The sequence below is a fragment of the Leptidea sinapis genome, chromosome 7 (assembly GCF_905404315.1).
Source record: "Leptidea sinapis chromosome 7, ilLepSina1.1, whole genome shotgun sequence".
Lineage (NCBI taxonomy): Eukaryota > Metazoa > Arthropoda > Insecta > Lepidoptera > Pieridae > Leptidea > Leptidea sinapis.
In genome coordinates, this window is record NC_066271.1 from 10,278,411 (window position 1) to 10,769,892 (window position 491,482).

The 491,482-nt window shown below is 36.2% G+C and overlaps 11 protein-coding genes across 24 annotated transcripts; 3 read left to right on the plus strand and 8 right to left on the minus strand.

Annotated features, from left to right (window-relative positions):
• The first annotated feature begins 320 nt into the window (after positions 1 to 320).
• Positions 321 to 9,519, plus strand: LOC126965441 (uncharacterized). 2 transcript variants are annotated; one of them, XM_050809061.1, is made up of 6 exons: positions 321 to 547; positions 918 to 1,059; positions 3,378 to 4,316; positions 5,311 to 5,481; positions 6,594 to 6,757; positions 7,402 to 9,519. In XM_050809061.1, the coding sequence occupies exons 2-6, from the start codon at positions 991 to 993 to the stop codon at positions 7,571 to 7,573; spliced, it is 1,515 nt and encodes a 504-aa protein (XP_050665018.1). In that variant the 5' UTR covers positions 321 to 547; positions 918 to 990; the 3' UTR covers positions 7,574 to 9,519. The 2 variants fall into 2 exon arrangements, with proteins under 2 accessions (XP_050665018.1, XP_050665017.1); XM_050809060.1 differs by having other exon boundaries at positions 965 to 1,059.
• A 5,760-nt stretch (positions 9,520 to 15,279) lies between these two features.
• On the plus strand, positions 15,280 to 69,981 carry LOC126965436 (juvenile hormone esterase-like). 4 transcript variants are annotated; one of them, XM_050809048.1, is made up of 5 exons: positions 15,280 to 15,438; positions 43,333 to 43,393; positions 57,780 to 57,927; positions 63,560 to 64,830; positions 65,993 to 69,981. In XM_050809048.1, exons 2-5 carry the CDS (start codon positions 43,344 to 43,346, stop codon positions 66,825 to 66,827), a joined length of 2,304 nt encoding a protein of 767 aa, XP_050665005.1. In that variant the 5' UTR covers positions 15,280 to 15,438; positions 43,333 to 43,343; the 3' UTR covers positions 66,828 to 69,981. The 4 variants fall into 4 exon arrangements, with proteins under 4 accessions (XP_050665005.1, XP_050665004.1, XP_050665003.1 ...); XM_050809047.1 differs by lacking the exons at positions 15,280 to 15,438; positions 43,333 to 43,393 and adding an exon at positions 50,529 to 51,445 and having other exon boundaries at positions 65,993 to 66,200; positions 66,255 to 69,981; XM_050809046.1 differs by lacking the exons at positions 15,280 to 15,438; positions 43,333 to 43,393 and adding an exon at positions 50,530 to 51,445.
• Positions 69,982 to 87,048: 17,067 nt separating this feature from the next.
• On the minus strand, positions 87,049 to 104,088 carry LOC126965439 (esterase FE4-like). The gene is made up of 4 exons (XM_050809058.1): positions 103,923 to 104,088; positions 98,387 to 98,523; positions 92,620 to 93,896; positions 87,049 to 91,721 (listed from the first exon to the last, which is right to left on the minus strand). The coding sequence occupies exons 2-4, from the start codon at positions 98,516 to 98,518 to the stop codon at positions 91,565 to 91,567; spliced, it is 1,566 nt and encodes a 521-aa protein (XP_050665015.1). The 5' UTR covers positions 98,519 to 98,523; positions 103,923 to 104,088; the 3' UTR covers positions 87,049 to 91,564.
• A 3,345-nt stretch (positions 104,089 to 107,433) lies between these two features.
• LOC126965435 (uncharacterized) lies at positions 107,434 to 145,419 on the plus strand. The gene is made up of 17 exons (XM_050809045.1): positions 107,434 to 107,573; positions 110,817 to 110,898; positions 115,306 to 115,401; positions 120,539 to 120,639; positions 122,136 to 122,261; positions 123,656 to 124,432; positions 124,898 to 125,250; positions 127,637 to 127,784; positions 129,306 to 129,396; positions 130,207 to 130,343; positions 132,013 to 132,129; positions 132,552 to 132,674; positions 134,514 to 134,669; positions 137,156 to 137,296; positions 138,934 to 139,070; positions 139,297 to 139,399; positions 140,161 to 145,419. The coding sequence occupies exons 1-17, from the start codon at positions 107,535 to 107,537 to the stop codon at positions 140,464 to 140,466; spliced, it is 3,033 nt and encodes a 1,010-aa protein (XP_050665002.1). The 5' UTR covers positions 107,434 to 107,534; the 3' UTR covers positions 140,467 to 145,419.
• Positions 145,420 to 148,493: 3,074 nt separating this feature from the next.
• On the minus strand, positions 148,494 to 382,800 carry LOC126965438 (P protein-like). 7 transcript variants are annotated; one of them, XM_050809057.1, is made up of 17 exons: positions 382,706 to 382,800; positions 303,339 to 303,496; positions 267,658 to 267,811; positions 266,709 to 266,742; positions 264,899 to 265,034; positions 259,970 to 260,136; positions 254,990 to 255,235; positions 254,011 to 254,214; positions 252,217 to 252,332; positions 251,354 to 251,492; positions 249,691 to 249,826; positions 248,993 to 249,195; positions 247,650 to 247,743; positions 245,987 to 246,129; positions 153,842 to 153,952; positions 151,889 to 152,036; positions 148,494 to 150,596 (listed from the first exon to the last, which is right to left on the minus strand). In XM_050809057.1, the coding sequence occupies exons 5-17, from the start codon at positions 265,005 to 265,007 to the stop codon at positions 150,418 to 150,420; spliced, it is 1,995 nt and encodes a 664-aa protein (XP_050665014.1). In that variant the 5' UTR covers positions 265,008 to 265,034; positions 266,709 to 266,742; positions 267,658 to 267,811; positions 303,339 to 303,496; positions 382,706 to 382,800; the 3' UTR covers positions 148,494 to 150,417. The 7 variants fall into 7 exon arrangements, with proteins under 7 accessions (XP_050665014.1, XP_050665008.1, XP_050665011.1 ...); XM_050809051.1 differs by lacking the exon at positions 382,706 to 382,800 and adding an exon at positions 327,209 to 327,341 and having other exon boundaries at positions 303,339 to 303,560; XM_050809054.1 differs by lacking the exon at positions 382,706 to 382,800 and adding an exon at positions 327,209 to 327,341 and having other exon boundaries at positions 303,339 to 303,589.
• On the minus strand, positions 158,917 to 185,682 carry LOC126965440 (P protein-like). Its single transcript, XM_050809059.1, has 12 exons — positions 185,255 to 185,682; positions 175,801 to 176,007; positions 174,201 to 174,321; positions 171,538 to 171,580; positions 170,637 to 170,772; positions 169,363 to 169,511; positions 167,360 to 167,602; positions 166,013 to 166,216; positions 163,830 to 163,945; positions 162,632 to 162,770; positions 160,848 to 160,983; positions 158,917 to 159,701 (listed from the first exon to the last, which is right to left on the minus strand). Exons 2-12 carry the CDS (start codon positions 175,985 to 175,987, stop codon positions 159,637 to 159,639), a joined length of 1,539 nt encoding a protein of 512 aa, XP_050665016.1. The 5' UTR covers positions 175,988 to 176,007; positions 185,255 to 185,682; the 3' UTR covers positions 158,917 to 159,636.
• Positions 193,137 to 222,401, minus strand: LOC126965443 (cytochrome P450 4C1-like). 3 transcript variants are annotated; one of them, XM_050809063.1, is made up of 10 exons: positions 222,237 to 222,401; positions 207,094 to 207,252; positions 204,774 to 204,883; positions 203,567 to 203,657; positions 203,006 to 203,197; positions 200,072 to 200,433; positions 198,740 to 198,808; positions 196,247 to 196,415; positions 195,232 to 195,402; positions 193,137 to 193,359 (listed from the first exon to the last, which is right to left on the minus strand). In XM_050809063.1, exons 2-10 carry the CDS (start codon positions 207,239 to 207,241, stop codon positions 193,202 to 193,204), a joined length of 1,470 nt encoding a protein of 489 aa, XP_050665020.1. In that variant the 5' UTR covers positions 207,242 to 207,252; positions 222,237 to 222,401; the 3' UTR covers positions 193,137 to 193,201. The 3 variants fall into 3 exon arrangements, with proteins under 3 accessions (XP_050665020.1, XP_050665019.1, XP_050665021.1); XM_050809062.1 differs by having other exon boundaries at positions 222,220 to 222,400; XM_050809064.1 differs by lacking the exons at positions 204,774 to 204,883; positions 207,094 to 207,252; positions 222,237 to 222,401 and having other exon boundaries at positions 203,567 to 204,749.
• A 13,667-nt stretch (positions 382,801 to 396,467) lies between the features above and the next one.
• On the minus strand, positions 396,468 to 441,917 carry LOC126965228 (dynein regulatory complex protein 11-like). 2 transcript variants are annotated; one of them, XM_050808701.1, is made up of 20 exons: positions 441,742 to 441,917; positions 438,516 to 438,691; positions 436,684 to 436,786; positions 429,449 to 429,556; positions 425,899 to 425,977; positions 424,063 to 424,135; positions 423,178 to 423,303; positions 422,739 to 422,853; positions 420,515 to 420,663; positions 414,781 to 414,931; positions 413,650 to 413,817; positions 412,480 to 412,634; positions 410,414 to 410,567; positions 409,704 to 409,813; positions 408,834 to 408,997; positions 407,294 to 407,442; positions 404,252 to 404,351; positions 402,276 to 402,399; positions 400,965 to 401,084; positions 396,552 to 396,612 (listed from the first exon to the last, which is right to left on the minus strand). In XM_050808701.1, the coding sequence occupies exons 1-20, from the start codon at positions 441,853 to 441,855 to the stop codon at positions 396,582 to 396,584; spliced, it is 2,469 nt and encodes an 822-aa protein (XP_050664658.1). In that variant the 5' UTR covers positions 441,856 to 441,917; the 3' UTR covers positions 396,552 to 396,581. The 2 variants fall into 2 exon arrangements, with proteins under 2 accessions (XP_050664659.1, XP_050664658.1); XM_050808702.1 differs by lacking the exon at positions 400,965 to 401,084 and having other exon boundaries at positions 396,468 to 396,612.
• Positions 441,918 to 447,929: 6,012 nt separating this feature from the next.
• LOC126965250 (glucose-1-phosphatase-like) lies at positions 447,930 to 449,278 on the minus strand. Its single transcript, XM_050808749.1, has one exon. It carries the CDS (start codon positions 449,269 to 449,271, stop codon positions 448,033 to 448,035), a length of 1,239 nt encoding a protein of 412 aa, XP_050664706.1. The 5' UTR covers positions 449,272 to 449,278; the 3' UTR covers positions 447,930 to 448,032.
• A 4,047-nt stretch (positions 449,279 to 453,325) lies between these two features.
• On the minus strand, positions 453,326 to 455,351 carry LOC126965249 (glucose-1-phosphatase-like). The gene has a single exon (XM_050808747.1). It carries the CDS (start codon positions 454,926 to 454,928, stop codon positions 453,690 to 453,692), a length of 1,239 nt encoding a protein of 412 aa, XP_050664704.1. The 5' UTR covers positions 454,929 to 455,351; the 3' UTR covers positions 453,326 to 453,689.
• Positions 455,352 to 458,203: 2,852 nt separating this feature from the next.
• On the minus strand, positions 458,204 to 459,672 carry LOC126965252 (glucose-1-phosphatase-like). The gene has a single exon (XM_050808751.1). The coding sequence runs from the start codon at positions 459,462 to 459,464 to the stop codon at positions 458,262 to 458,264; it is 1,203 nt and encodes a 400-aa protein (XP_050664708.1). The 5' UTR covers positions 459,465 to 459,672; the 3' UTR covers positions 458,204 to 458,261.
• Between the last annotated feature and the right edge of the window lie 31,810 nt (positions 459,673 to 491,482).

A 491,482-nucleotide genomic window follows, 5' to 3' on the forward strand; every position in this document is an offset into this window, starting at 1 on the left:
TCCTGGCAACACGCCGATCTAGCTCGACTGTATTTTTCATTTGACCGCGTGTGGGGGCGTGTGATCACATGGCGTGATGTATATATATTTCTGAACGTATTAAATATATGGGATTGATTAGTACTGACACCGTCGAAAGGCGGTGAATGGCGTCGCGTTTTGATTGTCTTGATGGTAGGTAGCCATAGAACTTGACATTAATATTTTTATTCTATGTCGTGGTTTTCAGCATTGGCAACTGTGTACTGTTTTTTTCTCTCGTGGTAATACGTCACCAACTGACGAATCACGAACGTAAGAATTTTGAATTTGAAATAGTGGCGTTCGTAAACCGTCTGCAATGTTGTAATTGTAACTTGTAAGGGAACTTGGAAGTATAAACTCGCTAGATAATTAAATAATATTCTTTCAGTGTAGATCACAGAAACAGAACAATACAGTCGGTATAAATTCAATGCATTTTTCATAATAATTTATTTATGATTTGTATTTGAGATTTGTTATTGCTGAATCTGCGTGCGTCAATAAATCTATTTGAAGTTTTCAGGTAAATCAATACCTATTACATATAATATTATAACTATGAAACGTTAAAATAGTGAGTACTTTACATCGCTTCTTTGTTATTATTAAGGTCAATTGAAAGCTCAAGAAGGTTTTGCTTTAAAATATGTAGGTAGTAGATGTTTTCCGTAATTATTAAAATGTTGTTCGTTTGTTTAACGTAGAAAAAAATCTGCTTTATCTTCTAATGCTATCTGTAGACATAAGAAGGTTGTGGAAATACAGCATAAGAAATAAAAATAAGACTACCTAATTAGATTCTTATTAAGATGATTAGTTCAGATTGGGAAAAGGAGTTACTGATTACATTATTTTGGCCTCACTAATCTGTAATCATCATTACCATCTTTCAGGAAACCCCTTTAAAATATGACTGCACAACAAGCTTTTTCTGTTTAAGGTTCTGTTTCAATCACAAGTCTAAAAATGAACCAGGAGCGCTTACAAAAACTGAGGGAAGATCGAAAAGCTAAAGAAATGGCAAGGATACAAATGGTGAGGCTTATTTCATAATATTCAATTGATTTACCAGTGCATGCTAAATGATTTAAAACTTAGGGTATGTTGAAGTAGAAGCAGCATGGGCAATGTTAGATTTTGACATAGGTTGTGCATCTGATATTCTTAACAGCTATCAATGTTGGTACCCTATATCAGTGTTAGGCAAAAAATCAGACAGCAAAATTAAAATCGAAGTACAGTTACATTTGTTTGGCTTGCACATTTAGATTTTGATAGATATTTTACTACCTACCTAATACTTTATTGTTATTTTATACTTGCTGCCCTGGCAAACATTGTTTTGCCATATAAATTATTTTTAGAGTTAGACCATTTGTTGGACATTGCAACATTACTTTATTTTTCTGAAATAAGAGGATTTTTCTAAAACAAATGTAGCCTAAGTTACTCCTTATTACATCAGCTACCTGCCAATAAAAGTCCTGTCAAAAACGGTCCAGCCATCCAAACACACAGAAATTGTTAAAAATGTTATTTTGGTGTATATATATTCATATACATGTAGTAAAAAACGGTTATTTCAATATTACAAACAGACACTCCAATTTTATTTATATGTATAGATTATGATTGACTGATCAGTTTCATGTCATTCTAAAGATACTGATTTTTTTTGCACATAAGTGTGTATACATACTGATGCTTCTCGCCATGGACTCTTTATAAGCAGGTTAGGGATTTTTACAGATATAACTTTATTTAACAGACATAAAAATAAATAAAGAAGTTATTCTAACAATAAAAATCTTTACTTTTGGTGGTAGTTCCAAACTATGTTAAGGCAAGTAAGTAATTTTGAGTTGTTTAGACTTATATAGTTTTATCATTAATGAGAACTTTTTCCCTGTGCAAAAGTTGTGTTCCAAGCAGAATCTACATATTGTGCTTTATAACTTGTTTTTGATTTAAAATTGAATTAGGTGAGCATGTTGTCCTGGGTATGGGAATGGGTAAAACTTTTCAGATACAGGTTTTTAGTACAATGTATATTACTCCCCCTCAACCCTAAATTAAGGATGTGATTTTAAAATATTCATATATTTATTAACATGAATCTGTAAAAATGTCACCAATAGTGTTTTAAATTAACTTTTCCAAATGATAGACATAGAGAATTAATGAGATTTTAGATATTATACTACAACAATATATACTACATACATAACCACTGTTTTCTTAGGAATAATGTTTGATGTTATACTTCATTGAGACACTTCAAAGCTGTCATTTAAGGAGACATAGTTGTGCTGCATAAGCCGTAAAAAAGAGACAATAAATCTGCAATATTGCTTTATTTTAAACCGACTTCAAAAAGGAGATTTTTTTAAAAGTATGTACACTGCTTATGCTGAGGTTTATGATCTGATTTTCGTGAATCTTCTTTAGCTTGATGCGGAATGTTTGCCATTTGGTCCCATAAAAATTTGACATAGTTTGGCCCAGTAGTTTCTATTTTATGAAAATTACATCGATGATGTTATTTATGTTTGTGTACTGCTTTTTTAGAAGTTCTCATCAAGATTATATTTATTTCTGATTTATTATTAACCTGTTTGCCGATAAGTGGGTCTTAGGATACATACCTATCAAACATTCTTCCCAATATTTCAGTGTCTCACAAGAACATGAAATATGGGAACGTGGGATCTATATTGTTTAAGGCATGCAAAACCTTTCGTAGGCATACCCTTAGCTTCTTAAAAAATTACTATTTAATATATGACAGTAAAAAGCAACAAAATCTTTACCTGTTTGTTTACCTGATTCATGACACTAAAAAGTATAAAATAACTTAATAAAGATTTAATTTAATACACCTCTTATGCAAATCTTATACCTCTAATATTAATAAAATACTATTGTTTGTATATGCTACCTAACCAACCACATAACTATGATCCAAACAATCCAAGCGAGCAGGCATCAACTTAAACCCTATCAATAGGTAGCACATACAAACAATAGTTTTTTATAAGTATTAAAGGTATATGATTTACATAAGAGGTATTTGGTTACCAATCTCAAGCTTAAAACAGTATTAGATGACTGTTTTATATTAATTTTCACTGACATAGATTCCTTTTCCACTGCTTTAGTACTATATTATGATAAAATTGGGGGAAGCTCAGGCAAGAAGGAAGCCATTATTATATAATATATTTTTTATATTTTACCAATATGTTTTCCTAATTTACTTGCTTATATTATAAATGGTTATTTGATACTTTCACATGGAATTTCTTCAGATTTAACATACTTTTACCTTTTTTAATGTGTCATGCTTATTACAGCTCCGGGAGCTAAATCTTAAGAAATATAGCACACCAGCAAATACTACAAACATGTCCCGGCCAGCAGGGAAGACAGACAGAGCTGTTAGAAATTCAATGAAAACAGTTAAAAACAACTCACAACACAAAACAACTTTAGCAAAACCATCTAGCTCAAAAACAATAAATAAATTATCTTTGTGTGATGACAAAAGTGTAAAGACAACGGAGACAAAGAGAAGAGAAACTGTTTTTGAGCGGCTTTACAAACCAAAGGTTGTTAAGGAACCGATCATAGAAAGAGAGGACAGAATTCGTCATGATGAAATTGTAAATAATCCAAATTTAAATACAAATAGACGAAAGACTACCGTAGATATAAAGCCGTTCAAAATGCCAGTGAGACGTTCAATATCAGCTATTCATTTTAAGAATTCAAGGAACAATGAACTAGGTAATTCCTTACATAAATTTTCATCGGTAAGTGAGAATATCAACACAGTGTCATTGAAGGAAGTAGATGAAGTTGAACCTTTAAATGGCATGATATCAGCTGTTAAATGTGAACAGAAAAAGGTCACATTTCAAACGCCAATACATAATGCTAAGGAAATGTGTAGCAAGCTACATAGATGGTTGGAAAAGATGGGAAAATCTATAGATTCATATCCACACTTACAATGTTTTATGGATCAAGACACACTTGTATTCAATGTTTATGCAGATGAGAACAAAGAAAACGAAGCTCTGGAACACGATAGTGATAATGAATCATATACTGAGTTGAATGGTGATGGGAATAAAGATGATGCTATGAATAAATGGAGGGAACCAAGTTATATAAGTGAAAGTGGAGATATTGAATCAAGCCCAAACACAACCCTTACTTCTGGTCTGACACCACGGTTGGATGATCTTCTATTGGGAGCACTTAATGACCTGACAGAGCTCTTACGAAATGTAAGTTAAATCTTAATATATATAAATTACGTGACACGTTGTTCGTCCGCGATGGACTCCTAAACTAATAAACGGGTTTTGATGGGGATTACTTCATGGGGTGCAGTTTGGTGCAACTTGAGAGATAGGATAGTTTTTATTTCGATCTGAGACCCATAATTATTTTTATTTTCAATATTTGTTTTGTATGGACTTTTCTATGAGAGAATTAAGTGACACACGTTTTGACAGTTCCATTGTGAAACAATTTCATTATAACAGGAGCATTTTTTATGAAATAATTCTTGATGTTTTGAAATATTATTGGCAAATTCATATAAAACAGTATTTTTTTTATCTACAGATCAACATCTGTCGGGTCAGCTAGTTTATTATATTTTGTTAGGTCAGGATTTGATAAAGTTAGCATTATCTAATAACTAGCTTTCTTATTATAACAACCCAACTGAATGAATATTAAAATGTGTCTAAATTCAACATCTACAAGAAAGATAATGTATACTTGATTAGCTTGGCATTAATCCGCTTTGCCCCCAGTACCTACAAGAATTATAGTCTTTTGTGTAGTTAGATTCTTGTGTCACATATTAATTGTTTGCCATAAATTTTAATTTTATATTTTTCACCAAAAAGTCACTGGTTTTTCGAATATACCTTACCTTCATTAAGACTAGTGGGAGGCTACTTTGCACAGGATGCCGGCTAGATTATGGTTACCACAAAGTCACCTATTTCTACCGTGAAGCAGTAATTTGTAAGCATTACTGTGTTTCGGTCTGAAGGGTGCCGTAGCTAGTGTAATTACTGGGAAAATGAGACTTAACATCTTATGTCTCAAGGTGATAAGCGCATGTTATACAAATTAGATTGTGACCAAAATTTATTTATTTGTAAAATTAATCCCAAAATTGAGGGATATCACTTTATAATTTACTTTATGTTATTTGAAAGCTAGGCACCCGCACCCTCAAGATGCAATTCTGTTTATATTTAGGGCTATAATTGGGATGAGTGCGCCCGCTGGTTGCGAGCAGTACGCAACAGGTTCCCAATGGCACAAGAGAGGGCAGAGTACTGGGAGTGCAGGGCTGCGCTGGAGGAAGGAAGAGGGGACATCTCAGCCTCCGTTCAGTGCTGGGAACACGCTATTTCTAAAGGGGCAGAGGTAAACTTGCAAGAATATATGATGGTTCCATCAACATTTTTTTTGACTGAGAATACATCAAAATTTATGGAGGGTGAGTTTACCGTTGCTGTATCCGCAATGGTATGGTAAAGTGCGCTAGACACTCTGGAGACGCATGGTTTTGAACGTCGTATTAGGGTGCGTACAAATTATGCCATGTTTGACCCGAGTTGACGTCCATTTGCCCTTTGATTGTGCATAACAATGGATTATTGCATTATTGATTTATTTCAAGGTCATCATTTAAATCGGTATCGCCTTTTATCCAATTTTCGAGTAATAAAATACTTTTCTTGCATTTTCATGATATTTGTAACCACAATACTACTTACATACATGTTACTTTGAATGTTTGTCGAACCGCCTATTGCAAGTCCCATAAATTTTATTCTCGTAGGCAACTTTGAGAAACCGGCGTCCAGCTTTCCAGTTAACCGACTGGAACACGCAAGACCTGCACATGAGAAATGACACATATATAAATAGATCTCAGCCTTAGACTTATTTCTGTCGCGTGCGTTCAATATATGGATCACGCGTCATCCGGACGCTTGGCTAAGCTGTTAGAGCGCTGCACATTTCCCTAGAGGTTCAAATACCGCATCTTCCATAAATTTTAATAAATTATATTTGTATTCTTAGTATTATTAAGATTTTTCTTAGCACATCAGGTCACCTCTCAATCTTAGGCCTCAGGAGATTGCAGAGCGTGTTGATTCTGTAATAGTGAAGTTGAAACCCCGTTACACATCCTCTCTGAATGTGATCCTTTCATGCGTAAACGTAGCATCTCTTTGGGAAGTCAATTCTTCAACCACTTGATATATGTCGGCTCGCTGCAAAATATATAATGAGATTCATTAAAAGAACCAATCTTAGCAGTGAGCTATAGTTAACAGTGGCTATCGCAATAGATCACATAGGCCGCAGTAAAACAGGGCTGCACTGAACTGTACTATAGCCACTTTACAAACCATAACCATTGCACATAAGATAAAAAGTAAAAAAATAGCAGGATGCAGGTAGTTCTAAAACTCCTAAAAATATTTGTGAGTTTATAACAAAATATTAAAGTGTTAATGTAATTTCAGCGTTCAGTAGCAGAAGCCAATCTCGATCAGCTGTTGGATAAGTTCATGCAGCTCAAAATTAATCCAAACTCATGCAAGAAGACACCGCTGGAGCCAAAACTGGTAGATGCCAAGAATGTCTTCAAAAGCACCATCATACGGTTTGCGGTTAAGGAGAGTAAGAAGTGAGTTAAATAGCTTAATATTTGTTAAATCACCAATAATAAAACTTTATCTCATGGTGTATGCTAATGTTAAGACAAAAGATGAACACACAGCCGCTTTTTTCCCGTCGAAGTAGGCAGAGACAACAGAACGCCAATTGTTTCTATCCTTACAAAACTCACACTTCTACTTTCATTACTCATTTCATACATGCTCGCCGGTTCCGGGTGCCTCGGTTCTTTCATTTTTTCAAAACGTTACTAATTTGGTTGACGAATTCCCTACGATGTCTCTCGCGACCGACTTTTCCACACACACTTGCTTTATATATTTGATTTGTCGTTCTTTCTGCACTAATTCATTCGCTCCACGTGTCCAAACCATTTCATTATTCCTTTCTTAATCCTCATCACAACATCTTCTTTCAGATCACAGCGTGCTCGTATTACCGCATTCGGAATTCTATCAATCCGTCTCACCCGACGCATACAACGCAGTAATCGCATCTCAACTGCGTTAATTTTGCTTTTATGCTTCTACGGGCATACCCAACCCTCAAATACGTTGATTAACGTGGCGACAAGTACTCCATTATGTACAATGTATGAAAAGCGATTTAATTCAAAAGTGTGTGTCAACCACTTAAATAGCTTTATTATTTCAGGAGCCAAACTGATGGACCGTCGAAAATGACTCTTACTCCAGTCCGTCGCAGTTCAAGACTGAGTTGCAACAGGTTCACCCCAAAGCTCAAACTATTCAGCTCAGTGCAAAAGGCGTCAGAGATGGGCAACACACATTTTATCCCCAACAGAGCAATTCCTGGAACACCTTGAGTAACTTATATCTAAAACTTATAGTCTTATGTCTTATTATAAAAACTTATAGTCTAAAATACGAATAAGAAACAATATTCACCAATCAATCAATCAATCAAATTATTTAGATAGATTTAAAATAATAACAGACTAACATAATTATAATAAATATTGTCTAATTAATTATTAACAAAAAGTTTCACATTTTATGTTACCACATTACTCGCGTTCAGAAATTCATTTGTCATATAGAATAGTCGCTCACTTAACCAGTGTTTATGTTTTTTCTTAAAAAGTATTTTATTTAATAATTTTTAATTAATGGGCAGTTTATTGTATATTCTGACACTCATAGCAAGACAACTTTTGTCATACTGCAAGGTTAGTGGGATTTCGTCGAAAATTAGTCTATTTGGATCCCGGCGGTTTCTTTGTCTTTAGTGTCACAAACATGAATAAATCACTATTGAATTTCACACGTTTTCCAAACAGAGGTCTTCAAGACTCATCAGGTGGCACGTTGTAGATAGCTCTCACACATTTTTTTTGCGATATAAAAACCCTAGAAATATTTGTACAATTATCCCACAAGAACAGTCCGTAACGTAAAACAGATTCAACGTAACTCTGATAAGCTAATAATGTTGTTTGTAAACAAGTAACTTTATTTATTTGCCGAAGAGCATTAACAAATTTGTTGATCTTGCTACAAACGTTAGAAATATGTGATACCCATCTAATGGTGTCATCCAGGAGCAATCCCAAAAACTTTGTTCGATTTGCTGTGTTAACAGTGGTGGTATTATAATTGACATTGTGAATTGGAGTTTCGCGTTTAGTTGCTTTAAATTGAACATAATTTGTCTTTGCCAGATTTATATTAAGATTATTCCATAACTACCATACTAATCCAATGACAAATTGAATTCATCTTCATGTTTATGTCAGCTTCATGATCACTTACGGAGTCATTTTGTGAGAAGCCACAACTATGGAAATATCGTTTGCAAAGAGGACACATTCGTATCTTGTTATGTTTATAATGTCATTAATATAAATTAGGAATAGAAACGGGCCAAGAACATTTAAAAAATTTAATACCATCGCATGCACAAGAATTGTTTATTTTACAGAGCCTAGTAAGGGGCACTATAAGCTTGTAGTTATTTCTAGTGTTCAAATTATGTTCGTCGCTTATTTTACTGTATAAATTATAATGTTTATGTACGTGCAGGAGATTGCTATTAATATATTTGCCGTACATGGTCATAATATGAATATCTTTGAATTTTTCCCTCAGAGATTCTCGTGAGCTGATTTGGTATAGGTATGGCATGTACAGCTCTTTTTTGAAGTATGAAGATATTATTTAGTATAATTCCATAGGACATAACATCATTTATTTTGTGCACCAATGTGTTTTCGGCTTTAGATACTAATTTTATGTTTATTCAATGCTTTATAAGGTTGGCAACACTCTTGTTGATTCCTTTGGTCTAATAACACCATCACCAAAACACGTAGTAATTTGTGCATAAAATCATTCTGATTATTCTTTTAAAATTAAATTATAAATTATTTATCCGCCTGAAAACTGTAATGGGGTCGTGAAATAAAGATTGAAAAACATGCGACGCCGTACTTATAATCATATTCTTTGTCTGAACGTACCTATTAGATATGAATTGAGTTATAATATAATTATAGGTGTGTTTGTGTGTGCTTTTGATTTGTTTAAATGTTTTCCCGCCTAGAAAAAATGTCTGAATGAGTTTACTGATTGCTGGAACATCAAGATTTCAAAATCGATAATGATATTTTATAATTAAGAATTTATGTAAGTGTAAATATGCATTTAGGCAATTTTAATATATTATAGCTAGTAGACATATTACAAAGGTAAAAATTAAAGTATAATATTATCACGTTAAGAATTTTATAATTAAATAAATGATTGAAGATAACAGTTGTTTTGCATTAATTTAGACAATAATACCCGCGCACTGACATAGAGACGGACAGGCGCCATTTTAGTGACGTCATGTCACAATGACCAATCAAAAGTATCGTTTGCTGACATCACTATAATATGTATAATTGTAATTTATCTGACTGGAGAAGGTAGCATTACCACATCTAATTCTTTTAGTGTGAAAAGCCTGTGTAATACATAGTATGTATGCATTATTGGTGTTGCGTATACCTAATGATAAAAATGTATTGATAGGAAATAATCTAAATAAGAACGATATAGAAATGTTACAAGTGCTAATTCCTTGCTGGAAGATTCACATATGTACATATATAGTACATTGTTAACCTAGGGTCGAAAGAATCAATTCCCGAGGTATTTAGACGCCCGAGCGCAGCTAGGGCGTCTATAGTCCGTGTAGGAATTGATTGTTTTACCCGTGTTAAACACTACTCTTCATTTCGAATATTAGGAAAATAAAACTAGTTGTTTATCTAAACTATTTATTAATAATATATCATAATTTTAGTAGTACCTATTTAAAATTAGGACAATTTATGACGACTTTTTGAATTTTAAATATGGAACTCACCGCGTAATTGTTGCGGCTTATACCGCTCAAAGAAGTTCACACTGCCTGTTTAGAAAGTCACATGACCGCAGCGTTTTTTTTAAATTAGTTTTTTTTACATAAAACTCACAGCTGAAAGCAGTTTTATTTTTGAAGTTCATTCCGGCCCTTAGGTGGATAGTAATTCGTATGAGTTTTTCCCTCTCCATTGAGGGAAGCAGCATTTTCCACCCAATAATCAGATCAAGACAACATTACTTTTCGAGTATGAGAAATGAAAAAGATATTACTTTGTTACATACGCTTGCAACACACGTAGTATTATCTATTTTGCGTACTTCCATAGAATAGCAACGTTTCGACGTATACGAGGGGCACACTGAAATTATCGGGAATAAGAAAAACCACATGCACGGTATAGCTAAAGTATATTTTATTGTTTTTCAAAGTATTCTCCTTTCAACTTAATGCAAATTAAACACTTTTCCATTCGTGCAAACCAATCATTAAAACAGTAATTTCAGTTTGAAGTTAATGTTGACAAAATGGCTGATTTGTACGCTTCCACAGCTGCTTCGGGGTCTTCAAACCGTTGACCGCGTATTAAATCTTTCATTCTAGGGAATGTAAAGGAATCGTTTGGGCTCACGTCAGACTGTACGGAGTATGGCCCATCAGCTCAATGTTTTCCTGCTCCAAAAATCATTTGTCTTCCGAGCCGTATGGGAGCTCGCATTATCGTGATGTTAGATTATGCGATGTTTCGGGTTATTTTTTCGGAGATCAGCTATCATTTGTGGCAAACAAACCGTAATATACCACTCGGCGGTCGCCGTTCTGCGTTCCTATAAAGGAATTGTAGCAACCTGCCCCTTTTTGGAGACAAACGTAGCGACCATTTTCTTTGATACGCTGCGGGAGCGAACCACTTTCGTTGGTTTGACCTCGTCTTCGAAGACCCATACTGCCGACTGATGTTTTCTTTCAGGTTCGTTTGAATAAATCCATGATTCGTCACCTGAGACGATATTATAAACGGCATTTGACTTCCCTCCGTTGAAGCGTTGCAGAGTATTCCGGCACCAATCTACACGAGCCGCCTTTTGCTCTTCGGAAAAATTGTGGGGAACCCAGCTGGAAACTAGCTTTGTTACACACAGCTCGTTATGTAATATCGACTGAATTGCACTCATTCCGATTCTGATAACAGCCTGAATCTGCTCGTTTGTCACATGACGGTCATCTAATATAATAGTTCGAACTGCAAGCCACGATGTAAACATACAGAAACTTCTGGATGGTTGTAATGACAATCTCACCAAGCTACAGTTAATAAAAGCGAGAAATTTCCTGCTACGCTACGCCGGGATGTTCTCGAAAAACGACGGGGACATCGGAAGAACTGGTTTGGCGAAACACAAGATCGACATAGGAGACACCGTTCCGATACGGCAGAGACCAAGACGTATTCCGTTTACACGCGAAAAAGAAATGGAAGACATGATTCGGGATATGAAAGAAAATGATTTGATAAAACCGTTGTCGAATCCATGGTGTTCTCCAGTATTTCTGGTGAAGAAGAAGGATGGATTTACTAGATTTTTTGTGGATTGTCGGCGTTTGGACGATGTAACTAAGAAGGAAAGTTATCCATTGCCAAGATCCATGACACCTTTGATTCATTTTGCGGTATGACGTGGTTCTCTACTCTGGATTTGTAAAGTGGCTACTGGCAAGTCGATCTGGACCCTAAAGACAAGGAGAAGACTGCTTTTTCAACCGGAAAAGGGTTATGGGAGTTCAAAACAATGCCCTTCGGTTTATGCAACGCCCCAGCTACTTTCGAAAAGTTGATGGAGCATGTGCGGGCAGGTATGTTGGAAGAAACCTGCCTTGTCTACTTGGATGACATAAACATTATGGGACGAAGTTTTGAAGATCATCTTAAGAAGCTCGAAAAAGTCTTCGCAAAACTGCGGTGTGTCAACTTGAAGTTGAGTCCAAAGAAATGTATTTCTAGGACAATACTCTTATTATCGACGCTTTGTGAAAGGGTTTTCTGTTGTTTTTAAGCCCTTACAGCGACTGACGGAGTAGAAAAGAGCCTTTTCCTGGGATGAAGAATGCGAACAAGCTTTCTTAGAGTTGAAGAAACGACTACGCGGATCACCTATCCTGGAATATCCTGACACGATGCTAGCAACACCGGAATTGCTGGAGTGCTATCCCAGAAGTGAGGAGATCAAGAAGTTGTAATTATATTCATTATAAGCATACTTTAGCAAATCTTTATCGAAGCCGGAGAGAAACTACTGTGTCACTCGTAGAGAGTACTGGTTGGGTCGCAAATTCCTCGTAAGGAATGATCATGCCGCCTTGAAGTGGTTACTAGAATTCAAGAAGCCGGAAGGACAAGTGGCCAGAGTATGACTTTGAAATCTAACATCGCGTAGGAAAAAGTGATGGAAAGGCAGATGCTTTATGTAAAAGACTTTGTCCGACGGAATGTAAGCATTGCATTCATCAGGAGGAGAAATAGAATTTTATGATCCGGCTGATCAGAACAGATTCGATTGACGAGAACTGGAGCAACGATGCAATGAGGAGAGCTTAGGAAAATGATATGGATCTTCAACCACTTTTACATTGGCTAGCAAGTGGATCACGTAAACCAAAATAGTATAAATAAGCGGAGTATTATTTCCAATCCCTGACCCACTCTCGTGTCAGTATTTTCGCCAAGAGCCTCACTCCCGTAAACATTCAAGTTGGTACACATCTTAACAGTGGCGGATTATGCTTATTGCCGCCCTAGGCCCTGTCTGATATGCCACCCTTTTTGATCTACAAAATTCTATATATTTTGGTTCACAATTGTTATTAAAATACAAAAATACAAAAAAATTTTTTTTTTAATAACTCTAGCTAGGGCATAATAAATAATAATAATAAGCGTTTTTTTCAAATTATAATGTATTGCTCAATTTGTAAATCTCTTCCTGGCCTTTCTTTGTCCAAGCAAAAGCATTTGTCATCGTTATCAATTTCTTGAAGTAGTTGAGCTTCAAAAGACAGTGATGCCAAAGCATTAAGTCTATCTTGGCCCATACTTGCGCGTAAATAAGATTTGACTCTTTTTCAAGGTGGAAAAAACTCTTTCATCTGAAAAACTTTTAGTGGGTTTACAATTTTTTTTTATTTATTCTTATGATAATAACACATTATATAAATGTACCTTTATTACACATATCACTAGGTATAATATATATGTGTGTGTGTGTGTGTGTGTATGTATGTATATATGTGTATCAACATAATATATTCACTTCAGTTTGATATTACTACAACAAATTCTTGCCCCAGAATTTCATAAATTTGTTTATTTTTAAAAATATAGTTCAACATTTTTGCAGCTATAAAAAATTATGTTTTTTTTTCGATTAAGATAAAAATTTAATTTTCTTTTTTTTGACCTAGTTTAATTTGATATGGAATAAATAGGATTTATGTTGTATGAGAGAATTTACTTCTATAAATATATATATATATATATTCATTCGAAAAAAAACAGAGCCAATTTAAAATAAATTTTTGGTATATTTCTTCGGCTCTTAAATTTTAACGTTCTGAAAATTTTGCCGCCCCCCCCAAATCGTGCCGCCCTAGGCCCGGGCCTCACGGGCCTATGCGTTAATCCATCACTGCATCTTAACCTTCCCTAAAGTAGGTACATAATATTATTACAGGGTACATTTATTAAGGGATTATTGTTAATTCTATTTGCGATAATTTTAACCCCCATATGGATTATGCAAAAGTAAAACATTTTTGAGTTATCCGGTTAGTAGCTGTTTTCAATATTTTATGTGAAATGCAACATCAAAAATTTATTTATAAAGAAAAGTTTTAATTTAAATCTATGTAGTATTGTCAGTATGAAAGTATAAATCCTGCTTATTATTTTGATAGAAAAAGAAAATTATTGTCGATAACTAACTCAGTGTCAAAGACCCACACTCTCACGGTAACATGGGTAACACTACATCTATTTTATGGCAACTTTCTCGTTGTCACTGTTTTAAGTTACGTAGGTACCTACCTAACTTATTTTGATTACGATTTTATTGGAAATAGGCAAAGAGGATGTAAATACTACATAACAAGAGGTGGGGCTTGTTGAAATTTAGTTTAGTCTGAAATGTGCAGTGAGGTTTGACATACGTTTGAAATAGTAATTACAATTGGGCGACTAAGTTTGAAAGCGAACGTAGTGGATTTCAGTGAACTTCGTTTCTTTACAAAATTATAGCCGACATCTGTCAATCTATCAATGACTGCACGTTTCATGCAATCGAGTGAATCGCTTTTTTCTTAGTTTCGCTAGGCTGAAAATAGGTGCTTCTGGATCAAAAATCAATATGTTTGGAAAGAATGTTTCGTATAAAATTTATTTAGTTGGGCTTGCACTATATTGTTAACTTATATACTTAACTGTAAAGGAATACCTATTTCACACCAAATTTGTTTGAAAACAATAAAATCACAAAAATACTATTCGTGAGCTAATCGCCAACGGATGACAAGACAGCTCTTTGTTTATTAGTCCCAAAGTTGACATTGGGACTAGGTGTGACTTATATATTCGTAATAGGTAGACGTCACAAACAAACAAACAAAACTAAAGATGAAAATATAATCATCGTTTTACTTCTGTAATAGGCATACGTGAATAATATAATGAAAGTGTATAATATCTCATATTAATTAATATTGAGAATATCAATATTATGTAGCTTAATATTGATATACATATTAATTGGCCCACTAATTTTTAATTTGACTAATATCCAGTAATAGGTACGGTATCACAATATGCGTAAACTAATATAATCAATAATATCATTACCAAAAAGATACCCTAATATAACCCCCCCAATTGGGACAAAGAATAAAATGGGTTACTCGATACAGATGCAAGATCAATAGCTTTGTCCCGTTCTAACTCAGCTTAACTTGTAAATCGCTCATCCTTTCCATTTGTAATGAAGTAACCGACGCTATTTCTGTAACGTTAATAATTAATATTCTAAGAAAAAGTGGAATTCACAATGACATTTAATGTTTAGACAGATGACAGTGACGTGATGAAGTACGTCAACTTTACAGTTTTTTACTGGGTACGGTGTTGACAGTTGAGAGTTGGTACTTCTGAAATTGTTAAATTAAAATTATTTAAAAGCCGTTCCGTGAAGTCACGAGTGTCGAGTGAGCTACAATTTCTGCATTTATTAATTGTTTATGAGTGAAATTTTATTAAATTGGTGCCATCTTAACATATAGGTGAGTGGTAGCTATAGAAATTACTTTACTATAACATATAAAACGCATTATTTAGCCAGTTTAAATTTAAGTAAAATAGCGGCCGGTCGCACAAAATAAGATTTCGCGAAACAGGTTTTGCATTTTTGCAAATCTTGTTTTATTTGTAACTTTTGTTATTTTTGCTCGTTTTTAGATTTATGGTTTATGAAGTTCTTAGTATAAATTATGTATGTAGGTTTTCCTTTATTCTAATAAGATGATCGTGTTTGATTTTAGAATAGTTTACCAAAATTTTTGTGCCCTAACTTAACCGTTACCAGATCAATATAATAATAATTCTGCGACTTTAGTCTTTTACATTTATACATACAGGAGGCATCGAAACAAAGTCAAGTAAAATAATAATTATTACTTGCACGTCTCTAACTTGCAAGTTAAATTAGCATATTACACTGGTATGACACATTCACAGATAACATAAACTTTTTCCAATATTGAATAATTATTTTCACACATGACTCATTTTCCTAAAGACCATGTACCTTCCTATACATTCCTAAGTGCAAACTCCAATTCAAAATTTATATTTAGATATATCCACAGTACACACTTTTAATTATGTTATAATATATAATATAATTTATACACATACCATTACCATAAGGATCTGAAAAAATCAGTTGTACACAAGATTGAATTTAAAAGTTATGGCTATTATTATTAACAAATAAAATTGACAACAAGAGAGGAGGAGGAGAAACAAGAATGCTGGTTTCACCTGTATGTGATCACCACTGCCTAACCCTTTTTGTACCATCAGAGGAATCAGAATAATGTTGCTGAAATAGTAGAGTCAAAAAACATACATATATGTTTAGATAAACACATTGGTGTTTGGTCGTAAGTATCGAACCAGGGGCACTGTGCTGTGAGCTTAAGGGGCTACCTGCTGCACCACCAAAGCTTCTTTTAGACCCTATATTTGGATTACACATTACACAAATGGGAACTCCCATTTAAAATGCAATGTGTGTATAAAAAATTAACATAGTCATTGCAAACTTTAACACATAGGTTTAACAGTACTCCGCACACAATAATCATAAAAATTCACTCTATTAATGCTCTAAAGAAAGCATATATTCAAAAATATAGTAAGGAAATTATTATTAGTTTGAAGGTTTCCTGTAAGCTACACTTATGGGTATTCCTATGAAGTGTAAACTATATGAGAATATTATGATATAATAAGAGATTTCCACATATATAGTTTCTCATCACGATATCTCTGGAACCATTAGAGCTAAAGACTTGAAATTTTGGTAGGAATATTCTTTTTACCGAGTAGAGGTCAGCTAAGAATGGATTTTCTAAAATTCCATCTGCAAGAGTTTTTTTTTATTATGAACAGAACAGTGTCTGTAAAGACAGCTAGTATTATGATATAATTCATCACTTTTTCTATTTAACTCACTGCAATGCCTAAGCAATGTTGCAATGGAGCAAATGACTATAATTTGTAGAATTATTTAGCTAATAAAAATTGCCCTATGTGTCTCTTGTCTGTTCTTCTAACAGCCCTATTTTTACCAACATTTTTTTTATGACAATAAGGGATGAGACAAGCAGGATGTTCAGCTAATGGTAATTGATACACCATGCCTATTACAATATAGTGCCACTCAGGATTCTTGAAAATACCAAAACACTTCAGACTGAAACACTATAATGCTTACACATTATTGCTTCAATGCAGAAATAGGCGCCATTGTTGTACCTATAATCTAGCCGGCATCCTGTGCAAAGGAGTCTCCCACTGGTACCTTACATTACAGTAGATTATTATTTTTTTTAATTTGAACGAGTGACAATATGTGCGAGATATTCATGGTAAGTGGTACACCCTGCCCATTACAATTCAGCGCATGGTTTTTGATTGAATCCAGGCGAATTGAGTGACATTGGAATTGCACTTGCCACAGACATAAATGTTAAGTATCACTAGCCCAGTAATTTCACTAGCTTTAGGTACTGGATCACAATCTTGGTTGTGAATTCAAACATTTTTCAACTCAAGAAAAATATATTTTTTCTATGGCTCAATACTAACACTAAATATCTCTCTTTCATTAATAGCAGGCAATTTGCTTTATTCAAAGGTACAAAATATTTATAGTAAATACTTGTAATAGTTGCATTCAAAACAAAACATTTTGGAAAAGCCTCTATGGTTTGCCTGCAATTGCTTAGGATAGACCAGTGTTCTTGGCTTCAGTGTGAGCCAAGCAGTTGGTAAAGGTAGAAAGGGTTCGGGACCCACAACCTTTGCCTATAAGCCTATTCTTGACAACACAGTTCCAAACGTCCGACGAGAATAGTTCCACTGTATCATTACGATTTTTATTGCAAGCTTCCTAATAATTTATGCTTTAGTCCTGATCCCTCTTGTGGTAAAAAGTATTATGGGATCCACACTAACTAAGGATTCTACATGATAGTTGCCCATTGATGTTATTTAATATATTAAGTTTATCGGAGGTGGGCCTCCATTCCCAAGGTGAACTGGGCATCCCCTTTTATTTCTCAGTAAGAATTCCATGTTAATAGTAATTTTTATCACACACATATGTTTTGTACATTATCTGTACATATAACATAGCCCAACAATGGACTTACTTTGTACGGAACGGAGTAGTAACAAGTTTATATGTTGGTTCCAGTGTTAACATTGTGATTATCGCAGTTTCTAGAAAATTCACTAACATTACATTATCAAGAATTTATTGAGTGACAGCAGTTAAAATGTATAGTTCTTAAAAGTGCAAAAGCTGATGAAAATTGTTCAGTAGGAACGTTAGGAAGTTCATTGCAGACAAACAACATAATAGGATTTTTTTTCTAATATATAAAATTCTCGTGTCATGGTGTTAAACATTGAACTCCTCTGAAACGGCTTGACCGATTCTCATGAAATTTTGAGTGCATATTGGGTAGTCTGAGAATCGGAAAACATCTATTTTACATCCCCCGAAATGTTAAGGGTGGTCCACACGAATTTTTTTTGACATTTTTTTTTAATTTGGTTGATTATGAGTCAGCATTATAAATACATACAACTTCAAATTTTACTACCCATCTACGATCAAAAGTTACTTTTGTATCGCGATTTTAATATCGGCAATACAACGTTTGCTGGGTCAGCTAGTATAATATAAAGATGTACATAGACATTGCCAAGTCAAGTACAAGTATTGATATGTTTGGTTCGTTTATCGTACGAAAGTTAATTATAAATAAGTTAATGTGTCTATTTACCTTATTGTATCAATACTGACTCAGTCTGTTGTATATTAATTGCTTCATAATAAAAGCTTATCAATACTTATTTATTGGTAAGAAGCTAATATGACGGATTCCTTTTAAGAGTGTTATTAGAATTTAAATATTTTTATTTTTGAGTATCTTTCGAAGTGAAACTTCTTTAGCGGCGTTGAGCACTTTTCTTTGGGTGGGTGAAAAATATTAGACTCGCGTCATGACACGTGTCCTGATAGAAAATTCGTAAGACAATTTTATATAGTGTTTTGGTACCAGGCAATCATAGTTGAAGAAGAGATTGTATGACGCGAGTATACCTTAAATAATTCTGACGTCATTCGCACGAAGTATTACTATATAGACATCAGGAGAACATAAATATGGTAGTGGTGATAGTAATGTACGTAAGTATCCATCCCTATGGTAATGTCTTTCATAGCAGTTGAAATCATGTGTTATCCTACCAACATGTTCCAGGACTTCATAATTCATATGTAGTTTAGAAGTTCATGTACAATGCACATCTTAAAATTATTATTCAAGTGCTGATCCGTTGTTGTTGTTCGATGGTGTTCTGAAATTATGGATGAATATTGATATTTTTGAGAGATAATTTTTTTATGTTATATAAATTGTAATTTTTTGTGTACGATTGCGCAATAAATGAATATTGTATTTAACACATAGGCAGGGCGTATCCTCTATCAGCTGTACGTCCTGCTCGTCTCGACCCTTATTTTCAATAAAAAAAAAGAAAAGGTATTGGTGTGACGAGCCATCTGCTGGCCAGAACATGTTGGTAGTGATTCTTCTCACAAAGGCGTCGATGCTTTCTAGTTTTTACTGATTGTTGCATATCTTACACATAGCGGTGCGGCCATTATGGACCGTAATTTAAGATTATGTTATGTAAGTGTGTCACTTTGTTTTCGCACGCACACAGTGTTACTGAAAATAGAGGTTAACTGTTCGCCGCTATTTTTTTTGACGTTTTCTTAGCTCTCACAGTCTATTCAGACTTATAAATTATCCAAGATTAATAATTTATGTGTAAAGTAACGGACACATAAATGTTTTAACCCATAGAGAAAAAAAAAGATTTTAACCTGTTAACAATATTAATGCAAGTCTCTATCTTAAACGAAACAATTTACGTAGAAATCCCACAATTTCTTAATCGTCTTTATGTTAGGTTTCACTTAACGATTCATTTAACTTTACCCTTCGTGTTGAAGGTTCCGATGCAGGGTTAAAAGGCTGAACTCTAATATAAGCTCTATGTCTGTGAGTTTTAATTAGTAAATTTATAGTTTATTATGCTAAGATTATGGATTGGTCTCCGCTGCTTTCCAACTAGATAGTGTAGTCAAAATGTGCTCGAGCCAGTCTCGAACAATGTGTGACGTTGACGTACCACAGTTACCAGTGGGAGGCTCCTTTGCACAGGATGCCGGCTAGATTATGGGTACCACAGCGGCGCCTATTTCTGCCGTGAAGCAGTAATGTGTAAGCATTACTGTGTTTCGGTCTGAAGGGCGCCGTAGCTAGTGAAATTACTGGGCAAATGAGACATTAACATCTTGTCTCAAGGTGACGAGCGCAGTTGTAGTGCCACTCAGAATTTTTGGGTTTTTTAATAATTCTGAGCGGCACTGCATTGCAATGGGCACGGTGTATCCATTACCGTCAGCTGAACGTCCTGCTCGTCTCGTCCCTTATTTTCAATAAAAAAATATATTATCTTGGATTAAGGTTTGGTCTCCGCTGCGTTACAACTAGATACCGCACTACCTAAGAACTATAGTTTCTTTATTGCGTGACATCTTAACACTCAATCTTCAAAAGGCGCCCTTCAGACCGAAACACAGTAATGCTAACACATTACTGCTTCACGGCAGAAATAGGCGCCGTTGTGGTACCCATAATCTAGCCGGCATCCTGTGCAAAAGAGCCGTATGAATTATTGAAAAACCCAAAAACTCTGAGCGGCACTAAAACTGCGCTCGTCACCAGACATAAGTTGTCAAGTCTCATTTACCCAGTAATTTCACTAGCTATAGCGCTCTTCAGACCGAAACACAGTAATGATTACACATTACTGCTTTAAGGTAGAAATAGGCACCGTTGTGGTACCCATCTCCAGTGCAAAGGAGCCTCCCACTGGTAAATTATGATACAATTGAGCTAAGTTGGTCATAATACACGAGGCTTTGGGTCGCAGTAATCGTAAATCAGCCGAGTGTTAGTTAGTGAACAAGTTGCTCACGAGTTTTATACGCACTTTTCAACACTCTTGCGAGGAAAAAACAAAAATACATAAATCGTTTAATAATTAAATATGAAAGTGATGGGAAATGGCGTGCAAGTTTTTTTTTTTTTTGGACGCGCCAAAATATGTAGCAGTAGGTACAGCTTTGAAGTAGTACGTGAATTATGTAAGTTCCAAGAAAACCGCACTTTGGAGGACCGCCGCACATACAAATGGTGGGGACGATATCCTAATTTGTGGCGAGTCGTGTGAAGTATGTGTTTTTTTTTAAAGTCAGCAATAAATATAAGAGTTACGAACATAAAGTCAAAGTCAAAATATTTCACAAGACTCCTCGTCAACGTCATTCACAAAAAATACAATTCAGGTACATACATATTAATTACAATAAAGTTTTAACATATTTTCAAAACAATGCAAACCAGTGAAACAACACAAGGCTGAACCATATAATCCATAAAAAAAAAACTATAATACTATTTAATTCCATATTGTAGTATCGTACAAACGATTGAAACCTAGCTTTTGAAGTGTCTTAAAATGACTGTTTTACTGGATGGCCTATTTATATATTGTGATTTGGTATTAATCTCGAAAAATATGTGAAATACCGGCAAATCGTTGAAGCTTACATCATTAATACGTCTTGATAAATTGTGAGCTGTGAAAATGTCGAAAAGAATTGAGGTTGATAGTTAACCTCTATTTCGAGCAATACACGCACAGTAACAGCAAACTTAAGTATTAAGACTGGCCTGTTTCAATCGGTTGTCTAGCAGCAATAGGCTCTATATTATAAAGGTATAAATTACCTAAGCAAATTGAAGTTTATAAGTTACAAAATAAGAATTAGAAATATTTAAGTTATGACAAGACTGTAACCCTACATGATAGTTTCGTGGTTAGTAAACCTGCTTCTTCTGAGCCAGAGGTCCCGGGTTCGAACCTCGGTATGTGCTAACATTTATGTGATGAATATAGATGTTTGTTACCGAGTCATATGTTCGATGGACATGTAAATTTTTTGAACCCTCTTACAATAAAAAAAATTAACAAAAAACAACCGACTTCAAAAACACTATTCCAAAACAATAGATATAAAATGCACTAAAAAGTATAAAAATAATTGGGTATTTTCATACAATCGAATTAATTAATCTAATTCCAATTATGCTATCCGGATATTTAGGTCACCTACCATAACGTCGTTATGGTTATGTTATGGTTATAATGCTGTCGATGACATGCTTATAGCAAAATACTTTTATGGTTGTCTCATAGATTCCATTGTTAAATCTGGATCAAATTGCAATGGGACCACACGGGAAAAACCAGTATTTAAATAAAAAAAGAATTATCCAAATCGGTTTACCCAATCGAAAATTCTGAGGTAAAAAACATAAAAAAACCAACGAATTGAGAACCTCCACCTTTTTTGCAGTCGGTTAAAAATCAGGCTCACCCTTAACCGGTTTTAATGATAAGTCCTTCTCCCCCTCATCTCCACCGGCCATATTGTCACAACTATAAATACACCAGTGCGACAATATAGATCCTTCTCAAAACATTGCATCACTCAAGGTGACATGTGCACTTGATAACATTAAGCCACAGAGTATTATCATTCTTTTTTACTGCTTTTGAAATGAAAATAAAATCTGACAATTTGTAGCCTTATAACATTAAAAAAATTAATTACTTAAGTTGATCTTATAACTATCATTGTTATCTTAATATATATATTTCTTGTGTGCGTGTGTATGTAACTGAATTCCTCTTAGACGGCTGGACCGATTTTGATGAAACTTTCTGTGTGTCTTCAGGTGGATTCGAGGATGGTTTAGATTCACAATTGAACTACCTCCTAAACGGCTGGACTGATTTTGATGATATTTTTGTTTGTTTCAGTGAATTTGTGATTGGTTTAGATTCTCAATTCCGTCCATGTTATATAATTCTCCTGCTCATGAGTATGTTAGTGAACTCCTCCTAACGGCTGGACCGATTTTTTAAATTTAAGACGTGTGTACAGGACAACGTCTGTCGGGTCTACTAGTGTAGTTATATATGTTTTTGGATTTAAATTTTACTAATAACTAACCAAACTGAGTGATATACGTACATCTTTTATAGTAACGTGATTTTTTATGATAATACGAGACGAGACGAGCAAGACGTTCAGCCGATGGTAATTGATACGCCCTGCCCATTACAATGTAGTGCTAAGGATTCTTGAAAAGCCCAAAAATTCTGAGCGGCACTACTATTGCGCTCGTCACCTTGAGACAAGATGTTAAGTCTCGTTTGCCCAGTTATTTCACTAGCTACGGCGCCCTTCAGACCGAAACACAGTAAAGTTTACACATTACTGCTTCACGGCAGAAATAGGCGCCGTTGTGGATCCTGTGCTAAGGAGACTGGTGAAAATGCCTTGCAAAAAGTTTTGAAACGAAGAGTTTTTAATTTTCTAACATGTTTACGTTTACTTATATAACCTTCACAAGTCTTTGACGAAACTATCTACAAACAAATACATTCTCTATCCAGTTCAATTAAGATCTAATTCGAAATGGAACATTGAATAATAAGGACTCCCAACTTTCCGTCAAATGAAACTGATCGTTATCATCGTACGAATAGAGTCCGTTTTAGATGAGTTGCTGTCTAGACGGTTCTTAGCCGAGACTTCAGGTCTGTGTATTTATTTAGTCTAGAAGCTCGCCAAATAGACTAAAATATCGATTCGTACTTACCTTGTGCCTGTAAGTTAATATTATGTGTAGGAATTCTGACGCACTTGCGTTTCGTTGTGCTTACGTGCGTTAGTAGGTGTACTCTTGCAAAACTCTTTTAAAAAAAACATAAAACTATAATATCAGCTTAGTTATAGACAGTCTTTCAAAGAAAAATTTAAAGAAATAAATATTATGACTGTTCATTGTCAGTACATTTATGAAAATTTAATATACGTTCAAAAAATCGTCACCTTTTTGCTCTTAATAGTGATTTTCATTATTATAACACTAGAAATAAGGGATTGCTTGTAACTAATTCTAGTAGGCTTCATAAGATACATTAAGGGTATATATACACTTTTATAACGAAGTCCCAGCCACTGTTCAGGCATTATCTATAAATAAATTTAAATGTTTTATAAAAAAATGGCTCTGTCGTAAATCCTCTTACCTACTCCACAGATGAATATCTAAGTGATCGGACAGCCTGGGACATAGATATGACTGTACAGTATTGTATATTTTTATTGAAAAGAGCGCCAAAAAAGAATGCTGGGAGAGTTCCTTGACCCTCTTCTTCTCTCTCAGAGCGCCATTTGTTTCCGAAGCGGTAGTAGTATCTAGCATATTAGAAATGACATCAAAAATAATTCTAAATGAATAAATTTTCAGAAAATAAATGCCTTTTATGCCTTAATAATCTGCTAAATCTATCATGTATGTACATTTTCGAGGCTTGCAAATTTGTGTGTAACCACAGATATCTTTTTACTTCAGCAATTGAGGTGAATGCTAGAGAAACAAGACAGCCGAATAGGTTGGTTTTCAAACATTGTCCTAAAACAACAGTTCTTCTTAAAAATAGCCATAACATGTGCATAAAATTATATAACAAACTAGCTGACCCGACAGACGTTATTCTGTATATAATAAATAAAATAATGTTTTTATATGAATTTGTCAACAATATATTATAACATCAAAAATTACTTCGTAAAATATGCACCCTGCTGTCGCAATGAAATTGTTTCACAGCAGAACTGTCAAACCGTGCGTCAATAAATTGCACTCATAGAAATTATGTATGGACACATCAAAGGAAAAACAAATTTGTTGTTTTTATTTAATTTAGCAGCATTATCCTATTTATTCACATTTTAAACCTTCTCTGGACTTCCACAAATAATTCAAGACCAAAATTAGCCAAATCGGTCCAGCCGTTCACGACTTTTAGCGAGACTAACGAACAGCAATTCATTTTTATATATATAGATTGTCTGAGGACTTGAAAATACGGTCAATTCTTTAAAAGGCTGCTTGAAAATAATTTTTACAGGATTATTAATATGAATATCTATCATAAGTGTTAAGTTTTTGCATGCTTTGAATTAAAGCTGATTAGAGGACACATTGTAATATTTAAGATCTGGACATTACCAATTCCAAAGCAAAATAAATAATTTCATTTCATTTGTAATGTTAATGGTATTAAATATAAACTAATGGACGTTCTATACATACAGACTTCGCACAGATATCACGTTGTATAAAAGGAAAAAAATATGGAGCATGCTACAAGTTACACTATAATAATCTACGACTGTTGTATTTATAATTACCAGTGGAAGGCTCCTTTGCACAGGATACCAGCTGGATTATGGGTACCACAACGGCGCCTATTTCTACCGTGAAGCGGTAATTTGTAAACATTACTGTGGTTCGGTCTGAAGGTCGCTGTAGCTAGTGAAATAACTGGGCAAATGAGACTTAACGTCTTATGTCTCGAGGTGACGAGCGCAGTTGTAGTGCCTCTCAGAATTTTTGGGGTTTTTCAAGAATCCTGAGCGGCACTGCATTGTAATGGGCAGGGCGTAACAATTATAATCAGCTGAACGTCCTGCACGTCTCGTCGCTTATTTTCATAAAAAAAAAATCTATATATTGCCGGCGCATTTACTCCTTTACCTCGTGTGACGGGTTTCCGAAGCAAACCAAAATTTATATAACATCGCCGTGAGCAATTTTGTTAGGGAAAAAAATCTTGATAATAATGTACAGAGGACTCTCATAAACGTCAACCATAGAGTTCTAAGTTTACCGGAGATGGCATTGAAACCAAAGTGAAATTATTGTTATTCAATTTTATTTTATGAAAATAAGGGACGAGACGAGCAGCTGATGGTAATTGATAAGCCCTGCCCATTACAATGCAGTGCCGCTCAAGATTATTGAAAATTATTAAAACCCAAAAATTCTGAGTGGCACTACAAATGCGCTCGTCACCTTGAGACATAAGTTGTCAAGTCTCATTTGCCCAGTAATTTCACTACGGCGCCCTTCAGACCGAAACACGGTAATGTTTACACATTACTGCTTCACTGGTCCCACTGGTGAGCTGTTTACGGTTTCTTATGTTACATGACAATTATTATCCTCGCCTCGGCGGTTGCATCTATTTCTGTTACTTACTCCGTGGCTCGGTCTCAGCAAAAGTAAGTAATTATCCGCACCGTACAACCTTGAGCTGTTTTGTATTTGCAAATGTATAACTTTCGCGGCGCTCTTATCACGCGACACAGTTTAAACACTTAATTATTATGCGTGACGTCATTGCGTAAGGATCGCCACACACGAACGGCTTGAGAGCAGACATTGTCGTAAGTACACTTCCCACTTGAGGGTGCGCTTTAGGGATGATTGTTCTCTGTCAAGGTTATACAAATGATTTAAGTTTTCTTTAGTGTTAATTACGCCAATATTTGTTTTTAAAACAATTCGACACGTGTTTCGCCTCTACACGAGGCATCCTCAGGACGTGTTGTCTCGCCAAAGTCTGGCACGAAACTCTATTTTAAATTAACACTAAAGAAAACTTAAATCATTTGTATAATTATGGATTTCCGCATAGTAACGCCTAATTCAATAAATTTTCTCTGTCAAGGTGTTTTTCGTCAGCGATGACCGCTTCGTATAAGCCAAATGGACTGGCCACTCTTCGTACTGTAATGCGGCTCTCACTGGTTGAGTTTAAAAAAAACTAAGACTTCACTCCACACTTTTTTTTTCCAAAATATATAATACAATATTTGGAGGGACCTCACTTTTCACTTCTTGCCGTTATAAAAAACGACTGGACCATTTCAATATGAATTCGTTGGAGATAAGACGAAAAATAACTGATGTGTCTACTTTACATAAAATTATACATGATAGAATCATATCCCCAGAATGTCTTATAAATGTAAATCTTACAGTCCCTAGAAATAGACCAAGATTCCCTATTAAAAATATTTTCAGCCCAACAATCAGCAGAACTAATATAGGTAAAAACGCCCCCTTAAACAGAATTATGAGTTATGAACGATATCACTGCAAAAATGGTAATATAGATATTTTTCATATGACTAATATCAATACTTCTGATGCCATACTGTAGAACAGCGCTTCATCAAAATAACGCAAATGTTATGTGTATTAGGGTATTTAACCACCTTCCAAAGAATATTAGAGAGATGCCTAAAACATTAATGTATAAAAAATTAAAATTATGGCTAATAGATAAATGCTTTTATAGTTTAAAAGAGTTCTTTAGCCAAAAATAATAGTATTCAAATGTAATTTTTGAGAGGTACCTACAAACTAATGTTTATTTTATATTATCTCATTGAATTAAAGCTATGTAATGTGTATTAAGAACGTATAAGTATAAATTAAATATGATATTCCAATATTGACAATCAAATATTTGTATGCCGATATATTGGCGAATTGTGCTGTACACCAATTAATTGTTAACAACTATGTTACCACGATTCATACAAATAAATCATTTCATTTCATTTCATTTCAAATAAATTTAAAACCGACTGCATTAAAATATTAAGATCTTAGTTATGTAAGTTAAATAGAAGAAATAAATTAATGCATTGTTGTATAGTTATAAATTTTATAAATCTCTTTTTTTAAAGTAGTAATGTATTTAAGACATTGAATATTGTTTCATCATTCTTGTTTAACTCTTCATTTCTTTCATTTTAATTGTTCAAATTTGTTACTCTTTTCGCACTATTATAAATGTTGTTTACACCTGTAAAGACATGTCATATTGTACTATCCCTTGTGTACTTGCTAAACTTTTAATTGTATAATGATGTGTTTTTGGTGTAACTATCTAAATAAATAAATAAAAATTTGAAATACAACTCACCGAGCGACGCTAATGTCAGGGTTTTATATTAAAACTAGCTGACCCAGCAAACGTTGTATTGCCATATAAAGTAATGAAAAATTTTTGGGGTGTAAAAAGTAGATGCAACCTACCTACCAAATGTATCGTACTACAATTATTGTAAGTATTGATCCATTGCAACCCTATAGCGGATTTGTGGATGGAACAGAATAATATAAAAATCGCGATACAAAAATAGGGGTTCATCGTAGAGGGTTGAAAATTTATGTATGTATTTTTTAATGTTGTATCATAAAAAAAAAAAATACGTCCACGTCGTATATAATAAATATATTGAGGGGTATACAGTAGCCGATTCTCAGACCTACTGAATATGCATATAAAATTTGGTAAAAATCAGTAAAGCCGTTTCGGAGGAGTAAGGTAACTAACATTGTGACACGAGAATTTTATATGTAAGATAAATCTTTAGGTCAGCAAGTTGCTGGCTACTGTAATAAGGTATAACAGTACGTCTCGTTTTTTGCAGACTTTTTTAATTATGTACCTAAGTTTATGGACGATGCGGTATTCAAACCCGCGCCTCTAGTTTTAAGTTCTAGCGCTCTTCCATCTACGTAGATCTTGGTATATTTTGTTCAACTCTCGGGTTGTGCTACGATCGATGATGCGAATTATATATATATATCGCCACGTTTTCGCGTAGTTGTTGCTATCAATTGATACAGTTTAAATAACAATGGGGCATGACGTCATTGTTTTATAATCACAAACTAATACTCGCGTAACGCTAGAAGTCTATTACTAAGGGCTGATTTCACCATAGAAGTAGACCGTGATAAAAACACTTTAAACTAAGTTTAGGCATGTAAACGAATTAACAGACTCAATTCGCATTTCACCACCACACAATTTACGCAGTTATAGCCTGAAAGCGTTCAAATGCTGACCGCCGAATTTTGGACGTTTAGACTGTCACTGTAATTATCGTAACAGAAACGGTGACAAGATATAAGACTTTTGATTTTGTTCATACCTATCGATGACAGTTCTGACTGCTATTAAATAGCAAATTTGTATCAAATTTTGATACATTCTATTGTCTATGACAATGTGTTAACACAGTTTTCATGAATGCGCTTAAAATGTGTTGGTAAAATCGTTTAGTCCATAATCGAGATCGGGAAGGGCATTTGAACTAGTTAAAGTAAAACTGTGTTTTATTAAACTCAGTTTGAAGTGTTATCGGTGAAATCAGCGCTAAGATTCCTCTGTGCATCGGTCTGTATATCTGTCAGCTGGCTGTGGGTATCTCATAAACCGCAATAGTTGGACTCCAAAACCCTAATCCAAGCCTTCAATAAATGGCTGCGCATAAGGCACTAGGTCTAAGAAGGAAAAACTTACGCATAACCATGACACTAACGGGGCACTGTAGATTAAACAAACACCTCTCAATCATAGGCCTCGACCTCGACGAACTTCACGACCTTCGAATAAAGCTCATCTTTTGATCAACTGTTCCTTAAGATACTGGCCTTCTACCGATTTGCTGAAGGAGATTTTATTTATAACTTAACATAAGGCGGCTAATACTATAATAACACTACTGCACTGTGTGTGTGTCATAATAAATACAATGTTAAAATATCTATACATATATATATATACTTAAAATGATCTTTGAGGCTCAATCACACCTAAACCACCGATCATATCGACATGAAACACCATTCGTTGCGAATTTTATTCTAGACGGTTTATTATATCTACGTTTTTTTCGTATTCCAACTTGCCTTCCTTTTAAAATTCGCCCAGCGGAGCGGGCGGGTACGGCTAGTAATTACTATATTAAAATAGGTTTATAGAAGGTTCCTAGCTTAAGCTATAAGTCACATCAACCTTATTCGAGAGATAATGAGTGTTTTAGCTCCAATATGAAATAATTATGAATACATTTTTACACGCATTTTATTAGCTTCACCTGTATGTATGTTTGTTTGAAGCCGACTCATTTGGGCTTGATTTTGACCCACTTTAAACGGCCAGATTTCGTTCAAACTTCGTAGATTTATCGAGGAACCAATGACAATACATTAACTTGATAAAATTATTCCATTTTTCAAATTGCAAAGGATTTTTTGTTAATTTATATAATTTTCATCTATCGTCGAATTGGTGTTAATTTTAAATTAAAACCACCATCTTTCACCGATTTATCTAATATTAGGAAATTTTCAAATACCAACGAGAATTTTTGATTCAACAATGCAAATGCAATGTTTGAGAAACCAAAAAACACACTTTTACAAATAAACCAAACTAAAAAGTGGTAAATATTTTCTATTTTTGAGTTCGCTTTTCTATAAAAAGCGTATTTTTAGTTGTTTTTAACTACTGTTTATTGTAATCAACGACATTTTAAACCTCCGATAAGTCATTACGAATAAGACTAGTGTATAGAATAGTAAAATAAGGAAACAAACGCGAAACACAAGAATCACTGCAGACAAATTGCCGCTCAGTTTGGCAGGATATTGTGTTCTTTAGATACATACCAAATTTTCGTGTTATGTTTTTTGTCTGCGATGAACTCCTAAACTGCTGAACTGATTTGCACAGTGTGTGCAGTTTAATCCAATTTGAAAGTTGGATATTAGGGTTCCGTAGCCAAAAACGAAACCCTTATGGATTCGTCATGTCTGTCTGTCAGTCGGTCCGTATGTCACAGCCACTTTTTTCCGAAACTATAAGAACTATACTGTTGAAACTAGCTAAGTAGATGTATTCTGGCAACCGCATTATGGTTTTCATACAAAAATAGAAAATTGAACACTAATTTTGGGGGTTCCCCATACTTAGGACTGAAAATCAAAATTTTTAAACCCATACGTTTGGGTGTCATATCTATGGATGGGTCATCAAAAATGATACTGAGATTTCTAATATATTTTTTTCAAAATTGAATAGTTTGCGTGACAGACACTTCCAAAGTGGTAAATTGTGTGTCTCCCCTCCTCTAACTTCTAAAATAAGAGAATGATAAAACTAAAAAAAAATTATGATGTCTATACTTAACATGCAAACTTCCAACGAAAATTGGTTTGAACGAGATCGAATTGAGAACCTCCTCCTTTTGAAGTCGGTTAATCATCTATGGTTTTGTGCATATTTCGAATGTGACCAACGACATAGCTATGCGGCATATGCAATAGATATGACTAATATATTATTTTGTGTATCGGCGCGTGACTCATCTCCAATGAGTCGTCTGATTGGTGAAATCACGCGTCATGTAGGAATGCTTGTGTTTTACGGTCTTGGCTCTTGTAACTAAGTTAAGCCCGCCGCACACTCACCTATCATATATCGATAATTCAGTCCCCAAGAGTAACACTCGAGATTAGGGTTCTCAAACAAAATTGAATAACTCGAGTTGACATTGTATAAAACGAAAATATCCTTGACTTTTGAACATATTATATTGTAAGTAACAACTGAACTGCGTTCACTTATCGCCTTATTTACCAGTGGGAGGCTCCTTTGCACCGGACGCCGGCTAGATTATGGGTACCACAACGGCGTCTATTTCTGCCGTGAAGCAGTTACGTATTAGCATTACTGTGTTTCGGTCTGAAGGGCGCCGTAGCTAGTGAAATTGCTGGGCAAATGAGACTTGACAACTGATGTCTCAAGGCGACGAGCGCAGTTGTAGTGCCGCTCAGAATTTTTGGGCGTTTTCAATAATCCTGAGCGGCACCGCATTGTAATGGGCAGGGCGTATCAATTACCATGACCTGAACGTCCTGCTCGTCTCGTCCCTGCTTTTCATAAAAAAAATGGTATATTGAAAGTAACAACTAATAGTGGGTTATCGTTTATGGAAAAATATCTCTAACTTACTGAATTTCAGACTTGTTACTCTTTGGAACTGAGGTATCGATATATAGCGCTATATAGTATAGCAAGTATATCTTGTTCAAATCTCATGCGTACTCGACCGGTTGGTTCAGTTGGATAGAGCGCTCGAACGGAAACCGAGAGGTCGCGGGTTCGAGTCCCGCATCGTTCATAAATTTAGGTTACCAATTTAATTTAATAATAATTTCCCAAGTCTTTTCAAACGCAGTTATTTTCTGATAATTGCACCAGTGGGAGGCTCCTTTGCACAGGACGCCGGCTCGATTATGGGTACCACAACTGCGCCTATTTCTGCCGTGAAGCAGTAATGTGCAAACATTACTGTGTTTCGGTCTGAAGGGCGCCTTAGTTAATGAAATTACTGGGCAAATGATTCTTAACTAACATTTTATGAAAATTTATTGAAGTAGGCGTCACTTTGCGGAAATTCATAATTATCCAAATGATTTGAGGTTTCTTTAGTGTTAATTCCGCCAATATTTGTCTGTAAGCGTCCTGAGGATGCCTCGTGTAGAGGCGAAACACGTGTCGAATTGTTTAAAGACAAATATAACATTTTATGTCTCAAGGTGCAAGTCTTCAAGGTCTGACGAGTGCAATTGTAGTGCCGCTTAGAATTTTTGGGTTTTTCAAGAATCGTGAGCGGCACTGCATTGTAATGGGTAGGGCGTATCAATGACCATCATTTGAACATCCTGCTCGTCTCGTCCCTAATTTTCATAAAAAAAAAAATTCTGGCATCAAACGCATTAATTAATAAACTATTATTATTGTAAACTCGTCACATCCAGACACTATTGTGTCCAATATGGTGCCCTATTGTACGAATCACAATGATATCATTCAGCCTTAAATCGAAGACCTTTATGGTTCTAAGGGAAAATAAGCGCCATTCCTTGTGCCTGTAATGGGGTCATTATCTGAGTCATCGCTTCGTGGCCACGGCTTTGACATGTGCATCTCGTTTGGCCGTTGACTTTGAAGATTTGGCCTTCGAACTCAAATGATATTATATTCCGATCGGATTTTTTTTTATGGAATAGTAGGACAAACGAGCGTACGGGTCACCTGTTGTTTAGTGATCACCGCCGCCCACATTCTCTTGCAACACTAGAGGAATCACAGGAGCATTGCCGGCCTTTAAGGAAGGTGTACGTGCTTTTTTTGACGGTACTCATGGCTTATTAAGTAGGGTTCGCATATTATTACGATTTTTATAGTTTCGAAGTTATTTTTTTTATGAAAATAAGGGACTAGACGAGCAGGACGTTCAGTTGATAGTAATTGATACGTCCTGCCCACTACAAGCCTGTGCCGCTCAGGTTTCTTGGAAAACCCCATAAATTCTGAGTGGCAATACAATTGCGCTCGTTACCTTGAGACATAAGATGTTAAGTCCCTTTTGCAAATATACGTTTCTTGGATAATTTATTTGTCTAGATTCGGCCAGGTTTATTACTTTAGTGTGTGTGACAAGCTACGTCTTACACTCGCGATTTGTATGTCACCTTGTGTTAGTGTGTGTTAGTTTAAAAAGAAAATTTAAATCTGATCGCATTTTGTTGTTCTTCTATATATTATATAGCGTGGCGTTTTAGAAGTTCTTACCTTATGTTATGTGCATCGATACTAAATTAAACAAGATTTATTATCAAGAGAACATTATTTAACTAAGAATCCTATCCTATAAATAGAATAGTGTGCGTGCATTGCTCAAAACAGAGGTTAACTGTCAGCCTCAACTTTTTCGACGTTTTCTCAGATGTCACAGTCTATTTAGATGTATAAATGATCGAAGGTTTCAACTTATGATTAATTTGTAATGAAAAAATTAAATCACTTATTAACCGTCAAAATCTATCTCCATTCGTTAATATATGCGTAAGAACTGGCGCAGCAATAAAATTTATTCGTCTGGGGGCGCTGGCTCCGTTCCCGACATGTGGTGTCATTAAGAATTTCAAGTTATAGGTACATCTTCTTTTGAGTTTCGTATTTTACTCATATTTTAGTTTGTTAACCGACTTCAAAAAGGAGGAGGTACTCAATTCGATCGGTATTTTTTTTATGTATGTACACCGATTGAGATTTATGATCCGATTTACGTAATCTATACATCTATACATATAAATAAAATGAGTGTCTGTAATATTTAAATAACCGTTTTACTACATGTATATGAATATATGTATATACGGTACATACACCAAAATAAATTTTTTTATCATTTTTGTTTTTCTGTCTGTCTGTTTGTTCCGGTTAATGTCTGAAATGGCTGGACCGATTTTGACGTGACTTTTATGTGCAGGTAGCTGATGTAGTAAGGAGTAACTTAGGCTACGTTTATTTTAGAAAAAATCATTTATTTTAGGGAAATAAAGTAATGTTGCAATGTCCAAGTGATGGTCTAACTCTAAAAATAATTTATGTGGCAAGACAACGTTTGCCGGGTCAGCTAATCTATCTATCTATCTATAAATATAAAAATGAATTGCTGTTCGTCAGTCTCGCTAAAACTCGAGAACGGCTGGACCGATTTGGCTAATTTCTTATCTTGAATTATTTGTGGAAGTCCAGAGAAGGTTTAAAAGTTGAATAAATAGGAAAATGCTGCTAAATTAAATAAAAACAACAAATTTGTTTTTCCTTTGATGTGTCCATACACAATTTCTATGAGAGAACTTATTGTCGCACGGTTTGACAGTTCTGCTGTGAAACAATTTCATTGCGACAGCAGGGTGCATATTTTACGAAGTAATTTTTGATGTTATGATATATTATTGACAAATTCATATAAAAACATTATTTTATTTATTATATACAGAACAACGTCTGTCGGGTATGCTAGTTCTTTATATAATTTTACATAGTTTGGCCCAATAGTTTTATTTTATGAACATTTTTTATCTTTTACGACATCGGCACCGACTTAAAACCTATCAATAGGTTGCACATATAAATAATAGTATTTTATTAATATTAATGGTAAAGGTTTGCATAAGAGGTACATTAAATTTGTAGTTAATTTATACAGTTTTTGAAGTCGGTTTTATGTTTCATTTTCCTTACGTATACAGAAGTCGAACAAAGAAAGTTTAACTCGAGTTAAATTAGTACTTAGGCATAACAAGTTTATGGTTATTCTTCGTGTCAACATTATGATTCTCACAGTTTCTAAAAAATTCCTTCTCAAATCAGTATAGCTTAGAATTCTCTATAAAACCAACCAAAACAAAATACATGAATTATACGAGCGCACTCGAATAACATGATTTACTATTTTTATGGAATACATTTTTTGACAGTTTTAAGTATCCAACTGAAACTTCTTTAGAATCGTTGTGATTTCAAACCGGATGCAACGGAAAAAACGACAGGTAAGAGACACAAATACAAAAATGTGTAGGATGAAGCCGGCAAAGAATGAGACAGAAATATGCATACTATTTTATTTTTATGTATGACGCGAGTAGGTATACATTAATATATTCTTATGTCATACGCACAACTTATAACTGCATAGACACCAGGAGAACATAATTATGGTAGCGGTGTTAGTAATGTCTTTCATAGCGGTTGTAATCATGTGTCATACTAGGAACATGTACCAGGACTTCATATGCAGTTTAGAGGTTCATGCACTATGCAACAATGCAGGTTTCACTTCTGACATGTGTACTTTGTACAGACGCATTTATTTTATACTGCTCGGCCATGTTATCTCTAGATATTGATAATGCATTTTTATATAATTAGTACTAACTTGTTATTAATACTTTTTTTTTTTTTTGCTATTTTAGTGTTCTTAATATATTACTAATTATTGTTTTGTTGTTATTTCTTTTTTATTGTGATATTATCATTTTAGAATAGTTACCCTTCAATAATGTACAACCTTTAAGTAGTTTGATAATCCGCTACCACCTGGGGTTCCCAGGAAGACCAGCGCTGATCATATCACCTGTGGGTGTGTCCAGTATTATGCTGAGGTGAACTCCAATTCTGCATGTTCATATAAATTAATAAATAATTCTAGTACTTTAAGTTGCAGAATAAATGATTTTTCTTCCTTTCTTCTTTCTTTAGTTATCTCTGGAACGTAAAGTCCCCGCCCGTTCCCCTTTCACCCCCTCGCGTTGGTCCTGTTGCGTCGGTACAGTTTGCCGTTACATGTTGTTTATATTTGTGCTATCACTGCTTTGTTGTAATATATCTGTAATAAAATTAAGAAAATCCAAATCGCTTCATGGGTGATTTGACAGACATTAGGCCTATTTCTGCCGTGAAGCAGTAATGTATAAACATGACTGTGTTTCGGTCTAAAGGGTGCCGTAGCTAGTGATATTACTGGGCAATTGAGACTTAACATCCTATGTTTCAAGGTGACGAGCGCAAGTGTAAAGCCGCTCAGAATTTTTGGGTTTTTCAAGAAACCTGAGCGGCACTGCATTGTAATGGGGAGGACGTACCAATTACCATGAGCTGAACGTCCTGCTCGTCTCGTCCCTTATTGTCATAAAAAAAAACGTTTTGTATTGCTTAATTTTATTTTGATGCTTACTTAGTTGGTGTTTTTAAACTGTGTAGTAGCTGTGTATTATGAATTATTTTAAAGTTAATTTCAAGGTTGCATTTTTGGTTCGTGTTGTGAAATGTATATATAAAAATATTTTATTATAACTAAAACTCGTTAATTGCTCGTTTTCATATATAAATATATCCCTGTATATATAACCTTTATAGACACGAGTCTCAGTCGAGATTGAGCCTATTTTTGGCAGAGCTGAAACATACACACAGAAAAATTCAATAGTATTGAGAACATCCTCTGTTTGAAGTCGGTTGAAAAAGTCATACATGGCTGAGTATGTGAGATTTTACAACGACCTTGCGAGAGATATAACGGAATTAAGTAATATTAAGTAGGCAAACATATTATGCTTAAAAGCTTGTTATACGGTCAGTGACTACAAAATTATAATATTATTGTCTATTCGTAAGCGGAATCTATACTGAACCTTATATATCTCTCTCAGAACCTCTATATTCTACCTATTGAAATCTGTAGGTTCTGTAAATTGTTTTAAATTATGATTTTATGACTTACAGGCACAACATCTACAATTGAAAAAAAACCCATCGCTTCATAATTATGTATAATAATAATAAAACCAATCTGCTATTAAAATACATTCTTACAGGTATGTTACAGTTTTCATCTATGATTAGGTACATCCATTATAATAAATATTACTTATTAATATTGTTACAATTAATCTACATTTTTCATAATTAAATATGAAAAGATATAATTGTTGATTGGAACCCCTTCTTGGCTGTACAGGTTGGCTATTTAGGTATATAGGCCTCCTCCAGCTCATGCCTCTCTGTTCTTTGCTATCTTTTTCCATAAGTATCCTGCTGTCGCTTGAATGTCTTCTATTCACCTTTTCCTAGGACGCCCTTTTCTCCTTTTTCCTATTGGCCCTTCCCACATACTTGCCTCTGAGGTCCAATGTATACGTGCTTCCATTACTCAAAACGGCTGGAACGATCTTGGTCTAAAATATGAGAATAGTGTAGAGCACAAACAAACAACATAAAAACATAATATGTTACAAATTATTCATTAGACACAACCCGTCAATGGACTTAACCCGGAGTCATAAAGGTAGTATCTCATCTCTCAGTTCCTTTCGACCGAACGATCGGCTTAGTTGTGAACCTGAAACCCACGAGGCATCACCAGGAGTTGTTCACTCGTCGAACGCTCGAACTAGAGAACTCTACTCTCGCTCTAGCGTTCGATATGAATTATCGCAAAATTACGCGTTAAACTGACTTTTTGACCGATGTTAGTACTTCTGTTGTCGGCATAACGACAAATAACAAAGAAAACAAGATGGCCGCAATGCAAATAAAAAACGTTTATTTTTCAAAATATTTAAACTACAAAATATAATGAATGTTTCTTTTCCACAATAGGTACTTAGAAAGTACAAGCGCGCGCCCGACTCGGTCTTGACCGGTTTTTAAGTTTACTGCTTTAGTAATTTCTCCACAGACAAGAATAAGACATTAAGCCAAATATCCGAGAAATGAATTCAAGTGAACGTACATAATATATTTTATTTTGTTACTTTCACTTTGAGATACGCGCGAATCCGGATTTCACCTGGTCATCGATTTAATATTGTTCGTGCGCGAATGGTTGAAATGTTAAGTTGGATCAACATTTGGTGACATTTGGAGTAGCGGCTGATGCACCCGAATGTGTAGAGAACTTTCTCCCGCGAGGTTTTCGTTCAAACCAGGCAGACTAGCTTTAGCTGGTTAAACTATCAAGTTTTTTTTTATATACAGAAGCTCCTCTTCTGTATAAAAAAAACTGGAAAGGTCCAATGATTTTGAAAATGTCTTACGAATACAACTATCACGGGGAGTTCTCAGAGGAGCTGGGGTTGATTCCAGCGGCCGAATTCCGCCACCGGACATTACGTGCAAAGTACCACCCGCATCCCGTTGACGCCTGGCATTCCACAACTGCGCGTTTTGCAAGAAATTTATTCACTCGCACAGCCACTTTGTGAAATCAATTCCCGGCTGCGGTTTTCCCGAACCGATACGACTTAGGGACCTTCAAGAAAAGCCTCGCACACATACTCCCTTAAGGCGAAGAGTAAGCAGAAAACACGCAAACAAGGTGTTTTTAGACAAGTTTTGTGGTGAAAATATTGCATTTGGAGCTATAAACACTACTTTATCCTATTACATACACCCTTAAGTCTTACTTGTAGGTAATGCTTGCTGTTAGTTAAACTTTACACTCCAGAGCTATTATGAACTACCAGTTTTGTTTGCAGTTAAACAAGTTTTTTCTCGGCATGATGCATTTGTTTAGTATACTGCTCTCATAAAAGTTGTTATTATAGCTTTTACTTTTTTGTGTTGGTACATTTATTAAGATTAGTAATCAATAATGAGGATTGTAAGCAATTAAACTGTTTGCGCCTGTTAAAATGTTAAATTTTCGACGCGAATTTTGAAAATATTGGCTTTGTTACATAGGAGCCGTGAACTCATATCGCTCAAGGTCGCCGGCATTTAGTGTCGCCTTAAAGGCCGGCAACGCATCTCTTGACACCTGTTGTTGCGGATGTCCATGGGCGGTTGCCTCACCTCTCCCCGTCCCTTGAGCCTCTTGCCCGTTTGCCCCCTCTTATATAAAAAAATGGCTATCGAAAAATCGCCTAACATTGACACCAAAATGTGGAGGACATCCGTCTTGCTGGTATATATGTATGGTCTATCGTGATCCTGCACATTTTGGTGTCCGGACTTAACGCCAGTTGATCTATATCTGGGGTTACATGAAATCTCTAAGTTACGACGTTACGACTGCGTCATACGCGAAAGATATCAAAACAAAAGGAGATTGAAACGCTTCCATACATTCCTAGGCCCAGGTGATAACAAGATGAAAGTAGCACCATTTAAAAGCTTACATTTAAATAATCCATAATTGAAAATTTAGCAAGATTTGTCAATCTAGGAGCTGAGTAATCGAAGATATAAATATGTGGTTATGTCTTAAACCATATGTTTATTAAATGCCTAGCTGCTAAGGATTTATCACATACTTATATTAGTTGGGTACCATCCTTGTTTTTTTTTAGATAAATAATACCTACCTATCTACGTATACCTATCTATTACTGTAATGACATTTTTTTGCATTATTACATAAGACAATTGGTAATTAGATATAATATAGTATACCTAAAATAAAAGATAGTTTTATTTGCTCAGATAAGAATAATATATACTCATTAGCTCATAAAACGTAAACAGACAGAGACAACTTTCCCTGGATTTCAATTGGGTAGGTAGGCAGTTAACAAGTCGGTAACTCAACGAATACAACAAGAAACGAAGTGACAATGACGAAGAAACGAAATGATCTGTCAGACTGTCATTTTCAAAGTGAAGTTAGCGTTGAGGAACAAAGATTTCACTAGTATCGATTTTTTTATGTCAATCGATTCATTGATCGATTAATTTATAATAAAATAATTGCTCAGTTCTGTTTTTTACTGAGAAAATAATATAATATTTTATTCATAATAATATGGTCATTCGACTAATAATCATAAACTATGCACCTAACTAATATTATTTAAATAAAACAACTGGAACAAAACGTCTGGTTATTTAAATCGATTAAATATTCATTCGATAACATTTTAATAGTTTTTCTTTATTTTATTACTTTTTCGGGTTTGTAGATTGCAAAACGAGCTAGTGTTATGTATTTTACATCAGAAAAATACACTCTTTTTATTTAAAGTATAATTCAACTTGTTAACATTAGGACCAAAAGTCCCATTCTCTTTTAAACCCAGCAAATGTGATGCTGAATTATCATTTCGAGCAAGAACTTCATAAGGCCAAAATACAAAATGTTTTAATTCTTACTTATTATTAATTGTGTTTTATTTACATTGGTATTGTTTCGAATTAATTTTATGGATACAGAACGACCTTAAGTGTAGTTCGAACACGAATTTCCTGACATAATTTGAAGCCTGCTTCCTCTGTGATCATTTCTTTTGCCAGTTTATTTGAAATAAGTTCGTAGTTGTTAAGCATTGTAGAAGAGCTAAGAAGACGGTCATATTTTTAAAATAATCTGAAAGCCAGGTTTCATAACGACTTTTTAATTTATCAGGTTTTTTAGTGAAAAAATCTGAAAATAATATTGTAATAATATAGTTTTTAGTTTTGCACTTTTAAATTTCGGCCGTAATATGTTGTTTTTATATAGATAAATAACCGGTGTTAATTGTTTTTAAAATCAAAAAAAAAAGATTTAAATTAATATGTTTTTTAAATAGATTTTTGGTGTTGCAATTTTGACTTATTTAGAACAAAACCTAACCTAACATGATAACATCAAAATAGTTCACTTTTTCTTTATCAATGTGGGAGTTAAAATAATCGCATATAACCACCCCTATCACATCCTAAAGGGAATACAACGAATTACCAGTAACCCTGTATGGATAACATAAACTTTATAGTAAATAAGTAAGGCGAATTTTAAAAGGAAATAAATTAATGAAGAAACGTTGGAATTCGAAAAATTATTTGCCATAAACCATCTAGGATAAATTTCGCATCGAATGGTGGTAGTTTCAAGTCGATATAATAAGTAGTTTAGGCATGATTGAGCCTCAAAAAAACATTGCGTGCGTACAAAGTACACTTGTCAGAAGTGAAACCTGCATGGTGCATGAACCTCTTAACTGCATATGAATTCCTGGTACGTGTTGCTAGGATGACACATGATTTCAACCGCTATGAAAGACATTCTTACTACAACTAATATCTATAATAATATGTTCTCCTGGTGTCTATACGTAAGTAAGTAAATACGTCGTGCGCTTGGAGTCAGAATATATTAAGGTATACTCGCGCCATACTTAAGACAATCTCTTCTTTAACTATGATCGCCTGGTACCAAAACATTGTATTATGCTTCCTATTTCATTATCTCCCATGTTAATAAATATTATGAATTGATGTGACTGCTCTTTTTACTTTCGCTTTTTCGTTTCATCGACTTTCAAATCACAACGATGATAAAGAAGTTTTCACTTCAATAGTTTGCATATTTCTGTCTCATTCTTTGCCGGCTTCATCCTACACATTTTTGTATTTGTGTTCTTACTTGTCGTTTATTCCGTTGCATCCGGTTTGAAATCACAACGATTCTAAAAAAGTTTCTCTTCAACAAAGACCGTTTTCATTATATGTAGATAGTATATATTATAGAAGATTACGTAATGAGATATGGCACCAAATCAACTCAATTGATATTATTCGGTGACAAAACTGAAGTTTGTACACTCATATGGAACGAGATAAAATGGAGTTACAGTGATGACGTCATCGCTGGGAGAAAAGAAAAACACTTTCAAGTGGCTTATCATTGCGTTATCGTGTGGTTTTATCATATGGCTAGGGTTGGCAACCGTGTTCTATAATAGAGATATTGTACTCTATTTCATGTTTGTGTACTATTCTAAACACACACACACACACACACACACACACATACACTCACTCACTCACTCACGCCTTGTTCCCGTCGGGGTAGTCAGAGACAATAGAATGCCACTTACTTCTATCCTTACAAACCTCACGCGCTTCCTCTACATTCATTAAGTACTCTTTTCATACATGCTCGCCGGTTGCGGGTGCTTCGGACCTCTCCTTTTCTCAAAACGTCCCCAATTTGTAATAATAATATCAAATATTTTTCTTTATATATTTGACATAGTTATATATCTACTAGCTGACCCAGCAAACGTTGTATTGCCGATATTAAAATCGCGATACAAAAGTAACTGTTGATGCTGACTCATAATCAAACAAATTTAAAAAAAAAATACAAAAAAGTTAAAAAAAAATTCTTGTAGGGTCCACAAGTAGTAAGTAGTAAGTAAGTAGGGTAACATTTAGGGGGATGAAAAATAGATGTTTTCCGATTCTCAGACCTACCCAATATGCACTCAAAATTTCATGAGAATCGGCCAAGCCGTTTCGGAGGAGTTCAAAGTTTAACACCATGACACGAGAATTTTACATATTAGATATATATATATATATCATAAATAAATGACTTTGACTTTGACCACAGAATGGAAATGGAGCAAATGGAGCGACCGCCGTCAGGCTATTTATTCAAATTATAAAAATTGAAATTTTATAAACAAAAGGATCCCGCTGGGTTTCTTGCGCCCGTTCCTCTTAATGTCTGAGGCATAAATTTCCGAATGGGAGGTCACCAGTGGGAGGCTCCTTTGCACAGCCGAAGCCGGCAAGATTATGGGTATACCACAACGGCGCCTATTTCTGCTGTGAAGTAGTAATGTTAAACCATTATTGTGTTGCGGAGACTTAACATCTTATGTTTCATGGCGACGAGCACAGTTGTAGTGCCGCTCAGAATTTTTTGGTTTTTCAAAAATCCTGAGCGGCACTGCATTGTAATGGGCAGGGCGTATCAATTACCATCAGCTGAACGTCCTGCTCGTCTCGTCTTATTGGCATAAAAAAAAGTTTAAAGTCCCATGACTGATATATATGTATGTTCATATCCTATTTTAACCGACTTCAAAAAGGAGGAGGTCACCAATTCAATCGGTATTATTTTTTTCTGTATGTACACCGATTACTCTGAGATTTATGATTTACATAGTTTGGCCCATTAGTTTTCATTTTATGAACATTTATATGACAAATTGAAAGAACAAATAATAGTATTTTATTAATATTAAAGGTAAAGGTTTGCATAAGAGGTGTTTTAAATTAAATTTTTAGTTATTTAATACTTTTCAGTTTGTGAAGTCTGTTTTAATAAACGTAGTTTTTTTTTTTTGAATAAAAATATTTGACGTTGAATTGTTTGTTTTCAGTTAAAGTCAAGATGATAATGACGAATATAGAAGTGGTGACGGAGTTCCTGGATGACTTGCGGTAAGTTCTACCAAGGTTTAATTTTACTGAAGCTTATTAACATGAGGCGCTTATTTGGCACGACTGAACCATCGGACGCAGTCCGGTAGCGGACTATATTCGCTGGTATGCCGCACGGTCCAACGCACGAAATTATTATTATTAGTCCGGACCTTACCGCGTATGGCGCCGGACCAATTGGTGCAAGGCCAATGATCCGTACCAAATCCGACCATGTGTTTGAGTATAGCTCAAACATTATCGTCCAAATACATCTAAAATTATCTTTACAGAGAGAGTTGTCATATTGAAATCAAACTTGCATCACTTTACATACGAGGGCGGCACTTAAAATTTCGGGAATCAAGGAAGTGACACAACATTACTATTTAAAAATGTATTTATTGCTTTACGAAGTATTCTCCGCGAAATTGGACACATTTTTCCATACGATGGAACCAATCATTGAAGCAACCATTCCATTCGGAAGTTGGGGTCTCCAAAATGGCCGTTTTGTAGGCGTCCACAGCTTCTTGAGGTGATGAAAATCACTGACCACGCAATTTATTCTTTATTTTAGGGAAAGTATAGAAATCATTAGGGCTTAGGTCGGGGCTGTACGGCGGATGATCTAATAATTCTATGTTTTCTTGCTCTAAAAACTCTTTTGTTCTGTGCGCGGTGTGAGAACTCGCATTGTCGTGATGGATGCGGCGGTTGCAGTTCTCTGTACGGAGTTCAGAAACGACCTGTGGCAAACAAATGCTAGCATACCATTCTGCATTAACCGTTCTTTGTCCCTCAAGAGGAATAGTCGCAACATGGCCGGTTTTGGAGATAAAAGTGGCCACCATTTTTTTTGCAACACTCCGTGAACGAACAATTTTTGTTGGCTTTAACTCATTTTCGAACACCCAAACTCGAGACTGGTTTTTTGTTTCGAGTTGTATACAGCATTTGAGGATCCTGCGTGGAATCTTTCGAGAGATCTGACGCACCAAGTAACGCGAGCCGCTTTTTGCTCTTCACACAGCAAATGCGGTATCCATCGGGAAAACAACTCTTTTACACCTAGTTGTTCATGCAAGATTATTTGTATTTGACTCATGCCAATGTCTAAAGTTGCCTGAATTTCGCGGTATGTCACATGTCGATGTTCCTCAATCAGCTTACGCACAGCATCAAGGTTTTCTTTGGTGACTGCAGTTTTTGGACGATCACTGAGCTTGACACGTCCACGTTGAAATTCAGCAAACCAGCCATAAATTGTGGTTTTGGATGGGGCCTCATCACTAAATGCAGAAATCATCCGTTCAACACACTGTTTTTGTGCTAAACCACTTCGAAAGTCATAATAAATCATCGCTCTAGAATTTTCTCGAGTCAATTCCATTTTCTCAACGACTAAACAAGTTTGAAAAGACCTTTTTTTTGGCATTCATAAGTGTCATTTCTTTGACTTACATGAATAAAGTGATTTTGATTCGAAACATGCAGGGCAAGCCTGTCAGCCATTAAGTTGGCGACATCCCATTCTGCACGGACGCACGCCAAGAAAGGGAAGATATTAGTAGGATATGTGACATAATACGTATGAATCGGTGGAAACTGTGATTCCACTTTTCAGGCGTATTGACTCGACTCGACTTTCGTTAGAAATCACCACTCCCCTTGTTAAACAATATACTATTTTAAAACAGTCTAATACCCTATTGTGTCTATGAATAGATTTAACAAACAATAACGTCAAATGCGTTGAATATTTCTGTGAATTTCCTGCTACAGTTATTATTACCGAGCGTTGCTTTCAATCTCTCAGCTACAATATTTTCCTGCTGTGCTTCAAAATACCAGCGTCCTTACTTGATTACCCTAATTGTATACCACTAGTTTTTAACTACCGGAAAACAACGTCGGGCTATGTAATATTAGAAATCAAGTAAACATAAAATTCCGTGCTCCATTGCAATTGTGGAAATCACCGTTACAAAGGGAAAGGGCTACCCTCCGGGATAACGACGGGTGGGAAGTGGTGAATGTTCATGCATACCAACACAGACTTAGGCTGTGTATATGTGGGACTCACGTAAAACCTAGGTGCATACCCACTAAACACCACCTGAGGTTGGCTTTGGGCAGGTGCCCCCTAAACCTTCATCCAAGGCGACCTTCTCATGGGGAGAGAGATTCGCAAGCAGCACTCCCTATGGAGTATTCCGCTGAGATGGTGCTAGTCACCGTGAGATTTTTTTTATATATAAGAGGTGCCAAACGGTCAAGAGGAACATGTGATGGGAAGGCAACAACCCATGGACATCTGCAAAACCTTGACCTCTGGGGTAAAGAGATGCATTGCCTGCTCAGAGTTGAGAACAGTACTCCATGTGAGGCCGAATTTGCCCTTATATAGTTACAGGCGTTGGCTTGTAGTTAAGTGCTGTCTACCTTTACTGAGTACACCAAGCTTTTTAGATGCCAGCTTGGCCTTCTCTTCCAAGTGACCACGGAACTGAACCTCAATCTTTATATCGACGCCGAGTATGCCAATACAGACTGAGGCAGTCAGGGGAGTGATCTCGAATCGAGAGTATACGACAAAGGGAGACTTTTTAGCAGTGCTTATTAGGGTTGAATTGGACAAAATATATAATACATACTACCAAGTATGTTATGTTTCATTTGCCCAGTGATTTCACAAGCTGAAAAGAACAGTGCTTACACATTTTCATGCTTCTGTTTCACGGTGGAAGTAGACGACGCCGTTGTGGATATCTGTGTATCCTGTGTAAAATAGCCTGCTTCTGGTAAAAAGGTCATGCATACCTTTGCGGTAGATTGCGTCCTGAATAGAAAATTTTTACCATGTAAGAATTGTCCTATTTGCGGAAAATATATTTTTTTATGAAAATAAGGGACGAGACGAGCAAGAGGTTCAGCTGATGGTAATTGATAAGCCCTGTCCATTACAATGCAGTGCCTCAGGATGCCATTACTCAGGATTCTTGAAGAATCTCAAAAATTCACAGCGGCTCCACAACTGCGCTCGTCACCTTGAGACAAAAGATGTTAAGTCTCATTTTCCCAGTAACTTCACTAGCTACGGTGCCCTTCAGACCGAAACACAATAATGCTTACACATTACTGATTCACGGCAGATATAGGCGCCGTTGTGGTACCCATAATCATGCCGGCATCCTGTGCAAAGGAGCCTTCCACTGGTAAATATGGCAGCCGGTTGGGGCTAGGTTTGGCGAGTTTGGAGGATGTCGGAGAGTTTTTAGTATAATTTGACCGGACTAATTAATGTTGCGCTAACGCCCGATCTCGTATTCAAAGATTATTATTATTTTCAATGTTGGATACATTTACTTATAATTAAAGCCTCACTTGCCTTTTAAAGTCGGTGTAAACTAGCCTTTATATAGTAATACAATTAAATGAAATTGCACTTTGCTAGCTTACTATTCGGTATAATAAAGAACGAAATCCCTATTTATCTATTTAAAAAGTTAAAATGGAGAAGTGATGCTAACATTCCACATAAGACCCGCGCTTCGCACGATTCTTTAAATATACCCATCTTCCACACAACCGCATTTCGTGGTAGCTTTCGCTACGCAGCCACTAAGTGTTGGAATAACCTGCCACCACCACTTCGAAATTTGCACTCAAAGGAATCTTTTAAGAATAACTACAAAAAGCTATTATTGCAAGAGCAAAAACTAAATTAAATACATCGACTGTAGTGAGGATGGGTATCATAATGGATATATTTTATCTATATAATATTAAATTACTCATGCATTTTTTATATATATTTTTATTATATACTTGTCTAGCTAGTGGGGATGTACGTAAATGCGTGTATACGCATCACTACTTGATATAAATATTTTCTTTTCAGATTTATAAATTTATTAAATTCTGAGCTTTGCTTATTAGATAGAGGATACGATAAATATTTAAATATTATAATTATTTGTTTCACTCATTACTGCCAAAATAGCTTTCACGGAAAAAAAAATATAGGAAGTTCATAATATCAGTGTTAGGAAAATACGTCCTAACGTTTGCTGAGTACTTTCCTTTTTGCGAATCGCGCTGCTGCCTGGTTTGTTATCATTCTACATAGTTAGTTTTAAAGCATTAATATCTCTTTCTTTATTGTTTTTTAAACATTTGTATTGTTATTTTTCTTTTCTTTATACAATGTTAATTGTCATATCTATTGTACTTATAAAAAATTTGGTGGCAGTTTTTCGCAAATAAAAAATTTATTATTATTATTATTATTATTAAATGCAATAATATTAATGTAATACAACCTGCAAAATACGATACAATATTCAAATACTCAAACTTACTATAAGTGGAACTATCTACAGTGGATGGATAAAGTCATATACAGGGTAGAGTACCAATGGCAACATTAAGTAAACACACGGATAGATCTAATAAACTGTAGTTTTAAAAGAAATTGCAAAAAAAAACAATTCACCAAAATAAATCAATTTTCCATTATATAATTTCGGAGCAACCTGTAAGCACGGACGAGTAAAAAAATAAGGACTCCGCGCCGTAATATTAGCAAGTGAAGCGATTGTGATTAAAATTTAATTTCCTTAATATACAATTTGTTTGTTTGACAATCTCAAAATTTGCGTTTTTTTTTTTTTTCGATTAATTTTTTATTATTAAGGATAGCGCCACGTGAACGATTGGTTGTAAATAAGTAAGGATAGATTTTGTATACATTTCAAAACTTTTGTACTGTATAGAGAATGACCTGTTTAATCGTTTTAAGAATGTACCTAAAAATGTAAACTGCACGTGCCTTTGTAGCATTATTAGGGTTAAGGGCCCCTTCATAGGTCTTGGTATTCAATCTTACAATAAAATACCAGACAGTATACTATGTCTTAGTCAGCACAAATGAAAACTTCTTTGACAAAGAAGGTTTACTATAGTATTGCAGATTATATCGATGATGCATGGCTCTGGACTGGTTCTGCACAGGCCACCTACAATTGTATAGTATAATATTAAGTAGGCTAAGAAATTCTGTTATTGTTTGATTTAAAAGATGTGCTAGAAGTTTCTTGTTAGTTCTTTATCCCCATGTCAAAGCCCCTTGATATAAATACCACTGGACAGGCTATCCATATGTTTGACAGCAAATGTTTGTGCCTATTTTAAGCGCCACTCGCGAGCATTTAGAGAACTAATTTTGACGTATATATAATATAAATAGTAATACCCTGAAGTATTTTTGCATTTTGAATTAATTTCGTTCGTTTTCCGTGTTATTTATACTTCAGAAATGAACGTAATAAAGTACACATTTTTTTTGTAAATAGTTTCCCACCATCTATCGATGTTTGCTAAGGTTGTCATCACTAGTTTTAGTATTACAGAACCCTCGATACATGGCCAACAGCGCCAAAATGGCGAATATCAAACAGGCACAAAAGCACTTTGACAGCCGCCAGTCCAGTGGTATATAGTAGAGGTCAGTGCCCTTTACGGACTGAAGAAGCTTCATGACGTTTACAAAGTGTTAGTGCAATATGTAGTGTTATTGTCAATTCCTATGGTAAATAAATATACTTGTGAATATGTGTATTGTAGCCGCTGTTACGTAATAAAAAAGTGACGTTTGACAGCAATGATCGCGAGATTTATGCCTGTCGCAAGCCTGTCGCGAGATTCGTCATCATCGGGCGGGAAAAAAGCTCGCGGCGACTTAACACATTTATTAGATTGGAATAATGGTTTTCGAAACTTAACAATATCAATAAATGTTCATTATTCAGTTTGTGGTTTCTTCAAAAACACTATTCGAAAACAATAGATATAATGTACACTAAAAAGTATGAAAATAATCGGGTGGTTTTTTACAATCTAATTAATTAATCTAATTCTAGTAACGATTATTGTTATTTTTGAGATCGGTTTCCTCCCGCCGCGGCCCCGCTCTCGCCTCCTAACGTCGCGCGTGCGACTCAAGCACATCTCATCCATAACTATGTATGTAGTTACAAACCTACCTTGGCTGACTCCGACTCCAAAAATATCAATAATCATTACTAGAATTAGATTGTATAAAAATACGCAATTATTTTCATACTTTTTAGTATTCTTACTTAATTTTTACTTACATACATGTCTATCTACGGTTTTCTTATCTGAAATAAATGATTTATTATGTTTTTATTTACTATATTATAATATCGACTAATCAATACAAAATATATTTGCCTTTCAAATCCATCTGCGATTCTTATGTAAAATTATTTCATCTATTAATTTTCGAACAAAACTTATGTCGTAATAAGACGTGATAGATAGATGAAGTAAAAAATAAAAACTAGTACTGGTTTTCTTGTATCAAGAAATCATAGTAAACTTGGATGAGACAGTCGCTCGTCGTACTTGAGCGAAGCGAGGTAAACTAAGTCTGTGTACAAAAACAAAACAAAATTAACTTATTCTGAATTGAAAAAAATATAGCGCGTGCTAATTTAAAATAATTTGTAAAACATGTTTGTTTTTAATAATTGAATCAACTCGAAATTCAAAATTCTGTCACGACAATAATAACGTAGAAAATATCAAAAGCTTTCTATGAGTTCAAATTTTTTTTAAATCGGTCCAGAAATGTCCGAGAAACAATTTAACACAGAAATCAATTGGAGTCACCCGGTGGGAGCACCGCTCAGCTTCGCTTCGCTTCGCTCAATAAATAAATGTAGTAAAATACGTCCGTGATTTGAGTTGCGTCCACTAAAGGCGGGCGGTTCGGGCGGCTCACACCGCAGTGACCAAAAAATACGTTTGGCGAGCAATTTAGCGTGTGTGGTCGACGCAGGTCCTATACAGTTTTCATAAAAAATGTATGGCAGGCGAATTCTCGCGTTGCCACGTGGCCGATCAATTATATATTATAAAAAAATATATTCATAATAATGAAACACGTTATTAAGTTGTTCTCTAAAATTAGTGTCATAATAGGCTCAATGCCACCGGCCCCGGTTATTGCCTTGAAAAACAATTTACAAATAATCCATCAAATTGTCACGATTTTATTATTGTTATTAGTTTACCGTCGGAAATTCCGCTGTCGTCTGTTTTCCAGTGCCAGTTTCTTGTCGGAAATCGTGCAATAGATACGACGCGGTCGGAATTTAAAATTTTAATTTGGAATTGTGTGATGGTGGTTTTGAATTTTTCCGTATAGTATCGTAGGGATGTTTTAGGTATTTGAATTCCTATATCGAATTCCTATATCGCGGGTAGGTTTGATTGTTTAGCATTAGGGATGAAGCGAGTTGGTCATATTGACGAGAATTTGTACTTTAGTGACGGAAAAAGAGGAGCTGGTACAGGTTAGGAAGAAACTTAAATTTTTATTTTTTTCTCGTAATTTTCATCATAGGTATGTTTTTGGATATATATGACTTTTGACTGTATTGTTATAATGTCACAAGAGCGAAATAACGATTAAAATTAATTTTCTCCATAATCTCAAGAAAATTATTACACTTATTTTTTCATATTACCAAGAATCAAAAAACGTCTACATCTAATATTTTTATAGGGCAATAATTTGGACAAGTATTGTTGACAAGAAGTTGTTTTTCATTTTTTTTTTACTGTTTAGATGAGGTGTGTTTTTGTTTGGTGCTAACTTTTATTAAGTAAAAAATTTCAAAAAAGACAAACAATTTAAGTGCGGGTAGTTTCGTTTTCTTCTCTGTTAGTGGAACAGTTGATGGCTAGAAGTTTGGAAGAGTTGTTCGTGTTAAAGAAAAGTACGTTACGGTATCTGTTGGCGAGGGAGACCAGATTTCTGGCGTTGGGCAAGAAGCCGATTAACAAGAAGATATCGAACTACATCAAGTCGAATCCAGACAGCGATCTGTGGCATAACCTTGCGGAGTCCCTCACCGAGGATCTGACGAAGAACATTAACGTTGTTACATTGAGAAGTGGGGAGTGCTGCCGCTTTAGCAAGAGCCGCAAGGTCCTGTTTGATACTGGTGTAGCTTTCTTGAATCACAGTATGATTTTTTGGTAAGAAATGACTGAATCTCGATTATTTTCGTATTTTAATTATAAATTTATTTGACCGCTGCTCATAAAGCTGCTTATTTTGAAGTATGTCAGTAACAATAGAGAAACTCTACAATTAGGAATTGTATTAATACAAGCCAGGGGTTCGTGGATAGAAAGGCCGTTAAACTCTTGTGTTTTTAATAAACGCAAAGTAAAGTTTTTTTCAAATTTAAAACTTTTGGTCTTTATTTTACCTTTGTCACATTACATGAGAGGGAGAAGAAATTTTAAACTTGGAGTATCTTCTCATTGTGTTTATTAATAAGACAGTAAGGCTTTATTAAGAAAAATACAAAGGGGATTTAAATAACCACAAAAGAAAGAAGTAAGATAACTCTTACACAAGACTTTTTTTCGAGAGGAGTAAAATATATTTACGTATTGAAGACCCCGAAACGGGGCCCATATGTCGGGCTCGAGTATAAACATCCCCTACCGAGGCCGAAAATGTAGCTAACAGGCGCGGGGCGTCTCGGAAGGAGACTCGAACCTCGGACCGCCTGCTCACTAGGCAGGATGGAGAGAAGATCACTAACGATCTAATATATCTGTTAGTCCAGTGGACTCTAGCTTTGAAGAGACTTCGCACTCGCCGGCGAGTGCGGTGATATATGTATGTAAGTATGTGTGAGTGTATGTAAGTGTGTGACTATTTGTGTGTAGTGTTATTGTAGGTGTGTGATTTGTGATGTGAGTGTTAAACGATTACAGGACGAGGACTATTTCGTCGGGCTTCTATCAAAGTTACACAAGACACTGACATTTGGTCCCATAAAATTTTGCCATAGTTTGGCCCCGTACTTTTTTTTATGAATATTTTTGTTTACGTGGATGGATGTTATTATGGTTTGTGTACTGCTTTTTTCGTAATTTTTATTTATTTTGATTATACAATATTATTAATATCACGTTTGTCGAGAAGAGGGTCTTAGGCTTTTTAGGCATTCATACCCAACAAATGTTCTTCACACGATACGTCAGTGTCTCACAAGCTCGTGAAATAGGGGATCTACATTGTTTAAGGAACTCGAACTCGTAGGCCTACCCATAGGTACATAAAAAATTACTATTTAATATATATGTCATTAAAAACCAACGAAATCTTATAGTTTACCTGATAATGGCACCAAAAGTTAAAAAAACCGACTTCGAACAAAACCGAGTACGACTTCAAACCTATCAATAGGTAGCACTGTATACAAATAATAGTATTTTATTAATATTAAAGGTATAAGATTTGCATAAGAGGTGTATTAGATTAACCCCCTTATTCATAATAGTCTGCTAACTTAAAGCATTGCTAATTCTCACTCTGTCTTCTTCTATTGACCTAAGTCAGAATGAGAAAAAACACTCCTAAGCGGCTGTTTAAAGTTAGCGGACCATTATGAATAAAGGCGGTAAATCTCTTATTCGTGTTTTTATGCTTTTGAGTTTTTGAAGTCGGTTGTTTTAGACGAAGTTTATTTTTATTGATAACTCTATTTGTATACTAGGTTTAAGTAAGTTGCAGAATGGATTATTTTCTTTCTTCATTCATCATTTGAGCCTCGTAGGTACTCTACTAAGTCAGACAGATAATGGATTGGTCTCGAGCATTTTCCCAAACGAAAGAAAAATATGTCGTAACACGTTATCACAACTCGTGACTTAGTTGTAAGTGTGTGCTCGTCGAACTCGGTTGGTGTTACGTAATAAGTAATAACTAGATAACAGTGGTGTTAGCAAGGTGGAATAAGGTGAGTTTACTTTTAAAAAACATAATTTGATAACATACGGAACGCAGACGTGGTATATAAAAGGGTCTTATGGGGAAGCTCATGGGCCTATGCTCGGAGTGTCGCTGCGAGATCGAAACTGAAATGGGGAGATCCTCTAACCATGGTCACCGACATAGCCAAAATGATTCCGAATCTGAAGTGGCAGTGAGCAGGGCATATAGCTCAACGGACAAAAGGCCGTTGGGGCTGAAAAAAAATCTAGCTGTAATGTGTAAACATTACTGTATTTCGGTCTGAACGGCGCCGTTGTTAGTGAAACTACTGGGCAAATGAGATTTATCTTACTTACATCTTACGTCTCAAGGTGACGAGCTCAATTGTAGTGCCGCTCAAAATTTTTGGGTTTTAAGAATCCTGAGCGGGACTGCACTGTAATGGGCAGGCCGCAATTACCATCAGCTGAAGGTCCTGCTCGGCTTGTCCATTATTTTCATAAAAAAAATGTTAGGAATACACGTTTTCACGTTTGCTGAGAAGTTTCCTTTTTGCGAATCGCGCTGCTGCCTCGTTTTGTTATCATTCTAAATTATTAAATAATCCTTCCATGTTTTATAGCATTAATATCTCTTTCTTTATTGCTTTTTAAAATTTGTATTATTATTTTTTCTTTTCTTCATATTATAATGTTAATTGTTCATATCTGTTGTGTATTAGTAAAAAAAATCGTGGCACTTTTCGCAAATTATTATTATTATTAAAGTCCTCGAATAGCGACCACGTACCGGAAGACGCAGTGATGGTAGGCCCCCCACAAGATGGACTGACGATCTGGTCAAGATCGCCGGGAAAGGTTGGATGAGGGCATCGCAGGACCGATTGTCGTGGAGATCTTTGGGGGAGGCCTTTGTCCAGCAATGGTCGTCTTCCGGCTGAAACGATACTTTAAAAACTTGAGGAAAATGAATCTACTTTTCATTACTGTTACTACGATATCATCATCGTAAAAAAGCGTTGCAATAGATAACACTATTGACTCTGACCACGGAGACTCCGGTTCGATTCTCGCCCGCCACTTATTTTAATGTGTTTTCGGTTTTCCAATTCATATTTTTTTTAAGAAAATAAGGGACTAGTTGAACAGGACGATCAGTTGATAGTAATTGATGCGTCCTGCCCAGTAAAAGCCCGTGCCGCTCAGGATTCTGGGCTAACCCCAAAAATTCCTAGCAGCACTACAATTGCGCTCGTCACCTTGAGACATAAGATGTTACATCTCATTTGCAAACATACGTTTCTTAGATAATTTAAACGTCTAGATTCGGGCAACGCTCGATAAAAAGCCATATTTATTACTTTAGTGTACGTGACAAGATACGTCGTACACTAGCGATACGTATGTCACCTTGTTTTGCTGAAAATAGAGGCTAACAGTTCGTCGCAATTTTTTTCGACATGTTCACAACTGTCACAGTCTACACGATAATCATATATAAGTTAGGCTTATTGCTTTATGTGGTGTTACAAGAGAGTAAGGGCCGCGGTGATCAAGTTTACCATCAGCTGACCCGAGTACGTATGTTTACCGTCCACATGCTCGGCTTTAGTTCAACTTATAATGCGTTTACCACCCGGATTACTATATTAGAGGACTTTACTACCCCTACAGCTATCTGTCTGTGTTAACCTATGTGCCCTACTGCAACTTCAGTTTCTCAACCATCGATGGGCTATGTCGATGACTTTAATTCTCTTATGGATTTCCTCATTTATGATTCGATCTCTTAGGGAAACTCCGAGCATAGCCTTCTCCAGCCGCCTACTGCCCTCTGAGTGACCACGAGGAGACTATTTAGAAAGGTGTATGTATAATTAAATATATTTTTTATGCGTAAATTGTGATCAACTAAATCATGATATCAGTTTTACTCCCTGGTAATGCTGTTCAAGGAAAGAAAGTAAATTCATTTATTCAATTGGGTCAAAATGACACTCACGAATGTCAATGACTTTACCACTGCTAAAGAGAAGTTGAGCTTTAATGAGAACTTTCCACAAGATGCCTTCGTAAGATGCTTGAATTCTTCGGAGATATTGCTCGTAAACAGGGCCATAATCTTGAACAGCTGATGTTGACAGACAAGGTAGATGGCAAACGTCCCAGAGGAGGCAGTCCCACGAGATAATCGGACCAAATACGATCTTTTCTGAACATCAGCTTCCATAATGCCCTTCATAAAGCATCGTAGCAGATGGAGGGGAATCGTTCGGGAGTAACTGATGCAGCGGGGGAGTTGCGACCCTCAGTAATGAGGAAAACGACGCGAGGAGGAAACAGAGTGATTGCAAGGACTGTTGCAAGAAACTATCATTTCAGCAATGTAACTATTGCCATTTAGAAGATAATAATAATAATAGATTTCAATACGTGTTACTAATTTGAATGGGTTATTTTTGGATATGAGACCCTCCTCGGGTGAAGGCCTCCTCCAACTTTTTCCATTCTTTCTCGGCTATTTCTATTACTTTATCAGCCCACTTTCTTTTCGGTCTGCCTACTCGTCGTTTTTCTATAGGTCCCTTCCATTGCTGGGTTCTGAATGTCCACCTGCTGCCTTTATAGCGAGTTACGTGACCAGCCCATTGCCGTTTTAATTTAAGGGCTTGCATGAGGGCATTAGTTAGCTTGGTTTATTGTCTAATTGCTTCTAAAAAAACAGACGGACTACAAGTCTTTAGTAGTAGTGCTTCCAGTTACCTGTTCCTGGTGATTACCATTAGGACGGAACCCTAAAAAAAAAATCTGACCTTGAACGAGATGGGCCAAGAATCGGACAGATACTATTTTACGCAAGATTGTGTAATCTACTGTCAGTTGAGGCCCGCGTCGTCACACATAATCGATTGCTCTATTAAATTGACATTATCATTAACACGGACGCATTCCATTGGGCCCTGATAACATGAGGTGAATAACATTGTGTATGTAAATCAATTATATGTTATCTTAATGTAGACGTTTAGGTACCACATCGTCGTGGTAAGTCAATTGAGAAAGTACCACCCGGTTACATTATCTGTGGACCTGACGTCGATGACGTCACATTGTCGCTTCGGTACGGTGTGCAAAACAAGCATCACTAGGATATTATTATTAATAAATAAACAACTATTTTTTTTTTCTGTATTACAGATTGATGTAACGTGGTTGTGTTGTGATGCAAATTATTATTATTATAACAGAAAGAATCTGGGTTAAGTAAGAAAAGTATTTCTTTTTCTGACAGCATAGCGACACAAAACAGCAGAAAGTACAGATTTATTAACAAAAAAATTCAAACCGTTACAGTGAAAACATCAAAAACAAAGCAGTGATAGCACAAAAATATCACATGTTAGGTAACGGTGATGAACTTGCAAACCGTACTGACGCTACGGGACGAGCGCGAGGGGGTAAAAGGGAAATAGAAGGGGGCATTCCGTTCCAGCGAGGTCCAGAGATAATGTGGCTGTGTAGTACGTTCTGATTTAGGGAAATTGTATGATGCGTAGTCTGTTTAATTTTGAATATTGGTTGAGTTGACCACTTAAAACATAACTAAGTTCAATGGATGAGAAATGAGTATTTAAGGCCCTCGACTTCCTCGCATGTCTCCAAATTGCACCCCCGCGTCGTTTCGAATTTTCCCCCGAGTGGTGCAATGAGGAATTTGTTATTATTTTTAGTCAAGGAATTTTATTCGCGTACTGCCTAAATTGCTAATGACGATAATACTAAGGGCTATCTTTCTTTGCAACGCTAATATGACGTTCGTGCGGAAGTGCTAAACGAATATAAATTTTATGATATTTGTTTACTTCAAGCAATAAGTCAGCGAAGAGGTACGCGAATCAAATTCCTTTTAAGTTTTATAAAGTTTTATATTATTATAATATTAAAAAACACATTGTATAGCAATAAAAAAGGGTGAAAAATAGATTTTATGTAAAAAAAATCAGCCAGCTGTTAAAGTTAAAAACGAAACTGCGCCAATCTATCTAAAAAAAATTGGCAGTTGTGGAGACAGAGAAAAGTTCTAAGTTTTCACTTCTGTCGGCAGACAGAAGTGAAAACTTAGAACTTTTAGTATTAAAATTTGAAATGTCATAATGTTTAAAAACAATTACATGATTAATTTCATTTTATTTTCAAGACTTAGTTTCAATAATATATTAAGCTAACACTCACACTATTTCTACAATGGACAGTTTAATTAGCACATTGAATTTTCACCAAATCCATTAAATTTGAATCAAAAGATATACACAGCACTATTGTTGCAAAATACGTCAGCTGTATGGCTACAGATATACTGCTATAAGCATTTCGGTGACGCGAACTCACGGGATTGCACCCGTCCAAAAAGTGTCAAACTATATACTTATTATATTATTATTTTCAAACTATATATTATTATTTATCGAGTGCGCCAGCCATGAGCATGTCGGTGACGCGAATCCATAACATTTTCCCCTACCAAAATTGGTGTAATATTGCTCCTCCATTTAAAATTATCCTTATTATTCTTTTCCAGTGGAGGCAGAATGATCCAAGCGCCGGTGGTGACGGTAGAGGAAGGTCAGGTGCAGGGAAAGCTGGTGAAAACTCCAGGCGGCAAGAGTTACTACAGCTTCCAGGGTATACCGTACGCGAAGCCACCGCTCGGTTCCTTACGGTTCAAGGTGAGATCTAACAGATATTACGAACAGTAGCTGCATATACTTCAATTAATAAAATGAGCCGTTATTATTGACTACCTGTAGTTGCCCATTGTTTTTATCTCAGTAAAATGTTTAATTAGAAGTAACAGAAAGAGTTATCATACTGAAACATGCAGGGCAAGCCTGTCAGCCATTAAGTTGGCATAGCGACATCCCATTCTGTACGGACGCACGCCAAGATAGGGAAGATATTAGTAGGATACATTTACCAATATTACGTCTGTCTGCGTTTTGGCAAAGTGCTTCCCCAAATTTCCCACAATACTTAATGATAAACACCCTAACCCTTCCCTCACAAAACATATATTAAAATTAATATATAAAAACTAGCTGACCCAGCAAATATTGCCGATATTAAAATCGCGATACAAAAGTAACTGTTGATCGTAGATGGGTGAAAATTTTAAGTTGTATGTATTTTTTAATGCTGACTCATAACCAAATTTTAAAAAAATGTCAAAAAAATTAAAAAGAAAGAAATTCGGGTGGACCACCCTTAACATTTAGGGGGATGAAAAATAGATGTTGTCCGATTCTCAGACCTACCCAATATGCACTCAAAATTTCATGAGAATCGGTTATGCCGTTTCGGAGGAGTTCAATGTTTAACACTATGACACGAGAATTTTATATATTATATGATAAGAAAAAATATTTTAAAATTCAAACAAAATTGTGATCTGAATTCACTAAATTCAAGAAGAAAGAATAAACTGTACGTGCCGTTTATTAAGTTAGCTAGAGGGCTTAAGGGCTCCATCATTGGTCTTGGTATTAAATATCAGACAGTCTAGGACTCACTGAGCATAAATCCAAGAAATATATTAAAGCTTCTTTGACAGAGAAGACTTACTATAGTATAGTAGATTATGCGTGGTTCTTAACTCGTCTTTTCAGTTCTTCTCCCCATGTGGTAGCCCCTTTACGAACTGATGTAGCTTCATGACGTATACCAAGTGTTGTTGCAATATTATGTTATGTTATTGTCACTATGGTAAATATTATATACCTACGTTTCCCGGCGCGAGAGTGAATGCATTGAGCGCCTTGTCGTTCAGGGCAAAGTGGAGGGTACCAGAGGGCGGGGACGGTCACCCATGCGTTGGACCGACCAAATTAAATCCGCTGTGGGCGGTCCATTGAATGAGTGCACAAGACTGTCGGCCAGCAGGGAAAAGTGGCGAAGTCTCATGGTGGTGAAGTCGCATCACATCTGCCCCAAAAGATTCCACTTCGTGATGACCACGACCACTCTGTCAAGAGTGTAACGACGAAGAAGAAGAAATAATATATTAAATTCAATGTCTTCTCTCCCCTTGGGTTACTCCTCCAACCTGTTCCAGCCGTGTTGCAATTTCATCCTTCCATCTGTTTCGTTGCCTTCCTTTTCTCCCTTTTTACTTGCGAGGATACCATCACCATTTGGACCATTTGGCTTTCTTTCTTTTTAAGTGTGTTTAAACACCATTTCTATTACAGTAAATGAATGTAATGTTAGCAACGCCTATTCTTTCTTTGATAATATTACGTGCTCATTTTATTTTTTTCCTATAGTATTAGATATTTTTTCCTAATAAAATTTTGATACATTCAAATGTATAATTTAAATAGCCTGACGGCGGTCACATTAATAAAGTCATTTATGTCATAGTAACCTTTACCACTTAAAACTAAACAATTCTTTTGAATTTCGTAATACGTTTTGTAATTTCCGGGATCCTATTTTTAAAGCATATACATCGCCCACAAAAGACTTACTAACTCGACTCAGCTGAGTAGTAGCCATTATAAGTTTATGTATGTTACTGGTGTTGATGGATTCGAACCTGGTACCATCAGCTCAGTAGTCAGGGTCATTGTTTGACAAAAAAAATATGCACGACGGTTCCATAGGTTTTTATTTATTCTACAATGGATACGTACCTTGTACCTATGGACACCAATATTTTTTTCTACACTTTCCTCGTCTTCAGCCAACTTCGCTCACAATATACCTTAAAATTGTGTACGAGTATTAAGTACGACGTAAATCCTTCGTCAATAGCGCTGAGACCTTTCCAGTGCAGTAATAACTCACTTACACGTGCTAAACTCTTGTTATTTAGATGTTATTATGTTGACAACTTTGTCTGTCTGTATATTTAACAGACTGTAGTGTATTTTTTTTATTGTCAAATGGTAAACTTGAAGCATTGTTTAAATTCATCGATAGTCATGATTATGGTTATCATTTATATTTAGGTCACAGCACTATCGCAATCCTGAACTCTGCATTCAACTCGCACGAAATCTGTACTAAGTTGCGTATGTATTAGGCGCCACCTCCACGATCGATTGCATCGTAACAAGTCCGCTCTTCTATCGTCCGGTAATCTCTACCAGACGAGGATTATATAGCGTATCGAAGCGACTTGTTACGGAAGCACCGCGTGACCGCTATGACGCGTTGTATAGTCCATCTTTCGAATATAGCACCTTCAGCAACCGTAATGTATTTTTTTTGGTTTTTATTGCTTAGTTTCGCGCGCACACACACACACACGCCTTGTTCCCGTCGAGGTAGACTTTGCCAAAAATTCTATTGTCTCTACAATAGAATGCCACTTACTTCTATCCTTACAAACCTCACGCGCTTACTCTATATTCGTTATTCTTTTTATACATGCGCGCCGGTTGCGGGTGCTTCGGACTTTTCCGTTTCTCAAAACGTCCCCAATTTGGTCAACGAATGTTCTACGAGACCTCCCGCGTTCGACTTGCCCACACACACTTGCCTTATATATTTGATCAGTCATTCTTTCACTCATTCGCTCCACGTGTCCAAAGCTAGGTTTCGGTATTCTGCCAATTCAATCTTTCTCTCTCTCTCTCTCCCCATACTTGACATGACTTCACTGATAGACTAATTCAAAATAGGATTTAAAATCACTTCCATTCAAAATAGTATGCCTCTGAGAAGAACGGGTGCAAGAAATTCTACAGGTTTTTTCTTTTAATTTCGTTGCAATATAATATTATGTAATATCTTACAATAACTATTAATAATTATATAGCCTGAGGGTGTAGGCTTCATTACCAATCTGTGATATCATTAAGAAAATCATTTATGTTATAGCCCAATAAAAGACTTACTACTCGACTTAACCGAGTAGTAGGCATAACAAGTTTATATTTGTTCCTCGTTTATAAAATAAGATTGTCGCATTTTCTAGTAATTTTTTCAATGTACTTATGAACATACAGAACATTATCAAGAATATATTGGGATGCAACAGTCAAAATGTTTATTTCTTTAAATTTTTCTCTTAAGGATTCTTAAGGCAGTTAGCCTAGATTATAAATATTGCAGCAGCAACTCTACTGCGGCACAAAGATGGTATTAATATAGGCTGCACTCCCTAATAGTATAATATAACTAAACTGATCGAGTCGTATCTATATCAGTTAGTTGTCTTATCTTTTTAACCGCGTATAACAGCTGCAGAACTAAGTCTATTAGCCAATCCTTTGCCCATTGCAATAATCGATGTCAAAAATTGTTTCCGAGAACCTGACAGATTTTGTTAAAAACTAAACACATTGAGGAGTTTAATCTCCTTCTTCGCGACCTTACCTCTTCTACCAGTAACAGATACATTTAGGGTTACCATTTAGGAATTTGTAAAGAGCTGTCAAAAAGCCTGATATTTCGATAAAAGTCCGGTCTTTTAGTTGACCTCTTTAGATTTCGCTTCTTGTAAATATTGACCTATTTGATCTTAATAAGTATGTCCTCCCCCAAAGATCTCCAAGATGATCGGTCCTGCGCTGCCCTTATCCAACATACCCGGCGATCTTGACCAGATCGTCGGTCCGTCTTGTGGGGACCTATCAACAATTATACAATACATTCTATATTCGAAATCTGGATAAGTTGGAGAGCCGGATAAGATCGGGACTCGAGTGTCTAAGAGTCCGGATATATGCGGATTAATCCGGACGGATCGTAACCCTCTAGATTCATTTGTTTATATTAATTATACTTGGTTGCGCTGAATTTTATACGGACCCCTGAATACAAAGAGTGTGTGAAAATAGGCGATAGCGATTTATCTTGCCGAAGATAAGCAAGTTATAGCTGATACTGTCATGAAGATATAATCAAGAGAGATTGGTAGATAATATTTCTTAAAGAATTTGAGTTAAGATACTCCTCTGCTTTTAAATACTGACATTCAAAGACGAAAGTGCTGTGAAATAGGCGGTAGACCTACAGCCACAAAGGTACTATGTGTGTCAGACACGGATAAATTACTTGCATAAATATTTGGAATTAAATTTTATATGAATAACAGAAAAACATTGACGTATGTAGCCATTTTTGCGGATTTTTTTTTTAATTTAATAAGGGACGAGACTGCAGGACGTTCAGCTGAGGGTAATTGATACACCCTGTCCATTACATTGCAGTGCCGCTCAGGATACTTGACAAAATCCAAAAATTCAACAGCCGGACTCTGCATATTAATGATATGATGGACGCCTCCAACATAATGACAGGCCATGCAGGTCTCTCTCGGTAAATCGTCTACCAGTGCCGGAAGAGATTTGTGTCTTCTATCCAGTCCTCTCTTAAAAGGTAGCGGAATGGGGTATCTCGTACGAACATGCAGAAAATGAACCTTGTCCAATTTAACTCTCTTCCTGTGTCTTTGACTCAGAGGTCCATCTGTTCGTTCCGTCTCTTAATAAAAAAAACAATGACTAGACCATTGTCATTATTCAAAGTCGAATTGGCTTACATATCATTATAAATATTTCTGTTAACTTACCGATTCTACAATATGTTTGGAAAAAGTGGAGCTCGTGAGAAGAACATACAAGAAACTCAACCGCCTCTATTTATCATCAATATTGCAATGGCTTTAATATACAAAACAAATATAGTGTTCAAAGTTTAAAGCGTTTTAACATCAAATATTTCATAAAAAGTAACTGTATAAATATAAATTGTCCTATAATAGATGCATCAACCTTTAGAGTTTGAATTCATTGCTTGTGTAAGGATGCTTCGTGAACATGATGGTCGTGATTACTATCATAATTAGTAATTGTATCCAACAAATACAATGATATATTAACTATAACAGATCGAAGTGGAACCACAAGCAGCACTCGTTATATTCTCTAGTTATATCAGCAAAATCCATACAATCTATGGTCTGACTAACTTCACAAGGCAAAATTTAGTATGAGTTTGCGATACCTGCAACTGTGTTTTTCCAACACATCTTAAGAGGAGTTAGGTGGCGTTGCCGTTTCACGGCGTGCCAACTAAATACCAAACGCTGACGGAACTATTGTTGTACGTGGAGATGTGGAAAAATGTTCAGCAAATCTGTCTTTTCTTTTGCTGTTAAGGAATTCAAAATGCGGAGTTTAGTTCGACTTTGCCCCTGAATTATCACACATGGGTCACATTATGATAATATTAACTTATAAAACATGTTTATATTAATTGTATTTTATTATCTTCCTGTTAGATATTTAATCTATGTATGTATATATGTCTGTCAATTGTTTTATTTAATAAAAATTCCCCATTTCTTTCCAGGCACCTCAATCACCAGAACCCTGGGATGGAATCCGCGACGCTACGACAGAAGGCAATGTATCAGCTCAAATAGACCGACTGACCGATAAGCAGTACTACGTAGGAGACGAGAACTGTCTCTTCCTCAACGTATACACACCGACTATTGATGGCGAATTCTTACCTGTTATGCTATACGTCCACGGCGGTGGTTACCTCTTCGGATCCGGATCATCCACTATGTACGGACCTGATTATTTAGTCGAGAAGGATGTGATTGTCGTCACAGTTAATTACAGGTGCGGTGCGCTTGGTTTCCTCAGCTTAAACACCCCTGAAGTACCAGGAAATGCTGGATTGAAAGACGTTATACAAGCAGTAAGATGGGTTAAAGAGAATATCAAAAACTTTGGCGGCAATTCTGGCAATCTAACTGTTTTCGGTGAAAGCGCCGGCGGGGCTGTCGTCTCAATGTTAGCTGTCAGCCCCTTAACTAAAGATTTGATCAGCAAAGTAATAATACAATCAGGCACAGCTCTTAATAATTGGGCATTCCAAAAGTACCCCATTAATAATGCAAGAGCTTTGGCTAATGAGCTTGGTTGCGAATCAAATGATATTGATGATATACTAGAGTTCCTAACGACGACTCCAGTAAAAGATATAGTGGAAGCAAATAACCGCTTAGCTCCAGTAGATCTATTTATTGATTCGGCTACAAGTTTGTTCGCTCCAGTTGTCGAAAAAGAGTTCCCAGGTGTAGAGGCAGCGTTGACCGAGCCTTTCATAGACTTGATTACGTCGGGCAGAATTGCGAATGTACCTATAATGATAGGCACAACAACGCTAGAATTCACACACGAGAGAACTGAAGATTTGCAAAGTTTTATACCGAGTGAATTAAACATAGTTTTGAATTCAGATGAATCATTAGCCATCGCTGAAAAAATTAAACGTTTGTATTTCAAAGGTGATCCGAATAGCGTCGAAAGTCTGAATGAGAAGTTCCAACTTCTATCTGATGTCCTTGTCAATATAGATACATATAGGCTGATTCAGTATCTTGTCAGGGCCACCAATAAGCCAATATACTATTATAAATTTGACTATGTCGGTGAATTGAACCTCACAAATAAGCTGCTGAAAAGCCTTGGATTGAAGCATGCTGGTCATATGGATGAATTGGGTTATCTATTCAAGTGTGAATTGCAGAAAGATGTAGAGCCGACCCCGGATGATGTGAAGATGAGAGAAAGGATGCTGAGGTTGTGGACGAACTTTGCCAAGTCTGGGTAAGACTATTTTGAATTAAGTTTCTTTAAATGACAGCAATTTCTTTTTAAGTATTTGTATTTGTGAATGAATTGTGTGAAATTGAAATAGATTAAAGGGCCTAAGCCGTAGACCAATATTTGCCAATTATATTCAAGAGATTTGAGGGAAATTATTTGCAAACTTTCGTCGCTGCCAAATTATTCTTAATAGGCTTTTTATATTTAACTAAGCCGAAACCATAAAAAAATTTCGTTTTAGGACATTACTTTTTTTTTCACAAGTAAAACTAATATATTTAACATTTTTTTTCTTTTAAATTATGCTTCAACTAAATAGAATCCAATCGTGACAGAAGGACTACTGGAGATGCAGCACCAGCCATGCAAATTTCGCATGAAACTTCCATGCAGTTCCGAATGGAACTACTATCTTCTAAAATAAGTTATTTTTTAATGGAAATAAGGGACGAGACGAGCAGGGCGTTTAGCTGATGGTAATTGATACACCCTGCTCATTAAAATACAGTGTCGCTCAGAATTCTTGAAAACCCCAAATATTCTGAGCGGCACTACAAGTTGCACTCGTCACATTGAGACATAAGATGTTAAGTCACATTTTCTCAGTAATTTCATTAGCTAAGGAGGCTGCTCTTCACACCGAAACACAATAATGCTTACACATTACTGCTTCAGGACAGAAATAGGCGCCGTTGTGGTACCTATAATCTTGCCGGCATCCAGTGCAAAAGAGCCCTCCCTGGTTGTAAAAATGAATGAAATGAATGAACATTGTTCAGTACAATCCACGGAAGGGAATTCAAGCGTAGATTTTAACCACTATTACTACGGAATACTGGAGTTGAAAATCATTTTAAATTATAAGACCCAGTAATTATACACAAGGCAATCCATTATAATAATTGTTGTCGAAGAGCGCCGATATTGATCAATTGTATTTTTTTCGTAAATATCTCGTATTGCTGTTTCATTAAGGATATTTAGGCAAGTATTTCTCGCAATCAACAAGCCATTGGCGATATAAGCTTATAACGCGCGTCGTGCAAGTAGGGACTCGTGGAGAAATTAAGCTCTTGTAAGCCAGCATGCCTTGCCTTGGGTAAAACTATACGTTTTCTTCCTTAATTTCTTATTTGCTATTTAAATATTATATTTCTTACAGAAACCCAACTCCTGAAGAAAATCACTACGTCAACATAACATGGCAACCAGTCACAAAAGATAATTTATATTACTTGAACATAAGTAATGAACTATCTCTGGGAACATGTCCAGACAAAGAAAAAATGGAATTCTGGGACGATTTGTATGTAAAACATTTCAAAATTTGGGACCACCCTAAATCTACCGAAGCTTCACCGGTTAAAGAGGTAGTTGATACAACACCGGTTAAAGAGGTAGTTGATACAACACCGGTTAAAGAGGTAGTTGATACAACACCGGTTATTGTCAAAGAGACTGTTATTGAAAGTGTAACCGTTGTAAATGATGATAAAGCTGATGACGAAATTGTTGTTGAAACTGTAACAGAGACTTTCAGCGAGACAGAACGAAGCGAAGTACGAGAAACAATAATAATAACACAAGATATTGTTGATCATGTTGAGAATAAATCCCATAAAATTGAGAACCACATTGAGTCAAATCTCATTGAAGAAGTGAAACCTGCCCAAGAAGATTTCAAAGAAATTGTAGAAGAAATTAGGCCTGTAAAGGAAGTTGCACTGGCCAATGAAGACTTATCTGATAAAATAAGACCTGTTCATGAAACTATAACTATCTTTACAGAGAGCATACACTCCAATGGAGTTGAAGAACATCGTTCGAATGGTGTTGATAAGAAGCCGAGACCTTCGAATGAAATCAAAATGGTTCAGAACAATAATATCAACCCGACTGATGTAATAAGAGCTAACGATCCACCCGAAGATGACTTACCCAAGAATATAGGGGTTAATAAATTCGTTAATTTCTTTGAATCGCTTGGTAAAAAGTAAGAATTTGTTGAAACATTGAAATGATTTAAAACTCCTGATATCATCAGACCGTTAGTGGTATTAAATGCTTTGTATGAAAACAATCCTTACGCAGAATTTTTAAATTTAAACATAATAATCATATTCCATTTATTAATAAATATATCAGGTAATTTTCGTATAAGATTAAAACAGAATTGATTGAAAATAAATTTTATGTATTTACGTTTTAAGAGGGCTCCATGCAATGATTGTCCTAACGAAAAAACCTATTAATAACTTCGATAGTCCAATAATAAATATTTTAAACAAAAATTATTACTGAAGGTAGTTTTGCAGCGTATGTAACATGCGATAATTAAACGGAATTGTTACTTCAATCAACCTCAATTTGCTCAAAATTATGTTTGTTTTTTTTGTAAACAATATGTAGAAATTAAAATAGCGATCAAGTCACTCTTCGCCACTTTGTTTTTAAAACAAAAATACTACGGCTACTGTATTGACAATTGTGATGAGTTTTGAAAAGCAAATGATCGGATCTTCGAAAATGTATTCATAATAATAGAGTCGTATAAGCGCATGAGTAAGTTAAATAAAGTTGCCCCAATCAAAATTTTGTTTAAAATGTAAAAAGTAAAACAAATCATTTGTTATTCGGTTTACTATAGCCAAACATCACACCATTTGATTAACATCAATATTTCATTTGGACTATAGTTTTAACGTCTCAGTCTTTAAATTATAGAATCGTCCATAGCCTCGGGTCTGAAGTTAATTGAATACTAAAGTGTGATATACATAAAACGAACGTTAAACCCAAAATTGTTTTTATATTTCAACAATGGATTCGATTCTAATAGCTCTTATCTTTGCCTTTTTCGAAATATGGAGGCTAGGTATATGTATAATTTTTATTAGAATAATTAAGGAATTGAACCGCTATGAAAGACATTACTATCACCGCTACCATATATAAGTTCCCCTGGTGTCTATGTATAATACGTCGGGCGCAAGCTGTCAGAATATTTTAAGGTATAGTCGTGTCATACATAAGACAATCTCTTCTTCTTCTACTGACGCTTTTTCGTTTCATCGACTCTCAAATCACAACGATGCTAAAGAAATTTTCACTTCAAAAAAGCAGTCTAGTAGTTTCGCCTTAGAAAAAAAACCCAGAGTTTGACTTGCTCATGTGCTTTTTATACGAAATGAGATATATTCTCTTGCAATATTTTTACGTAGTGTTAACTGTAAATAATCAATTAAAATTTATGTACTTATGATATTCAAATAAATATTATTTTATTATGTAATGATTTATATGAGCTTCAATAATTAATTTATAGATATTTTGCCCTATTATGGATTTATCTAATAGCAATAAGGAAATATTACTATATATTGTTCATATTAAACATTCCCTAATTAATCATATTCAGTCACAAAAATATGTCTTGTAAGTATTAAAATTAAATTGCTTTTATTAGTAGAAGGTACATTCCTTTCTTGCATTTAGTTATTATAAGAAACCGATTTCCAAATTGTTTCAAAGACAATTGTGTGGTAGACTATAATCCTGCCATTCCACCAATGTTTAAATTGTATGAGTGAAGTCTAGTGCCTTTTAATCTAATAATTTAATTATTGGTTGTATTATTTAGTCATATTAATCGGCTTGTCATATTGTATTGAAATTAATAACAGAAGCCGCTTGTGCGCTATATTTTGCTTTAAAGTAAAAATGGTTGAACTCGCATGGAAGGCTATATAAGCGATTTATTTTTTAATTTTTGAGCATTTTAATTAGTTAAAAATATTATTTTAATGTTTAGTTATTATGAAAATAAATTAAGGTCTTAAGTTCTAAGATGGCGACATTAATTTCAAAATGGCTGCCCAACATTCGAAACGGAATGACGTGATGAGGTTTTTATTATTTATCTATGGTCTTAAAACATTCATCTGTTGATTATATAATCAGTTGATAGATGTGTCATTTTTCACTCATTCCATTCGGCTTAGCTCCGATTTCACTAATTAAACCGTTAAAAAAACTCACTTTTACGTAAACGAGTTCAAATGTCAGTCTTGATCTCGATTAAATACAAAGCAATTTCACCAACACCTTTTGAGCGTTTTGACGTAAACAGAAAAATAAACAATAAAATTTATCACATACCTGTCAAAACTGACATCGATAAGTATGAACAAAATCAAAATTTTCAATGTTTCTGTCGCTATCGTAAACGACAGTGACAGCTCTTGAGCGCGATCAAATGTGTTAATGTCCTAAGCTTGGCGGTCATCATAAAAACGCGTTTAGGCTATAACTGCGTTTAGTTTGTGTTGGTGAAATCCGAATTGATTCTGTAACCACGTTTACAGGCGTAAGCTTAGTGCAAGGTGTTCTAATCACATTTTATTTCAATGGTGAAATCGGCGCCTAGAGCCGTAAAATGGACTTTCTTGTAATTGTCACGAGTTATTACGACAAATGTTATATTAGATATCTTTTTGCCATGTTTGTGCGAGATTTAGACGATATTTTATCAAAATTTATCTACGTTAATACAAATTGTTTTATAATTATTTCTAAATTATGTTTGTTTTCACTTTATATGTTATAATATTTTTTTTGATGCTATGATCGAAATTTCTTTATATCCCGTAGAACTTGGAATACATATATTTACAATTACTAGAGTAGATACATTCGGCCTTACAAATAAACTTGGTATAAACTGTTATAACTGATGCCAAATAAAGAAAATGGAAAATGTTTACAATATCGTTGACAAGACTGTCAATACAATGATAATTTTCCGAATGACAAGCAGCCTTGCAAATAAACGCGGGAAACGTTATACGTCCGAACAAACCATTCGTAAGCAAAATGTCTATTTGTAAACATTTTACATATTCATGGTTTATGATTAGTTATAACTTTATGCCAATTTTATTTGTAAGGCCGTTAAAGTTTATATTTTTTTGAGCAATGTAAGGCTGGTTTTATGTTATTCACAATAACCATAGACAAGATAGTATTTATTCTGTACTTCTGAATGATTCCAATATTTGTAGATACTCTGTGCCAATGTAAAATAGAAATAGGTGTCATTTTAAATTTAGTTGTATTTTTATATAATTATTATGAGTAAATTATGTGAAATAATTTGCTTTTTATTTATATTCATTTTAACCTTTTTTTATTATGCGCTACTGATCGAGGGGAAATGCAAATTCACGCCTTATGGAAAATTCAGTATGAGTCAATACCAGTAACAGCTTTTTCCATTTGATCGCATAGAACGAAGAACGGGTCGAATCATCGACGATCAAGTCCTCTACGATCGCCTTGATTCTTTAGCATTGAGTAGAGATTTTTTTTTATGGAATAGGAGGACAAACGAGCGTACGGGTCACCTGGTGTTAAGTGATCACCGCCGCCCACATTCTCTTGCAACACCAGAGGAATCACAAGAGCGTTGCCGGCCTCTAAGGAAGGTGTACGCGCGATTTGGGTTCTCTGTTCATTTTACACTGCATACATTTCGAGGAATGCTCAGAGTTGTTCAAGTTGATTCCAGAGGCCGAATACCACCACCGGACAATACGTCAAAATGCTAAATACCACCCACATCACGTTGACGTCTAGCAATCCACAACCGCGCGTTTTTCAAGAAATTTCTTGCCTCGTACAGCCACATTGCTGAATCAATAACGGGCTCCTGTTTTCCCGAACCGATACGACTAAGGGACCTTCAAGAAAATAAAACAAACCCTTAAAGGCCGGCAATACATCTCTACCCACGTTGTTGCGGATGTCAGTGGGCGGTTGCCTCACCATTCCCCGTCCCGTAAGTCTTGCTCTTTGCCCCCTCCTACATAAAAAAAAATGAACGAGAAAATATAAAAAAGACATTGAAAGGTACTCATTCTCACTAGTAAGTGTCATAGACCCAATTTAATAACAATTAAAAGGTTCATTTGGATCAAAAAGTTAACAGAAATCTTATGACTAATAACAGTTTTGACATTAAAGAACCAAAAAAGAACAGCCGACTGTCGCTCAGAAAGTAACGTTTAATTTTAACGTTCTATGCGTCTATATTTGCTAGTTAGACGCAATCTAGAAATGATGATAATTTGATTCCAACGAAATTGTAATACAATTTGAACACAAGTGCGTAGGTAAAGGCGTAACAAGGATTTTGTTAAGAAGGGCAGGCGTAGACGAACCTAGAATGTAATATCTAAGGTAAATGCGAATCTAGATGCAACCATTCATAGTACAACCAAATTCGCCCGCCAATAGAATCAACTCAATCATGTATTAGTTAATTAATAGCCTACCTACCTACTACTACGGTTTGTGAGTATTCCTGCGTTTCATTGAAGAGACCATATAGGTAGTGCTACGTCGAATGTTACCAACTTATAACTTGACTATATAACTATTTACAAAAACATTATTATGATTGTCCTTTGACCTCTTACTACACTGTTCGAGCCATTATTCTCGAATGATTCTTATCGTTACATAAATTATTTGTGCAATATTTACAGATTCATTCAGTAACAGCGATAAAGTGAAAATTATGGGATTAGTTATTTATGCAACTGTTGTGTAATAAGGGGTATTAAAACATGAATGAGGGTTATAATAGTATCACATAAGTGTTTTAATACCTAGTTATCAACAGTTGCATACAAGACTTTATATTATATTGCTGCAATAATCAGATAATTTATTTCTTTAAGGTTTGTAATTGACTTGAATATTTTTAGATCATCAGCATATAATAAAAATTTACAATTATCTAAACCTGCTTTATTTTATTAATATACATAATAAACAGTAGAGGCCCCACTAAAGAACCCTGGGGTACGTCTGAAGTTACATGTATACTTTCACACCTAAACCCATTATTAATAACTTTTTGAGTTCTTTTTGTAATATATGAAGAAACTGTGTAGTATTTATGAGTACCTATTACTGTAGTCCCCATTAACGTTGACGAGTAACAGGCGCGCAGATCCAATTATAATTTGTATCTTTACATGATACTCTCTTAGTATTTTTATTAAAACATTTTATGTGCAAGTTATTGATTTCTGATAAATTATATTGGTCACATTCAAATATTTTTATTCAAAATAGGATATGGAATCCCTTATACGGACCCATTCGGAAATGCCTCAGATTTGAGAAGAACGGGCCGAAAAAACTCAAGAGGGCTTCTTTTTATTTATAAAATTAGATGAAACCAAATTTAAAATTTAAATAGAATGAAGGCGGTTGCTCCATTAATATTTATGTTACATTAATATTTACCACATAAACGTCTTTTAACAATTCTTTGTCAAACAAGGGATCATGTTGTAAAAGCATTAGTACAATAAATATATCGCCCCACAAAAGATTTACTTACGCAACTTAGCCGAGTAGTAGGCATAACAAGTTTATGTTTGTTCCTGGTGTTAACAATAGATATGATTATCACACCCTCTAGAATACTCGCTTATGTGCCTATGAACATATACAATCCTATTAATATTATAAATGTGAAAGTTTGTATGTCTGGATGTATGTTTGAACTTCTTTAACGCAAAAACTACTGATTGGATTTTGACGAAACTTTACAATAATATAGCTTACACACCAGAATAACACATAGGCTATTTATTATTTATAAAACCATCGCGTGAATTATACTTTATATGGCAAAACAACGTTTGCCGGGTCAGCTAGTATAACATAATAAAGAATATATTGAGTTGAGACGCAACAGTTAAAAATATATATTTCTTTAAGGCGAAGAGTAAGCAGAAAACACGCAAACATGGTGTATTTAGACAAGTTTTATGGTGAAAGTATAGCATTTCGAGCTATGAACACTACTAAATCCTGTTACACATATCCTTAAGTTTTATTTGTAGGTTGCTAATGCCTGCTGTTGGTTATAGTTAACACCGCCGAGCCTTTTTGAACTACCACTTTTCTTTGAAGTTAAATAAGTTTTTTGGCATCGCGTGACGCATTTTTTGTGGTACTTCTCTCAGAAAAGATATTCTTATAGCTTGTACTTTTTTGTGTAGGGTAATTTATTCAGATTAGTAGTGAATAACGAGGATTGTAAACTTTGAAAATATTGGCTTTGTTACATAGATGTGGGGCCGGCAGCCGTGAACTCATATCGCTCAAGGTCGCTGGCATTTAGTGTCGCCTTAAATATTGCTCTTAAATGATTCTTCGTATTTGTGGTTCCATACATAGTAAAAAATAAACAAAATGTGCTAGCTTTAATGACGCGATATCCTTGAAAAACAATAACAATAATTGTCTAGACATTCTTATTTCTTACTTGAATGTTAAAAGTCTACTACGTTGCAAGGGGCGACCGGTATTAAAACCTTGTGGCCAAAAGATCGTAAGCGCCTTGAATTCGACGGTGCCTACGCTTTCGCTTCAAAACCGACGAGGTTTGAGTTTTGTTTGCCGAAACAACTTTAATAAGTGCGTATGTTGAACTAGTTAATCGTTTAACGCTAAAAATAGACTGTTTTCTCATAAGTAATTACTGCAGTTGTTAACTATAATACTTTGTCCAACTTTAATATTTATTTATTTATTACGTAATAATTAAACGGACATTTTGATTTTAAGAGCAAAATCACATGTTTTTCAACTGTCACTGTATTAGCTTTTCTAGTTCATTTTACTTATATATAACACTTCTCTCGAATTATCCACCATTCGGGCTTTCCAAGAGATTTCGCAAGTAGATCACCAGCTTCGTCACTGATTGAAGCACTCAGGTCCTTTTCGAAGGTTTTGTTTAGAATTTAAGGCAATTAAAAACGGTATTCACCAAATGTGTGTGCGTTATTATGCTGGATGCCTCTAAAATTCATTGTGGATTGTTCTGCAAAACTGGAGGTTGCCTAGGGGAAATCGTCGAGCAGTGCCGGATAGAAATTGTATCTTCTATCCACAGACGAATAAAAAAGAAAGACTCCGCGCCATGATATTAAGAAGTGAAGATTAACTAAGTGACTATTCTTTCTGTGAAATGTAATTCCTTGACACTTTTTATGTTCCGTAGTATTGTCTTTACACGTTTTCACAACGCGCGACGGTTTTTTTTAAATAATTTATTGAGACGCAATCTAATCTGTCACAGACGATGACAATTCTCATAATGGCCGCCTGTCGGCTTGTATTAGTGTAAGTGTGTGCGTGGGGCTATGTATTTACACGTTAATCGGCTTGTTTTGCTGCTACACTGTTACGTAAGGTGACACGGAGTCCTTATTTTTTTACTAGTACGGGCTTATATCAAGTCCTTTTTTGAGTCGCTTTGTGGGGTAAAATGATCCTTGTTCATTTTCATGCCCAAAGGACCAAGATTAATACTTGAAGTCAGCGTGTTATAACCACATAAAAACATTAATTGTCATATCCCCATTCTCTGACAACATTCCCACTAATGGCTCGCCTAGTATTGGAATACTGGGCCTAAAATTCTGCGGTTATCTTTCCAGAAGGCACCTGCAACAGGTAACCAAGGCGGCAGCACCTTTGCCTTCATGTTCGAATTGTCAGAGCTGTTCGACATAGATGAAATCACAGCCCTGGCCAGCAGGCTCGAGGCTGTCCGGGACGACCCGCCGTCGCTCCTGCAAGTTATGGCAGACAACGGCAAAATATTCCGTGCCCTCACCGATATAGGGCGAAAATATAAAAACATTCGCGATGCCTAATTTCGTAAGCGGCAAGTTAAACCACATACGCTCCGTATAGCGTATTTAAACGCCCAAGGCCTTAAGCCTCAACTAGACTTGGTGAAGGAGTTCGCTCACGAACATCAATTAGACCTATTCTTAGTGCAAGAGACATTTCTAAAACCACGTATACGCGATCCGCGTATCGCTAATTACAACTTAGTCAGAAATGATCGCACCACCCGTATGGGCGGCACCCTCATTTATTTTAAAAGGTCTCTACACTGTATACCTATAGATCCTCCGGTCCTCACTAACATCGAGGCCTCTGCCATCCGAGTCAGTATGGCGAATCACCAGCCGATCACTGTTATTTCAGCTTATCTTCCGCCCAACAAAAAAGTATTATACACAGATATAGAAGCATTACTGCCGGCCACGGGGCTGCAGTCATAGTGGGCGGCGATCTTAACGCCAAACACTCCAGCTGGAACAGTAGAGCCACAAATAAAAACGGAATCTTATTAGATTCGCTGACAGACACGCTGAACTTTTCAGTAATAGCACCCGACGAACCAACACATTATCCGGATAACGTCGCGCACCGACCCGACATTCTAGACGTTGCGTTACTTAAGAACGTAACGCTCAATGTAAATTCAATCGAGGTTTTTCACGAATTAGAGTCAGACCACCGGCCCGTCGTCCTAAATCTAGGCCCACCGGTTAACTTTCAACCACCGACGAAAACAGTGATCGACTGGCAACGGCTGGAAATGGATCTCGAGTCTATCAAGTCCGACGACCTTGACCTTATACCGGACGTCATCGACTCGGTCGACACGGCTCACAGTGCTATCTCTCATGTGACGTCTGAATTGTATGAAACACCCATACCGTGGGTGAAGGATTACAAATACTTAGGAGTCACGTTCAACAGCAATATGAACTTAAAGAAACATATTGATACGGTATGCAATAGAGCCCGATTTGTCCTCAGTCGCCTTTATCCACTTGTGTGTGGGCGAAGCAAACTTCCGCTCAAACACAAAGTGACACTGTACAAAACCATCGTACGGCCCATACTGTCATGCAAGCGTCGTTTTCGCGCACACCCGACCGAGCTACTTACGTCGTTTGCAAGTAGTTCAAAATAAATTCACGCGCATGGCAACCGGAGCCCCGTGGTTCATCCGAAACGTTGACCTTCACCGCGACCTAGAGCTTCCGACGATAGCTCAACACTTTAAAGAGATCTCGCGACGCATCTTTGACAAGGCGCCTAACCATCCCAACATCTTGGTTAGGAAGGCATGCGAGTACACCCCCCTTCACCATAGTCTCAACCCAATAAGACGTCCCAGACACGTAACGGTAGACCCGGATGACGACATCACCATCGCGAACGCGACACCCACACAAACACCGACACAGACACGCACACACCGCCTTCGCAGGCGTAGGCGCGGTCAACCACCGCAAACCACTGGCACTCGTCACTCTGACGATGGCCAGCGGCCCGCACCCTAGATACACCACACATTGTTTTGATACCCGACGAGACTTTAGTCCTCGTCCTGTAATCGTTTCACTACACTCACTCACACACGGACTGACTGACGGACTGACATACACCACTTACACAACCACAAACACAAACATACATGCACACTAACATTTACACTACTTACATACATACAAACATATATACATACAATCATAAACACATACACACACACTTACATACATTACACTAAACATCACCACACTCGCCGGCGAGTGTGTTCTTCTCATCTTTTCATCTTCATTTCATCTTCATTTTCATTTTCATTCTCTCTCCTTCCCACAAGCACACAGCCGGTCTGAGGTTCGAGTCTCCTTAGGAGACGCCCCGCAACTGTTGTTGCGTAGTCTTTGCGGCCTCCACGGCCCACGTCCTACTTCGCTGTGAAAGCCAGGGCTGCTAACAGCACAGAGGAGGTTTTAGTCGGTATGGGGCGTCCGCTTACGCGGACACTCGAGTCCGACATATTACGCCCCGTTCCGGGGCGTAAATACGTAACAGTATTTCCTCCTCTCAAAAAAAAAAAATCCAGAAGGCAAGGCGAAATTGGTTAAAGAAACGGGAGGTCTTTAATAGGGGCAGATATTACTTTAAGCTGGCTCACATTCTAGCTCTCTGTAAGGCGTAGATCCGGCCAGATAATGGAGTGTTGTTCTTGCCTGGTGCACCCCAGTTTCAGTCCCAACTATTTCACCGCGTGCAATTGCGGGGATCCAGTCTTTGTGATCGACTTGATAAATTGGCTCGCTCAATTTTACCTTTCCGCTACACTCCACAAACTTAAATACCATTGACACTCCCTGGACCCACAGCGCGGTCTTGAAGGATTTTTTTGCATTACAGAATGTAAATGTTGCCATCAGCAAATATAATACGAAAAATCTGATAGATCTTGCTGTTTCATCACTACAAAGTATAAAACAAAGCTTCCCGCTGTCTATCCCTATGTATGCTTAGATCTTTAAAACTACGTAACGGATTTTGATGCGGGTTTGTTTTATTGATAGGCACAATTTTTTAAGAGGAAAACTTTTCTCTTGCATAAAACATGCTAATGTAGTAGAATAACACTGATAATTTTAGAATTTAGGTGTTTCTTATGTGATGTCGTAATTGAACACATTTTTTTTACGCTTAGATTGCAAAGGCTTTCTAAACCCTACGGGATATCCACATAATGTAATACAGTATTGTTCACCTTAAAAAATCCGCGATTAAAATTAAAAAATGTCAGTCACATCTCTCACACTATGAGCCTACAACAAAGTATAACATAACTCCATCAAGAACTTGCCACGATCAATGGAGAATAAAGAACAGCTCATAATCACACTGGACAAAGTTCCAGTCCTTGGAATGATTATTAGTAGATGGCTCAAGTAAATCTGAATAGCAACATGTATCCAGCCCGACTTCCATGCGCAATGAAGGATGATACTCTTCGATGAACCTCTCACACCCTCTCTCGAACCTTAAAAACCATTCAATGTAATCACAGAGAACAGACGACCATGCCAGGAAAAGGAAGTCCAGAGATTCTCACCTTTATCGATCCTGAAGCGTGTCTCCATCTAGGGGGAGAATACTCCAATTTGTACATTCATGCTCTGAGCCCTCCACGAAGTAATCAAGAATTAATTCCGTTTCGGCCTCATAGTCAGTGCTAAATAATTGCGCGACATTCGCAATTTGGTTTCGAGACCACGGTTCATTCGGGTAGAAGCTGAATGAAAAGGCTGGCTATTGCTTCTAGTGACAGTAGCCTGGGTAAAGCATCATCTTAATTAGGATATAATTCCCACAATCTGGATGTGTCCTCCACAGTGCGGTTTTTCAAGGAGCTTTCTTCCACACACAACTAAGTCGTGATTGAGTTTCCTTATGCGGTGTTTCCGGAACGACGAACGAAATGGGTAACTTCAAAAAAAACTCCTGTTCCTGTGGTTCCTCTGGTGTTGCAAGACAATATGGGCGGCGGTGATCACTTAACATTAGGTGACCTGCGGCTGCGGGCCAACAATGAACTCTTATTGCGGTTCAATTCACAATCTAAAATGAACTGCTTTGCTATTTCGTAGCACGACGTGATTAGAGCTATCTAATTTACGTTGACGTCAAATCAACTGATTAAATCGCAAACGGATTTAGTTCGTGCATTCATTCGTACCATAAGGTATTATTTCAACCAAAACTGGATAGCTATGTGTCATAGTGAGCGATTCGAAAAAAGTTGCTACTTCCTTAGAGGGAAGTTAATTTTAAAAAATAGTGAAAACATACATAAAAGGAAAATTTTATTGATGAAAGATGAGATGAGAATACTTTATTGGACTTTTTTGTAAAACATATACTGAAAATAAATACCGAAAATGAAAATACTAAAGACGAGGCAGTAAGCGCTGGTCCCTTTATAGCATGTTCGCAAGAACGAATTAAAAAAAACTGTGTGGTCCTGTCAAATCAAACATCAATGGAGATGAGTTCATAGCTCGTTATTTTTACGAAATCACCTAAGCATTCCTAAACATTTAATTTGTAATTCAAAGAACTATACATATTTATATTACTATTATTTAATAAGTACAAAAAAGGGCTTAATGGTTTACAATTTGACGCTATAAAGCGCAATTTTAAAATGTATTTTTAGTATTTTCTATGCAAAAAAAAACATAAAATCATATCATTTTAGGTTTCGAAACGCAATGCATAAGGTTTGAGTAAGAGAGACAAACTTATGACGACAGTAGAGCTTGATCTCTTTCTCACACCGCGGACCACAGACAAATTTATTTCGTTCATTCTTCATAAGCGATCCAAACGCCATTCAGTATAAGGCACTTCATGGTACGAATTTTACCGATTCAGTTTAGGTACCTAAACTGAACTGAATCGGAATCACATCGCTTATTAAAAGTTGATGGTAGGCCCTCTGTAACTCGTTAATCCTCCTCTTCCAGGAAAAAAATGCACCGTGGAACAGTTTAAATGTTCCTCAGAACCATTTTTCCTGCCAAAACACGGCGCAATTCATGATGTCATAGCTGAGACAAAAATAAATCAATAAATTGAAGGCGCGCAATAAACAAGTTACGCGTACTACGCAGCGATGCACCGGCGACCGGCCGGCGCGCGGTGACTCAGCGCAGATCAATATCGTCGAAAACCCTGAAAAGGTACTTGCTCATAACTTCCAGTAAGTTATGAGCAAGTACCTTATGTTTTTTTATCCAACAACGACCAAAACAACGTTATAATAGTGTATTATGATACAATTGAGCTAAGTGGCTCACTATACACGAGGCTGCGGGTTGCATCATTAAAATCAGCCGAGTGTCTAGTGAGCAAATTGCTCTCAAGATTCATACACACTTTTTCAACACACTTTGCGAGGAAAAAACAAATATGTATTTCATAAGTCGTTTAATTAAAACAATTGGCGAATGTTCAGTTTTCAAAACGTGGATAGTTTTTGATTGCAATTTTACATTTTGTGCTAAATTTAGTATTTCTAGCGGTGTTAAATACCTAGATAATTTATACGTTTAGATAGTCTTTTGCTGCTAGACAACCGATAAAAACAGGCCAGGTTTATTTAATACTTTAGTGTACGTGACAAACTACGTCTTACACTCGCGTTTAGTATGACGCTTTGTGTTAGTGTGTGTGTAACAAATGTTTTTCGTCTTAATTAGGGACACATTTTTTATTTCCAAAATATATAAATGGATTTGAGCGGCATAAAACCTCTTTGTTGTTACAAATAAAAAACTATATTATTACCCAGTTAAATTGAAAATGCTCTGTTTACTCTCATCTAATTTGCAGTAAGGTACTAACTCAGGCGAGACACCGCACACGGGGGTGAGGTGTGGGGTGCCGTCGGGCGAAGTTTGTTTCTTGTGCATGCCTTCAGCGTTACGCCGCGCCACAGTATCAAATAGTTCAGTAGGTTATACTATGATCAACTTTTATTATTCTGTCTAAAAATATCTATAAAATATTTTTTGGCAGGTGATAAATATAAAAATCTACTTATTTTTATATGTAATAATAATAAATAATTTATATATATATAAGTAAGTATTTATTACTTTATTAACCTAGAGAAGTATATACCTAATTATGTAGTTTTATTTATCATGGGTTATTGTTTTTATCAACTTTTATCAGTTTGAATATGAATGTAATGAATTAGGTATGGTACGAGTATGGTGATGATTATGAAATAAAAATGCTGTAACAAAGAAGTATGTTTCATTTTACAGTAAATTTTATAGAAATTAACATAATAATTAACCATACGACACAAACAACAAATGAAAAAGTTATGAGCATGAGAAAGGTGATCGTGAAATCAATTAAATACCACAAAAGTTCTGGCACATCCAAAAATGTGTCTACTACATTGCTACACAATGACATTGCGAATTTAATAGCGCATGCCTATGGGGATCATCGTCTTTGCAGTTACTTCAAATGTGCAAAAGAAATGAATATAACTGGAAGTGTATTGAAACTGGTGCAAAATTCGACTTTCTTGTTCAAAATCAAATCTATTATTGCTACTGCAGCAAATAAAGCTCGTAGCCTTATCGAGGATGCAGACACGAATGCAGATGAACGTTGGAATAGCGTCATTGCTAAATTCGTAGGAGGCAAACGAATTAACTTTTCTTCGAGGAGAGAATACCAACGGAGATATAATAATGAAACAGCAATATCTGGTGTACAAAAAGCAATACTCACATAAAGTCCCAAGGGAAAAGTCAAAGTAGAGGACCGGAGCCCCCCCCCCCCCCCCCCCGCCAACAAAATATGAGAGCGACCTTAAAAAAGAAATTACCCCAGGAGGGTACCGGCTCGGAGCCGGAGAATCCCTCCCCGAGCACTCTCGCTCGGGCTGCCCTTCGTATTCTGGGGAGGGCACAGAACCGCGCTTGACCGAGTACGACCGAGGCAGTAAAACCGCGGCACCCCGCTCCACGCGGAACTTTACAATATCAGGGAAATTCACTCCAATTTAAACGCCGTCCACCACCACCTTGCGCAGCCAGCCTTGTGTTTCCTTACGGAGACGCAGATATCTCGACCTAGCAATACGTCATATTTAACGTACCCCGGGTACTAAATTCAGCACAATTTTTTGCCTCATACCGGGGTATGTGTATACGTTAGTGAGGATATCTGCTGTCGCCGTCTCGGCAATTTTGAGGGTACGGACCTGTCTACTCTCTGGCTGCGTGTAGATTTAGACGACCGCGTCCGCATCTATGCGTGTGCCTACAGGTCCCATAGTGGCTAATGAAAGCAAGGGAGAAGGCCTGGCAGTTACCCTGGATATTACAAAGGCTTTGATCGTGTATGGCACAAGACGCTCCTCTCAAAACTTCCATCATTTGGGCTTCCCGAGAGCAAGTGGACCTCCAGCTTCCTCACTGGGCGCAGCATACAGGTCGTTGTCGATGGATATTGCTAGAACCCGAAGCCCGTGAATGCTGGAGTGCCCCAAGGCTGTGCGCTATCTCCCACGCTATTTCTTCTGCATATCAATGAAATGTTGGAAACCTCCAACATACATTGCTATGAAGACGACAGCGCTGGTGATGCCGTATACACGGGCCATGCAGGTCTCTCTCGGGAAATCGTCGAGCAGTGCCGGGAGAAACTTGTGTCTTCTATCGAGTCCACTCTTGAGAAGGTCGCGGAATAGGGTAAATTAATCTGATCCGCCGAATTCCACCTATGCACGACACGCCACAAGTTAGGATGTCATCCCCACCATCTGGATGTGTGGCGGTCTTCCACATTGCGGTTTTCAAGGAGCTTTCTTCTAGGTACTACAAAGCTGTGGAATGAACTTCCTTGTGCGGTGTTTCCGGGACGATACGACATGGATACCTTCAAAAAAAGCGCGTACATCTTCCTTAAAGACCGGCAACGCTCCTGTGATTCCTCTGGTATTGCAAGAGATTGTGGGCGGCGGTGATCACTTAACAACAGGTGACCCGCACGCTCGTTTGTCCTCCTATTCCATTAAAAAATAAAATAAGTACAAAGAAGAAGGTCCTTGAAAAGAAAACAAAATCAAGAGTATCCGACAAAGAAACGAAGGAACCCAGAAAGATAAATAAAAAAACCAGTCTTCAACATGATTATGGGCCTACAAGTTTGGCCCGAATATGACTTCAGAACGGTTGGAGAAAGCGAAAGAGCTCTTCCTTGAAAACTTAAAAAACCTAACTGCTGATAGAACAGAAATAAAAGGGAATACTTTATTACAGCGAGATGGCCATGACTGAATGGACATACGAAAAATAAAATAACGGCGTCAAATGTCGGACCTATTTTTTTTTGTAGAAGATAAATATTTAAAAGCACAGCAGCATTAGTGAAAAATGTACTTACCACACCCTATAAATTTTAATTTCCTTGAGAGTATCGAAATATATACGTTTCTGTGGCATAAACGACAGTATCTTTATTTTACGTTAACGTCGATGTTTGATTTTATCACAGCTTCAATTTCACCTCCGCAGCTAAAAAGTGGGTGTATAAATGAACTACTTAAACCTCAAAAAAGCTATTAAGTACAATTATAGGTCCATCCAATACATTTTATGAACATATTTTGAATAAAAAAAATACTTAACGTCACGGTTTTTGATACCAATAAAGGTAATGTTTGCTATTTGAGGATCAATCAGTCACACAATGCAGCAACCTTACATTGACCAGAATAACTGGCCCCACGCCCCAGCCAAAAATTAATTTGGAGAATTTTTGCATTATCGAATCGAATTCAGTTATTAAATGGATGAAAACTATCTTCATACCTTTTACTGTCCTATGACTTTTTCCCACTCAAACAAAAATTCAGTTAGCATTGCTACTAAGTAATATACAGTATGAACTGCATACCTATGAAATAAATAAAAATATAAGTAATACTAGTCCACAGTACTATCGCAAAATTAATTATTTAATTAAGACATTAAATTGAAAAGTGAAACTTTCAAACAAAACAAATATTTAAAAAAATATACATGGAATAGGAGTACAAACGAGCTTACGGGTCACCCGGTGTACAGTGATCGCCGCCCGCGCTGCCCACATTCTCTTGCAACACCAGAGGACGTTGCCGGCCGTTAAGGAAGGTGTACGCGCTTTTTTAAGGTATCCATGTCGTATCGTCCCGGAAACAGCGCAAAAGGAAGCTCATTCCACAGCTTTGTAGTACGAGGAAGAAAGCTCCTTGAAAACCGCACTGTGGAGGACCGCCACACATCCAGATGGTGGGGATGATATTCTAACTTGTGGCGTGTCGTGCGAAGGTGGAATTTTGTGGCAGGAATCAGGTTAAACAGCTCTTCGAAACAATCCCCGTGATAAATGCGGTAGGAGACACACAATATGTGCTAACAGTGAACACTACTGTACAGTCAATGTACCTATTTACCTCTGGATCGTCGGCTTCACCTTTGATTTGTTTGATTATTTGCGACGCAATAAAAATTCACTATGTTCATTCTTACGAACGCTTTTTTATTTCGGTTCAGTTATACTGAACTCTTCAAATTCAATATTGTGCATCTTGTTTTATCTCCAAAAAAACTCACCCGTATACGTAAACGTCAAAGCAAATAAATACATATGAAATATGAAAAAAAAATAAATGACAAATTCACTGTAAAAAGCAATAACAAACTTAAATATTTATACGGGATCGGGTCCGGATAATACTCCACCTTTATTTATTAAAAGATGCTCATCTTCTCTAGCCCTTCCCTTAAAAATAATTTTTAACAGATCGCTTCAAATAGGTTTCCCTCTGAATAGAAAAAAGCCCGAATAATACCGGTATACAAAAAAGGCGAGACAAATAATGTTATAAACTACAGACCTATTTCCATACTGAACACTTTCTCAAAGATTTTTGAATCTCTCCTCTGTCCCATTCTTGCATCACATTGTAAACAGTACTTAGATGAAAAACAACGTGGTTTCTGTATCAATAGGTCGATCGATACCAATCTACACACATCAAAAAGTCTAAGAAACATTCATGATATTACAAATTTACCATTTACATTAATTTATTTCTAAGTCTTCGTCTTTCAAAGTGCATACTGGCTGGTTGTGAAAAAAAAATTTCGATTTAGTTTTGTTTTTTCATAAAATTAAATGAAAGGGAATTTGTTTGAATTTAAGTCTGTTTTTATTGCTACGTTTAGTCTTTATTTTATAATTTTACCAACCATTTAAATAAAGTTAGGGATAAAATTGAATTATTGTTAGATATTGTTTATGTCATGGAGCGACGTCATTTGACGGCAAATGAAATGCAAAGAGCCGTAGGGATGTTGCAAGCGGGAAGTAATCAATCTCAGGTATCTCGGCATTCATAGAAGTATTATTCGTCGTCTTTGGTAGCGTTACAATAATACAAGGGAACCCGCTGAACAGCATTCAGGCCGTAAAAGGAGTACAACCACTCGGCAAGACCGGTACAAACAACTGACTGCAAGACGCCAGCCGATGTTAACCGGTCGAGAGATAAGTTTGAGGCTACAAAACTCAAGTGGTGTTGATGTAAGTCCCCAAACTGTGCGAAATCGACTGCATGAGAACGGCCTACGAGCTCGACGCCCAATTAGGTGCTCATCGATACGTCACGGGAATAGCGCTCGTCGAAATGAATGGTGTAGAGAACGCAGAACATGGACTCAGGAACATGGGATAAAATTATGTTTTCCGATGAGTCGCGATTCGGGTTTAGGCCTGATACAAGAAGGGTGGGAGTGTACCGTCGACCCGGAAATACCGAAAGGATCAGGTGCATTCAGGAAGTTCATCCATACAGCGCGCGGCTCAACAGTTATGGTATGGTCGGAGATTATGAAGAACAGGCGAACTAAGCTCGTTTTTGTAAATGGAAACATGAACGCTGAAAATTACGTTGAGGATATTCTCAGACCATATGTCCATCCATTATTTGCAATATTTATTATTATTTTAAAAATAAAATACAACGTTATAACCATTCTAAATTTTAAATTAGTACATGTTGCTTAGACTTTATCACTTTTTACCACGTCAATAATTTGGCAAAATAACATTAAACATACCGAGATTAGGGGCAAGAAGCAAACACAATCTTTTCTATCTACCCACCGTAAGAACTATTAAATAATATTTTGGAGACATCCGTGGCTTATCCATTTCGGCCTGTGTACCGGGATGTATCCCGGTAAATGTGTAATGTAATTAACAAAATGGCAAGATGTGTGCGATAGAGCCAGTCTTAAATTAATTACCTAAAGCAGAGCTTATTGGCGATTGTAATTTAAATTTTAATTGCAAAAAAGGCAATGAGGAATTCATTTAGTCTTAGAGTAGCACAAACAATATTTTAAGAAAAAATACCTATTTTGAAACCTACTATTATTTTTTTCATCTTTTCGTTACCTACTGTATATTTTTGTGGGTAATAATTATAGTACTATTGTAGGTATCAATATCGTAAATACGCGCGCGGCCTTTTCAGAGAGGCTATCCAGTAAGGGACTTACGAGCGAGCAGTGACGCACGCGCGAGCTTTGTTCAATGTGTGTTGTTAATATGCAGGGCCCGTAGCAGTCGCTACTGTTGCCACGTGGTTAATCCAGAACTGTGGCTGGTCGTCCCGTCATGTTCGGTGCTCCGAATATCATGGGAAGCGATGGCTTGTCCATGCGTAATGCCAGTGAACGGGCGCTCCATGTTGGCTAGCTGATCCCAACAAATAGAGAACTCTACTTATGTTAAAGAGAGTTATCCTACATATTTATAGTTACGTTAGATGTATTTAAACATATCTGTATAAATATTAAGTTGTCATAAGTTTTATGATATTCAGGGACGAGGCGAGCAGGATGTTCAGATGATGATAGTTGATACGCCCTGCCTATTACAATGCAGTGCTGCTCAGTGAAAATCCCAAAAATTCTGAGCGATACTACAATTGCGCTCGTCACCTAGAGACATAAGAAGTTAAGTCTCATTTGCCCAGTAATTTCAGACCGAAACACAATGCTTACATTCACACCACGGCAGATAAATAGGCTATATTGCACAGGAGTGAACTACAGGATTTCCGTGACCACTCACCAATAGCGCCAGATGATTTACCGCGGTCACACACGATTTATTTTGCGCCGAACTTTAATACATCGTTCTTGGGGCCATAATCCGAACTATAACCAAAGAATAGTTAAAAATGATCAGTCGGACCTGCCTGAGCGGAATTTTTTGAGTGAAACTTATTCAGATGTGGTAAGTACATTGAATTTACTTGGTGTCATAGAAACGTGAAACGTTTTCAACTTTTCCAACTAAGACAATCCACGTCAGACACTCTAGCCATAACCTTACCGTAACCAACTACCTTCAAATACAGACCAAGGGCTCCTTCAAAGAATTTGCTGCGGGCCCCTCGCTTACTTACCTATATATTTTCCCACCTAAGAGCTCTTTTGTGCCTTCTAATACCGCTGATAAAATATCTAGACAGTTGTCAAGTAGATAAGTTACCCTTATCTTACAAACTACTCGTAGAAATTGGCGAAATGTGCATATTCCTGTTCTTACCAACGACCAACAATCTGTACTAAAGAATTGTCGGGGTATTTAAATAAATTCACCCCCATATGTAACATTTGAACACTCGTTGCCACACTGGAACTTTTGTAACATTTCGACCACCCAGACATCTAAGTAAATCAAACAATTTTGGCATTATCTTTTAGTACATACCCTTTTAGTGCAAACAATGAATCACTGGTAGAAGTACTCTCAACGTCAGGATAGTAATAAAAGTAGCCATTGAGAAGTCAAAACAACTACTTTATTATTAATACTAAGCCTAATAGAATAGATCGATGCATAAAATCAGGAGGCAAAAAAACAGCTATATAAATAATAAAAGTTTAATAAAAAAAAAGTATCCAAAACAAAACAATAGAAAATAGTTGTACTTCAAGTATTGAATCGCTTGTAAATAATTATTTGTAAAAAAATACCCAATTTAACCGTACCAACAGGAAAAAATATAAACTAAAGTTAGTTATTTACCGACACAGTGCATTATCTGTTCGCCGAGAATTGTTACACATTAACCAAAAATTTAAATGAAACGTCTTGGAATAGCGACTGTCGTTAAACTATCACAATTTGTATGAGTGTTATGGTACGAGGCAAGCAGCTGTTGTCAAACGCAAGGTCATTGTTTTTTAGCAACTCTCGGCGACAAATTTTCATATAAACATTAAGTATGGCAGGTGGTTCCATTGCTAAAACCTGTGGTCTTATATGCAATAGTTTATTAACATAACAATTAAAAATATATACTAAGGTGTATGGCGTTTGCCTTGGTTAACTGTACTAAACGCAAACTACATTTGAATTTGATCAGAAGGGAACATGAAACCCAACAAAAATACCGAGATTGAGTAAGAAATCAGCGATATTATCTAAGTTGAACGCCAAAAGCTGGAGTGAGAGATCGTTCACTCTCGTTTCGGCTTTTGGCAAGTCAAAATCTCCTGAAAATGCCTTGATTTGAGACGATATACGTATCGATGACATTTTAAACAGCAATGGATTTTCGCATAATAACGCCTCATTCTCAATTTCTTTGGTATAAATATTAAATTTAATATAAATTACATCATGATGAAACGAATAAAATGATAAATTATGAAAAGTCGATATAAATAAGTTAGAAGCAATATCGAATATGGAAGAACCTGACAGTTGGTTCCCATATGACCCGTTTCACGGCATACAAGAAGCAGTCATTTTGGCAAATTCGAAAAATCGAGTTGGCCGCTAGTTTCAAAATCCGTACGTCTCGATTATATTACAACAATTAATCGGTAGAGTCCCCTAGATGGGACGACAAAACTAGTAGTAAAAATAATCATTTCAATGTGCATGAACATTTTTTTTGTTAGTTAATAACATAGAGTCTACAATCTAATAGTATAATTGGTGCTTGGCACTCTTCGCAGGACTCAAATAAATGCAACAAGATAAACGCAATTCGTAATACAGTCCACGACTAAAACTAAGTAACTGTTTTTCTTTCAGAATTAATCACAATAGCTTAAAATATGGCCTCATATATCCTGATTTTAGGATGACGGATACTTAAAATTAACTCAATATGATTAAAAACAAGTATTTGGGCTTTGCTTTTGACGCACCAAAAGCAATTTACTCAAAACAATTTCGAGCGTAAATAGTACATTTGTTCACCAAAGTATTAAAATTAACAATTCCTACTAGGGGTCAGTTTGTGCAAAGTTTTTCCGAGTGATACATAATATTTATGCAATAAATAAAATAAAATACAGATACCTGTTGTACAAACTGAATGCATAGATCTATTTGAAGTACGTATTTTAAATAAATTATATTTGTCACATAAATTTTTTGATCCTTTAAAACTTTAGGTATAAGCTTTTTTCTTACTTAACACGTCTAGTTTTACATTTCGTTTGCGATTACAACGCAACAATAAATTTGCTTATGATTTCTATGATTATATTTTGATATAAGATATAAAAAAGTGTGTGTGTACAATATACACACACAAGAAGTTATTCTTCTTTTTGGCGTAATAAAACAAAAATCCTTGAAAAAAATATTTTTTAGAAAACTTGTAATAAAGAAGGTATTAAATAAAACCAATGAAAATATTACTATACTGCATAATTCTGTGAAATAACGTGTAATTAAATATTATTAAATTACTTTTATAATTGGAGAGAAATAATTTTATTTTATTTTAAAACTTGTACATAAATTGAAATTTATTTAATTCTCGTCCATTGGTTTTGGTTCAGTAGACAAGTGAGCTACAAGAGGCCTGGTAGCTGAAGAATGATACAAATGGTCTAGTTGACCAGCTACCGTCATGGTGTCGAATTTGCGTGACGGTAAAATTCACTCTGATAATTTTTCCCTAACACGCCAAAAGAAGTATAACTTCAAATATGCTTAACATTACGATTACAATACTACACTAAATTTGCTTACGGTTTCTATGATTATATTTTGATATAAGAGATATAAAAATGGTTAACTTTGATTAAGCCCAAAAAAAACCATTAGGAGAAACATTAGCTGATGCCGGTTTTAGATTTAAGAATTATACAGTCCACTGACGCGGGCGATAATCATCAGTGCGATAAGGACAACTGTAGCTCCGACTTAAAATTGTGAGTTCAAAACTCAAAAATTAGGGTTTCGTTCCCGGGATTTTCCTCCCCAAAAATAGCCAATGCTAATGAAATTTTAGAAAGCTGAATGGGAAGCAAAATATTCTGTGTCTGGCTGAGACTGTTTGAATTTTTTCCTTTATCGTTGTCGGATTTCTAGGCTTCTGTTTGCGGTGTTAAATTAACACGAATATCTTCATAATTTTGATCTAGGATTAAAAACCGAGAGAAAACCGAGAGAAAAGAGTAAAGAACGTTAACAGTATGGCAAAATGGTCACTAATGTCTCCTCTTAACGTCTAACTTAACAACTAAATGATTAAAATGTTATTTTTTTGGGTTCCTTACCAGAAGAGTAAGGTGGGGTCCATTAGTAACGTGAGGCGTTTTAGGCGGGGCGAGGACAACCCCTTCCAATGTCACGGATTGAGTTTTTTCCAAATAAGCATTTGGATGAATCTCAAAGCGCCTCAAAGGGCCTCTCCTGTTGATGACTCTTTTCGGGTCAAAAAATCACCAAAATAGTCTTACGTAATATTACGTACGCCCCCTAATCTACGAAAACCATATTACTAAGGCCCGGTCCAAATAAAGGTAATGAAAGCCAGCTGTCTCTTTTTTCTCTTTCACTAGCCTTACAAGACACTCTTTTTTCTTTCTTTTATTAGCTTTGCCGTCGTTCGTTATATCTGGACCGGGCCTAAGAATTCGTTGTTCTTCCGTACATCGTCTTTCTGTTGCCGGGGTAGTAGTTTGGGGTATAGCCTCAATCTGCTATAGTTTTAAGCAGATTTTGACAATTATTGCCAAATATGGCGGATTCTTAGTCTCGGCCATGGCAAATTAAAAAAATCTGTCGTACAAAAGTATTTCAAATATTTTTGTAAAAATATTTTTGAATTTGTAATAAGTATATAATGACATGTTAGACAATTGTACGGAAGCCTCGTACGCGAATCAGACTCATTAAATGACCGGTTTTTGAAATTCATAATCTTCTCTAGTAGAAAAGTATTGTTTTATTTTTTATTCGTATTTTAATGATGTCTTGGACAATTACAAGGACGAGTCTGACTCGCATAATCACCTGTATTATAATACCAACAATCAGTACAGTATATTATGATACAAGTCAGATAAGTAGTTCATTATACAAGAGGCTGTGAGATGCAATAATCGTACATCAGCCGAGTGTCTAGTGAACAAGTTGCTCACAAGTTTCATACGCAGTTTTCAACACACTTGCGTCGGAAAAACAAACGTGTATAAACAAAACAAATGTAGAATAAAGTTATGGGAAATAGTGCGCAAGTTTTTTTTTGCACGCACCAAATATAAGGTGATTGATTACATACAGCCATACAGCTTCAAAATTTTAATTGTAGTAATAAAATGCATATATTTTATAACACATTATTGCGAATTTAATATTATATTGTGTTTTAATTGGGACACAGGTATTTATTACAAAAATGCAGATGGATTTTCAGAGAAATAAAACCTCTTTGGTATTACAAAAAAAACTATTACCAGGTTAAATTTAAAATACTCTGTTCACTCAGATTTAGCAGTCACTCACATATTACTCACTTTGCAGTTAGGTATTAACTTAACTTTGTAGGGATAATTCTATTATGCACGCGTGTGTTATAGTTCGCTTTAAGGCCCTAAGAACGATGTAATAAGCCTCACTTTACGAGCAAGTGTGTTGAAAATATTATTACATGTTTTACCGGGACAACACAAATTGATTTAAACATTTATAATATCCAAATGAATTTATTGGATCAAAACCTGACTCATAGTGGACAAACAATTTGCCTGCCACGTAGGTTTGACGTAACCAATTTCGAACATTACTATGCAGAGATGACGTTATGTCAAATAATCAAGATGTAAAAAGTAATTTTTTTCCCCACCTCGATGAAAATCTGTCTTCTTGACCATGGTACGAGGGACAAAAGCCGCCGATTCTTTGACGACTTTTGTCCCTCGTACCAGGGACTAAAATCGAGCTTTTGTTCCAAATGGGAATAAAAATCGTATTCTCACCACGTGAGATAAATAGGACATTGCCACCCGCGGTTGTCAATATTCCGCGGGTGAGAATGACCTACTTTTCTCCCTGGGTGCGTAATGTACTATTAAAGGGGAATGACCGTTTTTATCGCTTTTCGTTGGTAAATAGGTACTTGTAGCTATACAGCTTATATTTTGCATCTTCCCAGGATTGCCTCATTCCAGACCTGGAGCCTTTTCAGTTCCGGAGGGGGCATGCATCTTATATCGTCGCCAATATTCAGGCAGTATTGTCCTCGTGAATACGGCCTCCATTGAATTTCGTTAGTCCGCCATGACGGTATGCTAGAAATTACATTCCAATAAATATTTTCAGCAGAGTTATTACAGCGAGGGCTGGAGATTGAATACTTGGACCCCAGGTATTGAAAATTGTAGGGTCACTCATACTTAAAAAAAAAACCTGGTTACATTATCTCTGGACCTGACGTCGATGACGTCACATCGTCGCTTTGTTACGATTTGTCAGTATTATAAATTGATGTAAAGGTATCGTATTTTTTTTACGATAATAAAGAACGAGGCGAGCAGGAAGTTTAGCTGATGGTAATTGACACGCCCTGCCCATTACAATGCAGTGCCGCTCAGGATTCTTGAAAAACCCAAAAATTCTGAGCGACACTACAATTGCACTCGTCAACTTGAGACATAAGATGTCAAGTCTCATTTGCCCAGTAATTTCACTAGCTACGGCGCCCTTCAGACCGAAACATAATATTGCTTACACATTACTGCTTTAATATATAATCTAATAATGTAGCCGGCATCCTGTACAAAGAGGCTTCCCACTGGTGTGATGTTGATTATTATTATTATTATGAAAAATCAACGAAAGAATCTGGGTTAAGTAAAAGAGTATTTATAAAGTAATATCACGACGGCCTAACGGTGATGAAACTGCAAACTGTACTGCCGCAACACGACGAGCCCGACGGGGTGAAAGCGGAACGGGAGGAGGCTTCACATTCCAGCGAGTTCCAGAGATAATGTGGCCGTGTAGTAAACACAATCAATTTTAAATCAATAATTTGTAATACCGTGAGAAAACTGCAGGTCTAATTTTAAGCAATAGTTTACTATTTCTATATTTCTTTTGTAAATGACTGTTTATATTTTAATAAAAAAAAAGATTCACCTAACCTTGAGTAGGTCCTAACATTTGTATTTAAACTAAACAACTTACCCCGTCTTGACGAATGCTGCCCAAAGTTCGGTGATAATATCAACAACCTTCAAATCATCTGGTATGCAATTTCTCAACTTACTCTCTCTATAAAACTGATACTGCACTATATCGCCATGAGTCGCGCCATTTATCCCCAGAGACTTCATAACTCTTGTGTGCATATTACCAAAGTAATCAAATCTGAACAAATACACGCTTTCATGATATAAAGAAATTAATCCGGCAGTATGTAATATATCCCGAATAAAATATGCATCAGATATCAACTTCAAATATTCATCTAAAGAGTTCATATCAATTTTCTTGTCTTTAAAGTAATTTTGTTTCAACTTTTCTGCAATCTTATAAGCCTTTGGCGAATCTTCACGAATCCCTGAATTTTTTGGTATCAGCTTCCTCAGATCTTGGACCATCTTGTCTTTGTTGAAGAAAAGAGCACCTTCGCAAGAGGATACTGTGAATATAATCGGTACCTTTTGGAAGCGATTGTACGTAAAAGATGTAAGTGGAAATTCTTCAAAAAATGGTTGGACGCCTTCAAACTTCTTTTCCACAACTGGCAGTAAAAAGGCTTGGATCATATACCAAGGTCTCCTCACTTCGGCCATGGTTGTTGCAAACAGCAAATCCTCCACAGATGCATCTTCAAATATTCCTTGCAGTTTTTTAGGGTCATTGCAATCGATGCCCATATAAGCAGCTATTTGCGCAGCTTTCGCGATGGGGTCTTCATCACGTAAATACAAATCTGACAAACAAGTTGCCGATTGGCTTATTATTTTACTGACCATTCCCCGAGTCATTCTCGACGCTAAATAAGATGTTGCAATAGCTCCACCTGCACTTTCACCGAAAGCTGTTATATTACCAGGATCTCCATTAAAATATCTGATGTTATTCTTGACCCATTTAAGAGCCATTACTGTATCCTTGAGACCAGCATTTCCCGGAATCTCAGGCGTATGGAGACATAAAAACCCGAAAATATTAAGCCTGTAATTTATTGTCACCACGATAACATTGTGGCTTATAAAGTAGTCTGGTCGGTGGTAATCCCCACAACCTAAAAGGAGTCTGCCGCCATGAATGAAGAATATTACTGGAAGTTTCTGAAGTGTCTCTGCTGGTAAGCATGGAGTGTATACGTTCAGATAAAGGCAATCTTCTGAGCCATCGACCGAGATTTCAGCAACGAATGGGTTACTTTGGGCCGCTTTGTTGCCTGGTTTCGTAGCATCGCGAACACCCATCCAGCGTTCAGGTTCCTGAGGATCCTAGAGGAAAATTTTTATCATGATATGAAGAGCTCCATTCATTTCTGCGCATCCCAATTTAGTTTCCCAAAGTACTACAGTCAATAGTGGATGTTTCAAACATTTTTTTATATTTTGATGTTAAACTGCTTTAACATCACACCTAAACGGAATATCATGTGTAACAAGTGGACAATAACGAAAAGAGAATGATTTACGAAAAAAACGGAAATATTTAACCCTAAAATAGACCCATATAAATCTTAACATATTATTTTTAATAGTCATGTCACATGAGTAACTAAACGGTACAGAGATTCACCTTCTTAAGAGCGCGCAAAATTGTTACATATTTTGGTAGGATTGTCACAAAAATTAAGATCAATTAAACAAAACATTATTAGCTTTTTTATTGTAAAATTGGGTTCGATCATCGATATGAAAAAAATCTACATACAAGACTTCATACAAGTTACTGCTAGTCAAAAGTGTCCGCACTAACATTATAAACATCTATTAATTTAATTATATCTTACCGTCTTAACGTAAGGTATTTAACCTTACATCCAGCTTTTAGCAAGTCAGCAGCTCCTCAAGATACCTCTTGTACAGGCGAAACACACGTCATGGTGATTTTTGTGAAGATTGGCGGAATTAAAACTTTATATCATTATTTTTAAAACAAAATTAAATTTTCATATAGAATGTTTCTAGTGCTTGCAACTAACTAATAAGGAGCAGTTCGTAGTAAATACGTGATTAGATATCAAAACGAAACTTAATACAAAATTTAAGAGATAATCCTGGCTACAGCGTCAGATTATGTAAAATATCATATTATTGCATTGCCACCGAAGTTCTGCAGGGAAGTTTTGAAAACGTTACTTGCGATATTTGAACTTAATCAAATAACTACATGGTTATTTGTTTAAGTTCAAAGTTATATACCAACCAATCCAGAAACAAATTTTAAGTAAAACCTTGCAATAATAACAATAAAATTGTGAAAACATATCGTAATGTACCTACTCTCTTCCCATTAACAAAATGATCATATAAATATTATCAAATATTTACTTACCTATTGTTGTTCTGGGGATAAGTAAATAAAATATGATACATTTATATATTTCATGAATAATATCGAAGCTGGCAGTTAAAGTAAAACAATACGTGTGTCGCGCTAATCCTGAAATTGTCCACTGCTGTGCGATCGTCAACCGGTTAAATCCGGTACGCACCAAGCGGCCAGTGGACATTCACACATGCCCCTGATCATTATAGTAGTACAACCATTTCGCATGGTTGTATGAAGCTTACTCTCTGTACCGTTCTATTTACTCATGTGGCCGTGTGCCCGACACACTGCATTCCCGATTCATTTTTAAATTAACCTTTTAACAACCGGTATGCATGTGACATGTTTACGTCGCCATATTTCGCGGACCTTGGATGACGTCATAGGCCACATAGTGTTTATTCACAAAAGTGCAAGAATAAATCTATCCAGATTGTTTTTGTCGTCGCCACAAAATCTGACAACGTGTCGTCACGTTTTGCTTCAACCAATAGTGATACGTTTCGCAAATCAGAATTTGCACGCTTATTTTGAACGCACTACAGCGCCGCGGTAATGCGGTCCGGTCTTAATATTTACCGCCGGAAGTGCCAAAGACGTCGGTCGAGAGTCGAGGCTCGAGAATGACTAACCATTACAATTGAATAATATTATGACGGGAGATCAAATGTTGGAGCTTCTGAAAGCCAATTACTAAATTGGCAAGTGCAGCACCTGATTGCCACACAGTACCTACTTATAATTTCTTTTTCAACCAACCAAATAAACGGAGGAGGTTCTCACGCGTTTATATTTTTTATGTATAATCACGTTTATCTTTTTATACAGTAGTCTGATTTTGATAATCAACTTTTTATTGGAAAGGGTATACGCCGAAGTTGGTCCCATATAAATTTAGAAAATTCCTACCCTAAGGGTGAGAACATAGGGGTTATTTATTGTTCTGAAGAGCTTTAAACCTGCCAGTCTCTTGTGCTACACACAAGACCACCTAGTTGTAGACCACCTAGTCTCTGAAATTCTACTGAAGCTCGATCATCATGAGGTTTATGTGACACCTGATTTGGCTCTAGATCAGATAAAGTCTACCCTCAAGTTTATACCCTACTCAGTGCCACGTAAGAAGGTAGCTATTTTAAAAGTTACCCATGAAGTATGTAGTAATAAGTAGATTATTATAGCCACAAGCCACGGACTGGTAAAAAAAGAAGGACTCCGCGCCGTGATATTAGCAAGTGAAGCACCTTTATGCTAGTGTGTGTGCGGTTACGTGGTATACCAGTTACACAATTTTTTCTCCCTTAAAAATCATATATCCACAAATACTTTTATATTATTGTTTTACACTAATTCACAAGGCATTTTTAAAATATTTTATTGTGACGCAAACTGATCTGTCACAGACGATGGCAAATCTCATAATAGCGGCCGATCGGCTTGTATTAGTGTAAGTGTATGCGTGGGGCTATGCATTTACACGTTTACCGGCTTGTTTTGGTGCCTCCCTGTTATGTAAGGTGACACGGAGTCCCTTTTTTTTCTCGTCCGTGGCCACAAGCAATTATAAAATAAAAATAAATTTCAAAGAAGACCGCCGAAAAAATCTGTTAAAGCAAAAAATAATAATTCTTAAGTAATTTTGAGTAGGCGTCAGACAAGCAAATTAATTAATTAGTTAGTTATATAAGGTTTATTATCTCTTCAGCTTTGTTATTTAATTTTGTGGTTTGTAATCAATATTTTTTTATTTTTTATTATTAAAATTATATTGGTAACCAAAATTGGACGTAGTTCCTGAAAATTTTAAGAAAACATTTTAAGGAATTCGTGTTTAAAGTTTAATAAATATTAGTGTATTCCATACATTTGGGTTGGGCTACTAAGTCATAATGTCATTTAAAGAGTGACAGTATACAGTAGGGCTGCCATTTTTTGTCAGTCCGTTAATATGAATCACTTGACCAGTCTTGTGTTCTTAAGTCAATTTCGTTATGATTGTGGTTTGGAACATTTTTCTGGAATTACGTCCAATTTATGAACGATGCGGAACTTGAACCCACGACCTCTCAGGTTCCATCCAAGCCCTCTACCAGCCGAGTCGACCGTTCGATTGACGCATGGATCTTAATTTTTGGTATGTCTTGTTGGATTTGTTTTTTTTTATGTGATAACCCTGGGATTAATTACACAAATTAAATATAAGTTAAAAACAAAACCTGACAGTTTAACAGAATAGATTTATGAATGTTACGTTACTCGAGCAGTTGGCTCAGTGGAAGAGGGTCGCGGGTTCGAGACCCGCATCTTTCATAAATTTTGTTTATAAATTTAATTTGTGTAAATAATCCCAGAAGTGAAGGTAATCACTTTAAAAAAATAACAACGTGTTAAGATTTGAAAGAGCGACATTTCAAGTCAATTTCTTGTAAAAAAAAAATTGTATAATAAGCAAATATTGGTGCTGAGCAGGTTATCAACTGTAAAGTAAACTGTAGATGAAGCTACAAACTGAGAGTTGAACGAGATATATCAAGATTTATGAACGTTACGTCATTCAAACGGTTGGCTCAGTGGAAGAGCGCTCGCTGATAATAACAGATACATGTTATATTGACACACTTTTACACAAATGATCTCGCCCCAAACTAGGTATAGCCAGTACTAGGTGCAAGACGACCATATATATACTTAAACATACATAAATACATACAAACATCCATGACTTCGACACAAACATCAACTTCATCATAAAAAGGTATGCACCTACCGGGGTTCGAACCCGGGACCTCTAGCTAAGGGTAACTAACCAGTAGGCTTTACATATGTGTCGTCAAATAAATATTTTATAACATACATTTATACTGTTATATACGCACAAAAGAGAAAAAAAAAGATTACTAAACAACCACAAAAAACTAATAGATAATTTAAATCTCTACATAAAGTCTCTTGCTAAACCGATGAATAAAGGCCAGGTTTATTATTTCAGTGTGTGTGACAAGCAACGTCTTACACTCGCGATTTGTGTGTCACTTTGTGTTAGTGTGCGTGCATTGCTCAAAATAGAGGTTAAGCGTCAACCACAATTATTTTCGACATTTTCACAACTGTCACAGTCCATCTAAACGTATAAAAGATCTAAGGATAAAGTATGTATTTATCAACTATTATACTATAAATTTTACACGACTTCTTAGTAGAACTCCTACCTAGTGGTATTGATTATACATTTGATAAGAATTAAATGTTTTTTATTTTAGAACATACCACAGACTGATAACCTCAACTACAAATGAATTTGAAAAAAAAGGTGGTAGTGTGTTGAGGAACACACAAAATGTTATAGCAACACATAAAGGAGTATGGGTAATTCTTTTCTTTTTCTCTTTTGTTCCGTTCGAACCCCTGATTATGTTGACATTCTATTTCTTACCCGGAATCTTAATTTGCCAACAGGCGGTCTTGCGTAGGGTACACCCTCGAAGCTATAGTATTCTTTGCCAAACGGAGTAGTGCACCTCTTACCCCGTAGGGTACCTTCGTTCACATCCACGTCTACCAACATCTTTGCTATGAAAAAAAAAAAGAAATTAGTCTCACGAATGTATGTTATAAAGTGTGTAGGAGTAAATATATACCTGCAATCTTGGCTCCGCAAATATTTATTTGTTGCAAAAAAACAAACATAAACATATTTTAAATTGACTAACAATGGTGGTTATGGTGAAAACAATAACTATTTTATATATAACTAGCTGATCCAGCAAACGTTGTATTGCCGATATTAAAATCGCGATACAAAAGTAACTGTTGATCGTAGATGGGTGAAAATTTGAAGTTGTATGTATTTTTGCTGACTCATAATCAAACAAATTTAAAAAAAATGTCAAGAAATTAAAAATAATAAAATTCGTGTGGACCACCCTTAACATTTAGGGGGATGAAAAATAGATGTTGTCCGATTCTCAGACCTACCCAATATGCACTTCGGAGGAGGAGTTGTTTCGGAGGAGTTCAAAGTTTAACACCATGACACAAGAATTTTATATATTAGATTTAGGGTGTGTGTTATGTGTGAGTGAATATATTATGTTATAATATTATATATATAAAATTATCTCCCAATCAAATATGAACTAGATTAAAGGTAAGAGATATCACATGGTCGGATTCGATAGGGCCGGACCATCAGACGGTCCGGTGGGCGTGAGTGGGCGCCTTGCACCAATTGGTCCGGCGTCGTACTCGGTACGGTCCGGACGGTAATAATAATAATTTTGTGCGATGGACAATGAGCATACCATCGAATATGGTCTAGGGCTTCCTTTGCGGGATCCCGCACCATTTTCCAATCCCGCGACCTGCGGGATTACGGCCGCGGGATCCGGGATGCACGGTGCATGCGATGCATGCGATGCAAAATAGGATAATCTGCGTGAAATATTATTCTTAATAACTCAAGTTTTTAACTGTTGCGTATTTTCGTGAAGTTTATTGATACATCCTGAATCATGAATCTTTCATTCACGTACAAACCCTTAAAAGTAATACCGCCCACAATTAGTGTGGAATCAGAAAGGGCATTTTCTGCTGCAGGCTAAATTGCGTCTAAAATACGCAGTAGTTTGGCAGACGTCAGTTTGGACATGTTGTGTTTCCTTCGCAAACATTTTCAGTTAAGATTAAAAGTACTAATTTATCAGTTTAAAATGTTTTTTTTTTGCTTTGTGTATTTTTTGAAAACGATTTGTTTTGTTTTGATTTGCTTTTTATTCAGAATTTGTTATTGTTTTTGTTTTGTAAAAAAAAAACCGTATAATTTGATTGATCTCATTTTAATAGTAATATGTACGTAAATAAATTTGGAGTTGATAAATTCATTGTTTTACAATGTGCATATCTTCAATATGCGGGATCTCGCAAATACCGAGATCCCGCGGGATTGAAAATTTGTAGTCTCGCAAATGCCGAGATTGAATACAGACCGCGGGATTGGAAGCCCTAATATGGTCCGCTAAAAGACCGCGTCCAATAGTTCGGCCGGACCAAATCCGATCTTGTATTAAGACTATAGGAACGGTGCGAGAAGTATACCTACAAATAAACTTGAAAATTACATTAAATCATACCTCAATCATAAATATAATGTAAATGCTGGAACTGTAATATTATCGTATTGGCGGTTCGTTGCCGGGACGGAATTTATTAGTTAATGTCAAAGTTTTTTTTTTATGGCAATCAAATTAGTACGAGAAGATGATCCTTAGATCCAAACTAATGTCAAGCGTCATAGATTACCCATAATAGTGTCGTAACTCGTAACACACTAAAAAACGACCCAACCCGATGTGTTGTAAATACATTACAACTTACAAGATAATAATAACACAAATTAAATGAAACTCAGCAACTATATAAAGTTCAATAACATTAAAACATTAACATTAAAGGTAATTAAAAGTAATTTATACATAATTTGCATCTTAACAATGATACTTGTTCTTATCACCTCTACGACCTAGGAAAAAAAATTGAACTTAGAATGCTCATAATAATTTTTATCATTAACAACATAACTCGAACAGGGCTCTAAAAAAGTAAAGTCGAAACCCTAATCAACCCTGAGAGGAAGCTAGAACACCTGGAGAGAAAGCTGCAGAAGGCTATGATTGTAGCCACTGGCATACTACTGGAGTTTCAAAACTTATAATCCTTACGAAGCTACCTGATGCATGACGTTCAAACAGCAGTTTGAAGTAATTGCCGAAGGGAACGGATGGGAGAAAGAGCAAAGTCTAATGTCCCTTTCTCTTCGAAGAATGCCATACGCATCTTGGACAATGTAACAGCAAATCCAAAAAGTTTGGTTGTCCCAACGAAACTTTACACACGATATATTATACGCAGTTTATAACGGCTTTACAAAGCAATTAGTGAATAATTCTCTTCCATAATTACAACAACTAACATTTGTCAACGAAACAATAATAGTTATAATATTTCACATACATGTGAAAAAAGATTACGCTTAAATGTGTTGAAACAATTAGAAATAATAACACTGGTGCATAAACAAAAAAAAATGTTGTGTGTACAAAGTTCACATGTCAGAAGTGAAACTTCTTTGGAAAACTAATTTTTAAATCTCGTTTATATTAATTATCCTAATCCGTTCTCTAAACCAAATGTTTTTTGCCAATATTGGTAATTATTAGATGTTCTACTTACTCGCGCTAAGCCTACAAGATACAAAGCTAGTGGGGAAGATGTTCTACGTTTTCGCGGCCGCGCGCTAAACCCTCGAGAACCTCGGACACGAAATCCATATTGTTTAAATAATAAATTAGCGCGGCGGCCATATTGGATTTAAGAAATGATTCCAAATTCGTTCTCTATACCCTCGAGAACCTCGGATACGATATCCATATTGTTGAAATCATAATTTAGCGCGGCAGCCATCTTGGATTTAAAAAATTATGCCAAATTCGTTATCTGCACCCTCGAGAATCTCGGATGTGATATCGATAATGTTGAAATAATAAATTTGCGCGGCAGCCATCTTGGATTTAAAAAATGATTCCAAATTCGTTCTCTGACCCCTCGAGAACCCCGGATTCGATATCAATATTGTTGAAATCGTAAATTTGCGTGGCGGCCATCTTGGATTTAAAAAATGATCCCAAATTCGTTCTCTGCACTCTCGAGAACCTCGGATACGATATCCATATTGTTGAAATCATAAAATTGCGCGGCGGCCATCTTGGATTCAAAAAATAAAATGGCGCGTAACCGAAAATCGTGACGATTTGCTATAAAAATTCTCTCAAACGTCGATAAAGAAGTTTCACTTCTAAAATTTGTCTGTACACAATTGTTATATATTTCTTCTGAGGAAAATATGTCACAACGCGCCAATTCATCCAACGGGGGTATAGAATTGAATGGTCCGTACGCTCATTCAATTTACCAAAGCTATAAAAATAGAAAACATTTATGGCTTTGTGAACAGACTAACGCCAAATATGTTTCGGCGAGCGGAAGAGCAGCATGAAATGTTGATTTTAAAGAGTGGAATGAGTTACTTGCCACCTCTTCTCATTAAAGCTCAACCTTTTCTGAAGTGTTGGTAAATGTAAATATTTCGTTCCTATGTGAATATAGTGATTTAGATTTCATTTGATTGATCGCTGAACGAAAGAGGAAAACAGAAGTCAAAAGGGCTACTCAAGAGATTGCCTGGAAGAGGAGGGAAAACCCTCCCAAAAGACCAAGAACAGACTGATTGACAAAGCTACTAACTGGCATGTCACATAAAAAAAATAAGTAAATTAAAAATAAAAGTCTCATGTAGAGGCAAATCTTGTGTGAAATTAGTTTAACCAGACCTATTGTTGCCAATAACCTGGTTGTTTAGTGTTGGACCATTCTTCAAATTCTACATTACATGTCTCTTCTGATATCTGATCTCCAGCCACCAATAGAATCAGTAAATTAATGTAATTTTTTTAATGACAGTAAATGTCTTTCATTTTGTTACCTACTATGTTTTTAAGTTATGAAAAGCTAAGGTGTTGTCCTCAAATGACCAATACAAAATACATTGCACCATCAAGAAGTTGAATCTAAACCCTTACAAGTGTGCTCAATTGTCACGTTCACATGAAAATTTAATCCCATATCATGACCACCTCATATTTGCACATAGCCCTACAGTGCATCATGAATGTATAAGACATGGGGGTACATCATGATTCCCGGTATATCTTGAAAGTCACATTAACAGCATTAACACTAAAGCAACAAAAACATTTAAGAATTTGGGACCTAGTGTACTAGAAACTGTAGTTCCTTAGAATATATTACTACATGTACATGTGAGAACTCATCATTATGTAAGTACTTTCTTTGAATATTAAGTATTTTCTAAACTTCACAATTAATAACATTTAATTACTATATAGAATTTGTTTGTATCATTTCACATGTGCCATTACTATCACATTGATGTCCCCCAAGCTCACATGAACTAAAGGCAAAATAGTTTTTTTTGCATTTGCATGGTACAGGAATTAATCTATCTAATATATACAAAACATCACAAGAACATTTGGAGCTCAATATCTTAAATAGTACTAACATAAAGGTATTATAATAAAACACTTTTAATTACACATTTTATTAAAACAATTTTCTGCTGATGAAACACTGCTTTCTGTATGTACTGTACTGTACCTGTATTTACATAACATAGCACAAGGCCTAAATAATATTTTCTACATTTCCAGTAATTTGTATATACTGGATACGTAAGTTAAGTATCCTCAACTCTTGACACAGCTCCTGACATCCTCTTTTGCGTTGTATAAAACTAAATCTATCTTTAGCATCACTTTCACTTCAATAATAATTAAGCCTTACGGAAGATTTCAGATGTGAGACCGCTGTTCCTGTTTCCCGTGTTTCATCATTTCTATTTAATGAAATCTATAAATTTATTTAATAGATTCAACAAATTTTTATCTAAAAGGGGAAAAAATCAAAAACCTAATAAAATTTAAACAATATGTTATGTCTTTAAAGTGATAACCCTCACTTCTAGGATTAATACACAAATAAAATTTGAAAAACAAAAAGTTCCAAATAGTTACTTCCATTAGAGCCTAAATACGTAATCGGATTTGGTACGGGCCAACCTTCAGACTTCGCACAGTGTAACCTACGTAAAATGCCGGCAACGCTTCTGTGATTAATTCCTCGATATTACAAGGGTATAAACGGCAAAAATCACATACCATCGCAGAAACGTACAAAAATCAATAGTTACATTGTAAGTACTTCCTAAAAACACAAATGCTTACGAACTTTAAATTATAATATATGCACATAAAGAGATAAAGTTTTTTCATAATTTATCTGCTTATTTAAAAAAAAAAGTTAAGGAAACAGTATTTATTACTATAAATACATACCGAATAAATCCTATTGAAACTTGAAAGCTTCTAGGCAGCTGTGGACTAATGAATAAAGACAATCGTAAATCGATAATCGTAAACACAAAGCACAACCTTCTCTCTGCGATCACTGCTGGAGAGTGAAGACTGGTCACTGGAGAGCTGTGTCGTGCAACTAGCGATGTGCCGGGTACGGCTTTACTCGAGTCAGACTCGATTCCCGCTTTGGACTCGCCTACTCGAATACCAATTTATTTTGATTCGACTATGCCTGACTCGCTTCTGGTACTCGAGTCAGGAAAATCGACTTTGTACTCCCTGACTCGATTCTATAATATCTTAAGTTCTTAAATAGCTTCTAAAAATATATTTTCGTAATTAAACTAATAATATTTGATCTCATTTCTGGTTTATAGATACCTGCTAATAATAATAATAATAACAAATTTCTTTAATGGGGCAACAGAGACCCATATTTTGCTAGTAACAGGCTTAATAAAAAATATGTTAGTATATTACAATTTGCTCAATATAATATAATTTATTCTTATTAGATGCATAATTCAATATAATTTATTCTTAATACATAATTAAAATATAGAATAACATTGATAACAATCAGAGATAATGTGTTTTTATCGGACAAGAACTTGAACGAATCGTTGCAGTATTGGCGAATCCAGTTTTCCCGCTATCATATTCAGGATACTGTTTGAGCTGGAACGCAGCCTTGCTAGGACGGATGACGTCCTTTTCCTTATGATGGCATAGAAATCATCCGTTCGTGCTTCAGCAAACATGCCTTATGCCGAACAAAACCGTGGCAAGCCCAGCAGCATCCTGAAACTGTTGTTATACTGCACCCTTAGCGTGTCGAGTGTCGTTTGAGTGTAGTTGGTCCACAGCCCCCCCGTGTAGAAAGTTTGAAAGTAGGCTTTAAACAGCGTAATTTTTGCTTCCTTGCTACATCGGATGAACCTATCTATCCAGCTGTTGCGGATTCGCCTTCACCGAGCGGAGCCCGGCATTGTGTTGGTGTGCGTGTACCACGCGCACCGCGCATCTCACACAACACAGACGTCAGCGTGGCACGGCCCGCCACCCGCGTCATCCGCTGTCTCCATCTTTTCCCAAAGCACATCGTATGCCACTAAATCGAAAGCCTTGGATAGATTAAGGAAACAGGCGTATACCGACGTTTTTCGGCTGGTATAATATTGGACAGTCTGCTTCAGGCTTAATATAGCGGTTTCCGTTGAAAGTCCAGGTGGAAACCCAAACTGCCCGTCATGAAATTGAATCGTTTCGCTGAGCTTTCGGTCAATCAAACTATCGAATACCTTGGCAACTATGGTAGCAAGCGATATGGGTCTATAATTATACCGGTCAGAAATGTCACCCGTCCTGTTTTTAACAATGGGGACAGTAGTCCCCATGAACTTGATTAGAACAATAGTAATTGTTCTAATCAAGTTCATAGGGATATATGAGTGACTAATGCAAAGCGAGTAAAACATCGACAACACCTGTGGTAAGTGAAAGCCCGCATATTTCAGATGTTCTATGCTGAGGCTGTCATGTCCAGGTGATTTTCCCCTGGTCATTTTGTTTATTATTTCTGAGACTTGCTTAGCAGAGAAACGCATTAGCTCCTTGTCACAACATGCCTCAGCATAAACCACCCCTCTCGATGGCCCCAGTGGTGATGAGACCTTAAAGTGATCGCGAAACATGTTCGCGGTATCCTTTTGTGTGGCAATTAAATATTAAATTCAGCCCGCAACACTCACCGGTAAGCTCGGTCGAACATTCAGTTTGTTGCTTTCCAAAATTTAGAAAAATCCTTAGCTTTTCTCTGAGAAGCGATTATGTCCATTCTTATCTCGTCTTGGTGACACCACCTTAACCTACTTTTAATTTTTTTTCGAGAATAGCACATATCATCCCAAGTTCTTCCAGATCTAGGTTTCGTATGTAATAACCAGGTTTGATACTTCGATCGAGCTTCAAGGTGAGCATCCCGCACGTGCTTATTCCACCCCACCACACGATCTTTTTTGCGTGTATTACGATCCCCATATGTTACAGTGGCGGCGACGGAAAGGATGCCAACTACATCTTCATAACCATAAACTGTCTAGTGCCTGCTTGTGTGTCGGGTCAGCACATATTTTTCCCGCACACGATACAAAAAGCTCGGGAAAACATATACTCCTGAACCCATTGTTGCATTCCTCATACCTATTGATCTGTTCGTCCGTTCGATGACCCCATATTATTTTATTTGGAACGTTGTCATCTACAAATATTTTTGTGACGACTAAATTGAGATCACACTCTATGATAAGTGTAAGTAAGCTAAGTATGCTCTATGTCTTTTTTTGTAATATTTAAAAATATTTTCATTAAAAATGTTTGATGTATTAACTTTGTGTCATGATATGAAACGTACATGTTGTTTTAACTCCATTCCGAATGTATTTTCCTTGTTGTTCTAAAATTAGTAGCGGGCTCGAATTTCCAGCGTAGAGTTCTGGACTCGAGTTAACACAAAAACTCGAGTACTGGGCTCGACCCACGGATTCGAGTACCGTATAAATCCACTCGAGACGACTCGATCCACCAAAACAGTGACTCGGCACATCACTAGGTCCAGCTATTAGACTTGACTTTGAAAATGTATGAACGCGTACTAAAAAGAATGGCGGCAAACGCTGTCTCGCTCTAACATACGTTCGACTCTCTTGTTTATTTTGGTTTGAGCTTAGACTATGAATCCTCTATCTACGGGTTTGATTGTCATTTGACATGTCATAGCGTACTATTAATGATGATACAAGCAGTGATGATAACTGTGGCAACCTCGCAATTTTCAAATGAGTGGTCCTATCGAACTTTAATATTTATATCTGAAAGTATGTGAGGATATCCTAGATGTTTGTTACTCTTTTACGCAAAAACTACAAACAGACTAACACTTGGGCTACAAACTATAAAGATAATGTTTAATTTGCCATTATATAACAATAAGTATCAAGTACGCGAGCGTAAATTAATTATGTATTAAATTCCAACAGATGGAGCCATAAATTTCATATGTTTTATCGAAATCTGTATCAAAATAATCTGATGTTAGACTTTTAAAAAGTGTTACATTGCAACAAACAATAATATATTCAAATAGACAGGCAAGGTGATACAAAACATATTTAACTTAATGTATTGGAATAAAAAAGTATGTGTTTACTTACTTATGTATACACGCAAGAAGTTATACTTCTTTGGCATTTTTCCTCGTGCTATTCTACGTTTGTCGAAAGAACAATACTTATTGTAAAAATCTTGCAACAATGGCTCTGACATTAATGATTTATTATTTGAACTTACTTACTTGAATTAAATTTACGAATGACGTTTGCGTCATTTGTTAGAGTAAAAGTGTTCTGTGACGTCCATACTCTATATCAAAGAGTATAATAATATATAGGAAATGCTCTATATGTTTAACAACGACTTACATTCTCTATGTATTCGACATGGCGCCATCGCGCCCGCGCTGTTGCAAGTTTGTGACCTACTAGCGTGACAATTAGTCATGTCATATTCGCGTATGGTTATTGAGAAAATCCAATGGCAGATTCTTTTTTCGGGTTCGATACCTCGTTGTCGGTGAGTTATAATATGTATTTATTGGTACATCGGGCCTCAACATAGGGTGGTAAACCAACTACCAAATATCCTTCACAAGAACTTCAATGCCAACGTGCCAAGTTGAACCTATTTTGAAACAGTTTTTTGCATATTTTGTTATTTCTTTTCATTTGAGAATTGGTCTAAATATAAATTTCGTAGAGGAGCTTGCTTATTGTCTTGAACTTTCTCTGAAAACAGGCTTTATTCCATTTTCCTTACAACAATTTTTGTTTTTGATTTTCAATACAACCTATTGTTGTTCTTCTGTCTGCATCAATAATTCCTGTTTTGATTATAACCTGATTCCGGTCGTAAAAACATATTTACAAGGGTTTCTTATAAGAACTGTGAACGAACTTTTACATATATTATTAACTACAAAAAAATGTTGAGCAATAATCTCAAGAGCATATAATTTAGATGTTCAATAATAACAATAGTAATTATATTATTACACAAATAAATAATAAAGTAACTCTTTAAAAGAGTTTGACTCATATATTTTATCTTATTGAGCTCTGTAATTTTATTGATAATGTTGTTTTTGTTTACCTAGGCAGTGCCATATTTCATAAAATTTATTGATGTAAGTATAACTAAGTAATTTATGTATAATATAATAGCCAAACATTGACAAAGTAATGTATAGTTTAAATTTTTATTAGGTATAAATGTGATTTTGTATTTAAATTAAAGATCTTATTCAACTTATGGGAGTGATCACCTATGTCCTACTAATATTTTAATGTCCACCCAAAGCAGTCTTTTTCACCTTAACTGACATTGAACTTTTGACAGTAAACAAAACAATTTTGAATTTATTATTAAATATGAATATTATGTAACTTATATAAATGAACAATAGTAACAGAAATATGTTTTTATTGTAATATTAACAAAATTGTGCAATCAATAAATATAAAAGGGTTTTTACTTTTTTGTAATTTTAACGAATTGATGTAATATTTATGTAATGGCAGACAAGACAATTATCGCTGGTAATGTAATTGACTCCTCTTCAATAATGCTGTACTCAACAATGTTGTGTTGGAACGGTTTGGTATCAGGTGTTCCACTGTTCAGAAGATTTAGACTAGATTTTAAGATACTGGTGAAAAGAAGGTGGGTTTGAAAACAAGACCGGGATCAGGAAGAAAACAATGTCTTGAACCCCGGGAAAATCAATATATTTAGAGCGAAGCTTTACAAAATCTTTAGTCTATGTACAATAACATCAAAATCAATCTTGAACATGTTAGAAATGTGAGTGTTATCATATAGACTGTCAAAAGGAGAGCTTCTAGCACTTGAGCAAGTTATTAATTTCTAATGAAGCCAAAATCTCTTTATCTTTGTTATGCAGAGGTATGTTTTGAAGAAATAATGCTGTAGGGCCCACCCTATTAGCCCCCATGCTCTGTCATGTTTTGGGCTGTCATAACCTGTGGCAAAAACTAACTTGGTTTTTGTAAAAAATGGCTCTCCAAATGCACAATGCTATATCACAGAACTCCTAATTTCTCATGTACAGCCAGTGTTAGCTGTTGCAGGAACTGCTACTGTATACATGTACGATAATGCTCGAGCATACCTAGAGGGCATCATAGATACTTACGTTGTTTAAATTGGCCAGCATGAAGTCCCAACCTGAATCTCATTGAGTATCTGTGGGATTTATCTCATCACGAAGAAGAAGTCACATATGAAAAAACTAGTCTTGACTAAAAAGGTTTTCAATGCTGTTAACGCCACAAATCAACGAAATCCTATCAGACACAAAAATTATCACAAGAAATGAAGATTCTCGCTAGGACTCTTTTGCATATCATCTGTAAAGAAGACCTGAAGCTTGGTGGTTATCATCTATATACAGGCTCAAATCAGTACCTAGAATTAAAGCGGCTTAATCAAATTGCTTAATGATCCCTCACAGATGTGAAAAGTACAGAAATATCCTTTTCACACATGAAAAATAATCTCACAATTGAAGAGTACTGTAATAATCAAAATGAAAAAGTGTCTGCAGAAAGAACTTACACAAATGGGCGGAAAAAGTGTAATGTGATCACCATCCTGTGTTAGTCATGATTTTAGTTAGTCTTCAGACAAAGTGTATCAAGAGACGGTCTTAGATCTTGTTCTGAAACTGCTTAACAACACACTTTTTGAGAGTATACCTTAGACATTCCAGCAATACTGTACCTCGTCTAGTTTAGATTTGAATTAGTTTCAACTACAAATAATTAATAAGATACCAGCAACTGCCCACGACGTCGTCCACGTGGACGCCGTCGTGGGCAGTTGCTGGTATGGCAGCAAAAATATATAGGCCTGTTGTCCCGACCTCTAGTTAATATTTCAACTTGAATTAAATTTATTCAGTAGTTCGCTCGCCGCCGGACCACACCATAGTATCGCGCACTCGGTTGGCCATCTTCGTATCTATTAAAATATTCGATATGAAATGTAGCCAAATGATGTAGCGTAACCAGTAATAGTGTTTATTTTTATATAAGAATCAATTTGAAACGACCCAATGTACATTAAAATAAATTACCAATTTTGATTGTATTTATGGCGATAGACTATTTTGGCGATAATGGCTTACAAACATTAGATAGATTTATGATGTCGCAAGCTTTTTGCAGTCGTGTTGTAGGGCTATTTAATATAATAAACATTTCTAAAATACATTATATACGTATAAATCCAACGTATAAATCCAACGTATTTTGTGGCGTACGCCAAAACATACCTCGCAAATGGCAGATTATAATTGGACTCCTTACTTGACACTTATCGCTATATTTTGAATAATTCACACTATATCCTTATAAATTATAACCTATGTGTTATTCTGATGTGTAAGCTATATTATTGTAAAGTTTCACGTGAAAGAGTAATAAACAAATTCATACATTCTTACAAACTTTTGCGTTTATAATATTATACTAGTAGGAAGTACGATACATTGTGTCGTAAAAAATAAATGCATTTTTATTTCTAGCAAAACTTATGTCCAGACTAGGTATATATAAATAAACAGTAGCAAAAAGCGATTGCTTAAGATCAATGATCATTACCTGGCCAATGAGAATTCAGTAACCCGTGCCCGCACACCTCAGTTGAGCGAACGAATTGTTTGTTTTGCCAATATTCCTATAGGTGGTGTTTGGAGTCTACTGCAGGGCCGTATATAATTTATTGGTTTTATTCCAGAACTTAAATGATGATGATTGCGGTGCTGAGCCGTCGGAGGAGGAGTATGACGCGCTTAACGATGAGACTTTTGGCCACGAAGGTAAGGTCTGCTAAGGCAGAAAGCAGCTAATTTTTTTTTTATTTGTATATTGGAACGAAGTTCCTTACGGCAGGCTTGGAGGAGATAGGGTTTTTGCTGCGGGAACGAACTGAAAAAAATGTGATAGTAAAACCGTAAGAAAAAATCCGTGGAAAAGCGTGGAATAAAACCGTTAAATGAGACGTGCGCAGGCGCGACAGTCGCATACACAAGCGAGTAGTGTATATATTATCAATATTATTATATTAATATATGATAACGATTATAGCAATATTAGAAAGTTTTTTTTTTGCAATTTGTGTCGATTCTACATTAGCCGAAGGAACTTCGTTCCTACCTGGTGTCCCACGACACCACATATTTTTTTTTTATTTATTAACTACTCGAACGGTTGGCTCAGTTGCAATGAGCGCGCGGATGGAACCTGAGAAGTCGCGTATTCGAGTCCCGCATCCTTTATATATTATAGTTCCACATTTAATTTGTGTAGTATATTTATTGTGTGCCAACCCAACATGTGCTCGAGCAAACGTCTTTTTTTACACACCCTTGGAGGTGTACATTTTAGGATCCTTTACACTTTATAATCTTATATTAAAAATTTCTTTCTTGCGCACCCCAACTCGATCCATTTGACCGCATACAGCGCAGAACAGCTCGAAATGTCGGGAACTTAGTGCTCTGTGAACGGCTGGATCACTTGGCGATGCGTAGAGACGTCGCTTCATTATGTGTCTTCTATGGCATTTGTCACAGGGACTTTTCCGATGAGCTGTTTAACCTGATTCCTGCCGCCGAATTCCACCTTCGCACGACACGCCACAAATTCAATCATCCCAACATCTGTATGTATGGCCGTCCTCCACAGTACGGTTTTCAAAGAGCTTTCTTCCACATACTACATAGCTGTGGAATGGGCTTCCTTGTGCGGTGTTTCCGGGACGATACGATATGGATACCTTAAAAAAAAGCGCGTACACCTTCCTTAAAGGCCGGCAACGCTCCTGTGATTTCTCTGGTGTTGCAAGAGAATGTAGGCGGCGATGATCACTTAACACCAGGTGACCCGTACGCTCGTTTGTCCTACTTTTCCATAAAAAAAGATAAAAAGCGAGAATGGATTATTGAGTGGACAGAGTCTGAACTATCAACGAAAACGATTGACATTGACATATTGAGAAAAAACGACGACAGAGCTCGTAGAAGAAAATCACGTCCGCGTAAAAGAAAGATGCTCTGAAAGTACGCCGCCATGTTTAACAATTGTATGGAAAATGTATTTGCAAATGTCTCAGTTACACACAATACACAGAAAACTGACCAATAAACATTCGGAGAACTTCGTTTACCAAGCGATAAAATTACGAGTATGTTGTTGTTCAGTATTAGTGTTATATTCCCAATTTTCTTATATGGAGTGAAAACGTGGACGATACGAACTCGAGAAAGACAGAGTATAGAAGCATTTGAGGCGCCTTTTATGTCGTGAAGCAGTAATGTGTAAGCATTATTGTTTCGGTCTGAAGGGCGCCGTAGCTAGTGAAATGACTGGGCAAACGAGACTACATCTTTTGTGTCAAGGTAAAGAGTAATTGTATTGCCGCCCAGAATTTTTGGGTTTATCAAGAATCCTGAGTGGCACGGAATTGAAACAGGGGTATCAATTACCATCAGCTGAACGTCCTGCTTGTCTCGTCCCTTATTGTTATAAAAACATGATGTAATGCTGGAGGCATGCATGATGTATGTCTCGGATACCCTGGAAAGACAAGCACATCAAGTGAATCGATTCTTTCGCAGCTTCATATTCGCACCCGCCTCTACTATCCGTCAGCATAGTACTGTAGCGCGTGAGTCCTTCCTCACAGGCCCGGTCCAATAAAACATTCTGAATCTAATTATACGTGTATTCTTCTATTATCTTTTATTATTTATTATATCACAATACTTTATTTCTGCCGCCGAATGCCACCTTCGCACGACACGCCACAAGTTAGGATATCATCCCCACCATCTGGATGTGTGGCGGTCCTCCACAGTGCGGTTTTCAAGGAGCTTTCTTCCTCGTACTACGAAGCTGTGGAATGAGCTTCCTTGTGCGGTGTTTCCGGGACGATACGACATGGGTACCTTTAAAAAAAAGCGCGTACACCTTCCTTAAAGGCCGGCAACGCTATTGTAATTCCTCTGGTGTTGCAAGAGAATTTGGGCGGCGGTGATCACTTTACACCAGGTGACCCGTACGCTCGTTTGTCCTCCTATTCCATAAAAAAAAACTTTGTTTAATATGAAATATTAGGCCTAAGGCCGACGGTTCTTACTTTACTTCATGATCGTATCTCTCTATATCTCTTACTATTCGAATGTCTTCTCACCCGCGTCAATATTTTAAATTATAAAGTAATATTCTTTCACTTGACGGGCAACCATAGAACAATGAGTTCTTACATGCGGATAAGAACTCCTTCTTACAGTACTATCACCGATTTCGGTCTTATAATGAGGAGGAGAGAGCATTGAAAAGCTGATCGTAGTTGGGAACACTGATGTTAAACATGCCCACGGTCGGCCTTCATCAAGTGAAAGGGCACCCTCGGCTAAGTGGACAAAGAAAAGGAATCGATGGAGGCAGATCGTAAGATGTATCACAGTATCAGAATACTCATTCGACGAAGACTACGATCCTTAGTCATAAGGGAGCAATCGCCGAGAGATATGTTTTTGTGTATAACGAGTTATTGGTACTTAGTAAGAAGTGTTTTATTGACTGTCTCAATGTAATTATACCGGTGTTGTCCGAACACTTTAGTTTTGACACGAAACAGTAATTTTCCATCTAACAATGCAATTCGAGCTCTAAGCAACAACGGTCATTTTCAAAACTAGATAAAACATATATACCTATAATATGACCCTGCCCGGTTTTTTTTTATGGAATAGGAGGACTAACGAGCGTACGAGTCACCTGTTGTTAAGTGATCACCGCCGCCCACGATCTCTTGCAACACCAGAGGAATCACAGGAGCGTTGTCGGCCTTAAAGGAAGGTGTACGCGCTTTTTTTGAAGGTACCCATGTCGCATCGTCCCGGAAACACCGCACAAGGAAGTTCATTCCACAGCTTTGTAGTACGTGGAAGAAAGTTTGATTACTTTGATACGTTTCGTCCTGTTCTCGCTATTAGGGGAATAGCATAAATATATTTCGTATTTCAAAGCGTGTTCAATGCGTGCGTGCGGATTGATACCAGCAGCCGAATTCCACCATCGGACATTATTACGTCAAAATGCGAAATTTCGCCCGCATCCTGTTGATTCTGGCATGCTACAAGCGCGCGTTTTGCGAGGAAATTATAGCCTCGTACAGCCAGTTTGTGGAATCAATTGCCGGCTGCAGTTGTCCCGAACGGATGCTACCAAGAAACCTTTAAGTTTAGAGCATACTTCCAACTTAAATCTCTTGACACACCTGTTGTTGCTGATGTCCATAGGCGGTTGCCTCACCACTTCCCATGGGTCCCGTGCCCGCTTACGTCCTCTTGTAGTATATCTTTTTTATGAAAATAAGGGACGAGACAAGCAGGACGTTCAACTAATGGTAATTGATACGCACTACCCAAGCAGTGCCGCTCAGGATTCTTGAAAAACCCAAAAATTCTGAGCTGCACTACAATTGCGCTCGTCAACTTGAGACATAAGATGTTAAGTCTAATCTGCCCAGTAATTTCACTAGCAACGGCGCACTTCAAACCGAAACACGATAATGTTTTCTCATTACTGGTTCACGGTAGAAATAGGCGCCGTTGTGGTACCCATAATCTAGCATAGGTTCTCAACGTGGGCGATAACGCCCCCTTGTGGACGTTTGAGACTTTCGGTGGGGCAGTAGAAGACCCAGAGAAAATTAGAGGGCATTGAGATGGCGCAGATGGGGCGTGGGTAGATTATTCTCAAAGTGGGCGGTGAGCAAAATAAGGTTGAGATACTAAGATCAAGCCGACTTCCTGTGCAAAGGAGCCGCCCACTGGTAAAACACCACTGTATATATAAATACCTTGGTTCCAAAGTGTAACAAGTATGAAATTCAGTAAGTTTCAGATAAGTATGAGAAATTGTTACATAAACGATAACCGAATATTACCAAAGAGAAACAAATCGATAAGTGAATGCAGTTTAATTGTTACTTCCAATATATCTTCAAAGTCTAGGATATTTTCGGATCATACAGTAACAGTCGAGTTATTTTTTGAATTTTGTTTCCGAAACCTTTTCTTAATTGTTACTCTTTGGAATCAGTATCGATATATAAGTTGATAGACACTAGAAAAATCGGGGTCACCCATATCTTACTGAATCTATAATATTCTTTTTGATTCGGCCACAATCTTAATTGCTCTATCTCTTTTCAGAGGACTTCGACTGGGAGGTGGAACATGAGCAGCATGCAGAGCAGATGGAAAGCAGTCGAAGGCAGAATGAGATGGACGAGGCAGACTCCAGGCTTGGTATATATGCACATATTATATTAACACTAGCTGACCCGGCAAACGTTGTATTGCCATATAAAGTAATAAAAAAATATTGGGGTGTAAAAAGTAGATGCAACCGTTTCTCAGTATCCGTGTCTCAGTTCCTACCAAATGTATCGTACTACAATTATTGTAAGTATTGATCCATTGCCATCTTGCAACCCTATACGGATTTGTGGATGGAATAATAATATTAAAATCGCGATACAAAAATAGGGGTTGATCGTAGAGGGTTCTATGTATTTTTTAATGTTGTATCATAAAAATATAAAAACAAAAAATTACGTCCAAAAAAATTAATTTAGGGGTAACTTAACTCCTAAACATTTAGAGGGATGAAAAATAGATAGTAGCCGATTCTCAGACCTACTAAATATGCATATAAAATTCGGTAAAAATCAGTAAACCCTTTTCAGAGGAGTAACTAACATTGTGACACGAGAATTTTATATATAAGATTACATCCCCATCATGTGGTGAATTTTTACGTTGCGCAAGTTCGTTAGCGACCCCCTGACACCCTGACGTTAGCTGGTCAAATAGACCATTTGTATCATTTAGGTACCAAGCACCTCTTGGAACTCATATGTCTTCTAAACCACAACTAATGTACGAGAATTAAATAAATTTCAATATACAATGTGTCCCGGCATGTAGTAATAAAACTTTAGGAGTAGTAATTAATTTTATTTTTATTTATTTTATTATAACCTATTTCATCAACGAAAATATATAAATATTGGGGTCAATTCCAACCAGAGCTATATTGGAATGATGTGCAGATTATTCAAATAAAAGTCATCAATTTGGCTTAAACTAATCGCTTTTGAATCATCACTATAAATATTTCTTTTAAATTACTGAATCTACCGAAAAAGTAGAGCTCGTGAGAAAAACATACAAGAAACTCAACAGCCACTCTTTTCAATCAAATAGAGTATTTTACAATGGCTGTAATATACATAACAATTTGGTTTTTAAGGTGCCACATCCATTTTATGAATTGTGTTTAAATAAAATCAAATGTTTCATAAACATCAACCTTTCAAAAAAGTTTGTAAAAATTCTCGCACATCAAGCTAACCTGTGAAATTTTTTTTTTTCCAAGTAGTATGTACCTATATCCTCTTCACTATAAAACCATATAAATTATATCCTTACTTTATATACATTTTAGTACTTAGACATTTTTGACTGTATAAATCACACTGTTCACTGTTACCATTGAATGATGTGTTCATCTTTAATTGTTACATATATCAGAATAATTGTACCTAGCATAAGTTTATATAAATGTGTAATATATGTAATGTTGATGATCCAAATAAATAAATAAAAAAACCTTTAGCTTGATTTCATTGTTTGTGTTAGGATGCTTCGTGAACAATGATGGTCGTGATTACCGTCATAATTATTAGTAATCGCATCCAACAAATACAATTTCGATGATTAAAACGATTTTAGAAATAAAAAGTCTTGATGTAGTTAGTAGAAGTCTTTGTTATATTTTTAGTGCACACTAAAAATATAACTTTTAGTGATACTTTTAAAGAGAAGGCAATCCCTTTGTATCGTTTCACGAATATAGATGTCAGAGTTATCTTTCAGGATGAATACTACCATTGTAATTTTGCTATAATGTTTTATTTTATAAAAAAAAAAAATACAAACTCGATTCAATTCAACATGTTTTTACCAGTGTTTGAATAGAAACTTGTTAAATATACAGTTTTTTTTTCAATTTTATGTCAAAATCCAATTTTATGAACCCGTTTTGTTTTATACAATTATTTTAAAAAACATTACGAATCCTCTTCCATTTCCGATCGGTTCGTGCAAAATGATGATGCAATCAAAATAAACAACGTGAGTGGCGTCTTATGTGTGTTGTGGCATTGTAGCGACACGTATTTGTGTGTGTGTGCATTACAAATACACGTTGGATGGAATTGTTATGCCTGATTATGTTGTGTCTATTAAATTTAGGTCTATTTAACAAACAAAACAAGGTATTTAGTGATATTAAATAATAGTAGTATTTTTTTATTATAAAAAAATAGTTTTATACAGCACCATATCGCAGTCTCGCAGTGATACCTGTATTGTAACTTGCAAGATTTCGTCACAGGCAATTTTATTAGTTGTTATGAGGTAAATATCATCCAAGATAGGTTTGTCTAACTTTGTTAACTACATTCATACTATGTATTACATAGTTATAGGTGAGATGTGCTTGAGTTGTGAGGAGGCGAGAGCGGGTCGCGGCGGAAGGACACCGATTCTAAAATTGACAATAATCGTAACTAGAATTAGGTTATTTATTTATTTATTTAACCAATAAAGCTCCTATCCTTACAGAGTGATCTATTGCGATAGAAGCTTGACTTAAATTTAAGTATTTAAATTAATATAAACATAAACCTTAGAGCTACTACTAACAATCTATACCTATCTTAATTAATTAGATTGTATAAAAATACGCAATTATTTTTATACTTTTCAGTGCATCTTATATCTATTGTTTTGAAATAGTGTTTTTGAAGTCGGTTGTTTTTTTGTTAATTTATTTTATATGTTACAATTTAATATTTGAAGATGCAAGACAACTTCATTTAACGTGAAGAGAATGCTGCGAGTTAGTATTCGCTTTTACACCTGTATTTACCTTGGCGGCTTCTTCTGTTCGGCGCGCACCGTCTTGACTCTTGAGTATATTTTCTTAATCAATTTCAATCCTTATCCAAATAAATTTATTTATATTATTGGACTTCAAAGTGGATCATAATACTGTCATCACAGTATCTCATTCTAATGTGTACTTAAGAAGATGAGGAAGGTTAAAACAACCCAGACTTGGCCAAAGTATGAAAATCTTTAAGTAGAATTACTCCGCAATGAATAGGCGACACATGTGGGAAGAGGTAGTGCGGGGGGAGAGAGGGCCAGATGTCGCTTGCCGGCTATCACTTCTTTGATAATAAAATTAATTTTTGTTAGAATCTCCGTACTTATTACAAATTATTTTCAAATAGCTATGTCTAATGTCAAATTGTTTAATTGTCATTAGTTTCTAGACCTCACTGGAACGTGAAGCCCCCTCCCGTTCGCTTTCACCCCCTCGCGCTCGTCCTGTTGCGTTAGTACGGTTTACAAGTTGAGTTCTTTTTGTATTTTTCATTGTCTCGTTTTGAATTTTGTTGTTAATAGTTCTGTAGTTTCTGTTGTTCTATGTCGCTATAATAATTCTGTCAGAAAAATAAATACTTTTGTACCTAACCCGGACCGTTTAAATGATTTTTATCAAAATAATAACAACTATTAGCATCACAACACAACACCTTTAAATCAATCTATAATACTGAAAAAAAATAGCTCTTTATCTCTATAGCTTCATAAGATACATAATAGCTTTAAGGGTAAATGTATACACTTCTACAATAAAGTCCCAGCCACTGTTCAGGCATTGTCTCTAAATAAATTTAAATGTTTTATAAAAAAATGGCTCTGTCGTAAATCCTATTACTCCACTGCTGAATATCTAAATGATCGGACAGCCTGGGACTAGATTGTGATTATTTTATAGCAACTGTACAATATTGTATATTTTTATTGAAAAGAGCGCAAAAAAAAAGAATGCTGGGAGAGTTTCTTGCGCCGCTTCTTCTCTCTCAGAGCGCCATTTGTTTCCGAAGCGGTAGTAGTATCTAGTAGTATAAGAAATGACATCAAAAAGAATTCTAAAGGAATCAATTTTGAGAAAATAAATGCCTTTTATGCCTTATATATATATATATATATATATATATATATATATATATAAATATGAATTGCTGTTCGCTAGTCTCGCTAAAATTCGAGAACGGTTGGACCGATTTGGCAAATTTTGGTCTTGAATTATTTGTGGAAGTCCAGAGGTTTAAAAGGTGAATAAATAGGAAAATGCTGCTAAATTAAATAAAAACAACAAATTTCTTTTTCCTTTGATGTGTCCATACATAATTTCTATGAGAGAATTTATTGACGCACGGTTTGACAGTTCTGCTGTAAAACAATTTCATTACGTCAGCAGGGTGCATATTTTACGAAGTAATTTTTGATGTTATGATATATTATTGACAAATTCATATAAAAACATTATTTTATTTATTATAATATACAGAACAACGTCAGTCGGGTCAGCTAGTTTATTAATAAAAATATCGTAGTGATGCTTGTTTCGCACACCGTGACAAAGTGACGAAGTGACGTCATCGACTTCAGGTCCAGGAGATAGTTTAAACGGGTAGTATCGATGTTTCGTTCGATCAAAGTTTAGTTCGTAGATGGGATGTCGATATCCCTACAAACCTTTCACACCAAACCTACGTGAATGAAACTATCATCTAGCACGGAAGATGTTCTAATAACTCGGGGCCTCGTGCTCCAAGCAAAGTATGCTTGAGCGTTGAGTGCTTTTCTCATGGAAAATTTGTTCGCATCGCATAAGCCACTTACAAAGATAAAAACTTCATATGCTTCTCTTAATCCGATCGAGTGCGAGTGAGTTGAAAGTGGGAATCGCTCACAAAAGGTTTTGAAAGTACCATCGGTAAAAATTGGTTCATGACCCACTTTGCTGAGAATTCTTGAAAATTAATTGAAGTAGGCGTTAATTTTCGGAAATGCATAATTATCCAAATGATTTGAGTTTACTTTAGTGTTAATACCGCCAATATTTGTCTTTAAACAATTGGACACGTGTTTCGTATGCCAAAATCTGCCAGAATTTGGCGAGTCAACAACGTCCTGAGGATGCCTCGTGTAGAGGCGAAACACATGTCGAATTGTTTATACCCATAATCTAGCATCTGGTACAAAGGAACCTCCCACTTAGTTAGTAAGGAAATGTATGTCTAAGTGAATTTCGACTTACTTGTTTAATGTGACTGTAAAATGGGGTTGATTAAGATTATTAATGAATAAGGTGGGTCACGATTCAATTTTGTCGATAGTACAATCGAACAAGATCTAGCAATATACAGTAGTAGTCTTTAAATAGTTTTGTGAATGAAGAATGTATAGTTTTGGAAATCGCCATCCTGTTTAAAAAAATATGAATATATTTTGTTTGCAGAGGCCTCTTTATCCCAGCTAGTCTTAGATGACACGGATACGACACATAAAAACACGCTTGGCTCTAGCGTATGGCGACACGATCTTTTTCCAGCACATCAGGTAATTTTAGTACATTAATTTAGTATTTTATTAAAAATTACAATATGTTTCCTTGGTATAAAGGATCCAAAAGCTGGTAAAACCAAGCCAAATATTTTGAATAGGGTTTTACTGTTCTACCAAGAGCTTCTGAACAGATTCATTATACCTTACCACCCGTTTGGGTTGGGAAATGAGCACATTACTGTTGACCTACAGAGAATGTATACTCATCAGAGATACATTTGAATAAAGTAAACTGCTCATTTGTATCTTAAATATTGAAACAGGCATTAGACCGCGTTTATCATGTTATAAGGGCTAGCTATCCTAGGTCACTGCTACAATATAAATAGTTTACTCTTATAAAATCATACTTAACTAATAAGATCTTTCGAATTGAAACAGATCAAAGCACATCGACTTTCCGTCGGATACTGGGAGGAATACCCCAAGATTCGATTTTCGGTCCGGTACTATATAATATATACGTGTGATCTTCTTCATCGCAACGAAGTATAGTTGCTATATATTTTGAAGATGACACGGTAATCTTGGCTCGTAGTTTATGTAACAATGAAGCCTCCACGATTCTCCAAGACTTAAATTTAAAATTGGCTGACTATGTGTACAATAAAAGTCAGTCCAAGTAACATTCACTTTAAGGAGAGAAGAGTGCCCACCTGTCAAACTCCCGAATAATCAACTGTCCCAAAGCAACCATGCAAAATACTTGGGAATAAATAAAAAAGTCTACGTTGGAGGTTAGGATGGAACTCCAGGGACTGGAAAAAAGTTACTTTATTTATAAGATCATCTTGAGATCAATAAGGGCCAATGGAATTCTACTGTGGGGCTTGGCAAGTGACTCTCTTTTTGTGTCTTTTCGCAGTCTTATGAACCTGTTTCACAGTGGTGTGTTACTGATTAAAGCCAAGCTGTGCCAAAATGGTATTTTCTGTTAGAATGGGTGGGATTCACTGAAGAAGGAAAATTTTGTATCATCAGGAGCAAACCTATAGCTCAGTACAATGTATCTTTTGAAATCATAATTGTTTCGGATACTTTGAATTTCAGGAAAATGTTTTGCAAATGTGCTTCATTTGCAAAACGAGCGTTCCTCATGTTACGTGCAACACCTGAGGCATTATAGGATGTCGTGTCGTCCACCGTACAAGGAAGCTCGTTCCATAGTTTGGTTGTGCGTGGAATAAAGTTCCTTGAAAACCGCACTGTAGAGGAACAACTACTAGACATCCATTTAGGTCCATTTCCAAGTCTTGGCTTAGAATTGTATTCACCTGATCATAGAAATCTTCCTTCACACTATAATTTGGACTGAATATGTTCAGCAAATCCTTCAGCACACCGCAAGGGTGGTTTAGCAATGCAGTTTGTCAAAACCTTTGGTTTTTTTCCAGAGTGAATAGTTTGTAAACTCTGTTGCAGATAGTTTGTTAGGTAAACTTGTAAAGTGTATTATTATAGTTAAACGATATTTTTTATGTAATTTTCAGCCCGTGCAGCCTCTCAAAAATGTCTGCACTGTGGAAGAACTTGAAAGGCAGCTTCGCCAGAATCAGCCACAGCACAACCAACAGCAGGTCCAACCGCCACAGAACTTTCAACAGAACTATTTTCAGGTAAGTACTTTATGAAGACCACTGTTGGCTGAGCAACAGAACTGCAGTTCAGTGGACCTCGTGTGGAGTGGACTGTGCGTAGGACTAGGAAACTAACTGACGACACTTAATCCGGTCTTTGTTTGTGGTACAACTATTTCAAGCTGTTTGCCTCATTCCCAATTCGCTTTGCGTGTTGACTTGGGATTAAAACGGGTGCGCAAACCGTAAAGGCATCGGCGAAGGACTGGTTCCGTCCTTCAAAATAGCGCGGTGCAACGAAGTGGAACGAGAGACATAGAGAGAAGGATAGGAGAAAGACGAGGATAAATAGACATTGGCGTGAACATACTTGTTTGTATTTCTTATATCTGAAGGTGGTCTAACAAGAAGAAGAGAACACTTCATTAACCAACTTCTTGATAATATATTATTGCTGTGTGAACTTTAGTTTTCACATAAAATCTTAATATCAAAGTTATAAGATGAACTAATACGTCTAACTTCACAGTGAGCTGTCGCTAATTTTGATTTATTTTTAATAAATTATATTTACTCATAAAATCGTCATATAACCAAAAGAACATTTAAAACTTCTAGAAGCATCCTTAAATTTCCTTAGTATGGAAACTAATGTCGCCAAAACTCTCACATTTGTTCATATAAATGTATTTCCTCATATTTGTATTTCGCCCTGTGCTTCCCCGGGGCGTAAAAAGAATAGGGTAGTCCCAGGCCCTAAAGTGTCGTAAGAGGCGACTACGGGCTTATTGAAAGTGGGAGTCACGCTACCGTCTTTTGACGTCAGCACAATCGGGCCAGACTCGTCCGGGTTACTTACCACACTCGCACAGAATACCGGCGTGAAGTAGCGGCCTAGTGCCGCTATGTTTCGCATAGGTTAGTGTCGAGGACTGGAGGCCATAGTGGTAACGCAGAAACCGATCACCTCATGGGCTGCGTTCAAACGGCAATTGACGACGTGCTTGCACAGATCCCCTCCGCAGAAATCGTAGTCTTGGGTGATTTCAACGGGCACAATGCCGAATGGCTTGGATCACGTACCACAGACTACGCAAGGCGATCTGTGCATAATTTTGCATTGGCGTATGGTCTGAAGTAATGTACCTGGTACAGTCTGTGTCTACATTCAATAACTTATATGTTAAAAAAATCTGATATTATTAAAACCTAATAATTATTTCGGTAATTTACTAGTTTTAAATATATCTTCTGAACTTAGTAACGTTAAGTTACAAGTTCACATTTATACACAAGTTTAACATTGTGTAGAGGATCTGTGATAAAAAATCCGTTTTTAAAATTTATTTCATAGATTAGGAGAGCTAAAAAAGCGTACCTTACTTTATGTACTGTTATATTATGCTATTATAACACTGTAATCATATTTTCAGCCTAGATTTCCACCGGTTATATTACAACGACCACCAGGCTTGCAGGCGCCAGTTTCATTGCCGTTCGCGCCTCAGCCTATCGGCCCCAATAATCCGTTAAATCAACCAGTCAACAAGCCGTTCAATCAGAGTACTCAAATAACAACACCCAATCAAATGCAAATGCAGATGCAAAACCACTTGCCTCAAAATATGAATCCTATTGGGCCTATCGGACAAAATATGAATCAATTCATGCAATCAAATCATCAGTTCCAAAACAATCAGATGTGTCAAGGAATGATGAACCAGATGCAACAAAATATGAATCAAGCTGGTCCTAATATGAATCAGATTGGGCCAAATATTACTCAAATGGGACAAATGAATCAGCAGAATCAGTTATTTCCGTCGCAATCAACCCACAACCAGATGGCTCCAAAGGGACTAAACAATCAAATGGGACAAAATGTAGGCCCGAATTTGAATCAAATGGGCCAGAACATGAATCAAATGGGCCAGAATGTGAATCAAATGGGCCAGAATATAAATCAAGTGGGTCAAAATGTAATGAATCAAAATATGAATCAAATGCCGCAAAATATGAATCAAATGCCACAAAACATGAATCAAATGTCGCAAAACATGAATCACAAAATGCCGAATGGTAATTTTGGCCCTAATCAGTATCAATCGCCGCATATGATGGGCCAGCCAAGGATGATGGGACCAGGACCCATGCCAAACATAAGACAAATCTTCCCTAACAACATGAATCAGTTCAACCCGAACTTTCGAGTGAGTATTTTGTTACACTTATAATAGAATTACCAAGAAAATTATGCTGAGTAGTTCTGTGTATGGTCAAGCATAGACCACATTACACGTTTTTTATTAGCTTATGTTTGTTTGCAACTTGATAATGAATAATTTTACCATTTTATTGTTCATTACCTATACCATACTATTTTCTCATATTACTGATTTACACTAAAACTTCCCTTCGAATCCTTCTGTCCGTCTGTTCATCTGATTTGTTTAGTGTTTTTGTGCAGACTCAAAATATATCCACGATTTTAAGTCTTTTGTGATAAAATATATTATCTTATAAAATTAATTTAATATTGTTTCTTAACAATAACATTTTCAAAAATTTTAATATTAGAACTGTAGACAATATATTTTTTCGTAATAATATTGCACATTAATAGTTTTGGCGAGGTAAATGAAAATAATTAATGACTATTGGACTCAACTTTTCAGGGTCCGCCGCCAGCAAAAACCGAACCAACCAACCAAAATACAAAACAAATGAACCATAAGCAAACTGGCCAGCCAATGAATCAAACAATCAACCCACCAGTAAACCAATCAGCAAGTAAATCACCAACAAAGCGACAGGACCCAAAGATTAAAAGCCGAGTGTACAATAACTCGAATAAAACTTTGACTTCGGAGAATCTAGTTCAGATTATACAGAATACCCATCCGATGTTGGTTTACAATAGTTACCATAATGCAAACCATCATCCAATGCTGCATAGGAATTCATATAGTAATAATCAGATGCCACCAATGATGAGTCAGAGGAATGGTGGATTTAATAACAATGTCAGGTATGTATTAGTTTTAACAATTTGTTATTTTTAAAGTGATATCCCTCACTTCAAATTTTTGAACGATGCGTGACTTGAACGTGAGATTCTTCGGGTTCCGTCCGAGCGCGTAAATTTTGGTGCATCTTGTTCAACTCTCAGGTTGTGGCTACACAATTATTTAGATTTGAAAGAGTCTCGAATCAATTTCCTCATATGCACTTATTGGGGTTAAGCAGTTTATTAACTGTAAGTAGATCCTGTAGATGGAGCCACAACCTGAGAGTTGAACAAAGACATACCGATATTTACGGTCGATGCAACACTCGGACGGTTGGCTCAGTCGGAAAGAGCGCTTGGACGGAATCCGACAGGTCGCGGGTTCGAGTCCCGCATCGTTCATAAATATTTGTTACAAATTTTTCGTAGGTATATTGTCAAAGCAGTGATATTATAATTTCACTAATGTTATTTTAATAAAACGGTAGATTTTTAATCGACTCCATTTCTTACAATGTAACGGCCTGGTTTGTAGCGACATTGTAATGTCACGGGTTCACTATAGTGATATTAAAATAAGTCTAGGTTCTTTTACAAATGAAGTTAGCAGTGTGAGATGTCGAGCGATCTGATTCAAATTTTTTTTTCATACGCGATTTACAAAACAAAAATAATAAAAATTGGAGGGTGTATTAAATTTTCATATGAAATTATTGTTGAAATAGTTGTGAACAAGGGCCGATTTGGTTCTGGCGTTGTGATTAACAGTGTAAATTTTGCATAAAGGCATTTATTTTGTAAAAATTGATTCCTTTAGAATTATTTTTGATGTAATTTCTACTAACTGCTTTACTAGATACTACTACCGCTTCGGAAACAAATGGCACTCTGAGAGAGAAGCAGCGGCGCAAGAAACCCTCCCAGCATTCTTTATATGCGCTATTTTTTATAAAATTATACAGTATTGTACTGTCATTGCCATTGCTATAAAATAATCATCATCAAATATCATAATCTGGTCCCAGGCTGTCCGATCAGTTAGATATTCAGCTGTGGAGTAGTAGGATTTACGACAGAGCCATTTTTTAATAAAACATTTCAATGTATTTTTAGAGAATACCTGAACAGTGGCTGGGACTTCATTATAAAAGTGTGTACATTTACCCTTACAGCTATTGTTTATCTTATGAAGCCTACTAGAATTAGTTACAAGCAATCCCTTATTTCTAGTGTTATAATAATGAAAATCACTATTAATAGCAAAAAGGTGACGATTTTTTTGAACGTATATTAAATTTTCATAAATGTACTGACAATGAACAGTCATAATATTTATTTCTTTAAATTTTTCTTTGAGAGACTGTCTATAACCAAGCTGATATATTGCACGAACAGCTCTCTTTTGCAGAGCAAACACTATATTAATATCAGCAGCATGACGCCACAGTAAAACACCGTACGTCATGATGCTTTGAAAATAACTGAAGTTGTTTTTGAGACCTACAAGTTAGCGATTAGCCTAGATAAAAATTATTTAATTACACTAATGTATTACTAAGAGACGGTCTCATAAACTAACGAAAACTAAAACTTGTCAAAACATCATTGCCTTACTATTGTTAGAGATATTTCACTAACTTAAGAACTAAAAACCAGGCTGTTAAATTGTATGAAATGAAGCCGATTGACAATCTACCGTTTAATTATAATATCACTAGTGAAGGTTTGACAATATACATGCGACATATGTATAAATTATTAAATAGAAAATTCATGTGCAGTTAATTTTCTTACTATATGAATATAAATAGTGACTCATCTCTAATCACTAGATAGAGCAACAGTGGGGTGTGGTAATGAAGGAAAGCGCCTGCCCTCGCTATCTGCGGTCGTACCGATTCATTGCAATGCAAATCGGTACTCGTATTCACTTAACTGATGGCTTATCAGGTTGAAAAGCAACGGAGCCAGTGAAAATACAATACTTTGCTTTTCTGAGATTTAATGTCATAAGTTGTAAGAAATTTTGGTTCTTAGGAAGATAAGAATTAAAAAAAAAAGCCGAGCGATTAATATCCCTGTTCCTATCACTCGATTGCAGTAGTGACGTCAATTGGTTGACGTAAGCAGATATTACTGTCAGTTTTCTTGTTGATTTTTGCTGTTATTGTAAGTAGTTGTTGATTTTAATAGTGAAATCACAGTCTGGAAGTTCTAAACAACCTTTGAAAAAAAGCAATTCTTTTAAAAATTCAAAGATAATTTAAAAAATGTTTTGTCTAATTGGCCTAACTATAATTGTCAAGACTTTTTATCATTACGTTATATATCCTGCTGATTCTTCTTTCTTTATCATAAATGATAATAGAAAACTGACATATTGATCTACTATGTATATGAATTTCAGTGGGAACTCGCACAGTGATGAGAGTAGTGTATCCAGTGAAGACGAATATGCTTGTCTGATGACACAGCGGGAGAAGCAATGGCTGGTTAACATACAAATGCTACAACTGAACACAGGGACACCATATATACATGATTTCTACTATACTGTAAGTAATTTCTTTATTATATAACATATGGACCCCATATCATTATTTTGTACGGAGCAGGGGGTCCAAAATGCGTAAACATGGAGACTCATGGAAGTCAGCCCATGTCCATCCAATCCAAAAAAAAAGGAGACAGTTCGGATCCGGCAAACTACAGGCCTATTGCTATTACCTCCCTGCTCTCCAAAATCATGGAGAGCATAATCAGCCGCCAACTCTTGGTATATCTAGAGGGTCACCAGTTGATCAACGACCGACTGTACGGCTTTCGCCATGGTCGGTCGGCAGGTGATCTTCTGGTATACCTAACACATAGATGGGCGGCGGCTATTGAAAGCAAGGGGGAAGGCCTGACAGTTAGCCTGGATATAGCGAAGGCCTTTGATTGTGTATGGCATAAGGCGCTCCTCTCAAAACTTCCATCATTTGGCCTTCCTGAGAGCTTGTGCAAGTGGTCCCCCCCCTTCCTCACTGGGCGCAGCATACAGGTCGTTGTCGACAGATATTGCTGGAACCCAAAGCCCGTGAATGCTGGACAGCCCCAAGGCTGTGTGCTATCTCCCACGCTATTTCTTCTGCATATCAATGATATGTTGGACACCTCCAACATACATTGCTATGCAGACGACAGCACTGGTGATGCCGTATACACGGGCCATGCAGGTCTCTCTCGGGAAATTGTCGAGCAGTGCCGGGAGAAACTTGTATCTTCTATCGAGTCCTCTCTCGAGAAGGTCGCGGAATGTGGTAAATTGAACCTTGTCCAATTTAACCCCCAGAAGACTCAAGTTTGCGCGTTTACCATTAAAAAAACCCCATTTGTCGTATCACCGCTCTTCGACAGCACTTCCCTTAAAGCCTCGCCTAGTATCGGAATACTGGGTCTCGAAATCTCGAACGATTACCAATTTCGTGGCCATCTGGAGGGCCAAATTGGCTTCGAAGAAACTGGGCGTCATTAATAGAGCACGGCAATACTTCAAGCCGGCCCACATTCTAGCGCTCTACAAAGCGCAGATCCGGCCACACATGGACTATGCTGTCATCTCTGGTCTGGCGCACCCCAGTATCAGCTCGATCCATTTGACCGCGTGCAACGTAGAGCAGCTCGAATAGACGGGGACCCAGTGCTCTGTGAACTGCTGGATCACTTAGCGTTGCGTAGAGAGGTCGCTTCATAGTGCGCATTTATCACGGGGAGTGTTCCGAAGAGGTGTTTAACCTGATTCCTGCCGCCGAATTCCACCTTCGCACGACACGCCACAAGTTAGGATATTATCCCCACCATCTGGATGTGTGGCGGTCTTCCACAGTGCGGTTTTCAAGGAGCTTTCTTCCACGTACTACAAAGCTGTGGAATGAGCTTCCTTGTGCGGTGTTTCCGCGACGATACGACATGGGTACCTTCAAAAAAAGCGCGTACACCTTCCTAAAAGGCCGGCAACGCTCAAGTGATGAAAGGGGAACTTTTGGAGCAGTTGCTCCAAAATTCAATTAGTTAATTGAATTCAATAATTACAGGTGTTCCTCGAGAGACAACAAAATAAAGCGAAAGAGGGTGTCAAAGAAGCTCATAAGGCGAACCAACAGAACCATCCCTTCTACAGTGGTGGTAAGTATCATCTCAGGTGTTAAGTATAGATAAATCAGAAGTGATTGGTTACTGAAGTGTCGCTGTTACGTCATCAATATGGCGGCTTGTCCCAATCTAATCCCAAATAATTGCATATTAGGAAATTGACTTGAGATGTCGCTTATGTTTAGCGAGATTTAGAGCGTGTGTTTAGATTTCTAAACAATTTATTTTTAATTTAATTTACGATTAATTAAACAAATTAAATTGTTAACCAACATTTATGAACGATGCAATTATTGGCGTTGAGCAGATTATTAACTATAAAGTAGATGCTGTAGATGGAGCCAAACATGAGAGTTGAACATACCAAGATTTACCAGTGGGAGGCTCCTTTGCACAGGAAGCCGGCTAGATTTCGGGTACCACAACGGCGCCTATTTCTGCCGTGAAGTAGTAATGTGTAAACATTACTGTGTTTCAGTCTGAAGGGCGTCGTAGCTAGTGAAATTAAGCTGGGCAAATGTGACTTAACATCTTAAGTCTCAAGGTGACGAGCGCAATTGTAGTGCCGCGCAGAATTTCTGGGTTGTTCAAGAATCCTGAGCGGCACTGCATTGTAATGGGTAGGGCGCATCAATTACCTTCAGCTGAACTTCCTACTCGTCTCGTCCCTTATTTTCATTAAAAAAAATATTTACGATCCATGCGTCACTCGAACGGTCGGCTCAGTTGGTAAGAACGCTCGGACGGAACCCGAGACGCGCGGGTTCCAGTCCCGCATCATTGGTAAATTTTGATTTAATCTCGTATATAGTGTTATAATTATGATCTGTATGGACATGGCAGGTGTGAAGCAAGAGGAGCACCACAGAGGCAGTCGCGAGCGACACAACTCGCACTCACACCGCCATAACTCTACGAGCGAAGACCCGCCGCGCACCTACGTGCCCACGCAGTTCGAGAACTCGCTCGGCAAGCTGCAGGTGATCACCAGACACCCTTTATTAATATAAGTTTAAATGTATTCTAAGAGAAAATCAAAAGAGTTCAGAGGAATAACTAAAAAAAATAATAATGTGCCAGAACTACACAATAACCCATGTCTTTCGACGTTTTCACAGCTGTGTCAGCCTATCTAGGCGTATAAATGATCTATGGACTATATTTATTTATTTACTCAATTTCTACCTAAAGTCTTAATTAAATTTTAATTTAAATAAACATTAAAATCTTCTTGCAATCCTACAGCGTCGTACAGCTTGAATAAGATATTAAAAATTCAGGCGCTGGAAGTACATACAAAAAAAAATAATAATCATAATAATCATACAAAAACATACAAATAATTTGAGTTTTATTTAGTGTTAATTCCGTCAATATTTGTCTTTAAACAATTCGACACGTGTTTCGCCTCTACATGAGGCATCCTCAGGACTGTTTTTGTGTTTGTGTTTTATTTGTTTGTTCAACAAATTTAGTGCCATCACTATTGTTACGTATCTCTTCCGGGGGTAATACGTCACAACAGCCGACCAATCACAGGGCAACATTTCATGGTACGAGGGTATAAACCACCGGCTTCCAGTTCATTTGATTCAGTCTCGTGTCAGATTTTGGCGAGACAACACGTCCTAAAGATGCCTCGTGTAGAGGCGAAATACGTGTCGAATTGTTTCAAGACAAATTATAATTGGCGGAATTAACACTAAAGAAAACTCAAGTTATTTGGATATTTATGGATTTCCGCAAAGTAACGCCTACTTCAATAAATTTTCATACAGAAACGGTAAAATTCCTAACTTATTTAATTATTTTACTTAGTTAGTTAAAAAATAACAAAAATCAAAAACATGTATGTCTAAATATCTTCATTATACGACCGACATTCTTATGATTGGATTATAATACGAGGGGTTATTTGAACAAATGTCTAGAGTAAAGGGTTTTGATCTTTGTGCTATTTGTCTAATATTTATGTTTATCTGAGATAGCGGAGCGAGACAGTTAAAGTTTTATATTGTGTTTATCTGTGGAGGGTCAACCAATCTTGTCATTTACGACGAATATGAATGAATGAAAACTTTATTAATAACAAACCACACAGAATAAAACCAATTACATAAAAAATACAAAGAATAAAAAAAAATATGTTTAATATTATAGTCATTATCTTAATTTAATAGTACTGTGTAGCAGTTATTGTTATCAAAAGGAACTGACTTAGCTTCATGCATTGGTTTAATTCAAACACAGAGCTGATTCTCTGCAGCCCCCTGGTGACCCATTGACTAACTATAATTGTTAAATAATATATCTTTTTTTTATTAAAGATATAATTTTAAATTTGGTACTACTGTTCAGAATATAGGTACATAAGTATTAAAATTAGAACAATGTTAGATTTGCAACACGAGCAAACAAAAAGTTCGAATCCCATTATGTATTATTAATAGATATGTTTAATAATATAAGACTTATGCACACAATTTGTGAGCAGATACTTAAAAATTCAAATAGAGATAAGAATAAGGTTTATGGAGTGGAGTCATATGAAATTTTGCAAGACGATCAGCATAGGAAGTAATTTGCCTGATATACATATATAATATGTAGTATAGTCATACGGAGTAAGATCGCTTGTATTGTTTTCAGTGCGGCAGCGTGACGGCGCCTCGCAAGATCATCGACGTGGAGCTCGTGAGCTCGGAGCCCGCGGCCGGCGCCGGCTCGCGGGCGCCGAGTGTCGCCAGTACCACGCACCCTGCGGAGGTGAAGTCTCATCCATAGCTTTATATGACGATTAGAGACGAGCAGGATGTTCAGTTGATGGCAATTGATACGTCCTGCCCGTTGCAATGCAGTGTCGCTCAGGATTCTTGTCAAACCCAAAAAAAATTGAGTGGCACTACAATTGCGCTCGTCACCTTGAGACATTCTTATTACCCTAACAAATTTCACTAGCTACAACGGCCTTCAGACCGAAACACAATAATGCTTACACACTGCTTGACGGCAGTAATAGGCGCCGTTATGGTACCCATGATCTAGCTGGCGTCCTGTGCAAAGGTGCCTCCGACTGGTATATAAGGGACCAGTGGCCTACTCCATTGCACAGGATGCCAAACATTTTTCCTGAAGTTTCCCATTTTCATATAAAATTTTGAAATAATATTAGTCTTTTATACTTACAGGTGCCCCGAGAAATGAAACGTACAAAACAATTATTGTTGGACATTGAAGCATTGTACCTCATTCTGCTGAGGCTTGAGGAGTTGAACGATCCGTTGGCAATCTCCAATGCGCTCATATTGAAAGTGAGTTTCCTTTAAATATAAATACCAAAATATATGGATCCCTATCCTGGGATCCACTCCATCTCTCTAACCACTAACGGCCGTTCGCAATATTCAGTCTATCTCCTACTTGAGATAAAAATCGTAACTATCGTTGACTTTTCTGTCCCAATTAACTTATCGACGGTAACTCACTTTATCCGTACACCTTACACGATGTATGTCAATGGGACGACGTATAGCTTACCAGCGAAAGAAGTTTGTATGGAAAATACAATTCACGCGTCCCTATATAAGGCGATAAGAATAAATTATCGGGTATATTGGGACAGCTTCAGATTATTAACAGCTAATTACTGACAGTAGAAGGTAGTAATTTAACTCTATCTGTAGATAGTAAATTGGGAACGGCCGTAAGCCAACCATCCAAATGACAATTGGCCCATTAATCATGGTATGTTTATTCAACTCTCGAGCTGTGTTTAGTTTAATTTGTATTTGTAATCCCAGAAATGAAGGAAATCAGTAGGAGACGAAGAAAATGTACTGACGAGTGATTGTATTGTGTACGGAATTCTTTCAGTTTAAACACCATGCCTAGTAGTCTTTACTAAATTACTTAATCTCCGATCCCAAGACATTTTTGGCACAGAACTACTCAGGACAAACGCGCATGCATATGTAGACGTAAACACACAAGCGCGCGCACACATTCGAAACTCACAATCACACTCTTGAAATCTTAAAAAAGAAACAGTGACTAATGTCTGTATTTATAAAAAATAATAATTTCACAATATCTTAATACCTATATACTTAATTAGAGCTTCTTTTGTATCTGTATCGAGGGATGGGGCCCCGGTAATTTGTATAGCAGGTCTCGGACGTATGACAGGCAGGAGTCTACCATATGAAATATATTATAAGGCTCAACATGAATTATTGAGGTTCAACCCGCTTTACTACAACGTCTGTCATTCCACAAACGCACGTATTCTAGTGAAACTTTGCGACACACAGCGATTCATTCGAGGAACTTCCCATCGGGTGCCATGAGCCTCTTGTCTTTTCTAATACAAAACATAAAAAATTTGTATTATTGTGCACGGAAGCAGTTTTATTACTTTTTTTTAAGTGAAAACTTTTTTAACGGCGTTGAGTTCTTTTCTTAATAGAATGTTAAAATTCGTCAGGACACGTGACCTGATCGAAAATTCATAAGAGAGTCGTTAAATTATGCACGAAATGTGATTTTTATGAGAGATAATTATGTATGTAAAATAATTGTAATAATTCTGTAGTTTTAAATTTTTTATGATGATGAATATATCACATATTCAAAGAACGTGATATATGCACAACGTTAATGTTCAAGTTTTTACTTCTTCCGGCACTCCCGGAGTGCAACCCGTATTATTTTTGTTTTACAACTTATGCATGTAGGAATTTATTTAAATCTAGTCCATTGGTTGTGGTTTAGTAGACATATGAGTTACAAGAGGCTTATGATAGTTGAAGTATGATACAAAATATGTTCTGCTTGCACAACTAACGTCAGGGTGTTGAATTTGGATGTCGTTTGTGTTGATTTTTCACGAATTCAAGAGAATTGACTTGAGTATATCGTTTTAATTCTAACACGATACCTCCCCGCGTTCCCGAGATAAATGGTCTGGACAGACCAACAGACAGACAGGACAACAAAGTGATCCTATAGCCATGTTTTCCTTTTCAGGTACGGACCCCTAAAAATAATAGTAGAAAAGATTCTTTTCACGTTTTTATTTTTAATTTGCCATGTGACATTAGATTAGTTGCGATTTGGCTTGATCTAAATTATAATTTACAATATTTTTACAGGAGAGGGAGGAGAAACAAAAGCAATTGGAGGCGGCGCAGAAAGATGCAGAGAACCAAGAAGAGAACGAAACCAACGTTTTTCTGAAGAATATCGAGTCAGTGCAACGCAGGCCCAAGCAGGACAGCCCTAAAAGTGATTGTGTTGATAAGAGACAGGTAATTGTTTGTGGCATTGTCCTAGTGCGGGTCGTTGCCTTCCCTATGACATATGTGTTTGACAGTGGGTTACTGTTTCGGAAGACTGGTCGATATCGTCATCAAAAACTTCATAATTCAATTTGAGAATATTTTTTTAATGGAAGAGGATAAACGAGCGTAAGAGTCACCTGGTGTTAAGTGATCACCGCCGCTCACATTCTCTTGCAACACCAGAGGAATCACAAGGTGTACGCGCATGAAGGTACCCATGTCGTATTGTCCCGGAAACATCGTACAAGGAAGTTCATTCCACAGCTTTGTAGTACGTGGAAGAAAGCTCCTAGAAAACCTCACTGTGGAGGACCGCGACATATCCAGATGGTGGGGATGATATCCTAACTTGTGGCGTGTCGTGCGAAGGTGGAATTCGGCGGCAGGAATCAGGTTAAACAGGTCTTCGGAACACTCCCTGTGATAAATGCGGTAGAAGACTAAGACAAAAAGAAAAGTATTGCTTATTAACTTTATTCTATGCAAAGGCAAGTTTCCTCATTGTGGGAAAATCAAGTGTTGTAGAACTAGCAGACTATCGGATTGGTTTCGGCCTGATAAGAAAAATTCTGCTATGTTTCTTCTTTTCATGTTTTACCTTCGATTTTATCATTTTAATATAGCGTTATAAGACTATTTTAATTATAACTTCATTTACTTAATAGTGTCTCACGAAGACAGTGTCCATTACCACTTCTTATGTTAAGAGAAAGGATTTTTCTAGGTTAGAGTAAAAGTCAAATAAACTTCATTCAATTAGGCTTAAACTAAATACTTGTGAATCGTCACTTAATTAAAGCTCTTACTAAATATTTCTTTTAAATTACTGAATTTACCATATTATGTTCGAAAAAAGTTGAGTTCATGAACTCAACTTTTTTGTATGTACTTCTCATGAGAAGTACATACAAAAACTCAACACTCAATCTCAATCAATGAGTATTTTATCAGCCATTGGGCTGTAATATTCATAACAAATTAGTTTGTATGTTGCAATGTCCAATATGTTATGAATTGAGGTCAACCCTCAATTTATCAACCCGCAGGTTATCAACTGTAAAATAGATCCTGTAGATGAAGCCACAACCTGAGAGTTGAACAAAGCATACAGAATTTTATAACGAGGCGGTACTCGAACGGTTAGCTCAGTTGGTTAGAGCACCGGCAGGGAACGCCGGAGGTCGTGGATTCGAAACCCGCATCGTTCATAAAATTTTGTTTTTCAAATTTTATTTGTGTATTAATCCTAGAAGTGAGGGTTATCACTTTAAAAAAACATAACATATTGTTTACATTTACAAGAGCGACATCTCAAGTCAATTCCCTAATATGCAAATATTGGGGTTGAGCAGGTTATCAACTGTAAAGTAGATCCTGTAGATGAAGCCACAACCTGAGAGTTGAACAAAGCATACAGAATTTTATAACGAGGTGGTACTCGAACGGTTAGCTCAGTTGGTTAGAGCCCGGCGCGGAACGCCGGGGGTCGTGGGTTCGAATCCCGCATCGTTCATAATTTTTTTATTTTTCAAATTTTATTTGTGTATGTTATGAATTGTGTTCAAAGTCAGAATAGTTTTTAATAATATCAAATATTTCATAAAGAATAAACTGTATATATATGAAATAACTGCACATTATCGTAAATTGGATGCATCAACATTTAAAAATTTAATTCATTGTTTGTGTAAGGATGCTTGGTGAAGATGATGGTCGTGATTAGTAGTCTCATACAACAAATACAATGTATACTGAAGGAAAGGAATAAAAATATTTTAAAAATACTTTCATCAGTGTGAATATACATGTTGTGTGTCAATTAAACTTAAACCAATGCTCTATGCAATAGGCTGATGCGATACTAATGTTCTAGTGGTCGTGCGAGGCCGGGTGGGTCGCTAGTATGTAATATTTCTGTAACAAAATAAACCGGCTGCATATTTACGATCTCTTACCCATACTTCGGTTTTTATGATAGAGGCCTCTTGGAGTTAGGCAAAATATGAAAAAAGACCAGGTTATTATTACTTTAGTGTGCGTGACAAGCTCTTTCTTACACTCGCGATACGTATGTCACTTGTTTTAGAGTGCCTGCGTTGGTGAAAATAGAGGTTATTTTTTCTACTTGTTCACACAGCTGTCATAGTTATCTATACCAAGGCCAACGAGATAAAGAATGTAAACAAACGGACCGTTACTGAGTTACATTATACTGAGTTATATCGTCATAAATACGGCTGAATACGAATCATCTTTGTCTGATACAAACGACAGCGATAAGAATAGGGAATCCATAATTTGTATATAATTAATTCAAATAAAAAAAAATTGAATTTTCTTTACATTCTTTATCTCGTCTCGTTGGCCTTAATATGGATGCATAAATTATCTAAGGTTAAAAATAATTAGTATTGAAACAATTTTAATCATGTCCATATTATTTGTATTTTTAGGTAGTTAGCCTAGCTGTGAGCCAGAAGCCTCCGGTGAAGAATCTACTTGATGAAGACAAAGATGATCTCCTCAACAAAATGTTTGTCGGCCTGCTGAATGGTGATCGACTGCAGCAGATGCTGACTGCAAGGAAAGGAAGGGTTAGATTAATATTTTCTTCTACTCCTCTACTTTTATCTGTCATTATACAGCCACAATAACTAACTCTTTGGCCAAAAAAAAATAGTTTACTTTGCTATGACGTCGGTTGTTTTGGTGCCAAAGACAACTGAATCTTAAGTTAGGTATGGTAGGTTCATAGAAATGTTACGTAATACGTAGTGGAATTCGAAAAATTATTACCCATAAACCATCTACGATAAATATCGCATCGAATGGTGATTGTTTCATGTCGATGATCAGTGGTTAAGGCATGAAAGAGCCATTAGACCAAAAGACCATTTTCATTATATATATATAAGAATAGATGACAATAGACTTACAATATACTTGCTTAAAGACAAATAAAGTGTATGAGGAAAGAACATCTCTAATAACGGTTTTATACAGCATGATAGAAAACGAATCCATCGTGACTGTAACCGATTTTTATACACAATTCGTTAATAGTCAGCCACGTTAATTTTATTTATATTTCATCTAGCAGTTGTTTAACAACGCCGCATGAAAGCGTAGATACAGATCGATTTTAACGGTTTATAAAAAGAACCGGTTCCAAGCCTTGCTTGTGAGAGAAGCTCGATAAACTTGTAATATACAATTTAGGGTACTCTTCTACTTCCAAGGCTATGCTTTTATATCTTCGTTCTCCGGTTTTTTGTTTACAGAAAAAACGCGAAATGTAGTTGATACCCGGTTTCAAAGCATCTGGTTTGAAATTACAAAGTTGGTTGCATTTTGTATGGGTCTAATTCAAATTCAAATTGTTTTATTCAGAATAGGATATGATATCACTTATTGTAAGTCAATAAAGTACAACTCGTTCGAAAAAGTATGCCACAGACCTGAGAAGAACGGGAACTTGATACTAAGCGGGCTTCTTTTTTTTTTACTAAAAATGTGGATGTGTGGTTATAATGTAATATCATACAATAAAGCATGTTATTTAGTAGCCTGAGGGCGGTCGCTCCATTTCCAATCTGTGGAAATATCATCATTCAGAAAGTCATTTATATTATATAGTTACCTTTACCACACAATGTTTTCTTAACAATTCTTTTGAATTTCATAAACATTTGCATTGAATTTTTTCTGGGATCTTGTTGTAAAAGCATATACATCGCCCCACAAAAGACTTTCTAACCCGACTTAGCCGAGTAGTAGTCGTTATAATTTTGCGGCGGTTCCTGGTGTTAACATTATGGATATCACAGTTTCTAGCAAATTAACAAAGTATCTTACAGAACTTTTTTTTTAAATGATAAGGGACGAGACGAGCAGGACGTTCAGCTGATGGTTATTGATACGCCATAGAATGCATTACAATGCAGCGCCGCTCAGGATTCTTGAAAGCCCCAAAAATTCACGGCACTACAGTTGCGCTCTTTACCCTGAGACATAAGATGTTAAGTATCATTTGCCCAGTGAATTCAATAGCTACGGCGCCCTTCAGACCGAAACACAGTATATGTTTACACATTACTGATTCACGGCAGAAATAGGCGCAGCTATGGTACCCATTATCTAGCCGGCTTCCTGTGCAAAGGAGCCTCCCACTGCTGAATTTATTGTGTTTCACCGTGTTTTGTATCTTAGTGTGTGATGTATATTTTTACAGGTACTAGTCAGTCGGTTCCTGCGTCGGGTGCCCCCGACTCACAGCCGGCTGCGCGCGTTGTGGTGCAAAGTGTTGCGAGCCCTCGCCGCCAGCAAACGAGACCTTGGCCTCGCCGTCTACAGCGAGAGTTACCGCAAGTAAGCAAGCTAAATTTTATAAATCATGTTTGAACCATATCATAATTTCAGCCTGAAGACGTCCACTGCTGGACAACTATCTCTACGATGATCGATCCTTCGCTGTCCTCATCCCATCTATTCCGGCGATTTCGACCGTGATAGAAATCGTGTTCAAAGTTAAAGGCGTTATAAACTATAAATATATTAAGTAACTTATGTAACGAACCATATTTTTATATTCCAGGTACATTCATAACAGCTCTGGTTGGAACGCGGTTCTTGAATCGTGCGCAATTTTATCCGAAGCGTTGGACCCCGCGCGGGTGCCCTATGCACTCACAAGTGCTGTAAGTATTATTTTTATGACAATAAGGGACGAGACACGCAAGACGTTCAGCTGAGCGTATTTGATACGCCCTGCCCATAAATTTTTAACAATTCTTTTGAATTTCGTAAGACATTTACTCGTATATTGTGCATTTTCTGGGATCATGTTGTAAAAGCAAATATATACATCGCCCAAAAAAGAGTTTCTACTCGACTAAGTCTAGTAAAGGCATAACAATTTTTATTCAAAAACTATCACCCATACGAAAAGTATGCCTCAGAACTGAGAAGAACGGGCGCAGGAAACTCAGGGGACTTTTTTTCGTAAAAATAGATATCGTACAATAAAACGTATTATTCAAAAGCCTGACGGCAATCGCTCCTTTCCCAATGTGTCAAATCAATCAAAAGTAATTTACGTTATGGAAACCTTTACTACACAAACGTCTTTTACTAATTCTTTTGAATTTCGTAATACATTTGTTTTGAACATAAGTAAGAAGATATACATTGCCCCAGAAAAGACTTATTAACTTGACTAAGCCGAATAGTAGGCATCATCTGTTATAAATAAATGCGAAGTAAAGTTATTCCAAGTTCAAAACTTTATTCTTTATCTTCCCTTTGTCACTACAGAATTACATGACAGCGAGAGGTAATTTAAAACTTGAAGTTACTATACACTGCGTTTATTAGTAAGACTTATTAGTAAATAGTGGTTATAGCAGGTTCTAGTGAAGTCACTAATATATATATAATATAATATTTTTTTATGTTCCAGCTTACCCTGAGTTGTGTGTGCGCGCTCACAGAGAAGGCTATGGTGCTAACGAATACTCCGGAAGCGACATCCAGCGAACGGCAGTGGTTCAGGTTCCTCAAGACGGTCGCCCGCGCGCTCAAACACACCAGCCTCGCTGTGGCCAAGCCCGTGTCGCCGCTCAACGAGAAGAAGCTGTTCTACCACATCAAGCTGATGGACTCACGAAGCACGGTCGAGATACTGCAGCGCGGCAAGAAGACATCGGAGTTCGGTGATTTGACCAAGTCGGACGTGTCAGAGCTGCTGATTAGGTATTTGTGTTGATTTGGGGGTTTTGTGGCAGCCGATTGTGTAGCTGGGTGGTACGTGAATTTTACGAAGACAGATTCGTGGTCGCATATAATTCATACGAGCTATAGGTATCGCCACAGATCATGACACTCGAAAAAGAATATTTCGTCGATGTTAACACTAAGGGACTACTTACACTTATTCAGCTGCATTCGCCTTAAACTTGGAGTAACTTTTCATTGCGTTAATTGATAAGACAGATACAGTTCTGCTCCTAACAGTCGAGCACAGGGTCGTAAGACTGAGAAAAGCCATCATTGCGTGTTATCGCCGACATCAATGAAAATAATCTTTCTACATTCGCGTTGTGGTTATGTAAGTGCTCCCACATCGCCAGTCGCCCGCGCCTCTCGGCCCGAGCTGAATATTCTATATTTGTGGTAATTGTCGAAAATTAGGACAAATATGGGACATGTAACAACGATGGGACGTATAAATTCGGTGACAGCCCCGTATAACCGGGTCGCCCTATCCATGCAGGTCGCAACTGGTCGACAAGGAGGCGAGAACCATTCGTGTACAACGCGTCCGACGCTGATCGCTGCGGAACGGCACTGAACGCGGCAGAACAGCGCTGAAATCTGTATAAATAGCACTCGCATGATAATAAGACATTTGTCCTCATTTAATGAACGTCTTCATTTAAAATCGTTGTTTTCTGTGAGCATAAGTTGAATAGAGCCGGAAGTGTGAGTAGTCCCTTCATCGGCTCAAGGATTTTGTAGAAAAATTTAATTTATATCGTGTGTTTCTGCATGCAACACAGTTCTATCATTCAATAATGTAAATGCAAATTTTATACAACGTGTCGATATTTCTTTGTAAAATGCTCGAACTGGACGCATCAAGCCTGTGCCTTCATAGTGAATAGCTCGTCCGTTTTTATATATCCACGCCCGTTTTTATGAACATGTTACAAGTTGTCAATAGCATACATTTTTCTGTTTAAATTGTTCGTTAATAATTGTATAGGAAGAGTTTTCGGCCTATTGTTAAACAAGGATGTAATAAAATTTAAATTTTGCTTAGAACTAGAAGTTTGTGACGTCAAGTTTTAATATATTAACAGTTTTATAAAGTAGATGTTTTGCAGTAAATTTTAAAACATCTGCACATTTTACTTAAAAAATCTTGTTTCATTATTTAAATTATGTAATAATTTGGAGGTGGCAAACAGAAGGTGCTTTGAGTCTGCACCTCTATAGAAAAGACTAAATATTTGCAACTCTAGATCATAGATTCAATATAAAAGTTCTAGACCATAATATTTTATTATAATATGACTATAGACTTTTACAAATCATTTGTATTGAAAATGTAGATATAAAAAAACGCACTCAGTCATATGTTTGTATATTTTAATTGTGATAGACTTGGATGATATAAATTTGAATTCTCTATTGTAATTAGAAGGTAAGAATATTAGATAATTGGGCTACTTTTTAGTGCACTTAGACGATTCAGATGGTCTTTATTTAGCCCATCTAGAAGTAATCAAAGGTTTGTTAGAATGTATTGAGTTTGCCAAGTACTACACGGCCAAATTATTTCTGGATCTTGCTGGAACGGGAAGCCCCTACCATTATTAGCTTCAGGTACATGTCGTGATATTTTCGTGCTATTACTGAGTATCACAACATAACACCTTTATATCAATCAATAATACAGAAAAATAAATCGTTGTTTATTTGTTAATAATAATATCCTAGTGACGTCATCGTCGTCATGTCCAGAGATAATGTATGACAATGGGTAGTATGTTTGACACTGTGTATATCTAAGCTGAGTCTATTTCTTATGATGAGACAGATATGCTCTGATATGTCTGTGACAACTATAAAATGCTAGTGCCGGTTCAGAGTGTGTGGTTATTGTAGCTATTATTTTTCAGATAGAGCTAGGGTTGTCAACTATACTTTATAAGATAATCTATGACATACTTTGTCTATGTTGGAGACATACACCAAAAATACTGTTCTGACATTAACTGACATTTTGGCGAATGCCAGTCTTTCATATGAACGTAACAAAAAGAAAGTTTCAAGTAAACAAATTTCATATAATGAATGGCACCCAAAGCCATAAAACTCGCAGCATCCGAGCGCAGTCGCAGTCAGCTATGTCTTAATATAATGTCAATGTAACAACTTTTTGGAGCATGAAATATTAAATTTCTAAATCTAATCTCAAGTATGGTTTGAGTACTTCTCAGGTCAGAATTATGTAGCATGCCCATAAAGAGGTATTGGTTAAATGTTCAGTATGTAAAGTAATACAGCACAGTGACATAAGCTATTTTTGTATTAAAATATTTCATGATGAGAGCAAAACTTTTGGGATATATTAAGATATTAGCACATTTTTGAAATCGTTTAGGCTAAATTATTATTAACATTCGCTTTTTTGTAAATGTTTTAGAGTTGTAGGGATGGGTGTTTGTCGGTATCGATAATTTTATAAAATCGCTTTTAATTCTGATTAATTTATATCTAGATTAATCAAGTGACAGTACAAAAAACACTGTTTCGCAAATTGTTTTTGAGTAATTGAGCAACTCATGCAGCACTTTTAATATCGACAAACATATTGATCGTTTTTCATCATTGTAAATTAATAATTTGAAAATATTTTATTTAGGTAAAATTATTTATTGGTAGTATAATTTTGGATAGTGGTAAGTTGTGTCGAAAATTGTTATTACGCAATTGACAATCAAATGTATTTGTAAATCATTTTCAAGACTTTAATTTGATTGGAGTTCTCTTGTAAATTCAATGTAATTTAATATAAAGGAATGGAAACCTTTGTAAAATCTCATCACAATTTTGTGTACTTCTAGTATCATTCGATCACACATTTCATTCACATCAGTATTTCTTTTCCATTTGTTTTTAACTAGGCTTATATTTGTAATACAAAAGTACATGTCGATTCTAGATAACATTGTGCTTTGTGTTGCTAGAAATGAAACACTTAAAGTTATTATTATCATTTTACCAAGACCACAGCGGTGGCTTTTACTGCCGTGAAGGAGTAATGTGAAAGCATTACTGTGTATTGGTTTGAAGGACGACGTCAGTAGTGAAAATACTGAACAATTGAGACTGCATGTTATATGTCTCAATGTGACGAGGTCAATTGCGATGCCGGTCCAAAGTTTGGGTTCAATCAATCCTGAATAGTATTTGTAATGGGCAAGGCCTGCATTAACTCGTTTCTCAAAATTCATCAATTGGGCCCCACAAACTGAAGAAATGTTGCTTGACTAAAAGCAATCAGTAATAAAAGTGTTTCTTGTTTATGGGATTTTACGTTATATATTAACGGCCTTACAAATAAATCAAGAATGTGCAAAATTTTGACTTATCGCTGACAACAATGTCCAATAATTCTGAAGTTTTCAGAATGTCGAGCAGCCTTGCAAATAAACGCGGGAAATTTTATACATCCGAATAAACGATATATATGTATCTTAAGTAAAATGACAATTTGCAAACATTTGCATACTCTTTATTTTCTGGTATAAATTAATACCATGATTATTTGTAAGGCCGTAAGATTCCAAACTGTAAATGTAAAACCATTCAGGGACCCATTCGAAACCTTAAATATTTATTCATCACGATCGAATTAACCGTTTGAAAAAGGAATGTTATAATTTTTTATAAAAATAATAATATATCTAATTTCATTAATTTTATATCTCCGCAAATACGTAATATTGATATTACAGGGCTCATATTAACCCTAACATTACGGGCGAAAGCAGCTGTAAGGCACAGCTGAAACCATTGTCAATATGGCTGCACAATTTAATGTTGCCACCTCACAAATCACTCGACATTATTTTTGTATCGATAAATACTACACAGCACTACTTATTTGTAGATGGCAATACTGATTTAAGAATGGTATATATATTTTTGATCCATTCGATAAAATTATTCTTGTAAATATTAATAAGAGAATAAAAATATATCCGGCTAGTTTTAACTGTAGCTTATTATTTAAAAAAATATTAGATGGGGTTGCTATGTAGTAAAAGTCCATGCAATTTTGAAATTGGGATCATATGTTACTTGTCCGTTTTAAAGTTCATGGATGCTTTATAATTCGCGGATAGGAGGATTGATTTTTTCGATTCTCTCGAGACTGTGATCTTTTTTTTGTGAAGAAATAAATAGAACTGTATGATTAAGTAAATGTTTTAATTTGTGATATATGAAAAAATCGGTCCTCGAAAAATCACATAACTCGCATATGTTTAGAAGTTTTGTGACGTAAGCAGAGTTGAAATAAATAGAAGGTGTTCATATTGTATGAACTTAAAATGGCGACCAAGTATGGATAAATATCTAACCTCCAACATGCAATTTATTTTTTAAAGATTTTTGCCGCTCAATATGTTATAAATGGCTATGCGCGGGAGGTTTATCAAACAGCGAACAGTATACTTGTTTAGACAACACACGAGGACCGCCATTTTGATGACGTCACAATATGTCACCTCCATTTTATTTAAGCCCTGCGAAAAATAGTTGATAATTTAAACGTTTTTATTAACATAACACGTTAATTAGTTAACATAGATAATATATTTAAGTCTGTTCGCGTTGTACTAGCCTGATAGCGTATTTATCGGAAAGGCTTACGTTTCCAGCGCGAATTATTTACTTGTTGCTGTTTTTGTGGGGAGCTGTCACCGTACGGAATTATTATCATTATAGGTTGTTGATAGAAATTATAAAATTGTATATAAATTATTAACTGCCAACTTTTATTTAAGTTATATATCTTGGCTAACGCTTATAACTTTTATAAATTGTTTTTTTTATTTCGTGTACGGACAGCCCGAGTTTTTTACTAAATATTAGTAGTTTTTAGTTTTTTTTTATCAGTAAAATAAATGGCAATTTTGTTTATGGATTAGTGTGGTCTTATTTTGGAGATGTTGTTTTTTTTATCCCTTTTCCACAGAATATAGAGAAGGCAAAACTTTCATTATTCAAAACTCCATTGAAATGAATAGCTAGTTTTGTTGCCCGTTTATAAGATCCAATTGAAATCGCACTCAGCTCGATGCGATGGATTCATTTTTAAATGATCGGTCGGATCGGTGGAAGTAGGTGACGAACAAAGCTCGCGCGTGCGTACTGCTCGCTTGTGAGTCCTTACTAGACAGACCTCTCTGTAGAGGCCACCGCGCGTATTTTCGATTTCAATACCTACACGGGGAGTGAGACAGGCCTGATAAACGATGCACAATATTGTATATATTACATACATAACACATACACATATTATATACTGACTGATTATAACTAACCGCCATGAAAATGAATCTTGGGCGATGCAATGGAACCTTTTTACTATAGTTTTTGCTAAACGAGTTTGCATCCGACTGTAAAATAGGGGTTATTTTATCAGGTTCTTTAATCATAATGTAATTAATACATCTCAATCTGATCTTGAAATTTTATACCTAATTCATAAACTTTTATATTCATATTATGTCATATGGGATTACAATTAACAATGTTATATTATTTAAGTATGTAAAACTAAAAATAGAGTTCCAAGAAAACAATAAAAAAATTAACATTAATGAAACACATAATAACATTCATAATATATTCAACGTAAGTAAAGTTTTTAATTAGTCCTCTAATAATTAAGCTCCTACTTTTTATAATTATTTAATAAAAGTCAACAAAGCGTTCGTTATTACATACTATATATAGTTTTAGCCACGGAACAGAAAAAACTAGTGGAAGTGGCATGTGGGCGTTACCCTGTCGCCACTATTGTGTACAAATGTACGTACTCGAGGCTCAAGTGAGACCAGTCATTTGATGTCAAGTGAAGCATTATTATCTTTTAAAAAAAAAAATTAGAATGTAGAAATCATAGCCGCAATAAAAATATGCACAATGAAGTGATTTCCTATCATCGGTAATCATAATTTTCCGATTTAAATGCAATTACTATTTTTTATGTGTAGTGCAAAATGTATAATTAAAAATGAACCATAATATTGACTGAATTAGACGATAAAATAATTAATGATTGAATTAGACGATAAAATAATTAATGTAAACAATAAAAATATCTTGGTACTCGACAAGTGCATGCATGTACATATCGATATAATTTTATCGAAATAAATTTTCTTTTTATAAATTGTATTCGAGTATTGCTCTTTTCCATGCACCATGCGATAAGTATGGGTAAAATTCCAGTTAAACTATTTAATCGTTAATTTTTCAATATAGGCAAACAATTTTTTTTTAGTTAAATTTTAATATTTGGCATATATTGAGGTTTCACCGATAAGGTTGAGTCGAGGTGGATTAGAAGAAATACCTCATCAAATCATGGAGTAAAACCATGAATTAGTAATATACTTTATCAACCCTGACTACATCATTACTAGTTTTCACTATCTTATCGATATACTTATTAATTTTCGTACAGCACTAGGTATTTTGACATAAATCTATGGTTACAGAGTTCCTATTACTTCAAGTTTTTATGTTATTTTTCGCAATTTAAGAAAAAGTTTCGAGGTTGTCATTATCACTTTAAGAATATGAGATTAGCGTTATGTTATTAAATCCGAAATTGATGTAAATAAATTTGTAGTTATGTCTTTTCGTGATTGTGAATTTAGGCCTATTATAAAGCAGGAATTAAATGTGTGTATTACATATTTAATAGATAATTGTGTGAGTTTGGCGACATCGGTTTCTAAAGTAAAATGACATGATGCCACTTCTACAAGTTTTTTTTGTTCTGTGGATTTAGCCATAGATTTAGCATATACTAAAGTATAGACAAACTGACGCCCCGACAATGCATAACCAATTTTGATATGTCAATGGGTGCGTTAGCTAGTTTAATATTTAAAATTCTAAAAAGCTATAGCCAAGCGTGGTTGAATTATTACTTCTTGTCAATCAAAATCGCTTACAATAACAATATATTCGCTTTCCTTATCTATCTTGCTGTATCTCAGTTAAAGATGTTTTCATGCAGGCTTTGTTTGTCTATGCACTAGTATATTGTAAGTCTCTAGTGTTTTCCCAAAGCTCTGTGAAGTATGAACGGCAATAGTAACGACTGAATGTAGTGTTTAAATTCTCTTTGGTAACGACGGCGAAAGAAGAATAACAAAAGATAAATAATGACGTGTTTAGCGAGGAAAGTTAAAGAGAAAGGAAACCTTCCGCTGGGTTCCGATGTGAAGAAGACCTTATATGGCCTGTTTTAACTGCTCCATTTTACGCATGCACTATACAAAGATTAGACTGATAGAAATTGGTCTGATGAATGAGATCTATCTGCGAACGAGTCACGGGCGGCAGATATAAAATAGGTACAGATATCTCCCCCCGCTGTCCGCATGCCTCGCGCACCTGCAGTGTAGTGCTGTGCCGTAGTCGTCTCTCACCGTTTTATCGCATATCCTTAATACTCATGTTGCGATCCCTTGTTATTTTTGAAGTTATACTTCTTTAGGGGCGTTATAAAAAAATATGAGAGTGAAATTTTAAGATGCGCGTGCATATATAACACAAAAGTAACAGGTTGAAGTTGGTTCCTAAAATTTTCTGACGTTTGCGTCATTCGTTATTTTTTTTTGGTTTTTTCGTCCATTATTAGGACAGGCAAATGGTTCTAGCCCATAGAGCCGTATTCATTATTTAATAATAAATTGTCAAAGCCATCTTTGCAAGATTTTTGCAAAATTGTTCTGCCTAAAAACGTAGAATAGCACGAGGAATAAATAATTTTAAGGATTGTTATTTGTTAGGCCAAAGAAGTAGAACTTCTTGCACATATACATAAGCACATACACACCTTATTGTTATATTATGTCTACATATAATATCTATATTATTATTGTGAAGTTTTGTATTGCCACATATACGTAAAATTAAGTAGAGTAAAAGCATGTAGCCTTCTTGATATGGGAAAAAATTAAAAGGAATGATAAAACGTAAATTATTTAAACGTTTGATAATATTTGTGTGATCAAGTAATACAGGGATATATCATTATATATACGTTTAAATAAAGCCTCCAGGCCAGATTTATTATTTAAATGTACATGACAAGTTACGTATGTATGTTTGTCACTTCGTCTTAGTGTGCGTGTGGTACTGAAAATAGAGCTTATTTTTCGCCGCTATTTTTTTTGTCGCGTTCACAACTCACACTATATCTAGGCGTATAAATTATCTAGATACATACATTCAATAAAGGACATTGACACAATTAAGTTTTACAAATAACTTATGATTTATAAAATATTTAAATTGAATTACATTGATGGTGATTCTACGACTTCCTTGTACTTCGTGCAGACGGTAAAATGACATTTGTCCCTTCCCTGTGATGATTTTTTGAGAGTGATCTCTATAAGTCTGACAGTATTATTAAAATTACTATTCTCCCGTTTTACTGTGCGCTTTACGAGCTTTGACAATAACTACAGATGATTATAATAACAAATTTTACTTAACTATTACTTACATACATATTATGTAACTATATTATTTACTAATACAATCATTTTTGTTACATGTACATGAGATTATAGTTCCAAATCATTGACGTAGGTACAATAAACTACTAGACTCACAATGGGCAATAGGCAGTGTTTCCGTTCAGTTTTGTTTCGACCGCGCTTTGAATAGAACGCCACGCAATGACAAAGTCTTAAGTGAAAATATGTCTAAATAACAGCTTATCAAAATAAAAAAGGATGGAGTGTGGTATTTCAGGTAAGTGCCTATTTAAATTAATAAAATTGTGAACTAACTTGACGTTTTTAGTCATTTTGCTAATTACATTTTAATTGCTAAAACAAAATAATCAATCAGCTCCGTATGACAGACTGAATATTACTGCCACGAAATAAGGTGTTAATTTGATTGAATGTTTTTTTGTTATCTGTATATCTGTTAAAGTTAATACGTATACCTACATAACGCCACTCGGACATATTAATACGCGTTTAATTTCTAGTTTTTTAGTACGTACCTCAATGTTTCATATAAAGATAACAATTATTTTTATTGCTTAACAAATATATATGTATATAGATATATATATATATGTATAATAAAATCTCTAACTCTAAATATAAAACACAAAATTTGTACTTACAATTTCGTTATAACAAATTTTTGTACTGTAATAACTTACGAGGGCGAGAAAGATTAGCAGTGTGTTCTCTCTAAGCCGCTTCTTAGTGTGTAACGCCCCTTATTTACTGCTATTACGAGGACTTTTCGGCCCCACCGGCCATCTGTCGTCGAATTATGTGCACTGCCCACTATCGGTGACTTTAGTTCTCGTACGGATCTCATTTCAGGAGGTCTATTACCAAAATCGAAAGGCAAAGTTTCATCCGAAACGAACGAATGACGAACTTCAAATGAAATCCTATTACCAAAGTATTTCGGATCCGAATAGTGCGGACAGATTTCGTTTCGAAACCTTAAACGTAACCATAAAAAGTGAAATTGTAGTTACGACCTTAGTAATCTCAAACAAGGAAAAAGTAAATGTCAAGAGAATTTGAGAATAAGGTAAACGAAAGACAAAATGTCTAATCGCAAACTGCGTATCGATCTTCGGATCCGAAACACTTTCGTAATAGGAAAATGTACGATCCGTCAGCCGAAACTTCGTATTTTGATTTTGGCAATAGGGCTCCTGATTCAATCTCGCAGGGAAACTCTTAGCCTCGTCTCCATTGCTCTCTAAGCGACCATGAGCTTTCTCATCAGGCCCATAGTTAGCAAACTAATAGAGGTTAAGAGTTGCCGCAATTTTTTTCTACTTGTTGACAGCTGCCACAGTCTATATACACATATAAATTATCTATGGTATGTGTATTGGTCGCTGGTGTAATATCTAGTGCCATTCAAATACACAGTGACATATTAAAAGATACACAGACGACACGATGAGGTGTCCAATCATGACAGGAAAGCCGATCCTGAAGAACTGCATGAAGGTGAACTTGTAGCCGTGTTGCTCGGCCACTCCTGCGCAGACGACATTCGCGCTCGCGCCGATCAGCGTGCCGTTACCTAAATAAGATTCAAATTCAAATATTTTTATTCAGAACAGGCTGTGACATCACTTATTGAGGGTAAATAAAACTACCACCTAATCCAAAATGAATGCCTCAGGCCTGAGAAGAATGAGCGCAACAAACTCAGCGGGCTTTTTTTTCATCAAAAAATATGTTTACAAAGTAATATTGTACAATTAAACTTATCACTTAATAGCCTGAGGGCGGTCGTTCCATTCCCAATCTGTGGTATCGTTTCTTAAGTAAGTCATTTATGCTATAGTAACCTTTACCACACAAACGTTTGTTAACAATTCTTTTGAATTACGTAATACTTATGTTTTGAACATTTTCCGGGATCTTGTTCATAAAAGTATATACTTACCACAAAAGACTTACTAACTTGACTTAGCCGAGTAGTTGGCATAACAGGTTTATGTTTGTTTCTCGAGTTAACATTATGATTGTCACATTCATGTTTCTAGCATATTCCTTAATGTGCTCATAGTCCATTGAAATGTTACTTACTTAATTTAAGGACCGAATATTGCATATTTAGAGGACGCAATTTTAATTTTGGGACATGTGAGGGGGGGTGGGTCAATAGAAGCATAATTTCTTAATGATTCTTTAGGACCTAAGTTATAAATAGCGCGAATAGCCCTCTTCTGCAGCACAAAGATGGTATTAATATCGGCCGCGCTGGCCCATAACAATATACCATAGGACATATTACTATGAAAATAACTATATAAATATATATATATGTATATGTATACCAGTAAAATAATAATAAGAAGCCTTTTATTTACTGACTAATAATATCGCTTTAAAACTTAGCAAAATATTCCTCTTAATATATATATTCTTTATAATGTTTTTTTCAAATTTTTTTACAGAGAAAATACATAATATGAAGTCACCCACAAGAAACCATGTAACGTTTATCTGTGGTTAAGTAAGTACATGCACATAAGTGAATTTGCTAGAAACTGACATAACCATAATGTTAACACCAGGAAGAGACATAAACTTATAAAGCTTATTACTCGGAGTTTATAAGTCTTTTGTTGGGCGATGTATATGCTTTTACAACAAGCTCCTAGAAATATATATGTCTAAAGGTGACAATCGCAATTGTAGTGCCGCTCAGAATTTTTGGGTTTTTCAAGAATCCTGAGCGGCACTGCATTGTAATGGGTAGGGCGTATCAATTACCATCAGCTGAACGTCCTGCTCGTCTCGTCTCTTATTTTCCGTTTCCTGTGAGAAGTCACAATGAAACCGTACTTCAGTACAAGATCTTACCTCCCAAGCAAGCACCGAACAGCAGAGCCCATATTAGTGGCGCCATGGGCAAGTTCAATGTTGGATTACTGCCAATGGATACCACCACACGCACCATCATGGTGGTGAGTGGTATGTTGTCTACGAACGCTGAGATCGTCCCTGATACCTGGAAATATGTAGGTTATATTGTTTAGAATCCCGTAAAATATGAGTCCCATCCATTCACGTATAATAAACAACTAGACAATCCCTATCGCCTATTAAATTAAAAGGTCGTTAAAATGTTCAAGCAGCGGTGTATCTATATACTTATACAGATAACATTAAAACATTCATTCAAAAATTTACACCTCATTTCGTGGTTTAGTTAGTTAGTGTACATCTTTATGTTTGTTACCTCAAAATTTTACCTTCGCACGACACGCCACAAGTTAGGTTATCATCCCCACCATCTGGATGTGTCCCCCACAGTGCGGTTTACAAGGAGCTTTCTTCCGCGTACTACAACGCTGTGGAAGGAGCTTCCTTGTGCGGTGTTTCCGGAACGATACAACATGGGTACCTTCAAAAAAAGCGTTTACACCTTCCTTAAAGGCTGGCACTCTGCTCTTGCGATTCCTCTGGTGTTGCAAGAGAATGTGGGCGGCGGTGATCACTTAACACCCGTACGCTCGTTTGTCCTCGTATTCCATAAAAAAAAAAACTTTCGACTGGGTGAACCGATTTTGATAATTATTTTTTTATTAGAAAGCTGGTGCTTCCCGTGTGGTTCCTTTATAGTTTGATCCAGATCTGACTATGACAAAACCATAAAAGTCTTAAATTTGATATACATATGTATAGATAAGTGGATGAAAAATTAACGAATAACTCAATATCGCGCTGATTTCGATGATTCTTTTTTTATTGGAAAGGATATACTTCAAAGATAGTTTGGTGAGAGTTTGGTTAGGTTCTGATTACGAAATCCATGACAAAGTAACGGAACTCTTCAATTCTTAGAAGCAAATTAACGATACTCGGCCGAATCTTTTTTATGCTATCCGGATATTTAAGTCATCTACCATAACATAGTCATGGTCAAGTAATTGTCGAAGTCGAATATCATGATCAATGGGTCCTTAACGACTTACAGTAAGGGTGCAATCTGTGGCAGAATTTCTGTCTGTAATGAAATTGCAAAGCACTGACGTTCATTGCTGCATTGAAAAATTTAGTATATCTACACATATTTAGACAAATTGTGTACTGAAGTACTATTATGTAATTTATTAGTTTAGTAGTAGTATTATTGTACTTTTTGGAGTAGGTGTCATCCAAGATAGGTTTGTTACTACATATATGGTTATAGGTCAGATGTGCTTGAGTCGTGAGGAGGCGAGAAGCGAGAGCGGATCGCGGTGGAAGGACACCGATTCCAAAAATAACAATAATCGTAACTAGAATTAGATTATATCTATTGTTTTGGAATAGTGTTTTTGAAGTCGGTTGTTTTTTTGTTAAAACTTTTTTATTTACTCTGACAAAATTAATCCCATAATTATGAATACATGATGTGGGTTCATTTTACGAGATAACATTACCTACCGCATATATCACGGGGCTCAGAAGAGTTGTTCAGGTTGACACAAACGGCCGAATTCCACCACTGAACATTAGCGTCAAAATGCAAAATTCCACCCGGACCATGTTGACTTTTTGCCTCGCACAGCCATTTTGTGGAATCAGTTACCGGCTGAAGTTTTCTCGAACCGATGCGATTAAGGGAATGTTTAAGAATAATCGAGAATATACAGTATGTAATGAAACGCGCATATTAATTTTTACCTTAGCTTAAGCTCAGCATAATCTCAGCTATCAAATGATTATAAATATCATATTATAGGCCGACAACGCATCTCTTGAGTCTCTTGCCAGATAGCCCCTATGTATATAAAAATAAGTCAGAAATTTTCCAATCCGCCAACTTACCCACAAGATAACCATAAGCGCCACGGCAAGTCGGGCTTCCTCATCCACTTTTACAATTAGTTGCTCCATTAAACCGCCAATGTAGAGAATCAAACCTAACTTCGATAGCGCCTGAAAATAAATATTTTTTCTACGTAAGTAACTATCGTGGATTCGAAAAGTTGTGTCTAAGGCTGAGATCTATATAGCCTACTTAGATTTTACTTACGTAAAACTATGCTAGGTGTTGGTAAAACGCGAACTTTAATTTTCCATTGGGCTGACTTCGCTTTTAGGTCAGGCCTGTCTCACCCTCGAGTAGGTATCGAAATCGTGAATACTCACGGCAGTCCCTACACAGTACAGCCAGTAAGTAGTCCATTGAAATGTTACAATAATGTTAGGACCGACTACTGCATTTATTAGAGGACGCAATTTTATTTTAGGGACATATTGGGGGGTCAATAGAAGCTTAAACTCATGGTCGCCACCCTTGTCCCCCGGCCGCCATCTTGGAAAATGGGATGAAAACACTTTTTTTGCGATATCTCGGAAACTATGCGTCTTACAAATAATTCGTTACGACATAATGTGTAGTAAATTGTTTTGCCTACAAATATGTTTCTATTTTTTTTGCCCTAAATTAAAACTTTAAATTAAACATTTCTTTTTGACCGGATTCTCATGAGCATTGACGAACCCGGTCAACTTTGGAGCGCTGTAACAGCGTTTTAAATGAATGAAATTAAAATTTATTATAGAGAAAAATTTTCCTCTAAAGATCATCTATAATATTGGTCCATGGTAATTTTTTGTAAAATGTATTAAAAAAAAGGTAATAATAATAATAATAATATTGACACATTTTTTTACACAAATTATTTTGCCGGAAGTTAAGCATATATAGCCTGTGTTATGGGTTACAAGACAACGATATATTTAATACAATATACTTACTTAAACATACATAAATTCATATAAACATACATAAATACATTTAATCATCCATGACTCGGAAACAAACATCCATATTCATCATATAAATGCTTGCACCTACCGGGATTCGAACCGTAATTCGTAATGGAGCAAAAAAGAAAATTTTATAAAAAAATCTCACTTTTTTGCTCATAACATCTTTAATTTTTAATTTAGGGCAAAAAGTTATATAAACAAATTTGTAGGCAAAACAATTTTACGATTTTTTTGTAAAACGCATAGTTTCAGAGATATCGTGAAAAAAGTGTTTTCCCCCTTCTTATGGCGGCCGGGGGATAAGGGTGGTGACAGCACAAACTTGAGGTTAAGCTTCTATTGACCCCCCACACAAAAAATAAAAATGCGTCTTCTAAAAAATGCAAAGCTCATGTAACATATCAATGGACTAATAATAATAATAACAATAATAGGGTAATTGCGATCCATATTTTAATTTATAGTGGTTATTATTATAATGAAATTACAATTCATGAAAGCTACCTATTTATTTCCAATGCTAAGTAGGTTTTATTATGCTATGTAGCGGTCTTCCAACGCATACATTACATCTGCAACTAATGTAGGTTTGACAACGAAAGAATATTGATTTAAAATTACGATTACATGTCTATTTATAGTATAGAAAAAACTAAGCAATTTTTAAAAGTTGACCTTACACTAGGTAAGTACAGTTTTGGGTAAGGAGACAACCCTAATGTCGTCAGAATAGGTAAGAGTCACGCGATAGAAAGAGACGCAATTTCTAGGTAAATAAAAATGTAGGTTATTAGCGCTGTGCGATCTGAATTACACCTTATTGTATGGCCGCAAGAGTCCCTATTTCTTTAATTTATTTTGCAGAGTGAAACTTCAGTACTTGTCCTATTATATTTTCTTTGACTCAGTATAGTTTCAGCTGTCAAATGACTATAGAAACGAAATTAAAGATTAAGCTTAGTTTACACTCAGCTAACGTCAGGGTGTCGAATTTGGTTGTCAGTGTCCGGTTGTCCGATTATTTTCTCTTATCGCGCCGAAAGAAGTATAAACTCAAATTAATAAAGATTTTTCAGAATTAGGCTGCACAATAAGTCTTCTTCTTTTGCAAGAGCGATACCAAGCACTTTTGATACAATTAAATTACCTCCATAAGTACAAAGAGCGCTGCAAAGAACAGCAAGGTAGACCACTCTACTCTGTGGAGTATGGGCTCCAGATCCTCACGGTCTGCCAGAGTCAGAAGTAAGATGGCGCCCAGGAGTGCAGTCATACCCAGTGACACCCTGTCTGTATATAAAAAATAATCTCTATTGAACTTATAATTGCCATATGCTTTTTTTATGAAAAAAAGGAACGAAACGAGCAGGACGTTCAGCTTAGTAATTGATACGCCCTGCCTAATGCAGTGCAAGATTATTGAAAAACCCAAAAATTCTGAGCGGCACTACAACTGCGCTCGTCACCTTGAGACATAAGATGTCAAGTCACATTTGCCCAGCAATTTCAACAGCTACGGCGCCCTTCAGAGCGAAACACAGTAATGCTTTTAAAATACTACACACAGTAATAATTTTGGATATGCTGTTGTTTGGACAGGTTTTGACTGAACACTCTGTCATTGCGTGGCGTTGTATTCAAAGCGCGGTCGAAACATAAGTGAACGAAAACAACGCGTAGGAAGAGTTTTACTTCAGACAATAATTGTGCATGATTGTAAGATTAGTTGTTTGTTGTACTTCATGAAGTGTAAAATATCAAACTATGAATGACTTACTGAGTTCTGGTAGGGAATGCAGAAAGAACACGGTGACAACGAAGATTATGGCTACTGTAGACTTTATCAGTAGGTTCTTATCCCGTATTTTGTACTGAAAACATATTAACAACATTAAAATATATAGTTAAAGATAGCTGCTTGCTTGCGGCGGCTTCGTGTGCCGTGTCGTCTGCTTCCCTCAAATATGTGCGAAGGCATCGAAGCCATGCGTTCGTGAACGGGTGCTGCTTGTGGTACCAGGTCCTGTTATAGTTAATAAATCATTGTATTTGTTGGATGCGATTACTGATTATAACAGTAATCACGACCATCATGTTCACGAAGCATCCTCACACAAACACTGAATTCAAGCTCTAAAAGTTAATATACGATAATTTATATTTATACAGTTTATTCCTTATTAATTTTTATAAAATATTTAATATTATTTAAACACGATTCCATATATTGGATGCAGTACCTTACCAACTAATTTGTTATGTATATTACAGCCATTGTAAAATACTCTATTTTATTGAAAAGATGAGTCGTTTAGTTAATTGTATGTTGTTTTTACGAGCTAAATTTTCCCAACACATGGTAGATTCAGTAATAAAAAGAAATATTTGTAGTGACGATTCAAAAGCGATTAACTTAAGTTTAATTGAATAAAGTTAGAACTTAAGCTTAATTGAATAAAGTTAGAACTATTTGAACTGTGTATCTGAACACATATTATGTTCTTAGCTTACTTAATTCCAATACCATGTTGTTCATTTGGTTTTCGTTAATAAATTATGTATTTTTGACATTTGCGACATTCGTTATTTTGTTTTTTTGTTTCTTCGTCCATTATTAGGATAGGAAATGGTTCAAGCCCGTACAGCCGTATTCGTTATTTAATAAATAATTGTCAAAGCCATCGTTGCAAGTTTTTTACAATATTGTTCTTTCTACAAACGTAGAATACCACGAGGAATAAACAATATAAAGGATTTTTGCTTTGTTAGGCCAAAGAAGTATATCTTCCTGCATGCATACATAAGTACACACACACTTTTTTATAATATAACCTTTCTCACACAAAACTCCGTCCTTAGATAATTTATACGTCTATCCCCTTGCTGTTAAGCAACGCATGACAACAGGCCAAGTTTATTACTTTAGTGTGTGTGATACGCTACGTCTTTTCCTCGCGGTACGTTAATCACTTTGTTTTAATGTACGTGCGTTGTTGAACATAGAGGCTAGAGAACAGAGAGGTACAAACAATATAAATAACATTAATTTGATCGGCGAACCAAAAATATAAAAACGCAGTAAAATCTCATAACGAAACGAATGAGGTAAAAAACTGCCATTAGAAAAATAACGATAAGATATCACATACCTAGCTGTAGTTTACGAAACCGTTAATTTCATACCGAAAACTGTTGAAGTTTTGGTATTTATAAAATGTATACCCGACCTCCAGTTGGTTCGTCAGGTGCTATGACTTAAAAGCTCGGTGTGTCTGTAAGAGCGTCTAATAAAATCCCGTTTATATGGGTTGCACAACTGGCGTGTTTAGCGTTAAAACCGTCGCTCTCTATGACTGCGGCCGTAGCGGGCGCTGGGGCGTAATATATTTTTTTTTTTTTGAGAGGAGGAAATACTGTTACGTATTTACGCCCTGGAACGGAACTCGAGTCGAACTGGACTCGAGTGTCCGCGCAAGCGGACACCCCATGCCGTCTAAAACCTCCTCTTTGCTGTTAGCAGCTTTAGCTGGGGTCTGGATGGGGCGTGATGTCAAAAAATTTGAAATAGGTAATACTACAATAATCTTTTATAGCGTGTTTCAGTGAATCCACAATAAAGTATAGCGCCATCTAATGATCACATATAGTAAACATAGCCGCAGTTGAACAGATTGTATTTCGTTTTACCTCGCCTTGATAAAGTTATCACTTCTGTAGTATGGTCTTAAACACACACCTCTTTTATATGAGAAAATTTAAAATAAATTTACCTTGGCTTTTAATTCATCTAGAGTGCTTCTAAAAGTGTCTTTCGGACAAGCCCTTTTGTTTCTCTCTTTCGTCAAGCTGTCCAGTTGTTTGTTTAACTTTATGATCTTCCTTTCCAACCCTTCCCTGACTACGTGAACGCCTTGACTTAAATGCGGAAGTGAATCGACAGCCCGGCGCCATATTGAAATTTGATGACGTAGATCTAAAAAAAGATTTTTATTATTAAACTTTACATTATTATCAGTTACGTACTCAAAACAATGCCTATAACTGTGTATACACTACTTAATAATTAAGTACTAAGAATACTGGATTGAATATGCGTTGGATAGCTTGGCTGATCCGTTGATTGAAATAATTGCCAGCGCTTGGGTTGCCAGTACCCTATTGAGGCGCGTAGATAGTACTGGACTCCCTACGAGCCAAGTATCTCGACACCAAACGGCACAATGATGTGAGACTCACTGAGACCGACAAATTTGCGACGTTTGCTGTTTTCGGCAGTTTAAGCAGCACGAATTGAAGCACGAAGGAGCCAGACTGTCGACGAGAGTCGCGTCCCATACTAGCGTCCCTCCCCGTGTCCAAGCCAATTTTGCTTGGGTAATACCACCAGGACGGTTGCCATCGCAACGGCTAACATTTGGCTCTAAACTAGCGGTTATATTAAGAGCGGCAAATGCACAGCGGATAACTTCATCAAAGCGTGGCGTGACGACTGATACCGTCTGCCGATTTTACAGACAGGACAGCCCGCGAAACCAAGAGCATCTACCACATCGGCATTGATGTCTAACATAAGGCTGACATAATCCCTTTTTTTCCTTTCCCTTTTACATAGTCAAACCAACGCAAATTTAATTACATTCAGGTCCATAATTTCTCAGTCTGATAACACTGATACTATCCAATACATGAGAAAGCTATAGGCTACGCTGCTCCGAATAAAATTGCTACTATGAAGAATTTTTAACTTGATTCTTGCTGCCGAGTTCCACCTTCGCACAACATGACGCAAGCTTGGATATAATCGTCTCCATATGGATGTCAGGCGTGGCTCCACAGTGCATTTGTCAAGGACCTTTTTGCAGCGTACAACCAAAGTGAACAATTATTTTCCATGCGATGTTTCCAGGACCTGAATCACATGAGTAACTTAACGGTACAGAGACAAAGCTTCTAAAGAGTGAGGAAAATTGATACCTATTTTAGTACGGTTGTCACAAAAACTAAACAAAACATTTTTATTGGCTTTCTCTTGGGTTTGATCATCGATCAAAAGTACAAAACAAAAGTATTACGTTATTCAAAAAAATTGTTAAAAAAAACGTTTTAATAATAATAAAATATTTTATTTGCAGCTAAAAACACACAAAAAATAAAACAATTCTTCAATTAAATTTGAAATTAAACAATAAAACACTCCATACTTATTAAAAGACTAGGAACGTTAGCCGCAAATAAGCTCAAGCTCGGCATATGCTGGCACACATATTATGCATGCTCAGCGCCGATCTTCCGCTTGAGCCATTTTGACTTCGTAACTGTCCCAACACTTATACGCTATAAATATACAAATTTAATACGAACATTAAACTAAACACAAGCAATGGGAAAAACTTTGAATTTAAAACATTACTACAAAATATTACAATTATTAGAATATTATTACAATTTAAAACAAGGTAAAAATGAAATAGGACTACCCAGCACCAGACAGAAAATACCTACTAAATATAAAAACTACTATGATTACAAATAACTACCTAGTTCGGATGCTAATCAATTCACAAATTAATAAATATATTAAGACCAAACCTGAACCTGTTTGTGTGGTAAAGGTTACTATAACATAAATTACTTCCTTAATGATACCACAGATTGGGAATGGAGCGACCTAAATAATAAGCTATATAAAATACCTATTAATAATGCTATCAAATAATAAGCTTAATTGTACAATATTACTTTGTCAACATATTTTTTGGATGAAAAAAAAAAGCTCGCTGAATTTGTTGCGCCCATTCTTCTCAGGTCTTTGGCATTCGTTTTGGAATAGACGGTAGTTTTTGACTTTCAATAATTGATGTCACATTATATTTTGAATAAAAATATCTGAATTTGAATATAGGGACTCCGAGCTATTTTGGTTTCGCAACCAACCAAAAAAGCTCGGACGCGTCATGACTCTAGTGTCTGTATGGTGTCCCGGTGAAATATCCCCCAAAGTTTATGGTTAAATACATAATTTTAGAATAGGATTTAATAAAAATATGTTTGTTACCTTGTATGTCTCTTGGCACTTTAAGTCTTAACTTATTAACATCTCTATATATGTATCTGATCTGCAATGATGTCTGTATCACTATGAACAGTATCCCAAAAGACATGTGTGCAGTGAAGTTCGTGAAGTTGATACCCTGAAAATATTACAATAATATTATAGTGATGCATAATCTATAAAAAATATAGCATTACTTAATAACAATAAAATGATTTTCTACTGACTTAAGAAAATAAAAAAATATGTGTGTTCTTATACACAAGAAATTATTCTTCTTTGGCGTAATAAAACAAAAATCCTTAAAAAAATATTCCACGTGCTATTTTACGTTTGTAGAAAATACAATATTGTAATAATGATGATGAATGATACAATTAGAACGATAAGAAGTAACAAATATACCCACAACCAATAAATAAAAATAAATACTTTCGTTCTTATAATATGAGAGTGATTTTTCATTTAAAACGTAAAAAAACCTTTGATTGAACAGATCTTGATCAGAAAATAGGGACAGACTGACATACGTAAAACATATAGCAACCCTATTTTTCGTCTGGGTTTCAAAAAAATCTAACTGCTACTCCACTGATGTCACTGTCCAAATGGAGTTCTAAATTCAAAATACGCAGCTGAAACTGAAAAAGTATTTACATTGCTGCCTATTTATTGAACAATAATATTTTAAACAACTGGAGTAGCCACAGAAATGTATAGACACAGCAGTCGAAGCTTATTATGGTGTCATTTCTAGCATGTGCCATATTTCGGCTTTGTCGTGAATGATCTATATGTAAAGTAAATCATTGATTGAAATTTATTTAATTCTCGGCCATTAGCTGTGGTTTTAGTAGACTTCAGAGTTACAAGAAGCTTGGTAGCTGAAGGACGAAGAGTAATTTTTGAAGTTATACTTTTTTGGGCGCTTTTTGAAACAATGATGAGAGTGAAATTTTAAAATGCGCGCGCATCACTGTAACACAAAAGTAACAGGGTCATGTTGGTTCCTAAAATTTTCTCAAATTTGCAACATTCGTTAATTTTTTTTTGGTTTCTTCGTCCATTATTGGGATAGGCAAAGGGTTCAAGCCCGTACAGCCGTATTCGTTATTTAATGATTAATTGTCAAAGCCATCGCTGATAGATCTTTACAATATTGTTCTACAAACGAGGAATAAATAATTTTAAGGATTTTTGTTTTGTTAGACCAAAGAAGTATAACTTCTTGTGTGCATACATAAGTACACACACACACTTTCTTTTAATGATTTTTCTTGTATTACGCCAAAAATATAACTTCTTGCAGATTTTGACTTGAGGCTGATTAAACGCCTCTTCATCTCCTCTGCATTTGCGGCACACTAATGTATAAACGTAACACCATCCTTGGGGACTTCACCCTGCTCCCAGATGCTGTTTGTAATACTCGCGTCAAGAAGATACTGCGGTTCGTAAAGGCGGCAGGGCTTGACGACAAGCTATTATATATTGTACATTTTATTAAAAAGAGCGCAAAAGAAGAATGCTGGGAGAGTGTCTTGCGCCGCTTCATCTCTCTCAAAGCGCCATTTGTTTCCGAAGCGGTAGTAGTATCTAGTAGATTAGAAATGACATCAATAAGAATTCTAATGGAATCAATTTTGAGAAAATAAATGGCATTTATGCCTTTTATAAGTATGAGTGGCGACCACATTAGTTCAATTCCGGACCCGGTGTTACTAGGACTCATGAGAACTAGATAAATAGCCAACCTCTCCAAATAAAAAAAAATGGTAAAAACTCACAGCTTGAATGACAGCCTTATTTGAGGCCACAATGACGTTAGGTGGATCCCCTACGGGGGTGGCAGTACCACCCACATTACTGTACATTGCCATAAACATCAATATTGGTACCGGATCTAGATCCATCACTTCGCATAACCTAAAACATAGTAAAATACATTACCGACAATATATTTAACAAAAATCTTGCAAATAAGTATAGTATCGCTTAGATACTTTTTTTATGGAAATTTATGGAAGAGGAGGATAAACGAGCATATGGGTCGTGTCACTTGATGTTAAGTGATCACCGTCGCCCACATTCTCTTGCAACACCAGAGGAATCATAGGAGCGTTGCGAGTCTTTCAGGAATCAAACGTCTAGATAGAGTGTGACAGCTGTGAACACTTCGAAAAAAATAGAGACGAACTGTTAACCTCTATTTTCAGCCACGCACGCACTCTTAAACAAATCTCGAGTGTGACATATCTCGAGTGTAAGACGTAGCATGGACACTAAAGCAATTAACCTGGCCAATTGTCATGTAATTGAAATGTAATAAGAATTTAAATGTTTTCAATATCCCAAAATACAACTAATATCATTACACTCTATCAAAGAATATATAATATAATAATACAAGTACGGAAGTCTCACTACGCAAAATCAATTAAAGAAATAGGGACTCTTGCGGTCATACAATAAAGTGTAATTCAGATCGCACAGCGCTACTAACCTACATTTTTATTCACCTAGAAGTTGCCTCTCTTTCTATCGCGTGACTCTTACCTCTTCTGACGACATTAGGGTTGACTTCTTTACCTAAAATTGTACCTACCTAGTATAAGGTCATATTAAAAAAAAAAGCTCAGTTTTTTTTCTATAATATAAATGTGATCGTAATTTTAAATCAATATTCTTTCGTAGTCAAACCTACATTAGCTGCAGATAGTAATGTATCCGTTGGAAGACCACGACATAGTCAAACCTACTTAGTATATTGGAAATAAAAACTCTACGAACGAAAACTCACATTAACTTATACAGATAACATTAAAACATTCATTCAAATTTATTTCATGAAATGTAGGGTACCTTGGTAGGGTAGTATCTTGACAACCCGCACTGTTCTGAGCTTTATGTACAGCGTTTTACGGCTTAGATTTCTGCTGGAGTTAGTATCAGAGTGAATTATCTTCGTCTGTAGTTTATACGTACCGTATGGTAACAGGTGACATTAGTAACACAGTTGTAACGTTGTCCAGAAACGTTGACAGAACCGCTGTTATGATGCAGAGGATGTATATCAAAGGCCATAGCCTGCCTTTCGTTACCTACGGAATATATTATGAATAAGGTTTTGAAGTCGGGGTTTTTTTTAATGAAAATCAGGAACGAGACGAGCAGGTCCTTCAGCTGATGGTAATTGATATGCCCTGCCCATTATAATGTATTGCCGCTCAGGATTATTGAAAAACCCAAAAATTCTGTGAGACAACAAGCGCAGTAGTAATACTGCGCTTGTTGCCTTGAGGTATAAGATGTTAAGGTTCATTTGCCCAGAAATTTCACTAGCTACGGCGCCCTTCAGACCGAAATAGGCGCCGCTGTGGTGCCCATAATCTAGCCGGCATCCTGTGCAAAAGAGCCTCCCACTGGTAAAACGTACGTTGAGAACTTTATTTTGCGGATACGATTCAAATTCACTTCGAGTCGGCTATAGGAACGTTTATAAATATTATTGACGTAAAATAAACAATCGCCTATTAAAAGGTTGTCAAAAAAAGCGTTGTATATATATACGTATACATTAACCTATACAGATAAATTAAAACGTTCATTCAAATTAGCGCCTTATTTCGTAGCAGTATTGCTCAAAGTCTATTGTCACTATTTACGCGCAAGACGGACGCGAACACAAGGCAAGAACGTTTTGTTTTGTCTATTGAAATGTTATTATTTAGGAAAATGATTAAAAATTTTGTTAATAATTAAAAGTTAAATTATTTAAATCGGCACTTTCCTGAAATACGAAACTCCATCCTTATTAAGTTTGGATATGATGTTATTTGTATAGCTTGTCATTGAATACTTTGTCAATGCGTGGCGTTGTATTCAAAGCGCGGTCAAAACACAACTGAATGAGAACTTTGAGCAAGTAGAGTTTTGCTTCAGACAATTTTTCAGCGTAATTGTGAGTCTAATTGTTTATTGTACGTCAGTGATTAATATTGACAAAAAATATGTTTTCTATTAGTAACATCGCCTTGATAAAGTTTTCCCTTCTTTGTGTGGTCTTACACAAACACTGTTTTTATTATACCCGAAAATTGCTAGAGGACAGGCCGTCATAGTGACTGTCAAATCCAGTCAAACTTTAATGATCAACTGAAGGCCTACCATCAACTTTTAATCGCTAAAATTCGTAAAATGAAGTGCCTTTTACTGACGTTTGAATCACTAATGAAGAATGAACGAAATAAATTTGTCTGTGGTCCGCGGTGTGAGAATGAGATGACGCTCTACAGTCGTTGCACAAGTTTGTCTCTCGTTCTTGAACCATATGCGTTGCGTTTCGAAACCTAAAATGATATGATGATAGCGGTTTTTATGCGTAGAATATACTAAAACTACTTTTTAAAATTGCGCTGTATTGCGTCAAATTATAAACCAATAAGCCCTTTTTAGTAATTATTAAAAAATAGTAATATATAGTTCTTTGAATTACAAACTAAAGTTTTGCCTAGGTGTTTTCGTAAAAATAACGAGTTATGAACGCACCTCCATTGATGTTTGATTTGACAGGAGCACAGAGTCCATTTTTTTATAATTCGTTCGTGCGAACAGGCTAATACCCGGGCCCTTACAGCCTCGTTTTTAGTATTTTCGTTTTCGGTATTTATTTTCAGTATTTTGTTTGACAAAAAAGTCCAATAAAGTATTCTCATCTCATCTTTCAAAAATTAAATTTACCTTTTCTGTATGTTTTCACTATTTTTTAAAAGTTAGTAATAACACGATTCAGTTTCCGCTTAGGAAGTAGCAACCTATTTTGAATCACTTACTTTGACACATAAGCTATCCAATTTAGGTTGAAATATTACCTCATGGTACGAATGAATGAACGAACTAAATCAGTTAAGTCAGCATTTCAATTTCCTTCTTGATTTGAAGCAAAGCAGTTCATTTTAGGTCCTCAAATGAATCACAATAAGAGTTCATGGTAGACCCGCTGATCTATACTATCAGAAATTAAAAATAATATTTTTCGGCGCTTATGTACTTGAGGGCAATTTTGCGCAATTGCTTTATATTTCAGCTGATATTGAGATATGGGGAGCCAAGGGATAACAGCCCCTTTACCGGTTTAATGTATTTTAATAGCCCTTAGTAGCGTTTACCTCAAAAGTGAAAACAGCTAGAAAGTCAAAGATCCCAGTTTCAGCCATAATGGCCACTAGGATCATCATGCTGAAAAGCAGTAGCAATGTCTCCACGTCCAACCAGGATATGATCTCCGGGAGTGTTGGTCGCTCCCCCACCAGTGCCAACGCTGCTAAGGAGGTCGTTGACACGATCAGAGCCGCCATTGTTCTGTTGATTACCTGAAACAATAATTTCATTTTCTAGGACATATAAAGCTATATTCCGTTTATAAGTGCGGCTCGTTTTCCGACGGGTCACCCTCGTCTTTTATTAAGTTACCTACGCTATACACTTACACTCAATGCACAAATGTATAGAGCCCGTATTTTGTGTAAAATACCTTCCCCTTCCCATTGGTCTATGATAAAATATGACGCCGTAAGAACCTCCGTATTGTTTTTTAAAAGAATGACGTCAGCATTACTGACGTCACAATAGTTGACTTAATAGTGTTCAGTCATACAGAAAAATGCAACAATTATTTGATCACCTCCGTATGTTTCACAGGCAGCGTAACAACGTCCCAGAGAGGTCCGTACCGTACGACTCGAGCACGAATACCTCCAGCCTCGAGTGTCGACAGTGCGGCCGTATTTATAAGGCTCGGCCCACGAACACGTGTTTTTGATCACAATATAACCAAATGATGTTTTATGAACTAAATTTAGAGTAAAATTATTAAACTTAATTATTTTCGTTCTTATAATTAGTTTATGTAGTATTGGCACCGATATTTATTATATTTTTATGACAATAAGGGAAGAGACGAGCAGAATGTTCAGCTGATGGTAAATGATACGCTATTCCCATTACAACGCAGTGCCGCTCAGGATTCTTGAAAACCCAAAAATTCTGGGAGGCACTACAATTGCGCTTGTCACCTTGAGATATAAGATGTTGTGCGCCCTTCAGACCAATAATGCCTACACATACTTAGTGCTTCACGACAGGAAACGGCGCAGTTGTCGTACCCATAATCTAGCCGGCATCCTGTTCAAAGGAGAGGCTCCTTGGATCCACTTGGAAACGCCCTTAGTCATCTCTTACGACACCCTTCGGCTGGTACTTCCCTATTATTTTTATGCCCCGGGGAAGCACAGGGCAGAATAATTAATTTATTTACTTTATGAATCAAGAATATAAAAATAATAGTATAATGGTTTTAAGAATACACTTTATTTATTGCTTTATTAGTTAAGAGTTATTAAAATACAAAAGTGAAAGTCAAGTACAAACCATTGGGGTTTTAAACTTGACTAACTTGACTTGCTTAAGATTAACAATGTTACGCGTTTGTAACAGAATAAGTTGTTAAATCATACCTCAAATATAATAAGTACGTATAATCCAAAAAGCAATATAACAGCGTACACGACGCCACTATTGCCATCCAGCGGATCAGCCGTGAAACTAAATCTTAGCGCTATCAAACTAGATGTCGTTGTGCGCATTCGAAGTTTGCTATTGGTCGAATTCGTTGCCATGCGAAAGATATGCTCCCTCGACTCGCCTTCGTTGAAATTGAGATTATCTCTTTTCAGAAAAACATGCCATTGTGTTGATATCTGTAATCATTACCATGTTTCATATTATCAATGGATTTCTCTACCCGCATAAAATACAATCATTAATTTTTTATTCAAAAAGAGAACAATTATGCTCCACTATTGACCAGAAAAGAACAAGGAAGGAGAATTCCTTTTGCCTTGAATGTTCATCTGAAAGGAATCTTTCAAAAGATTGGTAGTAGTACATGGAAGACAGTAATTGTTAAAAATGCCGCACCTCCAGCAATATAATATTATAAAGATTCTTTCAAATGCTTATATTATAGCACCCCCTTATCCCCATACCCCCATAACATATATGTATGAAAGATTAATGTTATGGCGACGTTAGAACGGAAGATACTTTTTCTGGTATAATAGTTGACAAGTGACTGACCACTTAAGTGTTTTTCCAAAACCAGAGACTCGTAGGTGTGTTTCCGGCTTTTAAGCTGGGTGTACTCTTTTTAGGGGCATATTGACCTGGAAGCACTATGAAAGTAAGTTCATTCTTCAGTTTGGTTGTACATGGAAGACAGTTCCTTGAAATGCAGATCGTGGGGTTGTATTTAAATTTGTTGCATGTGATGTAATGTTAGCATAGATGTTATTATTAAGGTTCTTCATGTGACTTTGTCTATATTAATTAATATGTATTGCTTATATATCGTCTTAAGAAAATTTTAAGATTTAAATCTTAAAATTTTCGGGATAGTATAAACCCATATCCTTTCCAGTACCTCTGACAACGTGTGTAAAAAAAATTGCTTATGTAGTTAAGGTGTTAAAGTGGCTCTGAGTGATGATGATGATATAGAGAGAGAGAGACGAAATTTGTCAGTTAGGGCGAACATGATAATTAGAAGATTTCAGAAGTGCAGTAGGAATGTCAAAAAGCTTCTGTTCACCATCTACTGTCAGTCCTTTTATACAAGTAACTTGTGGGTGAAGCATACACGTAAAACTATGAACATTTTTAGAGTTCAATATAATAATGCTTTTAGGATGTTCTTGGGATTACCACGTTTTTGTAGTGCATCTCATATGTTACAGAGTAGATGATTTTTAAGCTATTCTGAGGAAAAAGATTTTTTCAATTAGGGATAGAATTAATAAAAATGAAAATAGTATATTAAGAGTCTTAAATAAAGTACATAATTTTATTAATAGAAAATGGAATATTATTCTTAAATCTAAAAATAAATCTTTGTAATATTACTAATCCTAGAAGTTAATACTAACAATATATGGGCAATGCTGCCTGAAATAAATAAATTTATTATTATTATTAAAGCAAAACAAACTAAAATCTCATATTAATTTTTATAACTAGCAAGTTCATTTGTAACTGCTATAATGAAGATGATGTCTAATTTTGTGTTTTATTCTACAAGATTGAGTAGATCTTTAATGTAAATAAGGAAGAACAACGGAACCAGAATGAACCCTTGTGGCATTCCTATACTGAGAGGAGTCCTAGGAGATCTCCTGCCACTCACAGCGACTTACTGATTTAAACTGTATTTATTAAATATGAAATCAGAACATCGAGTGCAGTTGCGTTTATGTAATAATGTAGGGGTGTGAAATAGTGACATAAATTTCTGACCAGCGTTGAATGTTGAACACATTCAAAAGTCTACAAAAAAAAGACTACAGATTTATGCAAATTATAAGTTTATAAATATAGTTATAAGCGTTATTTTGTTATAATTCAATTAAAGAGTAAAAACAATACATTTATCCTAAATAATAGATAATAGATATATAATACACACCTCATGAGTATCATTTTCAAACCATACGATTAATCTATTAGCTGTCTCTTTCACACTCTTGTTCAGCTTTATTTCAGCATGTCCACTTAAAAATGGTCCCAATAGCTTTATTAATACTGAATCCGAATTTGATATATCTAGTGTGTAGTCTGAAATATTACAACAATTGTATGAATTCATTCGACGTGACAACAGTTACCAAAAATCCCGCTGAATTTGGTGTATTATTCTACAAGGTTGGGAAGATCTTTAATGTAAATAAGGAAGAGGAACGGATCAAGAATGGACTCTTGTGGTATTTCTATTCTGAGAGGAGTCCCAGATTATTATTTCAAGACATAATGACTGTATTATTTTTACTGTAACCGAATTTATTTCAGCGTCGTGAGGAAGAAAAATATATAATATTAAATAAAAATATATAATATATGCAGCGGTGGGGGATTCCAGAATTTCTGTGTTCTGTAATATGGAATCCCCCAATGGCATATGGAAGCACAGAACACAGAAATTTCTGTGTTCATATCTAAACCTGTTTTCGATTGGTATGGTATTTGTGCACCAGCTGACACTATGTATATAACTGTGTTACTACATTGTATATATTGTGTAACGGTCCTAAATCTGATGCTCTTATGTGACGCTGTTAAAATCTGATGCTTAAGACGGATAGAAAGCCCACGCCCGAATCGCTCAATTGTACATCTGAGCGGCCCAATCGTTCGCAACGTGCTTGCTGTTTGAGGTTGAAAGACCTCACGAACTAGTGTTAAGCTTTGCTGAGATTTACTGCCACTTTATCTCTGGGCCTCGCTGGAACGTGAAGCCCCCTTCCGTTCCCCTTTTACTCCCTCGCGCTCACCCAGTTGCGTCACTACGGTATGCAGTTTCCTTGCCGTTACATGTCGTGATATTCACTGCTTTGTTTTTCAAATTTTCATGGTTATAGTTTCTTTTGCTCTGTGTCGCTATAATGGTTCTGACAGAAAAGTAAATACTTTTTTTACTTAATCCAGATTCTTTCATTGATTTTTGATCATTATAATTATAATAATCAGCATCACTTCACAACACCTTTACTTTTATTTTTATAACGGTAACGTTGATATAACTGACAATATATTTTTTTTCAGTTTCGATTTTAATAATAATATCCTAGTGATGCTCGTTTTGCACACCGTAACAGAGCAACGATGTGACGTCATCAGCGTCAAGTCCAGAGAAAATATTGTAACCAGGTAGTATACTCATCTAGCGTAGACCTTCATACTTACTATTAACAGTACTTGGCGCCACAGCCGTTGTCCTGAAGTATTCCACCTTTTCATTGTGTGTCATGAACACGAACGTGAAGAAGAGCCAACATCCCAACAGGACTGTCATCTTTATATAATGTCTGGTGCGGGTATTCTGTAAGGTATAATTGTATATGTTAATTCAATTGGTAACATGACGGTTATCCCTACAAATATTATAAATGTGAATGTAAGTTTGATACGCTTTCACGCCTAAAGCACTGAACTGAGATAAACTAGAACTTGCAAAACAACATAGGCTACCTTTAAGCGTGAATAAAAGGTTTGAAAGGGTTGAAAAATTGGTGGAAGTTTCTATGGAAGTTCATCATTATCTAAGAATGACACTACAAAACTTTGTATTTAGACATTTGATAAGAAATTAGAAAATATTTGTTCAAGCGTTTTTCAAATTTCAATTCAAAATTTATTTACCACATAACTTTATATTTGAGTAACCAAAGCAGCAATTCCAGGCAGACTAAGTCGCGAGTAGAAGCTAGTTTATTAATAAAATCTTTTATTATGACATAATCGTATTATTATTATAATATAGTGAGAGAGGAGAAGCCTGCCTAACGCTGCCGCATATCTGTGAGAAAAAGAAGACAGAAAGACTGGCTCCGTAACGCGTTACGTTACGCAGCAGTTGACCCGCCTATAAGAAGTTATCACTTCAATACTATAAAACGCCCGACTACATATTTCCCAAGTTCGGTGCCTTTCACACTGAAATACAATATCGCGTGCATATAACTTCACCACAGAAAAAGCGACGATGTGGTACTAAGCCGGCATACTGTGCAAGCCCCCCCCCCCCCCTCACTGATGAATATATAATACGCTATTAGTTGCTATTAATAATGAAGCAATTTATTACCTGTGACTCCTTTCGACTTCCACGCGAGGAAACGCTTTGTGCCCTGCAAAATAACACGTACTCTATAAATCTAATATATCTATATAAAATTCTCGTGTCCAGGTCTTTGTCACCAAACTTTGTCTGAGAATCAGCCAACATCTATATTTCATACCTTTAAATATATTGGAACGAAGTTCCTTACGGCAGGCTTGGAGGAGATAGGGATTTTGCTGCGGGACCGAACTGAAAAAAATGTGATAGTAAAACCGTAAGAAAAAGTCCGTGGAATAAAACCGTTAAATGAGACGTGCGCAGGCGCGACAGTCGTATACACAAGCGAGTAGTGTATAATTTTGTAATTATTTCTATTTCTATGTAATTTTATGTTGTCAAACAAAAATAAAGAGACATATTTTGTTATTTTAATTGATAATTTGGATTACGATTTTTTTTTATTTTACGTAATTTATTATTTCCTAAAATACTGAATCTCCTAAATACTTTCCTGTACTTAAATAAAAACTATTCTGCAAAATTTAAGAGAAAAATCAAGAAAACCTACATAAAATTGAACACGATTTTTTTTTTACAAATTGTGTCGATTCTACATTAGCCGAAGGAACTTCGTTCCTACCTGGTGTCCCACGACACCACATCTTTTTTTTTTGAGAATTTTTTTATTTTTATTGGAACGAAGTTCCTTACGGCAGGCTTGGAGGAGATAGGGATTTTGCGGGACCGAACTGAAAAAAATGTGATAGTAAAACCGTAAGAAAAAATCCGTGGAAAAAAGTGCGTGGAATAAAACCGTTAAATGAGACGTGCGCAGGCGCGACAGTCGCATACACAAGCGAGTAGTGTATATATTATCAATATTATTATATTAATATATGATAACGATTATAGCAATATTAGAACGATTTTTTTTGCAATTTGTGTCGATTCTACATTAGCCGAAGGAACTTCGTTCCTACCTGGTGTCCCCCGACACCACATAATTTTTTAAATATGATTCAGCATTGAAAAATACATACAACTTGAAATTTTCGTCCTTCTACGATCTACAGCGATACTAAATATCGCGATTTTTATATTATTCTGTTCCATCCACAATCAAGATGCCAATCGAATACAATATTTGTAGTACGATAAATTTGGTAGGTCTGAGAATCGGTTGCATCTATTTCTAAAAATTTTAAATATTGATTTTTTTTTAAATTTCATTATAAGTATAACAATGCAACGTTTGCTGGGTGGCTAGTATATTATATATTGGCAACTACCAATATATAATATACTAGCTGACCCGACAGACGTTGTCTTGTTCATAATAAAAAAACTTTTGCGGGTAGAATTTCGTAACATCCTTTCTTAACTGCGGGCCTACCATGAACTCTTATTGCGATTCAATTGACAACCTAAAATGGACTGCATTGTTATTTCGTACCACGATGTGATTAGAGCTATCTAATTTAGGTTGACGTCAAATCAACTGATTAAATCGCAATGATATCAATTGAATGTCAAAAATGATATCAACTGAATTGCAAACTGATTTAGTTCGTTCATTCATTCGTACCATGAAGTGTTCTTTCAGCCTAAACTGGATAGCTTATTTGTCAAAGTGACCGATTCGACATTATTTGCTACTTCCTTAGAGGAAAGTGAATCGTGTTGTTAATAACTTTTAAAAAATAGTGAAAACATAGAAAATATCTTTTTTTTGATTAAAGATGAGATGAGAATACTATATTGGTCTTTTTTATAAAACAAAATACTGAAAATAAATACCAAAAATGAAAATACTAAAGACGAGGCAGTAAGGGCCCGGGCTATAGCCTGTTCCCAAGAACGAATTAAAAAAAATGTACTGGTGTAAATGTAGGAGGTGCGTTCATAACTCGTTATTTTTACGAAAACACGCAAACATTTAATTTGTAATTTAAAGAACTATATTTATTTATATTACTATTATTTAATAAGTATAAAAAGGGCTTAATGGTTTATAATTTGACGCAATTGCGCAATTTTAACATGTATTTTTAGTATTTTCTACGCAAAAAATCATATCATTTTAGGTATCGAAACGCAATTTTATTTCGTTCATTCTTCATAAGCGATCCAAACGCCATTCAGTAAAAGGCACTTCATGGGACGAATTTTAGTGATTCAGTTAAGGTACCTAAACTGAACTGCATCGGCTTCGCATCGCTTATTAAAAGTTGGTGGCCCTCTTATCTCTACTCGGCGCAAGGAAGATTTCTACCAAATTTCAAGTCTCTATGCCTTATGGTTCCGGAGAGATATCTCCGGACTTATAGACAATATATAGGTGGAAATGCTGACTGCATACTGTCGCCTTAACAAGCACCTCAGTGTGGTCGTAATCAAAGATAAATACAATTGTTGATTTTGCCTTTAAGCTGATGAACGCCTATGTATCTCCTCTGCAAATACACACAGTGATGTTTGCAATACTTTCTCCAAGAAGATACTGCGTTTTGTAAATGCTGCATGGCTTGACGACGGGCAATAATGGTGAACACAAATAGATCAATCTTGGAGACAGTGTTACTAGCACCAATAGAGACTAGACTTAGCTACCCTTTCCAAATAATAAAAATAATATTTAGAATAGTCAACATGAAATGAAATAGCTCGATGAATGAAACCCAACTTACCTGACAGCATCGTCTTCTGTAATATCTTCTGTATCATTATCAACAAAAGATATGGGTTCGGAGTTGATACTAAGTTGTACGACATCTATGTTATTCGGGATGTCAACGCAATCTGCAGCGCCTGAAATGAAAACTTAAAGTTACCGGCTCTACTTGTGGTCACCTTTTACTTTTTACCTAACCTAAAGGTTAGTGAAAAATATGGCTTGTTTTTGGCTGTTTTTTCTTGCGCTTTTATTTGGAACGAAGTTCTTTATTGCAAGATATGGCCTTGTTGGATGAGGGCTATGCGGAAAAAAGTGTGAGATTTTTTCATCACGACACTTTCTTTAGTGTAGACTGTAGACGGTTATCCGAAGCGCGTACGCTATTGGCTGTGCTCAGTCATAGGTGCACGCTTATTGGTTCAAAACAGCCAATCAGTGGCACCAGCTGCACAGGAATTTTAAATAAGATTAAATGTACAGATGGAGAATGTACTAATGAAGTTGAAAATGATGCTATTAATTCATTTATATGTATTTGTTAATCAATATTATAATACGTTTATCAATATTAATATACTACTTCGTTGCAACCTATTGTTCCACAACACAAACGCATTAATTTATATATGAACCACCTTAGAAATGACGCGGTTAAGTCTATATTTCTAACTTGCTAATAAATACCTCACATGTTTTCGAAATAGGATGTGTGAATACCATTTGAGATAACGTAGTCTTTATTTGGTGAGCTTCCGTAATATGTGTCTTCACCAAATATACACGTGGAATAATTTTTATTATATTTATAACAGACTCCTGCCCGCGACTATGTCTGCGTGGAAAGCAGTTGATTCCAATCTATTTACATTATTACCATCGAACCGTACCGAAGTCTTTGAGCGGACCGTAGGATTGGGTGTTAAGGTATTTCGGGATGACAAGGGGCAGTAAACCAGATTCATTTCAAGACAGGAACTCAGAAAGTATCTACTACCAGAATTCCCTACTCTCCCCTAACCCGATGACGGGTTTATAAGGGACATCGGGTGAGTAGTGATCGCACACTATTTTGCAATTAGAAAGAGACAGATAGTGATGCTTATGACGCCGCCATCTTGTTATTAACAATAGTTCACTTTATTTGTATAGACCATTTATATGTCTAGATAGACTGTTACTGTGAAAATAAGAAAAACATTACAGTTGACAGTTAACGTCTATTGAGCAATGCATGCACCGCGAGTGTAATACGTAACTTGTCACGCACACTAAAGCATTAAACCTGGCCTGTTTTCATAACTAATTTTCCAACTTGTACGCTCTATCAGTGGGTCCCAAAATGTATCTATTTATATCGTCTACATAGAGCCTCTTGCTGCTAGACAACCGATGAAAATAGGCCGGTTTATTACTTTAGTGTACGTGATGTCTTATAGTCGCAATTTGATTGTCACTTTCTGTTGTGTGCGTGACTTGCTCAAAATAGAGGCTACCCAACCTTACAGCCTTAGTTTTTTTTCGATGTTTTCACAAATGATCTAAGGAATAGGATTTCTTTTATTACTTCTGTTATCTGTACGACTAAGTATTTATGAATTATATGTAAAACTTACCAAACTCCTCATATCGCAGCCGGATTTTCTCCAAAGACGGGTCTTTTTTGATCACATCTGGCAATCCGTTCCAGAGCAGAAGACTTTCTGGTGTCAGCTCTCCACACGAGACCAAGGAGTAAGTACTCTGGTTCACTTCACGTTTCGAGGAATTCTTTCCTTTTACAAGACGCCATATCTTTTCCATTACTTTGCATGAAGATTCGTCTGGGACAATAATACAATATATTTAATTAAAATATAGCGGATAACTGGACATTAAAGTTCTAAGGTAAATAAAAAAAATAAAAAAATAAATTGTCAGGAGTAGATACTGCCGATAGAAGTGAAAATTTGATATTTCATAATGTTTAAAAACAATTATTAATCAAAACAAAAAGAGTATTTCAACAATGCACAGTATACACACTTTGAACTTTTCTCTAAATCCATTAAATTTCACTTATACGATATACACAGCACTAATGTTGCACAATACATCAGCTGTATGGCTACAGATATACTGCTCTAATAATTAGGCGAATTATTGATGCGAACTCACGAGATTTCACCCATCCAAAAAGTGTCTTACTTATAATGCCCACTACTCGGCTAAGTCGAGTTAGTAAGTCTTTTGTGGGATGTATATGCTTTTACAACAAGATCCCGGAAAATGTTCAAAACAAAAGTATTACAAAATTTAAAATAATTGTTAAAAGACTTTTATGTAATAAGCGTTACTATAACATAAATGACTTTCTTAGTGATATCACAGATTGGGAATGGAGCGACCACCCTCAGGCTATTAAATAATAAGTTTTATTGCACAATATTACTTTGTAAACATATTTTTTGATGAAAAAAAAAAAGCCCGCTGAGTTTGTTGCGCCCATTCTTCTCAGGCCTGAGGCATTCATTTTGGAATGGGTGGTAGTTTTTTTTGTTTTTCAGTAAGCAATGTCACATCCTATTTTGAATAAAAATATTTGAATTTGAACTATACATATTTCTATTTTTTTTTTAATTAATTAATCGTGTGTGCCAGTCATAAGCATGTCGGTAATGCGAACCCATCAAATTTGTAAAAAGGATAATGATTCAGTGTTATATTATCCTTTTTTTTATTTATAAATAGATTTCATTAATTGTAATCACTATTTTTGTTTCTAGCAATAATATTTAATGAAAGCATAGATGAGGGTGTGTTCCCTGAGCTCATGAAATACAGCAAAGTTATACCTTTGTTTAAATCGGGCAGTTCTTTTGACCCTGCTAATTTCAGACCTATTTTAGTGCTGCCTGTTTTTAGTATAATTTTTTAAAAACTTTTGCTTCAACAGCTACAAATGCATTTTTGTAAATTAATGAACAAAAATCATTTTGGTTTCACTAGGGGCTTATGAACAATTAATGCGGGTACTAGACTCATTGAGCACATCTTTGACGCCTGGGAAGAGACACAGGATGCATTGGGCATTTTTTGTGATTTGTCCAAAGCATTTGACTGCGTCCACCATGAAACTTTACTCCTAAACTAAAGTATAACTAAATTTTTAAAGTGAAGCGACGTGTGTTGATAGTGCGTTGGTTTGAGACGAATAATCTGCACTTAAACAGTAAAAAAACAAAGTGTTTACGGTTCATTACACCAAACACAGCGGAGGTACAAACCAACGTACTTATTGGAACTTGTGGACACTACGGTCTTCTTGGGTATCACGTTAGATAAAAAGCTTCAGTGGGGTCCACATATTGCCTATCTAGAAGAAAGACTCAGCTCTGCGGCACATGCAGTTAGAAAGATTAGAGAGTACACGAATGTTGCGACCGCTAGATTAGTGTACTTCAGTTATTTTCACAGCATCATGACGTACGGTATTTTACTATGGGGTCATGCTGCTGACATTGATATAGTGTTTGCTTTGCAAAAGAGAGCTGCTCGTACCATATATCAGCTTGGTTATAGACAGTCTCTCAAAGAAAAATTTAAAGAAATAAATATTATGACTGTTCATTGTCAGCACATTTATGGAAATTTAATATACGTTCACAAAAATCGTCACCTTTTTGCTCTTAATAGTGATTTTCATTATTATAACAGTGGAAATAAGGGATTGCTTGTAACTAATTCTAGTAGGCTTCATAAGATACATAATAGTTTTAAGGGTAAATGTATACACTTCTATAATAAAGTCCCAGCCACTGTTCAGGCATTATCTATAAATAAATTTAAATGTTTTATAAAAAAATGGCTCTGTCGTAAATCCTATTACTCCACTGCTGAATATCTAAATGATCGGACAGCCTGGGACTATTATTGACTGCAACTTTTCTATTTAACTTTTTTCCATAGGAATTGAAGTTTCGCCGGAAATCAAGATAAACCGTTTTTTACCCTTAAACATTTCCCCTTTTCCACTTACCGACCTCAGATCACCCGTAATTTATTTTTCCTATCATTTCAGTTATATTATCTTCCTTTTCCATTTGGCTTCATCCTACTATTATTTTTTTCACTTTTAATAATTTTCAAAGGCTTCAGCATTGGTCTACTAGGTAAATAACCTGTTTCACTGACATCTTCAGATTATTCTAAGTAGCTTGTATCATTCCGATTTTTATTGACAAATCGTAAACAGTCAGCAACGCTTGGAATTAGAACCGAATTAGAACTTAGAATATCAAACGCACGCATTGACAAATCAAAATTGGTCACGCATTAACACTAAAGGCCGGAGCGCAGTAGAGCGGCGCTGCGCTGCGCGTCGCTTCACGTCGCTAGACGGTACCTATCGCACTACAACTGCAGTAAGCGGCAGTAATCGGCAGCTCGCGTCATTTCTATATCATTTCGCGTGCGAGCAACATTACAAGATGAGCGATATTGACGAGGATTTGGTCATTATTTCTTTATTGTGTCCAGAAGAAGAACAAATTATGGAAGATAAAAAAATAAGAAGAAATGAATTGCTGAATATTAACGTCACGCTTTCAGGAAGGCGAATATCACTATTTATTTCCTCGCCTTGTCTCTCTTGCCTTGACTCTGCACGATTTCACACTTACTTCAGAATGTCGAAGACAAAATTGTATTAGCTTGAAAATGAACAGTACGCATACTGAAGCGATGCGCCACATGCTGTGTCGCAATGAGCGTCGCTGCACTGCGCATCGCGATGCTGCACGTCAAAATATTATCTCGGAGCCAACTATGCCGCGACGTGCAGCGCCGCAGTAATGCGTTCCGGCCTCAGCTCACTCAGTTAAGTACTTTGACATTGTGCACGGAATATTTAAAAGTGATTTTTATGAATCCTGTCTTAAATAAATTCATTATAATTATAAATTACTTATAATTAATCCCATGTTTTAAATAAGTTATTAATAAAATTTGAATAGCAAGTTCATATTTTACCACCTTTCATTTTCAAGCAAAAAACTCAGGGCACTTCACAAGTGAATGAAGTTTATAAATACTAGATTTGTATCACTTTTTATACCAACTACCATAAACTTTTTATCTTTAAAGTATAATAAGATGTATTTACTTTTATCAGATTAAAATATTGTATATTTGAAACTACGAACATTTATACGTCTAGTAAGACATTGAGAGCTGTGAAAACGTCGAAAAAAATTGAGATTTTTTAATGAAAATAAGGGACGAGACGAACAGGACATTCAGCTGATGGTAATTGATCGCCCTGCCCATTACAATGCAGTGCCACTCAGGATTCTTGAAAATCCCCAAAAATTCTGAGCGGCACTACAAGTGCGCTCGTCACCCTGAGCCATTAGATGTTAAGTCACACTTGCCCAGTAATTTCACTAGCTACGGCGCCCTTCAGACCGAAACACAGTAATGCTTACACATTACTGCTTCGCAGCAGTAATGTGTAAGGCAAGGCGTATCAATTACCTTCATCTAAAGGTTGTCAGCCTCTGAATATTAATGATACCATAGTATAAATCATAATAAGTTACAGAAAATGAATGTTATAGACTCAGTGATTCGCGCTAAATCGATCCAGTTATAACCGGTATTAGCGACATTGGTCGACCAGTGGTTAGTGTGATTAGTAAACAATGCACAACCTTCATGGGTGGGTAGTAGATAATTATCTACAACGTGATCCATCGTATAACTATCATTTAGTTATACGATGGATCATGTGTGTAGTCAAAGTCATTATTGATATGATTAGGGTTCTAAACAATAAATCCACGTTTCATCTCCTCCAATGTCAAAAACAGCATTAGAATGTCCGTGGTCGTACTTCATTAGCAGATGCTAATAATATAATAATGCTGTCGGATGAGAGCACCTTTCTACGCGAGCTCGCTTCTGCTCCGCTGTCAGTTCATGAGGGATCCAACGACAACAAAGTTTTCCGATCTTTCAATTCTTCGTGTAAAATTTTCTGAATTTGACTCATGCCATTTCCCAATAATCCTCGAATTGTCTCATAGGTAATCCGCGGGTTTTCTTCAATTAGCCGCTTAACAGTAGCCACATTATTTTCGTTGACGGCAGTTGAAGGCCGCCCTTCACGAAATTCGTCAAGAAAAGAAAGCCGATCTCTCTCAAATTCAGCAAACCATCGCCTCACGGTGCTCAAGCAAGGTGCTTCTCTCCCAAAAGCATTTTGAAGACGAGCGACACAGTCTTGCGGAGAGAGAGAACTTTTAAAATCACAAAAATCATCGCTCTAAAATCTTTTCGACTTAAATCCATTTTCGTTGCGTACGTAGAACTTTCACGTGTGCTAAAAAACAATTGACAAATGACTGGCGGGAGCCAATTGTTTTTTATTAATATAACGTTTGGTTGCAACGTTTCAAAAAATATAACATTCGAAATTCAAATAGTTCCGATTAGCTAGAAGTGCAATACTTTTAGTGTGCCCCATTTAGTAAAACACGTCTGTGAGGTAAAGGTAATATAACATAAATGATTTTCTTATACCACAGATTGGAAATTGGGAGTGACCGCCTTCATAATGAGTTTTATTGTACGATATTACATTGTTACCATATATTTTATGAAAAAAAAAGAAGTCCGCTGAGTTTCTTACGCCCGTTGTTCTCAGGTCTGAGGCACATTTTCGAATGGGTGGTAGTTTTTGACTTTCAATAAGTGATATCATATCCTATTTTGAATAAAATTATTTAAATTCGAATTTGATCATCCTCATCATCCAGGTGTTATTCAGTGGGATTTTAAAGGAATTTTCCTTCAAGTACAACCAAACTGTAAATAAAGCTATTATAAGCTAATTATAATTAATACTATGGCAGGCCTATTTCACTCCCCGTGTAGGTAGCGAAATTGCAAGTACAGGCGGCGACTCTACAGAGAGCCTTTAGGCCTTGTTCCCACTATGCCGGACCGGTAGACCTGACGGAAACCGGACACCGGACAGAATGTTCACATTACACCGGATCCCGGATCTTCTTCGGTCTTGTCCAACAGAACAGGTATCTCTTGGACAAGCGTAATTAAGTTTCTGCTTCAATGACCATGCTACACGTTTTCTTTTATCAGAAAATGCGAGCCGGATCACGTGAGGGGAGCACGGGCGGGGCGAGCGGGGGACAGATGACGGCGCAAATTCGTTCACAATACTCCGGTCCGGTGGTTTTACCCGCACTTCGCAGTGACAAAACGCTTGGTAAAAATGCCGGTCTCGGTATTTTTTCCGGATCCGGCATAATGTGAACAGCTTCATATATATTCTTTAGCCATTAGATCTTCCGGCAGTTTTACCGAACAGGTAAATCTGCCGGTCCGGCATAGTGGGAACCCGGCCTAAGGCTAAGCCAGTAAGGACTGACGAGCGAGCAGTAAACGTCGCACGCGCTTTGATCGTCACCTACTTCACGGTCGGACCAATCATTTAAAAATGGACGAACATAAAAAAGCAAAGCATATTAAAGGTCTTTGTAATACGAAATATTAAAGTGAACCTTTTTCGTCCGTGTGTTGCATGTCGCGTGATGGTGGAGCGGTGCCTATAGTTGGCAGCAGCTGACCGTGTAGTGAAATATTACTCATTTGGAATGAGTAATAGTCCAAGTATAAAATTAAGATTGATTAAGCGATTTTTATACCCTTAATGGAATATTATTCCAAAAATTTTTAGTTAAATGTCTATAATGTGAAAAAAAGGGTTTCACTTTTACCGTGGTTTCATAAAACCACACAATCCTTTTTTTTAAAGATTCTTAAAGACGCTGAAACAATCTAATTTAAAGAGATTATTATTATAATGAAATTACCATCAATGATAGCTGTTTATGTATATATATATGACTATGTCGTAGATACATTATGTAGGTTTGACAATGAAAGAGTATTGATACAATATTAAGATTACATACCTATACATACATAAAACTGAGCTATTTTTATAAGTTGACCTTATACTAGGTAGGTACAGTTTCAGGTAAAGAAGTCAACCCTAATGTCGTTAGAAGAGGTAAGAGTCACGCGATGGAAAGAGAGACAACTTTTAGGTGAATAAAAATTTAGGTTAATGAAACTGTGCGGTCTGAATAAACAGATTTACCATGGAAAGAAGAAATAAAGATATACATATCTTATATCTTTATTTGTATATCGGATGATATTGTTGGAAAATTTAAATAATAAGTTCTAAATGATGCAACAGTCCTCAATAAATGATAAACTTTAAAAATTACAAGAAATTAAGATTAAAAAGACATCTGATAAATTGTTTTTATTTTAGACTAGCTGACCCGGCATACGTTGTTTTGCCATATAAATTAGTTTTTTCTTGGACATTGCAAATTACTTTTTTTTTCTAAAATAAACGTAGCCTAAGTTACTCCTTATTATATCAGCTACCTGCCAATAAAAGTCCTGACTAAATCGGTCCAGCCATTTCAGAGATTAGCCGGAACAAACAGACAGACAGGCAACAATTGTAAAAAAATATTACTTTGGTGTGTGTAATTAGTTTTTGGCCATTCTTTCGATTGGCATCATAAAAGTAGGGGTGTTTTTTTTTACATTACAGTCGGTTCGATTCCCAGACGAGGCAAGTAATTTTTAAAAAATCTTTGAATGCAGAAGTACTAACTTTTAAAAATAACATAAAGTCTTCTTTCAGTAAAATAGCCTATCTTCGATATTTAAGGTAGTTCCCCTTCATGTCCCATAACTTTGGGACACCCTGTATATGAATATATATTCATATAAATGTAATAAAAAATGGTTATTTCAATATTACAAACAGACACTCCAATTTTATTTATATGTATGGATGAGTTCGCATGCCAAAATGTGTATGTGCGAAGGGACCGATGGATGGTCCATGAGTCAACTCGTGATCTCATGAACGGGTGCTGCTTGGGCTAAGTCGACCTGATATAGTTAATGAATCATTGTATCTGTTACATGCGATTACTAATTATGACAGTAATCACGACCATCATGTTCACGAAGTATCCTTACACAAACAATGAATTCAAGCTCTAAAGGTTGGTGCATTCAATATACTGATTTATATATATACAGTTTTTCTTTATTTTTTTTTATGAAAAATTAGATATTATGTAAACACGATTCATATATTGAATGCAGCACTTACAAACTAATTTGTCATGTATATTACAGCCATTGTAAAATACTCTAATTGATTTTAAATAGTTGCCGTTGAGTTTCTTGTATGTTCTTCTCACGAGCTCAATTTTTACCGAACATATGGTCAGTAATTTAAATGAAATATTTATAGTGACCATTCAAAAGCACTTAGTTTAAGCCTAATTGAATAAAGTCATATAAATTTGTTTTTTTTTTCTATGCTGATATCTAGTAATAGGTATTAATATCAGCATAGAAAAAAAAACAAATTTATAGTATATTCATATTATAATTGCATTCAATATGCGAACTATAGGCGCCGCCCGGTCGTAACGCGACATGCAACACACAGACGAAAGTTTGAGACGATGTAATAAAAGTTTCACTTTAATAAAATAAAAAAGACCGCACCCTACACCGAAGCAAAAAGCTGGCTGAAAAAAGAGGCAAAAACAGGGGAGTTTCGGCAAGAAGGAATATGGAATCCCAAACACAACAGATTTGGATAGAACAAGTAAGCAAATACCAAATTGAGCAAGGCAATGAAAAAAAACATTACTGTACAGTGGGAGGATCCTTTGCACAGGATGCCGGCTAGATTTTGGTTACCACAACTGCGCCTATTTCTGCCGAGCAGCAGTATGTGTAAGCATTATTGTGTTTCGGTCTGAAGGGCGCCGTAGCTAGTGAAATTACTGGGCAAATGAGACACAACATCATATGTCTCAAGGTGACGACCGCAATTATAGTGTCGCTCAGAATTTTCGGGTTTTTCAAGAATCCTGAGCGGCACTGCATTATAATGGGCAGGACGTATCAAATACCATCAGCTGAACGTCCTGCTCGTGAAAAAACCTACTGTTTATTATTTGTGTAAGTACCTACTTTAATCAACAATAAAAAATCAAAGACCTTTTCTTGACATTGACCATTCTTGAAATGTTTTATTTTATTGTCCGAACGTTATACAAGTTTTTATATTTTAAAAAAGTACCCATAACAGGCGATAGTAAAGTCGTGAACGGGATATTTCAGTCGAAAATGGGTAAAATGGTTATTTTTAGCTTTATTCTTTAATTAGTTCTGGCTTTTACATGATAAAGGACATCTAAATTTACTATATTATGTGCATTATTTTTCTCTATTATTCATTCATATTAATTCTATTCTTTTTCGTTCTGATTTTGACAGCTCCACTATTCGGAGTCGAACTGGATATAATATACAAATGGCATACGGGGGTAGATTATTGTTATCAAGTTTAATTATATATTTTTTTAAATATATATATAGATAAGTACACCAAGGAATTGCTAAGAGACGTTTATATGGTACAGGTTCGATTGGGAATGGAGCGACATCCGTCAGGCTACATAAATTACAATTTTTTTTTAATATTTTTATTATAAAAAAGAAGAATTCCGCTGAGTTTCTTGCGCCCGTTCTTCGGCATTAATTTTCGATTGGGTGGGAGTTTTTGACTTTCAATCAGTGATTTCACATCCTATTTTAAATTAAAATATTTGAATTTGAATATAATATACTACTAAACTACTTCTCCACTCCTACTAAATGACACTTAATCCAACCCAAAAAAGTAGATAGCAAAATCCACGACAGATATTTTAATAATTGTTTCTTTCGTTAAAAAAGTCATAGAGACGTTTGAATTTAATTTGTATGTATAGATTATGTAATTTATATTAGTACTTACGCTGCAATTTATTATAAAGGACAATATTTATTGCTATTTATATGGATATAAATTCAATGTCATCGACCTTGGTGATACAAATACACAACACACACGGTGATAACTATAATCCTACTATAATAATACAAATGAAAAAGTGAGCTGGAATTACTTACTCTTTGGTAATAACAGTAAATAAATAAACAATTTTAATCAGTGAAAGCACGAGTTGTGTATTCAACACACACGATAAAGTATTTGACAACAATGAAATATAAGTACAGAATCCACAAGCGCTCTCTGCAAACTGCGAATTGAGACTAACTTCAGGTTCAGACTTCAGAGTTGTTATTGCCAAATGCCATTTGCCAAACCGCTAATCCGTTTTCTACAGTCTACACTGCTAGGCAAAGAGGATGTAAATACTACGTAAAAAGAGGCGGGAAAATTGAAATTTAGTTTAGCATGAAACGTGCAGTGATTTGACATAAGTTTGAATTAGTAGTAATTACGGTATGGAGATTGGCGTCGAAATATAATCCGGCTACGTTTGAAAGCTAACAGTTGCTTAAAACGTAGTGGATTTAACAAAATATACAATATTATACTGTCATTGCTATTGCTATAAAATAATCGTAATCTAGTCCCACGCAGTTCGATCACTTAGATATTCAGCTGTGGAGTCGTAAGATTTACGGCAACGACATTCCTTAATAAAACATTTAAATTTATTTATAGATAATGCCTGAACAGTGGCTGGGACTTTATTGTAATAGTGTAGAAATTTACCCTTAAAGCTATTGTGTATCTTATGAAGCCTGCTAGAATTAGTTACAAGCAATCCCTTATTTCTAGTGCTATAATAATGAAAATCACTATTAAGAGCAAAAATGTGACGATTTATGTGAACGAATATTAAATTCTCATAAATGCACTGACAATGAACAGTCATAATAATTATTTCTTTAAATTTTTCTTTGAGAGACTGTCTATAACCAGGCTGATACATAGCACGAACAGCTTTCTTTTGCAGAGCAAACACTATATCAATGTCAGCAGCATGACCCCACAGTAAAATACCTAATACATGATGCTGTGAAAATAACTGAAGTACACTTATCTAGCGGTCGCAACATTCGTGTACTCTCTAATCTTTCTAACGGCGTATGCCGCAGAGCTGAGTCTATCTACTATTTGGACATTATGGACCCCGCTGAAGCTTTTTATCTGACGTGGTACCCAAGAAGACAGTAGTGTCCACAAGTTACAATCTATGGTCAATTATAATTACGTTAGTTTGTACCTCCGCTGTGTTTTTTTACTATTTAAGTGCAGATTATTCATCTCAAACCAACGCACTTTCTTTGAGAGTGTATTGTTTACCACGTCATCAATATCTGTACGTCGCTTCACTTAAATGTAAGTGAAGTATCATCAGCAAACAATATAATCTGATGGACATCATCTACCACATCCGGTAAATCATTAATATATATATGAAACAAGAAAGGACCGAGAAGAGAACCCTACGGAACACACCTATTCCTAAAGGTTTACCCTAAGACCGTTTGCCATTTACTTCGGCTATTCGAACTCTTTCGCGTAAATATGATTTTAACAAGATTTAGGGCTTTATATTTTACTCCCTAATGCTTTAGTTTTAGGAGTAAAGTTATATGGTGGAGCAGTCAAATGCTTTGGACAAATCACAAAAAATGTTGTATGCATCCTGTGACTTTTCCCAGGCGTCAAAGATATGTTCAATGAGTCTAGACTTTTGTTCAATAATTTACAAAAATGCATTAGTAGCTGCTTAAGCAATAGGTTTTCAAAAAATTTCACTTAAAACAGGCAGAACTGAAATAGGCCTGAAATAAGCAGGGACAAAAGAACTGCCTGATTTAAACAACTATTTCATGAGGCCAGAGAACACATATTTGCGGACTGTCGCTGTTTCGAGTGGCAAAATTGATATTGACATGGAAAAGCCAAGGTATCTTATGAGATAACATTCTCAGTTTTATAACAAAAGGCGCTTCATATTATTTTTCTCTCATATGTTATATATTATTATTATTTTATAATACAGAAAACATTTCTTATATCATACGATTGGGATTAATTTATTTTATGTTTACTTTATCAGTACTTACAAATTTTTATTATTACGTAGGTAAATGGTAGATTTCCTTTTTATTGGTACATACTACTATTTATTGGTTAGGCAACTGGCAAGTAAAAAATCTAATGGATTCTTAATTATAGACAAAACGTTTACTATTTTTTACGTTAACGTAATTTTCTTTATATCGTTAATAGCTGTCTTAAATAACTTAATAAACAAGTCTTATTTGGCAGTAATGAGGATGGAATTTCGATCGACATTACAAGGAATTATCAGTATTAAATTATGCAAGGTGTTCATAATTAGACGCAGCAGACATGGTTCGCGTCGTATAAACAAACCCACACGTGTTCGCTGGTTTTGCTGCAAATTAAAATATTACAAAATAAATTATTATATGAAAGATAATTAAGTATAACTGTAATGGGAACACAATTTAGTTTGAGAATTGTTTCCGATTCTCCAAAATATAACTTGGTTAGATAATTGAAGATATTTGAAGTAGTGTTAAAACCTTTAATTAAAATGCACCTTATTACACGTATTATAGGTTTTAAGTCTTATAAGTTTTAATTTTATGCCTCAAAATGTACTTCACCGAAATAATACCATTACCAGGTTATTTTGCACAGGATACCGACTAGTTTATGGGTACCACAATGGCGCCTATTTCTGCCGTGAAGCAGTAATGTGTAACTATTACTGTGTTTTGGTCAGAAGGGCGCCGTAGCTAGTGAAATTACTGGGCAAATGAGACCTAACATCTTATGTCTCAAGGTGACGATAACAATTGTAGTGCCGGTCAGAATTTAGTAGTAGCAACAGTTAAGTTCATATTATTTGCTTTCAATTATTCTTAAGAACCTAGGTTATAAAATGTGGAATCTACTTTATACTAAAGTGATTTAGAATAATATGTGGAGAAATGTAATGAGAATTTAGCTTTCAAACAAGAATTTTAAACGTAAAAACAATTTAGAACGTTCGTGCAGAGATTTATATAGGATTAAATAATAATACTAATAATGTAAATAGACAAAATTCTAATGTACATAATATTTAAATTGTAACTTAGAATAAAATATATTATATAATCAATAAAAGATTTTATTAATTAATAACCTTTCCTTACATTATCATATTAATATACATAAAATTTCAGTAAAAAACTTAACTTTTGTCAAGTTACACAATTTCAATATTAAATAGTTCAACTTAGATTAGTTTAAGTTATCACTTCTGTAAGGCGTCCCGAGACGCACACGCTTTTTTTTAAATTAATCTCATAGTGACTTTTGCAAGTATACTACAGTTTTTTTTAATGGAAAAGGAGGACAAACGAGCGTACGGGTCACCTGGTGTTAAGTGATCACCGCCGCCCACATTCTCTTGCTACACCAGAGGAATCACAGTGTACCCACTTTTTTTAAGGTACCCATGTCGTATCGGCCCGTAAACATCGCACAAGGAAGCTCATTCCACAGCTTTGTAGTATGTATGAAGCAAGCTCCATGAAAACCGCAATGTGGAGGACCGCCACACATCCAGATGATATCCTAATTTGTGTTGTGTCGTGCGAAGGTTGAATTTGGCGGCTGGAATCGGGTGAAACAAATCTTCGGAACAGATGCGATAGAAGACACTCAATAAAGGGACATCTCTACGCAATGCGAAGAGATCCAGCCTTTCACACAGCACTGGGTCCTCGACAATTGGAGCTGCTCTGAGTTGCACGCGTTCAAATGAATCGAGCTGATACTGGGGTTCGCCAGAGCATCAGAGATGACAGCAATACTTCATATGTGGCCGAACCTATCTATAGCGCTAGAATGTGGGCCGGCTTGAAGTATTGCCGTGCTCTATTTATGACGTCCAACTTCTTCGAAGCCAATTTGGGTTTGCTCTCCGGATGACCTTGGTATTGGCAATCGCTCGAGTTTTTAAGACCCAGTATTCCGATACTAGGCGAGGCTTTAAGCTCATTTAGCTAAACTGTTATGGAATCATTAGATAAATGAATATACTTAGATTTAATAATTATTGAATCCGCTAGGACAGCAAGGATATATTAATAGCAGTGCATAGTGCGTGCTGCAGTGAATGGATAATGAGAAAAAAATCCAAATATATTCAAAAAAATTCGAGACGTAAAAAATAAATCAATAAAATGGAATAATATTGTCACTAACAAGGTAGATTTTTTTTTTTTTATGGAATAGGATACCTGGTGTTAAGTGATCACCGCCGCCCACACTCTCCTGCAACACCAGAGGAATCACAAGAGCGTTGCCGGCCTTTAAGGAAGGTGTACGCGCTTTTCTTGAAGGTACCCATGTCGTATCGTCCCGGAAACACCGCACAAGGAAGCTCATTCCACAGCTTCGTGGTACGAGGAAGAAAGCTCCTTGAAAACCGCACTGTGGAGGACCGCCACACATCCAGATGGTGGGGATGATATCGTAACTTGTGGCGTGTCGTGCGAAGGTGAAATTCGGCGGCAGGAATCAGGTTGAACAGCTCTTCGGAACACTCCCCGTGATAAATGCGGTAGAAGACACACAATGAAGCGACGTCTCTACGCAACGCCAAGTGATCCAGCCGTTCACAGAGTACTGGGTCCCCGACAATTCGAGCTGCTCTGCGTTGCACGCGGTCAAATGGATCGAGCTGATACTGGGGTGCGCCAGACCAGAGATGACAGCAATACTCCATGTGAGGCCGGACCTGCGCTTTGTAGAGCGCTAGAATGTGGGCCGGCTTGAAGTATTGCCGTGCTCTATTTATGACGCCCATTTTCTTTGAAGCCAGTTTGGCTTTGCCCTCCAGATGTCCACGGAATTGGCAATTGCTCGAGATTTCGAGACCCAGTATTCCGATACTAGGCGAGGCTTTAAGGGAAGTGTTCTCGAAGAGCGGTGATACGGCAAATGGGGTTTTTTTAGTGGTAAACGCGCAAACTTGAGTCTTCTGGGGGTTAAATTGGACAAGGTTCAACTTACCCCATTCCGCGACCTTCTCGAGAGAGGACTCGATAGAAGACACAAGTTTCACCCGGCACTGGTCGACGTTTTCCCGAGAGAGACCTGCATGGCCCGTGTATACGGCATCACCAGTGCTGTCGTCTGCATAGCAATGCATGTTGGCGGTGTCCAACATATCATTGATATGCAGAAGAAACAGCGTGGGAGATAGCACACAGCCTTGAGGCACTCCAGCGTTCACGGGCTTGGGATTCGAGCAATAACCGTCGATAACGACCTGTATGCTGCGCCCAGTGAGGAAGCTGGAGGTCCACTTGCATAAGCTCTCGGGAAGCCCAAATGATGGAAGTTTTGCGAGGAGCGCCTTGTGCCATACACGATCAAAGGCCTTCGCTATATCCAGACCAACTGCCAGGCCTTCCCCCTTGCTTTCAATAGCCGCCGCCCATCTGTGTGTTAGGTATACCAGAAGATCGCCAGTCGACCGACCATGGCGAAAGCCGTACTGCCGGTCGTTGATCAACTGGTGACCCTCAAGGTTTACCAAGAGCTGGCGGTTAATTATGCTCTCCATAATTTTGGAGAGTAGGGAGGTAATAGCAATAGGCCTGTAGTTTGCCGGAGCCGAACTGTCTCCTTTTTTTGGGATCGGATGGACAAGGGCTGACTTCCATGAATCAGGGACTACGCCTTTTGAATAAGAGTGCCGGAATAAACGCATTAGCACCGGCGTCAACTCAGGGGCACACGTTCTAAGCACGATTGGAGAAATGCCATCCGGCCCGCTCGACTTCCTGACGTCCAACGAAAACAGAGCTCGCCTAACAGTTTTCTGTCGGAACTGTACTTCAGGCATGAAGCTCTGACACCGCGGGATGGTCGGCGGTGTTTTCCGTTGTCGTCAAGAGTCGAGTTGGAGGAAAAAAGAGTGCACAGGAGATCGGCTTTCTCTTTTGCCGTATGGGCCAGGGTGTCATTCCTCATGTGCAACGGCGGCATGGACGGCTGGTTGAAGTTACCAAGAGCAGCTTTCGACAACGACCAGAACTTGCGTGTTCCTGTCGGGTAACTGGAAAGCTGCTCGCCAATTTTGACGACGTGCTTCGATTTCGCACGGGCGATTTGCCGCTTAAAAAATCTGGAGGCACGGTTATATTTCCTCTTCAGAACTTTGCAGTTCGGATCTTTGAGCCCAGCGCCGCAACCCAAGTTCGATACGCCTGTTTTTTGCAGTCAGATGCTGCTTTAACTGACGCATCGAACCAGGGCTGTGATCTGCCACCGATCGGTACTACAGAGCTTGGTATAAAAATATCCATGCCCTGCAGTATCACATCGGCTACTGCAACGGCGCAGGCACTAGGATCATCTGAAAGGAAACAAACCCTGCCCCAAGGGTAGGATGCAAAAAAGGAACGCATCCTATCCCAATCTGCTGACTTCTAGTGCCAAACGCGGCGGGTCGCTGGTGGTCTGCGACGTTGGCGTCGGATAGGCACTACACTCCTGACCAGGCAATGGTCGGACGTTCCGAGAGGGGCGTCGACAGAGACCTGGTAACCATCGGGATGTGTAGTCAGCAGAAGATCTAATAAGGACGGCATGTGGCTATCCACATCCGGGAGCCGCGTCGGCGACTCAACCAATTGGGACAGACCATACGCCAATGCAAAATTATGCACAGATCGCCCTGCGTAGTCTGTGGTACGTGATCCAAGCCATTCGGCATTGTGCCCGTTGAAATCACCCAAGACTACGATTTTAGCGGAGGGGATCTGAGCAAGCACGTCATCAAATGCCGCTTGAACGCAGCCCATGAGGTGATCCGTTTCTGCGTTACCACTATGGGACCTGTAGACACACGCATAGATGCGGACGCGGTCCTCTAAATCTACGCGGAGCCAGAGAGTAGACAGGCCCCTACCCTCAAAATTGCCGAGACGGCGACAGCAGATATCCTCCCTAACGTACACACATACCCCGGCATGAGGCATGAAATTATGCTCAATTTTGTACCCGGGGTACGTTAAATATGACGTATCGCTAGGTCGAGATATCTGCGTCTCCGTAAGGAAACACAAGGCCGGCTGCGCCGTCTCAAGGTGGTGGTGGACGGCGTTTAAGTTGGAGTGAATTCCCCGGATGTTACAAAAGTCCACATTAAGCGTGGAGCGGGGTGCCGTGGTGTTGCTGCCCTGTTTGTCCTGTGACATACGCGGTACTGTGCCCTCCCCAGAATACGAGGGGCAGCCCGAGCGCGAATGCTCGGGGAGGGATTCTCCGGCTCTACAAGAGCCGGTACCCTCCTGGGGTAATTAAATGGACTTTGAAATATTAGCACAATATACTAATTCATAGCAATTTATAAGGGAATACCTAAATGTATAGATGTAAGGAAATAGTAATATTAAAGGAGGTTCTAAATAAAATATAAAAGTGTGTGTGTGTACTTAAGAATGCACGCACTAAGTTATTTTTCTTTGACGTAATTAAACAAACATCCTTATTTTTTTTATTCTTTGTGCTATTTTATGTTTGTAGAAATAACAATATTGTAATAAAGAATGTATTAAATACAAACAATGAAAATATTATAATACAACATAATTAAGTTAAATAACATTAATTATTCTTATACAACAAGAGAGATTTTTTTAATTTAAAACTTGTATGTAAATTATAATTATTGAAATTTATTTAATTCTCGTCCATTGGTTATGGTTCAGTAGGCATATGAGTTAAAAGAGGCTTAGAGCTGAAGTATGATACAAATGGTTGAGTTGACCAGTTAATGTCAGGGTGTCAAATTTGCGTGACGGTGTGATCGCGCGTCGTAAAATATCACTCTGATAATGTTTCCTTGCGCCAAAAGAAGTATAATTTTAAAATAAATAAATACACATTGTGCTCGAGTGAATATTAAAGGTAAGAGGTAAAAGGTAAACACATATATTATGAAATACTACACCTACATTATTATTTATTATATAAAACTCTAGGGTTACTACAGTGTTTCTTCATCGCAGAGCAAACTTGATGCGGACAGGATCATCGGTTCGGAGGACCAGGTCGGCTTTCATAGTGGGCTTGAAGTTCTTGACAGTGGGGAATAATTTGAAGTGGCGAATCATCTCACTCAGCATGTATTTCATCTCTTGCATCGCAAATCGTTGACCTGAGAAGTAAATCAATAAGCAATTATCACTCACGTACAATAAACAATTTGACTCACAATCACGCTCAAAAATTGTCTGAAGCAATACTCTGCCTACGCGTCTATTAGGCAGAGTCTTCGTTCAGTTGTGTTTCGACCGCGCTTTGAATACAACGCCACGCAATAACAAAGTGTTCAGTGAAAAAATGTGCATATCAAAACTTAAAAAGGATGGAGTATCGTATTTCAGGTAAGTGCCCCTTTAAATTAACAAAATTATGTAACTAACTTGACGTTTTCAATCATTTTGCTAAATAATTATATTTCAATTACCGCTAAAACAAAATATATCGCCGACGAAATGAGAGAAAGAGACGTCGGTCTCTTTTGCACATCTCGTTCCATAATCAATTAGCTTAATAAAAGCGTATACAACAGACTTTGAACATTACTGACACCACATAAGGTGTTAATTTGAATGAATGTTTTAATTTTATCTGTATAAGTTACTGCATTCAGAAGTATATACAACGCCGGTCACACAGTTTTGACGCCCTTTTATTAGGTGTTTGTGAATCTAGTTTTTGAAGAGCGCAATTATTAAAATAATAATCTTTATTTCAGATAAGTAGGTAATATCAATAATTTATTAGTCTGTTAGTTACTAGAGGCTTTAATAATTATCTATGTTAGTATTGTTAGTAACTTATGCTAATACATTGCTTAATTTATTGGTGGATGCACAAAAGTGTCCATAAAATAAAGATTTTATCCACCCATAAAGTTATTCCCACCCAATGATTCTGTAATGCACAATCAAAACAGAAGGCTGTATATTTCAGAATGCCGTTGGCACTGTCGACTCTCGTCTGAGACGTGTCAGCATCGACACACGCTTTTTGCATTTGAGTGATTGCTTGGAAGCCGTCCACTTGCTCCCGTACAAATATTTCCTATGACTACAATGGGAGCCTCAACAACACTCTTAAGATGTTATTTATTATATGAACACGCAGAGCATTGACAGCTCGGATCGACAAAACGATTTATAGAGTGTAATCTTAACTTCCTTTGCGTTTCGAACAGACCTGCAAGCAATCATATTGCCCCTCATGCCAACGATCTGCGCTACCGTTCTAACTCCTCATCATCATTTAGTGCACATGTCAGAATATCACCTAAATATTAAAATTTATCAACTACTTTTAGTTCCTGTCCATATAACAATACAGAAGGAAAATCGTTTATACAGGTTTTTATGTGGCGCGAACACAATTACTTCCCTCTTTTTACCATTGTACATTAACTCATGCACCTTTACATATTTTTCACTCGTGAAAAGCACTTTTCTTAAACCATTTATCGAAGGACTAGCCAGCACCATGTCGTCTGCATAGCTAATATTATTAAAATATAAATCATCAATACTACAGCCGACATGATTGCTGCTCAGCGTCTCGACGAGCTGGTTTATATTAATATTAAAAAGGAAGGGAGTAGTTGCCTCCCCCTGTCCTACACCGCAGTTAACTCTATACTCATCAGATAGACACCCTGCCCATCTCACTTGATTGGTCTGTACCAATATTTAAAAAGTGAATTGCAATCCTCAGGTACACCAAAAGTCTCTAATTTGTCCCACAGCAGGTCGTAAGACACCATATCGAAGGTCTAAAAAGTACGTAAACACTGGTATATTGCGATCAGTATAGTAAGTACTGAACGGCGTATTTAACGGTTAGGATTACACTTTAGACGGATCGAAAACCAAATTGTGCTTCATGTATATGCCCAGAATATTGTGCTTTACAAAAAAATAGGTTAGGGTTAGCGTGTTTCACTTCCTACGTGAACGTCCGTCTTTTAACTTTTTCTCCTAAAAAAAAAACTTGCCTATACAGTTTCTCGGTCCAGCACTGAACGGTACATAGGTGAAGTTCATCTTCTCTCCACTGAGAAACCGCTCTGGTCTGAACTGCTCGGGCTCAGGGAAGAGATCCTCGCGACGATGTAGGTCATAGATGTGAAGTACAACTTCGTTACCCTTTGTCACTTGAATGTCATCTGAAAATATTAAATAAATGTATAGAAGACATACTATTTGGAATTCCGATGAATTGAAAGAAACTCATTGCATTTTCATTTACAACATTATAAAATAAGAGTTAGATACTGCACGTTATGTACCAACGTATAAGATAATAAATATAACATTTTTTATGGTAAAAGGAAGGCAAACGAGCGAGCGAACGGGTCACCTGCTGTTAAGTGATCACCGCCGGCCATATTCTCTAACAACATCAGAGGAATCACAAGAGCGTTGCCAGACTCTAAGGCGCGTACACTTTGTAAGCGTTTTTTTTGTCATATCCCATGCTGTATCGTCTCGGAAACACCGCACAAGGAAGCTCATTCCACAGCTTTGTAGTACGGAAGAAAGCTCCTTGAGAAGCTCACTGTGGAGGACCGCCACAATACAGATGGTGGGGATTTTATCCTAATTTGTGGCATGTCGTGCGAAATTGGAATTCGGCGGCAGGAATCAGGTGAAACAGCTCTTCGGAACACTCTTTTTGATTGTGGTGGCGGTAAATGAGTAGGGCGGGGCGACGAACTAGCGATTTATTAATGAAGTTGTGAATTGAACAAAATTTTGTCTTTGATATATATATGATTTCGAGGAATAGTTTTTTTTTCTCATTAATGCGTACTGTGATAACTCATAAGCCAGTTTTTTTGGAAATTTAAATATACGCTGTAAAAACGGGTATAAAGTAGGGAGGAATGAAATACTATTACAATATGAGATAAGTAACCAGATCCTTACATTACCTTTTACCAATCATCGTGTCGTTGTAGAAATTCGATAGCTTATTTTTACTCGATAATAGATGGAAAATTATCTTACCCAACATAAAATCTTCTTCAATCATCCTCCCAATTATGGGCACGCTAGGGTACAGCCTCAGTATTTCTTTTATTGTGGCCTCCAAATACTTCATCTCAGCCAAATCGCTTAGATTCGCAGTTCGCATTGAATCACCAAATATACTTTTGCACTCTTCGTGTATACGATCCTACAAATTATATTATATACATAAACACATAATTTTACATAATATGATAAACCAAACCGTAGGCAGATTTAGTAAAAAAGGAGTAAGAACATCTTGGCAAGAAATAAGTGACGAAGAAGCGGTACAGTATGGACAGACGCTATATATATATATCTATAATTTAATTTATGTACAGAAGAAAAGTGGTCGTTTTTATCCACTCTATAACTTTGGAGAAATTAGACGAAATGGCAATGGGTAGCTGGAGGGATCCCAGCGTACACATTAGCCTCTTGATTGGGCAATTGTGCGTTTTTAAAATGTCTTCTTACTTCAACCAGCCCAGATCATTCCAGAAGTATTTTTAAGTTTCTACAGGCATCCGGAAGCGATGCTGGTGATTGGAATATTTGTATCCATTGTTCGGCCACACTGCTGCACTCCATAAGCACGTGTTCTGGCATTTCCTCTGCCTCCATGCATCCTCTGCACAAGGGGCTGTCTGTTACACCTATGATAGACAGGTGCTTGTTCAAGGGACAGTGACCGGTGACTACACCTACAATTGTGCGTATTGTCCCTGTGTAGTCTCATCAGGTTGCGGGCGAACCTCTTTGGGGACACCGGACCCACATTCTTTGTTTGCCTGCAACCTTTGCTGTTTCTCCACTCTGTTAGGTGGAATTATTCCGTTTTTCTCGTAGCCATTTTTTAATTTGAGCATGAGGTATGGGTAGCAGTGGCTCCGGTTCATATGCTACAGCTTCGAATCCCCTTTTGGCTAGTTCATCTGCGGCATCATTGCCCAGTCAGTTGCTGTGTCCTTTAATCCATTGCAGAATGACTCTCTTCTGGTTTGCGATAGATTGAAGAGTGTTATGACATTTCACTATAAGGACAGATGTTATGGTGTTTTTTTGTAGCGTCTGAACTATGGATGCAATGTCTAAGATTATCTTTATGTTAAGGTCTCTGACATCTCTGGCTCCTACCGTCTGAGCTGATTTAGTGATTCCAATACATTCTGCTTGAAATATTGTGTTTAGGTTGTCTAGTGTTGTTGATATTTTTATATTTAGGTCATTCGAGAAGGCTCCAGTGCCGTGTATGGATTTGGATCCGTCTGTATATATTCTGACATCGTTGATGCCAGAGTTATCATTTGCTTCCGCATTAAGTCGAATATCGTACCTTCGATCGAATACATGGTAGCACAGTGCTCTGTCCATGGGTGCATCAAGAAGTGGTATTTCGTTTAAGATAGGACTAGGATATCCCTTTAGGACTCTTGAGTGAGTGGTTTCTGTGTTTTGTTTCCATAGACCGTTTGCCCTTAGTCTTAAGGCAGTAGCCTTTGCCTCTTCCTGTACGACTAGATCTAAGGGTCTAAGATTCAAGAGGTATTCGAGCGCAGATGATGGAGTGGTTCTCATGCATCCAGTAGCAGCTATGGTCACTAAGCGTAGTAGACTGCTTAGTTTCGATTTCACTGTTATCAGTTGTGTCCTGGACCATATACAACTGATCCATGGGTAAGGGAAGGTGATGATGACGGATGTGTATAGCCATAGTAGCCATTAGGCGTGATATGCGTTGCAATTGCGAAGAATTATTATGTTTGCGATGAGGACTTGCCCCAACACGAAATCTGTAGCCATTTGCATGTGCTCAAGAAGCTGGTCAGTTACCGCTGTGGTCTCTATACAGGCATGCATAGATTTGCGGATGGTCATCGCAGTCTACGTCCTGTTATCCTCCTTGATAAAAATGCACACAACAAACCCACGGAATTAAGGAGTATTTCAGATCATACCCGTAGGAGAGGTAAGATGATCAAGAAAGCAGTGCCGGCTTCGCCGTCTCCAGCTGTGAGCGACGGTATTTAGATTAGAGCACAGCTCCCAGATGTTACAGAAGTCCACAGCAAATGTGGAGAAGGATGGTTAGAGATTCCTGCTCTGCTTGCACCACCATTAGGTAAAAGTAGTAATAATAATAATATAAGCCTTTATTCATGTAATAGAGAAAACAAAAATCAATAATGTCACTTATGCTATAAGGTGTAAAGAGAACGTTAGAACTCTTTTCGACTACTTCTGCAACATTTAGTATCCAAATGTTGAATTTAGTTCTCTGCCATCTCTTTCCCAACTTTTTCCAACTACTTATGTTACTATTACACCTACTTTCCACATGGCTTCTTTCCTAGCCATTTAATTCTATATTGACGTAACCACTTTCTTATACATCGTACCATTACTTATGACTTGTTCCTATTACAATTATGCTACGCACGCGTAGTGCGACATTTTCGTATCGTTATGTAATATTAATATTATAGTTACCTGCACTTCCTCGTGGTCAGCTAACAGCATCAAGCCAAACGTTAACGCCATTGCTGTGGTGTCGTGACCCTGAAATTATTTAAGTTGAAATTAATGGAAAATATTATGGATGAATTATTAAATTTTATGGATGAATTATTAAACTATATTTAATTAATATCTACATATTTGGACCGCACGTAGTTGAGTGGAGTGGAAACCTATCTTATGGGACAAAATCTGTGAGACTAAGCAATGGCCAGGAATTTATTGCAGTAATTATAGTTGTACTACAACACTATGTCAAGTTTAAGCGGAGGAGGTTTGCGGAGGAGGTTTGCGGAGCGGTAGGTTGCTGTTTACACGAGGCACAAATACTTGTTCTAATGTTGTTCTCAGGTTGATAGGATTAATTTCGTTTACGAGCATGACTCACCAGCCATCGCTCCCTTTGCTATATTTAGGGCAGCGAACGACCCGCCCCACGCCATTACAACAATATTTAATCGACATCTTAGCCACAATGCCAAGGTCTGGCATAGTATTTATAACTAATCCTACTAATATTATAAGTTTGAAAGTTTGTATGTCTGGATGTATGTTTGAACTTCTTTAACGCAAAATCTACTGAATAGATTTTGATGAAACTTTACAATAATATAGCTTACACACCAGAGTAACAAATAGGCTATAATTTATAAAACTATAGTGTGAATTATACAAAATATAAATGAAGTGTGATTGTTACTAATGAATACAACTAGCGCCATCCCTTATCAACTAGCAAGCACAAGATCAATACATTTTATGTGGCAAAACAACGTTTGCCGGGTCAGCTAGTATAACATAAAACATGCAGATTACATATTTACTATCTGGATTTTTTTAATGACAATTTGGGACGAGACGAGCAGGACGTTCAGCTGATGGTACTTGATAAGCTCTGCCCATTACAATGCAGTGCCGCTCAGGCTGAGGCTAAAACACAAAAATTTTGAGTGGCACTACAATTGCGCTCGTCACCTTGAGACATTAAATGATAAATCTCATTTGCCCAGTACTTCCGTAGCTAACACATTCCTGCATCACGACAGAAAAAGGCGCCATTGTGGCACCCATTATCTAACCGGCATCGTGTGCAAAGGATCCTCCCACTGGTAAAATCATCTGGATGTACAGGGGACCTAACTTTCTTCGAGATACGATAAATTTTCTAAATCTATCTATCTATCTAAAAAAAAACATCATAAGAGCCGGTAACGCTCGTAATTCTTCAGAGGAACTGACCAAGGAACATCAAAGGACCCACATCCTGCTTTATTACTCTGTTTCACAAAAAAATGTTACACTCACCTCAAACATAAACGTATTCACTTCTTCCTTTATCCCGCTTAAATCGATTTCACCTTTACTTTCAGCATCAAGTAATAGATCAAGCAACATCATTCTTCTTCTACCACCATTAACTTCTACTTCTGTGTCTCTCCTTTTCTTCCTTCTCTCTTCTATAACTCTGTCCGTAAATGAATTATTATCTTCAAGACATTTTTTGAATCTTTTCCCAATCGGTAGATTATTAAATATTATATCGGGGTGCAACCAAAATCTTGTTAAACGCATCATTATTAGAGTTCCGATGTCTAGAATGGATTGCTTGTATTCCAATTTAGTTTCGTCAATTTCAACACTATTTAAGTTTGTTCCCATTGCAGTTTCTGTAAATAAATATTTTTAAAGACATTAAACACAAAGCAACAAGCTCATACAATAGAATTCCACCGATAAGGTTGAGTCGAAGTGGAGTAGAAGAAAAACCTCATCACATCATGGAGCAGAGGAAATACGTCATAAAATTTTAAAATATAGATCTGATACCATGAATTCTGGGAATGTTGGCCATCAATGTAGCATATGTAAATCATAATATAAAATATCATATATCATAAGACTAACAAGATTATTATTGCTTCACCAGTGCCTATACCTTCTCTTTTTAGTAATCATTCGTTACTGCTTGTTTTAGAAATTTTCTTACCGCACGCGCATTAGGTATGGAAGCAGTATGGTTAATAAATTCTTATGTGTTATGATGAATACTTATAAAAAAAAACATTTTTTAGGCGTGTATTGCTTCCACGTAAATATAATATTGATATGGTAACTTTCGAAGACTATTCAAGTACGCTGTCTTGATTTTATTTGAAGTGAAAAATGAACTGAAATTTATTTATTGCGTGGAATACCGTATACATTATAGATCTTAAATTTATTGTAGTGTCTTCTATTCGGCTAATTAGCATGCAAAAAGTTTACTTAAAATTTAAAAAATCTTTAACACTATAAAATTTTTTGTCGATTAACCATTTAAACAGGAGTCCAGGTAAGTTTTTTATTTCTAGAGGTAGATGATTAAATAATTTTATATACATTGCGTAGCTACTATACCTAGGTATAATGTTGTTCTGGGACATTGGCCATAATCCAGTCTATCCGGTAATCTGATGAAACGAGGATTCAATTTAATGGCCCTTTTAAATAAATGATTATATTGTTTTACAAATTTACATGCTTCAAATATATATATACGTATTTGGCAATCCAAATCTTTTGAGTTTTCCTTAGTTTTAATTCCGCCAATATCCCGCAAACATTTGGATGATTATGGATTTCCGCAAAGTAACGCCTACTTCAATAAATTTTGTAATATTGGGCAATGTCAAAATAATTACCCTTTTAAATAAGTCTTTACATGACTAGGTCGAACCAGCTCCATACATACAAGGAATACATTTTTGTAGCAACAAATGCTTGATGTTCTCCTGTGCCATTTCCCCAGATGAGAAAACCGTATCTGAGTACCTACTGACACGACATATCTATGGTACTCCATTAAAGATAACTTATTGGAAGCCATTCTCCTCAATCTTCTAAGGACATACACAAATCTATAAATTTTAGAGCATACTTTATCAATGTGATCAGAGAAATTAAGGTCTTTATCTAAAATAACATCTAAAAATATATTACTGTCAACTTTTTCAATATTTATTCCAGTATAATTAATATTAAGATCAGTTTGTCTACGTCTTTTACACAAAATTGCATATACTTCGTTTGCAATAAATTCGAAACTAATTCATTATTATCATTGGCTATGAATAATATTTTTCAAGTTACAGTTAATGTTCAATTCATATTAAATTAAATTATAAGGACATGAGAATCGTGTTGAGTTATTTTTTCAGTCATTAATATAAAACAAAGGACCCAAAACAGTTCCCTGAGGAACTCCACTTTTACAGTTGGAATAGGATGAGCTAAATTTGTCCATCTTTTAAATAAAATGATACCTATGAAAAAGTATTGGCCTGTTATTATTTTATTCAGCTTACGATCTCCGGTCCTCGACACTAACCTATGCGAAACACAGCGGCGCTACTTCAGGCCTGCATTCTGTGCCGGACGAGTCTGGCCCGACACCCTTGGCCCTGAAACTCTTGTCTACCTCTAGTAAGTTAAACTAAGGATAGATTTGTTATTGAAAACGGCCGTTAAATGACATCGCCATAAAAATAATTATGCACGAATTTTTTCTCGCATTGAATCCACGCTGACGTGACAGACAATTTTCAATTTGTAGCCAAATCGTGAAACAATAGATAAATGAATAAAATATATACTAGGTACCGTACCTACTCATTAGTTGATAATGAAATGAGTTCCAATTTCAAAATTTAAACTTATTCTTCTATTAAAACACTTTTTTACCTGTTTCGCTGGCATCTTGAGATCATTTCATAATTCTAAGTAGATTGTATCATCACAATACATTAACTAAATAAACAAAAAGTAGTTTCTGTCAATTTCGTTATTACACTTCGATCGAATTAATGAAAAATGATCCCAGAGTCTAAACAGCTCGTTGCGTATCTGTTCATTAAACAGAAAAGCATTGAAAAAAGCAGAGTGTGGCCCCCTCTTGCTAAAATGACAGCTTGTATTCGTCCGGGCATGCTATCGATAATACTTGTAATTGTTTCCTGTGGAATATGCTCTCTGAGTGTAGTCAGGTCTGAGGCATTCGTTTAAGAATGGGTGGTAGTTTTTGACTGTCAATAAATGATATCACATCCTATTTTGAATAAAAATATTTGAATTTGAATTTAATGCACACGCCAATGAGTTTGTATTAAATTGTTTACAAGTGGCCAGTTCTAAAAACATTTAAGTGTCACCCTCGTAGGTAATTGAATCAAATATGGCTGTCGTATAAGTAATTTTACTCACCACAAATAGTACTAAGTGTAAAATCACTGATGAAGGGCAACACATTTAGCACATCTTTTTCATTCTGCAGCTGCTGTATCAGCTCGTTCACCATCAACCGGCTTGATTCCACGAAAACCCTCGCGAAGCTCTTCAGGACGTCAAAGTGGAATGCTGGTGTCAGGATTTTACGACGTTTGTGCCATTTCGATCCTGTCCAATTCATGAAAATGATTAAAACATGCAACCACTGATGAAATCTACATTTTTGATGTTCAGCTGATGGTAATTAATACGCTCTGCCCATTAGAATGAAGTGCCCCTCAGCGCCCCCAACCGCGCTCGTCATCTTGAGACATAAGTCTCATTTACCCAGTAATTTCACTAGCTACGGCGCCCTTCAGACCAAAACACAGTAATGCTTACACATTACTGCTTCACGGAAGCAATAACCGCCGTTGTGGTACCCACAATCTAGCCGGTATCCTGTGAAGAGGTATCCTGGTAAATTCCCATAGTCGCCTCTTACGACAGTCACCCTTGCCCAGGGGACGTCCCTATTCTCTTTATGCCCAATTTTACCTGAACTAATCAAAAGGCCAGTTCCGAGCCAGGGCTTCATAAACTCGTACGGTTTGTTCTTTGTAATATTTTTGGTGTGTGTCAGCACAACCTGAAAGTAGAAGAAATTTCAATCAATGTACTTTTTAACGCCTAGAATCGATGTAATATATAAAAATATATATAGATATAGATAGTCACTATAATATTATACATAATATATTATTTGTATTTTTTTGTGTTATTTATACTTAAATATTATTTTTTCCTATGTAAGTCTTTTTTACTTATTCTTTTATTCTGTGTGTTTATTATTAATAAAGTTTTCATTCATTTATTCAATATAGTTTTTTTTATAAATAACTAGCAGCCCCGACAGACGTTGTCCTGTGTACACGTCTTAAATTTAAAAAATCGGTCCAGCCGTTAGTAGGATTTCACTAACATACACACAGGCCGGAGAATAATATATGGACTGAATTGAGAATCTAAACCATCCTCGAATCCACTTGTACAAACACAAAAAAATTCATTCCAGTCCAGCCGTTTAGGAGGAGTTCACTGTCAACACACGTGCCTACAGAAGTGACAGTGAAGTACAATTAAATGACAAATAAATGACTTAAGATAATAAAAAAAAATATTCCGGCACGATAATTTTTTCGACCAATTTCCCCGCCACATACACCTATCTACCTACACACGGACATCCATAAAAGATTATTTTAAATGTTATTATTTACTTTGTTAAATAGAATAATTGTTACTGACATAATATATACTTTATTATATATTTTACCTCACAGATTATTTGACTTGGTACGTGCTCTCATATTAACCTGTAAGTACTATGTAAATAAAACAAGCCATTTGACTATGAGAAAACTGCTTTTTTTGACACGTCGGGAGTAGAGCACTACCTATGAGAGGCGTGCAATAATTGAAGTCGCCCTTAAATACAGTTCTAAGTGCAGAGGCTGTCTTGCCGAGGGCGAAACGGTCACTCAGGTTATCCTGGAATGTGCGGGGGTGGCCAACCAACGGGCAAAAACCTTTACTAATACGAGGTTGCTCCAGGAAGTCTGCGAACACCCCAGGAATGTTTTGAACTTCTGGCTGGAGCTGGGCTGGTTGGAGTAACTGGCCAATACTGCACGCAAAATGGGCCCATACTTGTGGTTTAATTGCGGAAACAGGAGCCCCTATACCATACCATACCGATACTAACCTCGATATCCCTCGGGTTAAATAGATGTAAAACATATTTATTGAATACTTTTACTACAACTCTGTGTCCATACAGGTATTGCAACTCAACCATCCGCTCAAACATTTGCTCTGAAAAAATACATTCCTTTTAGTTCGATTAGTCATTATGTACTTATTAGTCTTGCCATAAATACTGTTACAATTAAAAATAAACAAAATATTACATTTGAATTTGGAATCTGTCATTTTTATGATTGTTCATTGAGTTTTGGCGCCAATACATTGTACAATATTTTGCGATATTAAAATGAAGTGGGATGATAAAGAGAACCGAATCGCTGCGATTGCATTACACAAAGTAGATATTTTTAAAACCTTCCATACGCTTGATATTAGTAAAATGTTTGTGTACCGGGCTATTAATAGGTACAATGAGAATTCCTCTGTTTTTGACGGAAAAAGATCTGGCCGTCCAAGTAGTGTTCGTAAGAAAAAGGTGGTTAAAGCAGTAAGGGAAGAATTCAAGGAAATCCTGTCCGAAAGTAAAAGATTTTATCGGGAGATGAAGATAGCACCTAGAACCGTGTCGCGTATTTTAGTAGATGACTTAGGACTTGCAGCCTATAAGAGACGAACTGGTCAATTCTTAACCGATATTTAAAAAAGAATAGGATTGTACAATCGAAATAACTACTGAAGCGGTACGCAAAGGGAGTCACAAAACTTTTGTTTACAGATGCGAAACTTTTTACAATTGAACAACATTTTAACTAACAAAATGACCGTATTTATGCTTAAAGCTCTAAGGAAGCTTCCCAATTAGTCGACAGAGTGCAACGTGGGCACTATCCGACTTCAGTGATGGTTTGGTGGGATGAGGAAGTGACTAAGCCATACTTTTGTGAAAAGGGTATCAATACATTGGCATAAGTGTATCAAGATACCATTCTTAAGAAGGTAGTGAAGCCATTTAACAACACCATGTTCAAAAACAACAAATGGTCCTTCCAGCATTATGGTCAGTTTTAGAGAGTAATTTGAAGTTCCTAAAACAATCCCACGATTGGCAGTGAAGAATTTTTATAAAGAGTGCTTGCTTCTATTGATAACTGGCCTCAACGATTAAGGGACTGTATTGTAGCCAATGGAGACTACTTCGAATAAGCTTTTTATATTTTAAATTATTTTATATTTATGTATAAAAGTAACACTGTAAAGTAATAAATGTTATTTGCAATAGAACATTTTTATTCCTTTATTTCAGTATTTATGGCAAGACTAGGTATAAAAATAAATAGTGGTTCCAACGGGTAAAATGTGTGAGACCTCTTTGGGGTTACCAAGGGGTATAAACTTAATTGTTCTGCTTAACAATTTGTTATTTATAAAGTGATATACCTCACTTCTGCGATTAATTATTCAAATTAAGTTTGTAACCAAAATTTATGAATGATGGGACGCAAGCCCACGACCTCTCCAAGCGCTCTTTCCAATTGAGCCGACCGGTCGAGTATGCAAGGGTCGTAAATTTTGGTATATCTTGTTAAACTCTTTGGCTGTGGCTCCATCTACAGGATTAGGATTTATATTTGTAGTTTTGGGTTTAAATTTAGAGATTATTAGATCCCAGGTTTTAGGTAATAAAAGTTAGCTAAAATAACATTAAAGATGTAACTTCTATGTAAAATCTAATTGTAAGACACAATTACCGTCAGCCGGAAGACGTCCACTGCTGGACAAAGGCCTCCCCCAAAGATCTCCGCGACGATCAGTCATGCGCTGCCCTCATCCGACGTATTCCAGCGATTTTGACCAAGTCGTCGGCCCATCTTGTGGGGGGCCTACCAACGCTGCGTCTTCCGGTACGTGGTCGCCATTCGAGGACTTTACTGCCCCAACGGCCATCTGTCCGTCGAAATATGTGCCCTGCCCACACCCACTTCAGTTTCGCAATCATTTGTCGGTTACAATTACACGCGTCTTAATCCTACAAAAAGTGTTTGATTTAAATGTGTAACATTCAAGGAAAATACTACACTTTTCTAAAGGCCAGCAACGCTCTTGTTATTCCTCTGGTGCTGCAAGAGAATGTGAGCGGTGGTGATCACTTAATATCAGTTCTCATGTACGCTCGTATGTCTTCTCTTCCAAAGAGAACCCACATTTCTACGCAACACCAAATAATAAAGCCGATCCGATATGACACTATTGTCGATGATTCAAGCCGATCTTCGTTGGATACGGTAAAATAGAACAAGCTGGTACTGAAGAAGCGAGCGTTGTAAGCAGGACGGATAGTGAAATCCTCGCAATTCAAATAACTAATTCAATGTTCTTACCCTGTGTAAGCCAAGCGATACTGAGGGTATTTCCAAAAATGGGCAGCCTTGGAGGACCAGGAAGCTTGGTGAGTGAGGAATGCTCATGACGCAGCAGATATTTTATCAGTAGAATTATCAGGACCACGACTCCTATTTGCCACAACATTGCTCCGTTTACTGGAAAACAATTAATTACAAATATTAATAAATAAATAATAACACTTTAATTACGATCTAAATATATAGTCTTCAATAAAAAAACTTATTATAAAATAAATAAAACTAATTTCTTACTATACAATAAAAATGAAACTGTGGAACTATAAATAATAAACCGCATTAAAGTCTGCAGGTAAGTTGCCCAAGAAGCTGGCAAAGTTGTTTCAATCATATTCTATGGCAAAAGGTACGTGCTAGATTTACAGACGTTCCCAATATACTATCCACAGATAGAGATAAATTACTACCTTCTACTGTCAGTAAATATCTATCAATAATCTGAAGCTGTCTCAATATACCCGTTAAGTCATTATTATCGCCAGTTCACTGTTGCAATTTCCATACAAACTTCTATGCCTGGTAAGCTATACGTCGTCCCATTAACAGACAGCGTGTACTGATAAGATGAGTTACCGTCGATAAGTTTACTGGGACAGAAAAGTCAACGATAGTTACGATTTTTTATCTCAAGTAGGCCACAACCGGAGATAGACTGAATATTGGGAACGGCCGTTGGGGTCACCCGTCAAATGTATAATTCCACGGGACAACTCTTTAATAAGGGTTCGGGCTGAACGACCCCACGATCCCAAAGTCTCCCACTCCAAATTGAAGAAATATCTACCCTGATGGGTAGATATTTCTTGCGTCATTTGGTTATCCAAAAGACGCATATTACTCCCCTTTTTTAGCCACATCAGCCGCTGCTCCTGCCGCCTTTTAGGTGCTTTCAAGGTGAGAGGGCGCAAGTCTACACATGTTGCGGCCTACCACGACTCAAAATAATATTATATGTATATTTTACGCACACTGATGTTTATTACTTTTGACGACCCATAAAGCCCAGTGGTTAGTGACCCTGTCTACTGAGCTAGAGATCCCGGGTTCGAATCCCGGTGGGTGCAAAGATTTATATGATGAATATAGATGTTTGTTCCGAGTCATGGATGTTTACATGTATTTATGTATGTTCAAATAAGTATTATTGTATTAAATATATCGTCGTCTTGTACCCATAGTACAGGCTATACCTAGTTTGGGGAAAGATAATTTATGTTATAGTGTACAGGCTTGAACCCATTGCCTATCCTAATTATGGACGAAGAAACCAAAAAAAAATGTCATGAAACGTCAGAAAATTTTAGGAACCAACTTCAGCCTGTTATTTTTGTGTTAGAGTGATGCGCGCGCATCTTAAAATTTCACTCTCATCATTTTTTCATAACGCGCCTAAAGAAGTATATCTTCAAAAATTCCACTCGACGAATATTATTACACTATAGATACGTGATCCAAATGTAAGTCAAGATTCTTAACAGACACAAGATAAGAACATTGATAACATTGTTCAATAATAACATAAATACATAACATAATAGAACCGGTCTTTGAGTTTTATCACGAGAACCTGTTCCAATTTTATGATATTAAGATTATTAAAACGATGTTTTTTTTCGCCTTTGACGTCCTGTAAACAACCGAATACGCCACTCGGACATTTAAGACGACATTTTAATAGGCGATATGAAATATAATAAGCTTGTTGAAAGTAATTCAACGCGGCGTTCCTCAAGGAAGTATCTTAGGCCCACTATTATTTATTATATATATCAATGATCTACCAAAATATGTAACTCACCATGATATGGTCTTGTTGCTGACGATAGTACTGTTATATTTGCAAACAAAACCAGAAATGACCTTATTATTAATTTTAAGAATACACAAGATAGAAGAATAAGTTGGCTTAGTCGTAATAAACTCATAATCAACTTAAACGAATTTAATGATAAAGCTCAGAGGCAAAACATCGTATATTTTGAATGTAAATTATGAAGGTAAAACTATCAACGCGGTAAATGTAACAAAATTTTTAGGTCTGAAAATTAATTCTACGTTAAACTGGAAGAAATGTTTAAATCATATTTGTACTAAGTTAAGGCAATTCTCCTTTGCACTTTATAATATGTTGGGTAAAACAGGAAACGTGTCGGTCCTACTGACGGTTCACGATGGACATGTGGTTCGCTATTGAGATATTGTTTAATATTCTGGGGTAATTCTGCTGAAAGTGAAGCTGTATTTAAGACACAAAAGAGATGCTTAAGGGCCATTTTTAAATTAAAAATGACAGATAGCTGCAAGCCGTATTTTAAAGAATATAAAATTCTTACAATGCCATGTCTGTATATTTATGAAACTATTGTATTTGTTAAAAGTAATTTGAATTTATTTCAAAATCGCAAGATATGTCATTGAGGTCCAACAGCCACCCGGTAAGTGTGCTCATTTTACAAAAATCTTCTGCGCTGGGTTTCATTTATATAATAACACGCAGAGATATTATAGAAACAGAGGAGATCCCGATGTTAAAAATGTTTTTGATAGATAAGACATACTAATAATAGAATCTATGATTATCTTTCGGGTAATTTTTAACCGGTATACATATTGTTTTTGACATTTATTTAAGAAAATTTATTGAATTAGGCGTTACTTTGCGGAAATCCATAATTATACAAATGATTTAAGTTTTCTTTAGTGTTAATTCCGCCATTGTGTGTCACGCCAAAATCTGGCACGAGACTCAAATACACTGGCACAGTCTCGTGCCAGATTTTGGCGAGACAACACGTCCAGAGGATGCCTCGTGTAGAGGCGAAACACGTGTCGAATTGTTTTAAAAACAAATATTGGCGGAATTAACACTAAAGAAAACTTAAATCATTTGACATTTATTTAGATTTGACACATAATAATTATAATAATGAACATTAGACATTTTAGATGATAGGATTATGAACATATTGTTTTCAGTGAACGTAAATGCGTGTGACTGAGCAGGGGCGTTTGTTGCGAGTGACAGATTACTTCAAAATGGCGACCAGACGGAAGATCGGTTGATGTTGCCAGTTAAAATCTACCGCTACTTCGTAAAGGGTTGAGCTAATGGGAAGAAGTAGCAAGAAACTCATCGCCACTCTTTTATATCAAGATTTACAGATCATTTCAATTACAATATTATATGTAAAATGATGCAACGAACACACTCAAACGTCAAATAGTCAATGTCTTACACGAGTAAGTCAAAAAAATAAATGTAAATTAATACAAAAGTTATTGAGTACAGTAGCTGCATCATCCACATACACCATAAATCAATAAAGGTATTCTGTGAGCATTTTATAAGCGATTATAAATAAATAAACATGTATATATCCATACATACATATATACACACAATAACTTTTAAGAATCTGAAACCGAGTCCCCGGCAACAGGATCATCCCGCCACCACAAGCAACCCGATCACGAGCATGACGCATGAGCCAGCCAACGCCTCCCTCAACCATATTTTAGGGAAGGGGACGACCCGTCCCATGTCGCCGCCACAAGCAGTGACATTTAATCGAGCATGATGAAACCTGTTACGAGAACTCAGCAAACAACAGTAAAATAATCCTAATACATCCATATAATCCTACATATCATGCAATACTCACCAAATACCTCTACTTACAATTTGACAATTCTGCTTAAACTTGTAATTAATATTATATTTTTACTAACAGTAATCAAACGCTTAATCCTTTAGGGTAATCTCATCAAATCAAATCAAATCACCTTATTCAGGCAGGTCAAGGAAATTACTTTTCTTTTTATATCCACCTCCTTTGAGGGTTGAGCTTTTATAAGAAGTGGCAATCACTCACAAATCATTTCAGTTACAATATATGTAAAGTGATGCAGCAATAATACTTAAACTACAAATAATCAAAAAAAAATGTAAATTAATACGTAAAAAACAAGAGCTATTGAGTACATTCACGGCCGACTACTACTGTATCAACAATAATACCAGGCCATGGTACAGTAGATGCATCAATTCACACACACCGTAAATAAATAAAGGTATTTAGCGACCATTTTATTAGCAATTATAAAAAATATAAAATTTTTAATTTTGTAACCATGAGGCAGAGTTTCCGGCTACAGGATCATCCTGCCACCGAAAGCGGCGCCCGTTCACGAGCATGACGCATGGGCCAGCCATCGCCTCCCTCGACCATATTTTAGGGAAGGGAACAACCCGTCCCACGTCGCCGCCACAAGCAGTGACATTAAAGCGAGCATGATGAAAACTGTCCCAGGAACTCAACCAAATAACAAAAAACAAGAATGTTTATCTAAAATATATTCAACAACACTCACTAAACACCTCTTCTTATAATTTGACCATTTTGCTTTTAGTATAAATTATCAATCTTTCAAATATATATAATTTTTACGGTAAAAATATCTATTTTCACATTTAAATAAGAAAAACGAAATATATGTTTTATTAAAAAAAATAGCGTTATTGATTATTATGTGCTTAAAAACATCACTATAATTTGTCAGTCGTTGCGCTGTCAAAATACTATTAATTTTTGCTGCATTATGTTAGATTTATTTATTAACTGGTTGTCTGCAACTAAGTGTAATTTAAGTGTAAATTTAAATATTAAGTGTACTTAGTGAAACTGTTTAAGAATACATCCTTGTGTCCATATTTCTATTTTTACGTTATCTAATTTATGTTTAAGGATGTATCTGTATTTGTTTCCAAATAAATAAATAAATAAATAATAATAAACTTCGTTGAAAAAAACCGACCTCAGAAAACTGAAAAGTATCAAATAACTAAAAAATTAATTTAATACACCTTATCTTATGCAAACCTTTACCTTTACCTTTACCTTTAATATTAATAAAATACTATTATATTTTATATGTGCTACCTATTTAAGTCAGTGCGAAGCCCTAAACAAAATAAAACTTAATATTATAAACAGGTTGTCTAGCCACGCGTGTCTGTCCGCTTGGGTAGTTTTGTTTAGACGAAGCCTCAAAGTCTCAAAAAAGACTCAAAGTCACGCATGACGAGTTTAGGTACCTTTATTACATTTGGCTTGGCACCGACTTCAAAGCTATCAATATTTAGCACATACAAATAATAGTATTTTATTACAACGTAACACTATAAACACACATTCTTGCCACGATTAATGCAAAACATTGTTTCTCTAAACTTATATATAAACATTTTTTGGCTGTAACTTAACCAATTACTGTATGATGCAAATCAATAGAACGCAAAAGACCTATTTAAATATATATAACGAATTATAGGCAGAATTAATATAGGCGTTAAGATCAAGTAGCATACTTACAATAAACTCCAAGTACTGAGGATTAATAGATTTCAATCAGCGCTGCATTACCTATATCACGATAATGGGCAGAAATGGCTGCAGTCCACCAAACACATCTTAGCCCTGTGATTTACGGATTTCACTTTCCACCCTCATATTTTTATTTACCCAACTCACAGTTTTTACATTTCAAAGCTTGAAGGTAAAGTAAACTCAGGATATGATAAATGTTCATTTCACATTTCACAAATATTGATTTTCACCGTCCATAGTTTACGAATTCTCAACAATCTTTGGTATTTCTTCTAATTAGAATTTTTTATTACACCCACAAAAGACATTTCATCTAAAATCCTCTGGGCAACAGTTCGATGTGCTATCTTATCTTAATATCGTATCTATATATCGTCTAATAATCTACTCGAAACGGTGTACGCATGATTCTTGAAATCAAAATTCTGAGGAACATCACAATTGCGTTCGCCAGTAATCAGTAATTTCACTAGTTTGTTGCGCTTCAAACCAAAACACAAAACCTTTACCATACAAACGTTTTTATTAATTCTTTTGAATTTCGTAATAAATTTATTTTGAACATTTTCTGGGATCTTGTTGTAAAAGCCCATCTCCTCACAAAAGACTTACTAACTCGACGTAGCCGAGTGGTAGGCACTATAAGTTTGTCTGTTCCTGGTGTAACATAATGCAAATTCACATACGTATCTATGTACATATATAACATTATCAAGAATATATTGAGGAGCAACTAGAATATATTGAAAAACAATGCAGCTGTTCCCACCCAGCGCGGCTTTTCGTTTCAAGGTCAACCAGATGCCCGCCGAATCCACGGGGGATCCACCAGTCAAGCGGATAAGCATTTTTGACATTTAGTACGGTACATTTTACATATTTCATTTTGTTGCTATTTAACACTAGGTTATTAGGGTTACACGATGTCAGATAGAATATCGTTTACTACGTCATAGATAACATGGCTTCTTTTCGCTTTGAATATTAGTGTCGTGTCATCTGCAAACAATGCTACCTTATGGTTTTTTTTTCTATAAGATCAGGAAGATTATTTATATTTAGATACGGAAGAGGAACGGTCCAAGAATAGATACTTGTGGTACCCCCACACTGAGAGGAGTCCCAGGAGATCTCCTGCCATTCACGTCGACCCTCTGAATTTTATTATTTAGATGTGAAATCAAAAGATCGGGTGCAGTTCCTTTTATGCCATAGCGAAGTAGCTTCCTGACGAGCGTTGAATGTTGCACACTATCGAAAGCCTTAGATAATAGTTATTAATAATATAATTATAAAATCGGAATATACTCAACTTGACCATTAATTAATAAGAAATCGTGTAGTCGTCAACCTGTTATTCAAACTATAACACACTAGATAATAAATTATACTCGTGATGCACGCATAGATTTTCTTTTGCCCTAGTTCGATTGTAATAACTGCAGATTTATGCTGCTATAAGTCTTGTGTTTTTCATACGTCTAAGAAAAAACTTACACTAAATAAATAAAAGAAATATATTTCTATCTATTTTTTAAAATAATGAACTTAACTGTACAGATATGTGTATTCAATGATACTTACATTCGCATTATTAATATTAAAGGTAAAGGTTTGCATAAGAGTTGTATTAAATTAAATTTTTAGGTATTTGATAATTTTCAGTTTTTGAAGTCGGTGTTTTTAAACGTAGTTTTTTATTTTTAGGTAGATGAAAATTTTCATATAACTGTTCATAAAATGAAAACTACTGGGCCAAACTATGTAAATTTTTTATGGGGCCAAATGGCATCTATTTCGCATCAAACAAAAGAATCGGTGTACATACATAAAAAAATACCGATCGCATTGATAACCTCCTCCTTTTTGAAGTTGGTTAAAAATGGACATATTTTAGCGTATTTTGTACAATTTTCGCGATTGTTTTCCTTTTGCTAGATACGATACGACGTGTCAAGCAAGAATCTTAAGGTTGGTAAAACAGATTGGTAAAACGTAACATGAAATGTATCATGCAAAGAATGTATGATGAAATATGTAAAAAAAAAATCTTAACCAAAATGCGTGGTCGGAAATCGCAAAGTTGATGTCAATGACGGAAGTAAAAAGCAAGAACAACATTTTTGTTCTTCTCTCTTCATAAATTCGTCGCGAAAAGCAAAAGGAAAAAATCAAACGTGTTCGCGGCAGAACGACCGGTAACAGAGTTACGTGGGAGGTTCGTAGTGATTGCGCGGTAAGAGCGCTCTATCCATGCACGCTTGCAGATCTTGAAATGAAAGGTAGAATGATGCATTTTATTAGGGTTCCGTCATCATGTCTGTCTGTCTGTCTGTCCGGTCACAGTCACTTTTTTCCGAAACAATAAGAACTATACTGATGAAACCTCGTAAGTAGATGTGTTCTGTGAACCGCATTAAGATTTTCACACAAAAATAGATTAAACCCAATTTACCTATTTAATTTTTTTAATGATAGTATTTTAGGAAATATATCTTGTCAAACTGGAATATAAATTAGTTTGTTTAGCTATCACAAGCCTTTATGGCCTCGCATATAGTTAGATCTAAATCCCATCATTAAGGTACCTAATTGGGTTTTTGAAAAAAAAAAATTATTGATTTTTTTTATGTATTTTAAAACTTTATTATTAATAATATTGATATTTAATGCAAAAAACTTCAAAAAAAAATTTTTTCAATTAATTATAAACAATTAAAAATTGATGAAATTTAAATAAAAATCACGTGACTATAAACGCGCCATGATTGGTCACCATAGTTGTGACGTCATAATGTTATAGCTATTTAATAACAGTACAGCGTTTACGGCTATTACACGTGTCTAGACAATAATATTAAAAATTTATTGCTAAAATACGAGTTGTTAGTTGGTTTCGATTAGCTATGTGTGATAAAGAATTTATTAAGGCAAAGTCTGATAATATTCCTGATGTTGATATATTTATGATCACCGATTTTTTAAAAAATGACGTTCGGTTTAATTCTGCTGAAGTTCGAGGTGCCAAGGCATCAAGGTAAGTTTGTTAAAAAATAATAAAATAAATGAAAATATTTAATTATTTATTCTCCATTACATTAAATATAATTATTTATTTCATAAATTGCAGAGCATCTCGTGAGAGTTACGGCGACAAAGCTATAGGTTATGTTCAACTAAGTCGTAAAAATAATATTTGTATTGTGAAAGGACGGGTATGTCCAGAACACCGAGTTCGGAGTAAAGCTTATTCATTTTATTATTATTATTCATATTATTTACTGAACTTAAATTAAATATATAATAATTATTTGATTTATATACTTAGATAAATAATAATTAATAAAAATGGTATTAAGAAATACTTACATCGAAATGATCTTCACGCCAAAAAAAATTCGATTTTGTTTGGGGATTATCACGGTGCACTGCTTGAAACCATTTATTTCGACGTTTGTCATCTTGGGGAACATTTAAAAACATTTTATCAGGAGTTGCCTTTGTAGTATTCTTACATAATGGTACAAAACAAGAACGATAACTTTTGAGGTTCGACATTTTTAATATAAATTTAAATATTTAATAATGACAACAAAATTAAATAGATCAAAACACTTTATTTATTATTTTTCTATCAACTGCAATGAGTGAAAACTAACATTATGACGTCACACGCGCTCGGGTTTGTTCGGGAGTTGTCGGCGTGTTTTCGGTACTGGATTCAAAAGTTTTTTTTTATTTTGAAATAACTTTTGAATTATTGCGAAAAAAAAAATAGTTTTGTTATAAAACTAATATATAATCTTTCCATTTATCACAAAAAAAAATTTTTTTCAAAAACCCAATTATAATGTTAATTTTTTTATTATTTATTTTAGTTAATAAAAAAAAATACACTATTATTAAAATACCGATCAAAGTTACAACGAACTTCAAGAACGTTACGGAACCCTTCATGGGCGAGGCCGACTCACACTTGGCTGCTTTTGTTACGTTTCACCAGTTTGTACGCACCTTTATAATCTTAGTCACAGAGTTGTCAAGTAGGCAAAGAGCTCCGTTCTTGAAGTCAGTTTTAAGTACGTGAACAGTAGCTTGATCTTGACCTTGCGTGACATAACATAATTATGATTGAATAGCTTGTGCATCTCATGACCTTCATTATGTGCTTTACAAAGGATGTATAACTTAAATATATATAACATACATATAGATATAAATTATAATTAAAACTTACAATAGAAGCAGTACTGCTAAACTTACAATAATAAATGAAGGCAACACTTTGCATTTTTTTAAGAGTAACATACGATGTACATACACTTATTTATGTACATACATAGATTATTATTATATATCATGAAATAAATTATTGTCATAAAAAAATCAGTCACTCCTTCATAGCTAATAAATACCTCACCAAACCATCACTGAAGTCGGATAGTGCCCCCTTGCACTCTGTCGACTAATTGGGAAGCTTCCTTAGACCTTGGAGCACAAATACGGTCATGTTGATTTTTTAAAATGTTGCTCAATTGTAAAAAAAATCTCATCCGTAAACAAAAGTGTTCCGTGACCTCCCTTTGCGTACCGCTTCAGTAGTTTTTTCGATCTTACCACCCTATTCTTATTTTAAATTATCCGTTAAGAAATGACTCTTATTGGCTGCAAGTCCCAAGTCGTCTTTTAAAATACGCGACATGGTTCCAGGTGCTATCTTCATCTCCCGAGATAAAATCTTTTGCTTTCGGACAGGATTTCTTCTAACTCTCTCCCTTACTGCTTTGACCGCCTATTTTTTGTACGAACACTATGTGGACGGCCAGATCTATTTCTGTCACAAACAGAGGAGATCTCATTGTACCTATTAATAGCCCAGTACATAAACATTTTACTAATACCAAGCGTATGGAGAAATTTAAGAATTGCATTTGCTCCATTGTCCATACCTAATTTGTGTAATCACAGCGATTCGGTTCTCTTTATCACCCACTCCATTTTAATATCGCAAAATATTGTACAATGTATTGGCGCAAAAATGTAAAAACTCAATCAACAATCATATTAGAATGACAGATTCCAAATTCAAATGTAATGTTCTGTTTATTTTTAATTGTAAGAGTGTTTATGGCCAGACTAAATATAGACATAGCAAATTAGTTTGTAAGGTGCATCCAATATATGAATCAAGTTTATAGCTAAAGGAATTTAAAATATCAAATATATATATATAAAACAAAGTGCGTGTTAGTTACACCATTTATAACTCAAGAACGGCTAAGTAATAAAATATCGAAAAAATCACAAAAAATATTATTATAAAAACATTTATTTTCTCATACTTTTTGTATGGATTGACATTTTCATGACATCTCGAGAATAGAAAGAATTCAATGAAGTTTTTTTGTTAGTTTCACGCTACATGAGTAATAAAATACAACTGACAGTGCACGTCATGTTATTCAAGTTGACTGATGGGTGCAATGACGTTCTTATGTATAGAATGTAATTGGGTGGGTGTGTTTGTTTCGGGTTTCTATTAGCTTATTGTGCCATCTTTCCCGACATAGACGTAATGCAACTAGGACTCAAAACATTGCGAATTGGACTGACGAAGAACAAGAAATTGCAGGTAAAAAGCACCGCGTTAGTATGGGCTCGACGTAGTGTTTCTGAATCAAAAGAGCAAAGCGAGGCAGCCAGTAAACCTCAGAGATCAACAACTAGATAATTTTCGACGCATAAGAAGAAATTGATGAAGTACTGATTTGAATCGAGCAGCGTTTCGATACGATTGCAGTACTGATTACCGCTTGCATACTAGCGTTTACATTGAGTCATTGGACGTTGTTTGCAAGTATTTTCCGGAGAAACGCCAGGATTGTGCTGCCTTAGTGGGAAACTACCGAATCACGACATATTCTAGAAAAAACACTCAAAAATACAATTTTTGTTTCCAAATGTCCCCATTTGGGGCAGACATTATCTAAGAACGACGATTTAATCCGACATTCGGGGTATTAATTTATTTATATTCTTACACACAATACAGTAGAAGAATAACATACCAACTATACTTATTCCTATATATTATGTATGCTAATTCTAAAAATAAGTGATTTACGAAATTCCATTGGCGAGAGTCTTTTTTTAACAGAACAACGTCTGTCGGGTCCGCTAGTATTTAATAAAATGTTATAAAAAAATTGGCATGTGTAGAGTCTGTCGATAGAAATGAAATTTTACCATTTAAATTTGAAATTTCATGTTCTTTGTTTTCGCATCTATTGACATTCCGAGCAAGAACTATTTGCATGTTTATATGTTTTTTACTATTCAAACATACAACGGGCTGTACAACATACTGACAAAATATAAATACAATTTAACCGAAATAACAATTAATATACAATCATATTATTTATGGACAGTATTTGTATTTACACAAACTTCAATGTACTTGATTTTTAACATTATTTTAATTCTCTCTCGGAGCGCCATTTGTTTCCGAAGCGGTAGTAGTATCTAGTATATTAGAAATGACACCAAAAATAATTCTAAAGGAATCAATTTTGCGAAAATAAATACCTCTAATGCCTTTTATTGTGTTCTAAATAAGTTATTGTCATTTACCACCGTTTTCAGGATCAAGGATCTAAGCAAATATGATAATCGGATATTTAAAATAACCCTCATATTTTTCGTACATTTCTAATAATCAAAATCGAATGACATAAAATTATAGATCATCAGTTTGGAACAAAAGCAAAGCCCATATTTTATTTATGACAGTTAAAATTATGAAGTAATGATTTCGAAATATTAAATATTTAAATAAACTTAAATATGTATTTCAAACTTGAGATTTTAATCATATCTTAAACATCAACACATAAATGTTAAATTATCTATCATTAGATTTAATAAAATTTTGACCTTCAATATTCACGATAAAAAAAAATATTGAGAAACTAGAAATCTACTTCCCACGGTAGTAAGAAAACGTCAGAGCCACTATGAAATACTAATTGCATAGAGGATGTACATACTACGTTATATGAGGCGGGATATAAGGTAACATTTAAATTTAGTTTAGTATGAAACGTGCAGACGAAGTATAATCCGGTTAAGTTTGCGGTTAAGCGCACAGTTGCATAAGACGTAGTGGATTTCGGCTATATTCGTTGTTTACAAGGTTGTAGCCGTCAACTGTCAATCCCTTTTTTCGTAGAGAGTTTCGCTAGGCTGCTAATTGTGTGATGCATTGCAGAGGTTAAATAGTAGAAAATAAATTTAAATACAAAAATTGTAAGCGCCAAAATATTAGTGCTGTAACACTACGTCAGCTGTATAGCTACAGATATACTGTTATAAGCATTTCGGTGACGCGAACTCACGAGGTTACCTATCCAGAAAGTGTCTATGTTATGTTTTTAATTTTATAGTATTAACCGCACGGAACGCGACAGGTCGCGGCTTCGAGTCCCGAAGCCGCGACTGTTTAAAATGTTGTTTTTAGTTTTATTTGTGTAATTAGAGGGTTATCACTTTAAAAACATAACAAATTATGTAATAACCGTGCGTTGTGATAAAGTGTAAAAACAATAATATAAAAGTATTTGTGGATATATAATTATTTAAAAGAGAAAAAATTGTGTAACTGGTATACCCGGTAACCGAACACACATTAGCATAAAGGTGCTTCACTCGTTGATATCACGGCGCGGTGTCCTTCCTTTTTTACTAGTCCGTGGTATTAAAAACACTTATGTCTGCAGAAATAAAACAGCAGCCTTTTGATTTGATTTTCAATTTTGTAATAATTTTTCCTTATAATGATGTGATGTTAGATAATTTATACGTCTAGATAGAGCCTCTTGGTGTTACAACCGATAAAAACACTGCAGGAATATTAGTTTAGTGTGCGTGAGTGTTATGTAAGGTGCGCGATTTGCACTTTGTGTTAGTGTCAATGATAATATTATAGAACCTACTTTTTGTATAATATCATTATATGTATTATTGTATGAAGTATGATCGAGTTAGTATATTTTAGGAAATAATGTAAAAAAGGTGTTGTTGCAGTGAATGTAATACGAAATGTAATAATTTTTAATAAACAAGTGCGAGCATAGATTGCTGAACTATCAAACTACTAAAACAAATTTTAGGGTAGGTAGCGGATGTAGACAGTGAGTGTTATTTGTTTACGTAGGAGATTTTTCAGTAACACTGTCCCTTTTGGTATGTTCCATGGTAACTGCAGAAGAATCAATTGATCATTTTCTTCTTCTCTCATTATGTTATTGTAATAAACCCTCAACAATAAGACATTCATAAATAATATAATATGCAAATAATAATAATTGTAAACTTAAAACTTTTTGGGAGCCGTCGTTAGTAAAATTGTAAAAGTGGGGCCTTTCTGTAAATACATTTCGATTTTGTTTTGTCTGTATGTTTTTTATTATTTTATGTACACATAATTGATATCATCAATGTGCGTATATTATATTCAATTTTTTTTTATTAAATCAATGACACTATATTTAGCTAATTTCAATGCAGTTTTACTACTTTATAACTTTTAAGTGCATGAACTCATGAATGAATCGTATTTTAGGCATAAATCATGGTGTACGGTAAAAAATCATATCTGATTGTATTTTTTCTATACAAATACGAAGCAATTAGCAAATTACATTTATCTCTTTTTCGCTTGCCATAATTGCATTTTGCTATTCTTCTTTGACGTGTAATCGTAATGTAGTGTGCTATTGCAATGTTAATTTATTCATGTGTGCGTTAGTGTATTATTTACAAACATCGAATGTTGTCTAGGTATGTCTATACTGTCTATACTTTTAAATATCATTGGTTAGTGTGCGTGAATTACTCAATATAAACCTCTATTTTTTAAACTCAATTTTTTTCAACATTTACACAGTTGTTATAGTCTATATAGACGTATAATTAATCCAAGGATGTGATCAGTCTTATTTTTAATTCATGATGCGATTAATTTAACTTTATTTAATGATTTGGTCAATTTTCTTTTTAACCGACTACAAAAAGGAGGAGGTTATCAATTCGATCGGTATTTTTTTATGTATGTACACCGATTGCTCTGAGATTTATGATCCGATTTTTTGCCATTTGGTCCCATAAAAATTTTACATAGTTTGGCCCAGTAGTTTTCATTTTATGAACATTTTTGTTTACCTCGATGATATAATTGTTTTTGTGTACGGCATTTTTGAGAGTTTTCATTCACGTTGATTATATATTATAATTATTAAGTGACACTAAAAAGTATCAAATAACTAAAAATTTAATTTAATACACCTGTGCCTTTAATATTAATACACTCGCCACGCGTGACTTTGAGCGGGATAGCTTCGTCTACAACAAAACAACCCAAGCGGACAGACACGCGTGGCCAGACAACCTTAATAATTACAGTAAGTAAGCTGTTTATAATATTAAGGTTTATTTTGGCTTGGCACCGACTTAAAACCTATCAATAGGTAGCACATATAAATAATAGTATGTTATTAATATTAAAGGTGTTTTGTGTGATTTATTTATTTTGTTTATGTGAAATATTTGTATGCTCAATAACGGGCACGACTTGGAGAGATAAATTAATGTATTTATAACACCTATAATGTATATAAATAAAGTCCTTGCTACTTACTTGAATTTAAATGTTACCTTGAACTTTGACTGATGTTTACAATATTAATTCACTTCAAATTCAATAGTACATAATACTAATTGGAATTATTTTGCACTCATTTTGTTAAATAATAATTTATTAGAATACAAACAGTTGTGTTATTTGTGTAAATATTGCGCTCAGATATGCGCATTAAAACGGCGATGCGCCGTCAACTTCAGATTTGTACTAAATGATAATGGTTGATGACTGGTTTAATATATTATTATGTTGTTAAACACAATAATATGTCGCTGTTAGGTATAGGAAATAGCCAATTCGCGTTTTGTCCAGAGCGTTCACATAGTCGGAGGCTACGTTCAAGAGAACTTGACAGATTGCATCGTCTTCTGATCTTTTTTATTTGCAATTACTGTTTGTAGTGTTAAGAAAAATTGATCATAATTTGATACTAACTGACCCAACAGACGTTCTGTTAATAGTAAAATGTCAAATAGCATCAAGCGAAGCGATAACCTAAGATATAAAATTCATTGCGCAAAAAAACAAATGCTGGGAGAGTTTCTTGCGACGTTTCTACCCTCTCAGAGCGTCATTTGTTTCCGAAGCGGTAGCAGTATCTAGTATATTAGAAATGACATCAAAAAGAATTCTAAAGGAATCAATTTTGAGCAAATAATTAATGCCTTTTATGCCATTTAAATTATATGGTGTAAAAGAGTTAAAATAATATCGGACTTACTTAAAATGATAAGGATTAATATCGTTTTTCTGTAAACAGTTTTTACATTACCACTTTATGATTGCCAATTTTTTAAAGGATTAAAATGGATCTGAAATCAGAAAGGCTCAAACTCTCCAATCATTCAAAACAATGCTCCATAATTATTATTTATTACTGTGACAAATTCATTACTAGTTCTTTTCTTGGAATTATTTACTGTATGTGTATGTTTAAATTATATGCATATTGATAACACCACCTTCTGTTATCTTTTCAACTATAACTAATTCATTACAGGTTGCCTGATAGAAATCGCTCTTAAGCGATAAGGCCGCCTATTGCTTTTTGTAGTCTCGATTTTTGTTATGTTTAATTATTTTGTGGTGTGCAATAAAGATATATTTCATTTTATTTTCATCTCATTTCATATTTCATTTCATTTCATTTCATGGATATAGTATGTCATCCATAATGGATAGATGTGCCCTCGCGAACTTTTCTGTAGACCTATATAAGATACACAATTCCACTATACATAATTATGGTCGTTATACGTAGGGAACACTAAAAGTTTTGCGTAACTTAAAAAAACAACATGTTATAACCAAATATATGTAAAAAACTGCTGATATATGGGGCATTTCTGTTAAAATAATAAGTTCAATAATTGATGTCATAGCACCATATCTTGCAATAGTATTTAATAATTGTATTAATCGTGGCGTGTTTCCTGACCTTCTGAAACATAGTAAAATTACACCAATATTTAAGTCGGGATGCTCTTCTGACCCGAACAACTATCGTCCTGTGTCGGTTTTGCCGACCCTTAGTAAAATTTTTGAAAAAATTATTTTAAGCCAAATGCTTACTTACTTTAACTCTCATAAGTTACTTCATTTGAAACAATTTGGTTTTACTAGGGGACGTTCAACAACGGCCTGGGAGGAATCGCAGAATGCACTTGGCATCTTCTGTGATTTATTTAAGGCTTTTGATTGTGTTCAACATTCAACGCTGGTCAGGAAGCTATACCACTATGGCCTAAAAGGAACTGCACTCGATCTTCTGACTTCATATCTAAACAATAGGATTCAGAGGGTCGACGTTAATGGCAGGAGATCTCCTGGGACTCCTCTCAGTATGGGGGTACCACAAGGGTCTATTCTTGGACCGTTACTCTTCCTTATCTATATAAATGATCTTCTTAATCTTGTAGAGAAAAAACATAAGGTAGTATTGTTTGCGGACGACACTTCACTGATTTTCAAAGAGATTTCAAAGAGATATTTTATCTGACATCTGTACTGGTTTAGCGCTAATAACCTTTTGTTAAATAGCAAGAAAACTAATTTATATGTGTAACACTCGCATTAATCAAAGAAAATAATATATAGCTGTAAGTACCTACTTATTGATAAGATAATAATTATAAGTAAGCGAGGCGAGCTTGCAATAGCAAGCATGAGAGCAGAATAATTAATATCCATGTCTGAGACCATTGAAGAGATGGAAACGACACCAGCAGAATTTTATACTTTAAGTGCTTCCAAAGTTATTGGGGCTTCCCATTGTACTCATGTACCAATTAAGTCTATGTATATAAGTTCCCAGTTCTATGTATATAAGTTCCCAAATTGCAGTGGGGGATATTGAAGGATTGGCGAATAGGCTTAGTTATGCAGCATACTCGGTTAAGAAAATTAGACGGTTAACTGACATAGATACGGCGCGATTAGTATACGCGCGTATAGTATTATGTCCTATGGTATATTGTTATGAGGCAGTGCGGCCGATATTAATACCATATTTGTGCTGCAGAAGAGGGCTATTCGCGCGATTTATAACCTAGGTCCTAAAGAATCATTAAGAGAAAAATTTAAAGAAATAAACATTTTGACTGTTGCTTCTCAATATATTCTTGATAATGTAATGTATGTTCATAGGCACATAAGTGAATTTGCTAGAAATTGTCATAACCATAATGTTAACAGCAGGAACAGACATAAACTGATGATGCCTACTACTCGGCTAAGTCGAGTTAGTAAGTCTTTTGTGAGGCGATGTATATGCTTTTACAACAAGATCCCAGAAAATGTTCCAAACAAAAGTATCACGTTATTCAAAAGAATTGTTAAAAAACGTTTGTGTGGTAAAGGTTACTATAACATAAATGACTTTCTTAATGATACCATAAATAAAACACTTTTAAAGGATTACAACGCGTGTAATTATAACTGTGTTTTTACATTAGATTTATGCGTAAAAGTTACATTTTTATTATTATTTGTTTACCCGACGTTTCAAGACAGTTCTTAATTTCAGGGGGACTGAAAAGGTCTCTAAAAGGCTCTAATGTAAAAACACAGTTACTTACACCTGCACCCATGTGCCTTACCCACTACCACTTCAGTTTCGAAATCAGTCCGGTACGAAACGACATGAAAAACTTGAAAAAAAAGCGCGTCCTTAAAGGCCGGCAACGCTCCTGTGATTAACACCAGATGACCCGTACCCTCGTTTGTCCTCATTTTTCCATAAAAAAAGCTTTGGGCTAGCATTTATAAGTTATATAGATTGAAATAAATAAATTTTATTGTAATTTATTTTGTTTCATTGTTTTCTGTTAGGTGTTCATATTGAAATTTCAAAGGTTTGTGACACGCGTCCGAATGAATTCAAATCGTAAATTTTTGTGATCTAAGTAATACTTTTTCAAACATACATTATATTCATACATATTATGTATAGTGAGGGAAGTGTTAGCATGCTTATCAACTTGAATGCGAGTGTGTCTCAGGGATTCTAAACTTGTTTCTTTTAGCTCAAGTGACGTTAAGTATTTCAATCTAACAGTGACAACAATATGACACGGACCGTAGGCTTATTATCCCGCACCTATTTATAACAATAATAAAGAAATATCTCCAATAGAAACCATACTTAACTACTGCCTATTTCTACTTACTTCAATATTCGACCATTTAACCACCGTTGCAATCGTTCAAACAGCTACATAGCAACATTTACCGAGACTCAAAATGTCGCCAAGAATGATACTTCATCCCATGTGGAAAAACTACCGGGTCTAGACAAAATACTTTTATTATTGTAGATGTGATATTGGTAGGTAATAAAATTATTTCTTTAGTCATCAGAACTATAAGATCACAAACGCTTTTTGAGAATATTTTAGTTTGGAAGTCAAACTTAACACATCGTCAGATGTCTCTTTAACATCAACAATAGCTTTAACCAGCGAAGGTTGGACGGTTACGGTAAACAGTTAAGGCCCGTATTCATGGTAAACATTTGTTTAGGAATAGTTGATCAACATTGTTGGTGAGCGGCGAGAATGTTGCTAGCAACTATGTTTAAATCAATACAGGTTGTCCACATGCCAGTCTGCGTTAAAATGTTGCCCGAGGAGGTAGTGTTGTTGTGTTTTCTGTATCTGAGATGTATAAGATTTCTAATAAAAAAAAAAGATGGTGGATTCGAAACTATCTTTTGCAAAGAGGAAATTTGATGAGTGACCTCAGAATGGGAGATGGATCATTTGGTAAATTTACGAGAATGTGGCAAAGTGATTTCGATCATCTTCTGGAAATGATTGGTCCATCAATAGCCAAAAGAGAAACAAATATTCGTCAGCCAGTGTCACCTCAAACGAGGCTGGCTATTACATTACGGTATCTTGCAACTGGAGATTCAAACAGTTCTCATGTACGCAGTACATGTATTTTAGTTTCCACATCTTTTTTGGGTATATTTAGGGCTTGAGAAATTTCTTCGAATGCATCGTTCTTTTTGTTTCTATATTTGTATTCTTTTATAGAAGAATCCCATAATAATGGTTTTGATTGAAATAAATCTATTAGTTGCATTATTTTATCATTGCTCCACACTACTGCCATGTTTATAAACTGTTGCAAACACGTTCACACGCGTCAACAATTGTCGCTAAACTGATGTTTACGCTTGTCGGGCGAGAGCTTGTCAACATGACGCTATCAACTCTGCAACACGCAGTGTTGCCAGCAACATGTTGACAGCAATTCCGCAACACGTTTATTCAACTTTGTTGTTAAACAAATGTTTACCATGAATACGGGGCTTTAAAGCGTCATCTAGAAGTTGTCAAATGGTGCAACCAATATTTTGCTTAATCGGTACTTTAACATGTTTGTTATTGCTAAAGTAAGTTGGTGCAAATCAGCCTAAGTCTATAAGCTAATCCTTTTGGAATTTGGAATCAAGTATAATGTAGCACATTACTACTTTTACAACCACCACGCGTTAATTTGGTCCAGGTCTGACTATGGCATCCATGAGAAAACTATAAAAGTCTTAAATTTGCTATACATACGTATAGCAAAGTAATAAGATAAATTTACGAATAACTCAATATCGCGCCAGCCGATTTCATTAATTCTTTTTATTTTGGAAAGGATATACTTCAAAGATAGTTTGGTGAGAGTTTGGTTAGGTTCTGATTACGGAATCCATGGCAAAGTAACGGAACTCTTCAATTAAGCGCTTACGTTCATTGCTGCATTGAAAAATTTAGTATATCTACACATATTTAGACAAATTCTTAGTGTACTTCAAATTCACTAAAAATCAAAATATAAAAAAAAAACAAAAAAACAACCGACTTCAAAAACACTATTCCAAACCAATAGATATAATATGCACTAAAAAGTATTAAAATAATTGCGTATTTTTATTCAATCTAATAAATAAATCTAATTCTAGTTACGATTTTGTAATTTTTGGAGTCGGTGTCATCCAAGATAGGTTTGTAACTACATACATAGTTATAGGTGAGAAGTACTTGAGTCGTGAGGAGGCGAGAGGCGAGAGCGGGTCGCGGCGGAAGGACACCGATTCCAAAAATAACAATAATCGTAACTAGAATTAGATTGTATAAAAATACGCAATTATTTAATACTTTTTAGTGCATATTATATCTATTGTTTTAAAATAGTGTTTTTGAAGTCGGTTGTTTTTTTTGTTTTTTTTTTTTTAAGTTTTAGATCTAAAACCACGCTATAAATATAAATAGTATGTTGAGAAGAAACTCCACAATTGCTCGTTTTAATATAACTACTACTTTATGACTATCAACATAATTTACAATAAATAATAATACTTAATGATAGGTAATTTTGTTACAGGATAAACAGTTTAAAATAAGTAATTTTACAAAGGCGTAAAGTAATCTTCTTTTTCCTCAACTGAAGCGGTGAGCTCAACATCAATTGGGTACATTAATATTTATATTTTATAATGACTGATCATATAAAAGAGAATGTATGTTTGTATGTTCCCTAATAACTCCTAAACTATTCGACCGATCTCAATGTAATCTTTTGTAATAGATTCGTTGAAGCTTAAGGAAGGTTTACATAATATATAATTTATATGGCAAAACAACGTTTGCCAGGTCAGCTAGTAATAAAAAAATATGTACGTCTCGTGACGCCCGACAGAATTGAAAACTTATCTAAGTTTAACTATTTAATATTGAAATTGTTTAACTTGAGAAAAGCTTAGATTATTACTTAAGATTAATGTATATTAATATGATAATGTAATTAATTATTTAGAATATCGAGCCCAGTTCCTTTTATGCCAAAGTGACATAGATTCCTGACCAGTTACCAGGTAGGCTCCTTTGCACAGGATGCCAGCTAGATTTGGGTACCACAACGGCGCCTATTTCTGCCGCGAAGCAGTAATGTGTTTCGGTCTGAAGGGTGCAGTAGCTAATGAAATTACTGGGCAAATGAAAATTAACATCTTATGTCTCAAGGTGACGAGCACAATAGACTACACTAGCCGCTCAGAATTTTTGTGTTTTTCAAAAATCCTAAGCGGTATTGTATTGTTATGGGCAGGGCGTATCAATTGCCATCAGCTGAACGTCCTGCCTGTCTCGTCCCTAAAAAAATAAACTAGCGTTGAATGTTGAACACAATCAAAAGCCTTAGATAAATCAGAGAAGTCACCATGTGCAATCTGCGATTCCTTCCAGGCATCATAAATATTCTTGATTAGTTCAACGCCTACATCCGTTGTTGAACGTCCCCTAGTAAAGCTAAATTGTTTCATATGAATTACCTAACTTATGAGATAAGTAAGCATTTGGCTTGAGATTATTTTTTGGCAAAACCGACACAGGACGACAGTTATTCGGGTCAGAAATGCATCCGACTAAAATATTCGTGTAATTTTACTATGTTTCAGAAGGTCAGGAAACAGGCCATGTTTAAAACAATTATTGAAGATTATTGCAAGATATAGTGCTTCGACATCCATTATTGAACTTATTATTTTAATAGAGTCTAGAGATTTAAAAGTTTTAATTATTTCTCCTAGGCTTACAAAACTAAAATTGTAAATTTGTTGCTATTTTCTAGCAGTTTCTAAATAGAAGAAGTAACTCAGCAACACTGGTGGAGGAGACAAGAGGGTTCGTGATAGAAACTGGAATGTCAATAAACATTCGCAAAGGCAGAAGCAACTTCCTGTTGAGATTGAATTATTGTGTTGTTTAATGATAGATTGTATTCAATGTTGTGGTCTTTCGCGCTAGCACGTTCCCAGTTAATAACATTCCAAGTCATCTTTATTTTATTTGGTGCATTTTTAATATGCATAGACTTTGCAACAGAACAAACGTTTTAAATGATTTAGACAATTTTTAACATACTCGAGAAAAGATGCATCATGATTATAAATAAAAGTTCTCGTGTCACAATGTTAGTTACCTTACTCCTCCGAAACGGATTTACTGATTTTTACCAAATTTTATATGCATATTCAGAAGGTCTGAGAATCGGCTACTATCTATTTTTCATCCCCCTAGATGTTAAGGGTAAGGGGTAACTCAAACTTTTTTTTTGTTTTTACATTTTTTTTTTATATCTATTTTATTATGATTCAGCATTGAAAAATACATACAAATTTAAAGTTTCGCCCTTCTACGATCTACAACAATTTTTGTATCACGATTTTTATATTATTCTGTTCCTTCCACCAAACCGATATAGGGTTGCAAGATGGCAATCGAATACAATAATTGAAGTACGATATAATTGGTAGGTCTGAGAATCGGTTGCATCAAAATTTTAATAATTGATTTTTTCAATATTTTATATGGCAATACGACGTTTGATGGGTCAGCTATGATTATATAATGATCTCTAACGATATAGTTCATATAGCCGTTGTCTGCTCATAGGAGTTGCAAGCTGTTGCCTGTTTAATTAACAAGAGACCACCTGAGTTGACTGTATTAAAAATAAATATAGAAACAGCTGTTTAAATTATTTTAAATAACATATCATACATCTCGTCCGGATTATTATTATATTTTAATTAATTCAAATTTGAGAGTTTCACTGAAACTTTACCACTATATTTCTCCATTCGTCTATTATTTACAGGAACAAATGTAAACATTTTAATTGTATTACATTTTTTAAATTTAATATTAAAAGAGGCTTACAGGCTTGACTGAGAAGTGGGCTTATAATTGGTAAATATATTAATACAGCTTTTAGAGGTGCCGGTTACTCTTGTAGGCTCTAAGAAAAGATTGGATTATGATTTGAACATAGATCTGGATCTAATTGTGTTGGTGGATTGTTCTAATAAATTAATATTAGAGTGACCACATATCGCTCCTTTTTAAACACCACACGTTTTTATATTTGTGTATTTTTAAGGTGCTTCATTTTGGTATTTGTGTGTGTGTGTTGAAATAAATGTTTTTTAAAGTGAAACTTTTATAACATCGTCTCAAACTTTTTCGTCTGTGTGTTGCATGTCGCGTGATGGTCGGGCGGCGCCTATAGTTCGCAGTAGCTAGCCGTGTAGTGTATAGACTATTTCTCATTTGTGCCAGTGCTCCACGCTATTTAGTTTGTTTTTGTCAGTGTTTAATGTAAATGTTGTTATTTATTAATATGTATATATAATCTAAATAATTGTTAAGTATTATGTATGTCGTACTCTCCCTGATTAAAAATATTGATTGAAAAGTATTGGGAATCAGTCACCCCATGTAAACGGTATATATCTGAAAATGAATTGAAAGTATTCAAAAGTATTCAAATTTCATCATTTTTAATCCATTTCAATAAATATTTTTAACCAGGGCTAAGACACAGGGCTCAATAAAAATATTAGCTGGAGACTTAGTCTACTTTTATTATTTCCCATTATCATTCCAATTTTCCAATTATAAAATATTTGATTGATAAAGCGATTTTTATACCCTTAATGGAATATTATTCCAAAAATTTTTAGTTTAATGTCTATAAAGTGAAAAAAAGTTTCACTTTTACCGTGGTTTCATAAAATCACACATCCCTTTTTTTATATTTGTATATTTTTAAGTTGCTTCATTTTGCTATTTGTGTGCTTGTGTTGAAATAAATGTTTTTCCTTTCTTTCTTTCCAATTTTGAAAGCATAATATACGTTAGGTGAAGCGCAGAGGTTAAGAGCTAGTAATAGTATATTACATATACAGAGGGAAGTAGGCAACCGCATGCAAAATGATTGATTGGTTTTTTACCCTGTTTTCCGGGAGGAAAGTGGTACTTTTCGGCCCTCAGAATTTGTCGACGCATGCGTCATAGTATTACGTCAACAAATTGTGGTATTTTGCACGCGGTTGGAATGGCGCACTTCCGTCCCTAGTTGTTTAATATTTAAATGTTGTTTTGATCTGATTATTGGGTGGAAAATGCTGCTTCCCTCCATAGAGAGGGAAATCATATTAATTCCCACCTAAGGGCCGGAATGAACTTTACAAATAGAACTGCTGTCAGCTGTTAAGAGTTTTATGTAAAAGAAAAAGTAATAAAACAAAAATGCTACGGCCATGTGACTTTCTAAACAGCCAGTGTGAACTTAGCGCAAACTTCTTTGAGCGGAATAAGCCGCAACAATTACGCGGTGAGTTCCATATTTAAAATTAAAAAATTCGACATAAATTGGCGGGATACTTATCTGTTATGTATCTGTGACGGAATTAAAAAAAAATAGGTAATAATCAACCAAAACCAAAGTTTGATCTTTATCAGCAACAGAATCATTTGGTTCAATAATACAGGATGTACTTTTTTTTACAACATTCGGGTCGATTTCCGTCAGAAGTTCAAGAAATATAGAAAAACTAAATATTGATATAGATAAGCACCTAGTTTTATTTTCCTCATATTCGAAATGAAAAGTAGGGTGTTTAAAACGGTTAATAGAATCAATTCCTACTCGGACTATAGCCGCCCGAGCTTAATACGTACTAGATACCTTGGGAATTGATTCTTTCGACCCTCGTTTAGCAATCTACTATTGCCTTCGGACAGGACTTCTTCGAATACTTACCCTTACTGCTTTGACCACCTCTTTCGTACGAACATTACCTGTACGGCTAGATCTTTTTCTGTCACAAACAGAGGAGGTCTCATTGTACCTAATAATAGACTGGTACACAAATATTTTACTTATTCCAAGCGTATGGAGAGTTTTAAAAAATGCATTTGGCTCCATACCTTTTTTGTGTAAAGGAATCACAGCGATTCGGTTCTCTTTATCACCCCACTCCATTTTAATATAGCAAAATATTGTTCAATGTATTGGAAAATTTATTGAAGTAGGCGTTACGTTGCGGAAATCTATAATTATCCAAATGTTTTGAGTTTTCTTTGGTGTTATTTGTCTTTAAGCAATTCGACAAGTGTTTCGCCTCTACACGAGGCATCCTCAGTTCAGTTCCTCAGTCGATCCTCAGGACATGTTGACTTACCAAACTCTGGCACGAGACTCAATTTATTGGCGCTAAAAGGAGAAAACGTTGAAAAATTTGAATTTGAATTTGTTTATTTTTAATTGTAACAGTATTTATGGCCAGGCTTAGTATATCTATCTATAGTATTAGTATATCTATATATAGTAATGGAGATCCCAAGGAGCTAAGTAGGGATTTACTCCAGCGTTTTGGGCACCTATTGAGTTGTGAAGGTTAGCTATGTTAGAAGTTAGTTAGGTAGCTTAAAAGAAAAATAGTGACACGGGAGTGGATCAGGGATTGGAAATAATACTCCGCTTATAGAAACGAGTCTTTATTTGCGTTCACTTATCTGAATCGTGCACTTCGCCGGTCTGCCTCTGTCCTCTTGTCGGCGGCGATACCTTTAACGCGTCACACCGCACCGAACACTAAGTCTCTTCTATCTTCTGCTTCTTCTTCACCTGGATCACTTTCCACTTTTCACTACTTCTTCTTTTCTTCTTCTTCCTTTACACTTTCGAGTCAGAACTAGAACTGGCGTAGGCCACGCTTAGTACAGCTTATATACGCCCGGATCCCTTCTATTTCCAAAATGATTCTCCCATTCCATCTTTAAATTTAAATTGTACTAGAAAATTCTTTTAACTATTTCTATCCTGCTTACACATTTTCCATCCCTTTTTTCTGTTCGATTTGATCCTGAACTTACTAGAAATTTCCTTTAACTTTACAAAACCCAAAAAACTCCATACACTGGTAGGGGTATCGAACTACACTTCGCTGATATTCAAAGTAAAAAGAAGCCAAGTTTTATATGACGACGTAAACAATGCTCTATCTGACATCGTGTACTGGTTTAGCGCCAGTTTTATGATTATTGTTAAATAGTCATAAAACTAAATAGTTATATAACATATAACAAGCCAAATGTCAAAAATGTACATGCAAATATTTTATTAAATGGGAGGTGGTAGAACCAGTGGAATCTGCTATATTTCTTGGCGTTACTCTTGATTCCAAATTGCAATGGGGCCTTTCTAAGATGGAATGGAATGGAAAATGCTGCAGCATATTCGGTAAGAAAAATTAGACAGTTAACTGATATAGACACGTCGCGACTAGTATACTTTAGTTATTTTCATAGTATTATGTCCTATGGTATATTGTTATGGGGCAGTGCAGCCGATATTAATACCATCTTTGTGCTGCAGAAGAGGGCTATTCGCACTATTTATTACCTAGGTCCTAAAGAAACATTAAGAGAAAAATTTAAAGAAATAAGTATTTTGACTGTTGCTTCTCAATATATTCTTGATAATGTTCTATATTATGTTCATAAGCACATTGAGGAATTTGCTAGAAACTGTGACAATCATAATGTTAACACGAGGAACAAACATAAACTTGTTATGCCTGCTACTCGGCTAAGTCGAGTTAGTAAGTCTTTTGTGTGGCAATGTATATGCTTTTACAACAAGATCCCAGAAAATGTTCAAAACAAAAGTATTCTAGTTAAAAGAATTGTTAAAAATTTAATGTAAAATAAATTTAATTTCATAACTTCCTTAAGAGTCTCTTCTATGGCATTATCGTAGGCTTTCACCGCATCTTCAGGGCTCGTAAAGCGAATACCTCGAATTTTATCTTTAGTTCTTGGGAATAAATAAAAGTCACAGGGTGCCAGGTCAGGACTGCATGGCGGATGACTCATTATCTCGTCACCTGCATAGTCAAATATTCAACAGTCCGTTTTGCGGAGTGCGCTGAAGCATTGTCGTGGTGAAGGAGGATCCTGCTTCGAGGGCGCTGCTGTCGCTGTGTAAATTTTTTCCAAGACAACAGGCATCAGCGATTGACATACCAGTCTGCAGTAACTGTCGTTCCATCTTCTAGCACAACTGTCGCGAAATGACCTTTCCGAGCATGACCTGGCCGATCTTGTCTTTTGGTTTCGGGTTTTTAGTAAAATATCCAGCTTTCATCACCTGTGGCGATGTCAAATACAGCATTTGAGCCACCGCCGTTGATTTTATCTAATATTTGGCAACACTAGTCCATGCGAAGGTCGTCGGTTAAAGTATGGGGAATCCATCTAGTACAAAGCTTCCTGACGAATAAATATTCGTGTAATATTTTTTGAACTTGACTCATACCTATACTCTCTTATCTTCCTCTATCATGCGACGCACAGCACAAAAGTTATCTTCAGTAGTCGCTGTTAAAGGACGTCCCTCACCAGGATCATCATGGGGGGCACGAGATGGGGCTTCATTAAGAAATGCTAATCGCAGTCTATCATAGCTTTGTTGTTCAGTAAGCCCACAACGTAAGTCATAATAAATCATTGACCGAAAATTTTTTCGCGTTAGGTTCGTGTAACAAGAGTTTTAGACAAATAAATGCAATATACTACATTAGGTCACCAAGAGTTCTAAAATTGAAATTCAAAAAACGTTTTCATTAGCAATGTTTCTAATTGGCCAGTTCTAAACATTTTCAGGCTTCATAAGATACATAGCTTTAAGGGAAAATGTATACACTTTTATAATAAACTCCCAGTCACTGCTCAGGAATTATCTATAAATAAATTTGAAAATTTTATTAAAAAATGCCTATGTCGTAATTCTACTACTCCACAGCTGAATATGTAAGTGATCCGTCAGCCCGGGACTAGATTATGATTATTTTATAGCAATAGCAATAACAGAACAAAATTGTATATTTCATTAAATTAAAAAAAATGCTGGGAGAGTTTGTTGCGCCGCTTCTTCTCTTTCAGAGCGCCATTTTTTTCGGTAGTAGTGTCTAGTAAATTAGAAATTACATCAAAAATAATTCTAAATGAATCAATTTCGAGTTGACTAATGAATGTTATAGTTAGCAGGATCATGGGCTGCAGTGACGTTACACCTGTAGATTTCGAGGTCTTCAGCTACACCATCATTCAGGATATCATCATCACCTGGCGATGTCTGGCGTTCCTCTATACAGTGCAAGTTTCAAGAGGCTTTCTTCTACGTATAACCAAGCTGTGGAATGCACTTCCGAGGTGCTCGAGCGGGCACGAAAAGGCTCTCATGTTGCAAGGGAATGTGAGTGGCAGTGATCACTTAACAACAGGTGACCCGTACGCATGTTTATCCCTCTCTTCCATAAAAAAGACGAGGAGTCAACCTGAAATAAGCCGACTTCAGTATGCAAAATATACCTATGCGTCGTCTATGTAACATGCTAATCGTGTCTGACAGAATGTTGCGGCTGTCACGCACCTAACGAGAGCTGCGTGACAGTTCTACATGTATTTTATACACCGTGGTGGTGGTAATTACAGGTGACTTGTTTGTCTTCCAACTCCATAACTGAAAATTGAATTAACTCGCTTCAACTCAATACGTTCCGTTCTATGGTCGACGCCTAGCATTACTATTAGAGAAAGGAAAGAAGAAAATAAAAGAAATTCTACAATCTACATTAAAAAATATATTAGTAAATCATTTACTTATCACAGATGTATTAGGTACAATTGCACTTAACAAATTCAGATAAAAAATTATGTCACTTATATATTTCTATTGATATGTTAAACACTTAATTATAAGTTAGTAACTAACATTAACTGATATTAAAGAACAGTAAAATTAGTTTTAATGGCTATTTTAATGCAGACACATCAACATTTAATCACGGAATAATGTACAAAAGGCTGGAAGAGTAATGTGGGCATAACAGCCGCGCTGTCACTATGATTAAATAATCACAATTAAGCCAATTCATGCGTTCACCGCTTGTAGTTCTTGTAAGTGCGTCGGGGACGGAGCTCCATATTGTTAAAATAAGGTGTTGTGCTATTATTACTTTTAAGTGTACAAATTACAATAGCCAACTAAATTCACAATCTCGCTCAAAAATTGTCTGAAGCAAGACTCTGCCTACGCGTCTATGAGGCAGGATATTCGTTCAGTTGTGTTTCGACCGCGCTTTGAATACAACGCCACGTAGGGACAGTGTTCAGTGAAAAACTGTCCAAATAATAACATATCAAAACGTAAAAAGGATGGAGTATCGTATTTCAGAAAAGTGCCTTTTAAATGACCACAATTGTGTAGTAAATTTAACGATTTAATAATTTTGCTAAATAAAATACTGTTGCGTAGCAACCCTTCGAACTTCGAAGTATATGACGAGAGTTGTCAAACTTCAAGATATTGTTAATTTCAACGGCTCCGTCAGCAATACTCGTAGCTCAGCGGAAAAGTGTTTACTTTAGACGCCGTAGACCCGGGTTCGATACACCTACCAGTGTATGGATTTTTTTGGGTTTTGTAAAGTTAAAGGAAATTTTTAGTAAGTTCAGGATCAAATCGAACAGAAAAAAAGGGATGGAAAATGTGTAAGCAGGATAAAAATAGTTAAAAGAATTTTCTAGTACAATTTAAATTTAAAGATGGAATGGGAGAATCATTTTGAAAATAGAACGGATCCGGGGGTATATAAGCCGAACTAAGCGTGGCCTACGGCAGTTCTAGTTCTGACTCGAAAGTGTAAAGAAGAAGAAGAAGAAAAGAAGAAGTAGTGAAAAGTGGAAGTGTTCCAAGAGGAAGAAGATAGAAGAGACTTAGTGTTCGGTGCGGTGTGACGCGTTGAAGGTACCGCCGCCCACAAGAGGAACAGCGGCAGACCGGCGAAGTGCAAGTTCAGAAAAAGTGAACGCAAATAAAGACTCGTTCCTATAAGCGGAGTATTATTTCCAATCCCTGACCCACTCCCGTGTCAATACATCCCAATTTTGCCTCGTGTTCGCGTCCGTCTCTTTCGCACCATTATCAAACTCTCGAGAACAAAATATCTCGAGGCAAATAATTCACTGAACATTTGTGTCTTTGCGTGGCATTATATTCAAAGCGCGGTCGAAACGCAACTGAACGAAAACTCTTGGTAATACGCTCTTGGTACGCAGATTTTTGCTTCAGACAATTTATTAAGCGTAATTGTGAGTCTATTTGTTTATTGTACGTCAATGCATGTCGTAGTCGTAAGTTAAATAATTGCACATTAAATATTTTTTTAAAGTATACTTGCTGTGTGTTTTACAAACAATACCGAAGGCAAAAAGTAGCACATACAATTTTCGGTTGTTTTTAATTAAATGAATATTATACATATGATTTGAGTTTTCTTTAGTGTTAATTCCGTCAATATTTGTCTAATAGTCTCGTGCCAGATTTTGGCGAGACAACACGTCCTGAGGATGCCTCGTGTAGAGGCGAAGCATGTGTCGAATTGTTTATAGACAAATATTGGCAGAATTAACACTAAAGAAAACTCAAATCATTTGTATAATTATGGATTTCCGCAAAGTAACGCATACATCAATAAATTTTCTTAAATGAATATTAATGACTTCCCAAGACTGCTTAGCGGCCGTGTAAATCGTGTGTATGTGTGCGTGCGTTGATTCGATTACTCTAGTATGAAGACGATAAGGTACTGTTCTATTACTCTATTGTGGCATAGGCTACAAATAACGCCCGATGGAATAATAGTACTTTTGCTGTGTTTTACATACAAAAGCGAATCCAAAAAAGTTCTTTTAGAAATTTTTGTCCGTTTGTCTGTTTGTGGTAAACATATAAATGGTACTTCTGATTGACTATTCAACATTTCATTTTAAGAGTATCAGCTGTTAAGTTTCTTCTTCACATACACTACTACACTAATACTACACATGTTAGTTTACTTAATAGATTTACTACCTATTGAAATAATCATAATAAAACCTAAATATATAATTATATAAAATAAATTAAAATTTTCAAAAATATTTTTTCATAAATTCTACTGTAATATGATATGAATTCAGACTGCATTCAGGGCGCGGAACAAGCGGTAAATAGACTCGACCGGCCTAAGACCCGGTATCCGCCAAAGCGGAGAGGAGAGCAGATGTATTTTGATAACAAATCAGATTTCGTTATTTCCACATCTCCTCTCACCTTAGCTTCGGTGGATTAAGCGGAGAGGAGAGGAGATGTCTCATTTGTCTATAGAATTTTGTGCCGCGTCGAGCGATCAAGCGGCGTGGCGGAGCGGAGATAGTGAGTGTATCGTGTAGGCTCGCGCGTCCCTTTCCCCGCTCCCTTCTCCCCGCGCCTCGCAAACCGAAAGCGTTGCTATTAACACAGCTCACATCTCCTCTCCGCTCTGGTGGAAATAACCTGACAGCTTCGCGGCTAAGCTCCTCTCGTCTGCGTTTGTGACGTATCTATCTCTCTTCCACTTCATCAGCCGACGTTGTATTCCAATGTATGTAATAATCATAACTCATTGATAATAATTCAATTAAATTCATAAAAGTATGCAATTTTCATCAATGTTTTCTTATGACGGTATCACGTAAAATTATCGTCCGTAAACCGAGTTTACAGACAACGAATTATTAATTTTAAGGAAATGAAGGAAAAACACCATACATACGGGCTACCTGATAGTAAGTATGTGATCACCGAGGCCCTTGTAATACAAGACGTATCACAAGAGCGTTGTCGACCTTAGATAATGTCGAATAAAGGTACATAACATGAATTCGAAAACATATTGGACGAGTATGTATATGTAATGAGCAATGTTCCAAACGGGGGCTTTGTGGTGAGAGTCAACGGTTCTACCTATTGCGCTACCGACGCACAAATAAGTTACTTATTAATTTATCTTCCAAATGTAGAAATCAATATAAGATTATGTCTACTCGGCAAAAGGAATATTCCTACAAAATTTCAAGTCTCTACGCCTTGTGGTTCCACAGTAAACTTAATGAGTCAATACATTGGTGGAAATCTCTTATGTATATATATATATATATATATATATATATATATATATTTTTTATGAAAGTAAGGGTCGAGACGAGCAGGAGGTTCAGCTGATGGTAATTGATACACGATGCACATTGCTATGCAGTGCCGCTCAGGATTCTTGAAAAACCCAAAAAGCTCCTCACCTTGAGACATAAGATGTTAAGACTCATTTGCCCAGTAATTTCATTACCTACAGTGCCCTTCAGACCAAAACACAATAATGCTTACACATAACTGCTTCACAGCAGTAAAAGGCGCCATTGTGGTACCCATAATCTACCCGGCATTCTGTGCAAAAGAGCCTCCGTAAAGTAAGTAAAGCGAGCGATATCAAACTCGACAAAAATGAACATTTAGTTTCGTTACTACCTACGAGATGAAATTGGGAAATCTCTCTGTTCACTTAAAGCATATGCATAAAGAGACAAATTTGAATCGGTGATCGGCGAAGCAGTGCCTGCACGTCAAAGATATGCAAGATCTTTGGAAAATATTGTTGCTGATAAGGACACGGTGTGGGAAGCATGATATCTGGGGCATTTGCACAATCGGCAACTTATTCCTATTAAAAATATTTAAGGCGCGGACTGACTAGGATTGTAAACGCTACAATATTTGTGTTGATCTTGTGGATACGCTGCAAATGGACATTTTTATTGGTTTTATACATATTAAATAGAATAATTGTTTAAGTTTTAGAAAATATAATTTCTATTAAATTCTTCAAAAAAAGAATAGTGTTATCGCTATAAAATTCAGAGATTTTTGACTCCAATGTTTATTTTTGGGAACTTCCAAATTTTCTATCATATATTTCAAATTACATATAAATTTTCTATTCGGTTCAAAATTTTCTTTAAATCCTTCTTTATGCACTGTAATTTTTGTGTCGGAACATTTTCTTTGCGTTACGTTGCAATCAACTCTCTAAGAAACCAATTTTTGAGAATATTCAGGTACGACCGCGCCTTAAGGGCCGTCTATTCAGTTCAAGGTGTATAATACAAGTACTAATGCCAAGTGAATACACAATGACAGATAAGTAGATAGGCTGTGGCGACGATGAGGTGTCCAATCATGACAGGAAAGCCGATCCTGAAGAACTGCATGAAGGAGAACTTGTAGCCGTGTTGCTCGGCCACTCCTGCGCAGACGACATTCGCGCTCGCGCCGATCAGCGTGCCGTTACCTAAACACAATAAAAAGTATCAATACTGTAATAAAATAACTTGGATATAGAAATTTCATCATCATCATCAGCCGGAAGACGTCCACTGCTGGACAAAGTCCTCCTGCAAAGATTTGCACGACGATCGGTCCTGCGCTTTCCTCATCTATCGTATTCCGACGATCTTGAGCAGATCGTTGGTCCATCCTGTGGGGGGCTTACCAACACTGCGTCTTCCGGTACGTGGTCGCCATTCGAGGACTTTTCTGCCCCATCGGCTATCTGTCCGTCGAACTATGTGCCCTGCCCACTGCCACGTTCACTTTCGCAATCATTTGGACTATGTCGGTATTAATATAGAAATTTAAATGAAGTAAAGTGAGTTTTATGTATGACAACTTTTTTTTTTTTAATTTTCAAGTACTGTTTCGCCTTACGTGATTATACAATAACAAAGATTTTACAAATTGTCATTGATATGAGCTACAATGTCATCTATATAAAAAAAGGGCAAATGACATAAAATACACCGTAATCGGTATGTAAATAATAGAAATTAAAATGTTATCAATATGAGCGAAGTAAAGTAACAGAAAACTTATAATAATTTTAAAGAGCTCTATTTATTGAATCATTTTATTAATCCTAATCCTAACTTCTGGGATAAACTACACAAACACAACTTAACTAAAATACAACAAAAACTCGAGACCTCTCGCGTTCCGTGCTAGAGCCAACTACATAGATCTAAATAGTTAAGATTTGAAAAAGCGGCATCTCAAGTAAATTTCCTAATATGCAAATATTGCGGGTGATCAGGTTATCAACTGTAAAGTAGATCCTGTAGATGAAGCCACAAACTGAGAGTTGAACAAGACATATTAGTTTTATCAACGATACGTCATCCGAACGGTTGGCTCACAGGAAGAGCGCTCGCAAAGGAACGCGAGACGTCGCGAGTTCGAGTTCATTAATTTTCTTTTCAAATTTAATTTGTATAAAATGGCTTTGTTAAGGCTTTTAGTGATCTAGCCAACAGTGGCATTCATAATTTTCTGCGTTTGGTGTTAAATTAATGTATTATTTATTTGAATTGGAAAAATTATTGAAAGTTTTTTGATACAAGATTTCTTGCGCACATTCTTCTCAGATCTGAAGCATTAATTTCCAAATTGGTGGTAGTTTTCCACTTTCAATAAGTGATTTCATATCTTAATTTGAATAAAAAATACTTGAATTTGAAGAATCGATGCATGTTGATTTCAGTGAACAGAAATTTTGAAGTTATTTAACTAGAATTTGTCTTCTTGTTAAGCAATGATGAATATATGAACAGCATAATCTATTAATTTACTAATTTAATTTAATTTTACAATACCTCCAAGACATGCGCCAAACGATAGCGCCCAAATCAATGGCGCTATTGGAAGGTTGAGTGTTGGGTTCGACCCCAGCGCGGTCACCACGCGTACCATCATTGTGGTCAGCGGTATGTTGTCCACAAATGCTGAAGTAACACCAGAAACCTGGATAATTCCACAAAGTTTTACGACGAATAAGTGCACGAAGACGTTTGTATTAGAATTAAATAGTAAGGACCAGCAAAACTTCTTAGCACAGGATGACCGTTAGATCCTGAGAGCTGATCCTGATTCCTGCCATCGAATCCCACCTTCACAAACTTGGCTATCATCCTCACCATCTGTAAAGTTGACAATCCTCCTCAACCAAACTGCGGAATGAGATTCTTTGCAGTGTTACTACTTTTACACAAATATTAGAGACAGCAAACGGACTCACATGGTGATCGAAATATGTAATATGTATGAGTTTTTTTGTTCAGCCAAGTTTTGTTTTTTACCAAAAATAAAGAAGAAAGGACAATATTTTGGTGAAAGACAAAACTTAAATTAGCACTCAATAAAAACTTATAGCATGTATAATTATGGATTTTCGCAAAATAACGCAATGCAATATAGATAGCAGTGTAATATATAGATAAGACTTACCCACAAAAGTAATACCAGGGCCACAGCAAGTCTCCCGCCTTCATCTACGCTCAATATAATAGATTCCGTTATTCCCCCGATGAATTCTATTAGACCGAGTTTGGACAGCGCCTGAAATATAGTATTGTTAGTATTATTTACATTGTTGAAGTGATAACTTCTTATGTGAGTGTAAACCGCTTCGTAACGGAACGCGTTAATCTTTGGGGGAGGCCTTTGAACAGCAGTGGACGTCTGAAGATGATGATGACTTATGATATGGTATCCCATCTGTTTGTAGATTAGTCAATGCAATATTGTAGGCTAGCCGAGATCCTTGTTTATGTCAAAAGGACGAGAAATAAGCCTAAGTGATGACAAAAGCGTTGCCGACCCTATAAAGCTTCGAATAAACGGCTTACAATCCTTATAACCTAGGTCCTAAAGAATCATTGCGAGCAAAATAGAAATAACTTCTTTTTAAATATTGCCTCTCAAAATATTCTTGATAATCTTATGTATGTTCATAGGCACATAAGTGAATTTGCTAGAAACTGTCATAACCATAATTTTCACACTAGGAACAAACATAAACTATGCCTACTCCTCGATTAAGTACAGTTAGTAAGACTTTTTTGGGGCGATTTTACAATAAGATCCCAGAATGTTCAAAAATGTATTTCGAAATTGAAAAGAATTGTTATAAAACGTTTGTGTGTTAAAGGATAATATAACATAAACGACTTCCTTAATGTCACCACAAGTTGGCAGTGGAACGACTGCCCTCAGGCTATTAAATAATTTTATTGTACGATATTACAATGTAACCGTATTTTTATAAAAGAAAAGCCCACTGAGTTTCTTGTACCCATTTTTCTCAGATCTGAGGCATACTTTTTCGGATGGGTCATAGTTTTTGACATCTTCTTTTCAATATTTAATTACATTATTCTTATTCCTCGTATATATTAAAGATTTGCCATTTGTAGCCTCGAAAGAATATGAGATTGTTCTTATCGCAGACAACACTTGATTAATTTATAATAATGATAGACATTCACAGAATTTATATATAAAATAAACTTGAAAACATCTAAATGGTTCAGGGTGAATAATTTGTCACTTAACGTGAGCAAAACAAAATGTATAGAATTCTCCCTACCAAATGTAAGAAACGTATCAAGAATTATAATATTAAATGGGGAGCCTTTAAAACTTGTAGATTCTACTTCGTTTCTTTAGTATTTGATCAAAAACTTTAATTGGGTGCTGATATTAGGGCAACCTCAAATAAATTCAGTGCTGGTATTGTTGCTATCAGAAGAATTAAAAATCTTACTGATACTAACACAGCGAGTTTGATTTATTTCAGTTATTTCCATAGCATAATGTCACATGGAATTTTGCTATGGAGAACGCAGTTGATATCGGAACAATATTTGTTTTGCAATAAAGGGCGATTAGTGCCACCTATAATCCGAATTCTAGAGAATCCCTTAGATATCACTTTAAACACATAGTAATTCTAACAATAACATCCTACTTAATTTATAATTATATATGTATATTTTATAACAGAAGAAATAAATACATTCAAAATAAAGATATACATACGATCAATTCAAGAAATAAAAATTAAATCGCCGTTCTAAAAACGAGACTCTATTAATAATTCGTCATATTGAGATTGTATAATCTTATGAATGTAACATGAATATTATTGTTATCTAAATATATTTTTTTGGTTTCCTCAAATATGTGCGAAGGGACCGCTAGCTGGTCCTGATGCGTCAACTCGTGAACGGATGCTGCTTGTGGTGCCAGGTCGACCTGTTATAGTTAATAAATCATTGTTATTGTTAACGAAGTATCCTTACACAAGCAATGAATTCAAGCTCTAAAGGACTTATGAAATATTTTATATTATTACAACAGGATATATCGGATGCAGCACCTTACAAACTAATTTGTTATGTATGTTGCAGGTTGCAGCCATTGTAAAATATTCTATTTGAAAAGATTGGCCGTTCAGTTTCTTGTATGTTCTTCTCACGAGCTCAACTTTTTCCGAAGTCCGAACATATGGTAAATTCAGTAATTTAAAAGAAATATTTATAGTGTCTATTCGAAAGCGCCTAGTTTAAGCCTAATTGAATAAAGTTTATTTGAATTCGACTTTGAATTAGTCATATCATATCATATCCTATTATAAATTAAAATATTTGAATTTACTTCTAGGGTCAATAGACTCTCGAGAGAGTTTCATAGAAGAAACGTGGTTCATTCATAAAACGACCTCTTCAGTATTTTCACCAGCGTAACAAACCATGTTTGAGATATCATTTATATGAAGAGAAATATTTGCTTAGATTCAGCATTTATCCAGATTAGTTGGACGTTGAGGTTGTTGTATGTTCTTCTCCCGAGCTCTACTTTTTTCAAACATAAATGATAGATTCAGTAATTTGAATGAAATATTTATAGCGACGTTTCAAAAGCGCTTAGTTTAAGTTTAATTGAATAAAGTTTCTTTGACTTTGACTCCATTGGGGCTGAGGTTGGATGGCATATACGTCCACAACCTGAGCTACGCTGATGATATGGTGTTGCTCAGCCCTTCGATTAAAAGGCCTACGAAAACTCATCAAGATATGTGAAAGGTATTCGAAAGATCATAATCTAACAGGTCGGGAGAGGTGCCACAGAATATCACCGTAGTTTGTATTAACGGACAGCCTGTCAAGGTAAAGAACAGCTTCAAGTACTTCGGCCACGAAACCTTCTGTCTTAAGTATGACGCAGATATCCAGAGTCAACGTAGGGTTCTATGTGAAGTGGCAATATGATAGCGAGAAAGTTTAACCGTTCACCGTCTGACTACCTATTAACGTAACTATTCCAAGAAGTCGCATGATGGCATACGAGTCGCATGGTCAGGAACTTCGTGGTTGTCCGTTGTTGTAGGCATTTTACACAAAAGTTTCAGGCCTTTACTTTACTTCACAGCTACAACAAATTACATAATAAGAACGTGGTGTTGCCGGCATGCGCGTGTGTCACAACCGTCTCGCTCGATAGTTCTTTCCTGACTGATTGCTCGGTGGTTGACCGGTACCCGCTCTCGTCTGCACATGCACCGCACGCCGATTACACCCGAGCTAAGACGAATACCAAATCATCTTCGGACTCGCTTTTTGGCTTGACGTTTGACATACATAATATGTTTTAATTCTATTGAAAACATTACCTCCATAAGTACAAAGAGCGCTGCAAAGAACAGCAAGGTAGACCACTCTACTCTGTGGAGTATGGGCTCCAGATCCTCACGGTCTGCCAGAGTCAGAAGTAAGATGGCGCCCAGAAGTGCAGTCCAGCCCAAAGATACCCTGTCTAGAAAGGTAAAAACGTCAGAAATCTACCATTAGAAATAATTAAGGATATTTTAATTAATTTATATAATACTTATAGTATTTATTTATGGGGACACCGAGCTTGTATCGAAGGACGAAATCGGGAACTTCGCAAAGCGGAACGCGAATAAAGGTATCTAACAGGAGGACAAACGAGCGTACAGGTCACCTAATGTTAAGCGATCTCCACCCTCTCCTGCCCACACCCTCGTGCAAGAACATTGGATCACTGGAGTGTTACCGGCTTTTCAGAAAGGTCTACATGCTTTTTTTGAAGATAAGCCAGTAATAGTTTTAATGTCATGTAATCATATTATATATGTATTGTAAATATAGTTGAAAGCATTGTTTTGTTTTAAATAAATATGAAATTATAAAATTTTAGATAAAACTTTGTTTTTTTTTTTCTATTGACGAAAATATAACTAATGTCTCCAAGTTGTATGACTTACTGACTGAATCCTTAAGTATCGTGTATATAAATTTCGTGAGCATAGCAATACAGGAAAGAAGTTACGAACGCATTAACTATACTATAAATTTGTTAAGAGGATTTATATGGCAAAAAAATGCAATTGCGTTTCATATAGATGAGCGCTCGATTACTCGAGCACAATAATTTATTATGGCGAATTTTGTAGTGTTTGTTTCAGAAATATTTTTTTTACCTTGTGCGGTATTTCCAGGACGATACGACATATTCAAAAAAGGCCAGCAACACTCCTGGGATTATACTTCACGTGATCACTTAACACCAGGTGACCCATACGTTTGTCCTCATAATAAAATCTCAAATATGCGAGTTTTGGCGACATTGGTTCCCATACTAAAATTTATTTTAATTTCACATGTTTAAACTATTCCGTGATTGTTATGTAAGGTCTATCCATAACATTACTTAAAATTGTAAAATAAAAAACATACATTAAAAAAATGAACCATAGAGTTCATAAACTCAATAGATGAGTATGGTGATGTTGTGAAGCCATTCTATGATGGGCTTACCGAAAGGTTATGCAAATGGGTCACTAGTTAGGAAGATCATTTACATAAATAAGGAAGAGGAACGGTCCAAGAATAGACTCTTGTAGTACCCCCATACAAAGGTGAGTCCCAGAAGATCTCCTGCCATTCAAGTCAATCTTCCGAATTCTATTATTTAGATATGAAACCAGAAGATCAAGCTCATAGTGACATAGTTTTCTGGCCGGAGTTGAATGTTAAACACAATCAAAAGGCTTTGATAAATCACAGAAGATACCAAGTGCATTCTGCGATTCCTCCCAGGCAACAAAAATATTCTTGATTAGCTGATCTAGCACAAGATACAGTGCGGCTAGGCCGGATAGCGAAAGTCGGCGGAAGCGGAACTGACGAAGATGGATGTAATTAATTAGTGCCAAGACGCGACACACCTTATTGACTTTGACGTTGAAGTACGACGCCTTATATATTAATGGCCACACGGTCGATAATTATGTTTGAGATATCAGTACTTACTGAGTTCAGGTATGGAATGAAGGAAGAACAACGCGACCACGAAACCAATGGCTATTGTAGACTTCAGCAGTAACGGTTTGTCTCGTATCTTGTACTGAAAATAAATACTTCTTCATTGGTCGGTGATGCATTAGATTGCACAAACTCTCACCACAGAGATCGGTTTCATTTGCCCAGTAATTGCACTAGCTACGGCGTTCTTCAGACCGAAACACAATTATGCTTATCCATGACTGCTTCACGGCAGAAAAACGCGTCGTTTTGGTACCCATAATCTTGCCGGCACCCTGTCCAAAGGAGTCTCCCACTGGTAAATGCGCTAAGTCGCTTCTTACGACACCCTTGGGTCTAGGACTTCCCTATTCTTTTAAGCCCCGGGAAAGCACAGGGCAGATGCAGCGAGATCCCAACCTAGTCTATACGCAACATGGAAAAACCATGCAAGAAAGTATATACCTAGTTTGGTTGTCAGCAAAATACAATGTTTTGTAAGAGATCCAACTCGCCTTTTGATGCTATACTGTAGAACAGCGCTTCATCAAAATAACGCAAATGTAATGTGTATTAAGGTCTTTAACCACAGGCCAAAAATTAATTAGAGAGATTCCTAAAACAAAAATGCACAAAAAATGAAAATTATGGCTAAAAGATAAATGCTTCGATAGTATAATTCGTTAGAATTCGTACCTACAAAACAATGGTCATTTTATATTATATTATTGAATTTGTAATGTGTAATAATTAATGATGTATAATGGCGTCGTGCACCGGGTCGTCTCCTCCCTCAAATATGTGCGAAGGGAACGATGGCTGGTCTATGCGTCAACTCGTGAACGGGTGCTGCTTGGCACCCCACGTCGACCTGTTATAGTTAATGAATCATTGTATTTGTTGGATGCAATTATTAATTGTGACAGTAATCAAGACCATCATGTTCACGAAGCATCCTTACACAAACAATTAATTCCAGCTCGGTTGATGCATCCAATATACGATAATTTATTTTTTAAAGTATATTCTTTATTACTTTTCATCAAATAATTTATATCATTTATAGTTGAAGTAGGCTTTATGTTGCTTAAATCCATAATCATCCAAATGTTGTCAGTTTTATTGAGTGTCAACTTCAGCATTTTTTTTTTATCTTTTTGAGTCTCGTGCCAGAGTTTGGTCAAAATCTCCTGAGGATGCCTCGTGTAGAGGCGAAACACGTGCCGAATTGTTTGAAGACAAATATTGGCGGAATTAACACTCAAGAAAACTCAAAACATTTGGATAAGAACTGTTACCACGATTTATACACATAACATTCATTTCATTTCATTTGTAAATAAAAGATTTACTTTATCTTTTAGTTGCGCCAGTGTTGTAATAAACGTGTCCTTCGGGCAGATTCTCTTACTGCTCTCCTTGATCATGGCTTCGAGTTGCAGCGTCAGCTTCACCATCTTCTTCTCCAGTCTCTCTCTCACAACGTGGGCATCTTTACTCAAATGCGGTAATGAGTCGGCTGCCCGACGCCATATTGAAATCTGATGACGCAAATCTATGAAATAAAGACCGTCTATTTATTAAATAGGTATAATTTCAAATATGTTTGTGCAAAATTAGATCAAAAACAAACTCAACTAGACTTTTAAAAATACTATTCTATAAAAAGACATCTTATTTCATTTAAAATAGTTTTGTTAACCAAGATTGTATAATCTAATGAATATAACAAGATAATAATATATTCTTTTGATTAAATATAGAATCCACCGTTATTGCATAATATAGAAAAAATTGTGGGTTTGCTTTGTGAGCATTAATTTTGTAGTTATCATGCGTAGGTATGCTATAATATGGTTCGTTATGCACATTGAAATAGCATTGCATGTGGCGGCGTTGTGTGCCTACTGCCTAGTCTAGTCGTCTCTTTCCCTCAAAAATGAAAAGGAATCACAAGAGCGTTGCTTGAACTTTATAAAGTGTCCAATAAACGTGCATTTAAATCCGAATACACACGTGGCGGACAAGGATTGAAATGGGGATGTCTTACCTTGAATATCTCTGGGAACGTTGAGGCGCAATTTATTTGTGTCTCTGTATATGTAACGAAGCTGGAAGTATGTCTGTACGCACACAAGCAGAATACCAATTGTCATGTGCATTGTGAAGTTAGTGAAGTTGATGCCCTGGAAACGGAAAAGATTTTACTTAATTTGAATAAGCTATGCAACAATCAGATGGCCCACCAGTTTTATTACGATACAGGGCGACAAATATCATATCATGCTAATCAGTACAAAGTTTCGATAATTCATACGTCTAGATAGAGTCTTTTGCTGTTAAACAAACCGATTAAAACAGGCCAGAAATATTGGTTTAGTGTGCTTAACAAGCTACGATGACACTTTGTGTTCGTGCGTGCATTGCTCAAAATAAAAATTAGTTCTAAATTCAAACATTTTTCGATGTTTTTACAGTGTATCTAGACGTATAAATGGTCTAAGGTATAAAAATTTGCTTTACTAAAGAAAACGGAAAACGTCAGGCGCTGATCAGAAATGTGCCGGAATGTTTTTTATTATTTAATTCTTTATCTTTGAGCCATAAGAGCCATGTATGTTAAGTCACAAAGTCAAGCAATTTCATTACCTACCGCTCGTTCAAACCGAAATATACTAATGCACATTATTGCTTTACTGCAAATAAAGACACTGCTGTGGTATCCGCCTAGCCAGCACCGTGAGCGAAGAAGCCGTTTTATTTTGTGTTTTATCTAAAGCTTTTGATTTCATTTAACATTAAATACTGGTCAGGATGCTACGCCATTATAGCATAAAAGGGACTGAGCTCAATCTACTTATTTCGTTTTTAAATAAGAGAAATCAGAAAGTCGATGTTCATGGCAGGAGATTTCATGGGACCCATCATTACATGAGGGCTCCACAAGGGTGTATTCTTGAACGGTTCCTCTTTCTTATATTTACCTTAGTTATTATGTTACAATTGATACGAAGGTAAGTATTGTTTGCAGATGATATTTCACTCATATCAAAGTGAATAGAAGTAAAGTTATGTGTGTCCTATTAATCAATGTTTCTTATATAATTGTGAATTATCTGTGCGTAATTAGTGCGAAGCCATTGTCACAGTGAGACAGAGAAAAACTCTCCATGTAGGCGAAGGAGCTATCCCACATAAATTCTATCGGAATTCTCTTCCTCTCAAGGGCTTTTAGTCTTGAGGATGTGATTTGAGCAGTGTCTAAGGGCTAAGGCAATTGAGACGAAGGGCTGCTTAATCCCTATTAGATTACCATAACTGCTATACCTTCAAGAGTGTACGTAACATTAGGGCGTGTTAACGTAGGGGCCAAATAGAACTACGGATTTAATTACCACAATTACCCTACTCCAAAGTAATAGCAAAATGAAAATATTTATATATTTTTTCCGGTTTTTCTGTTATATTTAAAAACTGGCCAATTCTCTATAGGCGGTGGTGATCGCTTAAGTGATCCATCAGATTTACCTTTACTTCATATTACCTTATATGAATAAAGTATTTCTAAACATATTACATACGTTTAACTTCCTGTTTGCTCACGTTGCCATATGGCAACGGCATAAGGCCAACATGTAGTACGCTGTTATGAAGTTAGCACACAAGACATTAATCTGGCTATGGTATATATGGTATGGTATAACGTCACTTACAGCTTGTACCACAGCCTTGTTAGACGCGATAATAACGTTCGGTGGGTCGCCCACAGGTGTCGCTGTTCCACCAATGTTACTGAATAGGACCATTGACATCAGTATCGGCACTGGATCCATGTCCATCACTTCGCAAAGTCTGTAAGAACGTTTTATTACTTATTATAAGTCCAAGTGGCAATCGTCGAGAGTGGTTGGTGGACGTAAAAAAATTTTATATTTTTTCATGACACATGAGTACACCGTTTAACAATTAGGTTATCACTATGCAATGGAGGTTTGTGTAGCAGAATATAAATAATTAGTGTAACACCTCTTTAGACAACCGTTTAAGATATAAGGAAAAGCAGAACGTAATTATTTTTATCCTCTTTTAAAAAATGGTCTGGCAAGTTAAAACTTTAGCGAAACTTTTTTTTTGTTATCAGTGCAATTTATTTTGCATATATCCAAAATCATAATTTTTATATTTTATTTGACTTATTTTTACCATAGAGATATTTCTGTTTTAATAAATAAATAAAATACTCTAACAGAATAATATTAAGAAAGTCCTTTCAGCATATATTCCTTTTTAATATATTTAGAATTTGAACTATCATACTTCGCATATCATAACCTCATAATACGTCGTACTACAGCTTAAAGATGTAGTTAGAAGGTAATATGGATTAGAAGAAGTTACTGTTTTTGCAAATGTTGGAAAGGCGAAATAAAAAACATGCTGTTTTTTAATAACTTTGACTTTGGAATTCCTTAGTGAATGCCGGATATTTGAAACCAAAGTCAATTTCGACAAAATGAATTTGGATTTTATCATGGCTAGTACTTACAGCAACGAGGGTCGAATCTGTATATGTTACCTTATTGTTACTGGTGTCATCAACAATACTGTTGTTACGTTATCGAGGAACGTAGATAATACTGCCGTTATTGCACATAGAACTGTAATTAAAGGCCATAGCTTTCCTTTTGTCACCTGTGAATTAAAAAAATTAAGATTAAAAAGAAGAAGACGTGCATGGAAACTTGGACTGTTCAAAACTGTGTACTCACCGTGTTGTGACACGGTGGGTAAGTGAGGACATTTTTCTTAATGCGTGATTTATTTAACTTTTTAATAAACAACAAAAAAGTGAAACCGAGAAAGTAGGTGGAGTAAAACTTGGTTTTTACAGAGGAATATATTATGCCAAATTTCGTAAATGGATTGACAAATTAACTGTTACATACAATCATAACTATTAGTTATTGTTAAAACAGCTTCGTAATTTAAAATAGCTGAACATCGTTTAGCTGAATGGCCTTCTTCAGAGAGAAAAAGTAACATACATTGATTTTGATGCACATGTTCCAATTTTATGAGCCATGTAAATATGTTTTGAAAAACAGTTTTGTGGAATTTGGCAGGTTGCTGAGAATATGAGTATCACCATGTCGTCTAAAAATATAGAGATAGTTACTTCATGCGTTTGTGGCAAATTAGCTGTAAACTGTGAATAAGATAGGACCGAGCACATAGTCTTGGAGCACACCGGCGTTGATATCATGGAAAGATGGCATTATGTTCGCAGCTTCTTTAATTTGGAAGTTGATTACAGAAATGTTTGACTTTCGGCTGCTCTAGAATAAGGGTAATTAGTATTTAATTTTATATAGTACCGGATTCTTGGGCCGTATTTTCTCGAAGGGTAGCTATATTTCAAAGAACACTGCTGAGCAATATTCCTTTTTATTATCATTCTTGTGAAGTTGGAACATTATCAGTGGTATGTTACACTCTGGCTGTATAATGGATGGTGCACTCGTAAATTTTTTAGAAACTATTTTCGAACAGTTCCGACTTTATTGGCCTATATATCCATATGAAAACTTATATAATTACCCAATTATAAAACAATAATTACTAAAATACTTTGGATTATTATTAATTTATTTCTTATCATAATTACTGTCAAAGAAATTGGTAAGACGTCGACCATAGTGGAATATAAATGAGTATGTACACTATTACTGTTAGCACAGAGTAGGAATGGATAATTACGCTATTACAAAAGATTTTATTAAAGTTAGTAAGGGTACGTGGTACCACGTTGGATAGGTTATTTTTATAGAGCATAATATTTACTTACTATCTACAGTATGGCGTTTAAAATCACGGTGGTTTATATAACTTTTATCCTGTGCTTCCCCGGGGCATAAATAGAATAGGGAAGTCCCAGGCCCAAGGCCGTCGTAAGAGGCGATTTAAAGTATTTACCAGTAGGAGGCTTCTTTACACAGGATGTCGGCTAGATTATGGGTACTACAGCGGCGCCTTTTTGTTCCGTGAAGCAATTAGGTGTAAGCATTATTGTTATTCGGTCCGAAGGGTGCTTGGGTGGGAATGAGACTTGACATCTTCTGTTCAAGGTGACGAGCGAAATAATTGTAGTGCTGCTCAGGATTTTTAGGTTTTTCAAGAATCCTGAGTAGCACTGCATTGTAATGGGCAGGGCGTATCAATTATCATCAGCTGAACGTCCTGTTCGTCTTCTCGTCCTCCCTTGTTGTCATAAAAAAACTTGATTTGAAAACGGATTTAACAAATGATTAAGGAATTGATAATATCATACTAATTTTCTTAACGCCCACTTGATAAAATTAATATATAATACCTCAAAAGTATATACAGCCAAGTAGTCAAACATGCCTGTCTCCGCCATGATAGCCACAAGGATCATCATGCTGAAGAGAAGCAGTAATGTCTCCACATCCAGCCAGGATATAAGCTCAGGTAGGGACGGTCTCTCGCCAAACACGGAGAGTGTTGCCAGAGCTGTCGTAGCGACTATTATAGCCGCCATTGTTCTATTAATAATCTGTGGGAGAAAAGATTCCAAATCCAAATTCAAATATTTGTATTTGCGTTGGATTTTTAAATCACTTATTGAAAAGTTATAGTCTACCCTCAAATAACAGGACCAAGAAACTCAGTCTCAACCATATAAAATTATAAATTGAATTACAATTAATATTAATTTATCGATTCATTAAATAAATCCTCAGACATAGAATAGAGCAACGGTTGCTCTAAAAACTTTTCCTTGAAACTTTTATTACTCCAAGTAGCCTAAATGTTAACCAAAAACGGTAATTCGACTCTACTCTCGTGGTAATATTTATACGTGCAAGTTACTTAGTTTAACGACCTTCAAGAGTTGGTATTCTTTCTTTTGTATGGCGTAATTTTGCTTCGAAATAAATACTTATTATTTACTTTCCATAAACCTGATAGCTATAACTCTTCTTTCACCATCAATGCCATCACTATTTGGAATCAACTGCCGCTTACTATCCGTCAAGCACAATCATTAGCCTCCTTTAAAAATCAACTAAAAAAACATTATCTGGCCTCTATATTATAGTTTCTGTATGTATTGTATCCATCAACATAATTCAACAATAATTTAACATTAGAAATGTAAATTATACGAAAATAAATAAAAGGCCCGCTGAGTTTCTTGCGCCCGTTCTTCTCAGGTCTGAGGCATTCATTACCGAATCGGTGGTAGTTTTTGACTTTCGATCAGTGACAGCATATCCTATTTTGAATAAAAATATTTGAATTTTAATATAGAAAGCATAGCTAGTTACCTCAAATATAATAAGGACATAGAGGCCGCACAGTAGTATACAAGCGTAGACGACACCAGTAGCGGCATCTATTGGACTGATAGTGTAGCTCAGCGTGAACGGCGCTGTCTGATTGGCTGTGGAGCGCATGCGCAGCACAAACGCCGACGTTTTATTGGATTTCAACTTCAATATTGTTGTTCTCGGCTCGCCCGCAGTGTAATCATAGTCGCCATTTTGGAAAGCAATGGGCCATTGAATTGACATCTGTAAAGAATATGTTTAAAAGTCGTTTGTTAAAAGTGATTTTTTAATTTAATCTACACCTATGCTTTAAATCCTCTATTAAAGATTCTGAAACAGTTAGCTTATTGCCAACATTAAAACACCCAATGTCCTAAGAACCAATACATCATCCAAACGAGTGTTGTAATGAAATTCAGTACAACATTACAACACACGTTTGTATGATGTAATGGTTACTAAGACTGGCTATTTTGATGTAAGCAGTAAGCTAACTGTTTCAGAATCTTTTATAGAGGATTCATATTATGGGTGTAGATAAAGTCTTGTATGCAACTGTTGATTACTAGGTATTAAAACACTCAAGTGATACTATTATCACCCACATTCATGTTGTAATACCGCTTATTACACAACAATTGCATAAGTAACTACTATGGCATTGATGTTACATATTCTACGATAACATATTATAGAGGGAATAGTATATTATGATTTATGATACAATTGAGCTAAGTTGCTCATTATACACGAGGCTGTGGTTTGCAGTAATCGTAAATCAGCCGAGTGTCTAGTGAGCAAATTGCTCACGAGTTTCATACGTACTTTTTCAACACACTTGCAAGAAAAAAGCAAACATTGTTTATCACACAGCAACAAATGCGATACAAACAAAATATTATGATTAAAACACACAAGTTTTTTTTCACTTTTTACTTCAAAATTATATATATATAAGAAATTTTTTAAAAGATTTTCAGCGGTATAAAACCTCTTTGTTGTTACAAAAATAACTGCATTACCCGATTAAATTGAAAATGCTCTGTTTACTCTAATATAATTTGCAGTTAGGTACTCACTTAACTTTGTAGGGATAATTCTATTGTGCACTAGGTAGTGTGTAATATTATGCACGTGTAGTTCGGTTTATGACCCCAATAACGATGTTATAAGGCTCACTTTACGAGCAAAAGTTGTGTTGAAAAGGTAATATCAGCGGGACAAGCACTTTGACATTCATATTCATTCATTCAATATTTAAATAAAAGTTTTGATTGTTATTGAGTAGTGTAATAGCTTGTGGGACTCTGCTCCTATTGAGCAAAGTAATTATTTGATTAACACTGCTTCTATTGAGCAGTCTTATAGTTTAGTTTCTGGTTTGAAATATGTTCCAAATTATTTAAATTAGTCAATAAGACAATAGGGGACTCCTCTAGCAATATAAATACACAATGTACAAGTAATAGTAAACATAATAATTGTAAAGTCATAAACCTAATGCACCAAAATATGCAAGGATTGTTAGGTAAAGAACTGGAACTGGAGTTACTAATGAACAAATGTTTATTGTACGATATTACATTGTAATCCATATTTTATATTAAAAAAAAAAAACCCGCTGAGTTTCTTGCGCCCATTCTTCTCAGGTCTGAGGCAGTCTCTTTTGAATGGGTGGTAGTTTTTGACGTTCAATAAGTAATTTTAAATCCTACTTTGAATAAAAATATTTGAATTTGATGTTGTCACCGCGATATGTCGTCATCACTTAAATCGAAAAAATATAATTAAATTAAGCGTGTTTTATATAATATAAATAATAAAAAATATGTTGAACTCACTTGGCATTTACAAAGTTCAGGTAAAATATTTGCAAAAAATCAAATATTTGGGGGGATATACTGAATTAGCTTTTTTGCAATACTAGTTTCAATGAACAAGATACGTATCAGTAATGTTTTTTAAGAAATATGCCTTCAAATGGCGCTATGACGTATGAGCGCTTGTTTGAAATATTAAGGGTTGGCTGCTCTTAAAATGAGATATTGATCGAACCACGTTTATACGCTAATAAATGACTTAATAGGTTGTCAAGTCTCATTTGCCCAGTAATTTCACTAGCTACGGCACCCTTCAGACCGAAACACAGTAATGCTTACACAGAAATCACCGTCTGCCGGCGGTACCCGCGTGTCGCACGCCACGACCCATCAGGTCGGGAGTGCCTCAGGGCTCAGTTCTGTCCCCGACCCTCTTCTCACTCTTCACGAGTGACCTCCCCAAGCCTCAGAAAGTGCAAATTGCACAATATGCGGACTGCACGGCTCTTTATTATGGCGCCACTCGGGGGCGCCTCGCGACTCAAATAAGAGTGGTTCAGGCCGCCGTTAATGAACTAGGAGACTGGTTCAGAAAATGGCGGATTGAAGTCAATTCCTCAAAGAGTGCAGCGGTACTCTTTGGTAATACTAATAAAATAAAATCTTTGGCCCCTATACCTATTGTTAAATTATATGGGACCCCTATTCCGTGGGCCCAACATTATAAATATTTGGGTGTTACGTTTAACAGTAACATGAACTTCGCAAAACATATCAGCACGGTTTGCAATAGAGCCCGGTTTGTCCTTAGCCGCCTGTATCCACTTGTGTGCAAGCGAAGCAAACTACCGCTCAGACACAAGGTGACATTGTACAAGACTATCGTACGTCCCATTATGTCGTACGCAAGCATCGTGTTTGCCCACGCGCCGCCGAGCCACTTGCGGCGTTTGCAAATGGTTCAGAATAGATTCACGCGCACGGCCACAGGAGCGCCGTGGTTCGTTCGTAACGTAGATCTCCATCGCGATCTTGAGCTGCAAACCATCGCTCAACATTTCAAGGAGATATCGCGACGCTACTTTGATAAGGTGGCCGAGCACCCTAATATCTTGGTGAGGGAGGCATGTGCTTACACTCCTCTAGACCACAGTCTGAACAAACAGAGGCGACCTCGACACGTACTAGTCGACCCGGACGACTATATTACGATCGCGAACGCGACACCAACACCATCACCAACACCGACACCAAACCAACCACACCGCCCTCGAAGACGTAGGCGCGGCCGTGTACATCAAACCGCTGCCACTAGTCGCTTTGACGATTTCCAGCGGCCACAACCTAATATAATACGATGCACACACTTTGATAGAAGCCCGACGAGATATTCCTCGTCCTGTAATCGTTTAACACCACTTACACTTACATCACAAATCACACACCTACAATAACACTACACACAAATAGTCACACACTTACATACACTCACACATACTTACATACATATATCACCGCACTCGCCGGCGAGTGCGAAATCTCTTCAAACCTAGAGTCCACTGGACTAACAGATATATTAGATCGTTAGTGATCTTCTTTCCATCCAGCCTAGTGAACAGGTGGTCCGAGGTTCGAGTCTCCTTCCGAGACGCCCCGCGCCTGTGAGCTACAGTTTCGGCCACCAAGGCCCCCGCCCGGCTTCGCTGTAAAAGCCTTCAGGGCTATCAGCACAGAGGAGGTTTTTAGTTGGTGTTTACACCCGAGCCCGACAAATAGGCCCCGTTTCGGGGTCTTCAATACGTAAATGTATTTTACTCCTCTCGAAAAAAAAAACCCGCGTGTCGCACGCACTGCGGCGCCGGTGCCGCGAGTTTTGAAATTCTTTAATGGCCTCGTAGAAGCCCGCCCTGATTGTGATCTATTTACTAATAGACTTGAGGTGTTGGTGCAGTTGCTGCTCCAACTTTGTGAGTCCTCGCATAATAGTGTCTAACAATAGTATAATGTATTTGATTAATGTAATTGGTGTTGTAACCGTTTTAATCAAAATAAATAAATAACTGCTTCACGACAGAAATAGGCACCGTTGTGGTACCCATAATCTAAACGGCATCCTGTGCAAAGGAGCCTCCCACTGGTAAAATAATATACACGAACACATTCGAAAATCAAAATAAATGACCAAATTGACCTAAACTATTCTTTGGTAATATTTGCCAACTTTCATTGTGTTTTTCTAAGTATATTAGTTCATTTTCGTAAGTTTATTGTGTTTTCCAATAAATTCAATGAAACCCACATTTTTCTTAAATTGTTCTACGAAATTTTGTTAATTGTTATAAACGCCCACTGCACACTGAAGTTTCATTATATTTTGATGATAATTTTGACAGTTCACAGTAACACAAAGTAGCGAGGTGTATCGATACGATACGATAGATACATCTAATATATAAAATTTTCGAGTCCCGGTGTTTGTTATCAAACTCCTCCGAAACGGCTGAACCGATTTGTATGAGATTTTTGTGCATATCGGGTAGGTCTGAGAATCGGCCAACATTTATTTTTCATATCCCTAAATGATAAGGGTGACCCACCACTAAATATATGTTTTTTGACAATTTTTTTTATTCATATTTTATTATGATTCAACATTGAAAAATACATACAACTTCAAATTTGTGCCCTTCTATGATCTACAATTTTTTGATCGAGATATTTATATTATTCTGTTCGATCCATAAAACCGATATATGGTTGCACGACGGCAATTGAATAAACTAATTGTAGTACGATATATTTGATAGGTCTCAGAATAGGTCGACATCTATTTTTATACCCCAATTTTTATTTTTGAATTTTTTTATTTCTACGGCAATACAACGTTTGCTGGGTTAGCTAGTAATTGCTACAATAATTATCGTTCGGGCTCTTAGAATTGTTTCAATACGTGTGAGTTTTTAGAAAATAGGTGGCGCCACTATCGCTTAGGATCAAAAAGTTTGTATGCAAATTTGATTTTCAATGACCGCTAGAGTACATAGATGTCCTTATATCTTTTTGCTGGAAGGCAGCAAAGTTTCCAGCAAACAAAACGCTTATATCTGCTAAAGACGAAGCATATCTGGCTGCACGATGACTTGAATATACCACTTACCCCATCGACGCTGCTACCTCGACCCAGGTCTTCAAGCCACACCATCATTCTCGCTGCTTGCGCCAGTGCATCATCATTGAGTTTCGTCTGCGACTGTTCACTTACAAAAGGCCCCCTTAATCGAATTTCAATTGACATTTCCTGGCCCGATTTGTGCAGATCAAACACTGAAATAATATAATGCGATTTAGTTAAAACATAATTTAATTAATTAATTAATAAATTTATTATTTTAAGGAAATATACTACACAATTAATAATGCCTACTACTCGGCTAAGTCAAGTTAGTAAGTCTTTTGTCTTTGGGCGATGTATATACTTTTACAACGAGATCCCAGAAAATGTTCAAAACAAAAGTATTACGTTATGCAAAGAATTGTTAAAAAACGTTTGTGTTGTAAAGGTTACTATAACATAAATGACTTTCATAATGATACCACAAATTGGGAATGGAGCGACCGTCCTCAGGCTATTAAATAATAGGTTTAATTGTACAATGTTACTTTATTAACATATTTTTTGATGAAAAAAAAGCCCGCTAAGTTTGTTGCGCCCGTTCTTCTCAGGCCTGAGGCATTCATTTTGGAATGGGTGGTAGTTTTTTTGACTTACAATAAGTGATGTCACATCCTATTTTAAATAAATATATTTGAATTGGAATTTGAAATTAAATTATTATTAATAAAAGAACTAACAAAAATTAACAAAACAAATATTTTAAGAAATGGATTTTTTAAAACGTTTGTGTGGTAAAGGTTATTTTATATTAAAAATGATTTTCTTAATGATACCACAGATTTATTGTCCGATACAACATTTTAATGAAATTTTATGAAAAGAAAAGAAATCCCCTGAGTTTCTTGCGCCCGTTCATCTAATAGGTTTACATCTTAGTTATGACCAGAATTCACATTCGTATTATAAGTAGAGCTAGTATAATAATAACACATTCATATTATAAGTAGATATGAAGACCCAGCCAGTTACGGCAAACACAGCATGCGTTATAATAAATAAATAAATAAATAATAAATAAATTCTTTATTTTGCTAGAAAACATGTAACAATGGGTGTAAGTAGTTTTAATGTATCAATGTTATCGGCCATTTCTGGCATGCAAAATTACTATTAACAAAATTCTAGTTATTATTATAATTGATTAACAAACTCTATATTTTAAGCACTTAGGTTAATTTAAATTATAATTATTATTTTAAATGTCATCATTTAAAGACTAGAATTAATATATATTTTAAAGTCAATTTAATTTAACCTAATGTGTCAACATTTCATTTATGGAATAAAAACATTTATCTATAAGCCATGTAAAAAGATCCTTTTTAAATCGTTGGACGGGTAATACGCGTAAGCTTGGAGGGAGTTTATTAAATATTTTTATACACATGACATAGCTACATTTTCCGTAGGATGCATTATGAAATTTGTGTGCAATCACCAGTCTGTCACCGTTTCTTGTATTTCTCGGATAAATATCTCTTGCTTTTGTAAATAAATGGTCATGTTGTTTGACAAAGATACATATTTCGTATATATACATACAGGGAAATGGAAGAATACGTAATTCTTTAAACAGTGGTTCACACGAATCAAAGTAAAAAGCTCCTGTCATAGCTCTTAAGCATCTCTTTTGGGCCATGAAAGCCCTATTAGCATATAACAATATCACTCTCTATACGGATTAAATATTAATAAAAATATGGAAGACTAATAATTATTACGAATGAAAAAATATCTATACTGTTGCGTCCGCGACACATCCTGGACAACAAGCCGTTTTGACCCAAAATGGTCCTGGTATTCATTACATAAAAGGGCCTACAATTACGGCCGTTGCCAATATTCAGTCTATCTCCGGTTGTGGCCTACTCGGTATATAGTAACTATCGTTGACTTTTCTCTCCCAATAAACTTATCGAAGTAACTCATCTTATACACGTTGTCTGACAATGCGACGACTTAAAGCTTACCAGGGATAGAAGTTTGTAACTGGCGATAAAAAAGACTTATCAGGTATATTGGGACAACTTCAGATTATTGACAGCTTATTAACGTCAGTAGAAGGTACTAATTTATCTCTATCTATGTAGATAGTATATTGGGAACGGCCGTTTATCTATAATAAGGTCTGGGGACAACCAAGGATATCTGTGCAAGCAAGCTAGGACAATCCATTGGTGAACGCTTTATGACATAGACACATTTAGCTTAATAATAGAGCGCCCGAAACGACGCACGCACAAACATACACTATTTACACGACCGCTAAGCAATCTTGGGAAGACAAAACTATTGAGTGCCACGCTGCCGAGACTGGTCGTTGTCCGGGTTAAATTAGCTGCGCAGCGCCGTCCGCGTCGTCATTTTTTTTGTACGTACCAATCCTGGCGCTCCACCCAGACGTAGGTATAACAAGGAATAAGATATATCAACAAATCAATAATTTGCGCGGTGGCCATCTTGGATTTTAAAAATGATCCCAAATTGTTCTCTGCACCCTCGAGAACCTCGGATACGATATCCATAATGTTGAAATCATAATTTTGCGCGGCGACCATCTTGGATTTAAAAAAAACCAGCAGGATACAAGTCTCTATGGACTTATTTTTTCATTTCATCTAGTTTGAAATCACAACGATTCTAAAGAAGTTCCACTTCAAAAAAAATGCACAGACGTAGCTTACGTGGTAGACTTAGAACCCTTTCGCACTACGTCCAATCCGAATCCGATCCGAACCCCTGAAACTACGGTCCTGTGGAGTCGTATACTATTTCTAACGGTTGACGGAAAGATATCGGATGACGGAAACCGGATCTAGTACGTAAACTACCATAGAAATAGTTCTACGACTTCTTCGGACCGTGTTTTCACGAATACGGATCGGATTCGGATCGGACGTAAGTAGTGCGAAAGCGCTCTTAGTTGGTGACTTAAAGTAGTTGCGGCTAAGGAAGGCGTATAATATTATAATGACTTAAGTGGGGTAATTAAATTATATTAGTGAATTTTCTATGCCCGTAATGTTAAGACAGGCACAGACACTACGCTATAAATATGCCGACTACTCGGCTTAGTCGAGTTGGTAAGTATTTTGTGGGGCGATGTATAATACGTAGGTCACACTTAAATTTTTTCGTAACATAAAAAAACAACATGTTATAACCAAAATATAAAAAAAACAGAAATCACAGGGTGCTAGGTCGGGGTTATGTGCAGGTTGGGTGACGAGTTGTACTTTTTCGGAAGCTAAAAATGCCTTAGTTTTGTCGGCCGTGTGTGAAGAAGCGTTGTAATGATGTAGGAGAACGCGGCTTTTTGGTCATCTTTCGTGAACTATTTCCAACACCCTGGGTAAACAAATCGAATACCACTCAGCATTAATACTCTTTTGATCTTCGAGTTTAATTGTGCAGATAGGACTCGTAGGTGAGGTAAAACATGAGATCATTTTTTTACCAACGTTTCTTGCCTGCCTTACTTTTGTCTGCCTATTTATTTGTTTTTTATTTTATGAAAATAAGGGTCGAGACGAGCAGGACATTCAGCTGATGTTAATTAATCCGCCCTACTCATTAAAATGCAGTGCCACTCAGGATTCTTGAAAAACCCAAAAATTCTGAGTGGCAATACAAGTGCGCTCGTCACCTTGGGACATAAGATATTAAGTCTCATTTGCCCAGTAATTTTACTAGCTACGGCGCCCTTCAGACTTAAACACAGTAATGTTTACAAATTACTGCTTCACGGCAGAAATAGGCACCGTTGTGGTACCCATAATCTGGCCTGTTCTATTGTATTGTATAAGATTGCTGTTTTTTTTTCAAAACAATAAATTCACGTTTTTGTCTCCTGTGACAATATCAAAAACAGCATTCAAATGTACGTGGTCGTACTTCATTGCATCTGTGAGCACCATTCCATGCGAGCCCGCTTCTGTTCCGCTGTCAGTTCATGAGGGATCTAACGACAACAGCAAAGTTTCCGAACTTTAAATTCTTCGTGTAAAATTTTCTGGCTCATACCAATCCCCAATAGTCCTCGAATTGTCTCATAGGTAATCCGCGGGTTTTCTTCAATTAGCCGCTTAACAGTAGTTACATTATTTTCGTTGACGGCAGTGGAAGGCCTCCCTTCACGAAATTCGTTATGTAAAGAAATCCGACATCTTTCAAATTCAGCAAACCATCGACTCACGGTGCTCAAGCAAGGTGCTTCTCTTCCAAAAGAATTTTGAAGACGAGCGGAATAAATCATCGCTCTAAAATTTTTCCGACTTAATTCCATTTTCGTTGCGTATGTAGAACGTAACTTTGATGCGTGATAAAAACAATTGACAAAGGATTTCCCGCCAATTGTTTTTTATTACTTAGAAGGTTGCAACATTTAAAAAAATATAACATTCGATATTCAAATAGTTCCGATTAGAAAGAAGTGGAAAAGTTTTAGTGTGCCCCATGTATGCTTTTACAACAAGATCCCAGAAAACGTTCGAAACAAATGTAATACGAAATTTAAAAGAATTGTTAAAAGAGGTTTATGTGGTTAATGTTACTTTAGCGTGAATTACTTTTTAATCTAAGCACAGATTGACAATGGATCGACCGCTGTCAGAGCGCTTTCGCAGTACTTCCGATTCGAATCCAATCCGTACCCGTGAAAACACGGTCCGAAGTAGTCGTAGAACTACCTGAGAGTTGAACAAAGCATACAAGATTTTATGACGATACGTCACTCAAACGGTTAGCTCAGTTGGAAGAGCACTCGCACGGAACGCGAGAGGTCGTGTGTTCGAGTCCCGCATCGTTCATAAAATTTTGTTTTCAAATTTTATTTCTGTATTAATCCCAGAAGTGAGGGTTATCACTTTAAAAGCATAACAAATTGTTTATGAAAGTATTGGCAATACTCACTTTTAGTTTCACCTGGTCCTATCGAGGAGTTTCTTACGATGACCTCCTTTTCATTATACATGAGAAAAGCGACGGTGAAAAATACCCAGCATCCCAGCAGACATGTCATCTTAAGCCACTGTTTCGCTCCAGATTTCTGCAAAACATTAGAAGTGTCAGTCTGAATGAAAATAACAAAATTGAGCGAATACTTCAAAGTCAAAGTCAAATAAACTTTATTCAATTAGGCTTAAACTAAGCGCTTTTGAATCGTCACTACAAAAATTTCTTATAAATTACTGAATCTACTATATGTTCGGAAAAAGTAGAGCTCGTGAGAAGAACATACAAGAAACTCAATAACCATTGTTTTCAATCAAATAGAGTATTTCACAATAGCTGTAATATACATAACAAATTAGTTTGTATAGTGCTGGCATTCAATATATGAATCGTGTTTACATAATATCAAATATTTCATAAAAAGTTAAAAAGAATAAACTGTATTTAAATACAACGTGTTTATGTTGAATTTCCATAACTCTAAGGTATTAACGAGACCGTTTATTAGAATCGAATGGTGTATGATATCTTAGCGTAGCCTAGCGAAACTCTCTAAGAGAAAGCGATTAACTCGATTGTATGAAACGCGCAGTGTCCGCTATAATCTTGGAAAAAACGGAGATAGCCGAAAGCCTCTACGTTTTAAGCAACTGTTCGCTTTCAAACTTAGCCGGATTATACTTCGTCGCCAATCGCCATACTGTAATTACTACTATTTCAAACTTATGTCAAATGACTTCCCGTTTCATAGATACTAAACTAAATTAAAATTTTTACTCACGGAAGAGTAAAAAAAGAAGGACTCCGCGCCGTGATATTAGCAAGTGAAGCACCGGTATGCTAGTGTGTGCGCGGTTACGGGGGATACTAGTTACACAATTTTTTCTCCCTTAAATAATCATCCATGGCCACAAATTCTTATAAAGTGTCGTTTTAATACTTTTACACAACGCACGACGGCATTTTTAAATATTTTATTGAGACGCAAACTGATCTGTCACAGACGATGACAATTCTCATAATGGCCGTCTATCGGCCTGTAGTAGTGTAAGTGTGTGCGTGGGGCTATGTATTTACACGTTAATTGGCTTGTTTTGGTGCTACACTGTTATGTAAGGTGACACGGAGTCCTTATTTTTTTACTAGTCCGTGTTTTTACTAAGGCCCTGCCTCTTATTACGTAGTATTTACATCCTCTTTGGAGAAAACAACGCTGCAAACTAAGCTTCAAATAATGAATAATTGTACTTAACTTATCAATGAAAAATATGTCACTATCTTACTTTCATTGCTTACATCCTTTATTAACTTTGTAAGTGTATGTTTGGCAACGTCGCTAAGATTAGGAATTGGCATACCACACCCATTTTAAAACACATGTTTCATGGACTCTTCTTTTTCTTTTTAGCTATAAATATTAACCGTAAAGTTATGGGGATTCAATATAAACACGTTGTATAAATAATCGGATACTTATTAGATGCATCAACCTTTAGAGTTTGAATTTATTGTTAGTGTAAGGATGCTTCGTGAACATGATGGTCGTGATTACTGTCAGAATTAGTGATTGCATCCAACAAATACAATGATTTATTAACTATAACATTGATATCGATTTGATTAAAAAGTGCTCTGTTTACTCAAACGTTAAACGGTTCGATTTATTTTCGGTTTCCAAGCCTCGGTTCATGTTAAATGCTCGAAATTATAATCAGATCAGGTACAGACGAAGTTACAGGAATAACTTAGGTGCTTATATATTACATACCTTGTTCTGTATCTTGGTAAACTTTCCGTCGAACCTGCAATAAATATTAATATCGTTTAACAGGAAAAACCTTACAATAAATTATGAGATGATACACCATACATTATTCAATAATTTATTTGTAACTGGTAGTCCAAGATTAATCATTCATAAAACTCAAAAGAGCAAATGTTGCAATTCCTAATATTGTAGACTTTGCACAGGATGCCGGCTTGATTTTGGGTACTACAAATAATAAAATAAAAAAATAATTATATAATATTATATTACTATTATTTAGTTATTATTATATTACTATTATTTAGTTAGTTATTACTAGTTGTCTTTAACTAATTGAAAAAATACTCAAAAAACTGAAAACAAAATTATATAAACGATGCGCGGGACTTAAACCCGCGACCTCTCGCGTTCCGTGCGAGCGCTCTTTCCCACTGAGCTAACCGTTCGAGTGACGTAAAGTTAGTAAAATCTTGAATGCTTTGTTCAACTTTCAGGTTGTGGCTTCATCTATACTCTACAAAATCTACTTTACTAAGTCAGACTTCATGCTGTACTCAAGCTTGCTTCCCATGTAACAATTACATAACTTAATTACTGTAGCTGGTTTTTTGAAGCTCTTTGAACTTCTTAAAAAATCATTCAATTCAACACGTGTTTCGCCTCTATACAAGACATCCTCAGGAGATGTTGACTCCCCAAATTCTGACACGCGACTGAATTTAGATAACCACTCTTTTACCTCATCACATGAATTGGAGCGCTGTGATTGGTCGGCTGTTTTGACGTATCGACACCGGAAGAGATACGTAACAATGGTGAAGAGACCAAGTTTGTTTGTTCATTTAACAATGTGAACTTGTTATTTTTGTGAAAACAAATCTTAGCGGAATTCTCACTCAAGAAAACTTACAACATTTGGATAATTTAATACATTACAATAAATACTTACCCATTATCGGTTTCCACTTCCGCATCAACAGCCTTAGCATTGTGGCAGGTTTCATCAGCCTTGTTGAGGTGCGGAGCGGATTTAACAAGTGGTAGCCGTTTCGATTCCGGGACGGTGCCATTATGATTTACCGGTGCACTTGCTGGATTTGTCGCTGAAAGAATGAAAAAAAAAGAATTAATTGCTGCTCCATAGTTTTGTTAACAATAATACAGCGTGGCGATACAATGGCGAAATTAAAAAAGCACATGAGTAGAACTACTTAAGGCGCGGTCATACCTCAATATTCACAAAAATTGGATTCTTAGAGAGTCGATTACAACATAACGCAATGAAAATATTCCTACGCAAAAAATACATTACAAAAAGAAGGACTTAAAGAAAAATTTTAACCGAATAGAATATTTATATATAATTTGATATGTCCAGTAAAAAATTTGGAAGTTGCTTCCCAAAAATAAACTTTGGAGTTTAAAATCTCTGAATTTTCAGCGATAGCAACATTCTTTTTTTAAAGAATTTAATAGAAGTTTTTCTAAAACTTAAACCGAATAATTATTCAATTTAATATATATATTTTCAATAAACAAAAGAAAACCAGTAAAATATTGTACTATTGGTTGTAGCGTTTACAATCCAAGTCAGACCGCGCCTTAAATGCCAAGTCGAGCAAAAACAAGCGGCACGGCAGTACCATCCTTTTCTCGAAGCAGGTCAGGCCATTTTCTACTCCTCATAAGTCCGTTGTTGATGAAACTAGAAGCCTGAGTTTCCAGTAAGGAACCAGGCATTGTGTAAACAAGGAATTTTTGTAATTTCCATTAATTCGAACCAGTGAAAGTTTCTTAATTGTGTCACTCACTGACTGAATGACTGACTGACCGATCATCAAAAGTCTAGCAGACATAGAAGCTTCAAATTTAGAAAAGGTTTAGTGTATAAATTGAGGAAAAACTATTAAAAAATATTTTGCAATCTCGATCCAGTTTTCTAGATATGCTAACTGCAAAGATAACTTTGTAATCCCTTATATATTATTTATGAGATAACAAACTTATTTATGGAGTTGGTGTTTGTTTGGCAAGTTCTCCTGTGGGAGGCTCCATTGCACAGGATGCTGGCTAGATTATGGGTACCAAAACGGCGCCTATTTCTGCCGTGAAGCAGTAATGTGTAAACATTACTGTGAAGGGCGCTGTAGCTAATGAAATTACTGGGTAAATGTTGCAAACTTGTTATGCCGCTCAGAATTTTTGAGTTTTTCAAGAAACTTGAGCGGCACTGCGTTGAAATGGGGAGGGCGTATCAATTACCATCAGCTAAATGTGCTGCTTGTCTCGTCCCTTATTTTCATTAAAAAAAAATTACGTGGCGTTTTCGAGATTCACATCAAACTAATGGACGTATTAAGGCTCAATTTGTGAATACTTTAGACTAGGAAGCATTTATATTTTTTATGTTTATTTTATGTGTCTTATCATCACACAAAGTGTCGCATAGAAACTAGTAAAACTATCAATGAAACTGTTAACAATAGGATATTTAAACGATATCGAGGACGGCTTACTTACTTAGTAGATTTTATTATCTATCTTGAAATATTAACGAGTTATGATTAATTTTATTAAGGCCTTACGTCTTTAACGTATTGTAAAGCCAATCGTAAGATACAACACGACATAATACCAAGGCTGTTAAAATGTAATATTTGCTTATTCTACTATAGGATTCCATAACCGGTGTACTAAATTAACAGTGTTTATTAGCTGTGTAGGTGTGACCTTCGATTTTCATAATATAAGTGTGTAATAAGCCTTGAAGGCCTACACACATGGTCGGATTTGGTACGGTACCATCGCTCGAACGGTCCGGTGGGCGCTTCGCACCAATTCGTCCGGCGTCGTACTCAGTATGGTCTGGACGAATATTAATAATATTGTGCTTTGGACAATTTGATATATCATCGAATATGGTCCGGTACGCGTTTATGGCTTTCCGTTATTATCTATTCCCCTTGAAGTGCGATGAAGTTGATATGGCTTTTTTGCCTCTAAGCCTCTGAAAACGCGTATCCAATAGGTCATCCGAGGAGACGTATTAGAGACGGGAATACAACCTCACCATCAACCGAAAGACGTCCATTGCTTGACAAAGGCCTCCCCCAAAGATCTCCACGACGATCGGTCCTGCGCTGCCCTCATCCAACGTATTCCGGCGATCTTGACCATATCGTCGTATCTTGTGGTTGTGGGGGGCCTACCAACACTGCGTCTTCCGGTACGTTGTCACCATTTGAGGACTTAACTTCCCCAACGGCCATCTGTCCGTCGAACTATATGCCCTGCCCGCTGCCACTTCGATTTCGCAATCATTTGGGCTATGTCAGTGACTTATTATTATGGTTCTTCAATTTTTCTATTTCCTTTCATTTCTGTAATATATTACTTTGCAAATTTTTATCCTTATCAGCAACATTTTACATTGGTTCAATAAAACAAGCTGTAATTTTTTTTAAAAATCATTTGGGTTGATTTCCGTCAAAAGTTCAAGATATTTTAAAAAACTAAACGTGCAGTTATTAAATTTAAAAAGTATTAATGTTAAAAGATTAAATCGATATTAAATTGTCGCTGAGTAGAGGTAGTAAATACGGCTTCATGTATGTTAGTAAAAAATCGTATTCAATTGGTCTACAAAAAGGTCCCGGTAATGGAGACGGGTTTCTCGAGTCGTGACCGTTTTAAGTAACTGAAAAGCCGTATCTAGCACGTTGCTTGTCGAGCAACCAGGTGTAAAAGGGTTTTTAAGACGTTTACGCTCAGCTTTCTGAGTCGTATCGACGCGCGTCGTGGCACTTCGAGGAGAAGAGGTGGTAACGGAAAGCCACATACGCGTCCGGTACCGGACTGCGTCCGATGGTGCTGCCGTACCAAATCCGATCGTGTGTGTATACTATTATGTGACGGTAGCAGTGCTATTAATACATTAACGCTCAACGTTGAGAGTAATTATGAGTATTTTGTTTATTGAATGTCGATGTACGTGTAATAACTATATCTGTCGAACGAGTCTTATGTTTTTGACAAAGGTTTGTCGGACGAATATTGTCGAATTAAAAGATGATTACAAGGATAAGAAGGCTTGGGTATGAATTGCCCTAAAGCTTTTAAGCTTTAAATAACTCGTTATAGAAATATTAACTATGAATTATACCTATATATGCAAATTTAAACAAAATGGTAAAAATGTCAGTAGAGGTTTTGTTATTTGGTTTAGTTCTTGTGGACGTTGAGGGGCAGTTCGTTCCCTTTCTTAAGATCTGATCGAGGGAGGCGATGGCTGGTCCATGCGTCATGCTCTTGAAATGATGCTACTTGTGGTGGATGATCCTGTTACCAAAAAATGCCTGGATCTGACGTCCCATATTATCACGCGGGGATTTATATAAAGTAAGTGGTAGTATTAGTCAAACTGTAAAGAACCATCGAACATAGACGTTGCCATGTGGACAAAGTCGCCGCTCACTGTCGATTTTAGACACTGCATCAAAGATTCTGTCGTTCACTCGCGCGCAGTTGCGTCGATTGTAATTGTGGTTGATTAGCTCGCGTGGCAAATGGTTAAAAATGGACAATTGACAATGAAATTGTCTGTTTTGATACTCGACAAAGGTATTGCAGGGAGTCTCCAGATGCCAGAGGTTATTACCAATTCGGTTTATATAATAGCTTTAAGGTTAAATGTATATACTTTTATAATAAAGTCCCAGCCACTATTCAGGCATTATCTATAAATAAATTTAAATGTTTTATTAAAAAATGTCTCTTTCGTGAATCCTACTAATCCACAGCTGAATATTATTATAATTATCTTAAAGCAATAGCAATGACGGTACAATATTGTATATTTTATTAAAAGAGCGCAAAAAAGAATGCTGGGAGAGTTTCTTGCGCCGTTTCATCTCTCTCAGAACGCCATTTGTTTCCGAAGCGGTAGTAGTATCTAGTATATTAGAAATTACAACAAAAAGAATTCCAAAGGAATCAGTTTTGAGAAAATAAATGCCTTTTATGCCTTTTTACAAGAATGAATTGGTCTGTGTAGCCGCCGCGGGCTGTCAAGTTGCATCGGGGGCCGGCAGTAGAGTTCTACTAAATTTATATCAACATAATATTGGCTCGCACGACAGATGATCGTCAATATGAACGCACCCTTACATCTGTCTATTTTGTTTTTATTTACCAACCATTAAGGAATTTTGTCACCGATCCAAGTGCGTATCTATTTTCATCTGGCTCAAACCGGTTTTGTGTTATTTTGTTGTTGATATTTTCTCGGCGTATTACTATATCGCTTCAATTTGCGTGTTCTACCTCATCTAGACTTTGAATATAGCGTATTAACGATCTGACAGTCCCATAAGTGGTCGTTAGCTCGTCGTTTGATATTCAAAATATGACGAATACGGAGAGTGACGGATGGTTCCTAATTGTAGAGTTAAAACGCTTTCTCGTGCTGTATGAGGTGATGTCATGAGTCGGGGCTGTTTCACTGCTAGTGAGCTATCATTGTTTGGAGTTCGGTACAGTAGACACCATGCTGAGACCAACAAAAATGATACCATTACCTTTTGTCACAATCCGATCCAATATTCCTTAAATTTCTGTATCGATTCAACAAGGCAACACAAGTTTCAACACGCGATTCTTTCTGCAGACCAGTCAAATCATGAGGCACCCATTTTTCTTATTTTTTGACGCAAATGAGTCAATATTGTTGGTATGATAACAAACAATAAACAATGCCGATAATTCCTGGGTAGCTTGGCTCAGATCCACCATTTCTTTCAATTCATTGTTATTCACCTTAGTGGGCGTCTTCCACGTGGTTCGTTCTTCAAATCAAAGTTTCACTCTCTCCAAACGAAACGTTGATATTGCACGCTGTTTCTGCCGCGTTACTTCCGCGTCGGAACTTGTACTAAAAAAAACACTCGAATTTTCGAAGTATCCATCTTTCTTGTCTAAGCTGAATAAAAAAAACAACTGAAAGTCAATAATCGAATTTTGCACATTTTTTAAAAGAAGAACTACACAGACTCCCAAAACTAGAAAACTCTCAAACCATGAAGGTTATATATAAATTTGAATTACCTACTTATTACAATAAAACGGCAATTTCATACTTAACCCCTATAATAAAACAGTAGCGTGTGCGTTGTCAATGTGTTTGGGTCATCGGGCTGTCAGATCGATATACGATAGTATTCTAAGTCTTAGAATGCACCGGATAAAAAAGGGCTATAATGAGGCTGTAAAATAAAATTGTATTTATGTTGTGCTGGGTTTTTGCAGTTCTTTTCCCAGTAGACATTACGTTTTGCCAAGAACTGCCGTTGGTAAATTTATTATATGTTTCGATTTTTTTTGTTACTGGTATACCCAAGTGGCATTTGACAAGCGTCACGGGGAAGTCACTGTAGGCAAGTTGTTGCAAAATTTCGAAGCCCACCTTCTGTAGGGCAGCCATCGCAACACGGATCTTGTGAACAGGCGCGTTGTCCTGCAAAAGCAGTACACCTTTGGTAAATTTTTCGACTTCTTTCCCCTTGATGGCTTCCTTTAATTCCTCTAGGATTAAAGCGTAGTAATCTCCGGTTATGGAGACACCTTTAATTTTGTAATCGTTCAAAGGGATTCTTTCTGAGTCCCAAAAAACTGACGCCATGATTTTCCCATTCGATAGTGACACCTTAAACTTCTTGGGTGGTGGTGTGCCTTTGTGTGCCACTGCATCCTGAGTCCTGATTATACTCAAGTTCATTATTATGAACCCAAGTCTCATGACCAGTAACAGTTCGAGCCAACACTCCATCTTTGTCTTCCATACAGCGGTTAAAAAATGCACCAGAACACTCCACGCGGTATTGTTTTTGAGGCGCCGTGAGCATTCTTGGCACCGACCTTGCCCTGACTTAACTTAAACTTGACTGAATGTCTTACATTCCAAGATGGTCGTGAATAATTTTAAATTGGTTGTATCTGATACTCCAACCTTTTCTGCGCGCTGTAACTTCTTTAGTTGGGCATCTTCTAATATTCATTTTTCGACTGTTTTTAGTTATTTCCGGAGTGGTCACCTCGATTGTGGAGGGTCATCTTAAAGAGGGCATGCGACTTGTAAGCCATAGTTTTACTTGAAGAGAAATCCCCGCAAATTGATGACCTTTTTTCCAATATGGTCTGAACTGATTTCCCTTGCTTGTTAAGGAACATTATAATGGCGCGAAACTCGATTTTCTCGATGTCTCAAAATTTCTTTCCGATTTACTTGTTTAGTCGACAACAGCTCAACGACTAATGATCTAATTATGACAAAACTCGGAAATTATACCAATAATGAGTTGCTCTATGAGTACATAATTTAGCAACACCCCTAACCACCTACCTACCCATTCCGCGAACCGGAATTGGGTAGGTAGGTGGTTAGGGACCGGAATTTTTATTTCCCCTCCAGGCATATCATATAGGCAATTAGGCAGTGCCTACCACGAGGTAGTATCATAACGATATGAACATAAATAAATATAGTAGTAGTAGGGATTCGCCGGTTCTGGCTCACAGTAGTAGGGATTCGCCGGTTCTGGCTCCTCGATTCTGGCTCACTTGCTCGTGATGCCTACTAAAAAAAAAAAAAAGAAGTTTGGTGTCAAACTGGGGGTTTTGATGTATTTCCGAGCGATTGCGCTGATCCGTTTTTCGATATCTCTTATAGTTTCAAAGTTAGCTTTTAAATTAAACAGATCCATAATCATGAATAATCACTGGTCATTTAGCTAATGATTGGTGAGCGACTCAATGTCTAAATTTCCATGAACGTGATACAGGTAATTTACTAATTACCTCTATCACATTCGTTACTACGATTAAAAAGACAGTTTCTGTATTTATTATTTATTTTTAAAACATGATTTAAATAAAGTATATAATAAAACATCATTGCAGATTGTATCATTTTCAAAATATTTGATGAAATCATTCAAACTCTTCTTATTAAACTCAAAGTATAGATACATTATGCAGTACTCGCCACACACTGCGGTATATTCATTCTGTACTCTTGCAGTATTGTTAAAATTTGATAAATTTAATAAGATGTTACAAATACCCTTTGTTATATACGCGGGTTTTGAAGCTTTCCTTAATCCAATTCAGACATGCTTTAACGATCCATCAAAACCTTATACAACTAATGTTCACAAACACGAAGTTTATAGTTTTGGGTACTATATTAAATGTTCATATGATGATAGTTTATCAAAATATGAAACATATAGTGGTCCTCATTGTACTCATGTCTTTATGAATCAGTTGTATAAAGATTTAGAAGTGATTTGCACAAAAAATTCTTTTGTCATAAGTCCAAAACCTTTGACTTCCAATGATAATGAAATTATTTCGCAATGTAAAGACTGCTTTATATGTCAATCTAATTTAAATGGTGAATGTGCATTATACTTTGACTCGCATACAGGAAATTTTAGAGGAGTTGCACACGAAGTATGTAAGACAAAGTTTAGAATCCCCTATCACATTCCAGTTTTTTTACACAATCTTAGTCAATATGACTCTCATTTTATTGTTCATGCATTAAATTCTATTGAAGGGGAAATTGATATTATTCCACAAACGAAAGAAAAGTACATTTCTTTCACAAAAACGATAAAATTAAATAATCATAAAATTCAATTGAGATTCGTTGATTCGTTTAAATTTTTACCTTGTAGTTTAGACAAACTTGTTCAAAATTTGAAGGAAGAACAATTTCAAACATTAAAATATAATTTTCCAAATAATAATGATTTTTTACGTCTTAGAAAAAAAGGAATTTATCCATATGAATTTATGTCATCACATGATTCCTTAAAACTTTCAGCACTCCCTAGTCGCGATAAATTTTACAATACATTAACCGACACACATATTTCCGATGAAGATTATGAACATGCCAAGGATGTTTGGCAACACTTTCATTGTCAAAATATGTCAGATTATTCTGATTTATATCTTAAAACCGATGTTTTACTTTTAACAGATGTGTTTGAAAATTTCCGAGCCTTATGTTTGCAAACATATGGTCTAGATCCAGCTCATTATTATACAGCACCTGGGTTAAGTTGGGATGCTATGTTAAAATGCACAAAAATTAAATTAGAATTACTTCAAGACTTTGAACAAATAGCTTTTATTAGATCGGGCATTCGAGGAGGTGTATCTCAATGTAGCAATCGTTATGCCAAAGCTAATAACAAATATATGCGAGAATATGATAAAGACACACCAAACTCATTTTTAACTTATCTTGATGCTAATAACCTTTACGGATGGGCCATGTCTCAATTCCTTCCTACAGGAGGTTTTGAGTGGGTAGATGTCACAACTAATTTTGATGTCCCTGATGATTATGAATATGGTTTTATTTTGGAAGTAGATCTAGAATATCCTATTGAACTGCATGATTTACATTCTGACCTACCCTTATGTCCCGAGAATATATGTATTGGTAATACAAAAGACATAAAATTAGTTCCAAACCTTCGTAATAAAATTAAATATGTGATTCACTACAGAAATTTAAAGCAATGTCTGACAATGGGTTTAAAATTACAAAAAATTCATAGAATTTTAAAATTCAAACAATGCGCATGGTTACAATATTATATAGATTTAAATACAAGCATGCGTAAACTAGCCACATCTGATTTCGAAAAAGATTTTTATAAATTAATGAATAACTCAGTGTTTGGAAAAACAATGGAAAATATCGAAAAAAGAGTAAATGTTAAATTATTGAGTCATTGGGAAAATCAGGGTAAAATTCTAGGCGCACAAGATTTAATTGCTAAGCCAGAATTCCATAGTTTATCTATTTTTAATGAAAATTTGGTTGCAGTTCAATTACGAAAGACGAAATTGTTCCATAATAAACCTATTTATTTGGGATTTTGTATATTGGATATTTCTAAAACTCTAATGTACGACTTTCACTATAACTATATGTTTAAAAAGTTTCAAAACAAATTAAAATTATTGTACACAGATACTGATAGTTTAATATATCAAATTATTACAGATGATTTTTACAGAGATATAAAAACCTGTTTTACATTTGCGTTTCGATACCTCTGACTATACAGAAAAAAATATATTTGGCTATCCAAAACTCAACAAAAAGAAGTTAGGCTACTTTAAAGATGAAAACAATGGTAACATATTTAATGAATTTGTAGGACTTAGATCTAAAATGTATGCATTAGATGTTGAGGGAAAATTCACAGCTAAAGCTAAGGCGGTTAATAAAAGTGTTACTAAGAATATGAAAATGGAAAATTATAAGACTTGCTTATTTGAAAATAAGAACGAATATTGTTCAATGCTTAGATTTAAGTCAATAAAGCATAATATTTTTACTCAAAGAATAAATAAATCTAGTCTGTCATTTAATGATACCAAACGGTACATTTTACCAAATAATATTGATACCTTAGCTTGGGGTCATCATAAAATAGAATAAATATTATATTAAATTTTAAGAATTAATTATTATAGTTTTAAAAAACCAAATGAGAGATTATTGTATTTAGATGTATAAGTTGCGGAGTACAACATGATGTACTGTATATTGTTTCAATTATAGATTTTTCTGTTTAAATAAATGGTGGTTTAATAACAGATTGTTTCATTACTATACTAAACCTTAACACACATAGACGTAGTAGATAATGCATCATTTCAATCATCCATTCACTGCAATAGTTGCTGGTCCAAGTGGATGTGGAAAATCAGTTTTCGTAAATAATTTTATAAAATTTTTGAATGATATCTCTGATACAAATTTTACCCAAATCACCTGGTGCTTTGATGAAATGCAGCCTTTATATAATCTCAACCACATTAATTATCTTCAAGGTTTACCTGATTTATCTATGTTTGACGGAAAAAATCCTCAACTTGTAATAATTGATGACCTGATGAGGGAATCAGATGGTCGTATTGTTGATATATTCACGAAAGGAAGTCATCATAGAAACTTAAGTGTGTTTTATTTATCTCAAAATTTGTTTCATCAAGGTAAAGGACAAAGAGATATCACTCAACTCAAGTTATATTATATATTTCAAAAATCCTCGAGATAAAACCCAAATTCGATACTTATCTCGTCAAGTATTCCCTGAAAATCCGAAATATTTGGAAGATTCTTACAGAGATGCTACCAATGAAGCTCATGGTTATTTAATGATTGATTTGAAACAAGAAACAAATGAATTGTGTCGCGTTAAGACAAAGATATTTCCATCCGATGGATATTGCACTGTTTATGTACCCACAAAAGGGTTTAAATATGGTAAGAATCAAGAAATTTCGATCATTTATAAATGATGCATAGACGTTTAAAGACGCATAAAGATTTGTTAATTGCTCTACATAAACTGAAGCCAAAATATCAAAAAGCTTTATTAAAATCATGTAACAAAACAGAAATAAATTACATTTGTGAATGTATTCATAACGTACTGCGGGGTAACGTTGAATTGGCCGAGAAAGAAAAATCTAAATTAAAGAAATATAAAAATATTCTTCGAAAATTGGTAAGAAAAGGTACGAATAAAATTAGAAAAAATATAATTATACAAAAAGGAGGTTCATTTCTACCGATAATATTGGGTTCTATTCTAAGTGGGTTGATTAATTCATTTATTTAAGAAAATGGATAATGCTAAAAAAATGTTACTTATTGAACCATCATTATTGGAGAAGAAAAAAAAAACCCAAAGAAAATGATACGCCAAGATCTCGATTAGATACTGATATGCAAAATATCTTAAGCAGTGACATAGAAGATCGAAAGAAATGTATTTTATATTTGCAAACCCTTCAAAGATATCTAAACTTCGTCAAAGAGGATCGACAACCATACCACATTCCACTTATAAATGATAATGATTCATATATTGGTTTTAATCAAGGTCATAATGAAATCGATACTGATTATATAAATCATGATGTGAATAAAATAAATGTAGTTCCTTCTCAAACATCAGTGGAGGTTAACAAAAATATTGGAGAAATATACACGAGCTCTGAAATACTGAAACTAATACCAAAAACATATGCTAAAAAAGGTGAACTTTTACTAAATTTGATTTCCTTGAATAAAAATAAAATAAGCTGGGATGAATCTGGTACCGTGATTATTGATAATGAAAAAATACCTGGGAGTAATATTGTGGACTTGGTGAGTGATACCTTGAGAGCTCTTCAGAAAAGTGAACCTATAGGTTGGGAAAAATTCGCAACAACTTTAAAGGAAATAAAAGTACCACTCACTTATATCGGGAACCCAAAGCGAGTGGATTTTATAAACCATTTGCAATTAAAAGAGGTTGAATCTAAATCAGTACCTGACGAAGAATTTTCTACACCAACAAGTAATAAGTACACAGGGAAACTAAAAAAAAGATCGGACTGGGAAAAATGGACCCCATATTAGAAATAAATAAAATTTATTATGATGCATCACATCCTGCTGGCTACAGCACTATTGATAAATTGTCAAAAGCAATGAAGGGTAAAATGGACAGAAATAGTGTCTTAAAGTGGTTACAATCACAAGAAACATATACATTACATAAACCTGTTCAAAGAAAATTTCCTCGTAACAGATATATTTTGTCTAATATTAATGAGTTATGGCAGGCCGATTTAAGTGATATGAGATCTTATTCTGAATATAATGATGGTTTCAAATACATACTTTGTGTTATTGATGTCTTTAGTAAATATGCGTATGTTCGAGCAATGAAAAAGAAAAACTCTGAAACAGTTAAGGAATGCTTTGAAAGTATTTTTGCTGAAGCTAATACTACACCTACACATATACAGTCTGACAAAGGAACTGAATTTGTTTCCAAATATGTACAAAAATATTTTAAATTAAAAAACATAAATTATTATACAACCAATAATCCAGATATTAAAGCAAGTATTGTCGAAAGATTTCAGAGAACTCTTAAAATGAAAATGTGACGCTATTTTGCACACAAAAATACTCATAAATACATTGATGTTTTACAAGATCTAGTGCATTCATATAATCATATTTTTCATTCTAGTATAAAAATGTGTCCATGTGATGTTAATAATACAAATATAATGAGTGTATGGCAAAATTTATATGATAGAGAAAGTAAGATAAAAACATCAATTAGTATGGTGAATCCAAGAATTCACGTTGGAGGTTATGTTAGAATAACAAAACATAAACATATTTTCCAAAAAGGATATGAATCAAATTGGAGTGACGAAATATTCATCGTATCTACCATAATACACCGATCTCCGTTTGTAGTATTTACTTTAAAGGATTTAGAAGGCGAAGAGATAGTTGGTACTTTTTATGAAAAAGAGTTACAAAAAATCATATTCGACCCCACTACTAAATACAAAATAGATAAAATAATACGCTCTCGATATACCGGTAACAGAAAAGAATTGTTGGTGAAGTGGAGAGGTTATCCAAATAAATTTAATAGCTGGATATTAGCTTCTACTTTGAAAAAAATATGAATAAAGATAGTTTTTAAGCAATAGTTCTATGGATTATTTTCCTGATAATACAACAACATTATTTTCTACGAAACTGCCAAAACCAACAATACTAGAAGGTGAATGGAGGGTTGGAGTAGTAGAATTTCAATACCCATGCACTATGTTCACCGTTCAAGAACATGAAAACATTATTTATATAACAAAGTTGATGCAAGTACCCAATGAAAGTAAACCGTCATATGTTTATTACAAGACACATATTCCAGCCACATATTCCAGCCACATATTCCAGCCACAAATTACGATAACATAAATCATATTTTGATGGCACTGAATAACACTCGTGAAAAAATTAAATTTAAGTGCGATGAGGTTTCAAGGATTGTAGTTGCTACGATAACGGATGAATCCATAAAATCTGTAACTCTATCACCTAAATTATGTCTTCAACTAGGGTTCGAACCAAACAGGAACCTCGTTGAAAAAAATTTTGGAAAGTGTCCAGCTAATTTGCATTTGGGTTTACCGTCTCAATTATTTGTTTATTGTGACATAGTGGAGCCTCAAATCGTTGGAGATTTTATGACACCCCTTTTACGAATAATACCATTGGATCCCTCAAAATACATATATGGAGCGTACAAAATGCACGTTTTCTCTCCTCCCCATTACCTACCTGTGATGCGTAGAGAATTTGATACAATTGAAATAGATATAAGAACAAGCACCGGTCAAAAGATACCATTCCAATTTGGAACAGTGTGCATTAAACTCCACTTTCAAAAATTATAATGTACGGCAAACGTGATAATATTTCATGTCCATATGAACACTATTATACTCACCAGGCCGGATCGGGTATCGGAGTTATTTATAAAGGAGCACCGTATCAAAGAGGTCATGGAATCGGAAGTTTTCTTGGGGGGCTGTTTAGATCTATTTTACCACTACTGTCTAGTGGTGTTCGAACTATTGGTAAAGAAACATTAAGTACCGGTGTAGGTATATTATCAGATATGGTTAATGCACGCCCCATGGAAGATTCAATAAAAACTCGTCTAAAAGAAGTCAGCTCAAATTTGAAACGAAAAGCTGATGCTAAAATAGATAATATCAACATGTTTGGATCTGGGTATATAACAAAACGAAAACGTCGTTCTGCGATCATTCCATCATTGACTGCGAAAGCGAAAGCTATTAAGAAATTAAAATTGAATCAAAAACAAATCAAAGATATATTTAGTGATTAAATATGTCATTTTTACATAGTCAGTCTTGTGAATGCATTAAGTCCGAATTGGATTTATTTGCATTACCATCAACTCAAACTAGCATTGAAAGTGGACTATGGATTCATTATAAGCCCATTTCATCACTTGCTGATGATGGACCAATAGAGTTTCAAGTACCTGGGGCAGGTGATGACTATGTGGATTTATCCCATACTTTACTCCATATAAAAGCTAAAGTTTTGAATCAAGATTATACAAAACTGACAGTACCGACAGTTGTGGCCCCAGTTAATAATTGGTTACATACACTTTTCAGTCAACTTGATGTATATTTAAATCAAAAACTTGTATCGCCACCGAATAATACATATGCATATCGAGCTTATATTGAAACTCTATTGAATTATGCACCTGCTGCAAAAGAATCTCATCTCACTTGTGGTCTATGGTATGAAGATACAGCTGGAAAAATGGATGCAACTGATGAAAAAAATAAAGGATTTATTAAAAGACAAGAATTGGCTAGTGAAAGCAAAGAAATAGAAATGATAGGACATTTACATGGAGATTTATTCAACCAAGAAAAATTTTTGATTAATGGCGTTGACATGTGCGTAAAGTTAGTTCGTTCTAGAGAAAATTTCAATCTCATGGGTTCATCAACTGACCATAAATTTAAAGTGTCTATTACAGATGCAACTCTTATTATTCGAAGAGCACGAATCAACCCAACTGTGCTACTTGCACATCAAAAAGTTTTATCATCTACCACAGCAAAATATCCAATCACGCGAGCAGAAGTCAAAGTTTTAACTATACCATCAGGCATTCAGGGGAAAACCCTTGATAACATATTCCTTGGTCAAATACCCAAAAGGTGTATAGTCGGTTTTGTGAATAATGCATCCTTTAATGGTAGTCTCACAAAAAATTCATTCAATTTCGAAAATTATGATATTAATACATTTTGTTTATACATAGATGGACAACAGATACCTTCAAAAGCCTTACAGCCATCGTTTGACAATAATATTTTTACTACGGTCTATCATACGTTATTCTCAGGAACAGGTATACATTTCCTGAATGAAGGCAATGGAGTATCAAGAGAGCAATATGCCAAAGGGTTTTGCTTGCTAGCCTTCGACTTAACACCCGATTTATCAGCAAATTCTTCAAGTCATTGGAATCTTATAAAACATGGTAGTGTAAGATTAGAAGTTCGTTTTGAATCAGCTCTTACACAAACAATTAACTGTATTGTTTATGCGGAATTCGATAATGTTATTGAAATTGATAAAAATCGTAATATTTCTGTAGATTACAGCAGTTAGAATATAATAATTAATGTTTGAATCGTTTGTATCCTTGTGTATTTTTTATGTTGATTAAATACTAGATTACCTTATAAATTTATATAAATGATAAGTTCAATTATTGATAGTTTAATGGAGTCAACATTTCCAGATTGTACTAATGACTACGTAAGTATGTAGGTACAAAGTTCGTTTTCAATCAGCTTTTATATTATAATAAAATTGATGAAAATATAATTTCATCAAATGTTCATAGATTTATATTTGAATCGCTTGTAATGATATTTTGTTTTATTGTAACCATATAAGTTTTAAATACATGAATAAGATACATTAAAGCCTTATTTATTGAGTGCTTATGTTATTATGATCCACATAACTATTCAATCCTCGCAACTGTTCTCAACAACAAGACCCTGTTCTCAACTAATATGAATACAATCGAGATACAGAATTATTTGAACAGTATTAAAAATAATGTTTACGCGGCAAACCGATTGCCGATATATGTTGTAACGCCCTGTTATATTGTCAGCAATTTAGATAGTGATAATAAGCCAGGCACTCACTGGGTTGCAATACACATTGATGAGCAGGGTATTGGACAATACTTCGATTCATATGGTCGTCCACCTCAGGGATTCCAGCTGATGTTTTACAAAGGAATTGCAGAATGTATAACTGCAATACTGCAAGAGTACAGAATGAATATACCGCAGTGTGTGGCGAGTACTGCATAATGTAGGTATCTATACTTTAAGTTTAATAAGAAGAGTTTGAATGATTTCATCAAATATTTTGAAAATTATACAATCTGCAATGATGTTTTATTATATACTTTATTTAAATCATGTTTTAAAAATAAATAATAAATACAGAAACTGTCTTTTTAATCGTAGTAACGAATGTGATAGAGGTAATTAGTAAATTACCTGTATCACGTTCATGGAAATTTAGACATTGAGTCGCTCACCAATCATTAGCTAAATGACCAGTGATTATTAATGATTATGGATCTGTTTAATTTAAAAAGCTAACTTTGAAACTATAAGAGATATCGAAAAACGGATCAGCGCAATCGCTCGGAAATACATCAAAACCCCCAGTTTGACACCAAACTTCTTTTTTTTTTTTTTAGTAGGCATCACGAACAAGTGAGCCAGAATCGAGGAGCCAGAACCGGCGAATCCCTACAACTGTGAGCCAGAACCGGCGAATCCCTACTACTTATAGTGTTAAAGTAAATTTTGTTAAATATGGTTCCGTTATTTTATAACCAAACTTCTATTGGACCCCCTCTTTTTTTTTCCTAAATACCTACGGTAAGCAATATCCAGGCTCAACTACGACTAGTTAGATCTACAGTGCCTACCTTGCTAGATAACCAATGCACCCCCCTGTTCCCCTCGTATCAATGGCCTCTCGTATCATTACTGGGAAAAATCTATTCTAGCAGTAAAGGTTTTAATTAATATTATTTTGTTATTGTTTCCGGGACTATACGAAATGGGCGCAAACAGCTTCCTTAAAGGCCGGCAACGATCCTGTGATTCAACTTCATTCATTCACACATTCACTGTTGCACATTACTTATATTTTTATATATATATTATTTTTATAACGTTTCTTAGTCTCTTATATTTTTATGTCTATATGTATAATAATTCAAATAAAACTAATAATAATTAAGTTTAATTAGGTACATAATTCATAAGATTTTAGATTAAATTAGAAAACTTAATTTAATATTTAAGTTTTTTACAATTAGGCCGAGGATATTTGGACAGCCCTAGCACAGGCTTAGGTCTAATTGGGCTGTCAGTTGCAATCACCAGCCTTAAGTTTTAGTCTAATGCTTTGGTCTATAAATTATGGTGTAAATGGTTATCACTTTTTTAAGTCTCTAAATAAATAAATAAATAAAAATCTGGTGTTGCAAGAGAATTGTGACGACGGTGGACCCGTGCGCTGGTTTGTCCTTCTCATTCATAAAAATAAATGCTCAATTTATCATTACAGCTGAAAATATCAATCATTATGAGTTACCTAAATGTTATTTGGAATGAAATGAGAAAAAAATTCCGATGTGTACAATCAATTTCGTCGCGGTATTGGGGTCAGCAGATAACATCAAATGTGTAGTTAATTGTTTGGTTTTTGTAAATATTTCGTTTGAATGTGACATGCAATTTTATAATTAGACACAAAACAATCCTACTAATATTATAAATGCGAAACTTTGTGAGTGTGTGTGTATGTTTGTTACGTCTTCACGCAAAAACTACTGAATGGATTTTAATGAAACCTTACAATAATATAGCATACACATCAGAATAACACATAGGCTACAATTTATAAAGATATAATGTGTATTATCCAAATTATAACGATAAGTGTCAAGAAGTAGGAAAAAAAAGCTGCAATTTGCGAGCCATTCATGTTTGCTCCACAAAGCCCGCAGGAGTTACAAAAATACACATTATGTATATCGGCTTAAATACTACAACACACCTATTATAAAAACTTGCGGCGGCGTCGTGTGCCGGGTCGTCTCCTTCCCCCACATATGTGCGATGGGAACGATGGCTGCCTTTTTCGTGATAGTCTGATTTAAAAAGTAAGTCGGAGATAAAACGGTCGAACACTAAAAATACTTTATATGGCAAAAAAACGTTTAATATGATTAAAATGATAGTATTATGAACTGTGTTTGTTGTATGCCGAAATCTATGGTGGGAAATTTGAGGTCGCAGGCGCATCAATAAAATATTTCATATTTCTAAATAGCCTTTTTCAGAATTGTTTTTGACGCCAATTAAAGCTCTACGCGGGCTGATTATGTAAAACGCAACATCTAGCGAATTTCTCTAAGAAAAAAGCAATTGTATGAAACGTGCAATCTTGTAAAAAACGGAGATAGCCGATATCCGCTACGTTCTATACAACTGTTCGCTTTCAAAGTTAGCCGGATTATACTTCGTCGCCAATCGCCATACTGTAATTACTACTATTTCAAACTTACGTCAAACCACTACACGTCTTAAACTAAACAAAAATTTCAATTTTTACTTTGGCGCCTCTTATTAAGTAGTATTTTCGTCCTCTTTGTGTAGCAGTACCGACAGCAACGCGACAGCAGTAGCAATGTATAGACACTAGCGCCACTCGCGATAGGACAACATTAAATGAAAACAAAACAATCAATCAGTTGGAACTATACTTATATTACTTTAGTGTTTTTTGACAGCAATGATCACAAGATTTACGCCTGTCATAAGCCTGTCGCGATATTCTTAATCACCTCTGCTATATACCACTGGACTGACGCGGGCGGCTGTCAAAGTGCTTTTGAGCCTGTCTGATATTCGCCATTTTGGCGCTGTTGGCCATGTAGCGAGAGTCTGCGCTACTAAAACTAGTGATGACAACCTCAGCAAACATCGATAGATGGTGGGAAACTATTTACAAAAAAAAATGTGTACTTTATTACGTTCATTTAGTATAAATAACACGGAAAACGACCGAAATTAATTCAAATGCAAACATATTCAGAGTATTGCACGCATCTCTCGCAGCCATTTGTATAATACGTCAAAATTAGTTCTGTGGACGCTCGCGAGTGGCGCTTCAAATAGGCACAAAAAATTTGCTGTCAAACATATCAGCCTGTCTAGTGGTCATTTATACAGGTCAGTGGTAATCGCCCAACCGGTTACATTATCTCTGGGCCTGACGTCGATAAGACTGCTGTTCGGAAATTTGTACCTAGTGCACTTACAGTTTTGTCTAGACATTTACTTTTATTAAGATTATTTTAAGTGTAAATGTAACTTCTTGTTCGTAATTAAAAAATAATTAATATAAAATTTATATTTATGTTATCTGTAATGATTTTTTTGTATTAGAGCTTAATAGATATTAAAAACTTCGATATCGTTTTTATTAGAGAATATACGACAGCGGATAGACGACCTGCCGATGATACGTGGAGTGTGACCAATTTTGGCTTGTCAGTGTTTGTGTTAGCTAGTTAAATATTCACAATACTAAGGAATGCCAAGCATGGATGTCTGTTTACGACCTGTCAATCAAAATAGGTTACAGAAGTTTGATTCACCTTCCTTCTCTATCTTACCAAATCTCCGTTATAGGTGTCGTTCTCTATTTGTAAATCTATGGTTGTCTCTTTTGATACTTAGCAAACAGGTATTTTACAATCCTTGACCGGTGTGCAAAGTTTCAAGTTAATCCAACGTTTTGAAGGGATCGAAAATTAAAGATTCTGTTAGGTACATACCAATCTAATAACATTGGGACAAACGATCTAAATTATTGTATTGTCATCGATTCGTGTCATGTTTTCAAAGTTTCAATTCGATCCAACATTTAAAAGTGGATGAAAATCGTGTCCGTTGATTACGTCATAGATAGACAGAACAAGCTAATATAAATCTCGTAAAAAACATGAACAGGAATACATTATAGTCATAGCGACATTCAAAGAAATTTATGTAGGGCGAGTTCACTAGTAGTAATAGAGATAAGTTCATTATACACGAGGCTGTGGGTTGCAATAATCGTAAATCAGCCGAGTGTCTAGCGAACAAGTTGCTCACGAGTTTAATACGCACTTTTCAACACATTTGCGAGTAAAAATCAAACATTGCATAAATAGTTTAATTATTAATACAATTGGTGTATGTAAAGTTTCCAAAACATTTTTGGAGTATTTTTGATGGCATTTTCACAGTTTTTCAGTATTGTAAAATATGAAAATCAAAGACGATGTAAATACGATGCAATAAGAGGCGTGACTGCCTAAGTAAAAATTTAAATTTAGTTTAGTATGAAACGTGCAGTGATTGACATAAGTTTGAAATAGTAGTAATTAGGTACAGTATGGCGATTGTAGACGAAGTATAACCCGGCTATCTCCGTTTTTAACAAGATTATAGACGTCATCGGTCATTCTATCAACGACTGCACGTTTCATACAATCGCCTGAATTGCTTTCTCCTTCGAGAGTTTCGTTAGGCTGATGAAAATTATGGCAAATGGCGGGTAAGTTTTTTTTTCACGAGCTAGATATAAAGTGTATGTTTAGGTATCAGGCATATACCCATACAGCCTATTTGAAAATTATAATACTAAAACTTTATAATTAATTATTCAGAATTTTATATAAAAATGTAAATGGATTCAGCGGCACAAAATCTCTTTGTTGTTACAAAAAAAACCTATTACCCGGTTAAATTGAAAATGCTCTGTTTACTCTCATATAATTTGCAGTTAGGTACTAACTTAACTTTGTAGGGATCATTCTATTATGCACCAGTGTGTAACATTATTATGTGTGTGTTATTGTTCGGTTTATCGCCCTAAGAACAATGTTATAAAGCACACTTTACGAGCAAGTGTGTTGAAAAATATGATTCAACACGAAAAATGTATTTATATTCAACGTACAAACTTGCAGTAACTGCTCAGATTTCTGTGTCGCTAAGGCCACGCTCAAGGCCAGTTGTGTTATGTAAACAATTTTTTGTTTTGTTGCGAACTTAAGGAGTGTGCTCACTATACCGTATCAAGGCCACAGTACCTAAAAAATCTATATAACTAGAATATAATACTCAAGTCAAGTCATTAAGGTGAAGAGTAAGCAGAAAACACGCAAACACGGTGTTTTTAGACAAATTTTGTGGAGAAAGTATAGCATTTCGAGCTATGAACACTATTTAATCCTGTTACACATATCCTTAAGTCCTATTTGTAGGTTGCTAATGCTTGCTGTTGGTTATAGTTAGCACTGCCGAGCCTTTTTGAACGACCACTTTTCTTTGAAGTCAAACAAGTTTTTTGGCATGGCCGGACGCATTTTTTTGGTACTTCTCTCAGAAAAGTTATTCTTATAGCTTGTACTTTTTTGTGCAGGTTAATTTATTCAGATTAGTAGTGAATAACGAGGATTGTAAGCATATAAACTGTTTTCCACGCAAGAATTTTGAAAATATTGGCTTTGGTACATAGGTGGCGGGTCGGCAGCCGTGAAATCATATCGCTCAATGTCGCTGGCATTTAGTGTCGCCTTAAAACGCGCGTTAGCATGTGTACGGCCTGAATAAAATGTATGTAGTTATAAACGCGCGTTATCAAAACGCGCGTTGAGCGCTTGTCATCTGTACGTGGCCTAACCTTATACTTCTTTTGGCGCGTTAGGGAAAAATAATAAGAGTGAAGTCACTACTAGACCGCTTCAGCTACCAAGCCTCTTGTAACTCATAATAATATGTCTTCTGAACACAGCCAATGGACGAGATTTTGATATATTCCAAGTTTTAAAATTAAAAAAAAAAATTCTCCAATTCTATAAAAATAATTTAATGAAATTTAATTATAAGTCATTTAACTTAATTATGCGGTATGATAATATTATCATTAGTTGTTTTATTACAATATTGTTTTTTCTACACACGTAAAATTGTAAATCTTAAGTTACAATTTGTTGTTCTAAAATATATGACAATTATGGTGAACATAAAAATTACAAAAATACTCAAATTGTTTTTGAAAATGATACAATCGAAAATAAATTTTATACTTTGGCTACGAGAAAAGAAGAAATAAAAAAGGAAATACAAATTATAATTCTGTATTAAAATAATTTTGGCTGCCTTTTAATCCCTACTAATATTATATGAATATAAGTTTGTTTGTTACGCTTTTACGCCTTAACCACCGAACCGATTTTAATGAAATTGAGTACAGAGATAGACTAGAGCTTGGGAAAGGACATACGCTACCTTTTATTATGAAAACATAAATAGAGGGCTTGAAATAGCAAATGGAAATTTGTATGTAAGTCCGTTGATAAAACCATGATTTTGTTTCAAGCATTTGATAAGAAGTAATTTATAAGTTCGAGAATTTTCGAAATTTTGACCAATATGGGGATGAAAATACAGGAGATTTAAGTTCGTAGGGAAATACTATTAAAGAGACTGTCCACAATGACAAGGGATATGCTTTGTATTGTAGATGAGCGCCGCGAGCAACGGAAATAGCAGTTTGTATGTGTATTGTTTGCAAAGTATCCTCAAAAGTAAAAAATGCTGCCCAAAGTAACTATTCCACGGGGACGAGGTCGCGGGTAATGACAAGTTAATTATAAATTATTTCCAAATAAATTAGTCAAATGTCATATTGTGTAGTTGTGTAGGTTAGGTTAGTGACTTTTAATGAAGAGATATTAAAAAGTCAGGGAAGTAAACGTGAAACAACAAACAAAAAAAATCGATTGAAGATTTGTTCCCGAAAAGCGTCTCGAACACTTTTTTTTAAATAAGAAGGGGCAAACAGGCAAGAGGCTCACGTGATGAGGAGTCGTGAGGCACATGACTTGAGACTGCCCTTGGACATCCGCAACACGGATGGTTAAGAGATGCGTTGCCGGCCTATGAGATGGGAGTATTCTCTTTTCTTGAAGGTCCCTGAGTCGTATCGGTACGGGGAAACAGCAGTCGGTAATTGATTCAATTCAAATTCAAACATTTTTATTCAAAATAGGATTTAAAATCACTTATTGAACGTCAAAAACTACCACCCATTCAAAAGAGACTGCCTCAGACCTGAGAAGAATGGGTGCAAGAAACTCAGCGGGCTTGGAGTGATTGACATTGATTCCACAAAGTGGGTGTGCGAGGCAAGAAATTTCTTGCAAAATGCGCAGTTGTAGAATGTTAGAGGACGACACATGATACTGGTGAAATTAAGCATTTTGACGTTATGTCCGGTGCTGGAATTCGATTACTGTTTGTATACCTATGTTCTATTTGCATGGGGCTGCCTAAATTCCATGTGTTTGCCAAGGTTGTTTTGGAACGTGTCAAGCAAAGAATATTTACTAGCTATTCTTTTGAAAGGTGTCACAATGGGAAACTTCTGTGCTTAACTCTTTATTCTGTGATACTGCGTCGTGTTTCGTCGTCGTCGAGTTTTCTTCTCACCCCCTGTGTGAGGGCAGAAGAAGGGTGTCAGGGCGGAGCTCTATACCCTGGCACTTCTTCTCCCAACACATTGGGAGAGTCGTTGGGTATGATTGGGTGATTGGGGTCGTCGCTACCTATTTTTTCTTTTTTTTTATGAAAATAAGGGACGAGACGAGCAGGACGTTCAGCTGATGGTAATTGATACGCCCAACCGATTACAATGCAGTGCTGCTCAGGACTCTTGAAAAACCCAAAATTTCTGAGCGGCACTACATTTGCGCTCATCACCTTGAGACATATGATGCTAAGTCTCATTTGCCCAGTAATTTCACTAGCTACGGCACCCTTCAGACCAAAACACAGTAATGCTTACATATTACTGCTTCAAGGCCGGCTTCCTGTGCAAAGGAGCCACTCATTGGTAAAAACTTGCTGGAGGCACAACTATTTTTTTTGTCGTGTTTCTTTAGGTGCCCGATATGTTCATAGCAAGGTCATGGTATAGTGGGAAGACTCCTTTATCGGTTATTTTAATCAATCGACCTACTTATAATTCCTCTCGACGTTTGTATGAATCATGCTAACTTTATTATCATGTTGGTTGCATTTCTTTTGTATAATTTAATTTATTTTACAATGTTGTATAAAATCAGATAGCCGACCGTTCTTTATTGATATGAGTCAATCTACCATATTAAGCAGAGATAAAATAACTAAAATTAACAATTTGTTATGTTTTTAAAATGATAACCCTAACTTCTGGGATTATTAATTAATACAAAAATAAAATTTGAAAACAAAATTTTATGAACGATGCGGGACTCGGGACATCACTCGAACGGTTAGCTCAGTTGGGTGAGCACTAGCGACGAACGCGAGAGGCCGTGGGTTCGAGTCACGCATCGTTCATAAAATTTTGTTATCATATTTTATTTGTGTATAATTAAAATATTTATTTATCACTATCCTCCGCCGCCCACAATATTTTGTAACACCAGAGGAATCACAGGAGCGTTGCCAGCCTTTAAGGAAGGTGTTAGCGCTTGAAAGTACCCATGTCGTATCGTCCCGAAAACACCGCACAAGGAAGCTCAATCCACAGCTTTGTAGTACGTGGAAGAAAGCTCCTTGAAAACGCACTGTGGAGGACCGCCACACATCCAGATGGTGGGGATGATATCCTAACTTGTGGCGTGTCGTGGTGGTGTTGAAGGTGGATTTCGGCGGCAGGAATCAGTTTTAACAGCTCTTCGGAACACTCCCCGTTATAAATGCGGTAGAAGACACACAATGAAGCGACATCTCTACGCAACGCTAACGTGATCCGGCCGTTCACAGAGCACTGGGTCCCCGACAATTCGAGCTACTCTACGTTGCACGCGGTCAAATGGATCGAGCTGATACTGGGGTGCGCTAGACCAGAGATGACAGCAATACTCCCTGTGTGGCCGGACCTTCGCTTTGTTGAGCGCTAGAATGTGGGCCGGCTTGAAGTATTGCTGTGTTCTATTAATGACGCCTAGTTTCTTCGAAGCCAATTTGGCTTTGTCCTCCAGATGACCACGGAATTGGCAATCGCTCGAGATTTCGAAACCCAGTATTCCGATAAAGCTCCCCTTAAAGCCTCGCCACTAGGCGAGTGTTGTCGAAGAGCGGTGTTACGACAAATGGGGTTATTTAGTGGAAAACGCGCAAACTTGAGTCTTCTGGGGGTTAAATTAGACAAGGTTCAATTTACCCCATTCCGCGACCTTCTCAGGAGAGGACTTGATAGAAGACACAAGTTTCTCCCGGCACTGGTCGACGATTTCCCGAGAGAGACATGCATGGCCCGTATATACGGCATCACCAGTGCTGTCGTCTGCATAGCAATGTATGTTGGAGGTGTCCAACATATCATTGATATGCAGAAGAAACAGCGTAGGAGATAGCACACAGAATTGGGGCACCCCAGCATTCACGGGCTTCGGGTTCGAGCAATATTCGTCGACAATGACCTGTATGCTGCGCCCAGTGAGGAAGCTGCAGGTCCACTTGCATAAGCTCTCGGGAAGCTCAAATGATGGAAGTTTTGAGAGGAGCGCCTTGTACCATACACGATCAAAGGCCTTCGCTATATCCAGGCTTACTGCCAGGCCTTCCCCCTTGCTTTCAATAGCCGCCGCCCATCTATGTGTTAGGTATACCAGAAGATCACCTGCCGACCGACCATGGCGAAAGCCGTACTGTCGGTCGTTGATCAACTGGTGATTCATTGACGTGTTGAAAAGGATATACGTATCGCGAGTGTAAGACATAGCTGTCAAGCACAATAAAACTGGTCTATTTTCATGCATTGCCCAACAGCAAGAGGCTCTGTCTAGACATATAAATAATCCTAGCTGAAAACAATGCATGCATCGTGAAAACAAAACATCAAGTAAAAAGCTAATATTATATTGGTGTCTTAGATAATTTATACGTCTATATAGAGTATATTGCTGTTAGAAAACAGGCCAGGAATATTAGTTTAGTGTGCGTGACAAGCTACGTCTTACACTCGCGATTTGCACGACACTTTGTATCTGTGTGCGTGCAATGCTCTCAAAATAAAAGGTTAGTCCTAAACTCAATTTTTTTCGACGTTTTCACAGCTGTCGTGATGATGATTTGTGGATTAAATTTATCTTTATATATTGTTTGACATGTTAGCGCTATCGGACTTCAATGTACTTTTATCTAATTAAGAACTAAATTGTTTGTATGTTTATGTGCATGATGTTATCATCTGTATTTGCAGGAACACGATTTTTGGACTTTATGTTACAATTTTATGAATTGCCATGTGTATTCTGTGTTGGTGGACCTTGAATAAATAAATGATCATATAATGAGAAATATTTATGTGCATAGAATTGTCAGTGTGCCCAATGCAAAGAATGCAATATGCATTCTATTAATAACTACTTTTAAATCAATTCTTGGCACAAGTATGGTTTTATATGCATTTGGAAGCAATATGTGAGGTTCAAATTACACCTTTTCGAATGGCTTTCTGTTATCTGATTATTAACCCACGCAACGCAAAGGATTTATCAGTCTTTGTATATGTATGATACTTAGATTAAGGATTGGTTTCCGCTGCGCTTCAACTAGATACCGTACTACCTGAGATCAATAGCTTTTTTATTAAGGCAACTTTATATTGTACTTTTCGGAAGCCAGCCAGATTATGGATACCACAACGGTGCCTATTTCTGCCGTGAAGCAGTAATGTGTAAGCATTACTGTGTTTCGGTAGGCGCCGTAGCTAGAAAAATTACTGGGCAAATGAGACTTAACATCTTATGTCTCAAGGTGACGAGCGCAATTGTAGTGCCGCTCAGAATTTTTGGGTTTATCAAGAATCCTGAGCGGCACTGCATTGTAATGGAAAAGGTGTTTCAATTACCTTCAGCTGAACGTCCTGCTCGTCTTTTCCCTAATTTCCATAAAAAAAAAATAATTTGTATGAAATGCCGCTTGCTTCGTATATGCGATCTGTAGACTGCCTACCGTAGGTAGTAAATTAACTTTAACACTAGTGCTATATTTATTTAGTTTTTCATAATAAGGTAGGCTCTGCCTAATTGCCTATATGATATGCACGCCCTTGCAGACACCAGAGTCATAACGCATCCGAGCTGGTCGCGCAACCAATATGGAAACGGACACCAGGCGAGTAACTCCTTGTAGAGCAGTATAATTATTGTGGGTAGCGGCGATTGGTTGCGCCTCCGTGGTGTCCCAGTGAAACAAAGCAAAAAAATACACAAGGTAATATTCTTCGCAAATGACACTTCACTCATATTCTAAGTGAAAAGAAGCCAAGTTTTATGTGACGAATTGAACAATGTTCAATCTGACACGTGTACTGGATTAGCGCCAAGAAAATATTGTTAAGTAGTCATTAATTAACTGAATATATAAAATTACCGTACCAAATGTCAAAAATGTAGATGCAAGTGTTTTGCTAAACGGAGAGTATAAAAAGTGAAAGGAAGAGAGGGTGGAGATATCTATAAAAGGCAATGTGTCATTGGCGTCAAGACAACCCAGCGGATACTCCATAGGGAGTGCCGCTTGCGCCTTTTTCCCCAAGGTCGCCTTCGATGAAGGCTTAGAGGGCATTTGCCCAAAGCCAACCTCAGGTGGTGTTTAGTGGATAGGCACTTGGGTTTTACGTGAGTCCCACATAACCAACGCAGACTTAGGCTGCGTTGGTATGCATGAGCATTCACCACATCCCTCCCGTCGTTAACCCGGAGGGTAGTTCTTTCTCTTTGTCTGGGCGCAAAAAAACGGCGTCGAGACACTTCCAATTGGGTTTTTGAAAAAAAATTTTTTTTGTGATAAATGGAAAGATTATATATTAGTTTTATAACAAAACTATTTTTTTTTTTCGCAAAAATTCAAAAGTTATTTCAAAATAAAAAAAAATTTTTGAATCCAGTACCGAAGACACGCCGACAACTCCCGAACAAACCCGAGCGCGTGTGACGTCATAATGTTAGTTTTCACTCATTGCAGTTGATAGAAAAATAATAAATACAGTGTTTTGATCTATTTAATTTTGTTGTCATTATTAAATATTTAAATTTATATTAAAAATGTCGAACCTCAAAAGTTATCGTTCTTGTTTTGTACCATTATGTAAGAATACTACAAAGGCAACTCCTGATAACTGATTTTGATTTTATAACTGTACCAATGCCTGATAATCGAGATTTTTTCCAATAGCAAGCGACTTCTGTTGGTGTCGGATCTTCACTTCTACGATGGGTCCACATAAGTAATGCTAATGCATGTTTGCAACCACCTGTAGACACCATATAAAAGATTATTATTGCTTACAACATCAAAAAACTTAAATTTAATAGGAGTATAAATTACCTGCTGAAGCTGCACAGTCATGGCATTGAACATCCTGAATTTTTTTTGACTTTTCATTAATAGTTAAAGTAACTGAATAAGCTTTACTCCGAACTCGGTGTTCTGGACATACCCGTCCTTTCACAATACAAATATTATTTTTACGACTTAGTTGAACATAACCTATAGCTTTGTCGCCGTAACTCTCACGCGATGCTCTGCAATTTATGAAATAAATAATTATATTTAATGTAATGGAGAATAAATAATTAAATATTTTCATTTATTATATTATTTTTTAACAAACTTACCTTGATGCCTTGGCACCTCGAACTTCAGCAGAATTAAACCGAACGTCATTTTTTAAAAAATCGGTGATCATAAATATATCAACATCAGGAATATTATCAGACTTTGCCTTAATAAATCCTTTATCACACATAGCTAATCGAAACCAACTAACAACTCGTATTTTAGCAATAAATTTTTAATATTATTGTCTAGACACGTGTAATAGCCGTAAACGCTGTACTGTTATTAAATAGCTATAACATTATGACGTCACAACTATGGTGACCAATCATGGCGCGTTTATAGTCACGTGATTTTTATTTAAATTTCATCAATTTTTAATTGTTTATAATTAATTGAAAAAAATTTTTTTTGAAGTTTTTTGCATTAAATATTAATATTATTAATAATAAAGTTTTAAAATACATAAAAAAAATCAATATTTTTTTTTTTTCAAAAACCCAATTCAAACGTTGGCGAGTTAGGGCGTGCTCTGTCCAATTTTTGTTCAAATATTAATTTGTTGTTCTATCATTATTCATGTTCATAATATTAGAGTTAGGAATATACGTCCTAACGTTTGCTGAGAACTTTCCTTTTTGCGAATCGCGCTGCTGCCTCGTTTGTTATCATGTTGTTAAAATAATCCTTCCACATTTTTCATAGAATTAATATCTCTTTTTCATTGTTTATCAACATTTGTATTGTTATTTTTTTCTTTTATTAACATAATTTTAATTGTTCATATCTATTGTATTTGTACAAAATTGGTGGTAGTTTTCGCAAAAAAATATAATTATTATTATTATTCTTAGAATTAGCATTTTAATTTGTTTTGGTATTATATTTCTAATTCGTTTTTCAGTTTAATTATTTATATTTTACATTGATTTCGAATGTTTGGAAGGTGGTATTAAAATCTGTTATAAAAATATAATGCCTTTTGGTCTGATTTCCAAGAATTAGAATTATATTTCGCAATACAACTATAACAATTCAATCATAAAATTGGTTTCCAATATAATATATAGGTATATTATTTATAATATGTGACTAGTTTGAGTATTTGTGGAACTGTCTGTCTATATAAAAAGTCTGCAACGCTTATGTAAAACCTCTGGTAATGAAAGTGAACACATTGGTGGCGGTGATCATCTTTACATCATCATCATCATCAACGACGAATCTTACTTATTTATTTTCTGGGATCACCGTTAACTTAGTTATATTCACTACATCTAGATGGGTGTGTATATAAATCATTATAGCCAAATACTTAAGAGTGCAACTACATCAATGTTGATAGTCTATTTTAGCTTTTTTTAAAGCATCATGACAGCACGGAATTTAATCGTGCGTGCCACTGACATTAACGGCTATATTTCACCGGGATGCCATGGTGGCGCAACCATAACACCATACAAACACCAGAGCCATGACGCGTCCGAGCAGTTCGCGCCACCAAATTAGTTGCGCAACCAAACGGACACCAGGTGAGTCTATAAACTCTCTATAGAGCTGTATACATTTTGTTGGTAGTGGTGACTGGTCGCGCCTCCGTGGTGTCCTAGTGAAATTAAGCCCTAAGAGTGTAGGTATACGGACAACAAAGAAATTGAAAAATAGGTACTTGAAGGAATTTTTATTGCCAATGCGTATTATAAGGACTAATTACGTACAAAACTGTCTCGACGTCTAGGGTTATCAGACAAACATTCTATAAGATGTTGATTCATATCAAAAATATACGGACCTAATTGAGAATCTTCTTTTTAAAGTCGGTTAAAAATGTACTAATTGTACTAAAAAATCACTAACTAAATAGAGCACGGTAATACATATAAATTTTGATTTTATGTGAATAAAATATTTTTGACTTTGACTTCAAGCCGGTCCAAATTCTAGCGCTCTACAAAGCGCAGGTCCGGCCACTGGTCGTCTACATAGCAATGTATGTTGGCGGTGTCCAACATATCATTGATATGCAGAAGAAACAGTGTAGGAGATAGCACACAGACTTGAAGCACTCCAGCGTTCACGGGCTTCGGGCAATAACCGTCAACAATGACATGTATGCTGCGCCCAGTGAGGAAGCTGGAGGTCCATTTGCATAAGCTCTCGGGAAGCCCAAATGATGGAAGTTTTGAGAGAAGCGCCTTGTGCCATACACGATCAAAGTACAATTAAATAATCTGATAATTATAGCATTATATCGATCACCTAGCGCCCACAACACAAATAACTTCTTAGGCAGCCTAAATAATATTCTTGCATCCACTGCAAAATCAAACGATATCGTTGTTATGGGGGACATGAACATAAATATATTTCAATCAAATCAAAACTCACAGGTTCATGAATATCTGACCTTATATGCTTTGCATGGATTATTACCTACACATACTTTGCCTACTCGTGGAAAAAATTGCCTTGATCACGTCTTTCTTAAATCCAATTTTAAAACGACAACATTAGTAATTGACACATATATCACGGATCATTACCCGGTCCTACTTAATATTGATACTATACTAACACCTGCTAAACGCATGTCGACACGCAAAATTAGACAAGTTCCATCTAAAAATAGATTGATAAAACCATGGATTACACAGGGTTTGCTTAAATGCATTCGCAACAGAAACGCTATGAGCCGTAAACTTAAAAGTGAACCTAATAACTGCACTCTAAAAATAGCCCCAAACAAACCTGGAAAGTGATTAAAAGCATTGTTCAAACAACTCGCGCATGCAACCCACCACTGGAATTGCTAAATCTAGAAAATAATAATATGTCGTCAGTCAACCAAGTTAACCACTACTTTGCAAATATTGGCAGGGACCTCGCCTTAAGGCTAAACAATAAAATGACGCCTTCCTTGAAGCCTAATGATGACCACCCCCCAGTGAACTCTCTTACTCTCCTTCCAACGGATGAAGCTGAAGTGGCAAGTATCATCTCTAGCCTACGCAAGGATGCTGCCATTAGATGGAATGAAATTACGAGTAAACTACTGCAACAATGCAGTAGCATACTGGTCCCAATTATTACCAAAATACGTAATAACTCTATTATGAGTAGTCAATTTCCAAGAGTATTTAAAAAGGCTATCGTCCATCCTATCTACAAAAGTGGAAACAAAGAAGATATCAGTAGTTATAGGCCAATATCTGTGCTGTCAACTCTATCTAAAGTGTTAGACAAAATACTCAACTATCGGTTACTTTCCTTCCTAGAGACTCATAACATTCTAGCCCGAAACCAATTTGGATTCTGAAGGGGAAAATCAACGGAGCACGCAGTGTCATTTCTTGTCAACTATGTTGTTAACAAACTTGACACACATAACAAATGCATAGGAGTTTTCTTAGATGTTTCCAAGGCATTCGACACGGTCGCTGTTCCACATCTGCTAAATAAAATGGAGAATGGGGATACGTGGTCACGCCTTAGACATCTTCAAAGACTATGTCTCTGATAGAACCCTGTGGGTAAATATTTACTCATTTGTGAGTGGTGAAGTATCTCCCACCTTTTGTGTTCCTCAAGGTTCTATTTTAGGCCCCACCTTTTTCCTCATATATATAAATGCCCTCTGCAATATTTCTCTTACTAACTGCTCGATCATCACCTATGCAGATGATACAGCCCTCCTAATCCATGGACGCCACTGGCCTACCACTTATGCTTTAGCGGAACAAGCTCTCGGAAACGTACTTGACTGGCTTTCTAATCTCCTGACCCTTAACCTTACAAAGACAACTTACTTAACCTTTTCGATAACAGCTCCAGGTCAACCATCTCCAGAAATCTTGCCGTTTAAGGCCCACTCCTGCACAAATCGTTTCTCACCTTCTTCATGTGATTGCCCAACTTTATCTAGGTCTAATAATGTCAAATATCTTGGAGTCTATATTGATAACCAATTAAATTGGAAATTTCACCTGGAAAAACTCACCTCGCGTATACGAAATAAATATACATATTTAAAATGATAAGATCACCCGCTGATAGTGTTACGCTAAAATTAATTTACTTTGCTCTGTGCCAATGGGGAGGTGCCGCAAAGACCACATTTCTGGAACTAGAAAGGGCACAAAGAGCTGTTATCAAGGTAATGACGTGTAAACCTTTTAGATACTCTACGCGCTTGTTTTACAAAGAATCTGGAGTTCTGACCATTCGACAGCTCTTTAAACTTCATTCCATATTAAGAAAACACACCACACTCTCATACGATAAAAATAAAAGTAAAAGAAGAAATCGCAAAGAGTTTGTCCAGTTCCAAATTTTAGAACTTCTCTAGCCAGTCGATATCATCAAGTAATCGCAAGTCATCTCTATAATAAAATAAATCAACAATGTAACATATATCCTCTTGCAAAATTTTCATGTAAATCCGTTGTTAAAAAATGGCTCCTATCAAAAACATACACAGTAACTGAAGATCTCCTCAAGATATGTAACTTATAAAACTAAAAAATACTATTGGAATAAAATTTTGTTTAGATGAGATGTATGCGCGCTTCTTCATTTTAATCTTATTATCTTAAACCAATATAAATTGATTTACGCAAACACTGATACCCATAACACAAGTTAGATCTTATCATGGGTATCAGAGTTTCAATTCCACACTGTATTTTATTTAAGATAAGTTAATTTTTAAGACATAGTACATTTATATTTAAGTGTTGTGAACCTCTGATTTTTGTGAAATAAAGTTTATTATTATTATTATTTAAAGGCCTTTGCTATATCCAGGCTAACTGCCAGGCCGAAACCCATCATGTATCTACCAGAAGATCGCCTGCCAACCGACCATGGCGAAAGCCGTACTGTCGGTCGTTGATCAACTGGTGACCTTCTAGGTATACCAAGAGCTTGCGATTAATAATGCTTTCCATGATTTTGGAGAGCAGGGAGGTAATAGCTACAGTCCTGTAGTTTGTCGAATCCAAACTGTCTCCTATTCTCTATTCTATCCTCACGTACCACAGACTACGCAGGGCGTAGTGACCCAAGCCTACGATTTCAGCGGAGGGGAACTGTGCAAGCACGCCGTCAATGGCCGATTGAACGCAACCTAATCTGGTTTGGCGGGGGTCAAGGACTGTGGTCTATGGTCTCGACATTAACATATACGAAACATAGCGATATACTCTGATGTGCGTCATAAGACGGCAGCGTGACTCCCACTTCTAAAAAGCCCTAAGTCGCTTCTTACGACACCCATGGTCATGGGACTGCCCTATTCCTTTACGCCCCGGGGAAGCACAGGGTAAATATATAATATATCACACACATTACGCTTTTGTTCAAAGGTTCTCGTGTCAACGTGAGTCGTAGTGCTGTTCAGAATTGTGTGTTTTTCAATTATCCTTGGTGGCACTACAATATGGACTGGGCCTACCATTAGGTAAACGACTTGTCCTTCTTGACACTACTTACTACACGGCCACATTAATTTTCTCTGGACCTCGCTGGAACTTGAAGCACCCTCCCGTTCCCCTTTTAACCCCCTTCCACTCATCCTCGTCGCACGGTTTGCAGTTTCATTACCGTAACATGTAGTGATATTCATTGATCATCATCTATTGCTTTCATAGTTTTGACAGAAAAATTGATACTTTTTTACTTAACCCAAATAGATTCTTTCACTGTTTTTTCATCATTATAATAATAATAATCAGTATCACGAAACAAAACCTTTGCAACAATCACAGAGAATATAAATCGTAGTGTATTTATTAATAGATAATAATAATAGAAAATTATTTTATGATGCTTGTTTTGCACACCGTAACAAAGCGACGATCGTCAGGTCCAAAAATATTGTAACAGGGTAGTGCAATAAAAAGTCTTAGTACCTACATATAATAATAATAATGAAGTTTTATTTGATTCCATGCAAAAATAACAATTATTTAATCTTACTCTAAGTTACTATCTCTGGTTTTGTATGTACAAGCCTCCAAAGAACTACATTTAGTTTTGGTTCTTGCAGTCTCTATTCGACTTTGCCCCGCCACCGCCGCTATTTCATCTGTCCACCTACCACAAGGCCTGCCTCTCTTTCTGTCCTGTCCACAAAACACTCCGTGGTTAAAACTTAGTATTCCTTAGCACGAATTTGGATGTAAAAAATATTGTAGTTGATAGAGCTTTAGTCCACGATTACAATTATACCACAATTATATTACAAGGTAATGCACCGTTTTCGAGAAAATAACGAAAAAAATTCTAACCTAAAACAGATAAATCACGTAAATAAACACTACTGACATCGCGGCGGGAGGCTAGAAGCTGTCATAAAATGATTTTGGTTTCTTCCTAAAATATTTGGACAGGCAAAGGTTTAAGCCCATACAGCCATAAATTGTATGAAAAACAGTGAAATGAAATGTAAAAAATAGTCTATGACAGATAAGACGGCTTCATCAATAATTATTTTTAGATAAAAGGAAAACATTTATAAAAAGGGTTTATTGTTGATGTTCATCAATCCCCAAACATCTATCGCCGCTGCCGCGTGACGCTACGCTCGGCTCGTGCGTTGTTTGAACTGTTCTAACATAACTTAACCTAACCAATTTTAATCAATTGTAGTTGATAGAGCTTTGGTCCTACCATTCTTATTACAACGTAATACACAGTTTTCAAGAAAAACCAAAATAAAAGTCTACTCTCCCCCTCCCTAATTGTTTAATGAGAGGAAACGCCTACTATTTGGTTTTGGCACTCGCCGGCCGCTACCGCGGCACGCTACGCTCGGCTAGTGCGTTGTTTTAACTGTTCTAACATAACCTCACCTAACCAATTTTAATGAATTGCAGTTGATAGAGCTTCGGGGATTTATTACTTTTACTAATTTATGGCTGTATGAGCTTGAACCTTTGCCTGTACTTATATTTTACTAAGAAACCAAAATTTGAAAATCATTTAATGACAGTTTTTAGCCTCCCGCCGCGATGGCAGCGCTCATCTAGTGTTTATTTACGTGATTTATCTGTTTTAGGTTTGAATTTTTTTCGTTATTTTTTTGGAAACGGTGCATTACCTTGTAATAAGAGAGGTATCATTATAATCGTGAACTAAAGCTGTATCAACTACAATATTTTTACAACCAAATTCGTGCTATGGGATATTTATTTACTTGATTTACCTGTTTTAGGTAAGATTTTTTTTTGTGATTTCCTTGAAAACGTTGCGTTACCTTGTAATAAGAGTGGTATCATTGTAATCGTGGACTAAAGCTCTATCAACTACAATATTTTTTACATCAAAATTCGTGCTAAGGGATACTAAGTCCAACCCCACTCCGTACTACATGAAGGAAGACTTATTATATACGCTCACCTAATTCATTTTCATATCGTTTCTGGAATGCTTCCAAGTCAGGGTCGTACTTGATCTTCTTTGGCAGCTTCAACCAGACCTGCAAAGCCTCCGCAGTCAGCTCTCCACTGGACACCAGGGAATATTGGCTCCTGTTCAGTTCTGGTGTTGGCGGTTTCCTAGACATACTCCAAGATTTCACTTTTTCAACAAACTTATCCATTTAGTCAATGTTCATATTAACTGTAAATTTTGAGTGTTGACGAATTGCGCTGAATTTGATGTTTGCTAGATAGTTTTTTTTTATTTATGGTCATAGAGAAAGGCAAATACAGCAATAATCAGCTAAGTAAATGAATATAATTAAAATATAAATAGACAATTGTATGATACATAATAGCCTTAAGGGTAAAATATGTATACACTTTATTAAATTTCCAGTCGCTGTTTAGGCATCCCTACTAATATTATAAATGTGAATGTAAGTTTTTTTGTTACGCTTTCACGCCTAAACCACTGAACCGGTTTTGATGAAACTTAATATAGAGATGGAGAAGAGCTTGGGAAAGGACATAGGTTAACTTTTATCGCGAATAAAAGCCTTGGCGGGGTTTCAAGAAGTTTTACGTTTGTATGAAAGTTCGTGCATAACACCATGAAGCTTTGTGAAAATGAACATGAAAATTATATTCACCACAGCAGTTTCTAAGGGAATTATTTGCAAAGCGAGTAAATAAAAAAATGCTGCCTAAAGTAACTATTGAACGCGGACAAAGTCGCAGGTAAAATCTAGTTAAAATAATAAAGTTAAATGTTTTTGTCAAAAATGGCTCTGTCGTAGGTAAATCCTACTACTCCACAGCTGAATATCTAAGTGATCGTACAGGCTGGGACTACATTATGATTATTTTATAATAATGACAGTACAGTATTGTATATTTTATTTAAAAGTGCGCAAAAAAGAATACTGGAAGAGTTTCTTGCGGAGATTTTCCATCTTCCGCTTCTCTCTCGCGCTATTGGTTTTCGAAGCGGTGGTAGTGATAAGAATTCTAAAAGAATCAATTTTGAGTAAAATAAATGCCTTTTTAAATAAATTAAAACATTTTCTCTATAAGTATTCTGTGTGGCAAAAGAAAAGGCCGATACTCAACTTGTGCATGTAAACCAATACTAGCTGCAGCGCTGGTTTTCAGGATCTACCTGGTTAACTGTCGTGTGAATTTCTCATATTTTGTAGTTATATATTTTTCGTAATAATATAGGCTTTATATAAACCGTCAAGAAATGGTTTCAACTATGCGCTATTTTGGCGATTTCTTGGGATAGTAGCCTTAAGGACAGGGTGACAGCAGTGCAGCTAAAGTGTAGCTGCAGTGCAGTGAACTTTAAAAGGTACCATTGGCTGAAGCCTTTTAGTTATTTAAGAATTCTAAAACAATATACAGTCCACTGACGCAGGCGAGACAATCATTTGTGCGATAAAGACAAATACAGCTCCGACTAAAAAATCGTGAGGAAAAACTAAAAAATCAAGGTTTCTTTCTCGATAATTTCCTCATCCAAAAATTAATTAAATACATTAATACCGGGTTACTGTATCTCTGGACCTAACGCCAATGACGTCACATCGTCGCTTTGTTACGGTGTGCAAAACAAGCATCACTAAGATATTATTATAAGTGAATTTGCCAGAAACTGTCATAACCATAATGTTAACACCAGGAACAGACATAAACTGATGATGCCTACTACTCGGCTAAGTCGAGTTAGTAAGTCTTTTGTGGGGCGATGTATATGCTTTTACAACAAGATCCCAGAAAATGTTCAAAACAAAAGTATTACGTTATTCAAAAGAATTGTTAAAAAACGTTTGTGTGGTAAAGGTTACTATAACATAAATGACTTTCTTAATGATACCACAGATTGGGAATGGAGCGACCGCCCTCAGGCTATTAAATAATAAGTTTCATTGTACAATGTTACTTTGTAAATGTTACTTTAATTGTAAAACATATTTTTGATGAAAAAAAAAAGCCCGCTGAGTTTGTTGCGCCCATTCTTCTCAGGCCTGAGGCATTCACTTTGGAATGGGTGGTAGTTTTTTTGACTTTCAATAAGTGATTTCACATCCAATTTTGAATAAAAATATTTGAATTTGAATTGAATTTGAATTTGAATTGAAAATTAACAACTATTCATTTTTACAGTATTATAGGTTGATGGAAGGGTGTTGTGTTGTGATGCTAATTATTATTATTATAATGATGATAATTCGATGAAAGAATCTGAAGTTTAATTAAAAGTTAAGTGTAAATGTTGTAATAACCTTAGTTTCACAGATGATATGGTACTGCTTAGTCTCTCAATCAGAGGACTTAGGAAGCTTATTTCCATTTGCGAGACATATGCAGCTTAAAATATAACTCATCAAAGAGCGATGTTATGATATTTCGAACTCCAAAACACTAGTCACGAAATTATCCTTGCTTATTTCTCGCAAATAAAAAGCTAAAGATTGTAGATAAGTTCAAATATTTAGGTCACATCATTTCGAATGACTTAAGAGATGACTATGACATAGAACGGGAGCAAAGAGCGCTGTCAGTCAGGAGTAAAATGCTCGCCCGCAGGTTTGCACGAAGCATAAATAATGTTAAAGTGCTATTATTCAATGCATTCTGAAAGTCTTTTTACTCGAGCGGCTTGTGGGTGTCATATTCGCGCGGAACTTATAGTGTTCTACGTGTCACATATAATAATGCGTTTAGGAGGCTGTTGTGGATACTGCGGCGTTGTAGTGCTTCTGGAATGTTTTCTGATGCATTTTTGGTTTCCATACCATAAAAGCGGTCCCATATTGTAACAGCATCCTAAAGATGATTGCTGCGAGAGCTGACTGTTCCTTCCACACTGGATACAGTTAGCTCAAGGTTTATAAATATATTTTACGAATATAATATAGTTCATAAGAAATATTGTTCCTATACATTTACTAATATCTAAGGAGATCTCTCTGAATATATAAATAAATAAAAGAATACGTTTTTATTGTTTTGGCAGTACTATTAGGGCGACACAGAACAACAGAAACTACAGAACTATTAACAATAAAAGTCAAAACGTAACAATGAAAACTTCAAAAACAAAGCAGTGAAGCACGAAAATATCGCGACATGTGATAACAATAACTTAATTTATTTATCTCCTCTACAAGTGAAATGACAGGAATTTATAACTGTTGCTCGTAAACCCTTCGAAAGTCAAAAAATACCAACTGAATGATTATAATATGTACTTATAACTCATGATATTGTACTTCCTTATCAACACAAATAGTGCGTACTATGTGTATAGATCTATCTAGTATTCTTATCAAAGGTATTGTTAAACAGAGATTCTTGGATACTGTTATATTGTTCTTTCGTCTAGTTAACCATGTTATTATCAATGCATACGTATATTTTACGTATTAATTTACATTTACTTTTTTTGACTTACTCGTGTAAGACGTTGATTTTTTTTGGGATTTAATGCCCTGGTAACTAAGACCTTTAAGTCAAGTGTAAGACGTTGAGTATTTGACGTTTGAGTATTTTTGTTGCAAGTGACTTTACATATTATATTGTAATTGAGATTATTTGTAAAAAGATTCAATTTAATTCAATCTTCTTTACTTCAAATTTGGGTAATGTACAGGTGTTGAACATAATATACAAAAATACATGAGCAGCCAAAGTCTGCTTAACTACAGCATGCAACATTAAAAACCATATTAATATATTAGAAATGTTTATAATACTATCAGCTAAAATGTGTAATGTTCTTATTATTATTACAATTTCATCTTATTTTCTACATTTATGTATATAACATATTTATAAAAAACAATATTACAAATATAAATATAAAAAATACAGTCCCGCCGGCGTTCGTTCACGACAATTCCGCCCGATGCCGTACCGTTCCCAAAACAGCTGCTTTCTGTAACTGACCCTTTATCCAGTTATTAAGTGAGAGCCTCTCGAGAGAGCCGGGTCGAGGCTCTTTGCTATAAGACCGTTAACGGAAACGACTATTCGGACAATTATTGTTGAATCAACATCCCACATGTCAGGAACCTCGTGTGCTAAGTCTACTTCGTACTTACTTCGACAATTTCTCTATTTCAGCTTTCACAAGGTTATCATCACACGGAACGGTGATATCAACAATAAATGCCCGACGCTCTAACCGGTCTACCAACACAATATCAGGCTTATTAGTAATGATAGTTCTGTCCGTGATGATAGATCGGTTCCAGTAGAGCTAGGCACGGCTGTTTTCCAGAACTGGCTCCGGAGTATACTTATAATACGGGACTTCAAAATGCGCAAGACTGTATCGAAGAGCAAGTTGCTGATGGATAATCCTGGCTACTTGGTTGTGTCTGTGCAAATACTCTCCATTGGCGAGACGAGAACAACCGGATATAGTATGTCTGATAGACTCACCGGGATGATGGCACTCCCGACATATGTCTACTGTGCCATCCTTCATGAGGTATTTTGTATATTATTAAATATACCAATTCTAAGTTCTTCTAAAGTAATTTTATTATTCAAACAAAAAAAATCTTATAACTATATTTACAAATTATTTATCGACTGCCGATGACGGCAAGCGTCGCAAATATGTTGGTCTCAGTGAGTCATACATCTTTGTGCCGTTTGGTGTCGAGACACTTGGCCCGTGGGGCCCAGAGGCGCGGAGAATGTTCAAAATACTATCTTCGCGCCTCAATAAGGCTACTGGAAACCCAAGCGCTGGCAGTTATTTCGGTCAACGGATCAGCCTTGCTATCCAACGCAGTAATGCTGCCAGTATTCTTGGTACGCTTCCACGTAATGATAGTTTTAATTTTATGTAATCGTAGAATTGTAAATATAGTTATAAGATTTATTAAATATTATTTTTTATTATTATTATTATTATTATATTGTCAAAAAACTAAAGAAAATGTTAAAAAACATACACAACAGTTTAAATCTTTCCATAACGTATAATATGTCTTATCTGTCAAAAACCATATCTCCTGCGTTCTATAATGTCTCTGGGTAAGTAATTATGTAAACGAAGTCCTGCGTAGAAGAACCTTGTGAAATGGGCTACTCTACTGGGTGGCAGTCGTAGCTCAATGACATATTTTTTGCTGTTACGATTTCGAAAAACGTTTAAATTACTTATAACTAATAATATTATAGTTTCATAAATATAAAGACTTGGCATTGTAAGAATTTTATATTCTTTATAATAGGGCTTACAGCTATAGGTCATTTGTACCTTATTTCTTTAATACCTTAAACCAGTAGAAGGTTCCTTTGCACAGGATGCTGGCTAGATTATGGGTACCACAACGGCGCCTATTTCTGCCGTGAAGCAGTAATGTGTAAACATTATTATGTTTCGGTCTGAAGGGTGCCGTAGCTAGTGAAATTACTGGGCAAATGAGACTCAACATTTTGTCTCTCTGGTGACCAGCGCCTTGTAGTGCCGCTTAGAATATCTGGGTTTTTCAAGAATCTGAGTGGCACTGCAATGTAATGGGCAAGGCTTATCAGTTACCATCAACTGAACGTCCTGCTCGTCTCAACCCTTATTTTCATAAAAAAAATGTCAGAAGAATTACCCCAGAATAGAATACAATATCTCAATACCGATGCCACATAGCCATGGTAAGCCGTCAGTAGCGCCGACACGTTCCCTTTTATACCCAACATATAGAGTGCAAAGGAGAATTGCCTTAATACAAATATGATTTAAATTTTCCTTCCAATTTAAAGTAGAATTAATATTCAGACTTAAGAATTTTAAAACATTAACTTCGCTGATGGTTTCACCTTCATAATTTAGATTCAAAGCATACGAGGTTTTTTCTCTGCACTTAAAAATCATAAAATTGATTTTATCTGAGTATATTTATTCAAAAAACACAAATCTTCTATATTTACAATACTCTGATTAGATAAAATTATCATTACGGCATTTCCACGTTGGATAGCTAGGCTGACCGGTTGACCGAAATAGTTGCCAGCGCTCGGGTTGCCAGTAGCCCTATTGAGGCGAGAAGATAGTACTTTGTACATTCTCCGCGCCTTTCCTCACGGGGCAAGTGTCTCGACAACAAAAGGCACATATACTCATTGAAATCAGACTCATTTATCTAAGTTTGGACTCATAGACAGACATACAGATCACAGACTCATTTAGGTATTCTTAACATTAACAATAATTTTATTTATGGTTTTGTTTGCAAATATAATAGTGATAATATCCGCAAACAAGACCACGTCATGGTGATTTACATATTTGGTAGATGAATGATAGAATAATTAATAGTTGGCCTAAGATACTTCCTTGAGGAACACCGAATTGAGTTACTCTCGACTGTGAATGGTAATTAACAAGCTTTTTATATATAAAATGGACCTTAGTAATCTGTGTGATTTCTTTTCTACCTGTTAAGTATGAATTAAGAAGGTCTAAAACGTTAAACACACCATAGGCATAAAGTTTGTTTAATAGTATTTTATGATCGACAAAATCAAAGGCCTTGTTTAAATCCATAAATAAAGCACAAACTGGAACCCTACTATTTAAATTACACATGTAAGAATTAGGAAATTTGTAGACTGCCATATTTATACTTTTGCCATTTTCCGCCGGGACTGGTCGCTGTCCGAGTTAAATTATTAGCTGCGCCGCGCCGTTTGCCTCGTCAATCTTTTTGTATGTATTCCTAGCGCTCTGCCCAGACGTAGGTATAATTTACATTAAAACCGTTGAGTTACGCTACTGTTCTATTACTTGTATTATGCCCGAGACGACAGATATATTACTAGATACTAGTACATAAACACACTCACATATCTACTATAAATAATTAATATTTAAATAGATATTTATACACACCAATAGTCATAATAACTAATTGTAATTTTCATAAATGTTTTCGTTTCTGTTATAATAACAAATTTTATTAAGGGGTTAATGTATTGATAACCCGACGGAAACACTAATTAAGTTAATTGCTTAGAAATGAGTGTGATCTTAATGTTTTATTGATTTTATTAGTTGCCGCCCCCGACAATGCTCTTGTAGATTCCATTAACCTGATACAAAATTAATTTTAAAAGTTACCGCCTCGATATACTGTCATTAAGTCTCCTCTCCCTATGTCCTCTTTAGACACAATGAGCACTTTATTTTGTAGGTATTAAATGAGAGTAATTTCCAACAATGAGGAAAATTGCCACCGCGCAGGCACTCATTGTATACAATCTGTAGAGGGACACATATTGACCAATGTGTGTGCTTGAGAAAAACTAGCCCAACCTAATTTGGGCCAGGGTATTACAAGTAAGCATATATACAATTCTTTGCTGATTTCCTCTTTATAAAAAAAAAACAAATTAATTATAAGGATATGCGAGTCACTGGAATGACTCACACCATCGGCGTAAACAGTGTCTCGACTTGAGTTAGTTCGAGGAACGTAGTGTTTAAATTCTCTTTGAGTTTGAGATTCAAGAACTGACTGAACCTAATTTGAAAACGCCTCTACTATTTGTTTAGGGCCGTCAAATATAATAATGCTACCATATTTCATAAGTTTAGGGTGCCAAAAAGCTAACAATGACTGGGGCGGTCAATCTAGAACATTTCAACAATTTCACCTATCTGGGGTCTAGTATCAGCAACAACGGGTCATGCGAGCTGGAAATCAGCAATCAAAACTGCAATGTCTCAACTCCGAATAATAAGGCGTGACCGTTACATCTCACGAAAAACTAAAATGATGCTAGTCAATAGTCAAACTTTTTCCATCTCATAGACACTAAAGAAGGCCGGAAGAAGAAGTTGAATCCTCAGAGAAATCACGACCCTCAGCAATAAGGAATACGACGCGAAGAGGAGCAGGGTGCTATTAGGCAGAGCAAAATTCAACAGAATATGATACGATTATTAATAATACATTAAATTCAAGCTTAGATTATACCCCAACTTAAAAACCGTCAACGCATCTCTTGACCCCTGGTTTTGCGGATTTCCATGGGCGGTTGCCTCGCCATTCCCATCACGTGCGCCATTTGCCTGTTTGACCCTCTTTAAAAAAGTTTTACGACGCTTTTAAATTAAAGACACCAGTGGGAGGCTCATATGCACAGGAAGCCGGCTAGATTATGTGTACCACAACAGCTATTTCTGCCGTGAAGCAGTAATGTGTAAACGTTACTATGTTTTGGTCTGAAGGGCGCCGGAGCTAGTGAAATTACTGGGCAAATGAGACTTATCATCTTATGTCTCAGGGTGACGAGCGCAATTGTAGTGCCACTCAGAGTTTTTGGATTTTTCAAGAATCCTGAGAGGCACTGCATCGTAATGGGTAAGGACGTATCAATTACCATGTGCTGAACGTCCTGCTCCTCTCGTCCCTTTATCTTAATAAAAAAAAGGTAGGGCAATGCTCTTGTAATTCCTATATAATTTGTATAAAAAAATTGGAAAAACGCTACGGTCCCCATACCGGCTGTGTTACAACTGTATTAAACAAAAATATGGCTTCACGTTTATTTCGATATCATCCTGGAAGCACGATACAAGCAAGCTCATAACATAGTTTTGTTGTACGTCGAAGAAAGTTATTTAAGAGCGCACTGTAGAAGAACGCCAGACACCCAGATAATGGGAATGATATAATTTGTGGCAATGAAGCAAATCAGCCTAAACAGTTTTTCGGAACACATCCCGTAATAAATGCGGTAGAGGACACACAATCAAGCGACATCTCTAAGCAACGCAAAGTGATATACTTATAGGTTGGTCGAAAAAATAATTAGAAATAAATAAAATTAAAGCCAAGCCGAAATCGTACAAAATATTGACACTTTGACTTATCATATGCCATATTTAGTGCAACCTTACAAGAGTTTTACGCGTGAATGTGCGATATTAGTACAATGTAAATTATACATTTAAAAATCAACGCAAGCGAGACGATAATCATTTATACTAGCTTTAACCGTGTTTTCGTCTATGTCATAAATGTCCACGTTCAAAATATTTAAAAATGAATGTTTAAGCAATGGATAGAGCTGAAACATTTATAAATTTATTGGTATCGATGACTGTACTGGACTATTTTTTGCAACCCCATATAAGATATGGGTATCAAAATAAAGGGTTTTCAGAGAGAAATAAAAAAAAATGATTTTCCAGTATATTAGCTTGTTTTATATAAATTATAGTTAAAATATACTCTAAGGAGTTGAGATTAAGCTTCAAATGTGGGAAGTATGTTTTATCTTCTGTCGACCACCGTACGTAGAAAACCGGTAAGCAATTATGAAATATTTGATACATTTATTGTTACAATGTCATCTGCTGAGTTCTGTTGAGAACGTTTCAATGACTTGGCATTTAGTGACATCTGTCGTTTCAATAAAAATGGCGTCAAATTAAAGGCAAGTCACACACTTGCGCTAAACGTAAACTCAAGCGTAACTGAAACTATATAAACCCTTGTCGTTTCTTCTAATATTCCTGGCCTGTTTTTATCGGTTGTCTAACAGCAACAGACTCTATCTAGATTTATAAATTATCTTAGTTTATAACATTATTTGAATTATTAAGTATATAAGTTCAAAAATTGGCTGCACATATCTTACATAATTAAATATATTAAAAATAATAAGATCGGACTTTTTATTTGTTTCTATTGCTTATATTTCAGAAATTTCTTTTATTTATTGTTTTTTTTTTACTTAAACATACCAATTACTATTGTTTCAATATTTATGTACCTATATTTTGGACAGTAGTACCAACATTTTCAAAATATTTAAAAATGAATGTTTAAGCAATGTTAGAGCTGAAACATTTATAAATTTATTGGTATCGATGACTGTACTGGACTATTTTTTGCAACCCCATATAGGATATGGGTATCAAAATAAAGGGTTTTCAAAGAGAAAAAAAAAATGATTTTCCAATATATTAGCTTGTTTTATATAAATTATAGTTAAAATATACTCTAAGGAGTTGAGATTAAGCTTCAAATGTGGGAAGTATGTTTTATCTTCTGTCGACCACCGTACGTAGAAAACCGGTAAGCAATTATGAAATATTTGATACATTTATTGTTACAATGCCATCTGCTGAGTTCTGTTGAGAACGTTTCAATGACTTGGCATTTAGTGACATCTGTCGTTTCAATAAAAATGGCGTCAAATTAAAGGCAAGTCACACGCTTGCGCTAAACGTAAACTCAAGCGTAACTGAAACCATATAAACCCTTGTCGTTTAATTTTTTTTTTATTTTAACAGTGCGAAATATTCTTAAAATCAATTTATATAAACTGGACTGCTACTTAAAGTAAATTAACTTTGCTAAACGAAAATCCATCTTAACAAATACGTTGGGTCAATTGGCGGCACGCAACTGCACATAATATATAATTTTAGTGAAACAAAATTAATTTCGATAAAAATAAGTACATTATACATTAAATCTTTACTCAAAGTTTTTTCATCACAAGGCAAAGGCCTTTTGTACAGGACATTTTATAGCTTTTCGGATTACTTGCATAATTGCTTGCGGCTTTACTTTTATTTTGGCTATGAGAGAAAATTATGACATATCCTAAATAACTCTGAATTTTTAATACGGGCCGAAGGATTGGACTGTGATCCAAGTTTCGAACCACCACTGGACCGTGATATTAGAACCGGTGCCAATACAGATAGTGCGGAGGACTTTATTCATTTGGATAATGCCCCAGTATAAGATCATCCTGATCTTTGCCTACATCAACAAATGAATCCAGAATTGCAAGATTACAAAGACGAGGACGAAGCAGAGATCTCACAGTAGAAGCAGATGATCTTCACTCACGAATTCTATTATTAGCACACCTCGAAGAAACACCAAGAATAATGCTGATTTACAAGACAAATGGTCTGCAGATGCATTTCAGCCAGAAGACAAAACTATTAAGAGCGGAATTTTAAGCACTTCATGAACAATATTTCTGTAACTTTGTTTAACATCAACTAATGAATCCAGAATAGCAAGATTACAAAGATGTTGCCGAAGCAGAGGATTCAAGACCAGGCAATGGATCTCACAGTAGAATTACAAGAACTTCACTCACGAATTCTTTTATAGCACACCTCGAAGAAACGCTAAGAATATACAAAAGCTTATTTACAAAATAAATGGTTTGCAGATCCATTTCAGACAGAAGATATAACGTTAATGCAACTGACTTGCCTGCTAATAGACTGTACTGAATGATAGCGGAATTTATAGCATTTTATGAACAATATATTACCGAAGAGAATCTGACTACCATGGTTGACCATTGCAATATGTTTTGTTTGTGCTATTGATAGCACAAACAAAACATATTGCAAAGAGGGAAAACGTTGCTGGGCGATGCTATTGCGATTATGCTTTTACATCGTGATCCCGAAAAATCTACAAACAAATGTGTTAATTTAAAAGAATTGTTAAAAAACGTTTATGTGGTAAACCGTAAAGGTTATTATAACATAAATGAAATCATTAATGATACCACAGACTGGGAACCGAACGAATACCTTCAGGCTATTTAATTATAATTTATTGTTTATTATACGATATTGCATTGTAATCCATATTTTTATATAAAAAAAGCCCGCTGAGTTTCTTGCGCCCGTTCTTCTCGTCTGAGGCACACACTTTCGAATGGGTGGTAGTTTTTTGACAATAATATGAGAGTTTTAAGCAAACAGGATTTTATAACGATACGTTACCGAACGGTTGGCTCAGTTGGTTAGAGCACCGGCACGGAACGCCAGAGATAGTGGGTTCGAGTCTAGCATTGTTCATAAAATTTTGATTTTCAAATTTTATTTTTGTAAAAATATTTAAATTTGTTTTGGGACTAACAATAATAAGCCTTAAAAATTTTTTTAGTAAGAAATTGTGGTAATGTTTGCTCCCTATTATCCCCAAATTTATGGTATAATACAGAGAAAAATACAACAAATACATTATTGCTTAAAGAAAAAGAGATAATAAGTGTTAAAAGACCAGAAATAATTAAAATACTGTCAAAATGTGGAAGACCTTGACCTCGCCGATCGCATGCTGGCTATCTATCTGGCAGTCACGAAACAGAACCGTCAAATTGACCGGCAGGGTGGTATCGCATCGAATAACATTAATAGTCTTCACTCGCTCACTCATTTAAAAAAATTCTGTGGGTTTTAAATCGCTATCCAACTCTCCATGTTTAAAACTGAATTTAGAACTAACCTCTATTTTGAGCAATTCACACACACTAACACAAACTGTCATTCAAATCTCCAGTGTAAAGTAGCTTGCCACGCACATAAAACTAAAATTCCTGGCCTGTTTTTATCGGTTGTCTAACAGCAACAGACTCTATCTAGATTTATAAATTATCTTAGTTTATAACATTATTTGAATTATTAAGTATATAAGTTCAAAAATTGGCTGCACAAGTCTTACATAATTAAATATATTAAAAATAATAAGATCGGACTTTTTATTTGTTTCTATTGCTTATATTTCAGAAATTTCTTTTATTTATTGATTTTCTTTTTAGTTAAACATACCAATTACTATTGTTTCAATATTTATGTACCTATATTTTGGACAGTAGTACCAACATTTTTTGATATGGTTGTTAGGTGTTTTATGGGCATATTTTCTATGAGAGAATTTATTGACGCACGGTTTGACAGTTCTGCTTTGAAACAACAGGGTGCATGTTATTGACAAATTAATAAAAAGCAGTATTTTATTTATTATGTACAGGACAACGTCATACACATATTTGTTTTTTGTTTTTTTTGTAACTTTATAAATTTTTTTTTACTTTACTTTTGTGTTATTATTTTATATAGTGTTTTATGTTCCTCTTGCTTCTGTAACTCTTTTTAACTTGTATTATTACTATAAGTTTTCATTTAAATATCTTCGATATTCGAAATATGAACTGGCTTTACAAACTGCAAGAGAAATAGTGAAACAATGGCTGAATCGCTTAACGCGCGGAGCCAATAAACCAAGAAGAAGAAGAAAAAGTGAAACAAATCAACCTCTACATTATTATACAATAATCTACCGTGATAAACAATGCAATGTATGAATGCGCATGCTTCTTATAATAATAAATATATAAATTAATTTAAATAAATTTCGTTTATTTTTTAGTGGTTGAGACTTCCCAGTAAGTTGTCTTAGGACACTTGTATTGGGAATATCTCGCAACTTCCTTAGCAGATACATTTTATTTAGTAAACAATATAGAAATAAACAGAAATGATTAAAAACCAAATTTTACAATTTACAATTCATTGTGAGTGTGTGTGTGTGTGTGTGTGTGTACGTGTGTGAGTGAGTGAGGGTGTGCATGTGGGTTTGAATTGGACCTTTAATTGGGTCCATCTATACAATGCGTAAATAATAAGATGTAACTCACACGGCTTGGACACAAAAAAGTCGGACTTTAAGTAAATAATTAAAACAAGATTTTTTTTTTTAATTTTTGCATCTCAATGTATTCCTAATAATGTTCTGTATGTTCATAAGCACAATAAAGATATTAGATTATTAAATAGAAACTGTGACAATCTTAATGTTAACACGCTGAAAAACATAAAATTGTGTTGTGTTATGCCTACTACTCGGTTAAGTCGAGTTAGTAAAAATTTTGTTTATTGGTTGTTACCTACAAAAACAAATGTGTTCCGAAATTCAAAAGAATTGTTAAAAAACGTTTGTGTTGTAAAGGTTACTGTAACATAAATTACTTTCATAATGATACCACAGACTGTGAATAAAGCGAACACCCTCAGGCAATTTAAAATAACTTTTATGGTAAGAAAATGCGCATGCGCAAATTTCTTGCGCCCGTTCTTCTCAGGTCTGAGCATGCCTACTATTTCAAATGGATGGTAGTTTTTGATATTCAATAAGTGATTTTAAATCCTATTTTGAATTAAAGTATTTGAATTTAAGTTATTATCACTATACTATAATTGTGAATTCAAGAAATTATCGATAATGGCCATCTGTTTTAAGTTATAAGTTCTACCTCGAAGGCAACATGTACCTTTAAACTATCAACACCTTAGGTAATAACGTTCTCGACTTATATCGCCCGTGACCATATATTGTTAAGTGCACGAAAGTTAATTAGAAATTTCATAATTACACGCGTATTACATGTGAATTTCATTTCATTTAAGATATCTTGGATGCAGACATAATACGAAAGGCAGTTAAAATGTTATCAGAAATATCAGTAATAATTAGTTTATCTCTCTATATGCATAAAATAGTGTAATTAATGTTAATGGGTTAAATTTTATATGAATTTTATGTCAAGCGAGACTCACACTTCCGCATTGATATGTTTATCCGGAGTAAATTTTTCAGCTCTGTTCAAACTGAGGCGAAAAACGCGCGGCACGCCGGATGCGTTTTAGAGCGATTCGCTCGCTCGCTTAGCCTCTCAAACTGACGCGACTTCCCGCGTGTCATTTTTAGTTCTTCAGTGGAGAAACATTATGCATTGTGAGATTAAGCAATCCCGCCGGGCGTCCCGCTCTTGTTTCGCTTCAACTTGAGCGACTACTCGTGTCAATTTGAACACGTCCCTACGAGTTAGCTGAAACAATCGGCGCGAGCGACTTCCATCCCAAGTCTCGCGCGATATTAGTCTCCTGTTATAATCCTGCACGATGAAACAGTAGGACGATCTTTGAGGGGCAAGGATGCGCTATGCGAAGTATCCGCAAAAAATAGTATTGTTAAGTGCCTTGTCACATGCATACGGTAGCAAATTGTGTAATTAAAGGTTTTTAAATTAATTTAATTTAACTGTTTTTTGGCAATGGTCAACAGGTTGAAAAAACTGTTAAACGTCGTCAACGGGTTTTTGAATAATCTTTTTTTTTATGGAATAGGTAGGACAAACGAGCGTACGGGTCACCTGGTGTTAAGTGATCACCGCCGCCGACATTCTCTTGCAACACCAGAGGAATCACAAGAGCGTTGCCGGCCTTTAAGGAAGGTGTACGCGCTTTTTTTGAAGGTACCCATGTCAAATCGGTTAATGCATTTATTAATAATTTAATAGTTCATATTATATTTTTACCATTGCTACATTTAATTTATACCTAGTAGCTATTTCTTCAATATAATATCAAGTCAACGTTTTCGCTCACAACGTTCTTCAGCTGTTTTGAATTAATTACAACAAAAATATTGTAAGTTTATGACAACAGTTAACATTCTCTGATGAAATGATCTTCCCTTGCATATCAGCAAGCAATAAAATCTGTTTTTGCGAGGCATTCAATCATTAATTTATTGGCGTTATTGTGGCGGAAGTGCAACTGAGAAAGGGATAGGTGCGAAAGTGTCGGAATTATGCTACATTTATTGCGAGTTACGGGCGAAGATGTTGATTGAATTTATTAGATTATTATTTTCAACAGTTGAAGAAAAACAGTTAAGTAATTCGTTAACGAATATAAAACTGTTTATTATAACAGTTTATTGATTTAAGGACCACCTCTAGCTAGCCATCTAAACAGCACGGCACCGTGCAAGCTCTTTCTTAAGGCTCCCCCACACAGGCACGTTATTATGGGTCAATAGAAGAAAAAAAAAACACAATGTGGTATTGTTTGCGGATGTCACTTCACTTATATTCAAAGTGAAACGAAGCCAAGTTTTATATAACGAAGTAAACAATGCTCTATCTGAAATCGTGTACTGGTTTAGCGCCAATATTGTTAAATAATCATAAAACCAAATATATTAAATTCAATAATGTCAAAAATGTAGATGCGAATATTTTATTAAATGGAGAGGTGGTAAAACCAGTGGAATCTGCTATATTTCTTGGCATTGCTCTTGATTCCAAATTGCAGTGGGGCCCCCATATTGAAGGATTGGCGAATAGGCTTAGTTCTGCAGCATATGCGGTCAAGAAAATTAGACCGTTAACTGACATGGATACGGCGAGATTAGTATACTTTAGTTATTTTCATAGTATGTATATTGTTATGCAATAGTATGTATATTACTATGGTATATTGTTATGGGGCAGTGCGGCCGATATTAATACTATCTTTGTGTTGCAGAAGAGGGCTATTCGCGCGATTTATAACCTAGGTCCGAAAGAATCATTAACAGAAAAATTTAAAGAAATAAACATTTTGACTGTTGCTTCTCAATACATTTTTGATAATGTTTTGTATGTTCATAAGCACATTGAGGAATTTTCTAGAAACTGTGACATTCATAATGTTAACACGAGGAACAAACATAAACTTGTTATGCCTACTACTCGGTTGGGTCGAGTTAGTAAGTCTTTTGTTGGGCGATGTATATGCTTCTACAATATGATCCCAGAAAATATACAAAACAAATGGTGTTACGAAATTTAAAAGAATTGTTAAAAAACGATTTTGTGGGTTATTATAACATAAAGGATTTTCTTAATGACACCACGGACTGGGAATAAAGCGAACAACCTCAGGCTCTTTAATTATAAATGTTTATGTCATAATCTAGTCCCAGGCTGTCCGATCACTTAGATATTATACATTTTGTATTAGGATGGCTATGGAGTTACACACAGCTGCGATAGTAACGCACAATGAAAGTAGCACGTTGCGTTTCTCCGTCCTGCGATATTCCGATATGAGTTCTAGAATGTTTTGTATCAGGACGCAAATGATCCTACACACACCTGCGGTTATAACGTTAGTACTTGTAGGAAGTTTTTTATCGACAGTTTGAGAGTGGTTACATGACTGTATGAGTGTCCTGATAACTTTTCTATAATATGATAGTAACATATTATAAGACGATGAATACTTATTATCAAATATATATATAATATATAAAATTTTCGTGTCGTGGTGTTTGTAGTTAAACTCTTTCGAAACGGCTTGACCGATTCTCATGTAATTTTGAGTGCATATTGGGTAGGTCTGAGAATCGGACAACATCTATTTTTCATCCCCCTAATGTTAAGGGTGGTCCACACGATTTTTTTTTGATTTTTTTTTTAATTTTTTGACATTTTTTTTTAAATTTGTTTGATTATAAGTCAGCATTAAAAAATACATACAACTTCAATTCATCCATCTACGATCAACAGTTACTTTTGTATCGCGATTTTTATATCGGCAATACAACGTTTGCTGGGTCAGCTAGTAATCTATAAAAGTAAGTATACCTGAGATGGTAAATGCCGGCGCGGCGCTGTCTCGTAAGAAATATAGGACGATAAAAACGCAGGTGTATTCAAGAAATCGGGATGCATTATCGCAATAACGCATGCGATATTATCGAAGTATTATAACGTGCCTGTGTTTACGCACGGTCGCCCTGAGGCGGCGAGGGGTTGCAGTTTTATCGAGGAACCTACTAGACTAAACACGTCGCCGTTTTGCGCCCGAGTTCGTATGAACGAGGCTTTACAAGTGAATTCAAATTCAAATTCAAATTCAAAAACACTTTATTTATGTAGGTCACGGAAATGACACTTATGAATGTCAAAAAAAAAAAAAAAAAAATTGTTTCTTATTGAATTTACCGCTACTTCGTAAAGGGTTGAGCTAATGAGAAGAAGTAGCAAAAAACTCATTGTCACTCTTTTAAGTCAAGATTTACATTTGAATTGTTTTACAAATCATTTCAATTACAATATATGCAAAGTGACGCAACAAAAACACTCAACTGTCAAAAATTGAAAGGCTTACACGAGTAAGTCAAAAAAAGAAAAAAAAAGTAAATTAATACTTATAAACACAAGAGTTATTGAGTATAGTAGATGCATCAATGTATTTGCAGTAATTGCAAAGACGGTTGCCGTGTCAAAGTCGTGTTTATAGTGGATAAGCATGGGCGAGGTGCCATGACCGTATGCATGTGGAAAGGCACTTAGCTTTAGATTCATACCGTGAGGTGTATCAACATTATTTATTATAGTTACACAAATGCAATCACATGTCCTTACTACACACCAATATTTTAATTTATAAGGGGAATTTATTTTATATGAGAACCATAAATACCTAGTCTTCCCATAAATAATGAAACAATTGCCTTGCAACCTTTTAAACTTTTTAAGATATTGAATGCAAAACTTGCTTTTAAAATATAGTTTCGTATGCTTAGTAGTAAACACGTGATAAGCCCTTATATAATACTAGCTCATACCTCGCGACTTCGTCCGCGTACACACAGGAATGAGTACGTAGTAGCGACGTTTCAATTAAATTTTTAAAATAAAAAAAACACTTCTAACATATTCTGTCGGGACACCTTTTATAGATAATGGTGTGTTCTACAAAGTCGTAGTACATTATTTGATTCTATAATCAATACTTTTCGCTGCGCACGCGATGTAAAGAATATATTTTTAGATAATTTTTTTACTTGCCATGCCTGCCACAAGACTCCATAAAGTCAGTAATTCTTTTAGGTGTCAGTGTGTTCGTTTCTATAATAAACTCCCCGAACAGATAGCAAACATGTCTATAAACAAATTCAAAGCCTTCACAAAAAGTAAATTAAGCAGTAAAGGCTATTTACAATATCCAAGATTATTTAAATGATAAAGCAGCCTGGAATTGAATTGATCTACTTAAGTGTGATTTGTTTTTAGATGTGATATGTTTGATTTTAATTTTATCAGTTTGATATAATAATATATTAATTGTTATGAAAAATAATAAATAAATATATTTATTGTTATGAAATTAAGTGTATGACTGAACTTAAGCCATTGTTAATCAATGTTATGATTCGATTGGTTGATTCGATTGATTGATTTGATTGATTCGATTGATTTGATTGATTTTATTGGTTGATTTGATTTGATTGATTGATTTGATTACACCATGGGATACATTATTGGAGTTTTAGTAAGGATCCCTTATTTTTCTGTAAATATTATCTATTCTTTGTCAATCGGGGATAGTGTAGCTACCCAATAGTGAAAGAACTTTTCAAATCAGTTCAGTAGTTTCGAAGCCTTTTAAATGCAAACAAAATACAATTAAATCTTTCCTCTTTATAATATCAGTATATCTATACTGTTGTATATATATACGTACCCATTATTTTAGCATAGTTAAACTAACAAGCGGACTAACGTACCACAAAGCCCATTGTTTAGCGTTTTATCATAACCATAATAACAGAGAAAAATACAATAATCAGAGGCTGCTTTTCTAGGTATACTCTGTGACGCTACCCGTTTTTCCAATGTCACTAAAAGACCAAAGAGGATGTAAGTACTACGTAATACGAGATCCCGCCAAAAATTGAAATTCAGTTCAGTTACAAGATTATAGCCGTCATCTTTCAAATTATCGATTACTGCACGTTTCATACAATCGAATGAATCGCTTTTTTTAACGGCCGTTCCCAATATTGAATCTATCTCCTACTGGAGATAAAAATCGTAACTATCGGTGACTTTTCTGTCCCAATAAACTTATCGACGGTAACTCACCTTATCTGTACAAGCTGTCTGTCAATGGGACGACGTATAGCTTACTAACGATAGAAGTTTATATGGAAATTGCAATTCACGCGATAAGAATGACTTATCGGGTATATTGGGACAACTTCAGATTATTGACAGCTAATTACTGACAGTAGAAGGTAGTATTTTATCTCTATCTGTACATAGTATATTGGGAACGGCCGTAAGAGAGTTTCGATAGGCTGCTAAAAGAGATTGATCATACACGGACCATGGTTGTGTCAGACAATAATGTATTTTATAATTTAAATTTAAAAAACAAAAGTCACGCATCACCCATGCGACTACTGTACTCAATAACTTTTATTATATTACTTCATCTTAATTTTAATATTATTAAAGCAAAATCAACAAAAAACTTGTATGCAATTCACACGTGGTAGAAGTGAAACTTTCAAAAATGGTGAAGAATTTTGCTATAAAAATGATGAAAAAATCTCTACAAATGTATGATCCGTACACGTATACTAAACACCACGGTTGTTGTGATGCCGTTTCTCAAGTTTTAAGACAACGGTATATTTAATACTTACTTAAAAATACATAAATATATATAAACATCCATGACTCGGAAATAAACATCCATATTCATCATATAAATGACTGCACCTACCGGGATTCGAACATATGTCTGTCTCATTCTCTCGTTGGCTCAATCCTATACATTTACCTGTCTCTATCGTCCCGCTTTTTCGTTTCACTAATTTTCAACTCACAACGATTCTAAAGAAGTTTCACTTCAATAAGGCATTTTGTTAAAAATCAGCGGAATTTTCATATTATTATGGAGTCGTATTTATGTTTCTGTTATAATAAAATAAATAAATATGAAAATATTAACAGGCGTGAGACTCCTCGCAGTGCATTTTTTTATTCCAATATGCTAACTAAACTATTTGCTCGAAACTTATAAGCGAATGAAATCGTGTTGCATTTGCACGGAACATAAGATATTTGACCAAGGTATAGAAAGCTGTAGTAGGTATTTATAATAACACTGTATTACGGCGCCTATTTCTGCGGTGAAGCAGTAATGTGTAAACAATACTGTGTTTCGATCCGAAGGGCGCCGTAGCTAGTGAAATTACTGGGCAAATGAGACTTAATATCATATGTCTCAAGGTGGCAATTGTAGTTCCGCTCAGAATTTTTGGGTTTTTCAAGAATCCTGAACGGCACTGCTTTGTAATGGGCAGGGCGTCTCAATTACCATCAGCTGCACGTCCTGCTCGTCTCGTCCCTTATTTGTAAAAAACACTGTATTAGAAATCAACTTGATAAAATCGTCTAAGCGTATATAGCGTGATTCTAAACAGTTCCCTTATTAATTACAAAGTCACTTTGTTTTTCTAAAGTAATTAATTAGTTTTATATTTAAATCTCCCGTAACATATTACACGAGTCAAAGTTGATCCAATGACTAAGGTTTGTCGATCCAAGTATGTTTGCAGTTACAGTACACTATTAACACTTATTGGTAATTTCATTAATCAACTAGTTCTTGTAGTACCACGCCCCGACATGACATCGTTTTGAATAATTAAATATATTAAAAACCGGATAAGTGTGAGTCGAACTCGTACACAAAGGGTTTAGGTTCCGAACCATCGTACAAGGTATAATACTTTTTGTATTATTTTGTTAAAGGAAAAATTTTATTTGACAAGTTTCAAAACCAGTTATAATATTATTTGCATCTTTAAATGTTCCCTAAAGTCTATAACCAAGCTGATATATGGCAAGAACAGCGCTATTCTGCAACCAGTGGGAGGCTGCTTTGTACAGAAAGCCAGCTAGATTATGGGTACCACAACGGAAGAATTTCTGCCGTGAAGCAGTAATGTGTGAACATTATTGTGTTTCGGTCTGAAGGGCGCCGTAGCTAGTGAAATTAATGGGCAAATGAGACTTAACATTATGTCTCAAGGTGACGAGCGCAATTGGAGTGCCGCTCAGAACTTTTTGGTTTTTCAAGAATGCAGTGCGCATTGTAATGGGCAGGGCGTATAAATTACCACCAGCTGAACGTCATGCTCGTCTCGTCCCTTATTTTCATTAAAAAAAGCTTAGCTCAAGCAAGCCCAATGCAAAAGTCAAGTTCGCGTTTTATCACACACAGTGGTTGCTTAGAGTTAACTTGCATACAACTTATTGTACAATAAGTTGTATGCAAGTTAACTCTAAGCAACGTCCAAGTGCGCTCTATTATAGATTTCAGCCTTAAAATCTCATGTCTCAAAGCGTCGGAGACTTTAGGTTGAACCGTTTACTCTTACCACAAAGCCCCCGGTTCGATGCTCGCCCATCCTAATGTGTTTTCGTTTTTTTGAATTCATAATATGTACGTCTCCACGCTTAACAAGGTCGGAACGCTCCTTTGATTCCTCTGGTGTTACAAGAGTATGGGCTGCAGTGATCACTTACCATCAGGTGCCACCACCGCTTACATAAAAAATGGGCTAAATAATGAATCCTGTGCTTAGAATTACATACCTTCTCGTAATATCTACTAATACCACATATCAAGAATACCACATACATACAACAATCATTGAGAGCAAAATTTAAAGTAATAAACATCTTAACTGTTGCCTCTCAATATATTCTTGATAATGTTTTGTATGTAGAACATAATAATGCTTACACGAGTAGCAGACATAAACTTAGAATTCCTTCTTCTCGGCTAAGTGGAGTTATTAAGTCTTTTGTGGGGCGATATATATGCTTTTACAACAAGATCCCCGAAAATGTTAAAAACAAATGTGTTACGAAATACAAAAATATTTGTATGTTAACGGTTACTACAACATAAATGACTTTCTAAAGGATACCACACATTAGGAAGGGAGTGACCGCCCTCAGGCTATTAAATAATAAGTTTTAATGTACGATATTACATTGTTACCATATTTTTATGGGGTAAAAAGCCCGCTGAGTTTCTTGCGCCCGTTCTTCTCAGGTCTGAGGCATACATTTTCAAATGGGTGGTTTTTGACTTTCAATAAGTAATATCATGAATTCGGTTCGTTAGTCTCGCTAAAACTCGAGAACGGCTGGACCGATTTAGCTAATTTTGGTCTTGAATTATTTGTTTAAGTCCAGGGAGGGTTTAAAAGGTGAATAAATAGGAAAATGCTGCTAAATTAAACAAAAACAACAAATTTGTTTTTTCTTTGATGTGTCCATACATAATTTCTATGAGAGAATTTATTGACGCACGGTTTGACAGTTCTGCTGTGAAACAATTTCATTACGAAAGCAGGGTGCATATTTTACGAAGTAATTTTTGATGTAATGATATATTTTTGACAAATTCATATAAAACATTATTTTATTTATTATATACAGAACAACGTCTGTCGGGTCAGCTAGTTTTGAATAACAATATCTGAATTTGAATTATGTGCGAGGAGAGTGATCGCTGCCATATTATGGACTAGGGTCCGAGTGGCTTTTCTATCCTGTCACCAAGAACTCTGTTTTTTTTTTTTATAATTTATAGCTAAAGCTATAAGAAGTTTCTTAAAAATTGTTTTGATAAAACGTTGATAATTTCTCGCCTAATGCCTTCATTTATTTACAGTGGTGCGGATTGATACATCAAATGCTCTAGTAACTCCTCTGATTTTTTTTTACACATATTGTCAATACTATTAATTGATTGACTTCAAAACCTAACTTTTTTTTTATGAAAATAAGAGACAAGGCGAGCATGACGTTGTGCTGATGGTAATCGATACGCCCTGCCCATTACAATGCAGTGACACTTAGGATTCTTGAAAAACTCCAAAAATTATGAGCGGTACTATAACTGCGCTCGTCACCTTCAGGCATAAAATTTTAGGTCTCATTTGCCCAGTAATTTCACTGGCTACACGCCCTTCAGACCAAAGCACAGTATTTAATACACACTACTGCTTCACGGCAGAAACAGGCAACGTTGCGGCACCCTTAATCTAGCCGGCACCCTGTGCAAGTAGTCTCCAACTGGTAACTTATTAAAAGAGAAATTTATACTCTTATAAACGAGCTATAGATATCAAGTTTTTACAGCTGTAGCGACATTTGTAAAATGTAATATGTAGTTATCATGTGAAACCATAGAATCAGTCATATAAATTATATTTCTCATTCATCAGTAATAGCTACTTATGTTAAGTGTGACATTCCAAGAACATATACTATTAAATAAACCGTGAAATGAAGTGAATAATTTTAAATAACATTATAGAACTATCTAGCAAACATTTAAATGTAAAATACCACTGATAATTCGTTGGCATAACACACTAACACCTTTGCCACTCTTGAAAAATAACAAGCAGTTTTTGTTACAAAGCCCGCGCGATTTTGACAGTTTTGTTTTTAAACGAACACACGTGCAACAGTCTTGCCGCGCAAAAGGAAACTAATGGTGAACAGTCAACACACTTAGGAAAATGACGTATATGTATATGATTGTTACTGTTATCAATGAAATGCCAGTTACGATTGTAAAATAATAAATGCACTGTATAATTATTATCGTTAAGTAGGTACTAACTACAAACGCATTGATTGACATTGCAATCTACTCTTTGGTTTAAGTATTGTAATGTAATTTATAGTTGACATAAGATTAACGTTATTTATGACAGTGATAATATGCGTTGGCAACTATTTTATTTAGATCAAAGAATTTATTATCTTAGATATATTTATACGTCTAGATAAAGCCACTTGCTGTTAGGCAACGCATGAAAGCAGGCCAGGTTTATTACTTTAGAGTGCGTGACAAATTGTACTGTATTGTAAAATAGAGGTTAACTGTTCACCACTATTTTTTTCAACGTTTTACAGCACAGTCACACACACAGGGTCAATCTAGATGTATAAATTATATAAGTTAACTAGTAAACTTAAACTATCAAAATCATCTATTTTTCTTAATGATACCACAGATTTCGGATGGAGCGAACGCCTTTAGGCTATTTAATTATTAGAGATAGATTTTGTACAATACTGCATATTATATTGTACCTAACTAAACCTAACTTAGCTAAATTATTATTTTTATTTTTTTATTTAGATTCACCAGTGGTAATTACAATAATACATTTATAATTATTATGCTAATTTACAAGGATCTTATTACTAAATGCATTAACCTTTAAAGGTGAATACCGCATGCTAAATTATGTGTGAAACAGTTACATAAAATAAGTATAAGTTATAAAACAACCGTTCTATAATGTAATGAAATTAAGAAATTAACAAAATCTAGAAAACAGGTCAAGATAAACGTATTAAACAAATCAAGAATACTTAAGGCGCTATAGTCCTAAAAAGTAACATTTTTAAAAATCTACTTAAAATACTTCTACAAATACTACGGTTCCAATTTTTTGACATGTTTATCTTCATTTCTTTATCTAAATTATAGCTGTTTCGAAAACACGATTACGAAAAAAAATCTCAATAGATTTATTTTTTGAAAAATAGTCTTTTTTATTTGAATTGTTTATATTATCATAAAACTATGATAGCTTTAAACACAAAACTTATTTTATTCGATACTTTATTAGTATTTATAAGTTTTCACTGTGGGATTTATCAATACGCTTTGTGAAATATTTTATATTTTTTTTTTCGTAATAAACCAAACGCGACGCCTTGGTTGCATGCTCGCTCAAGCCAGCAGTACGCCCGTGACCACTGTCAAGGAAGGGACTGTGTTCGTGTCTCTCGGGCTCACATTACGTAAGATTTTTAGCAAGTACAAAGCGGGAATCATAGTAAAAAAATAATGATGATGCGACAGCGTATTTGTTGAAATATATAGGTAAATGTAAGTCGGAACGTACTAAAATAAAATTTACGTAATATTATTTTGAATATTATGCCACGCGGGATTATTGTATATATGTACTTTAGGAAGTTAGATAAATCCAAGATGACCGCCGCACAAAATTATTATTTCAGCAATATGGAAGTCGTGTCCGAGGTTCTCGAGGGTGCAGATAACGATTTTGTGATCATTTTTGAAATCCAAGATGGCCGCCGCACAAAATTATGATTTCAGCAATATGGATATCGTGTCCGAGTTTCTCGAGGGTGAAGAGAACGATTTTGGGATCATTTTTGAAATCCAAGATGGCCGCCGCACAAAATTATGATTTCAGCAATATGGATATCGTGTTCGAGGTTCTCGAGGGTGCAGATAACGATTTTGTGAGCATTTTTGAAATCCAAGATGGCCGCCGCACAAAATTATGATTTCAGCAATATGGATATCGTGTCCGACGTTCTCGAGGGTGCAGAGAACGATTCTGTGATTATTTTTGAATTCAAAGATGGCCGCCGCTCATAATTATGATTTCAGCAATATGGATATCGTGTCCGAGGTTCTCGAGGGTGCAGAGAACGATTTTGTGATCATTTTTGAAATCCAAGATGGCCGCCGCACAAAATTATGATTTCAGCAATATGGATTTCGTGTCCGAGGTTCTCGAGGGTGCAGAGAACGATTGTGTGATCATATTTGAAATCCAAGATGGCCGCCGCACAAAATGATGATTTGAGCAATATGGATATCGTGTCCGACGTTCTAGAGGGTGCAGAGAACGATTCTGTGATTATTTTTGAATTCAAAGATGGCCGCCGCTCATAATTATGATTTCAGCAATATGGATATCGTGTCCGAGGTTCTCGAGGGTGCAGAGAACGATTTTGTGATCATTTTTGAAATCCAAGATGGCCGCCGCACAAAATTATGATTTCAGCAATATGGATATCGTGTCCGAGTTTCTCGAGGGTGAAGAGAACGATTTTGGGATCATTTTTGAAATCCAAGATGGCCGCCGCACAAAATTATGATTTCAGCAATATGAATATCGTGTTCGAGGTTCTCGAGGGTGCAGATAACGATTTTGTGAGCATTTTTGAAATCCAAGATGGCCGCCGCACAAAATTATGATTTCAGCAATATGGATATCGTGTCCGAGGTTCTCGAGGGTGCAGAGAACGATTGTGTGATCATATTTGAAATCCAAGATGGCCGCCGCACAAAATTATGATTTCAGCAATATGGATATCGTGTCCGACGTTCTCGAGGGTGCAGAGAACGATTCTGTGATTATTTTTGAATTCAAAGATGGCCGCCGCTCATAATTATGATTTCAGCAATATGGATATCGTGTCCGAGGTTCTCGAGGGTGCAGAGAACGATTTTGTGATCATTTTTGAAATCCAAGATGGCCGCCGCACAAAATTATGATTTCAGCAATATGGATTTCGTGTCCGAGGTTCTCGAGGGTGCAGAGAACGATTGTGTGATCATATTTGAAATCCAAGATGGCCGCCGCACAAAATTATGATTTGAGCAATATGGATATCGTGTCCGACGTTCTAGAGGGTGCAGAGAACGATTCTGTGATTATTTTTGAATTCAAAGATGGCCGCCGCTCATAATTATGATTTCAGCAATATGGATATCGTGTCCAAGGTTCTCGAGGGTGAAGATAACGATTTTGTGATCATGTTTGAAATCCAAGATGGCCGCCGCACAAAATTATGATTTCAGCAATATGGATATCGTGTCCGAGGTTCTCGAGGGTGCAGAGAACGATTTTGGTATCATTTTTGAAATCCAAGATGGCCGCCGCACAAAATTATGATTTCAGCAATATGGATATCGTGTCCGAGGTTCTCGAGGGTGCAGAGAACGATTTTGGGATCATTTTTGAAATCCAAGATGGCCGCCGCACAAAATTATGATTTCAGCAATATGGATATCGTGTTCGAGGTTCTCGAGGGTGCAGATAACGATTTTGTGAGCATTTTTGAAATCCAAGATGGCCGCCGCACAAAATTATGATTTCAGCAATATGGATATCGTGTCCGAGGTTCTCGAGGGTGCAGAGAACGATTGTGTGATCATATTTGAAATCCAAGATGGCCGCCGCACAAAATTATGATTTCAGCAATATGGATATCGTGTCCGACGTTCTCGAGGGTGCAGAGAACGATTTTGTGATCATTTTTGAATTCAAAGATGGCCGCCGCTCATAATTATGATTTCAGCAATATGGATATCGTGTCCGAGGTTCTCGAGGGTGCAGAGAACGATTTTGTGATCATTTTTGAAATCCAAGATGGCCGCCGCACAAAATTATGATTTCAGCAATATGGATTTCGTGTCCGAGGTTCTCGAGGGTGAAGATAACGATTTTGTGATCATGTTTGAAATCCAAGATGGCCGCCGCACAAAATTATGATTTCAGCAATATGGATATCGTGTCCGAGGTTCTCGAGGGTGCAGAGAACGATTTTGTGATCATTTTTGAAATCCAAGATGGCCGCCGCACAAAATTATGATTTCAGCAATATGGATATCGAGTCCGAGGTTCTCGAGGCCGCAGAGAACGATTCTGTGATTATTTATGAATTCAAAGATGGCCACCGCTCATGATTATGATTTCAGCAATATGGAAGTCGTGTCCGAGGTTCTCGAGGGTGCAGAGAACGATTCTGTGATTATTTTTGAATTCAAAGATGGCCGCCGCTCATAATTATGATTTCAGCAATATGGATATCGTGTCCGAGGTTCTCGAGGGTGCAGAGAACGATTTTGTGATCATTTTTGAAATCCAAGATGGCCGCCGCACAAAATTATGATTTCAGCAATATGGATATCGTGTCCGAGTTTCTCGAGGGTGAAGAGAACGATTTTGGGATCATTTTTGAAATCCAAGATGGCCGCCGCACAAAATTATGATTTCAGCAATATGGATATCGTGTTCGAGGTTCTCGAGGGTGCAGATAACGATTTTGTGAGCATTTTTGAAATCCAAGATGGCCGCCGCACAAAATTATGATTTCAGCAATATGGATATCGTGTCCGAGGTTCTCGAGGGTGCAGAGAACGATTGTGTGATCATATTTGAAATCCAAGATGGCCGCCGCATAAAATTATGATTTCAGCAATATGGATATCGTGTCCGACGTTCTCGAGGGTGCAGAGAACGATTCTGTGATTATTTTTGAATTCAAAGATGGCCGCCGCTCATAATTATGATTTCAGCAATATGGATATCGTGTCCGAGGTTCTCGAGGGTGCAGAGAACGATTTTGTGATCATTTTTGAAATCCAAGATGGCCGCCGCACAAAATTATGATTTCAGCAATATGGATTTCGTGTCCGAGGTTCTCGAGGGTGCAGAGAACGATTGTGTGATCATATTTGAAATCCAAGATGGCCGCCGCACAAAATTATGATTTGAGCAATATGGATATCGTGTCCGACGTTCTAGAGGGTGCAGAGAACGATTCTGTGATTATTTTTGAATTCAAAGATGGCCGCCGCTCATAATTATGATTTCAGCAATATGGATATCGTGTCCAAGGTTCTCGAGGGTGAAGATAACGATTTTGTGATCATGTTTGAAATCCAAGATGGCCGCCGCACAAAATTATGATTTCAGCAATATGGATATCGTGTCCGAGGTTCTCGAGGGTGCAGAGAACGATTTTGTGATCATTTTTGAAATCCAAGATGGCCGCCGCACAAAATTATGATTTCAGCAATATGGATATCGTGTCCGAGGTTCTCGAGGGTGCAGAGAACGATTGTGTGATCATATTTGAAATCCAAGATGGCCGCCGCACAAAATTATGATTTCAGCAATATGGATATCGTGTCCGAGGTTCTCGAGGGTGCAGAGAACGATTGTGTGATCATATTTGAAATCCAAGATGGCCGCCGCACAAAATTATGATTTCAGCAATATGGATATCGTGTCCGACGTTCTCGAGGGTGCAGAGAACGATTCTGTGATTATATTTGAATTCAAAGATGGCCGCCGCTCATAATTATGATTTCAGCAATATGGATATCGTGTCCGAGGTTCTCGAGGGTGCAGAGAACGATTTTGTGATCATTTTTGAAATCCAAGATGGCCGCCGCACAAAATTATGATTTCAGCAATATGGATTTCGTGTCCGAGGTTCTCGAGGGTGCAGAGAACGATTGTGTGATCATATTTGAAATACAAGATGGCCGCCGCACAAAATTATGATTTGAGCAATATGGATATCGTGTCCGACGTTCTAGAGGGTGCAGAGAACGATTCTGTGATTATTTTTGAATTCAAAGATGGCCGCCGCTCATAATTATGTTTTCAGCAATATGGATATCGTGTCCAAGGTTCTCGAGGGTGAAGATAACGATTTTGTGATCATGTTTGAAATCCAAGATGTCCGCCGCACAAAATTATGATTTCAGCAATATGGATATCGTGTCCGAGGTTCTCGAGGGTGCAGAGAACGATTTTGTGATCATTTTTGAAATCCAAGATGGCCGCCGCATAAAATTATGATATCAGCAATATGGATAGCGTGTCCGACGTTCTCGAGGGTGCAGAGAACGATTATGTGATTATTTTTGAATTCAAAGATGGCCGCCGCTCATAATTATGATTTCAGCAATATGGATATCGTGTCCAAGGTTCTCGAGGGTGCAGAGAACGATTCTGTGATTATTTTTGAATTCAAAGATGGCCGCCGCTCATAATTATGTTTTCAGCAATATGGATATCGTGTCCAAGGTTCTCGAGGGTGAAGATAACGATTTTGTGATCATGTTTGAAATCCAAGATGTCCGCCGCACAAAATTATGATTTCAGCAATATGGATATCGTGTCCGAGGTTCTCGAGGGTGCAGAGAACGATTTTGTGATCATTTTTGAAATCCAAGATGGCCGCCGCATAAAATTATGATTTCAGCAATATGGATAGCGTGTCCGACGTTCTCGAGGGTGCAGAGAACGATTATGTGATTATTTTTGAATTCAAAGATGGCCGCCGCTCATAATTATGATTTCAGCAATATGGATATCGTGTCCGACGTTCTAGAGGGTGCAGAGAACGATTCTGTGATTATTTTTGAATTCAAAGATGGCCGCCGCTCATAATTATGTTTTCAGCAATATGGATATCGTGTCCAAGGTTCTCGAGGGTGAAGATAACGATTTTGTGATCATGTTTGAAATCCAAGATGTCCGCCGCACAAAATTATGATTTCAGCAATATGGATATCGTGTCCGAGGTTCTCGAGGGTGCAGAGAACGATTTTGTGATCATTTTTGAAATCCAAGATGGCCGCCGCACAAAATTATGATTTCAGCAATATGGATAGCGTGTCCGACGTTCTCGAGGGTGCAGAGAACGATTATGTGATTATTTTTGAATTCAAAGATGGCCGCCGCTCATAATTATGATTTCAGCAATATGGATATCGTGTCCGACGTTCTAGAGGGTGCAGAGAACGATTCTGTGATTATTTTTGAATTCAAAGATGGCCGCCGCTCATAATTATGTTTTCAGCAATATGGATATCGTGTCCAAGGTTCTCGAGGGTGAAGATAACGATTTTGTGATCATGTTTGAAATCCAAGATGTCCGCCGCACTAAATTATGATTTCAGCAATATGGATATCGTGTCCGAGGTTCTCGAGGGTGCAGAGAACGATTGTGTGATCATATTTGAAATCCAAGATGGCCGCCGCATAAAATTATGATTTCAGCAATATGGATAGCGTGTCCGACGTTCTCGAGGGTGCAGAGAACGATTATGTGATTATTTTTGAATTCAAAGATGGCCGCCGCTCATAATTATGATTTCAGCAATATGGATATCGTGTCCAAGGTTCTCGAGGGTGCAGATAACGATTTTGTGATCATTTTCGAAATCCAAGATGGCCGCCACACAAAATTATGATTTCAGCAATATGGATATCGAGTCCGAGGTTCTCGAGGCCGCAGAGAACGATTCTGTGATTATTTATGAATTCAAAGATGGCCACCGCTCATGATTATGATTTCAGCAATATGGAAGTCGTGTCCGAGGTTCTCGAGGGTGCAGAGAACGATTCTGTGATTATTTTTGAATTCAAAGATGGCCGCCGCTCATAATTATGATTTCAGCAATATGGATATCGTGTCCAAGGTTCTCGAGGGTGAAGATAACGATTTTGTGATCATGTTTGAAATCCAAGATGTCCGCCGCACAAAATTATGATTTCAGCAATATGGATATCGTGTCCGAGGTTCTCGAGGGTGCAGAGAACGATTTTGTGATCATTTTTGAAATCCAAGATGGCCGCCGCACTAAATTATGATTTCAGCAATATGGATATCGTGTCCGAGGTTCTCGAGGGTGCAGAGAACGATTGTGTGATCATATTTGAAATCCAAGATGGCCGCCGCATAAAATTATGATTTCAGCAATATGGATATCGTGTCCGACGTTCTCGAGGGTGCAGAGAACGATTCTGTGATTATTTTTGAATTCAAAGATGGCCGCCGCTCATAATTATGATTTCAGCAATATGGATATCGTGTCCGAGGTTCTCGAGGGTGCAGAGAACGATTTTGTGATCATTTTTGAAATCCAAGATGGCCGCTGCTCAAAATTATGATTTCAGCAATATGGATATCGTGTCCGAGGTTCTCGAGGGTGTAGAGAACGATTTTGGTATCATTTTTGAAATCCAAGATGGCCTCCGCACAAAATTATGATTTCAGCAATATGGATATCGTGTCCGAGGTTCTCGAGGGTGCAGAGAACGATTTTGGGATCATTTTTGAAATCCAAGATGGCCGCCGCACAAAATTATGATTTCAGAAATATGGATATCGTGTCCGAGGTTCTCGAGGGTGCAGAGAACGATTCTGTGATTATTTTTGAATTCAAAGATGGCCGCCGCTCATAATTATGATTTCAGCAATATGGATATCGTGTCCGAGGTTCTCGAGGGTACAGAGAACGATTTTGTGATCATTTTTGAAATCCAAGATGGCCGCCGCACAAAATTATGATTTCAGCAATATGGATATCGTGTCCGAGGTTCTCGAGGGTGCAGAGAACGATTGTGTGATCATATTTGAAATCCAAGATGGCCGCCGCACAAAATTATGATTTCAGCAATATGGATATCGTGTCCGACGTTCTCGAGGGTGCAGAGAACGATTCTGTGATTATATTTGAATTCAAAGATGGCCGCCGCTCATAATTATGATTTCAGCAATATGGATATCGTGTCCGAGGTTCTCGAGGGTGCAGAGAACGATTTTGTGATCATTTTTGAAATCCAAGATGGCCGCCGCACAAAATTATGATTTCAGCAATATGGATTTCGTGTCCGAGGTTCTCGAGGGTGCAGAGAACGATTGTGTGATCATATTTGAAATACAAGATGGCCGCCGCACAAAATTATGATTTGAGCAATATGGATATCGTGTCCGACGTTCTAGAGGGTGCAGAGAACGATTCTGTGATTATTTTTGAATTCAAAGATGGCCGCCGCTCATAATTATGTTTTCAGCAATATGGATATCGTGTCCAAGGTTCTCGAGGGTGAAGATAACGATTTTGTGATCATGTTTGAAATCCAAGATGTCCGCCGCACAAAATTATGATTTCAGCAATATGGATATCGTGTCCGAGGTTCTCGAGGGTGCAGAGAACGATTTTGTGATCATTTTTGAAATCCAAGATGGCCGCCGCACTAAATTATGATTTCAGCAATATGGATATCGTGTCCGAGGTTCTCGAGGGTGCAGAGAACGATTGTGTGATCATATTTGAAATCCAAGATGGCCGCCGCATAAAATTATGATTTCAGCAATATGGATAGCGTGTCCGACGTTCTCGAGGGTGCAGAGAACGATTATGTGATTATTTTTGAATTCAAAGATGGCCGCCGCTCATAATTATGATTTCAGCAATATGGATATCGTGTCCAAGGTTCTCGAGGGTGCAGATAACGATTTTGTGATCATTTTCGAAATCCTAGATGGCCGCCATACAAAATTATGATTTCAGCAATATGGATATCGAGTCCGAGGTTCTCGAGGCCGCAGAGAACGATTCTGTGATTATTTATGAATTCAAAGATGGCCACCGCTCATGATTATGATTTCAGCAATATGGAAGTCGTGTCCGAGGTTCTCGAGGGTGCAGAGAACGATTCTGTGATTATTTTTGAATTCAAAGATGGCCGCCGCTCATAATTATGATTTCAGCAATATGGATATCGTGTCCAAGGTTCTCGAGGGTGAAGATAACGATTTTGTGATCATGTTTGAAATCCAAGATGGCCGCCGCACAAAATTATGATTTCAGCAATATGGATATCGTGTCCGAGGTTCTCGAGGGTGCAGAGAACGATTTTGGTATCATTTTTGAAATCCAAGATGGCCGCCGCACTAAATTATGATGTCAGCAATATGGATATGGTGCCCGAGGTTCTCGAGGGTGCAGAGAACGATTGTGTGATCATATTTGAAATCCAAGATGGCCGCCGCACAAAATTATGATTTCAGCAATATGGATATCGTGTCCGACGTTCTCGAGGGTGCAGAGAACGATTCTGTGATTATTTTTGAATTCAAAGATGGCCGCCGCTCATAATTATGATTTCAGCAATATGGATATCGTGTCCGAGGTTCTCGAGGGTGCAGAGAACGATTTTGTGATCATTTTTGAAATCCAAGATGGCCGCTACTCAAAATTATGATTTCAGCAATATGGATATCGTGTCCGAGGTTCTCGAGGGTGTAGAGAACGATTTTGGTATCATTTTTGAAATCCAAGATGGCCTCCGCACAAAATTATGATTTCAGCAATATGGATATCGTGCCCGAGGTTCTCGAGGGTGCAGAGAACGATTCTGTGATCATATTTGAAATCCAAGATGGCCGCCGCACAAAATTATGATTTCAGAAATATGGATATCGTGTCCGAGGTTCTCGAGGGTGCAGAGAACGATTCTGTGATTATTTTTGAATTCAAAGATGGCCGCCGCTCATAATTATGATTTCAGCAATATGGATATCGTGTCCGAGGTTCTCGAGGGTACAGAGAACGATTTTGTGATCATTTTTGAAATCCAAGATGGCCGCCGCACAAAATTATGATTTCAGCAATATGGATATCGTGTCCGAGGTTCTCGAGGGTGCAGAGAACGATTGTGTGATCATATTTGAAATCCAAGATGGCCGCCGCCCAAATTATTATTTCAGCAATATGGATATCGTGTCCGAGGTTCTCGAGGGTGCAGAGAACGATTGTGTGATCATATTTGAAATCCAAGATGGCCGCCGCACAAAATTATGATTTCAGCAATATGGATATCGTGTCCGACGTTCTCGAGGGTGCAGAGAACGATTCTGTGATTATTTTTGAATTCAAAGATGGCCGCCGCTCATAATTATGATTTCAGCAATATGGATATCGTGTCCGAGGTTCTCGAGTGTGCAGAGAACGATTTTGTGATCATTTTTGAAATCCAAGATGGCCGCCGCACAAAATTATGATTTCAGTAATATGGATTTCGTGTCCGAGGTTCTCGAGGGTGCAGAGAACGATTGTGTGATCATATTTGAAATCCAAGATGGCCGCCGCACAAAATTATGATTTGAGCAATATGGATTTCGTGTCCGAGGTTCTCGAGGGTGCAGAGAACGATTGTGTGATCATATTTGAAATACAAGATGGCCGCCGCACAAAATTATGATTTGAGCAATATGGATATCGTGTCCGACGTTCTAGAGGGTGCAGAGAACGATTCTGTGATTATTTTTGAATTCAAAGATGGCCGCCGCTCATAATTATGTTTTCAGCAATATGGATATCGTGTCCAAGGTTCTCGAGGGTGAAGATAACGATTTTGTGATCATGTTTGAAATCCAAGATGTCCGCCGCACAAAATTATGATTTCAGCAATATGGATATCGTGTCCGAGGTTCTCGAGGGTGCAGAGAACGATTTTGTGATCATTTTTGAAATCCAAGATGGCCGCCGCACTAAATTATGATTTCAGCAATATGGATATCGTGTCCGAGGTTCTCGAGGGTGCAGAGAACGATTGTGTGATCATATTTGAAATCCAAGATGGCCGCCGCATAAAATTATGATTTCAGCAATATGGATAGCGTGTCCGACGTTCTCGAGGGTGCAGAGAACGATTCTGTGATTATTTTTGAATTCAAAGATGGCCGCCGCTCATAATTATGATTTCAGCAATATGGATATCGTGTCCAAGGTTCTCGAGGGTGCAGATAACGATTTTGTGATCATTTTCGAAATCCAAGATGGCCGCCACACAAAATTATGATTTCAGCAATATGGATATCGAGTCCGAGGTTCTCGAGGCCGCAGAGAACGATTCTGTGATTATTTATGAATTCAAAGATGGCCACCGCTCATAATTATGATTTCAGCAATATGGAAGTCGTGTCCGAGGTTCTCGAGGGTGCAGAGAACGATTCTGTGATTATTTTTGAATTCAAAGATGGCCGCCGCTCATAATTATGATTTCAGCAATATGGATATCGTGTCCAAGGTTCTCGAGGGTGAAGATAACGATTTTGTGATCATGTTTGAAATCCAAGATGGCCGCCGCACAAAATTATGATTTCAGCAATATGGATATCGTGTCCGAGGTTCTCGAGGGTGCAGAGAACGATTTTGTGATCATTTTTGAAATCCAAGATGGCCGCCGCACTAAATAATGATTTCAGCAATATGGATATCGTGTTCGAGGTTCTCGAGGGTGCAGAGAACGATTGTGTGATCATATTTGAAATCCAAGATGGCCGCCGCATAAAATTATGATTTCAGCAATATGGATATCGTGTCCGACGTTCTCGAGGGTGCAGAGAACGATTCTGTGATTATTTTTGAATTCAAAGATGGCCGCCGCTCATAATTATGATTTCAGCAATATGGATATCGTGTCCGAGGTTCTCGAGGGTGCAGAGAACGATTGTGTGATCATATTTGAAATCCAAGATGGCCGCCGCATAAAATTATGATTTCAGCAATATGGATATCGTGTCCGACGTTCTCGAGGGTGCAGAGAACGATTCTGTGATCATATTTGAAATCCAAGATGGCCGCCGCACAAAATGATGATTTGAGCAATATGGATATCGTGTCCGACGTTCTAGAGGGTGCAGAGAACGATTCTGTGATTATTTTTGAATTCAAAGATGGCCGCCGCTCATAATTATGATTTCAGCAATATGGATATCGTGTCCGAGGTTCTCGAGGGTGCAGAGAACGATTGTGTGATCATATTTGAAATCCAAGATGGCCGCCGCACAAAATGATGATTTGAGCAATATGGATATCGTGTCCGACGTTCTAGAGGGTGCAGAGAACGATTCTGTGATTATTTTTGAATTCAAAGATGGCCGCCGCTCATAATTATGATTTCAGCAATATGGATATCGTGTCCGAGGTTCTCGAGGGTGCAGAGAACGATTTTGTGATCATTTTTGAAATCCAAGATGGCCGCCGCACAAAATTATGATTTCAGCAATATGGATATCGTGTCCGAGTTTCTCGAGGGTGAAGAGAACGATTTTGGGATCATTTTTGAAATCCAAGATGGCCGCCGCACAAAATTATGATTTCAGCAATATGAATATCGTGTTCGAGGTTCTCGAGGGTGCAGATAACGATTTTGTGAGCATTTTTGAAATCCAAGATGGCCGCCGCACAAAATTATGATTTCAGCAATATGGATATCGTGTCCGAGGTTCTCGAGGGTGCAGAGAACGATTGTGTGATCATATTTGAAATCCAAGATGGCCGCCGCACAAAATTATGATTTCAGCAATATGGATATCGTGTCCGACGTTCTCGAGGGTGCAGAGAACGATTCTGTGATTATTTTTGAATTCAAAGATGGCCGCCGCTCATAATTATGATTTCAGCAATATGGATATCGTGTCCGAGGTTCTCGAGGGTGCAGAGAACGATTTTGTGATCATTTTTGAAATCCAAGATGGCCGCCGCACAAAATTATGATTTCAGCAATATGGATTTCGTGTCCGAGGTTCTCGAGGGTGCAGAGAACGATTGTGTGATCATATTTGAAATCCAAGATGGCCGCCGCACAAAATTATGATTTGAGCAATATGGATATCGTGTCCGACGTTCTAGAGGGTGCAGAGAACGATTCTGTGATTATTTTTGAATTCAAAGATGGCCGCCGCTCATAATTATGATTTCAGCAATATGGATATCGTGTCCAAGGTTCTCGAGGGTGAAGATAACGATTTTGTGATCATATTTAAAATCCAAGATGGCCGCCGCACAAAATTATGATTTCAGCAATATGGATATCGTGTCCGAGGTTCTCGAGGGTGCAGAGAACGATTTTGGTATCATTTTTGAAATCCAAGATGGCCGCCGCACAAAATTATGATTTCAGCAATATGGATATCGTGTCCGAGGTTCTCGAGGGTGCAGAGAACGATTTTGTGATCATATTTGAAATCCAAGATGGCCGCCGCACAAAATTATGATTTCAGCAATATGGATATCGTGTTCGAGGTTCTCGAGGGTGCAGATAACGATTTTGTGAGCATTTTTGAAATCCAAGATGGCCGCCGCACAAAATTATGATTTCAGCAATATGGATATCGTGTCCGAGGTTCTCGAGGGTGCAGAGAACGATTGTGTGATCATATTTGAAATCCAAGATGGCCGCCGCACAAAATTATGATTTCAGCAATATGGATATCGTGTCCGACGTTCTCGAGGGTGCAGAGAACGATTTTGTGATCATTTTTGAATTCAAAGATGGCCGCCGCTCATAATTATGATTTCAGCAATATGGATATCGTGTCCGAGGTTCTCGAGGGTGCAGAGAACGATTTTGTGATCATTTTTGAAATCCAAGATGGCCGCCGCACAAAATTATGATTTCAGCAATATGGATTTCGTGTCCGAGGTTCTCGAGGGTGAAGATAACGATTTTGTGATCATGTTTGAAATCCAAGATGGCCGCCGCACAAAATTATGATTTCAGCAATATGGATATCGTGTCCGAGGTTCTCGAGGGTGCAGAGAACGATTTTGTGATCATTTTTGAAATCCAAGATGGCCGCCGCACAAAATTATGATTTCAGCAATATGGATATCGAGTCCGAGGTTCTCGAGGCCGCAGAGAACGATTCTGTGATTATTTATGAATTCAAAGATGGCCACCGCTCATGATTATGATTTCAGCAATATGGAAGTCGTGTCCGAGGTTCTCGAGGGTGCAGAGAACGATTCTGTGATTATTTTTGAATTCAAAGATGGCCGCCGCTCATAATTATGATTTCAGCAATATGGATATCGTGTCCGAGGTTCTCGAGGGTGCAGAGAACGATTTTGTGATCATTTTTGAAATCCAAGATGGCCGCCGCACAAAATTATGATTTCAGCAATATGGATATCGTGTCCGAGTTTCTCGAGGGTGAAGAGAACGATTTTGGGATCATTTTTGAAATCCAAGATGGCCGCCGCACAAAATTATGATTTCAGCAATATGGATATCGTGTTCGAGGTTCTCGAGGGTGCAGATAACGATTTTGTGAGCATTTTTGAAATCCAAGATGGCCGCCGCACAAAATTATGATTTCAGCAATATGGATATCGTGTCCGAGGTTCTCGAGGGTGCAGAGAACGATTGTGTGATCATATTTGAAATCCAAGATGGCCGCCGCACAAAATTATGATTTCAGCAATATGGATATCGTGTCCGACGTTCTCGAGGGTGCAGAGAACGATTCTGTGATTATTTTTGAATTCAAAGATGGCCGCCGCTCATAATTATGATTTCAGCAATATGGATATCGTGTCCGAGGTTCTCGAGGGTGCAGAGAACGATTTTGTGATCATTTTTGAAATCCAAGATGGCCGCCGCACAAAATTATGATTTCAGCAATATGGATTTCGTGTCCGAGGTTCTCGAGGGTGCAGAGAACGATTGTGTGATCATATTTGAAATCCAAGATGGCCGCCGCACAAAATTATGATTTGAGCAATATGGATATCGTGTCCGACGTTCTAGAGGGTGCAGAGAACGATTCTGTGATTATTTTTGAATTCAAAGATGGCCGCCGCTCATAATTATGATTTCAGCAATATGGATATCGTGTCCAAGGTTCTCGAGGGTGAAGATAACGATTTTGTGATCATGTTTGAAATCCAAGATGGCCGCCGCACAAAATTATGATTTCAGCAATATGGATATCGTGTCCGAGGTTCTCGAGGGTGCAGAGAACGATTTTGTGATCATTTTTGAAATCCAAGATGGCCGCCGCACAAAATTATGATTTCAGCAATATGGATATCGTGTCCGAGGTTCTCGAGGGTGCAGAGAACGATTGTGTGATCATATTTGAAATCCAAGATGGCCGCCGCACAAAATTATGATTTCAGCAATATGGATATCGTGTCCGAGGTTCTCGAGGGTGCAGAGAACGATTTTGTGATCATATTTGAAATCCAAGATGGCCGCCGCACAAAATTATGATTTCAGCAATATGGATATCGTGTCCGACGTTCTCGAGGGTGCAGAGAACGATTCTGTGATTATATTTGAATTCAAAGATGGCCGCCGCTCATAATTATGATTTCAGCAATATGGATATCGTGTCCGAGGTTCTCGAGGGTGCAGAGAACGATTTTGTGATCATTTTTGAAATCCAAGATGGCCGCCGCACAAAATTATGATTTCAGCAATATGGATTTCGTGTCCGAGGTTCTCGAGGGTGCAGAGAACGATTGTGTGATCATATTTGAAATACAAGATGGCCGCCGCACAAAATTATGATTTCAGCAATATGGATATCGTGTCCGACGTTCTAGAGGGTGCAGAGAACGATTCTGTGATTATTTTTGAATTCAAAGATGGCCGCCGCTCATAATTATGTTTTCAGCAATATGGATATCGTGTCCAAGGTTCTCGAGGGTGAAGATAACGATTTTGTGATCATGTTTGAAATCCAAGATGTCCGCCGCACAAAATTATGATTTCAGCAATATGGATATCGTGTCCGAGGTTCTCGAGGGTGCAGAGAACGATTTTGTGATCATTTTTGAAATCCAAGATGGCCGCCGCATAAAATTATGATTTCAGCAATATGGATAGCGTGTCCGACGTTCTCGAGGGTGCAGAGAACGATTATGTGATTATTTTTGAATTCAAAGATGGCCGCCGCTCATAATTATGATTTCAGCAATATGGATATCGTGTCCAAGGTTCTCGAGGGTGCAGAGAACGATTCTGTGATTATTTTTGAATTCAAAGATGGCCGCCGCTCATAATTATGTTTTCAGCAATATGGATATCGTGTCCAAGGTTCTCGAGGGTGAAGATAACGATTTTGTGATCATGTTTGAAATCCAAGATGTCCGCCGCTCATAATTATGATTTCAGCAATATGGATATCGTGTCCGAGGTTCTCGAGGGTGCAGAGAACGATTTTGTGATCATGTTTGAAATCCAAGATGGCCGCCGCATAAAATTATGATTTCAGCAATATGGATAGCGTGTCCGACGTTCTCGAGGGTGCAGAGAACGATTATGTGATTATTTTTGAATTCAAAGATGGCCGCCGCTCATAATTATGATTTCAGCAATATGGATATCGTGTCCGACGTTCTAGAGGGTGCAGAGAACGATTCTGTGATTATTTTTGAATTCAAAGATGGCCGCCGCTCATAATTATGTTTTCAGCAATATGGATATCGTGTCCAAGGTTCTCGAGGGTGAAGATAACGATTTTGTGATCATGTTTGAAATCCAAGATGTCCGCCGCACAAAATTATGATTTCAGCAATATGGATATCGTGTCCGAGGTTCTCGAGGGTGCAGAGAACGATTTTGTGATCATTTTTGAAATCCAAGATGGCCGCCGCATAAAATTATGATTTCAGCAATATGGATAGCGTGTCCGACGTTCTCGAGGGTGCAGAGAACGATTATGTGATTATTTTTGAATTCAAAGATGGCCGCCGCTCATAATTATGATTTCAGCAATATGGATATCGTGTCCGACGTTCTAGAGGGTGCAGAGAACGATTCTGTGATTATTTTTGAATTCAAAGATGGCCGCCGCTCATAATTATGTTTTCAGCAATATGGATATCGTGTCCAAGGTTCTCGAGGGTGAAGATAACGATTTTGTGATCATGTTTGAAATCCAAGATGTCCGCCGCACTAAATTATGATTTCAGCAATATGGATATCGTGTCCGAGGTTCTCGAGGGTGCAGAGAACGATTGTGTGATCATATTTGAAATCCAAGATGGCCGCCGCATAAAATTATGATTTCAGCAATATGGATAGCGTGTCCGACGTTCTCGAGGGTGCAGAGAACGATTATGTGATTATTTTTGAATTCAAAGATGGCCGCCGCTCATAATTATGATTTCAGCAATATGGATATCGTGTCCAAGGTTCTCGAGGGTGCAGATAACGATTTTGTGATCATTTTCGAAATCCAAGATGGCCGCCACACAAAATTATGATTTCAGCAATATGGATATCGAGTCCGAGGTTCTCGAGGCCGCAGAGAACGATTCTGTGATTATTTATGAATTCAAAGATGGCCACCGCTCATGATTATGATTTCAGCAATATGGAAGTCGTGTCCGAGGTTCTCGAGGGTGCAGAGAACGATTCTGTGATTATTTTTGAATTCAAAGATGGCCGCCGCTCATAATTATGATTTCAGCAATATGGATATCGTGTCCAAGGTTCTCGAGGGTGAAGATAACGATTTTGTGATCATGTTTGAAATCCAAGATGTCCGCCGCACAAAATTATGATTTCAGCAATATGGATATCGTGTCCGAGGTTCTCGAGGGTGCAGAGAACGATTTTGTGATCATTTTTGAAATCCAAGATGGCCGCCGCACTAAATTATGATTTCAGCAATATGGATATCGTGTCCGAGGTTCTCGAGGGTGCAGAGAACGATTGTGTGATCATATTTGAAATCCAAGATGGCCGCCGCATAAAATTATGATTTCAGCAATATGGATATCGTGTCCGACGTTCTCGAGGGTGCAGAGAACGATTCTGTGATTATTTTTGAATTCAAAGATGGCCGCCGCTCATAATTATGATTTCAGCAATATGGATATCGTGTCCGAGGTTCTCGAGGGTGCAGAGAACGATTTTGTGATCATTTTTGAAATCCAAGATGGCCGCTGCTCAAAATTATGATTTCAGCAATATGGATATCGTGTCCGAGTTTCTCGAGGGTGAAGAGAACGATTTTGGTATCATTTTTGAAATCCAAGATGGCCTCCGCACAAAATTATGATTTCAGCAATATGGATATCGTGCCCGAGGTTCTCGAGGGTGCAGAGAACGATTTTGGGATCATTTTTGAAATCCAAGATGGCCGCCGCACAAAATTATGATTTCAGAAATATGGATATCGTGTCCGAGGTTCTCGAGGGTGCAGAGAACGATTCTGTGATTATTTTTGAATTCAAAGATGGCCGCCGCTCATAATTATGATTTCAGCAATATGGATATCGTGTCCGAGGTTCTCGAGGGTACAGAGAACGATTTTGTGATCATTTTTGAAATCCAAGATGGCCGCCGCACAAAATTATGATTTCAGCAATATGGATATCGTGTCCGAGGTTCTCGAGGGTGCAGAGAACGATTGTGTGATCATATTTGAAATCCAAGATGGCCGCCGCACAAAATTATGATTTCAGCAATATGGATATCGTGTCCGAGGTTCTCGAGGGTGCAGAGAACGATTGTGTGATCATATTTGAAATCCAAGATGGCCGCCGCACAAAATTATGATTTCAGCAATATGGATATCGTGTCCGACGTTCTCGAGGGTGCAGAGAACGATTCTGTGATTATATTTGAATTCAAAGATGGCCGCCGCTCATAATTATGATTTCAGCAATATGGATATCGTGTCCGAGGTTCTCGAGGGTGCAGAGAACGATTTTGTGATCATTTTTGAAATCCAAGATGGCCGCCGCACAAAATTATGATTTCAGCAATATGGATATCGTGTCCGAGGTTCTCGAGGGTGCAGAGAACGATTGTGTGATCATATTTGAAATACAAGATGGCCGCCGCACAAAATTATGATTTGAGCAATATGGATATCGTGTCCGACGTTCTAGAGGGTGCAGAGAACGATTCTGTGATTATTTTTGAATTCAAAGATGGCCGCCGCTCATAATTATGTTTTCAGCAATATGGATATCGTGTCCAAGGTTCTCGAGGGTGAAGATAACGATTTTGTGATCATGTTTGAAATCCAAGATGTCCGCCGCACAAAATTATGATTTCAGCAATATGGATATCGTGTCCGAGGTTCTCGAGGGTGCAGAGAACGATTTTGTGATCATTTTTGAAATCCAAGATGGCCGCCGCACTAAATTATGATTTCAGCAATATGGATATCGTGTCCGAGGTTCTCGAGGGTGCAGAGAACGATTGTGTGATCATATTTGAAATCCAAGATGGCCGCCGCATAAAATTATGATTTCAGCAATATGGATAGCGTGTCCGACGTTCTCGAGGGTGCAGAGAACGATTATGTGATTATTTTTGAATTCAAAGATGGCCGCCGCTCATAATTATGATTTCAGCAATATGGATATCGTGTCCAAGGTTCTCGAGGGTGCAGATAACGATTTTGTGATCATTTTCGAAATCCTAGATGGCCGCCATACAAAATTATGATTTCAGCAATATGGATATCGAGTCCGAGGTTCTCGAGGCCGCAGAGAACGATTCTGTGATTATTTATGAATTCAAAGATGGCCACCGCTCATGATTATGATTTCAGCAATATGGAAGTCGTGTCCGAGGTTCTCGAGGGTGCAGAGAACGATTCTGTGATTATTTTTGAATTCAAAGATGGCCGCCGCTCATAATTATGATTTCAGCAATATGGATATCGTGTCCAAGGTTCTCGAGGGTGAAGATAACGATTTTGTGATCATGTTTGAAATCCAAGATGGCCGCCGCACAAAATTATGATTTCAGCAATATGGATATCGTGTCCGAGGTTCTCGAGGGTGCAGAGAACGATTTTGTGATCATTTTTGAAATCCAAGATGGCCGCCGCACTAAATTATGATTTCAGCAATATGGATATCGTGTCCGAGGTTCTCGAGGGTGCAGAGAACGATTGTGTGATCATATTTGAAATCCAAGATGGCCGCCGCATAAAATTATGATTTCAGCAATATGGATATCGTGTCCGACGTTCTCGAGGGTGCAGAGAACGATTCTGTGATTATTTTTGAATTCAAAGATGGCCGCCGCTCATAATTATGATTTCAGCAATATGGATATCGTGTCCGAGGTTCTCGAGGGTGCAGAGAACGATTTTGTGATCATTTTTGAAATCCAAGATGGCCGCTACTCAAAATTATGATTTCAGCAATATGGATATCGTGTCCGAGGTTCTCGAGGGTGTAGAGAACGATTTTGGTATCATTTTTGAAATCCAAGATGGCCTCCGCACAAAATTATGATTTCAGCAATATGGATATCGTGTCCGAGGTTCTCGAGGGTGCAGAGAACGATTCTGTGATCATATTTGAAATCCAAGATGGCCGCCGCACAAAATTATGATTTCAGAAATATGGATATCGTGTCCGAGGTTCTCGAGGGTGCAGAGAACGATTCTGTGATTATTTTTGAATTCAAAGATGGCCGCCGCTCATAATTATGATTTCAGCAATATGGATATCGTGTCCGAGGTTCTCGAGGGTACAGAGAACGATTTTGTGATCATTTTTGAAATCCAAGATGGCCGCCGCACAAAATTATGATTTCAGCAATATGGATATCGTGTCCGAGGTTCTCGAGGGTGCAGAGAACGATTGTGTGATCATATTTGAAATCCAAGATGGCCGCCGCCCAAATTATTATTTCAGCAATATGGATATCGTGTCCGAGGTTCTCGAGGGTGCAGAGAACGATTGTGTGATCATATTTGAAATCCAAGATGGCCGCCGCACAAAATTATGATTTCAGCAATATGGATATCGTGTCCGACGTTCTCGAGGGTGCAGAGAACGATTCTGTGATTATTTTTGAATTCAAAGATGGCCGCCGCTCATAATTATGATTTCAGCAATATGGATATCGTGTCCGAGGTTCTCGAGTGTGCAGAGAACGATTTTGTGATCATTTTTGAAATCCAAGATGGCCGCCGCACAAAATTATGATTTCAGTAATATGGATTTCGTGTCCGAGGTTCTCGAGGGTGCAGAGAACGATTGTGTGATCATATTTGAAATCCAAGATGGCCGCCGCACAAAATTATGATTTGAGCAATATGGATTTCGTGTCCGAGGTTCTCGAGGGTGCAGAGAACGATTGTGTGATCATATTTGAAATACAAGATGGCCGCCGCACAAAATTATGATTTGAGCAATATGGATATCGTGTCCGACGTTCTAGAGGGTGCAGAGAACGATTCTGTGATTATTTTTGAATTCAAAGATGGCCGCCGCTCATAATTATGTTTTCAGCAATATGGATATCGTGTCCAAGGTTCTCGAGGGTGAAGATAACGATTTTGTGATCATGTTTGAAATCCAAGATGTCCGCCGCACAAAATTATGATTTCAGCAATATGGATATCGTGTCCGAGGTTCTCGAGGGTGCAGAGAACGATTTTGTGATCATTTTTGAAATCCAAGATGGCCGCCGCACTAAATTATGATTTCAGCAATATGGATATCGTGTCCGAGGTTCTCGAGGGTGCAGAGAACGATTGTGTGATCATATTTGAAATCCAAGATGGCCGCCGCATAAAATTATGATTTCAGCAATATGGATAGCGTGTCCGACGTTCTCGAGGGTGCAGAGAACGATTCTGTGATTATTTTTGAATTCAAAGATGGCCGCCGCTCATAATTATGATTTCAGCAATATGGATATCGTGTCCAAGGTTCTCGAGGGTGCAGATAACGATTTTGTGATCATTTTCGAAATCCAAGATGGCCGCCACACAAAATTATGATTTCAGCAATATGGATATCGAGTCCGAGGTTCTCGAGGCCGCAGAGAACGATTCTGTGATTATTTATGAATTCAAAGATGGCCACCGCTCATAATTATGATTTCAGCAATATGGAAGTCGTGTCCGAGGTTCTCGAGGGTGCAGAGAACGATTCTGTGATTATTTTTGAATTCAAAGATGGCCGCCGCTCATAATTATGATTTCAGCAATATGGATATCGTGTCCAAGGTTCTCGAGGGTGAAGATAACGATTTTGTGATCATGTTTGAAATCCAAGATGGCCGCCGCACAAAATTATGATTTCAGCAATATGGATATCGTGTCCGAGGTTCTCGAGGGTGCAGAGAACGATTTTGTGATCATTTTTGAAATCCAAGATGGCCGCCGCACTAAATAATGATTTCAGCAATATGGATATCGTGTTCGAGGTTCTCGAGGGTGCAGAGAACGATTGTGTGATCATATTTGAAATCCAAGATGGCCGCCGCATAAAATTATGATTTCAGCAATATGGATATCGTGTCCGACGTTCTCGAGGGTGCAGAGAACGATTCTGTGATTATTTTTGAATTCAAAGATGGCCGCCGCTCATAATTATGATTTCAGCAATATGGATATCGTGTCCGAGGTTCTCGAGGGTGCAGAGAACGATTTTGTGATCATTTTTGAAATCCAAGATGGCCGCTGCACAAAATTATGATTTCAGCAATATGGATATCGTGTCCGAGTTTCTCGAGGGTGAAGAGAACGATTTTGGGATCATTTTTGAAATCCAAGATGGCCTCCGCACAAAATTATGATTTCAGCAATATGGATATCGTGTCCGAGGTTCTCGAGGGTGCAGAGAACGATTGTGTGATCATATTTGAAATCCAAGATGGCCGCCGCACAAAATTATGATTTCAGCAATATGGATATCGTGTCCGAGGTTCTCGAGGGTGCAGAGAACGATTCTGTGATTATTTTTGAATTCAAAGATGGCCGCCGCTCATAATTATGATTTCAGCAATATGGATATCGTGTCCGAGGTTCTCGAGGGTACAGAGAACGATTTTGTGATCATTTTTGAAATCCAAGATGGCCGCCGCACAAAATTATGATTTCAGCAATATGGATATCGTGTCCGAGGTTCTCGAGGGTGCAGAGAACGATTGTGTGATCATATTTGAAATCCAAGATGGCCGCCGCCCAAATTATTATTTCAGCAATATGGATATCGTGTCCGAGGTTCTCGAGGGTGCAGAGAACGATTGTGTGAACATATTTGAAATCCAAGATGGCCGCCGCACAAAATTATGATTTCAGCAATATGGATATCGTGTCCGAGGTTCTCGAGGGTGCAGAGAACGATTCTGTGATTATTTTTGAATTCAAAGATGGCCGCCGCTCATAATTATGATTTCAGCAATATGGATATCGTGTCCGAGGTTCTCGAGGGTACAGAGAACGATTTTGTGATCATTTTTGAAATCCAAGATGGCCGCCGCACAAAATTATGATTTCAGCAATATGGATATCGTGTCCGAGGTTCTCGAGGGTGCAGAGAACGATTGTGTGATCATATTTGAAATCCAAGATGGCCGCCGCCCAAATTATTATTTCAGCAATATGGATATCGTGTCCGAGGTTCTCGAGGGTGCAGAGAACGATTGTGTGATCATATTTGAAATCCAAGATGGCCGCCGCACAAAATTATGATTTCAGCAATATGGATATCGTGTCCGACGTTCTCGAGGGTGCAGAGAACGATTCTGTGATTATTTTTGAATTCAAAGATGGCCGCCGCTCATAATTATGATTTCAGCAATATGGATATCGTGTCCAAGGTTCTCGAGGGTGCAGATAACGATTTTGTGATCATTTTCGAAATCCAAGATGGCCGCCACACAAAATTATGATTTCAGCAATATGGATATCGAGTCCGAGGTTCTCGAGGCCGCAGAGAACGATTCTGTGATTATTTATGAATTCAAAGATGGCCACCGCTCATAATTATGATTTCAGCAATATGGAAGTCGTGTCCGAGGTTCTCGAGGGTGCAGAGAACGATTCTGTGATTATTTTTGAATTCAAAGATGGCCGCCGCTCATAATTATGATTTCAGCAATATGGATATCGTGTCCAAGGTTCTCGAGGGTGAAGATAACGATTTTGTGATCATGTTTGAAATCCAAGATGGCCGCCGCACAAAATTATGATTTCAGCAATATGGATATCGTGTCCGAGGTTCTCGAGGGTGCAGAGAACGATTTTGTGATCATTTTTGAAATCCAAGATGGCCGCCGCACTAAATAATGATTTCAGCAATATGGATATCGTGTTCGAGGTTCTCGAGGGTGCAGAGAACGATTGTGTGATCATATTTGAAATCCAAGATGGCCGCCGCATAAAATTATGATTTCAGCAATATGGATATCGTGTCCGACGTTCTCGAGGGTGCAGAGAACGATTCTGTGATTATTTTTGAATTCAAAGATGGCCGCCGCTCATAATTATGATTTCAGCAATATGGATATCGTGTCCGAGGTTCTCGAGGGTGCAGAGAACGATTTTGTGATCATTTTTGAAATCCAAGATGGCCGCTGCACAAAATTATGATTTCAGCAATATGGATATCGTGTCCGAGTTTCTCGAGGGTGAAGAGAACGATTTTGGGATCATTTTTGAAATCCAAGATGGCCTCCGCACAAAATTATGATTTCAGCAATATGGATATCGTGTCCGAGGTTCTCGAGGGTGCAGAGAACGATTGTGTGATCATATTTGAAATCCAAGATGGCCGCCGCACAAAATTATGATTTCAGCAATATGGATATCGTGTCCGAGGTTCTCGAGGGTGCAGAGAACGATTCTGTGATTATTTTTGAATTCAAAGATGGCCGCCGCTCATAATTATGATTTCAGCAATATGGATATCGTGTCCGAGGTTCTCGAGGGTACAGAGAACGATTTTGTGATCATTTTTGAAATCCAAGATGGCCGCCGCACAAAATTATGATTTCAGCAATATGGATATCGTGTCCGAGGTTCTCGAGGGTGCAGAGAACGATTGTGTGATCATATTTGAAATCCAAGATGGCCGCCGCCCAAATTATGATTTCAGCAATATGGATATCGTGTCCGACGTTCTCGAGGGTGCAGAGAACGATTCTGTGATTATTTTTGAATTCAAAGATGGCCGCCGCTCATAATTATGATTTCAGCAATATGGATATCGTGTCCGAGGTTCTCGAGTGTGCAGAGAACGATTTTGTGATCATTTTTGAAATCCAAGATGGCCGCCGCACAAAATTATGATTTCAGTAATATGGATTTCGTGTCCGAGGTTCTCGAGGGTGCAGAGAACGATTGTGTGATCATATTTGAAATCCAAGATGGCCGCCGCACAAAATTATGATTTGAGCAATATGGATATCGTGTCCGACGTTCTCGAGGGTGCAGAGAACGATTCTGTGATTATTTTTGAATTCAAAGATGGCCGCCGCTCATAATTATGATTTCAGCAATATGGATATCGTGTCTAAGGTTTTCAAGGGGGAAAATAACGATTTTGTGATCATGTTTGAAATCCAAGATGGCTGCCGCTTAAATTATGATTTCAGCAATATGGATATCGTGTCCGAGGTTCTCGAGGGTGCAGAGAACGATTTTGTGATCATTTTTGAAATCCAAGATAGCCGCCGCACAAAATTATGATTTCAGCAATATGGATATCGTGTCCGAGGTTCTCGAGGGTGCAGAGAACGATTGTGTGATCATGTTTGAAATCCAAGATGGCCGCCGCATAAAATTATGATTTCAGCAATATGGATAGCGTGTCCGACGTTCTCGAGCGTGCAGAGAACGATTCTGTGATTATTTTTGAATTCAAAGATGGCCGCCACTCATAATTATGAATTCAGCAATATGGATATCGTGTCCAAGGTTCTCGAGGGTGCAGATAACGATTTTGTGATCATTTTTGAAATCCAAGATGGCCGCCACACAAAATTATGATTTCAGCAATATGGATATCGAGTCCGAGGTTCTCGAGGCCGCAGAGAACGATTCTGTGATTATTTTTGAATTCAAAGATGGCCGCCGCCCATAATTATGATTTCAGCAATATGGAAGTCGTGTCCGAGGTTCTCGAGGGTGCAGAGAACGATTTTGTGATCATTTTTGAAATCCAAGAGGGCCGCCGCACAAATTTATGATTTCAGCAATATGGATATCGTGTCCGAGGTTCTCGAGGGTGCAGAGACCGATTGTGTGATCATATTTGAAATCCAAGATGGCCGCCGCACAAAATTATGATTTCAGCAATATGGATATCGTGTCCAAGGTTCTCGAGGGTGCAGAGACCGATTGTGTGATCATATTTGAAATCCAAGATGGCCGCCGCACAAAATTATGATTTCAGCAATATGGATATCGTGTCCGACGTTCTCGAGGGTGCAGAGAACGATTCTGTGATTATTTTTGAATTCAAAGATGGCCGCCACACAAAATTATGATTTCAGCAATATGGATATCGTGTCCGAGGATCTCGAGGGTGCAGAGAACGATTCTGTGATCATTTTTGAATTCAAAGATGGCCGCCGCTCATAATTATGATTTCAGCAATATGGATATCGTGTCCGGGGTTCTCGAGGGTGCAGAGGACGATTGTGTGATCATATTTGAAATCCAAGATGGCCGCCGCACAAAATTATGATTTCAGCAATATGGATATCGTGTCCGACGTTCTCGAGGGTACAGAGAACGATTCTGTGATTATTTTGGAATTCTAAGATGGCCGCCGCTCATAATTATGATTTCATCAATATGGATTTCGTGTCCAAGGTTCTCGAGGGTGCAGATAACGATTTTGTGATCATTTTTGAATTCAAAGATGGCCGCCGCACAAAATGATGATTTCACCAATATGGATATCGTCTCCGGGGTTCTCGAGGGTGCAGAGGACGATTGTGTGATCATATTTCAAATCCAAGATGGCCGCCACACAAAATTATGATTTCAGCAATATGGATATCGTGTCCGACGTTCTCGAGGGTGCAGAGAACGATTCTGTGATTATTTTTGAATTCGAAGATGGCCGCCGCTCATAATTATGATTTCAGCAATATGGATATCGTGTCCGAGGTTCTCGAGGCCGCAGAGAACGATTCTGTGATTACTTTTGAATTCAAAGATGGCCGCCGCTCATAATTATGATTTCAGCAATATGGAAGTCGTGTCCGAGGTTCTCGAGGGTGCAGAGAACGATTTTGTGATCATTTTTGAAATCCAAGAGGGCCGCCGCACAAATTTATGATTTCAGCAATATGGATATCGTGTCCGAGGTTCTCGAGGGTGCAGAGACCGATTGTGTGATCATTTTTGAATTCAAAGATGGCCGCCGCTCATAATTATGATTTCAGCAATATGGATATCGTGTCCGAGGTTCTCGAGGGTGCAGAGAACGATTGTGTGATCATATTTGAAATCCAAGATGGCCGCCGCATAAAATTATGATTTCAGCAATATGGATAGCGTGTCCGACGTTCTCGAGGGTGCAGAGAACGATTCTGTGATTATTTTTGAATTCAAAGATGGCCCCCACTCATAATTATGATTTCAGCAATATGGATATCGTGTCCAAGGTTCTCGAGGGTGCAGATAACGATTTTGTGATCATTTTTGAAATCCAAGATGGCCGCCACACAAAATTATGATTTCAGCAATATGGATATCGAGTCCGAGGTTCTCGAGGCCGCAGAGAACGATTCTGTGATTATTTTTGAATTCAAAGATGGCCGCCGCTCATAATTATGATTTCAGCAATATGGAAGTCGTGTCCGAGGTTCTCGAGGGTGCAGAGAACGATTTTGTGATCATTTTTGAAATCCAAGAGGGCCGCCGCACAAATTTATGATTTCAGCAATATGGATATCGTGTCCGAGGTTCTCGAGGGTGCAGAGACCGATTGTGTGATCATATTTGAAATCCAAGATGGCCGCCGCACAAAATTATGATTTCAGCAATATGGATATCGTGTCCAAGGTTCTCGAGGGTGCAGAGACCGATTGTGTGATCATATTTGAAATCCAAGATGGCCGCCGCACAAAATTATGATTTCAGCAATATGGATATCGTGTCCGACGTTCTCGAGGGTGCAGAGAACGATTCTGTGATTATTTTTGAATTCAAAGATGGCCGCCACACAAAATTATGATTTCAGCAATATGGATATCGTGTCCGCTGATCTCGAGGGTGCAGAGAACGATTCTGTGATCATTTTTGAATTCAAAGATGGCCGCCGCTCATAATTATGATTTCAGCAATATGGATATCGTGTCCGGGGTTCTCGAGGGTGCAGAGGACGATTGTGTGATCATATTTGAAATCCAAGATGGCCGCCGCACAAAATTATGATTTCAGCAATATGGATATCGTGTCCGACGTTCTCGAGGGTGCAGAGAACGATTCTGTGATTATTTTGGAATTCTAAGATGGCCGCCGCTCATAATTATGATTTCATCAATATGGATATCGTGTCCAAGGTTCTCGAGGGTGCAGATAACGATTTTGTGATCATTTTTGAATTCGAAGATGGCCGCCGCTCATTATTATGATTTCAGCAATATGGATATCGTGTCCGAGGTTCTCGAGGGTGCAGAGAACGATTTTGTGATCATTTTTGAAATCCAAGATGGCCGCCACACAAAATTATGATTTCAGCAATATGGATATCGTGTCCAAGGTTCTCGAGGGTGCAGATAACGATTTTGTGACCATTTTTGAAATCCAAGATGGCCGCCGCACAAATTTATGATTTCAGCAATATGGATATCGTGTCCGAGGTTCTCGAGGGTGCAGAGAACGATTGTGTGATCATATTTGAAATCCAAGATGGCCACCGCACAAAATTATGGTTTCAGCAATATGGATATCGTGTCCGAGGTTCTTGAGGGTGCAGAGAACGATTCTGTGATCATTTTTGTATTCAAAGATGGCCGCCGCACAAATTTATGATTTCAGCAATATGGATATCGTGTCCGAGGTTCTCGAGGGTGCAGAGACCGATTGTGTGATCATATTTGAAATCCAAGATGGCCGCCGCACAAAATTATGATTTCAGCAATATGGATATCGTGTCCAAGGTTTTCGAGGGTGCAGAGACCGATTGTGTGATCATATTTGAAATCCAAGATGGCCGCCGCACAAAATTATGATTTCAGCAATATGGATATCGTGTCCGAGGATCTCGAGGGTGCAGAGAACGATTCTGTGATCATTTTTGAATTCAAAGATGGCCGCCACACAAAATTATGATTTCAGCAATATGGATATCGAGTCCGAGGTTCTCGAGGCCGCAGAGAACGATTCTGTGATTATTTTTGAATTCAAAGATGGCCGCCGCTCATAATTATGATTTCAGCAATATGGAAGTCGTGTCCGAGGTTCTCGAGGGTGCAGAGGACGATTGTGTGATCATATTTGAAATCCAAGATGGCCGCCGCACAAAATTATGATTTCAGCAATATGGATATCGTGTCCAAGTTCTCGAGGGTGCAGATAACGATTTTGTGACCATTTTTGAAATCCAAGATGGCCGCCGCACAAATTTATGATTTCAGCAATATGGATATCGTGTCCGAGGTTCTCGAGGGTGCAGAGAACGATTGTGTGATCATATTTGAAATCCAAGATGGCCGCCGCACAAAATTTTGATTTCAGCAATATGGATATCGTGTCCGAGGTTCTCGAGGGTGCAGAGAACGATTGTGTGATCATTTTTGAAATCCAAGATGGCCGCCGCACAAAATTATGATTTCAGCAATATGGATATCGTGTCCGAGTTTCTCGAGGGTGCAGAGAACGATTGTGTGATCTTTTGTTAAAATGTTTCTCAATTGTAAACATTTTCTCATCCGTAAACAAGATTTTTCTGTGACGTCCCTTTGCGTACCGCTTCAGTAGTTGTTTCGAATTTACCACCCTATTCTTAATTAAATTATCGGTTAAGAAATGACCAGTACGTATCTTATGGGCTGCAAGTCCTAAGTCATCTTTTAAAATACGCGAAGTGGTTCTAGGTGCTATCTTCATCTCCCGATATAAAATCTTTTGCTTTCGGACACGATTTCTTTGAATTCTTTCCCTTACTGCTTTGACCACCTTTTTCGTACTCATTGTACCTATTAATAGCCCGGTACACATACATTTTACTAATACCAAGCGTATGGAGAGTTGTAAAAATTGCATTTGGCTCTATACCTACTTTGTGTAACGCAATCACAGCGATTCGGTTCTCTTTATCACCCCTCTCTATTTTAATATCGCAAAATATTGTACAATGTATTGGCGGCAAAATGAGAAAAATTTATGAACAATCATAATTTTAAGAATGATAATTCCAAATTCAAATGTAATATTTTGTTTATTTTTAATTGTAACAGTATTTATTTATGGCCTAAGACTAAGTATTGCTAAGTTTGGCATATTGTAAGTCAATACGTTTGAGTATAGATTGACTCACTGATTGAGCACTTCAAAAACGAATTTGTTAACGAATATATTAAGTTTTTACAGCTGTAGCGACATTTGTAAAATGTAATATGTAGTTATCATGTGAAACCATAGAATCAGTCATATAAATAATATTTCTCATTCATCGGTAATAGCTACTTATTTTAATTGTTACATTCCAAGAACATCTACTAGTAAATTGACCGTGAAATGAAGTGAATAATTTTAAATAACATTATAGAACAATCTAGCAAAGTCAAAAAGATTTGTTAGTTACAATTTGTCAGTTAAAATGTTGCTCAATTGCAAAAAATATTTATAGTTTTAGCAGACTAAGTAATTATAGTTTGTGTACGGCTTTGTAGGAGTTTTCATTTAGATAAATTATCTATATATTATTATTAAATATCATATTATATATAAATATTAAAGCCATATCGGTTGAAGTCGGTACCAAGCAAAAGTCTGCACAAAGCCGCTAGCTTCGTCTAGACCAGTACTTCCCAACGCCGCCGCCGCCCCACAGAGGGGTAATTAGATAATAAAGGGGGCAATTTAAAAATGCAGTGGATAAGACTTAAACCCTTTAGCTTTGGGCTATTTAAATGCAATGCTTGATTTTAAATGCAATCCGCGACAAATTTAACAAAAAAGGCCAATTCCAAGAATGTGCAAGAAAACTTTTACTACCGTTTCCATCTTCAAATTAATTTAGTTGAATGTGGATTTAGTACTGTAAATGATTTACAGATAAAAAAAATTGAGTTGATATAACACAACGCGGTGACTTGGGATTAAAGCTCTCTCTCTCTCAGCAGCAAAATCTCTATGCAGCAAGCATGAAGCGCAAGGATCACAATAAATGAATTTTACTTACAATGTTTTGATAACAATTTTATAGTGATAGAATGTGTGTAGAAGTGCAGTCATAGAATGACAATGACAATAAGATGGCCTAAATCAGGGGTGCTCAAACGGTCGATCGGTATCGACTGGTAGATCGCGAGTGCTTTTTTAGTCGATCTCGAGAAAATATGCGGTATGATAAACTAAAATCGGTAATTACGTATCATCTTATGAAAAGTATGCTTAGGACATGCAGTGTCATGCAAATTCAACATCCAAAGTCGCTCTTTAGTTAAGCTTAGAACTTTAGAACGCGTTTGTTTTGTAAGAACCAATAATCTCGCAATTTTGAATAATAATTATGAGATTTTTCATTGACATTTAAGAGCAGACCTACACTTACCTTGACTAAAAAAATGCATATTTTGCGCAAAAATTATATCTTTGTCATCGTGACACTCTACCTAGACGACAATTCTTCATCACACATACTTGAAGCCTCTCAGAGCCGATCGATCGTAGTCTAACAATTTTGAGCACCCCTGGCCTAAATTAACTACGTTTTAAGCAACTGTTTGCTTTCAAACTTATCCGGATTATACTTCTTCGCCAATCGCTATACTGTTGTTACTCCTATTTTAAACTTAAGTATGTCAAATAACTGCACGTTTCATACTAAACTAAATTTCAATTTTTACTTAGGCAGTCCCGCCGCTTATTACGTAGTATTTACATCCTCTTTGCTGAATAGTTTTGACTTTTGTCTTCCCAAGATTGCTTTATTATTGGGGTATTATCGTGTGTTATGGATCCATAATATTAGGCAATATTTGTGAAAAGTTTATAGTTAAATGTAATATGTAATTATGTTACTGTTAGTAAAAATAAATCTAACCTTACTAACGATCTTTTGGTAACTAAAAACTAGTGGTGTTCTGGAAATAATATCGATATTCATCATTGTATAGGCCAGAAGTTATAACTGTATTAAAAGAAGTATTTATATAAAGTTTCCACAGAGCATGAATTATAGAACCGATATAACATTACTTACGTAACGCTATGTGCAATTAAAGTAATTATAGCTATTAGCTATAAGCTCAGCTGATCTTGATAAGTGTTATATTCTTTGACGCGTTATTTACAATAGGTTAAATAGACATTCCGTGTGTACTTAATTACTCTTTAATTATCTTTGAGCGTAAAATAGTTGAACAGCTGAAAACATTATTATATTGAGTAATAACAACAATTAATGAAAAACTAAGATCGTGAATTCAAATATGTCCTCTTTTCTTACTATTTGTGTGTCTATATTATGAACATGTTTATTTTATGAAATTATTTCAAAACTACTTAGTTTTATATCTTACTAGCTGCCCCGACAGACGTTGTTCTTTAGATACTGTTTTATAGGAAATTGTCAATAATATTTCAAAACATCAAGAATTATTTCGTAAAAATGATCCCTGTATAATGTTATAATGAAATTGTTTCACAGCAGAACTGTGGAAACCGTGCGTCACTAAATTCTCTCATAGAAAATATGTCCATACAAAACAAATATTGAAAATAAAAATAATTATGGGTCTCAAATCGAAATAAAAACTATCCTATCTCTCAAGTTGGACCAAACTGCACTCCATGAAGTAATCCCCATTAAAATCCGTTAATTAGTTTAGGAGTCCATCGCGGACAAACAACGTGTCATGTGTGATGGAATGTACATTGTACATGGTAGATGTATGTAAGATAGGGTTTTTTGTATCAAAAATTACATCAATTTACAATCCACCTTAAATTTTATGCCTAAGTCTTATCAAGCAACATTTGTCGCGCAACGAGTCGCGCAGAACATGTTTGGCAACGCTGCTGCATACATGCTGTGCGAGGTTGCCAGCTGGCACCACATGGTTTCCACTGACGTACAATCAACAACTAGACTTACAATCACGCTCAAAAATTGTCTAAGACAAAACTCTGCCTACCCGTCTGTTAGGCAGAGTTTCGTTCAGTTGTGTTTTGACCGCGCTTTGAATACAACGCCACGCAATTACAGTGTTCAGTGAAAAACTGTCGAAATAACAGCATTTCCAAACTTAAGAAGAATGGAGTGTCGTATTTCATGTAAGTACCCCTTTACATTAACAAATTTTGCCGTTTTTAATAATTTTTCTTAATAATGACATTTCAGTTGCCAAAAAAAATAAGATAGGCAATGAAATATGCGTTTCTTTCGCACATTTTGCACCATAGTCAATGAGTTTCGAGCGTATACAATAAATAGCGTATACAATAATATTTGGACAAGAGAATATAATAATAAGTTTTTAACACCTACGGCTCCTGATAGTTCCATAGGCATCTCATTTATAGATTTTATGGCTCTTTGTAATAGCATGCAATTTAACGCTGTGATCAATTGCAAAAACAGAATATTGGACTTAGTACTATCAAATATGGAGGATGTGACAGTCTGTGAATCTTCGGAACCTATCGCGAGTACCGATAAATATCATCCACCTTTAAATATCTCTTTGAACTTTATGCGTTACAGTTATTTAAAAGAAAATGGGGAACCAGTAAACAAGATATTTAATTTTTATAATGGTAATTACGAAGCGATAAAACAGACACTATCTTCAATTAATTGGTCAGATATTTTAGGTACATGTCAAGATGTCGATGACATGGTTTTCGAATACTACACAATTTTAAAAGACCTGATTAAACAACATATTCCTAAAAAATACAAACGAAATAATAATCACCCTCCTTGGTTCAATAATAAACTTATACAAGTATTGAATGAAAAAGAAAAATATCGAATACGTTATAAAAAATATAATAATGAAATGGACAAAATACAATACAATATTTTAAAAGAAAGAACACGTAAAATTATAGATAAATCTTATTCGGGCTATATTGAAAAAATACAAGAAAACATTAAAAGCAACCCTAAATCTTTCTGGACATATATCAAATCTAAACGTAACAACACTAGTACCATTCCATCCACGATGCAGTTACATCATAATTCAGCCAATGGAGGTTTCGAAATTAGTAATCTATTTGCGGATTATTTCTCTTCGGTTTATAATAAGCCACTTCATACAAATAACACGGAGTCAGTAAATAAATCAAACACTAATCAAAACACGCAATTTTTACGGTAAAGGACGTTGAACTGAAGTTAAAATCACTCAATAAAAATAAAGGTGCAGGATGCGATGAAATTCCTCCAATATTTTATAAGAACTGTGCTAAAGAATTGTCATATCCACTAAGTTACATCTATAACGCCTCAATAAGTAACGGGTTATTTCCGAGGGAATGGAAGAAAGGCATAATAGTGCCTATTTTTAAAAAAGGTAATAAATGTGATGTTGTTAATTATAGACCGATAACTATTTTATCAACTCCTGCAAAGATCTTTGAATCAATTTTATATCCTCACTTGTTTTGGCAAACTAAGCACCTTTTATCTGACAAACAACATGGCTTTATAAAAAAAAGATCTACGACGTCAAACTTGTTAAAGTTCACTAATAGAATTATAAATGAAATGAGTAATAATCATGAAGTTGACGTCATTTATACCGACTTCAGTAAAGCATTCGATAAAGTGGACCATTTCCTACTAATAAAGAAACTTAGGGACATCTATGGCATATCGGATGAATTACTGACATGGTTAACATCTTATTTGGCTTCTCGACCACTTATGGTTAAGGTTAGTGGTTATCATTCTCGGGATTTTTATCAGCTATCCAGGGTACCACAAGGCTCACACTTAGGCCCCTTATTATTTACCTTATACATAAATGATATCACTAAATTAATAAAATCAGAATATGAACTATACACAGATGACCTAAAATTATACAGGACGGTAAAATGTTTTGAGGACCAAAAAATGCTTCAAGATGATATCGACTATATCTACTTATGGTGTCAAAATAATAGTATGGAACTGAACGAAGGCAAATGCAACTTTTTAAAATTTTCCAGAAAACATATTAAACTTAAAACTAGTTACAAGGTAAATGACGTGTACATTGCTGAAAAAAAAATATTTTAAAGATTTAGGCATTATATTAGATAGTGAACTAAGATTTAACAAACATATAGATCACATTGTTCGTAAGAGTTTTAAAATGCTAGGTTTTATTTTCCGTAATACGAAAGATTTTAGAAGTATTTAACCACTCAAGATACTTTTCAACTCTGTTGTCAGATCTAATCTAGAATATAGCTCAGCTGTGTGGTGCCCCTATAACAAAAAATATATATCACGAATAGAATCTGTACAAAAAAAGTTTCTTTCAAAGTTAAGTTTTGTTGCAAATAAATATATCCGTAATGATAGCTATGAGAATAGATTTCAAATGAGGTCTCTGCGAATACGTAGAAATGCTTCACAATTGCTGTGTTTACATAAACTTTTAAGCTATGATATGGACTGTCCTTCGCTTTTATCACAAATCAATTGTCGGCTTAGTACTTTTTCCCCAATGCACATTAAATTCCACCACAGTAATTATGGCTTAAACTCTCCTCTACAGCTAATGTTACAATTATATAATTGTATTTTTTATATAGATGAAAACACTGATATCTTCTTTTCAAACTTTCTTAATTTTAAAAAACAAATTTATATTGCTCTCCAAAATTTATAGATTCTAGATTTTAAAATATCACATGTATTTCTTATAGTAATGTTGTGCCTACCTATAATTTAAGTACATTTAAACTATTTTATTATATTTGTTTAATTCTTAGTGCATAAGTTAATAAATTGTATTTAGTTGGTAAGCCTTTATAAATAAATAAATAAAATAAATAATAGGCTTTGACTATTAGTGCTACGAATCTTTATCTGATGAAACGTTGTCTGTATAAGTTTAATGTATACATATATACAACGCCGCTCGGACATTTTTGACGACCATTTAATAAGCGATTGGGAGTTTAATTGTTTATAGTACGTCAATGGGGGTTTGTTGAAAAATATTATATCTCACTTTGGCTGGAATAAAGCTGCCCGAACTTTGCATTGAGCGATATATTTGTTTAGGTATATACTGTATATATTTGTTTAGTTATGTACTGTACCTTTACAATATTTATATTATAGTTCATTAATTATTAGTGCGCTACTGTGTTATAACAAATCATATCAAAAAATTCAAAATTATTGACAATATTAAAAATTGAACGAATCTTTTAACAATTTTTTAACACAATACTTGTATTTTGCTAAAATTCAACGGTGTTTTTTATCTATGTTCATTAAAAATACAAAAATGATGTACATATATTTGTACACTAACAGAGAAAATGTCCTTTGAGTTCTTAAGGTGCACAATTTTAAAATTTAATGTTTGAACGAAATAAGACGAATGAATGTTGAAATTTGTTGACCTTATTAAATAGTCAAGTAATGATACATCCTTCTTTTGTCCTCCAAAGATAAAGTTTTGAATTTAGCCTGCCTCTTCTGATAGTTATAGAATACCCTGCCTATCCCTTACCTGTAAGATAATATTTTTAAAAAAATATTTAGGACACTTTCAAGCCGTGCGAGTAAAAATGTGCCTAAAGTCCTTTATATCAACAATATTAAGATAAATCATTAGCGTACAGCAAATATGTACAGTTCACTTTCGTGCCTAGATCATTTTATCAAAGAATAAAGGTCTCAGATGTGATCCCTGATCAACTCTAGTACTAGAATATTTCCCTTCACAGATGCATTTGGCCGCAATTAGCTTACTTAGTGTTTTTCAAGTTATGAAGATATTCATCTAAGCAAAATATCATGAATTCCGTATTTTGCGTAATACAATACTATGATCAACCATATCGAAGGATCCATCGAAAAATCCGTGTGGTATATTAATAGTTTTTATAAACCAGTGAGTTTTTCGTAAACCTTTTTCTCACAAACCTTTGCTGTTGTTCAGAGAAAAATGGCTTAAATTCAAATTCAAATATGAGCAAAGTTGTCTGGGGTATCACCTGTGGTTAATGATTTGATAAATAGAAAGGCTATTACGTAGCTAACCTTGTTCACACAATGATTTTTCATACATCGGAACCGTCGGGGTAATGGCGTTACGTCCAGCTGGCTTATTTTTATTTAAAGTTTTATTTTTTTCTGAAACTTTGGCGTCAGAAATCATAATCATAATATGCCAAAATATCCTAATCAGCAAAATTTATGTTTATCTTAGTAAATTCTACAGGGGTTGAATAAGCAGATCTGAAATACGAGTAGAATTAATCGTATACAGGGTATATATAACGTATATAAACTACGTTTAAAGTTTGACGGCAAAAGTGATATTATGTTGCGGAACAGTAATTCTGCCGTATTTGTTATTTGTAAAAGCACAAAAACGTTTTATATTGTTTTCTTTTGAGGAGTTTGCAATGAAAGTATGCAAGTATTTATTATCAATTAAATTATTAAAACTTTCGCGAGATTGTTAACTTATTTATTAATACAGCTTTACTCACGGTTTATCGGTGTGGGTACCGACTAGTTACGGACCACTCGGAGCTCCTTCATCAAGGTGACTGTAGTGGGTTCGCGGTAACGTCCCGTCTCTTACTGCGGATTTGTGCTCGAAATGCGGAGCTGGAAAGGTCGATAGGCGCGGGGTGCGCCGGTGGTGATGACTGACACTATGTCACTATTGGTGTCCACGGGTGCACAAAATGTACTAACAATGTCCACGACGTGATCATCGGCACTATGGGTCTTATTGCGAGATGAGTTTAATAGACCGGGTTTCCAAGTAGGTGGTAGAGCCCAACCTTTGCCTCTATTAAAATTAGGTCGACGGTTGATTTGATTGACGCTTCCAGCAGCTTGTGAGATACAGCAACTATATTAATGAATATTTATCATCAATTCATAATCTCACATCTATTTCTTAATAATGAAAAAGTGCCATAGTCACTAGGATAGTTATATTTTGCCTAGAGTGTGATATTTACTTTTGTTACTTATGCTACTTTCTAGAGCTGGTGTCTAATTACCTCTAAACTCGTTACTTGAATAATTAAAATAGAACAAAAAAAGCGATAAAAATAGGTTAATTAATGTTTTGTCACCTATCAATTTTTATCGCTTCATTTATTTACTTGTTGAATGTTATCTGTCATTCGATACTTATGAACCTTGAACCATGTTTGGTCAGCTACTTTGTAACTACATTGTAACTTTTATGTCAAGTAACGAGAGTTCAGCTATGAATTCTTATTTGGGTAATTGTACGATTACGTCTTCTTTGGTTAGGGTAATTATGGGCAAACTATTAATGGCAAACTGGAAAAACATCTATTTCTGCGGGAAATATCTATATTCTTCAAATTATTTATGTATTCTTTCATAATTATGTGTGATAATAATGCTAATCTAATATTTCTTACGTTTTCCTGTCACAAAAGAAGCGTATAAGGGCTCTATGCAATGTCAGTCCTCTAAAATCATGACCACTATTCAAAAAGCACCATCTGTTAACGCTTACTAGCCTTTATAGCACCCGCGTCAACTCAGGAGCACATGTTCTAGGCACGATGGGAGAAATGCCATCCGGCCCGCTCGACTTCTTTACGTCCAACGAAAACAGAGCTTGTAACGAAACATTTTTCTGTCTAAACTGTACTTCAGACATAGAGCTCTGACACGGCGGAATGGTCGGCGGTGTTTTTCCGTTGTCGTCAAGAGTCGAGTTGGAGGCAAAAAGAGCGCACGGAAGATTGGCTTTCTCTTTTGCTGAATAGGCCAGGGTGTTATTCCTCATGTGCAGCAGTGGCAGGATGGCTGGTTGAAGTTACCTAGAGCAGCTCTTGAGAACGCCCATAGCTGCGTGTTCCAGTCGGGTAACTAGAAAGCTGCTCGCCGATTTTGGCGACGATTCGGATCTTTTGTGCCCAACATCGCAACCCAGGTCCGATACGCCTGTTATTTGCATGCAGAGCTTGGAATAAAATATCTATGCCTTGCAATATCACATTGGCTACTGCAACGACAAACGAAAAAAGGAACGTATCCTATCCCAATCTGCTGACTTGTAGTGCCAAAGGTGGCAGGTCGCTGGTGGCCTGCGTCGTGAGCATCGGATAGGCACTACACTCCTGACCAGGCCAAGGTCGGATGTTCCGAGAGGGGCGTCGACCTCATAAATCAAACTTGCATTATGCCAGTTATATTTCTCTTTATAATATAAATATCTATTCTCATATTGTAAGGCTGAAGTGTTTTTTGTTAGTGCATTTTTGTATATGATAGCCAAATACCGCAGGGTAGAGCGATGTTAAATAGAAGATTTAAAATATAATGCCTAGATAAAATCATCAACTGTCTTATCAAAATGTTTTAAAATGCTTTGTTTTGTTATGTTGTATAATATTTGCATTGTACTTGCGATAATTGGCGTGTGTTATCAACGTTTTTTCAGTAAAGCCATTTATTTTAATTCAAAAGACAATAATATTAAAGCTCCTATTAAAATAATAAACAAGCCTCCATAGAGTGAAGAAATTGTTAAATCTCAAATAACGATTATTTTGTGACGAAGTTAAAACAAGCCAACAAAGTCAAGTGAATGCTCGAATAGAGGTTCAAAAAATATGAGCGATAACTCATTCGATTCGTTATGGGTACTACAGAGTTTGGAATAAAAATATCCATGCCCTGTAGTATCACATCGGCTACTGCAACGGTGCAGGCACTAGAATCATCGGAAGAGAAACAAACCTTGCCCCAAGAGTAGCATGCAAAAAAGGAACGCATCCTATCCTATTCTGCTGACTTTTAGTGCCAAACACTGCGGGTCGCTGGTGGTCTGCGACGTGGACGTCGGATAGGCACTCCTGACCAGGCAATGGTCGAACGTTCAGAGAGGGGCGTCTACAAAGACCTGGTAACTATCGGGATGTGTAGTCAGCAGAAGATCTATTAAGGACGGCATGTGGCTATCCACATCCGGGAGCCGCGTTGGCGATTCAACCAATTGGGACAGACCATACGCCAATGCAAAATTATGCACATATCGCACTACGTAATCTGTGGTACGTGATCCAAGCCATTCGGCATTGTGCCCGTTGAAATCACTCAAGACTACGATTTCAGCGGAGGCGATCTGTGCAAGTACGTCATCAAATGCCGCTTGAACGCAGCCCACGAGGTGATCCGTTTCTGCGTTACCACTATGGGACCTGTAGACACACGCATAGATCTGGACGCGGTCCTCTAAATCTACGCGGAGCCAGAGAGTAGACAGGTCCCTACCCTCAAAATTGCCGAGACGGCGACAGCAGATATCCTCCCTAACGTACACACATACCCCGTTACGTTAAATATGACGTATCGCTAGGTCGAGATATACGTGGCTTAAGGCGAAGGGTAAGCAGAAAACACGCAAACAATGTGTATTTAGACGTCATATTCTCATTATTTTGAAATTTGAGGAGAGCCTTCCACTGGTGAACCTTTAGATGCACTGAAGTACATAGATAGTAAACAATTTTTACAGTGCTTTAAAATGATTCCTGCACTATCGACTTATCAGCCTAAACAGACATGACATCCGAGTCATGGTGGGCCTAACGGAACACACATCACTAAACAAGCACCTTTTCACAATTGGCGTAACGGACAGTCTTAAGTGCAGAGGCTGTTTAGCCGAAGACGAAACGGTCACTCATGTAGTCTGGCCAACGAACGGGCAAAAACCTTAATGAATACAAGGTCGCTCCTAGGTTTATGCGAACACCCGAGGTGTGTTCTGAACTTCTGGAAGGATCTGGGCTGGTTGGAATGGCTAGCCGACACTGCACGCAAAACGGTCCCAACAGAGTGGTTTAATTACGGATATGCCTTTATAACGACGCGTCGAACGAGGTGGGGTGTGTGATGCCCACGCGCACTTACAACGCGCGTAACTAGCTAGGCGACAGTTACCACTTACCAGACCAACATAATTGTAACGAGTCAAGTGAAGTGAGCAGCGGGTGTCTGAGAGTTGGCGCTAGTGTAGCGGTGTGAAGTGTGAGGCGTGTCGTCGAGGGGTGAGGAGAGGAGAGGCGAGGGGGTGAGGAGAGGAGAGGAGAGGGGTGGCGAAGGGTATATAATGCTTTGATCGGTATTGAATTATTAAATTAAATATTTTACAAGCTTATATATATGACTACATTATGATTGTCATTGAATCGCCACACTAGTCGGGGACTGTATCGTGGGATGAATAGAGCTATGAGTAACAGTAAACCAATATCTTGGTAGTCATCATTGGCATTACTATGACAAACTTTGAAGGTACTGTAAAATAACAATTTAATTAAATAAATACAAATTTATCAATACTAAATTTAAAAGAAAGTAAAAAAATAAAGTAAAACAAAACAAAAATAGTAAAGTAACAACATGTGTGTGTGTGTATGTGTGTTTGTTTGTTCTACATGTAGGTAGAACAACTCTCTCGTAATTATTAGTGAGCTTTTTGAGGATTCCTTCATTAGGAGGCTCTACAAGCTTTCTAAAAAATTCGTGGTGTCCTTTACTGATGGGGATCTGTAAATAGCTATGATTTTTGGACCTTTGTAAATATTAATTTGTAAACAAATTGCGTCGTTTAGTTTAGGCTTGTGCCAAGCAGACAAGCTACACGATATACCACAACAAAGGTAATTTAACAGACTATAAAAGATTTTTTTTTATTTTAAAACTTTATCTGTGTAAAATACGACAAGCCGTTAAAATGCGGTCAGCCGTCAAAATTATCTGTAGCAGTCGATTTAAAAATTCTTTTTTGTATCTCTGATGTTTTAGTAACTATTCTATTACTAATTAGTAACTTTAAGGTATGTTTTAGATATAAAAAAAATACTACATTCATTAGTAATAATCGAAATGTAATCTGTGGGTTAATCTAAAAAAATCATAAAAAATGCATGCAAATGCACTTTATACGAAATTTGTTCAAATTACACAGTATCTATTGCTTATGTTATCTAACAAAGCGCTAACTTGTTTAAAAACAAAAAAGGTCGACGTTCGTTTTTATAAACAAGCCCAAACACTTCCAAAGCAATAAATTATTTTGTAATCCGAGCCCATTGCGTCATGCGGTGACCTTGGCGTCGGTAGACACGAATGGCGTGTGCGCTACGCGCGGTGTGGTAATTTGGCACCCCAGCTGTTCGGTCAGATTTTATCCGGAGAAATTGTTATTTCGTAATATTAAAAAACTTTTTAATAATTAATAATATGAATTACTGTTTTCATAAAGTTGTGAATAAGATTTTAACGATACCATCCATGGGCAACCTTTTTTATTTCAGTGAACTTAACATTTTAATATATACCAGTTCACCGATTTCTTTATGTTAATAAAAATATAACATTTGACTGTTTATTTCTCTCCTTACTTTAACTCATCAAAACCAAAATACCTTAACTTAATGAAACAAAATCCATTTAGAGTATATAACCTACGCCCTTATGATATGAGTGTGATTTTTGATTAAAAACGTAAAAAACCTCCGACTGGACAGATCTTGAACAGAAAATAGGGACAGACTGACGAACGTAAAACTTATAGCAACCCCCTTTTTCGTCAGGGTTTAAAAAATACCTAAATGCTACTCATCTGATGTCACTGTCCAAATTCGTTCAAAATTCAAAATACGCAGCCTAAACTGAAAAAGTGTTTACATTGCTGCCCATTGAACAATAATATTTTAAAACTGGAGTCATTTATGGCATGTGTCATATTTCGGCTTTGATTACCTATTTTTATTATTTGAGTACCTATAGGACCTATTGGATAAAATGCATAATATATTTATAACAAAATATTGCGAATTATAAATAACTTGATAATAATAAATGATTTTCGTCTTAATTAGAAACACATTTATTTATTCCAAAAATATAGGTGAATGGATTTTCAGCGGCACAAAATCTCTTTGTTGTTCGAAAAAAAAACTGTATTACCCGGTTAAATTGAAAATAATCGATTTAGTCTCATATAATATGCAGTTAGGTACTGACTTAATTTTGTAGGGATCTTTTTATTATGCACGCGTGTGTTATATTTCGGTTTATAGCCCTAAGTACGATGTAATAAGGCTCACTTTACGGGCAAGTGTGTTGAAAATTTTTTTTATGGAACACTAGGACAAACGAGCTTAAGTGATCACCGCCACCCGCATTCTCTTGCAACACCATAGGAATCACATGAGCGTTGCCGGCCTTTAAGGAAGGTGTACTTTTTATTTTAATAAATGCATTCTTTGTAACAGAACAACTGGCCAGGCAAGGCCAGGCCAATATATATAGTTTATGTTATTAGATTAAATGCATTTGTGCTTCAAAAGAAGGATATTCGCGCTATTTATAACCTAGGTCCTAAAAATCACTACGAGGAAAATTTAAAGAAATAAATATTTTAAGTGGTGCATCTTAATATATTATTGGTAATGCTCACGGACTAGTAAAAAAATAAGGACTCCGTATCACCTTACATAGCAGTGTAGCACCAAAACATGTCGATTAACGTGTAAATACATAGCCCCACACACACACTTACACTACTCCAGGCCTATAGGCGGCCATTATGAGAATTGTCATCGTCTGTGGCAGATCAGTTTCCGTCTCTATAAAATATTTTAAAAATACCGTCGTGCGTTGTGAAAACGTGTAATAACAATAGTACGGAACATCAAAAGTAATTGTGGCCATATATTACTAATTAAGGGAGAAAAATTTGTGATACTGGTATCCCTCGTAATCACACACACACTAGCTTAAAGGTGCCTCACTTGCTAATATCACGGCGCGGAGTCCTTCTTTTTTTACTAGTCCGTGGGTAATGCTATGTAATGGGTGTTAACACCCATTCATTATTCTTACTACTCGGTTAAGTCGAGTTAGTAAGTGTTTTATTGGGCTATATATATAATATTATTATATGCTTTTACAACATGATCCCAGAAAATGTCCATACCAAAATATGTGTTACGAAGTTCAAAAGATTTGTATGTAAACATTTATGTGCTAAAGCATGTAATAAGCATATGACTTGCTTAATGTTACTATAGATTGGGAATAGTGCGACCGTACTCGGGCCATTATTGTGATGAAATTAAAAAAAAAAAAAAGATGTCCGCTTAGTTTCTTGCGCCATATATTTCCATGAGTAGTATTTGACATTCAACAAAAGATTTTAAATCCTATTTTGAATAAACATATGTGAATTTAAATTTATGAAAACAGAACAAAAATATGATAAGTGATATCGTATCATTAGCCTCGCCTTCATAAATTAATCACTTTTTTCGCGTGGTTTCAACCGTACTTTTTTTACTTCGAGGTTTTTGAAATTATACTTTTTTATGCGCGTTATGAAAAAAAGATGAGAGTGAAATCTTAAGATGCGAGCGCACCACTGTATTAAAAAGTAACAGGGTGAACTTAGCTCAAGAAAGTTAGCCCCCCAGATTTTTTTTTAATCTTTATTTTTTTTTTTATTACATCGTTAGTTCGCCATTTGTTCTTGATTGTTCTCTTTAAACATTTGTTTGTTCTCGTTTTTTTTTTTTAATTTGCAATTCATTAAAATTGGTTAGGTTAGGTTATGTTAGAACAGTTAAAACAACGCACGAGCCGAGCGTAGCGTGCCGCGGCAGCGGCCGGCGAGTGCCAGAACCAAATAGTAGGCGTTTCCCCCCATTTTTAATTAATTGTTTTTAAACAAACAACAAAAGAACAAACAATTATTTATAGCGAACAATTAAGAACAAACTACGAACTAACGATATGCGATATTGAAAATTCAAAAATAGTAAATTTTTTTTTGGGGGCTAAGTTTGATGAGCCGGTGAAGTTGGTTCCTAAAATTTTCTGCGTTTGCGACATGCTACGTTTTTCCGTCCATTATTAGGATAGGCAAAGGGTTCAAGCCCGTACAGTCGCATTCGTTTTTTAATAATTAATTGTCAAAGACATCGTTGCAATACTGTGCTTCCTACAAACGTAGAATAGCACGAGGAATAAATAATTTCAAGGATTTTTGATTTGTTAGGCCAAAGAAGTATAACTTCTTGCGTGCATACATAAGTACACACTTTTTTTTAGTTCTTCCATTAAACTACGTCTATCAGTTTATATTGCAAAGGTTATCTTATCTGAAAGTAATTAATTTTATTTATCAGGAGTACTTAAGATTTCGTTAATTATACGACTTGATAAGAAATCTGTTGGCTAAATGTTGTTTTATAATTATAATGGGTATTAAATATACAGACATTGGCAGTTACAACTATATACTAGACTTATTTACACACTAAGCAATTTTCAGGTAAAATATAAAAACCACCGCCTAGTTGAAGCAATTATCATATTCAGAAACGGAAAGTCTACTGTAACCAGTGGGAGGATTACGGCTATATTATGGGTACCACAACTGCGCCTATTTCTGCCGTGAAGCAGTATGTTTCGGTCTGAAGGGCACCGTAGCTATTGAAATTACTGGGCAAATGAGACACAACACCATACGTTTCAAGGCGACGAGCGCAATTGTTGTAGTGCCGCTCAGAATTTTTGTGTTTTTCAAGAATCCTGAGCGGCACTGCATTGTAATGGACAGAGCATATTAATTACCATCAGCTGAACGCCCTTCTCGTCTCGTCCCTTATTTTCATAAAACAAACCTACTTACTAAGAATTAAACACACACATACATACATATTTAATTTTTATTGATTATAATTATTATGTTTAACTTGTCATTGTCATTTGTCGAGGAATCTGACCCCGAAGATACAGTTTTAACTAGTTTTGGGGTCAGGTGTCCACCCCTTTTGATACCGCTGCAAAACTGTTTTTGAATTTTATTACAATTTACAATAAAGTCATTTAAATTATTAGTATTGTATACTAATAGTCCGGTCAATTTAGACATTCGAAGTTACATAAAGTCCCAACAAGCTGAAAATAAGTGAAATTGTTCAAAACATAATTATAAACAACGTTTAAAAGTTCCCCATCATTCCCGTGTATGGATTTTTTTTTATTCAAGGTCAAAGGTCAAAAAAATTAGGTTTTCGCGATTTTCAGCGAAACGGTAAGTAAGAAACGGTGGCTCGTTAGAAAAAAAGTGTAGATACATTTTTTATAGATAATTTTATGATCTACAATTTTTGTCTGAAGTACTTTAACGATAAAACTTACCGTTTTGCTGAAAATCGCGAAAAACTCATTTTTTTGACCTTAGACCTTGAATAAAAAAAAAATCCATACACGGGAATGATGGGGAACTTTTAAACATTGTTTATAATTATGTTTTGAACAATTTCACTGATTTTCAGCTTGTTGGGACTTTATGTAACTTCACTCTAATTTTTTGGTCTAAATTGACCGGACTATAAGCATTGTAAATTTTGTACTTTAAGTTATTTGCATGCAATAAATGAAAATAAACATAAAGAAAACTGAAAAAAAAATTTTATGAACGATGTGGGTTTCGAACCCGCGACCTCTCGCGTTCTATGCGAGTGTACTTACCAACTGAGCCAACCGTTCGAGTGACGTATCGTTTATAAAATATTGTATGCTATGTTCAACTCTCAGGTTGTGGCAGGCTCTCAGGATCTACTTTACAGTTGATAACCTGCTCAACCCCAATATTTGCATATTAGGAAATTGACTTGAGATGTCGCTCTTGCTAATCTGAACAATTTGTTATGTTTTTAAAGTGATAGGTTACCCTCACTTCTGGGATGAAGTCACAACCTGAGATTTGAACAAAGTATACAATATTTTATCAATGATGCGTCATTCGAACGGTTGGCTCAATTGGTAAGAGCGTTCGTACGGAATGCGAGAGGGTGCGGGTTATATTTATACACTTTATTCCATATTAGTTTTTGTAAAATATTTGATATTATTAAAACAAGATTCATATATTGGATGCAGCACCTTACAAACTAATTTGTTATGTATATTACAGCCATTGTAAAATACTCTATTTGATTGAAAAGAGTGGCCGTTGATTTTCTTGTATGTTCTTCTCACGAGCTCTACTGTTCCCGAACATATGGTAGAACAGTTATTTAAAAGAAATATTGATAGTGACGATTCAAAAGCACTTAGTTTACGCGTAATTGAATAAAGTTTATTTGACTTTGACTTTGGCAACGCTCCTGTGATACCTCTGTGGTACAGGAGAGTGTGGGCGATGATCACTTAACATCAGGTTACAGGAACCCTCGTTTATCCTCCTCTTCCAAAAATAAAATTAAATACTTATTTACATCTTTCAACAAGTGGAAAGATTCGTATTTTTGTACATACCTACATATTTTTCTTTGTACCTAATGAATAATTTCAATAAGTATTACGTTATTCAAAAGCATTGTTAAAAAACGTTTGTGTGGTAAAGGTTACTATAACATAAATGACTTTCTTAATGATACCACAGATTGGGAATGGAGTGACCGCCCTTAGTCTATTAAATAATAAGTTTAATTGTACAATATTACTTTGTAAACATATTTATTCGCTGAAAAAAAAAAGCCCGCTGAGCTTGTTGCGCCCATTCTTCTCAGGTCTGAGGCATTCATTTTGGAATGGGTGGTAGTTTTTTGACTTTCAATGAGTGATGTCACATCCTATTTTGAATAAAAATATTTGAATTTGAATTTGAATAGTAAAATAGCATATTAGCATTCATTCACTATAGTATGGGGTAACTCCACAAATATAAACAAAGTATTACTACCTCAAAAAAGATGCATAAGACCTGTGGCCAGTAAAGGGTCCTTCGATAGCTACAGACCATTATTATTAAATTCAAACATACTGTTACCGAAATGTATGTACTAGAAGATAATTTATTTATCAAATAAAAAGAATTTAAATTTATTCACTCGTTTAGGCGACTGTTCTTTGTTTCCATCGCGTGATTCCTACTAGACTTCGAGTCCCACATTAGAACCACATTGTGCCAAAAAAACTGTCACGTTATGTGTGTTAAAATATTTAATAAATTACCAAAAGAAGTAACCTCTAGACAGTGTTAAATAGATTTAAATTTAAATTATTAACGCTATTAAAAATATTGTTTTTTTTCTTAATACACGAATATTATCAAACTAAGTGGTAACTTGCACCAATCTTATTCTTAATATTACAATTTTTTGTGATTAATTTTACTACATTAACTCATAACAATTTACTAACTTGACTACGCGACTTGCGTCGATACTCTGTCTCCTTCTCATGTCCAAGTTACGTCAGTTGGTGCTGGGGCTGCTGCTTCGACTGCCGAAGACGGCAAGCGTCGCAAATATGATGGTCTCAGTGAGTCATACATGTTTGTGCCCTTTGGTGTCGAGACACTAGGCCAGTGGGGCCCAGAGGCGCGGAGAATGTTGAAAATACTATCTTCGCGCCTCAATAAGGCTACTGGAAACCCAAGCGCTGGCAGCTAGCTCGGTCAACGGATCAGCCTTGCTAGCCATCCAACGCGGAAATGCTGCCAGAATTCTTGGTACCCTTCCACGTAATGATAGTTTTAATTTTATGTAGTCATAGTAATGTAAATGTAGTTATAAGATTTGTTTTGATGGAATAAATTTACTAATTATTGTAATTGTATATTGTAGGGTCTTTTAGGTATGCCTTTACGTTGGCCAAGTTGAATGTACCAGTAATTATTGATTTATGTTAGTTTACAATAATAATTCGACGTAATTCCAGAAAAACGTTCTAAACCACAATTAAGTATGTCGAAATTGAGTTAAGAACGCAATACTGGTTACGTGATTCAAATTAACCGACTGACAAAGAATGGCAGCCTTACTGTCACTCTTTAAGGACGCGTTTACGAAACCGACAAAAATAAGATATTTTTCGGTAGAGTTTGTGACGAAATGAAACTAAATATAACAAAACTAAAAATTGCCACAAATAGATTACTTCTTTATCTCCAATTAACGGGAAATTTTTGCTTTGAAATTTTGATATTTTATGTCGTAAAAACGATTATCCGTTACCTATTCCCACAAAATTGACGAAATGGGGCTTCATTCAGGATCAGTTTTCTGCTATTACTTACATAATTTTGTCTCTTAAAAATTACGTAAGGAAAGCAGATAATTATAATATTTTAAAAAACACGGGGAATAAATTAATAAATATGTTGTAAATAATCTCAGAAAAAAATAAAATGAATCGTCTAAAATTCATATATTTTTCTGATAAGCATGAGCTTTAAAGTGTGGTATTAAGGGTTATTTTATTTTGTCACTCCGTACGCATTGCACAGAGAGATCTATTGAAACAACGTCAGTCCGCGCCACAGAGTACATTATATTATATTTGACCGCGCTCGGCCGCCGTCGTGGGTAGACAATGTGTCGGTTGTAAGTAGCAGCTCGTACTCGGAAAGAACGCTGTACGAACATGAATATTTTTTATAAGCTCTACAAGCTCTATAGTCTTTGATACTTAATATATTTTGTACGCAGTCAGATTTTCAAAAAAATATGTTTCTGTATTTTTTTGAAGAATTTGTGATTCATAAGTTCATCTCTAAATATAAGGTCTATATTAAATCGAAAACCAAGATGGCGCCTATGAATTTTACTAACTTCTCTTCATGGGTGTCATTTTCATGGTTTTCGGGGTCAACAATAACGAATATTGGGTCAAAATCGAAATCCAAGATGGCGCCTATGAATTTTACCAACTTCTCTTCATGGGTGTCATTTTCATGGTTTTCGGGGTCAACAATAACGAATATTGGGTCAAAATCGAAATCCAAGATGGCTCCTATGAAATTTACCAACTTCTCTTAATGGGTGTCATTTTCATGGTTTTCGGGGTCAACAATAACGAATATTGGGTCAAAATCGAAATCCAAGATGGCGCCTATGAAATTTACCAACTTCTCTTAATGGGTGTCATTTTCATGGTTTTAGGGGTCAACAATAACGAATATCGTGTCAAAATCGAAATCCAAGATCGCGCCTATGAAATTTACCAACTTCTCTTCATGAGTGTCATGAAATGTTCATCATGTATAAGTATACCTTATTTTGCGCCTTAATAATGTTTGACAGGTGCAATGAATTATAATACACTTAGTATAATATACCGCATATAAACGAGGAGTGCTCAGAGGTTGATTCCAGCGGCCGAATTCAACCACCGGACATTAGGTACGTCAGAATGAAATAGCACCCGCACCACGTTGACGTCTGGCATTCCACAACCGCGCGTTTTGGAAGAAATTTCTTGCCTCAAGGGCGGTTTTAATTTTATCTGTACCTTTAGAAAGAGGCTATAATCATTTGAGAATATTACTGGCAAATTTATCAAGTGTTGTGGCGCCTGAAAACGTTAATTCCAATTTCCAATTTAAGGCATAGTCGGAATTTAACAAAATTTGCAGTTAATTGCATATCGTGGCGGGAATCTTTGATAGTTCGTATTAAATCTAAATCATTTTTAGATAATTATTGTCGGAATGTCCTATTCTTGATATTTTTAAGTCTTGATACCATTATTTAGCGGTCTCTAAAATGGTTGATAGAACGATAACAACGAGCAGTGCCGATCAGGATTCTTGAAAGAACCAATAATTCAGAGCGGTACTACAACTGCGCTCGTCACCTTGAGACATAAGATGTCAAGTCTCATTTGCCCAGTAATTTCACTAGCGACGGCGCCCTTCTGACCGTAACACAATACTGCTTCACGGCAGAAATAGGCGCCGTTTTGGTACCCATAATCTAGCCGGTACCTTTAGTTGTTTTCAGTGTGTGTGGCTAATGCATTTACTTTACTCAATAACTCCTGTTTTTATTTATTAGCTTACATGTATTTTTTTTGCTTACTCATGCATGTCTTTGAGTATTTTAGTTGCATCACTCTAGATAGATTGTAATTAATTATTAATTAATTAATTTGTTAAACCATGATGCTGTAAATGTTACGAAAATATAGATGATTGTCCCCGATAATAGAAATGAACAGGCACGACCAGACTAGCCGTCGCTTCTCTCGAACATATAATAAATAATAAATAAATTCAAATTCAAATTCGAAATCGCTTTATTCATGTTGGTCACGGAATTGACACTTATGAATGTCAAAAAATAAAAATAAATATATTGTTTCTTATTGAATTTAACGCAACTTCGTAAAGGGTTGAGCTAATGTGAAGAAGTAGCAAGAAACTCATTGCCACTATTTTAAATGAAGATTTACATTTTAATTATTTTACAAATCATTTCAAATTACAATATAATATGTAAAATGTAAAATGATGCAACAGACACACTCAATCGTCCACATACACCATAAATAAATAAAGGTATTCTGTGAGCATTTTATAAGCGATTATAAATAATTAAATATGTATATATCCATACATATATATACACACACAATAACTTTTAAGAATCTGAAACCGAGTTACGGCAACAGGATCATCCCGCCACCACAAGCAGCGCCCGTTCACGAGCATGACGCATGCACCAGCCATCGCCTCCCTCGACCATATTTTAGGGAAGGGAACGACCCGCCCAACGTCGCCAACGCCACAAGCAGAGACACATGCCAGCCAATAAATAATTAAAAGGTTTATTTGGTTCAAAAAGCTTACAGAAATCTTATAACTAATAACAATATGGACATTAAAGAACAAAAATGGTGTCTAGTCAGCATTATGTTGGGAATTTTATTTCTCAGCGCTGGTATTCTCATATCGTATGGAAGAAGAACAAACGAACCACGACGCCGCCACAAGCAATGCCATTTTTTTTTATGGAATAGGAGGACAAACGAGCGTACGGGTCACCTGGTGTTAAGTGATCACCGCCGCCCACATTCTCTTGCAACACCAGAGGAATCACAAGAGCGTTGCCGGCCTTTAAGGAAGGTGTACGCGCTTTTTTTGAAGGTACCCATGTCGTATCGTACCGGAAACACCGCACAAGGAAGCTCATTCCACAGCGTTGTAGTACGCGGAAGAAAGCTCCTTGAAAACCGCACTGTGGAGGACCGCCACACATCCAGATGGTGGGGATGATAACTTAACTTGTGGCGAGTCGTGCGTGCCATTTAAGCGAGCATAACAAACCTTGTAAAGGAAACTCAACCAAATAAAAAATAGATGTATAAATATATACATAAGTTTTAGTTATAGATATTTTGTACCAGCAACCGTCGCGGGCGTCCCTAGAAAACTCTATTTTTTATAACAGTAAGGGACGAGACGAGCAGGACGTTCATCTGATGGTAATTGATACGGCCTGCCCATTACAATGCATTGCCGCTCAGGATTCGGTTTAAAGATCATATTATATTCTCATTAAAAACATTACAAACTGTCACTTACATGGGAACAATATTTATAAATAACTAGCTGACTCGACAGACGTTGTTCTGTAGATAATAAAAAAAATACTGTTTTATAGGAATTTGTCAATAATATTTCAAAACATCAAGAATCGTTTCGTAACATATGCTCGTTGTTGTTATAATGAAATTATATCACAGCAGACCTGTCAAACAGTGCGTCAATAAATTCTCTCACAGAAAATATGTCCATATGAGACAAATATTGGAAATAAAAATAATTATGAGTCCCAAATCGAAATAAAAACTATCCTATCTCTCAAGTTGGACTAAACTGCACTCCGTGAAATAATCCCCATTTAAATCCGTTCCTTAGTTTAGGAGTCCATCGCGGACAAACAACGTGTCACGTAATCTATATATATCTGTCACGAATCTCGGAAACGGCTCCAACGATTTTCATAAAATTAAGTATGCAGGGCATTTCGGGGGTGATAAATCGATCTAGCTAGGTTTCAATTTAAAAAAAATGGTTTTATCCATGTTTGAATGAGAAACAGCTACAATAACATTAGAATACAAAGGTAAATTTCGCCACTATATACAAGACTATTATAGCTCAGATGGGACATTGGGTGATCCGGAAAGCAGAAGACCCCGGTTCGAATCCAGATGTATTAGATTTTTTTTGTTCAAGTTTTGTACATTCTTAAAAATCCGAGCAAGGCTCGGTCGTCCGGATATTTAAGATATAATATATGAATCGTCCGTATATAAACATAGGTATATAACTAAATATAAGTGTGTGCACTAGAAAAAGGAAGTATCATCTGTAATACATTTCGCTAAACGAAGCTTGAATAAATTAAAAGTGCCCGCATCTTTGATATACGAAGATAGGCCATTGTACAGTTTAGCACCTTCATATGTAGGTAATTGTTTTCAGTCCATAATTGGTTTGGTAGTATGAATTGGTCATTATTGCGTCTATTTTGTATTTGTTTCTTTTTTGTAAATGTTAATTCTGAATGTATCTGTTTGTCAATAATTTTTCTAATTAGTATGCAGGTTGTGTATTTGTGTAACTGTAATAAATTTAGTTTCTTTATAAACCTTCTCTGTAGGTGTTAAAAATGGATAATGGAAAAGTATTTTTATTAGTTTATTTTGTATTACTTCTAATTATTTAACTTAAATTTAGCGGCGCTGCCCCATACTTCTATTAAATATAATAAATGTGATTTTACTAAGTCTTGAGTTGTATATCGTTAAACGGACCACAATGAACAACTCTACTAAGTGAACCAGATAGTGATGATAGTTTAGATTTGACGTGATCGATTTGAGATTTCCAAGTCAAGTTACTGTCTATTCTTAAGCCAAGTTATTTTTCTTCTTGTTTCTGCCATTGTCGGAACACTCTTGTTTCTGGTTTTAAAGATTACATAAGACGTTTTTGAGAAGTTAATTGTTAGAAGGTTGTATTGGAACCAATCACATAGTTGATCCTCTTGCGCATGTGATGATTCTTGAAAAACCCACAAATTCTGAGCGGCACTACAATTGTGCTCGTCACCTTGAGACATAAGATGTTAAGTCTCATTTTTTATGTGATATCCCTCAATTCTGGGATTAATTAAATTAAATTAACGAACCATACGCAACTCGTACGATTGGCTCAGTTGGAAGAGCGCTGGGACGGAAAGTCGTGGGTTCGAGTCGCGCATCCTTCATAAATTTTGGTTACAAATTTAATACAATAATGCTTACACATTACTGCTTCACTGCAGAAAAAGGTGCCGTTGTGATAACCATAATCTAGCCGGTATCCCGTGCAAAGAAGCCTCCTACTTGTAAATGCCGCTAGTCGCCTCTTACGACACCCTTGGGCCTGGGACTTCCCTATTCTTTATATGCCCCGGAGAAGCCTATGCTTCTCCGGGGCCCTATGGCAAGTCTATCAAAGTTTTATAACAATATGATCAATTCGGAACGCATACGAAACAAACATACAAACAATGTTCTTAATAATATACATACAAGATTAGACATATAAGTTGTTGTATATGATCAAAGGTATCGAGCAATAGTTTCGCGTAGCAACAAAGAGTACTTATATGAAAATGCCAATGGCAAATTAATAACGTTTTCAATAAAAAAATACACAATAAAGGATTACTTACTCTTTGTTTTTCTTAAAATGTAACGACCGCTGTCTTTTAAGTATTCTTTTTATTTTCTTTTCTCTCACTGAACAGTAGATAGCTCCTTGAAATTTAACCACTGCACTTGAATACATCTTATCCGCACCAAAGCAGACAAAAATGTGACTCGTTTACCTAAAAAAATTACTTATATTATACTTGTATGCTATAATATAGTATAGAGTATAGACGAATGATAAGAAATTTTGCCATCTACGTATTTCAGGTAGACTACGTATTTGGTTTACGTCCCTGTTGTTTTTAATAAGAGGTTTCTAAAGGACATCAAATGAAAATTGTTATAGTTTTTAAACTTCACACAAAAATTTAGTTCTACGAAGGATATGAAAAACTATTTTTCTTCACATTCCTTGCTCATCACTCGGATCCGAGTGGGAAGCGCCGTTACTATATCCCCGCGCCACTCGGAGCAAGAGTTCCGTTCATTTTGTAGTCGCTTATGCTTGACAGCAATTTTTTTGTGCCTACTGTCCAATGAACTAATTTTGACGTATTATACAAATGGCTGCGAAGTAACGTACAATACTTTGAAGTATTTTTACAATTTGAATTAATTTCGGTCGTTTTCCGTGTTATTTATACTTCAAGAATTTTTTTTTGTAAATAGTCCTATCGATGTTTGTTTTGCTGAGATTGTCCTCAGTAGTTTTAGTAGCGCAGACCCTCGCTACATGTCCAACAACGCCAAAACGGCGAATAGCAAACAGGCACAAAAGCACTTTGACACCCGCCAGTCCAGTGGTACATAGTAGAGGTCAGTGTCGTCAGTAGGCCAGAGTCACAGTAAATATATGTCTACTGTGACTCTGGCAATGTAGTCAAGTTCCGAAAACGAGTATACAACCATCCATATTTTCAAACATTCATATGTACTTAACCAAAATTTGCCTTATAAAGTTTTGGTTCCCAGCATTTTTTTTTAATTTTTTTGTAAATGTGTTAAAATTTAGATTTTTTTAATGAAAATAAGGGATGAGGCGAGCAGGACGTTCAGCTGATGGAAATTGATACGCCCAGCCCATTACAATGCAATGCCACTCAGAATTCTTGAAAAACCCAAAAATTCTGAGCGCAATTGCGCTCGTCACCTTGAGACACAAGATGTTAAGTCTCATTTGTCCAGTAATTTCACAAGTTACGGCGACCTGCAGAGCGAAATACAGTAATGTTTACAGATTACTGCTTTACGGCAGAATTAGGCACCGTTGTGGTACTCATAATCTAGCCGGCTTCTTGTGCAAAGAAGCCTCCCACTGGCATTGTTTCACGTGATTCCTATCGCCGAATTCCACCTTCGCACGAATTAAATTTGGTTATCATCCCCACCATCTGTATGTGTAGCGTTCTTCCACAGTGCAGTTTTCATGGAACTCTCTTTCACGTACTACAAATGAAACCACATGGGTACCACATTCCTTAATCGCCAGCAACGCTCCTGTGATTCCTCTGGTGTTGCAAGAGAATGTGGGCGGCGGTGATCACTTAACATCAAGTTACCCGTACTCTAGTTTATCCTCCTCTTCCATAAAAAAATGATTGAATGAGGCTTTATTAGAAGACGTCACTATTATGTAACTAAATTTCAATTGAATTTGTTAGGTAATACCTAACAATAAGCCGGTATCACGTACTCCGGAAACCAATTAGCCCCTTTTTACGATGTCTAAAACATAAATTGGAGACAGAATGTATTATAATTTTCTAGACTTTGCTGTTAATAGGATGTGTGTCATTTCCGTAGTCATGTGAAAATATATCGGGCGTAAAAAGATTATTTTCGAATTCAATGCAAATAGTTAATTTAAAGAACGAATTATAAATTCCTACTAAATTTAGTACATCAAAACGAATATGAATGCCGCCAAAGTTAAAGCACATTTGACATTTCCATGCATGCGTCTGAGCGAAAAATTTGAATAATAACTTTTTTACGGAGCTGAGACACACGAGCGAACAGTAATGAAAATAATCGGAGTATATTAAAGAGAGGTGTATTGCTGAAAAGTATGGGAAAGTTTATTTGAAGTGATAACGCCATATGGGAGAGTACCGCTTCGTAACGTTATGCGTTACGGCGCCAGTCATCCATTGTCACAGCGATAATTAAGTACCATAATATATTTCTTTTTTTATCAAAGGAGGACAAAGGAACGTACGGGTCACCTGGTGTTAAGTGATCACCATTGTCCACATTCTCTTGTAATACCAGAGGAATAACAAAAGCGTTGCTGGGCTTTTAAATAGGTACAGTAAATCCTTTTTTTGAAGGTATATTAACGTTTCATTTACTCATGAGCCCATATCGTTGTTGCCAATTTCGTGGCCATCTGGAGGGTAAAGCCAAATTGGTTTCGAAGAAGTTGGGCGTCAAAAATAGAGCGCGGCAATACTTCAAGCCGACCCCACATTCTAGCGCTCTACAAAGCGCAGGTCCAGCCACATATGGAGTATTGCTGTCATCTCTGGTCTGACACACCTCAGCATCAGTTCGAACCATTTGACCGCGTGCAACGCAGAGCTGCGCGAATCCAGTGCTCTGTGCACGGCTCAATCACCTGACATTGCGTAGAGATGTCGCTTCATTGTGTGTCTTCTATCTCATTTATCACGGGGACAGTTCCAAAGAGCTGTTTCGCCTGATTCCTGCCGCCGAATTCCACCTTCGCAAGCACACCACAAATTAGGATATCATCCCCACCATGACCACACCAGAGGATGTGTGGCGTTTCTCTCCACACTGCGATTTTCAAGGAACTATCTTCCACATAACACGAAGCTGTAGAATGACGTAGGTCAGAGGTAGCTTTTAAGCCTTTTTCATAAAAAAATCGTATTAGTTGTTGTCTTCAACTTTATCAAAAAAAAGGGAGCACTAATTGTCCCATCTCTTACCACAATGTGTACACTATGTGTAATTATTATATCTTCTGTAATAAGTTGATTTACTTGATATTTTTAATTAATTTAAACAAAAAGAAGCTGACCAATTTGACAAAAGGAATCAATTTTGAGAAATTACATGTCAAATTCAATACATCATTCTAGCGACCACCTATTGTACGCGTGAATATGAATAATTTTAGATTTATTTAAATTATTTAATAGTGAAATACGCGAACCTTTTGCGTCGGCTAATTTAACACATTAATCATATTAAGCACCAATTTTGAAAATTGAGTGTTATAGGCAATTCAAAAGTAAAATCTTAATCGAGATTCTTTTGAATTTGATGCAAGTCAATGATATTTTAATAACAAGGTTTTGAAAAATCACGGAGGTATAGTTGCTTATAGATTTGATGTTAACAGAGCCACGAACAAGTTCATAGATTAGATGTCTATTTCTAGTATGAGAGCTAGCTGCGTCGGAAAAATAATAACTTTAGGTAGCCCAGTTTTTGATTGTGATAAAATAATTAATAATAATTTTAAGTATAATAAACAAAAATCTCTTATGTTTATTGTAATTGTATCACATTTAACGGAAGCATCACTAAAATATCTGGTAATGAAAGATTCGTATTTGAAAAAGTTTAATAAAAAGAATATAAACAAAAAAAACTAAATCATTTGAAAAAAATCATTATCCTACTCTTATGAATACCCGGATAATAACCGGGAGAGTGAGAGGAATAGCATTTTTTTTTATATAAGAGGGGGCAAGGGGCAAGGGATGGGGAGAGGTGAGGCAACCGCCCATGGACATCCGCAATAACAGGTGCCAAGAAATGCGTGGCCGGCCTTTAAGGTGGGTATACTTTTTTCTTGAAGGTCCCTTGAAGGTTCTTGAAGTCGTATCTGTTTGGGAAAACCGCAACCGGTAATTGGTTCCAAAAGTGGCTGTGCGAGACAAGAAATTTCTAGTAAAACGCGCGGTTGTGGAATGCCAGACGTCAACGTGATGCGGGTGGTACTTTGCACGTAATGTCCGATGGTGGAATTCAGCCGCTAAAATCAACCCGAACAGCTCCTCTGAGCACTCCCCGTGATAAATGCGGTAGAAGATGCAGATAGAACCCACATCTCTACGCAATGCCGAAGAATCAAGCCGATCGGAGATGACTTGATTGTCGATGATTCGAGCCGCTCTTTGTTGTATGTGGTCAAATGGAAGAAGCTGGTACTGGGATATCTAAAAACTAGCCTACGTAAAATTCTCTACCGAAAACGTGCGATAGGCAGGACGGCGTGCTTCTAGCGAACTAAGCAGTTAGTAGTTACACACTAGTTTAAATATCCATTTACTTACAATTTCCGACTGTAATCTTCATCAAACACACTAAAAAAACTTCCAAAGGCGTTCCTATTCAGCCAGTTTTCAAAATGTCTTGTTGCTTATAACAACCACAATATCCGAGTTACAACAATTCACAGTTTTATCTACGTGCCTCACACATTCATTATACAATAGGAAAGATATTAAACTGTTTAATTAACATATGAAAACATGATTGTTATTGAACGTGTCAAATTCTGTCGGCGTTTCATTTAAGTGCATTGTTTTCACGAGACACCAATCAAAATCATCGATATCGATAAACTCTGTATTAGAGGATGAAAGAACGTTAAATTTATGTGCATTTTGTAAAATGAATATCAAAGAACGTAACAGAAGATCCTTGTAACTTAGAGGTTATTAACTCCAAATCTTATATTAAAAACTTAATAATACAATAACGGACTGATATATGCCACACGCTTAGAAGACTCCTTCTTCATTTTTCATCCAGCGGTTGCAAATATTTTCAAAATTTGGTGTTGGAACCAGGATAAAATATTGTCGACACGTCATCTGCAGAAACTGAAATTGAATCATAAACAAATAATTGTATATTATTTTATCATGGGGCGCCTTCAAATAACATATTTACAGATAAAGATTAAACATCTTCATTATTTGTGTGTGTATCAAATGTATGTAAAGATCCGTCTACGGTTCTCTATTTATTAGTGGCTACTGACAAAAGAGACAAAACATACTTGAAAATGACTTACGTTTACAGGGTTTTCTGGAATCCTTATTCCATATTTTTATTTAAATAACACATTCCTCTGTATTTGCTTTATTGGAACAGCAATTGTGTAAGTAAAAATTTCGCAAACCACCCTATCACTGGCACACCTATTTGTACTTGTATAATATTTAAAAAAAAAATCTTAATAATTTTGTAACAAAATTGGATCCCGTTTGAGTATAAGCCCCCGTCTTTCCCTATTATTTAGCGTTTTATCCAGAGATAAGTCATAAAAACATAAATAATTGTGATTGAATTTAATAAGTGATAAAAACGCGAGCTTATGATGATGATCAAGATGAAGAAAGTCGTATATTTGTAGCACAAGAGGTACGAACTCCTAAAATTCATCATGATTGCAATAGTTGCTGAAAGAAGAGACGTAGACGCCGACAGGAATCGCGAGTGCAGCAGAACTATTTTGCCTCGCGAAGAACAAAGTTGAATTTACAAAGCTGACTGCCAAACTTCTCTAGTCAGAGAGACAAGTGAAGAAGAGGACGAAGAATCCAGAGATTATCAGCGTTTGTAACAATATTATCTACACATCGCTTTTTCACATACCTTTGATTTTAGTTCCAGGTTAAATACAATACTATTAATATTCTGTGAGATCATTTGCCAAGATCCTGACATATTTATCTGGTTGATTCTACTCGAAACTAAAATTTTGGCAGTTTCGAATCATTTGTGGTCCATCTTATGGCCTTATTCGTCTGGAGCGTTTTCAAAAATGATAGGGATGCACTTTAACCGATGAATACCATCGACAGCAGTCAACACAAACGTAACAAGAGTTTGCAAAGTTTGCGTCGATACTATAAAAAACAGTCTATTATTTTTTTCCTATAATTACCTTAATATCTTAGAGTGTTTTTTTGGCTAAACTGTCAGTTCAATTTATCTTTTGCAATAAAATTAGTTGTTTTATTATTTGTTTTTTTTTTGTTATTCTATTAATATGAAAAATATCTAAATATGTAACTATGTTTGTTTTTTTGTGGATGGAGATTAATTGCGACGCATCGGAACCAACGAAGCGAAGGAGGTGCGAGTCAGTCACTTCAGATGGCTCTCTCCTCTCTTTGTTCACTTCTATTGTCATACCCCCGCCCATTAGAGTAATTTAAGCAGTTCTATTCCGTACTAAAAAATTAATATCATTAAAAAAAAAACAAGAATGTTATGAACTACAAAATGTCTCTGAAGTCAGAGAGGCGGTTGGCAGAGGCCTTCTCTTTTCGTTTTGGGTAACTCTTCTCTAGTTAGCTCCCACTGTCAATTTTATTATAATATATTCCCATCTAGGATTTATCTATAGAGGGTGACAAAACTTATCGATATCGCTTATGTCTCATCCCTAAGTAAAACAGTGTTTCAGATAAAATACTTTATTCATCAGTTTTCTGTAATCACTGCACATACAGAAAATGAGAACGTGTCTGTGCGGAAAGTGCTTAAGTAAACTGATAGTACCAGTAGGAGGCTCCTTTGCACAGGATGCCGGCTAGATTATGGGTACCACAACTGCGCCTATTTCTGGCGTGAAGCAGTAATATGTAAACATTACTGTGTTTCGGTCTGAAGGGTGCCGTAGCTCGTGAAATTACTGGGCAAATGAGACTCAACACCTTGTGTCTCAAGGTGACGAGCGCAATTATTGCAGTGCCACTTATAAATTTTGGGTTTTTCAAGAATCCTGAGCGGCACTGCATTGTAATGGGCAGCGCGTATCAATCACCATCAGCTGAACGTCCTGCTCGACTCGTCCCTTATTTTCATAAAATAAAATCTATATATGCCAAAAAATATCGATATCGCTTGTGTCTCATTCCTATGTAATACAGCGTTTCAGATAAAATAGTTTATTCATGAGTTTTCTGTACTGCACATGCAGTGATTATTATATATTATTTCTGTATATACAGAAAATGAGAATATATACAGTGTCTGTGCGGAAAGTAGTTAAGTAAACTGTAAGTAACTGATAATTAGCATTAAAATAAAGATTTACCCCCCTATTCATAATAATCTGCTAATTTAAAGCATTGCTAATTCTCACTCTGTCTTCTTCTATTGACCTAAGTAAGAATGAGAAAACGCACTCCTAAGCGGCTGTTTAAAGTTAGCGGACCATTATGAATAAGGGGGTTATTCTACACGAAGTAACAAGAATTCGAGACCTCAGTGTCCGAGTAGACAGCAAGCTACGTTTTTCGGATCATATTGACAGAATCTCGGTTGAAGCAAATCGATCTCTGGGCTTTATTTTAAGAAGTACAAAGGGTTTTTCTTTGATTAACGCGAGTGTTACACATTTAAATAAAACACTTTTAAAGGATTAAAACGCGTGTAATTACAACGGTTTTACATAAGATGTTTGCGTAAAAGTTACATTTTTATTTTAGTTAACCCGACAAGACCTTCTCAGAACTCGTTTTCAGGGGGACTGCAGATGAAGTGAGTCAAATATAGCATATTTTGTCATTATGAAGTTTAGCGCCATTTATTTCCTCGGAGGTGGTATTTGCTGTACAACCAAAAAATTAAAAATGTAACTTTTACGCAAACATCTAATTTAAAATGTTACAATTACACGCGTTTTAATCCTTTAAAAGTGTTTTATTTAAAAGTACAAAGTGCTTAAAAAAAACAGGTTGTTACGTGAGGAGCACGCTTGAGTATAGCATGAAATCTGTGTGCAAGGTGCAAAAAAATTGTTATTTTTAAACGACTTCAAAAAGGGAGGAGGTTCTCAATTCGTCGTTATGTTTTTTTTATGTTTGGTAGCTCGAAACTTTCGACTGGGTGAACCAATTTTGATAATTCTTTTTTATTTGAGAGATGATGCTTCCCGTGTAGTCCCATTGTAATTCGGTCCAGATCTGGCAATGGCATCCATAAGAAAACCATAAAAGTCTTAAATTTGCTATACGTATGTGGATGATAAATTTACGAATAACTCAATACCGCGACAACCGATTTCGATGATTTTTTTTTTATTGGAAAGGATAGTAGAAAGGAAAGGTAGTTTGGTGGTTAAGTTCTCATTACGGAATCCATGACAAAGTAACGGAACTCTTTTATTCTTAGCAGCAAATTAACGATACTCGGCCGAATCTTTTTTATGTTATTAGGATATTTAAGTCATCTATCATAACATAGTTATGGTCAAATAATTGTCGTAGTTGAATTGATGACATTGAAAAATTAATAATATCCATACATATTTAGACAAATTGTAAGTTAACCAAAATTTATGAACGATGCATGACTCGAACCCGCGACCTCTCGTGTTCCGTGCGAGCGCTCTTCCACGGTGCCAACCGTTCGAGCAACGATTAATTGATAATTCTTTTATGTCTTGTTCAACTCTCAGGTTGTGGCTTCATCTACAAGATCTACTTTACAGTTGATAACAATATGCTGAACCCCAATGTGAGGGTTATCACTTATAAAAAATAACCGACTCCAAATACACTATTCTAAAACAATAGATATAATATGCACTAAAAAGTGCATAAATAATTGCGTATTTTTATACAATCTAATTAATGAATCTAATTCTAGTTACGATTATTGTTATTTTTTGGAATCGGTGTCCAACCGCCGCGACCCGCTCTCGCCTCTCGCCTCCTCAAGACTCCAACACATCTCACCTATAACAATGTCAGTTACAAACCGATCATGGATGACACCGACTCCAAAAATTACAATAATCGTAAGTAGAATTACATTAATTAATTAGATTGTGTAAAATACGCAATTATTTTTATACTTTATAGTGCATCTCTATTATTATCATATCTATTGTTTTAGAATAGCGTATTTCAAGTCGGCTGTTTTTTGTTATTTTTTTTTTATTGTTTGATTTTTAGTGAATTTGAAGTACACTAACTAAGAATTTGTCTAAATATGTGTAGATATACAAATTTTTTCAATGCAGCAATGAACGTAAGCGCTTAATTGAAGAGTTCCGTTACTTTACCATGGATTCCGTAATTCCAGAACCTAACCAAACTCTCACCAAACTATCTATGAAGTATCCTTACCAATAAAAAAAATCATCGAAATCGGTTGGCGCGATATTGAGTTATTCGTAAATTTATCATCCACTTTGCTATGGTCAGATCTGGACCAAATTACAATGGGATCACACGGAAAGCACCGGCTTTCAAATAAAAAAAGAATTATTAAAATTGGTTCACCGAGTTTTGAAGTAACAAACATAAAAAAGCATATCGACGAATTGAGAACCTCCTACTTTTAAATCGGTTAAAAAGTTAGATTTTTTTTTTTTTTTTTTTTTTTTTTATCGCCCAAGCAAGGGAATGGGCTACCCTCCGGGATAACGACGGGAGGGAGGTGGTGAATGCTCATGCATACCAACGCAGCCTAAGTCTGCGTTGGTTATGTGGGACTCACGTGAAACCTAGGTGCCTACCCACTAAACACCACCTGCAGTTGGCTTTGGGCAGGTGCCCTCTAAGCCTACATCGAAGGCGACCTTCTCATGGGGAGAGAGAGGCGCAAGCGGCACTCCCTATGGAGTTTCCGCTGGGATATTGCACAGAGGGTGCTATCTAATTGGGACTAGTCACATCAGAAGGATGATCACAAAATAGAGGTGAGTGCGTCTGATTGTCCCCGGATGCCAAGAGGCGTTCCAGGTCAGACGAGAGTTTGTTAGGGGGATCGGAGAGGGCGTGTCTGGGCCTCCTGACTTGATGACGTGAAGGAGGGGAGGCGGTATAATCCGCTGCCTCCTTAATCAGGGGATTTGGGTGATTGTCTGAGGACTTAAAGAACGTTTCAGACAAGCACTTAAGGTGTTGTTGGATGGTGGGGAGCTCTAAGTCCCGGTGAAGGTCTGCGTTTCTAACACACCAGTGGGCATTGACAGCCTTACGGCAGAAAATGGATTGAACTGTTTGTAGTTTGTTTATAATATTGGGTTTCGCATGAGCGAAAACTGGAGCGGCGTAAGTCAAAACCGGTCGAATGCAAACCTTGAAGAGTGTTCGCTTGTTCCTAAAAGACATTTTACTGTGCCTACCTAACATACTGTTTAGGCGGTACAGATAGAAGCGGGCGGTTCCGGTCACCTTCTTGACGTGAGGCCTGAAGGTGAGTTGGGAGTCGAGGGTCACACCCAAGTACTTGGTTGTGGACCTGAAGGGGATAGGGGAGCCTAATAGATGAATGGGTCGATCCCGGCAGAAGCGTCTGCGCTTAAAATCAAAACGGACTGCGGAGCTTTTATCCGGGTTGACCTCAATACGCCATTTCCTAAACCAGTCACCTAGCTCATTAACTGAGCGTTGGAGCCTGGAGAGGACTGAAGATATCTGTTGGGACTGGACGTAGAGAGCGGTATCGTCAGCGAAAAGAGAGAGTTGGACTCCATTTCTAGGGATGGGAATATCGTTGGTATACGATATGTATAGAAGTGGTGAGAGCACTGAGCCCTGTGGTACCCCAGCCGTGAGCAGGCGAGGGGAGGAGAGGACACCTTCGTGTCTGAAACGAAAGGTACGTTTGTGGAGATAAGAAGTTACTATGCGGACTAATCGGGATGGGAGGCCTAGAGCGTGGAGTTTATATATTAGGCCTTCGTGCCAGACTTTGTCAAAAGCCTTGGCGACGTCGAAGAAGACAGCGATTGTCTTCTTACGTTTGGGATAGAACCCGCTGTAGATGTACTCTACAATGCGGTGGACTTGCTGAGGACAAGAGTGTTTAGCACGAAAGCCGAATTGTTGATTTATTATTAAGGGAGGGCCGTCCGTTGGAAAGAGATGCTTTCTCATACGGAACAGAATAACCCGTTCAAAGACTTTCCCCATAGCCTTGAGGAGGCTGATGGGGCGATGGTTGGAGGGGATATTGAGGGGTTTTCCTGGTTTAGGGATCCCTATAACTATGGCCTCTTTCCAAGCGGTTGGAAAGAAGCAGTGGTCGAGGCAGGCGTTGAAGAGGAGGACAAGAAAGAAGATCACCTGCTCGGGGAAGTGTTTGAGCGCCAGGTTGGAAATACCATCGGCTCCTGGAGCTTTGCGAGGTTTTAATCCACGGATGATGGATTTAACCTCCTCTACAGAAGTTGAAATGGGATCGTCGGTGAGAGGCATTGAGTTCAGACGGCTGACCTCATTCTCCACCGACGCTACGTGGAGGGGTTCGAAAGAAGAAGTGCTGGGTGAGCATTGTGAAGCAATGCTTTCAGCAAAACACTCCGCTTTATCCCTGTCCTCGAAAGCTGTACTGCCGTCGGGGCGTATCAAAGGCGGAGTGTGGAGTATTGCGTCAGTACGAAGGGCTTTCGCCACTTTGTAATACGCCTGGTGTGAAGGGGATATGTTCTCCATGAGTGAATCCCAGTTGGAATTCCTCAATTCGGAGAGACGTAACCTAACTTGGCTTTGGAGGAAGTTAGTGCGTGACCTATAGTTGGGCGTTGGGTACTTGGCGGCTCTTCTGAGAGCTGCATTCTTGGCTCTAATGAGGTTCATGACATCAAGCGGGAGCTTATGGCTGTTAACCTTAACCACCCGCTCGTTGTCATGGAGAGCGGACTGCACTGTTTGAGTAAGTGCTTTTACCGTGATGTCAATCTTATCCGTACTATCGAAATAGTTGGACGAGATTGCATACGGTGAATTGTGGGCATCAAAAGTTGATGCAAGAGACTCCCTATAACCCTCCCAGTTGGTGAGGGTTTTAGGGTGTATGGTGGTAGGGGTGGGGGCATGGGGCCCGAGCGTTAGATTCTATAGATAACGCAATGTTCGTACGTTCGTGATCCGTTAAATAAATATTAATATTACGAACTTTTTGGTGTCTGATCTCTGTCATGCTGTTCGTATTCCAAATTTAAAAAGTACTTGAAAAAAAAGACTTAAAGGCCATCATTTTAAGAAAAATTTAAATCGGATGTTATTGTTATGTTCACTTACGATTTGCTTCGATTCAAAGAGGATGTAAATTCTTCGTAATTAGAGGCGGGTCTGCCTAAGTAAAAATTGAAATTTAGTTTAGAATGAAACGTGCAATCATTCGACACAAGTTTGAAATAGTAGTAATTACAGTATCGCGATTGGCCACGAAGTATAATCTCAGTTTTTTACAAGATTATATCCGTCATCTGTCTCAATCTATCAATGACTGCACGTTTCATACAATCGAGTGAATCGCTTTTTTCTTAGAGAGTTTCGCTGTTCACTTATGTTTTACTTCGATTCAACTTCGATTGTCTTCTTAGCGTGTATCGCTTGATTAAGGAGTAAAGTTTTACTTTTTAAATTTTAATTGATTATTTAAGTAGTCATCTCGTGTTAATCATGCCACCAGTAAGTGGATATGATGACGGCATCCAGAGGGCCTACCATCAACTTTTAATTAGCGATGCGATTCCGACGCAGTTCAGTTTAGGTACCTAAACTGAATCGCTAAATTTCGTACCATGAAGACATGCCTTTTACTAAATGGCGTTTGGATCACTTATGAAGAATGAACGAAATTTATTTGTCTGTGGTCCGCGGTGTCAGAAAGAGATGACGCTCTACCGTCAGTGCATAAGTTTGTCTCTCTTACTCGAACCATATGCGTTGCGTTTCGAAACCTAAAATGATATGATTTTAGCGATTTTTTTACGTAGAAAATACTAAAAGTACATTTTAAAATTGTGCTATGTAACGACAAATTGTAAACCATTAAGCCCTTTTTTGTACTTATTAAATAATAGTAGTATAAATATATATAATTCTTTGAATTACAAATTAAATGTTTGCTTAGGTGTTTTCGTAAAAATAACGAGTTATGAACGCACCTCCATTGATGTTTGATTTGACAAGAGCACAGAGTACATTTTTTTTAATTCGTTCTTGCGAACAGGATATAGGTCGGGCCCTTACTGCCTCGTCCTTAGTATTGTCATTTTTGGTATATATTTCAGTAATTTGTTTTACAAAATATCCAATAAAGTATTCTCATCTCATCTATCATCAATAAAATTTTCCTTTTCTGTATGTTTTCACTATTATTTAAAAGTTATTAACAACACGATTCACTTTCCTCTAAGGAAGTAGGAATTTTTTTACGATTCGCTCACTTTGACACATAAGCTATCCAGTTTAGGTTGAAATATTAGTTCATGGTACGAACAATTATATTATATACATGAATGAACGAACTAAAACAGTTTGCGATTCACTTTTCGAATTTAATTAACGTCAACCTAAATAAGATAGCTCTAATCACGTCATGGTACGAAATAGCAAAGCAGTTCATTCTAGGTTATCAATTGAATCGCAATAAGAGTTCATGGTAGGCCCGCAGAACCAGTACAATCATTCAAGAAAGACGTTCGCAGCGTTATGTTGGTTTGCAGTTGGGTTTTTCTCACAGAGCTATTCAAAATGCATGGAACCGCTTCCAAGAGACCGGCAGTATTGCCAGCAGACCTGGTTCAGGTAGAGTTCGTATAACACGAGGTTAGGTACGTCCAGTTAAGTGCTGTTGAAGTTAAAATTTATGATCATTATTTTATTTCTTTAAATTTTTCTCTCAATGACTCTTTACGACCTAGGTTATAAATAGCGCAAATAGCCCTTCTGCAGCACAAAGATGGTATAAAATTTTAAATGATAACAAATTGAAAACAAAATACTTTATAAGAAATAATGTATAAACACATAATTAAACATTTTCAGCTTTGTGCTTTATTTTTTTCTTTCTTCTCAGCCATTTTCTTATAAAATAGTGCCCTTTTCTCGTTGATAATATCATAATCGCGCTTCTCTTTTGCCAATGGTGAATTATTCACAACGAAGTCCATGTATTTCTGATACTCCTGTGAACATAATATTATCTTTAATGTAGACTATAATTAAGATTCGCGACGAATCTATTAGCCTTATTTGAAAATAATTAGAATTTCAAATTAAATCATCAATATCTGTGATGCTCTGTTTTGGTTTTATTTCTTATTTTTATTTGTATGTACTAGACTACATCAAAAAGTGCTTTAAACGGCATAATCAATAACTATGAGGAGTATGCTCGTCTTTCATAAAAAAAAAATTTTTTGCTTTGCAACTGCAAGGTTGTGGTTTATGTTCTTTTTTTATGAAAATAAGGGATGAGACGAACGACGTTCAGCTGTTGGTAATTGATACGCCCTGCTCATTACAATGCAGTGCCGCTTAGGATTCTTCAAAAACCCAAATATTCTGAGCGCAACTACTACAATTGCGCTCGTCACCTTGAGACATATTTATTTTATAAGAGGGGGCAAACGGGCAAGAGGCTCACGGGATGGGGTGAGGTGAGGCAAACGCCCATGGATATCCACAACAACAGGTGTGTCAAGAAATGCGTTGCCGGCCTTTAAGTATGCTTTTTTCTTGACTTGATACGACTTAGGGACCTAAGTCGTATCTGTTCGGGAAGACCGCAGCCGGTAATTTTTTCCACAAAGTGGCTGTGCGATGCAAGAAATTTCCAACAAAACTCGCGGTTGTGGAATGCCAGACATCTACGTGATGCGGATGGTACTTTGCACGTAATGTCCGGTGGTGGAATTCAGCCGCTGGAATCAACCCGAACAGCTCCTCTGATGCAGAGCGAACCCACATCTCTACGCAATACCAAAGCCGATCGGAGATGACTTGATCGTCGATGATTCGAGCCGCTTTTCGTTGTATGCGGTCAAATGGAAGAAGCTGGTACTGGGGAGCACCCGCCCAGAGATGAGAACAGTACTCCATGTGAGGCCGAATTTGCGCCTTATAGAGTTGCAGGCGGTGGCTTTTAGTGAAGTACTGTCTCGCCTTACTGAGTACACCAAGCTTTTTAGAGGCCAGTTTGGCCCTCTCTTCCAAGTGGCCACGGAACTGAACGTCGCTCGATATATCGACGCCAAGTATGGCAATACAGGCTGTGGCAGTAAGAGGAGTGATCTCTAATCGAGGGGATTCGACAAAGGAAGACTTTTTAGTGGTGAACGCACAAACTTGTGTCTTCTTGGGGTTGAATTGAACTAAATTTTGTCGGCCCCATTCCGAGACTTTGCAAAGCATAGTCTCGATTTCAGACACAAGTTTGTTCCAGTTCTCGTCGATGCTATCCCGGGACATGTTGGCACGGCTGGTGTAGGAAGCATACCCCGTGCTGTCATCTGCATAGCAATGAATACTGCTGATTTGCAGCATATCATTGATATGCAGAAGATACAGTGTAGGGGATATCACGCAGCCTTACGGGACACCAGCGTTAATGGGTTTTAAGATATGAACCTTAATGCTCCGATGGGCCAAAAAGCTAGCGACCCATTTGCACAACTTCTCGGGAAGCCCAAAGGATGGCAATCTCGCTATAAGCGCTTTATCCCACACCCGATCCTAGGCCTTTGCTATGTCCAAATCACCGCCAACGCCTGTCCCTTCGACTCAACCGTTTGCGCCCATTTATGGGTGAGGTATGCAAGAAGATCACCAGCTGAGCGACCCTGACGGAAACCGTACTGGCATTGGCTGATCAGCTGGTGCTCCTCTAGGTATCCCAAGAGCTGGCGGTTGATGATCGACTCCATTACATTGGAGAAAATGGAGCTAATGGCAATGTGACGGTAGTCCAACAGATCCGAGCGTACACCTTTCTTAGGGATCGGGTGCACTAAGGTCGCCTTCCATAATTTCAGGACTGCGCCTGATGAGTAGGAGAGCCGGAAAAGACACGTAAGGACCAGCGCCTGTTCTGGAGCACATGCCCGCAGAACTATCGTGGGAATGCCATCAGGCCCGCTCGATTTGTGAATGTCCAAGGTGAGAAGCGCCTTAAGCACGGCACCATGCCAGATTTTTACCTCCGGCATGTATGACTCGCACCACGGAATATGCGGTGGTGGTGCAACTTGGTCATCCAGAGTCAAGTTGGACGCGAAGAGGGAGACCAGGAGATCAGCTTTCTCTTTCGCGTCATGGGCCAGCCAGTCATCGTCCCTTTGCAGTCGCGGAATGGCTGGCTGGCAGAAATTTCCTTGGACAGCCTTGGCGAGCAACCAGAACGCACGAGTTCCCGAGGGAAATTCGTGCAAGTCTCTCGCCAATGTGCTTCGACAATTCTGCCAATGTGCTTCGACTTCGCGTCAGCAATAACTCTTTTGAAGGACCTGGATGCATGATTTTAGTGTTTTTTAAGTTCGCTGGAATTCACATCCTTAGATACCACCGCATTGACCCAAGCCTGATAGCACTCCTGCATTCGGCGAGAGGCCATTTTGCAGGAGCGGTCAAACCATGGTTGGGACCTGCCTATAGGCATAGAGGAGGATGTAATGAAGAGTTCCATACCTTGCAGTACCACATCAGCAAAAGCGTCCGCAGCGGCAACTGGATCACCCAGCGAAAAACAGATTTGCCTCCACGGGTAGGATGCAAAAAAATACCGCATCTCGTCCCACTCTGGTGACCTATAGCGCCACACGCGGCGACAGCCTAAGAAGGCGTGTGATCGGCATGGTGCTCCAAATTAGGCAGTGGTCCAACGACCCCAGAGGAGGGTCAACGGAAACTAGGTAGCCGTCCGGATGTGAGGTCAACAGAAGGTCCAACCGTGAAGGTGTATGATCTTCCACATCTGGGATTCGCGTTGGCGCAATAACCAGTTGCGTCAGACCATAAGCTAAGGCGAAGTGGTGAACAGATCTCGGTGGTACATGAGCCTATCCTTTCAGCGTGGTGGGCGTTAAAATCGAGGCGTTAAAAATACCTTCATTATTGTGCCGGTTCAGTAATGTAACGCAGCAGTCGACGCGCGTTTGCCGGTTTGCTTCAGTCAATTCGTGAGGTACCCACCTTTCAAGCTTTTTAATCTTCCCAATTTGCTTCAAGTGAATTAAAACAGTTTTATCACTAACACCGCAGCCTGCAGCTAACTCGGACGTGGTTTGCGATGGATCCGCTTCCACAATAGCCTTCAATACTTCATTATCAACTTGGGTCTCAGGCCGTCCACGGGGCTTGTTCTGCAGGTCGAAATTTCCAGAACAAAAACGTTGGAACCAAAAACGAACTGTGTTTTCTTTTGCAACATGACCGCCATACACATCATTCACCCTTCGAGTCGTTTCCGCAGCACTAGTGCCACGGCAGAACTCGTACTAGTAAATAATGCGATACTTTAAGTTTTCCATTTTGTAAAATGAGTGACGCAAACAGTCATCGAAGCACAAATACATGAGTAAATAGCTGTACAAATTTGAATTTTGAATTCCTTAACAAAGAGGAGAACATCGTGATTAAAGTGGCCAGTGCGAAATACGCCAATTTCATATGTAAGGACCTAATATATTTGACCTTCAATTTGATTCTTACCTGCAGGGTTGTGATTTGTGTTCCCATTTGTAGCAGAGGCACCAAAAACTCTGCCGGGCTTAAGGGAGTGATGTGTAATCTGAACAAATCGAAAAAGTATGATATTATGTTATTTTTTTTAAAGTGATAACCCTCGCTTTCGAGAATAATTACACAAATTAATTAGCATCAGGAAAGTTTAAAGAAAAACCTCTAAGTCTCGTAGTTTCCGACTTGGCCATCACCGGCCCTCTCTTTAAACCATCGTAAATCTAAATCCTGAGTTTCATGGTTTTATCTTCCATAATGACGAATTTCCATACAAAATAATTGTAATCCCCCATTTCAACCCCTCCATTATTTTTTATGCAATAAATAAACTTCTTTCGCTCACTTTTATTGTTACAGCTTTGTGTGTTTTACAGTAATTCGGTGGTGAGTAATTGTGGTCCTGTCATTTTTGACATTTTTCTTGACATTATAGTTAAAGACTCTTGGTCAGTTTGGCCAAGCGGATTCAAAAGATGTGGTAATTTATTATTTAAATTTAATTGAATTTATTTTTATAATTGATTGTTAATTATGAACATTAATTTAATGAATGGTGTTTAGGATGTCAGTGCATTTTGTGAAATACGTTTTAATCAATTTTTATTTTCATGATCAATGGTGTGTCACGGGCTTGTGGTGCTACGAAGTGGCAACTACATTTGCTGCGTAGCCTGGCGTGGTGCATAGCGTCTAAGAAGGAGGATGGAGCATCGTGAGGTGCATTTTTCATCGCGGCATCAGCTCTTGACGATGCAGTGTGGTGTCAGCTCGTAGTGCTGCTGGGTGGCACCTTATATACCTGACGATCCGCTCTGCAGTCATAACACGGTGGAACACTTCAACAATAGCGCCAAATCCAAATCCTTGCAGCGTTTGTGCCAACTCCTGCACGCAGAAATCTCGTGGCATACTTCTCATTCTATAGAATTCAATCATTTTGACTTTAAAATATATAAATCATCTAAACAATAGCCAAATGGCTCGTTAGTTAAGCCGAGTCAGTGAGACGTTGGGAGATGTATATGCCTTTTCGTAATTTCTTCTCAAAAATGAAATATTGTAAGACAAGTAATATTGACTTAGACTGAGATCTAGAGCGTAATCAGACTTTGCTCAGTGGGAGGCTCCTTTGCACAGGATGCCGGCTAGATTGTGGGTACCACAACGACGCCTATTTCTGCCGTGAAGCAGTAATATGTAAACATTATAACTGTGTTTCGGTCTAAAGGGCGCCGTAGCTGGCGAAATTACTGGGCAAATGAGATTTAACATCTTATGTCTCAAGGGGACGAGCGCAATTGTAGTTCCGCTCAGAAAAAAATTATGACTCATAAACGTATTATAGCTATTCTATTTTGAATTTCATAACACATTTGTTTTATTTTGGGCCCATGTTGTGATAGTGATCATGTAGAAAAGCAGTGTCTCATGTCACGGGTGCAGCATGAATCGAGCGTGACAAGGGACTCCATCTAGATCTAAGATCTTATAGCAATCTGACTACTACAGAACTTTCTTTTTTACCGCCCATGGACATCAGCAATACCAGAGAGATCAAGAGAGGGGTTTCTAGTCTTTAAGATGGGATTATGCTTTACTCTTGAAGGTAGGTAGGTACCTGCTGCTGTTTTCCAGATACGACATACCTATGTCGTATCTGGAAAACAGGAGCAGGTGATTCCAGAAAATAGCTGTGCTGGCAATCGAGAACATAACCCATCTCCATAAGGTACCACGAATTATTAACTACCACAGTGATAACTTTGTAAAAACGCCTATCGTATTTACTAAACAGCTTGCCTGAGGACATCCGACCAGAATAGAAACCAGTAAGAAAATTTTTAAAACTAAACTAAATTTTTGTGGCCGGTTTTCTTAGATCTGAGGCGTACATTTTAAAATGGATGGTAGATTTTTATTCATATGTGAGTCTTTTATAAATAAAAATATCTGCATCACAAAGTAAACACATTATTAATGTCCATGCAATGTCATATCACTTTTGCCCAAGCCAAGTTAGCTAAGTATTAAAACCAAGCTAGATAATCACTCAAGGTCGCTGGCATTGAGTGTCACCTTTATATTCGAACTCAAAGTACACAATCCATACCTCTGAAAACTCTCGTAGAAGAAATCTCTGAGACTGTTATAGTCAGTTCTTGGCACAAGTAGCATTTCGTTGAACAACGACACCATTGGCTTCGCTTGGATGTCAAACGGGTTTGTACATGTTGCTGCGAAGATACAAAATTAGCTGAGAAATATTTTTAGATACTTCTTATTACAATTGATACAAGTTTAAGAAAAGTTGTGCTTTTTATATTGCAAACAGGCATCTTGATTACTCGATGATCAGTAATATAAACATGGCCAATGGACATCATCAACATGGTAAGTCATAAGATGGTGTCATGGAGGTATATAGTAGACTTGAAGATCCTTAAGTTCACAAATAAAATTTGAAAACAAAATTTTATGAACGATGCCGGAATCGAACCCACGTCCTCTTGCGTTCCGTGCGAGTGCTCTCCCAACTGAGCTAACCGTTCGAGTGACGTATCGTCATAAAATTTTGTATACTCTGTTCAACTCTCAGGTTGTGGCTTCATCTACAGGATCTACTTTACAGTTGATAACCTTCTCAACACCAATATTTATATATTAGGAAATTGAGTTGAGACGTCGCTCTTGCTTCATATATAAAAGAGAATGTTTGTTTGTATGTTCCCTAATAACTCCTAAACTATTCGACCGATCTCAATGAAATCTTTTGTAAGAGATTTTTGGAAGCTCAAGGAAGGTTTACATATGAATGAAAAGATGGTTCCACAGAGTGGCTGTGCCTGGCAAAATTCTTAGTGGCAAAACACGAGGTTATGGAATATTTACACTTTGACGGAAACATGTATAATATAATATATAATATAATATATAATATAACCCGAAAAGCTCTTCTGAGCACATACCGTGATATATGCTACATATAATATGAGTTATAGAAGATGTAATATATACTGAGGTGAAAAATTTTAAGTTCATTCATTTTGTAGACAAGGCAGATGAAAGTAAATTGATTCCAGAAATTTATTAAGTAAATGCGGGTAGAAGTGAACAATGAATTCAAGCTCTAAAGGTCGATGCATCCAATATACGATAATTTACATTTATACAGTTAATTCTTTATTACTTTTTATGAAATAGTTTCCATTATTTAAACACGACTCATATATTGGATGCAGCACCTTACAAACTTATTTGTTATGTATACTACAGGCATTGTAAAATACTCTACTGAGTTTCTTATATAATAATAATAATAATAATAATTCTTTTATTTCAGGCCAATTACGTCCCATAGTTAACATTAATTATTTATTATAATTAAAAGTAAACTTAAAAACTAGAAAACCATCACTGTATAAGGGTGTGGTGTCCAAAATATAAAAATATAAAAATTCATAATATTAATTACATGTCCAATTTATTTTTTGTTATTCTCCATGTGAACAGATATCCATCGTTTATATATAGGGCTCCTGATATCGTCAGATATAGCCGTGAGGATTTTATTTTTTGAGCTGCGCAATCGACTCCAAAATGTCGCAATTCTTGTTCTTATTACAGCGAAGAAGTCAGGGACCCCACCCTCCACGAACATGCCTGATGCGCTGCAGCATCACGGAAGATTCATAAAGGCCCTGTATGTATCCTATGTACCTATATGTTCTTCTTACGAGCTCAACTATATACGAACATAATATAGTAACCTCAGATAAAAGAATTATTTGTAGTGCCGATTCAAAAGCGCTTATCTTAAGCCTAATTGAATAAAGTTTATTTGACTTTGACTTTTGAAGGTCAAGGCAAGAAAAAAGGCCTCTTTTCATTGATATAACTACATAACATTGATAATTTTAGATATAAACCTTCCGTAAAAATACTATCTAGCTGATGGTAATAGCCAGGTGCTAGCGGATAGACAGACAGACGAAGTAAAGACCCTAGAGACTACTCATTAGATGGTTTGAAAACAAGGCAAATGATTATAACAAAACCCTTTCATAAAAAATAAAAACCTTGTGTTACCTATGAACATAATTTTGTCGTCTTCATTAATTTGTTTAATTAGCTTAACTAATGGATTCCTCACATTCTTCGCCATTAAATATCTCTCTTCAGCCGGAACCTGTAAAGTTACAGAAATGATTTAGAGCTTTTAGTTTCATTTAACACTACTTTTTATTTTAAATCATCGATATAATTATTTTATCGACCATTTTATGAGATTTATGTATATACATTACACTTTATCTCCAGAGTAAAACGGGCACCGCTGAAAATCAGTGATGTTTCATAGCCACGGTCGTGTCACAGATAATCGTGAGCCGGTGCCCCATTTACTGCACTGCATAACAACTCGTGGAATTGACAACCTTAAATATGATTAGTGCATAGACAGCCCATTTAACTGTCGTCGAAATATTTTAGATTTGGTAGAACAATATTGGTAAATGCGTGCAATCTTGTCGTTGTAATGTCGTTGACGCGCGCCTATTATAATAAAACACTTTCACGAACCACTTGAATAGAATAGGGGTAAATCTTTCCAGCTTTCAGGTGGCATTGTACTTGAAACTGGGAGAAATGAAACATACCCGATATCTCCCAGAAATAGTTGCCAACCCTAACTCTATCTAGTTGGTGCGGATAATTATTTTCATGTTTGTGGCGTGTGGTGTGATGGTGGGATTCAGCGACAAGAACGAGCTATTCAGAACCCTCACCGCGATATATGTGATAGAAGACACAGAATGAAGCATAGTTATTATGATGGGTACTGACGATATATATATTATTTATTTCAAGCCGCTTTTTATTTAGTTAAAACATCCTAGGAATTAATGTTAAAGGGAGAATGGTTTTAGACTAGTGCAAGCATGGATTCCTGTGGTCTCACTCTGCTGTACACAATAAAACAATAAAATGTAGACGGGGTTGGTAATTTAAACGGAAATCGAAATATCTGTATTTCACAATTTTCACTAATAATAATTATTATAATAACTGACTCAATACAATTTAGGCAGCGGCAAATTCTAAGGGGTAACCTTAGAATTCACAATAAGTAATGTCCACTCGAACTTAGCGCTCTGGCTTATATAGGGCACGACCGTCTACCGTGATGATGCTACTAACTGTTAAGGCCTGGATTCACTTTGATTAGTGATTAGTGCAGGTGATTAGTGTAGGTGATTAGTGATTAGGAGAAAAGTATGGACAGCGACTGATTAGTGCAGGTGATTAGTTGGCTGCGTAGTAACGTGATTAGAAGCGTGTTCTATTTTTTTGCTTGTGAAGTGCGAGTAGCTACGTCCCGCGTGCCCTCTCTTCAACCTCACTCGCAGTGTGCCTGCCACTAAACACGAGAGCAAAGTAATATTCCGTCGTATCTTCAGCAGCTAATTCCTTAAGGAGTTGGTTGGTAGCTTGCGCCATGAATGGGTCTTTTATTAATCCATTTTCGAACCCATATTTTTCGTCTTACATGTTCAGCTTACAAAAGTTCTTCGGTTTCAGAAACCACCGCGTTTAGTACTTCTTGCAACTCTAAGCGCGCTTGTCTATGTTCGTCCATACTTGCTGATCGACACCTAACAACTGAATTTACTAAACAGAGCCAATAAAAAAGAATTGGACACTACTTGTACTATACAACTGTACTAATCATCCTAAATATCTAATCGCTTGCACTCGCACTAATCAAAGTGAATACAGGCCTTTAGTTGGCACTGCTGTAGTGCAAACTAACTTACACGAATCAAGTTAACTAAAGATCTGAATATTAAATGGTATTAACGTTATTTCTAATTATAGTGGTAATTATATAAAATAACATTACTAACCCAGTAAGTAGTTAATTGGGATATCTTATAGCAGTTCATGACGTTGGTAGCGCTGTTAACACATCAAGCTGACATGTGAGTCGCGAATAATTAGGGAATCAATGTCCGAAACGAATTAGACGCCACGCGGACAGAATAATGAACTATTAGTGTCAAGTGTCAATGTGTATTCATGCAACTGTGGGGTTTACCAGTGGGAAGCTTCTTTGCACAGGATGCCGGCAAAATTATGGATACCACAACGGCATCTTTTTCTGCCGTGAATTTGTAATATGTAAGCATTATTGTGCTTCGTTCTGTAGGGGGCCGTAGCTAGTCAAATTACTGGGCAAATGAGACTTAACATCTTATGTCTCAAGAATTATTTAATTTTTTCAAGAATCCTGAACGGCACTGCATTGTAATGGGCAGGGCGTATAAATTACCATCAGCAGAACGTCCTGCTCGTCTCATCCCTTACAGTCGTTAAAACATATGAATAAAAATTTCGGCTTCAAATAAATAAAATATATATCATGAGTACCCGTCATAATAATATTTATGTTAAAGTTTCGCGATGATGAGAGTGTAAACTAAAAAGCCGCCAAGTGCGAGTCAGACTCGACCATGAAGGGTTCCGTAGCAGTAAGTAACATAATATAAAAGTTATGTAGAAAGGAAAATGACATTAAATTATTTTAATGGAAAAGGCAAAAAATCTTTGGTCAAAATCATACAGTGCAAATGACGTCACATAATTTATACGTATTAAAAAAACTACTTACTAGATCTCGTTCATACCAATTTTGGTGGAAGTTTGCATGGTAATGTACATCATATATTCTTTTTAGTTCTATCATTTTCTTATTTTGGAAGTTACAGGGGGGACACATTTTACCACTTTGGAAGTGTGTCTCGCGCAAACTATTCAGTTTTGAAAGAATTATATTAGAAATCTGAATTTCAATTTTGAAGATATGGGTTTAGGAAAAAAATGTTTGAGTTTCAGTTCTAAGTATGGGAAAACTATTGAACCCCCAAAATTTATTGTTTTTTTTCTATATATGTGTGAAAATGTTAATACGGTTCAGAGAATACATTTACATACCAAGTTGTAACAGTATAGTTCTTATAGTTTTTGAAAAAGTGGCTGTGACTTATACGGACAGACAGACAGACATGACGAATCTATAAGGGTTTCATTTTTTGCCAATTGGCTACGAAACCCCAAAAAGATTGAACATACCTTAGTTCTAAACACCCGTTCGATATTCTTCATAAAAATTATTGCGGGTTGGAACAGTCTCGCTGCTACTAACACTGTTGTCATCAATTTACCAGGCGTCCCCGTCTTCGCACTAAACACTTCAGGGCTTATATCTATTTTTACTGCATCTGCCAAAAACAACAGCATTTATTTTTTAAAAGTATAACCAATGGCTAATAAACAGCATCATTGCCTGTCTGGCTCTTTTAATTATTAAAGGAGATGGACAAAAAATGTATATATAAAAAATCTCTCATTGAAAAGCAGACATCTTCTAGAACAAAAGTACTAAAGGTGCAAATTACTCAGCAGCGGTGGAGAAAAGTAATGGGGGTTTAATTACAGTTGACTCATAAACGACCCAGCATCACTGCCTACATACAAGCGATGATAGAAGAGTAGAGGAAGCTGCGAAGGCAATGGCAATACCTGTGGTGCTCGACCATGAAGACGCGGCTGACCGCTCTGTCCGCCAAGATCTCAGGCGCACTGGAAAGCGAGCGAGCCGGCGAAGACTGGTTCGGCATGCACCACCTCTGCCGTCAACTTTCCGGGAAGCCCTCCCCGATTAGACACAGTGGGCTTTTCAAGAATCCTAAGCGGCACTGCATGCATGAACGTCCTACTCATCACGTCCCGTATTTTCATAAAAAAAAGACCTCTCAAAGGCAGGAACCCTCTCGATGCGGCCCATATGAAGAACGTGGTCAACCAGACACGCGCCGCACGAAACCTTCTTCGCCCCATGCTGGCGTATACCTACCTCTCCGTACGAAGCTGTGCGTATACAAGGCGGACGTTCGCACGCTACTCACCTACACGGCCCTCGCCTGGTTCGCGCTTACAAGCCGGATGGGTCGCAAGTCGCTGCGAGAACAGCAGTCGGTGACGGTCCACACTATCGCCGGAGCACCACGCTTCATACGGGATCAGGTCATCTCCAGAGACTTGCGCATGGAGAGCCTGGAGACTTTGATCGTCGCCTGAGCACTTCTGTATTCACACGCGCCGATGGAGCGCGATCCCTGCATTTGTGTGGCATCGCGCCATACCATCGACGACTACCGGGCATAAGAGGACTACCACGTGACCTATTCTCTTAGAAGATGACTGCTTCCTCGCCGCTAGCTGATGGGCGCTCGCCGGTACTCTACCGGTGGGCTCGACCTCGCTGAGCGTCGGGCGCAAGCCAACCAAGGCCCTATCACCCTGTCGCAGTCTGCAGATTTTTTCGCGACACTACGCTGGCTCGATCACATTGCAGCAGGATACCACCGGATACAACACCATGGACCAACCGGTCCCACCCAGAGCCCCGCCTATAGTGCAGGCGGTGACTATACAGGCGGCACTGAAAGGGGCCAGTGCCCCGAACATGCAACACATATAACAGCAAATCTTGCGAGCCTTAAATTTTTGTTTTATTGTTAAACGCTATCTATTGCTTCTTTTTCTTATCATCAGAGTTATTCTTAGCTTGCGATTCTGATTTAAGACTTAAACTTTTTGAGTTACTTACTAGCTTCCCCAGCAACAGTGTCAGCTAGGAACGACTTGCCATTCTTCTCTGGTCCAACTAGCAGCACTGCTTTGTTTCTAGGTGCTCCGGGTTGAATTCCCAGACCGAAAACACATGATAGGGTCAGTCGTCGCTTCACATCACCATAGCCTGGAGGTGGGAACCTGGTGAAAAAGAGCCATCAATCACATAAATCGTTTGGACAACTTATTTGACGTAAAGAAAACTTTATTCCTAAAAATTTAGCCAAATTCTTTTGATTTATCTGGTAGAAAGAAAGTACGATGCCGTTAATAAAGTTATCAGAGAATCTCGCAAATCCACAAATTAGGATATAATCCCCACCTTTGGATGGCTGACTGGACTGGATTTCAAAGAACTTTCTTCCACGTACAACAAAACTGTATAATGGACGATACGAAATGGGTACCTTGAAAAAGCGTACACCTTAAAGGCCCACAACGCTCCTGTGATTCCGATGTTTTAGAAAGATAATGTGGGCGGCGGTGATCACTTAACACCAGGTGACTCGTATGCTCTTTTATCCTCCTTTTCCATAAAAAAAACAGATAGTTTTCTGTAGATCTGTAAGTGGCGAGAATGTCGTAAGCTGATGTGAAATCGAAATAAATATTACAAATGACCACACGTCTGCTTTATCTTTATCACGCATATTATTTCTTGCCAATATAAGTTTACTGTTGAATAGAAAACACAAGTCATTCTCATGTTGTTTATAATAATTGTTTAAAAACTTCACAAAACATTAGGTATTGATAAAGGATCTCCGTTTGGTCCTAAACTTTTCGGTAGCTGCACTAACAATAGTCGGTAGTGCCTCACGACATAAAAAAAATATATAAGGTTTACTTGGCAATAGGGTCCATGATATTAAAATCGTAGGCAGCATACTTGTAATCACCGAAAATATCTTTAATCTTCGACTGTGGTTTCGAGAGAAGCTGCAGATCGAAAAGCTCCTGAAATTGTTATTTTATGAGAAAATCAGACAAGACAAGCAAGACTTTCAACTAATTGAACCTCAGACATCGACCAACTCACTACGGAGCTCAGCGTAACTTAACAAAATTGTTCAGCCACGCCCCTAATCGGTTTAAATAACATGTTATTGTGTTAACAAACACGAAAACACGGCGCACCGAATCCGGCTTAGGAGTTATTGAGTAGAGTGGATGCATCTATTCACACAATGGCAAATGTTTACAATATACAGTATATTGTAAACATTTGCCCCCTTATTCATTATAGTCTGCTAACTTAAAGCATTGCTAATTCTCACTCTGTCTTCTTCTATTGACTTGTAAGTCAGAATGAGAAAAAACACACCTTAGCGGCTGTTTAAAGTTAGCGGACCATTATGAATAAGCGGGTTGAAGTATAGAGCATATAGATTTACATTTAACAGCAAAAGCAGGTTAATCGGCGACAGAATCATCGTCACTACAAGTAGCGCATGGATCAGCCATCGCTTCCCAATCATAATCTAGAGTTGGGGACAATCGCATAACTTTGAAAGGAAGGCTAAAAATAGTATGAAGCTATCAGTTTAGATACGGTACCTTTAACTCATGCGTTAGTTTGTCATCCAAAATCATGGGCATCGGTGGTTTCTTTAACGGTTGCGGCTTTTTTCTTGGTTCCAGCTTGGGCATCTTCAAACCGCTTATTTTGAACATATGCTGCTGGGCTTTGTTTAGAACTTTAAGTTCTAATCTGGAGAGAATTGTAATAGTTTGGAGATTAAAAAGTGCTTGTACCATCGACAAAATTAATTCATGACCCAGTCGGCGCCTATTTCTGCCGTGAAGCAGTAATGTGTAAGCATCTTATGTCTCAAGGTGACGAGCGCAATTGTAGTGCCGCTCAGAATTTTTAGGTCTTTCAAGAATCCTGAGCGGCACTGCATCGTAATGGGCAGGGCGTATCAATTACCATCAGCTGAGCGTCCGGCTCGTCTCGTCCCTTATTTTCATAAAAAAAAGTTGCTTATAATTCTTTTAAAATCATAAAAACAATTAGATTTTCTTTTTTATCGTGCATGTTGCACTTAGTACGTTTTGGAAACAAAAATGCGTCACGCCTGATAAAAGATTTATTTATAATTATCACCGGTGCTATCACTGCACTTGATATGCTTTTAAATACGATTTCAATTTTGTTCATAATCCTAACTTTTTTTTACTACAGAAACAGCTTATAGAAATAAAACAGCCTAGCGAAACTCTCTAAGAAAAAAGCAATTGTATGAAACATGCAGTCACTGATAGATTAACAGATGACGGCTAAAATGTTGAAAGAAATCTATATATTTTAAAAATGAGTTGTAGTCTCGCTAAAACTCAAGAACGGCTAGACCGATTTGGCTAACTTTGGTCTTGAATTATTTGTGGAATCCAGAGAAGGTATAACAGATGAATAAATATGAAAATGCATGGAATTAAATAAAAACAACAATTTTGTTTTTCCTTTGATGTGTCCCCCGTTGTTCAGAAATCAAATTGAAATAATAGTTTAAAATATATAATTAATATGAATCTTTATATCATCTTACTAACTATCTCTGAAGGTAAAAAACAAACTTAATTTTAGCTACCTATAGTTGGTAGATTTTATGTACGATTTAATATTTGGTTGGTCTGAAAATCGGTCGTCATCTATTTTTATACCCTCTATATAAATTCTTTTCTTATTACTTTAAATGGCAATACAACGTTTGCTGGGTCAGCTAGTAAATATAAAAAAATTATTGTACCATTTTATATTGTAACCATATTTTTATAAAAACGGCCCGCTGAGTTTGTTGCGCCCGTTCTTCTCAGATCTGAGGCATACATTTTGGAATGGGTATTTGACTTTAAAAAAATTGTATTATATCCTATTTTGAATAAAAACATTTGAATTTGAATATGTTCAACCGAATTTAGACCTACTTGTTTATTATGACTGTGGGAAACGGACTTTAAGGTGGCTCTCGATTCAATATTGTCGATAGTACTTTAAGAACTGTAAGTATTTTGCATCCATAAAAATAAAATAATAAAGTACTAAAAGTAACATGGCCACGTTAAACATCACAAGTGGCTTATAGACTTTACATTAATGTAAGGCATTAATTTTAAATAGGTAATAATATTGACACACTTTTACACAAATTATCTTGCCCCAAACTAGGTATTGCCTGTACTATGGTTACAAAACAACGATATATTTAATACAATATTCTTACTTAATCATACATAAATACATATAAACATGCATGAGTAGGAAACAAACATCCATATTCATCATATAAGTGATTGCACCTACCGGGATTCGAACCCGGAACCTCTAGCTTAGTCGTCAGGGTGACTAACCATTCGGCTATATGGGTTGTTGATGTTTGAGTATTTTCGTTGCGTCACTTTACATATTTTAATGTAGTTGGAATGATTTGTAAAGAGATGAAACTGTTAATGTTGATTTAAAAGAGTCGCAATGAGTTTCTTGCCACATTTTCTCATTAAAGCTCAACCTCTTGCGAAGTTCCTGTAAATATAGAAAAGAAAAGAAAACTTGACATTCATAGGTGTCATTTCCTTGACCTACATGATTTTGATTTGATTTGATTTAAATACTGAATGCCCACCTCATCATTTCGTCGACGATCTTCCTGCAGTCCAAATGCATCTGCGCCATTATATCTTCGGTCAGTACTTGGTCCATGTATCCGTAAACAGTCTCCGGGTGGTTCGGTGGAAACTTGTCATATATAGACCACGCTGCGAAGTACTTTTGTAATACCTACAAATCATTCAGTTGTCTATATAAATAAAATAAGAGAGGTTTTCATTCATGCGCGCATCACAGATAAACTACTGGATAGATTTCAATTAAGTCATCTAAGTTTTATTCCTGTAAACTTGCCTCTTATCTTAAAATAAATAATAGTTAATGAAACTAAAAAAAACACGTTTTTTATAGAAAACCGAACTCAAAAATAGAAAAACGATAGATGAAAATTATATAAATTAACGAAAATCATATTTTTCAAATTGAAAAATGGAATAATTGTATCAAACTGTGTATTGTTATGTATTGTCATCGGTCCTCGATTAATTGACGAAGTTTCAACTAAATCTGGCCGTTTCAAGTGGGTCAAAATCGCGCCCCCAAATGAGGCGGTTACAAACAAAAATACATACAGGTGAAGCTAAGATAAAGAGTGTAAAAATATTGCCATATGTTCATTTAAAATAATATCTTTATTAAAGTTTTAATAAACAATTATTTTATTATAAGCCAGAGCTTAAACGTAGACGTGCTCAGTCATGTGTGTACGCGGACGAGTCGGGGTTATTTATCAACTAGTTAATAAATATAATAGATCACATTAATCCCGGGTTTGAATCCCGGTAGATGCAAACACTTATATTCTGAATGTGAGTAATTGTGTCTGAGCACGTATTAATGTATGTTTAAGTAAGTATATTGTATTAAACATATCGTTGTATTGTAACCATAGTATAGTACAGGCTATGCCTAATTTGGGGCAAGATAATTTGCCGTGAAGCAGTAATGTGCATTATTGTATTTTGGTCTGCTGTAGCTGGTAAAATTACTGGGCAAACAAGATTTAACATCTTATGTCGCAAGGTGACGAGCGCAATTATTGTAGTGCCGCTCAGAATTTTTGGCATTGTAATTGGCTGGGCGAAGCAATCACCATCACCTGAACGTTCTGCTAGTCTCGTTTCTATTATCATACGAAACAGACAAATTATAAAAGTAAGATTATAAACATTTTTAAAGTAGATACCTCTACAACATCACCTATTACATGGGATTTCGTCGGCTTATACCCTGGATCTGTCAAAGGGTTGCACCTCAATTTGAACAGTTGTTCCCCGTCTTTCCTCTCCTTGTCTCTCTCGGCCAGCTGTTTCATTTTTTCATCCAACTTGGCCTTTTGTTTTTCTTCTTTTATCTATAGTATCAAATAATTATTAGAGGACGTAGTAGTTGAGAATTTGCCGTGAAGAAACTAGGTCATTTCAGCGAGGCACAGTTGCACTCGTTCAGTCCGTTTCTAGAACTAGCAAACTATAACAAGACTAGAGTGGAAACTCTCCATGATGATAGATGATAGTAAGTGAGCCCGAGGCCGATGTCCTACCAGATGGAACGACCAAATAAATTACTCCAGGTATCCGAGGTTTAGCTCCGTCGTTAGGGCTTCGATGGACGGAAGCCGATGGAAACAATCAGTTCACTCCAAGTTTGGACCACTTGTTGATGACCACGGTCCGCAGTCATGAGGGAACGACTAAAGAGAGAGACCGAGAACCAAAAAGGATTTTCAAATACAAACTAAGAATGGAAAAATGTGTTTTAGAGACTAGATTCTCACATCTTGTTTGATTATTTATTTATTAAGAAAACTAACAAATTACAATATTTACTATCACTATGTTTAGATCAATATAATCATCTACAAACCCTGCGTTCCATTGTACGCGTATGTGGTTGCGATTTGAGGACTTTACTGCCTCAACTGCCAACTGTTTTTTGACCTTTGCCACTTTCCTTACCAGCGGGAGGCTCCTGTGCACCGGATGCCGGCTAGATTATGGGTACCACAACGGCGCCTATTTCTGCCGTGAAGCAGTAATGTGTAAGCATTACTATGTTTCGGTCTGAAGGGCGCTGTAGCTAGTGAAATGAGACTTGACATCTTATGTCTGAAGGTGACGAGCGCAGTTGTAGTGCGGCTCAGAATTTTGGATTTTTCAATCATCTTGTGCGGCACTGCATTGTAATGGGCAGGTCGTTTCAATTACCATCACCTGAACGTCCTTCTCATCTCGTCCCTTATTTTCATAAAAAAAAAGTTTTGCAATCATCCTTAAAATGCCTTATGTGCAAGCAATTAATTCTTTTAGATGCTTACTTGCTCCTTAGTCTTACCCTTGGTACGGGCTATGTATTTCTCATCCATTTCTATCTTCTCCTCGATAGTGGGATAGTCCCCCCTGATGACAACAACTGTACCACCTTCTAGCGGGTATGGGTATTCAGGGAAATACCCATAGCCATAATACCTGATGTCCAAAATATCTTATAAATGGAAAAATAAGGAGGAGTAATTCAATAGGTGGTTTGGGTATGTTGATGTTGAGTGAAATGTCAACGCGAGGAGTAAATTTACTTGCGTGGTGCTTCCAGGACGATATGACATAGTACCTTTAAAAAAAGCGCGTAAACACTTAACTAGAATACCGTGATTCCTCCGTTGTAGCGAAACTATGGACGGATATTTTCACTTACCATTACGTGACCCTTCAGTGCTCAGACCACAAATGGATACTTTTTAACATGGAGGTAAACATCACTACACCGCCTCCCAAGAGGAAACCCCGCAGAACGAATCTTACTCAGTACAAGTCGCTGATGGAATCGCGTCTAAAGGACGAAACACTCCCAGCCAGGATAATCGGAGTAGACAACATCGAAAACCAAATAGAAAAGATATACGAATTCATGACTGCCAGTTATCATGCTACATGTCCCCTCACCAGCCCTCAATCAGACAGACCAAGACCCCAGACCTGGTGGGGACCTGAATTAGAAAGGCTCAGGAAAAAAGTGAGGAGACATCTGAACCGCGCAATGAACACAGGCGATCAATACGACTGGGACATCTACAAAGAGTGTAAGTCTGAATACAAGAAACGCATCAGATACAGAAGATCAGAAGGCTGGCGTAAATTTTGCAGCAGCATCCAATGCCATAACCAGGCCAACAGGGCAAGGAAATTAATCTCTAACCAACCCAGGCAAATCCTCGGATCCCTGCTGAAACCTGACGGTACATTTACCAACTCACCAGAGGAAACAGAGCGAGTCCTGACGGAAACTCACTTTCCAGGATGCAAAATAATGCAGCATATCGAGTGGGTAAATGAAAACATAACCGCTGAGGAAGCTGACTGGCAACAAGCACACAAGTTGGTGACAACCGATAAAATAAAGTGGGCTATAAATTCCTTTCACCCCTTTAAGTCAGCAGGACCTGATGGGATCTTTCCCGCCTTGTTGCAATGGGGAGGAGAAGGTCTCCACAACCGGCTGATCAACATTTTCAGGGCGTGTCTAGCGCATAGATACATCCCTAGGATATGGAGGGAAGTTAAAGTGATCTTCATACCTAAACCAGGTAAAAGTGACTATTCTAACGCTAAATCTTACAGACCCATAAGCCTTACCTCTTTTACCCTGAAGACCCTAGAAAGGTTGTGTGAAAGAGAACTGAGGGAGAATTACCTTAAGAACATACCCCTACACCCCAACCAACACGCATACAGTCAGGGTAAAAGCACCGAATCTGCACTCCACGCTGTAGTGAACGTTATATAGGGCGCACTTTCGGAAAAAACCTTTTGTCTAGGAACTTTCGTGGACATTGAAGGAGCCTTCGATAAGACAAAATTTACAAAAATAAAAGAAGCATTACACCGCCATGGAGTATGTACAACTCTGTCATCATGGATTGAAAGCATGCTCAAACACAGAGTGATTTTACTAAATGAAAGTGAGACACAGAAAGCATTTGTAGCTAAAGGCTGCCCCCAAGGAGGAGTTATCTCACCTCTTTTATGGAACTTGGTAGTAAATGATCTAATTACCACTCTAAACGTAAATCACTACTTTACGGTAGGCTACGCAGACGACCTAACTATATTAATAAGCGGAAAGTTTGCCAGTACTATATGTGAAGTAACAAATGCAGCATTGAAAATCGTGGAAAGATGGTGCATAGATAACGACCTATCAGTCAACCCACATAAAACGGAATTGGTAATGTTCACAAACAAAAGAGTTCTGGGTAACTATAAACTGCCAAAACTGTTTAACACCGAACTCCAACTAAACAGCGAAGTGAAATACTTAGGAGTTATACTTGACAGCAAATTAAACTGGGCGGCCCACTTGGAAACAAAAATAAATACAGCTACCGTAACCTTCTGGCAATGCCGTAGAATGTTGGGAAAGACATGGGGACTTGCCCCGAACATCGTACTATGGCTCTACACAGCTGTGATACGACCTATGATATGTTACGGCGCAGTTGTATGGTGGCCACGCACCAAGCTGATCACTACTTGTAATAAACTGCAACGATTCCAAAGACTAGCGTGTATGGCTATCACAGGATGTATGCGAACTACACCTACCGCGGCTGTAGAAGCTATGCTGAATCTTCCGGCACTACACCTCTATATAAAACAAGAGGCGGCCTGCGCCGCAGTAAGGTTGAAGACATTAAATCTTTGGAAAACCACTCAATCCCCACACCCAGAGGTTCTAAATGAGGTGATTGAAAAGGAGCCTCTGCTGTTGGCAGTAAGTGATAGATCTCCAAAGGAATACATATTCGATAAGAGATACAAAATACAGCTGTATGAAGAACTGAAAGAGGACCTCAGTACAAAAAACCTCAGGATTTTCACAGATGGCTCAAAGACAAGGTCGGGCACGGGATACGGAGTGTTCTCGGATGACCTAAATATAAGAATAGCTGCATCACTAGGAGCTCATAACACTGTCTTCCAAGCAGAATGTATGGGTATCATAGAAGCAGTCACTGCTACTTTGACTCGAAAGGTAAAAGACTACTCCATCCGCATCCTTTCAGATAGCAAATCAGTACTACAAGCCCTACAAAGCCACACTATCACCTCTAAGCTAATATACAACTGTCACCAATGTCTGAGGGAGTTATGCGAAAATAACAACCAAGTAACTCTTCAATGGATAAAGGGACACAGTAACTCACGAGGGAATGATGCCGCTGATGAATTGGCCAGGAGAGGCTCAGCGATGACAGCAAAAGGACCAGAACCAACTATCCCTCTCCCGCCTAGCTGGCCTACGAAGGTAATACGCCAACACACCAAGGAATTACATAATAAGTACTGGATGAATGTAAGTGGGTGTAGACAAGCAAAAGAAGCTCTACCTCAAATAGACCCCAAGCTCTCTCGCAAGCTAGTAAAACTTCCACGACCTAGGTTACGGAAAATAACTCATGTACTAACGGGTCACGGCCCTTTTAACAAGCATCTGTTCAATATAGGTGTCACCGACAGCCCACTGTGCAGAGCCTGCACGGAGGCGGACGAAACGGCCGCACACGTCATTTTGGAGTGTAGGAGTGTGGCCTCATACCGGGCCAAACACCTGGGGTCACCGAGGACTCTCCGAGGTCATGGGTGACATCAGAGGTTTGATACATTACCTTGAGGAACTAGGGTGGCAGGATTAGCCGCCCTCCTCACCACGCAAAATAGGCGCGCTGTAGTCGTCGAGTTGCGGATAATAGCCCGTGATAACCTATAACCTACGTGACCCTTACGCTCGTGTTTTATATAGGCCTCACAATCATTATGTCATAATATATCTTTTAAATATTAAAAAGAAGTAAAAACTATGATAGCTGCAAAAGAATAAAGTATAGCGCAGCTAACAACGCCCTTCTCAAGATACATTATTGATGATTATCGACTTACTGCTCCTAAAATTTGGCTATGTTTTCTGGATTGTTTTAATGTGTGTGAAGCGTTCGGAGTCACCTATGCTAAAGAATATATAAAAGTATAAGTACGGAAGTCTCACTGCGTAAAATCACCCTTGAGATCATACAATAAGGTGTAGTTCAGATAGCACATCGCTACTAGCTTACATTTTTATTCACCTAGAAGTTGCCTCTCTTTCTATCGCGTGACTCTTACCTCTTCTGACGACATTAGGGTTAATTTCTTAACTAAAACTGTTCCTAGTATAAGGTCATCTAATAAAAACAGCTTACTTTTTTTTCTATAATATAAATAGGTATGAAATAGTTATTTTAAATCAATATTATTTCGTTGTCAAGCCTACATTAGTTGCAGATAGTAATGTATGCGTTCGAAGACCATGATATAGTCAAACCTACTAGTATATAGGAAATAAATAGGTAGCTATCGTGAATGGTAATTTCATAATAATAATTATCACTTTAAATTAGATTGTTTCAGCGTCTTAAGGAAGCATGAAAATTTAAATTTGTATCGCAATTACTTTTAATATTCATTGCTTTATTTATTTATCTCCATTTTTTAAATATCGGTCGGATCTGTGAAGTATGTGACATCAAGGCTCGCGCGTGTGCCACCGTTCGCTCGTGAGTTACTGGCCTACTCTGTAGAGGCCGCCGTTTATGCTTACGATTTCGATACCTAAGCAGGGAGTGAAACAGGCCTGCCTATCTCACACCCTGCTTAGCATAACTGCTTAACATCTTGACTGTTGCTTCTCAATATATTCTTGATAATGTAATGTATGTTCATAGGCACATAAGTGAATTTGCCCCTGAAACTGTCATAACTATAATGTTAACACCAGGAACAGACATAAACTGATGATGCCTACTACTCGGCTAAGTCGAGTAAGTAAGTCTTTTGTGGGGCGATGTATATGCTTTTACAACAAGATCCCAGAAAATGTTCAAAACAAAAGTATTACGTTATTCAAAAGAATTGTTAAAAACGTTTGTGTGGTAAAGGTTACTATAACATAAATGACTTTCTTAATGATACCACAGATTGGGAATGGAGCGACCGCCCTCAGGCTATTAAATAATAAGTTTAATTGTACAATGTTACTTTGTAAATGTTACTTTAATTGTAAAACATATTTTTGATGGAAAAAAAAAAGCCCGCTGAGCTTGTTGCGCCCATTCTTCTCAGGCCTGAGGCATTCATTTTGGAATGGGTGGTAGATATTTTTGGCTTTCAATAAGTGATTTCACATCCTATTTTGAATAAAAATATTTGAATTTGAATTTGAATATACCTTGATCACGACCATGCATGCTCTCTGCACTACCAGAGGAATCACAGAGAGTTGCTAGTCAAAAAGGTAAGATTACACTTTTTGAAGGTGTAAGTATATACCATACTGATCTGGAAGCACTGCAGACAGTTAATTGCACAGTGCGGTTCGGCGCGCCTATTTCTGCCGTGAAGCAGTAATGTGTAAGCATTACTGTGTTTCGGTATGAAGGGCGCCGTAGCTAGTCAAATTACTAGCAAATGAGACTTAACATGTTATATCTTAAGGTGACGAGCACAGGTAATGCCGCTCAGAATTTTTGGGTTTTTCAAGAATCCTGAGCGGCGCTGCGTTGTAATGGGTTGGACGTATCAATTACCATCAGCTGAACGTCCTGCTCGTCTCGTCCCTTATTGTATAAAAAATGCGGAAGAAAATGCTTTGAGAAACGCACTGAATCTAAACGCCACACATTCAAGTGGCGAGGCTAGTACGATACGCCACATGACGACATGGATGTTAAGTACTGTGAATAAAGTTCATGAGACACAAACAGAAGAGAAGAGTGACCGAAGACAGCTCAAATTAAATCATAAACTATGATTGTGATTGTTGACATAAGTACCTTTAAAAAAAGCGCGTACACTTAACTAGAATACCGTGATTCCTCCGTTGTAGCGAAACTATGGACGGCGATGTTCATTTGCCATTAGGTGACCCTTACGCCCGTGTTTTTATATCAGCCTCACAATCATTAACGCTCAAATTAAATCATAAACTATGATTGTGATTGTTTGTGTAACTTATCTTACCATTCCTTAAGCCAGCTTCGGACTTGGTCTGTGATGTCATCAATTTGGTTGTCCCGTTTCAACACTATCAATCTATCTCTGTCACGCTCCAACTGTCTCATGTACGTTTCTTTAATATTCTCTTGAACAATTCGTTTGCGTTCGTACATCTGTAAGATTGTAGAATAAGTCGCCACCTCCACGAGCGAGTGCATCGCGACCGTAGATTAAGAATAAACTATCGTTTAGACAACCTGATAACCTGATAGTGGGTGAAAAATATATATTTATGTTAAAGCTTTGTGCCCTGCCCACTGCCACTTCAGTTTCCTTGCCCTCTAATTTTTCTACAACCATTAATAATGTCACCAACGAACTTAAACAATCTGTTATTTTTAAGTGCTATCTTTCACTTCTAGGATTAATTATACAAATTAAATATATGACCGTCGCTGGATTCGAACCCGCGACTCTAGTGTTCTTTCCGAGCACACTTACCACTGAGCCAACCATTCTAGTGACGTATTGTTCATAAGTATTGGTATGTCTTGTTCATTCATGTTCGAGTACCGCATCGTTAATAAATTTTGGTTATAAATTTTACACGTTGAACACTGCATGAAAAATTGAATGTTTCGGCCACGGGACTAACCAGTGAGCCTTCTGTTACTGAACAATTCAAGCCATGGGAGTGACCTGTAAGGTCACACAGTGGTGAGAGAGTTTTATTCCTGACTTTACATAGCATAACAGTAGACAATATTATTTTACATATATTTAGATACTTAAATAGGAAAAAATAATAATTAAATGTTGATTATGATACTGGAACATAATAGTTTCTTTATCAGCAATTTTTTTTTACTTTTATATCATGCAGAAATGTAGGTAATTATCAAAATTATACAATGCACGTTTTTAGTATCACATTAATTAATCAACACTAAAATAATAAAAAGAAACTTATAAATAATAAAAATCACAGATGAAATAAAGCACACAAAGTGAACCGTAGCGTGACCCCGCGGTCCTCGCCAACGGAAATTCACTATTCCCCCATAAGAGGCCACGCGACCCACCCGTGTGCATTTCTCTACAACGCTTCAACTATATGGTGTCGCTGATTTTTATTTTCTATGCGAATAAACGGATTTTATACACTTTGAAATGAAATTCTCCATTAAAAAAATACCAATTTCCTGATTCCGGCCTGGCCCGAATAGAATAGTAGGGTAGAGCGGGGCTAGTTGAGCATAGGGGCAAGTTGGGCAATCGAAACATCTCGGAAAGTATACACCGACAGAGAAGAACTTATCGCACGACCGCCAGTGACGACACGTCGATCGAGTAAAGTACATGACCCCAGATTAATTTTGACAAGAAAGAGTAAAATAGTTGTAAACAGTAATATTTCGTCTGTAATAGTCAAATTTCATTCGTTTTCAATCGGATAAGTGGTGATTGATGCTATGATAAGTTTATTCTACTTTTGATACATATAAAGGTTCTGCGTATAATTCTAACAGCTTATTCATTATCTCACCTTTGTCTTAAAATTTCGGGGTGGGGCTAGTTGAGCTATAGTTGCTCAACAAACATGGATTCAGTGTATCAGATATTTGGAATGTAGATGAGTCAGGAGTGTCCACTGTGCTTAAACCAAATAAGATTGTATCTGGGAAGTTTAAGGTTTACCAGGAGAGAAACATGCATACAATGTCAAGTTTGCAGAAAATGGGCTCATACAAAATGTGTGCCTGGTGCTGGTTTTACTTTCATTTGTGTCAATTGAAACAGTGGCATGAGTTCATTATTCAAAGAATTAAGTTTTGTCCTTTGCCCATAAAAATTATAAATAAAATATGATGTCAAAAACAAATTTGATTCCGTGTCTAGTTAACATTGAATCCATCTGAGTGCTCAATTTGCCCCATATCCTTGCTCAACTTACCTCACGCATATGTTGAGCAAACATGACTTTCTGTATTTAAACAGCTGTAGCTCTTAAACTCAACTAGCTAGAAATAATTACTATGGACACTTTTGCTAAGGGATATATTAGAAATTGATCTGTATGTAGAAAAAGACATTAAGAGTTATCGTTGAGGAGCTATAGCCGCTAAAGTGAAAAATTGCTCAACTAGCCCCGCCCTACCCTACGCTCGTCCCACCGGTGGGTCATAAAGCGTACAGCGTATTAATTTGTAAAACCAACTAATTTGACAAATTACACTTGAAACATTACCTTATTATTCTCCTCTTCTAAATTCAATCTTTTCTTAAACGGATCCTTAATTATACCAAGAAGTATGTCTCTTTTGATCTCCAATTCTCGCTGGCGTTTTATTTCCATAAACCTTCTAGATAAACAAACTGACAGTCAAATATTGTAATATTAAACAACAGTCAATAAAAAAAACTGTGTATATTTCACCCATAAACATAGTATACTAGCGTAACAGACAAACACTCTCCTCATTACGGCGAGACTAAATTAGATATATTCATGTGCGCTAGTTTTACAGATGTGTTAGTGAGTTGTGAAGTGAGTAATATTTTGCTTTTAGGCAAACCCCTATGACAAATATTAATATACGGCGTCATATTCACGCGTATAATATTTTAATTATTAACACATATTTTTTAAATTAATATAGTCTTTAGAAAATAGAGTGAGATCTTACCGGTATATAAACTGAATTCTAGCAGCAGCTTTCTCACGCAAATCAAGAGGAGCTTCTGCGTCCGGGTCTAAGAAAAATGTCTTCCTTTTGTTGCATTTGGCTTTGAAGTCAACAATGAAGAATTGCCTAAAAACTTAATAATTAAACCAATGTTTGACCTAATAATATCCGATTAATACAAAAGTAAAAAGTATAAAATTTGCTTAAAATCAGTAAACATAAAAATAATGATAAGAGATAATCGAGGAGACTATTTAATAAACTCCGACCGAAAATCAGTTTTTTTTCATACAAATTAAATTTATAACCAAAAATTTATGTTTTTGTTAATCTATCGGTTATCTTCTCGAAAAAAGATACTGGCCTTTTAGAGTATATGTGACAGCTGGGCCAAACGTTTAACAGCTTTTAAACAAAAATGAGTTCAACTCTCTAATTCTACATGTAAAATTTAGTATGTTATTTGTTTTTTCCACTATAACTCTGATTGCTTTATCTTTTCATCATAAGATTAGTACATTGCACTTTGCCATCACTCGGGAGAAAATGCAATTAAACTACTCAGGTGGATTGAGGCTCTGCGCTGCGGTGTAATTTTTAGGCACGTGCCTAAAAATTACACCCTCGTATCTCAATTACCTTGCCTTATTTGAGAATGGATTAAAATCAATAAATGAGAAAGGAGGAGATGACCTGATGTTAAAAGACTTCATCTTCCCACAATAGTCGCAATATTATGATCGAGCGTAACTTAGTACCTAACATGCAAGTAAATAGGACACCACTCTGAGCCCACCACTTGGAGACTTAAAGATAATCGGAGACACATCGTCTCTTCTAGTTGTAACTTGATTTACGGTTTGAATCTAAACTCTTAAAACTCACCGAAATCTCTCCTGCTTCTGGATATACACCGCTTGGATATAAGATTCAGGCATCACCAATGGTTCGCTTGGCGCTGAAATATCAAATACATTACTATTGACTATGACAAACAGAGTCGCCTAGACGTCGAATTCTGAGAAGCATAAAATATTTTTTAGGGATTTTTTATTATCCCTAATATTGTCTTGAAATTCCACCTGCATCATTTGGCTACCATTCGACTACCGCGCGTTTTGCAAGAAAAATATACCCTCGCACAACCACTTTGTTCCCGAACCGATTCGAGTTAGGGTCCTTGAAGATTAGAGCATACTGCCAACTTAAGGGTCGATGAGTGTTTGCCTCACCAATTTTAACCACCGCTTATATAAAAAAAATTAAGAGTCAAACAAAATTCAAAAAAGCACACAAGATGTGTCAAAACTCAAAAGCAAAAGTGGAAACGGACTGGACACATTCTGAGGGAAAAGAAAGAGAAATGGACAAAACCCGTTACAGAATGGTATCCAAGAGATGAGAAACGAATGAAAGGTAGACAGATTAGAAAGCGGGCGGACGATTTTAAAAGGATAGCAGGACCGTACTGGATGAGAGTATTAGAGACCGAATAAAGTGGAAGTCCTTACAGGAGGCCTTTGTCGAGACACAAATTTCTAGTTAAGTTAATTTAAGTATTATTAATAAGAAAAATTAAGTTCGTAGTAATAATAAAAGCTATTTCATTTTTATTTTATTAAATAAAAAATATGAGAATTAATAATAAGGCGTTCACATGATAGTAAAAGATGTACCCAGCCAAGTGCGAGGCGGTCACTACCTTGAGATACGATGTTGTCTCTCTCTAGATACCTTACCGTGCCCTTCAAATACAAATAGTCCTTGAACACTAAAGCTGCTAGAAGCTAAAGAATCTGCATCGTAGTATGACGCTATAATCATCCTTGTTTAAAAACTAACCGCCCATAAACATCGGCAGTAACATAGGTCAAGAGAATATGTGGTGGCGGCGTTTGAGATGGGATTATGATGATTCCACAAAGTAGCTGTGCTTTCTAAGAAGCCAGACATCAGTGTGGTGCCAATAGTCAAAAGATTCTGCTGGTATTAACTTGAATAACTCCTCTTAGCACTCTCCGTGATATATTCAGTAGAAGATACATAGAACCCCTATGTAGATACGCAACACCAAGTATCATTAAAAAAAAATTGTTTTGAGAAAAGGAGAGGTCCGAAGCACCCACAACCGGCAAGCATGTATGAAAAAAGTAATTAATGTAAAGGTAGCGCGTGAGGTTTGTAAGTATAGAAGCAAATGGCATAGTATTGTCTCTGCCTACCCCGACGGGAACAAGGCGTGAGTGTATGTGTATGTGTGTGTATGTGTATCATTCAAAAGAATCTGGTACTGTGTTGCACCACCTAATGATTTATTTATTTATATGGATCTCGAACAGTTGTACATATTAACTTACATCTAACACATGCCTTATAACTAAACATTTGTATGTACTACTAGTTAATTTGCATTTAAGGTGACTAAAAACTACTTTAAGTATCTTAAAAATAAGTTATATAATAAGTATTAGTTGGAAGAATATGGTTTTCTGAACAATAACAAATGTTGAATATAATAGAAAGTTAAACACTAATTAATTGGCCAGAGCGTCGCTACATTTTTTTAGAAAAAGTGGGAGCCTTTAAAAAATGATGAGAACAGTACTCCATTCGAAGCCGAATTTGGTCCTTATAAGGCGGTGAAGTATGTGAATACATATAAGGGAATTACTGTAAGCACATTTTAGTCCTAATCACTAATTCTTACATCAAAATATTTACCTTTCTCAACTACTTTTGTGTCTGAGCTAGATGCGATTCTCATTAAAAATTCCTCTTCAGGTGTATGTCTTTCGTCTTTCTATGAATATACAAAGAAATATTATTAAAAAAATTAATGTAATTCATTCGCATTGGAATATTCAACGTCATAAAGAATGAACAGGGTTCCGCTTAATTTAGTTTTGGTATCCGTAACACAAAACCGAACATTAGGGTAATCTAATACCTAGCGGCGACATCTCTCTAGTGGCAAACGCTGTAGGATGGACGAGCATACGGGTCTGTTCATGGACTGTGTGACCACAACAACTCATAATCTCTTGCAGTAGCAAAGGAACAACAAAAACCAATGACATTCTTTAAAAATACACAAATCACGTCATATAAAAACAAAGCCGAAAGATGGAACATGCCACAAATTACACGATATGCTTCAACTGCTACATTCAAATTCAAATTCAAATATTTTTATTCAAAATAGAACTTAAAAGCACTTATTGAACGTCAAAAAACTACCACCCATTCGAAATAGTATGCTCAGACCTTAGAAGAATGGGCGCAAGAAACTCAGCGGGCTGATTTTATTACCTTAATTTAGTATTCATAATCCTTAATATATCCTTAATGTATTATAATCCTTAATAGTATCGTGTATAAAAAAATATAATTAAGATCGCTCCATTCCGAGTCTGTGGTATCAGAAAATCATTTACGTATAGTTGTACCTATACCACCACACACACGTTTTTTAACAAATTTGAATTTGGTAACACATTTGTTTTTGACATTTTATGGGATCATGTTGTAAAAGCATATACATCGCCCAATAAAAGATTTATTAACTCGACTTAATCGAGTAGTACTAAGCATTAGAACTTTATATTTGTTCCTGGTGTTAAAATATGATCGTTTCAATTTCTAGCAAATTCGTTAATCTGCTTATGAACATAAAGAACATTATCAAGAATATACTGAGATGCAACAGTCAAAATGTTTATTTCTTGAAATTTATTATACAGAAAATTTATTGCGTGTGTACAATTGCGAAGAAATATGAACCTGTTTTAAACCTCTTTAATATGTGCGTACTACAAACGCGAACGATGACGGTATAAAAGACGGATGTTTAGCCAATTGTTATAGAGTTTCAAATTAAAGGAGAAATTTATACAATACTAGCTGACCCAGCGAACATTGTTCCGCCTTAGAGGCAATACATGAGCAGATTTTGGATTTAATTAATTTCAATATTTTAACAGGATAATGAATATAAAAAAATAAAAAAAAAACAAGTTCGTTAATGATTCTTTATTGGCTGTGTATTTTGGTGCTTGGGTTGCACTCTTCAGTGAAGCACCTTGTGATAGACGACATTTACCGTTTTCTTATCATGCGCAAAAGCAAATAACGCAGATGGTCTACCATCGCGTGAACATGCCACTTATCATTAATTGAACATGGGAAATGGGTTCTAGATTCAGACCACAAACTTTCAAGGATTGGGCTTAAGATTTGAATGGCCAGGGCGAATGCGAGACGGATCTGAAAGGAAAGATTTGCGGGCTAACTCGTAATGCAAAATGCTGCATTGATCTCTTGACATCGATCAAGTTATTCCTCCATGTTGCCCATGAAGTACAATTGTAAAAATTTTTGCTGTGCATCTTCGAGAGGTTGCAATGATCCAATCCGATGGTGAATCTGTCCTTATATCTACAATATCAAAAGCAAAGTCCGAATTACTGATTTATAAACACTTTTTTTAGAATTAGCATACATAATACACAGGAATAAGTATAGTAAGTATGTTATTCTTCTACTGTATTGTGTGTAAGTATATAAATAAATAAATACCTTGAATGTCCTCGTTCTTAGATAATGTCTGCCCCAAATGGGGTCATTTGGAAACAAACAATGTATTTTTGAGTGTTTGCTAGAAAATGTCGTGATTCGGTAGTTTCCCACTCTCAAACAGTAATAAGTACTGCAATCGTATCGAAATGCTCCTCGATTCAAATCAGTACTTCATAAATTTCCTCTTGTGCGTCGAAAATTATCTAGTTGTTGATCTCTGAGGTTTTACTGGACGATTTCGTATTGCCAGCCTATCCGTTTTACGGGCTGCCTCGCATTGCTCTTGTGATTCATAGCACGAAGTCGATCCATACTAAAGCGGTTCTTTTCACCTGCAATTTCTTGTTCTTCTTCAGTCCTTTCATTCGCAATGTTTCGAATCCTAGTTGCATTACGTCTTTGTCGGGAATAATTTGATCGTCTTGGTCGTAACATTGTTAATGATAATATCGGCACAATAAGCTAATAGAAACTCGAAACAAACACACCAACCTGTCAATTTGAATTACATGATTTGAACTGTCAGTTGTATTTTATTACGCATGTAGCGTGAAACTAACAAAAACTTCATTAAATTCTTTCTATTCTCGGGATGTCATCAAAATGTCAATCAATACAAAATGTATCAGGAAATATTTTTTTTATAATTCGTGATTTTTTTGATATTTTATTACTTATTATCCTATACCGGCCTAAGAAAAACCAAAAAATCTAACAACAGAAAAATTGGTCTAGCCGTTCTTGAGTTATAGACGGTGTAACTAACACGACTTTGTTTTATATATATAGATATTCGAACATGCCAGAACACGAATTTTTGCTTACGATGTTAACACTCATGTACGGTCGGTCTCTCAGTCAGCGACGCACTGAACGCACTAACTTATCGCCATAGCGCGTCAGTGGACCGACGTACGGCGGACCGACGAGTTCGACCGAAGATTCTCGTCAGTGCGACATAGCTCTACGCGCGTAGCAATTCATAAGCGCTGAACACATTGTTATGTTTTTATTGTAATAGCTACGCTCGACCGACGTAAGCGCTGACCGTCGGTCGAGCACCAAATGCAGCCTTAGGTTCGATTCGGTTAGTGACAGTTGACACACGACTAACGAGAAAAATGTGCTTACATTGTCTTTAAGAACATTTTTACCGTTCCCCTATCAGACTGCAAACGATATATCCTTGCATATAAGTTCTATATATATACTAGTGAACCCGACACACGTTGTCCTGTAAACACGTCTTACGTTTGAAAAATCAGTCCAGCCGTTAGGAGGAGTTCACTAACATGGGCAGGAGTATTATTTAAGGACTGAATTCAGAATCTAAACCATTCTCAAATTCACTGGAACACACAAAAAAAAACATCAAAATTGGCCGTTTAGAAGGGAGTTCAATTGTGAATCTAAATAATTGGGGTGGTAGGAAACGGGCGTACAAGAAACTCGAAAGGAGGCTTTTTTAAATAGAGTGAAGGCGGTCGCTCCATTCCTAATCTATGCATCATTAAGAAAGTCATTGAATAAAAAAGTAACCATTACAGCATAAACGTCTTTTGACGATTCTTTTGAATTTCAGCATAAATGAATTAAATACAATCCCAGAATAAAAATCTCTGTGGAAACTCACTTGCCACAAACACAAATGGACTAAACCTAAGAGACTCTAAAAAGTAAAAGACTCTTCAAAAACCTGTATCGGATTATTCTTCCTGATCTCAGCATCCAGCCACATTCTCTGCAGAAAAGTCTCCATCGAATCGGTTCTGCACTCAAGGGGTACATGATAAGGGACAACTATCTGTAAATAAACAATTAAACTTTATAAAATATCCATATACATCCACTAAAATAATATATGCCTGGCGCCGAAAGGAAAAATTACCAGAATAATTTTATACAATTATAAATATACAGGATGGCCGAGAAGTTGACGTCCAAAGCTAAAATTTGAATTTGGCTCATTTTATTGGCCAATGTTCTGGGAAGTTTTTAAAAATAGTTAGAAGCATTTTCATGAATTTAGCTGGGGCAGTTATCTTGAACTTACGACTCAATTCTAAACTAGTTCCGCATTGTCTAAACTATTCATAGTTTCTTATGTGGTTATTGCAACTGTAGTTAATAATTATCAACAATAAAACTAACTAAAAGAGTTCAAAAAAATTAGAAAAAAGCCCTAAACCACAATTAGGTGAAAAAAGCGGATAAAAGGGAAAAAAAATTATTATCTCCTAAAACTACGCAAAATCATTGACCATACATAGGGGTGATTCGGATAGTCATCACCATGAGGCTTTCAAATTTTAGCTTTGGACGTCAACTTCTCAGCCACCCTGTATATTATATTGTAACTATAACCCAGTATGAAGCCCTTAAAAATGATATCTACCCTGATACCCATGAAGACCGTAGTGTCTACAAGTTCCAATCTAAGGTCGCCATTGTAACTCCACGCTGTTTATTTACATATTTATATCCACAGCATACTAACGAGGGGCATTCAATTAATTAATAGTAAGAATGTGGAGTAAACTCTTTGGATCCAAAAAAAAGAGTAAATACTGCCTGGAACAACTGGAATATTGATTGTTGTTGATTTATTTATTTAGAGCATTGATAACAATACCATCAGCTCAAACAAAAATACAATAAAAGAAGAATACTTTAATAAATTTTCAATATACTCAATTACAAGAAAAACCCCCGTTAGGTTCATGGCCAGTAAAACTCCATATGTATGTTGTCCTCCATTTTATCTACTTTGTCACTTGGAATATCAATTTTGAAATTAGAAAAAGATATAAGATATAATGGAATTGTTTTGTTTTTGAAAATGGATAACATATTTATCAAGTTATTAACAGTAGATTTTTTTATGAAAATAAGGGACGAGACGAGCAGGACCTTCAGCAGATGGTAATTGATACGCCCAGCCCATTACAATGCAGTGCCGCTAAGGATAGTTGAAAAACCCAAAAAGATGTTAAGTTTCATTTGACCCAGTAATACTAGCTACGGCACCCTTCAGACCGAAACACAGTAATGCTTGCACATTACTGCTTCACAGCAGAAATAGTCGTCGTTGTGGTACCTATAATCTAGCCGGCATCCTGTGCAAACGAGCCTCCCAGTCTTAGATACACTTACGGTGCAAAATATGCTATAACGTATTCTACAGTTGCACGTTGGTAGTCGGTTAAATTAAATTCATCAACTTTCCAATGTCAAAACAAATCAAAATCAAAAAGTTGAGTTCTTTAGAAATTGGCGAATATACAGACAGACAGCGGAAAGCAACATTGTATTGGAGTTCTTTTTTAGTATTTCATACATTTCACGCGTTCAGCACTTTTATCTTTATGGCATTTTTCGAGCGAATATTTAGAAGTTTACTAAAACATGAGTACCACCACATTCCTATAACACACTGCGATTGTTTTAGTGCTATTCATATTTTTATATAAAATAAAATATAAAAAATAATATACATACATAAATAGCAGCAATAGTTATAAGAATTGTGAGTAAGGGGGAGAATGGATCTGCCATTATTGTGGCGCTCCTGTGGAAATTTGATGTGAATATATAATTCAATTTCAAATTTTTGTTATTCAAAATAGGATTTAAAAATCACTTATTGAGCGTCAAAAACTACCCATTCGAAAATTTTTGCCTCAGACCTGAGAAGAACGGGTGCAACAAACTCAGCGGGCTTTTTCTTTTATTTGTAGTAATATTTCGTCACAATATAATTTAATAGAATAAAATTTATTAGTAAATACCCTAAGGGCGGTCGCTCCATTCCCAATCACAGTAGAACAGTAGAACAATCATGGCATTTACGTTATAGTAACCTTTACCGCATAAAAGTTTTTTAACAAGCATTTGAATTTCATAACACATTAGTTTGTACATTGTAAAAACATAATACATCGCCCAACAAAAGACTTACTAACTCGACTTAACCGAGTATAGTAAGCATAACAAGTTTATGTTTGTCCCTGGTGTTATCATTATGATTATCACAGTTTCTAGCAAAATTACTAATGTGACTATGTATACACATAACATTATCAAGAATATATTGAGATGCAACAGGTAAATAAAGAGCCGTGTCGTACGAGTGCTGTGCAAGTTTAACTTTCTGTGGCTCCGGGAAGTTAATCACAAATTATGAGAAAAGGATCGGGGAAAAGAGAAATCTCGGTACGAATTCGGATATTACTTACGCACTAGTCCGATCTCTGATCCAATTCCAAACAATTCAGGGGCCACTTTAGGGATACGGCATTTTACGCGAAGCCACAGCAGAGCATTCACGTCGTTGATGATGAGTCCTTTCAATCGGCGTCAACTTCTGGCAATGCTATTGTACTTAAAAAGGCGCAGAAGAAGAAAAGAGTTCTGGGTGCACCCTCTGTTGGTGTACCGACTTTTAAAAGGAGCTTCTTACAATCACCACGCAGTTTAACGTCGATACGACAGGAAATACTAAATTACTACTGAATGAGTGGTCCACTTTCGATTATATTTTACGACACAAAAGATAATATTTTGCGACAAGACAATTTAGACAATTTATTATACCACTTGAAGACATGCTTGCAGTGACATTAAGGTACAAGTAAAACTCAGTTCTTAATCAGATAATATATTTTATTATTTTTTACTTATAAGTACTTATAAAGGTAGATCAACACAACACATCCCTGTAATCCGGATTCCGATCGGAAGCAATGCGCGAGCGTTCATATAAATAATACTATGGCTACTTCGGTCCATCAATAATCTTCTCCGGAACGGAGATTAACGGTGTTATAGCTCTACGACTACTTCGGACCATGTTTTCACGGGTACGGATCGGATTCTGATCGGACGTAGTACGAAAGCGCTTTACCTTTAGCAATAACAAACATGTTAAAGTACCGATTAAGCAAAATGTGTTGCACCATTTAACAATTTTTAGATGATGTCATAACGCTATTGTTAATGTTAATGTTAAATAGCGACCTGTCAAAAGTTTCAAATAAATATTCGAAATTTTGAATATTGACTTAATGCATCACTTTTAACTATAACTATGCCAAGGAATACGATGATGCATAATCAATCTGATGCCGGAGTACGTCGGAAAATAATTATTTTTATAGATGTTTTTTGCAGTAAAATTCATTAGACGGTATATTGGTTTAATTTCTTTCAAATCCTTCATTCAAATGATAACCTTCTTCTGCATATTTTTTTATCAGAGAATCAGATGGATATATTTGATCTCCTCTGTCTCTTGCCTATATTTGTAAATGTGATTCTGCTCATGTAATTAATATTGTTATTATACAATTATGACAATTTTTTTCTTTAATAACCAATCCAGCAAAGTATTCAATTTTATTTTCTGAAAAAAGAGAGAAAGTAATATTTTGTAGGACTTGAACAAAATCGCTATCGGTTCCTGATTGAAAGTCTTTAACAATAGTTTTTGCCCTTGCAGTTGATATGTTTATATTATCAATATCAGATGAAAAATCTAAAATAGATTTATGTTTACATTGTGTCTCATCACTAGTTTATACGACCAATGAGATGTGACGACTGAGTGAGATTGTGTTATGAGAATTCATCTACGAAAGGAATGAAAAAAGGCATCAACGCGAGCTCTTTTTAAATATATTTTATTATTGGGTAGTTAATTATTTCAATAATAAATTATTCGTGAGACTTTGTCCAGTCTAGTAGAATAGTCTTGTTCTACACTTTCTACAGCATTTCACTGAAGAATACGGCACTATATAGGTATAAGGACAAAGTTATCACGGTGGCTCTCAGCGGCCGACTAAGAAACGTAAAGGGGCGGGGCCGGCTCTTATGCACAGTCAGTACCAAACCTGTTCCTAAAATATATTACCAGTAGCGGGTCGTCTTTAGGTTGAATTGTCTGTGTTCTCATGTAAGAAGAGAGTATCGAGCGCTGTGATCGGCTAACCTATATGTTTGCTTGTTTGTCTCGACTTCCACAAAAAAACTAAGGTTAACAAATAAAAAGATTTATTATCCAAATTTTTTTTTTTGAAGATAAAGACGACATAAGACAACAATCTGGTTTAATCTGAACTTTTTATTTTAAAATTTACTTCATTGATTTAAAATTGAGATATTTCGCTATCAAGTATGTAAATCATTTAAAAACTTTATAAATACATCCCAAGGACAATATCCCTCTTCATTTGCGGGACAACCTTTTAATTCTAAAGTTGAAAACTGAGGAGGAGAATCCCGCGATAAAACAACCATCTTCCTTACTTGCTCTGTTGACTGATAAATATATTCAATTTTCAACAAGTACTCTTTCTTTTCAACATCATACCATTTCTGGAAGACAATTTTGCCTCCAATTGGCACAGACACCAGTGAATTTTTCAACTTAAAATTTTTAAAATCCATTGCCTTTAAAAGTACATTTATATTTGAATCATGGCCCATTAATAGTGATACTTTAGGACTCTCATTTGTAAATAATGGTTTCATGAACATGATAAGTGGTTTAGCTAAATCTTTGGCAATAAGGGTTGTGTTATAAATGACATTATAATAACCAGCGTACAGTCCTAAGATAGAGTGCCAGTCTTTTAAGTTTGAAAGTTTGCCCCATGCAACATTTTGTTCTGTGAAACCATTATAGTACTCCATCAGAAAGTAGTCTATGGCATCAGTGCAAAGTAATAAGGGACCTTTGACACTAGGTTTTATACCGACTCTTACTTTTATGACATTCTTCTCACTTACCATATCACATTTTTTATATAATTTACAACAATCTGAATCTCGATACTTTAAAATTGATTCCATATTTTCGTATGAACTTCTCAAATCTAAGCCATCCATCTTAGCTTCCATCTCATGGATTGCTGTTTTTCTAAAGCTGTCACTGCTATTATGAACATATACATGGAAAGCTGAATGAGATTCCTCATCACTTCTATGAATTGTTATATTGCACTTAGGAAAAACAGATTTCACGAAAGCTTTAGCTGATTCCAGAGTTCTTTGCATCATATCAGCATAAACATAAAAAAGATCTTCATCAGGGCAATTATCTGACAACAAACCAGTATCATAAAACCAGTCTTTAAAATAAGTTCCCATATAAGATTCTAACACACGACCTTTCTGAGTTAAAGTGCCTGGTTTTTCCTTCCATTCTGGCCACTTGTATGGTGTTATGTGCTGATGGTTATAACTCAAAGGAGTTCTTACAGTGTGCCTGCTCAGTATGATCACTTTATCTAATTTATATGCATTAGCAATCCTAAATTCGAAACAAAATAGTAAAAATAATACACAAAGAGGTGAACAAAGAAATGAACAACAATTTCTATTGAATTGATTATGTCGCGCAAACATAGTCAAGACTGCATGAGCAATGAAGATATTTTAAAAGAAATTACCAAAGGAATTTCCATTAAATAATCATAACGTGTTTCTTGTAAATAACTCCATGAAATACATGATAACATATAGACACGTGGAGGCGGCTGTGGCCCAGTACGGCTAAGTACAGCCAAGAACTGATAAGACTAGCTGCACTGTTGGATTCTTCATAACTCAAAAACCATTTAGGTTTAACACATCAATGACGATTTATATACAGTGGCTATTAAAAACACGATAAACTTTAGCAAAGTAAAGCTGGGAATGACTGTTTCATTTTCCTTTAAGTCACAATACAATTTTTCCTGACCCCTCAAACCAATTTCCCTAGTCGATAGAACTTTCAAATAACCCGCAAGCCACACCATTTTTGGATGGCGTAAGAGGGTCAAACAGAAGGTTTTCGAAATAAATTCAAAACTGTTTAGCTAGCAAGTAATTAGTTTTATTATATGGTTTCAAAATAGTGTCCATTCGCGTCAATACATTCGATGCATTTCATCAACATCCAATGAAAACACTAAGAAAAACACTTAGCCCAGTTATACTAATAGGTCTCATCGAAGGCCTTTCGATACGTAGCGGCAGCTGCTTCGACATCCATAAAATTGTATTATTTGAAGTTTTTCTTTTATTTTAGGGAATTAATAATAATCGCGAGGCGGTCGGTCGTATGACGTCGCCAAATAGTTGATAGTTGTTCGGGTAGCGGTGTGCGATGAGGCGTTGTCTTGGTGAATAAGGATCCAATAGGATCCTTATTCACAATTGCTAGGTCGATTCTACAGAACTTTTTCCAAAAGAAGTGGTAAGCGATTATTAGTGTCCCACTCTGTAGTTACTGTTTTTCGATCCACTAAAACAATTGTCGCGTAATGACTTGTCCTTCAAATGAACGAGGCCACTCTTTTCGACCACTCTTCTCGTTGGTAACTCCTCGCAAAGAAGTACCCACTGAGCATTTGTCTATCAAATTAAAGCTTATTTTTTATTATATTATGTCACCCACGTATCACATATTCTGTCACTCGAAGGCGGAAAACCGCAACCACTGACCGCAATCTTATATACAAAATGGGGATACCCATGTGAATATTATAAAAGTAGGGAAACTCTTTGCAGTTGAAGTTGCGTTGAAATGGAAATGTGGCAAAAATTAAAAAAAAAACATAAAAACGAAATACTACAAAGACAATTAATCGAAAAAAAACAATAAAGGCGTTAAATAAATAAAAAACGGGCGAATTCACCGCGTGTTAGAATATCATCTAACAGTTATTCAAACTGTACTAATTTTTTAAACTGAACTAACACACCGTTCCTCTCTGAATTTGCGGAGATTAAAGTAAATAAACTGATATGACAAATAAAATCTCCGTCTCGCCCACTAAGGAGGTACAATGACGTCAGCTAGTCTTAAGTCTATGTCCTAAGGAGTCGTTGCTGCGGCACCGACGAATTTGGTTTATTTTTATATTTGGTTGGCATACTACATACCTGAATATCAAACGGTGTCTTTGCCGACTGAATCAAGGCTTCATCAACGTATATGTAGTCATTCACAATGAGGTGCACCAATTCGTTGCGTAGTTCGTATAACCTAAAACATTAAAAAATATTTTGCTTAGGTTAGAGATGACAAGTAAGACAACTATGTATTTCCTACTTCGGACCATTCTGTATTTTTAAATCTCTCACTCTCTAACACCGTCCCAATGTACCTTCCGCTGCCATGTGCCATCACAGCTCATCACAACAACACGAACATATACATCGTTTTCGATTTTTATTGTTATATAAAAAATTAAAGTCATTGCGTCACTTAGTCTTATATGTTACAAAATTGAGTGATAATAGTTGTAATAATAATACGATGATTCCACTGTCGATGAAGATTGAAAATAATCGTCAAAAAATGTTTATATAGAGAAAATTCCTCCACATAATTGTCAGATAATGGGTCAGTATACAAGGACATTAAGTTAACCGTCTGTATGATAATCTCACGCACTTGAAAATTTCAAGGTCACGATTTTTTGCATTTTCAGAAATTGGTATTGATTTTAGGTGACGCGCATTTGGACGGCAGAAGGCAGACGAAATTGTCTGCCTTCTGAATAGAAGCTACAAAAGAGTTTACTTTATATCTTCTCTCAGTGTCTGACTCACTGGATTTTTTTTTCCTTTATTTTCTACCCTTTTGTATGCCCACCCCCACAATGTTATCCGGCACATTGATATTTTTGCGTTCTCAGTAACACGTGGGGCGCATATAATATTAATATTTGAAAAGCTTGAGTATTTATTTGTGACTCTTTTTTTAAGATTTTTGAAAACCTTTACACTCTCTCCCCAACAGTGAAAGTGTATAACACAAACATCTTCACGAAGCCCACGACGCTCGAGTGAATCCGTTTTTAGACTCTTGTGCTCCCCTACCATAATCTTATTTTACTTGAGTTAATATCGTATGCCTTCGACACATAAGTGTTAAATATATAAATACCTGTATAAAATATTTATTTTTTTCATGTTAACCAACAATTTAAATAACTATAGGTAACTTTATAAAATAAACATATTGTATGTCGTTTTTATGATTAAAACCAACTTCATGATGATGTCAGTATTCTTTTTATAAAAAGTTATTTACATACATACACTATTATCTACATTATCCAGAAGCATGGCTTATAAGTATAGCTATTTTATCATTACGTACCACCAGAGGCCGTGTTGACTTAATGTAAACTTTCGGCGTGTATATAAACTGGAATATTGCTAATATGGTATTTGCTAAGAGTACTAGATGCGGCGTTTTAGTTGGCTTGGATTTCCCAATTCTGGCAGAGCCGGTGCCCTCCTGAGAGACCCATAAAAGATTAGAACTTTGTTTTCGCTGACATAATATTGTGATGGAGGTAAGTATGACGCGCCATTTCTCTACACTAATCTATGCGAAACAAAGTAGCGCTGGAAGAGTACTTCATTTACGGCATCCAAATTAAGAAGAGAAAGACCCTAAAGACTAAACCTTGGCACATTCATGCCCAGCGAAAGATATTTGGCCCAGGTGGAACATTAGCCCCGAAGACTATCCTACCTGACCTGATCGTCTCACTCTCACAGTCACTCTTGTTCCAGCGTTTAGTGATTCAACAACTCCGGACGATGTCTCGTGTAGAAGCGAAACAAACACCTGTCGAAGTGATTCTAGGCAACACGGCGGATATACACAAAAGATAATCATCAATTTGGAAAAAGCAAAGGATTTTTTAAATTTTATTCTACTTATACTTCATTAAATGAAAGAACAGAAATACAAATACCGTTTCATGAGGATGCTTATGATCTCCAGGATATAAGGAGCTCGCTGAAGATGCACGCTGACGAGGTAGGCGTCGTACATGTTGTTGATGAGCACACAGTACTGGGTGTACAGTCTACCAAGCACTTCTGGGGGGAGTGCCCTCGTTTTAATCCAAAACCCAGCTGCTGATTTCACCTTTAAAAAGAAGTAGATGATGAATAAAAATTAGACTGTAAGCAGGGCTACCATCCGTCATGTCCGGTGTTTTAGACTCTAGTACAGATTTTGTCTAGCTCCCAAACTTGTCCGGATAATCTTTATATATATAATTCTTGTGTGCGTGTGTATGTCACTGAACTCCTCCTAGACGGCTGGACTGATTTTATTGAAACTTTCTGTGTGTCTTCAGGTGGATTCGAGAATGGTTTAGATTCACAATTGAACTACCTCCTGAACGGCTGGACCGATTTTGATGAGATTTTTGTGTGTTCCAGTGAATTTGAGATTGATGTGTGTCTTCGGGTGGATTCAAGAATGGTTTAGATTCCCAATTAAACTACCTCCTAAACGGATGGACCGATTTTGATGACTTTTTGTTTGTTTCAGTGAATTTGAGGTTGGTTTAGATTCTCAATTACGTCCATATAATATAATTCTCCTGCTCATGTGTATGTTAGTGAACTCCTCCTAACGGCTGGACAGATTATTCAAATTTAAGACGTGTGGACAGGACAACGTCTGTCGGAGCCACTAGTTATCTATAAAAGAGAATGTATGTGTGTATGTTCCCTAATAACTCCTAAACTATTCGATCGATCTCAATGAAATCTTTTGTAATAGATTCGATGAAGCTCAAGGAAGGTTTACATATGTAATTTATATGGCAAAACAACGTTTGCCAGGTCAGCTAGTTTTTAATAAGATGAATTTAGTTATAAAAATACATACCATCTAATATGAAATCAACATTTTCTCTTTACGAGAAACAAAATTTAAACGAGCTTAGCTGCAAGTCCGGTCCTTTAAAACTGCACTGTGTAGGAACGCGACATCCAGATAATGGGGATGATATCCTAATTTGTGGCGTGTCGTGCGAAGGTGAAATTGCTGTGGTAAAATTATAGTAGCAAAACTGTTAAAATTTCAGTTTCCATTCATAAATCTTGTTACGTTTATTAAACTCGTCTGCAGAAGCTGACAATTAGCACTATTATTACCTAGGTCCTAGAGAATAATTAAGAGAAAAATTTAAAGAAATCCACCCACATATTTAACTGTTGCCTCTCAATAATTAAAAAATAATAACTTATTGTTAAATAGTCATTAAACTAAATACATCACAAGTAACGCGCCAAATGTCAAAAATGTAGATGCGATTTTTTTATTAAACGGGGAAACCAGTGGAATCTGCTATATTTCATGGCATTACTCTTGATTCCAAATTGCAATGGGGCCCCCCATATTGAATGATTGGCGAATAGACTAAGTTCTGCAGCATATGCGATTAAAAAAATTAGACAGTTAACAGACATAGATACGGCGCGACTTCAGTTATTTTCATAGTATTATATGTCCTATGGTATATTGTTATGGGGCAGTGCAGCCGATATTAATACCATCTTTGTGCTGCAGAAGAGGGCTATTCGCGCTATTTATAACCTAAGTCCTAAAGAAATATTAAGAGAAATTTTTAAAGAAATAAACATTTTGATTGTTGCTTCTCAATATATTCTTGATAATGTTCTGTATGTTCATAAGCACATTGAGGAATTTGCTAGAAACTGTGACAATCATAATGTTATCACGAGGAACAAACATAAACTTGTTATTCCTACTACTCGGCTAAGTCGAGTTAGTAAGTCTTGTGTGGCGATGTATATGCTTTTACAACAATATCCCAGAAAATGTTCAAATCAAAAGTATTACGATATTGTAAAGAATTGATAAGAAACGTTTGTGTGGTAAAGGTTACTATAACATAAATGACTTTCCTTGAAGATTCCTCAGATTGGAAATGGAGCAACCGCCCTCAGGCTATTAAATAATAAGCGCCCATTCTTTTCAGGTCTGATGCATTCTTTTTGGAATGGGTGGTAGTTTTTGAATTTCAATAAGTGATGTCACATCCTATTTTGAATAAAAATATTTGAATTTAAATTTCAAAAAGTCCATTGGCAGAAAAAGCTGTCAGCAATTGTGTTTCGAGTAGCTTTATTGAGGACGCGTGGTTGAGACTTTTTTATAATCTCCGCAACTCTGTGCCCAACACGCCAACTCTATCGACACAAAACAACACCTGAACTACCTAGTAGCCACCGAAACTGACTGCCAACTTAGATAGACTGTATACAAATAAAATTTGAAAACAAAATTTTAAGAACGATGCGGGATACGAACCCACGACTTCTCGCGTTCCGTGCGAGTGCTCTTTCAACTAAACTAACCGTTCGAGTGACGTATCGTCATAAAATCTTGTATGCTTTGTTTAACTCTCAGGTTGTGGCTTCATTGAATAAAGAGCAGTAATCCTAGAGGTGAGGGTTATCACTTTAAAAACATAACAAATTGTTTATATTTATATAAATTGTTCATATTCACTAAAGTTTTTGAACGTTGGTTGGCCAACTCTGCACATGTATAATCCCCAGGTATTTTCTAACATCTTTAGTAAGGCCTAACTCGGTATTGAACAACTTTGGCACTGGAAGATTACTAAACCTGCGTTTGTTGGTAAAAAGTATTAGCTCTATCTTTGACGCATGAACGGTTAGTCGGTGTTGCTCGCTTGTTGTTCGTTGCTTCTTCAATGATGTTACTGGCGGATCTCATGAGGTTGCAAAAACCATTCTCAATTGGTCCGCTTATAAGAATGGTAAGATCGTCCGCGAGATATTTCCGCCTTATCAATTTCTTTTTCTACCTACAAACTACCTTCTAAAAGCAAACGTTTAACCCCTTATTCATAATGGTCCGCTAACTTAAAACAGCCGCTAGGGAGTGTTTTTTCTCATTCTGACTTACGTCAATAGAAGAAGACAGAGTGAGAATTAGCAATGCTTTAAGTTAGCAGACTATTATGAATAAGGGGGTTAGTCTCTTATCTTATCAATTCCATGTCATCTCAACGGCCGGCAACGTCCAAGTGGTGTCTGTTGTACTGCCAGAAACTGGTCTGTAGTGTTGTCAACCATCAGGTCACCCCAAACACTCACTATTCACAATTTCTTGTAATTCAGTTCCAATACCTGCAAGTCTTGATCATCTTTCACAAGGGTCTGAGCTTCTTCCAGCATTTTCATCCATTTTTTGTGCGATTCTTGTATTGTTGGCAGACGTATTGGGTACTGGAGTAAGGGCATACTTATAATTTTGATTCAACTTAAAAATTTTATCCCCTTATTTGTTTACATTACAATAATTTTGAATGTTCAATATAATTCTGTCATGTCTGTCGGATGAAGTTTTCCTGACAATTAAATGTCAAATTTTATTAAAGGATAACAGATGATTCTGTTTGTGGATGACTTAGAATAGCGTTTAGACCTGACAGCCCGATACTCGGTGAGCACGTTTGATTTGTCAATGTGTACGATAAGTAGTGGTTTACTGTAAAATACTAGTGAGGATAATATGAGGAGCTGATGAGCTAGCGTTGCTGACTTTTTATGACTTGTCAATAAATATCGGTTGCAGAGCCAATAGGTTCGCTTACCTATTCTATCTTGCTGTATCGCCGTTAGAGTTGCTCTTCTCTCTCGTACGCTTTTTTAGTCATAGAAACCAAGATGTTAAGTTCTTTACTTAAAGTTTCCTTTACAAAGATACTCTTTGAGACGGTACGCAACCCTTCGTGTACGAGTAGAACTGGCAACTGACTGGTTTTTTCAGTGTATATTATATTAATAGAACATGGAATCAATTGAAGTGTAGATTTCTTTTTTACAGTGTTCGTCGAACCGTTTGATTAAAGTCGAGTCGACTTAGGGAGCAAGGGCAGATACAATGCGCCTCACAATTCTTCGCCATCGGTATCTTTAAGGTCATTCGAGTACAGACATGTACGGGAGCCACACTGGATTATGGACCTGGACTATGCGAGTAGAATATGAGTCTGCGGAACTGCACTATGGCAGAGAGACCTTGCTTGATGTCTAGTCCCTGAAGTATCAACGCTTATGCGAAATTCGGTCCACAATCCTCGATGCATTCTTCTCCAGTACATTTCCAGAGCACCTTTCTTCTTCTTTTCAACCTCTAGCATCAGCTTGGTCATTGTGGGTTTTGTTATGTTACTGTTTCTCTGCATTTAGCTCATTTTGTCCTGCTGCAGTCCAGAGTTACAAATGAAACTAAACAAAAGATAAATTCAACTGTTAAAAATATTTAAAGTAAGGCAATAGTTAGGTTACAAATCTCCTACACTGTTTATCAATTCTTCTGTGTATCAATGATATGCAGAAGAAGCAGCCTAACAGTGCCAGAAGAAACTTGTGTCTTCTATCGAGTCCTCTCTTGAGAAGGTCGCGGGATGTGGAATGAACCTTGTCCAATTTAACCCCTCATATACATCTTAATATATATATTTCTTTTGTGCGTCTGTTGTAACTGAACTCCTCCTAAACAGCTTGAACGATTTTAATGAAATTTTCTGTGTGTCTCTAGGTGGATTCGAGAATGGTTTAGATTCACAATTAAACTACCTGCTAAACATCTGAACCGATTTTGATTATTTTTTTGTGTGTTCCAGTGAATTTGAGATTGGTGTGTCTCTTCAGGTGGATTTGAGAATGGTTTAGACTTTAGATTCACCTCTTCCTTATCTATATAAAAGATCTTCCTAATCTTATAGAGAAAAAACATAAGGTTGTATTGTTTGCGGACGATAATTCACTGATTTTCAAAGTAAAAAGAAACCAAGCTATGTATGACGAAGTGAACGATATTTTATCTGACATCGTGTACTGGTTTAGCGCTAATAACCTATTGTTAAATAGCAAGAAAACTAAATACATTAAATTTACCGTACCAAATGTCAAAAATGTAAATGCAAATGTTTTGTTAAACGGAGAGGTGATAGAACCGGTGGAATCTGCTGTATTTCTTGGCATTACTCTAGATTCCAAATTACAATGGGGCCCCGATATTGAAGGATTGGCGAACAGACTGTTCTGCAGCATACGCGGTTAAAAAGATTAGACAATTAACTGACATAGATACGGCGCGACTAGTATACTTTTGTTATTTCCATAGTATTATGTCCTATGGTATATTGCTATGGGGCAACGCTGCTGATATTAATACAATATTTGTGCTGCAGAAGAGGGCTATTCGTGCTATTTATAACCTAGGTCCTAAAGAATCATTGAGAGCAAAATCCAAAGAATTTAACATCTTGACTGTTACTTCTCAATATATTCCTGATAATGTAATGTATGTTCATAGGCACATAAGTGAATTAGCCAAAAACTGTCATAACCATAATGTTAACACCAGGAACAGACATAAACTGATGATGCCTACTACTCGGCTAAGTCGAGTTAGTAAGTCTTTTGTGGGGCGATGAGTTATTATGCTTTTACAACAGGATCCCAGAAAATGTTCAAAACAAAAGTATTACGTTATTCAAAAGAATTGTTAAGAAAAGGTTTGTGTGGTAAAGGTTACTATTACATAAATAACTTTCTTAATGATACCACACATTGAGAATGGAGTGACCGCCCTCAGGCTATTAAATAATAAGTAATTTATTTAATTGTACAATACTTCGTAAACATATTTATTCGATGAAAAAAAAGCCAGCTGAGTTTGTTGCGCCCATTTTTCTCAGGTCTGAGGCATTCATTTTGGAATGGGTGGTAGTTTTTTGACTTTCAATAAGTGATGTTTTTTGAATAAAAATATTTGAATTTGAATTGAACTACCTCCTTAACGGCTGGACCGATTTTGGTGATTTTTTTGTGTGTTCCAGTGAATTTGAGATTGGTTTAGATTCTCAATTCCGTCCATATAATAAAATTCGCCTGTTCATGTGTATGTTAGTTAACTCCTCCTAACGGCTGAACCGATTTTTCAAATTGAAGACATGTGTACAGGACAGCGTCTGTCGGGTCCACTAGTCATATTATAGTTTTTGACGTTCAATAAGTGATTTTGAATCCTATTTTGATTAAAAGTATTTGAATGTGAATTGAATTTTTCGCAACTTTAGTATTAAAGCTATGACAAGGTAAGCGACGACTACGGCACATCACTAGACTTACATTGGACAGCGGGGGGAGATGCTCCCTCTCTTTATCCCAGGCTCCTCTCGTACCTGGGTATCGACGGTGATCATTACCTGTATGTTAACTAGATTGTCCCCTTCTTCCACAAATAAATTAAGGTTAGCAAACTAAAGTATTATTTTGTAAAATTTTATTTTAAATCAAAAACGCAATACACACATATATTAAATCTGAACTTTTAATATTTTCAAATTAACTATATGGATCAAAATTTGAGATATTTCGCTATCAAGTATATAAATCAATATATATCTATTATCAATATAATCTATATATCAAGCCGATTGGTCATCGTGGAGGAAAATGACCAACACCCTCTAAATTCTAATTGTAACTTCACAGTTAACTACCCTTCTCAAAAAGACAAACATAATATATACATATCAACATTAAATGTACGATCTATTAGCTCACCAGAAAGGTTACTTGAATTTGAAAAAGCACTCGACGATATTAAATGGGACATAATAGGTTTAAGCGAAGTGCGAAGAATGGGAGAGTGTATTGAAGAATATGACAACTACCTTCTATATCATAACGGAGAAACACCAGGCCTTTACGGAGTTGGTTTTCTGTTAAAAAAATATCTGTCATCAAAAGTAGAAGAAATAATTGGTATATCCGAAAGAATAGCAATCTTAAACATTAAATTACCAACATCAGTAAAAGATGAATCATGGACAATCGTACAAGTATATGCTCCCACTGAACCTACAAATAAGAAAGAACGTTTGAAAGTTGAAGAATTTTTCGAAACATTACAATCGATCAACCATTATATGAAAAAGAACGTTATAGTTATGGGTGATTTTAATGGCAAAATAGGACAACGTAAGCCCGGCGAAGAGCACATAATAGGCAATTCCAGTTATGGTATACGCAGTAAAAATGGTAATCAAATTATCAGTTATGCCTTACAAAATAAACTAACAATTCTCAACAGTCAATACAAAAGAAAACCTAATAAAAAAAATGGACCTGGGTGTCACCTAATGGAAATTATAAGAACGAAATTGATTTTATTATGACAAATAAAGCGAGATGTTTTTCTAATACACATGTTTTGAACAATTTTAATTTTAATACCGACCATAGAATGGTAAGAGCTTCACTAAAAAAAGTACCAGCCAAAAAGTCGAGAAGAAATTATAGAAACACCAAGCCAATACCTATAACAGAGGATTACAAAAAACTACAAAATAATCTGTCCATAGCTTTAAACCAGGAAGACAAAAACTATGAGGATATAGAAGAACAATATAATTCATTAATAACTAACCTAATAAGGGAAACAGTAAAATGTAAACCAGAAGCAAAGACTCTATCAGATGAAAGTGAGAAATTGATAGAACAAAGAAAACATTTGATTTCAAAAAAGGATAAGGCCACTAAAACTAAAATTGCAGAATTAAGTAAAAAAATAAGATCTCAAATACGCAAAGATATAACTCAGAAAAGAAATAAAACTATACAAGATCACATTACCAAAACTGGAGGAGTAAGAAAAGCACTAAAAAAACTGATGAACAAAAAGGATTGGATGATTAATCTCAAGAATAAAACAAATAGAATAACTAGGAATAGGGAAGAAATAATAAGAACTGCAGCCGAGTTCTATCGTGATCTGTACAAAAGTTCTAAAAATTATCGAAACTTAGCGGAAAATGTAAAAGACAATGAATATGATGTTATTACAGACAAAGATCCTCTACCGGAGATCCTTCTTAGTGAAACTGTTTCAGCTATCAAATCACAGAAAAACGACAAAGCACCAGGACCTGACCAAATATCAAATGAGATGCTCAAAGCCACCTTACCTATAATAGCACCCAAGCTCACTGTACTATTTAATCAAATCCTGAAAACTGAAAGCATTCCGGCAGACTGGACTAAATCAACTATAGTATTAATTTATAAAAAAGGTGGCAAAAACGATATTGGAACATATAGACCGATAAGTTTGATGGCAAACATATATAAAATTTTCTCCAAGATATTACTATCAAGAATCTCTAAGGTATTAGACGAGAACCAACCCAAAGAGCAAGCAGGATATACGATTTCGATACCTAAGCAGGGAGTGAAACAGGCCTGCCTATCTCACACCCTGCTTAGCATAACTGCTTAACATCTTGACTGTTACTTCTCAATATATTCCTGATAATGTAATGTATGTTCATAGGCACATAAGTGAATTAGCCAAAAACTGTCATAACCATAATGTTAACACCAGGAACAGACATAAACTGATGATGCCTACTACTCGGCTAAGTCGAGTTAGTAAGTCTTTTGTGGGGCGATGAGTTATTATGCTTTTACAACAGGATCCCAGAAAATGTTCAAAACAAAAGTATTACGTTATTCAAAAGAATTGTTAAGAAAAGGTTTGTGTGGTAAAGGTTACTATTACATAAATAACTTTCTTAATGATACCACACATTGAGAATGGAGTGACCGCCCTCAGGCTATTAAATAATAAGTAATTTATTTAATTGTACAATACTTCGTAAACATATTTATTCGATGAAAAAAAAGCCAGCTGAGTTTGTTGCGCCCATTTTTCTCAGGTCTGAGGCATTCATTTTGGAATGGGTGGTAGTTTTTTGACTTTCAATAAGTGATGTTTTTTGAATAAAAATATTTGAATTTGAATTGAACTACCTCCTTAACGGCTGGACCGATTTTGGTGATTTTTTTGTGTGTTCCAGTGAATTTGAGATTGGTTTAGATTCTCAATTCCGTCCATATAATAAAATTCGCCTGTTCATGTGTATGTTAGTTAACTCCTCCTAACGGCTGAACCGATTTTTCAAATTGAAGACATGTGTACAGGACAGCGTCTGTCGGGTCCACTAGTCATATTATAGTTTTTGACGTTCAATAAGTGATTTTGAATCCTATTTTGATTAAAAGTATTTGAATGTGAATTGAATTTTTCGCAACTTTAGTATTAAAGCTATGACAAGGTAAGCGACGACTACGGCACATCACTAGACTTACATTGGACAGCGGGGGGAGATGCTCCCTCTCTTTATCCCAGGCTCCTCTCGTACCTGGGTATCGACGGTGATCATTACCTGTATGTTAACTAGATTGTCCCCTTCTTCCACAAATAAATTAAGGTTAGCAAACTAAAGTATTATTTTGTAAAATTTTATTTTAAATCAAAAACGCAATACACACATATATTAAATCTGAACTTTTAATATTTTCAAATTAACTATATGGATCAAAATTTGAGATATTTCGCTATCAAGTATATAAATCATTTAAAAACTTTATAAATACATCCCAAGGACAATATCCCTCTTCATTTGCGGCACAACCTTTTAATTCTAAAGTTGAAAACTGAGGAGGAGTATCCCGCGATAAGACAACCATCTTTCTGATCTGCTTAGTTGACTGATAAACATACTGAATTTTCAAGAAGTAATCTTTTTTAACAACATCATACCATTTCTGGAAGACAATTTTGCCTCCAATTGGCACAGACAGCAGTGATTTATTCAACACGAAATTTTTAAAATGCATTGCCTTTAAAAGTACATTAATATTTGAATCATGTCCCATTAATAGTGATACTTTCGGACTCTCATTTGTAAATAATGGTTTCATGAACATGATAATTGGTTTAGCAATATCTTTGGCAACATGTGTTGTGTTATAAACAACATCATGATAACCAGCGTAGAGTCCTAAGATGGAGTGCCAGTCTTTTTTGCTTGAAATTTTTCCCCACGCAACTTTCCGTCGTGCCAAACCATTATAGTACTCCATTAGAAAGGTGTCAGTTACTTCATTGCATAGTTGTAAGGGACCCTTGACTTTAGGCTTTTTACCGACTTTTACTTTTACGACATTCTTCTCACTGGCCATATCACATTTTTTATCCTCTTTACAACGATCTGAATGCTGATACTTTAAAATTGATTCCATTTTTTTATACGATTTTTTCAAATGTAAGCCATTCCTCTTAACTTTCATTTCATGGATTGCTATTTCCCTAAAGCTGTCACTGCTATTATGAATATGTGAACGTAAAACTGAATGAGACTTTTTATCACTACTATGAATTATTATATTGCAATCAGGAAAAGCAGATCTCACGAAAGCCTCAGCTGATGCCAGAGTTCTTTGCATCAAGTCAGCATAAACATAGAACAGATCTTCATCAGGGCAACTATCTGGCAACAAACCAGTATCACTAAGCCAGCCTCTAAAATAAGTTCCCATATAAGATTCTAACACATGACCATTTTGAGTTAAAGTCCCTGGTTTTTCCTTCCAATCCGGCCACTTGTGAGGTGTTATGTGCTCAAGGTCATAGCTCGAAGGAGTTCTTACACTGTGCCTGCTAAATATAACCACTTTATCTAATTTATATGGATTCACTATTCTGAACTCGAAACAAAGTAGTAAAAATAATACACAGAAAGTTTTACAAAGAAATAAACCACAATTACTGTTCCATAGCATATGTCGCGCAGACATCGTAAAGTCTGTGTGTACAATGACTTAATTAGTGATATCTTAAAATAATTTCCACAGGAATTACCATTATAATAATCATGACTATACATAATCAGTCTTTCTTATTATATAATAATGACGTTAATCTTATTCGCATTTACTACATTTCTCGTCATCTTAACTCTCAGTCCGAGAGTTTCAAACTAAGTTCATGCAAAGAAAAGATAACCAAAGTGCAGCATTGTCGAACCCTTCGTAACTCAAAAACCATTTAAGATTAAAACGACATTGATTATGGTTTATAATTTACATACTCCATAGATAAACTTGTACGTGATTGAAGTAAAACGGAAAAATATAACACTAGGAATTATTAACGAATATATAAACTGGACCTAGTTATGCAGAAAACAGCCATATCACATTTTTTCAAGAAATTAGTTATAAAAGCAGCTATGCTAATTTAGACATGGCGAATTTTTGTCGATATCTTTATTAATCTCGCAGATAATAAGCTGTCAAATCGAGCCACTTCAACAATTGAATTTGTAAAAAACAGTCAGCTTGGTGTAAAATGCAGCCAATTTTGACATTAACTAAAATTCTTATATCGGAGAAGTCAGCCAACCTGTATGGCTGTTTTTTACAAATTTCAAAATGTTAGAGTATGCAGTTTTCAAATTACGTAAGAAGCAGCCAGTCTATGATGGCTGTTTTCTGTCAAATAGATATTTATTATTATTAGTAGTTGGCTTTTTTCAACACCAACCTGGCTATTTTGTGAAATATTACTTATTTTATAACGCGATCTTAATGAATGTTGAGTAGTTCTACATTATCTTACTTGATCAATATAAATCCAAACTACTTCCAATGCTGTAAGCCACAGTTTTTCAAGATTTTTTTTTAACAGCAAATCTAAAATACTAAAAAAAGATACGTGCAATATTTGCGATACATTTCGAATCGAAACAATAAATGCAGGAAGAAGCGATGGGGATGTTAACTCCATAAGAGAAATACCCAACATACATATTCATCAGGCCGAAAGTGACCTAGATAGATATACCTATATTGCATATTTTGATATGCAAAGCCATTACCGCGGATTCAAACAAATGTGATAGTTTACTAAAGAAAAGGCTTTATAACTAAGGTGTGCTACTGTAACCAAAGCTACTAGGTAAACGGTCAGACTGGTCGTGGTTCACAGGAGATCGGTACGGTGGACAGTACGGCTTTCGCCATGGCCGCTCGCGCACAGGCGAGCGCGTCTATCGAAAGCAAGGTTTTCCCTAGCAGTCTGTCTGGATATAGCGAAGGTCTTTGATCGTGTATGGCGCTTCGCTCAACAACTTCCATTATTTGGGATTCCCGAGAATTTATGCAAGTGAACCCACAGCTTCCTCACTGGGTGCATCATACAAGTCGTCGACGGTTATTGCTCGGATCCAAAGCCCGTGAAAGCTGGAGTTCCCAAAGGCTGTATGTTATCTCCTACACTGTTTCTTCTGCATATCAATGACATGTTGGACGCCTCCAACATGCATTGCTATGTAGTGATGCCGTATACACGGGCCATGCGGAGCGCTCTCGGGAAACCGTCGCCCAGTGCCGGAGGAGACTTGTGTCTTCTATCGAATCCTGTGTTTAGAAGGTCGCGGAATGGGGTGAAATGAACCTTTAACCAATTTAAACCCCAGAAGACTCAGGTTTTCGTTGACCCATTGCACATATATGAAATCTGATTTCAGATCAAGAATTTTACAACTGTTTGGACGTATGTCGTAGTTGTACTAATCTAGAAGGAGAATATGTCTTCATAACTCTGTTAAGTAAACTATGCCGAATGGAAAACCCATAGCAGAGTAGGCTCTGCCTACGTGACATCATATCAATAAGACATCTAAAATTAGAGGATGCTCGATATTTTATGATAATTTGACAAGTGGACAATATATATTGAAGACGACATTGACGGATTTAGCACTGAGTTAGATTTCTATTCAAAGAGTGATCACGAAAATTTGTCTAAAGTTGAGTCTTGATTTTTTTAAATACTTAGCCACATTTAGCTTCACATAATTTATTTTTATGAAATACAACACTGGACAAGTGTTTTTATTACAAAGTTATAGTTTTCAGACTTTTCCCTATGCTTCTTTAATACAAGTATACATTATTACTTGCAAAATTTCATAGTTATAGGTCAACGGAAAATACGCTATAAATTTTAATTCCCTTGGGAGTGTCGAAATATACGTTTATTTCGGCATAAACGGCTGCATCTTTTGTTTACTTTAACTAAGAAGTTTGATTTTTTCACAGCTTTATGAGACGTAAGACGTGAATATATCGTTTTAATTATTTCAACTCAATACCTCCACACGTTCCCGAGATATTGAGTCTTGACTGACAAACAGACAGACGGAGGGACAACAAAGTGATCATATAAAATACTAGGATAAAAAAAATAAACAATACTTAAATAAATATTGTTCAACTTTAAAATTACCAGAAAAACAAAACATAACCCAAGTGCAACTATCGACAGAAAAATGCTTAAGACTCTGTTCGTACATTTACCCACATGGCAATTTTCTGCATAACTGGGTCCAACTTATATTCAGTAAATAATTATTCTCAAAAGTTGAAAGAGAAGAAGTATTAATGTATATCATTAAATATAATATAATAATATATATCTTAGTTTATAATATATTATTATAAGCGGTGATCACTTAACATTCGGTAACCAGTACGCTCGTGTGTCCTCCTTTGCCATGAAAAACATTGGTATAGGACTCATGACTCATCATAAAATAATTGAGAATAATAAATTATTGAAGGTAAGTGTAAAAGCACAGGTCAATATAACGTTGCTATTGAATATAAACGAATATGCCTGTAACCATTAATGGACGAAGAAACCATAAAAGAAGTAACGAATGTCGCAAACGTCAGATAACTTTTACTGAAGTGAAACTTCTTTATCGACGTATGAGAGAAATTTCAAAGCAAATCGTCACGATTTTCGGTTACGCGACATTTCGTTATTTTAAATCCAAGATGGCCGCCGGGTAAAATTATGATTTTAACAATATTGATATAGAGTCCGAGGTTCGCCAGGGTGCAGAGAACGAATTTGACATCATTTTTGAAATCCAATATGGCTGCCGCGCAAAATTATGGTTTCAACAATATGGATATCATATCCGACGTTCTCTAGGGTAGAGAACGAATTTGGGATCATTAAATATTAGTTTTCCAAAGAAGTTTTACTTCCGACATATTGTGTAGGTACTTTGTACACACATTTTTATTTAATAGGTATTTATTAATGGCTGTAAGGGAGAGCCCCTTTGCCCTTTACATTAACGGAAAGAATAAAAAAACAAATTAACAAATACACTTGGAGATTCTATAAATATCCATTACTGAGCAATTCAATACATTTTTTGTTAATCAGTTCAATTTGTCAGTCAAGTTGTTAAGAAATTGTTTAACTGACTCTTATCTGACGGAAGTACCTGAGCATTACTTTCGCCAGGAAATAGATCTGTGTTACCCCAAGTCTGTAGGTATGTATTGTCTTTTTGTTTTAGATACTTCAACAGCACAGAACAATAATACTCCTTACCGGAGCTGGAGATCAACAGTGTTGTTTGAGGTGAATGATCTCGGCAGAAACAAATTTCTTAGTTTTTGTTAGTTCGTTCATTCACAGAGTTGAATAATATACTACTGGGAGTTTTTCGTGCGCCGTTTCTTTTCTCTCAGTATGCCATTTGTTTCCGAAGCGATAGCAGTGCTTTAATTGACAAAAAAAAGTATCCTAGAAGAATTTTCTATATATATATATATAGAAAAAAATAAAAGCCTTTTATGAAGTTGTCTATGGGTAAGTATGTTCCATAATTACTTTTCATAAAGCACAATTAATTCACTAATTGTAATAGTGTTTAAATTCTCTTTGGTAATCAGTGGGAAATGAGTATAAAATAAACAGAAAATAGCATTTAATATTAATTTACAATGGCAACAATTGATTGAGCGGATAATTGAGTGAAACAAATTATATTGCCTTGAATTCATTTCATTTATTTACAATAAAAATACTGACTTCAATCATACATAATACTTTATATCATGGTAGGTAACTAAAAATTATATTAATATATTTACATAACACACTGTAGGTAGATTAGCCTGTATCCTTTACAATTCATTAGAATTGTACACAATGTTTACTAGGGAAAGTATTTCAAATACATCATAAAATATAACATGGATGGCCCAGACCTAGATATTGTATAGAATTCTTGAATTATGCACATTGCCCATAATAAATATTTTGTTTTATGTCATTGACATATTATGTATCCATTAAAAGTGGAGTTATATATTTTTCAAATTAATTAGGACAATGGTTGCATAAATCAAATATTATATAAATCATTTAAAAACTTTATAAAAACATCCCAAGGGCAAAATCCCTCTTCATTGACTGGACAACTTTTTAATTCTAAAGTTAAAAATTGAGGAGGAATATCCCGTGATACAACCACCATATCCCTTACTTGCTCAGTTGACTGATAAATATATTCAATTTTCAACAAGTACTCTTTCTTTACAACATCATACCATTTCTGTAAGACTATTTTGCCACCAATTGGCACAGACACCAGCGAATTATTCAACATATAATTTTTAAAATCCATTGCCTTTAAAAGGACATTAATATTTGAATCATGTCCCATTAATAGTGATACTTTGGGACTCTCATTTGTAAATAATGGTTTCATGAACATGATAAGTGGTTTAGCAATATCTTTGGCAATTAGTGTTGTGTTATATGTGACACTATGATAACCCACAGTGAGGTCTAAAATGGATTGCCAGTCTCTTAATTGGGAAAGTTTGCCCCATGCAACATTTTGTGGCGCAAAACCATTATAGTACTCCATCAGAAAGGAGTCAATAACTTCATTGCACAGTTTTAAGGGACCCTTTACACTAGGTTTTTCACCGACACTTATATTCAAGACATTCTTCTCACCTACCATTTCACATCTTTTATCTAGTTTACATGAATCTGAAGCTCTATAGTTTAAAATTGATTCCATATTTTCATATGAACTTCTCAAATCTAAGCTATTCAAGATGGCTTCCATTTCACTGATAGCTATCCTCCTAAAGCTGTCACTGTTGTTATGAATATAAGGCCTGAAAACTGGGTCAGTTTTCTTAACACTTCTATGAATTACTATATTGCAATTAGGATAAGCAGATAAAACAAATGCTTTAGCTGATTCCAGAGTTCTTTGCATCAAATCAGCATAGACATAAAACAGATCTTCATCAGGGCAACTATCTGGCGACAACCCATAATCATGTAGCCAGTCTTTGAAATAAGTTCCCATATAACTTTCTAACATAAAACCTTTTTGAGTTAAAATCCCTGGTTTCTCCTTCCATTCTGGCCAGGTATAAGGTGTTATGTGCTGAAGGTTTTTAGACAAAGGTGTTCTTAAATTGTGTCTGCTAAATATGACCACTTTTGTTAACTTATATTTATTCACATTTTTGAACTCGAAACTCAATAGTAATAAGAATACACAGAGCGTAAAACAAAGAAATAAGCCACAATTAATGTATTGGTTATGACGCGCAAACATCGCAAAGACTGTAATTAGAATGAAGTAGTGATATTTTGAACTACGCTTATTGCGTATGCACTGCTCTTCCTTTTGACTTATTTGAAGTCATGTGTGTATCACCTTTACGTAATATGACGGAGTCTTTTAACGTTATGGGAATTAATATAAGTACATATTCCAAGTAAATTCTTAATTTGAAGCTTAAATTACATGTAGTACACAATTATTGTGATCAAACTACATATGTAAGTACATAAACACGAATCCAGTAAAGGATAGGTATGGACGTAACTAAACCTGTAAGTTTAACCTATTGGGTTATAGTAATTAATATTTCAAGTAAGCCATCGCAAACGATACGACCAGTGCAGAGCGTAGGTACTTTTAACAAAAATAAAATTAATTAGACATAATGTTCATTGAAAATGAAATTTCTAATAACAAATAACAATAATACAAATGTCACAAGTCATAACAAAAAAGGAACTGTCAAATTGTCAATCGATACATACTCGATAAACCGTCAATGTCAAAAGTCAATTTCAACTAAATTGTAATAATAAGTACCTTTTTTGGTGGGAATGGCTCAGCTACGATGATTCCCTAATTATAAACAATGAACATTAACATTTCACTACAAAAATATTGTATAGTATTGGCACGTTTTGGGATCGAAACCCAATTGTTGTAATCGAAAAATCTCAATACACGCAGTGATATACTACTTCATTTATTTGTACTTTACCACACGCTTTCACAATTCGCTTGTTGGTACTTTGGCATATTTGACATGCACTTAGTAGAGTCTTCGTGACGTTTTCAGACTAGAAACATTATATTATATGGATGATTGGGATTTTTTGATGCACGATATATTTGTGGCGTTCGCCGGTGTATACACTTCACTATATTCACCCAAGGAAATATATATTATCTTTGTTTTCATACGACACTAACCATTAGAATCTTCTTAAGATCAATTATTAAATATCCATGTGCATTTTATGTGACATTCTTCACTCTTGCTTCACTCTGACAAATAAGATAGGTTTATCTTATTTGTGTTTTGTCTAGAATATTTTTTAAATAAATAATGTAACTCTCTCTTTAACTTAATATATGAGATATCTTCATTTATAGGATAACTCTTTGACCTTTTCGCTGGTGAAATAAGTTATGTTTAATATAATAGATGCTTAAGTTTCAATGTAAGTCAATTTATCTAAAATGTGACCCTCAAATTCTATCGTAAAGTTACTTGAGCAAATTCGTGTCAAAACAAGATGTACTACCACTAGGACAAGCCACAACAGTGGTAAATGTAAAATTGAAATTATATATTTTCAACAAACGTATATTATATGAGTACTTAAAGGTTTAATAAAATATTGAAACATAATGTTTGTGTTAATTAACCATTACTTGGTTATATTAAACATAAAAAATAAAACAAATTAAAAAATTATAATATGTAAGTAAGCTTAGTCAACTATCACATAAATATTAAAAACTCTAAAAATATTTTTAAATACACAACAACTATTTAAAATGCACCTATTAAAAATTTACACTACAAAGTTATTACAATCAATTAATTGTTAATTTTATAATGACCCCAATCTAATGTGTCAACCTTATTTTCTTCAATTACCGTTTAGTAAGAATTATATTATATAACAAACAAGTACTTTTTTCAAATTATGTGTAAAAATTGTGTGTTTATTTGATCAAGATCTTGGCATTTATTGCAATTTTGAGTTTATCTCAAATAATAATCTGTAATTTCCCATAGTATTTCATTTTGTCTTACTGTAATTCAATAATAAATGCTATAATATCATTATCTATTACCCTTTACGAAGTAGCGGTAGATTCAATATTTTTTTTTTGAGATTCATAAGTGTCAGTTCCGTGGCCTACATAAATAATGTGATTTTGTCTTGATTTTATTTTATTCTGGAATATTATCAAATATTCGAAATCGTAAATATACTCGTATAGGCTCGTGTACTCGTATAACGTGAGTAATGACAAATGACTTACTTACTTTTATTTTTCTTAACTGTATAGGCTTATCGGAAATTTTTATTTCGCTACCAAATTTTCAGCAAAAACAATCATGTTATGAAATTCTGGCTTAGCAATAAATTCTTCAGCACCTAGGTCTTTACTATGATTATTCTAATTTATTAAATTGAAAATTTAAATTGTAGCCCTTTTTACAATATTTTCATTACAACCAAAAACATAATTATTAATTAGTTTATAATAATCGTTGTAAAAATCTGTTATAGCTAAATTTCGCAATTTGGACGCCATTTGTATTATCAAAATTATCCTCCGATCTGTCCGGTCTAACTTTTTAATTTAAACAATTTTTTTTCTACTTTTTTCTAATTAATTATCTTATTTCGTGTGAAATATTCTAAACATTAATTACACAATACAGGAATTTTGCAATACACACATTCTTTGCTACCAAACTGATAATTATCGAATTGTCTGAACATGTTTATTCGAAATCGGAAAGCGTAGGTCCGGCCACACATGGAGTATTGCTGCCATCTCTGGTTTGGCGCACCCCAGTATCAGCTCGATCCATTTGACCACGTGCAACGTAGAGCAGCTCGAATTGTCGGGGACCCAGTGCTCTGTGAACGGCTGGATCACTTGGCGTTGTTTAGAGATGTCGCTTCATTATGTGTTTTCTACCGCATTTATCATGGGGAGTGTTCCGAAGAGTTTGTTTAACCTGATTCCTGCTGTTTAGCTGAATTCCACCATCGCACGACACGCCTCAAGTTAGGATATCATCCTCACCATCTGGATGTGTGGCGTTCTTCCACAGTGCGGTTTTCAAGGAGCTTTGTTCCACGTACTACAAAGCTAAACATGAACTTCCTTGTGCAGTGTTTCCGGGACGATACGACATACCTTCCTACACCTTCCTTAAAGGCCGACAACGCTCCTGTGATTCCTGCAAGAGATTGTGGGCAGCGGTGATCACTTAACAACATGTATGACCCGTACGTTCGTTTGTCCTCCTGTTCCATAAAAAAACCGCTTTCAATTTGAACCAAATGTTATAGCATAAGCTTCTTTGCACAAAATTCCGAATATATGGGTATTATAGTCGTTTCTGCAAGTACTAGTGTGAAAGCTTTGTCGTGTTTCTGTTCGAAAGACGCCATAGTTAGTGACACGATGGGGCTACTTAAAATCTAATATCTCAAATTGACGACCAATTACGATACCGCTCATCATCTGAATCTTAAATAAACATTAAAAATCAATTATTTAATCAAATAATTTAATAATGGGTGGAAAAGAACATTATGTAGCATTTCTAAGTTACATTTTTAAAATGTTTTCAAAATCCCTGATAAAATCGTTCCAATCGCAAAAAAATTCATGGACAGGTGTACACTTTTTTAACTCCATATGAACCCAATGTGGTGGATTTTCCTGAGACAGTCTTTCTCCGTTTCTTAATTGTTCGAAAGTAGGATAAACGTAGTCGACTTTTAGTAGATTTCTGTTTAAATTCCTGTCATACCATCTTTGAAATACTAGCTTTCCACCTAATGGGGTAAGTTCAAACTGATCTGGTAACACATAAGACTTGAAGCCGATCGCTGCCATCACAGAATTGATGTTGGCGTCATGACCCACTAGAAGCGTTAATTTTGGCGCGCTTTCACTCTTAAGAATATCGTTAATATACATCAACAACGGCCTAGCGACTTCTTTACTAAGAGCAGTACCGTTAAATCTTACATTGAGATTTTCTCGAACTATGTCAGTGTATAATTTCCACTCTTTTGGGGTTCTAATTTTACCCCAGGCAACATCGTTTAGTGACATTCCTTCGTAGAAACTCATCAGAAAAACATCAACTAATGCGTTTGATAAATATAATGGTCCAATCACATTTGGTTCCTGTCCAACTTCATATACAACGTCATCCCTTTCTTTTGCAAAGTCACAAAAGTTTTCAACTAAACACTTATTAGAATGTTTCAAATTAGTTATTTCATTTAACTTTACGTAGGCATTATGTAGCTTTAACTTGTTTATCCTCTGTTGCATTTCATTAACAATGGTTTCTTTTAAAATAGATGATCGGTTTCTTACTATGGGATTAAACAGTGGATCCATTTCGTCCGAATTTTTACTGTAAACCGTTATGTTACAGTTTGGAAATGCTCCGTTCACAAACGCCTTGGCTGTTTCACGCGTCCTTTGCCTCGTATTGGCGTACACGTGTATCGAGCTTAGCTCTGGACATCCATTTGGTAATAAACCTTTTTTCACTAACCAATCAGTTATATAGTGTCCAATATATCTCTCCAGTTTTGCACCTTTCTCAGTCAAATATCCTGGTTTTATATTCCATCGTGGAAAACTGTATGTTGTGAGGTTATTTAAATTGTTCAACAAAGGAGCTCGAATATTATGTCGGCTTAGTATAAGTACTTGCTGCAACTCGTAGCCTTGGACACTTAGATTAAAAAAAAATAAAAACTGTAAACACACAATGATTATTCCCGCCATTTTACAATTGTAGGTTATCGAACTTCATTTATTTAGTTTCATTCACTTTGCAGAATGGATAACATATAACTGATTAGATCTCGTCATTTTGTAATATTATACGTAGATTTTAAATTGGATTACAATCACACCGAAACGCGCAGATAACGAATATATTATTACACAGTCATTATTTTAAGAACCGTGTTGTAACGCGAGTGTCGTGCTTGCGTCGTCAATACTGAATAGAAATTTCTCTTAGTGAAAGTATTTCCTATTATTAAATTAATTGCGTTGTAAGTGTAATATTAACATTGTTTACTAAAATAGGCTATTATAGATGCAGATATGATATATCAACATTTCTTATTAGAAGGTTTTAACACGATCGGGCGTTTAAAGTCGGGCGTCTTATTAATAATCTTATATGTCTTGAAAATCGCTGAATGGGGTATGTTAGGCCTGTTAAGGGTATGTTTAGAAACCTTATAACCTAAACCTAAACTTAATTGCTAAAATACTCCGTCTGTGTTATAATTTTATCTACAAAAATTGACCCATTTGTAAAAAAACGGGCACCCTAAACAAAAGAGGTTTTATATGCATTCACTTAATTACAAACAATTGTGTAAATTTTAAAGAGTTAAGCTACAAATACACTTGCCCGTAGCTTGCACACTAGCATACCAGCTCCTTGCATGCAGGCTATTCATCATGTGTATACGCTATCTGGCATGCCTGTAACTTTGAGGGAGGGGCCGTGGGGTGTTGCCAAATGGGCACGTATGAACAGACGTGACAGCTATGGACATGTAAGTAAGTGACTCGTTGATTTTGTTTAATACACTTCGATTGTTATCCATTTAGAGCGTGCAAGAATAGGTACGAGTTCTCTCACGAACTGTCATGTCTATACGCGACGGTATTACTGGCATGCAATACCAGCAACAACTTGCATGCCAGTATTACTTGCAAATGATTAAATTATATTCACTATAGCTTTCTCCGATCTGGTCAAGCAATAACGACAGATGTCTACTGTGCCGAATTCCGAACAATGATAGCCAAACTAGCAGTGAAACAGCCCCGACTCATGAATCGATCTTCACCATTATTGCTCCATGATAACGCGAGGCCTCATACAGCACGAGAAACCGTTTTAACTCTACAGGAACTGCAATTAGAAACCATTCGTCACCCTCCTTATTGACCAGACCTTGCTCCAACCGACTACCATTCTTTTCGTGATAAAAAGTTTTCCTCTCAGGAGGCAGTACAAAATGTTTTCACATAGTTTGTCGAACCTAGATCGCCACAATTCTATCGCAATAGCATAAATGATGGCAGCAATGTACAGATAATAATGTTAATTATTTTGATTAAATAAACGTGTAATAAAAAAAAATTTTCAGTACAAATCGGCAATTTCATACTTTAACCCTAATATTCTTGACTTCCCTATTCATAATTTAGACTACATATAAAAAAATTGCCTTATGAAAAAGGTCTATTACAAAATCGAGGATTTTATTAATGATAAAAATATTTGGACAGGCTTATGATCATCTACTCATCTTTTTTTTTCTATTAAATATAATTACATAAAAAATAATGCAAAAATCTACTTTTGTTTTCTTAAAATAGTTTCTAATGTGATAACTAAGTAATTAACTTGTAAAACTAAAAGGAGAAGACTTAATCATTAAAATAAACTGGTTTAGATAAATCTTTAGATAGATAAAACTCGTAACTAATTGCATATCAAATTAAAATATAATTTATATTTTGGTCATTATGCTTTGTGATTTTCTTAATATTGGTAAGTATATTATAGAAATTAGATAATATCTGATATTTCCACCTCATTATGTTGACGTCTGGCATTCTACAACATTTGTAAGTTATTTCTTATATCGCACAGAAACTGTGGAATCCATTACCGACTGCAGTTTTTCCGAACCGATATGACTTAGGCACCTTCAGGTCAACTTAAATTAAGGTCAGCAATGCATCTCTTGAGGCCAAGGCTTGCCAGTTGCCACTGTCCATGGTTGGTTGTCTCACCATTTTCCATCACGTGAGCATCTTTCCCATTTTCTTCTTCTTATATTTTTTTATGGAAAAGGAGGACAAACGAGCGTAGGAGTCACCTAGTGTTAAGGGATCACCGCTGGCCACATTCTCTTGCAACACCAGAGGAATCACGCGTCGTTTTGGAGGTACCCATGTTGTTTCGTCCCGGAAACACGGTACAAGGAAGCTCATTCGACAGCTTTGTAGTACGTTGAAGAAAGTTCCTTGAAAACCGCACTGCGGAGGACCGGCACACGTCCAGATGGTGGGGATGATATTCTAATTTGTGGCACGTCGTGCGAAGGTGGAATTCGCCGGCAGAAATCAGGTGTAACAGCTCTTCGGAACACTCCCCGTGATAAATGCGGTAGAAGACGTACAATGAAGCAACGTCTCTACGCAACGCCAAGTGATCCAGCCGTTCACAGAGCACTGGGTCCCCGAGAATTTGAGCTGCTCTGCGTTGCATGCGCTCAAAAGGATCATGCTGAAACTGGAGTGCACCAGACCAGAGATGACAGCAATACTCCATATGTGGCCGGACCTGCGCTTTGTAAAGCGCTGGAATGTGTGCCGGCTTGAAGTATCGCAGTGCTCTAATTATGACGCTCAGTTTCTTCCAAGCCAATTTAGCTTTGCCCTCCAGATGACAGTGGACGGAATTGAGAATCTAAACCAATATTAAATTCACTGGAACACACAAAAAAATCATCAAAATCGGTTCAGCCGTTTAGGAGGTAGTTTAATTGTTAATCTAAATTCTAAACCATTCTCGGATCCACCTGAAGACACACACCAATCTCAAATTCAGTGGAACACACAAAAAATTATCAAAGTCGGTCCAGCCGTTTAGGAGGTAGTGTAATTGTAAATCTAAACCATTCTCGAGTCCACCTGAAGACACACAGAAAGTTTAATTAAAATCCGACCAGCCGTTTAGGAGGAGTTCAGTTACAACAGACACATAAAAGAAATATAATATACTAGTGGACCCAACTGACGTTGTCCAGTACACACGTCTTAAATTTGATAAATCGGTCCAGCCGTTAGGAGGAGTTCACTAACATACACATGAGCAGGAGAATTATATTATATGGATGGAATTGAAAATCTACAGCAATCTCAAATTCACTGAAACAAACAAAAAATCAACAAATTCTGTCCAGCCGTTTAGGAGGTAGTTTAATTGTGAATCTAAACCATTCTCGAATCCATTTGAAGACACACACCAATCTCAAATTCAATGGAACACACAAAAATATCATCAAAATCGGTCCAGCCGTTTAGGAGGTAGTACAATTGTGAATCTAAACCATCCTCGAATCCCCTTGAACTCACACATAAAATTTCATCAAAATCGGTTCAGCCGTAGAGGAGGAGTTCAGTGACATACACACTCACACAAGAAATATATATATAAAGATAGGTATATACTAGCTGACCCAGCAAACGTTGTATTGCCGATATTAAAATCGTGATACAAAAGTAACTGTTGATCGTAGATGGGGGAAAATTGGAAGTTGTAACAAATTAAAAAAAAAAATTAGCGTGGACCACCCTTAACATTTAGGGGGATGAAAAATAGATATTTTTTTTTATTTATTTAAGATGTACCATCAATACTCAACTTAACATTAACAATTGATTTGCACTTACATACTAATTCTAGGTTGGTTATTCTAATTAGGTACATTCAGCATTTTAATTATGATATACAATGTAAATAATTATAAAGTGGTAAGTGTGGAATTACAAAAAATAAAAGTAAGAATAATAACTCATTAACAATCTAATACAAACTATTATCAACCGTGGTCGTTATTTTTTCTAAAACTTTATTTCTAAATGACTTAAACGTGTCGTGAAAAATGTCAACGTCATGATTGTTGATATCATTGAAAGTTGTAGATATTCTATTATAAGGACCGTATTGTTTCACATTCGTTCTAGAGTAATTATTTGAAAATATTTTATTAATCGGTTGTCTTGGTAAACTTCTCTTGGAATGGAGAAATTTAAGTTAGATATTATGTTAGGTTCTAAGGATCCGTGTATAATTTTATAAAGGCCGCAAAGGTCCAGAAACTTTCGTCTGTTGGACAGAGAAACAATCTTAGAGTGATTTAATCTGTCACAGTAACGTGATCGATTTGAGAGGCCGACATCTTTGAATGACAAGAATTTTGTAAATGATTTTTGAATTTTTTCCATGCGTTTTATGTGGCATTTATAGAAAGGGTTCCATATTATGATATTGAACTCGAACTCTAAAGTACTTCGAACAAGCGTGATAAATAGACAGATATGAGTAGTGTGTTTCTAAATTCCTTAGAGTTACGTTTTAGGAAACCTAACATTTTCCATGTCTTTATAATAATATGATCATAATGATTGACAAAACTTAACTTGGAATCAAAAAGTACTCCCAAATCACGAACGACTGTTAGTTGACTTACAATCTCCTTGTTAATTTTGTAAGAGGAGATAATTTTTTTTTACGCTTGGAGAATTTAATGTGTGAGCACTTTTTCGTATTGATTTCCATTTTATTATTTGAACACCAATTGTAAATGGAATCAATATCGCATCCCGTCCGATTCTCAGACCTACCAAATATGCACTCAAAATTCCATGAGAATCGGTCAAGCCTTTTCGAAGGAGTTTAACTACAAACACCGCGACATGAGAATTTTATATATTAAACTAGCTGACCCAGCAAACGTTGTATTGCCATATAAAGTAGTAAATAAAAAACTCCATTGCCATCTCGCAACCCTATTGCGGATCTGTGGATGTAACAGAATAATATAAAAATCGCGATAGAAATATAGGTGTTTATCGTAGACGGGTGAAAATTTTAAGTTGTATGTATATTTTAAAGTTGTATCATAAAAAAATAAATAATTTAACTAAAAATAAAAAAAAAATTGTGGTGGTCTACCCTTAACATTTAGGGGAATGAAAAATATGTGTTGTCCGATTCTCAGACCTACCCAATATGCACACAAAATTTTACGAGAATCGGTCAAGCCGTTTGGGAGGTGTCTAACTACAAACACCGCGACACGAGAATTTTATATATTAGATTAGGATAAAGGCCGAACATCTTTCGAACGAATAAAACTTAGAAGATTAAATTGAAATTTATCCATTGCGCACAAACTTATCTACAATTTTATGTATAAACCACTGTAGCGATTTTCATTCATTCTCTAGTGATTTTCATTATTATAACACTAGAAATAAGGGATTACTTGTAACTAATTCTAGTAGGCTTCATAAGATACATAATAGCTTTAAGGGTAAATGTATACACTTCTACAATAAAGTCCCAGCCACTGTTCAGGCATTATCTATAAATAAATTTGAATGTTTTATAAAAAAATGGCTCTGCCGTAAATCCTATTACTCCACTGCTGAATATCTAAATGATCGGACAGCCTGGGACTAGATTGTGATTATTTTATAGCGATAGAAATGACTGTACAATATTGTATATTTTTATTGAAAAGAGCGCAAAAAAAAGAATGCTGGGAGAGTTTCTTGCGCCCCTTCTTCTCTCTCAGAGCGCCATTTGTTTCCGAAGCGGTAGTAGTATCTAGTAGTATAAGAAATGACATCAAAAAGAATTCTAAAGGAATCATTTTTGAGAAAATAAATGCCTTTTTAAGTCTTTTATGCCTTTTAGCTGTATGACAGTACCGATAGGGGAATAATATGTTACCGCAATTGCCTTTTAAATTTGTTGCCAGAATGATAGATTACAAAAAACTCGTAGCAACGAAATTTAGCAAAATTAAATTAATACTGTTTCGTTGTAAATGAGGAATGTTTAATATATAGACGTAGATTATGTTTTGTCCAACGGCGATAAGTATTTATAGTGATTACGTAGTTAATATGACCGCAACTTTGTCTGTTCGGACTTTAAAACGATTCCAAATTGGTAAAAATTATCTTACTGTAATAAGTTGTGAATAAAATATATAAAAATCGATGTGGGTATGTTTTGTGTAGACTCCAAAATGGTTCGAGAGATTTGGATAATTTTTTGTACGGATTTTGTTTCATTTTTCAGCAAGGTCTCTATTAAAGGTTACTACTACCAACTACCCAACGAACACACAAGCTGCTGAAATCGGTTCTATAGAGCCCGAATGTTGTATAATAGTTGTTCAAGGGGATCGATATAATACTTAAGTATATATGTATTTATTATTCAAACAAAACAAATCTTACAACTATATTTACAATACTACGACTACATAAAATTAAAACTATCATTACGTGGAAGCGTACCAAGAATACTGGCAGCATTACCGCGTTGGATAGCAAGGCTGATCCGTTGACCGAAATAGCTGCCAGCGCTTGGGTTTCCAGTAGCCTTATTGAGGCGCGAAGATAGTATTTTGAACATTCTCCGCGCCTCTGGGCCCAACGGGCCAAGTGTCTCGATACCAAACGGCACAAAGATGTATGACTCACTGAGACCAACATATTTGCGACCCTTGCTGTCTATATTATACTTAAGTTGCTCCGTATATGCCATACATGTTGTACATTAGCCGTACTAAATTAAATATGAACCCATAGGAGATAAAAAGGATGTGGATAATAGAGTAATCGTACGCCAAGGCTTACCGAAGGATGCTGCAGCCCATCCTCCGTTCTTTGTATCCCTTACTCGTCTCTTACGACACCCACGGGAGGAGATGGGGTGGTGCTATTCTGGTGCGACACCACACACACGATGCGTAATACGTCGAGTTAGTAATTATTTTATTCGATGTATATATACTTTTACAACATCTCAGAAAATGTACAAAACAAATGTGTTACCAAATTAAAAAAGATGTTAAGAAACATTTGTGTGTTAAAGGTTACTATAACATAAGTGATTCTCTTAATTATACCACAGACTGGGAATGGAGTGAACGCCATTTAGTTTTTTTATTATATATATCTAGTAGAACCGACAGACGTTGCCCTGTACACACGTCTTAAATTTGAAAAATTGGTCCAGCCGTTAGGAGTTCACTTACATACACATGAGCAGGAGAATTATATTATATGAACGGTATTGAGAATCTAAACCAATCTCAAATTCACTGGAACACACAAAAAAATCATCAAAATCGGTCCAGCCGTTTAGGAGGTAGTTCAATAGTGAATCTAAACCATTCTCGAATCCACCTGAAGACACACACCAATATCAAATTCACTGGAACAACCAAAAACTTCATCAAAATCGGTCCAGCAGTCTAGGAGGAGTTCAATGACATACACACGCACACAAGAAATATATATATATAAAGATATTATTAACTAAATTAATCAAATATATTTGAAATGTAAAAAGGATAATAATTTAGTGTTATGCTAAAAAAATTTTTTCTCTATTATTGATTAAATGGAATCCATATTATTACTGCTACGAAATAACATGTATGAATCCTCTATGAAACTGCTTTTGATGGGCTTAAGTTTTCCGAACATTTTCCATTGTAATTTATATTTTGTTACACTATCGGAAAGTAGAGTTTTTCACGAACAGAAACGAGACCAATTTAAAAAAAAAACTGATATTTTGTCGGGTGAATTTTCGATTGAAAATAAGGGTCCTTTTTTGATATTTGAATCAAAGTAAGGTAAAAAAATAAATATTTCAATTCCAATTAAATACAAAAGTGTATTTGGGACATAAAAAGGTATATTTTCACCAAATTTCGTGAAAAAAAATAGTTTTGAATAAGATTAAAATAAAATACCAAAAACTTGGTTTTTTGAATATTTTCACATAAATTTTGAGGCTATGTCAAAAAATCGCAAAACAAAAGTTGTAGATCTTTTTATTACCTACAACTATGCCATTTGACTTATTTCCATAGGACTTGCAGTTTTGCCGGAAATAGAGATAAACCGTTTTTTTTTCATATAATCCCCTCCTTTTCCACTTACCGACTTCAGATCGCCCGTAATTTATTTTTCCCTTCATTTTTGTTATATCCTCTTCCATTTCCAATGAGTTTCATCCTACTATTATTTTTTTTGGTTTAAAAAATTATCGACACTGGTCTACTTAGGGTATTTAATTAAACAATACAATTGTAGGATATAACATAAATTATTGTAACTAAAGAAATACAGCTGATTCTCACATCTGAGGTCTGAGGCATACTATTTTGAATGAGTGGTAGTTTATTGACGTTCAATAAATGAATTTAAATACTATTATAAATAAAAATTATTTGAATTTGAAGTGTTTAATGTACCTTACCTTTTACCTTTTATACTTTTGACAACATTCTACTAAAATAAATGAAATAACAGACAAAACCGACGGTAATTAATATAGTCAGTATCATGGTGAAACAGAGTAAAAATAGATGCAATGACGTATACAGTAGCGATAACTTATTTATTATCTACAATTTGATCTTGCCAGTCAATCCACGACCTTCTTATCGTGCTAAAAGAAGTCATTAGGGGTCAAATATGCTCATCTATATATTATCCCCTTATTTATGAATAAGGGGATAATATACAGACTATGGTCTGCTAACTTAAAGCATTGCTAATTCTCACTCTGTCTTCTTCTATTGACCTAAGTCAGAATGAGAAAAAACACTTCTTAGCGGCTGTTTAGAGTTAGCGGACCATTATGAATAAGGGGGTATGTATTTGTGATTAGCGGCAGCTTGTTACGTCGCCTACTATTCGCGATAATCTTTCAATAAATTGGATTAACTTAACAAACCCTAGGTGTTTGAAAATTTATATATTAAGGTGTATTTGAAGTGATGATGGAAAGAGACCTGATGGTGTGAATTTGATTCCTTGGGGTCGTGGGATGCGTCCTCTCACCTTGAAAGCACCTCAAAGGCGGCAGAAGCAGCGGCTGAAAAGCATGAGGGGAGGAATTATGCGTCATTTGGTGATATACTTAGGAAACTAAATTAAAGAAGAAAAAAAACGAGAACTGAATAAGGGTTCCCCCTCAGCATGCAGCTCTGGATTTCTGGGAGTACCAGTTTCTGTGAGTAAAAATGGTCACCTGGCTTAACCACCCGTTAGACCTACCCGATATGCACACAAAATATAGGTACTTATTAGATTACATTGATATTTTCACACCCATTGCCTACACCGAGAATACTACTTATTATGAACTTGGAAATGTTGAGGACAAAAGTATGTAGCACAAAAACCCTTGAAAGGATGTGAAGCAGTTTAGTAATAAAGATTTTATTATTTATATTTATAATACGGTTTTACGCAGACGAAGTAGCTAGTGTAAGCCAGTATATGTATAGTCAAAAAGCTGTTATTTGAAATAATTTAACAATATAAATAGATCAGCAAACAATCACGGAGTTACTATTTATACGGAAACATAATCTAATTCTTATGTAAACACATACAATACAATGTCGTAGCAACACATAAATTCTTCAATCAGGAACTAATGCTAATTTGCTTTACAAGGACATCTATCGATAGATACTGGTACTAACTAGACACTATCTCTTTTCCTATTACCAATATTTAACAACTCTATAATAATGTAATAGTCATATAATAGATGTCACTTTTGCGCATTTTTAAATTAATATATTATGTTATAATAATATATTATTTGATAAGAAGATAATAATATGGACCAAAGAAATGATCAAAATCGCCCATGCTCAAAAGACCACAAGAGTAGATATTATTAAGTCCGGGCTGCTCTGTGCTTGATGGTTTGCAGTCTTAAATAGCGTAATAGTGCCATCTATACTGATTCTTTAAAATGCTTTTCATATTCGTGAACTTTGGCTATGTAGTTTTACAATTAACTACTAGATGTCATAATTTTCACGATAAAGGAAGATTTTCTTTGAAAACTTCAAATTTGAGCATAACTTGTATTTGTGTGATATCATTTTGATTCCAGTAAATTCATGTATCATTTACAATAGCGGCGCCGTCATGCAATTAAATTAACAATTGACAAAAATGACATTTTTAAATTATTCGGTGCTGCATTACATACTTACTCACTTTACCCAGGTAAGAAACAAATAATTACTTATTATGGAACATAATATAACATTATAAAATTGTATATTATGTTATAAAAGTATTATTTTATTATGATAATATTTCTAAACCGCCTTATTCATAATAAGTAATGAATACGCATATATTATTAGCTAAAACATATCTTAGGCCCATCGAACGTTCGATAAAATTCCTTTTTATAATCGTGTGGTAAACCTCCGATAGCTAATAGGTCTCTATAGTACGCAATGTTGCCATTTTGAACAAAAACATTCTGATTATTGGTATACGAGGAACTGTTTATGGAAACAGACATCAAAGTCAAAAAACTACCATCCATTCCAAAATGAATGCCTCAGGCCTGAGAAGAACGGACGCAACAAACTCAGCGGGCTTTTTTTTCATCAAACATGTTTACAAAGTAGCATTGTACAATTAAACTTATTATTTAATAGCCTGAGGGCGGTTGCTCCATGCCCAATCTGTGGTATCATTAAGAAAGTCATTTATGTTATAGTAACCTTTACCACACAACGTTTTTTAACAATTTTTTGAATACCGTAATACTTTTCTTTTCAACATTTTCTGGGATCCTGTTGTAAAAGCATATACATCGCCCCACAAAAGACTTGCTAACTCGACTATGTGGATAATAGAGTTATCGTACGCCAAGGCTTACCGAAGGATGCTGCAGCCCATCCTCCGTTCTTTCTATCCCTTAGTCGTCTCTTACGACAGCCACGGGAGGAGAAGGAGACTATTCTGGTGCGACACCACACACACGATGCGTAATACGTCGAGTTAGTAATTATTTTATTCGATGTATATATACTTTTACAACATCTCAGAAAATGTACAAAACAAATGTGTTACCAAATTAAAAAAGATGTTAAGAAACATTTGTGTGGTAAAGGTTACTATAACATAAGTGATTCTCTTAATTATGCCACAGACTGGGAATGGAGTGAACGCCATTTAGTTTTTTTATTATATATATCTAGTAGAACCGACAGACGTTGCCCTGTACACACGTCTTAAATTTGAAAAATTGGTCCAGCCGTTAGGAGTTCACTTACATACACATGAGCAGGAGAATTATATTATATGAACGGTATTGAGAATCTAAACCAATCTCAAATTCACTGGAACACACAAAAAAATCATCAAAATCGGTCCAGCCGTTTAGGAGGTAGTTCAATAGTGAATCTAAACCATTCTCGAATCCACCTGAAGACACACACCAATATCAAATTTACTGGAACAACCAAAATCTTCATCAAAATCGGTCCAGCAGTCTAGGAGGAGTTCAATGACATACACACGCACACAAGAAATATATATATAAAGATAATTTATTGAATAAGGCGTTACTTTGCGGAAATCCATAACTATACAAATTATTCAAGTTGTCAAAACTTGAATAATTTGTATATATAAAAATATTATTAACTAAATTAATCAAATATATTTGAAATGTAAAAAGGACAATAATTTAGTGTTATGCTAAAAAAATTTTTTCTCTATTATTGATTAAATGGAATCCATATTATTACTGCTACGAAATAACATGTATGAGTCCTCTATGAAACTGCTTTTGATGGGCTTAAGTTTTCCGAACATTTTCCATTGTAATTTATATTTCGTTACACTATCGGAAAGTAGAGTTTTTCACGAACAGAAAACAGGCCAATTTAAAAAAAAACTGATATTTTGTCGGGTGAATTTTCGATTGAAAATAAGGGTCCTTTTTTGATATTTGAATCAAAATAAGGTAAAAAAATAAATATTTCTATTCTAATTAAATACAAAAGTGTATTTGGGACATAAAAAGGTATATTTTCACCAAATTTCGTGAAAAAAAATAGTTTTGAATAAGATTAAAATAAAATACCAAAAACTTGGTTTTTTGAATATTTTCACATAAATTTTGAGGCTATGTCAAAAAATCGCAAAACAAAAGTTGTAGATCTTTTTATTACCTACAACTATGCCATTTGACTTATTTCCATAGGACTTGCAGTTTTGCCGGAAATAGAGATAAACCGTTTTTTTTTTTTTCATATAATCACCCCTCCTTTTCCACTTACCGACTTCAGATCGCCCGTAATTTTTTTTCCCTTCATTTTTGTTATATCCTCTTCCATTTCCAATGAGTTTCATCCTACTATTATTTTTTTTGGTTTAAAAAATTATCGACACTGGTCTACTTAGGCTATTTAATTAAACAATACAATTGTAGGATATAACAGGTTGAGGTCTAAGGCATACTATTTTGAATGAGTGGTAGTTTATTGACGTTCAATAAATGAATTTAAATAATATTATAAATGAAAATTATTTGAATTTGAAGTGTTTAATGTACCTTACCTTTTATACTTTTGACAACATTCTTCTAAAATAAATGAAATAACAGACAAAACCGACGGTAATTAATATAGTCAGTATCATGGTGAAACAGAGTAAAAATAGATGCAATTACGTATACAGTAGCGATAACATATTTATTATCTACAATTTGATCTTGCCAGTCAATCCATGACCTTCTTATCGTGCTAAAAGATGTCATTAGGGGTCAAATATGCTCATCTATATATTTTCCCCCTATTTATGAATAAGGGGATAATATACAGACTATGGTCTGCTAACTTAAAGCATTGCTAATTCTCAGTCTGTCTTCTTCTATTGACCTAAGTCAGAATGAGAAAAAACACTTCTTAGCGGCTGTTTAGAGTTAGCGGACCATTATGAATAAGGGGGTATGTATTTGTGATTAGCGGCAGCTTGTTACGTCGCCTACTATTCGCGATAATCTTTCAATAAATTGGATTAACTTAACAAACCCTAGGTGTTTGAAAATTTATATATTTAGGTGTATTTGAAGTGATGATGGAAAGAGACCTGATGGTGTGAATTTGATTCCTTGGGGTCGTGGGATGCGTCCTCTCACCTTGAAAGCACCTCAAAGGCGGCAGAAGCAGCGGCTGAAAAGCATGAGGGGAGGAATTATGCGTCACTTGGTGATATACTTTGGAAACTAAATTAAAGAAGAAAAAAAACGAGAACTGAATAAGGGTTCCCCCTCAGCATGCAGCTCTGGATTTCTGGGAGTACCAGTTTCTGTGAGTAAAAATGGTCACCTGGCTTAACCACCCGTTAGACCTACCCGATATGCACACAAAATATAGGTACTTATTAGATTACATTGATATTTTCACACCCATTGCCTACACCGAGAATACTACTTATTATGAACTTGGAAATGTTGAGGACAAAAGTATGTAGCACAAAAACCCTTGAAAGGATGTGAAGCAGTTTAGTAATAAAAATTAAAAGATGGACTTTATTATTTATATTTATAATACGGTTATACGCAGACGAAGTAGCTAGTGTAAGCCAGTATATGTATAGTCAAAAAGCTGTTATTTGAAATAATTTAACAATATAAATAGATCAGCAAACAATCACGGAGTAACTATTTATACGGAAACACAATCTAATTCTTATGTAAACACATACAATACAATGTCGTAGCAACACATAAATTCTTCAATCAGGAACTAATGCTAATTTGCTTTACAAGGACATCTATCGATAGATGCTGGTACTAACTAGACACTATCTCTTTTCCTATTACCAATATTTAACAACTCTATAATAATGTAATAGTCATATAATAGATGTCACTTTTGCGCATTTTTAAATTAATATATTATGCTATTTGATAAAAATATAATAATATGGACCAAAGAAATGATCAAAATCGCCCATGCTCAAAAGACCACAAGAGTAGATATTATTAAGTCCGGACTACTCTGTGCTTGATGGTTTGCAGTCTTAAATAGCGTAATAGTGCCATCTATATTGATTCTTTAAAATGCTTTTCATATTCGTGAACTTTGGCTATGTAGTTTTACAATTAACTACTAGATGTCATAATTTTCACGATAAAGGAAGATTTTCTTTGAAAACTTCAAATTTGAGCATAACTTGTATTTGTGTGATATCATTTTGATTCCAGTAAATTCATGTATCATTTACAATAGCGGCGCCGTCATGCAATTAAATTAACAATTGACAAAAATGACATGTGCTGCATTACATACTTACTCACTTTACCCAGGTAAGAAACAAATAATTACTTATTATGGAACATAATATAACATTATGAATTGTATATTATGTTATAAAAGTATTATATTATTATGATAATATTTCTAAGCCGCCTTATTCATAATAAGTAATGAATACGCATATATTATTGGCTAAAACATATCTTAGGCCCATCGAACGTTCGATAAAATTCCTTTTTATAATCGTGTGGTAAACCTCCGATAGCTAATAGGTCTCTATAGTACGCAATGTTGCCATTTTGAACAAAAACATTCTAATTATTGGTATAACGAGGAACTGTCTATGGAAACAGACATCAAAGTCAAAAAACTACCATCCATTCCAAAATGAATGCCTCAGGCCTGAGAAGAACGGACGCAACAAACTCAGCGAACTTTTGTTTCATCAAAAAACATGTTTACAAAGTAGCATTGTACAATTCAACTTATTATTTAATAGCCTGAGGGCGGTCGCTCCATGCCCAATCTGTGGTATCATTAAGAAAGTCATTTATGTTATAGTAACCTTTACCACACAAACGTTTTTTAACAGTTCTTTTGAATACCGTAATACTTTTCTTTTCAACATTTTCTGGGATCCTGTTGTAAAAGCATATACATCGCCCCACAAAAGACAAGCTAACTCGACTTAGTATTAGGCATTATAAGTTTATGTCTGTTCCTGGTGTTAACATGATGGTTATGACAGTTTCTAGCAAATTCACTTATGTGCCTATGAACATAGATTATGTAAGTAAAGTTTAGCATAGTTTATGTACGTCTTTTACTGTACTGTATTATGCGGATATATGTGCGTTCCCGCCAAATTGAAGAAAAAGATTTAAGATAACTCAGATAAAGAGCTTCTGCGACGGACAGGCCCTTACTAACCCCTTGAATGTTTATTTAAATATCTTGTTATAACGCTTGTTATTTTTATCGTCAGATTTTGGAGTAGGCATGCTTACTTTTCTCTACTAAGAAACAACACTAGTCATACAGGGTGGTTTTTTGAGAAGTGCGTTGATGGCCAAGTCGGAAACTACGTGTCTTAGAGAAATGTCGTGAAAGTTCATTTCTTTGCAAAGTTGATCCTTATCAGAAACAAAGTCCATTGGTTCGATATTACAGGTTGTCATTTGTTTTTTTAAATCATTCGGGTCGATTCCTGTCAAAAGTTCAAGAAATTAAAAAAAAGGACTCCTTTCACGTCTTTTTTTTAAAACTCGTAGTTTCCGACTTAACCGACCGCCCTTCTTAAAAAAAACACACCGTACTGTAATTATGATACATGATAAAAGCTATTTACGTTTATGAGTGTCGACTAGATATTGTAAAACAAAGTCCTCCGACGCGTCTGTCTGTCTGTCTGTTCGCGATAAACTAAAAAACTACTGCACCGATTTTCATGCTGTTTTCACCAATGGATAGCATGGTTCTCGAGGAATGTTTTAGTATATAAAGTTTTAAGTTATTGTATACACATTTGTAAACATTAATGATATTTGTTGGAGGTGTCGAAAAAAATAATCCGTCTGGGAGGTTTCAACGAAAACACTATCTAAACCCTTTGAGATATAACAAAGTAATTTATGGTGAAATTGTGCATCTTTTGAAGTTCTATTCTATCTCTTAAGGATAACATACTATATCCATTTTTATACTTTAAAAATTGCCAATAATAAAGTGATAATGTTCGTCTTGCAACATATCTACAAACAAAAGCGATGCCAAAAATAAACTTTATATAATTTTTATCTCCAAACAGACGAATTTAGAACATCTACTGTACTCAATAGCTCTAGTGGCTTTCTTTTAAATTAATTAATTTTCTGACGTTTGAGTATTTAAGCTACATAAGTTCACATTGATTGTAATTAAAGTAATTTGTCTTGTAAGGTGATGAAGCTGTAAAGTGTAAATATTGATATAAAAGATTATTAATTAAACGGGCTTATTTATAGATTAGACTGTGTATTTTTAAATGAGTTGTTATATAAAAGAAACAAAAGAGGTCGCAATAACAGTAACGTAATAATATTTGGTGCTATAGCGTCAATATTATTTTTGGCTAGTATGGTAGGTATATGAGGTAGATCTTCCGGTATAAAAACTTAAAAAGACGCCTAATCGAAAAACTTTCTTCGTTCTAAATTCAATTAATGTTTTCGAAGGGGCAAAGGTCTCGCTGTGCAGCCTAGAGTTTAAAAATAAATGAGTAACGGCTGTAGGCGGTGTTGCCAGTACACAAATCAGTTTCGCCTGCAGTCGACCGCGCCTCGGGCGGTGTCAATCACTCTCCTAACTGATAATAATTGTTTCTCTGTTCCTGATACGTTTTATTTATCTGGTGATTTTCTTATTTCCGCTTATATGTTAATAATAATGGGTGTATTATGGGTTCTAGTGTTTAAATGTCTTTAAGTTGTTTTTTAATGATTTTACCTTATTTAATGTTTAACATTAGCTTAGATTTTTTGAGATTTAAGAATTCTAAAACAACATTCCATCGCGTTTACGCGGGCGAGACTAAGAATCGTGAGTGAAAACTCAAAAATAAGAGTACCTTCAACAAGAGCGCATACTTCTTCCTAAAGGGCTGCCAACGTTTCTATTTTTCCTCAGGTGTAAAAATAAATTTGTGTGGTAAAGATTACTATAACATAAATGACTTTCTTAAGGCGCGGTCAGACCTCAATATCCACAAAAATTGGTTTCTTAGAGAGTCGATTACAACATAACGCAATGAAAATATTCCGACGCAAAAGATACAGTGCACAAAAAAGTACTTAAATAAAATTTTTAACCGTATAGAATATTTATATGTAATCTGAAATATCCAATTAAAAATTTGGAAGTTGCATCAAAAATAAACTTTGGGGTAAAAAATCTCTGAATTTTCAGCTATAACACAACATTCTTTTTTAAAGAATTTAATAGAATTAGTACTTTTCTAAAACTTAAACCGAACGATTTTTCAATTTTGTATGTAAATTTTGAGTAAGCAAAAGAAAATCAGTAAAATAAATACTCATTTGCAGCTTATGATCAAAACAAATATTGTAGGGTTGGTTGTAACGTTTACAATCCTAATCAGTCCGCGCCTTAAAGATACCACAGATTGGAAACGGAGCGACCACCCTCAGGCTATTAAATAATAAGATTAATTGTACGATATTACGTTGTAACCATATTTTTTATGGAAAAAAAAGAAGCCCGCGCCCGTTCTCCTCAGGTCTGAGGCATACATTTTGGAATGGGTGGTAGTTTTTGTCTTTTGACTTTCAATGAGAGATATCACATACTATTTTGAACAAAAATACTTGAATCTGGATCTGAGTTACTCGAAAGTCGCGCCTAAGGAAGTTTTACTTTAAAATTCCAAAAACGTCATTGTTAAAATTAATGTTTTATTGGGCTTACGTAGGTTACTAAGTTGCTTTGCGTTCCTGCTATCTCTTTTACTTGGGAAACTTAAACTTGGGGTAACTTAAGAGGGATTTCCAAGTTAAACCACGCGCGTGTCATGTCAATAAGCTTTATATGTATGCCCTTAATAAATAATAACAATAAAAACTTATTGCAAGTAACAAATTTCTCCTTAACTTTAAGTGAACAATGTCAGGATATTAGCTAGTGTAACAAGTCACTAAATAGATTTGAGTTAGTGAGTGCGTTACTGTTTGTCTAGTATTGAGTTCTCGCAAATTGCTACAGAAACATTACACCAAATTGATTTAAGAGCGCTCCAGGGACGGACTCAAAACTGAAAATAATTAAAACGAGATATTCAACATTATTCGAAGTACATATGTTCAATTTTGACACGATGGAAGAAAATATTAATTATTATTACTTTTATAGAGCAGAGGTATATACAGTTGTTGAGTAAAACTTCATTATATAACGTCACGAAAAAGAAGGGATGATGCTAGTATAAGAAGCCAAGAAATTAACTCAGGACTTTGTCAAATAGAGTTCAAAATCCAATAAATGCCTTGAATCAATAAAATGTGGAAAGTGAACCACTTACAATGTTGTCTTGTAATTTAGGTAATGGAAAGCCAAACGCTGGCAGCTGTTACAGCCAGTGTAGACCTATCCAACGTGTAAATGATACCAGAATTATTGGTACTCCTCCAAGTAATTAACTGTATTTAATATTAAGTACTGTAAATATATTTGTTTTATTATCATCAATATATTATATTATAAAAATTAATTTTTAATATACATATCAGTATTAAGCTTGTTACTATATAAAATGCGATATTAAACCACACAAAAAATATTAATCAATCCTATCCCGTTTTCATATTCGTGAATCTCTGAGATCCATACCATCCTTGATGGTGCCCCATGCATCAAGATTCTCTTCATTCCAGGTTTTTTTGAATTGAACAGTTCTTTAGGCACGCTAAAACTTTATTTTGTGGGTATTAGTGTTGAATAAGAACTCTCAATGAACTTTTTCACATCTATTGTGAGCGGAACCGATTATTTAAATAGTTATTTTTAACTGTTATGGATTTTACCATAGTATATATATAGCATTTGGTTTACTTATAATATTTTTTTGTTTTTTTTTTTTCAAAGAGATATTATTATTATTATTTAGTTTGTAACCTATTCAAAATAAGGAGTTTTACACATTGGTAGTGTTAAAAATGTAATTGACGGTCAAAAGTATTTTATTACCTTAAAAAAAAATATTCTGAGACTAGATGTGATAGGTCTGTGTTTTTAGTTAAAATATTTTTTTCAAAAAATTTTCCAGTCATGTAGCATAGAGGTTAGTTTGCATTGAACTGACAACTCTCGTTCGACATTGTTTAGTAGGTTAGAATCACGTAAGTTTTGGAGGAAGAGATGTTAACTAAATTTTAATAGCAAATCCATCCCTGTTTCCCACTGAGCACCGTGTTTACATGCACTACAAACTACATATCTGTCCGTACGCCAGTATTGATGGGATGACGAGCGACGAAGCGATATAATGGATGCGGCAATTATTAGTTACTTTATCATTTATATATTTAGTAAATATATTAACTTGTGTTTATTGTTTGACTTCTAATTACGTGTTTTGTAAACGTTATGAAATGAATTGAAACTCTACCAGATTTATTTAAATTAATTCTATCAAGCCGTTAGTACTATCATTTTCAATAATACAAATATTCCTTGGATTCGTCTAGGTAACTCCATTTTCTTTGCTGTTACTTCTTCTAGTGTATTTTAGATAAAAAGGGGGACCCAGAACAGTTACTTTTGCTTTTAATTAGTTTTGTTTTTATTTTACTTTGCCGGGTACCATGAGGGGTACTGGGGTAGGTAAGTAAAGATTATATTAAATGATTAAAATTATATTTTTTTTATAAATAATTTATTTTATTTATGTATGTTTAAGTATGTATATCGTCTTAAATACATCATTTTCTTTTACCCATAGCATAGACTATGCCCAGTTTGGGGAAAGATAATTTGTGTACAAGTATGTCAAAATATTATATTTCATAATTATTAACATTCATTTTATCCCCATTTCAGCCGGAAGACGTCAAATGCTGGACAAAGGCCTCCCCTAAAGATCGCCATAACGATCGGTCCTGCGCTGCCCAACCTACTGCGGCGATCTTGACCAGATCGTCCGTCCATCTTGTGGGGGACCTACCAACACTACGTCTTTCGGGTAGGTGATGGCCAATCGAGGACTTTACTGGCCCAACGGCCATCTGTCCGTCCAACTATGTGCCCTGCCCATTGCTACTTCAATTTTCCAATAAGCTTCCTCATAAGGGATAAGCGACCACGTCTGTTCCGTAGGTCATCACTGCCAACACGCACTTCATCTTCAGACAGTGTGGTATTTTGGACGAGAAGATTTTACAGAGCTTCCCGAATGCTGCTAATCTGAGTCGAGTGACCTTTCCCGAAATTGGACCTGCCCAACTGAATTATCTGTCCAATGTAGGTGCCGTTCCAGTCCAGAAGCTTATAGACATCTTCCAATGCAGCGGTGAACAGCTTTGGTAATATTGGTCACGCTCCTGGAAGTAGAAGTCTTCGGACCTCGGATAACCCCAGTGTCAGCTCTCGTCAGTCCGCAGTGTCTTGACATTCTGTTTCCAGAGCCAATAGTGATCGTTGGTGGTAACGTTGTCAAACCCTCGAACTATTAGCACCCCCTGCCCCGTCAATACCATCTATCTAGACGTATAAATTATCTAATAGTAGTGTGATCTAATAGAAGTGACATAGCCGTGCTAAGCATATCGACTCGAAGAACTACGAACAACAGTGAGTAGGTAGTCATTTAGTATGAAAAAGTAATAATTTAATTGCATCACTGTCATTCCCCATTTTAACCATCAGAGTGTCAGGTTCTATAGAAGATACCTACAACTTTTGCGGTTTTCAGCAGCTTGCTAACTGGATGTAGCACTAATGATCTCTTTCGTCTTCTTTTACACAACAAACATTGTCTGTTTGATCAAAAACAACATTCTGTCTTATTCCGCCCTAACTAATCAATTGTTCAGCCACAAAAAATATAGTATTCACACTGCACACATTACCCATATTAATATATTTATGCCGAAACAGAAAAAATACTGTTTGAGCATTGAAAAAAGTAAGCAGCCCACAAATAAAATACATTTACAGGTGTATCAACTCTTTATTGAGCAAACATCCAAAATACGTTCTCACAAAACGATGTTGCAAGTTCAAAAAAATATCAAAGCATTCTTTCGGGGATTACCAAGACAGATAATCCAAAAGGCGAACAACTTCAATAGGCCACACGCAATAACGATACTAAAATAAAATACAAACCCCATATAAACACTCTCACCCCTTCGAATTAAAAAGAATCAACGCGTGAACGCACCCGAAAAAAAGAACAAAAACTCTATGACAATCGTCAAAATGGCCGCCTAATTTGACATTAAAAAACGCGCCAATTCAATTGTCAGATAATTTATCGATGTTTTGATAATGGCAACGTTTTATTAATGATGTTTTATAAAAATCATTCTTATGAATTTGGAGACCATAAATAATGATATTTTAAGAATTTTACGCTACAATTGTTATAAAAAAGTGTCGCTGTTTGCATTGTCATCTTGTATTGAGTGCTTTCAGAAACTGGTTGTGGAAATGGAGGTATTAATTTGATAATTTTATGCTACATAAAGTTTTGAATAAACACATTAAGATTATATTCATTAGTATGTGCTGACATCAAAGAGGATGTTAATACTACGCAACAAGAGGTGGGACTGCCTAAGTAAAATTTTAGTTTAATATGAAACGTGCAGTGATTTGACATAACTTTGAAATACTATTAATTACAGTATGGCGATTGCCGACGAAGTATGATCCGGCTAAGTTTGAAAGCGAACAGTTGCTTAAAACGTAGTGGATTTCGGCTTTCTCCGTTTTTTACAAGATTATAGCCATCATCTGTCAATCTACCAATGACTGCACGTTTCATTAAATCGAGTGAATCGCTTTTTACTAGAGAGTTTTGCTAGGCTGGCTAACATATCCCTAAATTGGTTGTTAGAGGCACGGTCGAGTAAAAAAATAAGGACTCCGTGTCCCCTTACATAACAGTGAGGCACCAAAACAAGCCGGTAAACGTGTAAATACATTGTTAAATACGTGTAAATAAAATTGTGTATGGTATACCCCACGCATACACTTACACTAATACAAGCCGATCGGCCGCCATTATGATTTGCCATCGTCTATGACAGATCAGTTTGCGTCGCAATAAAATATTTTAAAAATGTCGTCGTGCGTTGTGAAAAAGTGTAAAAACAATAATAAAAAAAGTATTATTTGGATATATGATTATTTAAGGGAGAAAAAATTGTGTAACTGGTATACCCCGTAACCGCACACACACTAGCATAAAGGTGCTTCACTTGCTAATATCACGGCGCGGATTCCTTCTTTTTTTACTAGTTCGTGCTTAGAGGACCTTGCTTGTTTTTGGACCTTAACCAAATGTGTAATACATTAGGGGGTCAAATACCTATCTATAATAAATAAGAAATATTTTGTTTTAAATTAACAAATTCACTTGGCCATCGCACTAAGCAATCTAATATAATACAGGGTGGACCAAAAGTCCGTTTATATTTGAATCGGTTGCCGCGTCTAGCAGCGGCGGCGGAGGGGTTTGGAGGGGTTACGCATTGCAAGAGCGGCCAATGGGAATTTAGTACCATGGCGTCGTTTAGCCGTAGTCAACGTGCGTTTTTGTACGCGAGTACTATCGAAACAACGATTCTGCGACCTTAGCTCAACGAAAGTTTTGTAATCATTACAAGATACGACACAAAAATCAAGCTCCATCAGGTGTATTAATTAAAAAATGGGTGCTCAAGTTTGAGAAGACGGGTTCAACAATGGATTTTCCTCGATCTGACCGGCCTAGAACGTCGAGGGACCCCGAAATCGTGGAGCGAGTAAAATCGTCTGTTCGTTACCAACCTGGACTTTCAACTCGAAAGCGGTCTGCTGTCCTTAACGTGCCAAGATAGTGATGTATTAAACCGCATTCTCAAGAAAGATTTAAGTCTACATTCCTATAAAATCCAAATGGTGCAGGAATTAAGGCCTCAGGACCATGCCACTAGGTTGCAGTTTGCGAACGAAATGGTAGAGCGATTCACCAGTTTTACAAACATTTTTTTCTCAACAAGGCACACTTCCACCTAAATGGGCATGTTAATAGACAAAATTGTCGTTATAGGAGTGACACTATGTCATGGTGAGCAATAACCCCTGCATTCCAGCAAACCAACCCAGTAACTCTTGACGAATTAAAGGATCGTATTCGCACAGAAATCCAAAACATCTCAACAGAAACATGTAAAGCTGTTATCGAAAATTTCCGCTCTAGATTGCACCAATGCTAGAATAATGAAGGATTGCATATGGATGATGTGATTTTTAAGAAATAAATTCCCCTTTTGTTTACTATCGAAAACAATAAACAATTGTGATCTACTGTAATTAGTTTTTTTAATCATCATTCCAATTATAAACGGACTTTTGGTCCACCCTGTATAATATATATTTCTTGTGAGACAAGGCTAGATTTCGTTCAAACTTTGTAGATTTATCGAGGACCGATGACATTACCCTAATTTGACTTAAAAATTAAAAATAAATAATAGTTAAAAAAAACTAAAAAGCACGCTTTATATAAAATTCGACTAAAAAATAGAAAATAAATTTAAATTGTAAATAGTGTAAAAAAAATTTTTTATTGTAAAAAAAAAGCGTGGGGTGTAGAAGAATTATTATTTTAACAATATCTTAAAAAGCAGCAGCGTGCTTTTTTGTTTTTTTTTAACTATTATTTATTTTGAAGTAAAACTTCTTTGGGCGCGACTTGGGGGTAACTCAGATTTTTTTTCTGACGTAAGTAACGCTCAGTGCAAAAGTCAATTGAAAGAATTTTTTAAGCCGTTCTAATTTAATGATTTTAAAAAATATTTCAAATTGCTCAGTAGGTAATATTTTTTAAGAATCTCCAAGTGTTTTTATTGGATATTTATTACTACCTACTATTGCAATAAATAATATATAAGTTAACAGAAATTTTCTGACATTCGTTAATTTGTTCTTGGTTTTTGTTTCCCGTTTCCATTATTAGGATAGGCAAAGGGTTCGAGCCCATACAGCCATTAACAACGTCATATTTATATGTGCTAATAATAATATAACCTTTACTTTCTTATTATCAATTATTTTATTAATGAGTGAAAATTTTAAAATGTGCGAATGGACAATGAACTGAATTATATATAGAATATATAATGAAAATAATAATGTCGGAATCCCAAGAACATTTTACTTTTTCATCAATAAATAAGAAAGAGAAAATCAAGAAGACCTGTAAAGTAAGTGTTTATTTTCTGATGAATAATAATATCAATACATAACTTTATAGCATTCTTTGTAAAATATATAAAATCTCACTTGATAAAATAATATTATTAATTATTAATAAAGGCATTTTTTTTTATTTTAGGTAGAGAAAGTGCCAACTTTGCTTAAAGATGTATTTACATCGTCAGCGTTTCCGTGAAAAAAAAAATCTAACAATGCTCCTAGCTCTTCAGTAATACGTGAATGCTTAGTTGGTAACACGGCTTCATATACGGCCGTTTTCAATAACATATCTATCCTTAGTTTAACTTACCTACTAGTGGTAGACAAATATATCCTTTTACTCTTAGGTACTTACATTTCAATAATCTATCGACATAAAGCATTGGACTATATCAATATTGGACATAACTGTGGTTAGATAATTTTATTTATTTATATTCAATAAATAAATAAATAAATAAATAAGATCCTGTCATGAAACGGTGACAGCAATGCATCCGTACCTAGAGATACGTTATTGAAAACGGCCGTTAGTGTATATATAAATTAAATTATTTAATATTTATGCATCTATTTATTATTCCAAAAGTTAATTATTTATTAAGTTTTTCTTCAATCGCGCGTAAAGGTTACACACACATACTTTTTTTAATAAGACAAGACGAGCAGGACGTTCAGCTGAAAGTAACTGATAAGCCCTGCTCATTATAATGCAGTGCCGCTAAAGATTCTTGAAAAAATTGAGTTGAGCGGCACTACAATTGAGACATAAGATGTTAAGTCTCATTTGCCTCGAGTAATTTCAGTAGCTACGCCGCCCTTCAAACCGAAACACAGTAATGCATATACAATACCGCTTCACGACAGAAATAGGCGCCTTTGTGGTACTTACCCATAATCTAGCCGGCATACTGTGTAAAGGTGCCTCCCATTGGTTATTTACTTTGGTGAAGGTACGCTTCAAATTCGATCAGCGAATACGTAAACCTTTTACGGCCGAAACGTCAATGTCAAAAACTCGAACGGTAGAAGTTTCATTCAAAATGTTTCTGTGCGTGGCAGCTGTCGCTACAGCGTTCGTTCACAAAATTCCAACTCTTTTTCACTCGATGCTCTAAACTTTCAAAGTCTTTGTTTTCTTTTTCGATATGCACGTGAAAATTGATGAGTAAAAACAAAAGCTTTCGCCTACACATCGCAACCACATTCTAGTTTAATTAATACATTCCACTTTCAACGTTCAAAAGCTGTTCTAAAAATTAAAATTAAAATTAAACAAAAACACAACCGGCTTCAAAAAAAAACTATTCCAACACATCATAATATGCACTAAATAAAAAAATTCGAGTTAGAGTTCACTTAAGTAAAATTAAATGAAAAATATTAGACTACCTAAAAGTCAATCAATTCCTATTTTTTATGAATATAAGAGACGAGACCAGCACCACGTTCAGCTGATGGTAATTGATACCCCTACCCATTACAATGCAGTGACGCTCAGGATTCTAGAAAAACCCAAAAATTCTCAGCGGCACTACAATTGCGCTCGTCACCTTGAGACATAAGATTTTAAGTCTCATTTGCCCTGTAATTTCACTAGCTACGGCGTCCTTCAGACCGAAACACAGTTATGTTTACACATTACTGATTCACTGCAGAAATAGGCGCCGTTGTGGTACTGTGCAAAGGAGCCTCCAACTGGTAAACGGCAATATAATGGAGTTAAAAATATTTGTTATTTTTATAATCGGTGTCCTCCCGCCGGCCACGGCTACACCCTCGCCTCTCGCCTCATCAAAAATATCTCACCTATTTATGTAGTTACAAATCTACACTGGCTGACACCTTGATTGATTGAAGATATCCAATCCAATGAAAAATAATTATCGAAATCAGTTGGCGTGGATAATATTTTGTATGATCATAAGCACATTGTGGAATCTACTAGAAACTGTGACAATCATAATGTTAACACGAGGAACAAACATAAACTTGTTTTGCGTACGTAACTTGTTTTAATGGGCGATGTATATGCTTCTACAATATGATCCCAGAAAATGTAGAGTACAAATGTGTTACGAAATTTAAAAGAACTGTTAAATAAAGGTTTGTTTAGTATGAGGTTACAATAGCATAAACGATTTTCATAAGGATACCACAGACTTGGATTGAAGCAAACACCCTCAGTCTATTTAATTATAAATGTTTATTGTACGATATTACATTGTAATCCATATTTTTATATAAAAAAACAAACCGCTGAGTTACAGGCGCCCGTTCTTCTCCCGTCTGAGGCGGTCTCTTTTGAATGGGTGGTAGTTTATGAAGTTCAATGAGTGATTTTCAATCCTACTTTGAATAAAAATATTTGAATTTGAATTGAGCTATTCATCCATTTGTCGCAAAGATACTTAGTGAAAAATTAAGATTAATATAGTTTACTTAGGATGCCGTTGTCATAACTGGACGAAATAGGGAGGAACGGGAAGGACCAGCTTTCAAATAAAAAAAGAATCATCAAAATCGGTACACACAGTCAAAAGTTCTGAGGTAATAAACATGAAAATATATATATATATATATATATCATTCTGATGGAATGACGCTGGTGGCTTGGGCACTGGGAAGGACGCTGGTGTGGTACGTTTGGTGTCGAGACACTTGGCCCGTGGGGCCCAGAGGCGCGGAGAATGTACAAAATACTATCTACAGAACTCAATAGGGCTACTGGAAAGCCAAGCGCGGGCAGCAATTTTGGTCAACGGATCGGACTAGCTATCCAACGCGAAAATACTGCCAGTATTCTTAGTAATTGGTAACATTTTTACTTCCTTACATATCTTACTTACCTAAATTTAAAAAGAATATTAAAATATATAAAAAATCTATTCACGAAGGATGGTTTCGAATCAAATGAACTTATAAAATACTTTAATAAAACATTTCATAAATCAAAAATAGTATGCAGCTAAAACTTTTATTACGACTCAAGATTTCGCAATAAATCCCAAACATCAATAATCTAATGATCCGTAAAATATATCGTTATATTTATTATAAACATAAATCTACAAATCCCATTCTAATTGTTAGTTACGACTCCACATATGGCAACATTATTTTGTCGTAAACTAACCCTTGCAACACCGGCGACAACAATAATTATTGTTATTCGTGATTCTAATTCGGGACGCAGTTTACTGAAACTAAGTTTACAATATACAAAATAGTTTTGATAATTTTAGGGTAACCTTTGAGTTAGCAGATTAAAAGAACTAGGACTGGAAGTAACTGTTTATTTTCTTGATAATGTTATGGTATGAACATAGATACCATCATTTATTTATGCGTCTAGATAGTCTCTTGCTGTTAGACAACGCATAATAACAGGCCAGGCTTAGTACTTATGTGTGAGTGACAAGCTACGTCTGAGGCTGAGATGTATAGAACGTACTTTGCTCAGACTTATCTAAAGAGTTGAGTATTTATAAACATCGCCTTGAGTGCGAACACAGGTTAAGCTGAAGTAGTATTTATTTTATTTTTATTAAAAAAGGAGGACAAACGAGCGTACAGGTCACTTGGTGTTGAGTGATCACCGCCGCCCACATTCTCTTGCAACACCAGAGAAATCACAGGAGCGTTGCCGGCCTTTTAAGGAAGGTGTACGCGTTTTGAAGGTACCCATGTCGTATTGTCGCGGAAACACCGCACAAGGATGCTCATTCCACAGCTTTGTAGTACGTGGAAGAAAGCTCCTTGAAAAGCGCACTGTGGAGGACTGCCACACATCCAGATGGTGGGGATGATATCCTAATTTGTGATGTGTTGTGCAAATCTGGAATTCGGCGTCGGTAAAGGCATAACGATGACTTAGGATAAACTCAGACTATAAGCCGAACAAAAAGGAGATTAACAATTGCTTGCGTCATCACAATTACTGCTGTCACCCATCTATAAGTACGTTCCGTATCTCATACCAAATAAGTTATCAAGTCCGCATTTCACATACCAAAATTATTAGACTTGGATACTGTTATTATTTATTTATATACTTTATATTGTAAAATTTTGATTAACAATAATCGGAAATGTACTGTGTGTATTGAAACGCCCGCTTGACGTTTCTACTGGGCTGTTTTAACTTAAACTCAGCATAATCGCAGCTAGTCACTGTTCCTCGCTACCAGACCATCGCCAGGGTAAGCTGCTCCTATCAGGCAACTACTATCTAGGCAACTATCAATTTTAGCGAGCCAAATAATGCATAAGCTTGGACAGGAGATAACTGAGAGCCCTCACGGGGTTCTCAGGCCAAGCTGAAGCTTGCAGTGGCCCGAGAGGAACGTGCACCTAGCCAAAATAGGTCTCAGTGAATCAAACCTATGCAGATTCTGCTGCGAAGCCGCTGAAGACACGATACACATCCTTCTGGATTGCGAAGCTATTGCCAGAATCAGGCTGATGTGTCTTAAAACACCCTCACTCAAAGCATAGGGCGTGATCCTACACTTTTTAAGAGGAATAGGTCTAGAGAATGCAAGAAATTGTACAGCCGGGATTGGAAAATCCCGGCTCACGTTTCCTAGTCAGTAGCATCGATTTTTCCACAGCTTATTGTTTTTTAGATATAAGAAGTCGAGGGTAGCGAAGCAGGGGGCACAATACATCATAGGATTTAAATGCATCTAAATCCCCTAATCATAATAAAAAAAATAAAAAAAATCGCAGCTATCAAATGACTATAAACATTAAATCAAATATCGCGCTAAGCTCGAACTCAGCTGAGTTTTACGTGAGTAAAGCAAAGTTTCTATAGATCTCAGCTATGTCTATGAAAAATGCAACGACTTTTTATAGTATTTATTTAAGATATTCAAATTATTCAACAGAATGTTAATAGTTTTAAAAATATAAAAACAGAGGGAAATCCCATGTTATTAAATTATCGCCTTGCGTGTATAATTGCCGCAAGCTGTCGATAGCTCTCTCGCTCGCACGCCATATGACGTTGGTCACGTGGCCCCTTGAGAGGATTGTCTATGGTTTGGTGCGTTTTACAACTACCCTCCGTTATGTTACGCGTCTCATTGCCTAATTAGGCATGGAAATGATTTTTGTTTATAAATCACCGCGAATTATGAGGTAAAAAATATTGTTATTGATAGAGTTTTAGTCCACGATTATAATGCTACCACTCTCATTACAAGGCAATGCACCATTTTCAAGAAAATAACGAAAAAAATTCTAACCTAAACAGGTAAATCACTTAATTAAACACGACATAGGCGTCTACAATATTTTTTACCTCCAAATTCGTGCTACGGGATACTAAGTCCAACCCTGGACATGAAAGGTGACAATGTACTTTTTAATTTTTTTTTATTGATTATAAACGTAATTTCAATATTAAAATCATAGACTGACAACATACTAGCCTATAGGCAGACAAAACGTGCGAGAGAGATGAACATATCTAACGGAGAAACAGCAAGTTAGTCAGCTAATTAATTGTTAATGTAACCGACTTTGATTGACATGTCGTAAACAATCAGCCACGTTTGGCATTAGCACCTTCGTATTTTTATAGAGTTAGGAGCATGCTCGAAGTTATCACTTCAATAATGTAAATAAAATTTAGTTGCACTCACAGATTTGTTTCGGCTAACAAAATATGTCTCAAGTATACTCGCGCTCGAGATTAGAACGATTAAAGCAAGCTCCGGATCGATGGCGACCAGAAGCCACGTGGCCGGCACGCTTCCAAGACCCGCCGCCACCCATGTCACAAACAAACATCATAGATTATAAATAATTCAAACAGATACACAGCGATAAATATTTGCATGTGTAATGCACTTATACTTACAACATACAAGCGTGTAGACTAAACAAAACGAGAGAGAAGAATATAAAATTCAATTTTTTTTTATTCTAAATAGGATATAAAATCACTTATTGAAAGTCAAAAACTACCACCCATTCCAAAAGGTATGCCTCAGACCTTAGAAGAACGGGCGCAACAAACTGAGCGGGCTTTTTACACGCTTTTTATTAGCTTCACCTGTATGTATGTTTGTTTGTAACCAACTCATTTGGGCGCGATTTTGAACGACTTTAAACGGCCTGATTTCTTTCAAACTTCTTAGATTTATCGAGGACCATACGAGACAATACATTAATTTGATAAAATTATTCCATATTTCAATTTGCAAAATAAAATTTTTGTTAATTTATATAATTTTCGTCTATCGTTTTTAGTTCGATTCTATCAAAATGCGTGTTTTTTTAAACTATTATATTTATTCTATATAAAAATATGGTTATCATGTAAAATCAATAAAATTTATTATATAATAGCAATTACTTAATTCCCAATCAGTGGTATCATTAAGAAAGTCATTTATGTTATAGTAACCTTTACCACACAAATGTTTTTTAACAATTCTTTTAAATTTAATAACAGATTTGTTTTGAACCATATCTGGGATCTTGTTGTAAAAATATATACAACGCCCCACAAAACACTTACTAACTCGACTTAGCCGAATAGTAGGCACTATAAGTTTATGTTTGTTACTGGTGTTAACATTATGGTTATGACAGTTTCTTTCTGTTTGCCTCTAACGGATATACAGGAAGATGGAAAAGGAAAGGAAATCTATTGTTTCTGTAACCGATTTTTACTGCGTTTGTTGGTATACATGAGCATCCCAGCGTTTTCCCGGAGGGTAGCCCTTTCTGGGCAAAACAAAAGTCTAGATAGGCCTACAGAGCCTGGAAACAGCTGCGTTTTGGCCCACTTCAGACAAAGGATAGGCTATGTTTCTTAATGTCCTTGGAGGAACGTTTGCGTCTGAAAGTAGGATTAGTCATTTTCAATCATAAAAAAAACTAGGTTTTTTGAAAATGGAACACTCCGAGGATAAATTCGTTTGTATGATTGTCATTTGATTGACTCTGTGGCATCTTTTTGAAAATAAAGTGGAATTAAATTCAGTCGAGAAAATAGTCGCACCATAATTATTTATGATTTTCGCTGCGGCTTTTTAAGCCAAGAAGAAATTAATTTAGACGTGGATATGTCTGATGACGATTTAATGAAGTTTTTGCTGATTTTTTATGGAAGAGGAGGACAAACGAGCATACGGCGGTCACCTGGTGTTAAATGATCGCCACCCACATTCTCTTGCAATAGCAGAGGAATCACAGGAGTATTCCTGGCCTTTAAGGAAGGTGTACGCGTTTTATTTTTAAGGTACCCTAAATGTCGTATCGTCCCGGAAACACCGCACTGTGGAGGAACGCCACACATCCAGATGGTGGGAATGATATCCTTATATATGGCGTGTCGTGCGAAGATAGAATTTGGCGGCAGGAATTAAACAGCTCTTCGGAACACTCCCCGTAATAAATGCGATAGAAGACACACAATGAAGCAACGTCTCTACGCAACGCCAAGTGATCTAGCCATTCACAGAGTACTGGGCACCCGACATTCGAGCAGCTCTGCGTTGCACGCGATTGAATTGTTCGAGCTGATACGGGGGTGCGCCAGACCAGAGATGACAGAAATACTCCATATTTGGCCAGACCTGCGCTTCGTAGAGCGCTAGAGTGTGGAAAAGCTTAAAGTGTTGCCGTGCTCTATGACACCCAGCTTCTTCGAAGCCAATTTGGCTTTACCGTCCACATGACCACGGAATTGCTAATTGCTCTAAATTTTAAGATTTATAATAGGCAAGGCCATTTCATATGACAAATGGTGATTTTTATTGGTAAACAAGCAAATTCGAGACTTCTGGAGGTTAAATTGGACTACATTCATTTTACCCCATTCCGCGATCTCAAGAGCCGTCTTTATATTTGATAAAAGTTTCTTCTGGTACTGGTCGACGA

What these genes read in the sequence shown, in the direction of transcription:
- LOC126965441 (XM_050809061.1), top strand. Translation starts at nt 991, where the DNA reads ATGAACCAGGAGCGCTTACAAAAACTGAGGGAAGATCGAAAAGCTAAA. An exon ending in AAATGGCAAGGATACAAATG is followed by an intron (nt 1,060 to 3,377) that starts GTGAGGCTTATT and finishes TGCTTATTACAG; the next exon opens with CTCCGGGAGCTAAATCTTAA. An exon ending in CTATTTCTAAAGGGGCAGAG is followed by an intron (nt 5,482 to 6,593) that starts GTAAACTTGCAA and finishes ATGTAATTTCAG; the next exon opens with CGTTCAGTAGCAGAAGCCAA.
- LOC126965436 (XM_050809046.1), top strand. Translation starts at nt 51,144, where the DNA reads ATGGCTAGAAGTTTGGAAGAGTTGTTCGTGTTAAAGAAAAGTACGTTA. An exon ending in TCGGTTCCTTACGGTTCAAG is followed by an intron (nt 57,928 to 63,559) that starts GTGAGATCTAAC and finishes ATTTCTTTCCAG; the next exon opens with GCACCTCAATCACCAGAACC. An exon ending in ACGAACTTTGCCAAGTCTGG is followed by an intron (nt 64,831 to 65,992) that starts GTAAGACTATTT and finishes TATTTCTTACAG; the next exon opens with AAACCCAACTCCTGAAGAAA.
- LOC126965439 (XM_050809058.1), bottom strand. Translation starts at nt 98,518, where the DNA reads ATGTTGGTAGACGTGGATGTGAACGAAGGTACCCTACGGGGTAAGAGG. An exon ending in TTGGCAAATTAAGATTCCGG is followed by an intron (nt 93,897 to 98,386) that starts GTAAGAAATAGA and finishes ATTTTCCTCTAG; the next exon opens with GATCCTCAGGAACCTGAACG. An exon ending in GCAGCATTCGTCAAGACGGG is followed by an intron (nt 91,722 to 92,619) that starts GTAAGTTGTTTA and finishes TGTAATTTCTAG; the next exon opens with CATACCGTCATGGCGGACTA.
- LOC126965435 (XM_050809045.1), top strand. Translation starts at nt 107,535, where the DNA reads ATGGCAGATTCTTTTTTCGGGTTCGATACCTCGTTGTCG. An exon ending in GGTTCGATACCTCGTTGTCG is followed by an intron (nt 107,574 to 110,816) that starts GTGAGTTATAAT and finishes GTTTTATTCCAG; the next exon opens with AACTTAAATGATGATGATTG. An exon ending in CCAATGCGCTCATATTGAAA is followed by an intron (nt 132,675 to 134,513) that starts GTGAGTTTCCTT and finishes ATATTTTTACAG; the next exon opens with GAGAGGGAGGAGAAACAAAA.
- LOC126965440 (XM_050809059.1), bottom strand. Translation starts at nt 175,987, where the DNA reads ATGGAAAAGATATGGCGTCTTGTAAAAGGAAAGAATTCCTCGAAACGT. An exon ending in ACAGAAGACGATGCTGTCAG is followed by an intron (nt 171,581 to 174,200) that starts GTAAGTTGGGTT and finishes GTTATTTTGCAG; the next exon opens with GGCACAAAGCGTTTCCTCGC. An exon ending in GGCGCCAAGTACTGTTAATA is followed by an intron (nt 169,512 to 170,636) that starts GTAAGTATGAAG and finishes GTAATATTTCAG; the next exon opens with ACTACACACTAGATATATCA.
- LOC126965443 (XM_050809063.1), bottom strand. Translation starts at nt 207,241, where the DNA reads ATGTTGTGGCAAATAGGAGTCGTGGTCCTGATAATTCTACTGATAAAA. An exon ending in TGGCCTTTTGATTAGTTCAG is followed by an intron (nt 203,198 to 203,566) that starts GTAAAATTGGGC and finishes TGAATTGGACAG; the next exon opens with GATCGAAATGGCACAAACGT. An exon ending in TGAATACGTTTATGTTTGAG is followed by an intron (nt 198,809 to 200,071) that starts GTGAGTGTAACA and finishes AAATAATTTCAG; the next exon opens with GGTCACGACACCACAGCAAT.
- LOC126965438 (XM_050809051.1), bottom strand. Translation starts at nt 303,540, where the DNA reads ATGGATAAGTTTGTTGAAAAAGTGAAATCTTGGAGTATGTCTAGGAAA. An exon ending in GAGGTAGCAGCGTCGATGGG is followed by an intron (nt 255,236 to 259,969) that starts GTAAGTGGTATA and finishes TATTCTTTACAG; the next exon opens with ATGTCAATTCAATGGCCCAT. An exon ending in TGGCGCAACTAAAAGATAAA is followed by an intron (nt 247,744 to 248,992) that starts GTAAATCTTTTA and finishes ATTTATTTTCAG; the next exon opens with TACAAGATACGAGACAAACC.
- LOC126965228 (XM_050808701.1), bottom strand. Translation starts at nt 441,855, where the DNA reads ATGCCCTTACTCCAGTACCCAATACGTCTGCCAACAATACAAGAATCG. An exon ending in ATAAGCATCCTCATGAAACG is followed by an intron (nt 436,787 to 438,515) that starts GTATTTGTATTT and finishes TTAATGTTTTAG; the next exon opens with GTTATACGAACTACGCAACG. An exon ending in TAGAAGAGGAGAATAATAAG is followed by an intron (nt 420,664 to 422,738) that starts GTAATGTTTCAA and finishes ACAATCTTACAG; the next exon opens with ATGTACGAACGCAAACGAAT.
- LOC126965250 (XM_050808749.1), bottom strand. Translation starts at nt 449,271, where the DNA reads ATGTCTGCGCGACATATGCTATGGAACAGTAATTGTGGTTTATTTCTT.
- LOC126965249 (XM_050808747.1), bottom strand. Translation starts at nt 454,928, where the DNA reads ATGTTTGCGCGTCATAACCAATACATTAATTGTGGCTTATTTCTTTGT.
- LOC126965252 (XM_050808751.1), bottom strand. Translation starts at nt 459,464, where the DNA reads ATGGCGGGAATAATCATTGTGTGTTTACAGTTTTTATTTTTTTTTAAT.